The sequence below is a fragment of the Poecilia reticulata genome, chromosome 19 (assembly GCF_904066995.2).
Source record: "Poecilia reticulata chromosome 19, P_reticulata-male-v2, whole genome shotgun sequence".
Lineage (NCBI taxonomy): Eukaryota > Metazoa > Chordata > Actinopteri > Cyprinodontiformes > Poeciliidae > Poecilia > Poecilia reticulata.
The window spans coordinates 7,460,729-8,037,444 of NC_088848.1; the positions used below are offsets into that span (position 1 = coordinate 7,460,729).

A 576,716-nucleotide genomic window follows, 5' to 3' on the forward strand; every position below is an offset into this window, starting at 1 on the left:
AGCACTGTTGCTCAGTGGTTCAAAGTTTCTGAGGTTCAAAGACAGGGCAGCCATTTACCAGGAAAGTGTTTCATGCTTCCCTCTGCTGAAACACTTAATCGACGTTCTGATTTCATATTCCAGCAGGAAAAGAACCAGACTACTGTGCTTGACTGGCCAACACACTGGCCTGACTTAAAACCACTAGAGAATCTACAAAGGAGGATCAAAGAGATCAGATCCAGCGAATGCAGATGAGCTAAAGGTGGCAGTCAAGTTTTCCTTAACAAATCAGAAAGCACTCAGGCTTTTGACCTCCACACTACTCTGTAACTAAAATAGTAATTTATAGAAACTATATTAATATCTATATAGTGTCTAGATACTATAGTGATATATATATATATATATATATATATATATATATATATATATATATATATATTTAGCAAGTCAGTTGTTGATCTTATTATTGATCTTATGTAATAAGAACTTATGTATAAGATCAATAAAATAAGTAAGAATTTAAAATAAATTGTTTTTTCATGCAAATCTTAAAAATGCCAGAATTTGTGCATAACTTTATATTTTATTCAGCCTGGCACCATTAATATATCAGATCTGATAAGGTACTCAGCCCATTTATAGGCTGTATAACAAAATACTTTGTACTTCAGTAATTTCTTGAATGGTTACTTTATACTTTTACTTGAGCAAAATTATGTTGAAGTAGTGATGCTTCACTACGATCATTTTTGGCTACCCCTAGTTCCCGACATTTGAATAAACACTTGAAATATATCACTCTACGTAACCCATCATTGAGTTGTCCGACAATGAACAGCAGATGGCAGCAACACATCATTGATGCGCCTATCTGGGGCAACTCAAAGAAGAAGAAGAATTGCTAGTTGTGACGTAAAGACGCTACATTAGGACGTGTTTTTTTTTTTTTGACAACAAACAAACCAGCAACAGTATTTTCAATGTATTCTGTGAAGTAATGTGAGTATAAATGTCCACGTACTATAGTATCTAAAGTCGTGATAGTTTTTTTTCTTTTTTATATATTCGGGAGAATTTTTTTCCGCTTCTTTTGGCTGCTAGCTGCAGTAAAAAAGGCAGTTAGCATTGCAGCTAATGCGTGAGCTATCATCATGATTTGATTGAATACAGAGAGGGAAGACATTTTAAGTAATTTATGCAGTATTAATCATGCCTCTAATCAATCTCCCGTCTTGTCCTTTATTTGTAAGATAGTTTCTCATGCATGGCTTCGTGGCGTTTGCTAAAACTAGTTTCTCAGCTGAAAAAGCCACAGTTAATTTCAACTAAACCAAACAACACCGTGTATCTGGCGTCAGTTCAAGCTTTTTTGTGAGTACATTTCTTTATTTTTATTTTTTTTTATTTAAACATTTCTCTGTTTCGTATCAAAATGTATTTGACGATGCCTCGCTGTTTTGTAGAATAAGTGCATTGACAGACTTCAAACCATCAAAGAGAACAAAAGTTGAGACAAAAAAACAAACGGCACCTACGACCTTTTACAAAGGTACTTTGCTCAGACAATATTTTTCTAATGTGTATAGCAAACCCATTTTGTGACAGCTTCTGTTTGTTTTTTTTCCTTAGGCGTGTGTTCTTGTCATCACAGAAACGGAAATGAGACCATAAATAAAGAAAGTAAGGAAAACAAAGTAAAAACAAAAATGGATATGCGACCTAAAACTGGAGCAGGCGGTTTACGGGGCGTAAAGAGAAAAGGCTCCTTTCAAAACACCGGCCTCACACCTACGCAGAAGTTTAGAAATACCCTTGAACAATGGCTGGTTAAGCCCTCAACACATTTAAGGGCAGAAGTGTGTCCAGGTCAAGAAGATGTGGAAAGGACGGAAAATGAGCTGAACCCATCAGCTGATTGTGCAAACTATGAAAATGCTGAGAAATCCTCAGTTTCTTCTATGGATGAAGATACCCAAATACTAACACCACAAGAGTTTGATGAGGACTGTCCTTTACTGCCGGATGCCAAGGACTCTGAGATAGAAGAACAACCAGTGGAAGCATGCTCTTCACACTCCGACGGCTATACCAGACAGAGAACTAAAATAACAGACTTTTTTGCAGGGAGCACGTCACAGAGTTTTGCTGTGAAAAATGGTGGGCGAAATAAGTCTTCAGGGAGGAAAGATCCAGACAAACAACGTACAGCTCCTGGAGTTACATGGTTGGGAACGCCAATCGGCAAGCTCAGGAGAATGCCGGAATGTGGTGGGAAGCTTCCTCCGCTGAAAGATGTTCCTGACCAACACACCGTGATGATAAGGGTTTGAGAACTCATTTCTTTTTTTTTGTTATAAACTGCGCAAAAATAATTTTATGAATGCCTTTTCAATTTCACAGTCTTTGACTACATTAAAAATAAATACAATTCTGCCGTAATAGTTTGTAAAGTGTAGATTTCCAACTTGACACTGGTATAGTTTGTATACATATAATAATTTTAAAAAATTGTTAATTGTGATGATCAGAAATTCAGAAAAAAAATATGCCAAAAACTCACTGACTACAGAAAGTGTTTGGTCGATTGGCAAATTGCAAAGAGATTTAAACAATCTGATCAGCAGTGTTTAGGAAACATGAATACTAACACACTAACACTTCTTTTTATTGCTTGCCCCATTGATAGACAGACCTCCTTGGAAAATGTAAAGTTCCTATTCCATATCCAGCTACATTTTTGGATACATGGGATGATGTCCATGTGAAGATGCCCTGCTCAAACGGGAATTTATTTCCAGTTGATGATGAGGTAAAACTGGAAGTGTTTTCTCATGTAGAATGAGAAACGCATGCTGCTCGTTTAATAACATAAAACATCATAGATGCTTTATGTTTTATGTTTCTTTGTATAAAAGTGTGGGGCTGAAATGTGAAAAATTTCTAATTTGCTTTTGTATGAACAAATTTTTTTTTTTGTTCAGATAAAATGTTGAGTTTGAGTTCTAGAGGCATTTAAAGCCACATTATGCCTAGTTTTTGCTATAAAGATGCAATGTTTAATCATTTTTAAGTTGTCTCGACATTTTTTCTTACAAAGGCTAGATGTATACTAATTTCACTGGAATAAATATCAAAACACCATGTAGAGTTACGTGCCTTATTAACCAGTAGAAGGCACAACAGTGCCATTATTTGTTGCCAGTCTGAATTTACACCACTGAATGCTAATGTCATCTGTTTTTCCTCAGAAAAAGAGTCGGTGGGATTTGATCAAGGAAACTTTGGACAAGAAATTCACAAACGCTTTTGAGTTGAAGGTAAGTGGTTGTGTACGTCTTTATCCCTTCATTCTACATCACACAAAATATTTTCTTCTGGAGTTTTTGTTTTAAGATGCGTAAATCTGTCATGCATTGTTTCGTGTTTATCCACTATTCTGTGTTTTTGCATTAGGTTTACAAATTAGTGAACTGGAATTTGTAAAAATGAGACCAGGTGTAACATGTGCACACAGCTGCAGTTGTTATTACCTGGTTACACCACAAGATGGCATTTCAGGTTCAGAAAAGGAAAAGAACAAAGCTTTTCAACATGCAGTTGAAATTTCAGTGGATTTTGAACACATAAATTGAACTTGCAATCAATATTTCTTTTGCTTAAAAAAAAAAGTTGAAATGTGTTCGATTCTGTCACAGGAAGCGGTGTTGAATTATAGTGCTTCACACGCCAGAAAATGGGACTTCACAGCACTAGACGTGTACTGTAACAAGGTAAAGAATAATTGTTAAAGTACTGTTACTGTTTATTTCTTGTTAATTCTTCTGATTCCAAATATGGAAAAGTAATATTTGTTTTGCTCAACAGAGATTTTACTCTGCATGCAAACACAGAAAAGTAGGAAACAAGACACCAAAAGACACTCTAATAGTAATGAACCGTCAAGTGTCCAACTATCTGTCTATATAGAAAAAAGGTCAAATGAAATGTTTCTTGTCGATCTCTTTATTTTCACCAACATCAATAGAAATACATAACCTCTGAGCTCTGAGAGAACATCATGACGGTCATATCCCTGAAGCTATTCTTCTAGTGATTGTTTTCATCTTTGACCTGTTTGGGATTTGTTTGTAGGTTTCACGGGTGTCTCTGGAAATGGTTCAGAATCTAAAGCTACGTAGATATATAACTTGAGGAAGACCAAAACGGTTTACATTCATAAAATAATCCAAGTATATAATTGCCTCCACCTGCTGTCAAGCAAATGGGTTTCATTTTTGTTTGACTGTCAAAGTAAGAAATAAAACTTGTTAGTTGCCACAAAACCACTTTTGTCTCAACAGTCAAATCATATTCTTGTGTTAGAAAGGCCCGGTCAGTGTCCAGAACCAAATGCAAGGGTTCAATTGAATTGAAAGTGAGTTAAAATTGAAACTGTGTGGTCAGGTTTGAAAGAGACTCTCCACCGAGTCTAAGACCTGCAGCTTCACTTCTAGTGAAATATGAATGTAGGGTTAGGGTTTAAAGTCACAACGCAAGTATTTATTTATTTTTATCAGCAAAGCTACATAAATCAAATCCAAAGACCGACAGCAACGTGCAATATTATAGAGAAATGTATAAAGACGCGTAGAATATTTTGACCTAAGTTTAATAATTAACAATACCTAGTTGTTTTCTTCAAGTCAAAAATGTGCTTTATTATTCCCAGTAAAGCTTTGGCTCATTGCTCTTTGCTCAGAGTCGCCAGTGTCTTCGACAGTCGTTTTTGGAGGCCATCCGTCATCTGTCATATTAAAGTGCTCTGCGTCATCTGCCGTAAAGATTCAGAAGGTGGCTGAACATCTGGATCATTAAAGAGAGAGGGACGTTCTGTTTGAGACATTGTTGAGTTGCGATACAAGTGAAATAAGATTTCCCAAGTTTATTAGACTATTGCTGGAAATGCTTTATGTTTTAATAGCGTTTCAGACTCCAGGTGGATAAAGTGACTGTTTTATGTCAGTATGCTACAAGTTTGAGCAGTAAATGATTTGAAGAGAATGGAAAAATTCTCCAGCCATTAAAAGCGGGAGCCTTGAGTAATAATTGAATCTTCAAACAAAAGGTCATTTATACTAACCTGTCAGAAATGAAAATAGTTGACATTAAATAACAGGCAGTAGCTCGATCCAGTCAGCTTCTGTTGAATAACCGTGCAACAAATGTAATTTGTGTCAAAAACAATGTTACAAAGGATATTCCATCAAAGTGAACGCCTGCGCTGAAAGAGGCCGTAGCCACAGGCTTAGTTTTAATGCTGAGATCTGATTTAGCTGTGATGTCCAACCAGAACGGCTAAATTTGTTTCTGCAATGGATAAAGAAACGGTGGGACTGCATGGAAGCACTGAGGTCTTTCTGCGTGGAGGTTGCATGTTCTCCCCGGATACTCTGGCTTTTTCCCACAGTCATAAAACATGACTGTTGGGTTAATTGCTCTCTCCAGAATCCAAATTGCTTTTAAGTATGTGTGTGTGTACAATGGATGCTTCCCCTGTGTGTTTTTTGCACTGTGATGGACTGGTGATCTGTCTCTACCCTGCCTTTCACCCAATGAAGGTTAGAAATGGGCACCAGCTCCCCTGTGTCCTTACAAGGATAAGCAGGCATAGACGATGGATGGATAAAAGAATGGTTTATGGTAGAATTTAGGTGGAACACATATAGATGGAAAATATTTATTTATTTTTTATTCTTATTAAACTAAAGGAAATAAATTATTATTCTTAAGACTATTAAGTTGCAGTAAATAAATTTAATTGTTTAAATTAGGTCTGGAAAATTGTGGTTTAGCACAAAATTCATTACATCGCTGCTTATAACTTCATTTATGGATCTTAATATTTCACATTTTACACTTTTTTTCAAGAAATATAATTATTGCTTGTGCAGCAAATTTGACTTTCAGTTGTCAAATAGACAATTGATTATGTGATATTATGTAATATTTTTAGCACAGTTTCAAAAATAATTTAAAACAGCCAGTTTTAAATTGGCTGTTTTAAATTATTTCCCGTTTTGATTATAAAGTTTCATTTTCAGAGTGAAATAACAATAGCACTTTTGTACAATGGATCTGTTTCTTCAGATTGTTATAGCTCAAGCACTTGTGTCGGACTGAGGCAGAATGTTTTCTGGTGTCAGAGCAAAAATGCACATGAATGGCATGGAGTGATGGGTCGGGCGTCCTCATCGAATATTCATCTCAGCTCGTATTCCTTATGAATAACGGAATAGCCGTTGACGGACAGCCTCAGCTTTGTTGAGTTCAGTTCATTTCTCTCTCTGCTGCCCAACAAGTACTCTAAGTATGCTTATGAGCACAAAGGGCTTCATTCTTACTTAGTCACCTGTTCAAAGACTGACTGCTTACTTGGTTAGACCAAAAGAACTGAATTGTATTTTTGTAGCTGTTCTTGTTTCTGTCAAATTCCCTCTTGCTTAGTTTAAATGTAGCATTACCAACAATCTTAACACAGAATGGAAAGCAGATACACTTTTGCTTTTAATGGAAAAAAGACAAATTTTTCTTACTTCACAATTATGCCTTATTTTGTGGTGGTTTATTTCCTTAAATCCCAATGTATTGCATGTTTTATAATGTGACAAAATGTGAAAAATTGAAACATGGATACTTTTGCAAAGCACTGTATGTTTTGTTAGATTTCCTCTATCTTCTGGTATTGCGTGCGGAGCTGGTCTTAAGTCGTACTGACAGCTAAGTCAGCTTATGTGAGTCTCTGTCTGCTGCTGATTTACTCAGCTTGCCTAATATTACCTCAGCTATATCTACTATCCCCATCGTGTCAACTGCCGTCATTTATTACACCCAGAGGAGCAGTTTATGATGTCAGCCTGGTCATTACTTACAGCGGTGTTTAGCCAAGCTCCCATTGCCATAATATAAATGTTCCAAGCTAAATCACAAGCCGGGGCTTCTTGTTCTGGGCACACAGAGCCCTTTTTATTTCAAACCCTTGGTCATTTGCATCTCTTCCTGGAAGATTGTTTAATGAGTTTGCTTGGCTGTGCAACTTTGATGAAATTGCGTCGTGATTGATAATTCTGACATTTTGGTGGCACTGCTGGGCTAATGCAAGTAATATATAAAAAATGTGTTCTATAAACGACAAGCATTATGAATTTTTGGATTGCTACTTTAATGTGTATTTTGACAGTATGACACCACATATTCACATTATATACGTTAAAAAGAGCTTCCATTCATGTCCTCCCATCTTTGGGCTGCATCAATAATATTTCAGTGTTTTCTTTTTGACCAGTATCTTTTGTTTGTTTGTTTTACTGCTTCATAATTTAAACGAGTGTCAGACAAGTGTGTTTAATATGTCTTCAACTAATCAGCCTGAATGGGTAATAGAGAGGCAGCTGAAGTTTATGGCAAAACAACAAGCTTAAACAGATCTCTTGCTCTCTCCAAGGTCCTGGAGCGTGATGCTGCGGAACATCTGTTTGACTCTCTGCTGCCAGACATGGTGCAATTAGCGCTGAGAGCATCTGAGCTCTGCACCAAGGTAACACCAGTAACTACCCATTGCGGTGACTGGCTGGTTTTGGTGAATTGTTGCAGCAGATTGATCACAAAAGTCCCCAGATGATAAAGTATCTTGTCTAGTTGTTGTCAAAGGGGGTGAGGACCTATAACGTAAACTGTACCAAAGCCACATACGCATTCTTTTTTTTTAGTGAATCAATAAAAATGCATTCAGTTTACACATTATTACATTCATACGGATTGCTTCCTTTTCACGTTGGCATAACACAGATGATTTTATCCTTCTTCAGTTGTCCCTTTGTTTGTCCTCTAGCCTATCCCCCTCCTGAAAAGAGGCATGAGCCACTCCATCACCATGTCTCAGGAGCAGGTGGCATGTCTGCTCGCAAACGCCTTCTTTTGTACCTTCCCCAGAAGAAACTCCAGAAAGACTGAGTACTGCAACTACCCAGATATCAACTTTTTCAGGTAGTGTGTGTGTGTGTGTGTGTGTGTGTGTGTGTGTGTGTGTGTGCGTGCGTGTGTGTGTGCGTGCGTGTGTGTGTGTGTGTGTGTGTGTGTGTGTGTGTGTGTGTGTGTGTGTGTGATCTGCTTTGTTTAATAGACGACGGGTTAACCATAAACCTTTTCTGGCACAAGCACATGTTTTCGTTCTAAGATGGTATAATTTTGGAATAACTTGCTCGTCAAAAATCATCCGAAGGCATTCGTATAGCTGGAATGTATTCATCAGTTTTTGCATTTAAACCACAAGCTTCATTGTATTTTTAAGAATTTAAGTGGCATAAACTGAAGCCAACACAAAAATGTGGCTTTCATTTGTGCTTATTCCCCTTAACTCTGACACGTCTGAATAAAATCTGGTGCAAGTAGTTGTATTTACACCTCACCATTGCAAGTTTTCTCACTTTATCTGCTTTTGCCTGGCCAATTCTATTTTGAGCTCTGTTTCTTCATTGTTTGAATTTTCTCTACAACATCTGATTCAGGAAAATGTTTCCTTAGATTTAGTAAAAGGATTGCATCTGTGAAAATCTTCTGTATTTCTTTCTCCTTACAAACCGTCGCTATAAATCCCATCAGTTAGGGTGTAATGTTAAAATCTGGCTACAGATCTCTTGCTTAGTCATGTTGCCAATATCTGTTGGAATCATGATGCGATTATCTAAATGGAAGAGGAAATTAGATTAAAAGCGACTCAGATGGCTGCTTTTGACAAAGGAATGCGGCACTGGCTTTTATAAGAAAGAAAAGTTTCCATTCCAAGAGAATTTCATTCACATAAAGGTTAATGAGCTAAAATGAAAGTAGTCTCAGAGTTTTTCTTCTCCTTCGATTTGCAAGGCATGACCTTCTAGCTCATGATACTCATTTCTATGTTGAAAAATTAGAATTACATAAAGATGGCATAAAATACATAAAACATAAGGTAGCTAAAATTGGCCAAGAAGTGTAAATGCTTTCCATGAAACATCAAACATGTTCCGTGGAAACATGTTTGTTCTCATGTTTCCACGGAAGTCGAAACATTGTGCAATGTTTCGACTTTTGTGTAATGCCAAAACGTTACACAAAAGTCATCAAAGAAGAAACTATTGACCATGTAAATGTTGTCTGGCAGGCGGTAGGATCTAAAGCTAAGAAACCTGCACCACACCCAGGAATTTAACAGCTCTCTGTGGTAGATTCAGTTTTCCTGTATTCACCACAGTGGCAGCTCGTGAAAAAATAAGATTTCCTAGAAAAAATGTTAATCACTTCACATTATGTCTGCTCTGCTTCTGACCCATATTGCCACACTGATCCGCAAGAAACTGACATGCTCACTCATTCATTTGGCTCAGACACTGAGAAAAATAGGTCATTGCTGCAGCTAATAATCATGAGTAGACATGCAGTGGGAAAGAACTAATGTTGGGTTAATTAATAACATGAGCAGGTATTTTGCACCGAGTGAGGCCAGCTTTTGGAATTGTGTCATGAACTTTGCTATATTCAATTTCTTCTGCTTTGGATTGTTCTTTATCCAAAGCCTTGATTTCAGTTGTTTCATAATTCAGAGGCAAAAAGTGTTTTTAACTGCGAGAGTGACTTTAGTGAGGAGAAATCCATCCTCTTCATCTACCTGGATTAGAAAAGTTCATCCATTGTTTCTGCATAGAGGATCTTTGGGAAAGTAAGAGTGCTCACTCCAACCTTTAGCTAAGTCACTAAATGTCTGCACGTTGTTTTCATATAGTCTTGTTTGAAAGGGATTTATGGTCAATAATAAATTCCATTTACAATGTTTACCAGTCGTGATTTGCTGCTGTGCATTAGCAGATTAACGTTTCTGCTTTAAAAACAAAGAAAAGGCTGATTTTGATGTATGTATATATTATACTTGGAAATTTGTTTCGGTTTTCATTCTCTAAAATATGATGCGGTTTGCTGCTCAATATTTTTAAAGCAAATTCACTTAGTCTCAGTAGCATGGTTTTGGAGAGATGGCAGTCACTCCTAACTAGAAACTCGGGTGGGAATATTTTTCTGTGTCCATGCTTTAGTTTAAATATCCTCATTGGATCCTATTTAATTCAGTTCTATTAAGTTTCTTTTTATAGCACCAGGTGTAATAATCTCAAATTAGTAATCTCAAAGCACATCATAAAGCATCTAATCTGTAAGCAAATGTATAGCGTATTCAGTCCAATCATATTGACAGATTGGAAGTCATGTATTGACCTGAGTGTGCCAATTTGATTTTGGCTATTAAACAATCAACTCAGGTTCAGTTTATTATTTTAAATTTCTACCTAAGAAAACCCAGCCGATTATATCGAGCCACTGACTTTGCAGCAATTAATCTTCCCGAACGAGCCTGTAGCAGTGTTTTTCAAACTCAGCACTCCAGCTGGGCCACTTAAAAATATTACATTTAGACAGAAGTTGCATGTTTTTAAAATTAAAACATGACTTTAATCCTAAATCGATGACTAATATAGGTCGATTCTCTAGTTCTATAAGACTATATTACAGTTTGTTACTAAAAGGCTGCTTTCGCTGGTGGCAGACTCATGTCCAGTACATTTTTCTGAGAGCTACAAGAGGCAGGATTGTTTCTTGGGGCCACTTTGACTAAAAAAAGACAGATGGAAGCAGAAACTGGCTTTACTGAACGAGTTTCCCAGTCCCTGAAGGGCTCTTAGTGCAGCAGGCTTTTGTCATTGCTTCATTTTCATTCCATAAGATTTCCCTTTTTTTCTTTTTTTTTTTTTTTTTTTTTTTTTTATTGTCGCATCTGTGTGCTTTTTTTCGACTCATATTAAGAAGGATATTGTGAGTTTAGTGTTCAAAGTGCACTCGTATATCCAGCGCATCTCGCTGCCAGCGGTTTTATATATGTGTTGGGACCTTTTTTCCTCCTGAGGACACTGTTGCTTTAAAGGGACGCAGCGTTTCCTAATGTATCCCTGGAGACAGAGAGATCCCTGATCCCCTTTTTCTTTTCTGTTTTTTATGTGCGAGTGCGGGGACAGGGCAGGAGTGTTGCGCTGTGATGGACAGCCTGGGGCAACTTTCTCGTAACAGCAAAGGAGCTCCTCCATAATCGGCTAGCGACTGAAAAGGAGGCTGAGTGAGAGATGAACTAATTCATATCAAAAGTTAAAGCATGACTGAACTCACGGGGCTAAAATGGGGGTCATCCATCTCTTCAGCAATGATTCTGCAAATGAACAGTTTTCGGTCGTCTCGACTTTAGTCAGTTGGTGGTAAGATGGCATGCCATGGCCAACTTCTTTAAAGATTGAGCTTTCTTCCTTTGGAAGAAAATATAATCGCATACACTGACACAGCACATTATTTGGGTACAACTGTTTAAGTAGTTGTTTCCTCAAATTCATTTTGACATGTGGCATTGGAGAGCACTATTTGCTGAAGTTCAAGCTGAGCATTAGAATGGGGAAGAAAGAGGCTTTTAGTGACTGAATGTAGCGTACTTGGTGGTGTCAGACAACTTGATAGTTTTTTTCTAAAACTGGAGATCTGCTGGAATATTTGCTCACAACCATCTCTGAGGTTTACACAGAATGGTCTGAAAATGAGAAAATAATCTGTGACCAGCAGTAATGCAGACTAAAAAAATGTTGTTGCTACCACAGTAGAATGGGCAGACTGGTTTAAGATGATAGTAAGGGTGAGGATTGCTGAAGCCTTGAAGCAGAAGGGCTACCCCAGGCGAAGATGACTTCAGAGGATTATTTGTGGAATGTACAGATTGTAAAATTTTGCTAGGTAAATGTTTTTTGAAAAATCCCAAAAATTTGTATGGATGAAATTCTCAGTGGAAAATGTAGGAAATGACTATAATGAATGAATAGATGGTGGCAGAATTAATAAAAAAAATATCACTAGGTATCTTTTTTCCTTTCAGGCTGTTTGAAGGCTCATCCTCCAGAAAGATTGAGAAGCTGAAAACCTTGATGTGTTATTTTAAAAGTGTCACTGAACAGAGTAGGTGATCAGATTTACTGCTTTTTGATTAAATTGAACTGTTGCAGAGAAAGCTAAGCAATCATTCTTGTGTCCTTCAGAACCTACTGGACTTGTGACATTCAGCCGTCAAAGACTGGATAAACCTCCCAACTGGAAAAGGTTTGCTGTTTTTTTTTGTTTTTGTTTTTGTTTGTTTTTTGATTTTGTTTTTTTTTTAGAATAGTATAAGGAGCACCAAACACACAGGAGCTTACTAAAAGTGGAATGTGGAAAACAAATGTTTGCATTTCAGCTCGCCGACTTTGCTCACAAGGCTCCACATTACAAGTGAAGGGACCATAGAGGACGATGGTTATGGGATGCTTCAGGTAAGACCTCTATTCAGGGTTTGTATGGGTGCTTGAAATCCTTGAAAATGCTTGAATTTCAAATAGATGTTAGGGGAGTTCTCAGTTTCTGTATAAAGTTCTTGAAAGCGCCTGGTATTCAAACTGCAGGGTTTTGTAATAAAAGGCAATCTATTGTTTGATTAAAAGTCTAAAATGGGAAAGGGTTATTTACAGTTGAAGCCAAATATTTTCATACACCCAATAAGAAGACTTTTTTTTTTTTTCTTAGTTTCTGAAGTTAAATCCGACTAAACTTTTTTAATTTTGGGTTATTTCCATTTGCTGAAACTTTGTGAGAAAATTTTTTTGTTTATTTTTTAATATTTATTATTCCTAGTAACTCAACTTATTGATCTGTAAGTGAAATGAAGGTTGTCTCATATTTTCGACATTAAAATACGTTATTGAAATTTTGAATTTTTTTTTGTTTGTGTTTTGTTTTCAGGCCAGTCAGGTCTATAGGTTGTCTGAGAAAGAACTTTTCAAAACATAAAATTTTGTTATATTTTAGTCTAACTTGTCCCTGCTGTAGAATGTAGAGAACGATCACAAGATATTATTAATAACACTAATAAATACATTATGTAATAGTGAATTTGTGGGGGGTTTTTTGGTTTGTTTTGTTTTTATCTCCTAAGTGTATGTTGAAAATGTTTGCAAAGTTCTTGAATTTTATTGTGGAAAAAGCGTATGAGCCCTGTCTGTTTGAATTGTACACTAGTTAAAACATGTTACAGTCTGATTTAGATTTACAGTATTTACATTTTTCAGCAACTTAAATGTACCAGGAGCTGTTTCTCCTCTGTAGTAGTCATTCGCTATGCCACCACATTTTCAAGTCTTTCACCCAGAATGCTTAGCACTGCAAAATAAGCCCCTCTAAGGGAGCTGCTTACACGTCAGAGGGAGTTTGGGCTGGGACTGGGGTCGAGGCCTCTGGGCCTCCTCAGCTCTCTGTGTTGGCTGAACACTGTCAGCGCGGCCCCCTCCGACTTTCACCTTTTGTTTGCCTCCGGTTGCCACGGGCTGACAGTTGATGTGCGCACACGACCAGCTCCGGGGCTCGCAGTAAGCTGCGATTGATGGATGCTCTGCAAGGGTGGGGTTGGGGGTTGAGGTCCTGACAGCTTGTCAAGGAAGACTCTGGAGTCTGGCTTGTTGTCCCAATGTTGAGTGACCACAATGGAAAGATCTGCCCTCACACAGCTGCTCAACTTTTTTTTCTTTTTTTTTTTTGTAGCGTTTTTATGCGGCCGTGATGGGTTCGGTCTGGGCCAACTGTGGGTCGCTGAGGACCGTCAGCCCTGAAAATATACAATTTCAAATGAACTGAAATAATTTAATTACTTGCAAAAATAAACATAAAACATAATTTTTGCAGTTTATCTCTTAATTTGATATTTGCCACTGGCGGCTACAGAACTAAATGCAGCTATGAGGGAGAGCTCAAAGCTCATTTTGGCTTTGTGGACAGATTGCCTGAGTAATGCCACCACCTCAGGCTAACCTCCCCAATAAACCTGTCATGGATTCTGTCAAAAATAAAACAGAAAGGCCAAATACAATTTCATGGCATGTTTTGCTTCCAAAGTTTGAGATCCTGTTCTTGTCTAAGCTCGTTTTTTTCTTTTTTCTTGCAAAAATCTGACTGATTAAAAAATGAGCAGGTTCAGCAGAAGCTTGGATGTTTTTTTTTTTTCTCTATCCTTCATGGTTTTTGCCTTATCTTTCAGGTGGATTTTGCTAACAAGTTTGTCGGAGGAGGAGTTATTGGTGCTGGTCTTGTTCAAGAAGAAATTCGGTTCCTCATAAACCCTGAGCTCATCGTGTCGCGTCTCTTCACAGAGGCCCTCGATGATGATGAGTGCCTCATTATCACAGGTAATTTTAAATGCCTCATTTTTAGGCATTCATTTCTCTACTTCTATAATCTAATTCAGTTGGTTGAGAGATTTTGAACCCATTGTTTTTGTTTTTCTGCACTGGGTTTTTGATCTGTTCTTCTCTGAATACATGCAGATGCAAACACGCCCATTATGTCCAGCAAATTTGATTAAGTAGATTATCAAAATATGACGCAGATTTCACAGGAGAGGGGAATGAATTCAAGCTTGAGGTCCTTTTCTGTAAACTCAGCATCACAATTGTATTTTTCTCTTTTCCTTAACTAGCTCCAGCTTTCAACAGGCAGTATTTTTTCTGCACTGTCTACTACACGATGCAAACGGTCCTTGCAAACATCTTTGGGAATGATAAACTATTTGCTTTGCCTACAATTTCCACTGATATAGAAAATATTGGTGGACTTTGCATATGTCTAGCCCAGTGGTTCTTAACCTTTTTTGAGGTACCGAACCCCCCAGTTGCATATGCGCATTCACCGAACCCTTCTTATTCCAACCCCCCCCCCCGACACACAAAATACTTTGCGGTATTCTGATTTAGTAATGTAATTATATTAGCTGTGTAACCTCCCCCACACCACTAGAGGCAGTAGCAACCCCGAAAAGATGCGACTAAGGAGCAGATTTAGACTATAGAATTTGGTAAAAACTGTGAGCTTTGCTGAGGTAATTAAAGACACAAGTTCAAATCCATGCTGAGAGTGGAGCTCCTTCAATCAGATCTCCTCCGCAGCACTTATTAGCTAAGCAATGTAACGTGATCCTCTGATTGGCTAAGCAATGTAACGTGACCCTCCGCAGCAAGTGATGGCAAAGCGGGGCGTCATCACGACTTTACACAAGTGTGTCTTTACCTCCGCGGCAGAGGCTCCGCCGAACCCCTGAGACCGACTTATCGAAACCCTGGGGTTCGATCGAACCCAGGTTAAGGACCACTGGTCTAGCCTCATTAAAATGCCTGCAAACAGTGTCTGTGATTAGATATGTTATTTGTTCCTTAGAGTTCTTTTAAAAGTAGGTATTTATTTGCATCTGGCCTCTCAAAGACAAGGATGCCTGCAAATACACTCCTGAATTCGCCCTAGATTGTTATCCTTCCCTATTGGAGCCATAATTCTTAAGATTTATTCCATCTGTGCTTCAATTTTTGTACACACTTTTAATTGATGTTTACATCTTCAATTTACCCCATTCTGGGTCAGCTTGAAGATGTTTATGGCTTTGCCGTCTTTCTCTCAGTCCTTGTCACACTTTTCTTTTTGATTGGCTTCGAGAGGCAGTTGGAAGATGGAGAGTTGGTGGACTTGATTGCACTGTTGAAGACTTTCTCTTAAATAATTCCTAGTACTTCACAATTGGATGTTTGCAACAAACACGGCTGTCAGAAACCTGTGTAGACCCAATAACAAGACGGCAGACATGAGGGTTCCCTCTGCAGGAGGCTGATGGCGCCTGTCCTGTTTTCCACTTCTTCTTTTTGTTTTGTGGAAATGTTTGCAGGAGCTTGATTGGGTTTAAAGAGGACAATCAGTGTATTCTAGTAACGGCTAGTAAAAAAAAAAAAAAAAAAAATGTACACCTTGTATTTTAGTATAATTTACATTTATCTTGTACAGCCGGATTTTAAAAAATCTCTTTAACAAAGGTTTTTATTTTACTGATTGACATGATGGTAATCTCATGTTTAGTTTAGTTTTTCAAGGACAGTAAAGTTTATTCAACTGTGGTGTTTTTTTTCGTCACTTTCTGACATGAGCAGTGATTGTCAGTCTGCATCGCCAAGAAACAACCATTCTACTTACTTCTGGCTTTTGTTGTTGCATTTTTTTAAAATATGGCTTTCATTATACTTTGCATCAGAACTGTAGACTAAAATAGCAAGTGAGGCATCACATTCTTTGTCTTTGCGATCTCCAGACATGCTGCATCTTCCTGTTTGGCCGAGTCACCTTCAGACTTCGTGCCTGCCTTTGCTCCCGTTGCTCCACTTAACTTTATTACTCCAGCACAGAATTAATTAGAGCTGGAAGACCTGCCCAAAACCTGCTCCGCTAATGGACTCTTCCATTCCATCATCTTTATTAAACTCAGCCAATATCTCTTGTTCCCATTGTAAAACTCCAAGCCTTGGATGCATCGTGACCCACTGCGGTAAATCATATTTCTCTGCAAGAGATCTTGGCATGCAGCAACACAGACTAATGGGTTGTAGCTCTGCACTGAAATTTGCAAAAGTGCTCTGGCTAATTGAATTTTCCTTGATTGGTAGATATCTGGCTGCCTTTGGGACGGTCAACGGTATAAATAGTATCAGGGAGAAGTCACATGGTTGGTTTAAAGACAATGCTGACCAGGAGATGCTGATCAGTAAGCAGGAAGCAGTGGCATAGAGATTGTATTTCTTTTTCTATCTGGAAGGTGGAAACTGGTGAAACTAGTGGCAGCTTGCTTGTGTCTATGCAATGTTTCCCATCTTAAGCCACCAATCCACACTATTCTGATAGCATAATTTATGTGATTTCTGTTGTTTTATGTTCACAAAAACAAAATGTTTCCTTTTTTATTCCTTGGTCATTAAGAGAGACATTGATATGAGTTAATTAAAGATAAAAAAGTTCACTCCTCCCAGCTTTGAATTAACACGGCAATGAGATGCACTTCTGACCTTTCACTGCCCGGTCCAGCACAAATGTGAGACTTTCTTGCTTGGATATATTTGCACGTGAATAAAATTACCTTTAATACCGTACTTTGACCTGCTGATTGTTGTTACTTTTGAAATAATTCTAATAGTTGGTTCTCTCTAAATGCGGTCTTTATAAGCTTCCCTCCACAAATACCTTTTAAAGAACATTTTGCTCATGAAAAATGAGAAAAATAATTAATTTTGCTCCTGAACTATTATCTGTTCAAGTGCAAAAATGTCAGGGACCATTAAAATGTCATGTTCTTGAACAGCAAACAGATGTCTCTCCAGTTTTATGACTGAGATATTATTCCATTGTTGAGATTTCTAAGTTCTGATTTAAACGGAACATTTGGAAATAGTAATTTAAAGTAATTTCTTCCTGTTTTGTAACTGTGCTTTATTCCTACAATATAAAATTTAATTGCACAGTCACAATATGCATTTAATCAGAATTAACCTTTAAAGAGCATTTATTATGTGGGGAAAGTTATTCTGCGTTTGTTTCCTATGTTTTTTTTTTGTAATTGTTTATTATGTTTATGAGGGGATTTTGAATTATATTGGCCATTACTTTTAAGAGAAACATGATGATGATGCCAATTGGAGTCCAGAGCTCTTTCATATGCGTCTCTTTTTAATTGCTTTGAGTAGGAGGAGGTTGTAACGTTTGTTTTGTATATCAAGTACATCTTTTTTTCTGTTTAATTTTGAATTTTTTGTTGCTTTTTTTTAAGGGGGGGGGGGATCAGTGTGTGTTTATTTCATTGGCAGTAAATATTCAATTATTGCAGTATTATTTATTTAAGATTATTTATTCTCCACCATTGGTCTTATGTCCCTTGGTTTGAAGCTTTAACTTGACTTAAAAAGGACTTAATGTTGAGGTTCAAATAAAATAATTTTACCTTTCAGTGTTGCATCATCATAACTAGCATCATGAGCAAACTTTAAACACGGTTTTTGATGTTGCTGTCTTTCAGGATCACAACAGTTTAGCAAATACACAGGGTATTCTCAGACGTATAGGTGGGCTGGCTGTCACCACGACACAACTCCAAGGTATAAATCCATTTCTTTTTTTTTTACCTCAACAGCAGCAGCAAGGGCAGCAGCCATGTCCTGAAGTTTGAAGTTTAAGTTTTGATCTGTTTGGTGCTTTGATTATGGTCTGTTGTTGAATATTTTGTTGTTGCGGTGCCTTGGAGAAGTATTGTCTTTTTTTTCTTTTGTTTGTTTTGATCAACTTACTTCCTATGGTTTCTATATATGTGGAAGTATTTTGTTGTCTTAATATCTGGATATTGACTATTTCAGAGACGACTGGAGGAGACGGTGCACAGAGGTTGTTGCCATCGATGCGCTACAGTTCAGGAACTTTCTCGAACAGTTTCACCCCGACAAAATTAACAGAGAACTTAACAAGGTGACCTTAATTTTTTTTTTTTTTGTTTGCCTAAGGTTTTTCATTTCTTTATGTCGCTAGATTTTTGCTGCATGCAATTTACCATATACAATCATTCTCTTATAATTTAGATGAAAATATACATACAAACATATATACTATGCTAGAAAACAAATTTGAGTATGGATGAAGACTGTCTGCTTCCTTTCACTTTGACAGAAGTAAAGACATTTTTATCTCTTGTTTTGTATATAGATGCATTATTGCATTGCTAGTGGATAACTTCTAATAGTTAATAAATATAAGTAATTAACTGATATTCAGGATATACTGCATTTGTGAAAATATGTTTAATTAAAGTACATGTACATAATACCCAGAATTATCCATCATTGATTTTAATTGGATTTATGACAATTTACTGTCAGGATACCAGTCTCATGTACAATATTTACATGGTATTCTGCTTTTATATTTGATCTTAAGCTTCCTGAAGAGGTAATGGCCATTTGTTCTGGAAAAGAATCAAGATGTTGATGTTGTCAGGTCTGCTGTCAGAAAGCATGGAGCAGTTTGACAGTTCTGACATCACGGTGACGAATGCACAAACACAGAGATCAATCCTGTTTGGAATATTGTTCAGTTAAATGTCACGTCTGCCCTTTCCTCAAGAAGAATTTATCACTGGTCAGAAGGGAGGACAGGCTCTTACCATTTATTTTCACCGCGCATTTTGTTTTAACGTTAAAATAAATACTTCAAGCCTGCTTGGATCTTGTGCTGAAGTAGCTTTTAAAACAGTGGCTCGTAAGGCTGATGCCTCAGATTTTACACAAGAGTGTTTTATAGTTATGACTCTCGACGGTGAGGCTAGATTTTGTTCTCGTATCTCCAAAATGGCACGTTAAAAAAATGTAGGAAAAGATAAATCACCCAGTGGCATTTACTTAGTATGAGTCAAGTCTCAAATCTACTGCTAAAAAAACAAAATTAAGAGTAGCTGGTATTTTCACATAATTTTCATTTGATTAATTTTAAGTGAAAATGTTCCAACTAAAGCATGCCCTACTGGGAAGTCGTTTTGTAGACGTGATGGAATTAAATTGAACAAGTCTTTCAATGTTTTAAATATATTGCTCCTTACTGTGCTGGTGATACTTTCTAATGTGTCTGAAGCACTTTTATGATTTGAGATGCTTCAGCTCCTGCCTGATTGGTTCTCCCTTGGCGCCTTTAGATACTGTTACCTTCTAGTTGTTGACATGCATTTTTAATTTATTCTGGGTGCTTAAATGTTTCAAACAGACTTTACAGAAATACAGTAAAAAATACAAAGCAAATAAACTAATGTGTGTACATTGTAATACAGAGATTAATTTGGAGGATTAAGCTCTGTAATATTCATTATTTCTGCGCTTATTTTCTGACACTACTGTTAATTTCTTTTTATTCTCCTTGTAGGCTTACTGTGGATTTTCTCACTCTGAGAAGGAAAGTCAAAACCTCGCCGCAGTGGCAACAGGAAACTGGGGCTGTGGCGTTTTCGGAGGCGACACGCGACTCAAAGGTAACGCTCACGTCTCTTGCGTAACGTTGACGTCAGCACATTCTGACCAGACAAGCGCTCAGATCATCACTCTAATTGGACTCTCTTTCCTGGATGCTGCAGAATAAATTTCAAGTAGAAAGCGCTCCAGCATGGGCATCCATTTGTCTTCCAGGAATTTGTGCATTTACTTAAGGCATTTTTTTTTTGCCTTCCTCCTATTGATCAAATGCCAAAGTTGATATGTTGCATTAATAGTGAAATTGATTGCCTGCTTGAATCCATCAATCAGTTCCAGCTTTCTGTGTGTTGTGTTGTTATTACTCCTCTAGGAGCTTTAGAAGAAATTTGTCCATTCATTTGCAATAGCAACATAGCTTTTCACCACACATATGCATTTCAGCGCTTATCTGGGGCTGCAATGTATATTGCATATATATGCAATGTATATTGCAATGTATTATTGAAAAATTGCTTTATTTCAGTGATCCAGTGCAAAAGATGGAACTGGCGTGTTACACACAGATTTATTTATTTATTTGAAGTGTTTATTTCTGTTAATTATAATTGATAATTATGGCTCACAAAGCGCTGTATCTGTGTATATTAATGGAAAGTTGCTTAGAAGGAGAAATGGGTAGTAAAAGGTGCAGAGTAACAGACATAACTGCTACCTGAAAGGTGTGTGTGTGTGTGTGTGTTTTTGTTTGTTCTTTTTGTTTGGTTATTTGATTTCTATTGCCGTTATTTGTTCTATTAGTTGGTTAATTATTTTGTAGATCAATACCTCTTTTTGCTTTTTGCCACTCTATAATGTTTGCTGCTGGTTGACAATAATAATTAAAAAAACAACAACAAAAATAAATAATGAGACCTGCAGAATTTTTATAAAGAGATATTAAAAGGCTAGAAATTGCATATTGATGTGTAAAATTGGAGTCATGAGATATAATTACAGCATTTTTAGGCATATTTATTAAAATTGAGCATTTACAAGTTTGTGATGCTAAGCCTATTCAAGAATTTAGGGAAAAATGTACAAGATGTGGAGTTCTACTGCAGCAATATGCAATAATGCTTGTGAATGTGGAACAATATGACTTGTGATAAATAGATAAATAGTCATTGTTTTCTATATGTTCATTGTGATAAAATAACTCTGTTATAACTTTCGCTGACTGCACCAGAAACATCCAAATGCCTCATTTTCTGCTACATTGTTGTTACTGTAGTTCATGCAGCTCTTTGCAACATTAATATTGAATACGGTCACATAGCAGTAACAATAAGTTAGTGATGTATTAAGTACCTTTAGTGTGGACTGCTACTGGGGTCAGAGATTCAAAAATGCTTCATTTATTTTGAGGACACAAAGTCAGAAGCATCTTACTTGGACTAAAGTTTAATTAAGTTAACCTTTTAATAATGTTCAAACTTACATTTATATTGATGTGCATTTATTAGATAAACATGGCTTTACTCTATCAATATTCACTTCCTACTTGAGAGGATGTCTGCTATCTGGGATTAGCTTCTCTCGTCGCCACCTTTCCTTTAAACACAGAAATGATTTTTGAGGACAGCTGTTGAAGCAGAGGCGGCGAGACAAACTGCTGATGGGTAGAAGTGCTCAGTGCTGATGAAGATGTTGTTTCAGTTTTGCTCATTACGTCGGCACTTTCCCAACTTTAATTAATCAGCAGACGTGTTTCCAGTCTCTTAAAATATTCACAGCTTTCCGGGGCCAGTCGGGGCTCTGCGTTCTAACAGATCCAGAGTTCACAGTGGGGGTGAGACCTAATCCCTTGATTACTCACCTTTTGCTGTACAGGATACAGAGACTAGTTTCAATGTGGTTTTAATGGAAACATCAACCTTAGAGGAACTATTCATTCATTTAAATCTTTTTCTTTATCTTTTCAAATCTTTTTTTTTTTTTTTTTTTTTTTCCCCAAGCTTTCATTGTATCCGCTTCGGTCTGCTCGCTCCGACCACTGAAGCATACTCTCTGTTGTTGAGGTTTTACAGTCCTATTTTCCTCCAGCTCTGATCCAGATGCTGGCAGCTGCTGAGGCGGGCCGAGACGTCGCCTATTTCACCTTTGGTGACAACCAGCTTATGACAGATGTCCACAACATGCACTCCTTCCTCACCCAGAGGAACATCAGTGTTGGTGAGGCAGCCAGCCATCCCGTCTGTTTCTTTTTTTTTTTATTGAAACAAGTCTTACAGCCTGTGGTTTTGACACTAATGCTATTGATTAGCCAGTGGCATCAGTGTTTGAGTTTGGTTTGTGTAGTTCCTCTATGAAAATGCCTTCTATATGGACAAGTACAACGTCTGTTCATTTTCTTTTAGTTGTATTTGTATTAGTTAGTTGTTTTTTTTTTCAGATGAGTAACCACTGTTCCAGTGTCCAAATGGTTTGCTCAGATAAAAGGAGAGCGGTTCTGAGAGTCAAGATTATTCCAGCTCTCAAACTCTCGTGTCACTGTCCACAGCTAAGAGTAAATCTAACCAAATGGAGCTCTAATCCCAAAATGTTTCATTAGAAGAGACGATGCTTGAGCTTTATAGCCACAGTAAAAACATTTGTAGACATCATGGAAAGCCTTTCAAGGCTAAGAACACTGTACTAGCTGTGGTGGCAGCAGCATGCTGTCTGTCAGTGGTACTGGTGCTCTGCACAAAGTTGGTAGAATATTCAAACTATCTCAAAAACTTGAATGAACCAAGAAATCCAACCAATTTAAAGTAACTGTACCAACTCTTCCCAGAAAGGTAGTCAAATATTAAATTTATTTTAAAACAGAAACTTAATTATTGTAACATACTGTGCATCTAATCCATATTTTAAAATGTAATTTAAGTTATATGTTGTGTATTCACTGCAATCCGAAAAAAACGCTTCAACTGGATCATCAAATCCCCCAAATTCATACTTCATTCATGCTCATAGGGTTGCATGTAAAGTTAACCTCAACTAATAATTACAGATTTTTGAAAAATCAACATTTTCTTTCTCATCTTAACAAGGCGAGTCTGTACAATGTCCTTGTCTCCGTCACAGGGGAGGCGTACGATCTCCTGCAGCAGTACTACAGCTCGGTTTGTGAGAACTGCCTCCGGCGGCGCCCTGACGTCAGCCTCTACTCCTTCATCTACGGGCAGGTCGGCTCCTCGGAGGCGCCGGATGAGTCCAGCAGAGGTTCGGCCGGCCAGCGCTCGCCGACAGAGCGCCATTAAGGTCATGATGCTGATGAGTCACTTTGCCTTTAAACTGGGAAAATGAGAGTGCCAAGATTTTCATCACCTTGCTGTAATCAACACAGGAATAAATAAATGGATCAGAAATTAACTGCTATGATAGAAGTACAGAACTTAAATTGTGAAGCAAATTTAATTAGAAAGGGGTTTTATTTTTATTTTAATTTACCTGTTTTTTTTCCCTTTTTATTCCTGATGCTTTTTTCCACCGTTGTCTCCCTTACCCATGAGAATAGCCCGTGTATTTTAATAAATGGGATAGAATAAATTGTATATACAAGCAAAAAATTATTAGGAAAAAGTAAATATGATTCAAAAGTAAAAGGCAAATTAAAAACGGGCATATGGACTTTGAGATTATCCATATTTTATACATCTAAATTTCTTTTGGCTATCTTTGTACTTTTAGTTGGCATTAAAAACTTGATTATCACAGGTTTCTTTGGTCCTTTACAACATTTAGCCCTGGACAAACCAAAACATGAAACGAAACGAGGAGCACGAAGATGAAAACCAAACTGGTCAGTTATGGCCCTGCCTGCTGCCGTGGTCACTTTGTTCCAGTGGGTACGCTGGATCCACTGTGATGCAATTTGGATGTTTAACGCTGAGGCAAAGGTTGCCATCCTTCCTTTCTCTCTGTTGTGTAGCTGGTTTTTATACCCGCACTTATTCAGTTTAATTGAGTTTTCTGTCAGAAATGAAGTTAAAGGACAAGAATAGTTGTTGGAGGCTCAGATCACCAGTAGGAAAGCAGTTTAGATTAAAAGAGCAGTCTTCCTCTGCATGTAATTTATTTCTTTACCATAATGAGTTCGGACGACAGTTTAGTGGACATGTTTTGATTTTTGCTGAATGTGGTTACGCTCAATTTGGTGTGATTTTCTATTTTTACATTGATCTTATTGCTATTCATTGTTTTAACGCAAGGATTAATTTATATTTTGTCCTGATGTGTATTGTTTTGGAGTCCAAATAAACTTGGATTTAATAAATAAAGTCGTCTCAGTTTTAATTATTTCCACCAGCTCTTCTTGAATGTAGCTATAGATGTAGCTGATGCATTTCTGAAATATTAGATTGATGGCTGCCTGATACATTGATGTTAAAGGCAAATATTCAATTTTTCTGGTATTTGTCTGATAAAACTATGTAAGTGTGGACCACAGCTCAGCCAATCAGATGTAAGAGTTGGACACATTTCTGGAGTGACCAGTTTCTTTGGTATTAGGAGTAAAATTTTATGCACTACATTGATAAATCTCTAATTATGCTTCCTACTTGTACTTTTTGTTTTGTTTCTGTTTGCAGAAAACTGGTTGAACCTAAACCATCTTTAGCTGAATGTAAAGTTTAATTCCTTTTGAATGAACTTGTGGGCTTATCTAAGTTTACTAAAGAGAGTGTAGGTGTCAAAGCTTGGCACCGTCTGCCTTTATGGAATCAGGACCCGAGGCAGGGGGTCGCTCTTTGTTGCATGCCGAGTTCAAAGAGCAGCCTTTGGGGGTCCATCTCCTGAGGGGATGCAGCACAGACACAAACGGGGGGTGTCCTACTGGAGTGATCCCGCTTCAGTTAACGTCATGTGTGTTTCTGACCTTTATGCCGGCGCCTGCCAAAAAGTCACAAACATAAAGTCTTTTTGTTTCGGTAACATGATCCCTGTTCTGCAGCCTAGTGCTGTAAAAGCCTGAGACGGTGCCTTGCAGAAGTATTTATACCACTTTAACTTTTTCTAACATCCACTTAAAACTTTATTAGACTTTTATTTAACTTGCATTTGTATTGACCCCATCTAAATATTGGTGAATGCAGTGAAAACAATATGATTTGCATTAAAGCTCAACAGTGTCGACGTTTGTCTACTTTGGGTTTAATGCAAACATAAAATATGCAGGTTCTTAATGTCTTTGTCGCCACTTGTAAAATCCTTTTTATGATCCATTTAACAACAATTTACTACCACAGAGAGCCTGAATACATGTTACTTCAATATTTTGTGCATAAATATAGATCTTTAGTGGCATGCAAAGCACTTTGACTTGCCTTGTTGCTGAAATGTACTATATAAATAAACTTGATTGATTGATTAATGTCTCTATCTTAACAAATTTACCAGAGACTACATTTGTGTGCTTGTTCTTCCACACAAATCAGTTCAAACTGGACGTAAACATTTCCAAGCATTAACTTGCAATATTTGGGAATGCTTGTTTCCACAGATTCCTTCATTTGATTTAGGTTTGGTCTTTAACTGGGCCATTGTAACGCATGCCTATGGTTTGATCAAACCCCCCTTGCAGCTTTGGTCAGGTATTCTATGTTTATTCTGTTTGGACAGACTATTGTAGGATTGACATTTGTATTTCATTTTTAAATTGAATAAGGAACAAATGAGAAATTGTGGAACTGTTGTGGTACTTTCGTAGGTAAGAAATTGGCTGGAATATTTGTGCATTTGGATTTTAGGACAATTGGGAACATTAAAAAAAAATCACATGAAGTTTTCAGCCACATTTATAAAGCTCTTTGGGGATACTTTTCAAATTAATTATGCACATTTTATTAACTTAAAAATGCATGAACTCATCCATATCATGCTAATTTATAGGATCATGATGTTAAAATTAGTATCAGAAGTGTTTTTTTTTTCCTCTAGTCTAATTTGTGTTTTAAAATAATTTTTTTAAAGAAAAAGGTAAAATGTTGCAAGGCAATAGATTAATCTTTTTTAAGAATTGTGTTGCTTTCAGTAAACTTTAAAACTAGTTAGGTAATATACATTGTTGTTGATGAAATGCAAAGTGTTTTTTCTCATCCTTCCTTCCTTCCCTGTTTTATCTCTTCTAATTTCTTAATTGCAAGTGTCAGACGCACGCGGCCTCTTTAGACTGCTCACAATTTGATTCTTGAAGTTAAATAATCATTTCTCTGCCTCCATCCAACAAGGTTAACTGTGTTTTCGTATGGTGTTTCATTATGAATTACAGGGCCTAATTAAAGTAATTGAAGGTTCTCTTTTCATGTTTCTTTATCATTTTGATCATTAGTGGAAATTCCCTGCGGTGTTTGGATGAGTAACGCTGGCTTCTCCTGGCTGCAGATTAAAGGTATAATCAGCTGAATATTGATTTGTTGACTGAAATCCTGGAAGCTGAAGTTTGTGTTTGTAATACTCGCCGTCATGACCGCTCTTTCCCCAATCCTTAATTACATTTTTTGTTTTTTCCAATTCTTGTTTGTTGGGGAAAGAAACATAGAGATAAGATTGCAAATGCACCTGGAGCATTAGGGTTCATATGCTAATTAGTCTTGCTTATGCTTTTAGTACCATTAGTACTTACAGGAATGGTTAATATCAAAAGCGGGTAACGTCAAAGTGGCAAATCCTCAGTCTTGGCGAATTTGTATTACATTTTCCTCATATAAATTAAAATTTGCAGACAGTAAATTCTTATTAAAGTCCTCTCTCATGGAAGTGATATGCAAATTAAAAATCTAAATGTTGCAGTGTACCACATAATTTGTTCAAATCAGGTTTTAAATCAGACATTTTGAAGGCTGATGTTGAAACTTGTTTTATGCGAGATCAAATTTAAACCGTTTACTGTTAATCTACAAGTAATTCCAAATCAAAAATAATTATTCTTATCATACTTTAATGTCAACATTAAAAACTGGAAAAAAATACAAAAGCTAAACTTTTTACCACCTGCAACATTTGATTAGTTAATCTTCTGTAATATTATTCAAAACATGTATAAAGAAAAAACTGCTTGTCTGTTAGTTACATTTGTAATTTGGATTTGTTTGAACTCTGCAGGGTTTGCATGTCTGATCACCTTCCTCAATGTCCTCTATTCTTCCTCAGAAGCAGCATAGTCAAAGCCTTTTAGTGGTAATTTAGCAGCCGAGAAGCTTCCTGCTCCAAAGGCAGTTCCTTAACTCTTCCACAAAACCTGCTCACGTCGCCTTTTACTTGGGCTAAACAGCCTGCAGTTGAAAATATTCTGGAAAGAGAGGAGGTGCAGCAGGCAATGCATAAATCCCTGACAACAGCAATTATTTATTAGTGACAGATTCCTGTGGCCATTTTACAGTTCAAATATTTCCTCTGCAATTGATCCTAAAGGAAAAATCCATTTTATGTGAGAGCCGCAGCTTTTAACCAAACTGAATGCTTGCGTTGTAAGGTCAAGGATTGAGTGAGTGAAGTTATTTTTGCTCCTGTTATTAGATTGCCTATCCGTCACTGGACTGTCACATGATTGATACTGACTCAGCTTGAATGAAGGATGATATGTCTCTCCCTTCACACAGGACTAAGGATTGGACCAATTATAGAGGCAGATGGTGTGAAAAACAGCTACTGCAGGAAGTGAGGAAGGAAACGTTTGGCTGCCCGTGTTGTACTGATCTCCTTCTATAATTAAAACTGGCGTTTTTGTTTATGCTCAACTTTACAAAAAAACCCTGAAATAACGATTGCCAGCATCTAGGTACTCTAAGGGTGCGTTCACACTGCGGCCTTTAGTGCAGTTCAAATAAGAGATCTGAGCTGATTGAAAATATTTCTTGTTAATGGTGTAGCTTTCTATACAAGTAAAGCTATAAGCTAAATGTTATCGTGTGGCTAACAATTGCATTTCTTTCTACCGATTACCGATAACATTTCTCGGAGCATCTCGGTATTTCAGCTTTCCAGGCTGCATTTTCTTGCATTACGAAAAATTCACAAACAGGCAGATTTTTTGTGAATATTATGAAACTATGTTCCAAAGAAAACCACAAATATTGAACCATAAGTAAGAGGGAGTCCAATGTGCATGTTCAGTTCTCAGTATGTTTCTGAGAACAGATTGTCACTATCACCATAGGCGTAGGAAGCGGGGGGAACAGGGGGGACATGTCCCCCCCCCCAATATTGGAGAGAGTCACATTCGTCCCCCCCAATAATTTCACCTCAGTAGCGAAGAATTTTAAAATCTTCCACTCGCGTGCTTTTATTTTGAAGGCGCACAGCAGCGCATTAGCAGAGCTCTTCCTCCCCCCTCTGAACGGCTCATAGAAAAGGCAGCAGCAGACGGAGTCAGAGAAACTCCGTTTGAATGAGGTAAACGATCTGTCAGGAATTTTGCCATGAATATCGCTCGTTTATAACATCTTGTCAGTTTATTTTCATATACAGAACTAAATCTTTTTGGTTAAGCTGTTTTAATTCTGGAATAGTCACATGTCCAAAGTTTTACTGCTAACTTTGTTTAAAAGTTAGCTAGTCTAGTCACAATGATTTAGAATGAGACTGAAACAGCAGCAAAATGAGCCTTTTTATTATTTAAAGTGAGCAACACCTGATCATACTCGACCACTTAACATTTATTTATATATTATATTATATTATTTTGATATTTAGGAGAACAGCAGTGCTAGAATGATGTTGAAGAAAGGTGAAGCTCTGGTGAGGTCTTCATTTAGTTTATTGAAATATGTATTAACTGTTCTTAATTTTTAAATAAGCTAAATTATTTTATTATGAGAGGAGCAGATCAGGCATAGGAGAGCCAGGTGGAGTTTCAGAGTGTGAAGATATAAAAATTATATTAATTATATAAAAAATTACATTAATTACAGGAGACGATAAGAAAAGTGCTTGAGGAGAGGTTTAAAAATAAATTGGTGAAAATTCTTGCTACAAAGTAAATAGAGTTGAGATGTATAATAATGTACACATCTGAAAATGAAGTCGTTTAAATTCTCATTCTGTATGATAAAAACATACTTTTCCATGCAGGAACATCAGGCTGCAGAGAGTCAGAGGGAGGCAGAGACAGAAACGCATATCTGTAGATATTTTAGTTAAATGTTTGTGGCTAAAAATGACAGGAGAATAAAAACATTTAGGTTTTTTGCTTCAGTGTTTTATATGGCTCATATTTGGTAAGTTACTAAATGCAGAGCTGGAAAGTGAGACTGAGTTAACAGTGAGGAGCTAAGGTGTCTGTTAGACGTGAAAAGTATAATTTTTACTTATTTTGTAGATCAAATTGTTGCACTGATGTAGAAGAAAGGTTCAACCGCAAGTCAATTTATATCAGTGCATTATGACCAATAATCAAATGTCTTTTGACCAATAAAATATATCAGAATCTGGTAGCCTGTCTGTGCTACCAGAGTATGTAGCTTGCTAGTTGTGAGGCAAATGCTAAAGTGAGTGTTCATCCTGGAATCCTGATTATTGGATTGTAAATGGTAACATGTTGGAATACTTGTTACTGAAACAATGGTCAGATTAGAGTAACACATTACTGATGTGTTGATGGCATAATTGTTTGACATTTCTGCTCAAAAATATTTACTGATCTGTCAGGTTTCCGATATGCTTCGCCCCCCAATGACAGATTCGTTCCTACGCCTTTGCCTAAAACACTCTAAAAGGCAATACCTATTCTTACTTAAATTAGGTTTGTATGCTTTTCTCAAGTCTCAATAAATTATTTATTCAACTCAAGTAATGTGAGCAATGTACATGTTTGGCCTGAGAAAAGTACAAGACTACGTTATTTTGAGTAAACTGGATTTGACTATTTTTGTCACTGGAGTGAATGCTTCAGCTCAGCGGTGCGCATGCACAGTAAAGTGCGGGAAGCTTCCATTGGAAGAAACAGAGCTTCTTTAAAGGTGAGTTATTCGTCTTCAGTATATTTTCATGTGCCATGTAAGCCTACTCGCATATAAGGTTACAGGTTAATTTTTCTTTGAAAAGATGACGCATAAAAGTCAAATCTGGATGGAAAGCTCTGCTAGGCAGAGACAACACATGAGTCTTTTACACACATTAAAGTTGATTTTAAATTGACTTCTCTTATGCCTAGAAGAATGAATTTCTAAACTCTTAAACATCCTTAGGAGTCAAACAACTAAGAATGATCATAATTAAGCTACCCAATTTCATGTGTTTTCTAGGAAATCCAACCAAACAAAAAAATTACATTAGTGCAGTGAAGGTATAGATAAGTGTCCGTTCAAAACCCAACAAGAAAGCGCAGATTTTCCATCTGGAAAGTAGGTAAAGCGTAGAAACAGGAACACTGATCACCTGCTCAGGAGGGTTTGTTACCTCCTGTCATAAAAGTATAAATCTTCACTCTCTGCTTCGGTCACTCGACAGTGGACCAGCAATAGTTCTTTGAGTGGAGAGCCTTTCAGAAACATCTAAACTAGCTGTTGATCTGGACATTGACCTCTTTGGTGTCAAAAGTTGAAGAACTTGATACTTGGTAGAGTGAAGTTTTGCTGCTCACTCTGTTGCTCTGTTGTTTCAGATTTAAAGTCGTGATTTAGATGGACATTACAGACAGGTCGTCCTTCACAGTGGTTGATGTGGATTCATGTTATTTCTTCCTTCTCGCCCCTCCCCCCCACTCGGACTCGGCGTTGCTGCAGCCAAATCCTCCCCCATCTCTCCTCCGGCTTCCTGTCAGTCCAACTGGTTTTGTCGTTGGATCTTTGGGTTGTCCAGACAATCTGGACATGTTGTCCACAGATGAAACAAGCGTCATCAGTTCAGAGTCGTCTTCTCTCACAGCTCTGAAGCATGTTTAGCTTTTCTTCCTCTACGCTGATACTGGACAGCAGACCAGCGGAGGTTGTTAAAGCTCAGTCTCACACAGTTTTCAGTCCAAATGCCCAACAGGAGACTGACAGTTGTCCCCTGGAGGTGATGGAGGTCTTTTCTGTCTTCTTGATCCTCCAGATCTTCTCAATCATTTTAATCGGCTGGTTTTGTAGGAGGGACATCATCTGGTCCATGGAAGGACAGATGGGAAGAGTTGAGGTCAGAGGTCAGATGCACCGCGCGAGGCTCAGACAGAGAGAAAGAGAAAAAGCAAATAGAAATCAATTAGGGTTTGTTTTGTCATTTTCCTTGTTATTTTCTATACATATACATTTATATTTATGAATCTTATTTTAACCTTTTACGTGATCATATAGTTTTAGTCATTTATTATCCATCCAGTATTATGGCTCCTGTTTGTGGAACAGTTTGTCAGAGAAACCTGAGCGCTAATTGTTCGTACAGCTCTTAGTGTGAGGATCTGTTTTTCTGTGTATTTAGTTTTGAGGTTTTTCTGTGTCTGGATCTGTTTTCCTCTGTGAGCCTCTGTGCCGTCTTGATTGTTCCCAGATATGTCTAGTCTCCCTAATTGTGTATTTAAGCCCACCTGTTGTCCCTGTTCTTTGTCAGATACTTGTCGTATGTCGTTAGTCAGTCTACTCAGTTGGACTGTTAAGACCTGAGAGTCTGAGAGTCTGTACAATTAGTCGTCGTCAGTTGAACTGTTTGTCCTGAGTCGACGTTAGCTCTAGTTCCAGCTGCTCTGTTGCTACCGGTATGAGCTTAGCCTCCGTTTCTGCCGTGCTGCCAGTTCCTGGACTGTTGTGAGCTTCTCATCATTAAATATTCATCATCATTCATCTATCTACACCCTGGGCTTTGTCTGCGTTTTCTCTCACCACCTCACCTCAACTTCACGATACTTAGAGCTGCTTTTAGTATGAAAGAGTCCCTAATAAATAAAATTAATTGATTGATCCTTTTAAGACAAATTTTTTAAATGTATTTATTCAAACACACGAAAGAAAAATTAAACATATTAAGGCCTGTAATTTATCAACAAAAGATTTATGTTCACCATTTAATTCCAAACAATTCACCCTGAGGAGGAGATTGTGTGCTGGAAACACTTAGACCCATTCTTCTTGAATTGGGTGGCATATCCTCCTTAGACTGCAAACGTCTTCACAGAATCCAGCAAATCAACTTTGTGGTCGCTCTGCCTCTTAATCCTCTAAGAAGGGCCCTTATTTCCAATAAAGGTCTTTAGGATTCCAAAAAGGTTTTCAATTTAGAAAACTCAAGGAATCACCTGCCTTATTTACCTTCCCTATGACTCGCGTTTAGTCAGAATGCTGGATTTGGGGTGGAGCCCTCCATGCATGGTCAGTAGTTTCCGAGTGTCTTAACATCAGTGGTCTTCCTCTCCTCCTTTGGCCAGCTGATTATTCCTGAAGGGTCTCTGATTACTGGTAAGGCATAACTGTTTATCACACGGATCTTGTTCTTGCCATTAAGCTGGCTTCTCAGGACTTGCCTTATTCGTTGGAGGTATTTGGCTATGATTCCTTTCCTTGTGATCTCATCGAGGTTGCCATTTGCTTGTGGTATTACCAGGTACTTGGAGCTGTGCTCTATGTCTGCTATTGTTCCTTCTGGGAGTGAGACCCCTTCTGTGTGGATGAGCTTCCCTCTCTTTGTAACCATCCGCCACACTTCTCTAGTCCGAATGACATCCCAATGTCAGTGCTGTAGGTCCTGGTGGTGCGGATCAGTGAGTCGATGTCTCGCTCGCTCTTGGCGTACAGCTTGATGCCATCCATCAGAGGAGGAGACTTTTGGTGGCTGCATTCTTGAGTCGGTATCCGTGGCCAGTCTGGTTGAAGTTTGGAGCCATCCCGTTCTTCCAAACAGCGAATTTTTCATGTCAGTGTTAATGTCATGAGGCTGATGACTCCATGACACTTTCAGTTTGACTCATTAGGATTTGATTAAGAACCAGAATTGTTCTTCTGTCCAGTAAAACTATTAATCTACAAATCAATAGACAGGTCTATATAAAGATATAATCCATGTGTCTGTCTCATTTTTGTATGGCATTAAAAAGACCTGGAACTTTAGTTTTTCCAAAAGAAAGGCTCTGGTTTGCACATTAAATGCCATGTGGGTGAAGTTTTATGGATGATACTCTGAAGTCCCATTCTCCTGAAGGCACCACAGAGCTGCACCACCAGAAACTGACAAACACTGAAAGAGAAGAAGAGCTATGATTAATGTAGTTACAGTTCTATTCATGTTGCAGAGCTCAGTCATTATAGATCAAATAGTTCAAAGTTTAAACTGGCATGTTGTACATCTTTTATCTGGTCATTTGTGGAATATTTAACAACCAGAAAATGGCACTGAACAATAATATTTTTCCACTCTGATTGGCTGCTGTTAGGCCTACCAATTTTAACTTGAATATTTATTGCATTTTTTGTAGACGCCTGTGAAAATAATTTCTATTCCCTTGACTTTTTTGTTCTCTGGGAAATTAGTTTTTAAGGTAAATACAGAAACAAGCATAAAAATCAAAACATCTACAATAATGATAGTAATAATAATAATAAAAAAATAATGGTCAGTGCAAAGTAGCCTGCAAATTCTTTGGTGGGGGGCAGTGAGGGACCTGGATAAAGGCTAGGGGGGTGCTGGCCCAAAAAAGGTTGAGGAACACCGAGTTAGCCAAAGGAGGAGATAAACACCACGGATGTTAAGACTCTGAAACTACTAACCATGCATGGAGGGCTCCACCCCAAATCCAACATTCTGACTAAACACGAGCCGCAAAGAGGGTTGTCGTGAAACCTGGTATAAGCATGTGAGATCTGTCCAGGTACACGCAGAAAACGGAATAAAGGCCTGAGAAATAACAGTAAACCTTGCATAAGAGAGTTAATGATGATTATGGTTTGTAACAGGTTTAAAATGATAATACACATGCCAATGAAGGAATGTCTGTAATGTATAATCAAAAATATATGTTCTGTACTTTTAATCAGCTGAATGTTATAATACATTAGGGAAATTAAGGTTTGAACAACTTGATTGTTGTATAATAATCATTGATTATTAAAGATTAAAGATAATGAGTGAGGAAGAAACATACTGAAGTAATATGTCGACAAAGTAAAACATTGATTATGTTTTGTAAGACAAAGACTTAGAAGGAGAAACTGTGTGGAATGAGTCATTACTGAGCGGGGGCGAGGGCGCGGCAGAATCAGAAACAGATGGTCAACGGAAAACAAGGAAAGTACCGGAGATGTGGTAATGAGGTATGAATGAGTCATAAGAGAGTTGGGGAAGGTTGGGACTTTCCACAGACAGTGAGACGCAGTGGGAAGGTTCTAAAGTAACGCAGCCCTGCCCCGTAGACCGCCCTGAGTTGAGAGGGCTTAAAAACTGGAGCACAGGGGAGGAAAGGGGTTCTTCGTCCGCGGCGCAGAAGAGGAGCCAACAAGAGGAAGCAGGCTAAAGACCAGCAGAGGACTACACCCCGGGACCAAGGGAAGCTCAAAGACTTCACGCCGCCGAGAAGGGACGAGTTCCACCAGCCACCGACCCTGGTTCCAGATCCGACCAACTCCTCTGCCTCTACCCAACGCTCTCAACTCTGTCGCAGCCGACTTGGAGAAGGGACGGAGGTCATTTAATGACAAAGATCCTGCACGTTAGAAGGACAACGTACATTTTTGCTCCGCTTCTCTTCAGAAAGAGGACTTTGCTTCGGCTGAACAAAGACTCTGACCAAGGACATCTAAAGATTACAGCTGCCGAGAGCAAGAACCATCGGATATGAGTTGACCTGCTTCCCCCAAAGCCTCGCTCAGTGAACTTAGTGACACAGGTTAGGGATAAGAATAAGGATAGGATGTGATTGATTGATTTTAATTTGATTTTATTATATTTTTACCTATTTCATAACCTTTGGGAAATTAACCTGCTTGTCATATGCCCCTGCTAAAGCTTGCTTAATAAAATTATATTCTAAAATTCCAAGGAGAATTGTGAACAGTGAGTTTAATTGTGTCAGTCTTAATTATTGTTGGTTCTCCTAAATATGGTAAAGTTAACATACATGATTCTAGAGATAGGGTGGCTTTGTGTTTTCCTCTGGTGAGTGTTAAAATAATGACCCTGGGACTTAAATCTAAGTCACTGAACTTGATCTAGCCGTTAACAAGTGCCGTTATTTTAGGAGAGGAGCTACCGTTAACAGGAGTGGTTGTAGGGGTTATGCAGCTGTGAGGGCTACTCAGCTGATTGCTCCTCAACTGTAAAGGGTCATAACTTCTGGATCGAAGGTAGTTGGAGCTAGACGAGTCCTTTCCGACCCCAGTTTAAACAGATAATTCTCCACAAACTATCTCTAGGGTAAGACCCAAGTTTTGGGGATTTTCCGGACCTGTTAGACAGAGAACTGGGCAGTAGTGAGTCCGAAGAGTTGTGAGGTGTAGGCGGGACTTACTATTGGGTAGTAACAAACAAGGCAGGTGATTTCTTGAGTTTTCTAAATTGAGGGAACCAAACCTTTTTGGAATCCTTTACTGTGGCGATTAAAAATAAAACCTATTGGGCGTATGTACAGTAAAAAGAGGAGTGGGCCCAAAACTGAACCTTGGGGAACCCAAGCTGAGCAACAAGGTCCCAGAATACTGAAATATTAAAACTGTACAATTCATGTTTAAGGTCAGAAATCAGCAACTTCCACCCAATATACAGAGAGGGCGGTTATAATTTAAGAGGTGAAGGACATTTTTAAAAACAATGTATTAGAACAACCACACAGAGTTTTTGTTTATTGGTGCGTGGAGTAGATGTATAGAATGATGAGTTCAAAAAAGTAGAAATATAAACCAGCTTAAAAAACTGATTAAAAAGGAGCTTATTGCGAAATATGTTCTATAAAATGACTGTTTTAAAGTCTGTAAATACTATTGATGATATAAATACTGTTTAAATAATGGGACATCTTTAAATGTCATGTAAAATGGAAACAAGTTGTCTCGTTTTGATGTTTTGACAGTTAATTGATTATAAATGTATAAGTATGAAAGGGGCAGGACATTATAAGATATTACATCTTCTACCTACTCCTTTTCAAACAGAAAATATAAAATTTGCATGTCACTTGGGCATAATAATTTGTTTTACCTCTTATTTCTGTAGTCTGTTTCAATCTATTTTATTTTTTTCTTTCTTGATTGTCTTTTCTGTCTGTTAGAAATAAAAATAAATGCATAAATACATAATTAGCTGGCTAAAGGAGGAGATGAACACCACGGATGTTAAGACTCAGAAGCTACTAACTGTGCATGGAGGGTCCCACCCCAAATCCAGCACCCTGAGACTAGCCACAAGGAAAGAGGCAGAGGACTAGTGAGTATGACAGCCACTATCCAGGATGAAACATCCAAGATCCATAAATACACCAAGGACAAGGTCTCAACAGACGATGTGCTCAATAAATGTCTCAGACAATGGGGAACAGAGGATGAGGTGCTGGAGGTACCATCATGAGAGGACAAGCCCCTACATGGGATGAACCACCGACAAATAACTGAAGTGGCTGATATCAGGAAATGCTACCAATGGCTGGAATAAGCTGGACTCAAGGACAGCACAGAGGCTCTCATCCTGGCTGCACAGGAACAGGCCCTAAACACCAGAGCAATAGAGGCTCAGATCTACCACACCAGACAAGACCCAAGGTGTAGGTTGTTCAAGGAGGCCTCTGAGACAGTCCAGCACATAACAACAAGGTGCAAGTTGCTGGCTGGGAAAGCGTACATGGAACGACATAACCAAGTAGCGGGCATAGTGTACAGGAACATCTGCAGAATATGGACTGGGAGATCAAAGTGGGGAACACCCCGAAAAGTGGTGGAGAATAACTGAGCTAAGATCCTGTGGGACTTCCAGATCTCAAATAAAACAGGCATATGATCTGAAAATAATGAGTCACCAATCACTAAATTACAAACTGGTAGACCATAAGATAAAACCAGATTAAGACTGTGACCATGCTCATGGGTAGCACCAGTCAGAGATTACACAAAATTAAAAGAATCGGTAACATTAAGAAATGACTGAGCCATAGGTGAAGAAGGATGACAGACATGAATATTAAAATCACCAACAATGAGAACTCGGTCGTACCTTGGCATGATATCAGCCAGGAAATCAGAAAAGTCATTTATAAAGTCTTTGTTGTACTTCGGTGGCCGATAGACTGCCGCACACAGCACAGTGTGAGAGCTGCCAAGTTCAAATAGGCTGATCTCAAAGCTACTAAACGAGGCCAGAGGCAACTGTTTACAAGTAAAACTGCTTTTAAAAACAGTCACTATACCTCCACCGGACCCTGACATCTTTGGAGCATTAAAATAGCCGCAGTTCCGCGGTACAAGTTCATTAAAAATGCTGGAGTCACCAAACCGCTTGTCCATGATTCTGTTAATAAAACATCCAATCAATAAAAGGAAAAGAAATCCCTAATGACCAAAGTTTTATTTGTCAGTGACCTGGCATTTACCAAACCGATCCTGGCAGAAATCGGCGGGTCTACACCATCAGGTGGCGCCCGGTGCTCCCGGCAAAGAGGCCTCAAGTTGCTAGGATTCACCCTGCGTCTACAGGGCCGAGGTGCGCAGGAACCTGTGGTAGTGCCTATGGTCATCGGGGTCCTCAGGGCAGTCACCCCCAAACTGGAGCAGTGGCTAAAACAGATCCCAGGAACAGCATCAGACATCTCAGTCCGGAAATGTCAGGTTCTAGGCACAGCCAAGATACTGGAGGAACCCTCAAACTCCCAGGCCTCTGGTAGACGACCCGAGCTCAGAGGATGAAAGAGTCCACCTGCGGAAGTGTGAGAAGGGAATTTATATAAATATGAATAAATATATATACACATTGTCTGAGTATCTCCAAGTAGGTTTGATTTTAACTAGCGTTTCACCTAGCAGTAAACTACATTATTTTTTTCTTATGTGCACAACTATCAAACATTTCCCAAATACAATGTGACCCCAACACTGAAACTGTGAGTTTCTGTAACAGTATATGTTGAGTAACTGAGGGAAATAACATGAACATACAATATTTAGGGCTCTCTAACAAGCACCATGATGTGCAGAAGTGCTTACATCCCATAACTATTTCTAGCATTTGCAATTCTGCAGCCACAAATTCCAAGATATTTTACAACAAAGATGATTACTTCAGATCAACACAAAGTGCTGCATAACTGTAAAGTGTAAAGAAAATAATTTGCGAACTTTCTACCTTTCTGATAACATTTTAAAACTTAGAAATCTGACTCATTATCAAATTTCTGGGCCTCGTCAGAGAACTTAGAAACAGGAAATTTAACAAGGCCAGTAATATCAGATCTGAACCTGTCTGAACAATATCAGATGATACATAAGGTGCTCACAGAAAGGAACATTTTAAGTCTGCTTTTAAAGCAGGTGTTTCTGTTTTTTAATAGAATTCCTTTAACTCAAGAGTTAAAGCCAGTTCTAGGAGTTTACGATAAATGGTGTTTTTTTCTCATTTCTTTCTGTAAATATTTCTGTCTTTGTTCTGTAGCCTATACTTGATATCACAAAACTGAAATCTGGAGTTCACTTCGTGGCACTTGGTTACCAGTAAACACACTCATCTCTTAGCAACAGACTAGCAACAAAAACTGTTATTGTTCAAAAAACATAGGATTTCTTCTGCTCTCTCTCAGATGTTTACTTTATGGAACTTTGTGGCACTTGGTTACCAGAAAACGCGATCATCTCTTAGCAACAGATTAACAGCGTAGCAACAATTTTTTTGATAAAAAAAAACATAATGTTTCTTCCGCTCTTTTGAAATACCACTTATTTTACACTAACAAGAATTGTGCAGTTGGTAAATTTTGCAGAAAAGTTGTTTTTTTGTGTGTGTCATTAATGCCAAATATATTATACACACATTCAACACAAAAGTAAAAATCTCGATTTATACTTCGTGGCAGTTCGTTACCAGAAAAACCCCGCTTATCTCTTAAAAACAAATTAATAACAAGTAGTTTATAAAACAAAAGCTCTTTCGAAATAAGAGCAATTAGATGCAAGACATTTACCGTTGGCAAATTTCGCAATGTAAAAATCTGAAGTTCACTTCGTGGCACTTGGTTACCGGTAAACACACTGATCTCTTAGCAACAGATTCATAACAAAAATTGTTATTGTTCAAAAAACATAGGATTTCTTCTGCTCTCTCTCAGACGTTTACTTTATGGAACTTTGTGGCACTTGGTTACCAGAAAACGCGATCATCTCTTAGCAACAGATTAGCATCGTAGCAACAAAAATTCTTATTGATAAAAAAAATATAACGTTTCTTCCGCTCTTTTGAAATATCACTTATTTTACACTAACAAGAATTGTGCAGTTGGTGAATTTTGCAGAAAAGTTTTTTTTTTTTCTTTTGTCATTAGTGCCATATACATTATACACACATTCAACACAAAAGTAAAAATCTCGATTTATACTTCGTGGCAGTTCGTTACCAGAAAACCCCCCACTTATCTCTTAAAACCAAATTAATAACAAGTAGTTTATAACACAAAAGTTCTTTCGAAATAACGCTTACCTGATTAGATACAAGACATTTACCGTTGGCAAATTTCGCAAAAGTGAAAATCTGAAGTTCACTTCGTGGCTCTTGGTTACCAGTAAACACACTCATCTCTTAGCAACAGATTAGCAACAAAAATTGTTATTGTTCAAAAAACATAGGATTTCTTCGGCTCTCTTGAAATACCACTTATTTTATACTTTTTAAGAATAGTTGGTGAATTTTGCAGAAACGTTAGTTCTTTTTCTCATTAGTGGTATAGATATATTATAAAACACAAATTCAACACAAAAGTAAATATCTCGATTTATACTTCGTGGCAGTTTGTTACCAGAAAAAAAACCTACTTATCTCTTAAAACCAAATTAATAACAAGTAATATTCGTTGTGATCAATGTTCCCTCTAAGCTGCGCGCCTGCGCAATCGCGCTCTGCTCGCACAGTCTCAGCGCACAAGAAAATCTATGCAGCGCATAAAATAAAATCCACCATAAACGTATTAATTACTATCTAATATTAGACCGAATCTAATATATTAATTTAGACCAATAATGTCTTATTCCGTACCATTTTTCAATGTAACGCAGTGAGTGACAGATGTTCGGTTTAATTATGCTATGCAGCCAATCATAGCGTTGATAGCTCTATGTGTCCTGCCCATACGCGCCGCGCAGGTTAGCTTGCTAACAACAGTGCGGCGGAGTTAAACGCAACCCCTTATCATGGCGAAACGAACGGGCAGCGACACATCCGCTCACCAAGACAAAGTAAAAAAAGAAATGCGGTTCTTTTAGGATGGAATGGCTGTCTGAGTATGTGCAAATAGAAGAACAAGCGGTGAAACTGGGTGAGATTTTTTTCTTTTTCGAGTGAGAAAGGTCTACTCTGCAAGACATGCAGCGGAGCCAAAGTACCAAGTGAGCTTTCAGCGGGATTTTTGTCTTTCATTTTAAGTGGGCCAAATCATTTATATTAAAAGTAATGCCGCCTGTACTGGACTGTATTTGAGCTTCTCTTCATTAAATCATCATCATCATCATCATCTGGGTATCAGCGTTCATTCTCATCACTACAAACCATATAAATCATGGCAATATTCTTTATAAAACATGAGCTCTTTCAAAAATACTGCGTATCTGCTTAGACACAAGACATTTAGAGTTAGCAAATTTTGCAAAAGTGAAAATCAGATGTTTACTTTAACTTTGTGGAACTTGGTTACCAGAAAACGTGATCATCTCTTAGCAACAGCAACAAAAATTCTTATTGATATGTAGTGGTATAGAAATACACATAATTCCACACAAATGGTTTTCAGGTGAGAAGTTCCGGTTGTTAAGGTGGGCGTGGCATATAAGGAGCTGCGGCGTTCATTCAGTCATGTGTCTTTGTTCCCCCACTGTGTGACCTGCGTCTTGTGGGCTCTGGCAGCGAAAAGCAACAAATCTCCGGCTTGTGCATGTTAACGCTGAGATCCTGGTGGTAAAACGCCACTGCGCTGCGCTCCTTCTCTTCTCTTCCTCCTTCTGCGAGTGTGTGTGTGTGTTTGGATTTGCAGGTCCCCCACAGCTGGACCATTGCTGCTCTGCTCTGTTCTGCTCTGCTTTGTTTTGTTCCACTCTGCTCTGCTTGGTCTGAGTCTCTGTCTGTCTGCGTTCGTTTCTACATATTAGTTTTAAAGTTGGACTGCGGCGGCATCATCCGCCTTCATTGAAGCGGTGTTTGGGGTGTTGCATCGAATCTCAAAGATCCAGAGATGCACGAGGCGCTGCGACACGCTGCGCATGCGGCGGCGTCAGCGTCAGCTCGTGCCGCTGCGTGTCCGCTTCAACGCGCACAATGAACCGAGCTCCGTGCTCATGATAAATTTAAACAAATTCAATAATTTCCATTGGCATGATTTATCTCTTCTCTTTTTATTTCTCTCTTTCTACAAAAACTGTATGATAAAAGCTTTCAGGTTGGTGCTTTGGTCTCAGCTAAACCTTTTTTTGAAGGACAATTTTATTTACAAAGACTTCAAAATTTATTTTAGTTGTCGTTTTGTTTATTTATTTTGGATATTTGAAATGCCTTCCAGTTGCAGTGTTAAATGTTCATTATAATCTAAAGTTTACTGATCTTTCAGATTGTGTGCTTGCATTATAATTTTGCCATTAACACATATTACTTAAAAATGGTCTAAAAGCAACAATAAGATTGTTTATCAAAAATCAGAATTTGTTATTGTGACAGGTCTACACACATTATATATAGCGTAGTTAGTTTATTGCCATGGATGGCATAGTTACTTTGAAAGAGTAATTTGATCACTCAATAAAAAATTCATCAGATAGAAAATGTGCATCTCTTTTCCCTCCATCGTTTACGTTTGTGTCGCTGGTGTTGCATATGAAATGTATCTCCCCAAGGAAAAAGGAAGAAAGCAACAATATGTGTTTTCTAAAAATAATCACAAATACGTAACTTGGATATGTAATTTTAATCTGATTATTGGATTGTAAATAGTAACACGTTAGATTACTCGTTACAAGGGGTCAGATTAGAGTAACACGTTGATGACACTATTGTTTGACATTTTTGCTCAAGCTATTTACGGATCTTTCAAGTTTCCAATATGTGTCCCCCCCAATGACAAACTTGTTCCTACGCCCTTGACTATCACTATTATGCTTAAATATGACAACACAGTAATTACTATTGGATTTGTTTTAATATGGATCTTGGCATGTCTCTGATTTTGTTTATCTTTAGCCTCAATGAAAGTGCCCAAATAAGAGTTATATGTAGACAATAATCAAAACATCACTCAAAAGAATTGGAATTGTCCCTTTAAGTCTTAAATAAGCTAACATAGATACCTTCATTTTTGATTTAGGCTACATTTAGGAGCACTGAACAAAGCACATTTTCTGTCCCAAATCTAATTCTGGCTTTCCAGTCTCAAGTCTATTGACTGAAGTATAAGCTGTGTCACTGACAGCCCCGGCACCGGCGGCGACCAGCGATCTTGCTACCAGAGGAGCAGCTTGTGACAAGACTTGGCATCGAGATCAATGGAGGAAACCCACCTGGAGATGGATGATGGGAGAACATTACCACTAATAAGCGTCTGCCACGCTGTACAGATAGTCGAGGTCTCACCTGCTGGCTGCTATCGACTGGAAACGGAGAGGAAGGACCCAGAGCTGTCCGTCCAGACCCACTTCTTCCTGTTCATTATCGGCTTTAAAAGGTGCAAGTGGAATAGAGAGGGGCTGACGGGACTCTCCCTTCACGTCTAGATTTTATTTAGCAGCTTTTTATATGTACTCATTTCCCTTAATTCATGCAAGAGGAGGCCCAACTCGGTGTTGAGTGTATAGAAATGTGCATACTTTTCAGAAGCCTGACGTTTGTGCTTGAAACAAATTAGTCCGACTCAAGACTTTGAATTTTGAGTTTTCTTTACCACAAGAAAACTCGAAGCCTATAAGCCATAATCGTTGAAATTGTGAAAAATCAAATCTTGAAATATTTTCAAGATATACAAGACAGCTCAAAGTGCTTTATACCATAAAAATACAAAGAATACACAGTCAACAACTAAAACATTACATTTTATCTAGTGCTCTCATTACACTCATTTATTATGGTTCAAAAGAAACTCTAAACAGGGTTTTTAGTTCAGATTTAAAATAACTCAGTGTTTTGGTTGCTTTACATTGCACTTTTACACAATATTTGACAGATTTTAATCTGTGAAAATAGTTGAAAGCCACATATTCTTTTCCTTTCACTGGACACTTTTCACTACTTTGTGGTGGCCTATCACATAAGATCCCGATGAGACGCTAAGAGGTTATCAATGCTCATCATATCGAGCGTCTTATTGCGCCATTGATGTTTCAAATAGGATATTCAGAAACTGGACCAGTGATCCAGACGTCTTTGAAAATGAAAATGAGCCTGACATTTTCACTCAAATAGGAACAGAAGAAAAGCATCTAATTGTCTTCTTTCTGACATTTAGAAGGAAACCCAAAAAGAAACAGGACCAGGGCCATCCGTACAATCTTTCAATTAAAGCCCAGACGTTATTTTAGGTGCCTGTTTTCACTCACAAAGGGACTGTCATAATGGCCATTCTGGCATTTATGAGGAAACCGCTTCCGAGGAAGGAGCGACGTTCACACACCACCTTGGCGCGTAATTGGGCGAGAAGTGAGGGTCCATTAAGTAATCTGCCAACATAAATTACGTGCCGAGAGTAGACATGAGCTGCTTTGACAGAACAAGTCTCATTTAAGGCAGATTTGGAAAAAAGTGACGATTACTCTTTGAAGGAGTCCTTAACATTAAAATTCAAATCTGGTAGGTTTTACGGCAGCTCATAAATTGGGAACAACTTGGAATATTCTAAGTTTTATTTTTATTTTTCAGTATACAAGACGTATTTCCAAACAATCGTGTGCTCTACAAGAATTGCAGTGTAACTATGTCATAAGCTCTTCAGTTATTCCCGGTGATTGTTGTCATAATTACCAGAGTAAAATGCCTAACTTCAAACTCTTCACACACTCTGCTGTCAGTGGCTGCTTCAGCTGGTCTAATGAGGCTCGGCTGCATGACAGGACATCCATTCATCACCAGGTAAATTACACCCTGCTCAGCTTCAGCTGTGTGTTTTCTCCAGGTTTCCAAACTATAATCCATCTAGGGGGCTGCATATTAGCTGCAACCACACTACTGTAAACATATAGCACCTAAACAGAGTTGGCACCATATGATTCATTTTGGGATTGGAGGATCAATAACCAATTTGAAGATGACCTGGTGGAGAGGGTCCAAGCTCTTTGCTTTCGATGTGCGGCGTAAATCTCGGCCGGTGGATGCGTTTCTGGTCCTGCCACCGCTCCTGCTCCGGGTGGATGATTTATGCCTCGTCCTCCTGACGGGTCCGGCGCTGGTTGGGCTCTCACCGAACAGCTCTGGCTAATTTGAGAGGCTCTGTGTGGAAACGGGATTTTCTGTGAATTGTAGGGACGGTAAGTGAAAGGGTCAGGGTGTGAAAGTAGCTGCCGACGGTCATGACTCGTATAGATTCACGTCTGTGGTTGCGCTTTTTGCGCAAACATGCAGGTTCGTCTGATTGCATTAAAATCCCATCAAAAAGTGAAACTCGCAGTGGAAACCAGAAGTTTTACGGGCTTTTTATAGAAAGATGCAACCATTTCTCCTTTTTATCTGAAAATACAACATCTGAACCTTTCCTCAATTTTTTTTTCTATTTGCTAAATGCCAGAAGAATGGAAGAGAAAGATTCTATTAATATGTTGACTTCAGCTGCAGTCCACAACTTGAGAGTCTCCCCTATACCCTTAAATGGATTCTGACTTCACAAGCCTCTCAAGGCTGCTGTTCATCTTGTTCTGCATGTTTGCTAATTCAATTTTTCCTTCCACTCAATTTTCAATTTTTTGCTATGAGCTTCTTTAGCAATCCAATGTTGTGGCTGCGACTGCTGGACAAATGTCAAGTCAGCAGTCTGTCTCATGATTGCTTTGGCCATGACAAAACATTTACATTTGTTTTCAAATAAAGTGTTCCCAACTTTTTTTTTTTTATTGTTCTTGTGTTAGTTTGCAGTTTTCTTTGAAAACACGTGTAACAAGTTTATGTAATGTATGAGTTTTCATTTTTTAAAACGTAATTACACTTGAGTAAATTAATTGCATTAATTATTAATTATTTACAATTTATTGAGAGGCTCCTGTATCTACTTTAAATATTTCACACGTTATCTAGATCAACCAAAAAAAAAAAAACAAGAGCGTGGCAAGTAAAACTCTGGAAGGTAAAAGGTTGTGCCAGGCTGATCTTCAGTCGTCCACTAAAGTCCTGCAAAGTGACAAACACTTAAAAGCCTCCCTCACATCGGAGTAACAACCGCTCGTCTGCCTGCGCCGGCCTTTTCGTTCAGCGTGGGAGCTGGTTGCAGGAGAGTCAAATCTGAGTGGATCCAGAACGACAGGAAGGAAAAAAGTTAGATGGAAAGAACTCATTAGGATAGCTGCAGCCTCCTTTGAAACCCGCCTCAGTAAAGCAGAGGAATTTGTGAAGTGGCCATGAGTTCTGGAGGATCTCTCATAATATTTGACAAGTGAAAACCACCACCAGGCAGCTAATGGCCGTACTGTCATGAAGGCAAATAAAAAGGCATGGCTCTGCATGCATGCATGCAAGCTTTGCATCTCTGGTCATGTGAAGCACAGTTTGCAAAATGCAGTTCCAGAGCAGATCTATTTTCCTGTCAAGTCAGATGGGAGATGTAGAGATTGTGTACGTTAGGGAAAGTGCTTGACGCTGAAAAAAAAAAAAAAAAAAAAAAAGGGAAGAGCGTGCTTCATTTGGTTTGTGGCTCCCAGGTGGCCATTTGTCCCAGTAACGTTGTCCCTGTGGAGCAGAACATCGTGGGGTGGAGAGGAGATGAGCAGAGGCCTCTGTGGGCAGTAACAGCGTTCTGGAGCCCACAGCTGCTGCTGCTGCTGCTGCTGGCTCCATCACTTTCAAGACTCCAGTAACTAAGAGCACGCTCCATGAAGCAGCTCCTGCTTCCTGATTCCTGCCAATTACAGCGGCCCATTAAGGATGAACAAATGCTGTCTCGGCAGATGGGACAGTAGAGGTGTGTTAGTTTGCTCTCGGGATATCGGAGGAGGAAAGAAAGGCTGATGCTGATGGGCTTTTTAGCTTCTGGTCCTGTTGAAAAATCTGACCTAATCTGCAACGTTATAATATAATTAAATATTACAGAAAGCATCTCCACTTATGATAGGACCATAACACAGATGAGACATCTACAGGTGAGGGTGTCCACAGATTTCCCAATATGCCACTGATTTGATATAGTTTGTGTAAAGAAGTGTTACACTTTTTCATCAGGATTTGTTACTGCCACATGTGTGGGGTACAAATATGATTGATCTTTTGAATCTGCAATATTGCCAGGAAAGGCTTTCTTGTTTGCCATACAGTCTTAATGAAGCAGCATTTCAACTTACTTGTAGTTATTTTCCGTTCACTTTAATTAGATACATTTTAGTGAAATAAATTTTAATTCATTTTATTTCAGTGCAATGCAGCTTAGTTTAACTCAAGTTTAGTTTAATAAAATTCTATTTAGATTTCAACTTACCCTGCAAGGATAAGTGGTGTAATACATTTTTTAAAATACGTTTTATTTAAAAACAGCAGATCACTGTACGTAAAATTTATAACACTTTAAAAGATATTCACCTTTTAAAGTACAAGTAAAAACAAATTTTTGAAATACATTTTTTTTCCAGCGAAGCCAAGGAAAACGGCATTGATGCTTAAGAAATAACGAAACTTTAACTTTCTTGGAGCAAGTTGGGAAAAAAATCACAAAGCAGAAATGCAAACAGCCCCTCAGGGGATTTGCTCACCGTGATCAACGAACACATCAGGCCGCGTAGAGCGCAGAGGAATTCCTTATGATTCAAAAATAATCCAAGCACTAAGACATAATTAGAAGCATGAGGAGGTTTATGGGCCACACAGATGTGTTCATTTTTGAATTGCCACTTTTGCAAAAGAGATAAAAAATAAATATACATATTCTCCTCCATGCATTTATGGGAACACGAGGGGCGGTGGATAGAGATGAAGGGAGCAGAGTCAGTGCTGGATAATTGTTCTGCGTTTTTAAAAGCGATGCGCCGTCTGGTGACAGAGCAGACTCTCCTGCTGGGTCTCCGTCACGGGGAAGGGCCTCATCTTAAATCTTCCTCTTATTGCTACCAGCGGTGCGACAATAAGTCACCCTGGAGGAGGATCTTCGGATGTTTATGGGCGCTCCTGGTGATTGAAAACCAATAGAGGAAAAGGGTATAAACCACTTAACTATAAAACAAGAGTACCCAAACAAAATGAATAGTGAACTGATACAGGGATTGTCAACCGTCGCTGTTGACTTTAACTATAAGTAATTTAGTTTTGTGCGCGTGTGAGATCTGTTTGTGAGCCGCAAGCGTTTGGCAGAGGAGCGATGGTCGTATCAAGGCTGCATGTGTCCTGGTGTAAATAAGCCTGTCAGGTTAGTTCATATGTAATAGAGGACAGAGCTGAAGGATGACGCCTCTGCCTCTTTATGGTCCTTCCAGCAACACTCGTCAAGGAAACTGGAGATGCAGGACAGCTCAGATGCCCAAGATGAATAATAGGCTTTGTTTGTATGGTTTACAATTACCCAACACAAAGAAACTATAAGACTGCAAAGCCTTTTCAGTATCTGCGCTGAGACAACCAAAATCATGGCATGTGAGGTGGGATAACATCTTAAGTGAGAAGATTATCGCTAATCTGATAAAAAGCAGAAGTCAAACCATTTGTAGGTCAACCCAAAATGTAAATTACTCTGAAAAACAACAAATAGAAAGCTTTGTTGTGCCTTCTTTATTATCTTAAAAATCTCCCAGTACATTGATAAAAAAAAAAAAAAAATCATATTTCAAAGACATTTTGGATCAATAAACAATATTCCCATCATGTGCTTTTCATGTGTTTAATCTGCATTTTTTAGCATGACGTGATGGTGAAGAGTGTCTCACTGAGCCATTAAACTCCGGTTATCTTTCGTTAATGTTACAGGGATTTTATGTAATTTTATGAATTTCTTTTTCTAACTTTTCATTTGACATCAAATGGTTCTGAGAGTTACATTACTGAACTATTAAAATAGGTTTTTATTCAAGTAAGTGTTTTTAGAGGGGGTCTTAAATATTAGAAAGAGACTTTAGATTTTGCAGGTAAGTGGTTGTGGTCCCTGAAAGCCTTACATGTCAAGACTTGCTTTGTAGTAAAAATGATCGCCTGTTCAACATGTCATACTGTATATCCTCAGATCTACTGTAGGATTAACCCTTTTCTTTGAAAAACATATTACTTGTGTCTTCTCAACAGACAAATGAAACCCCCATTCATGTGACCCTGTTTCAACCTTATTAATTGCTGATTGCATTCTGTTTTTTAAAATTAGCTCTTCCACCATCAGCCCCCAAGTGTCAAGCTCTGCTGATACTGCAGTCCTGCTGCCCTCAAGCTTTTCTGCCACCGACAATCAAGCATGAAGCTTGGGCCCTCATGACACTTCTTTATTTAGAAGTGCTAAAGTTGAACCCAATACCTCAGTGTACCTGTTTTATACATTTTTACAAGTGTATTGGTGAAGCCCCTGACCACAAGTCTGAATACAGATGGCTGCTCCTGTGGCTGGTCTGGTACCGACTGGCTGTCTTCGTGGGTTTCTTCTTTGGATGGCTGCTGGTTCTGCTGCTCCTCTCTGTCCCTCAGCCTATTGTTCAGCTGTTCAATTTCAAGCTGCAGTTCTGTGCTTATATTCTCCAATGCAGTGTTTTGCTGCTCCAAGGCAAGGCATCTCTCCTGGAGGACGATGCGATTCACCTTCAGGGCATCGTTTTCCTCCTCCAAGATGTTCTTTTCCTGTCTGAGGATTTTGCTTTTCTCCTTCAGGTCGTAGTTTTTCCTCAGCAGATCAATGTAATCATCCTCCATTTTGGTTAAATTCTCCTCCAGTTCGGTCTTTTCCTTCTCCAGAGCAGCGTTTATCTGCTCCAGGACTGTGTTTCTCTGCTCCAGGGGGTGTTTCTCTGCTCCAGGACGGCGTTTCTCTGCTTCAGGGCAGCGTATCTCTTCTCCAGGCCGGCGTTTCTCTGCACCAGGATGGCGTTTGCCTGCTGTAGGATGATATTTCTCGGCCCCAGGGTGGTGTTTCTCTGCTCCAGGGCCGTGTATTTCTGCTCCACTTCAGTCAGTCTCTGCTCCAGAGCGTCGTTAGACAGCACCAGGTTGGCATTTACCTCCCCCAGAGCGTTGCCTATCTGCTCCTGGGCGATGTTTGTCTGCTCCAGGGCGGTGTTTCTCTGCTCCAGAGCGATTACCCAGGTCTTCTGGTTCTAGTTTACTCTGAATCCCAGAACCAGAACCACCATGGAGAAGCAGCTTTCAGTTTCTTTTCTCTATTAATCTGGTTCAAACTTCCAGAAAATTACAAAACATCCAAAACGCTGGATTTATTTAAATCAAGGCTTAAAACCCATTTGTTTAGAACTTTCTTTAATTCATAACAACTGAAACACTGATCAGCATATTTTATGTATATTTGCTTGATGAGTTTGGTGAAGGCATTTGACAAAGTTATTCCTAGTTGGCTCCTTTGTCGTGTTTTTATTGTGTAAATCCCATTGAACTGCCTTGTTGCTCAGATGTGCTACACAAATTAACTTGTCTAATCTTGAGAAAAGGCAGTTTTCAAATAACCAAGGTTTTGCCTTTTCTTTTCTTTCTTCTTTTAGGCTGGTTTAAATATACCAACTCATTATTGATCATGGCAGAAACAAGATGCTGAGCACAATAAAAAATTTTTTTTAAAAAAGCTTCTATTTACAAGGAGAATTGTGAGTCTTCAGTAACTGGGAGGGATACTGTAGACGAAATCCAATTAATATCGTATAAAAAAGCCAAAAGGAGTTTTCTTATTAAGCATGAGGTTCTCACGCGACACAAATACTGGCTGCAACCTTGTGATGAACCCAGCATGGCCGGTTCTGCTTCAATCCCAATGACTCAACCAGACTGGTGTGCAACAACTCCTGAGCATGTAAAAGTTGTTGCAACAAACAATCCTAGTTTGTTGTCACCACAATAATAAACCACCGCATCGTTGCCATGGAAGAATGTGTTTTGCAGGTAAAAGTGCTTGCTTTACAGAGTTTAAAAATAAAAGAAGACAACAATATCTCTTATCAAATAAATGAAGTCTTCACTAGCATTAAGCCCCTGCTGTGTTGTGATTTTTGAAAATAAAATGTTTTCAGACTTGTTTTCTCTACTTTTCCTCCTCGCTTAATGACTGTTGCCATATGTTGGAATCTAATCATGTCCTGAAAATGATCAAGGCCAAAAAGCCAGTAAAACGTCGCCTTTGAAATGTCTGCGAAGCATCTGTTTTCGACGGAAACATCTGTCTGATGCGGTAACAAACTCAAAATATGGCAAAAAAAAAATTTACATACATGTTTATGGAAAAGCGGCTTATTTGAGCACGTGGCTCTTTACGTGCAGGATTATCATTTTAAACACTTCGGTGTAAGTGTTAAGGTTGTCTTGCGTTTTGTAATGAGCTTCCTGTTGTACTTTTAGATCTGTGCCATGAAACCAAATCTATTTTTCTCTTTTTGAAATTATGATTGGTCTTGTGCAGGCACTGAGCAGATGGCGGCATCTACCTCGTGAGGAAATGAGCAACAACTGTGCAATTAGAGGGCTGAAAAGATGCGGATGAAAAAAAATTAGACAAACTAAAAAAAATAAATAAATAAACCAATTAAATTATAAAGCAAAGAATGAATTAGCTCCTCCACTAGTATTTGGTTCAATAAATTAGGAGAATTTATGTTGAAGTGAAACATGAAATTATACATTAAAAGAAAGAGCTCAGCCTCTACTAAGTGAGGTTCAGTAGAGCAACTATCTGTTGTCAGTATCTTGCTTGCAGTAGACAGACATCTTATCACAGCAGGTTTGTAAATAGATAATCTGATTATATAATGTTATTTTTTGTGGGTGTCAACTCTCAGTAGAGCTAACACTAATGTTGAAGAGTTTGTAAATTACGGCTTTTTAAAGTTAATGATTTCTGCAGTTGTTCAGTGGCCATTTGTCATCACGACACCTGGACAAAATACCAGATAAACCTCTCCAAAATATTTGTTTTTATGTTCTTGTTAGCAAATCTGATCGTAACACTTGCTTCTGTAGCCTAATTTGATTTCCAGGTTCATATCTTTAGCCATCTATGTACAGTTGCATGAAAAAAATAATGAACTTTTTTGTGTTCCGACTTCAGTGAGTACAAACTAGTTACAGTTACTCTCAGGTTGACTGCTCAGGTTACCATTACAAAGAGATCAAGCTTTTTCATGTGCGCCAAGTGGTTCAAGAATCGCATCCAATTGAGTCTGGGTATGGATCTTTCTTTTCTTTTTTTTTTTTTTTTTACTTTGAGGTAAATGTGGTCTTGATGGAAAATTCTTCCTGCATTTCAGAACGACGGCTCCACCGCCACGTGTCGGTGCTGCGATGATGTTATCATGGTGATGTGCAGTGTTAGTTTTCGACTGGGGTTTTCACACAGCAGTTTCACAATGGAATTAAATTACACAGATGGATTTTGTTTACGAAATAAACCACTTCTGAAGACAACTGGCTGCACTAGATTTTATTTAATGGTTTCACAGTAAAGCGATCTGAATTAATATTTTTACCACGCTTTCTTTAGATTTTTATTTTTTTCAAGAAAAAAAAAAAACACTTTATGATTTTACTTTCACGTCACAGTTTTGTACCATTTTATGTTGACCCATCACACGAAGTCCCAACAAAATACACAGGCTGCAGCTTGTCAAAATGAGAAAAAAAAATTCAAGTGATGTGAGCACTTCTGCAGCAGAAGCCACATTTATACAGATTTTTCCTATAATTATCAATAAATACATTATTGGGTGATGCATACGAGAGAAAAAAACAATTTGTGACAAATGCATCTTAACCATGTTGTTCCCACATTAATAGGTGTTTTCTTCAGACAAATGACAGCAATACTTTTACATCATTTGAAGGCATTCTGAATTTGCACTAATGAGATTTTATTAATATTTAATCAAAATTGTTGTAGCTTTATAGAGGATTAAACACACACATTTCAGGTATAATACTTAGCTCAGCTTTAAAATGACAAAACTTTAAAATGACAAAACATTCACTTTGGTTTGTGGATACACAGCAAGACAGTAAATATCTTGACACCTTTAACACTGATTGCCACAAAATAAATAAGACCCACAGCACAAACCTGCAGGGACTTTTTCTGACGAATAAACATTTTTAGTCTCATAACTTCATGAAGTATTTGTTTCTTTTATTTCTGAATATAAAAACAGCAACTCTTATTGATTTATCAATGAAAAAGCTCCGTGTACACAATGAACGCATCCGTCAGATTGCACAAAACCCTCACTGCACTTCGTATATTATTGCACAGATTGCTTAATATATGCAGTACATAACTGGTTTTATCTATTTCATGTATTGCATTTGCTTTAAATGCAAATGAAAGGACAAATTCTAAATATATACATATGGTAAGTATATATACTGGTTTATAACTTGATAATAAAGCAGCACTGATGACTCGTAACACATATCCACATATTATTGCCACTATTGCTGTAATACATAACAAGTCTAGATATTTGCAAATACTACACTGGAATTCTAACAAATAAGTTATCATCTTGTATTTGTTGTGTGTCTTTGTGAAATCTTAATTGTTGACTTAGAATATGAATTTCAATTAGGCTTGTTTGTCAGATTTGAAGAACCTTTTCAAGATAACAACCTTCCAGCAGGTCCTGTACGTCATTTTCATGAAGCCCCAATTTCTGTTGTAAAAAATGTTTTCTTCTATTCGAAAACATGAGGAAATGTTCTAATCTTAAATGTGAGGTTTTAAGTCAGCTGGACGCAGAACATCATCATAATTAAATAAAATAGAGGCTTCCAAGCATCACCTGTGGTGTACGTATATATCTGGTTTCAACTACATATGTCTATGAGTGTATGTGTGTTAAAGTGCTTTAAAAGACATACTTCACATATACATATCTCTTTGGAAAGCTTATGATTAAAAAAATAATAAATTGCACATATTGATACATTATATATTTGAACATTTAAAATCACAGTGTAGATCAAATGGGAAAGCTCATTCACAAATACCAGATGGCATTAATAAATTATACTATACTCTATTCAGATTTCAGTTGCTATCCTGTTTTATATGTTAATACTTCATGTGGTGTAAGTTAGATGTGATATACACAGGAAGGATTTTTTAAATAACTCTTAGACTGAGGACTGAATCCTCAGACTGATGCTACGAACAGACATGGCTTCAAGTTCCTTAAGTGCAGCAGACCGACTAACTTCAGTCCACCAGAGTCAGTTTTGAACCCCACATCATTCTTACGCATCCAGAAAAGAAATTTATCTACTCGTTTTTCTATTCTGTATATTTTCTAAAGATGTACATATATTTTTCTATGTAGTTAAATATTCATTTATAAGGCTTTTCATTTTTCTTGAACTATCAGGCCAACTGAGACTAAATCTAAGATTCGATTAGGTGAGTATAGGGGAGGTTCTATCTGTATATAGTTTACTTTCCTGATTTACGAGGCTGGCCAGCTGCCGGGCTGCTTTCCGGTGGTTTGGTAGCTGCAGCTGCACTCCTGTTGCACAGATCCCTGATTTCCAACAGGCCCTCGTTTAGGGCTTTGACGAAAACGGCCGAGCTTGTCTCCGTGTTCTCCCAGAAACTCGCCACGCTGAAGACAATGTGATGCGGCTGCGGGTTGTAGCAGGCGCCGTAGCCGTTGGGAACCACGGGCCCATAGCAGCAGAACATCTCCACTGTTGTAGGAACCTGCAGATAAACACATACAGTTCAGGGATTTTTGAGTGGCTTGGACACTTTGATGTTTTAATGTTTTTTTTCCAAGTATTAAAAAAAAGTTGTCATTATTTTTTCACAGTCAAGTAATGTTAGAGTAAAATTTTCTTATAACTCAGGACAGGACACAACTAGATCTTCTCTGTTTTTACCTGACATGTCTCTTTTGATTAATAAAATATCCTCTTTTGTGTATTAGGTGACTGATAAGTGTATGTTTTTATCTGTGCTAACAAGTTCTGCTATATTTCAGCTCTACTGGATTTGTGACCAGTTAGTTTTTCCTTTTGTTTGCGGCTAAAAAATATTTCCCCGATGCTCAAAGTTAATATAATTACCTCCTAGCCAAGCACTATAACTGCCAGGTTCTGTGGAAGCTTATCGTTAAAGCTCCTTTCATCAACCTGATGCATGAGCTCGTTTAAAGCATTGTGTAAGAAAAACTAATTATTTAAAGTGTGGGCGTTAAGTGCTGCCAAGAAAGTGTCCAATGGGGGAAAAAGAGAGGTCTGAAAAACCAAACGTTTTGCTGAGGCAGCTCGTTTTACTGGAGTCTAAAATTAATAAGACTGCTTGCAACAAACACTGAGCCATCAGCATGAGTCTGTGCAACTGGACGAGCTAAATATCTTAATTGGTTCTAAAATGGTGTTGCGCATTTTTTATTGTTTCGTACAAGATTTAGCAATCACGCTTTTTAAAAAGTTCTCTTTCCGAATACACTAACTGCATCTTCACTGAAGCAAAGGTGACATTACAAATTCATTCAAGTACTTTTCAAAACTTGAGGATTTTTTTTTTTTTTTAGAAAATAAATAGTAGGTAATTGTACCTGACTAGTAGAGAGGGTGAAATGGTTACTGGCCAGATATGTCTCGTCGCAGAACATCTCTGGCTTCTCCATGTTCAGCTGCTTTGAGAGCTTCAGAAGTCCAAGGAGGTGATTGTCTATTGCCATTCCTGTAATTGCCTGAGGGCAAAAAAAAATCAATACAATTAGAAAACCAAAATGCTAAGAGGCTCAGCCCAAGTTTCATACTGGTCAAGCTCTATGAAACAGCCACCAAACATTTGTGATCAAAGATGTTGCTGTGGAGAAATTTTGATCCAATTTTTTTTTAATTTGGACATATTTTTAGGCATTAAAATCTGGTCAAAGCTTCTCCATTGCTTTTAAACTCCAGAACATCACAAAGTGATGATGGTGTGTTCTCTTTGGAATCGAGAGCTCTGCCTTTCAGCTCAGTGAATTGGATACAAATCTTCCAAAATGTTTCCCTTTTTGCTCATCAGCCAAAGAATATTCCCCAGATGTGTTTGGAACATTCAAGATATTTACTTAACGAATGTAAAACGGGCCTTTGTTTTTTTTTTATGGATAATCGATCTTGGAGCAGTTTGTTAGTGTCCCAAAGCCTAAGAAATGTGAATGAAACTCTTTCCAGACTGATTGAGGCCAGTAATGTCATTTCTTTTCTGTTGTGGTATTCCTTTAGATTGAGGTTTGTTATGCTGCATCTTTAAGCCTACTTTATAATATATTGACCAAAAGTGTAAAAGAAAACAAGTTTAAAACAAGATTTTACAAAATGATCTTGTGAAAAATGATCAGAATACATTTTTATACTTGACCCTAACCTTTCCAACAGACACAATACTCACTGCGATTGTGTAGTCTGTCTGGGCCTTTACTGCATCCTTCAGTCGTTTCATTTTTTCAGAGTCCTTGCAAAGATAAACACAAGGTATATTCTTCAAGCAACGTAAAACGCATCAAGCGGTGCGGCATGCTATGCTTCATGCGTTGGATAAATCTGCAGGGAGATCATCTGTTTGACTGGAGTCAGTTGGTTTGGCGTACCTCTAACTGGCTGCTCACACCTGTCTCATTTACAGGTGGCCATTGTTCTGGGAGTTGATTATCAGGGAGAAAGTGAGACAAATGACTCACTGTGAAAGTTGCCCTCTCGTCGGCCATGGACCTCACAAAGGCCAGGGCCTCAGCTGTGGCTGAACGGATGTTATCTACCCGACCTTCTTGAAAACGGCGAAGCGAAGCACTCTCATACGTGGACACCAGCCTTCCTCTGCATCTGACGGTTTTGATTTGAAATGAGCGATTATATTTACACGTTCTGCATGGTGTTTACCGTGTACTGCGCGAGTGGTATACTTTACTTGTAAAAAGCAAGCTGCAAGGAGATTTGTATGAATGCGTCTGGGCTCATCTTCTGTTTTTTGATAAATTCTTTTCCGTAAGTTTCAAATGTGAAAACATCCATATCAAGATTGTTCACCAGCCTGAAGTGAAACATGAAAGAGTATGAAACAGAATGTGAAAGAGGAATATCTGTAATCGCAGTGCCTCGGAAAGTATTTATTTCCCTTAAACTCTTACACATTTTGTCACATTATACTCTCTAAATTAAATGTTTTCCGTTGGGATTTTATATGATAGACCAACATTAAGAGGTATACAAATGCAAAGTGGAAGGAAAAGCATTTGCAGCTTTCAAAATTTTTGGAAAAGCCGTGTAGGAAACATAACAAACTCTTGAAAAACGGTGCGCTGGATAGATGAGACAAACACACCATTCCCATTATGAAACATGGTAATGGCAGTGTGTGGCTTTTATTCAGCCAGAACAGAAAAGTTAATGAGAACAAAGATTAAACAAAATATTGGGAAATCTTTGAAGGGAGCCTGTTAAAGACTTGCATAGAGAGAGCTAAAATTCAATGGTTTCAAAAAGCAAAAATTCGTAGTCCAACTGAGAATTTGTGACAGAATTTGAAAACTACTGTCCACAGAGGTTCTGGATGTTAATGCAGTTTGTTGCACTTCTTTGCAGAAACAAGGTCCTGGTTTTGAAACCCAGTCTGGGGTGTTTTCTGCATGAAGTTTGCATGTTTTACACCTGCATGCATGGTTTTTCTCCAGGTTTTCTCCAGGTTTCCTCCCACAGTCCAAAAGCATGAGTGTTGATTGGCCCCCTAAACTGCTCTGAGTGTGTGCGCGTGATTGTTTGTCCTTGCGTGTCTCTGTGTTGCCCTGTGATGGACTCACAGCCTGTCCAGGGTGTACCCCGCTTCTCGCCCAGTGGCCTCTGGAGAGGGGCACCACCTCCCCGCGACCCTGCATGGAACAAGCGGGTATAGATGATGGATGAATGGATGTTCGCAGATGCTCTGCCTCCACTTTGACTTAGCTTGAGCTGGTTTGGAAAGAGGTATATACAAAAATTCAGGGAAACCCTAAAAGGCTTGCTGCTATAATTACAGTGAATGGTGGAATACAAATCAAAGACAATACAACCGATGCAGACCTTCAATTTTTTATTTGTGAATAATTTGAAAAACTAAAAAAAAAATTTCATTTTCCTTCCACTTCACAATTAACACACTATTCATGTTGGTCTATTACCTCAAATTTCTATCAAGTTTAAAGTAATTTGCCGTAACATGGCAACATCTCACTAAAACCAGGAAGATAGAGCACATAACACCAGTTTTAAAGTCCCTACACTGGCTCCCTGTAGCTCAAAGAATAGACTTCAAAATACTGATGTTAGTTTATAAATCACTGAACGGTTTAGCACCACAATACATTAAAGATCTGTTATTGCTGTACCAACCATCTAGAACAGTGGTTCTTAACCTTTTTTGAGGTACTGAACCCACCAGTTTCATATGTGCATTCACTGAACCCTTCTGTAGTGATAAATAAAATGTGATTTCCCCCCCCCCCCAAATTCAAAACATAGGGGTGATCCAACTAGAGTCTAGTTGGGTCACCCCAAGATCACTAAGTCTTCTTATAAGGTAGAGTCTCTGAGAACAGTTGTTCAAAATCTAGTCAGTGTTTTCAGCACAGTTAAGCTGACTGTCCAGGAACGACCCAAGGTATTTAAAATTTGCCATAGTTTGAACAGGTTGGCCATTGAGAGAAACTGGAACCACTTTAAGGTCTTGTTTAGATCATTTAATTAGCTCTACATTCTTAAGAGAATGAAAAATTAATAATAAATAATGAAGACTTTCCAGTATTCTGATTTAGTAATGTAATTATATTAGTTGTGTTACCACCCCATGCCACTAGAGGCAGTACCAACCCCAAAAAGATGCGACTAAGGAGCAGATTTAGAAGTACACCGAAAGTTACACAATTTGGTAAAAACTGTGAACTTTGCTGAAGTAAATAAAGACACAAGTTCAAATCCATGCTGAGAGTGGAGCTCCTTCAATCAGGGCTCCTCCGCAGCTCTGATTGGCTAAGCAATGTAACGTGATCCTCTGCAGCAAGTGATGGCAAAGCGGGGCGTCATCACGACTTTACACAAGTGTGTCTTTACCTCCGCGGCAGAGGCTCCGCGGAACCCAAGACCGACTCATCGAACCCCTGGGGTTCGATCGAACCCAGGTTAAGAACCACTGATCTAGACCCCTCAGATCTTCTGGTTCTGGTTCTGCTCTGCATCCCCAGAACCAAACGAGGAGAAGCAGCATTCAGCTTCTACGCACCACAAATTTGGAACAAACTTCCAGAAAACTGTAAAACAGCTGAAACACTGAGTGCCTTTAAATCTCAACTTAAAACCCACCTGTTTAGAGTTGCTTATGGCTAAATTAGGGTTAGACTGTGGGTTTTGATGTTCTTGATGGGTTTTTTAAAAATCTCTTTAATGTTTTTATCTTTTTAACTTTTTCGCTTATTTTTATTTTTCTTTCTCACTGTTTCCGTTTTAATGCTTTCTTAAAATCTCTTTCCCTCTCTCACTGTTTATTCAACGTCACATGCTGTTTTTATTTTAATTATGCGAAGCACTTTGAAATGCCTTGCTGCTGAAATATGCTATACAAATCAAATTTGATTGATTGAACAAATTCAGAACTTCCAGAGATATAAATACCTTGACAAGGCACTGAATTAGTAAATTTAGATTTGGAAACTTTAGTGCACGGTGTTCTTGCCTCTGCAGTCTGTCTCCAGATGCTTCTAGGAGAGCCTGAACGTGGGAGTTGCATTTCCACAGCAGCCTCCTTGGAGGGGGTAGTGCTCTGGTGCTGGACGGCTGAACCGTCCTGGAGGGACTCCCTGTTCTGATCACAACAACAATACCCTGCCTGTGTCAGATGCATTGACTGGCATGGCAAGTCGCTGTAGGGTGCTGACTTACATGCGTTTCATAAGGAACTCTGAGCACTGCACCATGACTATTCCCTCAAACGGGGAATGCTCACACACCACCCCACACACCCCATCCGTTCCTACAACAAACTGAGAGAAGGCGGAGTAAATAGTTGCCCAGATCATAAGGTTGAAGACAAAGTGAAGTGACCGTGTCAAAACCTCACCTGCATTGATTTGTCATACCAGCGGTTTGCGCCATTCCGTTCCCGGCCGCCACCGTGCAGCAGCATCAGCGCCCTGTTGGTGTCGCTGGGCGGAGTGCCGCAGGGCTCGTCCAAACACACCACGCATATGCAGCTCTCAATCAGAGCCAGAGAGTCACGGTTAGCTTGATCTGGACACGGGAAGGGAGGAGGGGGAGTTTACATGTCTGACAGGTTATTACAAACCCAAGAAAGTAGTGAGGAAGGCGGAGGAGGTGCTGTGACCTTTTATTAGTGCTTCCCTGGCTTGTGCCCATTCAGTCCTTCCATCTGAGGTCAGGATCCCAAAAGGAGGGAGTCTCTCTTCAGCATTTTCTGACATTTTCATGATCTTCTCCAGCTGGAGGAAGATCTCCGCCTCGTTGAGCTGCTTGTTGTTTGCGACTACATCCAAGAGGAAAAACTAATGAGGAAAAATAGATTTCATAATTAGCAATCAAAGCGTAATTTCATCTCAGTCTAAAGTACTGCGAAGGTCTCAGAGGTTTGTTAGATGACACTGATGAACAAACAGAATCCTGAGGGCCAAGAAGCACAGCAGACAGCTCAAGGGTTAATCAGCAAAAGTGCATCCAAAGCTTTGGATACGTTAAAGAGTTAGGTTTTGAAATGGAAAGAGCATGACAACTCAATAGACGTCAACTGACAGGAGCTTTAATGAGAGAAGCAGTGAGAAGACCAATAATAATCTGTGGAAGATCAACAAACAGCCCCGATGTAAAATTCTGCAGGACAAATACCAGTCAGTCCTATGTGGAAAAGGCATGAGAAGAGAGCTATTGTTGAGAAACTTTTATTATTTTTAGCTGTTTGCCAAAATCACATAGTGGAAACTGAAAACATGCAAAAGGAGGGAACTCTCCTTTTGCAACTGAACTTTCAGACTAACAAAATGCGAGCTGTGGAAAAGTATTTACTCCCCTATTTTTTGCTGTTTTGGCTCATCATCAAATCATGAAGCAAATTTCAATACCAGCAAAGAAACCCTAAATGCACATTTAAATGATTTCATTTATTAAATGAAAACCATGAATCCAATCCTGCAATCCTGTCCTTACGACCTTAGACAGCTGGCAAAGGTACAGCCAATTCCTTTGAAACAACATTTTGAAAAAGTAATTCATCCCTTCATTGCATCCTGGCTTGATTACTGTAACGTTCTTTACCCTGGAGTCAGCCAGTCCAAGCTCAAATGTCTGCAGTTCAGAATGCTGCTGCTCAGCCTCTAACAGGGAGCACATCACCCCATAACCTGGCTCTCCTTCACTTGCATTTTAGAGCTCATTTTAAGATTTTCTTATTTGCTTTTTTTGTTGTTTTTTGCGTCATGTTGGGAGGGTCTCTGGAAATACCATTAAGGGATTCTATTAATCCAATCTGACTGAGACTAAGCTATTTCCAACTGCAACTGCGGAAAAATGTGATTGTGTGAAATACGGACTCAGGAGGAAAAAGCAAATGCATGTGAACACTTTGGCAAGGCTTTGTTGTAATTTGTTAAAATGGCTGCCTGGCAAATAAGTGTTTTTATCTGTGGCACTGACAGTTATGGCAGGAACTAAAGACGCCCAGTTGTTCGCATCCAGCTCCTCTGCTGCCATTCATTAAAAATAAGGCTACTGGAAGAAGAGCTAAAGCAAAGTGGCAGATTTAATCAGCAGTAATGAAGCTAACTCCTTCCTGTTTCCACAGAGACAGACCTTTATATTCAACAGACTGCTGAATGCTCCCAGAGCCGTTTCCAGGTGAGAGCTCCTCCAGATGCCGGTGGCGCTGGCTTGCATGCATTTGTGTGAATGATGAGAATTGCTCGGGATTGTTGTGCTTTGGGGGAAACGAGACGGCACCGGGCACACACAAGGTATGAGGCAAGCTGTTTTGGGAACAGTTAAGTCTTAAACCACAAAATCTCTCATAAAAGACATTTAAAGTCACAAATAATGTTTCTAGTTGTACTTTACTGCAATGCTATCAGCCTCTGCTGGAGTGGAGTTCAGATTCTGCAGTTAGAGGAGAGATATCCTCTAACTGTTATAAATACGCACAAGAATTGCTGATGTTTCTCTTGCATGTTTCATGTCTTAAAACATGTAAATCGGTGGGTTTTTTTCCCCTCTTAGCTGCTACATGCTCTATTAAAGCTTTGGTTTCCAACTCAAAAGAGGATACATGTCACTATTATCATGGATAAAAAAGCTGTCTGTCATTTAGAAGGCCTACTTCCTCGTCCACGTAATCAGAAAAATCTATTCAAATGGACACTGTAACATCAGATAACAAAACCGCAGTTTCCTGAAAGCGTCTGTGTTTGTTAAACCTCAAAATTTGACACGGAGCCATGTGTAGCTCACCACACTGGAGTTTCAATGTCTTCTCCCAGACAATATTAAAATTACAGATGAAGCTTCCAGGTCAAATAGAAGTTATATTGTTGCTAATCAAATGAAAGGGACTGTTGGAGTCAAAGTGATGACATAATACATCTGGTGGTCAGGATGTTGTCAAATCTGTTGCACTGAAGCTTTAGCAAAGAGTAAATGATTACATCCCATACTAATTTACACAATTCAGCGGTAAAATGTACAAAATTCTTATGTTTGGAGTTAACAGTTGCACTGAAATATGATCAAGAATCATGAGAGCATCTTTAGATTAAATTGCAGCATAATGTGCTATTTATTTGTCATTATTTACTAACTCTATCCTCTTGACTACCATTAGTTCATTTTTGTCCTCTGTAGAGGACATTTCTAAACTTGAATATCTCCCACCCCCTGCATTCTACTGAATTAATTCCTTTTGGTATCTGGAGAGGACATTTAGGGCTTTTCAATGATACCACATGTGAAGGGATGGGACTTTTGTACGTACCTTTTTCTAATTCATAAAAATGGCATTTATCAGTAATAACACATTTTATGGGAAGAGACAAAATAAGTGCATAAAACCTTTTATTACCTTACAAAGACTGTGGGATTTTAAAAAAATGGTGATTGGACAATATTTTTTTCCTTGTGGTCAGGAGGTTATCTTGCAAATGTTCCTCAAATTGATCAGATTGTGAGGATAACTCTTGAGGATCAATCCAGCCCCCTACAAGTGTATGAAGAGTACAAGAGACTATTTTCTCATGATGAAAACATCCATTCCTTGCCAGATCTCCTTGAATGTACCTTCTACATCGTGGTCTTGGTCTGAACTAAGACTTTCTCCTGTTTGGTACATACTCAGAAAACCTTTCAGTGAACATCCTTGGACGTATCTTCATCAGATGCCCTAACTGACTCCTTTGACCAGCAGATCTAATCCAAGCTCGTCGCCGTATTTTCTTTGTCCAGGACTTCATTCTTCCAGTCCCGATTCTTCACCACAGCACCTTCCATCTGTCTGGTTTGACAGCTGCTTTAGGAGTCGACCAGGTCCTAAAGGCCTCCTTGTTGAGCATGATGGCGTCCATCACTGTTGGTCTACTTTTACAACCTCTGGTTGCAGCTTCAACCAGCATATTGACCTCTAACCACAGCTCTTATGCCACATCTGCAATGGAAGATCCATCCTTATTGGTGCATGGCCCACATGGAGGTAGCCTCCTTTTGCCTTTTTGAACTGACCCTGTAGCCAAGGCTATCCAGAAGGATGTCTGGGCCCCATATTTAAGATAAGGGATGCCATTGATGGTAGTAAGATCTTGATTTTGGTGCAAACCAAAGAAGACTGAATGTTGAAATTAAATCAAAATTATGTGAAATGTATTATTTTACATCTGTGGGCACTCCAAATCACAAACAAATATGCATTTCAACAGCATTGTGCGCACTATTTACATCAATTGTATTGACAATGCAATATTATGTTCAGTTAGAAGTGTGATGCGGTGTAAAAAGCCCCATTAGAAGCCATTTAACTCACCTGGTTTTTGCACGCCACGATCACGTGCTCTGGCGCCGAGGAGGCAGCGTTCAAGTCGACCTTCAGCGTGTCCGTCTTCAGCCCCGGGTAGCGGTAGGAGGTGAAGAGGCGGTAATACTGCTCCATGCACAGAGGAGTCCCTGCTAACTGGCCTCGAGCAAAATCCAGAGGCAGCTTTCTCCTAAGACACACCATTACAGACATTTGAGTCAGACCTCCGGCTCTTTGTTCAGGGGTTTTCAGGATTAATCAGAAGCATCTACACTGTGGTAGTTGATCAGTTACTGGACTTACGCATCAATGAGAGCCTTATACTCTAACACCCCACAGATGAGACGAGCAGCAAATCTTAGGGGAGCAGAAATAGGTAAAATTTTCAAAACACAACGAATGTTCGGTGTAAAACACTGAAGCCACAAAGAGGATTGGTTGGTGAGTATAATTCAATAATGTCTCATCTCTCAAAAGGCTAACCGTAATCAAATCATGGTAAATTACTAGGATACAGTGCGTGCATTTATCTGTGTGTGTGTGTGTGCGTGTGTGTGAGCAGGCAAACTTGTCAGGTCTTATGTTGTATGTCATTTGTCTCAGTGTTATTACGTTCAAAGCCAAATCGATACAGAGGAGACAGTTGCAGCACACCAAACCCTCTGAATGAGGCCTGAGCGGCGGTCTCTGTGGAGAGCTTGGCCCTGTCACTCCCGATCTAATAAGTGGCCGTGTCAGTAGGTATCCAGCTGCTTTTGTGTGTGTGTGTGTGTGTGTGTGTGTGTGTGTGTGTGTGTGTGTGTGTGTGTGTGTGTGTGTGTGTGTGTGTTCTGGAAACATTCAGCTTGTGGGTCATGAGCTGACAAAAGCTGATGTCGGGTTGCAGAGATGGACGGAGCAGACCTCATGCCTGTTAGAGCAGGGTTCGCTTAATAAATGGGCATGACTGTAATTCAGCGTCTCTGTCTGTTGAAATGAACATAAACCTTGTCAACAGCTGACAAAACTCAACATGTATGTTTTATACTGTTTGTGATAAATGTGGAATTTAGGAACATTGTGATAATCCCTCACAACAGGCTGCAACTGACAGGATTGATGCTGCCTGTATAACTGATGCTACAAGCTGCTTTGCTGCATATTCCTTCCTGTTGCTTTTCTCTGATTATTTACGCTTTGTTGAAACAGCAGTAGGTGTCAACAACAAAAATAGATGATCTTTGTGAATGAAAAACGTAAATAAACTTGAAGCAAAGATTCTTTTATTTTTACATTTTTCCAAAATGTTTCTAATGTGTGGCATGTGCTCCGTATACATCTGAGCTTAGTAGAACCTCATTTAAAGACGTCTAAGACAATCATATTGGACGAAGGGCAGCTGTGAACATCGATTTTCAAGTCTGGCCACAGATTGTCAATTGGTTTTGGGTCTGGACTTTGACTGGGTCATTTCAGCAGATGAGCACGCTTTAATGTAATCCTCCTATTGTAGCTGTGTCCGTGTGTTTAGAGCATTTGTTGTGCTGGAAGATGAACTTCTGCCCCAGTCTCAAGTCTTTTGCAGCCTCTAACATGTTTTATTCCAGGGCTGCTCTCTGTTTAGTTTAATTAATTTTAGAAAACAAAACAAAACATCCCCAAGACAGAGATGCTCCCACTTACTATGCTTTGTGGTGGAAATGATGCATTCAGGGTTATGTGCAATGCTGGTTTTCCACCACATGCTACATTTTGTCAGTTGTATATGAGATGTTCAAAATCTGGGATATTGTTTTATTTATAAAGCCATATTAGTGTAAAGAAGCATAAATTTATTCATAATGTTCCCTCCAACTCAAAATGATGCAGTATTTTTCAGTCAGTCATATAAAATCCCAATAAAAGATCTTAAGAGTCAAACCAGAAATTAAGTGAAAAAGGGTTTTTTATATTGATATTTAAAAGATTAGAACTTTGTGCAGATGGATTCAGATGAGTTTAAACTTGTATACTTCAATCTTTTGTTTAAGATGTAAAGAGTTTTTGTTTTTTTTTGTGTTACTTTTGTAGAAATTTTTCACAGTCCTTCATCCTGGCTACAAACAAACTGAAATAAAATCTATGATGACTTGGAAAATTTAAAAAAGCAGCATATACCTGAGAGCATCTTTGTGATCTCTGAAAGCCTGTTTTGGAAACACCATGGCAGGATTGGAATTAACTGGCAGGGCCAACCTATTGTTTAGGTACATGTCTTCCAGCCAGTAGTCATAGACCTGAATGGAAGCACAGGGACACTTTGTAAGAAATATTGCTCTTTATTTAAAGCTCTATTGCTTTCAGATATAAAAGCAATGGGCAATGGAGTAGAGAAAAACAATGCCGTGTATCATCCACCAGGTGAAAAGAGGAGTGGGAGTGTGATGGACTTCACTGAGCTCGACCTCTTACCCAGACACATATGGGAAAAATGAGGTGGCAAAAGACAAGGGAATGCTCTATAAATCCTTTTTAGTGACTGAACTTGTGAAATATTGTTATATACACAAAGGAGGAACACATACACATATTCATGAAAAAAAAAAAGGTGCAAGAAGCTTTATTGGTGCAAGAAAAACTCTCAACGGAACATTTATAGTAGTGGAAGAGACATTTTAAAAAACTTTACCCAATTGGCTTTTTTGTCCTTCCGCTCCAAAAGTTTCTTCTGAAGGATCTCCCCGATACCTCCGGGAGCCCCAAACTTCTCCACGATGGTCTTAGTCTTCTTAAACTGCTCTTCTTTCACAAGATGCTGGACGCATTTCAGGTAGGTGTCGAGGGTTTGTTTGAGTGGGGGCACAGGGACCTTCGGCAAGACCTGAAGTCAAAACAAACACACTGTTGGGTAGAAGTCTCCACAAACTCATCGTAAAACTCATTCTTGACTTTTGACGATGGTTCAAACTGTTCTTTTTTCAGCTTGCAGTCAGGCCTTATAGAATTTCTTTAACCTAAAAATTGACAAAATTGTATATAGAGACTCAAATGTGCATCCATCCCGAATAATATTTGGCTAAATGTCCAATGACAACCACCAAAAAGCTAAAACGGTAGAGTTAATTTGTTTGTTTTGCAGAATGTATAATGTAAAACTGAATGCACTGTGGACCATGATACTGGTGTTCTAGTACATTCCAGTTTATGAATGGCTTGAGTGTTTCCTTTAAAGGGATCATCTTACATCTAAATAACACAAAATCTGGTTGGGAAGTTAAAGGTGAAACGGCATAAAGACGCGATTAATGTCTACATGTAGTCGGTTGTGTTTGGTGGGATCAACCAAACCCAACCGACTTGACTTTCAAAGTAACTTTTGTTGGATTGTGGAGTTTAAGGGGGAGAGGGGAAGTCAAAAATTAATTCAAACTCTTGAAAACATGAAAAACAATAATGCATGAAGTCCATCATTAAAAGCCCAGAAATATTATGGCATCCATGCCACTAATGTGTGTTTCGCCAATGACACCTACACTACACCTGTATGTATTTCCACAGGTTTAGGGTATTTTTTTTCTTTAGATAAAGATGTTTTTAATGAATCTAGTTTCATTAGTGTCCGAGTTAACATTTAATCCCATTGGCTCCCAGGCTTATCTTAGAATAAATTCCACCACCTCATGGGTTTTGCTAGAAAATGCAAAGTGATTATGTTTTCTGTCTGATGTCGATGTGCACACTGTTTATAAGCCAAGTGGTAAATATTGATAAGTTGGAGGCTGTAGTGAAATGAGGCTCCACAGTGGATGAGAAGAAATATTTACAAAAGTGGTTGTTATGGAAACTATAAAATGACGATAGTGATTCTGTTATTCAGCAAACAAACCAAATCGTGATTGTGACGGGATAATATGAAATAACGGCAGTTTTCGAGTGATTCTCTGAAGACAGTTTTGAAATGTACGCCCCTAGTGGTCAAATGGGGTCTCTGATCTGTGCGCTCTCCGCGGTACTGAACTCAGCAGCGGCAATCCCCCCCACCCCCCATTTTGGACTCTAGAAGAACAAAGTTATTTGCCCAAAATTTAAGAAGACAAACAAACAAACAAGCAAACAAACAAAAAGAGTAACATTTCATACTTGGCTGTCTTGGCCTCTTGTCGCTTGTTTCTGTAGTGCGGACATTGTTGCAGTTCAGTCCGATCAGGAGAAAAATGACCTCTCAGGACCGTCCCTGCTTTGAAACATGGGGCAACATTTAAAAGAGGACAGGGAGGGGAGATAAAAAAAAAAGAAAGAAAGACAGGGAATAAATAAAATTATGCCCCTTTGAGAAATGCATCAATGCTGCTTGGAAATGACTCGACGTGCTTCCATTCTTCATCGTTTTGCAGCTTAAATGCAATTTGCGTCACGTCCTTGAATTCCAGCTGCGTCCCACTGCTCAGCGCCGCAAAGAGGCATTCAGCTTAAACACTAACGCTCATCATTCATTCCTGAAGAGACTGACACATTTAGTCAACAAGTAGAGTCTGTTGTCTAGTGTCAAAGATGGACGCCCCAGTTTTACTTTATTAATTAAATTGAAGATAATTGTCAATGTAATTAAAGTCAACTTGATACAAACTTTTTTTTTTTTTACATTGATTGATTGCACTGGAATACCTGTTTTACAGCAAAACCTTGTGTTTTTGCAAAATTATGGGATCAGATTTTTAAAAAGAAATAATCTCAAAAAGTAGTCAGTTTACCTAAAATGTCAAACTCTTTAAGTGACCAAATCAGTTCCTTAAAATAGCCCATGAACTTTTCAACAAACAATAAAAAGTTTATAAAGGCCCACGTGGATTTATTTCACTGAGTGGAACCCCCCCCCCCCGATATTTAAAAAGAAATTCTCTAAAGTAAGTCAGAATGTTTTTGGAGTTCTTAACAATTTGATATTCTGATGTTTATAAAGCACGTACAAGCATAATTAATTCATTTGCATAGCTTTGCATAGCACATGTCAACGCGAGGCACTTTACAAAGAAAGTTATTTTAACCAAATCACACAAAAGTAATTAAATATAAATATATAAAATACAACAATTAAAATATAGTTGAAAAAATTGTATTAGATCACTTAAAAATAAAAGATGAATCATAATAATGATCACTTTAGATGATCACTTTCTATCCACTTCACAATAATAGTTGTGATATGAAGTTTGAATGATGTCCGAAATGAAAAACTTAGTAACGTCACAAAATTTGAAAAAGAAGATTGTGTCAATTATGTTACATGTTAAAAACGGAAGAAAAAAAAACTTTAGACTTTTCAACAAACGAACAAATACCAGAAGTCGGTCTAAATATTTTCACATTTCTGAATGTTTTTAAGCGGACGCATGTATACGCAGTTACAGGTCAATAAATATTGTCAGACAAGTCACTGTTATACGTACACAATTAAATTAAATTAAATTCAAATCAAATTAATCAAATTTTAGGAGTGGTAGGGGGAAAAATAAATAAAATAATAAAAACTTCTTACCTTGTTTCTGCAGCACTCGGGGAGTCCGATGAATGCGCTAAAGTTCACATTGTGGCCCAGACGCCATTCAACTCTCATGTTACGAGTTGCAGGGAGGAAAAAATAATAAAAAAAAACAAACAAAAAAACCACCATCGCTTCGCCGCGATGCTGCGGCTCCACATGAAAGCGCAGCTTGAAAAGATGCTGAAGGTGTTAGTATTCACCTTCTCCCCCGAGGCAACAAACTCCTCCCATCGAAATCACTTCGTAACATATTATCCCACAGCTCACCCCCCCTCCCATCCACCTCTCCTCCCCACCCTCAGCCGCATCCGATAATAAATTGGATGCAGATCATGAGTCCAGGTTTCTGGGCTCCCTGTCGTGGCCCCACTGGTGGACAGGGAGCCTGGTGCCTTTCCTGGAATTAACACGTTTTGCAGTTGTGCTTTCAACAAGAAGAGTTGGTTATTGTGGAAAGCAAACTAGTTTGTTGCAGGTGTCCGAAGTCTATTTGCATATTTCTTTCGTATTTATAAACTGGTTTCTGTGCGTTTCCGGCATTTTAGTTCCTGATACTATTGCGCAACTATAGAAAACTGACTCTCTGTTCTACTATGACTTTTTTTTTTTTTTAAATGTATTGGAAAACTTTACCATCTCACTGGACAGACAGACAGACAGACAGACAGACAGACAGACAGACAGACAGACAGACAGACGTTTTTGTATTATTAAAAATAAGCGCAAATTTTATCTATCTATCTATCTATCTATCTATCTATCTATCTATCTATCTATCTATCTATCTATCTATCTATCTATCTATCTATCTATCTATCTATCTATCTATCTATCTATCTATCTATCTATCTATCTATCTATCTATCTATCTATCTATCTATCTATCTATCTATCTATCTATCTATCTATCTATCTATCTATCTATCTATCTATCTATCTATCTATCTATCTATCTATCTATCTATGGGATGGTTTCCGTTTTTTATTGAGCTACAGTGAAATAAAAACGAAACCACTGTTGTAACACAGATCCAAACAAAGATTTATTAAACCACAGCTCATCCCAATAAACACATTTGTTCATCAGGACATTGTTGTTTCCGTCGTCTTCACACACACACACACACACACACACACACACACACGCACAAATAAAAAAACAAACAAACAAACAAACATACAAACAAACAAACGCGTTAACAATTCTACATTGTGCATATACCCACATCATGTACAGATCCCGTTTACCATGACACACTTATCTTCAAATATCCACAGAAAAATAAAACGCATCTGGAGAATAATTCACAAAATCGTTAATCTACGGAGGCCTTTCGATGTGCAAAACTAACTAGAAGATAATGTTCTATTATTTTTGTGCTGTGCTGAAGGAGGGAGAGAATGTGCTGCTTACAGTTTGGTTGGTCCCACACATTAATTATTGTCTTTATTCTTTTAATATAATACTCAGTAGTACACACAAATTCAACGAGTTCTCTCACAAAAACTCCTGTTGACGAACGCCACGTAGACTTTTTTTTGACACAGTATGAGGAAAAAGAAAGAAAGAATGAAAGGAAGGAAGGAAGGAAGGAAGGAAGAAAACAAGAAAGAAGGAAGGAGATAAATAAAAAAAGAAACAAAGAAAGACATAAAGAGAAAAAGAAAAAAGAGAGAAAGAAAGAAAGTAATAGATGCTTTGGCAATCATCTCACACAATCATGATTTTCTTGATTGGGTGTTTTATATTGTACACACATAAAAGTTGAAATCACTAGTTTAGGACCTTCTGCCTCTTCCTCAGAATCAAACTCCTCACCGCCGGGAATGTCTAGGTGTACTCTGGACCGGAGGACTGCTGCGCTCTGAAGGGATCGAACCCATTTTCGTCCACCGACAAGCAATTCCCCGACGAACTGTAGCCCTTCTTTTTAGCCCTCACCTCCTCCATCTTGATGGTGTCGTACAGCCCCTGCGGAGCCTCGTCTAACAGGTTATCCCTTTCCGAGTAAGACGGTTTCATTTGGCACACGTTGCGCAGCAGCAGCAGCGCCGGCGCGTAAAGCACGTTGACCAGACCCATGCCCAGATTCAGCTGGACGAAGCCAAGGTTGTGCACGATCTGGCCGGCCACTATCGGACCCATGGCGTAAGCGATCGAATACGAGATATCAGCGATGGCATAAACGCTGCCGTACACGGAGACGTGGCGCACGTCGACCAGGAACGCGAGTGTCGGCAGCAGCGCCGTGTCCACCAGCGCAATGCCGAAACAGATGCCGCACAGCGGGGCGATGAGCTGCCCGAAAGTTTTGCATGCGGGGACCGTGCATGAGCTGGCCCCTATGATTACCATGCCTAAAGCCCCGTAGAACCACTGCAGGTGGGGGTTCTTCGCGGCCAGTTTAACAGTAATGTACACACCCAGGATGTGAGGGAAGAAGGCCGGCAGCCAGGTGAGTCCCATCTCCCACTGAGTGGAGTGCATGGTGGTCTCCATCCAGTTGGCGATAGTCGGCTCCAGGAAGGCCAGCGGGATGTTGGCCATGGTGAGCGCCCCGGCCACCACGGCGATGTAGGGGTCTATCATGAGTCTGTATATCGGGGTGCCCACTGGCATGTTCTCCCGAGTCCTGTTGGAGAAGGGCTTGATGACAGTAAGCAGCAGAAAGCCGTCAGCCAGGCAGACAGAGGCGAGCACGATGAAGGGGACCCTCTTTCCGGCGAACTCGTACAGGACGCCCCCGAAGGGAGGCGCCACCAGGCTCCCGAACGAGATGAACGCCAGGGAGATGCCGAGCGCTCGGCTCCTCTCTGCCTCCTCCGTGTACTTGTCAGCGATCATCGCGAAGCCGGAGGTGTCCGCGAAAGCTGAGCCCAGACCCTGCAGGCTTCTGGCCACGAACAGCGTCGCGTAGTTCTCCGCGAAGGCGAAAATGCAGGTGGAGACGAACATCACGGTTAGCCCGATGAGGAGAGGGATGTCGTATCCGACTCGATCTATGAACGTTCCTGAGAGTGGGTTGACCAGGAGCTGCAGGATGGCTTTAGAGGCGAAAAGGACACCTATCTGGATGTCCAAATTGTCCTTGTTGCTTTTGTCTTGACTTGTGCTGTTGGCTGAGGAAGTGTTGGGGTGCAGCACTAAGTGGACGTGCTCTGATTGCTCGCTCTCCAGGTCAGCAAGATAGTCTGGGATAATTGGCACAATGACCATGTAGAGCATATTGTCCAGCAGAAGAGCCACGCAAACAATCACTAATATGATCCGCTTCTGCTGGTGAGGGTCTTTCATCGCGGAGCCCAGCTGCTTGGTCCTCTCGCCCATCTCGGAGAGTTTTACAGCGGCTGATCTTGCCAGCCCGAACGATCCTCCTTCTCCATCCATGATGTGCTTCCCCCCCTTCCGCTTTCTCTTATTAAAAAGTTAAGAGTCTTAGTAAAAAAAAAAAAAAGAAAAAAAAAAGAAAGGAAAAGTAGTTGTGCTTCCGATCTTTCAGCGTCTTGATGTGGTGGTCTCCTGCCTCGCCTCGCCTGTGCGTAAAGGGAGAGGCGCAGGGGAACTTGGCTGCCTCATCGGTGAAGAGATGGCTTTCTGCAGCTTCCTCCACTTGTTCTCATGCGATGCACTTTCATGGTCTCCCGAGAAGTGACGTGGTTAAACAGATTCAACTTCTGCAACTTTGCAGAGTTTTTTCTTTTTTTTTTTCTTTGAGCCTCTTTCTTCACATGGCAAAGTTTTCGATGCAGAGATTGATTTCGCCACCTTCTACCCGCTTACACTGTGACGCTCAGAGCAGCTCATGTCTTCCATCACCTGTGGCACTTTTCTGCTCTCCGCTCTGAGACCACAAATGACTTGGTGGCCATTGGTGGACATTGACCCGCAGGTTCTGCGCTATTTTAGTCCTCTTTTTCCTCCCACCTCTATCTCCACCCGTTTTTTTTGTGTTTGTTTCTTAAGGAGTTGTGACGCACCACCGGCTTGCCACCGAGTGAGTCCTTTCGCCACTTGCCTCCTTTATGGAAATTCTACAATCACTTCAGCCAATGAGAGCAAGTGATGACCAGAAGAGCAAAGACAGGGGAAAAAAACAAACAAAAAAAAAACAAAAAAAAAAAACTGGCTTTTTGCTTCTGTGTTTCCGGCACCCAAAATACATAAACTGGTCACAAGTGTTATAAGTGATAATTGTGAAATTTAATCTTGAGTTTCATAGTCATTATTTTTAACTTCAGTTGCGATTTTCATTTTCAAGTTCATAATTCTAAGGTGTAAAATTGTCATTTTGAGCATCAAACTGATATTTTTGACGGTCAAAGTAACAGATTCCAGATTTAAAGTTAGAATTATGACTGAATATCATGCTCGTGTAACATTCAGTGTCAGAATTGCAAGATTGATTGTCATTAATTCAGAAGTTTGACTTTCAAATGAATAATTCTGAGATTCATAGTTACATTTATGAATGATAGTATATTATTTGCATTTTCAGAGTCAATGACATGAAATCTAAAGTAAAAATGATAAGTTTGAATGTCACAAATATGACTTGGAACACATAAATATACCACTGAAAACCAATAATAGAGAATAACTAGACATTACAACTTCCAATTATGATACTCCAAAACTTAGTTTTGACTACTAAGCGCAGTGATGTGAGATATAACATAAAGATTATAACTTTAACCCTCAAAATTGTGACATTAAGTCTTACATCTTAGGTGGTAAATTGTGATTTTCACTTCCAAAATAATTATTATATCCAGTGTCATGACTTTGAGTGTCAAAGCCACAAATAGGAGATTCAATCTCATGATTGTTTGTTTCACAGCTGAAACTATTATGAAAACATAATTATCAAAAACCATGTGCTTGTGCTTCTTTCATTCAAGTGGCAGAAATCCACCATATTACTGTCATTTTATCTTAGCCAAAACAGAAAAACAAATCCCATATGTTTGTGAAATGTCAATAAAATTGTGATTAAGACGCTGAAAGATTTCAAATCAAATATGTGTTACAGCTTCTTAAGTGCAGTTTAAAATCAAACTCCTATTTTTTTTAGAACACTTTACAAAATTAGCACAACTACACATTTGGTATGCAGAATACCCCAGATTATTATTATTTTTGCATAAGGAATACACACACTTTTAGATAAAAAATAAACAAAAACATACTTTGTCATCATGTAAACACACATGGATAATCTAGTTCTAAATCTTGTCTTTTATCTAATTATGTTCTGGTGATATTGATCAGAAATTCGATCCGATATTAATCAAAGAAATAGCCAAGCAGCCCATGTCACCTCTGGAGGAGCTGCAGAAATCCACAGTCAAGGGCAGATAATCTGTTGACACGATTAGATAGGTACGTGGGAAGAACAAAGGCATTGTAGAAATAAAAAAAACAAGAAACAAAACAGTTTGGCACAGGTCACTAAGGTGTTGTGGTCAGATAAGACCAAAACCGATACTTTTATTAGCATGCAATGCAAAACACTATGTGTGGAGAGAAACTGTACTGAGCATAACCCAGAAAACACCAACCCTGGTGGCAAATACTGGTATAGCAGCGTTTTTTTTTGCATGTGTATACCACAGTATTGAAATCAATATTCCAAACCAAAATATACAAATGGACATAGTTTAAACTGCTGATCTTAAAGAAGATTAAATAATATAAGAAGCCACCTTTGCTTCGTTTCCAGCACCCCGAGGCTCTGGACAGCTCCAGACAACGAAATCAAGTCAACCACAGTCTATATATTCAAATAAAAGATTTATAATTCTGAAGAACAACGTTTTTCCGAGGTCAGGTGGCCACACGACAATGCTTGGTTAGCATCTTTTCTTCCTTTAACCCACATGATTTAGTCTGTGAAGACAACATTTGGGTTCTGGTGAATCAATGATACACTCTAGGTGTAATTCATTTCTCACAACCAGGCGTCTCCAGAATAACACCTGACACATTGGCGGGAATGAAGTGTACCTCAATTCTAGCATGAAGTTCAGCTCGGTATTTATGTAGATAATACTGCCACCTGGTGGTGATTATCAACAGGCGCACACAGGAAAATCGGATATTACCTTTGACTATTGCCTTTACCTTAGTAAGGTGAGTTGAACTTTATTTATTACAGCACCTTCCACAGGATAAAACCACATGTTGCTTCACAGTAGCACAACTATAAAACACGCCAGAAAAACAAAACGTTAAGGAGAATAAAACTAACCAGCCTAAAGCTAGATAAGTCAATCTGAACAAGCTGGTTTGTCTTAAACGAATGAACAGAGTCAAGAAAGTGCAGAGAAGAAGGTAAGTCATTTCACTATTTAGAAGCCACAGCTCTGAAGGACCTACCTCTTCTGCTTCTAAAATGAGTTCGTGGAACCGTTACAACTTGTTGTAATTTCCCTCGGTTTCACATTTTGTTCAGGATCGAAAATTGTCTAAATCTTCCCAGAAGAGGGCAGCAAAGACTTGCTGATAGTAAAAATGCCTTTCAGTTGGCAGCACACAGTGTGACTGCTGGCTCTGAGGCGTTAATGCAAGAACTTTACAACAGCATTTCGATTTCTGCAACAAAATAAGTCACCTTCCTAAAATAATGACATATAAGTTATTTCTTTTGTGCAAAAAGTGATTTATTTTCCAAAGTCGTCACCCCGTTTTCACCAAAACATGATTTAGTCAGAAAAAAAAAAATCCCTGTTGGTAAAAAATGATCTAGGCCATTATATTAGGAAGATGCTGACATGTAAATAAGGAAACTATAAGATAAAATGTTCTCCGTTTTGGTGCTAACTAATACTGAAATGGACATGGCAGCTGTTTTTTTTGTTTTTTTCGGGGGTGGAGGTATTTTTGTGGAGCAATTGTTTTTAAGACATAAAAATAGCTAAAAGAATGCTGAGATTTGCAGATAATGCGGCTAATAAAGATAATGATAATAAGAAAAAAACAAAACTTCTTTTAGTTGTGTGTCTTTTTAACCGTCACGATTTCTCTGTGGGACGTTGCGGTACTTTTAAAACAGTGGATTATATTGACCGCTGCTCTCAGTATTCAGTGGATTATCTGAAGTAAAAAAGGCAGCATGAATACACCAACTGGAGGATTAGTACGCCACTGGAAATAACTGCCCAATTTTACTAATGACAGAGGCCTGGCACTGCAGCAGCCATTACATAAATACTTCTTTTTTTATGCATTTATATTAAAATCCTATACTGCAGCTATGCCGTGACATTTTTTTGTAATACATCTGTCAGATGAAAGGCTTTGCAGAGATGTGACTGTATGGATAATCTCTGCGGACTCGTTATTTTAAATTGTCAGAATCAAATAGACAAGTGTCAGGATAATCCTCATGAGTTACTAATGATGTGTTGAAATCTTAACGTGTGGACATTGTGAATAAGAAGGGTATCATGCAAAAAGGGAAAGATTCATCTTCTTTTATGGAAATGGAGTCTAATCCCCTAAAAGATATGCCAAGCAAAAGTCCTCATGGTGTGTATGACATCTTTAAATTAATCTGTTGTGAGGAGTTAAAATCGCATTTTCAGTCCATCTCTTAAGAGCTAAAGAAAAACTCCACAAAGTATTACATAACACACAGCTGAGATTTAGACAATACTTTTTTATTATGTCTCTTTCTAGGCTGTGATATAATCTGACCTGTAACATGTCGTGTGTAATGTTGAAAGGATTTACGGTGACCTTTGTTTCTCCTCCAAGTAGCTTCCACAGGAGTAATCATGCTTGTTGCCGAGGTGATACCGAATGAAGACGTGTATGTGCTGCGAGTTTAAAATTTGATTCTATTTACAAAAAGAAAATACAGTTTTTCTAACCCTTTCATGCGAGGATTATGAACTGCAGCATTCAACAAAATGATAGCGATTTTAGAGGTAAAATAAGCAATTAACCCCCTCATCCTAAAGTCAGATTAAAGTTCAAATGAAAATTTAAGATGGCGTTTGAAATATAACACAGCAAGGTGTTGTAGGATGTTACAAAAACCACAAGTTTCTCACTCCCATGAGTTGTAGCTTTAAAGGACCTGGCATCATTTGTAGATGTACCACAAACACCCCAAATGTTCCTTCTCACACACATTGAACCTGCAGACGAAAAGCAAAAACAACCTCTTATCACACATAATGATATCTCTAAGTTTCAGTGCATCAGTGGTATTATGTATGTAAAAAAAAAAGAAAAGAAAAAAAAGTCTTGTCAGTGTGAGTGAATATTTCTTATATTTGAATGACCACATGTTGCAGATTTAGACATTTAACTGCGTACTTTAAATAATTCCTGAATAATTTACTCCACTTAATATATAAATATGATATCTGTATTTCTTAGAACAAGTATGTGCTGGAAGCTTTGACTGCACAAACTCTAGCCAGGAGAGTGTTTTTGCCTAAAATGAAAGTTTGGTTGCCTCCTTGAATTGTGTTGATTTTATACATTTGAAATAAAAAGGCAGAATCCATCTTTTCTTTTCTTTTTTTTTTTGCTGCGTGGTGTGGCATGTCCACATCTCATCTGATTACCGTAGTTGATGAGCCTCATGACGTCCCCATGCTGGATACTCCAAGCTGCCAGCAGCTGAGGTGTGTGTGCTGGTTTTTCTCCAACCCAATTAAGACTAAGTCTAATTAACTTACTACAGCGTGTTTGTTTTTTTAAATCATTATTTGCATCTTGCATTACTGTTTTAATCCAATTTTGTGTAAAGTTCCTGCAAAGTTTTGCTTTTCTTTACTTAAACATGTTCAACATCGTGGTTTTCAACATTTTCTTTTAAATAAAACTTGCGGTGTCCATTTGTGTCCAGCCCTCATGTATCAAGGTTTTGCTGTGTCCAGTGTTCCTGGATCTTGATCTATCTGGATCCATCTGCAAGGCCGATCGGATATGTCTGCCAGCTTTACATATCTGGACACATTATAATATCGTAACATTTTTCTCCCACTTTCTGAGACAATTACACACGTCTTTGTGTCAGGTCTGTTGAACGAAATCCAATTAAAGTGCAATTAAGTTTAAAGCTTTAAGGTGGCAAAATGTTAATGTGATCCCTAATGCTAATAAAGCAACATTCACTGACAGTCGTATTTTGGCGTGTATCAGTCTATATTCTTACTCTACTGAAATCTTGAAGCCCAATTTGAAGCAGAATGTGTTGGAAGCTTAACAAGGTTTAATCTGTTTGCAGCAAGTAGCTTTGCTTTTCTCCTGTGAGTGTCTGGCCACTTTTTCTATCCAAGGCGTTGACCAAATTAGATCACGACTCCACACACCCTCTTATTTCTGATCAGAGATTAGCCAATTGGACTGCTTTTACCAGGAATTGGGCGCTAATCCGTTGGATTCTTCAGTCTTCTGGGAAATCCTTCAACAACCCAGGTAAATGAGATGGAACCTGCAGTTTAAGGAAGAATCTTTTTCCTCCGAGTACGTGTTACATACCAACGAGTGGCTTGTTTGTGTTTCTCCGATGCAGAGACGTCTATGAGCAGTTTTCCTGAGTCAGCGTCTCGTTAGGGCATTCATTATCCAACAAGTTCAGTCTCTTTTCTTCAAAGAAAAAGCTTTGCTGAAGTTCCTTAACTCCAAAAAAAAAATCAGTCATGCTTACAAATGTTTAATAGGTTCAACCTGCCAGGTACAAATTTGGTAAATAGCAGTGCAGATAGAAATCCTACTTCTGCATTTGTTAATATAATAAAAAAAATGCATAAGGTGGCAAATGCATGATTTGTTGAAATGATGAGGAGCTGTCAAAGTCTACAGGAATTAGGCACTACCTTGCACTTCATAGTTGAAAACTCTGTCGTTTAGGGGATCCAAAAAACCTTAAATTGACCCGGAAGTTAGAATTCCAAGTGGAGTGTCTAAAAATAGACATTTAAGAGCCACTTTTAGACTCTTAAATGTCTAAAAATTGACCTGGGCATGACGTCACACTCAAATTAAACGTCTAAGCTCCTAGAAAATGAGTGGAATGCCACAATGCCACCCAAAGAGTGAGAATACCTCTTCTACATGTGCACTGTAGTATCACTTTCTTGACCTGAAGTTGCGTATCCCTGATTTAATGACTTAAATATCACCAGAAATATAAACATTTTTCACTTGCAGCAAGCACCAACTTTTGTGAACCTGGCAGCCATTTTTGGATTTATGGGTTTGAACTGTTGAGATTTTGACTTCATGTTGATTTTTGAGGCTTTGGATCTGAAACCAACCTCAAAACCCATTGATGCTGCTGGTTTATTAGTGCCGCCATGATAGGATCACCAATAAACTAATTGCATTTCCGACAGTTTGTATTTAACCAAGTCAGCCAAACACTCAGTCATACATAACATGTGTTTGTGAAAGTGTTGTCTTTAGTGTTTGAATGCATAAAATATATAAAAAAATACTGTTAACAGCCTGTTACTGTCTAAAGCGTAACTTCACATTTATGTCCTACATGGTGTTAGTCTATAACTTCAGATCCCAAATAAATACATCAAAGAGCTGCAACTTTAACTTAGAAGTAAAGGATGTTAGTTAACTGTTGACACTTTCCTTATGGTGAACTTTAAAGGCTGCATTAGTGCTGCTCATCAGACAACTTGTCCTCCAAAAGACTGAGCCACTGACTGAGAGGATTTTATCTGCCGACAGCCAGCCTAAAGGTCAGAACGCCGGGGTTAGTGTAACTAAGACTTGCCTCATTGCAGGTTATTTATGGAGTGAGTATATTTAACTGCTGACAGACAATGACATCAATGACCAATGAATGCCGTGGATGTAAAAAAAAAACAACAACAACTGTAACTCAAGTTAAATCCCTCAACCGTTTTCTTGGTATTCTAATCTTTAAAGAACTTAGTTTGATTTTGGTTTTAGTTGTTACAGGTCGTTACTCCCCCCATTATTTGCCTTTCCACTCAGCTTCTACTGAGTGGAAAGGCTCTATTTACACAGTTCAAAGTTTGTTTTAAAGAAAAAAAAAAAATCTTTCCCTTAATCTAGAGTAAAATAACCAGTACAACATGCACGTATTTATTCCTTCATGAATACACTCCAATAATCAGACTCTACGTGTAAAAAATGATTAGACTAAGCATGTGATAGTCTTAACACAGTAACTGCTTCCTCTCATTAAAGAGACGTTGCATAAGTAGGTTGAACAGCTTTAAAACAAAGCACACAAGCAGCAGCAGCAGCAGCAGCATTCATTTACTGAGTAGAACATCAATGAAAACATTTCAAGTGGTTTGGTGAAGAAAAAAGTTTAAGTTTCACAAATCCATCATGAGACGGGTACAAACAGAAAGACTGTCCAGAGACGTCACTACTGTAATTAAGGGAGATAAGAAGAGCAAGTGTGCAGCCATCACACATCTAGCATAAGGAGCCTATCATAAGAGTGAATTACAGATTTATATGACTTGAGAAACATGTTAATTGGTCTAATTTATTTGGACTTCTTAACGTCTGGCTCAACAATCTTCTGTCCAGTCAGGAAGTTCCAAACTCCTCCTCTGTAGAACTCATTTCCAAATGAGTAGAGAAGAGCGTTGAAGATGGGATTTGTTTTTGCAACAACTGGAAGCAACTGCAAAAGAAAAAGTGACGACAATTTTGTGAGTATTTAGAGGGACAAAAAAGTCATTGCTGATACACAGGACTCTGAGTCTGGAAAATTGTGGAATTTTCTATGAATATTCTCAACATCCAGCAGGGAAAAAGTAAATGGAGTATGGAAAATATTTTGAGTCTCTAGACCTCTTTCCTTATTTTGTTATCTAAAAAAAAAATAGATAGCAAACAATAAAGTAAATTTAAAATAAAAATTTTAATCTGGAATTACGAAATTGAAACTGTAGGAGTCCTGGATACAGAAACAGCATATTTTGATAGAAGAGCTTACCATTCGCAGCTTTGGAGAGACGAGTTTCACGTTCTCAAAGCAGGCATAGATGCACATGAGGACATAAGGACCCCAACAGGACAGCAATACTCTCAAAGGCAAACTGGTGTTAAACTGAAAAATAAGTGGACAGTGTTACATGCTGCTTAATTCAGCGTGATGTGATTTAAGTAACGTTGAAAGCAGAGAAATAGCTCGTGAAACAGAAATTAAGCACAAAAAAATCTGCCAAGATTCTTTCATATAACGTCTTTTGTAAAAAAGAAAATTGCCATAACAGGTACTTCTATAAGGTTTTTTGGAGGCATGCCTAAGTAACTTTAGCAATCATTCTTTATGTCAGAGCCAAATAAGACAGTCTTCTGTTAAATGCATGATTGAAGTGAACACTCAACAGCTGTCAAGTTAAATGCAAACACATAAAAAGTTCAGCTTCCCTGTACATCACTGGATGAAATGTGATGAAAAACTCTTACAGTATTCAAGTTGAGATCATTTCACAAATCTCCTTCTATTCTCCTTTCAGATGCTAAATTTTGTGATTTACTTCTTTAATCAGCTGCTATAAACATACATCATATAATCATATTGGAAAACTTTGAATCTCTTTTTGCACATTTATTATGATTCTTCCTTCCACCTATATTTGTCTCTGCCAGAATTCAATGCTGCACCCGTAGGGACATTTCAGCACATTTACCCTGTGATGATGAATCTTCTTGAAGTGTTTGTAGATGGAATCATAACAAGAAGACATGGTGACAGCTGGGAAAGTCAGGTAGAGCACCGTCAAAGTAAGCATGTAGGTAATGTAGTCCCTGCCAGAATGGGAAAAAAAGGGTTTTATGGCTTAAAATAAGGGGAATTCATATAGAATAATTCATTCTGTCGACCGGAGCATTAGTCTCAGTGTATTCTGTAATTTTACATAACTCTACCTGTCTCCTCTAGTGTAGTCAAGCGTGCAGCACGTCCTCATTGGCTCAAAGTCATAGACGCCCCATCCCATGAGCGGAACGGCGGCCCAGAAGATGGACAGGATCCAGATGATGCCGCTCATCGTCAAAGTCGTGCTCCAGAAGAGCTTCTGTCCTGCAGAGGCAGTCAGATTGGATGCAAGCAAGATGCTTGATTATAGCACAAATGAAATGAAATTGTTTTATTTTTTTCTTACTGCAGTGAATATAAATTATTTCTCTAGTCAAGTTAAATGCAAGAACACAATTTTTCGCCATTTAGTTTTACTAATTAAAGAATTTATCTGTGGATTACACATAAATCTTTGATTGATGCCTTAACTAAGGGTGAAATCATCTAACAAAACACTCACTTCCAAGGTCTGTGCTTGAGACTTTCACCCCCCCCAGAGATTATCACTTTTAAGAACCCATTACAATTTTTGAAACATATATACAGTGTATATCTGACATCCTAATCTTTAGGTTTGTACTAAGGCCTGTACTATAAAGCAGGATTAGTGGCTTAGTGAGGTAACTCCAGCATCAATCTGGCACAAAACTGGTTCAGTAAGCAATGTACGTAAACTTTATTTATACGGCGCCCTTTTGGAGGTCAAGAACCACAATCCCTTTACAATCAATCACTGCAGCGACTCACGCTGGACACATTAAAATGCGAGTGGAGTTCTACAGAAGAATGATCATTATTATCCAGCAGGTACTGAAGCACAAACACACCTTAAATATCATGAATTCCTTCGGAGTCTCCTGCCTAGAAAATTGTGATCATTCTTCAGCAAGATGTTAAGGACTGGAATTGAATTTGTACCCAATCTTAAAGATGTGAACTACCGGGGTTAAACCTTTAGCAGAGACACCATTGATACCCTTTAATCTCAGGTTTACAAATCAGGAAATATATGGGTGCAAAAGCCAGGGTTTCAAGGAAAACTTCAGTCCCTATCAAATGGGGAAGGAAATCCAACTTGAAATCTCCTTCTTGTACTTTAATGGAATTTTTTTTCCCCACTTACTGGTGCAGTACTGGTGATATCTGTCCCACGCGATCGCAGCCATGAAACTGATAGAAGCCAGGACTGATATCATCCCCTGGAAAGCGTGATAATTACAACCTTCTTGACCAAAAGGCCAGTACCTACAAAGCATGAGGAAACATGAATCACAGTTCCTTTAACTGTATAGATTTGCTACGCAGAACAGAACAAGGATTTCTCAACAGATTAAAACATCGGTTCAAATCTCCCTCACTGGTGATCCACAAAACAAAGGCTGCATTACGTCATAAAACTTTGGGATTTATGTCGAAAGAATTAAATTGTATGAACTTAAAAGAAATAAAGATTTGACTGTAAGTGGGGGAACTCTTGCACTGTTGCAAGAAGATAAAGTAACTCCATGTTAAAGTTGGGCAATAAATAGGTGCTGCAGTAAAATTAAGATTATGAAACATTCTGAACAAAACTTGAGATTTTTTTTTATTTTATCCACCTTATTGAAGTGTTAAGGTTCGCTGTGCAGTTTCTAAAACCCTGCAGATTTGCTTGCAAAACCTTGAGTCCAAGCAAAGTGGATTGTAGACTGGATTATAAAAGACAGAAGCTGACTTGTTTTGAGTAGAATAAGCTCCTGCATTCAAATATTAGCAGATTCTGTAAAGAACCAAAGTACCCTTACTTTTGAAGAAAAGTCTTAACAATATAAGTTTTCCACAGTGGGTTGTCACCTGAGGTAGCTGGCATAAGCAGCCGTGAGACCGTTTACATTCAGACTGATGTCGGCCAAGGCCAGGTTGAACACCAGGAAGTTACTGGGAGTTCGCATCTCCTTCACTCGGAGGAAGGCCAGGATGCTGACGGCGTTGAGGAAGAATCCCAGCACCGCTGCGGGAGAAAGCAAGTCAGAGCGTTCCACACATCATCAGTCATCATCACAATCTTTCCAGAAGTTCTTTGAGAGGTTTAAGAAAAATAAAATCGTGCGATCGTGGTCAATTGCAAAGGATAGAAATAGTCTTTATACTGGAACTTGGAAATAAATATTTTCAGTTTCAATAAATATTTTCAGAGACAGGGCTTTTCTGCTCCATTTTCTTGGAACCTGAACCAGAAATGCTAAAGGAACCTAAAGGTTCTGTTGTCACTAGATGTTTTTACGACTGTTCTTGCTGGTTTTGAGAAGGAAAAATCTTTCTGTAAACATTTTAACTGCAGAATCTTTTAATTAATTAATATTTTTTTTGTTTGCTTTGCTCTTAATCTTCTATAGACCATGCTCTTGGCAGTCTTGGCCAGGATTTCTTGGAAAAGAGATTATTTTCGTATCACCCAATAATCAAACTAAGGATATGAAACCGATATGAATGTACATTTAAAACAGCTTAATTTATTAATCAATGCTACCATTGCTTGAATGGGTAGGGCATTATATTAAAATGTTCAATAATGCAATATGAAAGTGTTTAGGCATGCAGTTTTAACTTGGCAACCATTTCAACATTTGCCTCAAAGTGCCTTTTATTTTTCAGATTATTTTAAAATCCAAAACAAAGTTGATCGAAAACTGTACTATTGATTGATGAGTTTATGGCTAAAATAGCAAGAGTGCTTACTTTTAATGCATTCAGTGAACACGATAAATAAATAAAAATAGATTTTTTAATCTGCATGGGACATGTGAACAATTGATTAAGTATAAGGAAGAAAGCAGAAGCAAAATTTGGTAAGTCGACAAAACCGAAAAAAGGTTTAATAGATCAAAACAACAAGCATTAAAATACAACCTTATGTCATACATATAAAATATTTGCAGTTTTACTTGTTAGATTTGATGCCAATTGACTTGTAATCCGTTGTTACTGTGCAACAGGATTCATTTCAGCATTTAAAACACAGAAACATAAACATTGCATTCTTTTTCAATTGTAGCAATACAATTTATAGTTTCAATTGTGAAACTATAAATTACAGCTTTTGATGGCAGCAGAGCCTTGCAGGGATGAACCAGCACATCAAATCAGCTGATAGTTTACATCAAGTACTTGAACACGTTTGAGGAGACAGGGCTTAAAAAATGTACAATCAAACTAGCTTTAACTTTGTTAATCTGCACAAAATGTTGATTCTTTAAAATGTAGTTTGGGATTTATAAGAAATGTGTTGTATTTGTGGAAAAAAAGAACATTCTCTGAAGCTTAAAAACTGTGGACAGGAGGGGTTTGTCCAAGGTAGAGCCTCTACAGCTGACGCGCATTCACAACTTAAACCTGTTTTACTATCTTCTTTTTAAAAAGGAAGTTTATTGTAAGGGGATCAACACATCAGACTTCCTGACCACACAAAACGGCACCTTTCAACCATTGTACTTGAAATGCTTAACTTTTGTGTGTGCGTGTGTGTGTGTTCAGGTGCCTGTCTCTTTAAATCTTGCACAAACATCCCATCCTGCGCTGCAAACTTACCCCCAACAAGAAGCGCAGAGCCGAATGTAAACATGTCAAAGTCCGAGAATCCCTCCGGTAGTGTATGAGCTCCCATGTTTGGAAAGTAAACTTAGCTGCAAACTCAGTTCTTTTCCTTCAGACAGCAACAATCAAACCACCGTTTCCTTCGAGATGTCGTCTTTTTTATAAAGGCTCTTTCACGTGAAAAAGCATAAAGACACTAATCTGGGTTAAACTCCCCCCCCCCGTCCACTTTTGCAATCCTCGGAGGAATGTCCTAACGAGCAAACTTTGAGCAAACTCGCGATTTTACTGATCGCATAAAAAAGGAAAGAAAACAATCTTAGGGCCTTTTCTGAATAAATATTTGATCTGAATGCTGAGAAACGTCTAATGGGTGCAGCCTATGCTGGTGGACAGAAACTATAGCCTTTCCTGTCCCTGCTTCAACTTTGAGTGTGTGATAAGGAAACAATGGGAACATGGGAAATGTTGTCCTTAAGCAGCGATTTGGACTCAATCTCAGCGATTTGGACTCAATCTCAGTCTTTCCTCATAATTCAACTGGTTTATAATGGGAATCGTGAGCATTTTTAAATACTTTATTGGAAACAGCCGTACTCATTTACATTGCAAAACACAAAAGATGACAGAAAAATGGGTGGGATTTTTTTTTTGTCTTTTCTCAGACTATACAGGTTATGCATCTTTTACTGTCTTTTTTTGAGAGGATCTAAAAACAACGCTCAGAAATAAACGCACTTTAAATGAAAATACTTTGTAATTATTATTTTTTCTTATTTTAGATAATGTTATATCTTATTTATTGTGGTGTTCCAAAGCTTCCTGTTCATCTTTTCAGCTCTAACATTTCATTTTTATGTTGAAAAATTGCTGTAAAGATCATATTTGTGCTCTTTTCTTAATTTGATTCACTCTTCAGAAATCAAAGCGGTTTCTCACGTTTGTCTTCTTGTAATCTCTAGTTTAGTTGGCAGCAGCTGTAGGTGTTAATTAGAACAGGAACTGCTTAAAAAGTGTCCCTGATCATAGGTAAAAAAAAAATAAAAGAAGCCAAAGAGTATCTAATGTAACAAGAACGTAGATACTGTGACATATTTATTTAATTGCAAGTTGTAATGTTGGCAATGTGTAGGAAAAGTGTAATATACCTTGTAAAAGTATTCACGAATGTGAAACGTTTCATATTTTTTATGTTGTATCAAGAACAAAGTTGTCCATTCTTTTGAATAGGAATAAAAACAAGATGGTTGTAAAATATTTCAAACTCAAAATCTGAAATGTGTGCATGTAATTATACCAGCTTTACATGTTATTGCTCATTTTTCACTATAATTACACCTGCAACTTTTTTGAGATCTGTCTCTGCAAACTTTAGAGAGAAGATACTTTGTTCATTCTTCTTAGCAAAACACTTAAATCGATTTATTGTGAAAATCAGTGTTTAAGTCTGGACACAGACATCCTGGATTTGGATCTGTACTTTGACTAGGCAGTTATGTTCTACATGGTTAAATCAAAGTCCAATAATAAATCAGTCTGGTCTTGCTAAAGCGTAACCCTATACTCAGTCTTAATTGCTTTGCAGCCTGCTACTGGTTTTCGTCCAGAACTTTGTAAGCAATACATTATCAACTTTTTGACTTGAATTTGCCTCAAATGCTATTTTGTGTTTGTCTATAATTTAAAAAATCTTAATAGTTGATGTTTGTGGCTACAATAGGATACAACTTTCAGGGTTGTGAAAAGCAGAACACTTCACATTTTGGCCTTTTACTAATATGGATCCTGTTTACTTCACATGCTGGATTTATTGTGAAGGGTCACTGAAAACATCAGGAACTCATTTATTTAAATGCTTATCTGTTGACCAAAATAGCCCCTAAAAAAAACCAGGACAGCAGAAAATTGTGACACTCACCCAAAGCAACCTCAACCTTTTAAAATGCAACATTTGGGCTGAGTCTGATGGCTCCACTAATCTGTGCCCAGATTACCACAAACTCATTAACCATGCAGCAACAATGTGTCCCAATGGGCTTATAAAATCCAATTTTTCTGAATCCTTCCATATTGTGTACAACTCTGGGTCCCAGACAGAGGAGAGCCACAAAATCGACGCTTGTCTGCATCTGCCGTTCCGACAACAAAAAAAGCTGAGATTTCACGTGGTGCATTTGATGCAGAAAGTTATCTCCTCTATCACAAAACAAGAGGCCCGATACCTAAAGCTGCAGTGTGAGGTCATGCTGGGACATAAAGCAACTCTGTGACAAATTTCACAACATGCAAGATTCAGTAATGCAATCTTTTAAGCTACCACAGCTGAGGGTGATGAAAGCGGAGCTGGTCTGAGCCAGCCTTACAGAGAATGATTGTAGTGGACTTCTGTAAAATGAGCCAAGTTAAAACCTTTCGATGAAAAGTTTAATAAAATCAGAGGGCAATGAATTTCTTAATGATTTTGATATTTGAAAGAATGCAGTCATCAGTGGAAATGTCCGAGAGTTGCAAAAAATAAAATAAAAGAAAAAATTCCACAAAGAAACATTTAGTTTAAATATCAAACTTTTCTTTAGTTTTAATTTAAATGTTTCTACAAAAATAGAAAATATTTGAGCTAAACGTATTGCCCTGCCTGACCCAAATACCTGCCAGTGGTGTATTTGCACTTTCGTCGCATTTGAACATTAGTCCCTTGGCAAATAGTTAATAGCAGCAAGATAATCTTTTAGCTTTGCAATGAAACAAAGGTTCAACTGTTGCAATAGAGGTAAATCGCTGAAATGAAAGTAGTTTAGTTTTACAGTGCATTGCAAAAGTATTCACGTTCCTTAAACGTCACTATTTACCACATGACAACCACAAACTCCAATCTGATTTAACGTGACAGATCAACACAAAGTAATGTATAACCGTGAAGAGGAGGCAATCTTTATACTTTTAATGTATGCAAATCTTGGAGAGCAAAAAACTTGGAGTCGATTTGTGTTCACCCCCTTTACTCTGATAATTGTAAATAAAATTCAATGCTTTCAGAAGTGACCTAATTACTACCCAGAGTCCACCTGCGTGTATTTTAACCTCAGTACATTTAAAACTGTTCTGTGAGGGCCTCAAAAATTTGTTAGACATCATAAGTGAACAACACATTGAAGAACTAGGATGGAATATAAATACCCAGCAAGCTTTTCAAATATTCATTTAAAACAATTTTAAAACGATGTGTTTGTTTTTTTGTTTTTTTTTAATTACCCAATAATGTGATGCTTTAAGTTGGTCCATTTCATAAGCAAGTTTTTGACCGTAAAATGGCAAAATGTTGTTCTAGAACAAAGGGAAGGAGAAAGTGGGAGAATGAAAATTACATGGAATTTGTCATTTTCTGACTGATGAGGTGCTACGATGGAGACAGGTGCAGAAATGGACGTTTGTCTTATGTAGGAGAGCCTCTGTATAAAGAAACAGAACAAAGACAAAATGATAAAGAGACGGAGAGATGACTGGATTAAAGGATTTAAAATCCCATCAGAGCCGCCGTGTCATTAAACTTCTGGACCTGCAAAAACCCCTCAGGGACTGAGGCTCATTCAGAAAGTGTGTCACAAGCAGACACACTTTACAGGCTGGATACAAAATACACATTTATTCCCGTCCAGCAAGGAAGAATACACACATTCATCATAAGCATGAATATGCTATTATGTGCTCTTGATGACTTATTTTAACTTATACATTTGAATTTATACATTTTAATTTAAGCATATGATGAATGTGAGCAATGCATAGTTTAAAACTCACTTTAAACTGACTCAGTTTGTATAAAGTACATTTTGCCTTCTTATGGGAACTTATAGTAGTCAAAAAGCATGGATAAATATTCAAGGATGCACTTCAACAACATGGTTTCTTCATGAGGTCTGAGTACTGATAAGTAAACAAGACAATAAAACAAAACACGTCGTACCTCTTTTTACTCTCAACTGCCATCTAGTGGGGAACCAGTGTAATTTTGTCTTTGTATCCTTTTACTATATTTTTTTATGTGAAAACAATAATAATTACAAGTAAGAACTCAAAAATACTAATACTGACATCACTGTTAAAATGTTTTCCCCACACAAATGTATTGTACAAAATACTCAAAACTGCTAACTCTGGTTATTTTCTTTTTTCCGCTTGAGGCTTGCGATGCCACATTCAATATCCCACTATTTTTTTTAGATGCCAGTTTGGAAAGCAGTTCTGAAAGGGAAAAGCATGCAGCCTATCAGCTTCAGGGAAAGAATAGCCTAATCGTGTGAATGAAAATAACCCAAGTCCTCTTCTAATCCCTGCCTATCCCTTTTTTATCTGTGGATTCAGAGCAGGCGGAGCAGTTGGCGCTGTGAGCCTCGAACCACCACCATGTACCCGACGTTCCGTTAGACCTTAATTGCTGCTCTTTAATTAATTGTAGTTTAGTCTCGTAGAGCTTTAGTTGCTTGCAGATAGGGGGGAAACATGAGCCGGCACTTTGCTCCTGCTTTTTGCTTGGCTTTAGTTTTTTTCCCTGTTTTAAGCACATCATGTCCTGCACAATGCAGCTGCTTCTTTCACAAGTTAAGTGACGGATCAAAGGCAAGGTAAGTTATTTTAATTTAGTTTGCATTGGGAGCTGTTACATTTGTATTGCATGCCAACTGCTTTTACTGTTGCTTTCTACAATTCAGTCACTCTGTAATAAACGATTGCCCTGCGCTGTTCTTTAATCTCCTTTGCTTATAACTGAACAATAGGTTACCACCTTTTCCCCCGGAATGATTGCATTTTAAAAAAAAAAAATTAAAACAAAAGCTTATAGATACCTAGTTTTTCTGCAAATATTCACCGATAAGCTTTCCAAGTTCAAATTTCATAATTATTCTTGGATTTATTTTCAGGCTTAAAGTAATCACAATTCTACTTTTTAATTTTTTTTTTACAGGAGTGTGCTTTGCAATGACCCAGAGATCACTGTGATTCCTCCGAACTTCCCATCCGACACATCAAAGCTACGCATAGAGAAGACGGCAATCACACGCATCGCCAGCAACAACTTTCACTACCTCAACAGCCTGGAGTTTCTCTGGATGTCTTTCAATTCCCTGAACTCGCTTAATGAGGACAGTTTTCGAGGCCTGTACAACCTGGATGAGCTCAGGCTGGATGGAAACTCCCTCACTTCCTTCCCCTGGGAAGCTTTGAGTGACATGCCCATCCTGAGGCTCCTCGACTTGCACAACAACAAGATCTCCTCTATCCCGGCCTCGGCCACCATTTACATTAAAAACGTCACTTATCTGGATTTATCCAGCAACAGCCTCACAACCCTTCCAGCAGAAGCTCTCACAATGTGGCTGAGCGTGAAGCCTTCCCAAGACTCGGAGTCATCTAAGCTAATTCTGGGTGAGGATCAAGCTCTGACCGTTTAGGCTACTGGAAAGTTTTCTTTTTAGAGCTGCTCTCTTTGAGTTAGGGATTAGTCTAACTATAGTTCTTCTCTGTAGTGTGTCAGGGTGTTTGACTAATTCTGGACTTGATGTTATCAAAGCTTATAGCATTTGTTCATTGCTGGTTCTGCAGGTCTTCATGATAACCCATGGCTGTGTGATTGCCGACTCTACGACCTGATCCAGTTTCAGAAGTCCCCCTCATCATCCGTGGCACTTATTGACACTCGGCTGAGGTGCGCTGATCCTGAGAGCCTGTCTGGGGTTTTCTTTACTGAAGCAGAACTTCAGAGGTGCCAGGCCCCCAGGGTGCACACGGCTGTGGCTCGCGTTCGGAGCTCACTGGGCAACAATGTTCTACTGCGGTGTGGCACTGTTGGCGTCCCCATTCCGGACCTGTCCTGGAGCCGTGCTGATGGCAAGAAAATGAATGGCACAGGTGAGTTCAGAGCAGTTACTTTTGTCCAACACTAAATAGCAGAGAGATTAAAGTTCTTCCCTTGTGTGTCACAATTAACTCTATTTGTGTATTTGTTGGATTTTTCAGTTCAGCAAGAGATTTCAAAGGAAGGCATCATTTGGTCAATTCTGAGCGTCCCTGCAGTCTCCTACAGGGATTCTGGGAAGTATGTGTGCAAAGCCACCAACTTTGTGGGCTCTGCGGATGCCATCATCTCCTTGGTGATCACTGATTCCATTCGGTCGGAGGAAGCAGTCGGTGGCGTTTCTAAGAGAGGCAGCAGAAAGAAGCCTGGGAGCGTGGGAAGAGCAGCTTACCAGGAAAAACTCATTGCGAGATATGTTCCACCACCCACCAGTACTGCAGCTCAACCCATCATTGAACCTCTTAATGGCAAAGGAGTGACTGGGAGATATGAAATTGAGAGCTACAGTGTTTCTGATGGAAATTCTCAAGGACAGTCCAAAGATTCTTACCCTCTAAAGTCAGGGGAGGTGAGTCAAGGTTTAGGCAACTTGGTGGCAAATGCTTCGTCCCTACAGCAAGTTCCCGAGAAAAGGGTAGTGCGATCGGTGAAAGTGATTGGGGACACGGATCACACCGTCTCTTTGAACTGGCGTGCCCCCACAGCCATAAACACCACCGAATTCAGTGTCCTATATGCCGTTTTTGGTGAGAGAGACATGCGTCGTATTAATGTGGGTGCCGGAAAGAACCGTATCACCATTGAAGGCCTTGTACCAAAGACAAAGTACATAGCATGCGTTTGCGTCAAAGGTTTGATTCCGAAAAAGGAACAGTGTGTAATCTTCTCAACGGATGAAGCTGCCAGTGCCAGTGGCACACAGAAGCTCATTAATGTGGTGGTGATAACTGTTGCATGTGTGATTGCAGTCCCCCTGACTCTGATCGTGTGCTGTGGGGCAATAAAGAAACGTTGCCAAAAAATGCTGGGGCGGCAGACAAAAGACATACAAGACTCCTACGTAACATTTGAGACTCTTGGTCCTGGAGGCAAGGCTAAAGGGACGGAGGGGGAATATCTGACCAGGCTAAACCCAGATGAATCCAACAGGCTCCTGTCGGCGAGGTCAAGTGTTGATTCAGAAGCTATAGCGAGGACTGAGGGGCCGCCTAATGAATACTTCTGTTAAAACGGAGCAGACAGTGTCAAGAAGATGCACTTTGTTTTCGGGGAATGTTTATCGATGAAAGGACTGGACTGGTCAGAGACTCAAATGGACATTTTGGAGTTGTCTCTGTCATTAATGGTCAAAAGAGATTAATTTACAGCCTTGACAGGAACAAAATCAGTAATTTCTTTGACTGAAAAGGGAAAAGAAAAAGAAAAACAAAGACTGGTTTTAATATTGTGTATTTATAAAAAAAAAAAAACTTTTTTATTTGTGATGCACTATTGAAAGTGATGTTTTTTCCAAGAAAATTCTCTTGATGTCCTCAACTCTTACCAACCCAGTCAGTTATCTTTTTTCACCCTAAGAGTAACTTCTGCTTTGTGTTAAGTATGAAATATAAAAGGAAAAGTTTAGAGCACCAACCGTTTGTTTAGCCTGTTTTGCATGTCAGCACACAGCATAATGTGCCAGACTGGTTGTTGGCTCAGAAACTTAAACAACAGTGCATTTCATAATATGTAAACATTTGTAATCTCAATGATATACATATAACAACTGAAAATAAATATTTTTTTATATTTAATTGTGCTTATAAGCTTTTTTCTTGATATCTCTCCATATATTGATGTAAACTCACAACATTATAAGTATTAATCCAATCATACCAATGGATCAAATGTTAAGTTTCAATTTCAAAATTGATGTAGAATATTTTTTGTGCTTTTTACATATAAGTCTAACCTTACAGAACAGCCAGAATGACATAACCGAAAAACATTATTAGGAGTCACACCAGCTAAAAAAAAAAAATGCTAATGCCATATTAGAGCATTACTTGAAGCCCAAAAGTTGAATTTGTAAATGTCATGGTGCCTAAAAGCTAAGACACTATGTTTGTTACTTGTCAAGAGGTTAACCTACTTAATATAAGTTGCTCAAAAGTTGACAGAGAAATATAAAACATACTTTACTATCGTTTGTCTACCTTTACCTCTTCTTTCAAATGATGACTCGAGCAACCTGAAAGGCGGCCAGTGTTCAGATTATTGAGGTCAGATTACAGTACTTTCCAGACATCTGTCTCACCGCGGCCCTCCCTCTCAGCGCCGTTAAGCCTGACCGGCTCGGGCCCACTGAGTACAGATGGGCCTCCTATTGTCACGCTTTGGTTGGGTTCAAATAAATTAAATTAGACCAAAGAGAAGCATTTTGAGGACACACCTGAAAGAAAAATCCCAAAATGATCAAAATACAATTGAAGGAGTGAAGGAGACGTGTAAGATTTCAACAGATCTGACAATGTTTTTGAGACAAAGTGGACCACTGCTATAAATACTCATTTTGTTCGTCTCACATGTCATTTGGTGTCTTAGGCATTGCGTCAAGGGAGATTAAGGTAATAGGCTTTCTTCCACGCAGCCGATAGGCATGTTCTGCTCCGACTGGCCTGCTTCACATGCTCATCCAGCAACATGGACGTATTTTGTGCCGTGTTCGGGGTGTTCTTTGTATTTGATATCATCACCCCTGGATTCTCTGCATGTCTGCTGGGTTGCTCCTGCACTAATGAAAACTTGGGAAGGTAGGCAATCACTTAGACTGTAGAAACATCTAGTATCTGATGTATCAAAGCTATGGGCTAGTTTTAAGAATGTTAAATGTTTCTTAAAATGTTCTATGGAAGACAAACAAACGTCTCAAAAACTGAAAATATTGACTAATTTGAGAAAAAACTGCATCTACTTTATGAACTTCAGAAATAGATGGTCTTGTAAACACTTTGCCATGTATTATTCTAGGTCTTTGCTGTGCATGGAAACCCCCATGGCGCACATCCCAGAGAACATCCCTGATGATTTTACTAAAATCCGAATTGAAAACTGCCACCTGACTGAGTTACCCCAAGGTTCCTTCTCTCAAGTTCATGCCTTAGAGTTCCTCTGGCTAAATTTCAATGAGATCACGCTGATGACCATCAAAAGCCTGGAGGGCCTCTCCAACCTGACCGAGCTAAGGCTACAAGGCAACAAGCTGACTTCGATACCATGGACTGCATTTCAGAACACACCGAGGCTCAAAATTTTGGACCTGAAGCACAATCGGTTAGATGTGTTGCCGGAGCACGCTTTGAGATACTTGCCTGCACTGACCTACTTAGATTTATCCTTCAATCAGCTTAGCATCACATCAAAGGAAGTGTTCACAAATTGGCCTCTTTATCAAATAGCAGAGAAAGCGTGGGGAAAAGAAGGTCTGGTCTCCAATGTGGTCTTAGCGCTACATGACAACCCCTGGTCGTGCGACTGCCGCCTTAAAGGTTTCGTTGAGTTCATCCGTAAGGTGAGCCCTCCCGTCATCCTCATGAACTCTTACTTGAAGTGCTCTGGCCCAAGCACCAAAGTGGACAAATATTTCCATGAGGTCCAGCTGAAAACCTGCATGAAACCGCTGGCCTCAGCGGCAGAGTCTAACGTTAGTTTGTCTCTGGGAGCAAATGCAACGCTGACATGCCAAGTCAAAGCCAGGCCACTTTCAAACATTCAGTGGATGTATCCTCTCAAGATCATCAGAGGATTTGCTTGTAAGTCTTAAGTTTCAATTATTACAAAATTAAAAGAAATGTGAACTCATCTTACATTTATATTTCAAACTGCTGTCGCATTACCCGACATGGGACCCTTTCACATCACCATAGGAACTCAGTCGGATTGGCCTATCACAAAATGTCACACTTTCATCTGGTTTGGGCCACTTTCACACTGTTCTTTGGAAACCACTTGCATAGCGTCATTTAGTTTTAGCAGCTGTTAATTGGGAAAGTATTGTCTGCCATATGCACTGACCAGTAAAGAAAAGAGGAAAGAAGAAGCAGTCAATCACCCTTTGTCCTGGTTGCTCACAGCAAAAATAAACAGTGGAACAATACCAAATCTGCACAGATTTAGGATTTGGTGTTATATCCTAAAGAAAGCAGATTACAATTGTAAAAAAAAAAAAAAAAACGGAGATTCATTTAATTGAAACCAAAAAGCTGGGGTGTGAAACAGCTGTAAATAAAGGGAAGATGTTGATTTTTGTTAATTCTAATGTAGTAGATTGATGTCTTTTTCTTGTATCCTTGTAGCTACCCAAACTCAGGTAGATGAGGAGACCCTCACATCCCAGCTGGTGATCCCGTCCGTGCACCTGGCGGACCGCGGACTCTACACTTGCATGGCAAACAACTTCATTGGCAACTCCTCTGTTGGTATCTCACTCGACATTGATTCCCCCATTTCTTCAGCTCCTCTTCCTCCACCCGTACCCATGCTGTCATCTAATGACAGTCCCCACATTGACATCCGCATCGCCAAGCAGACTGTCTATGGCATCACCTTGGAGTGGCATGCCGTGACGGACAATCCAGCAGAAACTTGGTTCACCGTCCACTTTGGTAAATACGATTCACCCAAGAAAGAAATGATCTTCATTGGCCCTGGCATAAACAGTTACTCAGTCAGCGACCTGCTTCCTGTCACCAAATATGAGGTGTGCGTCACCCTGAAAAACCATCCCCCCAGAGAGGGCCAGTGCATCGTCTTCGTGACAGGTAGCGACATTAGTCAGCTGGAGCAAAGGGAGAGACTCATCCACATCATTGTCATTGTGTGTGCCATGGTGCTGGCAGTGCCGGCAGGCATGTACGCATGCACCACGGAGGCCAGGTTCAGCTGCGTGGATCGCTGTGTGGATCTGTGGAAGAAGAAGAGGAGGCATGCTGAGGATGCAGAGGGATCAGAGAGGCAGAACACCTTTGACAGCCTGCAGGCAGCCAGCGATGAAGCTCTATATAGGGACCCAGAGGAAAAACCAACAAAGAGGCGAAAATCTGAAGACAGGTGCAGAGGGGGAAGTGCTGCTCATCTATACTAGAATCAATGTGGGGAAACTAAATCTCCCGTTAAGAAAAACATTTACCTTTAGCTCCAGTCTGTGCCTTCTTACAGCGTTAGTCTTTGTACCAAGCCTAAATTGCTTTAACATTCAGCCCAAAATAATTTTAAATGTAATAATTTTGTTTAATGATTATATAAAACTTGAAAAGTTTAGAAAACTTAAAAGTTCCTATATCAAATGTAAAAGAAAATCCAAAAATGTTGCCCAGAGATTAAACATGCCTTTCTTCCTTTGCTGATACCCTGTGTGTCCTGTATTTATATATACATGTACAAAATGAAGTATTTTGAGTACTCTTTCCTGTTTTTTATACTGCACTGTAAGTCATAATGAATACTTTGTTATTCCTTTGTCACAGGTTTGTGGATACATTTTATTATATTGCTTGTGTGTGATTTTATGGGCATAGTGTGTTGCATTTTGTTATGAATAAATATCGTATCTTTTATCGTTTCTTTTTGCAGATCTCTAAATGTGAAGTCTTATAAATGGTATGCAGGATTTTTTATCTGGATTAAAGAAAAAACAAATGCTGAGACATACTCGGATTGTTCAGCACAATCACTCAGAGGATTTGTTATATAAGCGGTATGTTCATGAATTTATACATACTCAGATTAAAGTGAATTTCCATCCGAATCCCAGTCAGGAGGATATGATATTTCTATTTAACAGCATCTCTTGAGTGCACCGAATTTTAATTAGGACAAAATATCTGGCTTTTTATCTGAAATAAGGAACATCTAGAAACATTTTGAAATACTTATGAATTTATTTCTTGAAGGTGGTTGTTCGTCGTTCCAAGGTGGAAAAAGAACAGTTGAAATGTATAATTGACAGAAAAAATAAACAAAATAATTTAAGAATCCAGGGGATGATGAAAGTGAGGAAGCAAGAGGGCTGGTGTATGAAGGTTTTAATGCTTTCATTTTCCCTTATAGGATTCAGACTCCAGCAAAAATTAAATGTATTATAAAAATAGGAGTCTGCAGTGACAAAGAGTCTATTTTATTGGAAACGCTGCAAAGTGTTTTGTATTATACATCTCTGGTTGAAATCTGTAAAAACATTATAGAATGTTAAGTAAAAAGAGATAATAAATAAACAAGACACACACACACACACAGTTGTGTTTTCATCACTTGTGGGGACTTCACATTGACTTCCATTAATTTCTACAGCCTAACCCTTACCTTAACCTTTATCCTAAATCTACCCATCACAGACCTAACCACTAACCCAAAAATAACAATTTCCCTCATGGTACATGTACACACACACACACACACACGCACACGCACACACCAGATTTGACCATTCACCTACAGAATGTGGTCTTAAATTATTGTTTCACCCACTGTGAGGTATGAAATGTATTTTCAATTCAGTTTCTAATTCATACAGTTGATTCATGACCAGAGAAATCTAAACATCTTATTTCAGTAATTATTTGTTAGAGTTAAATGTTTGCGTATAAAGCAGCAACAAGAGCAATATTCTAAAAACACATTCCTGCCAGTTGTGTCAGGGGAGTAACTGGAATGACCTTAGTAAATTTTTCCACACAAAAAGTCTCAAATTGAATTACTATTTTTTAATCACAAGGATTTAAATAGGTTTCAGTCATGCACAGTCTTTCATTTTTCATTATTGCACTTTTACATGAACATTAATATAACTGAACACAGCTTACAGAGCAGTCATCCAGCCTCTACACAAAAACACATCATAGATCAAAATATGTTCAAATATTTATTTAAAATCAAAACAGTACAAAGACAATATAAATTTTTTCAAAGGACCAGGCAAGTTAAAGTCATATTTATCGTATATAGTTTATCTCAACTTATTTGAAATAAGTATAAGTTAAGAACTACTCAGATACAAGTTATGGTTACAGCAATGATATTTTCTTTGCCTATATTGAAAGGCATTTGAGAATGAGATGGAAAGTATCCATGCACAGCTTCTACATGTTTGACAAAGACGCTCCAGATAAACATTTATTTAAATACAAATCTCTCAGCAATGCGACGCCAGCTTGGAAATTTCAAGCGTGACTAGCTCTCATCAACAATTCCCCACTAATAGACTTAGATTTCTTGTAGTCACATGGTTAAAAATAATACAGCGCTTTACACTTAAAACGGATGCATGTTCATTTATATAAAAACATTTTCTTTCCTAGAATTACTCAAGCAGGCTCATGTTACTACAGTGGCACATTGTCTTCATACAAAGGAGCAACTTCTCGGCTTTTGAAGCGGCTGATGTAACACAGTAAAAATATCAACACACAGGTCCTTCAGCACTTCATTGTAAAACGTTGCCATGTGGTTTTAGCTGCATGCTCCATTGAGCGAAAACACACCTTTCAGTAATGGGAATTTACCAGGTAAAAAATAATTTTTTGTCCTGAAAACACTGCACATTTGTGAGCATTACACTTTTCGGGATGTTATGCAACTGATGTACAGACACTAAATCTTAGTAATCCTCTCCTAGGACAATTTACAGTAGTGCTTCTTACTGTTGAGATCACATAATCCTCCTCAAGATGTCAGTGTGGTGAATTATTTGCGACTGCACCACTGACTCTCCACACTTCTCTAAGTCTAATACAGTGGAGGACAAAGTGCAGCCTACTTCTTTGATGTCTGTTAAGACTTAAATGTATGACAAAAAAAAAAAAAATCCAAAGTTAGATCCTTCTACCAATCATCACGACGGCTGCATGTAAGATAAGAGCACAGAGCCATTGACAAATGGACTGAGCGACCCTTAAACCAGATGTGTTTGCAGTTCTGTTTAATAATACCCTTGGTTATTCTCGTTAATCTTCTGCTCCAGCTTCATTTTAAGCTCAGACACCAACGCAGAACTGATGTTTCCCTCTTTGCGGCGGCCAGGCTTTGCCTTCTTTGAACCTTTGTAGGCCAGTGCACCAGATATGGTTGGGACCGCCCGGGGCCGCTCAATAGCCCGAGAGCTAGAGGGAGGCGGAGGGGGCAGACAAGGAGCAATAGGAGGTGGAGGCTTCAGCCTGGGGCTGCTGGTTTCCTGCGGTGGTCTGCTTTCTGGGTCACTGATCAGAAACTTCTCTGCTGGGCTGGACAGCTTGATGACAGGGATCTTGAATTTCCACGTCTGCTGGTCCCTGGGTCGCTTCTTAATGATGCGTCGGACTGGCATGATTCTGTTTGACTTTGAGTTGCGCATGTACATGACCGTGGAGATCATCACAGTCACTCCTACCAGTACGAGAATGATAAAAGCGACAATGCCTAAAGCTCTCAGAGGATTGTCCCTACTTTTCATTAAAAATGCTGCCATTGGCCCCTTGAGAGGAGTCTGTAAAAGAGCACAAATACAATCAAGTTGAACCTGAATCAAAGGTTTGGTAAAGCATTCTTACGGAGCATGCAAGCATGAAGGATGGACGCTGCAAAGCACTGACAGAGGAGGCCCAGGCAACATGTCTACCAGTCAAGCAAACAGTTTCCCACTCGCTCTCATTCTTTACTCTGCTCTAATAAATACAACTGCTGACACAAAGCCTAGAACTATTGTTACTAGATGTTGGGAATACGTCTGGCAGTGCGCTGCAATGGGGATTTTCTCTGACTGCTTGGGAGTAGCAAGAACAATTTCTTTTGACCAGAAATGTGGTGCTTATGTGAGGAATTAGACACAGAGACTGGTGCACTTGTTGGCACCCCTGGTAAAGATGTATAACAAACTTAAAGAAAAATGACATTTTTGTTGAAGCTGTATAATCTCCCGCCTAAAATGTTAGAAAAACGCAACATTTAAATTGAGCACAGTTACACTTGGAAGACTGTGACAACCCTAAAATATACAGTTTCTGTTTTGATTTTGCACGTTTTGGATCATGATCCATTTGGAAAACCCAATGATGACCCAGTTTTAACTGACTTCTCCTTCACTGCATATGATGGCAAGATAAATATGGGTCCTCAAAAGAATGAGGCCACACTATATCTGCAACCCAGGAAAAGAAAAAGTCTGTTGAGGCCTCAATAATTCTGTCAAAACAAATTTAAAGTTTATAATATGATTTTTTTTTCTCTCAACTGATTAAATTATTTTAAATTATAAGTTGGATTTTTCTCAAATTTGCAGTATGAGATTATATGACTGTGGTAAAAGGTGATATTGTTTTGAGACTTCATCTTTATCAGGGGTGCACACCTTTAAAATAAATGTATTTTTAAAAAATCACTTAGTCAAGTCATGTTCATAGGTTTAAAAATTATATATATATATCTTGTCTTATATATTTTTCAGTTTTTTGTTATAAACATAGCAAATATAAAAACACGTAAGAAAAAAACAAAAACATTTTCAAATTGTTACAGTACTCTTTTACAGACAACAACCAGCTAACCAATGCTTGGAGCTGGGTCTCGAAGTACCGGCTCTGTCTCACTTCATTCTGCGGATCACTTTGATATAGTTACTCTCGGGGTTGATTCTGGACTTTTTCACTGCGTTACAGTACAGGATTGTGGAAATGCAGATGGTCAGTAAAATGAGCGACGTGATAATGCTGGAACAAATTCCAAAAACCGTCAGCGGACGCTTGCTAAGGCCCATGAAGTATGAAACCATTCGACCTTTGACCTGGAAAAAGCACGACCACAACACAGAAACAAAGCCAAGAACATGATGAACGGCGACAAAATGAATATACTGTGAAAACATGGTGGGTTAGGAAAACACAAACTTGTGTTTAATGGCTATGAACTTTAACAAATGTATCATTTTTATATTTTACACAAACGAGCAAGACAAAAAAAAAATCAGGTTGCAAAAAGGATGGGGCTTGTGGAGATGGAGATAAAACAAAGTAGCATTAGCATAATAAGGATGCTCTCTGCTTCATGCTAACCTGCCTCCAGCTACAGCTCAGGCATGCAAAAGGAGGAAGAGGAAGGATGCTGCGAGTTAGAACAAAAGCCTTACCGCCTCTGTGATATCGATGTTGACCACAGCTGTGGTGCTAAAGGATGGGGATCCCCGGTCCCTGGCCTGGACCACCAGAGACCACTTGCAATCCTTCTGCTTGGTGATATTGTGCACAATCTCCATAGACTTGATGAAAGGCTTCAGCTGGATCTCCCCTGTGTTTGCATTGATGTCAAATGCGTTGTCGGGATCGGCTGTCATGATGGAGTACTCGATGACGTTGTTAGGAGACTCTGCGTCCTCGTCCACGGCCTGCGTGAAGGAAGAGTTGCAGTGAACATGTTAGTTTTTAGGTCTTCCCACAGAGTCTCAGTTCAGTTTAGTCCACGCCTTGGAACCCTTGAAATACCGGGACATTTTAGGGCACTATTGCAAAAAATATTTAGAGAAATGAATATGGAAATAATTCTATAGCAAGTAAATTCAGCTTTCTTCGGCGACCAACTCCTAGAGTTTATATTTGTATATAATGATTAGAAAAAATGTACCTGAACTTTGACAGGTGTCCCAATGATCATGGTCTTCTCTTGAAATTCCTCATCAAACTCCGGAGGATGGTCGTTCATGTCAAGGACGCTGACAAAGACTTCAGCGATGCTGTACTTGCCTTCTGAATCTTCCGCCTTGACGTAGAAGTTGTATTTTGACCTCATCTCTGCGTCCAGACTGGTCCAGGGTTGTGTGATGATAAGGCCTGTTGATGGGTGGATGGCAAATCTGCAGACAAGACAAGATTAGCTACTGCATGAGTCATCGTCAAAAGTGTTTTATTGTGTGTGACCATCTTAAACTACTGGACAGAACTTGGAACACCTTGCAAGGTATCTTTAACATTTTGACAAACAGCTACCACCACCATGTTTTTTTTAAAGCTTATACAGTATATCTACTAATAAATAACGCAGACATGGACTGTATTTAGTAATTAGATAACTTCTAAAATCATTGGTGTTAAAAAATCTCTGCCTTTGGCTTTAAATTGTAAGTATCCAATGTTTTTTATGATTGTATTGATAGCGCCCAATGAAAAGAGTTTACCATTTGGTTTTACAATACGTACGATAACATAAACCAGGTGATTTTCTGTCACTGACAGATTTAATACCGTTAATTACTCTGTACTCGTTTTATTGATTTTCATAAAAAGAGAATGAAAGAGATGTGAGACTGTATGAGTCTTGGCTTTATTCTAGTTGCTGGCCCCTCATTAGGATTTTTTGTTTTTAACCAAAATGATTTTCCCTGAATAAAAACTATGCTTAAAATAATAATACAAAATCACATAAATACTTAATTTTAACAAATGTAAGTCGGATTATTATTTTTTCTTTAGTTGAGCTCTCTGCAATCTTATCTGGTTGACTTTTCTACATTTTCTTCTCAGTGAAAATTCACAAGTTGCTTTGAAACTGATAACTTTCGCACAATTAATGTTGATGTCTGCAGACGAGCATAAATTCTCACTTTTGCTCTGCTGCGCGTTGCCTGGCTTTTCAAAGCTACCGTTTTCTGTAGCTCCAGCTGTCACATCGCATGTTAATTGGCTCTGCCTACGTGAGATGAGGCCAGGATGGCTATTTTTAACCCTCCAATCCAATTAGAAGATTAGCCGGCATCTTGCAGCCATTTTGGAGTAAGCTGTTTGAACAGTACAGTAAAGACAGGCTTCCACGGTTTAGTCTTTGACAAAACGTTGAATTCAAACCAGTATTGCTGTTGTCGAGCCTACCAAAATCTCCGTACTTTAATCTTATGTGGAAGTGAGAAAATGTTATATCTGATCGGTGATGTAATGATAAACTGGCAGGAATAAAAGGTTTTTAACTTACAAATCTGATCCTGATCCATAAATCGTGTATTTGACTTCACCCCAGGAACCAGAGTCTGGATCATTCGCCTGGAAGAAAAACAATGTAGTACAGAGTGTTAATCCGTTATGCTTTGTAAAATGTGTACACTTTGAAGTTGTTTATCCAATAATGTGCATGTTATATTGTCACATTTGAACACTATGTCATGATATACGCTGTGATTCCTTGAGTTTGGAATTCATTGTGGTCTTTTTAAACATTTCATATGACTTTCCCTTGTAAAACAGACATTTTGTTCCAGGTTTTTACTTTGTTTCTTTAATTAAAAAACAAACAAACTGCTGAACACAGTTAGGAAGTAAACAAATGTGCAGTGCTGTGAAAAGGTATTTGTTCTGATTTTCGCACTTAAATGTTTCAGATGATCAAGCAAATTTTAATATCAGACAATGACCAACATGAGTAAATAATAAAAAACAACAGTAAATTTCATTTATTAAAGGGGAAAAGCTACCCAAGCCAACCTGGTGATGAATGAAAAATAAATTGACAAAGATGCTTATATCGTCTTGACAAAAAGCAACAAAGTATAAGAAAATAAAAAAGATTTTTGTAAATAACAGCTGGGATGCAAATACTCAATGAGTTTTGGTTATAAAATATTAGAACTGCTGGGGGGAAGGATCTGCGGTAACGCTCCATTGTGTAACTAGAATGCAGCAGTCTGTCACTGAAATAAATTTCCATTTAAGCAACAGTTTTATGCCTGGAGCGGGAGTCACTGTCCAACAGTGATGCTAATTCAGCCAGGTGTTTTCCACTAACTGCCCTCGAGCAAGGGGACATTCTAGGACATAGCTGGCCTTCCTGATGAGCTTATCAAACTGTTTACTCTCAACCGTGGATAAGATGCTGCTTCAACAAACTACACCGCAGGATTGGTGATGGTGTCGACAGAGAGTTAAAAGGGGTGTTTAGGAGCACCCTCTGCTCTCCAGAAGACTTCAGTTTCCTCAGCAGATAGAGTTTGCTCTTACCCTTCCTGTAAAGTCCAATTTATTGTTCAGGTGAACCACCAGGTGCTTTTAAGAGCCCACTATCTCAACGTCAATGTCCAGTTTTTAGCCATTCAGAGGTGGTATGTTTTGGATCATCGTCACAAACTGCTGGACAAACATGCTTCTGCGGAATTTATAGCCGTCTAGTTCCTGATGGATAATGACCCCATCGCCATATTTGACTGTCAATATGATCATCTGTCTGACACTGTTTGATCAATATTACATACAGCTTCCAAAATGTCTACACATAATATTTTCACCCAAATTTTGGAAATTTGGGTGAAACATGTAGCTGTTTTGACCTGGGAGCTCTCCAATCCTTTATTGCCCGAACCCTTTCTTATTGTTGGATATTAAGCACTGATATTAAGTAATTTTAACCCTTTCATGCATAGTGGTCACTGCAGTGGACAGCTATCTAAAAGCCATTTTCTTGTGGATTTTTATGTTCTAAATGCACACAGACCACTGAAGTGGACGCTAATGCATCTTAAAATATACTATCAACCACTGGCCATCAGCTGCAAAAGCAAGAAGTTATTTTTGTTAAATCCAATATGACCGACAGACAAAAAAGCATGCCGACGGACCCGGTCCATCCTCCTACTGTAGACAACTCCTACAGGTCAAAAAAAATATTTTGACATCAGATAACCCCTAAAGAACAATACTACTGATGTATTTTTCAAATAACAACTTTGTATGTGGAGAAAATTACAATTGATCACCTACAAAAGAAAAGAAGAAAAAAAAAAAAGATTTTTTTACAACATATTTTTCCCCACCTTTTTCGTATGCCTTAAGAAAAAAAATAGAAAAAAAAATATTTTTTTATCATAATTTATGCATGAAAAGGTTAAGTATTTTTTGATGATGTGAAAAATATAAGTAAGGGTAAAACATTTTTTTCCACATTATACAGAATATCAAAAATTTATTTTGATAATAATACATTTTGTATATTTATTATGCAAAAATGTATGCAAGTTTGTGTGCATAAATGTGACCAGAGCAGAGTTTAACCAACAACGGACTCACTGTGACAGACAGGACACTGGAGCCGCCGGGGGAGTTCTCAGCCACTCTGGCGATGTAGTACTCGGACGTGAAAACGGGGACGTTGTCATTTGTGTCCAGCAGGTTGATCACTATGTCGGCTGTCGCACTGAAACGCTCAGGAGTGTCAATCTCTACCGCCAGCAGCTGGGGAGAGAACCGGACAAAGCGACGGGTCAGTTTATTTTATAGTTCAATTGTTTACAAGAGGAGAACATTTAAATTAGCTCTGAGTCATATTCACGTTATATTCTGGGGGGTTTACACATTTAGATTCTCATGAAACATTTGGTAACTGAGGAATAACATAAAGAACTCAATTTTTTTTTGAATTGCTTCTAAAATGCTGGATGTGAGACTTGCTACTGATTTTAAAACATTCATTTGGAGATTAATTTGTTGCTTGAAAAACCATTAAAATAAGTGTGACATTCAACGCAGTTTACATAATCTCACACTGAAACATGATTCTTTGAGGAATAATTATAACGTGACTCATAATTTGCCCATTTCTTTCAGCCTCTGACCTTTACATGTTTTATTAGAATTACAAACATTCAGAAGGATGTGACAGGAAGTGAAGAAAAGTGTTAAAAACTACAGCACAGTGGCATCTTTTGGTCACTGAATCTTCATAACAAGTTTTAGATATTGTATATATGCTATGCAGAAAAAAAACTTTTTCTGGCATGTTTCCATAATAAAAATATTATGGAAAAGTGTTTCATGGCAGTGACTTAAAAACATTAGAAAAGTCTGGACTACAAAAAAGGCTTTTCAGAAAGGCAAGCTTCTTTAAACCAGAATTAATCTGGTCCAAAATAGTTTTGGCTTCGTTATTCTTTTGCACGCACAAAACATTATATAACTCATCAAAACTATATAACTCATAAAACATAGTCTCTGTAAGCACAAGTACAGTTTCTATGACACTCCTACTAAAATTAAATTGTACACTGACCAGAGTTTACCTTAAAAGATAGGGTTGGTCCCTTTTCAAAGTCTATACCAGAAGCGTCCTCCACAATGATGGTCACCTGCGCTTCATTCAGGACCGTCTGGGGAACAACTCGAAGAACTCTACTGGGTCCCACCAGTCTCAGTTTAAATTTAGCGTTTGCTCCCTGAAACGGTCAGAAATGTCTAGTGAATATAGATGTTTTAGAAATAAATACCCATATAAAAGGGTAATTATGATGCCAGATGGAGAGAACAAACGTAACGGTTGACAGATTTCCTGAATATCTTTTGTTGCATAATCAGATGTACTTGAAATGTTGGATATTTACGTAATGCTGAAAGATGAAAAAACCATCTATATTTAGGAATTGATCCATTCATTTGATGAAATGTTGGGGATGAACTCACCTGATCAGAGTCGTTCACTGTGATCTTGAAGCCTCTGAGGATCTCTCCAGCAGGAGGATGCTCATACATGGTGACCTCAAACTTGCTCTGGGGTCCATTTTCTCCATAAAAAGTAGGAGGGTGGTTATTAAGATCCACCACCCGGACAGTCACTGTGGTGACGTCGTAGTCTAACAGCTGGTTGTTGGGTCCGACCTCAGATGCCTGGAGATCAACACGTGTGAGAGATTCACTATATTTACAGTGTGTTGCAAAATGTTTTCATATTTTCGTCATATTTCAATTAAAGTCCCGTATGCCTTTTTTGAGATTTTGTGTGAGAGGAAAGCAAAAGGTTATATAATTGTGTATTTGTGGACTGGAGGGAAAATGAAACTCAATTTCAGTCATATAGATCGACAGATTTTCTTTAGGAGTATCAGAGTAAATGGTGCTGGATACAAATGTTCACCACAATTTTCTGATTTAGATGCTTTTTTTTTCAAAATGGTGAAAACCACGTGGCTCCACTTTGCTACTGTGTTGCAACACAACTACTTTGTGTTGGTCAATCAGGCTAAAATCGGGCAAAAATATATTGAAGTCTGTTCTTGCATATTAGAAAACGTAAAAATAAATTTAAGGTGTAAGGATTACAGAATGAAGACATAATGCAGTACACTTAAAGTGCACGTTGACGCCACACTTTTCAGATTTTTTGTTGGAAATTTTTTTTTATCCATTCGTTATTTTAGTTCTACGTCTTTTAATCACATAAAATCAAGTCTGTGATTTACAAAATGAGAAAAAGTGAAATTTTAGTTTATTTAATTTTAGTTCACTTCTGGTTACTTTTGCAAGGCACCGTTTGTCTGAAAGGTGGCTACACCCAAAAAATGTGATTGTGAGAGGAATAGAAAAAAAGGAAGTCACCTTCACTTTTATTTCATAGAGTTCATTTTTCAGCAGAGATGGAGGAGTTGTTAGAGAAACGCATCCACTGGTGCTGTTTATCTCAAAAACACCATCACTTCCTGGAAAACGGGGATGAAAACAAGTCAAATAAAGTAACGTGGTATTATTAACAACAAGAAGCTCAACTGGAGATATTTTTTTGTGAATTTTCATCCTTACCATTCACAATGGAATAATGGATAGGGTTGGGATTGCCTTGATCCCCGTCTTTAGCAGACACTGTGTATATTTCAGACCCCTGAAATTAGAAAAAAAACAAAAAACGTAATGGGTGAAGAAAGAAACAATATTGTAAAATTTATGTTGCATATGGAGAGCAAAGGTCTTACAGGGACCGAGACTTCGTAGATGTACCCAATGTACGGGGTTCCCACAAAGGATGGGGGCATGTCTTGGGCATCAAGGACATTGATTGTTACAGTAGCCGTGGAGGTCAGCACCTGGTGCCTTCCTTTGTACTTCCCACCTCCATCCTGTGAAAGCAAAGGCACTTCGCTGAACTCAAATTATTCTGTTTAATACAAAACAAAAATACACTCGAAAATACACAAAAAAGGTTCAACTCTCAGTGGACGTCATTTTCAAAGTGAGGTCATTCAGAGAGAACTGCTGACAAGTGACTGACTGCTGTCACGACTCTATAAAGTTATGGCAGGAGATACTAAAAAAAAAAAAAAAAGAAAAAACTTTTTTGGCATGAGACACACTGCAAAAAAGTCAAAAAAAGCTTTTCAAATATTTCTTCAGTAAGTTATAAGAAACACAAAATGACTTTCATACTTCTAAACTAACTTATTCCAACTAGAGGTTTCATCAAAATCATTCTAATGGATAAAAACTCACTAAGATATATGGGTATAAATATTATTCTGCTGTATTTTGTTTTTATTAATGTTTATCAATCAGACCTTTCTAACACATCAAGCATTTATGACAAAAAAAAACTCACATCAAGAATAAAAATAGACGTCTATAGAAGCTGTCACAGTATTCCTGCAAGTGACAGAATTGTTGGCAGGAACAACTCTCATCACTTTCCAAAGCAGCTAATTAAATCTTAGCAGCTTTAACATTGATTTAGTCATCAAGGCCTTGCTTAGGTATTGCAGTATAACATACATCAAAAAAGACATGACTTAAATGTGCAATGTTTCCACGACAATAGATTAGTGACTCCTAATGACTGCTGGTTGAGTGAAAACACCTGCTCACCTTTGCGACCACTGTGACAAAATGTGTTGGTGTGGTCTCGTAGTCCAAAGTCTCACCAGGTTTCACTCTGAGGATCCCGCTGTGTCCATCTATAGTGAACTTGGCAAATGGGGAACTCTAAAGATTTAAGAAATCAAACAGTTACTGGGACAGAAACAACGAGAAGCAGTCAAGCTAATGCTAATGCATCATTTGCTCTCAGCAGTTTCATCCATGGACAGTTTGATTTGACATTTAACACATGAATTATAACAAACACAGCACTGCTGGCATTTGGGCCTACACCAGATCTGACCTCCCATTAAGCTCTCAGTGCTTTGCCCAAATGTAATTGAAATTTAATCCACTAAAGTAACGCTATTTCCAGACTGCTCTCTTTGGTATCAGATTAATCTTTCTCTTTGTCGCTGTCCCATCGCTCGGTTCCTCCGATCCACATGGCAGCACAGCTCTCATGATGACAGCTTGACCTCTGTTCCTAACCCTGAATGTTAGACCAGCTGCTAGCGTCACCATATGCGAAAAGACGATGCGTGCTTTTAAACTGAATACAAAACAACAAAACAATAGTAAACATAAAACTAAAATGTAAAATAAAAACATAAAAACAAAAACTTTATAATGTACTCCAAACAAGGTTTTGGAAACAGAAATGTCAGGACAAATTGAATTGTTTGAGAATTCGGAGGTCGAAAGCCACAAAGAGCTCATTTGTCGTCGATCAACATTAAATTCAGCTGGATTCCTCAGAAGAGGTGGTGAGGGAGGTGTGACGAGGTTATCTTCTTGGGTTACTTCCTGCGCAAATAAAAGCTGTTGCAGTTTAAATATGAGAGCTTTTTCTAATTGATATGGGAGTGAAGATAGTAGATTCAATGCTTTTACAATAAAAAGGCTTGAAATTCTTTGGGAAACATTTGTTTGTGTGCACTTTACAAACAGGAATCATTGTTTTTGCTATAGAAAGTACTCCTGGCTCAGGTCCTCTGTGTGTAGCTGCATTTCAGGACAGAGTTAACCCTTCCATTTAGTTTGTGTACTTTTTGTTCTTCCATCCATAGAAGGTACTTCTTGGTCAGTTCTTCTACATGCAGTTATTCCTCTTTTCTAATGAAGCTACTGAAAGGGAAAGTGTTGCTACTATTTGTTTTTCCTACTCATACAAAACATTTCTGGCTTAGTGATTCTGCATTATATGTGTCTCTTAGCCTCCCAACACACAACTGGTCAATTCAATCGCAGAGGCCTCATGCAGAGGCAGGTTTTTCAAGCGGTTCTCTCCATTAAAACAGAGTGGTTTCTCCCCACTGTTGCCATGTGCTTGATCAAGATGAGGGAGTTACATATAGAACCAAAGTAAAAACATAAATAAAACGGAACAAACAGCATTCTGAAAAGTTACCTGTAGATAATAAGAAACGCTGCCTCCTGAACCCAAGTCCTTGTCTATAGCATGGACTCTGTAGATGCTACTTCCCGGAGCAGTGTCCTGATAAAGAGGCTCAGCTTTATTGTCAGGTTTCAGACACAACGGTACAAATTGTGTATTAATTTAGCATGTTACCTCTGGAACATCAGTGATAAAAGGCAGACTTTGAAATTCTGGCGGCTCATCGTTGGCGTCTGTCACAAACACTCTCACAGTCTCAACAACCTGTGGACAACAAAAATAAATACTTGTCTGTGACTAAAAAGAACTTTATTTCTTATTGTAAGTCTGAAAATGATAAGGAAAAAAAAACTTTTATGCTTTAAGACTTTAGCCATTACAGATAGGATTCAGTTATGTATTATTTTCTAATCACATTGGTTTCAATTTACATAAACAGCCAAAGTTATAGAAAGATAAACTTCAGAAAGCATGGAAAACATAATTTAACCTTGCAGGGTTAAACTTTTAGGCCAATTAGTCACAATCCAAACTGTAACTATACTGGAGGGAAAGTATGTTGTTGACAGTCACTCACTTTGCTACATACAGAAAAATACGTAGCAAAAAAATATCAGAACAGAAATAAATTATCTAAACGAGTGAACATAAATAAATAAAAACATTCATAAAAAAGTTAAAAATTATGTTCTCCAATTAGATTTAAGAGGAAACAACACTACGTTACCCAATAAAACTCTCTGTTTTCTATTTTAAGTCGGCAACATTGTGCATAATGATGACAACAACTCATGTACCACTTCTAATTCAATTATTACATTCGTTTTTAAGTTATTGCATTTGTTTTTATGAGTTGTCACAAGTATGGTAAATTAGCATGGTAAAAACATTTTATGTATAATTTCTGGCGACCATCATAAGACCTTACACCCAGTGTCTTCATGGCCCAAAGCAACCACACAGCAGGGAACCACTGCTGTGTGCTGCAAGTTGTTCAGAAACAATAATAATCGAGCAAACTAAATCTACACAGCAAACTTACTTTGTTGCGTCCATCTGTTATGCTGACAATCACTGAGATTTCATCTTGTTTCTGGAGAAAGAAGAGGATTACTGTTTTTGTTCTAGCTTGCTTTAAAATCTAACGTGTTCGTCAGCAGGCTCACCTCTCTGTCCAGCTCCTGAATTAGAGTCACGTTTCCCGACTTGGGCTCCACCCTGAAATATTCAGTGGAGCCTTTTTCAAATGTGAGGCCGTATCGCACAGGATCCCCCTCTGGATCTGTCCCGTTCAGGATGTATATCTGTGTTCCTGTCAACCACCAAATACGGGTGCAAATTTAAGGCTGCATGCAGGAAAAGCATGACTTGAAGTTCATGGTTAGTTTATGAGTAGGTAAGTCAGATCAGCTACTGGATGAATCATTTTTATTTAGATGCTTTCTGTCCCAATCAACCCTGTCCAGCTTTCCTGTCCTGCAGAAGGAGTAAATTCCCACAGCTTGATGCTACCACTGCCATGTTTCATGGTAGGGATGCATGTACATTTTGTATGTAGGCCAAAGATTTCAATACAAACGCTTGCCAGATGCATTTTTTTTGTATTTTTATTTGCAGGATTGAAAATTGTGGCTCAGCTCCATAATTATGCATTACTTTGTATTGGGGGTATGAATACTTTTGTAAGGCACTGTGTTGTTTTCTTCCTGCGACGCTTCGACATGCGTCACAATCCTAAAGGTATTATAACTGCGATAAGCCGCAGCACCGGTACATATTAGAGAAAATTCAGACTTAACCAAACAATGTGCATTGAATTTTATTTTTTCTCTGCTATATGTCATTATAAAATGTGTCACAAATTATCCAGATCTTAACATAAAAAGGTGGAAACATTCAAAAACACAGTGGACGTACCAACAGGTGTGTCCTCAGAGATGCTGAACAAGGCCATGTTCCCACTTATGCTGCTAGGACCGTTGTCATAGAAATATGGAGCATAGTCTGACTGCCCTGTATGACAAGACAGATAAATAAGGTGAATAAAATCGTCTGAGAAGGAAAAAAAATAAGCGAAGAAAGGCATTCCATGCACTCCACAAGTAAGATAAATAACACAAATCATATAGATGTTATTCAAGATTTTGTTCAAAACATCGATGAGTATTCTTTACGAATAACTTTTATGTGTTTACGGAATAAGAACAGCTGCAGTCATTCGCTAAAAACAGCAGAAATCCTAGACAAGAGTGGGAATAATGGAGTCATATCCTGTGTGTGTTATGCTCTCTGTATGAATATACAGCTCTGGAAAAAAATTAAGACACCATGAAATTATCAGTTTCTCTGATTTTACTTTTTATAGGTATATATTTGATCAAAATGGACATAGTTCTCTTATTCTATGAACTACTGACAACATGTCTCTGAAATTCCAAGCAAAAATGTTGTATTAATTGGCAAAAAATGAGAAATGGTCACAACAACCAAAACATGCAATGCTTTCAAACCTCAAATAATGCAAAGAAAACAAGTTCATGTTCATTTAGAAACAATAATACTAATGTTTTAAGTTAGCGAAAGTTCAGAAATCAATACTTGGTGGAATAACCTGGAGGTTTTCAATGGGGTTCAGTGCAGTGAGCTCTTCATTTTTCCCAGAGTTGAATATATATGCATATATATAAAGTTTTATTGGATAGTTTATGTGCCAGAATCATAGCGCAACAGAATCAAAGAGGATTTTACCAGAATCAGCATTAGAAATAATTTATCCATGCATGAATTCAAGTTTAATTGTTGAAATTCAAATGTATATATCAAAATACGGTGAAGTAAATAACACACAAGCAGCCTGAACAGTTTACTGTAAGATGGACATGCCCTCTTTGTGCTAGAGGATTAAGCAGATAAGAGCAAGGCAAGGAGTCTTAACCACACACACACACACCCACACACACAATCACACACACAAGCAAAAGAAAAACAACAGTCTTACCCAAACTGTAGTGAAGTAGCAGGAGGAACATGAACGCGTGCGTTGTCTTGTATTTCTTCATCCTGGCGCGGAGCTAAGGCTTGGCTGGCTCATGTGGAAGGCTTGGTGGAGGGAAAGCGAGCGGTGAGTGTCGTGCCCTTCTGGAGATGTCTCAGCAGGCTCAGAGAGGAGAGGCTGGGGCAGATTCTCAGGCACTAATCCAGTGACGCATCCCTTCTCTTTACAGGCATCTTCTGCCTCGCTGCATGGGCTCCAACCTATCCGGGGAGGCAACAGATGCAGAGCTGGGAGTTGGGGTTTCACACGTCGCGGTGTGAAAATTACACTTCTGCACACACGTGACAATCTGTACATGGGCTGCCTGCATCAGTGATTACTGCCAACTCAGTTTCTAGCGCGCCGTTTAGTTTTGTGACAGGGAGTCGCATTATCAGGTGCACTGGGTTTCACGTGTTGCGAGCCAGAGCCAAGAGACTCAACTGACCTGTGTGTTTACTTAGGCTAAACACGTCACATTTATGTTTTTTGTCTTGCCACACCATACCGCTTTCCTGAATGAAGGACTTCAATACCAACAGAAAAACTAACCACAGGGCTGTCTAATAGAAATATAACTAAAAAACAAACATATATATTCGTTCAAGTTAATTTTATTTCACAACTTTATAAGTAATGACATCTCTAAAATAATGACTGAACATTTACACATCTACAGCAAAAGTTAAAAGTAGAAGAAGCTGAAAGTGTGACAAATAAGGCTGTGAAAATCCATGTTTCTTTACACAGTGAGGAAGACGGTATTGTATTTTGCTGTCTGATTTTTAAAAACATTTTTTATCTTGAATGGCACTTGTGTTTTATAGACAATAACTCAAATTCATTTGTGTAAATGACCCAATTATATTGGTAACACTTTATTTGAAAGGGTGTGCATAAGACTGACATGACACTGCAACAAATATAACATCTGTCATGAACATAAAGAAGTCTTTATGAATGTTTCTGACCGTTGTCACAAAGTGTCATTAGGTAAATAATGACACTTTTAATGCAAAGTTGCTCTAAAAGTTGGATTAAAAGTCCATTAATAGTGTCAACTTTGCATGATTTTGTAAATTATAATTTAATGCAGTTGGCATTTTTAATGGACTTTCAAGGCAACTTTTAGAGCAACTCTGCATTAAAAGTGTCATTATTTACCTAATGACACTTCGTGACAACGGTCATAAACATTCATAGACTCCTTTATGTTCATGACAAGTGTTATGTCATGTTTTTGACAGTGTAATGTCAGTCTTATGCACACCCCTTCAAATAAAGTGTTACCGATATGTTCCATTTGTTCAATTAATGAAAAAACGTAGAATTGTTCATAATCTGAAGACATACTAAGAAAAATAAAAAAATTGTTGCATGCTGAAAATGATGCTTTTCATTATGCGTGGTTGATGACAGTTGTTAAACGTCATGCTTTTTATTTTTGAACACTGTTTTTCACCTTGGCCGGAAAGGAGAGAGAGAGAGACAGAGAGAGAGATACAGAGAGAGAGAGATACAGAGAGATACAGAGAGAGGTTTTGCACCTTGTCTGAAAGGTGTCGAGTGAGTGAACAGTTGTGTGACGTCTCAGAGAAGTGTGTGAACTGCACTGACTCATGCTGAGGTGCAGAGTGTGTACACCTCCTGTATTCACAGCTACAAAAATAGTCTCCAGCTGAATATTAGTCAGTAAGCAGAGAAAGCAGAAGAGGTGGAGAAACACAGTGAGGATAATAGGATATATATCAGACAAAAATTACCCATTTTCTTTGAGTCCTTGCATGCACCATCGCAGGAGATTATTACACGTTACACAGTATTGTTAAACTTTTGTTTCATTCAAGAAAACATTATATTCTTGATCCAAAGGTACTTAACATTTAGATTTTTCTTGATCGAATACAAGATAATTAAAGGCCTGGTGCTACAAAGAGGAACACACATTAAAGCGTTCAGTTTTGCGCAAGTCAACAAGAATGTAAGATGTGAAAAAAGTAACTTAGTAACTGACGATGCATTCCTCCTTCAAGCATCAAGTCTGCCTAAAGGTTCCCATTAAAATGTACGACATTCAACATCTTTGTTCTGTTTTTCAAAATAAAATTTGTTTGCACAAATAAATGTGTAATAAATCACTTTATCAGTGCTGTGGGGAATTATCAGTGTAATTTAGCGACTTATCTAAATATGTAAACCAAGAAAATGTCTCGGTTTTACTCCAAATAGACACACGATGATCCTGAAGCCTCAAAGCCGTAAAAAAAAAAAAAAAAAAACTTGGAACCACACCAAACATTATTCATCAATTTAAAAATTGACTGGCAGATGGACTTTTCCATCCCAGTTGATGGCACATCACTTCACACCAAAAGCCTGCTCCAATCTCATCCATCACTCCCCTCTTCATCCCTCCTATTAGGGTCGTTTTCCTGCCTGGTATTTGTACCAAATCATTCACATGATCTGAGCAGGTTTACAGCAAAGAGCTTGGCAGCTGCTCGCTCCACGTGCCCACGCCTCTTCCAAACACCTGTATATTTACAGATGTCAACATCTGCTGCAAGTGCCCTGGTTTGATGGTTTAATTTTAGAGGAGCAGCCAGATGGTGGACAAGAGGATTACTAGGCTAAGCCTTTGTCATCTGCTGCTTCACACCGACTTGTTTATGGGGGAAACGGGCTACATGGTGGACCCCTGATGGTCCATCAGTCTGGCACAAACAAGAGAAGAGCATGGATGACAAACGGTAAAACAAGCAAGTATTTATATGTCAGATTACTCAGCAGGAGGTTAAAGAAGGAAACCGCAGGAGATCAGAGATTTATTGTTTGGAAACCTGAAGTTAGCAGGTTGTTGAATGTCATCAGTGGCTTCAAACTTCAAAATGTCCTACACTTTTAAGAACGTGAACATGTTATTGTAAACATGTCTCTTTCCAAACAGGGATTTTTACAATAATTGCAAGAAGTAAACACAATATTTTAATCAAATTCAACTGTGTTTTTAAAATATTAAGTACAAAACCCTTTTAGTTTTTAGAATTTTGCAGGTAAATTGTGTAGAAATTGATATGTTCTCATTTATTTTTATTACTTTGATTAGTAGGAAATGGAACATTGATCAACATATTTGATGCGTATTCATGACTTTGATGATGGCGTTTGACAAAATGTAATGTTTATTGGTTGTTCACAATTGGTGACTATGATGTTTTAAGATAAAGCAGATTACAGTAAAGCAAACTGTTAAAATGTGACCAATTTCATTGTGAGATCTTGATTAAATAAGTCATTGAGATTGAAATATTGTTTGAGCAGAAAAGAAATGCAAGTGCAACCCATTGGAGAATTCTGTTATACATGACTGAAATGTTAATTATAATAGTACATTTTTATCATTCTATTACTATTTAATTAGATCAAGTAGAATCTGTTAGAATAAGGCAAGAGAACAAGGGTAATGTGGCCTGGATATACAAAACGTTAAATTATAAATTATAAATATCACATAAAATCACTCCAGAAAGAAAAAATGAAAAGAATCAGACAGAAACATCTCGCAGAAGAGCTATTTTAAACTGTTTTAATTTGTGTTGAAGTAGCTTTGTTTTATAAACATATGAACTAATGTCACCTATTCACCATGAAACTGAAGTGACATAACAGTGAATACTTAATCAGAAGCGTACGCCAGTCAAGCAGTTGTTCTAATGTGGAATAGTTTTGGTCGACATGCAGTAGTTCTGCTCAAGTCTGTCAGCAAAAATAAATAGAAAACAAAGTATAATACAAAAACAGCTCCTCTATGTTAGAGGAAACTCTAACATAGTGGTTTACCAGACCCCTGCACTCACAGAATAAACAAACCTTCAACAATCAACTAAGAGCTCCATCTCAGGGTGTCATCAAAACACTTACATTTGTCTTCTTGATTTGTAGTATCAACATGCAGCTCAGAATCCCATCCCCTTCTTCAAAATTTTTCCAGAGCCTTTGTTATCATCTACCAGCCACATAAAATTTTTATTTAAAGGATAACACTTGTATGCTGACTTGAAACTTTGTTCAGCTCTGTGAAGAAAAAAAAGAAGAAAAAAAAAAAAAGAGTAAAACTCCAGTGGATGTCTACTTCCGTTTGCCGCCACCGCCGCTGGCCAGGATCATCACCAGCCTCATGAAAATGTTGAGCGTATCCATGTAAATTCCCATACACCTGTGGGGTTAATCCACTCATGAGATGCGCATACAAAACATTACAAACTGAAATTACAGAAAAACAAAACAAAAAACCTGAAATTACTCACGCATTTATGGGGTCATATTTCTGTGCGGCATACAGTGGGTGTGTCTCCGCTCTCTTAATGACCTTCTGTGTGTCGTAGAGGAGGAACATGCTGAAGAGAACGAGGCCTCCGTAGACAGCGACAGAATACAGGCCTGCTCCGATCGCCGAGGTGGGTGGCAGAAACATCGACCCTGAAAAGAAAAAAGAAAAAACAAGTCAGTGTGGCGTAAGGGTGGCTTTGCTTTGAACAAGCAGGAGAGTCAGGTGCAAGGGTAACCCCAGAAATGAGACTTTTATGAAAGAATGTTTTGATTTTCTCACGACTCGTGGGATGGAAGCAGGAGTTCCATCACATGATGGAACTTTGGTTACATCAAACCAAAATGGATCATTCTTGAACAATCAAAGTGCTGTGTGGTGGAAAACTAACATTGTACATAATCCTCAAAACGCCATCCCTACAGTCACTCATGGTAGGACTGGCAGTATGAAGCTGCAGGAACTGTTTCAATATGTATAGCAACATTTCATTTTAAACTATATTTTCAATTAGATATAACTTTTTTTTTTCTTTTGGCACGTCACCGCTAAATGTTAACGTGTATATTTGTTTTTTAGTATTATAACAAGAAGGATCATTAAAGCTACTAGAATTAAAAAAAAGGCTAACAAGACTAATCGCTACATCACTTTATGCATTGCATAATTTATAACCTTCAGCCAACTTGTAGTTACTGTTCTACTCATTATCCCCGATTCAGACATTTTAACTGTACTAACCGAGAGAGGAGGCGAATACCACTCCAAAGCCGACAGCAAGCGGACCTCCCATGTTGAGGAACTTCTCACTTGGAGCGCACATAGCCACAGTGGACAGACCTCCCACGATGCCTGCAGTGTACCAGGCAGCCCTCATCATCAGAGGTCCGCCCAGCAGAGTTAGCGGAGCGATGACAGCACCCATCACACCTTTTCAACAAATAAAGCAACCAAATAAACATTACAAACAGCAGGAACAAAACAAATTCTTATTAAAAAAAAATTAAAAAAAGGGTAACTTGGGTGTGTCTACCTGAGCAGAGTCTGACTAATTAACCAGCTAAGAGCGGTTTGTTATATTTTTTTAACAAAAAAATGTTTTTCATTTGTGCAGAACAGGACAAAGTGATAATATTCTGCTTAAATACTGGCTGGCATTATATGCTCTAATTCTACTTAAGTCTATAATAAAAATCATGGTAAGAATAAAAAAATATAAGGTAAAATTACTGCAACAAATAATATGCTAAGTTTTTACTTCCTGCTTCTTTTTTTTTATAAAGTAGTACAATGAAAACATAGTACTATTATTCAAAGTGATCACAGTACAAGAACTATTAGAACTATTATTTTACCAGCTTATACCTACAACAAACTGAACTGCAAAAGTTTAAAAAAGACATCAGGTTTTATTGATTTTTCCCTTCCCTTTACTGCCATCTGGTGCTTAACTAAAGTAATTGCATACCAGAATTTACAATGCATATGAAAATCTCGTTTTTCACCAACTTTACTGCTTTTTTCCCCCCAACGATGGCAATTTTCATTGAGCATAGGTTGCTATGAAGAATGTTAAAAGGACATAGAAATAAATGCAAAGTTGTTTATCGTGATAGAAAATGTACTTTGTCACAAAAAGAAAAAAAAATTGTTTAAACCTTGTTTTAAGTCTGCCACAAAAATTGCATACCACCAACATTTTAAAGACAAGGCAGCTAATATTTTAACTCATTCTGAGTGAATTTGAAAATCAGAATGGATAAATTAAAGGGAGCAGTACTGTCAAAGAAACCGGTGCATGTTGCTAAAATGGTAAGATGAAGACTTTTGGATGCAGGTATGGGGTAAAGAAACTACTCCTGTTCAAATAAAACATCGAAAACAGACTGAAATTCTGCAGGAAGCACCATGATTGCACTGCAGGTATTCCCTTAAATGCCTTTAGGCTCCCTGGGACATGTGGAAAAACGACTGTCCAGATTTAAAAAGGTAAGAGCTACCTTGAATCCTGCGGCCTCTTGTTTGTATTTATGTGTGGGTGTCTAATAACACCAAAGCAAAGAGGTTTGTGAAAGACATTCTGTCATTCCTAAAACTTTTAGTCACAACTTTAAGAAAACATTTTTTTGTCTGCAAGACATCACGCAGCAAACCTGCATGCAGCATCCAAGCCAGATGTTTGGGTATCGGGCTGTGCTCATATGAGATGGATCGAACCAGCATCCCTGCTCCAATCATTGCTGCAAAAGTTGCTCCGATTGCCTGGTAAATAAAGAAATAAAAACTGATACCCAAACTAATTTAATATTAAAACAAAAAGGCTTCAAAGCTCAGCTACAAAACTCACCATCCAGGAACCCCTCATCATCAGACCCATCAGCGCCGGGTTCCTGCTAACAGCTACAGCCGACAGGGCCGTCAGCCCAATGCTGCCTGCAAAGTACATGTAGGTGGAGTGGATTCTGTCCTTCACATGCTGAGGCCAGATCCTAAACGAAGCAGAAAACGAGCCTTAGAAAGTGCTGAACCGAATTGAAAATGTGCGATGCAATAAAGTGCAGCGTCTACTCATAAACATCCTCGTCACTCACATTGATTTCTCAATGGCGCCGATTTCATTGGACATGCCAAGACCGTAATAGCAAAGTGCTCCCAGGCCCACCACTGCACCTCCGGCAAGAACCATTCTTCCCATGCTGTCAACTGGCAAACAACACAAAAAACGATTTCACGTATATTTTTTCAAAGCCACAATATCGTTTTGATTAATAATACATATGTATATTTGTGTAAAGCAATCACTTTTGATGGCTGTGTCGGTTGCTGGTTCAAAAGCTGCTTCCTTCAGCTGCTCCCTGCTGGTTTTTGCTCGGCGGAATCCAAATCTGGCCTTTGAGGCATAACCCTTTGGATGGAGGAAGAAATTTGACAAAAACTTGTAAATGCTGTTTTCTAATTGAAGTTTCACTATCAACTTTCAGCTCACACGTAAATCAATACAAGTCAACAGCAAAACATTCCATTTCATCATATAAGAAATCTATTAACCCAATTTTAACCAGTTCACACACAATCAATGTGTCATAGTCAATAAACTGCACTCAAACATATTGAGTGTCAAAAGAAGTCAAAGAATATCCAAAGATTTAATCACTTAGCCCTAACTTACTGTACCTACAAAGGTAATAAAGCTTATGTGTTAAGTTTATAGTGGTTTCAAATCCTTTAATATATTGAGAAAGCACACCATGACGACAGATTGAGAATGTTTACTATGCATTAGGCATACTCAAATATACTCAAATATAATTTGAGTATATTTAAATTGGTCAATTAATGATGAATATTACAGACACCGATATTGCAATGATGCTATATTTTCAATATACAGTGCAACTCTACGTAAGATGCACAAAAGATCACAATGTCAATTGGGAAGAGTGTTGTGCCACCTTATGCTTCCTTCAAATCGATAAAATTGAACATAGAGGAACATTAGAGAGATTATGGATGAACCTATACGGTACCTGCTGCGGCCTGAGGAGGGGTGGGCAGGCCTTCAGGGTGGGCGCTCTCAGGGCCGAGGAGCCCTGTGACAGCACAGGACGGAGCCCGACTAACGGGAGACTCCTTAGGCATGTCAGCCTCGCCACCAACATGTTTGCAATTTCCTTCTAATCTGTAGTAACCTGAAACACACACACACACACACACACACACACACACACGCACACACACGCACACACACACACACACACACGTGTCTTAAATATTTATTTATACTTTATATGTATTTGATTAATTTAGCAATGTTAACAAAGCTTATATTCTTATCTAGCTTTTTCATCCATTTTGCAATTTATTACATAGAATTTAATCTTTGAATGACTATGCTTACTATTTATGTTTTGCAATTTTTTTTGGAAACTTATAGTTTCTATATTTAGGATGTTTTTTTCCTATAATTGCTTAAATATAATAAAAAATAATAATAAAATTTCTACCATAGTGTAACCTTTGTACAATACTTTGTTACAGATATCCAGATGAAAAGTGCTCTACATATAAGATGCACGGTCTTATATGTAGACCGTGCGTTTTGTGTCAAAACACAAAACATGTATTTTGACACAAAACACATGTTTTGTGTCAATGCCAGTTTGTTGTGTTTGTTGTAAGAACCATTTGCTTTAAAATAAAAATCACAACAAATAGAAAAAAAAACATATTTAAGGCCTTGCAATAGTTTATTATTTATCATAATAATAATACAAGTCAACAGCAAAACACGTAGCATGTTAACTTAACTTAAGTTGTCACACCTTAGCATGTTACAACCATTTTTAAAAATAAAGACACTAAAAGCTGCTTTCCGATGATAGATTGTTAACAAAATGAGAATTTAAAAGCTTAGTACATTTTGCAGGGCCAAAGACTAACGTATCCAATCAGTTGATTTGTGGTATATTTAAGCGCTTGAAAACACAAAACATTAGAACAGTAAGTTACTTAGAAAGACTCCAAGGAAGGGAAACGTTTTCTCAAACCCTAAATTGATATAACTGTCACAGCAACATACCTATAAAAGGGTACAGCCCGTTAAATTAAAAAAAGAAAATAAATGCAGGACCAGTTATTTAATTCAGTGAGGTAGCTAACGTTAAGTAGCAATGTTTAACTGCGTAGAGGATGCCTGAAACATTTCTGAGACTAACTTGATTTGCAATGATGAAACTAAATAAGTCACTTAGCAAACAGAGGACGATAATTTGCAAAGACAAAAATTCTTAAACACCAATTGAAGGCTTCTTACCGAGAGAAACGTCCTAGATTCACCTTCCTCGTTAGAAATGCGCGAGTCTCTGACGCAACTAGTTTGCAACGAGCTGATAGACCTTCCGGAAGATTCTGGATTCTACGTCATCACCGAGCGACGGAATATCAATTGTAGTTCCGAATTATTAAGCGTTTTAATCGTATGATTATTATATAAAGAAGCATGTAATCACACTAAAACGCTTTAAAAGCACCCCATGTCTTGGCCAAACGTTTTTTTTAATATATATTAAATCTAAAATAGTTTATATAATCCAAAGAAACGGAAATCAGATTGTTGCATCATGTAGTCCTGTTTGGTAATATAATTGATATGAAGTACTCAGTGGTTAGTAAAGTACCCCGAAATTTTACTCAAGTAGCTGTAACACTACTGCAGCATATTTTTACTCAAATAAAAATAAAAAAAGGTAGTCATAAAAGAAATTACTCAAGAATGAGTAAAAAGTATCAAAAACTAACCAGCTACTGATCAGAACATCTGATTTACTTAAAAATTCTGTCAACACATTATGTGCAGATTCGGGTATTTTTTAAGACCAACATGAAAAAACAATATAAATAATTGACATAGTAGAAAAGGGTAAAATACTTCCAAGTGGCGGTATATTGTATTCACTGTATCTTCATAATTTGCAAATGTCACAAAAGGCTCAGCAGATAGAAGAACATTAGAACAACAATTGCTGTGTTGTCATATACCCCATAAAGCTCCCAATTGTCTATATAGGCAACTAATAAAGCGATATAATGCAGGGTACACATTTCTCCACTAGATGGAGCCATTCTTCTTTAGCCGAGACAAAAAAATAACCAAAAACCCTGAATTTTTAATTCCAAAACTACATGGTTAACACGTTATAAGCCACAAACCTACACTTTTTTCTCTCTCTCTAGATACTAATAAGAATGTGCGTGTAAAGTTTATTAGACGAGTAATCAATTTGTGGGTTCAATGTATGGGATCGTTGATGGCGCGCCTCCTGCTTGAAGCTCCGCTCCTCTCTAACCAAAGTTGATTCAGTGCGAATCAGTGAGCTGCGACTGTTGGGAGTTCTTATTCACTTACAGGGGATGCTCTCCCCACCAACCTGATCAACATGGTTTTATTGAACTCCCGTGATTTGCTTGGCGGAACTCCACCAAACGCTTCTTCGTTGCCAATGGATCGTTTTCTGTCGCAGAATTAAAGGCGCATTTTGAAAGTAATGGAATCAGTTTCCCTGCCGAGTCGCACTTTGAGAAGAAGCTGAACAAGTGGAATGAAAGCGGGACGCCTTCCGACATCATAGCTCATCAGAATGGTTGGTTCTTAACAAGTTTTGAGTTTAACTTTACTGACAGCAGCCTGCTGAAGAACAGGAACAAGTTCAACGTTTACAATATATCTCAAGCAGTAAAAGTTACTCCAAATAAGACACTTGTGACTTTTGCTCATGCGTCTTTTATTAAGACGGCATGGTTTAATTTGTTCTCATGACTTAGGGGGAGGATTCAGTCAGATTTATTTATCTTTTAGCTTGTTTCTCCTGTAGACTTTAGTTTTCTAAATATGTTGTTTATGCTTCTATAAATCAGTGCATGCAAGTCCTTTAAGTTTGCTGCGCGGTTTCTGCAACTTTTCCACACTTTTTCTCCCCAAAAACCACACGGTTTAATACACTCATGAAACTGTGGGTGGCATTTGCATTCATCTTTGTTTGTCACTGGATGAAATCGAGCGCTAAAAATCGCTTTGTAATTCGTAAATGTGGCCAATCTTAATCACTGCAGAAATACAGATGTTTTATGGAGGGAGGTCTGTGAACAAACTGCATCATGAAAAGCAGGGTTAGGATGTAAAGCAAAAACCCAACTTTTAACACTTGACTCTAGAAATACAATTAGGCAAAAACGAAAACCTACTGACACACGAACCCTTTATTAAGCTTACAGCAATTTAGGCACGACGATCATTATTCGGAGAAGCTGCCAGTAGGTTGAGAAGCCACAGAGATCCATAGCGCAGGTGGAATAAGATGTTGGAATACTGTTTGCCATGCTCTCCATAGAGATGACCTGTTAAGTGTCAGAAAGGAAGTCATTACTAAGAAAAAGCCATAGGACAACTTATTTGCAGTTTGCCACAAGCAATAGGGGAACAGCAAATATGAGCAAGATATTTTGGTCAGATGAAACCAAAATTGATCATGTGAGGTGGAATAAAAACAGACCACCCCTTCTGTCATGTTGTAAAGATGCATTTATTTATTTATTTTTTATAGACAGGGTAGCTGCTGTGAGTTTGTGGAAAGATGGTTGAGCTTATAAATAGAGCAATCCCAAAATAAAATCTGCAAAGACAGGGCAAGCCTTCCAGCAAGACAACGACCCCACACACTCAACCAAATCAGCGACAGAAAGGTTTATAACAATACATTTCTATGTGTTTGAATATATCTTAGTCAATTTCAAACAGCTATCCCTAACTGAGAATCTGTGGACATGAAACAAGAACAAGAGTGTTTTCACATTCCCTTTATCCAGTCTGATGTCCAATCTTTTGACAGCCATTGTGCCAATCGTTTTAGTTTTGCCAATGCCTTTACCTGTCATCTGTTTTATTTAACAGCTATTGCTTACCAGTTTGATTTATGTGAGGAAGGATTACATAAAACATGCCCTGTGCATATACAGAGAACTGGTGGTTTATTTTGGTGGCTACTGAGCACAAAAATGTAAACATTGGCAATACCAAAAGCTATTGAATATAGTCAATATTCATCAAGATACTTAAATGTGGCAAAAATAATAACCTTTTTCTAATAGCAGCTTTAAGCTGTTACTTTTCTAATTTTCTATATCAGGTAGTTGTACCACATCTCTAACATTAGCCTACGGCACACATAAACATGAATAAGTGACAATTATGTTTCACTTCTATTAATTTGGAATCTCCGAAAAAAATTCATTTGCATGTTCTCTCATCAATAATAATAATAATAATAATAATAATAATAATAATAATAATAATAAAATCTGTGTTATTAAATTAAGCTACTACGACTTTCCGCCACCAGAAAGTGGAGTTGTGAGTGATGACAATTTGTGTTCCAATACTGAAAATGTTATTTGAATAGAAAACAGTGAAACTGACAAAACATATGCGACCAAACAACATAAACCCATGTGAAATCCTGATATTTTAAAGACTAAAATGTAAAATGATGCATGAAAACACAATAACAAATTATTTCAGGAGATAATACTCTTTCACAATAAATTTATTTAACATAAATATTTTGAAAACAATACATAAAGAAGTTAATGTATATTGGAGAGTAAATCTATTACTTCACTTCATTTCACTATATATTCACCTGACCTCCAAGTGGTACAGCAGACTCAGCAGACAGTTTAGTTTTTAGTCAAAACATGTTTATTCTTCATTCACTGAAGCAAACAGAGCTATGTAGAATATTCAGAAATCTTACTCAAGTAAGAGAAGTGTCATTTCAAAATATATTTTTTTACTCAAGTGAAAGTAAAATGTGCGGCGTTAAACCCGTCCTAGAAGTATATATTTTTCCAATAAGCGACTAATTTTTTATGTTTTTTGATAATTTAACATGTGAGAGAAAAGTGTGAATAAAAGATCATCCTTATTTATGCTTCAACTCATGTGTCCTTTAGTCTTATCTTATCTTGAACAAAATAAAACAATGAAACTACATGTCAGTTTTCATGCATTTGGTGGAGAAGAGAAAAATTCTGACTTTTCTGTATTTGACTTCCAAATCACCAATCAGAAACGATCATGAAATCCTTGATTCTCGCCCCTGGCCAATTTGATTTGTGTTGCTCTCTAATGCATGTTGAACTTTTTTTTTTTTGCATTCTTTGTAAATAGGCCCTATTTGTATGCAAAGCCAAATTTCATAGTTGCAGTACAGTCACATGCAAAACAGGCTTGGGTGACTGCTGCTTAATTTGTCTCCACATAAGATTTACATTAAATAAGAGGCAGCTATTAAAGGCATTTTGTAACAAGATGATAAATGGTGCACAAGCGATTTTGTTATGAGCAGATGATCAAATGTGTCATATGCCTCAGTGGCTTGTGAATATTCACGAATGTCAGCTCAAGTGTTTTTTTTCCCCCCTTTACACAGCAGATGTAATAAGCTGAGATAATTGGTGTACATCTAATTTACTATATAAATGACAAAACATCTGACTACTTATTTACTTGATGAATTGTTGATGTGAAATATCTTTTTTCTTCCTGAAATTATATTATGTGGATAAAAATGCACATTTAGCTCTGCAGAAAGCTGTCAAAAAAGCTTGTAGGGTTCGTCAATAACTGTCTTTTTTGGTCTGTTACTTAGCTCAGGTGCTGTCATTTAGCACACGAGTGGCCGAGATAAAACTGGAAATTCTCTCAGGTGTAATGCAACTTCGCTCCTGCAGACTGTCGTTTCTCAGTCGAGGCCGATTGCGCACGAGTTACGACATCCGAGATCTAAGCTACTGATAGTGTGACGTGTAAATGACCAAGCAGTTTGTGTTCTGCTGCCTCACCCCAAAAGCAGGGTTCAGAGTCACTCCCGTGTAAAGACCCCTTTGTGGTCGTGGCATGCGGCAGAGTGGTGCAAGACGGTGCAGACTTTTCCTTCCGATGAAAGCGCGTCTCATTGCACGGCTCACCTTTTTTCATTACATACTGTTCCATGTCAACAGCGCTTTCTCTCCGTCCCTACTGGAGCAGCAAAACTTCCTGTTCCCACTCGGAGAATTTCACAGGCACCGTCCAACCATTCCCTGTGTTTAGACTGCAGTCATTTGGACCCGCTTCTGTGCTCGCAACTGGCCGGGGCAGAGGTCGCAGCGGGATGTGAGAAGTGAAATGCAGCTTCTGCTAACACAGAAACCTGGAGGCACTCAGAGTTCAACGCAATTCAGAAAAGAGACTGGAAACGCTTACGTGAAAATGTGGGAGGTGGTTTCAAGTTGCATTGTTGATTAACAGCAGCAGTTTGCCGGTGCGTCTCAAATTTGCCTTCGTGTTCAGGCTGTTTCGTCAACTGTGTTTGTGTTGTAGTTGACCACGAAAGCGAGGAAGGTCTGCATCACCGTTACCATTTTTCAGGGCTAAATGCCTTATTATAAAGCATTAATGGCCCCAAATAATTCAAATTTGAACAAAATATTAAGACAAATGAACAGCAACATGCCTGGAAGACCTATAGAAAAATAATCAAATGTCTTTCAAAATTAAATTGGACAATAGTTATAGATCTTTTTTTTTTTTTTTTACTGAAGAATCCTTAAACTGCATGATGTTCACGAGAAATATAGTAGTTGCGTTCAAGTGCATATAGCTTTTTCACCTCTTTGGGGCATTCTGATTTATTAGCAGTGCTCCAGTACGACACTAAGAATTTTGATATAAAAGATTATAAAATATATAATGTAACACAAGACACAAAAGATATAAGATTAATAATTATAAGTCATATATTTTTTGAGAAATAATAATAATAATTTTAAAAAAATCCATAGAAATATAAAGGTAAAAATGACAAATTATGGTACAGATAAAGAGATATCATTCTGTGGACAAAATAAAAACAACTGAATAGAACATACACTGCAAGTCACACTGAACACACACACAGTGACAAATGGTCAAGGCAGTGTTATGCTTTGGGGCATCTTTTCTTTCACTCAGACTGGGAAGATGGCAGAGCTGCATAAAGGACTATCCTGAAAGAAAACTTTTTTGTGTTTTTAAAGGCTGCAAATTAAGACAATTTTTTTTTATATTTGAAAAAACAAAACCAAAACAAAACTGTATGTTCAGATAAGGAGCACCATGTCCCTGTTTGTCAGGATTACACTAAACTCTTAAGATTAGTCAGGGATCTAAGACGCGCTGCAATTATCTTTGAAGTAAACCAGTATCATTCTTTCGAAAATGAGCAGTATGTTAGAAAATAGCTATTATTAAATCCACCCTTTTCTTCATTTAACTACCAAGCACCTTCAGTCTAATGACTTATAAAAATCACCAGTGGCCTCCAGGTGTAGAGCTCTACAATTTATGGTGCTGTGACAACCAGGCCTTCCCTTTCAATTTCAGCACAGCACAGTTTTAATTCTCAGCATCTGGACCTGTGCAGTCTACACGGCTTAGTTGCTCAAAGTCATTCAATGAGGACCATTGTTCACAATGTGTTCTCCCAGTGTTAGCAAAACCGAGAAGCTGCAGCTTTGGACTTCAGGCAGCTCTGTTGCCTACGTCTGCGGGTGGTAGACAGCATCACTTAAAGCCCGACAACCCATGAGTTATTTTTTGGCACGCAGCTTCGTAGAAGTGGGATAACAGTTTAATTGGAAAGATTGTGCTTGATTGCAGCCTGTCACTCATATTTTACTCCGCACTCGGTTGTTTGTCTGCTCAGTTTTTTAAAAGAACTTCTAGGCATGACTAACTCATAAATACAGTGTCTCTATGTGCCCCAGCCCTCAGTCTGGCATGGTGGGTGGGCATGTTTCTAAAATGCACTGGTGCACTTAAAGATAACAAGGACTTCCTCATAGCAAGGACTGGTTTATATCGGAAACTAACAATGTTTTTTTTTTTTTTCTTTACTTTTTACCTTATTATGTGAAATGCTTTTATGCTTTAGTAAATGCCTGAAACTCTCTTCTTTTGCAAAGGAGAGATACATGGCTATGCACACTTACAAAAATTAAGGAAGCAAGAGGCTTTGGAACGTAAAAAGGCTTTGTGTAACGGTTCTTGTGACTCAGCATCACACTGCATTTTTACACGCGATAGCATCAACTTCCCCCTACTAAATAAATACATCTAAAACACAGAGGCGTTTTTCACAACTGTCTGTCTTCAGATGTGCAACATATGACGCTGATATGACAGATTGATGTTGATTTCATTTTACAGGATGGGACATTGTCTACATTTGGGAACACAAATAACTGGAAGGCTCCTTAAGAAGGTGGCTGATGACCTGAAAGATTGGCAGAACCCATTTGGAAGCAGTGTGTAAAAAAAGAAAAAAAAACCATCTAGACACAGTCACGTCCGAGAATGAGGATCAAATACACAATACCCATTGTCTTCTTTGTGGCACTTGTTGTCATTGAGAAGGAAAACAGGATCATCTCGAGGTGAGTTCAATGTTCTCAGTTTGTCTCCTTGCAAATTTGTGCTCACATCTCGTCCCATCCTACTTCCATTTCATGTCTGTAAACTAAGTATTTTGTGTCATTGTTCTTGAAAGCTTTCATAATTACACAGACAAATGTTTATAGAAAGGCTAAAATCTCATGTCTACTTTAATTCCAGTAAACAATTGATTATGTTATGATATTTCTGGAGAATAAAAGTTTAGCCCCATGATCAACATAAGGGCCAGTTGACTTTCATGAGATATTAGAGATTAGGGCCTCTGATCAAACAAAAATAACTTCGAGAGACCTCCTTGTAGCAGATATTAATTATTGGAGTCAGGTTTATGACTCCAATAATTAATATCCACTATAAGGAAGAGATAATAAGTAAGAGAGAATGAGAAAGCTATATGAAATTACCTTAAAAATTGATTAATGGTAAATATGAAATGCCAGCAGGTACGCCTCAGCAAAGTTGTAAACTGAAGAGCACCCCTTCATTTTAGTTCTAGCAAATTAGATCTTTAAAACTCCATCACTGCCACTGCACTGCAACTGTATTTAAATCTTAAAACTATGCTTTTTCATGTTTTTAGGGTGTCAGATAAGCTCAACCTGAAGCAAACCCCCCAAACTCCTCTACAGCCTGGTGCTTTCTCCCACTTAGCACTGAAGCACAATGTGTCCTTCCCCGCACTCAGCAAAGACTTCAAGGTGATGAAGCGGCGCCTGGAGAACTACAGTGAACACCAGGAGGTACCAAGAAAAGGAAGGAAGCACGTTCTCCTGTTGGCCACCACCAGGACTGGATCCTCGTTTGTAGGCGAGTTTTTCAACCAGCAAGGTGACAACATGTTTTACCTATTCGAGCCTTTGTGGCATGTGGAGAAGATGTTGACACTGGACACCGGAGGTACCAACGCCACTGCGTCGGCCAAGGCGTACCGTGACGTTCTCCAGCAGCTTTTTCTGTGCGACTTCTCCCTGCTGGAAAGCTTCATCGACCCGCTCCCTGTGAACCACATAACCACTAGCCTCTTTCGCCGGGAGTCCAGCAGCTTTCTGTGTGAGGAGTCCGTCTGCAGTCCTGTTGTCAAAGGTGTTTTCGAGCGGTACCGCTGCAAGACGAGACGCTGTGGGCCCCTGAACCTGACCATGGCATCAGAATCCTGCCTGAAGAAGGATCACAAGGTCATCAAGTCTGTAAGGGTTCGGCAGCTTGAAAATCTCCGTCCACTTGCTGAGGATCTGCGTCTTGACGTCAGATTCATCCAGCTGGTTCGGGATCCCCGGGCTGTGCTGGCCTCGCGAATGGTTGCGTTTGCTGCCAAGTATAAGAGCTGGAAGGAGTGGGCCCTGGGTGGGGTTGGGCCCCTCAATGAGGATGAGGTGAAGAAGCTCAAAGGCAACTGCGACAATATCCGGATGTCTGCGGAAGTCGGCCTCAGGCAACCCCCGTGGCTACGTGGTCGGTACATGTTGGTGCGATATGAGGACATTGCTCGTTTTCCCATGAGGAAAGCAACGGAGATGTTCCAATTTTCTGGAATTCCTCTCACTCCACAAGTGAAAGCCTGGATCCTGAAGAACACCCAGGTTTCTAAGGAGACCAGCGGGGTCTACTCCACCCAGAAGAAATCCTCTGAACAAGTAGAGAAATGGAGGTTCAGTCTGCCATTCAAGATAGCTCAGGTTGTGCAGAGAGCTTGTGGGCCAACACTAAAGCTCTTTGGGTACAAATTTGTGAGTAGTGAAAAGATGCTAACAGACAAATCTATAAGTCTTATTGACGATAAAGTCTTTAGGGCTTAAAATAAAAAAAATACCACAACAGTAGAACAAATAGAAGAAAAATTACAGTTTTTTTAACTTTATTTTCTTGAAGTGAGGTTCAATGAAGTTATTATCAGTGATAGTTCCCTTACCTGTAGTAGACTACTGTCATATTCTAGTAAGTTTGCAGGAAGAGGGATGGGGGAGAGTCATTCAGACAGATCACGTTTTAGATCATTTTAACAATATAAAAACTGAAAATGTTTAGATATGTGAATGGATTAACCATCCCATCTGTGGTCATTGTGTTTCAGAGATTTGTGTTTATTCTGTCTTTTATGTAATGTATAAGATTGGAATTATTGTCTTTTGTTACTGCGTTTCTTTTTGTCAACCTTAGTTCCTTTTTTTATAACCTACTCTGACTCATTTGTGCTGTTTCTCTTTACTTCCTATTTTCATTGTTATCTCTGTTTTTAAGATTTCCTTTTTTTTTTTTTTTTGTCAAATTCTGGCTTGGTAAATTAAGTTATTTTAATTTTTGGTTATGTCCTGCATTTGTCCAGTTTTCTGTTCTTTGCATGTTAGCTTCTTTCAAGTGTCCCTATGTTACATTATCTCTCAGATTTCTCTCTCAGCTTTTTCCATAGCACATGTCACCACTCGTCCCATTATTGTACCAATAATCACTCTGACCTGCAGATGTTCGTCTCTGTTCCCTCCTCTCATTGCAAACGTTGGCAGTTGTTCATGCTTCTGGTTTCATTTCCGCCAACATTGAGGTTCTGTCTGTACTTTTCCTTGACATTACTCACTGTCAGGAGACTGCTGCTAAAGTTGTAAAGATGTAGATGATTGATGGTTAATATAAAAGCATCAGATCCATTAGATAGAACCACTTGTTATTGAGGATTTTAAATGGCTTAGATCATATAAAATGATTAACCCTGGTTAGCAATTAGCTTACCAATGTTCACGTTGTTCATATAATTTTCTGCTTATTGATGCTGCATATAATTTATGGCAATATGACATCATTACAAGTAAGGGAACGTTGTTCTATATTTATTTTTAAACTTAATTTTTATATTTTTTTATTTTGTTTTTATCTAATAACTTTGCAGAACCTCACTTCAAATTTATTTTTTTGAAATATTCCTTTAAAACCTGTTTGCATTAATTATATTTATTGCAATCAGTCCGTGTAAAACAGATGGTCTGTTTTCATAGTTTTTGTACGATTTAACATAGTTTGAGGTCATTATTTATAACCGAACTTTAAAGTTCAATAAAATACAGTTTAGCTCTTTTTGCACTCCATACTACTGCAACCCATTGTCCGTTCTTTGTTCTGAAAGACCAAAATTTTATAGCTGTGGCTTTGTGAACAACAATGAGCATTTTAACTAAAACACTTCCAGAAACCTCCACTCATTGTTTTTTGTGAAGTTTTTATTTCTGCAGGAACAACAAGAATTATGATTGCACCAAAGACACACAAAAATGAAATTGTGTTGTATTACAGTGTCTTGCCATGCAAAAAGTTTATCTTTTGACTTTGGGAAGTAATCTCTCATGAAAATGTGTCTATTTGTTTCTCTGTCTATGCTGCCTGAATCTGCTAATTTTGCACCTTTGCAGAAGTTACTATTTTACAAATCTGTATTTGGACTTTGTTGAGGAAACATTTTGTCACCTCCCTAAAATAACGGCCTTTGTCTTTTTTTTTTCTTTTGCCAAGCGTAATTTTGGCAAAACAAACAAACAAAAAAATCTCTCTTTTTTTATTGCTATAAGATGATTTAGGGAAAGACTCACTTTTGGCAAAAAAAAACAAAAAAACACTTAAGCCGTAAGTTTAGAAAGGTGACAATATTTTGCCATATGCTGTTCAAAATGTTTGCTAAAGATCACCTGAAGCAGATGTCGCTACTCTACTGTGAGCTAACATTCCAACTGCAGCTGGTTTGCAGGATTGTGCCAGGTTTCTCGACAGGTGTCTGATGACTCAGCTCTTTTGGCAGGTGTTGATAAGAGGCCACAATACCCTGATCTCTATTTAAGTGCTGATGCTTTCCTTTTGTCTTTTGCAATAAATCGACTTCTAAATTAAATGCAAATGTTTATTTTTTGTAAATGGGGGGCAGGGGGGAAGAAGGAACAAAAAACCATAAAGAACAAATAAAAAAAAATAAAAAATGCAAACAGATCCGGAAACAGTCTCCAGTCCTGACCACAGTAGCCTGGATGTTTTTCAAACTGGAGATTCTGTCCCAGACTTGCAGCTCCTGCCAACGCGTAGGGGTAGTATTTAGTGAGAAAAGCTGAGATTTCCGCTTGTTGCATCAGTAATTGATGGATGATTGACTGAGAAAAGCACACATTACCACAGAACCCCCTGCTTAATCAACTGAAGTCTTAATCTGTTTTACAGCACTAAATGAATTCATTATTGTTGGTTGTAAAACAGAACTACCAGCTGGATGGTGTGAAACACTAAACATTGTTCTTAAGTTCTTTTCAGACTGCGATAAACTAACAAGTGGGGACGATTTGACTGAGATGGATTTAAATTATTAAACGATATGTTCATAAAGCCTCATCTTTTCAGCAAGCTGCTGTATGTCACTGTATAAGAAAATCATTAGACAATAAAAACGTATTTCAAATAAAAAGTTTAAAAAACATTCATATATTTTTAGCATTGATTGTGTATTTGTTTTATGATTACGGGGGAAAGCTTACATTCTGTTTTTCTGATATTTTCATAATTACATAAAACTAACAAAAAGGGTTTTTTAATGCAATGTCAGACAACTGTAAATTAGATCTCCACACTGCACAGTATTGGTACTGAATACTTGATCAGAGCCTCTTTTGCATAAATTACTCCATCAGTGTGGCGAAAGCCCGGCGTGCTTCCACACTGGACATCAGGAACGGGTTAAAACAAGGACAGAGATATTCTGAATACAGCTGTTTGTGGTTGTTCTTAAAGCTCTGACTTGAGCTGCAATTTACACCTCATGAAATTCCCTTAAATTCTTCAAAGAACTTTGCTTCACAATTTTTTGAGAGTGCAGCTGAAGGTGAACCTTTTTCTACCACTCATTTTTCCTTTCACGCAACCTGAACTGCAGGCTCTTTAGCAATGGCCTCCATTTGGAGGATGTCATTGACTCTCTGGCAAACAGCTCTCAAGTCAGGACTTTTCCCTAAGATTGAATTGGTCACAACATTTCTGGTTTATTATTATAATTTTTGGGTTGTCATCAGAAAACTTGTTTGTCGTCTTTCTCTGGATGGGTTTTTACTGAAATAAAATTTTGTTGCGCACCTATCTGGTAACGATAAAGACATTCGGATTCTGAAATAAGCTACAATCATTAAAATTGCAGAAATAAATACTTGGGATAAATTGATCTGTGTGTAAGGAATTCATAAATATTCGTTTTACTTTTTATTGAAATACAGAAATAATTAATTTTTTTCATGACCATCATCTGGTCAAACAAATGATCCAAACACAAATTGTTTGGATAATTTTTTTATCCAAACAAATAATCACAAGGTTTGGTACTAAAAATGTCTGTGCTGTGTTGGTGGGTGGCAAAGGTAAAATTATAACCAAAATAGCAAAAGTAAAACAAAAAAGCCAGTGAAAGGCCTGTTTATTGCACCAAATTATTACAATAAATGAGCTGTGAGGAAAGCTGTGAACTGTGAGAACTCCCCTCCCTCCTGTCTTTTTTTAGTTTTTGTTCCATGTTTATCTGTGTTGATTTAAAATCTGCTGCCAGTCTGGGTGTGGATGTTTTCTCTGCCATTTAACTTTACAAATTGCGCTAATAATTTTCTGTTTTTAGTCTGTTTGCGTTGGCATTAGTCACAGAGAAACCACTAAACGCTGTCATCATCTGTGCACATTTATACATGTTTGGACTTTTAATATGAAGCATTAAATGTCCCCTGGTGGAAGCTCGCCGAAGTCGGAGGAATTCCTCACCCACCGTGTGACGGCTTCTCCAGTGCATGCTCTGAGGCTCATTCACCGCAAACGGGAGTCAGTTGAGTATGTTCTTAAATCTTTTGATTAAAAACTAACTACAACAAGAATCAAGCTACAATCAAATCAGCTACAACGACGGATTTAAATCATTCTCCCTTTTAATCCTTTACAAAAGCTTTACAAATGTTTGAGCTTTCAGCACCAAGCTAGTTGAATAACTGAAACGGCAGCTGCCCTCACTGCCAGAGTGTTTACCACTGTGGGCCCGGCTATTTAAATCTCCTAACCCAGTAATTACCCCATCCTTACATATAGTGTGGTCTAAGCCATTTTAGTCCACCTGACCCCACCCGCATACACAACTGCAGCATTTATGCAGTCTTTCTCCAACTCCGATCCAGTTTTTTCTCCTATCACACCAAAAAAGATTTATTTGATTTAGCGTCTATCCATTCATTCGCCGTTGAGTTTTACAACTTGACAGCAGTTTCACTCAGAATTACAAATCACTGTCTGGTCTCAGTGGTTGTGCTATTTTTGAGGGGGGAAAAAAAAAAAAAAAGTGATCCCGGGTCTTCAGAATCAAGAAAGAAATTGTTGCGAGAAGAGGCTCAGCATTCATAAACTCCACTGCTGTGACTTAATGTGGGATGTGTTGAGGGTGGAGTCGCTGCTTGGTTGGAGCAAATATAGAATAACCACTTTCCGCTGAATTAAAGCCTTCTCAGCCCCCCTCCTCAGCCATCAAATGAGGGCATTTAGGTAAACCACACCCTCCTGCCTTTTTATACGGCTCTCTGCCACATCAACCGTGAGCAGTTTGAAATATGCAAAGCAGCCCAATCTGTGATAAACAGAGAAAACTGAGGTGATTCCAACGCGCCTCAGAGATGCACATAAAACTTACGCCGCTGCTAAAGATAATGATGGCTGAAGAGAGGAGATAAATCTAAATACACGGCAAATGATCACACACTGAGGAATGCAATTCATAAAGCTCAAGTTGTTGCATGCGATAATGAGCGACTGCGCGAGACGCAGGAAGAGAAATTTACACTCCAGACTCACAGCAATGAACTGAGATGAGCAGAGAAAAACTGAGCAGTTCAGTCACCTAAAAGTGGTGTTTTGTTTTATGCAACTCTTCCATGCGAGTATTTTAGCCAAACATAACCTCTGTTCAGACAGTTGCCCAATTATTTGATTTAGTTATCTGAATGACACAATTCTGTTTTTTGCCTTCATGCTCTCTACAAGACAAATAAACACAACTTGTGTTGTAGGAGGCTGCGAACAGCTGATGTACCAGATGTAAAAAGCTTTAAAAGCAAATATGAACTTCTCAATTTTCTTCTATGTAGTGCCTGTCACGATTCTTGGGTGTTTGGCTTGTGGCACTTACGATGGGTTATTTAGGTTTCAGAGTTCATGTTAGGTCTGTTTTCACAGCTTGTTTCTTGTGTTCCTTCTGAATAGTTTCTCTAGGATATTCCTTAGGTTATGTCATTGTCTTTCTGTTTTATTTCAGCCAGTTTTATTACATGTTCCCTTTATTCCTTGCCTGTCATGTTTGTTTATGCCTAGTTTCATAGTTTATTCTTGAGCCTTGATTGTTTTTATTTTTTCCCCCTTATGTTACTCCTGTCATGTTCTTTTCAAAGTTAGAGTCTAGGTTTTGTTTTTATTCTTTTCTCCGTTGTCTGGGAGGTTTTGCTATGTTTAATTTCTTTTTACAAATTTGCATTCGTTTTCTTAGATTCCTCTCAGGCCGGTTTCACCTTCAGATTCCTATTTTGTCTCAGTTCCAATTAAACCCAACGAATCCACACGCGGAACCCCATCTCAGACATCAGTTGTCTGTTTCTCCAGCTATTTAAGTTCCTGGCTGGATTCTTTGTTTTGTTTTGTACCGTTTAATCCCATGGTTGTGCCACGCCTAATTAAGTTTTTTTTACACACTGGCTCAGCAAGAACTCCCATGACGTCATATTCACGTCCCTTAAACGTTTGCACGTATTGCACTGCTACAGCCACAAACTTTCGTACAGTTTATTGGAATCTTATGCGATACAGAAAAAGAAAAAAACAAAAATAATACACATAAAAATCTAAAACGTGCACTTGCCTCTTTGCGTCAATAGCTTTCGCTCCAACGACAGCTTTGTCGTTTTTTAATCATGAATTTGTCTCTACAAGCTTTGCAAAGACTGAAACTTTGACCTATTCTCATTTGCTAAATAGTTCAAGCTCACTTCGATTGGATGGCAAGCTACTGTCAACAGCTTTTTTCAACTCTTGCCACAGATTTTGATTATTTTATCTATCCCATTGTTGCTCTGAGTTCATGTTCTGTATTGTCGTCATGTTGGATTGTGAACCTCCATTTGTTATTTTTATACAGAATCCAAGATTGCTCTGTATTTAACTCCGTCTATCTTCCAATAGCCTCTGACCAGCATCCATGTTCACCCATTTTCTCACAATGATGCATCCACCAACATGTGACAGACACTAACACCTAATCTGTGGGAGCAGTTGTGTTTTGACAGGTTTTTAAGTTCTATAATTTTCTTCCCCTATTCAGATGATGGGTTGAAAATGTTTGGATGTTGATTTATAACCTAACGCAGCGTTGAGATTAAAACCTTTCAACAAATTTCCCCCTGACCTGCATGTTGTGTTTTTGTTCATTCGCTAATGAAAACTTTGAGGCCTTCAAAGAACAGCTCAGTTTAAAGTACACACAGTGTAACCAGTTCTGAATGCAACTGGTTACACTGGATTTAATCCAGGTGGTAGTAGGGGGGAAATGTATGCTACACTTTTCTATTTATATTTTAAAAAAATTAGGGTAACAAATTAAGGGATATGAATGCCTTTGTAAGAGCAAAACCTAAAAGCAGAAACATTTCAACACATTTTTCATCTATTTCTATATGCTTTCTCATCATCCAGACAGAAGTTTGCTGTTGTTTCCTTATTCTGGGTGACAGAAAACTTTCAAAATCCTAATTAAGCAACTTTGAAATGAACCTATGGGCAGTTTTTTTTTACTTCTGATCTGTTAAATAGCAATTTGAAATGTCAAAGTAATATGCCACATGGCATCATCTGAAGCTGTTCTCTTTTTGGTGGACTTCATTGTGGTTAACCACAGCTTAGTGACTTAGGACAAAACGGAAATGGATGCCTATTTTCTTGGCATTTAAACTCAACAAAACGTAGGAAGGTGTGGGCAGAGGCTCGAACTGTCTGACCATTACAGCCACTAAAATGTAAAAACGACACAAAATGACAATAATTACAACCAACTGTGGCGGCAAGAAATGCAAAAAATAAGCCAAGAGAATGTTCTCTTTCTGATGTGCTGGTCAGAAATATTCTCATTAAACATATTTTGGAAATGCCACATCTTGGGTAAAAATGTGAATCTAAGTAAACTCAGTAAAATTCAGTTTGTAGTTATATTTGCATTTCTATTGCAATAAGGCTTTATGTGGCGAGGCTTTGTTTGAATGACCTCTGGACAGTGAATCCTTTCAAAGGGCTAAATGTCACCACATTTTAGAAAGAAAATGTTTATTTTTGTTGCATAATTAAAATGACCTTTGACTTAAAAAGGAGCCATGCACGCCTCTCCAAAAACATTATTTATACAACATATGAATGATGACATTGCATATAAAACAGCAGAGTGCGCCTGTTAATTGGATTGTTTTCTGAATGGAAAAAAGAAGAATGTGTCAAATGGATGCGTGGTGGTAACACAGAAAAGTACGAGACGGGCACTCTTAGTTTCCACCAGACTTGTTTTGCAAGAAAAGTATGTGAGAGTCATGAAAGTAAACCATAATTATGAAAGTCCTAAAATTAGGAAACTGTTAGGAAACTATTAGAATGTTATCTTTCAGAGAAGGAACAAATCCAGGCTGAGTGCTGAAGGCACAACCCATTTCAAGCCACGGTGATGAAAGCCACATTCAGTGGAATCAGTAGCTGCACAGTTGGGTGACAAGTATGACAGTATGTCCATTTTTATTATAAAGATGTGCTGATGTCCATGGGAAACTTTAATAAATGAGTAAAAGTGCAAAGTTTTAACCATGAAAATTGAGTGCAGATTGATATTTTTTCCTCTGTATCTGAGCTAAATGAATGAGGACGTCTGAATGCAACTACCAACCAACTGTAATATTTTGGCTCCCATCTAAACAATGTGGGACATTGTTTTCTGAATATATACAATGTTTTTTCTGAGAAAACTGGTGACAGGTGGACATCCATCCATTTTCTTGCACCCTTGTCCCTCAGTGGGCTCGGGAGGGTTGCTGGTGCCCATCTCCAGCTAACGTTTCGGGCGAGAGGCGGGGTCACCCTGGACAGGTCGCCAGTCTGTCGCAGGGCAACACAGAGACACACAGGACAAACACCCCTGCACACACACACATTCACACCTAGGGACAATTTGGAGAGGCCAATTAACCTAACGGTCATGTTTTTGGACTGTGGGAGGAAACCGGAGAACCCGGAGAAAACCCACGCATGCACAGGGAGAACATGTAAACTCCATGCAGAAAGACCGGGGCTGGGAATTGAACCCAGAACCTTCTTGCTGCAAGGCAACAGCTCTACCAACTGCGCCACTGTGCAGCCCGACAGACAGGTGGACATCTAGAGTTTAATAGGACTACTTTTTTTTGCCAGCTATGTTTAATTTGGGAATTTCATTTCCCTGTTTGTTTTCAACCATTACAAGGTTGTGTAATATCAAAGTAGAAAGTATAAAAGGAGAAATATAAGTACTGAGGTTCATGCACATTAGAGTGACACCAGTCAGAATCAAAACAGATACTGTAATGTCAAGGTGTGCAACTGACTGATTTCAAATTCCTGGGTAGGGTATATTTCTGTTAGGAGGTCATGCTACTGCACTCAGACTACATTTTCTCTGATTTCTCATTCCTCGCTGGACAAAGTCTAACATAAAAAGAAATTTTTTCCCCTTTGAGGTACTGTATGTCCTTCAAGGTGTTCCTCAATGTATATAAACTTGGGGGTTTACTGTCAATTGTGATAAAGTACTTGACTTATTTACGTAATTTTTAAAACTGTTTTCACAAGCTTTCCCCAGAACAGGCTTATCATTTCTTGACCTCAGCATGTAAACAAAAAGCTGCCAAGTCGAGAAAGTACATGCTGAGAAAACATATGCTTAAGAAAACATATGCTGAAAGATTTGACTCAAAATTTAGACCCACAATCAAGGTAAAAAAAAAAGAAAAAAAAAAGACTTTTACATTTTTGTGAAACTATTGAGACATTTTGATAAAGCTGGTCAGAAAACGGCCTTGTCGATGGGGGTGTTTTGGGGACTTGGGTAGGGGGTTAGGCAAAGTAAATCACTGGGGTTAGGTCAGTTGGGTGTGCAAAGACAACAAGATGGCTTTTTGTATTCTTGTAGCTCCTTTTGTTTCCATGTCTTTTGGAAAATTTCCCAGGGGATGAACTCAATCCTGCAAGACAGGATTTAATATGGAGGCATACATAACAGGGCACTGCATTTAAACTCAGTAAGAACCAATACAACCTGAATATATTCTTCATAGTTTAGATTCAGATACTGATTTAGACACTGAGCAACAAACACAGTAGAGCCTTTCTGCATTTTGAAGCAAAGTTCTCGGGGAAGCCCCTTTACTCCCCAGCCCCCCCACAAAAACTTCAGTCTTTTCTTTCATGAATACCTCCTTTTGTGTCAGAACCACTGAGCAAGAGTGAAAAGCCCTTCAGAAATAAATTTAGGGCTACTGAATGGGTCTCTCCATTTGTCCCACTCTACTGGCTTTGGTCCAAACACAGTGCAAGAGTCTTTCCTCTGCCAACACTTGTCACAGTAAAACATGCATTACAGTTTAGGCCTCTGAAGGAGCAGGAGGATAAGGAGTGGCTAATGAGGAACATCATGCATGAGCACAGAACTTCCTTATTTCCCATAAGATTACCAATTACAGATTAATCTTCAGCCTTAACGGTTTAATGACAGGCGTTTTCCTTTATGACACGTGAGAAATAACCTTGTGACTCTGCAGTGGGACTGCCAGAGATCAGTGACATCAGTAAAGATGGTGAAAAATGTTTGTAGGACAAACCAGAGTGACTAATGGATGTTGATAGCAATCATTCTGGACAAATCTCAATATTCTGTATCACTATACAGCCAATTCCACCAAAAAAAAAAAACATCAAAAATATTGTTTTATTGTTAAACTGATTCTTTTACACACATAATAACATTTCTGTTATATCATTACTGTTTCATGGGTTGCATGCTGGATCAGCTGGTAGCAATGTTTTGTTTATATCTCTGAGCAGTTTGCATTCAATGGATATAGCTAACAAAAAACAAATGCAGATTTGTTTTAGATTTTTGCATCGATAAAACTGTCTGCTTAATCAGTCACCGATCACTTCCTGTTTCAATGGAATATAAATATGAAGTGACCAAACCTTTGAGCCATCAGCCACTCAACTTGAGCATCCAAATCTATCTAGTCAGAGATGGAAGACCTTAACATACGGGACATGAGTCTAAACCTCTGCCTTCATAATAAACAGACATACAGTTTTTAAACAACACCATAAAAAAATCCATCCTGACAAACTAAAAATAGGTATGCAAAATAAAACACTTCTTTGTTTTCTTTCCTCTTTGTCTTTTGTTGTGTTTACCTCTACCACCACTAAATACACCCGGAGTGAAACTGCCCGGAGAATCAAGTTGTCATTCTTCACAGTGGTCACTCCTTCTGATTCCAGCAGTTAGACTGAAACATTTTTATACCTTTTTGGCCGTGCCATTTCTCGGACACAAAGCGGCTCTATTTTCAGCACACAGGGCTGTGGTCTTCTGCAGTTTGTGGACTCAGATAAAGTGTGGTTGGAATTCCCTGTTGAGAAAGTAAATGTTGGGAAAAGAGGCCAATCTTTCAGTTGGGCTAACATTTACCTTCTTTCATTGCAAGATTCTTATCAAAAGATTGAGGTCCAGCCTGTAGAAAGAACCCAACAAAACCCGGCTTCATTGTCAGCATCCTAAGAACCTCCTCTGTCTTTTCTACGAGTAATTCAAGCTGGCTTGTAACGACACTAATCATTTCTGCATCTGACACAGAGGAAAAGGGTTTAATTCTGGAAACAAGGTGGAGTTGTACATAACACTGTGCGTAATCGGTGTTACAGAGCGGCATAACTAATTTCAGTGACAAAATGTAGAAAAGTTCAAAAGGTATAAATGCTTCCAAGGCATTGTGTAGATCAGTAGTTCTACTTGGGTCACAAATAAGTAAGCATGGGGTCTTGAGATTGTCTTTAGAAAATAGCCCATATTCCAAAAATAATACGAAGTGCATGCATCCCATAAAAAGTGTAACAGAAAAAAATATGCTGCTTATTTTGCAAGTGTACCACTTTTTAACTGTTATCAGAAAAAAAAATGCTTGACTGCTGAATAAAGAGTTGGGATTTCATATTTCTTGCATTTTTATTTTGTGGGGCAGCAGCTGGAAAGTTTGGGAACCGCTGGAGTTGATGTGCTTTTTAACATTTTTTGCTTGGCCGGATCACAAAGTCAGTATGCGTGTGTTTTTTTAATTTTTAATTTTATTTATTTTTTACAAGCAAAGTGTTGTTCAAAGGTGTCACTTTGGGGTACAAATTGAGCTTTAAACCTCTGAGAGGGTCTCTGTGAGCCATTTCTGATCTGCATTTCAACACAGCAGACTCCATAGTGGTAAAATATTGCCACTTAACTTTCAACAGAAACATTCTGTGCAAGACATAAGATAACAGGAAGCAAAATGAGTTCACTCACTTTAGAGCTCCCCCCACCAAGCTACGCCAAACTTGAAAACTAGCTAGACAGAGTAGGTGAACGTATCACTGAGATCACAGCAAAAAACACTCACACATCTGAAGATAAATATGCAGAGCAAACAACAAACAACATCAGTTTTCTCATATACAAAATATATTAACAGGACAACAATCACAACTTATTTCTCAGGTTTTCAAAAGGGAATGAGAAACAATAGTTTTACTTGGTTTAAGCATACATTCTTTGTCACATCATCAGAACAGGATTAAATAAAACTATGGAAATATGGAACGAGAAAATTCAATAACTTCTGTGTAATGAAAGAAAAAAAGTTTGAATATTGTATCTTAATGAGTGGCTTAATGAAAACATTGGATTTTTTTTACAGATACTATGGCAACGGTTGTTTTTCTTTGCACGGTTGACGACAGCGTGTAAGTATTTGTGGTAGGATGTGGTTGGTGTGCATCATTTCCGAGAGAATGGAGAGAAAAGTCTTTTCTCAAGGCATTTTCTCAATGCCTTGAGAAAAGATTCATAGTATTTGGTTTATTTTGTGTGTACCGCATTTTGCATAATTGTGAAGAGGAAGAAAAACGATTTTTATGTTAATTGCCTTCAAAAGTGCCCTGATTAGTAAAAAAACAGTCCACCTCTGTGGGATATAATATTGGCAATGGTTAGGCAGAGACATGATTGAACGCAGAACTTGTCAAGATACCAAAGGTACCTTTAGAGGAGCTGCACTAATCCACAGCTCAGGTGAAAAAATCTCTCAACAGGACATGTATTAGTCATGCACTCCAAAATCTGGCCTTCGAGGTTGAAAGAGAAGCACACAAAGTGAGATTGGCAGTTTGCCATAAATCATGCAAGGGACACTCAACAGGTGGAAGAAAGATATCTACTTACATGAGATGAAAATTGAACTTGGAAAATACCATGTATGGAGAAAATGCTACATTAATGAGTACGAAATGGAGTAAGACAGTTAGAATGATGAGGTCAGTCAAGTCAAATTCTAGACCTAACTATTTTCATTTGCTGTAGTATTAAGGTGGGACAGAGAGACGATGTGCTGCACATACGCAGAACGCCTGAGACTCAGCACCAACCCCATCACAGCCCCAGGGCCACAAAACCCTTCTGTGAGGCTCTAGAATGTGTAGAACAGGTGGTGAGTCCAGGACCTTTCATGCGTAACGACAGATGAACACCAGAGTGGTTATAGATAAAGTTGTGACAGAGATGACAGAAAAAGAAGAGTGTCAGTGATTTAGTAGGTTAGCATTTCTTTAAGAATTTGGATTTCAGACAGACTGGGCTGGTAAAGCGAGGACAAATGGAAAGGTTAATTCACCACCCCTGATTGTTGGTTTTAGAGCCTACCAGAATCATTCCTCCATCCTATTCAAAATACAACAATTATATCTGATAATTTTAGTATGTTTTCCCTGAAAAGAACACCATGGTACAGCCGATATGCGTTTTTGACTGCTTTATTAAAATAAAAATTAATAAAAGAGATTCTGCAGGAAGCAATATGACATCATGACAGGTTTGCCATGTAATGTTTTAATTCTAACCTCAAAAGTTAAATGTCTGTATGTAAAATGGGAAAAGAAACAATTGAGCAGATGACTAATAAATCTCGATGCGCTCAGTCTGACTCATGTAGCTAATCTCGGCTAAAAGTAAGATGATGTCACATAAGACAAATCCAATATAGTCTATTTTCAACACCAAACCGAGTCTATTTCATACTGACTAATGATTATTTTTTATTTATTTATTTATTTTATCAGGATTTGTACATTTGTAAAGCCACATTTGTGGAGTTTAGTATTAACAATTTACAGTATAAAGTAACTTGTGTAATGTTGAACTAAACATAGGCTTCTCATATAACAGATGTTTAACTTAAGATAAAATTTCATTTATATTATTTAAAGCTTGGTTTGGTTTGTAACTTCTCAAAAATATGTCACATGCCTCTACAGTGGGCATAAGCGTATGCCATGTTTGACTGTAAATTTTTACATTAACAGGAATACACTTCGTAATGTGTTTTTTAAATTAACCTCAGCAAACCATAATTTTCCTTCTGTTAAAACCATAATTTAAATTGTTTGTGTGGGGTTGCCCACAGTTTCCTATCAAACAGCATATCAATGTGTAAATATGTGCACATTTGTGAGCGTGAACGTGTGAATGCGGCTCCCATGCATGCGCTATGGATGTTCACAATGAGTAGAAGAACGCTACATAAAGCGAATCCTTTTACCATTTATGTTTAATTGCTTTGTGGCAGAAAAAGGAAAACATTCAAATCTGTATATGTCATTGTAGGCAATGTGGACTTAAAGTAAAAAACAGCATTGTATTCATTAACCTACCAACTTTTTTCTTTATATAGTTTTTAGTAAATCATTTTTACCTATAATTTTAATTTGCAGCAAAGCACTTGTGAGACTGGCACAAACCGATGCGCTGAAACAAAACAAACACCACCGTCCGTTCCTGCAGTTTTCACGTATGTTCCTCACTGGTGATTCTCACAAATTCCCCATTTTCAAAGCGGCCTTGCATAACGTAGCTCTGCCAAGTTGGTGACTTTAAAGACAGTGGACTTGGAGGAACCTGTGAGAGCACAACCATCTCATAAAGGAGATAATTCATATGTTTGTGTTTTGGCTCCTTTCAAACCAAACTGTAAACTCCCACTGCGAGCGTCAGAGCACATCTGTGGCTCACACAAAAAAAAATGGGTCGAAACTCTGGGTTTACGTGCAAACTTTAAATAAAATCCGCCTCCAACCCTCCACTTTAGCTACCCCTGGTTTAACCAAATCAGTGATTTAGGAACGAAAATACAGAAAGCAACTCTATGACAGAACAAACCCCAAGTATACAACACCGTACTGCGGGACTGGAAAACATGCTAACAGTTTACCAGATAGACCACCAAGGGAAACCAGTAAAAAAAAAAAGCTGCTGCTTTTTGAGGCATTTATACATAAATTGTGACTTTCCTTTGGAACATTTTAAAGCACTTTGATCTTTTAAGTCCTATTTGACAAATATGAAAATATCCTTTAACTCCCAGCAGAGCAATTTGGCATTTAGTCTCTGCTTAGTTTTCCCCACAAGAAGCAAAGTGATTCATTTTGCCACCACTCCCACTGACATTATCTGTCCATGTATGTTCTTAGCTTCTTTCAGGGTCTCCACATGACATCATAATGATCTCCTTTTGGGCAAGTTTTGAGGTTAATTTACAGCCTGGCGCTCTTTGTAGTACATTTGTTTTGACAGATATATGAGAAATTATGAGACTCCTCACCCTTTACTCTGTTTTAATTGTAGTTTTTTTTAAACTGAGTGGCAGGCATGGACCATTTCCTAAACTTTAATTCCCTCCTGCATTTTCAGATGTTGCTAAGTTTTCAAATATCTCAGCTATCCCAGCCAACAACTGAATAAAAAAAAAAAGTCACTCCCAGTCCCATCTGCGTGGTTTTATTTTATGATTTTTTTCCCCCCTGGTTGTCTATAGTATAGAAGTGTGAGGAATTACTTCCCCAGCAGCACTAATCCCCCGTTAATGGTCAGCAGAAGCAACAGACCCCAAGGGACTGAGAGCCAAGGATTTCAAAGAGAAATCCTTTTCCAGGTAAAAAAAAAATGAAGACATGTACAGGAAATTAAATTTGCTGTGTTCAGTCATCTGAGGTTCTTTAATGCTTAGGAGGAGAAAAAAAAACAAAAAAAAACTGAAAATGTGAAAGAATTCGATCCTGAACCTGGGATGATCATTACTGTCATTTCTTGCAGGACTAAATGACTGAAGCTGCCGGGAAGGTTTGTTTCTCTAAAAAAAAAACAAGCACAGCTCTCCCTGGTGGCCTACGGCTGAACCAACAGACCATAATTGAAGATTCTTCCAACTCAGATCAGAATTTGTCCTGCCTGCAATCTGGTGATTTTTTGCTTTGGATGGATGGGAGAAACTGAGGGGCAAATTCATCAAACCGTTTTGAGTGAGCTGCATGTATTAACAACCTCAGTTTGCTCATCCTTCAATTTTTTTAAACCTGAAATGTGCTCCGGCTCCGGGGGCAGTTTGCTAACATTTAAATGACACAATATGCATGCATGTAGAAAAAAAGTCTTTTCATATTTATGCATTTTTGGGTAAATTCTAGCTAAAACAAATGGCAGTTTTGTTTGAATTGCGCAGCTTATACAGAAAAAATATGGCCTGCTAAAAGCTGACAGGAAAGGTAGAATTGATCCTCTTTTCAAGTGAGATCTACGGGATATTTAAAAAATATATATTTTCAAGTCTATATTGTATTTTTTTTTCAATACATAATGCAGACTATGAAATATTGCAGTTGATGTGAAAGTTAATAAGCACAACCAAAACATTAATTAACATAAACAACTGATACACAAGATATGAGTCGATATACACATTTTCATCACAGTTTTATTATAACATATTTATTGGTATTTTAAGCTATTATTTTGCTGTATGACTGTTTAAATGGCAGTCATTCATTTCAACAATAATCCAATGTTCTACATTTTGCCTCAAGTAACGTTTTCAGAAAAACTACTTTGCACTTCATGAAAAAAAATGCTCTAGAGACGACGCTCTGGAGACGACGCTCTGGAGACGAAGCTCTGGAGACGAAGCTCTGGAGACGAAGCTCTGGAGACGAAGCTCTGGAGACGAAGCTCTGGAGACGACGCTCTGGAGACGAAGCTCTGGAGACGAAGCTCTGGAGACGAAGCTCTGGAGACGAAGCTCTGGAGACGAAGCTCTGGAGACGAAGCTCTGGAGACGAAGCTCTGGAGACGAAGCTCTGGAGACGAAGCTCTGGAGACGAAGCTCTGGAGACGAAGCTCTGGAGACGAAGCTCTGGAGACGAAGCTCTGGAGACGAAGCTCTGGAGACGACGCTCTGGAGACGAAGCTCTGGAGACGAAGCTCTGGAGACGACGCTCTGGAGACGACGCTCTGGAGACGACGCTCTGGAGACGACGCTCTGGAGACGAAGCTCTGGAGACGACGCTCTGGAGACGACGCTCTGGAGACGACGCTCTGGAGACGACGCTCTGGAGACGAAGCTCTGGAGACGAAGCTCTGGAGACGAAGCTCTGGAGACGACGCTCTGGAGACGACGCTCTGGAGACGACGCTCTGGAGACGACGCTCTGGAGACGACGCTCTGGAGACGACGCTCTGGAGACGAAGCTCTGGAGACGACGCTCTGGAGACGACGCTCTGGAGACGACGCTCTGGAGACGAAGCTCTGGAGACGACGCTCTGGAGACGACGCTCTGGACACGACGCTCTGGAGACGAAGCTCTCAGTTATTTTGGACTTGAGGGTAAAAATGGCGCAAGACGAGTATCTGATACGACAACAGCAGATTTTCTGAGGAAAGAAATTAAAATGGGTCAAATTGATCCCTACAAATTGAACTTGATGCCTCAGCATTTGTTTTGTTAAATCAGTTTGAAGAAATAAATCTCACAAATAAGAAGCGGTTCTTCTCATTTTATGAATTTCACAAGATATGAAATAATTCTGGACAAATTCAAGGTCATATTTCAAGAAAGTGTGTTAAATCTAAGCTCAAACTATACTTTTAAAAAGCAACTCCTCAATTTCATAACATATACATATCTGCATGATTCCAAGCTCTCTTACCGTTATTAATTTATTAATGTGCAAAGGTGAATGATATGCATCTAATTTTCATCATGCTACAAATAGCAATATTTCTCTCAGGATTGCCAACATTTTGATTGGTATTCTCCAGATTATTTGTTCTCCTCTTCCAATATTTATGCCCACCGTAATGGGTGACAGGTACTGCGAACTTCCATTGGTCAAACCAAAAAAATGTTGAAGCTTTAATCACCCAACCCCTTTAGCCAATTCATAATTCAGGGAACCGGATTGCGGAGCATTCAACTTTTTCCTGACCACGCTCCGCTAAATGAAATGGTGTGGAAAGTGTGAGGTCATTAACCTGTTACTGGTATGTTCCCTCCTAATATTGGGGATAATGCATACCAGCCAAGTGTGACAAAAAAGAGGGAGAGCTCACTCGCTCCCAGGTAGGTGCCGGCTCTTCGTTTCTGCAGGAAGATCACTCAGGAACATTAGGCTATGAAAAGTTAATATCTATTTTAATTAGGAGAAATATCCCTTTAAATCTGGAGGAAATTTCTGCTCTCATGCTTGTGGGGCTGTAGAGTAAGAGAGCAGACTTCCTGCTATTCTGCAGATCTGCAAATCCAATTTAAATAATAACAATAATATATTTTTATTCTGTTTTTCTCTCTCTTTTCATTTCCACGTGTCCTGGGATATTATTTCTGTACATCAGGAAACTTTCAAATCAGTTAAATTAATTTAAGAAAAAGATTATTGACTCAATTGGGAAATTAAAAGCTTAAAAAAAATAAAGTTTAAATTAAATGTTTTTTTTTGTAAATTATTTTAATGTCTAATTAAAATGTTGATTAATTATTATTCATTTTCACTGGAAAAAGATAGTGCTTACTTCCAGGAGTTCTTCTACCTCCACAAAATAGAGTAAAAAAAAAAAATTTTGTCTGGTTCTTAAAAGTTTAACAAATCGTTTAAAAACTACTGCTATTACTACATAACAGTGCAGTGTGTGTGTGTGTGTGTGTGTGTGTGTGTGTGTGTGTGTGTGTGTGTGTGTGTGTGTGTGTGTGTGTCTTTCTCCCTCTGTTTTCTCGAATAACCGAGAGGGAAGAACAAAATAAACGTTGTGATTATCAGCTGATCATCAACATTTTGCCAAGTTTGGGAACAAGCCAGGTCTTTGTGTCATCCTGCTTGCAACAAAATGTTAAAATAATAATTACGAGGAAGTCTGAAGAAGTTATCAAAAGATACATTTTTTTTTTCCATGAGGGATATGTCTGCTTTTAAAACATTGTCTAAATTAAGTAATGTTGAAAATCTATTTTTTGTTCAGATCTGGTGATTCAGTATGGCTTTATTATTATGTTGTAAATTGAAACTAAGCATTAAAGTATAATAACTACCAACTTTCAACAGATAATGCAACAAAATAATAATTTCTATAGATATTGATGAATTTTTTTATTTTACACTCCTAAATACTTAATTTTTTTCTGTACATGTCATGAATGACTGGATATATTTACAAGTCAGAATAGTAACTTTTTTTGTTTTGTTGCGTGTGTTTGTTTACGAGCCTTGCATTCATCTAAATAGACGTAATGTTTTCAGGACCCATCCAAATGAGGCCAGAACTCCAGACGCCTATTGATCCTTCAGCCTCTGCCGGATTTATTCCTCAGTCTATACAAATCTGCTTTTCCTGCGCATCCCCTTGTACCAGAAGGGTTAATGTATTATACAAAGTGTTCAGATTCAGGGATTAGATCCCACCCCCCCCTCCTCCAATTCCATCAGTCAATTCCCGGTGCTCTCCGGGGCATTCATCATTTTGACAGTTGCAGATAAGGCAATTATTTTCCTCAAGCAACTACAAAGTGTAGACAAGTGCTTCCGTGACAGTGTGTCTGTTTGAGAGAGGGGGGGGAACACAAATATTATTGCAGCGGTCGATGACAGCACATATCGCTTGCTGCAAAGTGAATATCCTCCGTAACACAACGGGAAACGGATGTTTGAAGTGTCCCAATTTCACATTTCGCCGTTGCTTTTCGTTTGCATGTGTGAATACTAACAGTTAAACTGATGCACACTTTCAGGAACGCAGTTAAGCTTTAACAGTTAATGTCATGCAGTTGTATTAATCTCAAGAACTGAAAGAGAAGAACTCCAACTCTTTTTGTTTTTCCCCCCCAAGTGTTGGTAGAATGGAGTAATTGAGTTTTGCTTTCCGATTTTTATTTCTGTGCCTGATTTTTATCTAAATTAATTTCTGAACGTATTTTTTAGAGATGTGTTTCTGGAGTCTTTGTTGAAGTCCGGTAAAAATCATTTTGATGGACTCTCTCTTCAGAGGCGTGGAGCAGCTTCTTCTCTCAGAGCCCCTGGGGGGCAGCAGAGGACCTTAGTTTTTTACAGCTGGAGCTGCTTACCGCTGACTTACACCACTGTCACTTTACAGCAAGACTCAAGTCAGGGAGTGTTTCAGGCTGCTGGTAAATCTTTCCCCGTGACACCGTAAAGTTTCTCTAACAAACAAACAGGCACAGACTTCAGAGGAGCTTGAACAGAGTTCAAATGTGCACAGAAAAGCCAGAGCTGACAGAAATGTTTTTGTTTAGATCCAGGTTTGGTGGAAGGCCGTCTCCAGTGGTATCTGTTATTTGCTCTGAAAACACAAATGAATTACCTGTGAGGTAGAGTTAATAAAGAAAAGGGGAAAAAAAATGAATTATTAAAACGATGCAGGTTCGTCCTTCATCAGTAACGTCTCAAAACTGTGCAGTAAGGGAGAGGATTTTGGAGAAATGTCCATTTAAATATTAGCAGAAGAACAATAAAGAAAAAATAGTTGATATGCTCAGCAATCTGGTTAGCATCTATAATTAATAGTTCAACCATTTACCCATTTATTGCTTTGCATCTTGTCATTTAAAAAGCGTACAAACATGTTCACTAAATACAGTTAAATTGCCAAATGTCTGTGAAATAATCAAGATATACATACTTTTTTTTCTTTTGCTGTGGCTATAGTTATGTTATCTCGTGAGGTTAGAGTTGTTGAAAATAACCAGACTTTCCCGTTCAAAATGTTTGCATCTTATGATTTTTTTGTTGTATTTTACAACCTCTATTGCAAAAAAAAATATCCTTTTGAGGAAAAATGGAGCTCATGATTAAACTGTTATTTTACCAATCAACTCATTCCACTGGATAACTATGTTTTTTTGTTTCTTTTGCTTCACATAAGTCATTTTAAAGTGTCTTTCAGAACTGAGGTGGTGTGTTTGTCGTAAGAAGTTTGTGAACTACTACATGAAAACAAATATTCAGAACAAATGTTCACAAAATCTAGTCAATAATTTTGTAACAAGCACACGTTTTGGTTTAAAAATGACAAAAGCAAAACAGAGGATCCCGTTTCATTTGGAAAGCAGAACAAAGCTTGGCTTCCTGAATCTGAACAACTGCATGACAACAACTAATTACAAACACAGAGTGACATTGATGCATTTAGTTTTATCCCATCAATTGTCATTGTTTCTAAGTGTGCCAACACTAGCATGCAAGAATAGGCTTGTGTAAAGTGGGCCTTTCTGTCAATGTTTTTTTTTTTTAATATAATAATAATAATCTATTCAAATATCCAGCACTCTAACATCCGACTTTAAGTTTCGGTAAACTCAGTTTGCATTAGGTTGAAAGGTCTAAATCAAAAACAGAGATTTCTGTAGTGAAATCTGTTGTGTGTGAAACAAACAAAACTGAAATGTTTTTTTTTTAACATAAATCCTTCACGTAAATCAAGAGTCGCCTCCTGGCCTGCGACCCGTTCTGATTTAGTCTGCTTGTTCCTGGGACAAGCATGCTTTGGCCACATCCTTAAGATTTAAACAACTCAGCAAAAAGATTCACTCCTCACTCTCAAATACCTTTTTAAACTTATTCTAAGCGCGTCTGCCAGATTTCGAGACACATTCTGGCTGAACTTCAGTGTGAAGAGAGCAGCGAGATGAGAAGAGGAGGAGGATGACGTAAGGCCGAGCTCAGATCTGTCATCGGATCAAAGAGGGGAAACTTGTTCTCCCATCGCTGTCAGCACCTTTTAATGACCAAGGTGTGCCTCCCTAAAAAAAGAAACTTTCCCATCCAGAGTGTCTGATATAGATTCAAGGCCTAATCATTAACTTGCATGTAATTTGTGTGGAGAAAAACACTGAGAGCTGACATTATGCAGACATATTTTGGCAAAAGCTGCTCATGAGAAGCTTTGACACCAAGAATGAAACAAAAATGTAATTTATGGTTAAATTTGATTGGTCTAAAGCAACTCTGTTAGTTAATATGTCGTTACTATGGAGCGTTGCAGAAAATGAGAATAAACAAAAGTTAAACTGTGAGGAACGAGCATCAGAAAAAGGCGACGATTTCTGATCGTCAAACATCTTTTAAAATGTTTGACTGCTTTTTAAGCTGTTGCTGCTCCCCGTCATCCAAAGACAGTAAATACATCTTCATTCTGCAAGTAAGTAAAGTGCACAGCACTGGTAAGAACGCACAAGGAGAAATTAAAGCATGACAGGAAAGAAGCTAAACATGTTTCTTCTTCAAACAGTACAAACAGTGATTAGAAGACCTACAAAGGCTTCATGTGACCGTCTGAGCTGAGCTACCGCCACAATAAATCACACACGGAAAGAAGGCCAAGGCCTTTATGGGGAGTGCCTCCCATATATTGACTTCACATCATAGCAGTCCTCGTCTTGTAGGCCGCATTATAAATCCTGTTTCGAAAAGATATACGATATGTTTGAAGTGGAAGAGCTGCCTCTACTTTCCTGACTAAATTGTATCAGAATTAAAAAACAAACGAAAAAAAAAAACAAAAAAACTTGCAACTAACCAAGCAGTTTGTCCGTAATCCTCGCAACACTTGAAAAATAACTTACCTCTTATTTTGTTTGAGTGTCATTCCTTCCTGTGTGTGTCTGACAGGATGTGCGATGCGTTTAATGAATTAGGCAGCTTGTGCAGACTTCTGTAGGGTTGAAGAAGTGGTTTCAAAGACACAGAGAGAGAGAGAGAAAAAGAGGGAAAAGGGATCAGTTAACAGATGAGAAGCGGAGAATTCAAGCTGAACCAGGGATCGTCCCCCTTAAAACTGTCCCCCCCAAAAACAAGTTTCCCTCCCAGACAAAGCTCTGATTCTTTCAGTTAAAAACAAGTCAGTACTCTCAAAATGTACTTTTTTTTTAAGGTGGAGACAATAATTTAGGTTCATATTCTCTACAAAAGAAGGAAACTAATTCAATATTGTTTTGCTTTTTTTTAAGAAGATCATCTTACCTGAGCTTTTAGAAATTAAATAAAAGTCAAATCAACAAAAAATAATGACATATTTCCCATAGAGTAATAAAACAGCATGAGAAGACGCCTTCTGTAGAGAGATTTACTGTTACAGAAACATAAAGAAAAACATTTACATAGACAATGTAAGAAAATATTTATAGAAATCTGCTGATTTTTGAAACAAACTTTAATTTTGGCTCCATCTTTCATTAATAAATCCTTACAAAGTGGCATATGAGTTGGGGATTGTTGTTTTAAATTCAAATATACTTCGTTCATACAGTTTGAAACAACAGAAGTGTTAAAGGGTCAAGATCTTTCCAATTTTTCAATGAAATTATTTGCATGGATCACTTTTAACACAGCCAAAAGTAACACATGGTGCAGCACAAAATGTTGTGGGAAAGAAAAGAAATAAATTAAAGAATTAAAAAAGAATGTGAACTAATTTAGCAAAACACAAAGATTTAACAACCAAAATATGTTTTATTATAAATGTAGAACTAAAAAAAATGCAACCGCAGGTGTGAGGAAACACCAGTGACCAATATAAACAAAAAACAACTTTTTTTTAAAGATAAAATCTATAATTGTGTAAAAAAAAATCCAACACATTAGGATCAAAATAAAAATGCTATAGAACAAAACCAAATACATTTACAGTTAAATTTGATGGACAGACAAAGAAGTAAAGTGAAAAATATGGATGAAAATAAGTCAGAATGAGTAAAATAAAAATATGATTAAATAAAAGTACTTTTTTTAAAACCATAAGCTGCTCTGGTCTTCAGGGAAGATGTTCTGTTTTTATTTTTTCTTTAATTATGTAAAGGACCTTGAAATGCATTGCTGCTGAAATGTGCTATACAAATAAAATTTGATTGATTAATTGATGATTATTAATTTAATGAAAGCTGACCATGAGCTTTAGGTTTTACTTAAGGTTCTAATAAAAGACCCTTCTCAGACGACCTGATGGATCCCAAGTGCTTGTAAAGTAAGGAAGTCAGAATAACTGGTTGAGTTAAAAGTGTTAATTGTTTAAAAAAAAAACAATAAAAAAGCTCCTTGAACTGGTTTCTAAAATGCACAGGTGTGCAGAAAGTTTTAAGTCGATCTAATGTGGACTTGCTTTCTGGGCCTCGTCAGCATTCTTGCAGCTGACTTTTATAGCATCTGTAAAGAAACTGTGTTCTTCTCAGAATGATCAAGCAGAGCACTGCAGCAATTAATCTGCTGCGCTTTTTAAAGCCACGGATAACCTTTAGATTGACTGAAGAACATTCGCTCTGGAAATGTCCTACAGTTGAATGAAGCATTTTTTTAAAAAATGTTATGTAAAACTAAAACATTTTGATTAAATATAACACAAGTAATATTAGATCTCACAGCCATTATCCAAACCAGTTGAGGGAGTTTGTCTCTTTGGGAGTAAAAAGCAACATTTCAGTTTGGTCTTGACTAACATGAAGGAAAATTTCTGCCATCTGTGAATAATACTTGAAATCCAATAGTGAAACTCAATCAACTGGTATTTAGACACGAAAGAAACCAACTCTGAAAATGAATTTAATGGAATCCAGTAACTTGATGACACCACCCAGTGGCAGCTCATAAACATGTGGGACATATGGGACCCAGAAAACAACCTATAAATAATAAAACACTGGCCACACTTTTGCTTATATCTGACTTTTGTCTCAATGGGATCATAAAGTGTCCAGCATTGCCTTATTATGTATGTAACACTGACATATTCACAATTTTGTCTCAAAATAAGCCAGACTGCTACTTATCTTTGGCATTATTTTGACAAAAAATAAATAAATCCTTCCTCCCAGCTGCTGTTAGACCATCACTGATCCCAACAAAATCAATAAGCGTTTACATCCCTGCCAGCATTTACACAGTTTTTCTCATTTCAAATAACATTTCTGTTTTTATTTGCACCACTCTGTTGTTTGAACAGATTTGTCACTTATTGTAAATGTTTGTTTGGGTTTTTTTTTCTTAATGGACTGAAGTACACTATCTTTAATAACTGCACAATGCTTTTGCTGTAATTTTGCATTACTGTGAAATATGTTATTCTTAATTCTGTTTTTATATATTGTCTGTAACTTTGCTGCTGCAGCGGCATTTCACCCCTCTCTGCTTTTATTCTACTCTACTCTATTCCAAACCTCATGCAAGCCATTCATATCGTACATGTGTGCTAGTGCTACAGCACTGATGCTAACAGTTCTAAAAAATGCATAAAATGATCCATTGCAACACATGGAACACTGGGAAGATGCTGTGTCAGTTTAACTCGCCTAAGAATGCTGAATGCTTGAAATACAAAGTGAAACTGGCAGCTTGTTGCACTTCATGAATAATGTGGCAAACCTTTATTGTCAGATTATGGCCAGATGATCCTTAAATGTTTAGAGGAAAAACCTTTGATCCTAATTTACGGACACTGTTCTGAGGAAGAGCGCATTAAAAATGACATGCATACTTCAAAGACATGACAGGACTTTGTGTTAGTGCTGTTTCTGCGCTATGATTGGATCTTAAATCAGTTTCAAATATTCAAGTGGTGATTTATCTAATTAAAAACAAAGTTTTGGGGGACAAAAATAATAAACATTGGATTCATCAACGTTACTTCTCAAAATATTAGAAGACCCATCTCAGAAGTTTTTGTTTCACCAAGACTGTTGAAGAAAGAGCTTTCCGGCTGTATTACTGTCTGTGGAGGAACACATTGATATATATAAAAAAAGAACAAATCCTGCAGGTTCCTGGTTATTCTTCAAGTCCTCACAGCTCAACTCTGTGTGTCATTTGTCAGACAGGAACACTCTGGCAATTAATGCCTCTAAATTGTCTTTGCATAAGGGAACATATTTACATTTCCACTGCATGAATGGCGCAGAAACTATTATTGTGTCTAGAGTGACTTATTGTAAGTTTACAGCCAGCGATTTGGAACACAAACACACCCATCCAGACAGAGCCACACACTCACACATCAATACACACAGGCACACATACATATATAAATAAATACACACACACACACGCACACACATGCATCCTTCAGAACCATTGATTCCGTTTTGAATAGTGTATTTTCTCCTCAGTCTAGATAGTCTTGCCACTGCCCGTGCCGTTAGTGCGCCAGGCATTTTCAAACTCTTTACATCCATTACATTCCACTAGGTAAATACCTAATGCTGGAAACATTTGTCAATGTATGCGCCTGGCTGAACAGAATAGATTATTGAGGGGGGGCTGAGCAAAACACACTGCATTTCTAAGCAGCAGCATGCCTGTGACATATTAAAAACTTTACACCAGAGTCTGAGGAGGTTTTTTTTTCACCCCTGCAACAAAGTTTGAATTATTTCAGGAGGATAAAGCTTATAAACAAAGAGAGATGTTCACTGGGATAAGTGGGGATGACACCATTTTCACAGCATCAACATGTCATTCCAACATCTTTATTTCCTTTGACTTTAAATGTGAGCGAATTTAAAGAATATTACTTAACTTTCTATAATAAATATGTTAAAGTAAAACTCCTTAAGAGAGGTTTCAGGGATTCAATATCATAGTTTATCACAAGAATATGCCCGATATTCATTTTCTGTATAATGAATACATGTTGTGTGCAATTGCTTTAAGTGAGGTTTTTATTGTGCATTGCTTTTTGTATCTGTATGATGATAGATGTCATTATCTGTTGATTTAGAACCACTGCAGCATCTGTTTAAGCTCTAAATGAGAGAGACTGAAAAGGGTAGACTTCAGAAGATTGCCTTATTCTCATTATTTTATGCAAACATTTAGATGTTCACCATCAGTTTTGGTAATTGGAAGCTAAACAAATATGCAAATATGGTTATTTAAGGCAGTGTAACGGCTTAATGTTCTAAAACAACATGTTTGCTCTACTGTCTGGTAAAACACTGGCAGAAATTTTCTCTTTAATTTTGAATTAATATACTTCTTTCAGCAAATCTAAAAATTAACTGTAATGTTATCAAGTTTTTGTTGTAAAAAAAAATACAGAAGGCACTGGACAATTATTACCAATACATTACAGTTAGTTTAACTATAAACATTGAATCCTGGGGTCATTATTATTTACTTCCCTTTTAATGATAATGAATATGAATTGCATGTGCTCCTAATACTTAATTTATTCATATAATTTCCTCAAACTGTCATTTTCTTGGATTCATTTTTCCATTGAAATACATTAGTTGCCTTAAACTATATCTACATTTTAAAATACCTGTTAGAAAAAAAATTTTTCCAATGAAAGTGAGGTTGGCAGATAAAAAAAGTTAATTAATCCTTGAACAATAAATTATTATTATTATTATTATTATTATTATTATTATTATTAAACAATTCTGAAAGTTGTTTATTGGGTGCAAAAACATTTTTTTAATCATATCCAGTATGTTAGGCTGTTGTAGTCTTGTAAACATAACAACAAAAAAAACCCATGAGACTTTGAATGTATATTTGAGAAAGATAGCACACTAAAATAGCATTTATCACTTTTACCATTTTTAAACTACGCTCCGTTTTTTTTTTTTTTTACATGCATTTGACATTCATCTGTGTGAATTTTTCCAAAAATATTTACTTGATACGGACAGTTATTATGGCAAATAAAGGGGGATTGGTTGTAGAAAATGTTTTCTCAAAACTAAAGAAAGCATGGAGGTAGACATTTGAAGCGTATTCCATGTGAAAGCCAAGTTTATCGGGATTTTCAAGCAGGAAAATTCCCGTTGAGGTTTGCCACCCTAATACTTATCAGTTGTAATTGAGAAAAAATGGAACACTAACATCAGCCATAAATATGGATATAAATCTTAGGTATGTCTAAAATACTGAGTACGAGAGAAGACATTGTCTGCTTAAAGTTTCCAGCAGTTTTCCCCCAAAAATTATATCATTAGTGCTGTTCGTGAAAGCAATGACATGAGTCGTCTCTTCTTTGGTATTCCAAGTATCTCTTTCCGAAGTGTGTTTGTTGTGGAATATTAAATATTATATTCTTTAAACCATGTTTTACACATTTTCTGGACTTTGTCATCTTGTTCTCCATACTGTCAAATCCATAACAAATTATTTTTTTCTCTTGCCCTTTGATGAAATAAACAAAGGCTCAGAAATAAAAAAAAAATAAAAAAGTCATCTTTTCATCCCTCTTGTGTAGCCTTCAGAAGACAGAGCGTGGCTCATCTTTGAGAGTTGTGAAACATATTTCCATAGATTTGTTTCAGGTCATTTAGATTTTTTTTTTCTTTTCCCAGCACACCATACTTCTCTGCCTTTCAGTCTTTGATCCTCACTAATTAACAGAGAATAGGAATCTTGTGGCAGGACCATCTTCAGAAAACATACACAATAAAGAAGCTGTGGCTAAGACCAGACAGGGTGATATCGGGTCCCTTATTTGGGAGGCATTTCCATTCATTCCTTCAATATTCCATTCCTGGTTCTGCTTCAGGGGTTTGTCTTTTGTGGAGCGCTGAATGGGAAAGCGAGGGAGCGTCTCTGGCTTCCGTTAATTAGAGCTTTATGCAAGCTTCCGCTTCTTGAAGAGTCAAAGTTTAAGCAGTGGGAGAAAAAGAAAAAGAAACCCTCTGTTGTTGCTTCAAACTCTCTTGTCCACTGCAACTTCAAAGACGCTAAAAGGTAGAGCTGATTGCTGGGTTTGCGTGTCAGGTGGAAATCCTGAAAAGGAGAAAGTTTCTATATTCTTTTTACGGAGTAAGGCAGGTTCAGAAGCCTCCCTTTTTCAACCAAGATTCTTTGGACATTCTGCAATGATTTTCTAGAGACGGACTGAGCCTAAACGGAACAGAATTTTCAGCTCTGACCGACTTACTGGTTGGAAATTAAAAAATCCAATTTCCTTTCTCGTTGGTGAATGCAACAAAATACTGACAGTTTGCTGAAACAACACCACTCTTTGGTGTGGAGTTTGTTATTGCAAGAGGAAGAGAGAGGCTTTCAGCAGACAACAGGAAGGCTGATTGCGGAAGATGAAAGGTGCTTGGTTTTATCGTTTTGAGTGTTAAGCCTCTAACTGTCATGGTACCAACAGAATTGGGAAATGTTGGCTTTTTAGAAATCTCATAGGTAAGGTAAGGTTGTCCAGACATCACATTTTAACATCATAGTCACTAACTTTGCTAATCACCAACATAAGATGCTAAAGACATAGTTAAATCATTTTTTGCAGTGACTCCTTCCACAGATATGCATTAGCTAAACCTATGCTGATTGTTAATCTATAAAAATATATTTTTAAATGCTGTTCTTATATCTTTACATGCTATATAGTTTTTAAGGAGAGACTGGAATCTATAAACTGGAATCGGCAGGTTAAAGCTTTCCAAAATAGAAATCAGTGCATCTGAATAGTCCTATATTTCAAGTAGAGCTCAAGGTGATGGCTCATTCAAGGAACTATTAGATACATAGCGATTTTGCAGAAATACATGCAAGTTCTACACATGAAATGACCAACTGTTTGTGCAAGCTTAAATGAAGCACAAGAAAAAACAGAGAAAAAAAGAAGTCCTGGGGTTTGTTATGACGTGTTGCTATGGGTGTTCTTTTAAACCTTTACATTTCCCTTTGCCTCATTAGTTAACACACTTTCTTAGTTTTGAACAATACCTTAGCTTGAGGTCTCCCAGCAGAAATCCCCCCGCTCCGTCGATACTTCCAGGGCCTGCAGCAGAGTTTCAGAGAGAAGGCCTCCCCCCCCCCTGTCCTAACAGCTTTAATACTTGTAATTATCTCTTGCTGGGGGAGGCTGGAAATTGGATTAGGGTGGTGAGTCTCAGCTGAATGAATTACCTCCATCTCCCCACTTGGTGGGCCACACGCTGATAAAGTGCGGAAAAACGGATTTGGATTCAGCCTTAGCATTCATGGCTTCCTTGTGGAAAAATGAAATTTTCCAACAGAAGGGGCCAGCGTGCCAGCAGTATCTGTCCACAGCATGTTTCATCTGCTCCTGCTCTTCTGGAAATGCAATTACCTGCGTTATCGGGGCCTAAATGGTGACAGTTTGGCAGGGGAGCTGTTACACCTGCCAAAGGCATCCTTCCACGCTGTTTTTTGTTGCATTCAGTTTTCTTTCAGTGTGAAATTAGTTCTCCTCATTTCCACCTGTCAGAAGTAAAACAATTTCTGGATTTGCTTACAGGTAGAATACGGCAGCTTGAGACTGAAGATGGAGGTACACATGCCTAATTTTATTATCAAATTAGATTTTTATCCCCAATTTCCTCAAGATTTTGCTCTTGTCAGAGGAGACCAAAACTCTTCTGACCACCACAGTGATGTATGGTGGCAGCACCATGCTGTGGAAATGCGTTTCATCAGCAGACACAGTGAAGCCACTTGTAGTTACTGGGATGATGGATGGAGAGAACTAGATGAAGAACAACAGCTCTAAAACACCTGACAGTGAGGTTTAGATGATTTTACGTGGTTCTTTAGGTCATCCACAGTGTCTATGTAGTGAACCAAAATAAATCAGTGTTTCTAGATAAATCACATCAATTTCTTTTATTGAATTTCAGTATGGATAGATGAATAGATTGGCACAAATGAAAAAAGAAATAACTGCTTACATTTCTCTCTTTTCCTCTCCAAGTTGCAAACTATGCAATTTTTTTAGTTCCCATAAATGTGGAACCTTTTGTTCAGGATATTGTGTTCATGCTCTCTGTAGAAAAAGTTTGATGTTCTGAAAGCTAAAATTAGATGGGGGGGAAAAAAAGTGTTTCTTTGATTTTGCAAAAATAAATAAATAATATTATAGTCATTGCCACAGCACTTAAGACGTCTGTCTTCCAACCTTCATACAGGTTTTGTTTTTATTTAAGGAAAATATGATTGTTTTGATCGCAACGCCTGCTGATCCTGCTCCACAGCAGATTGATGTGCCTAGTCAAAGTCTATACTGTACTTGAAAATAAGATAAACCTGGAAAAACATTCTTCACAGATGCTTTTAATTTGAACACTGTTCTAAAAAGTACTAACTAATGGTTCCTGGATACATCACAAAAAACCCAAAGAGAATATTTTGACATCAGTGGTTTTATGTGACAGAATGTAAAATAAATCCAAATGCCATAAAGATTTTCCAAGGGATGTATACGTATTTATGCAAATGTTTGGTGAAAAAAAAATTTGAGAAAAGTGAAATATTTTTAGGGAAAAAGTTTAGGCTGAAAGAAGTGAAAACAAATTAGAGAAAAACAAATCGATCAAGGGGCAACACTGTTTTGTTTCTGTACTGTCAGGATGTCTTTCACATGAATCGCTGAACATAAATCAAAGATTGATACTAAATTATTTACCGACATCAACTCGTCTAATGCTCTACATGTGTTGTTTCTCTCAGAGGCGAAAAAAGGTTTGAGCTATTAAATCAATGTGTGGGGCGGCCTGCCACTGTGCACCTCTAATACGACACAGTGGGTAATTAAACTTCTGGAATTTATTGTATTTTCTCCGACAAAAAAAGACAAAAAGACATTTCCCACACTTTTCAGGTCTCCGGGTATATTTGCCAGTCAAATCCCTTAAAATGATCAGAAAGCATGAAACACTTGCCTACATTTTCAGTCCAAATGAAGCCAAAATTACCTCAGACTGAGCTGAACCAAACAGATGAAGCTTTGAGAAGTTAAAGACTTTCACTTGAGCTGGAATGAGGCCAACTTTGTTTTCCCGTTGTTCATTAGGCAGAGGTTTAATTTCGGTTTCATATTTAATTTCCCGCTGTGTCATTGTGAGGAAGTCAGATCAAACGGAGGACAAACTGGCCCTACAAAAGCAGCACTCTCAAACAGAAACCCCCCCTTGTCGTTTCCACTTCCCATTCTTTTAACCCCCTACCGAGGACAATCCTGGAAGGTAGATAAAAAGAACAACAAAAGATAATTAAATCTAAAAAAGGAGGAGAAAATCTTTGTTTTCTCACTCAAACAGTTGGGGATAGATTTTAGCACAGTAAGAGTTGGGCTAATGTACGCGATAGCCCGATGGGAGTCCTTCAACTTTTACATTCTGTCTCGGACATGCATGAGTAAACGCAATATTACGCTTCCCTGTAATTGTAATATATTCCTATTTTTACTTCCTTACCTCGTTTGGAAGCACAAAGAGAGCAATACAGATTATTTTTTGAATCACCAAAAGCCAAATTTATAAATTAAAAAAAATCTACAATTATCAATTTACACGTGAAGTGAAGTCTGCATTCATGTGCATTGTTGTCCCAACTCAGGTCAGTCCCATCAGTGACAAATTTAAAAGTATAATACAGTGATGCTTCACATAGACCGGGCTATTTAGGCGGGAATTTAATATTCATTGCTTTTGCAGCTTGGTTGGCTTTTAGGTGCTATCACCCTCATCCACCCTCCTCCCAGCCCCACCCACTCCCAGCTCCGCCGCCATTTACACCACTACATCCAGCAAACAGGGGCAAACGGCAGTGGCTGGGACAGACATCTGAACGCACATCTAGCCGCCTCTTTGACCCGCCCTCCTTCAGTCATTCTCCCCCCTCCTTCCCCCTCCATTCTCTGAGCAGGGCTGCCTCTCTCTGTCCCCCATCACTCTCCCTGTCCTTGTTTTTGATCTTCAAACGCTGGTAGGGATAATGACTACAAATCAGGGATGAAGGTGAGTGATCACAATGTGGCCCACCCATCCCAGCTGGCCTTTTTACTCCCCTCGTATGATGCATCTTCCTGACTCTTTCTGAGAACTCGCTGAACTGTACCGTAAGGATTTCGTGTGTGGTTCACGGGAGGCAGAATGTGGCAGGACACATCTTGTGTGCAAGGCCTCCAAAAATAGGCATGAGCAAACTGTTTTGACCTAATTTAATTTTGTGCTTGAATGTTGGCTTACGCAAGTTTTATAACAACTGTGCTGATACTTTGGGAATGTGAGTAATGCTGTTTTTTTTTCTTCTCATAACACGCAAACATCATAAAGTTAGTTCGTTTTTTTTTTTTTAGCACAAACAGGTACAAAATAGCACATTCAGCTAGTGATGTTCAATGATGTCCTACTCAAAAAAAGGACAGCTTTTAAAAATGTTTAATACAAACAGCTCTTTGTGCAAAACCCATTCAGATGTTTCCATCTGTCAGTTTTTTTTTAAATGCATAGATTTTGATTTGTTAAAAAAAATCATAAATACATGACAATAAATGTCTACATTTCAAACTGCAATAAAAAAAAACATTCATGAATGGCATTTAATTTTAAAAGTGTGGAATTTTTGGATTGGAATATGTTGTATTAGGCTTTGCTGGATTAATTAGATTTGAGGGTAAAATAGTTACTACACCATTATTTTGTACATTTTAAAATCAGAAGTTGGTATTTCCTCACCTTGAGGATTGGTGTCTTGAGTGTGTTAGATGTTTCTGTGATCGAACACAATTTAATATGTATTAATAGTTCAATAATAGGCTGCCTGTTGAAGCTGGTGACAACGCTGAGGAGATAATTCAATTATCTGAATCAGGTGCTGGAACAGGAATACATCTAAATTGCACATAAACAACAAACTTCCAAATAACTGTACACCATCTTTGTTGGAAAAACTTCTTGTTCTAATGACAACGTTCATGCGACTTTAAGATCTCCTTTCTGTTTGGCCATCAAATCAAAAAGTGTCCTCCTACCAGGAGTCATATCCTTTCACATCATAAGTTTCTAATGGGCAGTTTAGATGATTCATGCCAATCAAACATCTGTTCTCTGTTCCCTTTGTCAGGAGGAGCACCTGTTGACCTCCAAATGACCTCTGCTGGTAAGCATTGTGGTGGGAGAAAGCTATACTATAGTTTCCTGTTTCAGACCGGAGATTGGGAAAGAAAAGAAACACAAAATGAAGAGGTTTTATGACTACTGTTTACCTTAGTGGAGTACTGCCTCTTCCCCCCCTTTTTTGTTCTTAATGTGCTGCCGAAAAAAATGTTTCACTAGGGAGCAGGAGGTGAAATTTTTCTCATCCAAATGGATGGCAATTTCCCACCATTTAGCACCTGAAGGTAATTAGCTTGAAGAGATTGCGGAGTGAGAAACACGTTCATGGAACATTAACTCTCGTACATTCTCCAGTTGCAGAGAATTAATAGGAAAGATTAAAGTTTAAAGAGAGCAAATGCCATTACCACACAAACCACCTCTCTGTGCCACCATCTTGGGCTAACTTTTCCCTCTCTTTATAATAAGCCTGCGTTTCACAATGGCATTGGAGTCTGGTGTACAATAGCAGGTAATAAATGGTGGAAATGAGACAGTTCTTTAGGGTTGCTCCATGGTTCTGTATGAGATAATGGGGAGCCTCAATAGCCTGCAGCATTATTTTTCTCCTTAACAGCTTTCTGCTTGCTTCCACTACACTCTGATGCAGTATGCTAATAACCATTTCAAACACCCTTGTGCTCATGAGAATGCTAAGCAAATGCAGACTTCAATCTAATGAAGAATTTAATACCTTCAATTGTATAGGCCTCACTTATCTAGCCTTTAAATATCATTTTACAATCACTTTATTGGGTACACCTTTGCTAGAAACAATTTGGGCCACCCAATTGCCTTCGGAACTGCCGTTATTCTTTGTAGCATACATTTAACAAAGTTGTGGAAACATTCCTCCGAGATGCTGGTCTATATTAACATTATAGCATCACACAGTTGCTACAGACCTGATCAGTTTCATTGGGGAGCAGGAAGTGCCATGGCTCTCCGATCCATATTTTAAATCTTCTGTTTCTTCTCATCCCAAAACTGCCCTACAGCATTGAGATCTTGTGAGTGTAGAAGCCTCGTCATTAAGTGGAAGGTGTCTGGTTTGGGCAAGGTGTAGATGTTGTGGTTATATTGGCATCTTCCCGCCACGATCTTCAGAGTCCATTCCTCTCATTTTTATGTCCATGGTTCTCAACAAACCCCCCAACCCCCAAAAAAAGCCACATAGACTGCTCCCTCTTGGTTAGGAGTCTCAAATGCAGGAGTTAAAATGTCATGTGTTGTAGATAAGTGAGGGTGGGATGGAATCATAGATGGATCAATGGATTGGGGTATTATCTTCTGTAATGGAGGCACTGTTTATGTCTGTTGTCATGAGGAAAGAGCAGAACCAAAAGGCAATCCTCTTGGCTTACTGGGGAGCTATGGTCCAACCTTCACCTACAGCTGTGGGACATGGATTATGACAGAAAGAAAGAGATCCAAGATGCAAGTGGGTGAAATTCTGTTTCATTGTAGGTGGCAGGGTTCCCTCGTGGAGAAAGAGTGAATCTCAGTCACTTGGGAGAGGGTTGGTGTGGCGTCACTGCACTTTAGCATTGAGGAGTTTCCTTTTGAGATCTTCTGGGTACGTCCTGCTGGAAGAAGACTGTAGGGCAGAATTAAAACTTACTGATTGCTAGGTATCCCATCTGTGCTGGGGATATTATGGGATCCCCAGAATGATCTGGAGATCGTCATTTGGGATATTTGTTGTGGGATTTTTCCTGGAAAGATTACCTCTCTGACGCGCTCATAGAAAAGAAGAAGGGTGGATAAATGGTACACTGGTAATAAAGGTTTGGCTAATAATTCTCATATTGACAAAGTTCCATTGGTCTTAAATGGCCCAGGAAAATAACACCAACTTCTTACCTGTAATTCAGAACAGGATGGATTCACACTTTTGTGTTTTTAACCTACGGCAGATATCCATTGGCTAAGACAGTGTGCAAACAGTCCATTTCTGGTAAGCCTGTGGCAACTGAAGCCTCAGTTTCCTGTTCTTGGCCAGCAGGAGTGACATCAGCTTCACGGTGTAAATGCCTAAATGCATCAAAGTGCTACCATCCATGATAACAAGAAATTAAACATGTGTACCTAATAAAGTGGCCAGTGAGTGTATGTGCAAAATGCAGTAAGAAATGCTCTGCTGTGTTTTAGAAGTACACTCATCTTGTAGTTTCTAAGCTTTCCGTGCTGAGGAACAGAGTATTCTAAAGTAGATCAAACCAATGCGATAAATCATACCTTTGTATTTAAAAACTGAAAGAAATTAAATTGAGACATGCTGGAATTTATTGCCTAGAAAATCCCATTCTACTATCTGATTTGAAAAGTCCAGTCCTCCAAGCTCTAGAAAATCTATTTTCCACATTTTAATACCCCGCATAACAGTCCTCATAATTCATTCGAGTGTGTTAAGCACAGTTTTATTAGATCTGAAACAAATTTTGGTGGGGGATCCTATAGGCCATTAACCATGGAGTAATTTTATCCTTGTTTCCTTAATGATGCCATAATGGCGAGTGAATTTCTTAACTAAAGACCAAAGAACATTTTGAAGGTCAGCTTCATCTGCAGACTCCTTCATGCGCTTCTGTGAGAGATTGGAAAAGTCTTAGAATTTTGAAGAGTCATTAATAACGCTAAAGCTGAAGGCCTATTTGTGTTATAGCTTTCTACCTTGTAATGTAACAGTTTCTCCCTGTTCCTCTGCTCCTTTTCCTTGCTTCCCCTCTGCTTTGCAGCGCCTCTCAAGCAGAAAGAATAGAGTGCTGATTGAGAGGGTGCAAATGGCAGCGCGGTGACAAACAGATCCCAGATGTGGGTGCCTCGATAATTTAAATTTTATGCCTTTGTTATCACTTTAATCATTTTCTTTATTCGTTTTGTCTCAGTGATCGGAGAAACAGTTGATAGGCCGAAATGTCCTGGGAACAATTTTTATTTGGTGTGTGGTGCAAAGTCTAATTAGAATTAGAATTTTGCTGAGCCTTGAAATGGTTGGTGCTTTATCCTGATCGCCTTAGATATTGTTCGAAGTCAGTCATTTGTCATAGCAGAGCATGCTGGGAAGGCTGTTGCTAATCAAGCCTCTATCTCCTTCACTCTTTTTCTGCTGCCATTGCACCTCTGTCCAAATAAATGCTGTTAGGTAAGGATGAATGCAGCCTTGGCTCTGACACTGAATGGTGTGGATGCCCCACAAAGCAGCATTTAAGACAAGTTAACCCAAAGTGGAACTTTAGAAGAAACTTAGAATTTTAAATTTGTTACACCTCTGGCTGTCATTAACAAGAGACATTTTTTCTTTGCTCTTTGTAAGCTTATGATGTCTGGAAGTGTCCCAACTTATGAGTTTTTCACTGTGTTTGAGTGTTTTTACTTAACTTAATCTACTTTTAATAAAGGTTTTGTGATTAATCAATCAATCAATCAAATTTTATTTGTATAGCACATTTCAGCAGCAAGGCATTTCAAAGTGCTTTACATAATTAAAATAAAAACAGAAATAATCAGTGAGAAAGAGAGAGATTTAAAAAATAAAAATAAAAAACAAAATAAAAATAAAAATAAAAACAAAAAAACAAAAAACATTACATCATTAAAACGTCGAAAAGAAAGAAGAAGAAATTAAAAACATTAAAGACATAAAAAGATGGAAGACATCAAAACCGGCACTCTAACCCTAATTTAGCCATAAGCAACTCTAAACAGGTGAGTTTTAAGTTGAGATTTAAAGGCACCCAGTGTTTCAGCTGTTTTACAGTTTTCTGGAAGTTTGTTCCAAATCTGTGGTGCATAGAAACTGAATGCTGCTTCTCCTCGTCTGGTTCTGGTTCTGGGGATGCAGAGCAGACCAGAACCAGAAGATCTGAGGGGTCTAGACGGTTGGTACAGTAATAACAGATCTTTAAGGTATTGTGGTGCTAAACCGTTCAGAGATTTATAAACTAACATCAGTATTTTAAAGTCTATTCTCTGAGCTACAGGGAGCCAGTGTAGGGACTTTAAAACTGGTGTTATGTGCTCTATCATTAGTTTATGTTTATGTTCCATTTTCTGTACTTTATTTTAGTTCAGTTTCTTTGCCAATCCCTGTTTCTAATTGTCAGGTGTCTCAGCCTTTAGTTTTCTGGTTATACGGCTTTGTTAAGATGTCTGAGTGTGAGACCCACATTTCTAAACCAGAACTAAACATGAAGAAGCATCATTCGGTTTTTATGCTCCACTAATCTGGAAAAAACTTCCAGAAAACTGCAAATTAACCAAAACACAGAGTTCCTTTAAATTAAAGCTACAGACTCACCTGTGCAAAATCTGCAAAACTGGTAGACATGTTCCAAAGTACATGTCCAAAGTTGCTGTAATTTTAGCAAAACATGGTTTTACAAAATATTGAAATAGACTTGCTGAATGCAAATGCACACCACACTTTCAATATTTTAATTATCTGTTAATTTGCTTGGGTCTTCTACTTAACATTCCAATAAATTTCATTGAAATGTGTGCATGTATGAAAAAGTTCAAGCATTTTAAATCAAATACTAGAACTTTGGAAGTTTCACAAACAACATCTCTGGTACTGACTTGGACTCATTATGAATTAAGTCAGATTCATTGCGAGTTATTTGAGTGTCTTGAACAATCCTTATCTGATAAAGAGGCCCAATATATTAAATAATGATTATCCTCGCAGTATCAGTGGGTGAAATATTGCTATAGCAAAGGAGTGCTTGTATACAATACATTGAATATATTTATGTTTTAAGTTTCATGCTATCAAAATTTGTCCAGTATGAATGCTACACTACTATCTACTAGTATCACCATTATATATTTTCCTAATGTTGTATAATTTTGGGTGCTTACAATTTAAGAAGCTGCATTTCATATTCTTCTCAAAAAAATGATTATTGTCAACCCTGAGAAAATATATGCAAACCAGTTTTATTGGGTACATTCAAAATTAAGTTACATTTAGTCAAAATGAATCTATAGACGAAGTAGATCCAGAGATAAAAGAGCTCTGTCTTATATGTGAAAGAGAGAGCTGCCGAAACTGTCAACGATGGTATTTAAAGAATCTAGGAGTCTTCAGAACTGCCTGAGTCTTTTGTCCACCAGGTGAGCAGGGGCTCATTCAAGAAATTGAAGCCGACAAGCCTTAACATTTAGAAATGTAACAATAAATGGCTTTTATGCAGACATGTCCCGATGCGTTGGTGGCACACACCATCAGGAAGAAAGCCGTCGTTCACAGATGTCACACTCAGTGAATCTATCAGAGTAGGGGAGCCCTCACTAAAATAAGACCCCAGGAGGACTTCAGGCATCAATCAGACCTATCACATCACACCACTACCAGTATCTTAAATGCGTATTATGCCCTTTATACGTGTGTTTATTTTCTATTTCTGTTTTTTTTTTCATTTATAAACACTGTACAACCATTCTGTGACCTGTAAGTACATTCACAGACATCCAAAATCTGCTTTTTGTGAGTTCCTTAGGAATTGCCAGAAGACCAGCGTCTCCCTGCGACTCCTCTTTTTTCAGATGCTAAGAAATTACCCTCTGTGGGAGAAAAAAAAAAGCCCAACATAGCAAAATGTACCTTTAATAGCTCGAGACATTTTTCTTTTTCAGCAACAAGTTTAATTGGAAAGAAGTAGATTTGTCTTTGAATGGGCAGAAAAAGAAATAAATCGGTGTGACAAGATGATCGATTAGCTGTAACTCTACCTGACACAGAAATTAGGGTTTTTTAATGATGGGCTGCCTCTTCTTGGACATGAAATTCAAATGCTCTCCCAAAGTCTACCTTCAGCCATCACTTGTCTCCCTCGCTTGTACGCTCCAAACGCAGGCACTTTGTCTTTGTCACTGAAGAAAGGACATTGTTATTACCGACATGCCTTTGTATCAGCCAATTTCATTCCTTTACAAGTAACATCTCATTGAGTTTACCTATGCTGCTGGCTTATGTTTTATAACCTGCAGAAAAAGCTGGACGATTAGCATTACGTTCTTACTTTATCTATCTTTTATTCTCTATCTAATTATTATGCACTCATATGAAGGATTGTTTTAAATAAATGAAACTATACTGCTGACTGTACGAAATTATCTACAACCTTTCTATCTACGTATTTAATATATTTTGATACTAAAATAACCAACCATGAAGAGGCACTAATTTACAGTTCATAAAATGTGCATATTTCTCATTTACGACCCGAGCGAGGCATAATGTGGCACTTTTTTCAATCAAATTATAGGACAAAGAGTGTGATAAAGTGTCGGAGGACTTTTGAAGCTTAAAGGTAGCTTATGAGGCTCAGCAAGCAGGGGGGGTGGGATGTGGGGTCGGCGCTGGCTGAGAGGGTTAGGTGGTCGCAAGGTGTTCGCCTGTGAGAGTAGTGATGCAGCTCTTAACCGTCTGTCCACATGGCTGGAGGTATTGATCCAGTTATCATTGCTAGATCATCACTATATAGACTCAGGAGCATAGAGCGCTGGGATGCCAACTGAGGCTCACTGACTGAGAGACTGCCTGGAGGAGAAAAGCTGCTGCGCTGAGGAACGAAGTGATATTAAAAAAAAATAAAAAATTGCAGGGTTCACCACATGGCTGGTTCCAGCATTTTTAAAAGCTCTACAGAGTCTCTGGACGGGAATGCTTTTTCTTACCTAGCAGCCGCATGAGCTTTAAATATTTGCTCAGATACAAAGTTATCAATCTGAAATGTTCAGGGGCTCAAGGTTGAAACATAAAAAAAAAAAAAAGAAACGGTGTTGCTTTTTTTTTTTTTAAAACATTCAGAAAAAATAGATGGATCAAAGCAAAAACATCCTGGAAGTGTAACCAACAGTAGTGTTTTAGGTGACTCCAGATGGCTGAGAACGACAATAGATTTAGTCAGAGCAAGTTCCTACTGACGCCCTGTATTTCAAGACATAAAGTGTTTCTTCTGATTATCTGAATGGTGTAAAGTTGGGACTATCCAAACATTTACTGCCTTGTATTTAACGTCTTGTGCCATAAGAAACAGCACCGCCTGTCATCCTGGCAGCAACCCTCTAGTCTGATCAAACAGCTTTTTGTGATGAAACTCAGCTGTCCCTGTCAACTGCATTCTGACAGTAGAATTGTATCTTCACACAACTGAACAGTGAGAATCCCTGTAAGTTTATTTTCAGTTATAGGATGGAGCTTTATTACTTGAAAGTAATCTCAGAACAGGGTCCCTGCTCCTCCGCAGTGAAAAACGTGCCTTTCCAGTCATCTGATCACCTTGAAATGCCAGGGCATTCCCTGGAATGAGCTGGAGAGAGGAAGTTCTGGGTTTCCCTTCTGGATTCACATGGAAGACAATGGATGGATGGAAACCACGAGTGTTAACACTGATTTTGTTGAATGTAATGCATTAATTTATTAGCATTTACATCCAAGTCATGCACCTACAAACAAATCCTATTTGCATTTTTACCGTCTCCAAACCTTCAGACAACACCAGCAAGATATAAAATATTCAATGCTCTCTTAGACAGAACATGAAATATAGCAAACTGCCCAACGCCTTAAAGGTGAGGCTTTCTGAGAGCGGGGGCTATAAAGCTCACCTCTCCTCACTAATATATACTAAACGTCCAATATTTCATTTGCTTGATCACCTTGCCTTAACAAAATCCCCTCATTACAGGTTTATTGCAGCGTAGGTCACAGTGCAGTGGAGGTGCAGCATTCTCCAGATGTTTATGGATCCTAAGAGCTTTCTGCTTGCCCAACTTGCACAGTCTTTGTCTTATTTAGAAAGAAGAAAATGTGATATATGACAGGTGATAGTGCCCTCATTTGTTCTGTACATTGCCTCACGCACACACCCCACCACATGTCAGTGCCAGTCTCGGTCTACCAGCAACAGTGCCCTCTCCAGCCCCCCCCCCCCAACCCGACCATGAGAATCAACCCCCACTCTCCCACAGCTCTCACTTCCACTCCACTACCTCCAACTCTCCAAAATGATTCTGTTGTCCCTGGCGTCCACCACGAGGAGGTAGGCCCAGAGCTGTGGAGCACAGCCGCCACCACCGCCAGCATTGCCTCTGAAGGATAATGCTGTTTATTGCATTTGTCAGGTGTTCGCAGCAATACTTTGTAAGTCTATTGCCTACTTATTGCCTTGTACTTTAAGCTAGTGCTGATGTGCCTCAATTGTGCATTTCTGGTTGTGCTTTTTTTGGCAAATTGATTCATGGCTAAAGGCTTGTAAATAGGAAACGGCTAAAAAAATTGCCACATTATATTATTCTGTTTTCTTTTTCTCTTATTTCAGCTGGCAGTGCAAAAGGAGTGTTTACCTTTTGATGTTTTTTTTTTTTTTTTTTTTTACATCCAATCAACTCAAACTTGAAAATATTTGATAATTTTTCCTAGACTCACATGAAATAATGCTTATTTTTTTTAAAGTTCAAGAAAAATGATCATTCTTCTTTATTCAGTCACCTTGATTTGCGAGTGTCCGTCTTGGCTAACTTTTTTATTAATTAGGCGTAATCTATTCCTGTATGACTCCCAGAGTATCCTTGTATTTTGGTTTTCCGTGTTGAGGAATCGTTTACCCACAGCATGCTACTGCCACCACCATATTTCTTTGTGTGGACGGCGTGTCCATTATTTTTCCATCATTCATATCCTTTTGAATGTAAGGAAATAAGTTACATTTTTGTTTCATCTGAACAAAAATGCACCTTCCACATGTGCAATGTTTTCCCCACACATATTGTGACAAATTGAAATTGTGGCCTCCAGGTTTTTTTTAACAGCTTGCCAAAATATCTTCTTAATTTTTAATAAAGACCCATAATTACAAATTATGGTGACTTCTGATTTATTTTTGCTGAGTTTTCTTTCATTCATGCAATATTATTCAGACTTTTATTTGTAAAAAGACTTGGAAAAGCATTTAGATTACATCTGCACTTCACAATTATGCACTTTTCTGTGTTAGTCCATCTAACAAATTCCCATCCTAAACACTTACATTTGCAGTTGTTATGTGAAAAAAGGTAGAAAAGTTTAAGAGGTATTATTTTTCCCCTTCTTTTATCAACTTGGTTGTTCTTTACTAGACCAACCATTGTTAAAATAAGTAATTCCATTAAGTGTTTTCTTTTATAAAGCCACAGCAGCCTGGTATGTGAGTGCCACTGTAACATTATTGATGAGATCATTATTATGTATAGGATCCCTTAGTGAATAATAACCCATTATCTTTCATTTTTCCTGTTTTTGTCAGTGGATGTTGGAAAGGTTAGGCAATTTATTTTAATGTTAATACTGTCAGGCACTTACAGAGCCATGTCTTTGTTCCCAATGCGTTTTCCACATGGGGCCATGATTGGTTTTAAACTAGACTACATCTTTGAACAAGCTATTCCAACAAATCTCAGTGCAATTCCTTTTCTTTTCATTCAGTTAACTTCAGGTCACATTAACGTGAAAATACAGAAGCTCTAATAGCAAAGCTTATTCAAAATAATCCTGATTTGACCCACAATAAAAACAGAACAACAACAGAGTGCAGCTGAGATCTTCATTTTAAATCCTGCAGTGATACAAAACATAAGGCAGCTTGATAGTGATATAAATATACTTCCACCCATAGACAAAGGAAAGGGAGAGAAAAAAAATGCTCTGAACGCTTCAGTGCATTTAAATTTATACAAACTCTCCTCCTGACAGTGATGAATGTTACACTGTATTCTACAATATGTTTAATGCATAGGCCTGTTAAGTTTTCTATTCCTGTGCTGCGGCGTGGAGTCACCTCCTCTGCAGTTTACGAGATACCAGATAATAAAACCAGAGTCAAAACAAGAGTACATCAGTCAATATCCGCATGGATGTTTTCATCATGTACCTCATGTATTCGATTCCGATGGTAGATTCGTAAGATACAATGTTAACATGAACTGCAGGAATAAATCTGCAGTTTTAATTTCTCTAGCATTTTGTGATTTATTTTCTTTCAAATGTACTTTTGCACAAAGAAATCCTCTGTTTAAGCACAACTAACACCTTAATTAAAGGGAAAACTGAGTTTAGGAACTGAATTTACTTTAATTACACACACTTCCCATATTTCAACTACTAGTGTCATTGAAAAGCAATAGGAATAGATTGTTACCTCAGTGTCACAGTAAAACCTGTAGAGGATTTGCTTACCTTAACTTCTAGATGATTAAAATACTTAAAATACTGCCAACATTAACAAATCACATAAAGAAGACGGAAGCTCAAAAGGATAAAAGAGCACCTTTGCTGTTTGTCTCTCTCTCACACACTTTTTTGCAGCCTGAATGAACCATGGACATTTCTTGATATGTTGTAGAAACTATATATATATTTAAATACATTCCATTCTACTCTTTTGAGGGTTGTCCATTCCAAGTTTATTGTAAACACCTTACTGAAAGTGGAAAAAGCTAACTTTGTCTTCCTCAGTGGCAACCTTGACACTGAAGAGTGTTTTTGTCAACATGAACTGGTGTCGCTTTGATAAAAAAAAGATCCGTCATCTGTTCGTCTTTTGCTCATCCAAAATTGATGTAAGCATCAAGTATCCTACATGGTTTTATTACACTTCACTGGATCAATTGATTAACTTGCCATGGTTATTGTATGTATGTACGCATCACTCACTCTTTTTGTGCTTTTTTAATTCGTATGAGATTATTTTTGTTGTGATTTTTTTTTCTATCACTATTGTACAACGCATTGCTTGATTTATAAAGTGTAGTAGGACCTTTGAGGCAGTCATGTCTAAATACAGGAAAGAGAGAAAGTCATGTGTTCAAACAACACATAGTGAAGGGTTACATCTTTAGCAGAATAGATTCCATGTCTAAATATAAAACACTTCTCCTGTAACAAACATTCTCTCCACAGAGACAATGTCTCAGACAACCTGTGACTATAATAGAGCATGACAGAGGTCAATTAATTAGATCCTGGGTGATAAACCGGATAAATAGGAGAGCCATGAGCTGCATCTCTGGAAGTTAACAGGCTAGGTTTATGACCTTGATACTGATCCAATATAACTCCACACTGGTAGTGTAAATACAATTAGATATGGATGTGTAATTAAGTAAAACCTTTACAAGTGTTTTCATTTGGGTGTCTTGAAGTGAGCGGTAATATACTGAAAAGTTTAGCGATTGCAAACTTGAAGGTGACAGCAATAAGTGATGTTTTACAAGATCACACAGATGTAATTAATACTGGTATGAAGTAGGGAGTACATTATGGATGCAGGAGTTGTACAGTGACCTCTTATTGATCAGCAGGAAATACGAGTGACAAACAAAAGGTTTCTGTATATCTTTCTGTAGTTTTTTTTTAACACAAGGGCACTGCTGTAAATTGCACTCCAGTAAACAGCTTTTAAAGTGGTACACTGTGGATACAGAGGTTCTTGGAGGTGCAATGTAATTTAAACACGGCAAACTGAGTGCAAAGGTAGGATGTGCTGCAGCTCCAGGTTTCATACAGGGAACCGTAAGAAGCAATTCTTGTAGAATCTTGTTTAATGAGAGGGCTAAGCTAACAGGAGATCAAGAGTTAAATAAAATATAAAATATATCTGAATATATACTTTTTTTGCATATCTGCTTTTATCCTATACATGTTTTTGCTGTACTGTCACAACTTACACAAGCAGGGACTGCAGCTCTAACTATATCCCAAACATGCAGTCCTTGAAATGAATATTTTTTCCACCAACTGTTAGTTTTATTAAATGAACATAAAGTCTGTAACTCAACCAGTCTCACGGGTTATCAGAAAATTAGATACATTTTAGCCTAATACTAAAATTAGATAATTCAGATGATGATGATTCAGTAAAATATTGTTTGGTTTTTAAACTCCACTAAGAAAGAAGAGTGAAGGGTCCAAGGAGCATCCAAGAACATGAACTTATCTAACTACTTCCTCTCAACTGTAGTTAAACTGTTGATTCATCAGGGAGCATCATAGAACATATGAGGCCACCACAGAGTCAGAAAATTTAAATTAATAATAAGCTAGACAATTATTTCATAAGATACCCACCAAAAAAAAATCTTAGTTATCCTGTAAACTGTATATGACAAATTCATAAAGCACTTCACAATAGATTTAAAAAAAAAGAAAAAAAGAATTGCAGTCAAATTTAACCAACACTTTAAGATATCTCACTCTTATGCTGTGAACTGTTTGGTAAATAATTGGTAATTTGAACAAAACTCTAGTTCCAAAGAAACGTGAAAATGACTGAAATGCTGCTGTTTTTTTTTAATATGAAGTATATTTATAATATTCATATATTTTTGAAACATATATCTGGACAAGGAAGGAAACTTGAGCACCTGCAAAAAATCAACACAGTTTTTATGATGGTTGCATGAGTACTAGTCTAACAGTGATGCCAAAACATCATGTTAAAGCAACAAACCAGAGCAGGGTTATATTCTTCTTTAGTTTTATGAGCCGTACACAGAGGCAGGGTGATGTAAAGGCAGCTGTACCCTTCAGACAAGAGTAAAGACTGTAATATGTAAACAAAGCTGCTCAAAGCTGCACAGATTTACAATCCTCCCTCACTATCAGTGAGCACAAGTCTCGCTTCCGGCTCAAATGCTTGCACCACCTCAGTGACGAGCTCTGATACATTTTACTCCTCACCAACCTTTATGGCAAGCTGGTAACTTCTGACTCAAAGGGATTTCACTGCAAATTATGCCGAATTTTTTATTTTTTTTTTAACCACACACAAACACTGATCTCCCCCCACCCTACTTAACAACAAAATTGCTTCTGTTGTCAGAGATGAAGCATATCCGCAGACTCTTGATATGCCATCTGTATCTTCACCCCTCCTTGAGATTAAGTAAGGTGGGGTAACCAAGGCGCGAAAGGTTTTTAACATCTGTGCTGGGCTGCTGTAAGTGATACTGAGGAGTTATAATTAAAGGTTCCGACTGAGGGAACAGTGTTTAATATGGAGCACCCCTCTGCTATCCATCTAAAGTAATGGGGTGCAGTGCAAGCACCCGACTGCCACTCCCCAGGCCCCATCTCACTGTCTCATCTTTACCCCACCTCTGATGGATGGGACAACCGGGGGCCAACTCCAAAACGACTTCGACAAATAGCGTACCATGGATCTCTCTCTCTCGCTCTCTCTCTTGCTTTTGGCTTTTCTCATTTAGCGGGCGTTGTGCTGCTCGTACAGCGGTGTATCCGGTAACCGGAAGGATGACTGATTCCAGATTGGGCCTAATTGAGAGAGTGTTGATGAGGATGATCTAAAGCAGTCCAAGTGACAAATATCAAAGGAGCCGACTCTCAGCAGATTGACCTTTTCCTACGGCGGTGAAAGAAAAATAAACTTGGTACGGCGAGATAAATCAAGCGCAGATCATTTCATTAACATGAAGACCGCTTTTTAGGTTAGACAGCGCTTGTAGACGAAGCCTGTGATAAACCACGAGCTCCTTACATGAGCGTAATGTTCTCCATACGCACCTGCAAACAGTTTCAATAAGGTGATTATTGACGTTTTAAGAGATGTAGAGGGGGTAGGATTTTACTTGGGGGCATAAAATATATCTGATTTCCTGAATGATACTTTCCTCTCTTAATGCTGTGAAAATGAGCTTCAACTGCTTTAAAGTGCACCGATCATTTTTCATTTATGTGCCTGGAAATCACTGGTGACAGGTAAATTCTGACAGTAAAGAAAATCTACCCTCAGCCATTAGAGTTAACATTATGTTTCTTTGGCAATCCCTCATCATTTTTTGGGCCTCATTGACTATTTTTCTTTATAAGATATTAAGCATTCAAACCTCATTTACATCCTTATTTTTCAATTTGCTGCCGCAGTAGTTTAATTTATTCCATATAATTTCTTTTTCTGAAGGGGACATTAATCATTGCCTGTTCCTTCTAGTGCCTCTGGGATTTTTTTCCCCTTCAAATCAATAAAATAAGGGGTCTTCCTTTGCTGAATATGATAAAATATTTTGCCAAGGGATATCAGCGTTCCAGCCAGCCGTGCTTCCTCCTTTTTGTTTTATTCATTCTCAGCTTTCCGGGCTTGTTTCTTTATCTGTTGACCTAATGCTTGTACATATACAGTACAGTGGTAGGCTAAACGAAAATAAAAGGGGGTGAAAGTGCAGCCACTCGTTTTATCATTCCCAGTCAGCGGCCTTCCCCTTGATCATCTTCATAAGACACTACATAGTTTTTTTTCCCCTCTCTTTTCATTTTTAATAGCTCATGTGAAATAGTCGAGTGTGAAGAAGGGGGAGGTTGTTATAGAAATTTAACTATCCTTTACAAATTGATTCACACTTCACCAGCGCGCAAGGTCCAGTAGGTAAATTACCAGGAGGACACAATCTTAATTCTACGCCATCATGGCATTACTGCTCTGTCCGGAGATGATCCCAGCATGAATGGAAGTAGATACTTAAATAAAGGACTGGATCCTGTGATAACTCGCTTGCTTTCAGAAAAGATGGCAGAATTGATGTCACATCATAATAAATAGTCTTGTTTACTGTTAGACGTGATTTACGACTAATCCGACAACATGTTTAACCTTCAGTAAAAAAGGCACAGGGATCATAAAAAACCTTTTTTAGTGTGTACAGCCAAATGAACACTGGGGCCTTTCTTTAAATGGACGCACCCCCTCACAGTCAAAGTGCTCATTACTATGGAGCGTTAATCTATATTAAATTATTATAAAAATGGTCATCCAAAAGAGTTCAAGTCAGCGTTTTCCAAACATCCACTCCTAATGACATCATTCTTCTGCTGTCATTAAGGATATTAAAAATTCATTAAGAAGAAAAGTACTGCTGAGTGGTAACAAATCAGTGAACATTTCCCCTTCAGAGTAAAGAGCACACCAAACTTTGAGGTATATTTTTAAGAGACATCATGTGGCTACATTTTAATGCCATCAAAAGGCCCAGTAAATGGACCACGATTCATTTGTTAAGGCATAAACAAAACTTGACATTACTGAATAACAACATAATTTGCTTCTCGAAGGAGAGAGTACTTTATAGAACAACACTACACTTCTTCACACCTGAAAAATGCAGTGGATCTTAAAAGTGTAGAGATCTGTGTCAGATTTCCAGGCTTATAATCATGAGCCTGGTGTAAAACTTTTTACAACTTTAATGTGAGCTGTTATCCTGTACAATTCAACTGCAAATCAAACAAATCTGTAACAAAATAATCACAATCCAACTGCAATAACCTGACTGCATACTGATGCTAACTTCACTAAAAAAAATGGCTCTGCCCATTTCTAAACCATCATCAACCTCATGCATGAAATTTGTTTATTAAGTTGACATGGTTATTATGCAATCTAGCCACTAGAGGGCAGTTCTGAGTAAGCTTCATAATCCAAAGGACAATTGCATACGCGTGAAGGTCGAGAAAATCTTGATAATGTACATTCCCGGAAGAAGACATGTTAAATATATTAAGACTTGCGGGTGGAGAAATTCAGCCATTTTTGTCATCATCAACTTCTTTGCTGGTTTCAGTGGCCATAGCTATTCTGCGGCCCACCAGTTACCACCAGTATTGCACAGCTTGTTACATTTGGATATGCATCTGCAAGCTCCCTGATGATAAGACTAAAATATGTAAGACATGGACCCATAAGACAGACAAAAATCTCCATATGTGGCTGTATATTTAACATGGAGCACAGATGGGCCTTTAGACCAATACTTCAATTAACTATTTAATGTAATTTAGTTTTCTTAGGTGCACATCTCGCATTAAATATAGTGATTTTGATTATGCTGAAGTAAATCTCAGTTGACACATTTGGAAATTTGCATCGTAAATCCATGTTTGGCACAGATCATCAAAACTATCTTATAGTAAAGAGAAGGGATCGAAAATTTCTACTCTACGTAAACAGCATGTCCCATTGAAAACAATACCACAACAAAACCGTGTTAAATTTTAGACCTTTGAAATTATGGAGTCACTTAAGTAAAACTGGCGTCTTTTGGCCACGTCAAGAAAACAATAGCTAGTGGTAATGCTATAGTCTGGGTTTGCCTTCTTCGGATGGAAATGAGGCTTTGACCCAAATCTTTCACATATAGAGCACTAAAGAGAAAGGAGAACTTAATTTTTCACCATCACAGAACTTAGTCTGACAGAAAATCTGCATAGTTACAGAACTCTGTAAACTTCTGAGAGCCAGAGTAAGCACCAAGGTTCCAAAATATTTGTTTAAAAATATTTCAACTTTTAATTCATCTCCTTAATCTCAAATGGCATTTCATTAAATCGACAAACTCTTGCTTTTTTTTCTGCAAAACGAGCATTTAAAAAAGGTGTGCAAGGATTACTCACATTCTGGTTGGTAGTGTTTTATAAGCTAATACCTGCCTATAATGTGTTTGTACTTTACATCTAGCAGTACTTAACATTTGCACTCCATTTTGTCGGTCAGGGCCCAGTGAGTATGTACAACAATTTCATTTATGCTATAGGGTTCTCTCAGCATTTTAATGGTCTCAACCGAATACACATCTCGTTGGATACGTACTGTATACACAGTACGCTGAATTTTATCGATGTAAGCCTGTGTTCAGTGCCACCACGGCCCATTGCTCTATCAAGTTTTCTATCAAGACGCTGAGGCTTCTGTGCCTGCAGCAGCCTGTCCGATTCAGCCGAGTAAAACAAGTGAAGTCTTCGACCCCTTTCAGTGTCTCCTGCACACATTACGACTGAAATGCTTTTAGCTTGAACACTGGCATCTCTTCAAAGTCTCATTAAATAACAAATCACACTGTTGGATTGCATTAGAGTTTTCCTTTTTATTGCTAATAAAACAAGAAGTTAAACAGACACTAAGAAATACTGATGCATTTTTTAATGCCAGACTGTCAATACCAAACATAATTTTGTGTCATGTATAACATCTAAATATCTTTACTTGTGTACCTTGCCTATTATTCATTGCATTCACACTCCTTGGCAACCCAGGTAAGAAAATGTTAGAAAAATACAATCTTTCTTTTTCATTTTATTTAATTGAGGACAGCACAGTAAATCATGTTGCATCATAAAAACAAAGCATCCATTTTTTATGAAGCAAAGAAAATAAACTTAACAATGTAACGAGTTTTTTTTGTTTCTATTTATACTTTACTTAAAGTTTTTTGTCCCACTTTGTGATATTATTTACTTAGTAATTCATCACCTTTAAGTTTGACCACTAAATATTTTAGATTCTCCACTAGAAAGGCACAACTGTAATCCAGACTCCTAAAAAAACGTGAGTTTTCAGTTAAGTCACTATAACACCGAAGCAGATGCCAGCTAACGTCAACCAGTCATGAATATTCTCACAGAGTTCACAAACTGTTTGCATCTTGTTGATCAATCTGTCTATTTCTTACCAGGTCACTGAAATGCATCCAGATAAAGAAGCTAAAAAAAGAAGAGGAGAAAAGAAGATCCACTTCCTTTCTTGCTTCAAAATAAGAATTTCAAATATGGATCAAAACTAATTTTAAATCATAATCCCCTAACATGGCTTGGACTAATGTGTGCATATAAGTGTGTATGTTTTGCTTGTTACAAGATTAGAGCTATCATTTGATTTGTCCGTTTAATTCTACTGAAACTGAAGACAGAGAAACAGATAACAGATGAATGGTTTAAACAAGCCCTTGGATTCACTTGGTGTCATGCTTCTTCTCCCACAGACCGCTAAAAGAAGAAGTAGGGAGGGATATTTTAATCTAGCTGCTGTTACTTCATAGTTGTGCTCCGTCTATCTTACGACCACAACTATGAAGCTGAAAAATTCATGTTGTTTGCAGCTCTGTTTCTCAAAAATCCAGTCGGCTGTTTTGTGGTTGTTTTCATGGTTCAAACAAACCAGCAGGATGTGTGTGCTGTACGTGACTGGTGATAGACATTAGACAGCACGTTCCAGAGACGAAGCAGAGACAGGTGTTTCCGCAGTGAGACTCAACAATCAGGCTGTGTTGGATTCTCCATTTCATTGAATAAAGTGATACATGTCATTTCGGACTCAAACTGTTTATATGTGTTTGAATTTATTTTATGAATATTTTCTACCTTGACAAAAAAAATAGATCTGTGCCAGCAACTTTAGCCCATCTTGCAAGTTTCAAGAAATGGTTAATTACATAAGATCAGGTGGATATTTCATGAAAAAAACAAACAAAAAAAAAACAATAACTGAAAAACAACATAGTGTACTGGCTTGCTAAAAATGATAGCACTGATTTTCAATTTCAAAAGTCTAAGAGGAAAGGAGAGTACAATAGAGCCTCACTTAGTCACAGTTCAGCAGGGGTGAAAGTAAGGGGGTACGGCAGGGTACTGCGTACCCCTAAAAGATTTAGCAGGGGGTACGCAGTACCTGCAAGAGAGGGGAGCAGCTGTCTGCTGTAAAGAATCGATGGGTTCACTGAGCAGCCGGGAGTGCACCCACCAATCAGCTGTGACTGATTAGTTTTTCAAGAACTATCTAAAACGCAACTTAATCAGTTAATAAATAATTTTTTTCTCATTTCATATTGTTTCTGAACTGTTTGTGCTTTACTAGGGCAGCGGTGCAACACGTCGATCGCGGAAAGTTTTGAGTCCATCTCATTAGGTGACAAACTGAACGTCGCCAGGGCGCTGAGACCAGCACGTCCTCCTCTGATTGGCTTATCAAAACGTTCAGAACTTTATTGAAGAACAACAACTAAAAAATCATCAAAACGTGCTCAAATTAATGACCCAACGACAAAAATAATCTCAGTAATTATTGTTTCAACAAGGTGTTGCGCAATTCTGTGCATTTCGGTTCCATTACCAAAATAACCAGCAGAATAGGAGTTTAAAATTAACTAATCTCTCTGTCTGGACACAGGATCAATATAACCAGTTTAAAAGCTATAATGAATGGTTACATGCCAGACATGGAAAACTGGGATGCACTCCATGCCATGATGTTCAGAATTTAGGTCTCATGGCATCTCAAGGGGTCAACATTGCAGCCAGTGGGCTGAAGGAAATACAGCTTTATTTTGTAGTAATTCAAGAGCTACCAGCTTTTATCGCTTCACAAAAAAATTCATCAGCACAAAAACTCCAAAGCACACAAAGAAGCTATATATATATATATATATATATTTTTTTTTTTTTTCTTTTTCTTTTTTGTCATAGTACCCCCAAGAATTTAAAACTACTTTCACCCCGGCAGTTCAGTATTTGAAGGATTTTTCTGTGAAACCTAACTCTAAATTATTAATTGCAGATTGTTTTCTAAAATAAATATTTAAAAAAGTGTCTAATCTACTTGACATGCTGACTGACGTTTGCAAAGCAGCCAATCCAAGAGCGACCTTCACTCTCCTTGGTGCTGATTGTCTGTGAAGCTATTATTCACATTAAGGTACATGGTGTTTGAACTATTAAAATAAACAGTTCTAATCGTCTTTGGACTGGTCTCAAGTAATTGCTGATTTTACCCTCTGTGTCCCCTACGCCCCTTTTTAGTGTTGCGTCTTTTTTGTGTTTCAAACAACTGGGAACATCGAACAAGTTACAGTGTGAAGTTAAAGAATAACAAACATTTTTAAAATTGGCACAGAAAAAGAGAATCTCAAAAACAGTCACTTCCTGCCCCGCCTACTCCAACTAACTCATCAACAACAGTTTGTGTTATATGAAATCAAACAGAGGGGTAATGACTAAGTGTGATGGCCGCAGCCTGCCTCGCACAGTGGGAGAGACATGGACATTGGAAAAGGATGTGGCTGAGAATGAGCGCCATAAAGCTGATGAGATCTTAGCAGGGTGATCCGACTTCAGTGTGAATTAGAGTTAAGGAGACCCTCCTGCTGGGCCCATACTTAGGACAATCTCCCTCACTATTAGACATTCATTGTTAATATGACATTTCCTGTGATCCTGGCTAATAGCAATCGCAGAAGGTGGGGTCTTTATGACAGTTACAGGAAAAACATGCCGCTATTTTGCCTTTTGCTTAATGCTCATCTCTCGGGAATTGCACAGTGGCATGGCAAGCGATGATACAGTCTCTTTTAATTCTCTTTCTGGTCTGTTTACACTCAGAAAAAGAGTTTAGAAATCGAGACGGCTGGGGACTCTTTAGGAGACACATTCAGCCACATCTACCCTAGAGCTGCTAATGTTTCAAAGCCATTATATTCTGATTGGAAATCTAATAAACAAATCATCTATGGTGGTAGGAAACAACTGCAGACATTAGGGGGGCGAAGAGTCACATTTTGTTTTACATCTGAAAGAACTGCATTTACACTTGGTGATCACCTTTGCATCTGCTTTCCTAATCAGGGTATTGGTTTTGGATTTCTTCTGGTTTTTTTCCCCATTTATTTTGCTTTACAAATTCAAAGGAATCCCATTATCTGTTTTTGCTTTGGTCCCATTACTCACAGAGAACAATCTGCAATTAAAGTGGGTCTGGTTGCACCATTGATCATAATTTTCAGAACAGCTTTTATGTTTATGAGAAATCCCTCCAAAGAGCAGCCTGCTTCTCACAATTATGCATTTCAGTCTGAATTGAACTCATGAGGAAGTTGGGTTGTGAACAAAAACGAACTGGAATGGGCGATCTCCTTAACTGTCTATTGTCAGGAGTGGGACAAACAACATAGCAGAGCTGAAAATCCATCAGAGCTGACAGGTCCATTACACACCAACATCAAACTGCTTTTGGTTGTCTGAACCATTTTGTCCACTATGTCCCACTTGAAGTATAACAAACAACCTGAAATATTGCAGGTATTTTTTTTTTCCTGTGTGAATGGAGCACTTTTATTTTCTGATCTTTTGTGTTACCCGATTGAGTTCATCGAAAAGCAGGCGATTCATTTTTCATTTTGCAAAATGCATGTCCATAAACTATCTCTAAAGTATTGATTTATAAATGTATATTTTCCAGGTCTGGATTAGTATGGAAAGAGGAAGAGAAACTTTGAAGTTTCTAGAATTTACTCTTCATTCCTTTGCTCAAATGATAAAAATCAGAAATTTCAGACTCTGGACACTTGGATCTCAGAACGTCTTAGAAAATTTTAAATTATACCTTATTTAGGTGCCAAATACCAAAACTTTTACTTGTTTAATTTTAAAGAAACATGTTTCAAACATCGATATTTAGCATAGTGTAATTTAGTGAAGTAATAATTGTTTGGATTTCAAGCTGAGATGAGCTAAAGTGGTCAAGATGCCCTTTACCTTGGAAGCCATTGTGCTGATGCATTATTTTTAAAACATACAATGTATCCCAAATAAATGTTCAGAAAGTAAAAAAATAAATAAAATGCTGTTTGAAATGTAAGCCTGGAAATATATATTTTTTTGCAAATGTACAGAAATCATCTAATGAGTGACATTAGCTACCCTCCATCACAATTACTGTAAAGTCGAAGTGCTAAATTTGAAATTACAATGAGGAATACCCAGGACGTTCATTATAAATGTTTGCTATTGTCGCAAAAGGAAAAAAAACGCACTAAATCAGCTCCCACAGGACGGCCTGCTCCACCAGGTCTCACACTGCTCTGCCGTATCCTTTGATGCGTCTGGCTATAAATTCTGAGTGCTGCTCATCTGTTCATTGTGAAACAGTCTGCTTAAATACAGGATTGGACATTTAAATGATTTCACTAGTGACAGGCCTGCTGTGACAGAATAACAGATTCTGCTGAACAAATAGGCCGTGGAGGCTGCCGGGGTCCCTGGAGTCAGCGTCGAGCCCCGAGGCTCTGTTTTGTTAAGGACTTGTTTCAGTATGGCAGCACTTCTGGAAACATATTGGCCTTGTTACATTGAAGGAAATGCTAATTCTCACCGACTGTCTGGATTGTGGGTCTTTGTGTGCACGCTTGCGGTCACGCGGCTTTGCACATGGGCAAAGGGAGGAGCTAAATAAATAGATTTTTTTTTTTTTTTAAACAATGAAATCACATCAAACCACAAATACAGAAGCATTATTTTATGCTTAAAACTGAACAAAACCCAGTGATAAAATGGTGTATGCCACCATAGAGGTATTAAGATTTTTGTCTCTCACACTAGATTAATATAAAGCAGCATACGCCACATTCATTCATCCCCTTCATGCTGGCCTTGGATTAAAATGATGCCTTATTTTAGGAGAGTGGCTGTACTTTGACAGGTTGTGTAGGTGTAGGTGGGAGTCCCTGAAGGTATTAATAAGTTTATGGCAGGATGATGAGGAGTAGGTCAGCTAGAATGTGCTTAAAAAAGCCAAGCCAAGCTCTTTCTGAACTTACCTTTCTTTGTGTGGGGAATTGGACAAAAGCCATAGTTCCCTCTGGTCTGTCAAAGCTATTCTATAATCAACCAACCGTAGCCCTTCCTTTAAAGAATAGGAAGACATTATTCAACTTCCTCCTTCTGATCTTGGGGCCACAACAAACCATGTAAGCCATGGCTGACTGGTTAAAGCCAAAAAAAAAGAAAAAGAAAAGAGGAACACAATGTCCTCCTGTCAGCAACCCCAGACACAGGGGCCTATGAGCCAGGCACCACGTGACCCCTGGACCACTACTCCAGCCATGGTGGCCACACCGCTGAGCGCTGCCACACAAAAAGAGGCCTTGAACCAAAAATGTTTCCGCTCTAACTTAAGGTCAAATGTGAAAAAGAGGGAGTCTTGTTATTTCAAACTGGAACCACAAGTGAAGGATATTTCTTAATCAAAGCCATTGCCACATATTTAGGAGCCTACTGAATGAAATAACTAGAGTAAATGTCATCCACGCACCAAGTAATGGGCTTTCAGCTGTTCTGCCTGCCAGTTGTCATTTAGGAAGGAATTTGTACAGCAAAAAGGCTTGAAGAGGTGAGATGAAGAGCTTATTTTGTGTGGATAATTGGCAAACCGAAGCTACCACAACACTTACAGCGTGAGCTCATTTCCACAACTGAGTGAAACTTAAGAGACTTAAAGCTCCCCCACAACATTTACTGGCTAGATGGTCTCACTTTGCCAACAGAGTACTTTAATTTAAAAAGGAGGCAACGCTCCAACCTTGAGATTCTCGAGGGAATTGGCTTACCTAACAAAGTGTAATGGATGGACATTTTTATAGTAACCCATACAATATAAAAATGAACCGAAATGAAAACTAAATGTATTTAAATATTATCCAACTATGTTAATTTGTACATTTAAAAAAAATGAATCGAATGTTTTACCTCATTAAGTTTGAATACGCCATGAGTCGACGCTGAGGATCGGATCACTAACTTTAAGTTTATCATCCCAAATATTGCTTACATTTTATGTTCCCTAAAAATTACACTTGTTTCTCATGAGTAAATGAAATACAGCTGTGATTATGATGTAAAATATAATAATTTCTCTAATTTTGCATATTTATTATATTGCTGGATTTTTCAAAGTGATATATTTAAACATAATATATCACACTAGTATATCAGTAGCATATATCATAATATATATACTACTGCTGACTGAGTGATGCATTTATAATATTTTTATGTTTTATATGATGTAAATACTTAGAACTGCCTTGCTTGGACACTTTTACAGATGAATGAAAACTAAGCTTTTCAATAGAGAACGTTCAATCCAAGCTTTCCAACTGGAATAAAACACAACTGTTAATTAGACCACACAAGTCCTTAAACAAAATGCCACCTCGAACTGTAGAAGCTCAATTGAAGCATTTTCCAAAACTGTTATTATCCACTAAGCAACATTGATTTTATAAATGTACTGCCAATGATCATGAAGTGAGGCACTGAATGTTAAATAGGTAGAGAGCCCCGTGGCAGTGGCCCCCTGTTACCACTTAGTCCTATTTGGCTGGCCTCACTCACACTCATAATTAAGGCCCCCTACTGTGAATATAAATGGCCCCTCAATCAATAGTGATAGAGAGAAATAAAGAGAGTGAGACATGAAGACCACAGGCATATCTCAGGGGCAAACATGATAGCATTATGAAAGGAGCAGCTTGAAAGCGGCTTTTACTCTGACAAGGGAGCTAACGTTGTAATTGTCCCTGGGGAGACCACGAGCTCTTGTTATGAGAAAACAATTTCTCCCTCTAGGCCACTTCTTCTCCAGCCTGAGGGCACAGACTCTGCCCCCCGCCCCCCCACTCCTCGATCGTGTAATCCAGCAACAGAGTCTTTTTCAGTAAATAGATAATAGACACATTTTGTGTTGAAAAGTCTGGTTGAGGCGATGTCGTCTTTGTAGCGTCATTTTAGTATGCATCATTTCAAATAGTCACCTCAGTCCCTGCTTAATTTCAAAGGTTTATTTCCTGGAATGAATCTCCTTTGTCAAATCCATTGATCCTTGCAAATCTGGTGCAGTATTGCTGTTTGTTTAATAAATTGACCTGTAATGTAGATTAACTTAAGGAGGGGGAAGAATGGGGGTTAAAATAAGGAGAAAAAAAATACCCATTAACATTTTGCCTTGTGAGTTTGTGTGGTTAATTTAAAACATTTAAGGCTGGAAATGAGCTTCTCCATCAAATGTCCCACTTCCATTTACATTTCTTGCATACAAGTCAATTTGTGGCTGCCCCACACCATAAATCATTGCCACCGGAATGCTGTGTCTGTACCTCTAGACATTACCCTGGCGCGTGGTACTTAAAAAAAGCAATTTAGAACTCCATTTACTCAAAAACACTGTGCTTTCAGCAGACTCACACTCACACCAGCAAAATGAAGATTAAACAGCAATGCCTAAAAGAGTTTTATAGTAGATGAATGTCTTGCAATTGTTTCTTTTCTTCTTTTGTGTGATACACGGTGCATAAAAAGGTTGAATTATCGGATGTTTTCTTAATACTAAATGGACATCCCTTTCTTGAAGGCATTTTTTTTTAAATAAAAAAAATTATATACTCTTTTTTTTTTTGGTCCCACTCTTCACCTTGAAAAACTGGCAGCAACAAAAAGAGAAATAAATCCACAGGTCTGTTTACTCTGCTTCCATTTACCATCAATAATGGGCTGATGAAAGAGATGCTATCTGACCAACCAGAAAGCAGTGGTCAGTAAAATAGGTACAATTTTGTGTCACGTATCAGGAAATAATTGATGACCCCCTTCACAGGGATCTCAAACGGGGCATTGGGAAATCATTTTCAATCTATGGCTTAGCAGATGAAACAAATGCTCCTGGCTTGCTTTGTCAATTCTCACTCCTTAGGGTCAAACAAAACAGCTTTTCCAGGGCCGACTCAAATTCTGGTGTACAGGCAGCCAAGCTGAAAATGTCCCTTGTCCTCCACAAAATGATACGACAGATCATTGTGTATATACCAACAGTTTATTTGTCATTGAAGAAGTTATAATAAGAGAAGCCTTCATATTAATTGACCGAGTGACCCTTGCATTCCCACAGCCAGCAGCTGCGGTCATGGTCCGTGTCCATGCCCCCCTGCTCTCATTAATGCCATGGCTAACTCTTTATTAAGACAGAGAAGGAGGAGAGAGAGAGAGAGAGAGAGAGAGAGAGAGAGAGAGAGAGAGAGAGAGAGAGAGAGAGAGAGAGAGAGAGAGAGAGAGAGAGAAAGAGAGAGAAGACTGTATCAAATGTATCAAGAAACAAATTCGATTATTACAATGAATACATTTACAAATAAGCACTTATACCCAAAAGGATACATCACTAATTAATTACACTGACCACATTATTGCAAATTGTATTTATCATGCCTATTTTCTGAGGCATGTATTTTCTCTTTAACACAGCTGGAAGTTCACCTGAAGTGTCAAATCATATGGATACCTTCTACCTTCTGATGAAGGAGCTAAGTCCATGACAGCTAAATACCACTGCTAAGATGCAGATCAGTGATGGATCTGAATCAAGGTCCTTCTGCGGAAAGGGCTACAGGAAATACGATTTACACAAAACATCCATCCATCCATCCATTTTCTTACACACTTGTCCCTTGATGGGGTCGGGAGGGTTGCTGGTGCCCATCTCCAGCTAGCGTACCGGGCGAGAGGCGGGGTCACCCCGCACAGGTCGCCAGTCTGTCGCAGGGCAACACAGAGACACACAGGACACACAACCATGCACACACACCTAGGGGCAATTTGGAGAGGCCAATTAACCTGACAGTCATGTTTTTGGACTGTGGGAGGAAGCCGGAGTACCTGGAGAAAACCCACGCATGCACAGGGAGAACATGCAAACTCCATGCAGAAAGACCGGGGCCGGGAATCGAACCCAGAACCTTCTTGCTGCAAGGCAACAGCTCTACCAACTGCGCCACTGTGCAGCCCGCTACACAAAACATGTTTATTTAAATAATAATACAGTCTTTGATACAATAATACCAAAAAAATTACAAATATTTTTAAATAAAACTAGTAAAAATGTTTGCATTAATTGTTATACTTATAGGTGTTTAAGTATATTATATGGTGTTTTACTGGTGGATTTCTGCCACACGTATTTTTCAACATGTTGCTTTATATCATTTTGGTTTGGAAAAACACAATAATTATGTATTTTTTCTGTATCAATTGTGATACAGACAAAAAAAAAAACGTTTAGTTGACAGGTCCTGATATGAAATTTAAAAAATGTTAATATATATTTATATTATAATTCATAATGCAAAAGGCATAAACATGACTGTAACTTGTTGATTATAGTAAATACATGACAAAGGATTGATCAATAAAATATGGTAACAAAAATGGACCAAACCAGGTGATTTCATGTTTTGTCAAAAGCATCTGACACATGATTCAATTTATTAAAATGTTGCACAATTTCTAATTAAAATATTTTAGTCTTCTACTTCTTTGTTAATGTCAAGACTGAATTTTGAAGTATATTGCTAAATATATTTTACACATCTTTTAGAAGATAATTTTTAAATCTATTTTGGTTACGATGCAATTACAAGGACAAAGCACATTTATTAAAAATAAATGTGCTAGAAAATTTTGAATATGTAACATTTTCTACTATTTCTTACACCACTAAAGGTTAAATCTTGATGTGTTGTAAGGTAGACATCAAAACCGTTGACAGCAATTTAATATAATAAAACCAAATGAAACTTTATTTTAAGGTCTAAGAATCTGAGGGTTAGCTAGAAAAGCTGCTAAAATGCGACTCGGGTTGGTGAGGCCAGTCAGTGTTTTAATGCTCTTTTCAGCACGTCTGTGTCAACTCAGCAACTTCTTAACTGATTAGTCTAGCCTCGGTGCTACCAGGTGCCAGACAATGGAAACTATGGAGGAAATATTCACACAGTGCCGCATTGCCATGCCAATACAACTAATGAAACAATAAATTAAAATGTTTTACAATTATTTCTCAATGGAAGTGGCTGTAATTATTTGTTTATGCTCTGTGTCTAAACATCCTAATTAAAAATATGATGTTTTTAATTAATTAAAATTGCAGCGGTTTTTGACACACTGCTGCAGTTTGTGTTTAAATAGCTGTCAGTGCGAAAATTTGTGACTGCTTTAATTGACTGACAAACTGAATTTCTTAAAAAAAAAGAAAGAAAGAAAGAAAGAAAAAGGTGTTTAAATTTGTGAGACAGGGATAGAGTAATTAAATAAAGGCTTTAACACACAAGCATGAAATATATTCATATATTCTACCTGAAACAGCAACACACACACACACACACACACACACAAATCTGACTGATCATAATGCGATGCAGAGAACTCCTTCATTGTTCGTCTAGGGCTTGGCTTGAAGTTAGCTGAGGGGAGGAAATCGACTGGCTTCGCACATGGGAGGCTCACATCGTGCACGCTTGCTGTGTCCACAGGCCTCCTGCCCGCCTCTGTGAAACCAACAGTTTATCCTCGACCAGCAGGGCCCGGAGCACGCTCCGGAGGGGGTCGCATTCTACAGCATTACCAAGACAATGGGGCCATATGGGGAGCAGAAGGAGCTCCTGCTTGCCTTTTCAGCACGCAACAAACGGCGCAGCGTATTATGTGTGGCAGCGGTCACTTTGAGGTTACTGTTTTTAGCATAACAACTGATGAGTGAGGGGGAAAGTCATTTTACTCCAATTTAGGGCTATTATTGGGACAACGGAAGGGGGTTAGATTTATGAGTTTTGCACAATGCGTCCCTCGGTCAACATGCTCACAATCGCCTGGGGGGATGATAATGACACTACCTCATGTTCATCAAATCAGCATCACGGAAAACTGACTACTCAGAGGATTTCTGTATGTTGCCCTGATCACATAGGATCTTATTATTCTGTTCTTTGAGCTCCTTTAAATGCACATTTAGTACTGGATGTTGAAGCAGGAAATCACATTGAAAAAAAAAAGAACACCCCAAAAAAACACAAGCATATGACAAGTTCTGATACTGACAAATCCAACAGGCACAAATGACAAAGTAAGCAGCTGTGACGTCACATGCAGGAAGCTGCAAAATGATGCAATTATAAATGTCTGAACATCTTGCATGTTGATTGGAGCATCACAGAGCTTGTGCCGGTAGACTGCGGATCCAATCCTTGTCTAGTGTATGGCATCTTCACACACAGCCAGCAAAGCAGAGAAGATCATATGGTGAAGTGTTGCTTGATCTGCGACAAGTGCGTCAATGCCAAGAGACTTTTTCTTCCCCTCCCTTTTTCTTTGAGGATGCGTTAAACGTCTCAGTTGTTTGTTTTTTTCCCCTAGATTTTGCAAAAGAAGTAATAATAAATTCAGATGGATATATTTAGCCATAAAAGAAGATATTTTTGTTTTTAAACATGCTACAAAAATGTGCACTTTAAATTATTACTGGTACTCTCCAGTATGGTGTCAATAATTATTGGCCTATCTGCATGTAATGAATTGACTATACTCATGATCTGGCTCATAATGACTTTAGGACACCAAAGGGTCCTCTAAAGAAGATGAGAGCCTATTGATCCACAAGATAAATGCTCTTTAGGATGTTAATAGACTAATTTGCTTTAATGATTTCTCCTAGCACTTCCACAGTCAAGGACAGGATAATATACACTTAAAAAGGCATTCCGAGCAGAAGTGCGGCAACTGGACGCTTCCTGCATGAAAATGTGGGGCATTGGAGTCGCACGTTCGAAATTGATGATCAACCTCGCCATTAGTTTGTCTTTATTTGCTTCCTTTCGAGGTAATTATCATGGATTAATGTCGTTCTGAGATGCCTCGCAAAATAACATTAGCAGTATCTGTTTCCAGAATAACCTGCTCTGGTCTAATAAGCAGAATAATAACGCTTCCAGCTTTTTCTTTGATGCAGAACCAAGGTGTACGCCAAGCACATGGTCCGTGGGATGGATGGTTGATGCTTCATTTAAATAATTAGTTGTCAGCTATCACACATCACCATTAAATACGCAAGTGATACAGTGCCATGCAAAAGCAATAACAAAACTGGAACAAATTTCAACGAGCTGTACTGGGATATTGTGTGAGGACGTCGTTCACAGTTGTGAAAAAGCAGAAAAGATACAGACAGAAATCTGTGGTGGCGATTTGTATGAAGTCCACTTTACTCTGATATCACTAAATATAATTCACTGCAACTAATTGGCTTCATGCATCACCTAATTAACAGTATCGTATGCATCATTTGAAAATTAAAAGACTATGACCTAGACGCCAACCTACCAAGTATGATTGTCAGCCTAATCTAACAGTCCAGGGTGAGAGCCTTAAGTTTGGAGGAGCTGCATCAATCCACGGCTCAAGTGTGGGAATGTATTGACAGGATAAATATCTGCCGAGTCCCTTAAGAAACCTGGCCTCCATTGAAGAGTGGCAAGTTTATTATAAATTGCAGATAGAAAGCCAATAGAATGCTGCTCTTCAGTTGTGACAAGATTTGTAGAGAACAAAACAAGCATCAGAAAGCAGGTACTCTGGTCAGAGGAATCGAATCTAAAATTAAAACTTTTACACAAAGAATGAATAAACTGCACACCATGCACACAAACACAGTGGTGGCAGCTTCATGCTGTGGACTTAGAGCAAAAGTGGTTAGAGATAAATACAGATAGAAAATATTTTAGAGACTGAAAACGATGTGAGACGTGTGTGGTAGTAATAATTTACTATATTTAGCTTTAGACGGTCCCATTTTGAAATCTAATTGTGACTTTTTGGTTATCTGACTGAGATTCAGCTTTTCTACATAGGAAATTAGAAAAAAATATAAGTCACATACAAAGCTATAAGTGACACACTTGAAATGATTAAAGTGCAAGATAGTTTAAATATCAGGAGCTGAATATAAATGCAGATTTTCAGATTTTCCATATTTTGTACTTCAATCTCATATTCCACTTTTTATTTTATCACAAAAATTGAAATATACATTTAATTTGTGTTTGTAACCTGATGAGATCTAAAAAAAAAAAAGAAGTGGAGTGTAAATACTTTTCCTAGTTGCTGAATCATTGTTAACCGTTTGCATTTTGTCATAAATGCTGTTTCTTATGCGCGACTTGACTTCTGGAAATCTTTGAGTAACTTCTGGGGATTGTAGTCCACCACCGGAGCACATTTATGCTCAGACAAAGGCAGTGTAGTCTGACACATCCGAGACAAGATGAGCTATTGCTTTACCAGTTTTAGGCACAAATGACATTGACTTCTGGGAGATGGAACTCTTTAACATGCTCTGCACCAACTGAGTCACATCTGCCGTTGACAAACAGCTAAGGAGTAACCTGAGTCTATGTTCTCTTTACTGGCAATTTTTACATTTTATCATTGAAGTCAATGAGCCAATCTGCAATTTACGCCACAGAGAGCGGGATGAGTGTATTCAGAACCCGGTCACACACCCAATCTCCTACTAAAGAGCAGCGATAATGTAATAATGCCTCACTGATGTGCCAGGCAGTAATGGTGCTGAACATCTCCCATTCATCCAACACTACCTGATCATTGCTTTAACGGAATAATACATTACTGCTGGAAATAGCTGTAAACGTCCAACTTTATCTTGGGAATGTGCTCTCCTTTTTACCTCGGGAAACGTTCGTGTCCCTCGGTAATAAAAGGCAGAGCTATCAGGATGAAATGAAAAAGAGATTGAAACCCTTCTGTCTCTGTCAGAAAGTGTGCGGATACACACACAGTATGGCCTTCCTTGCATTTTGTAGCCTACAGGCTGTTTGTATTATTATGATAGTAGTGTATTATGATCCTATGCTTTCTGCAGGAATAAAACCAAACATTTAAGTCAGCTGCTTTTTTTTTCTCCTATGACTGTAAAATAGGTTTGATTGAACATTATTTCTCGCCGTTTCTTAGCCCTGTCAATTCCTCCTTTCTTGACAAATTACAGTCAATAATAGCCATCCTAGAAGTGCTTAAATGGGCCAGGGCACACCAATGTTATGGCTGTTCATCCTATTTAAATTGCTTCCTTATGTAATTACAGAAACAAGGTTTAAGAGAAGGTGGTTGGAACACAGAGGTGAAGGCAGGGATGCATACAGCATTAAGCTGTGAATATAGCCACATAAATGGCCAAGTGGAGAAAAGAGAGCTTTATTATAATTGAGAAAAGATAAAGAAAGAAGGAGGTGACATCTGCCATTAACCTTATATCAGGCCATTTTGTAAATCAATGTCACTCACATTTAATAACAAGTGTAATCACAGGAATTATGCTAATTTAATTTGATGCCTCCTGCATTATGCAAATTCCAGCCAAATATAATGAATCCTGACACCTGACCAGTGTGGTGTACAGCATGGGTGTTTCTTGTTATCGCAGAGTCACTGCTGACAGCATTTAAAGGGAAACATTAAACTATATAAGGAGACCTTTGGTCCTGCTTCTATTTTTTCCCCTTCATTTAGCTTCTAAAGGAATGGTAGTCCGGATTTTTATGTTTTATGTAAAATTCCATGCAGTTTTCCAGAGTTCTTGGACCTTTAAATTAATTTTCAAAAACATTAGTGAATTTCTGACAATATTTCTACAGTGAACTGGCTCCACATATGGACCCTGGAAAAATCAGAGACAGGAAGAAAGGAACCAAGAGCAAAGGAATGATAAAAGGAAGCAAAGGAGGTAAAGGACAAGAAAAGAAAAACATAAGGAAAGAAGGTAGTCTTAAGGAAGGAAAAAATGAAGAACACAAGTAAGAAGACAAGAAAAGAGACAAAAAAGTTCCTTCAGACACAATGAAAGGACAGAAGGAGGAAAGGAAGTTAGGTAGGACATAACAAATGAATGAATGAATGAAAGGAAATAAATAACCAAGGAAGGAACCGAGGAGTAACAAAGCACAGAAGGAATGGAGGAAGTACACAAGAAAACAAGGAAGATTTAAGGAAAGTGCAATAGAGTAGGAACAAACTGTTGAATTAAAAATAATTTTTTATAATCTTAATTTATTTTTTCAAAACTTGTCTAGACCTGAAAAGGACTAAACTCCAAGTCCAGATTTTTCCAGCCTGGGTAAGAACCCTGGCAGTCAGACTGGTGAGACTTCATACCAAAGTCACACTGGGTGTTATTAAAAGGTCTTTGTGTAAATTTGTTCAGCAATTCAGAAAATGCTTCTGTAATGGACTTGGCTACGCTGAAATACCCGAATGAATGAAAAAAAAAAAAAAGAAAAAACTAAACAAACACATGTCTGCCACAGAAGCAATTTTCTTTGTGCTGTATTAGTGACCAACATGTCTGCATGACCCACAGACTCTGACAACAACCCCACAGACACACCACTATAAGTGGTTCATAATAACAAGGGGTGGAGAGGTGGGGGACTCCGCGCTTCAGACGCACTCAGCTGGTTCACTGCAACCGAATGTTACAGAGTAAAACAGCATGTCATGCTGCCATTTGACACGGTGAAATAAGATTAGATGAGATCCATTTCAGAGTGCGGGAAGTGCAGTGGCAGGCCACGTTCTGCCGTGCAATCTGCAGCGGAAAAACACGGAGCAGGAGGAGGCACGGAAAGTGACAAGAAAATCACTTTAGGTCGATTCTGTTACATACTGTATTGGATGTTTATTCTCCTATCAGTTAATGTAGACATCCTTTAAATATGTTTGTTTAGTGGGTAAAGATACAGTGTATTCTGCATGGAAAGGCAAAACCAAACATAACTAAAAACTATTCAGATCTATTAAAATCTCAACATAAATCAATCATTTCTCATTCTCTTTGCTGAATCCACTTTCAGACTGTTTCTGTTGGTAAGAATCTTTATGCATGAAATGAGGAGTGTTACTAAGGAGTCCTTTGGTGTGCTACCATTCCAGGATGTAAAATGAGCTTCGATCTGTCCCAGAGGTAGCCCATCAAGAGGTGGGAAGGTTAGTTGGTCGTCACACCCATCTAAACTCTGGTCTGTGAAAGACTGCCAGAATCAATGCTAATTATGCTGCCATCTGCGAGGTGCCTGTGCTAGCTTGACACCTGTTCACTTCCAAGTGACATGAAGAAACTTCAATCAAGCTACCAAACAAGATGCTAACACTGATAAGGGGGGAAATGATTGGTAAATGTATTGGCAGCAATTATTGTTGGTGGATAACCAAGTGAAAAGAGACGCCTGACACTTGATTCTCATTCTCTCCTATCGGAACGGAGCGTTAGCCTGTCTTCTGTCTTCTTGCTATGTCTTAGCTGCAGATGCAAATGCCTAATAGATCCATCCATGCTCACTCTAAAGTATGTTTGCAATTTATATCCCTAGGCTGTTGGAAAACCGTCCCTTTGCATATAATTTATCATGCAAAGACAATCCGTCACAAGACTTGATTAATATTTTCAGGGGAATCTTTTAAACTTTAGAGGCTCATCTAGCCAGCCGCATTAGGCAGACAGCTCGCAAGAGGAAACCAATAAACTAGGTTTTGCTGTTTGCTCACTGAGACCTGGGGCTTGTCAATTCTTCGCCCCTTGAAAGAGATCTGCCGTTAAGGTGACATGAGAAACAAATGAGGCCAATTTCTCCTCCAATGTCCCATCTGATATGTCAATAAATGCCCTGCAGTTGCAGGATGCTCCAAGATAGATTTTTCCTCGCAGCTAACCAATCAGTGGAATCCATTTAACTTTTCTCTCATAGGTGATCGGCACGGGTAAAACCAATGCACTAGTGTTAACTAGCAACTGAAGGTTTGATTTGTAAAATAACTGGAGTATTTTCTCCCCTTTATTGAACACAGCAAAGTGATGCATCTGAACTATCTTTTCTTAGTTGAATACAAAACTGTGGGGTGGACCAAGAGGCCAGTCAGCAAGACAATGGATATGATTTCAACAGTAAGCCTTATCTTATGTCTCATTTAAATTTTATTTTCATAACACAGAAGAAGGTATAAACATGGAGGGCACACAACCCAAATCTATAAATCAGGCAAAGGTGCCCGCAGAACCAATCAAGATTTTTGATCAGATCTCTAAAACTGAATGTATACTTTGAACTTTGATTTTTATTTTAGTTAATCCACATTTCCAGTCTCTTGGCAGATCACGTTAAGAAAAAAAGCTCAAGACAAATTACGAGCTGAGGAAGAATATATAAACGAACCCTGTCTGTTTGACAAACTGGAAAAATGCCAATACACAGTATAAAGACATATACATAAAGAAAGTTATGGTAAAATTAGTTTTTAGTGTTTTTCTTTTCCATGTTATGGAAATGTTTAAATTTCATTTTTAATTTTCCAAAGGTAAAATTCTGTTTTTAAGATTAATGCTAACTGAAGAATGGGCTCAAGTCATAAAGTAAAACCAAACTAAAAATGTCATCTTTTGGTCTCTTGGTTTTTAAGTTAGCATGATGACAGGAAAAAAATAAATTTCTGAACAGGTTTTGAGTGTAGAAGGAAAACACGATTGTACAAAGTAAAAAAAGTATATATATATATATATATATATATATATATATGGTAGGTAGACTGAAAATAATTTGATGCACTGCATTTCAAAAGTAACCTTAACCGGTAAAATTTTTCACCATTTTATCATTGCAAAATTGAACTTCAATTTATTTTATTTGGATTTTATGTGATGAACTAATGCAGTGAATAATTGTAAACAATACGTGGTTTTAAAAAGATTTTACAAAGCAAAAAATCCTGAAAGAGTGACCTGAATTTATACTCAGCTCCTGACAGAGGCAGGCAGAGCAGGAAGCGAACAGCCAACCCACCAACTGCTGGGCAAACTACTGCTGCTGCTGCCAGAAAATGGGCACATATCGTACCTGATATTATAACCGCCACAATATCTACCAATAGCATCGCCACTGGAAGATTTTTTTCATATTGTGCAGCGTAGGTTGTATTACCGCAACCAAGTAAAATGTGATAGGGGGCATAAGGAGATACAACATGTGGGTGGTTAAGGTCTTTATCTAGGAGAGTTCATATAAGGTTAAAATGTGTTTTCAATCATAAAATGTTAATTGGAAACATGTCCAGAAAAGTCTGGGAGTAGTTTATTTTAAAGAACCAAAAGCCTTGAACTAAGCGCAAAAGATTTAAAAACAATTCTGAAAAGCTTTATGTTCAAACATTAGAAGGAAAGACAAAGGTTAATATGGCAAGCAGCAACAGAGTTTGGGATAATATTTGGCTAGGAGAAAAATATGTAAACTAAAATATGTTTGTCAGCTATTGTGATAGCAACTGAAGAAATGAGAACCAGAAATGAAAGTAGATCCCGATTAGAAACAACACACTACAGACTCAGATGTGTTTGTGATCCTTATATGCAGAATTATAGCTTCATCTGCTGAGCTGCAGCATCAATAGGCATTCATTACGCATGCAGCTCATAAAGTCAAATGTTTTTCAATAAATATCATGGGAACAAGGCCCGAGATACTCCACGTTCAGAGACTTACAATAGCAGCATATGTTGAGGTGGATTGAGTCCTCAGGCTCCAATCTGGCTCTCAACCGTCCAACTTAAAAGATAAATCATGTGGGCTATTTTTCCATTATGTTAATCAAAACACTTGCCATATGCATTACTATTATTAGTTTGGTAGCAGCCGACATCCTGTTCTCAATGTAAAATTGTGAGGCTGAGCCTTAATTGATAAACACAGTTTTAGGATAGTGAAAGATAATTCAACAGCTGGCCCTTTTTATATCTCTTGTTAACACGTTATATATGTTTTATAGGGTGTCAATTGATTTTGTTTTATGTTGCAAGTTTATGAGGATGCTGCAACGTGTAGTGAAAAACATAATTGACAAATAAGGTGATGCAATTGTATTTTTTTTTTTGTAATAACACAACATTCATTCCAGTCTATTTTCCGGAGCCATTTATGCGTTGTCGTTACCAGTGACAGATGTGGTTTACGTGACTTTTAAGCAAAAACAAACAGGACAAGGTCTACGGTTCTGGCACTTAAAAGGAGTTTCAGAATGTGCGTTGACCCATCTGAGCTGCGCTAATTGATAGTGAGATGCACATGGAGGTTTAGACGGCATCTTAAATTCCAAGGTTGCACTTACAGCCTCGCTGGACGTCCTTGACTGGAGCCAGACGCAGATCTAAAGTGCGCTGTTGGCCCCAACAATGTCATTGTTATGGCCTTTGTCATCTCAATTAGCAGGCTGGTGCTAAAACACAGAGCTCCAAATGGTGGCATCAGTGTTAACCCGGGACGCAACACAGTGCCCATAAAATCAGGCACTTATGCCGAGTGCTGACCACACTGTTTGTCTCTCATTACCTTCAGGCAGCAAAACGGGGCCCAGAGGTAACTCTAATGACCCTCTGTTTCACAAAGATTCTGCACAACACTCTGCTGCTGGGGGATGGAAGTATGAAATGAAGTGTCTGCTTTATTTTTCTGCACACAAGCCGAGCTTGTGAATTCAGTGTTTTCCACGAGTATGAATGGTACTTTGTTCAAATAAATCTGAAAAAAAAAATCTGTTTCAATCCTAAATCATGTCTAAAAATTATGTTTAATTGACAATAACATTTTTAACCTCCTCATTAATTCAGTCAGGGGAAAAATATTATGTTGAGAAATAAACTTAACACAATCACACGGGCTACGATTACTAGCACCCCTACCAGAAATCATGAAATAAATTGAATTAAACCATTTTAAATACAATTAATCATCATGTTAAGCCATCTTAAATGTGTGTTCTGTGCCTTTTCATTTCAATAAAATGTAGATAAAAAAAAACAGGAGATAAAGTCATTCAAGGACAGATGGACAAGTTTACCTGTACAGTCAGAGCATTAATTCAAAGAATTAAAGTCCAGATTGGACAATGATACATGTTTATCTTGGTACAACACACAGTGAGGAGGAAGCTAAGAGAGAACTATTTATTTTCGAGCAGTTGTGCACAACTTTCAAGGGTTCTGCCGACAGAAAGTCATTTTGTCATTAAATATGTGCGTTCAAGTCATGCCAAAGAGTGGATGATTAAATTAGGCCCATTTTAAGGTCAATGTATTTCTTAATCAGTTGTCCTTTTCGACGATTGTTGGGACAAGGACTCCTCCAACTCTTCTGTAATTGATCCTCTTAACTGTTTCCACCATCTGCCCTCATACACTTGTGGTTTATCGTTTCCTGCACTTTCAGCCCAGGCAGAGCACATAATGTTGTGCATGTTTAACAGTCATTTCCATAAGTAAGTGCAATTTCTGTACAGTTTGTTCCTGTGTAATGAAGTGAAATCTTGTTTGTATTCCCCCTTTATTTCACAAGGAAACCCACTCAAGCAGCTAGGAGGGAATTAAAGCAGCTAAAAATTAAAAAGCGGCACCATCTTTAACTGAATGTCACACTATTAGGAAATAAAATCAATTATTTGCATACTAAGTAGTTCTGTTTTTGTTATTTCATATTTTGCTCCTTTTTTTCTTCTCATTGTTAACATCTGAGTCTATAAGTGACCTTAACAAGAAAAAATGCAAATGACGTGCGAAAGAAAATGGCTAACATTTATTTATCCTCGCTGTTCTCTTGTCTTGTTGGTGTCATTAGAACAGTTCGCTGCGTCCCATTCTCTCCCATTATCTCTGCTATCAACGCAGCACAGCAAGATTCCAGCAGGGCTATAAATACTTCCCCTGGACCACATACGGCTAGCACATCATCTCCCAGACACAGCTTAATGATGGAAAAAAAAAATCTAATGTGTTTTTGCTCTCTTTCTTCAACACATTCTCACAACACCATGAAAAAAAGTCAGCCGGCTTGCAGAAGTTACACATACATTTAGCTATAAAAGAGGAAAGAAAGGGAGAAAGAGAGAGAGAAAAAGGAAAAATGCATCTGCTCCTAAGTGTCGGCAACGTCTAAGAAGGTGTGAGAGGAATGATAGATGTCTGTCTTGATCATCCAGCAGCGCAGGTTTTTGTCGATTGCATCAGGGTCACTGACTGGCTCGGCAAAGCCATTAGAGCGAGAATGCAAAAAGGACACTTTATCTGAATTCATTATAAATGGATCTATATCTTATGTTTAGGGCCAAGGACACGATTTGTATCACAATGCAAATATCTATCATTAAATGTTGACAGTTCATTTTTCCCTGGCAAAGAAAGAAAAATGTTTTCCGTGCAGCTCTCTTTCTGTGCTGTTCCTTTTCTGATGAAGGGCCACCGAGTAGTTGAAGCAGATTTGTTGTTTAAATTGAATGGTTTGTCATAATTTCATTGTTGGTGGGGGCAGAGGGGCTACCCAGTTTAATGATTTGCATGTATTGTAACATTACAGGTAAATAGTATGATAGATAGTTCATGTATAACTAGTAAACAGAAAATCAACAATATGCATTTCTGTAGTTTTTTTTTTTTAGAGGATCAAACAACAGAGTAAACTTTTTCAAACCAACAGCAAGTCTGCACAAATTTGTCGTCAACATCAAATTTCTAAGGTTTATAAACTGGGTGGAAGAGTGGTGAAGTTTTCTCCAAGTATTTTCTCGGTATGGAATATGAAGAATATTTGGATGCCCTGTCGTTATTGGGAGCACACTCACCCAGAAATTATATGGAAATGAGCAATGACTTCAGATATTAGGGGAAAAGGAATGGCTAGTTTAAACCAGTTGTTTTTCTGCATTAAAACAATATCTGCATAAAGGAAGATAAGAATGGCACTAATGGTACAAAGTTTTACACTCATAAAGCTGCATACTCTGTTAATAAGCTTCCATCCATCCATCCTAGTGTAATATTAAAAAAATAGAAATGTATCACTATAGACACATAACTACATAATGGCCCTTTTTATTTATAAAAAAAGGAACACAAATGACTAAGAATTCTAGACATCTGGGCAGTTACGTAATAAAAAAAACCCAACAAACATATATAACCTAAATAAGTTTTATCACTGTCCAAACTCTCCTTAAAACAAACTCACACATCCTAATTTTCCACAGCGGTGCTCAATGCATGGGGTTGAGTCGCTGTGCAAATGGCTGGGCATGTCAGTCAAAGAGCAAAAAGAGCATCCCATTGTGCTTCTATCTAAATAATGGCTATAAAGCGTAGCTAACGGTGTCCTCTGAAACGTGCTCAGGTGGAAAGAACTAGACAAACAAGAGACAGCCACTGCAGTGCTGCCTGACACAGAGGACAAAGTGAGGGCCTCATTTCCTCCTCCTAATCAGTGTTTACATCCATCCCACTGCTTGTGGTGGTGACTGGGGATAGTGTGTTCCCATCAGCAGTAGTAACCTAGCAGGACTGCAGTTTTGGCTAATTCTGATGAAAACAGACATGCTCCATCCATCTCTTTCTTCCTACTTTTTTTTTTTATTTCCCTTATGTTCCTCTTATCTCACCTCCCTCTTTGAATCTCTTTAATGTAGGTCGAGAAAATTACAACTAATTAGGGATGTAAATGGTGCCTTCTAACTCACTAACGCACTAAATTGTCTCTTACCTCAGCAGAAAAAAATGTGTCATAGGAGTCAATGTCAACTTTTACTGGTGTGTGGGGTTATTAGCATTTTTGCATGCATCAGTTCTGGGGATGTGTAAGCGCCTACAGAGCCGAGGCATAAGCTGCGTTGCAGGAAATAAGTAGAGCTCTTTTAACCCTGCAATGCAAGATCAAGTTTTTAAGCAAATATATGCTAAAGGCACAAAGAGGCACAGCAGGCAAAGTCTACATACAACCTCATGAGCCTTAAAGCTTTCAGATTCCCCTTATACATATCTCAGTTAAGGGGTTTTGTTTGAGTTGCAGAAAGTGCTACTTCATTAATTTTGAGATTATGTTCTCGCTGTATATTTAAGAGTCAGAAAATCTACAAATGCTCAGAGTATAAAGATTAAATAAATTGGTCTTTCCATTCGTGTTTTAAAGCAGACATATAATTTTAAAGCTCGAATCAAGCTACTTGAGATTCAACAAGACCTTTTTGAGCCCCTCTAAAATGGTAATGGCCGACAATCCTGGACTTAGCATTATTATTATTTCCAATAGTTCCTGTCTATAGTTATTCACTTAATAAAATGTGATTGTTTGCTTACCAGCTTTTCATAGCTTGTTATTTTTTGGGTGGAAATGTTGCATAAGCTCATCTGGCTTTCTGCCTCTTGTGTATTTTTTGTCCTAAATAGATAAACTAAAACAGACAAAGTTGAGCGGAATCATGTGTCTGGCCACAGGGCTGAAGAATGACCATAATGATTGAACGTATGAATGCAGCTCAATGGGAACAGCAGAAGATTAGAGCTTGCATTCTGGCTGAGCACGTTAAATATCTTTGTCACCATTCTAATGGTTAAGGCCAAGATCCGAGTTCTGGCCGACAGAGGGGGCATAAGTGGACCATATGTACCAACCTGTAGAGTTTTGGAGGAACCTGAAAATCAGGGATGAGAATAATTAGACCTATGCAAAGTGTTTTAGTTTCCAATAAGCATAATTTCTACATCAAACACCGTTTAAGCTCATCTCAAATGTATGATCAACATGTAACAACTCCTGAATTCTGAAAACAAATAAATAAATAAATAAATGAATAAAATACTCTGACCGCATAGAGGCCCATAGATTGTGCTCGGCTGGTTATTGATTGACCGCCCAGGATGGGGACCTCATCATTCTCTCAGCTGTTCCTACGTTTCATGCAGCTCAATCCATTTACATTTAAGCACAGCGCAGCTCGGCCTAATTAGTTCCACGGCTCCATTAGTCTACATTGTGGTCAATTCATTCATCACCTTGGATTTTAGTTAAAAGCCCATTTTTCCTGAACTTAACACTGCTATCTGGCTTTTACCATTGGCTACTTTAAGATTAGATATGTTTGAGTTAACTAATGAAAAGAGTGACATCAGAGCAGTTACTTGTAACTTTTAGACACTAAATGACATGATTTGTATTTTTCACATACATGCAAACATGCAAAAAAGATAAGGGAAAGGAGTGTAATAATTTAAAGCACAGGAAGGGATAGTAATGATCCCTGCACTGAGTGACTTGGCTTACCCACTGGCATACTGGCTTGCATGGTCCATTGGCTGCAAACTTGCTGAGGTCTAATTCTCATATTACGGATCAAAAATGGCAGGCAATCAGGAGTCTAATTAATTCTCAGACGTGATTAGACCCAATCATGTTTGAGTTGCCATCCAAATACTTCCCGAGTTATTAGTACGTAAGGAAAGTTTGTGAAAACCTCTGCTGGTGTTGAGAAAACAATAGATCGAAGATGTGCACACAGAGATTCCAAGCTGTGAATTTCTTTTTGTTTTGCATACATCATTAAAGCACTAAAAACTGGGAAGAGGTAGAGAAATAAAAAGTGCAAAAACTCTGGTTTGAGTTTATATCCTCTGTGCTGGACAACTTGTTGGTTGTACAGCACTGTGCAAAACTCATAAGTCTAAAGAATTTTATCAAATGAGTCTCAGAGTCTATAAAAACTGAGGTCTTAATGTCAATGAGACATTTAAGCTGAATAAACTGATTTTTTTTCCAATAAAAAGAGCCCAAAAAGTATAATATGCGAGTTTCACTTCTGTATGAGTAAAAGCAGCTGAAATTTAAAAAAAGAGCATTCAGAAACTCTGAAGAAACATTGCAAAAAAAAAAAAAAACAACAAAAAAAATTTACTTTCAGAGATTACAATACGGTCTGACTCCTTGGAATCAACACACAAAGAAATGAGGGACGATGCCTTTGCACAGGACTGTATCCCACTTGTATTCACTTTACCAGTGCCAGGTTACCACTATTTTACAGCATGTCTGTTATCTGCTGAACAGAAGTGCAATGAGTCGACCTCCCTGGAGAATTTAATGTCTGGTACAGTCTCTGAAAGCGGAAGCCATTTCCAGGCCAAGCCACCCCGGAGTCCCCAGCAGGGAGACATGAGCCAATCTCAGGCCCCGCCACGGTACCCACTGCCCTTTCACTCCCACATCCTTCCCTTTTTATCTGGAATCTATTTCCTTGCTCTCCACCTCCCCCCCCCCCAAACCCTCGTAAGGTAACTCCATCTAAAATTTTACATCTCTCTCTCTTTCTCTCTCTCTCCCCCCAGTTTCCTTCTCTCTCTTTCTCTCCCCAGTTTCCTTCTCTCTCGCTCTCCCCAGTTTCCTTCTCTCATGATGGATGAGCTCCACTTTGGGGTGTCTTAGTCTGTCCATCATGTGCTGCGATTAGGAATTAAAAATTGCAAACGTTTCACAAAAGCCACCCCCATTCTTTTTCTCCTCCAAACCCACCTTTCATCCAACCATCACCACCATTAACATCACACAGCCTTACATACCATCTCCTATTCAGATGCACCAAACACCTACATTTATCTAAGTGGGGAGGAAAAAAACATAATTTATTTTGTACTTCCCAGATAATTTAAGTTTTTCTCCCCCTTTCCTTTCTACAGGAATTCTCCATTTCCCTATAAAATGAAAATTCATCTAGAATTACATCTTATGTCATCATTATGTTTATTAAGCGTGGATGATGTATATGAACAGCGCTGGCTTGCCGCTGAGTGCTTAATGATGCATAAGATTAAGCCGAGGCTCTCAGCTGCGCTGTGACTCCCCTCTGGTACCCATACTGCCGAGGCATGCTGGGAGTACAAGCTCCAAACGGCCATCAGGTGAAAGGCACTAACATCTCTCTTTTTGTCTCTTTCTGTATGTGTTTATGTTTTCCGCATGCCTGTGAATGGAGGAGTGATTTTCCCATGCATGTGTAAGAACTGAAAAGGAGCGGAGCACCGTCATTGCATCTTATGGCATTTCTCCACCTACATTAGGAATATCTTGCATCTTTTTTCCAGCTCACCGTGCTCTGATCTTGAGATTTTACTATCTTTCTGCTTCTCTATCAATCCCTCGACCGTTTCTCTCCTTTTATCTTCCTCCTTCCCCTTTTCCCCTGTTTTGCCACAGCAATCTATGACAAAAACATTATCCTTCTGCTGCTAAACAATCCAATAAACCTCTCCACAGGGAGGAAGTTAACCTCTTGTCTGTTCGACTGATGCCTTCCTGACCACGTGACAGCTGCCACAGTAAATTCAAATCATTAGTCTCCCACCCACCCGCCTCCCCCTCCACCCATCAGAGGGGGGGAAAAAACTTCTATTAGTAATGGAGACCCCGTAAGAGACCTTCCGCAGAGAGCGCTGCCTTCCCCAATTCCCAGTGGAGAAATCCTGCGCAAAAAACTAATTCTACTTTTAATAATCTGTCATCAGGACCAGAGGCAGTCATAAATTATGTGGGGGAGCATGTGCGAGAGGAAGCCACAAGAGGAAAATCAGGGTTGGAAAGAAAATCGGAGCCTCAAGTTTTGACAAAACTTTCCGAAGAATAAATAATAACCTACAAACAGGATTGGTTGTTAAGTCACAGCTGAGTGAGTAGTCAAAGCCATTCCAATCAGCCAATGCAGATGAGGAGTTTATAGGTGGGGCTCCGTCGTTTGTTTTCCTGCACTCCTCCCTTTTTTTTTTTTTTATATGCAAGCCACCTTTTCTCATTCGTGTCTCCTTCAAGCTTATTATATTCAGAGCCTGTTGTCACACCCTGGGCTGGTTTTATCCTTAACTCCTTAAGTGCCAAACAAAAGCCTACTATAGCAGGGATTTTTCTACCAAAGTTGTTTCTGTGCTTCATCAGGCCTGTTGCTAGAACCAGCTATTTAGTTCAGAAGCAATTCTTAAGTTGATAACATTTCAATGCCAAGTTGATGCCACATCATTGCATTGCAGTTTAACTACACAGATCAGATTATTTATCCCTTCCCACCTTGTTCATGCAGGGCCACAGGGGAGCTAGTGCCCGTCTCCAGTGATCATTGTAAAAGAGGTAGACCCTGAACAGGGGTCTACCATCACAAGCCAAAACAGACACACAGGACAAACACTCTCACATAAGGGTAATTTAAAGAGACCAATTAACCTAACAGTCATGTTTTTGGATTGTGGAAGGAAAGCAAAGTACCCAGATGAACGTGGAGAACACGCAAACTACATGCAGAAAGACGCATGAGTGCTTTAAGGGTAAATCTCACAACAGACCTGCTTAGTCCATTTTAATTGAACTCAAGTTTGTTTGCCTAGAAAGTCCAGGTTACGCATTCAGGTGTGAATGCAAAATCAAACTTTGATACAGACCAAAAAAACAAACTCTGGTCCACCTACGAACCTAGATCTGTGAACTGCACCATAAGTGAATTCTGCCAGTTTGAATGCATATGTGAACTCCAAGAGGAACGAAGAACACTCCAAAAGCAAGAAACAGATTATAGCGCAGTGCATTCTGGATCAATACAACCAAAGCAAATGTGCGACTCTACCACTAGCAAGAGAGATGGCTCATGGTCTTCTGGAAAAGACAATAGAAAAATCCTACAACTACCAAAAACTGTCGCTACTTTTTGTTAACATCTTGTGAAGAAGGCTGCCCTCAGTGACTTATTCATAAGTTTTTGTGTCACTTTTTCCAGTGATTCTTGATTTAGCACCACCATAGTCAAAGGGGTGGACAGTTTTTTTCAAAGGGTTTGGATCTTTTGCCACAAACTGTAAAAGCAAACTGCACCAGTTGAAAATGTAACAGATGTTGTAATTTTGGTCCCCAATCCAACCAAATCTACCAGACTATGATATGTGAAGACACCCTGAATCTTATAGCAAATATGGAGAGACATCTACATTCACGACTAATTGAAAAATCAGGTGCTAAACAAGCTCTAGCATTAAACTAATTTTAGTGCTGGAATTAGTTTGATGACAGAAACTCAATATGAAGATCCTTTTTATCTTACAGACTCAAATCTCTTTTCTGTTTGATGGAGAAAACATCCACTTGCTTGTGATGACAAGTAAACAGAAAGGCACTTCTTCCAGCTAAAGGAATATGGGCGCTCTAAACCTTATCCGATCGCTTTAACAAAGAAAGTGATCAAGGGAAGCATGGCGAGGGAGGACACATTTGAAACATGACCAGGGTGCCTCGTGAGAAAGCGGGTATAAAACGCCATCAGCCACAAGGGTCCGCTCTTTGTTCCCCATGTCAATATCTGTGTAAACTATCGACATGCATCATAATCGTTCCCTTCTATCAAGTGTGGACTAAAGAACAATCTCCATTAGGTGACAGCGCCCCGGCAGGTTGATAAATGCTCCCTGACGAAAGGGAAGGAATTGTGTAAAATAAAGAGGCATGTTCCAACAAGTCTTGTCAAAATGGTATTGATTTAATCATCTGCAGAAATACACATTCTTGGTTAGTGTAGCGTGGCAGCGGAGACGGCAGAAGCTGGGATACGCTTTACAGTTGTTGACGCGGAGACGCTCTCCCTCATTGGCTTCACAGGTGATGAAACACACACTGAGCCGCTCTCTCTCCCTCTTCAATCAGATGTTATTCTGCTAAAAAAAAAGTGTCTGAAAATCTCTGCTCTATTTTATTTAGCAGTGAGAAATGTAACTGAACGCGAGTGGGCGAGTCTATATGTACCAGACTGGTGTGACCGGCCGTCTCCTTGGCCTCTCAGCAGAATGCAGGGGCGATAGATAACAAAAGCCCTCCATCATCCAGACACACCAGTGGTGTTCCAGTAGCTGAAGTGAGGTGGCCAGAGGTCTTGGTGTGTTTATTTAACATCAGGGTATTGGAGAGAGTTGCTCACCTTGGGAGAAATGGATCCCCTCTTTCCCTCACTGTAAACAGAGTGGCAAAACAACTGGAGGTCTCATTGCTCTAAAGTACAAGTTCATCAAGCAGGTGGGTGGGTTCATCGCTGGAGCCTTGCAGGAGCAAGTAGATACTATAAAATATGTCTCTGCAGAAAAAAGCTGAGCGATGTGAAACAGGGGTGCTGCTACACATAACACAATACAGACTGAATGAAAATAGTCCAGACTAATTTTCACTCATAGTATGACGTGCAGTGTTATTTTTCATCAGATTCACCCTGTTTTTAGCCATATCCACTTCCCAGTCAGGTCTGAATAGCTTCCCTGTCCCTGCAGAAGAAAAACGTCCCCACAGCATGATGCTGCCGCCATTATATTGATAATTATTTTGCCGATTCATTTTGCTCAAAACGTGCAACAATCTGGAATGTGCTCAGGAATAAATAAACAGCAACAACACTGGTGACGATGTTAAAGTTTGGACATGAATACAGTGTATTTTGAACTTTGAAAGTGAATTTTTAAACATAATAAGTAAACAGCGAAGCGTTGTTCCTTATTCTTCAGTCTTTACTTAATATTTTCTTCCCAAGCAGTCATAACTTCTTATAGTCATTTAAAGATCTTTAGTAAAAAAAAAAATTTGCTACAACTGTTACAAATTTCCAACCCAATCAGCAGTCTGTAGTAATTTAAATGAAAATCAAGCCTTGACTGCTGTTTTCTTACAATTGTAATCATTTAGGAGGTCAAAAGGGGTGGTATTATTTGTGCACAGCCCATCTGAGCAGTGATGAGGTGAACACAAGTAATGTGTATCAACCTACAAAGCAAAGATGTGCGCCTGCTGCGACTGCTGAGGGGGTTGGAGACAATCCCACGGTGACCTGACCTTGACATGTCTGAGTGAAATGGCGGTGGAGGCTAATACCTCATCATATTGAGTTTGACTTTGGGCTCACTGTGGTGGGCACCATAAAACAATGGATAGCCCTGTGGACAAACAGTCATAAAAAAGGAAAAGAATTAACAAGGATGACCAAACCAGCTTCAGTCTGCATGGGGAATATTAAAAACCCTGACCTATATGATACATAAAATAAATTCATTGGGATTGTTGCAATGTTTTAGATGTCTGAAAACAAATTATGACTTTTTTCTACCAGCATCATCACACACTTTAGAAAAATTCAATAGTTATCAGTAAATTTATTCAAGTCATCCAATGTAGAGAAAATTGCTTTTATCCAAATCTCTTGCTGTAAAAATGAAAACTTTTTTTTTAAAGATTTTTTTAGGTATTATTGCATGACTTCTCTTGTCCACAGGATGAACATGACATGAGACAGAGACCTGATTCTTCTTAGCTCTCTTCAAAATGGGAAAGAGAGGTAAACATGCCATTTATAAATTAGGAAAAGGCTAAAAGGAAAGTGCTGCTTACCTAAACTGGCCCATATCAACAATCACAGTGATAACTAAAGAAAAAAATAAACTGGATCTGTGACAAATGATACAGAATTGGCCCAAGTCCATTTTCCATCAGTGAGTAAAACAAATCTCCAAATCTCAGCACTTGAGAATCGCTGAAAATTGTTCAGTATCAATGTATTTTTAGGGCTTTTTAAACATTTCACCAATGGTGCCGAAAGGTAGAATAGACAGCTTATTTTTCACCTCATATCCATTTTTACAGTGAAAACCTTTTTTGTCAATGTCAAAAAATATGATTAACAAAAGCAAAACTAAAGCTAATGATGGAAACACTCTTATCTGTCAGGTAAAGTGCTTTTGTTGCGCCATGCAATCTTAGCCAACCACTCCATAAAATGTCTACAGTACGAAAAAACAGTCTACCTTTCTAAAATCAGGACATAACTCATCATATCAAGGCAAGAGCTGAGCTCCAGACATTATTCAGTCCAGGAGGACAACTGGAGAGGTGTGGGAGACACCTCGTGTGAGCACAGGACCTTTATATATTACCTCCTGCTCCAAAGTAAGGACACAGAGAATGAAGATGACTGCCCTGTCACTGGAAAAAACAGATGAACCAGCCAGACCTGACTGAACTGTTCACTTACTGCAGCCACGGCCTCATGCAACAAACCGCAGGCCGGGCAACATCTTTTCAAATATAATTTTGATCAGTAGGGGTTTTGGTGCAGGTGTTCACCTGTGCCTACTCTTACAGAGTCTGTCCAATACAATACAGGGATACCATGCTTGGTTTTTATGGTAACTCATTCTACTGTTAGGTGTTTTAAGGTAATGATGGTAAACGGAGTTTACCATCCTTACAGAATATTGTGCTTCAGTGTAAAATGATTTTTCTTCCCTTTATATTTTGCATGGTAAAATGTCTCACACTCTTGTCCTTGTGGCTGATTTCCAGCAGCTTGTAGATATACATCTGCGCCATCACACCTGATTCAAATATTTAGGGTGCTAGCTTGACTCTGTATTCTTTGAAGACATGCTGAGTAGGAAATTTGATTCAGGTGTGTTGGACCACAAATGCATCTAAACGTTGCGGTACTCAAAGATGATGATGTCACATCCTTCTTTTTTTTTTCCCCAGCCAGATTTAAACATCCCGTGACCATCTTGGAATAAAGCTAAAACTGAAATATGCTTATCCTCAAGTGATCAAATAAGCATTTGAAAAGATTAATCAAACAATAAGGCCTGTTCCTTTCCCCTGTCTGCCATTCAAAGCATTTGATATAAGGAATAAATCTGCATAACATAGCAGGTGATAAAGTAGCACTGTTATTTGGTGATTGTTGTGCTATTTGAGTAAGACATGGGCACATTCTGCAGCACAAGTACATCTAAGTCGTGTGAGGTGGGTATAAACTTTCATCTAAAATAAATAACTGCTACATCAGTATAACGTGCATATTTCAAAACCTGATTCATATAATTTACTCAAAACCTTGTATTCTGTCTAACATTTAGTCTGAGACAGGTAAAGTAGATCATTTATGATTTAAAGCTGCATCAAAATGAGCTCATACTCATATTAAACTGGATAAAAGACAAATGCATCACTAAGAGATATCCATTCATCTCACTGTTAAGGCAATTTTAATCTTTATGTCAATAATGAAGATGTGTGTAGTATCAAGTAGTCAAGGTAATTAATAGGAATGTCACCAACATTGTATTAATAGCATCTTGTATGGCATCAATTTAGTGTAAATTGTCGTTTTGACAAGGCACTTTAATTAAAACTATCAAACCAGAATTAAAAGGAGCGTGGTGGTAATTTTGGGAGACTATCAAATAATGTTACCATCTGGTATTTTTTGCATGTCTTATCCCTGCTAATTATAAGTGATGCTCAAAAGGTTAGAGGCATGTTGGCAGATTCAGTGATCACCAGAATACAGTCAGTGCAATAACCACAGGTCAGATGAAATAGGCAAGGAACATAACGCAACAAACACAGTTCCATGCAAAAGTATTCAAACCTCTTGAATCTTTTCTCCATTTTCTCACACCACAAGAAAGTTCAATGAAGGTTACTGGGATTTTCTAAGATATAACCATTACATCTTAGTCGATTATTAGAACGTGGGAAATGACACATTGTTTCCTAAATTTCTAAAATCTAAAAGAATTTGAATTCCGCTCATCTGAGCCCATACTTTATGTAGAACCACATTTTGCTTAAATCTTTAAGCTGTGCGCCCCTTATTGTTGGTAGGGATATGTGTTCAAGTTATTCTTCTACACAGAACTACCAGACAATTCTTACTGAGAGGAAATTGCAAACTATTTAACTTTATTCAATAGTCAAGGGACTTCTGAACAGCACCACTAATGATAGAGTAGCTCTGCCACGTTACTTCTAATTTGATATCTTTATAGACTTTTTTTTCAGCATTGTTTTCTTTAGGTTGAGGCATTGCGGGCAATTATTGTCTCAGGTTTTGGATGAAGTAGAGTAGCAATACTTGGCAACAACTGATGCTGTCATCCACGACGTTACTATGAAATATCATCTCTGCGATAAGCGTTTTTATTATTCCAGTTGACATGGAGGGATGTGAATTTAACAAACTAGCAGATTACTATATTTTAAAATGTCATTCAAAATGTTTGCTTTTACTTCTTAATGCTTTCAAGCAGATTCCAAAAATATTTTAATACATTGGACATATTAGCACTTAAACCTTTTAAAATCTTGAAAAGGTTTAAGTTGCTAAAACCTCAAAAAGCAAGAAAAAAAGTGTTTCACATAGAATCATGTCAAAAAATTGCCAAAATAAATATCAGTTTACATTAGCGAGTCCCATTTATTTCTCCGACTACACTGAATGATCAATACATGAGTCAGGTGGGAGAATGTCTGCATGAGTAAATGGATTGGTGCAGCGGATGTTTGCAACAGATGAGAGAGTGAACAGCCTGACCTCTTTGCTGACTTGTGTTTTCAGTCAGTCTTCCTGGTTACTATGCGTCATGGTTTGTTTCACTTGACGTGCAATTATTTTTCCCATTAAATACACAACATGTATTTCACTTAGTTCTTTTCTGAATGAATTTTCAATCAAAGGCCATTACACTCTTCAGACAGAGAAAGTTTAGAAAAATAACAAGGCGCAATGGGAAAGAAAATAATGCTCTGTCAAACGGAGATGGAAAACACAAAAATAATCATTTACAAGAAGCAGGTGATGCATATGTTAAAGTGTCAAGACGCAGCAGAGAAATTAATAGCTTTCTGCCATAAGCATTCTCTGATAAATATGATTACATTTGCATACTTCATTTTGCTCTTGATCTGCTGTCTTGGTGACTCTCAATGTTCTTCTGCACATGTTCCAAAATGAAAAGACAAAAAAAAAAAAAATCATTACGATGCAACAAAACAAGCATTATGCATCTTGTCAAGAATTTTTCTATATCAAATGAAAAATTATGGTAACATATCAGTAAGTGCTCATGCTTTAATTGGGAGTAGGCGCAAAACAAATGACTACCATACATTTAACCTACACATGCAGCGTTTAATTATCTGAACTACATCTGGAATGTAAACACTACAGTCTGAATAATGTGTGAATCAATGATTTGAGGAGTGCGATGTGGGGTCAGTTTTCTAGGAAGTGTTTTATGCCTCATTAACTTATCAATAAAACCATCTGACACTGTCCGCCATGCGGCCTGATGAGGAAGGCTGTCCATTTCTGGTGTGATAGTCTAGCATTTGTCCAACATCTTGACCTCAGCAAAAGAATCAACTTCTGAAAAAGATTGACAATGGAGGTCACCTTTTCATTATAAATACTCTGTGTGATTGTACGTACACCAATTCTGGTTGAAGTTACAATGTCTTACAACATTATCCATACCCTTTGAAAGTTTTCAATCACAGACTTCAATGGATTGAAACTGAATGTGATAGACCAAGATAACAAAGAGCATATTTGTGAGGCAGAAGGGAAACAATTTCGAGTGGACATCCTTTGTAAAGATGATATGTTAAACCATTTATCATTTTCCTTCCATTTCACAAGTAAACGCTACTTTTTGTCGGCTGTTCACACATCTCAATAAACACATTCAAGTTTGTCTGTAAAAAAATAATTAGTATCAATACTTTTACGAGACACTATAAATCACCTTTGATCTGCCATGATCTAAATCTTTTGGAGGTTTCTGTCACTGTTGGGATGCCTAATAAAGATCCTGCTCCTATCGTGTTTATGCAATAGGTCACTGAAGATACACAGACACACATGCAAACGAACACTCGTTTCAAAAATGTGCAGAATCTTTTGCATACAGTGGTCTTTTGAAGACAAATTTTAAAATAAAGTAACTTGCTCTTCATCCCCTATAAATAATTTTCAAAAACTGTTCCATAACATATTATTCTTTTTTTTTCTACAAATTGGATTTGACACATATTCATTCTCTTCGTTAGGGGAATCTCTAGGTGAGAGTATTTGCACTTTTCCCCTGCTGTTTTCCAGTTCAGGATTCCAATTAACCTGTGCAAAGCGTGACGCCAATCACAGGACGCCGTATCGACAGCCAGCATAAAAAGAATAATGCTGAAAGCAGGATGTAGCTTACTGTGGCGGTAGCGCTGGTGGGTGGGGGTGGGTACTCCTCCCTCACTGGTGACAGAGAAGTTAGCTCCACTCATTTATCAAGTCCTCTCTGGCCACCGAGGGGCTGGCGACTCCCAGGGCCGCCTGCTGCTTGGGGGGCCGGTGCGCAATATGTGCATTTCAGGCCTCGGGTGGGCTGGCGAAAACTGCTGATGTGCTCAGTGCTGCTAAGTTTGATGGATTTGTTGTTGTCATTTGCTTTGGTTGTGTTCCCCGTAACAAAACAAAGAGAATCATTAACTCTTTTGTGCCACATGGAACTCTTATGGGTTGGGGATAATGCAGTACGAGATGGCGTACAGATGGGGTCAGCTGGAGTGTCCTGCTGCCGAAAGCCTTCCAGAATGGGGCGTTGAACATGCATGGACGATCCTCCATAGAGGGGCTGATTACAGAATGATTTAGTGGCCACCGATATCCCCTTTCTTTTTCAAGCCCCCGATCAGTGAGCTCATTTCAGCCACAAGAGTAAAACTGGCAGCGCTCTCCACTTATATTTATAGCCATTTGGTGTTTACCACCTTGTGTGACGTTCTGGCCAGGCTCACGTCCCGGCTATTAATGTGCATCACTGTTGGAGGCTTGTAGTTTCTACTGAGGCTGGCTGGCACAGGTTTCCCTCTCTATAGGAGTGTTACAATCAATGCATTAAAAGTAGACATTTAACTAATAAACACTGCTTGAACCAACCTGAAAACTTTACATTTGTAAAATTATTCAAGGACAATTATATTGAACAACTAAATTAGTAAAAAAAATAATAAACTGAGGAGGAGTGAATATGTCCCTTGTTTCTTTTAAGATTATTTTGTCCTAAAAGGCTACCCTTAAAAGAACACCACATAAAAGCAAAATTTTATATCCAGTAATGCATCAAATTGACTAAGGTTAAACAAGACTTTTGGAAATTGAATGCAGATGAACACAACAAATTTCTGAGAATCCACCCTTTATCTATTATGTATATAAAAGCTTTAAAACATACTAATTTTATGGATTGGGTCCTCTTGACTCCAATCACTGCCTGTGGTTGTGAAGTTTTGTAAATTTGCTGACCCTTTTGCTTAGTGGTTATATAATCCTCAGCACTTGCAGGCTTTATTTATCACAGTTCCAGTTATTTAAAATTTCTATTTGTTGTTTTAAATGTAGGTATTAGCATGCGTAGGTGGGTTTATTGGTAAGACTTCCTTGAGTCACGATGATCAGCAAACTGTATAAAAGTGTTTTTTGGTATTTCTCAACTGGAGTGGGCCTCTATCTTCTGGGCATTGTCAGTGGTGCCAATAAGAGTGATATGAGCGATTTTATTAAATGCAATTATTTCTTAACAGGAGTGTTTGTCCCATCTGAATGTATGTACTCAGAGGCTTCTGATATGAAAAGTGGGGCTTTTTGCCCAGGGCGCCCTTGTGTCGAGGGCAGCACTGAGGTGAAAAACATAAATTGCCAGATATGCCCAAACAACTTTGTTTAACCATTTTCTTTGCTTCTTTTAGTCAGCTTTGAGAGAATGTTCCCTGAACTGTACGCAGGGTAAATAAGTTTGGTAATCAAACTGAAAATGATGTCTAATCTGCAGCTTATGATTAATTGAGTGGATAATACTATGCTAGGAAACAAAAAAAAACACAAGAGGAAAACATCTCTACTATGCTTACCAATAATTTTGAAGGGTATTGTAACTTTTGCAGTATAAAATATCATTTTTAGGTGTTTGATGTCTCTGATTTTCGAAAAGAAGACTTATTTCCTAAGGGAGAGTTGAAGATAAAGACAAATCCTCTTATTTTTCTCTGTCAAGTCATCACAGGCCGAGACGAAATACAAATTGAGATAGCAGTAACGGGCCACGGCAGTTTGCCGTTGACTGTGAGGGTTACAGGGGTGATTGAGTATGTGTTTGACTGCCCGAGGCCGAGGGCTAACACTACTGATACAAAGACAAGGTCGTCTCAGAGAGGGAGTAGCCTCAGCAGATAATCCCACAGTTCCTGACAACTCTGAACACAGGCAATGCCATAGCGTACTTTTAAAAATGAAAGAAGATTCTTGAGGGAACAACATCATCAGGAACAACAGAAGAATGTGATAGAAAGGCCAACATTTTTCTCTTTTTAAGCTTAAGCAGAGACTAATTTACAGTTTTGATGATTCTGTGTGGAACACAAATACTTAACTTGTGTACACAAGCAGTCATTATCTACTTTGGCATAAAATGAACAAACAAGAATAATGGCTACAATATCCAGCAGGAATATTTTATCAATACTGACCACAGACACAAGCCAACCTGTATGTTTCCTCCTTACTTTCATCAATAACGCAGAGGGGAAGCGTTATTTCCCACATAAAACTAATCTTTCCCTTTTATTGTATTTTAATGAAACCAAACTCGTTCTAAGGTGGTAATTCATTCCATTTGTTATGTTTGGACAACTCATTAACATTATCATTTATTATCATTAAATTGAAATTTTAAGCTTCTTCTCCCTTGAGATGCAGTGCGTTTCTTTTTCTTCATTTTGCATTAAAACAAATGTGGGCCTGCTGATGCATTAGATTAATGTGCTCACTCACTGCCTGCTGCAGAGCTCAATTCTGGCATGAAAAACAAGACTCAGTCTGTGTTTTGAGCCTCATCAAAAGACATTTTTGTTTGGTGGGAACGGGGTTTAAATTAGTGTATTTTACTGTTAGCTTTATGCACTCCTAACACAGTAAATGACTGTCAACACAAGCTAACTTTTAGATGGAATGTGATCTTGCTGAAACACCACATTATGCATTCCCAGAGATTTTATTTCTATGTGCACTAATTTACTGACTAACATAATCATGCACATGTAAGGCATTAGCAGCCTTGATTTCATGTAACATTTGCAAACTCATAATGCTAATGACTTATTTAGACTTCCAGATCAAATTCAAAGTTCTTAATTCTTGCTGAGTTTGCTCCACCACATCAAGCCCACTGCTAATTACAAAGTTAGCTTTTTCCTGAATAAATAAAGTTGATTAATTAGCGAGTCAGAAGAAGTGAAGATGATGTATGCTGTATAAATCACTGTCATAAAGAACTTACTGAAACGTTTCATTTGCATTGCCTGACTTCTTAATTACATGCGCCCAAACTTTGCAGATTTAATGGAAAATGAATAACGTGAAGGGTGAGAGGTTTCACGGAAAATCTGCCAAGTAAAAAGAATCAAGATGTTGAAGTCAGGAGGGGATCTAAACAATACGCTTGTTAGCAACCTAAGACATGATTTATAAGACATGTTAAGCAGTTTTAACCGTATAAGCTCAATGACTGAATAAATAATTAAATACTTAGAAGCTGTTCCATGCCCTGCAGAGGGGCTGAAAACTAAAAATACAAATCAGAACGTTACTTTTTGCTACAGCATATTCATATGAGCATCATGAGGTAAAAATGTCTAATTTCTTATAACTTCCCTGTGATCATTTTTATTCTCATATCCCAGATGTTGTTCCTATGTTTGTGGCTTCATTCTGCCTTGTCCTAATTTGGATGCAATAAATAATTATATGGCAATAGCCAAGCTAACATTTTTGGCAGCAAGAACCTGCATTTTCAGTGTTATGAGACAAAGTTACAAAGAAATAAGTCAGATAGCTCTAGAGAAATACTCATTACAGCAATTAGTGTCTTGCTTTTCCTTTGTGGCATGTCATCTAAGACACCTTCTTCCTATTCAGCAAGATTACACTACAGTTGATGTTTAGGTGATATATAATCCCTGTGTGAGTGATGTTGTCAATTTGGCACTTATATCCTATTTTGGTGACCATCTGGGCTCACTAGATCGCCCCCTTGAGAGAAAAGGTTATAGATGATAATTATTCAGAAGTCATTTGGTTTTAGAGGTGTTTAGTGCTTATCTGCACTGCAGTTAAAATGCTGACAGAATGCCCTTTATATTTTCTTTTTACAAAGTATTTGGCAATATGAGACACCACTACACAGCCACTGAAAGGGTTAACATTTTTTAAACCCAAAAAACACTTTCACTATTGAACATTATATGGTTAGAAAAGTAGCCATGCAAGACATAAAATAAATTATGATCAATTTCTTCTTTTAATGGGGTTGCTACGGGGGCTGGGCTGAGTGTTCACTTCTCTTTCCTTACAGATTACATGTGATGTGTTTGACAAATGTTAAGACTTATATGGGTTACCCAACATGCTGTTCTGTGCAAGTCAGTCACTTATTGCTGAGGCACTCTGTCAAATTGATTATCCAGTCAACTAATTCCCAGTCTATGTCTAGCTAAAGTATGATGGAGTCATTGTGTCCCATGGGTGCAATTCTCATTTGGGAGTCTGTCTGTGTGAGTAAGTATTTATGTGAAAGAGGCTAACTAATCAGCAAAGTGGGCCAAAAACTGAATATTGGGTAATCTGGCGCATTTGTGGACAAGCTTTGTAGCTCATCACAGCCAAATTAGAGGATAGCATTTTATAGAAGAAGACCATAAAGCAGAATGGCAATTTAGAGATTGTTACATGACTACATTCAGCTGATTATATAAAGTAGTTTGCTCTCCCACAAGAACCTAGTTAGTTATCAATATTTTTTTTAACACATGCACTCAAAAAGCACACATTTTAAAAAAGGACAATTCAAATGAATATATATATATGTGTGTGTGGAATTTTGTTTTTGTTTCTTTTTTTGTTTTTTACTCAACTAAAACAACTTTTGACCCATATTTCTTTTTGGCACTAATGCAGCTGTTGGTAAAGTTATATTTAATGGTAGGAGATAGATTTAATATTTTAACCAAAAACTACACTGAACATTACAATTGTGTTTTTTCAACAAATACAGAGAATTATTTCTCTGTCAGCTTATCTGTAAAATACTGAATTTCTATTTATATTTTTGGGGGTTTCTTTGCACAAGCAGTCTTAAGATTTTTTTGAAAAAAAAAATATTAATAAATAAATTGCTATTCTTTTTGAGTAAGTAAAGTTTACTAGAACAGAGCTTTCAGGGGATTTAGTTATTCATTTATTTACTTTTTGGGTTACCTCACAAAGCTTTTGAATTCCAATACCATACGTTTTGCGTTCCCTCACAATAAGTCAGTTTATGTAGCATCTTAAATACTGAGACAAACTTCTGAGCAAAACAGGTCAAACATGGGCTACCCATTGCCAATTCTCAAACACAAACATGTCAGAAGAAAAGAAAGAAGAAAGTGCATTAAAATTATTTGGACTATTTTTGAGTTATTTTTTAGTGTTAGTTGTGTCGGTTGGTCTGAATGGTTAATAAGGGGCTGTTTACTGTGCAGAGTTAAGAGTTAACGAACATGTTTTCATTAAGGATCTTTAAGGGGTTTTATTTTTTCACGCTTTTCATGGATTAAAATGTAACTTTTGCGTGATGATTTGCTGCAAAAACCTAATCTTCATGATCACCAAAGCAGTGTTTTCATGTTTAACATAATAGAAGAAGTTCTTAGTTTACATTAATTTACAATTTTGTTGTTTTGCTTGATCGCCAACCTTGCAGACTTTACGTTCAGCAGGTCAGTTCAGAGCCCAAGAAGGGCACAGTTCAATGCCAGTTGGTCACACAACAACATCTTCTTTATTTCCTGTTGGTGCAGAAAATATCTTTATTATGGTATCCCGTGTGTCTCTGGCCAGGCAGAGTCCTCAGAGAGGAGAGCAGCGGGTGAACGGGGTCATGTAGAACCAGACAGAGACACCGGCGTGACACTGTGACATGTTCAGATTCCCTCCAGTGAGCTGTGCCGTGCACGACAACATGAAACAAGAAAATGAGCCACAAACCTTTTTCTGACCCCGCAGCCACTCAAACATCTTCCCACACATGCTCAACACAGAAAAATATACAGATCAATAATTTTTATTTGTAATACAACTGTTCCTTCAGCTTTTTATTAAAAGAGATTTTGACAGAATAGCTGGAAATATGATTTTACATGTTTTTGGGGGAATGGCTGGACTGAAATAAGCATTTCCTTAGCCGAGTGTTCATCTTGTTTAGTGTAGAGAGCTGACAAGACTCCACTGAAAGGAAATTATACGTCCTCCACTGGGTCTTCTCTCTAAATGAGAACTATTGCCCCTATTAGATGAAGGTTAATAGTCATTTGGTGAGAAACACAGCTGATTTTCAATTGGGTAGAGAAGAGAAACTCCACCAAGCAAACCTACATTTGTCGTGTGTTTTACAAGACCCCTAAATATTCTAGCTCACCCCAAACATGTTTCATTTTTTCCACGTAAAAAAAAGATAGGTTGTCGTTCTTTTTTTTGTTGTTTTTTTGTGCCCAGCAGGCAAGAATCAATGACATTTGAAATAATTGTTGTTACAGGGGTAATCTCTGGAGGGTGAATGGGGCAAAACTGTAGAGAAGATTTGAGTAAATTACTGTGTCAGCTTCTATTTATTTGCGACCGGATTGCCAGAGGCGGCACTTCAAGATAGCCATTAGGAGTCAGGGCAATAAAGACAGAGCATGTAGCCATTGTCGAAAAGTTAGCGTGTAATGCAGCAAGTTATCATCAAAGCGCTCCCCGTGGAGAGCGCGGGGCGCACACTGGGGAGAGTACATGTGAGGAGAACCAATTATAGCTCCTCAAATCTCTCTTTCTCAGAGGGAGAGGTCATAAATAGATCGCTACAGTTGTGTACCCTCACTGTATATCTCTCCATATGGCGGCTCTTCTCTGTGTGCATCATTAAAGGTACCAACCATCCTTAAACAGAGCACACATCCTATAGGTTTACAGAGTACAAAAAAAGTGCCTAAAGCGTTAAAATAAAGTTGAAAAGATTTGAAGGGTTTTGTTGTAATGGAAACTTTGTATTCTTTTTAGGAGCATCTCCTTTTAAATGTAAAAAATAAGCTTTAAATGAATTCATATTTTATTGTAGAAACGCAATCTCTCACTGGACATAAACATCCAAACGTTAACATTACTCTTTATAAGGCGGGGAAATAACTATTTGATAGTCAGAAGTAGGCCTACTGTTTATGTTTTGCAAAATTATATTTCTCACAATTAGAGGCAACAATTAAGTTGATCCATGTGTCAAACTGGACAATTAGAATTAGACTAATAAGTACACTACAACTTCCCAGTTGTCCAGGTGTTTAATGAATTTAGAATATGAAATAAATATATATCTACTGGGCAAGAAAGCCAGAATGTTGTGTACTCTATTGGACTAATCACCAGAGCCAATTTTAGTATGATTGAAGTACACAAATTACCAGAACCTAACTCCAAATTTTACTACTGAATTAAGTATCTTACTGACCATAATTGACAGCATTTGCAATGCGGGATTTATAAAATTTGCACAAGTTATCAGTTGGACTGAGTTTTAAACTTTGACTAGGCCATTCTAATAAATCCACATTGTTTGGCATCAACAATTCCAGTACAGCTGTAGGACAACCCCAGTCTGTACGACTGGGGTCTTGTTTTTATTTGATCAAATTTTGGAACGTCATACTGCGTGTATTCTAGTCTTCAGACAAATTTGCGCACTGGTGTGTGATAAATATCATAAACATGGTGAAATATTACATGTAAGTGAAATATTACATGCAGGGAAGCTTTTAATAAAATGCATTTAAAACATTGGGCATTTTAAAAACTTTGAAATCACTTATCTTAACAGTTCTCTGTTAATATGACAGTTGTAGCAGCTTGTTATCTAAGTAATCACTCTGAATATTCATTATGTCAAAGCAATGTGCTCCATTTCAGGCATACAGTCTCAGAACATAACTACGTCCCTTGGGATATGTTGATTAAAATGCAAATTTTACTACCAATGCAAAAGTACACAGTTTGCTGCAAATTAAATCACATGAAGCTGCTTCAAATAACAGACAAGCATGAAGAAGTTAATCCTTTCCCTCAGTGAAAATGGCCTGTTTAGCTGTAGTTTTGAGGATATTAGCAGGAATAATGGTAAAACAATGAATATGTAAGAAAGTCTTAATCTGCAGGAAAGGACACCATTTTAATCCCCAGCCACTCAAATGTGGTACGATAACCAGCGGAGGCAGTGACTTTTAAATCCGGGACTTAAGAGAGGAGGAGGGAAGGATCAAATAATGAACAGGAAGTGGAGATGAAAAGGGAGCCTGCATTAATTAGATGACGGCGATGGGCTGCAGCAGCGAAGACAAGGCAGGGAGAGAGGGGATTGAAACTGTTTGTAGGGTCTGCCAAACAAATGGTGCAGGTCCCTGCGGGAAAGAGATTATTATGGGCTCTGTGTCTGTCAAACATCCAAACACAATACAAAAAAGGGAAGGGGAGGTGGGGACGGCGGGGGCCCCCGAGGCAGCACCGCGGCCTCAGAGGGCCCACGAGGACACCGGCAGGCTCTCCACAGCAACGCTGGTCCTGCCAAAGAATGTCTGTAATCCGCAGACTGACTGAGGTGATCCCGCGGCTCTCCCCGGCGCTGCAGCAGGCTTCCCCATTGTCAGCAACGCTCAAAGAAGGGAAGGGAGGAGAGGTGGCGAGGCACGGGGGAGGTGGTGTCCTTTCTCAGCCCGGTCTTATGAAAGCTCCCCGCCTTTGTCCAAAAATTACAATTGCTCTTTTCTGATCTTTTGTCGTGTCCTGTTGACAGTGGTTATTGACTAAGCGGTTGGACATGGAAAGGATATGACCCCTTACCCTCCCTTCTTCTTTTTTGTCATTGAGGGCTGAGGCCTTTTCGCTGGGGGGCTGACAACAACAGAGGAAGCATGTTTTGAGGTTTACATGTAGCTTTATTCTTAAAAGGGATTTGATGAGGCTTATGCAGACAAGAAAAACAAGTTAGGGTGGAAGTTTTTGGTTCAGCAGAAACAAAAAAGTTGAAGAAAGAAGAGCAAGAAGAGAAAGAACAGACCTCCAGATTTTTTTTTCTCTCTCCCGGTTTCTCCTCACAAACAGATGCCAAGGCAGATGGTGGTGAATTAGCAGAAAATGGGCAAAAAAGAAGAAATGAGACAGTATATTATAGGTCCTGGGAGGACAGACGCGAAGAAATAAAGATTAAAGCGGCGCCACTTGCAGAGAGGAGGAAAATCTCACCCAAGGGTTGTGGGAGGTCTTAGGTGTCATTTCTGAAGCATCATGTACATCTGCATGGTTTGCATGACGAGGGATATGTTCTGGGCAGAGTGTTGCAAAAGGCCCATCACGGAAACAGCAGGACGTCACAGGGGGCATAGTGGGTGAAAAACACCTGATTGATGTGATGATGATGATGATGCATGGGCTGGATGAGTTTAGGTACCAAACGCAATTCAATTAAGTTCAGTTTAAGTAGAAATGCATTAATGTACAATGTCTTGCAAAAATAATTTAATGTGTATCAAGATGAAGCGAAGCATAATTGTGAACTGAAAGGAAAATGATAAATGCTTAGGTCTTTGTTTTAGCAAAGAATTATTCAAGAAAGAATAGCAGACGCATCAGTTCTGAAATCCCAGAGTTGATTCTCTAGAACCACCGTTTGCTGCAACTACAGCTGCAGATTCTGCAGATTTTTTCACACACAGAAAAATAGAATTCAAGGCGACAGAATCTAAGTTTGGTTCAGGTCTGGACATTGACTGGGCCATTACAACATAAAAATGTTTTTCTAAATGGTGCACTTCTGCCTCCATCTCTGATCTCCGTATTTAGCCCTTTCCATCCTCACATCGACTCTGATCAGCTTCCTTTTCCTTGCTTAGAAAAGCATCCCCACAGCATGATGCAGTCACCACCTTGTTTCACACAAAACTTAGCTTCTTAAAGCTTGTTTTCAATCTTGATTTTCTTTTAGCTACACTTCAATTAAGTTTGTCACAAACAGATTGTCCCACCTGAGCTGGAGATCTCTGCTGGTCCCCCAGAGTTACCACAGCCTTTCTGGCTGCTGCTCTGTTTCTTTGCCCTTTTAGGTGCATGGTCAGGTTTTGGCAAGCTTTCTGTTGTCTGTCTTGATTTCTTGCAAGATACAAAAGAAGTGAGGCAGAGCAGTCACAAAAAGATATTCATTAATAACACAAGTTCAGAACTTACTCTGGTCTTCACAGTCAACGAAGGTCCCAGGCCACATCAACAGGGTAGACCAGGTCCTTCAAAGGATGCAGCCCCTGAATTTGAACACAACCAAGGTTATACTCTGTCCATTCCCAGACGATGAATTGGACAGCACTCATAAAATGATCAAAACTTAGAATATTGTTCAAAACCTAGCCCTGCTTTAAGCCTCTCCATTTCTTTGTCCCCATCTGATGTTTTCCTTGGTCTTCGTTAACCAAATCACATACAGGCTGACTAATTGCTAACAAAGTGATTTATGAATGCAACTGCTTCCACTAGGTTTTATTCTGGAATGTGAATGTAAAGGGGAGCTGAATACAGTTTGCTGGAGTGTTATTGCTGCTTACAATTTAAAGAGAAAAAAAATACACACTAATAATGAAAATGTACACATATCGTCATCATGTGCACTTTAGAAAACAGTACTATTACTATACCTTCTTTTTGCCCTTGCGCTGCATTCTATAAATCTATAAATAGAAAGCATTCTCCAGCTATTTCTGCCGAGTATCCATTAGTTTGAGAGATTGACAGAAATAAAACCAGTGAGAGAGCAGACTGGGTTAAGACTACACAACATTACAACCAGTAATTCTGGCTGCCTATTAGATTTATCTGTTGCAGGCTGAAGGAGAGCACGCACTTTGTCTTCAGACATGAAAACAGCATCTCAAGTGTTACAATTCCAGAGGGGGTAAAGTGTAATTGCTGTTTTTACATTTCTGTAGCATTTTTTGCCCATAAGGAATATGGATAACAAATGAAATATTCAGCCACATTGTCTGATTTATCTCTTTTATTATCTGCAAATATCACCCTGGCAATTTAAAAGATAGCTCGCTTTATTCTGGGCCTTTTCGCTGGGGGCCTGACAACCTATCAACGTTATACAGCTTAAACAGGTCAGGATTGCATGAGCATTCCTATGTGAGAGGTTTTGAGCTTGCAGAATTTCTAAATAGAAACCACAAAAAGAGAGAAGGCAAAAGAAGGGGAAAAAACGGGAAGCATTTTTTTATAGGACGCTACGGAGCTATCTCACTGGCAAAATGATAAATTTGCACGGTGTCCATTTTTGAATTGGAGGAACAGAATCGTATTCATTTTAATTTAAGTGGAAACTTTTCTAAATTTCTCAGAACGTAAATAAATGAACTCTTCTTGAGAAGGTGGCTAGGAGGCAGAGGCTGGGGTCTAGCTAAAGTTTTTGAAGTGTCCAGTGCTCCATTTTGTCTGGAAGCACTAAAATATAAAGTCTATTTTGCAATTCTACACACAACATATCCTAAATACATTAATATTAAAAAAACCTTTAAGATTAGGAATTACATGTTCATGCATTACATCAAATTCAATTGATATCAAAATGGTTGAAAGGATAATCAAAACAATGTATTAAAATGGACCAGTTTCTCTCCACGGAAAGAAACTTCTACATTATTTCTATAATATAAGATTCAGATTTGAAGTTTAATGGTTTTAACCAAACACCATTTGCTAGAATGATTCAAATATCCATGAATTCATTGTCTACCTACTAGCCCAGTGGGGACCCTCCACTGGTGCTTATTCCCACCAGTGGAGGGTGTACAACCTAGACAGGTTGCCAGTTCATCCCATGGCAACACAGAGACACAGAGGACAAGCAACCATGCACACATTAAGACCTAAAGACATTTAGAAAGACGGATAACCTTACAGTCATGTTTTTGCACTGTGGGACGAAGTCGGCGTACCCAACTACATTACTGTGGGAATTTTGGATATGGTGTTCATTTCTGTTTCTTGAAAGAGTTCGATATCTGCTTCTAATCTCATTGGTGTTTGTTGAGCAGGTTGGCTCCTCAGAGATCTAAACTCTGTCTCTGAAGAGAAATTGAAAAGAATCTCATTGTATAAAGGTACCAGTTCAGAGAACAGTTACAAAGTTCTGCAATGCCACATGTACACTATGTCACAGTGAAGACATAGTATATAGCAAATGGGTTTCCAAAAGATTTGGTGGTCAGTGGGGATGCAAAGAGGCTGACGGTAACACAAAAGGAGCTGAAGGGATTTCTAACAAGGATTGGTTGTGTTTTGTATGAAACAAGAATCTTTTGTGTCCTTCATATCAGAAACAGAGCTAAAACCTCCCATAGCCTTGTAAGGGACTGTGCTATGGTCTGACGAAACTAAACTCAAAAAGTTTTGCCTCACCAAAAGAACACCAGGCCCACAAACATGGTGGAGGGGCCATCATGCTTTGGAGTCACTTTGTTCAGATGGAGTTGTGGTCTTGTCAAGGTGGATGTCATTTTTTAAAAGTTCCAAATACCAGAAAACAGATCCTCTCATTTCTTCCAAAAAGAATCAAAAATTAAAGCTCCGCGGAGCCTCAAGCGGCCCTCGCAGCCAAGCGCCGCTCCGGCCTATAGCCACTGCGGGGGATCCAGCACCGCCACCCGCCTGCCACCGCGTACGCTGTCACACAGTTTAGGTGCGCGTCCGCCAGGCAATACGCACCGATAAGTTCAGCATGGTTCCCTGGCGACACACACAAATTTGGTGCAGATCGGTCAATGTAGAGAGGAGTTATAGCTGATGGAATGACCTAGGGGGCGCAGTGGAGTCAAATTACAATTCAATCCTGTTGGGCTCTTTAGCATACGTATCCAGTTTGGTGCCAATTGGAAGATGCGTGTGTGATTCAGAGACAATTGTATGCAAATGGCGAAGGACAGCTAGTTGGCCACGCCCCCACGGGTCAGAGTTCATCATCAGGTCATATTATGTCAGGTGGTAGAAGATTAATTCCATATGTATTTCTCAGTAAAAGTAAGACATACAGTAGAAAAAAACATGTGACTTCCTGTCGGAAGTAGGCGGGGCTAAGTTGACGTCATCATCTGACCATGAGAATGTAATGAGGGTTGGTCAGTAGTGAGACATAGGAAGTCTGAAGCAGCTGTGACCTTGTGTGTGGAAGTTATGTTACTTTGATGTTTTATGGCGAATAGTCAAAGTTTGGAACTTAGCCACGCCCATATGCTTTGACATACAAAAATTCCTAGACCTTTAATGTCTGAACTCTGTGCTGACTGAATTTGAAGTCTGTATGTCAAACGCTGTAGGAGGAGTTTGATCAAATATGACATCTATGAAAAACAGGAAATGGCGGAATTTTATCCAAAATGGCTGACTTCCTTTTGGGTTTTGATCATGGCTCCAAGAGACTTTTTGTAGGTCCTGACAAGTTACACATGTGTACCAAGTTTCATAATTCTAGGTAAAAGCATGGCTTGGGGCTGATCATTTAAAAACATTCTAGGGGGCGTTATATAGAAATTTGGCCACGCCCATCAATGGTTGTTATGGTTTCCTGTTCGGGGATTGATAAGGGTGCATCCTAGTGAGTTTGGTGCAACTGGAATGAAACATGTGGAATCTGGAGCCAAACGTATGGCGGTGGCGTGACCTCTGATTCGCCGCGCTGCCGCGGCCACACCCTCTACTGGAAACTCTTGGCGCTTTAAAGCAAGTGAGACCAACTTGTTATCTGTCATCCAACACAGAATTATCTTGATTAAGTCAAAAAAGCCAGAGATGGAGCATTCCAATGAAAAAAAGGCACTTCCTGTTCTAAGGGGGCGGGGCTTTGATGACGTCAGACTATGACGACATATAATCGTAGGGGATCGATCCAACCAGGATCACTCATGTCACGTTTGGTGCAGCTGGGCTCAAAATTGTGGAATCTAGAGCCAAACATATGGACACGGCGTTACAGGTCACTTCGCCACGCCGCCACGCCCATCTACTCCATCGAAAACAAACGGGGTTGGAATCCACAACACACCAACATGGGTCAGATAGGGATCGTTCAATGTAAAACATTACACTTCCTGTTCTCAGGGGGCGTGGCCTAAGTGATGTAATCATTTGACCATTGATTATTCTATGGGACCCGATGATGATCAATTATTGAAAGTTTGGTGCCTCTGTCTGCTTTTATGTAATAGTTATAACAGTTTTGTGTTACACGGCGAGTCGGTGAACTTTGACCCCTGGTATGACCCCTTCAGCATGCATGAAAACTCATCAATTTGATAACTTTGAATCAGGCATTTCTTATGAACCATCTGCCTGAGTTTGAAGCCGATTGATCAAAATACGTAGGAGGAGTTTGATCAAATGCGACGTCTGTAAACGGCCAAAATGGGGTCAAAATTGGAACTTCAATCCAAAATGGCCGACTTCCTAGGATACTTGCACTATGATGTTAATTGCAAATTCTGAGTGTTTTGGGGAGCTCTACAACTGTACCGAATTTCAAGTCCCTACGATAAAGTAAGTGAACAGGAAACGGTCTTTTGAAAGTTGCTAGGTGGCGCCCTTGGGCTGTTTCTTACAGCCAGACATTAAAATACATACATTTTCACTGGGCTCTATGCGGTCGCCAAGTTTGGTGAGTTTTTGAATATGATAAAGCCCCCAAAAAGCCAATTTACTTTACGGAAGAATAATAATAATTTACAGTACGATTACAATAGGTCTTCGCAGCGCTTAGCTGCTCGGGCCTAATTAAATTTATATGTCGAGTGCACCTAATAAGACAAATAGAAAAAGTTTTATGCAAAAAAAAATACTTCCAACTATTTTTTTTTTAAATTAAACTTTAAAACAAGTCAATTTGGCCCGCAACATAACAGTAGGGTTAAATCAAAGATATCTGGACTTCTGTTTCTTGCAGGCTTTTTAATTCTGATCTAAATAACGGTTTGATATATTACAAGTTGTATCCAGAATAATCACTGGGGAGGTTCCAGATTCGTACCTCAAAGCAAAACTCAGAGCCACGAATAATCAGTGTGGCTCAATAAAACGGCTCTACTCTGACCGAAAAGACGAAGACGAAACTTCTCCATCCACATTAAAGCAAATGGACCACCTCCGTTCACTGTCCAACCTTTAATCTTTCCCTTAAATTAAGAACCCAACTTTACCCTCTAGTGGCAATTTGGCTCAACGATCGTAAAGACTTTAACGCACCGGGTAGCATGCTGCGTTAGAAACCGGTGGACCTACTTATTAAGAGCAAAGCTCTTAAAGGAACAGTTCATCAAATTCATACATAATAAACAATTTTAGTGGCATTTGTTTGCTCAGAGAAGTAAACTACTAAATTCAAAAAGTAAATCTAGAATTTTGCGTCTTGATGATATCAAGAAAAAATGTCAAGATTTTGTTGATTTTACATTGTACTTCTAAGCCAGGGGTGTCAAACTCAATTTTACCGAGGGCCACTTCAGCATATTGGCCTCCCTTAATGGGCCACATTGACGGTACAAATCAGGAGTTCCCAGGTGCAGTACTGCAGACTGCAACTTTTAGATGCATCCCTGCTAAAACACATCCCAGACCAAAGGTTGACTCCCTCATTCAGTTCTGTAGAGGCTTATAATGAGTCAATAATCCAGGTGTGTTGCAGATGGTAGTTCTGGAAAACTAGACTACAGCAGCCCTAGCATAAATGTATGAAAATATAATGATAAAAATAAATTAAACAACACCTCATATTGTTAAATAACTGATTTTATGTACTGAAGTTTTAAATATCGCATTTGAGTTTGCATAGATGTAAAATTACTGCTCAGTTTTAAAAATTACAATATTTAAATCAGTGTTAAAAGGTAAGAATCTGCTTAATTTGTGATGGGATCTGGATTCACGGTGAATATTAACTAAACCGCATAAATTGCGACTAAATAGCCGATGTTAATATGATTGTAATTTCACGGATAAAAATAGTGCATGACCGATTTTTTTTATGTTGTCGCTCAAGATAACGGATAACAAAAAAAGTCTAGCGCGACCTGCTGCCCTGACACCAACTCACACACATCTTCATTCACAGTTTTACTTGTAAATCGATTTAAAAACAGACTACTACAGCCCCTCTATAATATGCTTGCAGAAAGTTAAACCCTTAAAGAATTACCTCCTTCTCTACAAAATGCAATCATAACAGTACTACCTAAACCTGGAAAACCTCCCACCAGATGCGAATCTTTTCAACCAATCTCTCTTATAAACGCCAACATAATATCTAAGCGACTTGGGCTTGAGAAATGTTTACCATTTCTTTCTGAACCTGATCAGAACAGATTCATAAAGGGGCGGCAAGCTAAATATGAACATCCCGATACAGCTTTACTTTCACTTGATGCAGAAAAAGCATTCGACAGAGTGGACCATAATTATCTATACAATGTTTTATCTCAATTTGGCTTGGGGTAGTTATTTCATAACCTGGATTAAAATAATTTATAATAAACCCACAGCCTCAGTTATAACGAATAATATTATATCTGATTCATTTAATCTAGCTAGGGGAACACGTCAAGGGTGTCCCCTCTCACCCCTCCTCTTTATTCTGGCAATTGAACCATTGGCTTTTGCCATAAGGAACAATCAAAACATACAGAAGAAAAAGTCAGAATAAAAAGTATTGAATCTAAAATTGGACTATTTGCAGATGACATTATTTTAATGTTGTCTAATCTGAAGTGCTCAATCCCTCAACTACTTAAAACCATCAATGAATTTTGTCCATCCATCCATCCATCCATCCATCCATCCATCCATCCATCCATCCATCCATCCATCCATCCATCCATCCATCCATCCATCCATCCATCCATCCATCCATCCATCCATCCATCCATTTTCTTAACACCCTTGTCCTAAAAATTATTTTTTTTTAATTTAAAATTTTTTTTAACACCCTTGTCCGTTAGGACAAGAAGTTAAGAAAATGGATGCTTGCTGGTGCCCGTCACCAGCAAACGTTCGGGGCGAGAGGCGGGTAACCCTGGACAGGTCGCCAGTCCAGGGTGACCTGTCCACAGAGACAAACAACCAAGCACACACACTCACAGCTAGGGGCAATTTGGAGAGGCCAATTAACCTGACAGTCATGCTTTTGGACTGGGAGGAAACCAGAGTACCCGGAGAAAACTCACGCATGCACAGGGAGAACATGTAGAAACACCGGAGCCGTGAATCGAACCCAGAACCTTCTTGCTGCAGGGCAACAGTTCTACCAACTGTGCCACTGTGCAGCCTACACACACACACACACACACACACACCGAGGGACAATTTGGAGAGGCCAATTAACCGGATAGTCATTTTTTTGGACTGGGAGAAACCGGAGTACCCGGAGAAAACCCACCATGCACAAGGAGAACATGTAGAAACACCGGAGCCATGAATCGAACCCAGAACCTTCTTGCTGCAGGGCAACAGTTCTACCAACTGTGCCACTGTGCAGCCTACACACACACACACACACACACACACCGAGGGACAATTTGGAGAGGCCAATTAACCGGATAGTCATTTTTTTGGACTAGGAGAAACCGGAGTACCCGGAGAAAACCCACCATGCACAAGGAGAACATGTAGAAACACCGGAGCCATGAATCGAACCCAGAACCTTCTTGCTGCAGGGCAACAGTTCTACCAACTGTGCCACTGTGCAGCCTACACACACACACACACACACACACTTAGGGACAATTTGGAGAGGCCAATTAACTGGATAGTCATGTTTTTGGACTGAGAGGAAACCAGAGTACCCGGAGAAAACCCACGCATGCACAGGGAGAACATGTAGAAACACTGGAGCCGTGAATCGAACCCAGAACCTTCTTGCTGCAGGGCAACAGTTCTACCAACTGTGCCACTGTGCAGCCTACACACACACACACACACACACACACCGAGGGACAATTTGGAGAGGCCAATTAACCGGATAGTCATTTTTTTGGACTAGGAGAAACCGGAGTACCCGGAGAAAACCCACCATGCACAAGGAGAACATGTAGAAACACCGGAGCCATGAATCGAACCCAGAACCTTCTTGCTGCAGGGCAACAGTTCTACCAACTGTGCCACTGTGCAGCCTACACACACACACACACACACCTAGGGACAATTTGGAGAGGCCAATTAACTGGATAGTCATGTTTTTGGACTGGGAGGAAACCGGAGTACCCGGAGAAAACCCACGCATGCACAGGGAGAACATGCAAAAAGACCGGAGCCGTGAATCGAACCCACAACCTTCTTGCTGCAGGGCAACAGTTCTACCAACTGTGCCACTGTGCAGCCTACACACACAAACCTAGGGACAATTTGGAGAGGCCAATTAACTGGACAGTCATTTTTTGGACTGTGGGTCTGAAGTTATCAAGATAACGAACAGCAATTATCCTTATCTAGCAGGTGAGGGTTGTACTTTGCCCTATCCTCGCATGTTGGGCAGGCAGCGTATTTTGACTTATGAGGAGCTCGAACGCCGTAGATGTCTTCTTCCCTTGCCCTTTTTTGCAGCACAGAAGTCAGCGTTTCATGGTCCGGTCTCCTTTTTCCAGAGCAAACGTCCTCAGCCGAGGACGTTTCCCCTGCGACAGCCCTCTCTTGGGACCGGTCTATGAAAGCCACTTCTGTCAGAGCAGAGGTTGAGGACTCAACAACCTCTGCTCTGCAAACTTCCCCAGCCGGGGAAGTTTGTTCTGCAATCGGCGAAGGGTTGAACAGAAAGGCATCAAACTCATCATAGTCAGAGGTCTCATCCTGGTAACTCCAGGTTTCAAATTTTATCCCAGGAAGTATTTTGTTAAAAATCTTCCTTACTCCGGTGGTGATGACATATCCAGCACCAAAAGTTAATGGAAAAAGACGGTTGTTAAAACCTGTTCCATACTAAAATTGGCAAAACACGCAGAGTCGAAGAGTCGAAGAGATGATTGGATATGAACTCCTGTTTTGAGATTCAAGCATTCATAACCTCAGATGTTCTTTGATCTATGTCATAGATGATGATGTCATAGCTACAATGAGCTATGGGGGAATGTCTTGCTTCTGATGGTTGCTATGGAAACGGTCAAATCAGTTCTGCATGACTCAAACAATTTTTTTTTCCCCAAGATATTTTTATTAGAATTTTCTGTTACACAGACATACAAAAACAGACACACAAAAACATGAAAAGTAAAACAAAATAGATAAAAAGATAAAATAAAAAAACAAAAAAAATTAAAGCTCCGCGGAGCCTCAAGCGGCCCGAGCAGCCAAGCGCCGCTCCGGCCTATAGCCACCGCGGGGGACCCAGCACCGCCGCCCGCCTGCCACCGCGTAAGCTGTCGCAGAGTTGAGGCGCGCGTCTGCCAGGTAGTTCGCAGCGTTGAGTTCGGCATGGTTCCCTGGTGACACACAACAAATTTGGTGCAGATCGGTCGATGTAGAGAGAAGATATTGGTGATGGGATAACCTAGGGGGCGCTGTAGAGCAAAATCACAATTCAAACCTGATGGGTTCTTTAACATTGAACACAGGTGAAACGTATACAGTTTGGTGCCAATCGGAAGATGCATCTGTGATTCAGAGACAATTATATGCATATGGCAAAGGACAGACAGTTGGCCATGCCCCCATGAGTCAGAGTTCATCCTCACAGTTCATCATCAGCTCATATTATGTCAGGTGGTAGAAGATTAATTCCATATGTATTACTCAGTAAAAATAAGACATACAGTAGAAAAAACAGCTGATTTCCTGTCAAAAGTGGGCGGAGCTAAGGTTACGTCATCATCTTACCATGAGAATGTAATGAGGGTTGGTCAGTAGTGAGACATAGGAAGTCTGAAGCAGCTGTGACCTTGTATGTGGAAGTTATGTCACTTTGATGTTTTATGGCGAATAGTCAAAGTTTGGCACTTAGCCACGCCCACATGCTTTGACATACAAAAATTCCTGTGATAACTTTAGACCTTTAATCTCTGAGCTCTCTGCTGACTGAGTTTGAAGTCTGTATGTCAAACGCTGTAGGAGGAGATCGATCAAATACGACGTCTCTGAAAAACAGCAAATGGCGAATTTAATCCAAAATGGCCGACTTCATGTTGGGTTTGGACCATGGCTCCAAGAGACTTTTTTGTAGGTCTTTACAAGACAAACAAGTGTACCAAGTTTCATAATTCTAGGTTAAAGAATGGTTTGGGGCTGATTATTGAAAATCTTCAAGGGGGCGCTGTTGAGACATTAGGCCACGCCCACAAAAAATTACACTGGATTCCTGTCGAGGGGCCCACAAGGATCAAACCTAGTGAGTTTGGTGCAGCTGGGCTTTAAACTGTGGAAATCAAGGCCAAACGTAAGGAGACGGCGTTAAAGGTCACTTCGCCACGCCGCCACGCCCAGCTGCTGCATCCAAACCAAACGGGGTTGGACACCCTAACACACCAACATGTCTTCTGTCTGTGGACACAGTTTCATGTTGATTAGGTCAAAGGGGTCAGATAGTGAACGTTCGCAGTAAAACATGACACTTCCTGTTCTAAGGGGGTGTGGCTTAGGTGTTTTCAAAATTTAACAACTGGGTGTTGTAGGTCATCCAAAGGTGATTACACACAGAAAGTTTGGTGGCTCTGTGACTTTCTTTGTAGGAGATATAACAGTTTATGACTTTGTGGTACGTCGGTGAACTTTGACCCCTGGAACGACCCCTTCAACATGCTCGAAAACTCACGAATTTGATAACTTTGAATCGGCCATGCCTTATGAACAATCTGACCGAGTTTGAAGCCGATCGATCGAAATCCCTAGGAGGAGTTCGATCAAATGCGACGTCTGTAAACGGCCAAAATGGGCTCAAAATCGGAACTTCAATCCAAAATGGCCGACTTCCTAGGATACTTGCACTATGACATTAATTGTAAATTCTGAGCGTCTTGGGGAGCTCTACAACTGTACCAAATTTCAAGTCTCTACGATAAAGTAAGTGAATAGAAAAGGGTCTTTTGAAAGTTTCTAGGGGGCGCCCTTGAGCAGTTTCTTGTGCGATTTTTGCGATGACTTTAAAATACGTAAATTTTCACCGGGCTCTATGCGGCCGCCAAGTTTGGTGAGTTTTTGAATATGATAAAGCCCCCAAAAAGCCAATTTATTTTACGGAAGAATTTTACAGCACGATTACAATAGGCCTTCGCAGCGCTTAGCTGCTCGGGCCTAATTAAAACAGATTTTATTGTTTGTTTTGTGTTTCTGTAATGAGCTTTATCTGTTGAGTAAAACTCCATCATATTAAATGGATATTAATGTCTGGTCCCTTGCTTATTTTACTCAAATCTGGTAACTGAGAAAGTCTTAATACTTCAGTTTATCTATAGATGCTTGTTTGATAAAGTTACAAGAAACATAGCATACCACCATATTACTTATTTATTTTTTTTACCACATAAAGAAAGATGTTGCAATAAACATTTCTGAATGTTCCATTGTTGTTGGCCAGTAAGTGAGACAAATTTTATAGTAGCGTGTACAGCCCTGTTGCAAAAACAGCCCCGTCAGTAAAAACGCATTGTAAACTTGGCTGAGAAGCTCAGGGAGGGTTTGCCCTATGACCTTGAAAGAAACCCTCTGCTGCAGGTGTCCCTGTTCCTTCCAGGTACTCTGCCGCCCCTCCTCCTCTCCGCATTCCCAAACACACTGCTTGGCTAAAGATAGTTATTCCACCTTGAACCGATCTGTATCGCCTCCCCTGAGAACACAGGTCCCTCCTGTGAAACCTCATACGGTACAGCATTTCTTACTTCCTAAAAGGGGAATGAAATGGCAGGGGAGAATATTCAGCAAGCCTCACTTTAAATCAAGATAAAAGACTGAAATGAAAAATAATAGGAGGAACAAACCCCTGGATAGCCCGGGGCTCCTAATGGAAACACATGGCTGAAGGCTGAGGAGCTGTCAGCAGCCAACAATGTGCCGTTCCTTTCTTGATAATCTGGCCTGCCATGAAATTAGAATAGCAAATACCTCCTGACAAAGACGCATGTTCCCTCTTCTTTGTGAAACCATTAAAGAAGGAGGGAAAAAAAATATCAAGTAGTGACTCTGAATGCCACATAACTTCAATTTAAATTTACACCGCTACGCAAAGAGAAGTGATATGCACTCAAAAATTTTAATAACCTATTAAGTTACGACTTCAATTTCATTTTATGAATATTTTCCTAGGGGAGCACAGCCATCACCAGAGAAAGATCGAAATTTAAAAAAGATAAATAGTGCCATTAATCTACAACATTTCTCTTCCATTATCCCTGAAAATGAGGAGTTATTTTTGCTCAGATCCTCACGTAATTAGCTCCTTACACTTGACTCACTAGCCAGAAAATGACCATGTTCAGAAAATTAAAAATTTGTCATTAAGTGGAATTTAACATAATATCATTTATCTTTATATATTCCTCGGCTGACAAGAGGCAGCCTTGGATGTTGATCAGGGTTTTGTATTGCAGGACTTGTGACTGTGAAAGAAGCAGGACTGTGTAGTCTTACCACGTGAATATCGGAGATTTTAACAGCTTTCACGTGGAAAATTTATCCTACTAATGGCGCTGTCATTTAAAATAGGGGATTGCCATTTGTGCTCAAATGAAAGGGGGACTGAAACACTGTGTTATATTGTTGCACTCTATTATGAAGACAGATGTTAACAACTAGTTATGTGTCCATTTTGGTTTCAAAATGCGAGCTGTGTACTTACTTTTCATGTAAAAAGCTTTCTAAAAAAAATATGCTAACTGTTTGAAGGAGTGATAAGAAAAATATATTAATTTTAGGCAATTAAAAAATAATGAGAAAAACAGTAGATTTAAAATGTTCCAAGCTAAAAAAATTAATGCTTGCAAAGCAATAAAGAAATAAATCCTATTTTATAATCTGCCTTTCTACTCAAGGTCTGAGCCAAAGTTGAATCAACTGTCTCTTTCAGCATTATGTTTCTTTCTGGGCCGCAATTTGCTGAGATTAAACTGGTTAATTACCACGCTGTCAGAACCACAATCTGCACAGATTATACACGATCCAAAGGCGATAAAGTCTAAAATAAAATCTATTACAATGTGTTATCCCACATAGCCATTAAATATATGAGTTGTTGCTTGTCTGAAACATGCTCGAGTCAAAACGGTTGTTCTGCTCCTCAAGCCACTCCTGAACATTTTGGTGTGTGACAGGGAGCGTCGCCTTGTAAAAGGTCTAAACAACCCTCAGATGGGTGTCAACAGTCAGCACGGTGGAGCAGGTGGTAGCACTGTTGCCATCTTGGGTTCAAATCCCAACCAAGGAGTCTGTTTACAAAGAATTTGCATGTTCTCCTTGTGCATCTATGAATTCTGTTTGGGTACTCCAGCTTCCTCCAACAATAAAATATGACTTTCGAGTTAATTGGTCTTTCCGTTGTTAGATGGATCTGTGTTGCCCTGTGATCCTGACTCCTCTTTATCATAACCAGCAAGATCTTCTTCAACAATTTGAAGTACGGCAAACTCATCTATTGCGTCTAGGCTTCAGTCCCCACATGCATCAATGATTCTTGGCAGTTGGCACCATGACTCTCAGTGGTTCTCTACTTGTCCTTCCTTGAACAGCTTTTGATCATTCTTGAACACAAGAGATGTCATTTTGGAAATGCTTTTACCCAATCATCTTGGCATCACAATCTGGCAGTTGCCTAACTATCAATTCCTTAAACTAGCTCATTTTTCCATTGAGTGGATGGTTTATTTTGTGAGTGTCTTGCACCAAAACACAGTGGCAGAGACAGACGGAGTAGGGTTTAAAAAAGGCAACCCACCGATTAAGACTAAGATTAAGTCATTAAATATTTCGCACACATTGCACTCACCTCCACGCCCCATTTCCTTTTGGAGCATGCATTCTCCGACACAGTGGCGAGCCAAGCCCAGTGTTTTCCGGTTACAACGCCCCCTTTGAAAGTTTTGAAAGGAAGCGCGGCAAACGGAGCGTCGTCTGACAGGCGGTCAGCGGCAGCTTGTCCTGAATCGTCTGACAACTTGCTTGGCTCACAACAGACCAAACCGTGAGTCACAAAAACCTGTCTATATCTGCGGCTGCTTATACAAGTTGCTAAATTGTGTGTTAGCTAGAAGAGCGTTGTTGTTTGAAACTCTGCTGTGGATTGCCTGTAAAGTGCGGAGTGGAGTTTTTGGTTTTGTTACTTTTTTTGGATGGATTGAACTGGCGAGGGAAAAAACCTGGACTGGATTATTTTGCTTTGAACTGACGATAACTAAATGAAACATAAGCTATGTCCCTCTTTAAGATAAAGAATTGATTATTATTGTATAAGTAGTATTTTTTTCTCCGTGTGTAAATACATTTGAGTCTTGTGGGGAAAAAATAGTGGCTGTTGGGTTTGTTTTAGGGCTGCACAGTGGCGCAGTTGGTAGAGCTGTTGCCTTGCAGCAAGAAGGTTCTGGGTTCAATTCCCGGCCTCGGTCTTTCTGCATGGAGTTTGCATGTTCTCCCTGTGCATGCGTGGGTTTTCTCCAGGTACTCCGGCTTCCTCCCACAGTCCAAAAACATGACTGTCAGGTTAATTGGCCTCTCTAAATTGTCCCTAGGTGTGAGAGTGTGTGTGCATGGTTGTTTGTCCTGTGTGTCTCTGTGTTGCCCTGCGACAGACTGGTGACCTGTCCGGGGTGTACCCCACCTCTCGCCCGGAACGTTAGCTGGAGATGGGCACCAGCAACCCTCCCGACCCCACTGAGGGACAAGGGTGAAAGAAAATGGATGGATGGAGGGTTTGTTTTAATGTATAGGGTAATAAGTACTTATCTGTTTAACATCCTTTCTGCAGGTTTTGTGTCCAACAGTAAACAAATATGAACGTACCTCTTATTTGTCAGGAGAGAAAACTGGCTGGCTTCCCAAAAACTTGATTACACAAAACCATCACACTTCCACTGCCACCCCTAAACATGGAGTATAGGACATAAGGCTTCCATCACTAGGGTTGGGTCATACCAATCCCATTACGAATGCACAATAACTACCCTTGAAAGGTCATGAAATTTTACATGTGATGTTTGTCATATACTTGAACTCAAATACACAGATCACTATTTTGCTGATTTTGACCTTCGTTTGTTTTCTTTGCGTGTGAAAATGATGTGCAATTTTGGTTCACCTATGGCCGGTAATCATAAAATCTAAATTCTTAAAGGAACTTGTTGAGAGCTGGAGCATATTTGTGTAATAGTTGCAAGAAAATAATAACTTATTCGTAGGCTATAAAAGTTAATGACAAAATTACTTCGGAAATCCAAATGTAAATCCGATCACGATGCATTTAAAATGATGTAATCAACAACTGAAACGTACAGAGAATAATTTGGAGGGGAGGTTCAGTTCTGTGTGGTTCTGTCATTTACTTAGTTCAATACAAAAACATGTTGGTCATCATCTCACAACACAGCAGGCTATCCATTAAGATCTAATTGATCATCAGATAGAATGGAAGGAAGAAATGGAGTTGATAATGGTGAGAGAAACCATTTTGTCTCACTCCCATTACAGAGTAACAACATTCTTGTTTAGTTATTATTCTCCTGTGACTATGAAAACACAAACTGAAGGGCCACATGCTGCACTCCACTTTCCCACTAAAAAAACTTTCAGTTCTCATAATAGACCCGGGGAATTTCATAAGCCATTAGATGCATGTACACTGACAATTTTATTTTTGTTTTGAAAATCTATTTTACTGAAAATAAGTACAACAGCTCAAATTAAGGAAAAAGTATGAGATTAATATTCACTCTTCATTAATTTGATACCATCTTATAGCCTCAGGTAAATTATCACCATACACATCTAACCATACAAGTAGTCAAATGAGAATGTCACTTCAATAAGATTATGCTGCCTCTCACCCCCTGCATGTTTTCCTAAAATATTAATGAGGTTTAAAGCTATAAAAATCATTTCATTTTAGTACTCGTACCACAACGAATCATTGTGGGACTTCTTTTCCCCCTGATGCAGTATCAAGGCATTGACCTCAATTAGACTGGAGTTGATTAATTTCACTGCATTTAGAAATTATTTGAGGAGATCACCTGAAATCATGTCTGAGTTAACTGGAAAAGCATTCACATCTGGTTCATTTTACAATAAATGACATTTGCAAAAACTCTTATTTAGCCAGAAGAAAGAGATTCCAGCAGGCCTCAGCATGAAATCTGCATTCGGTCATATTAAATAAAACCTACATTCTTGCTGCTGAATCAATCGTTGTAACATTTAAACTTCATGCTGGGATTCAAACTCCTCGGATATGTTTGCAGCCTCTTCTCCACTTTAGGGGCCACAAGATGGTGGTTGTATTACAAAAAATTTAGAAAAGTTAAAGGGATGTGAATCCTTTGTTTGCAGTACTGTGAGGTTACAATAAGATTTCGGTACCTTTAAAACTATGGCGATCACTGCACACTTTATAGAACACAGAAATGTGTTATGAATTGACATTTTGAATGTGGCAACAAGAATGTTGGTTGACAGATACTAGGAAAGCATGAGCCTGGTAATCAATCACATGTAATGGCAAAAAAAAAAAAAAAGTACAATTGTAAGAATGCAACAAAGTCACTGCTAACATTTCTTACCATGTCTCCCTCTGCAACACAACCAAGCAACCTTACATGCAAGCCACACATCCATTCAGCTCCCCAGGGCCCAAACCAATCTCTCCTGTCTTTATGTAGGCAGTGTCTCTGCTTCAAACTGCAGCAGCCATCAAAGCCATTAATCCATCTGCCGAACATGACTATGACTGATCTGGTTGCCAAACAATCAATTTGTACCTCTCTCCCACTTGCTCCTCTGGTGTGGAAGTACAAAATATCATGAAATAGTATCAATGGTATAGTTCCAGCACAATGAAATAATAGAGTAATAAGGCAATCGCTGTTTGACCTTGGAGGACAGTTAATTCATCTGCCCATCTGTCTTAATTATTTCTTCTGAAATAGATACAGAAGACAACCTGAACATTTCATTCATCCCTGGATGACATTTTCATTTTTTATCTGAAGGGAGATGCCATTTTTCTTTTGGGGTGCTGCGTTTCTTTTCCATCATGGTTTTTCAGGATTGGTCAAAAAAAAAAAAAAAAACTTGAATGAAGATGAATCAGTTTGCTGAACTTAAATCTCGAGGTCAGAGCCAAGTGAGTGAAGACTAAAGAGAGAAAACTGAACGTGAATCTTTGTGAGAGCAGTTTACAGGACACAAAACAATACTCAACAGAGTGCAAAGCGTACCAATAAAAAAAAAGTTGCATTGAAAATGAACAGTTCAATTAATAAAATAAAAAAAAACAACCTCAGGTTAGGTTCAATGGGGAATCAAAATTAACACAGAACTAGCCTTTGATGACAGGACAGGATGAACAGGCACTGAATGAGAAAACCAAGTAGGAGACAGACCTCGACTGTATGCAGCCGTGACACAGAGGGAAAGATACTAGTTCTGAAAACACAGAAGTACACAGCAGCGGCACAAATCTCTGTAAACTGGAAGTAAAATATAATAGATTATTAACCAAATGCTAAGAAAAAACAACAGAAAATCAGGAACTAAGGTCTAGCAATTGTAACTTCCAACTAAGCAGAATAAAAATGCATATCAAATAATAGAATGAACTACAAGGAGTCTTACACTTAAAAATTGGACTCAATATGAAAAGATAAATCCTAAAATAAAGAGAAACACAAGACCAAAGCTCATGAGACTTTTCATGCACAAAATTGTGGGCAATAAAGCTCATTCTGATTCTGATACATTTGAAACCCTTCCTTCAAAGATTTACATGGTGAATGATGTGGATTGCATATTACAATACTAAATAAAACCCACTCTTAAAAAAAATCTGACCCAGACCCTCAGTGTTAGAGGGCCTGGGTAATTTATGTAACCAGAAATTAAATCATTAAATTAATTTTCATATTTAAGTTTTTGCAAAAGCAAGGTTAGGCCAAACACAACTTCATCTTTGAACCTTTTCAGTAGGAGTTTGGTCTTTGAAGAACTTTTCACAGTCAGATTTTTTTTTTCCTTCACATCTAGGATATCGCAGCAAAGTCTATTTAGTATTTGTTGTGGAGATTTCATAATCAGAAAGAAATTAGCACCATTTAAAAGTAGAAAAATTAGAACAAATCTCTGTTTCTGGCATTGTAATACTTTGATTCAAGCCTTTTGACAAAAGTAAAGACCTCTAAAGTGGGTAATAACTGAAGTGAAGTTTGTTGGTGAAGTGAAATCTGTGCCTCTGCCTGTCCTTCAGGGCTAAATCACTGAAGTCTGAAGCTGACTGCTGTCACTAAGCAGCAGTTGGAGGGACTTGTGGCTTGTCAGTCTCGGATGGTTTTTTCAGCGGGAGTTTGGTGTGTGACAGATGATTCAAAACCAAAGTGGAGTGCTGACTGACTGCCAGTCACTGAAAGACCCAGGCTTTGATGTAGAATGAAGTCAGAGAACAACTTTTTCTCTTTCCCACGCTCTTGTTCATGTTTCATATTTGTTAAGGTGCACTATAAAAAAAGAGATGTATGTCCTTTTGATCATGTTACCACCACAAACTTCAAGGTTTCCAATTGGATTTTATTTGATCAGCACAAAGGAACACTCTGTTGTAAATGTAAAATCATTCATCCTCTATAACGTTTGGTGGTTTTACTTTGTAGAACCAGTTTTCTTGACAATTCCAGATCCGAGTGGATCATGTCTCTATTAGCTCTGTCATTTTTCCAGCCTCCAACAGATTTTCTTCCAGGAATAATCAGTATTTAGCTTTGTCATCTCATCATCTCTGAACAGTTTCACTGTGCTCCTAAGGAACTCCTACACCACAGCATGACGCTGCCTCCACCTTGTGCTCCACTGGGTGCGTTCAGGGTTATGTGAAGTGTTTGTTTTACTTTGGGTTTGCTGTGCAAAACCCATTTCAATTTTGGAAGAATGGGTTGCACAGTGCTATGTGAAATGTTTAATGCTCAAAATGTGTTTTTTTTTGTTTTGTTTAAAGAAAAGGAAATAATTTACCCTTTTCATTTCTCTTCACAGTTATGGAACGATGTATTTCTCTAACACCGAAAATCATAATAAAAAACAAAAATACGGTACAATTTATGGCTGTAATGTTTCAAAAATATTAAAAAGTTTAAGCAATAGTGGGACTTTTTCAAAGTACTGAACCATAATGCCTTGACCAGCATGAAGATTTTGAACAAAAAGAGAGAAAACGCACAGCAGGCGGGACCCAGAAAAGAACAGTGAGTTTGATGCGTCCCTTTCGGATGTTTCAGGCTTCCAGCAGCCTCACGGATAAAGACGCCCACAGTGAGCCGTGCGAGAATGCAAAGCAGGCCATCTGATAGCAGCGAGCAGAAGGTAGAAAAGGGGGTGTGTGTGTGTCTGGTGAGAGGCAGCCTAGGAGCATTTGTCAGGAGGCAGCGACAAAAGGAGGGGTTGAAGGGGCCTTGCTCGCCACTATTCAGAGACAATTTGTAAGCCTGGCTGTTGAAGTCAGGCCAAAGACTCGCGAACAGCTGGAGCCCCGCCGTGATTGATAAATGTGGGCCTCAAAGAACTTCATTTTGATCTGAATGAAGACAAAAGCATGACAACATTCGGCGAGCGTTTAATATTACCGTCATTAAGTGGCGACGGTGGACGAGCGCCCTGTCGTCAGCTGGGAATACGCAATGCCAACAGGGAGGTCCTCCTGGTAATTAACATTTTTATAGCAAGAAAACCTATTTTGGAACAGATTTGTAATTAATTCAGGTTTCAAGCTTATTAAAAGAACACTTAATCTGCTTTTAGAGGTTTACATTACACAAAGGAGTAATTATCAGAAAGCAATGTCAAAATGCAAAGCCATGCATTTTGACACAATTTCTTAAAAGATTTTAATTTTTTTTTAAGTTTCATAATACTTTGGAAGTCCTGTGATCTGATTCCATGCAGGACATTTTGTCATTCTAATCGCGCCATAACCAAATTACAGCATGTATCGACTGTGAGCCATAAAGAGATGTTGCTGCTTCTCCGTCACAGGCTTTTGCAGACGTTGTGACCCATGCTCACATGGGTCAGCGCAAACATGGCTGACCAGCTCCGATACACGCACTTACTGGGTTCACTGGCTGTTAAACCTCTTTATTAACACCTGATTTATTTTTCATCACGCCTAAGATAAAAAAAATAAATAAAAAATTCCTTCCAGTTGGGATTTTTGTGAAACAAGGAAATTCATTCCCTTTTTGCCTATTGATTGCACATTTTCAAATAAAGCATTTTATCAACATAGGGTAGGATTTTTCATCTGTTTTATAGAACTCGGAGAGTAAACTATGCACATCCATCCCTGACCTATTTAATGGCTGAATAGTGCCAAAGACCTACTTGAGTAAAATTGAAAAGTTTTCCACCATTAAGTGATATATATGGCTGTGACTGAGGTCCATAAAAATTGAGAATTGTTCTGTTTTAATTTAAATTCCACCCGAGACACTCCTCAAAGTGACAAAGGGGTGTGGAGGGGGGGACATCCATCCGGTAATACAGTTGAGAATTTGCTGCCAGGACTCACAATGAATGAGTGAATACTGATGAAGTTTGAAATAATAAAAAAAAAACAATAACTCCATCGGGTACTGGTTTCTACATCACTTCAGTGGAGGATGGGATGGAGAAAGGAGAGGGGAGTGGGCTTTTTCTAGGTTTCCATGGAGAGAGGCACCTTTCTCAATATTCAGAATCCCAGTGTTCTGTGCCGACTTTCAAAAGGAGATCAATCTCACTTTGAAGCGCTGGAGACTTCATTTGTTTGTGAAGGATGTGAGGTGCTGCCTAAATGACTACGCCAATTCTTCAAAACCCACTTGCAGTTGACACCCGGTGGCTCTGAATCCATTGTGCCTTCTTTTTTATTTTGAGGGTGAGGGGGAGTACTCAAGTTCACAGACACATGACTGAGTCCAGCATTGTGACGATAAAAGGTTTAGCCTGCTGGCAGATCTGTTTTCACCAAAAGATGAAGAGATGGGGTCAGAAATAGAAACTGTACTCAAAAATATATATATAAACACTCAAGAAATGCTCCACTAAGAACAACTAATTTTTACTATAAGCAGTAAGCAACAGTCCAGGCATAAAATTATCATCTTTGTTAAAAATAGATAACATAGAATGTTGTCTAAGACTTATAAATATCATACATATGTAGTTTCATTACTGTGTCAAAAAGCAGAAAAATTGTAAAATATTTCTTGTACTTTTCTAAAGATTTCTAACAGAGATTTACCTTTGGCTTTTTATGTCTTATACCAGTTTTGTTTTTTTGTTTTTTTTAGATTTGAGCTGCTCATACAGTTTCATTTACTTTTCAACTTAAACACAAATTAAAAAATATATGTTCATAGGGTTTTTTACATGAGTCATATATTTGAGTCCAACTGAAAATTAAAGAACTACACATTTAACTGCGTTTATGTATAGATTTATAACCTTTACTTGATTTTTATTGGATGTGAGAAAACTGCATCAAAGAAAATGGTGATGTTCTTTGTTTTGGTGCTCTTAATAAAATGGACGATAAATATGATTCTTCATTGACAAGCAACAAAAAAACTGTCTGATTCTATTCCCAGCCCAATAGAGTAAGGCATCTTTCTCATTTTAAGCTAAATAATCCTAAAAAATGGGACCAATTAAATATGCCATTAGAAATATGTTGTTTTCATTTATTAATTTTTGTCTTTGTATTTGCTAATGTAATACTGAAATGTCTCTGACATGTTTATTAGTTTGCCATTCACAGAAAAATTCTAAATCAGATTATTTTTATTTTTTTTACTTTTTGCCAACATTGATGGACATTTGGTCCTTAATGATGAAAAGAAAAACAAACCATAATATTGTTGAATGCTTGATTATTCTATTATAAACACGTAATAATAATAATGTATTAAAAATGAAAAAGAACTTAAAAGTGTTTACAATAGCCAGAATTATATGATTTTTTTAACCTATAAATAAAGTGTAAATGTAATAATTATCACATTAATGGGTTTTAAGGCACAATGTTTAAAAAATAAAACAAATAATAAAATAACATAAATGCTAAAATAAAACAGGGTAAGAGGTTCAGAGAAGAAAATCTCATTCAGTCTCAAGAATAAAATCATTCCTTGGTGAGTAATCTCATCTTTCTCAAAATTTAAACATTTGCCTTCGATCAATTACGCTACATTACATGACCATTCAAATTAGTGTAGTATGATTTCTTAGAGGAAATTTCAGAATAAGAACTGAGCATAATGTCCAAGACGGCTTGCAGTTTAACTTTTGTTTAAATGTTTTCTTGGTTCCTCTCGGAAGACTAAAGAATGAACTTTGATGGTGGAAAGAAAAATAAAAGATTATTTCAAAGTTTCAACCGTAACAGTCAGTTCTCTGATCAGAACTGCCTTGTCGTCGTCTCTGCGAACCAGAAAATCTCTCTTGACCTGCATTTCTCTTCTCCGCTGATCAGTCTTGATTCCAGCCAGTCAAAAATATTCTTGCCTTGTTTCACCCAAGACTTCCCTTTTTATTTTTGCCCTATTTCTTTAAGCCAGGGCAGGGCAAATCACCAGCCTGATCAGCCAAATCTAAGCTTGCTGGTTATGCTGGTTGGCCAATAGAAAAAAATCTAGTAACTGTAGTAAAAATTCTGCGGTTGAAACATAATTTATCATTTAAAGTTAACAAAATCAGAGATTATTTTAAAATGCTTCCTGAATCAGAAATATAGTGTAGAACCGTTTAAATACGAGGCATGTATTAACAAGCATTCTAAGAATATGTCTTTCAATCAAAATGCTTCAGGGTCATAATAACATTAATACATTTTGAAGATTCATGACTAATAAGTTGTTTGGCCATTCAAAAGGTAATCTAAGGATATTTGAATAAACACATAGATACGTGTGAAAGGTCATATTTGACGCGTTTGTGGTGGCTTCATATTAATTTTATCAGAATGTACTGAGAAGGCTTTAGCAGACATTCAATAAATGGCTTTCTGAAAATAGTATTTGTGTGCAATACTTTAATGCATGACTAGTTCCTCATAGGTTTGAAACTGTATTGGTTATCTTTTTATAATATATCCTGTTGAGTATTTTTACTAGATTACAACCCACACTTTTTTTTTTATTAGATTAGCCACAGCACGCTTAAAAAAAACAAACCTTCTAGAATAAGTAATGTAAATATGTTTACAGTGATTTTTATTTGAAGCAGAGTAAACATTTCTGCTGCGTAATAGAGTTACACCATCTGTTATGAATGGTGGTCTGATTTCCAGCATTACTAGGAACTTCCTGAGTGGCCCGGGCTTAAGGAGCAGCACGCTGAGCCATTCTTCTCCCAGTTTTAGCGGTGCAATGGCCCGTTCCTTTCCCTCACAGTGTGTTTAGAAGAGGACCCTCCATGTCTGCTCAGTTGTGCCTGGTTTACCAACACTATTGATTGCAGGTGATGTTCTGGACAGAGTCCATCTGACCTCTGTAGAGGCTTAAATACATCATTGTCCGGAGAGCGGCCTCCTGAGACTTCAGTTATACTGTGTGTGCAGCACTGATGAAGTGGCAACACACACACACACACAAAAAAGTCAAGAGGACACATGGATAAGCACTTCTTCTTACTCCTTTTCACTGCTCTGCAAAATCTAAAAATACGGCTGGAAGAAAGATAACAACTCGGCGTCGGCTTTTTCCTCATCGAAGCGGCTCGGACATTTGTCGGCTGGACACAGAAAACGCGATAAGGGGAAGCTGAGGCGTCTCAGAGCGCGTTGTGATTCCATCGTTCTTCTCTTATCGTCGTTATCAGGCTGATCTGCTCGTCTTTGTTGCTTTGCTGTGAGTTCTAATTGGTTTTATTAATCAGCAATCATGTTAACAGTCTCGCTAATCTGTGTCGCAACCGTTTGTTTCATATACACCTCAGAGGCATTGATGGAAATCCAATGAGACATAAGTTTACCTGCCATGAAAGTACCCCAGCAGCAGCCATCAGCACAATGTAAGGGGCTAAAGGGGTGGACTTTAAATTAATTAACATCAAAGCTCTTGTAGCACTTTATTTCTATAAACAAACGTTCTAATGCATGGTAATTAATTAAATATGCCAAGCTTCCTCTCTTTTCATGCTTAGTTTTGTTCCTGTTGTATTGTTTCGAATGTTTATCTCTAGTTAGCTGACATCATGCTTTGTCTCATTTTCTTATAATGAGCCTAATTTGTAAAATTACAGTGTTTTATTCTGAGAATTAGAATTGAGCTCAAAGATCTAACTCTTTACCGTTTGAGATTTCACTGTTGATATTAATTATTTGTTTTCTTTCTTTAGAAAGTACTCCTGGGTGTCCTCCATTTGCCCCAATACACAAGCAATCGGATGAACAAATAATAATAAAAAAAGAAAAACTTCTTAAAACAGGCTGTGAAAGGTGTAATAAAGCATGAACTCAAGGGCATCAAGTAAATGTTTTAGTAAACATGTCAGTTTGGTTAAACAGTACAATACAATGTGCATAAAATGTGTATTTCATAGAAAATAAAGGAACTGTGTCAATTTCTCCATTCAATTCCATTGAGTTCAATACAATTCATTATGATTCTTTTCAGTTTAATCCACTCGAGATCAAATTAGTACAAATAAAAAAAAAATCAGTTTAATTCAGGTCACTTTATTTATTAATACAGCACCAGATAACATGTGACATCACAAGCCACTTTACAGGACAGACAGGTCGTGTTCACACCTAGTTGTAGACTCTAAATCAGTTCAATTCACATCAACTCAAATCATTCCAGTATAATTCAGTCATATGATCATAATCCGGTTAAAAAATACAAACCAATTTGAGCTTTACTGCAGAAAAGGCAATGCAAGTTTAGTTGCGTAGCTCATAGCAATTCAGGCAATTCAATGTACATGACATGATGAAAACCTAAAATGGCAAACATTACATTTTCTCAAATGGTATAAAAAATCATCATCATAAAATATTTGAATGAGCATTAAATTACTCTATGTTCCAGTTTTTAATTAAAGGCAATTTGAAACAAACTGGGTTTTTAGCTTTGATTTGAAACAACTCAGGTTTCTTTCTTTCTTTTTTTTGTTTTTGATTGATCCTGATTAGACCTGAACCAGAACACCAGATTTCAAGCCTAAATAGTAGTTAAGCTCTGTCCTGAGTCCTTAATCATTTGTCTTTTGGTCCAAAAGTAATTACTTTAATTTTTCTTGTTCTACACAGCTGGAGAAAGTTATTGCACGTTATTGCATTTACTTGGTTTAAGCCTCCGCTTAACCCTTTAATGGATTTATATTCACCTGGTGACATTGTAATTAGAGCTGTGCATCATTTGTGTAGTTGTGGTAACAAGTCTTATTACCTTGTTATACTGTGAGCTAGCAGAAGCATGCAGACATGAAATAAGCAAGGCCCAAAGATGGAACCTTGGGGTACTCCGCCTGTAGTGTACACAAAAACTCCCTGTTCTTCAGATAAGACTCAAACCAGACAAGTACTGTTCCCCGAAAGTCCAACCCAGCACTCCAGTCACACAACAAGACGCCTCTTTTTGTTTCCCAGATTCCCATTTTATATCTGCACTGCTCAAATGCCCAGCCCTGCATCAGAGACGCTCATGGTTGATGATTTTCAAATTTATTCACGACTCTTCCAAATGAAGGGCACAAAAGGCTGAGCAATCAGTCCAAGGCTGGCTGCTTTTGGCCCAGAGAGGAGAGCGATACTTTGCAAGTGGAAGGCAAGCATGGCTGATCTGAATCATGAAGAATAATGTTTAGCCTGGCACATGATTAGGGATGTTAATTTCTTTGCAGTGGGGGTAGGGGCAAAGGGGGCTGGCACTTGGTGATGTCACTTTGGCTATTTGAACAATCTGGCAGGCCCAATGCTGGCAAAAAAAAAACCCCACTGCTCAATTTGCTGGGGTTCCTGCTCCATTTGCCTGTTAATGAGCGCTGTTGTTGGAGGTACCCATGTGTACCATGTCATGAGGCGAGCAGGCAGCACCTTCACCTGACGCTCTGACCACGGAGGAAAATGGCAGCCGCTGTGACAGATGTTTCTGCAGTCCTGGGGAGGAGGCCATGAGAGACCTGTACAGTCAGAGGGCCTGGATGAATCGCTTGCAACAACTGCTGCGACATGTGTTCGCCTCTGTGTACATCCAGCTCACTCTGAAACAAGGAGGCAGCTCTTTCTTCAAAAAGACAACAAACACAACAAGCGAATGTCAACGTGACTAAATGAAGATGTGATCAAATTGGAGTCTAAAACAGTACGCGTGCACATTCATTTTTTTTTTTTTTAAACCCAAGAACATATTTCAGTTTAAAGCAGTAAAGTGTTGTGTCCTGGTGTCTCATTCAGAGGGAGGAGCCCTCAGTGTCACAGGATTAATGGTCAGGGTAAACTCATTACGTTACAGCATGACAATAGCACTTAATTACTAATGAAAGGATGGGCACACTGCAGCCTGGTCCAGTGGATTACTTGATCTATCACTGAATAAACCATCCAAGTGACTCATTTTAAACTTAAAATGTTACTTTGACAAGGGATGTTGAGAAACAAGTTTTTTTTTGTAGCTTTGATTAGCAGCAGGGAGAAGGAACTTGGTGCTAAGACTACGCTGGCATGACGGTCATTTTGAGTGTAGATTATAACACCAACATAGCAGATTTAATACTTACTCCACTGCAGTCTTGCTCTTAAACAGCTGGTGCTGTCACTGTGGAAAACCAATGCAACACAGGAAGTAGCAGCTAAAGAGGAGCAAGTACATTGCAGAAGTCCTCACAATCTTACAGCTTTATATATTTTGAGGCTAAAACTTTCAGTATGATTAGATTTCCTTTGACAGACCAACATAAGGTAGCACATGTCAAGAAATTATGTGTTTTTGTTAATTATGTCTTTGTTGTTAACAGGGTACCCGGAATTTCAGGATGGCCTGTCAGTTTGGTTGGTCGGCCAAGTTTCACGATGTTTTCGGTTTTGCTATTTTCTTTCTGTTCCTTACATTTTGTTCTCTAGCAGACCTCTTTGGCCTTTCACACTGCAACTGTATTTATAATGGGATTAAATTACACACACACGAACTGCATTTTCTTTGTAGCTGACTGCTGTGGAGCGTCGTTTTCACTGTATTTCGTTCAGCGATATTGAAAACAAATGCATATGCCACACTATTCAGAATATTGGTAAAAAATAAATAACTGAATATTTTTCTTTAATTTGACAATTATGCTATGGCTTGTGGGTTTATTGCATACATCCTCCACAAAACAGATTGACGTTTGAGGCTGCAACATTATAAAATGGCAAATATTCAAGGAATATGAGTATTTTTGAAAAATATTTGTGCTTAATATGAAAAAAAAAAATCTCGACACAAAGTCTAAAAACAGAGCGGGTGACACATTGAATGAAATTTGCGAGTAGTTCTTTTGTACTCTGCAACAGCGTTACCCCATGCATTAATAGTGCCAGCCATAAAAGCAGACAGGCAACTGGACTGAATTTCAATGACAAAAGCACCGATCTGATAGAAGTATAAATACAGTGTAATTCAGCAAGGTTTCATGCCTGGTTAAGCATGTACATGTTCTGGCAGGCCCACTAACTGATACTACTTCAGAGCAATATTTCAGAGCACATCAACATCCTGGTGAAATTAACTCTGATGTGTGAGCAGACCGCGGGTCCGACGCTCTAAGCTGTCTCATGATTATATAGAGACGGATAGAGCGGAGTTGTGCAGGAAAACTCCCCGCAGTCTGCAAGCTGTCTTGGCAAATTTAAATACACCTCTGAGAAAAAAATGGATGGCAAAAAAAAAAATAAACGCTCTCTAATGTTTGCACTGCTGGAAAATAGGTAATAGATGCGACGCCCTGAGAGTGTTTTCAGAGGCAGTTGGTTTTTCCTGTCTGATTGCTGAATCTGGGGTTGATATACAGATGTAAATACGCTGCTCAGGAGCACACTCCTCCGCCTCCTCTTTTCCCTCCCTCTGTCTTCTCTTCCATCTGGCAGGCAATAGTTTAAAATTCTTAATCCATGAGCAACCATTGAACATTAGTGCAGTGCAAATTACAGATGTTTTACGGCCCCCCTCCCTCCTCCCTCTATATTTTTTCCCCTGTTTTGATCTGTGCATCCCACTGTCACTCAGTGTCGCATGCACATCCCTTGCTCCTCTGCATTCATTAGACACCCCGTGCCATCATGGCACCATATGACACTGTCATCATTTGGTAATTAAACCTTTGCTCGTTTAAATATGAAAAGCTGGCAAGGGTGTGATCATAAACAATGTTGCGCAAAGCAGATTTGCCAGACTAAATGAGAATCCAAGCAGCACCATGAAAAAGATGTTTTATTTATTACTAATTCAGGGAGCCTACGCAGTTTGGAAAGGCATGGAGTTTGATGCAAATCTTGTATGAAAAAATATTTATGTCCCTTCACCTTCCTCTACCCATCCATCCATTCATCCATCCATCTGAGAAAAATGTTATTTTCATGTGTAACTTACGATCATCTCTTGGACCAAATCAAAACTGAAAATAAATGTAATGAAAGTGACTCTTTTGCCACACAAAAGAGTCACTGTGACTCATTAGAATTTATGCAAACAGGCCCAGAAAGTGCTCCTCAAAACAAACATCTATTGCAGTGGTCGTAGTCACAGCTGCTCCCTGTTCAGTGATAATATACGCAATAATACTTGGACGGAAGAGGGATTTTTAAATTCTACCTCTCAATCACAAATACTGCGCATAACATCGGAGCACTGTTCAGCCTTCTATCTTATAAACACAGTTATGCGCCTGATCATGTTGGACCTCCAGACAATAAAATTTCCGCCTCCGCGCATGCAGGACGAGCATCAGCCCCGGCTCTCATCTCCATTCACAGAGGCCTCCGTCACTGAAGATTTAGTCAAACGGCTGTGAAGAGGAGGGTATAGCCCGTGCCATTACAAGCCAAACCACGGCTTTTTATTGCCGCCTAACAATCTTCCTCGGAGTCGTCCTTTTAGCGCGGCTCCGGGTTGAGAAAGTGCATGGGAGGAGGCCATTCAGTCACATTATGGCTTTCCATAGATCAAGGTCACAATTTTCATGATCATTACACCACTGAAGGTGACAGGAAGCATTTACAGAAGTGATCAGGAGCTTATGTGGGAGTTGCTCATCCGTAGATTTCTGTGGAGAGGAAGATGTGTGTGTACACAGACCCCCCCTGCACCCTCCACGCACACACACACACACACACACGCACACACACACACACACACACACACACACACACACGCACGCACACACACACACACACACACACACACACACGCGCACGCACACACACAAACTAATCAGCCAATCACACAGTGCAGCCATCATTCCTCATATTATCATGAAATCATCACACTAAAGAAAGCAAGGGCAAAGACAGAGGGAAGAGGAACAAAAACAAAATGACAAAAGGGGGAAATTAGTAGTGGTGCCACCAAGGGGAGACGAGGGGGACATTTGCCACCTCCATGAATTTACTGGCTCCCTTCCACAGTCCAACCCATCAAGACCGTCACATGTCCGTACCAGTTTACGTAATTATTGACAGAAAGAGCTGTAGCTTTATTTATTAATTAATTTTTTTGATAATTATTTGTAATTGTTGTCCTTTTACAGTGGCTCCAGAACCCACTGGCTCCGGAACCCACTCGGCTGCAGGTTCTTCAATGAAGCGGAAGTCAGTTGAAAAGTTTATTTCATTAACTCGTTTCAAAATGTGAATGTCACGTGTTATACATTTTGATAAAGCTTCTTGCGTTGTTTATATCAGTTGATTTTGACTACTATGGTTTACATCTAATGAAAACCTGAAGTTCAATTCCAATTTAAAAACCTACAGCAAAAGGATGTTTAACATACAAAGGTCAGCCTAATGAATCTATGTCCATTCAATAGGCTATATACAGAACATATACTCATTACGGTTCCCCTTTCATAAATTACTGCATCTATGTGGCGTGACATCATCAGCTTGAGATCCTGCTGAGATGCTAAGAATGCCCAGGTTTCTATAGCACAGGCTCTGCTACATTGCTAGATTTGGAATCTCTCATCTACGCCTTAACACACTGGTTGCTTTTGCTTCTTTCGCACTCGGGTTCACTGATTTTAAGCATTCATAAAAGAAGCTTCTGACCTTTTACATCTCCAGAATTGGTGTATCTTTTGGATATTTCTTTGGGTTCTGCACACCTAGTTTGAATTCGGGTGATTACAAGACCTCTGCAGAACCTGATGATATGATGACGAGTACGTTTGAATCTACAGTGTTGGAGCACTGTGTCTTGAGAATCAGACACCACTAGTCTGTATATTGCAGTTATCCCTGCTGCTTGTGCACTTTTTTCTTCCACACTTTTTCCTTCCACTAAACTTTGCCTTAATACAGCATAATGAACATTGAGCTTTGTAAACGATGAGCTTTTGTGGCTCACCTTCCTTGCAGACAACTACAAGGAATTTGCCAATCTTCACTAATATTTTGTAAGTAATAATGTGGCCATAATTAAAAATTCCTTTTGTAAAAGTGAATGCTAATTTAAATTGAGGGTTTATTAACGCCAACACACACATGCACACGCACACATGCACGCACACGCCCACACGCACGCACGCACGCACGCACACACACACGCACGCACACACACACACACACACACACACACACACACACACACACACACACATAAATAAATACATACATGTATATGGAGTTTCATGTTTTTCAATTAACTGATGAGAAGAGATTAGCTTTTTGATAACTTTTTTTTATTTTATTTATTGAGATGAACCTCTAGGTACTGCCATGATAAAGAAAATCCTGACAGCCTGTCATGGTGTTGCAGTTTCTTTGTGCTACCTCAGGATTATCAGTTGTCCCCCATGTGGCCGCCTCCCTGAAAACTTTCTGGACGCGCCTCTGGAAGTTAGAGAAACCAACTTGGCTCATAGAAACATACATTTTCTTTTTGCTCAAAGCCTGCAGCTATGGGGTGCATGACTGCTACATTATGCATGCACATGCCAAAGGCTAACACATGTCAGCGGCCCACTGGACAGAAGCTCTGTTTCCCATATTGCTGACATGTGATTGGAAGCTGTTGGCTGTCTGCTTGGGGCAGAAGCAGCTGGCAGGGCTCCGCCGAGTCGCCTCAGGCTGATCTCTGCTGCACACACAGTCACACACGCGCGCGCGGCAGAAGACTGATCCACTGGAGGATCCTGCTTCTCCCACAGTGATGAACACGGGGCCTTTTGGGGAGGGACGGCTCAGAGTGCTGTTCCTTTATCCACTCAGAGACAGGCTTCTGTGCAGATCTGCTGCTTGTTGCAAACAGGAAAGATGATTCTCTGCCGGACAGAACTTTGAAATAAAAGAAGAGATAAAACAAAGCTGCTCAAACTGAACCTACAAACGTGAGGAACCAATTTGCATGCATTTTTGGGGTAGATTTTTGATTGCTAAAAATCTCATTCAAATGCTTTGGAAAGCAGTTATTAAAAACAACTATCTTTGTTGTGTTAGAGCGACAATATGGAAGGGCTTTTCCAGAAATAGTGCCTGTTTTCTTTAACTCCTAATCCCCTAACTAACTATCCACACTTTAAGCTACAACCAGAGGGGGCACACATTTAACTAGTCATGTGGAAACTTTGATGGGGAGGAAATGGGATTTAGTCCTTGTTCCCAGTACGACAAATGCAACACTTTTTTTAAAATGACAAGATACAGTCCTATTTTAATCCGACCCTGCAGGGCACATTTAACAGTTACTTACCAAATCTGCATAATGAAGAAAAACCTATGCTTTGTCTCACAATTTAGTGGATTAAATTGTACTGAGAGATGCAAAGACAGAGTCATGCGACGACATTTTTAGTTATTTAGATAGTAACGACACATAATAATAATAATAATAATAATAATAATAATAATAATAATAATAATAATAATAATAATAATAATAATAATAACCTTTAATCTTTAAATCCCGTTCTCAGAGCAACTTGATCTAATTTGCATTCGGATTCTTAAAACATAAAATCTCCTAAACCGCTGGGAGTTTGTGTGTTGAATGTTGTGCAACCATCAGCTGAACAGCCGACCTGAAAACTCTGCAGCTATCAGAGGAGTTTTAATTGGAGCTAAGCCGAACATGAAGGCAGGTGGTAGATTTAAAGTGATTGGGAGGCGGCTTTTTCTTTTTTTTTTCTTTTTCCTTTTTTTTTTTCCTCAACCCGAATTTATTTTATACTGACAGAGAGACAGAGAGAGAAGCAGCACGCTCCTTCCTCTGTGGGTTTTATCATCTGAAATATACGCCCCTGCATGGCAATCGTAAACTTTCGCATTGACTTTTACGTCCACGGTTAATTTTTGATGATTCGCAATTAAAAGGGTGATCTGAGCGGGGTGCACTCTCAGGCAAAGCAGCAATGCGCGTTAAAAAAGTACTAACATTACAGCGAGATGTCAGTTTGCAGACAAAATAAAATAAAATAAAATAAAATAAAATAAAATAAAATAATACATATTGTTGTCGTGTAGAACACATCTAGAATCAAACTTGATTTGAAAGTTTTGAAAGTCAAAAAGGAGAATCAGCTGCAGTTATTCTAAGAATATTATAGCTTTAGGTTGCAATTTTAAATGCAAATGCACAGGAAAAAATATGTTTGTAGTTAGTTAGTTAGTTAGTTAGTTAGTTAGTTAGTTAGTTAGTTAGTTAGTTAGTTAGTTAGTTAGTTAGTTAGTTAGTTAGTTAGTTACAAACTTACCTAACTTGGGAAAATTCACTTGTTACAAAAGAAAAAAGTTGGACATGTAACAAAGCAAAGTGGTCAAATAGACTACTATTATATTATATTATATTATATTATATTATATTATATTATATTATATTATATTATATTATATTATATTTTATTATATTATATTAATATCTGTGCATTTTGTATTGCAATTAAATGTTTTTTTTAATATGCCAGCCTATAATAAAATTACAATTATTTAAAATCTTGTTTACTGATATCAGGAAGTGCAGGCAATATGCACTCATATGTAAAATGTTAACAGGATCGTGATTAGAACAGTGAATAAAACAACAGTAAGCATAAATAAAAGCAAAAGGATCAGGCTCTTTAATTTTGCATTTAAACCGGGGAGTCGATGGAAATCAGTTGCAATGATTCAATTAATTATGAACAAAATTAAAAGCCAGTGCAAAAAATCAATCTTTCAGAGTGAAGCTCCATCTGCTCACGCCTGCGAGATTTGTAGCCCGGGATCCATAAAGGTATATAGTAGCCAGGATGGATGCGGTGAGGAAGTCTAACATAAACCATCGCAGTTAGGAGGACTTTTTTTTTTTTTAGTGGTAGAGATGACAGACATTTGCGTTTGTAACCTCTGTAGTAAAAAAATAAAAACCCAGACAGCGCTGATATTTTCAGAATTATTTATTTAAAACATGCATCCAATGAAATGTTGATTTTTTTTTTTTTTTTTAGAAATCTCTATGTGTAAATCAGCCAATAGAACCTCTCCTTTAAGACCAAAACAACTTACAACCAGAGGAGTCAGCTCCCTTCTGCAGCCAAATTCGCATCGATTGGTGACTCTGGTCGTTACGCAAGACGATCATCGAACAAGCCTGCGTTTAAAGGGAAACGTTGAGATAAAACTGATAGGACAACTCTGTGAATAAAAGTTCTTTACCAACACTCAGTCGCCTCTATCCTCCTGATCCTGAGCGAATGTGCGCCATAATGTGCGGAGCTGCATGCTGGACCAGCGATGCTGCTTCTCTCCTCTCCTCTCCTCCTCCTTCTCCTCCTCTTCCACCTCCTCCATGCCACCTCTCCTCTCTGCACAGGCCATTAGGAAGCGGGGCAAAAGATAAATTGCTCTCTGTCAATACATTACACCTCTCCTAATGGGTGCACGCCAGGCTCCGAAAACATTTTTGCAAACTCTTGACATGCGGTGGCATCGTCTTAAACGCTGCAGCTGTGAGCCAGAGAGAGAAATACAGGGTTGTGTTTGGGTTTAAAACTGGATGAAATGCTTCTTTCCTCAAGTTTATTTTTTTTCCCCCCTGAATCTCAGATTTTGGCCCCCAGGCAACAAGAAAAAAAAAAAAAAAAAAAGCTAAAAGTTACAGTAACGGTTCTTTGACCTGTCCTGTTTAATTTGATCCTGAATGCCCCGGTTAGGAACTATCTGACCCTCGCATTGTAATTGCTGAACAGGGTGGCCTCCTAGAATAAAGAAGAGCGAATGAGAGAGAGAGAGACAGAGAGAGAGAGAGAGAGAGAGAGAGAGAGAGAGAGAGAGAGAGAGAGAGAGAGAGAGAGAGAGAGACCCGGGCCACACCGCACGCGCGTTCAAACAAAAGTCAAACAATAAATAACAAATACAAAATTGGGATTCCCCTCGACCCCCTATTTTCTCTCCCTCCTTAATTTTTTATTTTTTTTTTTACATTAGTTGGGTGGCGGTGATGGTTGGGAGCAGGAGGAGAGAAAAGTGGGGGTGTACAACTGAAGAAGGGGGTGACGATGGGGTGGAAGGGGCGGGGGATGGAGAGGGGGGTCTTATAGTAGGTGCGTGTGTGGAGGGGTGTAGCTTTAAGGGAAATGTGCAGCCGGGTGTGAAATTACAGCCTATAGTGCTACATATTGTACCAGAAGCCCTCTCCAAAAACAGTAACAAAAAGAGAAATCATCCCCTAACCTGACCAGGAGGCCGCCTGCCCCAAAGAGATGGCCCCCATCTCAACCCCCAAAATGTGGTGACATAATGTTATCATTATTATTATTATTATTATTATTATTATTATTATTATTATTATTATTGTTATTATTATTATTATTATTATTATTATTATTATTATTATTATTATTATTATTATTATTATTATTATTATTATTATTAAATGTATCAATTACTCAATAATCAATCAATAAAATCTGTGTTATTTGGGTAGTTATTAAGCCTTATTTATTGGTAATTTGAGCAGTGACACACGAATTGCTCGTAAACAAGAGTAATCAGTCGTAGTAATCTTAAACAAACATCAGCATTGATTGAAACTGTTTCACTTCAAAATCACATAATCATTTACTGGCTTACTGTTGGATAAAAATAAGTTTTAGCTATAAATAGTCACTAAATTCCATGTCTGTGTTCCTATGTATTAACAGAGTTCACGGAATGCCATGAAGATCTACAGTAGCACGACATAAACAGATTATGCAGTAAAGAACTGCTGAGAATACAAATGTTTTACAGAAAAAAACAACTATCTATATAGTAACTCTTTTAAATGTACTTCAGTGTGTAAAACACATAAATTAGTTTAGTTCCACCAAACTTTCCGAAATGTACTTGCTCAACTAAATTAGCCACACTCTCCAACATTATCTACCCCAATCTTAGAAAGAAACCAAAAATAAGAATTGGTTTGTGATTAAGACATGAATCTTTACTGTAATTCACATTTAAAACTTTATTCTAACATGATGCTTTTCAACCGTGTCACTGTAAATCACTAAGAGGTGACCTTCATTGGCTAAAACTGCCTGCAGCTTCAGCTTCTGAACTCGCCAGCATGCTTGACTTTAGCATAAGGACTGACACTAAATAATAGTCAAAAATGCTATAATAATAATAAATATTACAAGTCTTCAAAAGTATTCTCCTGTGGACACTGTTGCTAAGAGGAGTATTTGACTGACACATTCAGGTTCATTCTAACATATATCTTCAGTGTAATTTTTATTAAAATCTTTTAAAAATTTGAGGCATCAATGAACATTACATTCATACATTCATCTGCTTGAATAAGTTACTTGATAATTTAGATTTATATGTACAATTTAAAAAATTAACTTTAATTAATGATTAATATATTCTCCAAAAACATTTTGAATAATTTGTTACAATTATATATATATATATATATATATATATATATATATATATATATATATATATATATATATATATATATATATATATATATATATATATATATATATTTTTTTTTTTTTTTTTTATTCTTTGTGAGAATTTTTCAAAGATTTTCGGACCGTCTTTGGATTTTATCTAGATCACATTGAAGTAACAATAATAGAATCTAGACTTTTATATTTTAATAATCAATTCTGCCTTTTATCATAATTTCATATTAAAAATGTGACTCTGAAAGTGCAATCCTATACCTTTTTATCTATCTAGCGTATTTTATTCTGGAAAATCTTTCTCAGAAGGTTTAAAAAAAAAAAAAAAAAAAAAAAAACTTTCTACTTTGCATGACACTTAAGTGCTCCCTAAATTCTTACTTGTTTTAGAACCCTTAGTTCAGCTGTGTTCAGGTTTGAGAAACTATACAGCGCCATCTACAGAAGGAGCGTTGTTATTGGTGCAGAGGAACCTTCACCTCCGACCACCACCATGCTCTGTAACTCCCACTCTGGAGCAGCACAATCATCACACCATCAGCTGCGTGCAATAAAGGTCAACACATCTATTTTTAACCTTAGTATATATTTAATATCCAATTAAATCAAGAAAAAAGACCAGGAGCTAATCTCTGGGGCCTGCTCGGGTTGAAATCCAAAGAAAAATTATTTTAAAAAATGAAAAATATATATATACATGTATATGATGACAGGATCTTTAAATAGTAAAGCGATATTTTATCTGAATTGCTTTTATTACAGTTGCTATTAATGCCATGTGCTCTTTCTCGGACAAAGGCACAAAAATAAGTTCTCATTAGTATTTTTGATAATATTTTTTCCAAAATGTTACTGTAAGCAAGAACGTAACTTTCTACTGTCTAATAAACACATGTTTGCAAGTCGGACCCTGTCTCTTATTTATTACCCCTCCCCTTCCTGTTGGTGTGTCAGAGAACTAGAGACCTCCTCATTTGGACCCCCATTTTTTTTTTTTTTTTTTTTTTTTGCTTTTGCGCTGGCGAATCACAAAGTGTTGGCATCTATTGCCTTTGTCTGACAAGTCATCCATATAAGCAAAAAGGGGGGTCTGCAGAGGGGAGGAGGGGGACGGAGAGGAGGAGGAGGAGAAGGAGGAGGAGGAGGAGGGTTGCAGCTTTTAGAACCACAGACAGAGAGAAGAGGCTTCATTCCCAGCTCCAAAAATCCAGCCTCACGCACCCTATTGCGCCAAGAAAGCCTGAAGCCGGCGTGTAAGCCTTTCTTCACCCGTGAATCGAGCCCACCAGGACTGAGGACATATCGGGGTGGGGGGCCCTGTACGGAGAGATTCCTGCGAGACAAAAAAAAAAAAAAAAAGCAAAAGAAAAAAGAAAGAAAGAAAAAGGAACCCGGTTCGGTCGCTGGCATGCTGTGAGAATTACCTCCAGCTTTGAGAAGCGCTCCTTCGGTCATGCAGTGCACCTGCAAGAAGACATCCACTTGACGGACCGGACTGCTGAAGAAAAAAAAAAGGGAGAGAGAGAGAGAGAGAGAGAGACAGAAGAGAGGGAACTTTAAGGGGAAGAAGTTGCCATCGGATCGGGGCTGGAGGGGGGTCCAAATTATAAGTCCCTCCATCGATTAGAATCACATTTTTTTCTCCACAATTTCCCCCCTCGATAGGAAGGCGAAACGGCGACTTCAGTTGATTATCTGTCTTTCCTTTGCTATCCAATGGATATTCACTGCAAAGCAGACCCCTTCACGGCGATGCACCGTAAGTAGCACAACCCGAGTTTGCCTGCCGCTGCAGCTTTTGCATGCATGCATACGGATGAAAATATATTTTTATATATATATAAATATATATATACACGAAGAGGAAGACGCTTAATTCCTGCACACAGTAGCACAGCGCAGCAGTTGTTAAAGTGCAACCAGGATCTTAGCGTATAAAAATACGCAGCAGAAAGGCCAAACTGAGATATTTCGGACTAATTGTGACTTATTAAATATCAGTTCCGAAACTAATTAGAATTTTCCACTTTATCATTGTTGTTATTATTATTATTATTATTATCTTTTTTTTTTTTTTTTTTTACAATTATCAGTGAAAATGGCAGCAAAAATATTAAATAAATAATAAAAAAAAGAAATATGTCACAGTAAACAAAGAACACGCTTTTCAGCAGGTGCTTTCTTTATTTTACACGTGCAACCAGCCGGAATCTTTCTGCGCGCCCATATGCGCGTGCAAGGCCTAATAAGTCAGGACATATTAGTTACACATCTATTATTCAAATTATCCGTGCAACTACATCCAACTTAAATGCGCATAAAGGATGCTTTAATCCTAATTTGAGGAGAAGCTTTTCATAATTGATGACCTCTTTGTTTACAAGATGATGTGCAATATGAGTAATCAGAGTTAAATTGTAGGGGAACATAATCGACATGCATGCCTGAATGATGAGCCCCGAAAGTGATACGCAGAAATATCCCAGTGGGTGCAGACGAAAGTAAAGAACAGATATAAAAAAGTATTTTGTTTCAAGAAATTAATCTGTATTTTCTATTACTTTTATGGTAAAGAACCAGCGTAAACATACGCGGAAGTGTAGAATGGGTCAGTATCTAACATAAAATAAATATTTCTGAACTTAGCAAGTAATTATTGCATTTTGTGTTTATTTTTTAATCTTATTATAAACACATTATCTAATCGTATTTATTTTTTATTTTTTGAAATAGAATTAGTCTGGCTATTTTGAATGCTGGGACGTTAAGGAAAATATATATATATATTTTTCTCTCTCAAAAAAAGTTCCCTGTTGTAAATATATTTTGTATTTTCCATTATTGAAAATAAAAAAAATATATCTAAATGCATAATTATTGGAAATAAACAATTAGACTTTTGTGAATTACATAAAGCAATATAATGTGAGCACCCTTTCTGGCATTAAAGTTGAGAAAAATAAGTTTTTAAACGGAACAATTCTTATATGAATCACAATTTTCGACCCTCACTCCATGTTTTATTCTTACAAACGTAGTATGTCATTTTCTGATTCCTTTTTTGTTTCATTTGCCTGCACATTCTTTCATTTTTTTATTTTCTTTCTTTTTTTTTTTCATAACGACCTTATGTAATGTTACGTCTGTGTGTTTTTGCTGCTGTTGTGTCCCACGTAGGGCACGGAGGTGTGAACCAGCTCGGCGGGGTGTTCGTGAACGGCAGACCCCTCCCGGACGTGGTGAGGCAGCGGATAGTGGAGCTGGCCCACCAGGGCGTCAGGCCCTGCGACATCTCCAGGCAGCTGCGGGTGAGCCACGGCTGCGTCAGCAAGATCCTCGGCAGGTGAGAAGGTGGGAGGGGGGGAAGGGGGGGGATTCTCCGGGAAATGCAAACCTGAATCTATATTAATAAGCGTGTTTTTCTTTTAAATTATTTTATTATTCGGTGGGAGCTTTTGGTAAATTACAGGCGCAAAACTTCCCTAAAAGTCACATCATATGTTGACGTTACACCTGTTTCCTTTCATGTTGACATGTTTCGTGCGATGCTTCGTTTGTTTCACTCTTACTTAAACTCCAAAAATAGTCACTTTTCAATTTTTTTTTTTACACTTTTGTGTGTTTAGAGATGCATGAAAGGTTTTAAAATTAAGATTTCTTTTTCTCTTTTTTTTTCCATTCCGCTCTTGCAGATACTATGAGACTGGCAGCATCAAGCCTGGAGTCATTGGTGGGTCCAAACCCAAAGTGGCCACTCCGAAAGTAGTGGAAAAAATAGCAGACTACAAGAGACAAAACCCCACCATGTTTGCATGGGAGATCAGAGACAGACTGCTGGCAGAGGGCATCTGCGACAACGACACTGTTCCCAGCGTCTCATCCATTAATAGGTAGGAGAAATGTTATGCAGCTCCAAAGAGTTACCTTATTATTATTATGTATTGCTCTGCAGTGCTTCATTTTACGCTTGATAATAACAATAATCTTTTTTTTTGTTTTATTTACTAGATATTTTAGTAAATAAAAATATTTGTAGCAAAAATAATTTATGTTAGCTTATTTTATTATTATTATTATTTTTTTTTTAGAAAATAATAACATTCTAAAAATCACGTAAATAATTTTTTATTAGATTGATAATCAAAAAATGAGGCAGTGTTGGGATTCTAATTTGTAAATGAACATAATAATGATGATATATATATATATATATATATATATATATATATATATATATATATATATATATATATATATATATATATATATATATATATATAAGCTTAGCTAAATCTAACTGATATTGGACGGATAATGAAGGGAGCTGACAAAAAATAATAATTAAAACAATAATTTATCACATCAGCCTATCTCTGCGGGCGCAGCACATAGCTTCTCAGAGGTGCAATTCAATCTTTGAGATCAACCCCCCCCCCCTTCCAGCCTCCCTCCCTCTGACAATCAGCAGTTGTACATCCAGGACTGAGTGAATCTGTCGAGATGAAAACCGATCAATATGCGGTGACCAGAATCCCGTGGCGCTATAAAGCAGGCCAATTTTCTGTATCGCATCTAAAGTGCAGGAGGGCTGCACAGAAAGAGAGAGGGAGAGAAAAAGAGGGCACTTCTGGTGATTCTTTTTGTAAAATGTTGCTTAACTCAAAATGTGAAACAAATGCTTAAAATGTCATGATAACATATTGTTGTATTCAATGATAATGATGCGTAAAAAAATGCATACAAGAGGAATACTTGTAGTACATCAGGTTAAAATACAGAGCAAAATTTCTTTTAAAATTTTTGAAGTTTTTTATTTTTTTTATTATTGTGGCTGCACCCAAAACTAGGGGCCCCTTCCCCTCACATCACCTCTCTTCACCCCACCGCCACCACCAGAGATCCCTGGTGATGAACTTTGGTTAAGAGGCACTGTTCCATATAGAGGCAGCATCAGCATTACATTTTAATGAGCTGATGGGAGAGCCTGGACAGCTCCACACAAGACATCTTTTAAATAGAGAGAAAGAGAGAGAGAGAAAGCAAAAAAAAAAAAAAGAGGGGAGGGGGTCTGAAGAAAATTCATTTCATGCTTCGTGGCTGCTTAAAAAGCCCCATTTAAGGAGGCTCAGACACATGTATGTGATAAATTCAAAATGTACGTTAATATAATCAAAAGAGCTATAACTTATTTTTTTCCCAGTTCCAATTAAAGGTAGGTTTATTTTGGAAAGGAAGATGGAATTGGGGGAGGCTTTGTTTATATGGGGAAATTAAATTCTGAACACAAAGAGCTGTAATTCTATCAACCAAATATGAGAGCTGGTGTGAATTCCCATCATGGGCGGTTCTTCCATGAAAACCGCCCCAGGCAAGCAACAGGAGGAAAGTTTAGCTTCTTTTTTTTTTTTTCCCTCAAGGAAAATTATTTTTTCATAAATAGGTTTCATAAATTCAAAGTGTGTTTAAAGAGTCTAGTACTAGTGATGATTTACTCCTGGCTTAATCGGTCTATTTATTGCAATTTGTCCCAATTTAAAGTAGTCTTAATGCCCAAAAAATAATTAAAGGTCTTTTTCGGTATCACAGTACAAAGATTTCATAACTCTCAGACTGTGTTTAAAATAATATCTGTTCAGAACCGATTGAAGTCGTGTTATTTTAGATTTAGAACAGCTATTTAAATGTAATCCAGAGTCGCTAAAAGTTTATGAAAAGCCCTTTAATTTCATGCTTTCAGGCGCCTGCAACCAAATGCCAACTTTTGTCTTGTTATAAACAGGCGGCCATGTTTTTGTTACGATGCTTACATCAGGGTGTACTCACTTTTCCACTGCCTGAACGTGACAATAAGCAAGAGAAAACCTGCTAGTTGGGAAAATTATAGGAAACTTTTGCAGGGACTCTAGCGACCCCTGACACGCTGGCTCCCTGGGCGAAGGCCGTATCGTCCACAGCATATGTCATACCTTATTCCTTTCATTCTCTTGCTCTGTAATCCAGTGCCACCCACAGTGAACATGAAAAAAAAAATCCTTTGTAGAAGAAGAAAGAAGAATTTGTTTTGATGTAGCAAATGAACACATCTTTAACGGTTCAATTTGAGATAGATTGTCACTGGAGATTTCCAAAAGAAAATGACTAGAAACATTCAAATGACAGGAGACTTTTTTAAATTTTCTTCAGGTGCTTAAAAAAGAATAAAAAATAAATAAATAACACACTGGAGCCAAAGTCTATTCCACTTGGGTGCTTCAGTGGATTCCAGTGGCAGACAGTCTGACCTCAGAACCGTTAACAAAAGAGGATGCTAGATTTAAACACCTTTCTCCTGCATGCATTATTAAATACAACAGAGTTAGTGTTGTAGCTATAAAGAGCCACCAAAACCAACACTAACTGCTTGACATAAAGCGAGAAAAAAAAAATCTAACAAAAAAAAGAAAAAGTCTTCAATGGTGCTCGATATTATTGATTCAGAAGTAAAGCAATTTTAATATCTCTTCAGGGGATTTTCAGCAACAAGCAGGTCATTAATTCATTCTGCTAAATTGCTTATTCAATATGAAGAACATGGATACAGAATAAAATCTTTTTAATTTATGTCGCGCAGACAAGTCAAGGGGTCGAATAACTGTTGTGGGGGGGAAAAAAAAAATTAAAATATCAATACATGCTTTCTGGGAAAGTGTGTTTTAGGTGTATTTGCCTCCAAGGGAGAGTTTGTTTTTTTTTTCTCCCCCATTTGTGACACTGTCGAATTTATTTCTCGAAAACCTCCAGGCTCCTGCGATAATATCACTATCCAAAATAACTCAGATTTTACTCTTAATCTTTAGGAATAAGGAGGACAAAAAGCGCAAAATCACAAAAATCTCTCAGCAGACCTCTGGTGAGGGGCTCCCACGGCATCCGTGATGAATAGTTTTCAAGTTTACAAATTATTGTGACAGCTCCCTTTCTCCCCGAGTGCCATTCAGATTAAAGGAATCTAATGCTGGCGTAAGCTTGTGCAAGGCAATAAGGAACTATTGCTTTCCTGTCACATATAATTTATAGCTTTCTATTTGCATCTGTTTGCCCGTGTGACTAATCCCCAACTTTTTCCTCACACTGGCCTCAATCAATACAACCTCATCCGCATTGGCACATGGGGGGCCATGGGTTGAGTTTGATCGGTAACTGTGAAACCCCTTCCAACCTGGGTGGGTCAGGGCGGCGGGGGGCCCAGAGGAGGGGGAAGGGGGGTGGGGGGGGTTGGAGGTGGCGGCTGCTGATTAGTGTGGGCCAGGTAGAGCCAGTGAAGCTGATCATTGAGGTGAATTGATGTGATTTCATGCTTTGTTTGCAAGATCACCCAGACCAAAAAGTGCTTTTTCTTTTTTCTTTTCAGCTTTTATGACGAAACCACTGACCACATCCATGTTTGTGACTCAGTTCGATTTGATACTTTTGTCAGAAAATATATTTGTGGTCGCTGCCATGATGCTCAAATTAGAGGAGGAAAAATTCAGGAAGTTGTCTTAATGTTGGTGATCAGACCTGCTTCATGTCCTGCTGGTCTGGTTCTGGAGGGCTTAGGACTCCTGTTGATCCTTAGAGCAACAAAACTGCTTGAGGCGAATTTCCCCCCAGCCTGTAGGAAAATGTTCGCTTTTATAAACTGTCCTCGGTTTTTAAAAGCATCAGCTAGGTTTGCAGTTTCAGATAGTTCTGCATAAACTTACTGTTTTATTAAAGATTATAAAAATCACCGGGAGCTGATCTGTCACCATCAGTTGATGGAACAAATATCACCTTATGGTGCTCTCCAAAATAAATAGATACATTTTACATACAGCAACATACAGTTATTTGCATCTAAGAAAGAGTCGATTACATTGTAATTTGATCCCAGTTGTAAAACACTGCAGCCAAGTTATTTTGCCCGTTGGTAAAAGCATTTTCGAACTAAGCAAGCTCAGTCAATTGAGGCGCTGACTTTGCAGTAATGCCTCCTCCTGAGCAAGTGTGTAGTGACAGTGGACAGTTGACTGCATCAGCTTTTCAGCAATCCTGCATAATGAGCATGCATGTGGTGACGGTTGAAAGGAAAACTCCTTTTGCAAACGGCGGCAGGTGAATTACTGCAGAAAAACTAGAGCATAAAGATTTGAATGCATACGCGTCCTTGCAAAAGTAGACATTGGGATCCTGATGTGACCCCAACAAGCAAAAGAATGTCTGCCTTGGCTTTGAAATTTTATTGTTTCTTTACTTAATGACTTGGCTGCATTTCCTCACTTCCTTATCCTCGAAAATCATATATCACTTTTTAATTGTTTGTCTCCTTAGTTTGATCTTTTCTAGAATGTTTAGCTTTGGTAAAGCATTTTTATACTTGTCTGCATAAAAAGTTTGTTGTAAAAAATAAAGTTTCACTGAATACAGGTTTACTGAGAGCCACTGGTTACATCTCCTCCTCTTTTCTTTTTTCTCCAGGATCATCAGAACAAAGGTCCAGCAGCCTTTCCATCCATCTCCTGATGGATCATCGCTTTCAACACCCGGTCATACAATAGGTAAAGAAATGCCATCTTAGAACCTGCACATTCATTTTCATACATTTTTTTGCAAAAATTTTGAAATGAGTGATGGAGATCATTTATAAAACATTAACTTACATCTTCAACTTCACATTTGAAATCGGTACATTCCATGATTAACGGAAAGACGGAAAAAAATTTCCGTATACAAACTGGGGAACATTTCTAAAACTAAAGGCCCGTTTGCCTGTTCAGTTCTGAAAAAAGCTAATCTTTTACCGTCAGTATGTAAAAACTCCAGGAAAAAAGCGAATTTATAGTCAGAATAATTTTTAATATAAAAAAAATGAAACTTAGTATTTCTAAACGCTCTATCTCTTTAACTAAGATTGTACTTTTCTAAAAACCTGCTTTATCAAACCAGATACTTGTCTTCTATCCTCTGGAGGAAGTTTAAGGTGACACCTTAAATGTCATAAAATATTTTAAAGAAAAGTTATTTTTAAGAACAAGTTCAAGCAGCTATACAACACAAAACAATCTATACATCTTCATATTTTATAGAAAAGTCATAGTAAACAGTATGTTCTTTTCATGTAAACTTTTCTGACTTTTATTTCTTGTATCGGCTTTGAAAGTGGTTTATAAATTGAAAAGTTACCGGACAACAGGGTTAGCTTTGAGCTGAACACAAAATAACTGGGAACAATTTGAAGATCAGTGTGTTTAATTCTGAGTGTGCGGTGTACCACAGGGGTGTGTGTAGGGACGAAAATGATGTGTATGTATGAATTGAAAAGGTATTTCAAATGTCAAAATATAATTTGTTATATTCGCTGATGGGTGGGTGAAAATGTACAGCAACTTCAAATTCATAAGACGTATTTAACAGACGTATTTTGTCACCGAAGCTTAAATCAAAGCAAAATTCATGGCATTGTGAAAGAGGAAGAGTACATGAGATCAAATTCCCAGGAGCTTTGACTAAAAAAGGTTGTAAAATGTGCTTGAAACCTCATATTAACCACATGCAAACACCTGTCTGAAAAAGCTAAACACACTATAAACCAGAAATCTGTTCTTTTGGTGTAACTGTCACTTAGTGGAGCTGTGGGAAAAAAAGACTTATAAAAGTTCATTACTTTATTAATAGTAACAAAAGAACCAAATTAGAACACCAAGGTTATGTTTACTCTGAGGATTAAACCGTTCTCTTACAGAGAAAGTGTTATAATTTAAGAGACACGTTCAATTTAAACACATAGCTCAATGCAATTAATGTCTTAGTTTGTTATGCTGTCTAATGAGTGTGTTTGTGGACTTGCATTTAGCTATGCATATTGGTCGATATTGACAGAAATTGATTGGTAAACTCAGTAGCCTGCACTAAAGAGGGGCAGGTTTACACTCCTTTTCAATCATGTAAATTGAGTGAATAGATGTGACAGCTTCATCTCGGTTGTTGCATTTGTTTACATTTAAACGTTCAAAATAAGACGTCAGTCAGTGAATTTTCTTTCTTTCCTTTCCCACAGTACCAAACACAGCTTCCCCACCTGTAACCAGCGCCTCCAACGACCCTGCGGGATCCTACTCCATAAACGGGATTTTGGGTATTCCTCGATCCAACGGAGAGAAGAGAAAAAGAGACGACGGTAAGAGGGCCACGTTTAAGACTCGATAAATAAATAATGCCTAAAAAAGGGCTGACAGAAAGTTTTGCATTTCGAGTCGCTTTACCCTACAGACTCCTCTTTGCTGAGCTTGCATTAAAAGCCTGCCTCAGTTTCGAGTGTGACCCCTATAAAACACCTGAGTCTGGACTCCGTTACACCGCTGTGTCAACCTGCCAACGAGTCTTTTGATTTGAAGACACGACCTCCGCTGTTGTCTCCTGCAATTAATCTTTATGGAAGTGATTAAAGGGCTTTAGATAATTACATGTCAAGATGATGTAGCCAACCACCCAGGTCAGTCAAGAAAGCTGCTGTAGCTCTGAGAAGAGCTGTTCAACCTCCCCCATCCCCTCACCGCCCAACAACCAAAAGTAGCTTCATTTCTTCTGCTGGGTTGGTGGGTATAAGGAGGCCTGAGGCGATATAGATTATTGGTTCTGTAAGCAATAGGCCTCCCTAATGTCACTACATAAGAAGCTGATGAGAATGGCTAAACAGATGCAGCCGAGTTAGAAGGCATGCATGGGTACGGAGCAGTTATCTCAAACAGGGTGGGGAATGAGTGCCTTATTTCTGCAGTTCTCCTGAATGAGAGCTAATCAGAGCTCGGCGGCAGTTTACATAGCGTCTTTCTTTGTTCTGGCGTTTGTCGGAGCGGTGGGGGGGTGGTGGTGGAAGGAGAGGTTTGTGGGATATTGAGTGGAATTGATGTTTTATGTGCGTGTGGGGAGGGTAGGGATGACTAATGACCTGTCAGAGGTAGATTTCCTGGCAAAGATATAAAAACCAGCATGACGTGGACATGGCAAATGACATAATCAAGTCTTTTCCCTGTAAGAGATGCAATCGCGGGGGCATAATGCAAACGTCTGGTGTTTTCTGGAGGTTCATTTTCAGTCGTTCGAAGACCCTCTCGTATTAGCCGGGGTGTAATGTCTAGTCACCGAATGATAAAATGCGGGCATTTCTATGCAGATTGCTACTGAAGGGCAAAGAGGTATTAAAGGGCATGCAGGGGAATAAGCAGCGTGTTTGAGGGGAGAAAGGCAGGGCTCTTTTTTCTTTTTTTGCTGAGGTCTTCCAGCTGACAGCGCCATGTTTCTGCAGCTATTCAGCCTCAAATGATTCCCCTGATGTGTTGCCATCTCCATGATTTAGGTGCTCGGCCAGCGTTACGATGAAAGAGAAGAGAGCTGTGCGGTGGGTGTGTGTGGAAGGGTCTGTGTTTGTGTCAGGGCAGGACTCGCTCTGAGAGGGGTGAGGGAGTTTTTGGTTTTTATATATATTTGTACTCCCTCAGTGCCTGGCCTGGTGTCTACCTGAAACCACAGGGTTCACAGACACTTTATCTCTCCCCAACATAAACTTCAGATCTTGGCCAAACACACAAACGTACACACACGCATACACACGCGGTTGCAAAAGGAATGTCTTGCCTTGGGCCACAGTTTGTAGGAATAGTATATTACACAAGGTGCTACCCTGTAGACACAATCGTCCTGTTGCTCTTTTTTCTTAAAGAGCACCTCACCAAAAAGAAATAATAATAATAAAAAAAGGAAAATGCAAAATTGAAATATTTCTATTAGGGAGATGACAGCATGTTTAGGATTTTTGCTGTGATAAACAGTCATTTCTTGAGTGATTTCTCTTATAAAGGTTGTTTAATATTTTTTATTGTTTGCTTTTGTGTGCCGGTGGGAATCAACAGTAGCACGCATTCACTCTTAAAAATGCAGCAACTCAGCTTAAACAATGAACGCAATTATTTGCAGGAACTATTTTAGGCAATTTTCAACCATTAAGCTCCTAAATTCATTTATCTGGCAGTATAATTATGTTTCTAAATAACTTCAAGCTTAATCATGTTGAGCCAATGTCATTTTAAGTTTCTTTTAAATATTACCAACTTACTAATTGAAATGAGAGTAAATATGAAGTCTGATTAAAGTTTTTCTCTTACACTGTTTATTACAATCTGGCAGTAATATTGCCAATACACTTATGGATTCTGCACAAATTTCCATCCTTATTTTCAGTATTATGATTTACATTTAAATTTTTTTTTTTACAGTTTTTACAGACTTTTAGGATTTATATTTCTTTAATCAAGATGGGCTGGTTAATTCTTTTAGTCTCTGTAGGTCACAATCTCCAAAGTTTCTTTGTTTTAGGTGAAATATTTTGCATGTTTTTACAAGGTTTTTTAAGAAGCATAGCATCACAAAAGGCAGCTGCTAGTATCATCTACCTGTTTATGGTGCCCCGATTCTTCTACGAAGAAAATAGTTATATTCAATAAATTAGAATGCTAGAAATGTTCATGTATTTTTAGAACTCAATTCACTAAGTAAAATGCACTATATATCGCACATAGACTAATGTTTTCAAGCTTTTATTTCTGATGATTTTCTGCTTACAGCTAATGAAAACATGACATCTATGATTAGCATTTTACCAGATATTAATAGAAATCCTGCCTGCTGACAGGTTGTTTTCAAAACAAGCCTAATCCGAACGGATTTTGTAATTTATTGCATGTGACTACGTCCCGCAAAAAAAAAAAAAAAAAAAGCAGCTGCATTTGGGAATTCCCAAAACTCACTGTTAAGAGAGAGAGAGAAAGAAAAAAAATGCCTTCAGTCTTATTGCTGTGCTTGGTTGTTAGTTTTATCGTGTTTTCACGATGGCTTGTTTGCTATTTAGACATATTTTGCCTCGCTCAGTAGGCTGTAGTCTATACTGAGTTAATGCTTGGATTAAATTTCCTCACAGTGCAGTAGCTTCCCTGAGCCCTATTTAAGTTGGTAAGCCTCATGATTATTATGGCACAAGCAGTCATTATCAAAGGATGGAAACACGAACAAAAAAAAAACAAAAAAAAACAAACGGAGGGAAAGGAGGGAGGGGAAAGAGAAAGGGAACAGGGATGGGGAGAGCAACACAAGCTCCAGTGAAATGGATTGGCTGTGGAGCTTTCAGTATTTGTTTTAGGCCGTGACTGTGGCTCTCTGCCAAGCAGGCAGACAGCTCCTAAGTTTCCAAGTCAGCAGTGCCCTTAAAAAAGGCCCCCCCGCCCCATTACAGGAAAGATGTAGAGATAATGTAGTGTGACACACGTTATGTACACTGGGTCTCTGCTAGAAGAGCTTCAGGGACACAGGTGTCATAAGAGCCATTAATCTACCATTGTCACGTGTTATTGCAAATTAAAAGCACCGTGTTACAGTTGGCAGCTATTGTTGCGAGCGGACAGGGAGCGGGAACGCGAGCGAGACCCCTGGAGACGGTGGCCAGCCTTTGGGGTGAACACGGCTGTCCGAACCTTTTACAAATTGACACGTATTAGAATTCACAATTCTGCAGAGAAAAGCTATTACCTCTCAGATTAACACCCAAGTAGCTTTCCACCACCCCCATTGATTTTGACTCTGTTTGCTTTGGGGAAAAAAGCTCAAGCTGTGTTTTACTGAGGAACGCAAAGACGATTTGTCAGTATTTAGAAACAAATTTAATTCATGACTTTTTCATTCACAGTATCAAACCACCTGAGCACACAGCAAATATGAAGTCATAGGTGGGTTTTGCATAAATGGCACCCAGATAGACTGATTAGAATATTATAAATTGATTTGAGTCTGTGACCCGGCGAGGATAAACGGGCCGATGGTCGGTTGGACGGATGGATATAAATTTGAGATATGTATTATGGGGGAAAACTGCTTTTTTTATTTATTGCTTTCATAAATAAAGATTCTACAAGCGTAATCAGCGTAGAATCTGACGCAGGTTCGACTGAACCAACCCGATCTAAGAATTTTCAAATCTGAATCAGATTTTCCAAATATTATTAAATGCAATCCAGTTTCACTCCAGAAAAAATAAAGAAAAATGTCTCTTTACTTTAGCAAAGACTCAGAAGGAATCAAAAGCAGCAAACCAAAGACCAGCAGCTCAGTCAGGCAGGTTTTGACAACAGGAACTGATTGTGTCTCTATTGCCTAACCTAAGCAGGGTTTCCAAGTCCAGTCCTCCAGACGTGCCGTCCTGTTTCTTTTGAATGCATTCCTTCTCCAACACCACTGAACTAAATGGAATGAATTCCCTCATCACCTGTCATTCAGCTCTATAGGTATGGAGCTGAAAGCCATTTATTTGATTTAGGAGGGTTGGAGACGAATGCATCTTGAAGCTGGAAGTCCAGTCTCTCTCAGAGACTGGACTTTGATCTCACAAGTATTCAAAATGGTCAGTTTTTTTTTTCAGATAATCATAACTTTTAACGTCATACAGAATCTGGAATTAGCTATGTGGTTTTTTTTTCTTGCAATATCTGCATAAAAATCCCACGACATAATGACACCAACAGGAAGAGGAATCTTTTTTTTTCTTTTCTTGTCATTTAGTCACAAACCTTTTTTTTTGTTTTTTTTTTTACAAATGTGGAATATGTCATTCAGAAAATGTTGTCTGCAATCTGAAAATAAAACAACGGGAAGAACTTGATAGGTCACGTTTTTGCGAAGGATTGGGTAGTTTCTGTGGCGCGGGACAAATGTTATTAAAGTGACTGTTTGTGTTGCAAAGGTCGCTGGACCCTGTTCTTGAACAACGGGTTTAAAAAATGATGGGAGCTTTACATTCCTTTCGAAGATAGTGTGTATTTCCCTAATGTAGAAATGCATGCTAGGAAAATAGGAACAAATTCCAGGAAAATAAGTTCCAGGAGAAAATATGTTTATGGCTGAATAATCAAAATTAGATTTTTTTTTCTCTCTGCCTATAGTGTCTGCTGCATGGTTGAGTCAAAATAGATAACATATTTTTTATTCTAAAGCTCTTTTACTATCGATGGTGGTCAGCCAGATCTGCTGTATTAAGAACTTCCAGTGAATAAAGTGACCAGAAACAAACGTCTGACATGAGCCTGACAAGCATGATTCTTTACTTCAGCCTTCTTGCTTCAGGTTGAGTTTCTTTTTATTCAATGTTTTTGATTCATGATCAAAACCCAGGCTGAAAAACGTCCCGATAAAGATAGTAAACATGCGATTCCAGAGCGGAGATAGCCACTGGCAGTCTGAATGTACATGACAGTGTGCTACGGTAACTGTTGAATTAATTATTTGTCATCTCTGAGTGTCACGTGGACTAAAACGATGGATCGGAGATGAGTGATGGAGCCGGGGCCTCCGTCACACCCTGTTCTGTTCACCAGCATCTGTTTTGGGGGGGAAGGAAGAATGCAGAAAGTCAGAGAGCAACAGGATGTCTGGACCTAAACACAACAATCCAAATTAGATTAATAAGCCGTTTAACTCCATTTTTTTTTTTTTTGCAGTTATTCCATTAGGCTCACTCCATAAAATGCACAAATCTACACATTTCTTTTTAGCTCATAGTTAGAGAAAAGCTGCAAATATTTGGGTTTTTGTTCATTAATTGAATTTCCATCAATCCACTGAGCAATTTGGTGCCCAGTCCTTAAAAACTAATTACAGATCTTTAGTGATGCAGAACAAACATTTTACATTCCACAGACAGTATTTCATTTGTGTTTACATAATCAAAACATTCAATTAGAAAAGCAAAATGCAGCTGAGTTCATCCAAATGGATGCAAATGAGTTTTAATTTGATTCCATTTAGCCCAGAATTGAATCGGGCAGGGAAATTATAGAGGTGTGTTATTGCAAAAAATGTATGTTGGTTTGTCGCCATGTCATTTGCAGAAACTATAGTGTTGGTCGGAGGGAAACGGAGACGGGAATTTGGAGAAAGTTTTCCATGGCTTCAGGATGTCAGCTCGACCTTCCAGCACTTTGAATGAAAACTTTAAGGCCTCCATTTTCGTTTAATCCTCTGCTCAACTCAGGCTTCTGAGAGCAAAGCGAGTTTTGTTTGGGGAGTCGCACAGACTCACACGAGTCCTCAGAGATGTGTTGGCTGAAGCTGCTCGCTGGGGGTCATGACCTTTGGGTGCCAAACCCGCAGAGAGGAGTCTGTCTTACGGAGCTGGCTATCTGATCCGCTGGAGGCTGCTTCCTCGTTACCAGAGTGTTAATGCAGACTGATGTCAGGATGAATATTATCACTCCGAGGGATAATCAATAAACGAGCAGAGAGAATGAACAGGCATGCAGCTCACACACACAGAGCCGCTGTGGTCAAAGGTTGTTATCACTGCTGCGCAATGGGCTCATTTTGGGGGTATGTCCAAACATTTGGTTTGACTTCCTGTTGTGAAAATCTGCACTGATGGACACTTTGTGGGGCTTTTCTTCTTTATATTTATCTTTTAAGGTTAATGTCCAAAATCTTGTGTCTCAGCTTAATTCAGAATAAAGGCAAAAACTAATAAAGCAGTATTTATAGTTTGATGAAAAAAAAAAACCGGCATCACTTTTTTGTTCAGGGCACCAAGACAGAATAGTTGTCACCACTGTTGCTGACTTGCAACAAGACGGTCCGGGAATTGAATCCAGGTCTTTCTGTCAGGAGTCTGCACGTCCTCCACATGCATGTGTAGGTTAACTAGGGCTACAGTGGTTTCCTCCTACAGCCAAATGCACATTAAGCGAACTCCCCTCATCAATAAACACGAGCTTCCTGGACCTTGCGGACAAGCAGCCTCCCCTAGTTATTCTATTTTTAGCAGAGCCGAACCACACTGTTCCACTCGGAGATATACAGCTTTGTATTAATGGAGCAACAACGTGCTGGCTTATTCACTTGACCAATCAGAGGAGGAGGAGAAGAAGAAAGGAGCCGAAAACGGGAAATTAAAACGGGAAATTATAAATGATTCCAAAATGAGAAACAGACAACCTTTCCTCACTCAGTTTCTGTAAAACAGTTGTTGTTGTTGTTTCTCTCCGTCTTCTTATTAATCTGATTATTTTTGTTTATCTGCCGTGTGTTTGACTGGGGTTATTATTCGACCGATGACTTATTCAGGATGCAAATACCAAGAAACTACCAGTTCGCTATGCCAAGATAATGTCAAAATATCACAGAAATATTATAATGCTGCTGCACAATTTGGTAGGGGAGTCTTTTATCTACTCAGTGTCATTAACAGAGTTGTCTCAGAACACTGCAGGTTTGTCAGAATTGATGAGGGCAGATTGGACTGTCCTCAGTTTGAATGGGAGGAAGAGTGTGCAGCTTGACCCAGGATGGCTCGTCGTGTGCGTGGGAAGTGGTGAATGACAAATATGGTTGTTGGGGGGGTGAGGGGCTGTATTGATCAGGTGCTGCGGCTCAGGCGAGCTGATGGAGAGTAATTAATGACTCTATTTGCTTTGGTCGAAAAGAGAACAACTGAGCTTGATAAAGTGACCAAGAGCAGCAGCAGCAGTAGTAACAGGTGAGTGGGATTCGTGTGGCTGTGTAGATTTATGTCTTTGTGCCAAATTGTCACAGAAAGAGTCAGAGTTGTTGTTTGCTTTTTATGTATGTTTGTAAAGACGTTACTAGGATTTGGTGGATATGTGGCCCTTTATTGCTGTTATGGACTCAAATTGCTGTTTTTGGGTGGTTTGGACCAGAGTGTCTTTTTTTTTTCATGATTTCAAATTACAACAGAGTCAGAATCCCTTTGTTGTCACTTCGTTCTGTTTAAGTTAACTGTCTAATAACTGTTAGTTGTTTATTTTTTAGATATTTTTTTATTTTATTTTCAAATGTGGAGGAATGACAGAGTTGCAAATCTTCTGCCTAAATGTACACCAGCCTTCTGTTGTTGGTTGAATCCAATCATCACAATAAATACCTGACATTTTTTTCTGCCAGGTAGTGAAAAAGGTGATTAAAAGACTCTATAGGAATACATTTTCATAGTAAATACATACTCCTGTTTTTTTTTTTTTTTTTTGAAGTTGAATGTCAGCCTCTGGCATATTAAAAAAGTTGGTAACACTTTATTTGAAGGGGGGTGAATGAGACTGTCATGACACTTTCATAAACAGGACATCATAACTGATATTAATTTGTTATAAAAGTATTACTGATTGCACTTTAAAAATTAGGTAACTTTATGTTATTAAAGGTAAAGTTTAAACAATAATGATTTATTGGTTAAGGTCAAGTTGTCATAACAAAGACATTTTGAATAATGTCAACTTTGTATTAAAAGTGTCATAATTTACCGAATGACGCTTCATGACAACAGTCATAAATATTCATGAAGGCTTATTCATGCTCATGACAGGTGTTATGTTTATGACAATGTCATGACAGTCTTTTTCACCCCCCTTTAAATAAAGTGTTACCAAAAAGTTTATGCTCTCTGAGAACAAGGAAACTGTCGTTTGGTTTTAAAGTCATATTCAACATTATAGTCTGGCGAAAGGTTTGCTGTGCTGTTACACCGTCTTGCATCATCCTGCCTTCTTATTCTCAAAAATGTAGTATACTTAAAAAAAAAACAAACGTGTTACTTAAAGACAAAAAATAACAACGCAGTCAAAGTGTAATGTATTCATTGCCAGGCATCACAGTCTGGTGCATCTAATCAAGAACTAAATCCTACCACTGTCACAGTAAAACAGAACTCTAAGCATAAAAGAATGTGAACATATTTTATTGTTTTGTGTTAAGTGATACTGCAGCACCATATAAAATACTCCACACCAAAGCAATGTAAGGCTTTGAGTTCCTACTTATTTATTGTATAACACACCTTTAAAGTCAAGTGCTTGATGAGAGCTACCATTATGTTACACGCCAAAACTGAGTGAGCACCGGTAGCTGCATTTAGACAGCTTATTTGCGGACACTAATTGTGTGCAAGTCAGGTTTTTGTGCCTTTCTAATTCTGAACTTGGAAACAAATTTACCCATAAGGCAGTTCGACCGAGCAGATAGCACTTCTCTGCTGTGCTGATGCGGTTTGATTAGCCTATACGTAGTGTTAAGTATGCATTTAGGGAATGTCCTGACCATATTTATGGATGTTTCTAAAAATCCCACGACAATAAGCAGCATTGTTTATGTCACACTTATTGCAAAATTCAAATGCAATCTGCTGAAAGCTAGAAGTAAATTTGAAGTAAAAGAAGAGAAGAACTGCTTGCACTACAAAAAAAAAAACTGCGGAGTTTAGAATTAATAGTTGACCATTAAATAATAATGTATTTGACCATTCTCATGCAAACTATTATCTATTTTTACACTTTTCTCATGATGTTGAACTGTTTTCTTAAAAAGAGATAACTTTCTGTGGTGAACTTAATCAAACATGTTTTTGTCTTGTAGCCAGTAGGGGATTCAATTATTTTTATTAAGTTACTAGTATCAAAAAGCCAACTCACTCACAAGCGTGATGTATTATGCCTTCTGTGTCAGTGTTGTTGTGAGTTTGTTTCTGTTGTGTACTATCACAGTCGTGCAGGAAACAGAAAATGAACTGTTCTCCACAGTTAAAGGAACGCCAACTACAGTGGACCCTCGCGTATTTACCGTTCAGTATTCGGGGACGTAACTCCAAATTATTCATGGGTTTTATTTTTATTTTATCATACAGCATATCGAAAATATAATGCAGCTTGAGAAGCTCAAATTTCTTGCTCCAAGAAATTTGGAACAAGAAATTTGTTCCAAATTGCTGGTATTTGCAAAGCAGCCAATTCAGGAGCTGCTTTTTCCTCTTGCCACTGATTAGCTGAACCCCAAGAATGGAGATAAGAAAAACTATAGATGTTAACTTCTACAGAGGTAACAATATAGCTTCTAGTGTGTGTGTGTGTGTTACTGCATATTAAAGTATGTTTAGTCTTTGAAGTATTAAAATAGGCAAGAATTCGTGGATTTCCGCTATCCGCAGTAATGCAAAAATGTAAACTTTTCTCCTTTAACACCTGCTATTCAGTTGCGTTATTTTCACGTTTTTTCCTATGCAAACTGACTAAAGAACTACAGGAAATTGACACCGGTAAAGAAGAAAAGCTTCAAAGCAAGCATAAATCAATGATTCTGTGAAACTTTAGATAATCCAATAACAAAATGTTACTTTTTGCAACCAAACTGTTGCTAGAAAAACGATAGCTTCCGCATTTTGGCACTGTCAGCACAAATTTGTGTTTACACATTTGCAGATGCACTGACACACACTCCTTCTTCCACTCCATTTTGCAGCTCATCCATGTCCTTATTTTGGAGAGGCTTTCGAGGTTCATCTTTTGACCCCGGCAAAAGGTCACAGAGCCGGCTGGGAAGGCACTAACCCTCCTAAATTGGCGCTTTTGCACAGACAAGATTGATCAATTGAATTGTATGGCAGGGGGGGGGAAACGTGGGATTAAGTAGAGTATTATACGCACAACGAGTTGAGGCATGATGTTCATTTCGAGTTCATTTCTGCTCCCTCTTGCCACCAGATCAGGCAATCAATAGCTGGGCCTTGCATATCATATATCACCGCTCTCCCACTGAGGGAAGAACATAATCTGCAGCAAATTTAGAATGACAGATTTGTAAGGGAGCTGAAGCTTTCCTGGGATTCTGGGAGGAGACCTGCGCTGCAGCCACTGATGGGGGTGGCAGGGTCTGTGAAAGGACTGTCTGTAAAAACGTTTTAAAGATTTGCACACAGCGATAAAAGCTAAGGCATCCTCCTCCGAACAGCCAGGTAATCAGGTCAGCAGTGGAGGGAAAATTCCCATGTTTGGAGAGCAGGGATGATTGAACTAGACTGTGCCGTTTTATTCAGCCTCTTGTCCTCTGCCTCTGCTTCCAAATGGAAGTGCATTCGCAAAGAGAATAAAAGCGTTATTGAATTGTAAAAGGGTGATTGTACTTTAAAAAGCCACTTGATTTTAACATACATTGGGCTTTTTCCAGGTGGGGAAAGGAAGAATGAGAATCTCTGGCGGGAATGAAAGTGAAAAAAGAAAAATCACTGTAATGGGCTTACAGCCGCTTTAATCATTTCACACGCTACGAGTGTATCTGTGCAAGTGACTGTAATCCATCAATTACCAGAGGGATCTCAGATTATGATGCTGTTAATTTTGTGCAGATAAAAAAGAAGAAAAGAAAAAAAAAACTCGTGTCATGTAGCAACTGGCTCACAGCAGCCATTTAGGTGAAAAAAAAGTCTTCTCTCTCTTGAGACACTTTTACAGTGGTACAAAACACATGAGGAGAATATAAAGTGCATTTAGTTTGAAGTGAAGGCCAGCTTCCCGGGGTCAGTGTCTCGAATGTTGCTCTCTCTTCTTGTAGATGGTTCAGATGGTTCTGGCCCAAACAGTGATTCTCAGGGTAGCGTGGAGAGTTTACGGAAGCACCTAAGGGCAGACGCCTTCACCCAGCAGCAGCTGGAAGCTTTGGACCGGGTCTTTGAGCGCCCCTCGTACCCCGACGTCTTCCCCACCTCGGATCATGTCAAACCGGAACAGGTTAGTAGCTTTTTTATTATTATTATTATTATTATTATTATTATTATTATTATTATTATTATTATTATTATTATTATTATTTTATTTTACAGTCACTCACAAAACTCATTCACACAAATTCCCAACTCCAGGAAGAACAGCTAATTAAAGAAATGGCTGAAAGTGGCTAAGCACAGGATTACAGTCCGAGCATGTATAATACTGAAGGGATCAGCAGGAAAACTCCCACACGTTATTGATTTTTTAATGAAAAACACATTCCTTGTACCTGCTGTAATTGAGAATAACAGTGAAGCAGCATCAAATGAATCAATATCTAGATTTTCTTGTGTTTTTTTTACGCCTCTCACCTTTGTTGTTTACAATTCTGCATTATATGTTTATTTGTAGAGATGAGGCATGCGCCAGGATGAGACTCTCGTGGTATAACTTTTAATAAAAATACCATCGCTATGCAATATTTAAATGTAGATTTATAATGTTTTCTATATTTAAGGAAAAATTTAACATAAACACCCATTGAATGTAGATCACTTCAAATCTAATTTCAGTTAATACACGCTTAATTTGATAAGATCTAGTATAATGCAATCTTATTATACATTTATATTCAAATACAAACATTCCAATACAATCTTGCTTATATCATAGTACAGTCAAAGTAAGTTGATTGTTTCTAGAAAAGCTCAACTGAATGTGTCAAATAATAGAAGTATTTGGCGACAGTAGAGAGGAATGACTCCTCTTTTAACAGGAAGTAGATTCAGGCTCAGTAGGGGCGGCCATCTTTCATAATAATATGAGGCTCAAGAGGACAGAAAGTGAATACAGACCAAAATAAAATTAACTGCTCTTTATTAACCAGCTCAAGTATGACGAGTTGTTATTTGATCGTAAATTAATGGATACTTAACAGGCGGGTCGCTGACATATTTTTTCATCACAATCAGAATCATCTTTATTGGCCAGGTTTAGCCGTGGTCCCCTTTGCTCGTGACGTATGGATATTTTAAATACCAATATATAAACTTAGTGGGAATTCAAATATATATTTTTATGATGAATTTGCATGTGTGCAGTATTATGACAGAAGAATAAAACAAGTTAAATGAATTCAAATGCTAATAAAATTGAAGCATGTAAAAAATTCTGGGGATTTTTTGACAAGATAAATATTTCTTTTTTGACTGGATTTTTAGTTTGAACATGTTAAACGTCTGCCATGTATGATCAACATGTATGTTTATGAGGTAAACAAACATCCACTGCCAGTGCTTGTAAGTTTGGATAAGTTTTTTCAGAAACATCCACCAAAACTAGATTTTTGTGTGCTTGATGGCTTTTTTGTCCTTTTTTTTTTTTTTTTTTTTTTGAAAAATGCCAGAATATTTTGTTGAGATTTGGGAAAGTACACATAAAGGTTGGTTTTATACTTGACAACCAAACACCAAAACATTGTATTTGAAAGATAAAGGCTGCTCTAGCGCAACCATGTCCCAGTGAATAATTTTATTTATTTATTTATTTATTTATTTATTTATTTATTTATTTATTTATTTATTTATTTTATTTATTTATTTATTTATTTATTTTTCTTTATCATCAAACCAAGGGTTAATTTTTTTTTTTTAGCCTGGCTGTACATGAGCAGCCTTGCTTATCCTCACTATCTAAAGTGAAATATGCTGGCCAGAAAACCATGCAAGTAGGAATTATTAAATGTTAGCGATGGTTGTGTGATCAAGACACAATGGGTGTAATTTCTCCAAAAACAAAGATCAGTAGCTATTTGTTACATGTCCTGAAACAAAAGTAGCACCCCACTGCTTTCGTGGTCAAATTTGTTAGCAAAGGAAAATAGTTTTAGCTTCCTTTTAGACAGCTGACATACCAATGTTTAGAGAAGTGTAACACTGGATAACTCTACTTTCCAAACAGCATCAGAAAAGGACTTCAAACTTTTCGAAGCCTTTAATTTTAGGCGTTTTGAAGCTGCACCTTTGTAAAACATTGGCATACAGTGGTAAAGGTTGCTGCCCTATGACTAGCATACAATCGTCATGGCATGACTGCCTGGAAATTGCAAACAGCATCCAACAATTCAACATGAAAACCATACTCTTATTTGTAGAGAAAATTAATTGGCATTTGCAAAACTGCAAACCCCCCACACAACAAGACGACAATCAAATACCACCTTTTATTAAAAGCTCTGGGCTTATTACCATGGATAACCTTTATTTACTGTGCTTTCATTATACTATTAAATAACAAGAGATGATTAATTTCTCCCCCCGCCACCCCAAAGTACAAGTCAGACCCATAAAGCAAAAAGCAGTCCCCTAATTGAGTTCATTTTAATTTCTCTCCAATCGGGGCGAATTACGCAGGTGATAAATCAGTGGGACAGGCCTCACCTCCAGAAGAAGGCCTAATTTGCAGCTAATTACAAAACTGATTCCTACTGGAAGATCAATACCAAAACGAATTGGAAATGACTTGCAATCACAAAGAGCGTCAGGGAGAGTATTAAAAGGCAGGGGGGGCGGGGGGGGGGACTAGACCAGGAAAAAGAAGAGGGGTAAGTGAGGAAAAAAAAGAAAAAGAAAGGAGGCATAGAAATAGTCCAGAAAAATCAGCTTTAATTTACTGCAATATTAATCAGAGCACTTTCCCCCTTTCATGGGTGCCTCATGTTTTGTTTTTTCTCTTTTTTGTTTTTTTTTTTCCTCCTGGAAAATGCGGCCCTATTAGCCACTGTCTGGGTTCTGTAGCACGGAGCATTAAAAACCCATTCTGGAGATGCAAAACTCAATGGATGCACCCCTCCCACACTTCTGCTAGCCATTTGGTCGTCCCTTTCAGACCCATCTTTTCACTTCTCTCCCTCCTGCCCTTTATCTGCATGATAAAACGTCTGTGTGGCGTCTGAAGCCGGCGTGAATACAGGAAAACATCCGACATTGTGCCAGCGAACAGTTGTAGCAGACAATTAGAGTTTATCTGTGATAGTGACAGACAAGAACAGGGTCATGGGCATCCCCCCTCTGGGACCCCGGCCCACCGAACCACTTTGGAAAAAAACATTGTCAACACTCAGTCTCATCTCATTAAAAAGAAAAAAAAAAACTCTGCCAGCATCTGGTGTTGGTGTCCTTTTGCCTTGCTTGAAAAAAATAGAGAAAAATCAGTTATTATGTTTTTATATTAATAACTTTTTGACAGTTTGATTAAATAAAATGGAACTTTCCGCTTTAACAGAGTGAAGGTAATTGATTTTTAATTTCAAAACGAAAAATGTTGAGAACGTTTGAGATGTTGAGAATTTGCACTCACAGTAGAAGTCGGTGTTAATACTGTTGTGAACCAACATGGAACATTTTTCATCAAACATTGTGCATTTTTGCAAAACTATACATAATTAAAACTTTAAACTTAAAACAAACTAAATACTGACTTTCAAGAAAAGCATATTTTATCCGCGGAGAGAGCTAAGCCCACGGCAACGTGCATTGAGACTAATTAGTTTAAAATTCCAGTCTTTTTTTTATAAACCACATTAAAAATGATATTATTAAAAAAAAAACACACACAAACAGTTGGGTAAAAAACTGAAGTCAAGTCATCCTGTAATTTAGTTTCCACTACATTGCCAACAAAACTAACACAAAAGTCATGTATGTGACTTTTACTTAAAAAAGGTTTAGACTCATCATTTAAAGCAACAAACTGAATAATAAAGAAAAACTGAAATGTATTTTTGTTTTTTTACCTTGACCATGTGGTGTTTCTGAAACAATCTGCTAGAAACTTTGACAGTTTACACACTAAACCACATATATTCAATATGAAACAAACAAACAAACCAACCAGAATGGATGAAGCGCATCGTCTACTTTTCTGTAACTTGCTTCTGCCTGATCAACGAGAGTAAATCAAAAGATGTGCATGTGGTTCTCTTATGAGTTTTAGACTCCAAATTAAAAGCAACAAGCTAAAGGAAAACAATGAATTGTGTTTTTTTTTTTTTCAAACAGGACCACATGGTGTGTCTGTAACAAAGCAGAACTGCTTTCTCCCTTGGCTGATCAGGGGTAGGACAGCAGTCAAGCACAAAGGGCCAGCTGACGCCTTGGCTTTTCACTCATCTCCAAATCCCACTTCCTCTCTCACACAATACCAAAATACATTCATGATATGCTTGAACTGCCACCCTGCAGAATGCACACCCAAGACACACACGTACACACACACACACGCACACGCACACACACACGTACACACACACACACACACATAATGCGCCCCTCCAAATTTATACTCACACATGCCTGTGTGGAGTGCTTAATGGAGGAGGAGAAAAGGAGGATTTCCATGTCAGTATTGTTTGGTTGTGTAATGATTCAACTGTCCCTTTTTTTTTTTTTTTTTTTTTCCCAGGCTAATGAGTACTCGCTCCCTGTCCTGAATTCCAGCCTGGACGAAGTCAAGCCCAGTTTATCCTCTAGCGCCAACCCAGACCTGGGCCCCAGTGTGTCGCAAAGCTACCCTGTAGGTAAGATCAAGTGCCACATTAACAATATGCCGTTACAATGCCAAACTGAGAGGGCTGGAGCCGTAGAGATGCACCGATCTGAAAATTCGTGGCCGATTACCGGTTGGTGTGAAGATTTGACCTGCTGAAACTGATCTTAGTTGAGTCTGATTTTATTTTGTAAGGATATTAATACCGGAAGGAGGATACAAATGAAGCATATTCAATGAAAGTCAGAGGCTGAAAGCTCAAAGGAATAACACTGCAGTATTCTATCCGGTTTATCTGATATCTACTAAAATCTCTCTCGTTGTGGGAAACACCGTTCAATTTGAAACTTTTAACATTTTCTGTGCTTCATCTCACCTGATGTAAAACATCTGAGAACCTTCTTCACTAAGTATATCCACACTCGGGTGTTTTGTTTTCAGCTTCATCTATTAGCACTTTGTTTTGTACTGTTTTTTCTGTAATACTTCTAATATGTAGCAGTTATAACTTGGTATAGACTCAATTGCAGAACTTTTGTTTTTCTCTCGAAACGCTCGTTGAACCACATTACAGGAAAAGACTATCGTTTTCGCTTATCCACATGCTGGCAGACTTTTAAAACTCGCTCATCAGTTGGATGAGCTGATGTGGTGTGTTCACAGATTGGGGAAAAACATAGGAGTTTTCAGTTTCTGACAGGTCAATCTCTGATCAAACCGAAAATTGCCCGACAGTTCAGTCACCAGGCATTTTTTTTTTTTTTTCGGTGCATCTCTATTGAAAAAATAGAAAAGATGAATATGATGAATGCTGAGAAATGCTGTGTGACAATAAAGATGAACCAAAAAGTTAAGTGTGAAGGCTTTTTTTAACGCCGAGCTGAAAAATGCAGCAGTGGTGAGCTCAAATCTCAGCAGCAGTTCTCCGTCCTGTTTTTGCTGAGCAAGCAGGGCGTTAAGAAAGACTGGGAGCTTGTTCAGTCACCGCTGGACAAGGACCTTTGGGTGTCAGCATATCAGAACTATGACTGTGTATCAGAGCAAGGTCTCTGGGAAAAAAAAACGAAAAAAAAAAAAACGAGGCACTGTGGAGGACTGTCAGCTGCTCCTGTGATTTTTTTTTTCTTTTTTTTTTTTTCACGAGGAGGCAGTTTGTGTGGCTCAAAGCAGGAGTAATGTGCTTCGGTAAATACGCTCTGGCATTTCTGCCGCCTGACTCTAACACCATGATCATTTATTTCACCCTCCTGTCGCTCCTTTGCTCTGCTTCTTTCCCCTCCTCCTCCTCCTCCTCCTCCCCGTCGCCGTCTCCTCTCCTTGTCACAGTTAATGACTGCCTGGCTAATTGAAATATTGTTCCGTTGTTGCAGTGTTATTACCAAGAAGAAGGTTAAGTTTACTGAAAGTTTACGATGACTGTCGGCGGCCCCGAGATTAATATACGGAGCTTTTATTAAAATTCATATAATTATGCAGCAGCTATCAAAGGCAATGAGTTCTGTGTGTGGTTGTGTGTGTAGGGGGGGGTGTGATTGAAAATTACAGCAGCCCTTCTTCTCAAATGATAGTCAGGCGGTCTTACAGGAAGAGAAAGAACGCTTTTCTCATTAATATGTGGGAGGTGGATTTCTCCCCTTGTGAGGTGGGGCCCTCCTAGGAAGAAAGCTGTATGTTTGTCCTTTGTGCATGGTCCTGCAGAAAGCAGGCCTGGGTCTGCAGGCAGCTTTGTTTGCACCTGGGATATTTTAGATGGCCTCTGCAGAAAGTCTCCTCTTACTGCTTCACCAGGTGCAAAGAGACAGGTAGAGGAGGGAAAAAAACCCAGAAGGCTGTGATCACATCAGCGTGCTGACCTGCTTTGGTATTTGTAAATACACCAGGGGAAATAAGTGTTGCGTATATATAGATATATAGCATTTCTCTCTGTGAATATATATTTTCTACAGTGCCGTTAGCTTGAAATTTACACCAGACGTCTGCAACTACCCAAGTAATCTACACATACAAAGGAATCGATATAAATGAGTCCACAAATCAAGCTGCGTTTAATAAAGCAGAGTGGCACAGTAATTATGAATTTAACTTGCTTTTATTTTTTATATATATATATATATATATATATATATATATATATATATATATATATATATATATATATATATATATATATATATATATATATTTAATACTTGTTTGGTCATAACTTGATTGCTCAGGTGTGAATTTTAACCACTTTTCCAGAAAAAAAAATATATTTTGGCGCCGATTCTCTCTACTCTAATTTTCATTTCGAATTGGGTGATTGGTCATTCTTGCATCTTTGATTTTGTTTAAACCATTAGGACTGTCCTTGGATGTATATATGGGATCCTTATCTTACTAGCTTCATCTTCACATACTTAGAAAGCAGTGCGTTTCTCCATTCATCCTTTTCTCAATTGAAAAAACATCTGAAATAAACATACAGCTTCACACCACAATACTTACACTTGCAAATTCCACTGTTAGCATGGCTTTTTGTGGTGATGTGCAGCGCAAATCCTTCTACAAATTAATCTGCAATGACATCCAAAGAGTTGAGTTTAGATCCCCTCTGAGCATGTTATACTCTCTCATCACATGTCCACTGATCTGCATATCGGTGTGTAAATGTGTGAGCGTTTGTGAGTGTGAATGGGTGAATCTGACTCAAGTGTAAAGCGCTTTGAGTGGTCGAAATGATTGGAAACGCGCCACATAAGTTCAGTCCATTTACCATTTACCATTCTCGGTAACACTTCATTTGAAGGGGTGTGCATAAGACTGACATGACACTGTCATAAACATGATATAACACCTGACATGAACATGAAGGAGTCTTTATGAATGTTTATGACTGTTGTCATGAAGTGTCATTCGGTAAATAATGACACTTTTAATGCAAAGTTGGTCTAAAAGTTGCATTGAAAGTCCATTAAAAATGCCAACTTTGCATTAAATTGTCATCATTTACAAAATCAACTCAAATGCAGTCCAACATGCTTTTTCTTCAGCCGTGGAGCATTGCGCAGTGATTGTGCAAAATGGCCATTGCAGTTGAGTGCAATACTTGCTATCTTAATAGAGAAACTGTACCTGTAATATGTCTAACGCTCGCCGCTAGTCGTCTGTTGCTCTTGGTTAACCGTTACGAAAACGTCTTGAGTCCTCTGACAAAAGTCTCAGACGGAGTTCCAGTTCGTGGCTGGTGTCGGGCTTATTTAGTGTGAAATATGTTTGTAACCAAATCCATATTAATCTTTTACAAAAGCAAGATTGTTAAGACCCTGAAAGAGCTCTTTGCTGTTGCTCATCGCAATCACCAGCTGACAATAAACATAACGCTCAACACTAGCATATACTAGCATGTCTCTTGGTTTTCTATGCATTTTCTTCATATTTCCAGGACTTAGTCCTGGTGCCATCCCACTTTATTACAAATAACCCGATTCATGTACTACATTGTTCTGATTTATTTGTGTATGCGGATTACTTGAACTGTCATAGACATCTGCGGTGAATTTCGTGTCAATATACCCATGAAAGGCATATCTGCACTGGAAAATGTTAAGTGTATCCCATGCCTTTCTATGTTCTCACAGGAGGCAAGGAAATAAAGCATGCAGAGGTCAAGCTAATGGAACAAACATTGCTGTAACTCACTTGGTAATTACTATTTGGTTAGTGGCTCCTCTGCTTGGTTTTCCCCCCCTTAGTGCCTGTGTGGATAATATGTGATATTCAGGTGTGTGGTCTCCCTAATGACTGAGTATTACAGTTTACTTGCCAGCGATAAGCTTACCAGAGGAATTTTAAGCTGTGCAAAAAAAAAAAAGAAAAGAAAAGCAGCAAATTATCTGCCGCATTTAGGCTGAGATCCAATTTCAAATTAATTGTGTCTTTACGGTGGAAGGAACTGGAGAGTATGTTCATCCTTAAAATGTTTTTTTTTTTTTTTTTTTCTTAAACGCCAATTAAAAACGCCTGCAGTTATTGATCTTGTTGATTTTATGCCCTGGAATTTGCATAATCTATTACAATATGAATGATTCATGAAGTGCTCATTGCCAGAGATTGGGATTCTCAGTGAACTGAAAGAGTTGAGAGATAGAAATCTTTTGTGTCCTCTGCTTATCCTATTAAGGTTCAAAAAGTACCTCCAATAAGAAAAGGGATTTAAGGGCATTGTGCACATCATCGAAATTCAGAGGCAAGAAGGCACTTCCATTAAAAGTGTGCTTTTTTTCTCTCTCCCTCTTTCTCTCTCTCTTCCTCTCCTCCACATTAATTCTGTATTACCTGCTAAATAGTCCCTCTTACCCCATAAAAACACCAAAGGGCTCCATGAATATGTGGAAAGGACAATTGCATATTGTGAGGTAATTTCTATTGTTGATATGGGAAGTCATTTCTTTGATGAATTCCCTTTCGAGAGACGGATTTCATCTCAAGAGCTTCTTATTCTTGTTCATTCAGATTGCTTAAAATTCAAATAGTGAGGGGCTGTGCGGGGAATTGGTGAATAGCCGAAGGAGGAACCCTGAACTTTTTTTCTTTTTTGTGCGTGTTTTTCAGAAATAAATGAGGAGATGGGCCTCGATACGGCCAATTGTCCACTATTTGAATAGAAAGTTTCAGTATTTTCCTGAAAGCAGTCGGAAACCGGCTGTTTTCTTGATGGCGGTTCAGACTGGAGGTCGGCAGTGAGTGGTTTCCCTTGGGCTTTCACGGGAAGTTTTAAACACCTTCACTTGGTGATTGTTTGTCACTTAGAGAACTAGAGTCTGTTGGATGATTTAAGACCAATGCAATATAATTTTGATACAATAATGTTAAGGTTTTGTTGTGTTATGGCCTAAAAAAAAAAAAAAATCACGGGAAAGATTGTTGAGCTCACGGCTGCCCAGACGACAATCACTGACACCCTCTACAAGAAGGGTGAGCCGAAAACTACAATTGCTCAAGAGGCTTGATGGAAAGTGCTGTATCTAAGAATGTTAATGAAAAGTTGAGCGGAGAGGAAATATGTGGTGGAAGAAAAAAAAAAAAAAGGCACACAAACAGCGAGAATAACTGCAGCCATGAGAGAACTTTGATGTAAATCCCCTTCAAGAGTTTGGGGGAAATTCACTGCAGCTGGAGACGGAGCTTCAAGAGCCACCACACACAGACATATGGAGGAGAAAAGGCCACTGTCGCCTGAACAAAAGGAAAAATGTCAGCGGTGTCTTACCTGGGCTAAGAACAAAAAACAAAAAGGCTCGGCAAACTGATGTCCTTTTTTTGGGATGAAAGTCGATTTTGGATTACAATTTAAAAAAAACAACATATGCTTAGAGAATTTGGAGGAAAAGTTAAGGAGCACAGAATTCAGGTTGCTGTAGGTCCAGGGAAAAGCTTGAACATTCACTGAGGATTTGAGGAGCCACGTCATGCTGCATCGATTCGGTAATTCCTGCAAAAGGAGCCCCAACCAATACATATTATATGATGCATGTTGTCCAAACTTTGTTACAAAAATGATTTTTAACTGGTCTTATGTAATAACTTTTTTTGAGAAAACAACATCAACTGCTGCAAGTTATAGTAATAATAATAATAGTAATAATAATAATTGAATAAATGGGTGAAATACATCATGTTGTGTGTAATGAGTCTTTAACGTGCATCATTTCATTTGATAAATTGAACAAATACTTAAAAACACAACTTTTGGATGATATTCTTATTTATTAAGATGTGCCTGTATTTAAAGTGAGGACGCTGAAAGGTTCACATAAAGCATCAAGACCCAAGGAAAAGAGAGTCAACCCGCCACCGTCCTCGCAAACCGTTGGCATGTCACCCCACAGGGGAAAACGTGGGCTCTGAAATTAATGCTCATCTCGTCTTTACAAAAGCAAACTAACCTTTGAGCACACATTTGATAATGAATGACTTTCAGCTGGTGTTTGGGGAATTAAAGCAATTTGGCTCTCCAAACATTCTTTACTTAGTTGTAATTAATTAGGGTGTGGGTTTTTTTGGTTTTTTTTGTGGGGGGGGAGCTGGTGATAAATTGCCCCATTCTGCATATTGCCCCGAAAATGGAGGTCAGAGATTTTTGGTTGTTGTTGTAGCAAACATGAAGGTGTCCCTGTCATGCTAAATTTAATACTCTTGCAAGCAGAAGAGTCATTCACAAACGACTTTGTTCATGTGCCAAATAAAGAGAAGGTCACCCTGCTTTTCCGTTTGTGTGCGACGAAACCGAGCCGGCGCAAAGCCGCAAAATCAAAAACCCAAGAATCAAATAATCTGTTTTAAGATAACTTCAGGTTGATGTCTGTGTCGTTCATTTAATTTCATCCTGGAAAAAACTTCAAGCAAACTGTAGAGTTCAATATGTTTCAAACAGGAGGGCTGTCTGTACGAGTATTCCCAGGTTGGTATTTACTCTTACAAGCTGCTTCTCAATTTGAGACAGAAATCAACAGGTTTTTGTAAAAAAAAAAACAAACAAAAAAAGAAAATCTTTGAATTGATTTTGGCTGGGGAGAGCAGAGGGGGGGGGCAGAAAGGGGGCGTAGAGGAAAGTAAATAGCTTGATTTGCTGGCGTTCAATCTAAGGGGCGACTGTCAGAGGAAGCAGACAGCATAAAGGAAGGCCATCTTTTAATGAGAATCTCGACACACATCTCTGTTTGTAAAACCAACAAAAGACTAGGAGGCAGCTAATGAGGCTATCATTGCTGTACAGAGAGTTCTGCGAATCTCTGAAAGAGCGCTTGGAAAGCAGGACATAAAACAGAGCGTCGGAGAGCTTCCACCAAAAACATGATTCAGCACCGGCTGCTGATGAACACATTCAGCATGCACACATTTACACTGCCTTGCAAACATATTTCAGCATTTTCAAATCTAAAGTTTGCCACGACCACCAAATTCAGTGCATGTTATTCTGACGTCTTGGATGTGCATGAAAGATGAGCTGAACTGTGCGCGTAAACGGGAAATAAACATGATTTTCATCATTTGTCCATTCATTTGTATTCGCTTGTCTACCCTAAAGTAAAAGTGTTATTGCACTAAAGATCTGATGTAAATCTGTGTATAGTATCTCATTGTTCAATCGATCATCCAAAAACAGAAGATAGTCATTTTTCAGCACATTAGAAATTTGCACTTAACGAAAGAGAAAGTTATTGGTGAAAGGAAGCTGTTACTCCTTTCAGTTCGACTCTTCGTGCATCCACAGGTGTGTCTCCAAATAAATTTGTCCGTCAACCTATGAGAAGTTTCCAAAGCCGGGACCTAATCTGGACTTTTCCTCATTGTTCAAATAGATAGTAATCATCCTGTATGTACATTTCTGATTTTGAAGACATTATTATTTCAATCACTAATATATTATTTCTCTCGCTATTGTGGCATTTAGCAAATAGAAGCAATTTTGGTAATTCTAGCTGACCTAAACCAAGAGAAGTTTATTCTGGTTTAACTTTAGACAGGTGTATGTGTATTTTTATTGAGTGTATATAAATTTCCTGTACTGCTTTGTGCTGCTCTATCACATAAAAACTGGATAAAGTACATTCGTGTTGGCGGTCGTAACAATGCAAAATGCGTAATAGTTCAGGGCCTCTGAATGCTTTTGCAAAGCTTTGGAGGCGTTGTTGGGTCACAACAGTGAGGATGAAAAAACAAAACACTGTGTCTTAATGATGCTAGTTAAGTCTGAGTGAAGTGTGGGTTGACCTGGAAGTATTGATCACCTGATTTGATCCACTAAATCAATATCAGGGCGTGTATCGATGAAGTGACCAACCCACATTAGCAGGTTTTTTTTAGTCAGTCGTCAATTTTTCCTACTTTTATCTCACCGTCTTAAGACTTAAGACATTGTTGTTCTTGACGTAGAGGGGAGATATCTCGCAAAGAGACGCTCAAACTGATGTGACTGTGTTATGTAAGGTTATTATCACAAATCAGCGAATTTAAGTCAGATGTGTAAACACAAGACTTTCATTAAAGCAGCTACAGCTTTTGCAGTAATAACAAAAATAAGGTCAGTGTGCAGACACTGGCAGTAGTTACCCTTGTCTACACACACACACGCATTCACACACAATCACACAATGGCTTCACCCCTGCAGGACCCCCCACTACAGTACTCCCACGGCTCCCTTTGACTTATGTGCACTGGCTTGTGGCTAACTAATTCTTATAATAAATGAAAGGTCCAGCATGACCTCACTCTTCTCTGCAAAGCTCTTTAACTCTCGGCCCTGGAGTCTGAGCGCTTTAACAAAAAGACACATTTCAGCAGGCACTCATACAACGTGGCCGTCGGTGCAAACAAAGGAGAACAGTTGTTCAACAAGAGGTCGTTAAACAGCTGTTTAACGTGACATTCTCAGCTTCAGACGTCGGATCTGATCGTCTACGATGATAGTAAAGAGATCTATATTATTCAGCATTGCTTTAGTAGAGAATTCACACCCACGTGATTTGTTTTAGTTCATGAAATCTTTTTCAGTTAATAAATAAATCCAGAATTACAAAGAAACAAAGACATTGTTTAAAAAGAAAAAAAAAAACATCTAAAAGTAATTTTAAGTAGGATTTTAGGATTTGTAGGTCTAGATTTCAGTTGATCTTCCTGGCTGTGTTGTAAAAAACATCAAAATTTATAGATTAATCAGCTTAATCTTTAAAAACCAATTAGCTCAAGGAATAAATTGCTTTGCTTTAAAAAAAAAAGTAATTTTTTTTGTGAAGTGACGAAAAGGCATTTGGATTATAGTTCTATTTTATGAATCCTTTCTAAAATATTCATAATACTTAGAATTTTATTTTATTTTTTACATTTTGTAGCAACTTCAAAGTGTTCCAGAAGATGCGCGGTTGTGTCTCCTTCGTTGCAAAAGTGACTTTTCATTTTAGATTTTTCTGTCTGAGTCGTTTCAGCTCATCCAGAGTTTGAACAGGAATCCCGGCTGTTTCACTCATTAATGTTCCCCCTCCTGGCCTGTGTGTTTAGATGGACAATATGTCTTGGCAACTGTTTTTTAAAGGTGCTTTGGACTGAGCTCTGATGGAAATTTAAAGCCTGTGATGTTTTTTTTTAATAACCTTACTGTGCCTTAAACATCTGTGCAACTTTCTGCCTTACCTGTTTGCTGTGCTGCTTGTTCTTCATGATGCTGTTTGCTCACTTATGTTTAGCAACAATCCTTTGAGGCAGTGACACAACATCTCCATGTCTCTATTTTATTTTTGATGGCATCTCTTTTTGCATTGGGTTTTATTTAGGGGCATCAGAGTAGAGGGGGGTGATTACTTTTCAGATTTGTATCATTAAAAGAAATTCAAATCCATGTATAACTTTCCTTTAACCGTATAACTTCAAAAAACATTCCAGGCAAAACCCATTGATATTCATGGTTGCGTCGTAAAATATGAAAAAGCTTCATGAGTTGGATTACTTCTACAAATCACTGTACAATGTATGCAAGAATAAAGATTTTTTAAAAGTACTATATGCAGAAAAAATAAAAAACACAATGAAAAGGAAAAAATTCAAGGAAATGGAGAAAATGTATATTGAGAAATTAACTAAAAATACACATAGATAAAAAAGATCAGATATGTGGCAAAAAAGAAACACCTGAAAGAAATAAGAAAGGAAATTTTAATAGTTCACACACTGAACAAAGGTAACCAAAAGCAATAAAAAGTTGCTCTGATAAGGACACCAAATCTAATGAAACCAAGAGACAACAACAGGGCTTAGCTTAAGCTACAGTGAACTAGCTTAAATTAATCACAAAATCATTTCGCCACTACAGTTAATAATTACTCTACTGTCATTTCATCCCGTAGATCCTCATTAAATCTCTATTTATAGACGAGCTTCTCTTTGAGACCAACTGGTCCTCATGGCTGACAATATAGCTGGGGCCTCCTTTACCCCCGCCGCTGCATAGATTGGGGTTACATGCTGGAGTCCTAATGTTCCCGCGTCCAGACAGGACAGCCGAGCCGTCGCTTTCAATTACAAAGCTGAATATCTGCAGCCGAAGAATTGATGCTGTGCTAAAAGCTCCTGAACTTTTTGGAACTGTACAGCAAGGAAACCTTGTAGGATTTTGGTCAAGCTGGTGTATTTAGACCAGCTTGAACTGGTTAGTGAGGGAACTACAGTTTATCTGGTCCAAAAGGCAGCAGTAGCACAACTTAAAGCGAAACAATGCTGGCTGATGTATTTTGTGTTTTCTTGAGTACGAGACATTTTATAGACAAATGTGAAAGGTGCTCTTTAAAGTGAAATCACTGAATACATTTCACTGACAGGTATCTTACCTACACAAAGTTTTCTTCTCTTGTGGAAAACATTTAAACATTTTCCTACGTCCATTTCCAAAGCAGTTTGCCCAATTTTTCCTATCGCTAAGGGCGAAAAATTCACTGATCATTTTGACATAGAAATATTTTCTGTAAAAAGGTTTTATCTCATTACTACGTCTGATAAATCTTTATTTTTTTTTCAAGAAGTAGGACGAATTAGTGTAAATTAACCCGTTTTGCGTGTATCTACTCTGTCTCTGCAGGCCGGGACATGGCAAACACGACCTTACCCGGGTATCCCCCTCACGTTCCCCCAACAGGCCAAGGCAGCTACCCGACCTCGACACTCGCTGGAATGGTTCCTGGTGAGTTGAAGACGGCATCACCGTTTCCCGCTATCATTAGGGTCGAATATGGTGTGGTGTCACCCTCGAAATGGAAATGTGTAGAAGCCGTAAAGCAGGGTGAGGAGATGTTAATGGTGACTTATGCAGAGAGGTGAAGAATATTGATTTCTATGTGCAATGAAAACAGTAAAAAGACATAAATCATCACAGCAATGGCTCTAAACATAGAAGCGGTGAGCAAGGAATATTTTCGATGGGAAAGAAAAAAACACGCTTAACGAATGGCTACAACAACAACACAATCAATGGCTCCATCTATAGAAACACAGAGTGATGGGTACTTTCCTTACTAAGGAGTACAATGGCTCAATCCGGGAAAAAGACGGAGCCAAACTATGCCAGTCAGACTTTTTATCAGCAAACTAAATTGGAGACAAAAGAAATGGCAGGACATTGGTCCAAAAATATTTAGGGGGGGGGAAAAACCTGGGTTTGCTGAAAGAAATAAGTCAGCGGCTCAGTTTACAAAAATGACACATAAACATATGAGGGATGACTCAGGAACACTTTCTATGGGGACGAAAACAAGAAATACGCAAAGTTAGTTGCAGCACTGGGTCCTTCAGTCGCTCAGCTTATAAAGTTTCAAACACAGAAGAAATGAATCAGAGGTACTTTCTATGGAGGAGAAAAACAGAGAGTGCACAAAGTGAGTGGAAGCACTGACTGAGGCGAGGAATTTACAATACATTTTAATGTTCCATCAACAAAAAGACTATTTCTTTACGGGTTAGGGATGGGCTGTTATATTTTTTTCTACCTTTTGGTTTAATGATATAATTTGATTTGTTCTTGCATATCCTTCATGCCGAATGAATTAACCTACCATCAAAGTGAAGGAAGAAAAAAAAACCCATCAGGGTAAATTTACTCTTTTGAAATCAATAGATTTTACATTTACCAACATACTCCTGCAAACAGCAACGTCCATTTAACAGCTGACAGTAAAAACGAAGCAAACCGCTCCCAGTCGCAGTCTACATTTATGTTTGGATTATAGACGATGAAGCCGGTAAATCACACGGGAGGAAGAGAAGCCAGACAGACCTGCTTTTACTTTCCATTTGTTCTTCTGTGGCAAGCAGCAAAAGATGAGCACCTTAATCCTATGGCTTGTGGTTTTGTGTCATAACCGATTCGTCCTACACACAGCGGCTAATTTTTAGTGACAGGACCCAAACGCTGTTAAAGGAAAGCCATTTCTCACCAGCCTCGTATAAAAATCTGGCCTTTATTGTCTCATAAAAGGAAAGAAACGTGTTATACAAACGGCAACGCTCACACAGACATGTTCCAAGTTACTTCCCCTGCAATGACATCCTGCTGCAGGAAAACCTCCCGAGCTCAAACCAAAGAGGCTTCAGATTGAACACGTTAAAATTCTCCAAAGAAAGGCAGCGGGATTTACGGCAACAAATCAAAAACGTATGCATGGAGCTGTTTATGACCACTCTGTATTTATTAGAGCGGCTTGAAATGTGCTGGCCGCAGAAGAAAGGGTTAGATATCCATAAATGGGACTGGGAAAGCCACCTTCAGTGTCACATCCTGTATTGTTCAGTGTTGCATAACTTAAGTGAAATGAAAAAGAAATAAATTACTTGCTTGACTGGGTGCACACTGATGGCTATCACTCTCGGCCTCAAATTGCGTCCTGTTTTGAATGACGAGAGATGAGTGCGTGTGAAGTGGCATGGGCTTCGACGTATTGAAATGCTAATTGATTTGTTGTTTTGTTTTGCAGGGAGTGAGTTTTCGGGGAACCCCTACAGTCATCCGCAGTATACGACCTACAACGAAGCCTGGCGATTCAGCAATCCAGCATTACTAAGTGAGTAGTGTTTGATGAGACGTAAATGACTGACAAACTTGTCTCAGTGGCGTTGGTTAGAGTTGCAGCGTACCAGCTGCCGTACCAGTCCAGCAGGTTACGAATAAGTGATCCAGCAATCGTAAACCCCTAATTTATCGTTTTAAGACAGATGGAGTCTTTATCGCTAGATGTCCTCATCCGTAGAGTTTTAAAAGGCACAATAGAACTGTCTGTTTCTGCAGAGCTACAAAATATGATGTAATATATAAAGGACTTTGTGAATAAGATTTGTTTCATTATTTCTGTATGCTTATGCTACAGCAAAACTGGGATATTCATTGTTGCTTTCTGTAGGGTTTTAACCAAAGGAGCTCCAGTGTTAAATGATATTAAATCCAGCCCTCAGACAAGGATATAATATTAAGTTTACAAGAATGAACAGAGATTTTGTCAGCGGTTTTGTAAATCACCGACAATTTGTTTAAGTAATTGTTCAGTATTCAGACTTATTAAATTGCTATACTTAGAAAGTTTTCAGACCCCTCTAGCAACTTCTTTTTAAAAAAAAAAAAAAAAAAAAAAAGCAGCTAGGTACTTTTTCCTGGTTATTAGAAACGTTTGGATAAATATGATTTCTCAGACGCTCTCCAAAAAGGGCAAGACTAGAGATCATTCAGTCCAAGTAAAGAAAAAGACTTGCCAGCATCTGCATCAGAGCAGTTATTAAAAAGCATAAAACAACTGGAGCTATGATAAACAAAATCGAGTGAGGACTGAAGTTTATCTGGCCATTGTCAGATAAAAAATAAAATAGCATCAACAGCAAGGATAATTATCTATAACTCTTATATAAGGGTAAAGCAGTTTATTGTACGCATCATTCATGGTCATTTATTTGGTAAATGGCAGTGAAAGCTGTAATTTGTTGTTTCAAATGGTTCATTCTTCTGTTAACTTTCAGGTTCCCCTTATTATTATAGTGCCGCATCGAGAGGCTCCGCCCCTCCCACTGCTGCCACTGCCTATGACCGTCACTAGTTACCATGGAAACCAAATCAACCTGCAGGACCACGGCCTCAGCCTCCATATTGCCCAGGTGTGAAGAACACGGTCCGCTGGACACTGAGCAAAAAGCGCATAAAATGTCCCAGACTAAAAAAAAATAAAAAGAATAACAAAAACAGAAGAGAAAATTCACGGATTCAAGACAACCGCCATCTTCTCTCATTACTGCTTTTCTTTGGATTTTTTTTTTGTTTGTTTCTTTTTTTTGGACACCCAAAGCCAAAAAAAAACAAAAAAACAAGAAAAACACAATTATGGAACAAGTGAAAGTTTGAACCCTTGGCTAATTGCAATGGTTTAAAACAAAACAGGACTCCAGACAAAAACATCCTGAATTTATTTTCCCCACCTGTGGTCCCACTCTTTTATCCATAACAGATCAATACTGTACATTCCTTTCCTCAATGGGTCCCAGCAGGGATACTGTCCACAGCTTGAAATGTATCAGCAGTCTTTTTTTTTTCTCTCCCTTTTTACCCCCCTCCTTTTGCCATTTGTCTCCCACTCAAATCAAATCGCAATGCACAGAGATCAAGGGAGATGAGCAGCAACCCGCGCAGGCTGTGGCAGTTGTTTTTCCAGTCCATCTGAGCAGGCACTGACCAAACATCCAGCATGAGTGGAAGAAAAAATAAAAATAAAAAATCAATCGCTTTTGATGCCGTGAGAAGATTAGGACATGTTTTCTGTGAGACACAATCAAGATGTAAAAATGAAAAATGAAATAAACACCTGTTTGGAAAAATAGCGGGAGCCATGTTATTATAGCACCGTGGCTCACTATTTGCAAGGTTTCCAGTTAAAATATTTTTTTTATTTCACTTTTTTTTATAATTTGTACAGACTGATTTGCAGACTGCTTGGCTAATGTTTGACTTGTTCTCTATTTGTCAGGAAGGTAATCAGGCAAAACCTTTTGAGTGTTTTATTTTTGTGTTAAGTTTGCACTATTTTGGAGGTTTGCAACACTGGACTGTGGTTATGCAGAAAAACTAAATGTGCATATTTGTTTTATGTAAAAAAAAAAAAAAAGAAAAGAAAAACTGACTGTAAGTCTTCTGCGTCTCAGTCTGTAAAGGCACTTACAGTTTTACAAAGCCCATCATCTCACTGACTTGATGTGCACTATACTACTTTATGTTCTCACTGCTTATGTTTAAGTTCATTAAGTCTTTGGCATTCAACTGCAGAAGTAAGGATATAACAGCCATTCCAAATCTAATTTGTCTGGATTCACTCTGATTGGATGATTCTGACATCGAAAAGCAGGGTGACAATTTCAACTATAAATGCCTTAAACATGTGCCCTCCTAACTTTAACTCCCGCATGTTTCAGGACAAGTAATTTTTTTTTTTTTTTTTCAGCAAAGCTGGAATCATTTTTTTTCTTCATCTGTCAAGTGAATGTATTTGCGTTTGCCAAAGACTTAGTTCTTTTTAATGTTAATTTACAGGCCGCCAATATGCATCATGAGAGCAGTATTATTATTATTATTATTATTATTATTATTATTATTATTATTATTATTATTATTGGTACTATTATAATTATTGTTATTAGAAAAGCCCACAATGGTCACGAGGAAAATTATATGTATAAATTCTATGCAGTGCAAAGATGGTCATCATATGCATATTCAGCTGTAAACCTAAAGGTAGGTGGAGTTTATTTAATGTTATGTTATTTACAATTCGTTCATTTTGTAGAAGCATTTTGTGTGTGCGTATGCGGGTGTGTGCGTGTGTGGGGACAAGGTTATGCGTGAGTGTGTGAGTGTGTGCGTGTGTGCGTGTGTGTGTGTGTGTGTGTGTGTGTGTGTGTGTGTGTGTGTGTGTGTGTGTGTGTGTGTGTGTGTGTGTGCGATATGAAGACACTTCTCTGTATATACAGTAAGGAAAAACTGTCTTTCATGTTCATGGGTATTATCACTTTCATTATGCCGGTATCACTTGTACAATAATAAAAGTGTCTGAAATCTTTTATGCAAAACGACTTGTGTGACGTGTCTGACTGAAGCAATCAGATAAATATATCCAATCAGGAATGGTCTCCATACTGATGATTCAGCTGATAGATCCAGTCTCTATTTCTGTTACTGTAGATGATGATGATTATTTAAATAAAAGTGACAAAAAGTCAGTTTATGGTAGACAAGGTGCACAAGGTATGTGAAGCCAAATTGAGGGTTGGGAAATCGGGGGGAGGGGGGAGGTGGGGCACCACACCCAAAACTGCAGATGAGTTGAAGGCAACATTTAAAGCACTTTGACCTCATCATAGCCACAGGCTGATCACTTCCATGCAACTCTGTATTTATCCAGTAATTGATGCAAAAAGAGTCCATACCTTGCAGAAGATCTAAATTTTGTTTTAATATAGTTGCAAGCTATAATCATGAAAACTCAGACTTGAAATGTATAATTCTATCCAATGAATCAGTATGAGTTTCACTTTCTGAATTGAATTACTGAAAGAAATCAACTTTCTAATGATTTTTTTTTTTTAATGGATTTCTGGATTTCTTTTTTTCTTTTTATTATTGTTAGATTATGATTACCACAGTAATGATAATGTCTTTTCAAATCAGCGATTGTTTCTGGACATAAACGCACAGCAAGATTCCAAACCTAAAAATACTTTATAGAGTCAGTGAACTGTAAAACATCCTTCAAATAAAATATTTTAATGCAGAGGTCTTATCTCATCATAAAACAAGTTGGAAAATGTACCCTTTAATTTGAGCTCATCTGATAAGCAGGGGAGGAAAATACCTTGAATAAAATGCTTTAACAGAATTGTCAGTCACACTAATTGGCAGTCTGAACAATTCCTTAAAAATAAAAAAAAGCAACAGAAGCTTTATTGTGATTTATTGTGATCTCCAGTTTATATTTTAAGGTAGTACTAGTTACTAGAAACCTGTAAGTTATTAATCAATAACTTGTGGAACAGAAAACGTCATTTGTTGCCCATTTGAAGGAGAATTTTGTTTTTCAAACCATAAAAAGGTAAAATCACTTTTACAATATGTGCTTTATGTCGTCTGACTTTAAGAATCAGAATTAGAGAAGGATGCTTTTGTTCATTTTTAACAAAAGGAAATATTTTTAAAAATGTGGCATGACCCCTTTCTTCTAAATCTGCCAAACACCAAAGTCCAGAAGTAATCTGATTGGTCAGCTGAGTCCACCTGTGTGTAATTTACTTTCAGCATAAATCCAGGTGTTATGTAAAGGACTCAAAGGTTTGTTGCTGGATATTAGTGAACAAAAGCATCGTCAAGACCAAGGAACTCATGAGACAGGTTGCTGGTAAGAAGCTTAGATTAGAATTTGATTAGACGGTAATATCCCAATCCTTCAGCATCTCATAGATGACTGTTCAGTTCAACATCTGAAAAATCAAGAGTCTGGCAACTGCACACAAATGTGAGTCTACCCAGACAAGGCCACTGTCTTCCTGTCTGATTCTCATCGCCCTTCAGCGCTCGGTCTGATTTCCCCCATTGAGCTGGATTTGTCAGGATGAATTTCAGAAGGATTTGTGAACAGTGATGCAGTTTTTCTACACTGATTTTGAATCCTGATCTGTCTATAGCTGCAGTTGGATAATATCAGTGGAGGAAGTGAACATTCAGTCATTCAGTTCAAGTTGGCCATGCTTCTAAAACTTCACCAATTAAAGTCGCTAGCAAAGATATCATGTCCCCTCTCGTTTACAGCCGTCTTGTTCAGCTTGGCACTTATGGTTGTTTACAACACACGCAACTTCCGGTAAGCTTCATCGTTACATACATTCTGTCCAAATGTTAGAAATTCGGTAAAGTTATATCCATTTGTTCAAAGCTTCAACAGAGTACAAGCCTTCAGCAGACAATCTTTTCTCAATAGACCCTCTGCTGAAGCAGAGCATAAAACAAGAGGCTAGTTTTACCAGGTTATGCCACTCCCTAAACTGACAGGCCTGGCATGAAGAGTATTAAACAAAGAAGAAGCCAAAATCACCATGTTAACTGGAGGAGCTACAGATATGCACAGCTCAGGTGGGAGAATCTCTCGACAGGATAATTAACGGTTGTGGAAGATTGCAAACCTGGCTTTAATGGAAGATTGGTAAAGAGAAAGTCAATGTTCAAAGAAACGCAAAAGAAGTCATGAAATTGAATGAGCCATGTTGGCAAGCACAGTTCTGGCCAGATAAGACCAAAATGTTTTCCTTTCGTCTTCCTCAGAGCTGTACGACTTTGAAAAATCTTGCAATTGTGTCATCACAATGTTTTTCTCAACATTTTTTTCTCTAAAGTAACTAAACATTGAGGGATTTCAAAACTGAACATGTCAATGTGGGAGCTTATATTTTGCTCCCATTCTGAATCCTCATTCCCAGTACGCTGTAATGTGCACAGATTGATTCCTTTACGGCTTTCAGCTACATTCTACAGCCAAAACCTCTTTGTGTGAATCGCCTATTCTTAAATAAATTAATAAAGTGAGCAGTGTCTACAAATTTAGCTTCAGATGACAGATAACTGCATCTGTATTGTTCAAAATACACACATTGCCTTCTGAGGTATAAAGATCACACAGTGGAGAGAAAGAGACTACAGTGAGAATGCCTCTGAATGTTTTCTCCATGATTTGGATCACTGAGCAGCACATAAAGTGTTTAACCTCTCCCCGCTTTGTAAAGCTGAATTAATTTTTCTAGCACTGTGCCTGAATTCAATTTGTGCCAAGTTGCAAGGGAGAGATTTATGCATAAAATCCCTCTCAGAGCTTCTTTTCGCTCTTCCTTTGCTCCGTAATCCCTCTGCCACTGCCACCTTGTGTGATTTAGTTATATCATTATTGATTTATGACAAGTGGACACTGTTTTGATTAGAGCTTTGTGATTTGCAAAGAATTTGGGCAGAGTGAGTACATGATAAAGTGGCACGTACATTAGAATTTATGTCAGCAGGCGGAGCATTTCTTGATTAAAAATTGCTTTAAAGCTTGAAAGCGAAAGGGAGTTTGACATAATTGACCTGGGCGAATATATCATTGCTAAGCTTCAACAATAAAACAGCTTTCTTAGCAGAACTCCAAAACCTCCTCTTGCTTTGTAATTCAATTTCTCTGCCTTTTGTTTATTTCATGGCTCCCCCACGAAGCGTCAAAATCTGATATTCTGTCAGCTTCTAGCTGTCGTGTATGTTTGTCATTCACAGCTCTAGTTAGAGAGGGAGGAGGAGGAGAGGAGGAAAAATAAAAAATAAAAGAGAGAATCGGACTCTCCCTTTTTCTGCATGTGAGAATTCCCAGAAGTGGAATTATTCTATTTAGATGGAAACTTTTTGTCACTTTCCTGTCCAAATTGGCAGATCTGGCTCTCTCTTCTGAAACTAATAAACTGCAAACCTGGATGTAGCTGTCAGTCAAGCTCAAATTGAGTGCGGCATGCCAGATGACAAAGGCGTCCAACATATAAATAAATAAATACATAAATACATAATTATGTAAACTTGCTGTATGAAAAGGAGATCTCATTGGCTGTAATCGACACCTGTCTCGGTTTTTACCCGTCAAACATAAAAAAGAAAGAAAGATGCTTTTCCGTTGAATGAAATTGAATAAAACCAAACAAAGTTTGATTTAGCAGAAGATTAAATAGGGAGTTTTAAAAAAAATAACAAAATAGTAATCATCTTAATGCGCAAGTGTAGAAATCTTGATTTATTGCTTACTTTAGATAAGAAGCTTTAATTTATTTGAAAGAAATGTGTGTTTTTTAACTTTCCTGCTTCATCTAACTATATCCACATTTTTTTAAAGCCCCAGAGCTAACAGAGATTAATGCTTTACTTCTAAACTGATTCGCGGTAATTACATTTATGAGTGGACTCCATTCTACATATTGCTTCTGAAGTAATTGAATCATTAGGACTAAAAGTTGCACCACATGAAAACACTTACATTTGGCAGGATCTTAAAAATGTGCATTATACAAAAACCAAATAGGTACTATGAAGAAAACATTAGTATAGATTGTTTTTACGTTAAATATTTATTTTCCACATAAAAGTATTCTTATGTCTTTTGTCACTTTACAAAATACAGTGGTTATACGATGCAAAATATGCACAAGTAATGCTTGGTTATTAACTGCAAGGAAGATGACTCATTGTTTTTCAAATGGAAAACAAATAAAAATCTGAAAAGTGGCGTGCACATGCACAATACCCTGTAGAACCACCTTTAGCTGTAATTTTTGAATCTCTACCAGCTTCACTCATCTCTGGACCGCTTATGAAATGTATGCCTGCTTTTCTTGCCCACTCAATTGATGTAGGTCTAGACTTCAACTATCCCATTCCAACAACCAAATATGATTTAATCTCAACCACTATATTTTAGCTCTGGCTCTCTGTATGATCAGGGTCATTGTCCTGATGTAAAATAAAACTTTGGTCCCGTCTCAAATCTTTTGCACTCTGTAACAGGTTATCTCTCATTCTTACCATCAACTTTGACCAGCTTCCCTTTTCTCTGCTAAAGAAAAGTACCTCCACTGCACAACACCACACTCACCACCTGTAGGCATCTTTCATTACATTTTAAAGCTAACCAGATAAAAAAAAAAAGTCTGAATCTCTAATCACATGTGTTTAAATGTAGTTTTGTCAGCAATTAGAAGCTGTCAGGTGTCCTAACTGAGAAGCTCTTCATGCATAACACCAAACCACACCTTTTATCTCACTGCTGACCTTTCGGGCCGCTCCGCACTAACACTGAAACGCTCTTTCTGTGTGATTTATACAGTGGTTCTGCAAATACGCCGACTGCAGCTGAATTATAATTTGGTTACTGGTGTGTCAAATGTACAATAAATCCTCAGGATGTTATCATTTGTCCAGACACCCGAAGTAGACGTTGGAAAAGAGAGAGAGAGAGAGAGAGAGAGAGAGAGAGAGAGAGAGAGAAAGAGGAGAGAGAGAAAGAGGAGAGAGAATATGAAAATGCATTTCACGTCTTCATATTATCTGAGTGTCATCTGAGCTGCGGTTTGTGAAAAGAGGGAATGGATCTGCTGCTTTATGTGCTGTATCTAATTGGATGTAGCAATATATAATATGATTCCTCCAGTATCCATCAATTCCTGTGTTAGACCTGTTTGTATGGCCGTGTCAGAGGGGCAGCCTAGCTTGTTATGATGCCTGAGCGGCAATTATGAGGTAATTTTTGACTCTCGCTGCATGAGGCCATCCAGAGGATACTCGGAGGGAGGTTCCTAATGAGTGAGCATTGATTGATTGGACATAATCGGCGCCCTGACTGACTGAAGGTGAGCGAAGGAAAACCGGGGAGAGGTTTGGACGGAGGGTGCGTTTCCAAATGAACCAAATTAGCAGCCATTAGATCTGTATAGGTGAGCGCCACACACCTCTGCCAAAACTGTGCTGGCTCAGCCTTGTGCCAGCCCCCATTTACACTTCACCAGTAAATAATTACCCTAATGGCTATTGTGTGATACATGAAGCAATTAAAAGCCTCGTACAGTGCACCTTGCTCAGTGATCCTGTCAGGTTCCACATACTGTAACAGGCACCGGTGGTCCTGGGCTGATAGTTCCTCGCTACCTGACTGGTCGGTAATGGGGATACCCTCCAAAGCAGACGGAGGAACTCGCTAATCGGCTGGAGCTGTCAGGCAGGCCTGTTTGTTTGGGAAATATTCAGAGAACGAGTGAGAAATTCAATGCAGACTGTGGCTAGATAATAGATGGAGAACCATCAACCCCCATCCTTCTTTTTTCCCCCTTCTGTAACCCCAGCTTCTCCTGTAGCTCCCCCCCAAACCCCCTCCCACCCTCCGCCTCCACACTCCCAACACCCCAGTCACTGTCAGGCCAAACACATGATGAATTGCCCTGTCAACAGAATTCATTCAGGGACCAATTAATTCAGCAGAAATGAACTAGAGCCATCAGTCGCTGAAAAACTCAGAGCAAAGAGAGCAAAGTAGCTCGCCGCTGCAGAAGGGGAGACAGTGTGAGGGTGAGGAGGAGGAGGAGGAGGAGGAGGAAGAGGAGAGAGACGGGGAGAATGAGGGAGAGGGTGCCAGGGGAGTGCAGTGGAAGTTAGCCTGACAGGAATTGGTCATTTAATGCTTTAGCGCACTGGAGACAGCCCCTGTCATAGAGGAAGCCATGACAGGACTCCCCTGGTACTTTATTTATTAATTATCCAGAGCAGCGAGGGGCATTTAACTGTCTCACTCCAGGCCTGTCAACTTGACTTCTTGTCATTTTCTTTCCACAAACAGGTCCTTTTAGAAACAATCAAAGCAGAAGGAAATGTAATTATTCACAGAGCAGATAAATATTTTTTTCTGCAACAGCTGTTGGAGTCAAATAAACATTCAATTATCTACCTCCGAGTTGTTCAAAATGTGTTACTCCGTTTGACAATGAAACAACTGATTGTCAGTGGACGACGGTGCAACAATTTTTTGTACTTTTTAAACTGAATAATGGCGTCATAAACACTCACTGCTTCATGCATTATTTGAAGTTTTCCCTCATTAAATATGTTCTCATTTTGGATAGATTTGTTGTAAATACAGAACTATGGTGTCTCACTAAATGTGGTGGTTGTTGGATGAATTGTGCTGAGGGCAAGCCCTTATTTTTGTTTATTTTTTCGCCAAACCATTTCAAAGCAAACAGTCACACTTACAGCCACAATATGTTCAGATCATGAAATAAGACACTAAATAATACTGGGTTCATGAGAATAAAGCAAAAAAGTATTATACATTTAAAAATGCATGTTTTTAAAGTTTAGATTTACTAACAGAGTAAAGAGACGCGAGGCTAAGCCTGCCACAACTTACAGAGACAGTGGATCCCATTTATTTGTGCCTCATTATTTGCAGTCTGACCTATGGTCTGATTTTTCAGTTGAACTCCAAATTATTTGCAGGAAAATCTACCAGCAGACCAACGATATCTGAAAGAAAATGCAGCTTGAGATGCTGAAGTACCTTGGCACAATTCTACTTGACATGCTATTGGTTGGCATCTGCAAAACAGCCAATCCAGGAGCACCATTCATTTTCCTTGCTGCTGATTGGCTGTACTCATTAGAGCAGCAGTAAGGAAGACTGTAGATAAAAGCACAATTTGCACTGTGCTTATTAATGCATTATAATGGTTTATTTTGCATCCGAAGATGGTCTCGAATATTAGCAGATTTTAGCTTTTCGCATTCAGTTGTAGTCCCTAACTTCCTTCAATCCTGGGGTCCTCTGTGTTTTGTTTGCCGACGCTTTCTCTGCGCACAAAACAGGGAGGCATCCTCTGCCATTTTCCAATGGAAACCTTGTTCAGGGAGCTCATGTTATGCCCCCAGTGGAATGCCACTCTGGGCAGTCAGCCAGATCAGCCATATCAAAACCAAGAGCTATTACAAAATAAAGAAGATACATTTTCTAAAATAAAAAAAAAACTTTTAAACACTGTAATTATCAATCAATACATCAAGCAAGTTTACTGGTATACCACATTTCAGCAAAGAGGCAGTTCAAAGTACTTTACATCATAAAAACACAAGAATAAGAAGTCAAAGAAACAACAGTAATTATCACCAAACCACCAGCTTTAACAAAAATTATGTTATGTAAAAAGAAAAAGACAAAACTGAGTAAACTAGAGAAAGAAAACATATTTTTACAAAATGTGTGTCCTGAATTTTCTAACTGTGGGATAATTCTATTCTATTCTATTCAAAATATTTTTTGAGTCTCAGCTTTACGTATATCTAAACGTTAATATAGAAATTGTTGTTTTTTTTAAACTGTGTAATTAATAATCGTTACAAAGCACTTCTAACTCACTCAACACGTGGAGGAGTGGCCTTCTGTTTCTCCTCAACCTGTCAGAAAGAAGCATTTGTCGCAACATTAAAGCCCGGTTTCAACAAGTGCAACAAGTGCAATTACCAGAAAGCTATCAAATATATTAAAAACACATAAGCTCTTTTGAAAAAAAACAAACAAAAAAAAACCTGTTGCAGTTTCTGTCGCACAAGAGCTTTTATTGCCCTACTGCTGATGCAGTTCTGTTTTCTGTGCTTGAAACCCAATAAGTCTGTGGTTGACCGCTGCAGTCAAAGGTTTGATCTCTCCCCATTGTGTTGTGTTGATCAAGTTTTAAATATTTGATGAAACCTTTTCTTCAGCTCATCATGCGTTCCAGTGTAACAGGAGGATGAAGAAGCAGCTGCGAAGCCGCTGACGCTATCAGATATTCCCTTCATGAGATCAAACCACAACCAAAAGCAAAAACAATGTCAATCTCCCCAAAGGCTATTACGAAGCACTTTAATGATGCAGAAAATGCAAGGAAACTTCGTGAAGAGACATGATAAATGGTATGCTGAGGGAGTTACAAACCTCAGACACCTATTTCACTGTCCTCACGTGAAAGTCCCAGTGCTTACTGAACAGCAACACCCAACTGAGAACTGACGCTCCCTCAAGTTTGAAACAAAGCCGACACAATCCGGAGGAAGCCAGAAGTAAGGAGATGTGCCGCAGAATATAATTAATTAAATGAGACTAATTAGGAACATGAGAGCAGGTGCCAGGCTATGGGCTGACAGCATAGACAGCCAGACAACAGAAAGGGAGGAAGGAAAAAAAAAAAAAAAACTATGGGTAAGGGGTGTAACGTGACAAGAGGAGGGACAAAGCAACTTTCTGTGTTTTGTCACATGAAACCTCTGAGGAATATACGTGACAGAAATTGTAGACCCAGACACCATGGGGGTCTCTTCCTTTGTTCAAGACAGGTTTTCATTTCACCAAATTGAGGTTGATGCAAGCAGGAGATTTTCCTCCTCATTATGCCTGCATGTTGATTTAAAGAAAAAAAAAAATGGAACCAAATCACTGGTACATGAAGATGTGCGGAAGCTTACTGGAGACGGCACTGAAATGTCACACTTATCGACTGGTGAATGCTCTGTTTAGACTATCGCAGAATCAGCACATGGGGAAAATAAATATTTCTAATGGATTCGGGTTAGTTCAAGGCATCTCAGGAAAAAGATACATAGGTGTTCAATACATCTTTTTCTGCAGGATTTGGAGGTTTAAACATAATCTTCGACGGTATCTTCTTACATAGAAAAAGACTTTAAACTGATGGTTCACTGCATTGTGAGGCATTCGCTTCTTTCGCAAGAATGTGATTTTATAAACACAAATACCGAGATCTACCAATGGCCTAAAATGCCCGTTTTTTGGTTGTTTGTGTTTTTTTATTAAAACCTGCACTCGCAATGTCGAACCTTTCATTTTTAACCAGTCAATCAAAAACATTAAAAGAAAACATTTACATCTATGTAATAAATGTTAACATTCTTGTAGTACTCTTTATATATATAGTCGATTTGACATGCCATGTTTAATTGTTATTGTATTTCTCCGCAACACTTAACCCTTCTGCCCTGACCAATATGTTTTCTGAAGTTGTGATGTGATTAGCTCTGAAGATATGATGCTCCAACTTTTTTTTGGCATATTTTAACTAACTATCCACTTTGCTAACTGAAGGATGTAATGATGCATCCGGGTCATGAGAGAAACAAATACATTTATCTTAATACGTATTAATATGCAGAGTGAAAACCTTTTTAGCACTAGCGTAGAAGCTAACATCTGTGGTAATTCATATCTTCACTCTTGGTGGTGCAGCCAATCAGAGCCAAGGAAAAATAAATAGCGCTCCTGGATTGGTTGCTTTGCAAACACCAACCAAAAGTGTGTAGAGTAGCATTTCATATTTCAGCTTCCGAAGATATATTTGCTTTAAATCATCTTAAAAATGCTATATGAAAAACTCTGCAAATAGGTTTTCTACAAATTACTTAGAGTCACGTTCCACAGAGAAATCCATAAATGGGTGAATCCGGGAACGCTGAACCGCAAATGGGTGGGAGTATATTGTAGAGTGCCCTGACTAAAAGTGCTATATAACTTCAGTCCGTTTACCATTTAAAAATAATGAAATCTTCTTCAACATTATTGTAACTAAGAGTTGTCGGCTTGTTAGCCAAGATTTTCCAGCTTTCTAACTTCTGCTGGAATCTCTCCATAGATGCTTTGCCATTTGTTAATCAAAAAGTAGATATAAAAAAAAAAACTGAATTTCTCCAACAAAAAAACCCTTCTCCTTTTTCCTCCTATACCAACATTATAGAAAGTCCAGCTTGATCAGCCAGAGAAAGCTCAAAGGGGGCATTGCTCTATTTTATCACAATTTGCTCGCTAAGCAGTTACAAATGTGGCATGTGATGACAATAATGAGGCTTGATGTCACTTAGCCTTTGGGCTGTGTGCACAGAATAGCAAAGCAGAAAGCTGCGTCGCTGCAGGTTCTTCACTCCAACACCGAAAGGCCTTCTGCGAGCGAGGTGACAGACACCTCGGTTAGAGACTGAGCTGCCTCTCTAACAGCATTATAAATTACTGTAGATCCTATTTGTGTCAGTGGAGGCAAGTGAGGGGAAAATTCAGCATCAGCCTATTTATTCATTTACTTATTCCCTGGCTCGATCAGGCTCGCCATCTCAGAGGAAGAGCTCTGCAGAGCCATTCTGCCTGAGAACAAATGTAACATGTTTGCTGGGGGATTTATGGGCATATCATTTTAAAACCTCAGTAATGTTGGAGGCAGTAAGGCCAGAGAGGGGAAAGCTTTGAGGTACATCTGCATTTTAACACTTGATGCTACATTTTTAAACCCCCTGCTAGTTTGTGTTTAGAAAGATGCAGCTTTTAAGCTTAAAGAAAGAAAGGGTTTACGTCCATTTTGGTATGTTAACCATGTGAGTGTTTAGGAGCCCTTGATTTTGAAGTTGTAGGAGTTATTAACATACTGTTGCAAAATGTTAATGAAATTATGGATTTAGCTTTATGAAAAAAAACAAAAATAAAATTAGCTGAAACAACTTCAAATATAGCTGTTTCAGGCATTTTAGAGGCAATCTTTTGTCACAGGCTCACCTACATTAAGACTTTTTCAAAGTTTATTAGTGTTACTTGTGAAGTAGAATAAAGCAATAATAATAATAATAATAATAATAATAATAAATAATAATAATAATAATAATAATAATAATAATAATAATAATAATAATAATAATAATAATAATAATAATAATAATAATCTAAATAAAACAGCTCCACCTAAGGCAGATTGGAGTTAACATTAGTTTTCAAAGTTTGCCCCGGATTCTCAATTGAATTTAGGTCTGGACTTATTAGGTCACTCTAACAAAATGTACATGCTTTGTGCTTTATGGTTTGCCTAATCTCATCCTTACAAGGTCGCATAATAAATTATGTCGCTTTCCTTTCAAGTTGCAGCCATGTTAATTACATACGCAGCATTTTATGAATATAATAATATATATGGACATAATGAAGGGGTTCCATTTCTGACTTTTGGGAATATATAACAGGTAATAGAGAACGGTTCCAAAACAAGAAGCCTTGATTTGAAAAGACAAATGACTGCAGCTCCATGTTTCTCCGTGCAGGTCTGTTAATTTACACAACAGGCGCACAAAAAAAAGCAAGCACAGAAAAAGACACGTAACTTTAGTTTAATTATCAAGGGATGGCTTGGACTGTGCATCATCATTAGTTTGACTAAATAGCACTGGTCAGTGACTCAAGTGGTGGTAAATGGCACAATTAGCATGCTGAGCAAGGAGAGGTATGTTCAATTTGAAAGCCTTCTTTCTTAATCCATCTCCTGTGATCATGAGAACTGCTGAGCTATGGGGTTTTATGCTCAGTGACATTAATCAGGTTAATTCCAAGTAAAATGTCAACATTGTAATCAAGAATTAACACACTCCAGCAAAACATAAATGCATGTTGATAGATGCTACATTTAAATGCTCAAGAGTTTTAATCTCCTCACCTTGATTTTAACATACAGTTCCTTGTTAAAGTATTCATAACTTTTTTTTTGTACATTTTCTTATGTCACAGTAATATTTTTAAACATTTTTTGTTTGCAAAGAGAAATTGGAAATCTGTGGCATGCCCCGTTTACTCTGATACCTCTAAATGAAATCCAGTGCAACCAACTCAGTTATTTGATTACGATTTAATTGTTGGAGAAGATTAGTGTGAAAATCACCATGACAACAGTGAAACAAGGTGATGGCAGGATGATACTATGGTGCCTGGGACATTTGATAGATGAACCTCTTAAGGAGCTGGTGGGCACATGTTCCCTAAACATGCAGCCAGAAATGGAATAATTTAGACCAAAGCATATTTGTATGTTAGAATGTCTCAGTCAAAGTCAAAATATGAATTAAGTAATAATCTGTGGCAATATTTGTTCGAAGATGCCCTCTTTCTAATCTGAAAAATGAGCAGCATTTTCTTTATATTAAATTAATCCCACATATATCAGTTTTTCATTTGTGCAAAAAAAATTATAATAATAATTAAACCATGGAGTTTTCATTTAGCTCTATGAATATGAACTTATTTGTTTTATAACATAAAATTCCAAATAAAACAAGTTCACATTTCTGGTTAAACATGACCATGTGGAAAAGTTCTCCGAACCTTGAACACAATGGATTCGTTTGCAAATTTCTTCTTCGACTGGACATATTCGATTAAAAGCGATGTGGTTAGGTTAGGTTTGAAAACCTTCGTTACCAGTAAATGACTTAGGCACAGACGCCCACTGGGGAGGTGTTGACATGCTTCCTTAACATGGATCTGTTGTTCCTTGTTCTACTTTTCCCAGTGCCCCGGTGCCCTGGTGCTTAATCCCCTTGGTGCACTTGCTCTGTAGCCCCAGCAGGTGCATTAAGAATCCATAAACACAGCTGGTCCGTCTCAGCATTCAAAAATCCTCAGATGTACCCTCACTTCATCCTTCACCCCACCAAAGAGAGAGAGAGGGGGAAAAAAACTAAATTTACCCCAAATACCAGACATTGCACAACCTTAGGATGTTAGCCAATTCTTTTCTCCAGACCGAAGTGCGAGTGAAGGCTTGGTGTCACTAAATAATGAATATTGTGTTTGAGTATCGAGTAAAATGCAGAGCAACATAGTTTGATGAGATTTTCTGTTTTGTAATTTGAAAACACATCATATAAAACAGTGTTGTCAGATGAGATCTAACTTAGTGACAGTGATGTTGCATGCGGCAGTTAATCCCAAGAAAGTACTCAGATTTGTTTTTCGCAAATTTGGAAACAAATTACATTAAAATCTTTACGTTCTGCTTGGCATTATGTTGTGTAGCATGCTTGATTTTATAGTAGAAACATTTTTCTTCTACTGGTTTGTCAGAGTTGATGATGATGAACAAGCTGTTCAAGAAATGGTGAAGTGAACAATGTGGTTGTAATCCAATTACATGTAACACATTTCATGCTTGTTTAAAGGAAATCACATTTAAAAAGATCAAACTCATGAGAAAATTTTAAAAAAAAAGTTTTAATGCTCAGTGTTACTAGGCATTAAAAAAAAGAGTTTGGTATCTTATTTGCACCGATTTAAAACTCTACTTGGCTTTGCATATTTGTTTGTTAAAAGATGGTAGTCTACGCCTGCCAGGAAACGTTAGTTCTGATTGCTTCGGAAATTCACTGCTGCCGTCCTGTGATGAAAGTGGACAGAGGTTAAAACAGCTCAATGGAAGAGATAACCAGTCTTTGATCCAAACAGCCATGCAGAACCTGCAGGCAATTGCATCACAAAGTGTACTGTCAGGAATTTTGGATTTTAAATTACACCTGGTTAACCTGAAGTGAAGAGGATGAAGAGTTTGTTGGGTTTGGACAGCGGTCACGTGTTCACGATACCCGTCAGGTTTCCTAAAGTCTGCAGGCAAGCTCAAAGCCCGGGGATAAACAAACTTGCTGAACATCACTTACCAAATACAGCAGTAAAAGCTCTTATTTATGATGGGTTTTATTTCATGCACCTGTCATTCACTTTCATCTTCTGAGCTGCAGGAGTGTGAAAACAGCCTTTCCTGATCAAGATCAGTGAACAGTCTCATGTCTGCAGATGTTTGCTACGTCTACAATACACATCAGACTGCTGCCTGGAGACATGCATTTACAACAAAGTTTGGACGAATTTGGTTATAAAACATACTGTAAGTAAAATGTGCATACGATTTAGTTTCCTCTTTCTAAAGCCTCTAGAAAAGCTCTGCTTCATAAAATCTTCCAGCAAATAATCAAGAGTAGGACTAAATATCAGGAACCTCAGTTTCTGGCTGACTTTAATGTATTTAATCCATTTAATTTTTTAGCAAGTCCCAAGCATCCCTTTTGAGACCTCCTGATCCACATGAATAAAAAAAAGAGGTTTTGTCTCTGTGATTACGTCTAATGATATGACATGACTTTAATCTTCTTAATTAAATCAGGGTTGGGTTTTTTTTGCAAATCATATTTTCAGTTATTTATTAAAAACAGTAAATTGATTCTAAATATTGTTTCAAATCCCTCAGCTCTTAAAAAATTCATAAGGGTCAACTAAGAAGAGCACGAGCAAACAGAGTTGCCACCCCTTCGTAGGCTGACACTGCCTCTCAAAACACCTAAGGGGGGGAAATTACTTCCTCATTGCCAGGCTAATGGTATTCATTTCTGTTAATCTATAGCCCAGTGTTTTCCAATTTGGAGGGAGTATCCCCTCCACTGTCTATTATGCTCCAGGGCCATAGCGGCTACTTTCTCCCCCATCTTGTGGCACTTGAATTAAATAGAAGCAAGTTGATAGCTGAGAAGCACGGAGGCTAAGTGAAAGCAATTAGGACACTCCAATTCTTTGCCAGAAGATGGAGACGCAACGGCTCAGGAGAGAATTAATTTGTGTATAATGAAAGTCTTTTTTATTCACGTTTTGTTTCATGGCTCTTCTGGGCTCTTTTGTGTGAAAAGAGCTCTCCTCTTTTTAGGATGTCAGTGGGATGAAAACAAATCTGTGCTTAATAGGTCCACTGAGGAGAGAAGAGCTCTATTATAGGGACGGATGTGAAGGCTGGCTGAGGAAAAGATTCAGAACCTGAGCAAAGAATGGTCACTTCATTCCTTGTCTCTGCGGAGGTTCTAGTACTGTAATTAGAAATTGAATGTTATAATAGTTCTGATCATTACCAATTGTTTATGTAGATGGTCACTCCTTAAATGATCAGTTTATCCACGTAGGCTCACCTAACATTTTAAGACATAGGGAATAAAAAGGAAAAGGTTGGTATTCGGATTCTGATGCAAGGACTATTACACATGAGACACTGCAGTAGTTTTTCAGTATACAGAAGTAAATTTTTCTTTTTTGCTTACATAAAATCAATTATATAACCCACCCGGACTTGAAGATCAACGCCCTATAAAGAGTGTGAGAGTCACAATTTTGTAAATTTGTACTTTTGTCTATTTTGTGTGCAATATTTTCCAGTAGAACAATCTACCTCGGGATGTTTTGTACTAGCCTCCTTGTATATAAATATATTTTGGTTTTCTGTCTGTGGTGTTAAATAGTAGGGAAAAAAGATAATTGCAACCTCACAATGACCTTACTTTGACATGCCTAATAGACCAGTATTTTATGAAAACAATGATGTCTGATGGCAGCCAGCAGATCCATCAACACAGAACCAGATCAGATCAAATCCATGGCCAAGGTACAGTTGTATGGGCTCTCTTTAGTTGTGAAGTATTGGTATTGGCATCAGTGTGGCTTGGCTTGACGTTACATCTTGTATTCCATAATATAACAGACATCATAGAGCAGTAACACCGAAGCGTTATTTGCTTAAAACCACGTGTCTTCTTAAGGCATTAAAAGCGATGAAGGCAAACGAGACAAAGGTAAAATTGGTAAAATGTTCAAAGTGCTGCAAATGACATCATATTTGTGATGCAGAGACAACAGGGGTAGCAATGTTTGCTTTTCGATCATTTGGGTTTGCTTCTTAGATGTAATGCACGGGCTTTATTTTACCATTCTTACTATGCACACAAGGCTGTAACTGGAGTATTGTTCAATGAGGGGAAAAAGAAGTGGAAGAGTGGTGATCATTTTCTAATCACAAGTGTGATGGCTTTTAGACACTAAATGTTTGAGAGCAAACAATTTTCTCTCCAGCTGGTCTCTTTATAGATCATGAAAATATACTACTTAAATCAATGGGAGACATCCCACACACAATGGCAGCCCTGCTGTTCAATGATGGCTTTTGTACTGGGGATAATCTACAAAGGTCATCAATCATGTGACACGTCCTCCTCAAAACACACACACACACAAACACACACACATTGTTATGTACTCGATGGAAATAAGATGAGTTGCTGCTTCTTCACAAAAAAGAAAATGGGAGGGTCCTTTTGAAATATATGTCAGAAAAAGAAAAGAGCACGCTATCAAAACACTAAGGGAATACACTAGTCTAAGCTCCAAGGGAGTCAATAAGGCAAATTGTTCCAAATTCATTGTCGGGCATGTTGTGAGACAGGCATTTTCACAGCAAAAAACTCCCTGGTTGAGCTGGAAATGTACAATTGACCCTGTCTGCCTTTTCAAAATGGTGCAACATTATAACCTGGGGGAATGTGTTGTCATCCAAATGAGATAAGTTTATTTTCTGCAGTGTAGCATTTGTTCCATCAGGCAGGGAGGCTATAAAGCTAGCAGGATCAGTGGGGAGTCGAACTCGGCACATGTGGCGCGAACGAGGAGCCCGTTGAAAAGGTTTGGCCACCGCCCAAATCTCTCCTTCTGCCTTCTGTGCGGGCCCAGCCTTGGAAAGCAGGAGGCCACAATATTGTGAAACAAATTTCCTCTAATCTGAACGTGCTGGTCCAGGGACTCCGGTGGGAAAGCTGCTCTCATGTGCCCTTCGCCGCCTGTCCCACAGATCGGACTGGTTTATCCTTCGCTGTGCCAACACACGGCATGACGAATGAGATGTCGGCAGGAGGGGGCGGTTGGAGCGGCTGGGATCTCAGCCTCAGTCCTCGCGTAGGCCGCTCATGTGTGTTCTCAGCAGGCTAGCGCTTTGCCCCGGGGAAAGGGGGGGCTGAGCGGAGAAGGGTTGGCACAACATTGTCCAGCTCCCACCTGCATCCTCTCCGTCAACACTGATACGACTTTAACAACTTTTATTCTCTTCATTAGCCCAAGAGCAGATTAAGCGACGCTAAATACTTATATTCCTCCTTGTAAAATGCTTGAGTTGTAGCAAAATGGCTACAGATTTTATTAGCCGATCAAACAGACGAACGGTGCTGGCCGAGTCTCCTGGCTCTCCTGGTAAAAATGTGTTCTCTTTCATTGTGGAAACATAATCTGCTAATGGAAATTTCAGAAACTATTCCACCCTAGAAAGAGAGCACCTCTCACTGTATGGATAAAAATTCATACTGATTTTTATTCAAAGCAGTGATCGTAAGCACAGAATACGGGAAGAGTTGATTAGTCTTGCTCTAGCAGATTATGATTTATGGTAGCTATTCTTTAAAACTTCTATTTCAGTACGTTCCTGTTTGAACATAAATTTTGTTTCTGAAGCAAGTTTTTCTTGAAGGCTTTGTAAACCGATGCACTTCTTTCTAGAGAATACTTTTGTAATATTTACAGTACTGATGATTCTAATAACACCCTTTAAGCAGAACTTACTTGTTAAGATCTCCCCAAACAACTAAAGGTACAAGGATACAAATTGGAAAATGTGAAAAATGCTTGAAAAGTCACATGTTTTGACCAGGTTGGATCTCCATACCCCCAGTACACAAGGCAACGACTAAAGCTGGCTGGTCTGAGAACCTCATTGCTATTTTCTCACCAAACAACAACCTGAGCCAACATACTGGCTAGTCGCTATATTAGCCTATAAGAACTTCTTTACTTTTGTTTTCTTTTTCTGCTTTACAAGCTAGACAGACTTTGAAGTACATCTCCGTCTCTACCCGGCTTTCAGAAAAGGTTTCTCGTGTTCTCTCTGAAAAAGTCAACATGAGCACTGTTTAACACAAAAATGCACCCTAAGAAATGTTCCACTTACAGCAGAGCTAGTTTGAAACAAGGCGAAACAACAGAAAAGTTGACTTGTTAACACAGAGGGAAGGAGGAGGACTTGTATGGTTTCAAATGAGCAGTCTGGGGCATTTTCATGCACATTCGCGGGTGGACAGGCCCAGAGGAGGAGGTGGGGGGGAAGAGGGGTGATTTCCATAGTAACAGTCAAGTCCCCAGCTGTCATGTTTGGGCTGAGATAGGTGCTGTGAGCACAGGGACCACTTAACCCCAGCCACACTTCAACTTAGGAAGTTAAAATGCTGCTGGGTGTCTGTGCTGGGCCTCACTTAAAATGCAAACTCTATACCCCTGGGAAGACAAGGGAATGTTTCTGAATTAACCCGGGGAAACAAGGGCTATGCAGAAAGCCTCCTCAGAAATAATTAACCATCAATGTTTTGGATGTCACCGAGAGATTTATGCTTAGAAAAAAAAAACAGAACAAAGAAAAACAGACAGGCAGTATTTCTAAACAAGTAAAAATGTCCATTTCGCTAATGTTTAAATGCTTAAAATATGTTCACTGGAACTGAGGAAGGTAACTAAATTGTCCTATGTGTAAAACAAGATGGTTTTACATATATAAAACTCAAAATGTAAAAAACAAAACATAAAGTATGAAAAACATGTCTGTCATTAAGAGAAAACTGATAAAAAAGATAATTGTTAATGTTATCGTTTTGATTTTTTGTGTAATAATCACGACAGAAAACATCTTCAAACTTACAATAATTTAAAAGTTATTTAGTCAGAGTTACAATCAAATAAAAACCTGAGATATTTTGTTTCACAAAATAGTTTAAGTCAGAGTGGCTTTGAAGAGTTTGTGATGTGCAATTTTCAAGGCTTGCAACATCTTTTAATTACTAAAATAATTTATTTTGACTAACTAGGCCCTTCCACCCAAGTCTAAGCTTTGGATTTCAGGAACTCCTCCAGATTTACTATGGATGGGCCTCTGGACTGCTTCTCTGATTAAGCCTCTTCTTCTCTGCTCTGTCAGTTTAGTTGGACGTCCATTGGAGTTGTGCTCTTTCCTTTCCTGGATGACAGATGGACAGAGCTCCGGAATAGTCAAAGGTTAAGATACTGTTTTATAACCTAACTCTGCTTTAAACATCTCCACAACAGCATCCCTGACTTGCTCGGCGGGCTCCTTGGTCTCTGTGATGCTGTTATTTACTACTTAAGGGATTTCTAAAGGTAACTTGTTGCATTTCATTTTAAAGTGTCAGAGTAAATGGAGCCAAATAAAAATTTACATCAAGCTTTTCAGATTATTTTTCTCTAAAGCAAATCGCCAAGTCAAGTCTTTCCAACTATTTTTGCACGAATGTGTCTCAGTGCAGGACGTGGAGCATGTTTTGATGTAGTTTGTGTGAGTTCTGTTCATTAAGCTTAACGTCATAGCTTTTCTCAAAAATACACATTTCCATTAAGTTGTGAAATGTGTAGAAGCCCTCCAAATCCAGAGGAAATTATCTCTGTGTTTAAACAGAAGTGACTGAACTTAAAGCAGCTGGCTGTCTTTGAACTCAGCATCGCTCAGCCTCCTCTGAGCTCTTTCAAACAGCTTCCCTCAGCATAACAAATATTGCTTGCGACAGGCCAGATAAAATGTCCCAGTTGCTCTGCGAGGGAAAATGTAGCATTGTCCCCTTCTGGGTGTGAATGGCCATCTAATCAAGCTCTCCCTTTCACTGCAGCTGGTTTACAGCGAGCAGCGCGCTGACCTCTGAGGGGCCCATGTCCCCCCCTCCCCGTCCTCTGGGACCCTTCAACAAGCTTTAGAGGCCAAATGAGGTGTAAGTCTATTAAAAGGGAGTTTGTGTGTAGATCACAGTCCCTCTGGGGATAGGAGCCTTTTGCCTTGTCATTCAGGTGCAGCTAATTTCCTTCTGCTCCACACGTAGACATGAGGTCCGCCCGTGGTCCTCATCGCAGTCAGACAAGATCTGCTGCTAGAATTTCAAATGACCGCTGCTTGCGAAGGCACCAGGTGATTTATTGAAACAGAGCGGTGAAACAAAGAGAGATCTCTTTCTCGTCGTAGATTTTAGTGCTAATAAAATTCTCCGTGACAGTTCTGTGTTGGAAATCCATTGTGCTGTGAGTTTCTACAAGACCTGTATATGAGAGTGATAGGGAAAGTTAACTTTTTTTTTTCTTTCTTTTTTCTTTTTGGACGTATTCAGAATAAGTTTGAATTACATTTTGTGCTGACACAGTCTAAACATGTATGTTTGACATTGTTCATTTCTTCTAATGGAATTACCTCTGAAATAGATTGGCAGCGGACAAAAAAGGAAAATGAAAAATAAGGCCACAGGTAACGTCTGAACCAATCTGATTTAGGAATTGTGACGTAATTTAATAATGGCTGAGGCTTGTAACATAACATTATGTTCTACCGTTCAGGATGCTGAAGAGAGATTCATTTATTTATAGTTTTATTCGCTGTGGAAGCCCAAACAGTCACATCAGACTTCAAATGCAAGTCACTGATTATGTCTGTTTTTTAAAGCAATTAGAGCTTGTGTGATGTGTAATCTTTTTCAATGTCATGTTGGAGCAAAAGACTTTTCATCTTATCTGACTTTGGAATGGCTCCACTAGACTATACAATGAAGAAATAATAATCTTAATCTGGTTCTCGATTAAATCTGTGGAATAGGAACTTAGAAGGATTGTTTGCCTTGCAATAGTATTCATTCCTCCTTGAACTTTTTCCACATTTGTTATGTTACAGCTAAAAGTGTCTGTATTTTCTTTGGCCTTTTATATGAAAGACAAACACAAAGCAGGGCTTAATTGTGAAACAGAATAACAGTCCTACTGTTTTATTTCCTGCAAGTGTGACAAGTGTGGCCCTAAAATCAGACACTGAACACATCATACCCACTGTGAAACATGGCGACCCTAAAACATGCACAGCAGAAAACTGAAATCCCCTTAGATCATGGACTATCCATGCTTTAGGATGGCATAACTAAAGTCCAGACCCAAATTAATCTGAGAATTGGTGGCAAGGCTGATGCTCACAGATGTTCTTCTTCCAATCTGACTGAACTAAAGTTATTTTACAAAGACGAATGGGCAAAAACCTTAGTTTCTAGATGTGCAAAGCCGTGCAAAGCCGAGTGGCACCTGGAACTGCAGCTAAACCCAAGACGATTGAACATAAATACCTGCCAAAATTTTCCAATTTATGTAAAGTTTATAAACCATGTATCCTTTTTCTTGGGCTTAACAATTCTGCGTTAGTTTGTGTTTTGTTTTTTTGTTTTCAAATCAGCCATTGACAGCGTTCATGGCGGGGCCTGGGGTCAGCTGAGCAGCATTAACCTTTGGAAGACCATCTCAGTGAAAGGCATTAGTCACGTAGCGAAGGAGGAGGGATGTCCTTTAATAGATTATTGACCAGTAGGCAGCAGCCTGCTTCTCACCATGTGGTCCTCGCCAGCTCCTGACCTCTTCATCAGTGATGAAGCAGCCCACCTGCAGTCCAAAAAAAGCACCTACATAAATATACAGTATCTCTACGAACTAAGGATATTCAAAAAGTGTTAGCCATTTTAGTTGCAAAGCAGCTTGCAGGGAAAGGGACCCGAAGCTTTGTTCACTCACAGCAATGAAACTGGAGTCTGGGGTTCATCAAATTGAACATGTTAGGGGAAACAACAATTGTTTCCATGAACTTGGACTGCCTAATTAAAGGCAGGTTTCTCTCAGAGAGTCACACTCGGGATCTTTAATTGAAACCAAAATGAAAACAGCAGGAACACAGGATGAAGTGGGAACAGAAATTTCCCCTCGTCACAGATCTCCCTGTCATTTTAACCATTTTTTTATTATTATTATTGTTATTTTCTGAGAAACAACTTTTGAAATCAACTTTCTTTCTTTTTTTACCCATTTTTACATCAGCAGACAAAACAGATCCCTATAACCCAGAAAAAAAAAGACTTCCAACAATTGTTGCCAGTATCATCTGTGCTCTGTTTCCCTTTGGCTCTGCCTCACTTTTTTTTAATTGTTTGATAATTCATCTCCAAGCTCTAATTTACCCCCCGTTGTCAGCCCTGTATGTTCGACCATCGTGTGAGACGTTCAGCTGAATTTCAAATGAGCTCGTAGCGTATGAAGTCCTTCTTGCAGGGAGAGCACCTATTTATGGACGTGTTTGTTTGCTTTTCATCAACATTAACCCTTTAGGCAAGCAATGTCCGTATGCCATCTTTTCCAGAGCACTCTCAGGAACGTCCTTGGGCAGCAAGTCCCACTGTTTTAGTCTGGATCCTCGCTGACTCCTAGGTAGAACTCACAAGATAAGATTTGTTTCTCTAACTGCAGTGTGTGTCACTTTTGGGGCAGTTTGTTGCTATTAAATCTTTAACCACACATTCAGAGAATAATCTGCAATGGTGTAAAATCATTATATTTTAGTATACTTACTTAGAGTTTCAAGGATTCCCTGTAGCTTTTTAAAAATGCTATTTGTTTAGATTTATGTTGTAATTTTATTTAGCTAATCTCTTTTTCTGTTTCTGATCCTACTAGCACTAGATAAATGTGGGCATTATTCTGCAACATGAGAAGGCAAGTTTTTTCATTTTTAAAACAATGTACACCTACAGCTTTTCAAAATGCTTCACAAGAAAACAAAAATAACAGATTTAACAAAAATTCAATGCACGTAAACATTTAAACACATAAAAAGCTAAGACATGGCAGAAATGGCAAAATTGGGTCTTTACTTTATAGGAAAGCTGCAGTAAAGAGTAAGGCTTCAGCCCTGATTTAAAGGAGCTTCTGCATGCCTCAGGAATTTAGGGAGCTGGTTGGAGGACAGAAGAGCATAGAAACTAAAATGTTATCTCTTTCTATTCCTTAAACAAAGTGATGATGACCTGATGGGTCTACATTATTTATTATTTCTTTATTTAACCAGGGAAGACACATCCATTGTCAATACCCACTTGTCTGTGTAGGGTAACGGGGGAGCTCCACTGGTCTCCACTGGTCATTGGGCAAGATGCGGGGTACACCTTGGATAGGTTGCCACTGCATCAATGGGCAACACAGAGACACACAGGACAAACAACCATGTACACACACACTCACACCTAAGTACACATCAGAGACACCAGTGACATTGAAAGTCATGTTATTGGACTGTGGAAGGAAGCCAGAGTACCCTGAGAGAAACCAGGTATGTACAGAGGGAATGAATGTGATTTAAAGTCAAATTTATAATGTTGACCTGAGCAAAAAAAAAAAGGCCCAAGATCCATTCAGAGTGTGAAAGACATTTGAAAAGATTTTTTTCAACTATTAGACACATTTCTAAGGCAGTATCCAGCTCCCACTGGTGATCTTTTAAGCGCAGCAGAAAATGCTAGGAGCATGCTAGCATGTTAACTCTTTATTTTTATATATTTATTTGATTTTTTTTTTTAAAGCAGTTGTCTAAAAGAGCGAATGGAGTATATATTTCACGTGGAGGTTAAAGATTTCAGTGACCTGCTCTTCTTCCCTGTTGATCCCTGACTGCTGTTCTTGAAGATGCTTCCACATCTTGTCTCAGTTTGTCATTCGATTTTGTTTTTTTTTTCATCTTAATAGTTTTCAGATCAAATAATCCCGGAGACTGTGACCAAAAAAGACAGCACAATTCACTGCTTTAACTCTGAGCAGGCTCCTTGAAAACCATAAAATATTTTTGGACAAACTTCAAATTAAAAGCAATGGAAGATGATGGAAAAACCTTTGACGTATTGCTACGACATTCATCCCTCTAAAACACTGTCAATGTTTTTTTTTTTCACTGAACTCTCAGCAGCAAACATAAACGTCCACGTGAACAAACACCCACACACTCACGCGGGTTCTGGGAATATGAGGCCATCAGAGCTCCCCACATTACATTGACTGGTGGAGGTCTTCACTGTTTAAGTGGAGCTGCCTGCTGAGGTTTTCCTCGCCGGCAGCAGGCCTATAAGAGTGGTAAGTGGCGGTGATGAGACACTGTCCCCTGTGCCTCCTTCAGCTGCCATTCCCCTTAAATTGAAACAGAGTCCTGCAAATAAATGCGACATTCTGAGCAGGGAGAACGCCTGAAAGTTGCATTTTATATAAGCACCCGTTGGGGAATTGGCCCCCAGCACGGTCTGCTTTATTCATCCTCCTTTTTTTGTTATTTATATGATGAAGGAACAGGGCCACATCAGGGTCATTCAGTGTTCATTTATCTTTTTATGTTGTTTTGTTGGGCAGGCGACTAGAGACAGGCGACCTATAGCTGCGATTCTGCACCACACAGCTCCCCTCCCATGGCTCTGAGCATTACAGACAATCTGATGCTTTCACCTCTTGATATCAATATGCATTAGTTTTACCCCCCTGTTCATTAGCTTCAAATGGTATCTCTTTTTAAGATTAATTGAGGCTGGGATAAAAGACGATGGCTCCCAAGAGCGGGTTACTGTTTGTTATTCATGTTGCCCCGAAAACGGCAACAGTAAATCCTCCAAGTTGTTGTTAAGCTGGCTGTATTACCATATGTGTGCCATTTCCATGAAGTGACAGACCCCCCAACCTCACCCCACCCCACCTCCCTTCACCCCTCTGGATCAAATGGGGACTATTGATCCTGCAGCACTCCATTTCAAGTTAATTGTGCTTGAAATGAGGTGCACACGCTCAAGCATACCTGCATTGGGAAGGCTTTATTTATTTATATTCGTGAGGGAACACGTGTCAGATGAACAGCAAATATTCAATTCGCGTCTGATTCAATTTTGCTCAAAAAGCTGCTTCCTGCTGAAGTATGCTTTGACAGGGGTTGAACCAGATTGGAACAGACTTGTGCTACTTTTTTTTCAGTTTGCAGGGAAGCATGTTTTGGCAAAGCAATGCCAAAAAATATCAGCAATGATTTCACCTCATTGCCAGGCACAAGCAGAGGGGGGAGCTGGGGGTGCTTGAGCACCTGCCCTTATTGCTCCTTGCCCCCAAGTGCCCTTTTGGTAAAATTATTATTATTATTTTTTGCATTATTATTTCCTAAGCCCTCTTCTGACACATAAAAACATGTGCTAAAATTCTTTGCTTTTTTGTTTCTTTTTTGTACAACATAATAAGCAGGTCACCTTGTTACCTTTGACCTTTTGCCCGTGACTCATGACGCAATTGCCTCTCGCGCAGTAAGATAAGGCGGCTAACTGGAGCTCAACGTAGCGAACGTTCCAGATTACAGAACAGTTTTTGGTGAATTATAAAAAAAAAACTTTTTTGGTAAATAAAGTGGAGTAGACTTGCTACTTGTCAGATGACCGAAAAACGTTGAACGTATCGTTTCTGCTTCAGCTCGGAGTCTCGGTTTAAGGAGAGAGGTAATGAAATACAACAGACACTGACAGGCCTCTGCGTCTGCCTTTCTCCTCACTTGGAGACAGCCAGGTGAGGAGAAACTGTTCTTATCTATCGATTCAGTATTTTTATCATACAGACATTAGGCTGTTGTTGTTGTGCTATTAACTAGCTGCTGCTAGCTAACAACTTTGCTAGCAAAGCAAGATAACTAAAAAGTTTCTCCCCTGTATCTTTAATGATATCAGTCATTCTTTAGTATTTATTATGCAATAGGAGCACATCGCCCGTCCAAAACCGATCATCTCCATAATGTACATTTCATTTATTCTGGCGTTAGGTAAATGTATCTTGAAGGAGGATAACACTTAAATAAAAGTCCAACAAGGATATTCATTTAGAATTAAAAATAACTCACCCTGAATTACCATGATAGATGTAATGAATGTAATAAAAGTGACATTAATGAAGGGGAAAAAAACTCAACCCAGACTTTAAGTTTCGGATCTGGTTCATAGAGTATGAAGTTAAATTTGTTTCCTAATTATTCAATGGAAAAAAAAAAACTAACCTCAGTTAAGTAAAATAAAATTGTAATCAAAACTTTTGGAATTGTAATGATTTCTTTTAAAAAAAAAGTTTTGTTTAAAATACTTTTTTAAATAAATAACTCATTTTTACTAAACATAAACATTTATTTGCACACATCAGAAATCTTTTGTTGTGATTTTAGGCCCTGCTCAAAATGTCATATGAGAATCACAAGCAAAACTTTGAGTCACAAACAAACTTAGAATAGCAAGAAAAGATTTCTGACAAGGGCAAATAAATTTGTTTTTCAAAAAAAGTTAACTTCATGAGTCCAAAATGTGTGATTTAATTTTTTTATTTTTTTATTTTAAGCAAAACTCAGTAGGCTTTTCTCATGGTGGCATGCATTAACAATTAAATTTTTGCTTTTGTTTTTTTCTTTTTTTCTGCAGTTCCACGTTAAAGTTTGATGCAGCTCTGCTTTCCTGAATGGACCGTCTTCATCTCCACTGCAGCAAACAGGAAGCTCTGTTTTATAGATTACAGTACACTAAAAGGTTACATTGTGCCCTGGTTTATATTTTTAATAGTGTAATTCTGTAAAGACAAAATATGTCTAGTGGTCTAGCTCTGATTTACATATCTTGCTAAATTGCTATCTTGCAATTTGAATATTGCAATACATTCCTATAACAAAGTAGACCTGCAGAAAGAAATTACTTATAAAATATCTTACATAGGCATAGTGTTATGCTCTATATGGAGATGTTCGTTAGCTTTGATTGTCACATTTTTGTAATTTATCATTGTTTATTAAACTCTGAAAGCTGTGTGGCTTTGTTAATATTCTGTCCTAAAATGCGATTAGATGTGCCCTTTTTTTGTTGTTGAGCACCTGCCCCTTTAGTGGCCTCTGCACGGCCCTGCTCATTGCTGAAAGACACCTGTCACTAATGTCTGACAACGACTTCTCCACTTTCAACTCAAGCCAAGCAAGATTGAGAGGCTCATTTTTATTTTTATTTTTCAGACTGGAGACACAGCTATACCTGGCTGAAATATTTCAGCAGGGGTCAGGTGAAATCTGGCCTCTCCCTGACCCGTATTCCTTCTGATACTAACAAAGCAGGCTCCGAGCTAACCAGGCATGAAAAACATAGCAGGAGTAAAAGAGGCGGGAGTAGCTTAACAGACAACGGGCTCAACTTTAAATGTGGCCGACTGCCAAATTATGACTACGAGTTCACATCGCGACCCTAAAAATCACATTTCTAGACAGGAGTGGACTGCTGCTGCTCGGTGGTCCAAAGTCTTCTTCTCAAATTAAATGTAAAGTTTGCATTTTATTTGGAAATTAAGGTCCCAGAGGTCTGAGTGTGAAGATTCTACAATCAGAGATCATTTTGAAAGCCATGTGACGGCTGATGTTGATCCAAAGTCACACTGCCAAAAGTACCATTAGCTGCTTTAGTGGCCATGCTGTCCCTGTCATTTACTGAGTACCAAACTGGCCCGACCAATGTTCCTCCGAGAATCTATTGAAGTAGTGCCAAGAAGATGATACGAGACAATCACAGAAGAGCTGACGGCTGCTAATAAAACAGCCTTCCTTAACACCTCATGCCACGTTGCCTTGATACAGCAATTCATCCAAAACACAAACTCCAGCCAAGTATGAGTTCAGGAGGGCATATGCCATATAGTATATGGACATACTGTCCCATGCATTGGCATTTTTGTAACATTTTTCCTAAATGTTTGGATGTATTACTCAAAATTCCAGACATAATTAACACAATTAACAGAGATCAACATTTTAAATACACCATACTGTGTTTGATGAGTCCGTATCATATTCTCATTTATCTTTTTTGAACTGAATGACTGAAATAAAATACGTTTTCCATTCTATTCTAATTCACTTTAGATGGGCTCACTCAAAGCAGCGCAGGCTTGAACGAAATTCTCAAAAAGTGAAAACAAACTAGTGCTTAAATTAAACTGATCCTTCAGTTTATAGTAGTTTTTGGTGTGATTCCTTATTTCCTACTCCAGTAGCAGCTCCAGGGGTCGAGGGGGAAATAGCTCAGCACCATTTATAGAGCAAACCCCTCCCTCACTTTGTTTATAAGCCTACTCCCTTATATTAGTATATATAAATAACCGAAACTGTGTAATGGATAACATTAAACAGGCAGGCATATTGAGGCAGGATTTAATTTGCATGCCAGATTAGCCTGCTATTGGCTGGGGCAGTGCCGTAGGGCAGCCTTTTCATTAATAGGATCTAGTCTCTTTTAATCCATTAAGTCAATTGAACTCATACATAATCTGATTTCAGCGGCACCATGTTAATGCTGTGTGCTTGTCTTAGGGCTGGTCTTGCCTGGCACTCACTTAAATGCGGCGCTGTGTTAGTATTTGCGGTGCCATCAGTCCGGAGATCTTTAATCTAAATTCTCCCACATGACAAAGGGGGTGAATTCTGTTTCCACTGACAGCAAGTAGATCTGCCAGTAAATCTCTTTTTGGTGCTATCTGTGACAGAAAGAGAGCAAATTTAGTGTCAGCAAACAGCTTTTCTTGAACAGGAAGAGTTAATAAAACCATTTGTTTTGTTTTTCAAACACATACACTGTCTGTGATTATTTGCAGAGTGGATAGCAAAGATTACACATTTGCTTTATGGTTGTTCCTTGGGAATAAAAAAATATTCATACCGCTCTTTCACCTTTTGTCATGTTACATCCACAATCCTCAACGTTTTGTTGGGGTCTGCTGTGGTAGCCCTAGATGCATTTGTGCATTATTGTCAAGTGGAAGGAATTCCAATTTAAATTTTAGTACAAATACAGCTGAGACTTGTTAGAGAACTTTACTGAAGAAACAGAATCATGAAGACCAAGGCACACTGCAGACAAGAGAGAGAGAAAGTTGGGTTAGGTTATAAAACAATAAACTGGGTTTTGAATTTCCCACTGTACTCTATTCAGTCTAATCTATAAAAGTTTAACTGTAAACTTACTAAAACATGGCTGCTCACTTAAACTGACAGGCCAGGCAACGAAGGGATTATTCCGAGAAATAGTCAAGAGAAGATAAAAACCTACTGGAGCCACGTTCTGCTGTTAAAAGAGAGTTTTTCCTCTCCACTGTCGCTGCATGCATCCTCAGTGTGAGGGATTGTTGCAACTCACTGATGAAAACATTTAAGCCAATTTTAACAACTTTAATAATGAATTGAACTTCATGCAGTGTTTGATAACTGGGATCAACTGGCGCGAACTGAAGTGAATCGAACTGAACAAAAGATGCAGGATGAAAGAACAGCAGGGCAACTAGCCTCAAAAAATAGTGAATCTTCCAAGCTGTGATAAATATACATACATACATGCAAATATATATGGTTGTAACATGGAGACATTGCATTTTAAAGCTTTCGAGGAGTACTTCTTCCACAAATCATCAGAAGCAGTGACTCTCAACCACAGTTTTGAACTCGCTGGCAATGCAGAGGGGCGGGTGGGGGATGGCGGGGGAACCGAGATGGCCTAAATCCTTGTTTGTGAGGCTCGTCGGTCAGATCTGAAGCAGGAAGCGCTGCTGGAGGCATTCACAAGACAAGGGATGACATAGTCCAGGTCATGCCTGAACAACCCAACGAGCCCCAGATTTACACACTGTACACACCCCGGCATCTGGGCCAACAGGGAGCCACAGACTTGCACGCCCAAACACACATGTGCCCACGCGCACACACACGCACGCTGTACATGTGTAGAGAGGACTGGGACTCACCATTGGGAAATCTATACAGTTTATAATTGGGAAAAGGAAGAAGAGAACCATAACAAATCTACACAAGGGTGCATGAGGCTAAATAGAGCTGAATGTCTTAGAGAAGAAGACAGAAATGTTCGCTTTAAGGTGTAGGATTAAAAATATAAAGGGGAGGAACAAATATTATAAAGAGATTTGAGTGTTCCAAATTTCCCGTTTATTTTTGATACACATTTTTACGTTTCATAATGCTGTTTTTCTTTGTGTTTTCACAAATTCTACTTTTTTTAATGCGAAGCAGCATTCGAGTCTGGAATACATGAATAGAAATAAGCGTATTCATATTAAAGCAACAGTAATTGGATGTTTACAAGTAAATGCTTTAAATTTGACTTTACAAGCATTTAAAGGCATCAGTGTGGTCTTTGTGTCCAAGGATTTGTCACCGCTCCTATGAGGTCCTTCTGCTTTTTGCAACAAAAAAAAAAAAACACACAATGGGGGGAAAAAATTAAATCCCTGGAGGAGGATTTGGACACTTATATAACTCCCCCAATTATAAGTTTTTTCCTCAAGAAGCCTCAGTGGCCTCCCTTCTGTTTATATGACTCACAAATATCTAATACTGAAGTGTGTATAATGCCGGCATGCCCACATGACTGCAGAGAGGGCTCTTTTTGCTTTCTGCCCGACTGAGTCAGGCATAATGGGAGGTTGGAAAAGCTGCAAGCTTAAACCAGCACACTCTTGACAAAGCCTTGGTGGCTTGCTGGGAGAGTGTGCATTCAAGGAAGTTGCCAAAAAACTAATTTTCAAGAGCACTCAGCATGCTCTTAAATCTGTCTGATGGAACCACACCCATAGGCCAGTGGACATTAAATACCTCACGCCTGTGAGGGAAGCTTTTTTGACGGTGGCTGTTAACATTTCGGGGGGGTGAGCAGGCGGACAAAAGCAAATCAGATTTTGTCTTGATCAAAAACAAAACATTTACCAGCACTATCAAAACATCAAACACACTTTTCCGGGCCAGAAATGATACCTCTGGGTTAGAGTTACTTCGGCTAGCCAAAGCAACTTTCATTTTTCTTTTATGCATGCAAATCACAATTGATGGTTGGGGAAGTACACATCTTCAAGGGTTTTCCCACACAAAGAGTTTTATCTTAATCCCTAATAGTCCTTTAATGTATAGCTTTTTATTTGTCCTTTTTTTGTTTTCTTTCATTTTTGCATATGGCTGCTTCAGATACATAGAATTTGGGAAGGTCGTGCATTTTGGCATCAACTTGTGTCCCTCTGTTGAGACACTACAATTCAAAATGCTTACTGTTGCAATTTAAATAGGTTTGAGTTTTTTTAATAATTATTTGTTTGTATTGAAGTACCTTCAAAAATGTATGTTTTCTCATCTTGCACTGGGTGAAGAAAGAACTGGCACTTCTTTCTTAATCATGATTTCATGAAATATTTCAAAGAAGAAATTACATTTATTGTACTAATTAGAGCTCATGCTAAGCTATATTTCCTAACAAAATAACATAGTGATTAACACTAACTCTACAGATGATTTTGATAAGGAAAAGGTTTCTGAATGCAAAATGAAAGATTAAGATTAAGATAATTAATTATTATTAATAAAGTCAATCTTCTATTCAAAGTTCACCAGTCTTTCTCTGAAGATTAAGGCGGGGGGGAAATCATGGCCTAATTTTGAATTATAATACATAAAGTTACTGTGGGGTTTAAAGTTTGGAGGTTTAAGAAATTCAAAGGAGAAACTTGAGCATGTTTGCTTCAAAACGGAGATAGAACTGAGAAGAGTTCTTTACAGTGGGTGAGACGAGCCTGTTCGCTATGGACTCATTACCTATGACCTATTAATGGGTAAACTACAGCTTGTTCTCCCACTTAAACAGGAGGATAAAAATGTCTTGCAGAAACCTATGGTGTAAGACAAACAGGTGTGGGAAATCTGTCGATAGGACAAGTAATAGTCACACACTTCGATGTTGCAGCTACGGAAAAGTGGTGGAAAACTGACACTGCACACAAAGATGGTGGCAGAATCATGTTTCTTCATGAGCGACAAGGAAACTGGTCAGAGACGATGGAAATATAAATGGTGCTAAATAAAAGTGGCTTGTTAGAGGCGACAAAAATACTTTAAATGCGAGTGGAGGTTCACCTTCCAACAGAACAACAACCCTAAACATGCAGCCACCACCACAATGAAATGGTTTAAATCTACGAAAGGCCCAAACAAAGTCCAATTCTCTTGCACCCACATGACTGCATATACTGTATGTGTGTGAATGAAGGAAAAAATTACAAAGCAAATGAGTTAAGTTACTATAACCAAGTCATGGTTAACTTTATGTTTTCACTTGACATTTTACTAGAATTTAAAGTTAATACATCAACAGGTAAAAAAATGTGTAATTCACACAAAGTTGAAGGAAAGTACTAAAATGACAAATCTTTCTATAAACGTATTAAATGTATGCTAAAGTTATTCGAGTTCATATATATTGGAAAAATAACACATTCCTTTTTATATTACTTTATTTGAGATCCCACGTTTTGTTGAACCAATCAGACGGCCTGTGAGATTCCCTCTCTCACCTGAACCCCCACCCAGCAGTGGGTCTCAGACCTTTTTCTCTTTCCTCTTATGTTTCACCCCACCTTGATATTTACCTGTCTGTGGGTGGTCCGGCAGGTACTAAAAACAAATCCCCTACCCTCCAAACAGGCATACTGAGAAATGGAGTCCGTGTTTATCCGATTTCGCAGCTAAAGCTTCCTACTTCTTTTGCAGTTTATGTCTTTTGTATTATGGTGAAGGGAGAGGATAAAGGGTTTGGCTACATGGGAGGAATAGATCATTCAGGGAAACAGCCCCTCATCCAGGCCTCAGGACCACCTAACCTGTGGCTTCGATTCCTGACCTCATAATGTGTGTGTGGGAGGAGGGGGTGAAAGGGGGGGGGGGGTATTACCTTTTTTGCCGACAGCGCTTCCCCATATTCCCTGACCCCCACAAAGACATTACAGTGGGCAAACATAAAGCGGCGCTTCATGAAGCCCGAGCTTATCTGCGCCCTGAAAGTATGTGAGACATGCCTGGGAACAAAAAGCCGTCTCTCAGCCTGGGAGCAGGGCCAAGGAGATCTCTTTCAGCAGCCACAGATTGCCCTGTGTTTTCTTAATTGACAGACCCCGGCCACATTTGATAGAAATGACATGCAGCTGGCGGGGAGCCCCGGCCTTTCAGGTAGACCACCTGTCAGCAAGAAAATTGTCCTCAATCTATTTCATAAAAAAAAAAAAAAACGTTTGATGGAGGTCTCTCAGACTGCGTCACATACTGAGCTGCGGTAGATTCACCTTTCTCTGAGTTACACCTGTGTGGGAAAAGCTGGTCATCCCAGAAAGTGGGAGGAACTTTCTCTCTCCATCATCCATGGCAAAATTTTAAAAAACATGAAACGTTTTCTGTAAAAGACAAGGAACTTTGACAGGCAGGGTATTATATTCAAATGCAGTTAACTTCTTTCAGCTGAACTTTTTCAGGGCCACATGAAAACTTGTTCAGCTATTTAAGTTCAAGGTGTTAGTTCAGCTCTATCAGGAACCCACCCTAACACTGAAACATTTCTTGATGCGTTTTTATTATCTATTTTTCAACTTTCTCAAAATGAGCATGTTACAATAATTGCATTGTAAGTTAGTTTTCTTGTTTATGTAACAATATATTTAATAAAAGTAATATCAAGTTTCATCTTAGTGGAATGCTGAGGGAACATGCAAACATTATCCCCGGTGACGGCAACATTACGATGCGATTAGGCTTTTTCTTCAGCAGGAACAAGGAAGCAATCCTGGAAGAAAACCTGAAGCTGAATGTAAATACACATGTCAGAAAATTATTTCCTAAAAGCTTTGAAAGTCATGTATGATTGATTTTCTTTCCACTTCACAATTATGCACTATTCCTGCTATTTATGTGCATAATTGCACATAAATAGTCTTGGGCTTAAAACTGCAGTGATAAATGGTGACGTCTATTGTTGTATTGTGACAAACTGTTACAAAAAAAGTTTAAAGGTGTTGACACTTCTGCAAAGCACTGCGTGTCTCTTTTGCATTGTGAGGAAAGCATGTCCTCCACTGGCCAAATAAAGTAGTGCACCCAGTGCGAGCTGATGGGTGGACGAGAGAGAGGAAGAGAAAGAGAGAGAAAGAAAGAAAGAAAAAACAAAAATGACAAGATATTATTTTCTATACACACGTGCTGTTACACACAACAAACATGTTCACATTCATTCCTTATTTTACTGTTAATTCCTAGACACTGAAAATTCTTTATCTAATATGTGTACCATTTGAAAAAAAAAAGTTTGTATTGCTCAATGCAAAAATAGTTATATATGCACTTCTAACTCTTTCCTGGTTAATTAATTTATAACGCTGTCGTAAAATATCAGCTTCCAAAGAATTAAATCCAGTAAAATTAATCCGGTAAATCCAGAATTTAAAATAAATGTTTATAAATATTAAAAAATATATTACATATGGATTTATGGCAATATTGTCTGTAGTGTTTTTATATTATTGATACATCACACTGGCATTATTTTATGTTTAATTATTTTGTTTTATGACTTTTTTCCCCTACCGACCCCACTAGGGACAAGGGTGTACAGAAAATAAATAAATGGATGGATGGATGGATGGATGGATGGATGGATGGATGGATGGATGGATGGATGGATGGATGGATGGATGGATGAATGGATGAATGAATGAATGAATGGATGGATGGATGGATGGATGGATGGATGGATGGATGGATGGATGGATGGATGGATGGATGGATGGATGGATGGATGGATGGATGGATGGATGGATGGATGGATGGATGGATGGATGGATGGATGGATGGATGGATGGATGGATGGATGGATGGATGGATGGACTTTTTCTCTATTCTGGCTGCAAAAAGCCAGAATAATTAGTACTGAACACTTAAAAGTATTTCTCAATACATATATCACATTTGCCTATTGGCATGAAATTCACACAAGATGTCTGTAAATACCTAAGTAGTAAACACTCAAAGAAATCAAAACAAATTGCCAGGGATTACTGTAGTCCAGTGTTTTTCACAATAACAACACTCACTCACCGCACAAGACTCCACTGCTGAAGAAAAAGCATCCTCATGCTAGCTTCAGGAGTGCTGCAAAACAATGGAAGAAGCCAGTAAAAATCTTGGCGAATATAGGTTGGGCCACAACAAAGCAAACTTAAACATTTTGGATGTCATTGGACACAAGGTGTTTGAATAAAGAATGACACTGCACGTCACCCTTAAGAAACTCCATGCAGTGTGAGATGACAACATTGTGGTGTGGGGCTCTTTTCAGCACATACTAATTGCAGACCCATACTTGTGCACTTGTGCATATTGAGACATGCCAGTGAGACAAGTCTGAAGCAAAATTGGATTATTCAGCAAAACACACAGCTAAGGAACCTCTCAACAAAGCTGCTACTGCCACCAAGTCAATCATTTAAGTTGAATCCAACTGAAAATCCTGAAGATCATAGTGCAAAAATAAGGGAAACAACATCATATTTATTTTTTGTTTTTAAGTAATATCACCAAAGAACATATCATAGTTTTTCCTGTTCCTCCTTCTTCTCTTATTTGGGCAAAACATCTATAACAAGACATAAGATTTTTGTAAAAAAATAACATTTTCACATTATAGGAAACAACTTGAAAAATTATCTGTCTTTCCTAAAAACAATGACAGAATCAAAGTAATATGTCTGTAGTGACAAATAACATGAAATACCAAAATGCATCTGTCAAAGAGTCGTGTGTGCATTTAGAGGCCAAGAATCCCAAAGGCACAAACTCCACAGAGAATAAAACAAAAAATAGGCCATATGGCATCCACGTCTCAGGCCCCCCATCCACGATTCCACCCAAGCCGACTTCCCCATGCGGTGAAGAAAAAACTGATTTCAGGGTGCCAAACAGTGCCGGTCTCCTGAGGATATTAGTGGGGCATAAAAGATAAGGAACAACCCATCCCAGACAGACAGTTTCAACAGATAAGTGCACAGAAGCCCCCCAGCCCCCATACATGATGTGAATCTCTACATGTCTACTGCAGGCTTAGGATCTCACAGCCACTGTGTTAACATATTTATGTTTTCATTCATTTCAGATTATCTCCTGCTCTTTTAATTTATGAACAAAACGACTAATACAAACCTAAATTTGGATTTTTATATAACAGCCCAACACAGTACAGTGTATGCAACGTTTGTTGCTATAGTTTTTGAAGTACCTTTGTCTCTATCAGCTTTTACGAATGATATTTCCAAATTCAGACAAATTGCAAGGAGAGGGCTTGTGAACATCAGCTTTCAAATCTTGTCTCAGATTCTCAACTGGATTTAGGTCTGGACTTGGACTAGGCCATTCTAAAACAAGAATATGACTTCCTCTAAATCCACTGTTATTAGCTCTAGTTGTATTAAGGTCATTGTCTCTGTAGGTCTGCAACTGTGCCACAGTTTCTATTTTTGGAAACAGTGAGAGGTTTGTAGCTTGTGGTGGTTCAAGACTAACCCAGCTGTCCAATACTGTATCCCTGCCCTATCTGGTGTGTTTCTTTGTCTTCATGTTGTTTGTTCACTATTGCTATCGTATAGCCCTCAGAGGCCTTCACAGAACAGCTGTATTTACACTTGAATTGACCTCTATTTACTAATTGGCTGACTTATGAAGGCAGTCGATTAAACCTGTCTTCATCCAGGGGTATTCAAGTATAAAAAGGGGTTGAACAAAAATGCACATTTTCATTTCTAGAAATAATTGTAAGCCATGTATCATTCTCCTATGCATTACTTTGTCATGATTAATCAAATAGTCTCTCATTAAAGCACTCTGAAGTTTGTGGATGTTACATGATGAAAAAGTTTAATAGGTGTGAATACTTTTTCGACACACTGTACATTTTCTTCGTTGGACGTTAAAGTTTAAACCACACTTCTATTTGTATCATTGCTCACTTTAACAGTGATATAGTTTGACACTGAAGGACACTGGGGAGATGGTCCTGTGTTGTAAGTGATTTATACCGTGGTCTATGAGGTATTGTTTTTGGTGTCAGCAGTCTGCTTCAGTATCATTTTACTGAACGCTCACACATCAGTAAAACGGCTCCGGCCTCAACCGAACAAGTGTTAGCTCCTTCACAAACATCAGCATCAGCAGAAACCAGATGTAAGAATAACAGACATTTTCGTATTCGTGTATTTCCTGTATGTTTGGTTTTGTTACTGAAGAAATAAGTACGATTCAAAACTTGCATCAGCATAGATACTACTTTGCTTATTTGTTTTGGTAATAACCAACAACAACGCTAATTGCACATCATTTGCCACTCTAAGATATATGAATCAGTCAAAAGGAGAGTGTGTACATTCACAATTAACAACTGGTGAATGTATATGTAGTACAACAAGTTTATGTTATATTTTAAATAGTTATGCAGCAGTTAGTAATATTCATATCCTAAACGTCCATGGTCTTTATGACATTACTTAAAGGTTTTTGGATAAGAACTGTCAGAAGTTCAGATTTTAAGCACTTTTCTTTTAAGCACTTTTCATACATTCAAATGTAACACAAAGTGGTTTAAAATGTTAGAAATGAACAAACAAGCAGGCACTTAACACTTCAAAATTACCTCTGAAAGTTTGAACTAGGTAAAATATTTAATATTATAAGTCTAGATTGCATTTTCACTACCTAGATTTTTAACTACATGTTGACCACTGGTTTTAAAGAAAGTCAGGTATACAGAGCTTTATGTTCTGGATTATTTCGTGACTTTCTGGATAATGTGTCGGTGCAAACTTGGAAAATTTTTGGTATGACTGGGAAGATTCACCACTGCTCCATGTCTTTTAGATCATTCTTCTTGTTGTGGTTTGTGGGACTCTCAAAGCTGTACACATGCCTTTGTAACCCTCTTTTGATTGAGATGTTAATGTCTTTATGGTCTTTATTTAGAGATAAGCATGAATAGCTAAATTAAACCCAGCTTTACAAAAACCACAGTTAGTCACAGTTTAACAAGGAAGGTAATTACTAATAATTCACCACTTTTAACTATAGAGATTTATGGCTTAAAAGAAAAGTGAAATACTATATGTGTCACGCTGATATTTCTATTTAAATCATGTATTCTTCTGGATTTGAACATTGTTTTAAACCCTGAGGATCCTTCCACACATTGTTTATTAATTGGACTTTCTACTTTATCGGCTGGGATTTTGAAAATGCTTTAAAAAAAAAAAGGAACAGACAAATAAAAGTGCTTGCTCTGCCACATTGGCATTATACTCAAGGTTATTTCACAATCAAGATTCACAGCAACGTGAAATTCCTTGTGCCCTTTCGCTGCTCCTCTCCCGGCTCTCATTTCTCCCACATGCCTAATAAAGGCATTTCTGGCCAAAACATTGGTCACAACTCCCCCTTCCTCTGCTCTATAGATGCTGGTCGGTTAATGAAGTAACAACAAATTGGGCCGCAGACTAATTTGGAGTGGCGTTTCTTGGCCCCTCTTGGCCCGTAGAGATGTGTTTCATTTTCTCTTATCAGCGATTCAGTCATGTGGATTTACGCATGGACGCCTCTGTCTCCCCTGATCGTTGTGCTAATGGAAACTTCGTTAATGTCATTAATCTGTGGGCTGAGACTTGTAGCAAACACATATTTTGCTGTTTGTGCTCCATTTGTTAGATAACACTGAGAGCTTCCTTTGTGTGAGTCTTTATAGAGAATTCTAAATATGGGACGGCATAGTAATATTAGGACCTGTAGAAGTTTGAAATTGTGTTCCAGACTGTGTGCGGTAACAAGCATAGCTTCTAATATACACCACAGAAATGTAAATCTATGCAGATGATCTATCATTTTAGGAATAAACGCTAGAAATAAAGTTCAAGCACATAACCACTCAGCAGGGAAATCTCACCTCCTCTTAAATCTGATCTTTGTCTGCATCCAAAGTGAAACATGAGACAACCGTGCATCTCACAGCATCCACCAAAGCATAACAAGATGTGATCTGTGATTAAGCCAGAACACTGAACTCTGATCTCTGTTGCCTGGACGACACAGGTTCAACACGGTTACTCACAGTTTAGCGGCCCAGATTAGTAAGAGGGCAAAATGCTCCTGCCAAGATGAATCCTCATCATATTTGTACTAAGTACATATTCTCTATTAGGATGTTGGTGTGTTTATATAAGGTAGGTGCTCAGAGTCAGGCTCAGATAGGTGAGGGAGGATGAAGGTCACTCGCTTTAAGATTGGGACTAAAATACAAGGCGTGAATCTACGTTTCACAGGTGAATCCCTCGTAAATGTTCCGATACATGGAGGAGATATTGATGCTTCGCATGACAAAATATGCTCTTAGTGTTTGTGAGTACAAGTCCAACAAATGTTTTAAAATCTTTACAACGTAACTTTTTGGCACTTTTATTAAATTATTATGATCCTGATCGACTTGTAGACTTCACAAAGTAATGTTCGTCACTTTTATCCGACCTCTTGTTTATTCTATGTTTTTAATGGATTTATATTTAATTATTAACAATTCCCATGACATACGATGACAACAAAAGCAGAAATATTCATACTGTTGAGCCCTGTCCCTTTTTTTTTTGTCCTTCAAAAAAAAAACAGCCATTCATTTGTTCTCTTTGAAGCCTTGTGAATGTACTGTTAGAACTCCAACTGAGTGGCATGTTGAGACAAACACAATCCAGTCATGGGGAGCAGGAAAGCAAGTCTCAGTTTGAAGGGTCCTCCTGTCATAAGTGCTCATTACTTTCAATAAAATATGCTTCCATCTACTATATAAAGCAAGAAAAGTTTTACATTAAATGAATAAACATTCCAGTCATGTTTCCTTAGATCAGGTTTTGGTGGATGAACAAGGTAGCGCCCTCACTAGCTTTGTCTTCCTGGCTCTGTGTTAATTTAGGACAAATGTCACAAATGTCACATTGATTAACAGTTTCATCGTTTTCATATTCTCTCTGATTATTTGTGTCATTGCGTTTATTAATTTTAACTTTTCTTTTCATGGACAGCGTTGTCATTTCTCCTTATTTTTGTTAATTTCTTTGTTCATTCATTATTATTATTATTATTATTATTATTATTATTATTATTATTATTAAGTGAATCTAATCACATGCTTCCTATACACCATTCTCTGGAGCTTATAATTACAAAATGTGGCTGAAACTTCCAGATATTTTGCATCGTCAGTCACTCCACTCTGAGGCTATGCCTGGCTTTACGTAGAGCCTGGGCAATTAAGAAAAATTTTTTAAACCCTTACATCAGTGACAACCATAAAACCCTTTAAGAGGTTCATTATCTCCCACAAGAAGAAGTATATCTCCACCTCCAAAATCTGTCTAAATTGAGCCTCACAGATTTTTAAACATCCAACGTTTAATCATGCAGATTTTTTTTTTAAATCCAACATTATTTCTTGCTTGGTTGATCGACACTTTGATGCCCGCGCTCACAAAGGCACTGTAATGTTGCCATTAGTTATGCTTCTCTGGTGGCCAAAAGATGGATCCTTAAGTCCCGGGATCCAATAAGTTTGTATGTGAATGGTTGGAGGAGATAAACTACATCACATAAATGAAATAACTGATGGAAGACGAAGGGGGGGAAAGCCTCTTAATTAAAAATATGAAAATGAACAAAATCTCTGACTCAAATTTTAGGCCCATCTGAACAGCTACAGTAATTCTCTCTTCGCCTTATATGAAGTACATTTCAAAAACAGTGGAGACAGTGGGCTGAGAAAAGAAAAAATTTGATTTATTTAATTTCTGATCATTGCTCCTAAGCAAGACTTTAGAGATGCTGCCTGAGTCCTCTAAGAAAACTATATATATATATATAAAAATTCAAATGATCAATTTCTCGTTTTACTTTTTATAGGTATATGTTTGAGTAAAATGAACGTTGTTCTTTTATTCTATTCACTACTGACAACATGTCTCCGAAATTCCAAGCAAAAATTCCATATTTATTAGCAGAAAATGAAAAATGGTCAAAATAACAAAAAAGCTGCAGTGCTTTCAGACCTCAAATAATGCAAAGAAAACAAGCTCATATTCATTTAGAAACAATAACACTAATGGAATAACTATGAGGTTTTCAATGGGGTTCGGTGCAGTGGTCTCTTAATTTTTTCCAGAGCTGTATATGTGAATAAAGAGTTCTCATTTTGTAGTCCATCCTTGTTTGTGTAAAATCTCCACAGCATGACACTGCCATTCTCATGTTTACCTTTGCGTCAGTGTGTTCAGTAGTTAGTTTTCTGCTCCGCAAAATGCTTTGCAAGTAAGCCAAAAACTGCTAACAGGGCTTTTTTTTCCCCCTCAAAGTTGTATTGCCAAAAAATATCAGAGTCCCATGTATCATTTTGATATGCGCCATACTTTGTTGGTCATTGACTTGTCATTGTAATTTGAAGAGGCGTAAAAAAACGAGGTTTGCATCATTTTTCAAGAGAATATACCTAAAATTGACTTCCTCATCCTCTTGAATTCAGATAAAAATGACTCAAACATACTGAATTACCAAAGAATCAAAACATTGATCATTTTATTTGTATTTTCTAGAATGATGAAAGTCTTCTTTTATTCGTTACGTGACTCAGCATCCACAAGAAGCATAAACGTACCTCCCAGATCTTTGGACAACATCTTTACCGTCAGTAAGGACTTTATATGCAGTCAGAGAATAAACTTAGATTTATTCATTGCTTTAATGAGTACCATATATTACACAGTGCCTGGAGCTAAAACTGCTTCATGAACGGAATGGACCAACTTCATTGCTGAGCCTTCGTATAAAATGATCAGCTGCTATTGATCAATAATTTAGACAAGTGCCAGATTATTGACAGGAAGACAAAATATGTTTGGCTGGCTGTGTTTGAGAAATCCCCCCCATACACTCAATCACTGGAACAGAAATTGCTCCATGGAATATCATATTGCGGCAATGTTTCTTTTCCCTCCTGCAGATCAATGCTAATTGAGGTCCTAGATGATGAATGTAGCCTGAAATGTTTTTTTTAACCCACCGAGCGCTGCTCAGCAACAAGAACTGGGGCCTTTTGGGTCATTACAGTGACTTTTAGAGGCACAGAGGTTGCATAAAAGAGAATCAAACTCTTTTTATGTATATATTCATTGAAAAATGTGACATAAATACGACTAAGTTGATTTGGATATCCTTAAATGTGCATAAAAGCAACCAGCAACTGTAGAGGCTAAAATTTTAATGTTTTCTAACTATGAGCACCATGCAGCCTCCTCTGAGGGACAGTAGTAAATTATGAAGATCAACACAGCCAACAGAAGGATGCTGCTCGATCCCTGAAGCCCTACAAACACAACCAACGTGGACAGCACGCAGCAGATGGGGTAAACCATGCCATCATGTGGAAAATAGACCTGTTGTGTTGTCGCGGAGACTAGACTCGGCATAGTCTGCCAAGTGGACCACCAGAGGAAACTGCAAGAAGCTGTGACAACAAGGGGAAAGCTTTAATTCTTGTTGTGCATTCGCTCCGTCAGACAATAACAAGGCCTTTAAAGCTGATGTTAGTTGTCACAGCCCGCTAAACAAGTCAGTTACAAGATTTTTGCTTCCAAATCCCTGAAAAGTGCAACATTTTATGAACTATTGGTGATGTATCTGTGCTATAAAACTGTAATATTTCTGTCATCAATTGGGAGTTTAAACCAGTGGAGGCTCTCAAACAGAACTAAAGACAAATATCCTGACTCGTTGCTGCCATCTTGTGTCTCTTTAGGTTTTAAAAAAGCACTCTTAAGAAATTTGAGGAAATAATGTATTGTGGTTTTTGCATTCTTTTCAGGTCAACATGGCTGACATCTTTAGCCTCAAATTTAATTAAATTCTACTGAGATTTCTAAAACACTTAATTTACAAAATTTACAAAGGAATGCCATTTCAATGTACTATGAAATAAACAGAGCCAGTTTATATTCAGAAACATGTAAACAGATCAAGAGAGGGCAGTTCAATCATGGAGAGTTGTAGTACAATAGTCAGTTCATAATTTGAGGAATTTGCTGCACTTTTCTGCAACATTTTTAATAAATTATGTCAAAAATCAAAAGTGCCGCCACTAACGGTATTCACAAGTCAGTAAATCAACAAATACACTTGATTTGGATTGGATTTGATCTCAGTAAACAGTTGATCTGTGAAGGCCTCAGAGATTTGGTAGATAGCATTAGCGAACAAACAGTTAGGTTTGGATGTAAAACAATATTCTGAGGTTTTTTTTTTATATCCAACAGATGAAAAAAGTACAGAACACCCTCAGATGTACCAAGACATTGCTGTCCACTTACAGTGGGAGGAATGAGAATTTGAATCGTCACAGAATTTTCACTATTTTCATCTAGAACAAAGAATGGAGAAGTAGGCAAATTTCTTTGTAGTCTTAGACTTCAACATTGAGACAGATTATTAAAGAAAAAAAATAATCATCCCAAAAAAAGACACTACAAATTTTAAATAATTGGCATTTTATTGCATGAAATACACATCTGATCACCTACCAACTAGAAACCTATTTGAACAACATACACCTGTCTACTAGTTACAGCAAGATAAGGCTATGAAGCACTGAAACTTTCTTTCCAATTGGTCCACTCATGAGCCAAAGCGTCATGATGCTTCATTTGCCCCACTATGCCATCAAGTGGACAATAAATGTAAAACAGGGCTATTATAGTGATTTAGTTTCAGTGTTTGAAGCTTTAAATTGAACTCAGAAATGTGCGTGAAATCAACACATGATCTTAATCTGTCTTTACGATACAATGTCTGGATAAAAAGGGAAAGTGGAAACAAATAGAGGAGGATATATTCATTCCCTCCGTTTTTATACTACTGATTTAAAAAAAAAAAAAAAAAAAAAAAAAAGACAGCATACATAAAAAAGTTTTGCTTTACAAATTACAGCAGGGACACAATTTTTCGGGTCGTATTTTTTCATTTAACTGCTTACATAATTCCTGTGCCGTGTCCCAAGAACAATAACTGCTTAACAAGATCTAATAAAATCTACTCAGACTTAATGGGGAAAAAGTCTGAATAAATTCTTGTGTTTGAAACGAGTGCTGAGGCTGTACATTTAGAACAATATCATTTTAAGGGTCACTTCAATCACATCACAAAAACAACATATAATGATTCAGTTACTTCTGAGTGTTTCTGGTGTGGCAAAGTGTGAAACAGCAGATAAAACCTAAATGTTTCAAGAAAACGCGTCAGTGGGGGGGATACAAGCGCTGCATTGGCCACAGTAGAGATATTAAACCTTAAATAAATTAAAACAAATATCTAGTGTTGCAGTGACAGCTTTGGGAATGCATTTGTGTGCCCTGGGTGAACTGACCCTTTCTGCAAGTAAACTCAAGCGAAACAAAATGTTTAATTAAACTCAAACATTGTAAATGTTTCTAAATGAAACATAAGACCATTTGTAGCTTTGCATTTTGTTTGGAACAAACAACAACAAAAAAGATATATTATGCTTTTGGTTAGGAATGCAATCTTGTGACATTAAGTGAATAAAAAGTGCAGTAATATATTTTGGACAAGAGGCAGCAAGGCTAAAAACACACATGGCTTTCTTCTTTGAATGTTAAATTCAAACTTATTTTCAGTTAAATTCCAACTTTGCAGCGTTGACCACGATCCAGTGAGGTTCTCTTTTTGTTTTTTTATTCCACATCCATACTTTTCTGAAAAGTCGAAACATTTCTCCATCACTTGATATGGGTTCAAGTGACAACTGCCAGTCACCTGCAACAAAAGCAAGACGAGTCTGTAAACCACCATGTCAATGTAACTGGCGAAAAAAAGCTCCGACAGCAACTGCTGTTCTTACCTCACTTTGTGAACTCGTTCTCGAGTTTCTCCCTGTGGCTAAATCTGCAGATTGATAAAAGGAGCGAAACCCAGCATATCCTGAAGAAGCACCAGGGCCCGCGGTAAAGGCGGCTCAACATCGATCACTACGTTGCGCTTCCGGAGAGGGTCGAGGCTCGACTCGGTCACGTTGTGACAGTGATTCACCCTCAGGGACTGCAGCTTTGGGCAATACTCTGCAAGAGTTCTTTGGGGCATGGGAGTAATAGGGGAACTTATGAATGAATGATCAAATCAGACGATTTAAGAGTGTTTTATGTATAGCTGTATATAAAATTATTGCGATAATAATATTGTTGTTTTGAGACCGTTTTCAATAATATCATGCAAGTTTACCCTATTAAAGACTAATAAACGTTCGTTTTGTAAAGAACACTTTACACTGGACTTGAAAAATACATTGAATATTAAAAATAAAACACAACCAAAACAATGAATAAAATGGAAATAAAAAAAAACACACACACACACACAACTGAAACCAAAAATCAAATTAATTATGTCTCTGTAAACAAAACTGTATGACAAAAATATTAATTATCGGAAATGGAAATGATCGAGCTCATTTTAATTTATGTAATTAACTGCTTATTACATGGTAATAAACAATAACATAAAACTTAAAAAACCTCAAGGAGTATGAAAACTTTTGAAAACCACTACAAATAGGCATGTTTTATTGTTCAAATTACTGCCCTGTCAAAGGGCTAATTTGGACTAAAATGTCAAACATTGTTGCTGGAGGAAGGTTAAATGTGTTGTTTTTTCTCTATTCATCTGTTCATGTGTGTTTGGATAAAAGGCAGACACTTTTATGCAAAGCGACTTACAAATGAGTATATAACAATGCGGTTTACACCAAAGCTAACAAGCTACTTATGTCATTGTTTCCCCTTTTAAAATCAGTACATTACAAACCTGATGGACTGGTTCCGGACTCGCAGACAACCTGTCAGATCCAGCTGTTCCAGACCCCTGCAGTTCTTGGCCACCTCTTCCACCGACTCGTCTGTAATGTTGGCATTGACCGCCAACGACAGCGACTTCAGCTCGGAACACTTTTTGGCCAGGTAGCAGATGGCGTCATCCTTCAGCTGGCGGCAGGCGGTGAGATCGATCGACCGAAGCCCCCCACAGTGGTCAGCCAGGCTGCGCAGAGACAGGCAGTCCACCCAGTCGCAGTGAGCCAGGCCGAGATTCTGGAGATGCGTGCAGCTCAAGGACACGGCCACTAAGGAGTGGCGGGTGAGGGAGGCACAGCCACTCATGTCTACCCTGTGCAGATGCTGGTTCTGGCCGATAACAGGAAGCAACTCCTTGTCTGTGACCCAGTCTGAACAGTTTTGAAGGGACAGGTTCTGGAGAACTTTATTGTCTTTTAACATTGCGCAAAATGCTTCCTTGGGGATGCACGGTCCAATCTGTAAATATTAAAATGGAACATGGAGCTGAAATATTTTGCTAACCAACACAGTCCCCCTTGATTATTTAATTTATAATTTCAATACATTTTAATATATTACAATGTGAATGCATGTGACAAATCAATACAGAGTAGTGCAAATAGAAGGAAAATGATAGACGTATTTTTTTAAAATAAAAGTCTGGAAAGAGAGACAAGGAATTGTATTCACCCCTTAAACTTGACTAAAACGTTTGCCCGATATTCTGTGAAAAGTAGCTGGGGTTGTTGTAGTCAGGATGATGTAGTGATTTGCAAAAAATCTATTGGATCTCCTGCAACTAAAGCACTTTCTTCCACTTGTTTACTGTGTCATCAACACAGCTTGTAGCCAACAGTAAACAGGGCTTCTTATGGCTTTATAAAACAACATTCTTCAATAAAGGACAGATTTATGGAGAACACAACTTATAATAGTTATATATAAAGATCCTCCATATGATGTTGATTTCTGCATCTACTCCAGAGTTAGCACTAGCCTCTTGGCTTGACCGGTCATGTCTTGTTTGGTCACTAATAATCTCCAAGAAAGCTTTACAATGCATAGTATTTATACTGAGATAAAGTTACACAGAGATGGACTATATTCACTAATTACTAGGTTTCATCTAAAGGCAACTGTTTGTACTGGGTTTTATTTAGGACATTGGTCTGCTAGTGGCTCTTTGAATCTTCCACAATCATTTTTAAAGAGTTTGGCTAAAAATGATTAACCAACTAAATGCGGGTTTGAGCAGCACATTATTGCTTACATCATTTTGAACAAATAACATCCCAAAATTTTAACCATTCTGTCTTTGCTTATTCTAATTGCTGAAAACTTAAATAAAATGCTGTTTCTTTAAAAATGACAATGCATTTCTTATAGGAGACATTTATTAGGCATTATGTTGTTTATTTTCAAAAGATGATGGAACAGTTTAGCTTCCAGACAAGCTATATGACCTGGACTGAAGGCAAAAATGGCTCTTTGGATTCCAAATTCAATTCAGTTCATTTGTAAAGCAATGTCATCTCAAGGCACTTTACAAGAAAAGTCATTTCAATTTAATAAAATATTCGTTCCAGTTAATTATAACTATCAAACGTAGCAGGTTGCAGTTTAGGAATATCAGAGTAAAGGGGGATGGACACATCTGCACCTTTCAGCATTCTACTTCATCCAACTTTGAAAAGCATCCCTTTCCCTCACATTTATAAACTACTACAATGCACTGCTCCTTGTTAAAAGTATACTTACGGTGGAAAAATTAAAAGTCCTGCAGTTGGCCAGATACACCTGGACGAGGCTGTGGAACTGCTTGCTCACCCTCTGCAGGCTGACAATGTGCTGCAACGGCAAGTAGGACAAAATGTGTGGAACGAGAACATCCTCCCAAGGCAGGTCCAAGAGATGACATCTGCAGGAAAACAAACCCTGTTACAGCTGAACTTTGACTCTGCAAACGCTTAAACAAAAAAAAAAAAACTCAACGAATACGAGTAAACACACAATGGGGTAATATAATGCATTAGCATTGAGTGCTGTTGCGTTTGCCCTGGCGCTGCTGTATATGGTTAAAATTAATTGCCAGCTATATATAAATGGCACGAGCTGCGTTCCAGTGACTGTTAGTTAATATTCGTACGCTTCCGCTGTTAGCCGAAGAGCTAGTCTGCCGGGGCCACCAACTCAGCAGTTTTTTTTTAGAGATATGAGCTCGTTTTAAAAGCCACTTACGTCTGCCATCTGCCTTCTTCGTCCATTGTGAACCAGCTGTGTAATACGCTGTTTTTCAGGACGAGCTGTTCTTTACATTGTCACCTAAGGAGCGTATTTTGCCTTAGCATCTTGGAAAGCGTTTGAGGAGTAACCTAAACCAGAAGCTGCATTCACTGGTTGTCGGAACAATTATTGTCAACAAAGAAAAATGCGCAAATAGTCTCACAGAAGATTACGGAACTTTGTAAAATTGTCAGATTGAATACTGCCACTGAAAAAACACAACATAATGGGGTATCTGATTAGTCTGAGTTGCAATTTAGTTTGTAAATCATGTAGCCAGAGAAGCAAATGCACCGAAATTATAGTCGTTTACAAAAGTAACGTGCTAATCCTTTCTGATGGAGTAATTTTGAAATATTTTTTTAGTCAAATCCAGAATTTTTTTGTCGTGTTTTATAGCAGTAACCTGGGAAATGCATCACTGGTCATAACATTTACGGTGAACACTTGAATGCGTCATGACTGATTTTTTTTTTGTATTCTAGAGATGAGGGGATTATAAGTAGACTGATTTGTTACAGCTGTCTTTTTTTTTCTTTCAAAAAGCCACCTGATGTTATGCTCATTTCCCAAATCAGGATGTTAAATATTATTTCTAACTTTTAAAATTCCCCCAAACATATTTTATTCTACACATCAAAAATAGGTGCTTCCAGAGAAACTTATATGTCCCTTTAGTGCTTTGAACGTCAACAATTCAAACATCACTGGCACGACGAAGCATCTTATAAAGCACACACACACACACACACACACGCACACGCACACACACAGTTAGAGAAAGAAAAATGGCAAAAAAATTAATATCTTCAAAAACAAGTATTTATTTACATTTTCAGTAATATGAAAGTATCTACGATAAAATTATGCCTTTTTCAATGTAACCACATTTGTTGATCATAACTAAATATTTTTGACTCTCATAAGTCAAAATCACAATTCAAAATATATATCAAAAGAAATAACTGTTCTCTTAATCCCCCAGTTCCAAAGATAAACAAGAGCTCTTTTAAGTTCAGCAGTTAGCTACTCAGCCAGTTCACCTCTGTCCAGAGGAACAATGAAGTCAATCATGCAGAACAACTGCTGACCCAACAAGTTATTTTTCAGTGAATGACAGCAGCCAGCAGAGTAGCTGAGTGAATGCTCACTCCTCAGTAAACATAGTCCATATACAAGCCAGAGAACAAGAATGGCGTACAAGTCGATATATGATTTTTCCGCTGAGACGCTGGAAGGAGAGGAAGTCCCACTGAGCATTTACAAAGGAAAGGTGCTGCTCATTGTCAACGTTGCCACCTTCTGAGGGTCAACGATTGAGGAGGTGATTCTTCAAGAACATTGACTGCATAATGTTCTACATAGTGTACCCACGTAGCCTTACTGAAACCATTATTTTCCATGTTCTCTCAGTACCACCGAATGAATGCACTAATGGAAATGTTTGGCAACCTGAATTTCACTGTGTTAGGTTTCCCCTGCAACCAGTTTGGTCTTCAGTCACCTGGTAAGTTTCTCCTCTTATTTAATTAAGCTAATATTGCTTTCTTTATATCTTATTATGTTTATCAGGCAAAGATCGTTGGACTTATAGGGAAAAGTTATTTGCTTGCATTGTGTGCATACTGAACACTTGTTTTACTGGTCCCTCATGATAATAAAAAGCCCTTGTTCAAAAGTAGAGTAAAAGGTGATTTGTTATCATATTATTTTTTCTTTTGAAGTGATATATTGAAATTGTTATTTTTGATTATTAAACAGCATGCAATTTTGAAAACTAATAAAGAAAGAAAATCCAATGCATAGGTTTAAATTTATCACAGTTATTCTCTTACACACAGGTTTGAAATTAAATCAAAAGGAAACCAACCAATTTAAATGAACTCTACTAATTCAAAGGTTCATTAAACATCCAGCCAGGACCTTCCTGACAACTGCAAAATGTGGTTTCTCTGCATTTCATTATGGGGAATTTAATCAAATGTTAGTGGATGTATATGTATGTATTTGAACTTGGATATAAGATTTACAACCTTAGTGGATCAGAGAAAATTCAACGTGAATTCAAACTTGTGAATCCATTTTAGATCTTCAAAATTTGTTGAAGTTGTTTTTATTGTTTCACTCTGTAAAAAGAACAATTCAAATGCAACCATAAAAGCCTTTAAATTAATATAACATTCACAAGAATGAGAAGTGAACAGAAACTTCTGACTGGAACAAACATTTTTGAAGTACATTTCCTGAAAGATAGTTGGCTTCTTCCAAATGTAACAGTCGGCACTTTTTGTAAGTCTATGATTAATGCGGCTTAAAAAAACTGTTTTTATTTGTAAGTGACATGTGCTAACACAGAAATAACTAAAGTACATAAATAATTTTACATGCATCTGTTTTTAGAGGTGAATGAAGAAATGCTCAATGTACTGAAGTATGTGAGACCTGGTGGTGGATTTGTTCCAAAGTTTCCTGTCTTTGCCAAGATCGAGGTGAATGGGTTGAACGAAGAACCTCTTTTTACATATCTAAAGGTATGCTGCATTCTACAGAGATTTTAGATGTATACACTCAAAAGATTCAGAATCGTTCCTGTTAGCACAGCTGTTCCGTCTCTTCTTGTTCTCCACAGGACTCGCTGCCATTTGTTAATCCTCTTATTGGCGATATAAAGAAGTTCTACTGGTCCCCAATATGTGTCAACGACATTAGATGGAATTTTGAGAAGTTTCTTATTAATTCAGATGGCACCCCTTTCAAAAGGTAAAGATCACATACAAAACCTCCAGGTAATTTAAGGCTGTTTTTTTTCTGTTACATGCCATCTACCTTGTTGTGTAGGTATGAACTTCACTGCCCCATTGAAATGGTGGAGAAAGACATAGTAGACCTTCTCTGATGGACTTTAGGGAAACACTCCCTGATGGCAGAGTGATGATCGCTCAGTAAATGCATATGTGCACCTGAGCTGAATCTGATTGGAAGAGGAACATGTGTAGGAGCTTCAGTGCATTCTCTCTGAGAACAAGTTCCCTTTCAGCCACTCGAGGAGTTTCCATGTCACTGTCATGCTTCTTGGAAATGGACTTGGAACTGCGATTCAGAATCTAAATTAAAATAAAGCATGAAATTTAGAACTTTGTTTTTGTTATTGTCGTCATTGATGAACCCTAGCTTAAAACCAACGTGACTGAAAATTTTACTATCTTATTATAGTAATAAATAGTATGTTGGGCGTAAAAATATAGCAGCTAAGCACAGCAGTAGTTATGCCCTGCAAACAAGACTGGTGTTGATTTCTAAGAGTTGACTAAGGATGTTGCTAAGGAAAAAGGTTCTGGCCTCTCACCCCTTATATGTAGTACAAAAGGAGTCTTACTCCTTAAACTTTATGATATTTTATCACATTATACAACCACAAATTTTAGTGTTTTTTTCTGTTAAGTGTATATGTGCAATACAACACAACCTTGTGCCTACTTTTTTCAAATATGCAAATTATACTTAGCTACTAAACAGTATAGATTTTACAATTCCCAATAAAACATAAAAAGCACAATAGTTATAGTACGCTATAACGAAAGAACGTAAAAGGAGTGCGTTAAAAAATCATAGCTTATCATCACAGAATTGAAAGAAAAATAAAAAATGGGTTTGAAAGTTTTAATGAAATTCTTAAAGTGTAGTGTGTATTTGTATTTAGTCTCATGAACCAACTGCAGTTACAGCCACCATTGTATGCCACTTTGCATAATAAACACTGCCAACACAATGCAAAATAAAAATTAACTCTGGACAACAGATAACAGAAAATTGTATACTTGATAAAGACGTGGTTTTTTAAAATGTATTTATTTATTTTTTATTAATCACCTTTTCAGAGAAAATGTTTGCAAATTGCAGAAGAATGTCAATGTTCCTTACCGGAGCCCATAGTTCCGTTTTCGCGCATGCGTACCTCTCATTCTGTCAGACAACAGCAGCCAGTAAACATGGCTGGTGTTGGTTTTCAACGTTTGGCCAAGGCTCTCGCTAAGGGCAAAGGTTCTGGCCTCTCAGCCCTTGTATCGGGATGTAGAGCAGGTAGGTTGTGTTTTAGTATTGTGGGTATGAAAGCTTTCTTTAAACATATTTGTCGTGGTTTTTAGTTGGAAGCTTCTCATGCACGTAACCTTGACTAGCGAGCATTAGCTCGAGCTAGCAGAGAGTCAGCGGCTGTTCTGAATGAGCGGAGCGAAGTCTTTTAAATTGGGTTGTGTACACGTTCATTATTGCTTTCAGAAATGCATTTTTATTGCTGTTTCAGCCTCTGGTGCGACAAAGGGTAGTCTTCCTGGTCCATTCCCAAAGACCCCAGAGGAGAGAGCTGCTGCTGCAAAGAAATACAATCTTCGGGTGGAGGACTATGAGCCGTATCCGGATAACGGAGAGGGGTGAGCTTCTTTTTGAAAACTTTTCAGCTTATGTCGCATTCCTGTATAATGTTATAGGCATTTAGAAGAAATCCAATGAATGAACAATAATGGACATTCGGAACTAACACTTTAATTTTATTGTTTCCATAGCTACGGTGATTACCCAAAACTACCAGATAGGTCCCAACACGAGAGAGACCCCTGGTACAAATGGGACCACCCTGACTTGAGGAGGAACTGGGGAGAGCCGGTAAGACGGGGATGAAATTCCCTTCTAAAAGTCTTTTTTTTTATTGTAGATATGTTATAATTTCTTAATAATTAACGTAAATACTAACAATTTAAAGCATTTGTTATTTATATGTATTGCTTTCTTAAATAAAATACCAAGTCCTATACCATATAATTTTGCAGTTCGCATAGCTGGACACCCATGAAGAAGTATTCATTTACCTTTTTTTTCACATTATAATAACCAGCATCAGTGTGTTTATTATAGGAATGAACAACACAAAATAATGTTTAACTGAAGTGGAAGTTAAAAGATATTCTTAAAATTGAATGCTTCCTTGCTGTTTGGTGATTCTCTTCTTACACTTTCTTCTCATGGAGCATTTCTTACTCTGTTGTTTTAGGAACAGTTTGGATCAAATAACTTGGATTTTTTTTCTTGTTCAAATAACACAATGAGTTTAAATGAGTTTAAACAGAGCTGCATATTTACCTGCATATTGATGTTAAAATAGGACTGTCAAAATACAGAACTAATTCCATTTAGCATTCTGTGGGAAGACATGAAAACTGATGTTTAGATGCTCCTCCACATAATATGACCTTGGTTGAGCTACTTTGCAAGGAAGAATTGTGACCAAAAATTTCTGTCTATATGCAAATGAATGCTTAAAACATATCTAGAGTCATCAGATTAATAGGTTGTTCTGTTGTGCCAATATTCTAGATGCACTGGAATTTTGACATGTACCTCAGAACCCGAGTGGACACATCTCCAAGCCCTGTGCCGTGGTCAACAATGTGGAAACAACTGTTTGGTTTCATCGGGTTCATGTTGTTCATGTTCTACATGGGGGAGAAATTTCCATCCTATCAACCTATTGTAAGTACACACCCAAATCACACCACACTCTGCTGTACTGCGGTACAAATTAACACAGGAAAATGTTAATCAGCTCAGTTGGCTACTTAACAGTAATGCAGCAAAACATACCAGTGCAACCTACTCTGCTCTTTGATCAAAGAAAATATGGAAAATTATCATTTTACAAGGCTGCTACATACTTTTGTGTAGACCAGATCTTTAACACTTTAAGAAATATCTTGTATGGAAGAGGCACCAAAACAGTCTTCAAAGAAAGCTTGTTTTGGTGGTTTTGCCATCTTATAGTACCAAAATGAGATGTGCATTAATGATGCTTAAACCACATCTCACAATAAAATGTTCAAAACAGATCATAAGATCACATTGGGGGAGAAAGCAGTCAGGGAATTTCATTTCAGATGATTGATGATTTAACCTAATCTCTGAGCTTTGGGGAACTTATTACAGGTTATGGTTACAGGATGTTAAGACAAGACATACACACCCTGATAACTTTGGGCACTTGTTGCTTTTTCTGCTTCGTATTGCTTTATTTTTGCATTTATGTATTTAGTAATACACTCATTTATTTCTCGTTTCAGGCCCCAAAGCAATATCCCTACAACAACCTGTACTTGGAGAAAGGAGGAGATCCTGCAAAGACACCAGAAGAAGTTAAAAATTATGAAATCTAAACTTAAAATACGATTTTGCTCTTGTATATATTTCTGGCGAAAATAAAGACTTACGTTAATGTATAAAATATCTGTGTGGAATTGTATTTTGTTCTATGTAAAGACTAAATTTGTTTCATTAAATAAAAACAGCACTTGATGATTTTAAATGTTCAAATGAAAAAAAATTATTCTGACAATTGTACTATCCCAGATGTGGTTCCGATGAGTTCAGGGCGTTAGGTCAGCTGAAATTTGAGGCTATATGTAAAATGTCCCTGTGGGCGATCCGTACCTTAGTGACAACACGGCAGTAGCACTTTGGTCTAGGCTGCTAGCTTCGCTGATAAGTAGCACTGGAGCGTGTAGACGCAAATTGTCAAGCTGTGTAACACAGTTTACGTAAGTTGCTCTTAAAAACACATTTTCCTAACCAGGAGATTTAAATTGAGTCTTTATATCCTTTGTTATATTTGCCTTTGATGTACTGCAATTGGGGTGGTGGCTAACGGCTAGCTAGCTAGCAACAGCAGCATCGGCTGGGAGTATAAAGTGAAAAATTTAAGATATGGTGTTTTCATAGATTGGTTGAATATATCGCATTTTAACCCTAACGCTAAATAATATTAATACATTTCGTATTTTAACATTTCGAAATTTAATGAAGGCTATGTTCGAGGTATGCTTGCGAAATGCTAACTCGCTAGCTACATGGCAGATAAACAGAAAAATCTTATTTGATAGTAGTCTGGCAACTTGACGATTATAGTACTAAGAACTACATCAATTTGAATCAATTGTAGATGAGCTATAATTATGGTGTGATTATTTTTGTTATTCGGGTTACTGCTGTGTGAAGTAGACTGGATTTAAAGGCATTTCCTATGGCAGGTAACAGTCAGAAATAATCTGAACGGATGTTGCTGTGCTTCAGCAAAATGGAAAAGGAGAAATGTAACCAAATCGATAGCTACAGATGATTTGGGGAGCGATGTCGTCTTCTGGTGTCGGTTCAATGTGTTTTATCAATTCCAGAGTTGGGAATCCAGAATCAATAAATTTTAGGGCTTTATGCATTTATTTTTCTACTGAGAACATCAGATTTTGTTTATCTTTATTAGTCATGTTAACCTGTACAGCAAAAAATGTCTATAATAAAATAATACACCGGTGGTCTCACCTTCCTAGGTTTTGAAACTTGAACCTCTGTAGTGGAAGATGAGGTTGAAGGAAATTCAGAGGACTGCCCACCAGGCATGGAGTCCTGCCGGACACCATCCGATCTACCTGGCCTTAGGAACATCAGCACAACAGCTCGATGCTTCTTTCAACACCACAGCTGCCATAGAGATATTTGAGATGGATTTTGCCGACCCCTCTCTGGAGATGCATCTCAAGGGTTCATTACCCACCACAAACAGGTACTCTATCATACATTTACACATTTTAACGTGCACATCCTGCAGTCTCCATCAGTCAGTACATAGAACTTGCATTGCGTTTTGGGTTTTGATTTTGCTTACTGGTGGATTATGCTGCATTTTTATTACAGGCCATAGCTGTTTACAATTGCAACCGTAGTGCATTGTAAAAACTATTCACACCCTTGGAACATTTTTACACACAAGCTTTGATGTATTTTGCTAACATTTTATGTGCTAGACTGACAAAAAGTAGCACATAATTTTCAAGTGGAATGAAATATTGGATGTTCTTCATTTTTCTTTTATTTACAAGCAAACTGAAATTGTAGTGTGCAATTGTTTGTCTCAACCTTCTTTGCACACGTAGAGGGTGGCTGCCCTTTTATTTTTTGCAGGCTTTGGGGGTAATACAGTAATGCCTGTTTTGCTCCCATAGGTTGCACAGCATTGTATGGGTAAATTTCGGTACGGCAGAAGATGGAACTGGAGGGAGACTCGTTGGGGGAAGCGAAAATGGCACATTGACTGTATATAACCCAGAGTCTATCATAAGTTCTGGAGCAGAGGCAGTTGTTGGGCAGTCTGACAAACACACAGGACCAGTCCATGCACTTGATTTCAACCCGTTCCAGGTAAATGCATTGCGATTATAGACAGATTATCTAAAAGCACATCTCGTATAATTCATAATTTTCCATCTGTGGCCTTTTCTTTCGCAGAGTAATCTTCTTGCCTCTGGAGCCAATGACTCCGAGATCTACATCTGGGATCTAAATAACTTCAGCAGCCCAATGACTCCAGGAGCAAAAACGCAGGTAAGTACTGGATTTAGAAAAGTCGCAGATTCTATTGTGCTATATAAACCTATTTACAATTAAAACCACAGTCACTTTCAAATTTAATTTCCTATTTTTGTAATTTGAAACCTGAATAAGAGTGGAACCTCTTTTGTTTATGGTGTCTGCTTTGCTCTTATTTGTGAAACTGACCTGCTTTTTTCCAGAGTTGTCAAAGTGCTTTAACACTCTGACCGTTAATGATCTGATTTGTATTGGACAAGCAGCTGTTTTCTCTTGTTTCAGCCCGTTGAAGACATCAGTGTTGTGTCGTGGAACAGGCAGGTTCAGCACATCCTGGCCTCTGCTAACCCCAGTGGGAAAGCGGTTGTGTGGGACTTGAGGAAGAATGAGCCCATCATAAAGATCAGTGATCACAGCAACAGGGTTGGTTGTTTTTCTTTTTTTTTTTAATTATTAAAAAGAGATAATTGAGATTTGCCTGTTGTCCATCAGGTCATGTAATTAAGGCTCCCTTAATAATTTATTTTAAGCAATTTTTTGTCCATTCGTAATACATTTGCAATAATATAATGTTTCTAGTACATAGAAATCAGACTATACTCAGACTATACTGTTCCCTAACTTTCACATGTACTTTAAAATGTAATCAAAAAGGCAATAGTATTTCACTTTTAAAAAAAAGGCTTTATGTTTTTATTTATTTCACTTTTTTACTTGAACAACTGAAATAAGGTAACTTATCAATTAAAAATTTATTCAGATCTGAAATGTTGAAATAAAAGGTGCAGCCCAGTAAATAAAAAAATAAAATTGAAAAGACTTTGATGGTAAATGGGTGTTGTGATTTTTGCATTCTACCTTGCTATGTGACTGAAGATGCACTGTTCGGGAATGCTGTGGCACCCTGACGTGGCCACCCAGCTGGTGTTGGCCTCAGAAGATGACCGACAGCCAGTCATCCAGATGTGGGACCTTCGCTTTGCTACGTCACCCCTTAAAGTGCTGGAAAATCACAAAAGGTACAGTTTTACTGAGTTATCTCTCGTTAGCATAAATTTGATTGAATTTTTATTAGATTGTTCTGAGTTTTGTGCCGCTGGCATCTTCCAGAGGAATTCTGTCCATTTCGTGGAGCCAGGCCGATTCGGAGCTCCTCCTGAGTAGCGCAAAAGACAACAGGATCCTCTGCTGGAATCCAAACACTGGAGAGGTATTTGAGGTTTTCATTTACCTGTATGTAGTTCTGAAATTAGCTCTCTTTGCTATATTGATCTTCACTGGTGTCTTGTTTTTTTAATTTTAGGTAATTTATGAGCTTCCAACTACAAACCAGTGGTGCTTTGATGTCCAGTGGTGCCCCAGGAATCCGGCCCTTCTTTCAGCAGCGTCGTTTGATGGGAGAATAACAGTTTACTCTGTGATGGGAGGGAGCTTGAAGGCTCAGCAGCAAAGCACAGCTGACATGGTGATTACTAGTTTAAATTTTAAATGTTAAACGTTTTGAACATTTAGTTATCTGTCCACAAGATGGTGCTGTCATAAAGGAAATCACGCTGACGAATAACTAAATTTGAAAGAGGGAAGAAAATACTTCCTAGAGAAGTGGTGTTTCCCCTGACAAACATCCATAGAAACAGTTTATTATAGCGGAAGTACTGAAAAGAAAGAGTTGATGCAAATATTTAAACATGTGAAAGTTTTCCTGTGTTTGTATTTATTTGGACATGGAAAAAGAGATATTCTCTTACAAATAACTACAAATCTACAAATAACTGAATTGATTTAGCATGCAGTTGTTAATTGAACAAATCATGTTCTTTATATTTTACCAGATATCCTCTTCATTTGATACAATGGATCCCTTTGGTACGGGACAAGTGCTGCCTCCTCTACAGGTTCCTCAGCCCAGTGTGCAGGAAACCATCGTTCCTCCTCTGAAGAAGCCACCTAAATGGGTGCGCAGGCCAGTGGGAGCTTCCTTTGGGGTAAGTGTGATATTAGAGTACTTCATGCTGTGTTTGGTTGCCCTGGATTTTATTTAAGAGTATCCAAACAAAGGAGTCTGAATACATAGGCTGGCTTTACAGATTATTTTATTCCTTTTTTATTATTATTATTTTAAGTATGAAAACTAAACCATATATTTTTTACCTTCCTTTTCACCATTATGAACTACTGTGATCCCAGTAAAATACATTTAAATTTATGGTTGCAAAAACTTGGAAGAAAATGTGAAAATATTCAGAGGGGATGAATTCTTTTTGGATTTAGATGCACACCATGTTTTTTCATAGTATTGAACTTCTGTTTTTTTTTTTTTGTTGTTGTTTTTCCAGTTTGGTGGAAAGCTGATAACCTTTGAGAATCCAAAGCTTCCTCCGGTGCAAAGCCCCCAGCCTGTCCCCAGACAAGTGTTTGTGAGCCAGGTTACCACGGAGACAGAGTTCCTCCAGCGCTCCAGGGAGCTTCAGGCGGCGCTGCAGTCGGGTTCCTTCAACAACTACTGCCAGGCCAAGATCCAGAACGCCAAGTCGGATGCGGAACAGGATATATGGAAATTCCTTCTGGTATGAGTCTCCTCATGTTTAGACACGAGCTGAATCTCTGACTCAGTCTGGGGTTATGACGTGTCACATTCCTCGAATTACAGGTCAACTTTGAGGACGAGGCCCGTATTAAATTCCTTAAACTTTTGGGTTTCAGCAAAGATGAATTGGAGAGAAAGGTATTCTGTTTGTTTGTTTTTTTAAATAGATTCTTACCTTTCCTTTGAGTCATACCATGTCGTAGCTGTAAAAACGTTATCTTCATGTAGATTTCAAAATGTCTGGGGAAGAATTTTCAATCCAACGGCCATGGAGTCGATGCCAAAGATCTTGCAGAGAAGATGCAGCGTCTCACAACTGAGGTCAGATGTTCTCCACAGTTGTGAGTTTTGAAATCGTAACTTCTGGAAAAATTAAATCTCCTTTTTTCTCTCTCTCTCTCTCTACAGAGATCAGATGAAGCTGCAGCTGATGCTAGAACCTCAGGGTCCATTTCACCAGCAGACTTCTTCAGTCATACTCCCAAGGACAATTCCACCTTCCAAATCCCTGTATCATGTGGTAAGAACCTTTCTTTAATAAGTAAGAATAACTTTTTTTCTCATTGCTGTTTTTCAGAGGCAGTTTCTGTTGATCACCTGATTCATAATGCCAATCATTTCTGCAGACACTGACGGTTTGATAAGCCAGGCGCTGCTGGTTGGCAACTTTGAGGGAGCCGTGGATTTGTGTCTCAACGATGGTCGTTATGCTGAGGCCATTTTGCTGTCCATCAGCGGTGGAGAGGACCTTCTCAAGAAGACACAGCAGAAATACCTGAGCAAGCAAAAAAACAGCATATCAATGGTAAGATTGTGATGCAGGTGGATCTCAGTAAACTGGAATATTAATGACAAGTTAAATCTTTTCAGTCAGAAAGTTGAACTTGAACATTATGTGGATTCATTACATCCAGTGAGATATGAGGTTATTTTTGCTGATTATTGTGGGTTAGCACAAAAAAAAACAACCTTCAGTTTTTCAGAAAATGTGAATATTACAGATGGAAAAAAAGGATTTTCAATATAGAAATGTTATACAATGGCCTGGATAATCAAGGTAATACATATTTTCTACTACACTTTTTCCTTCCTCTCAACTTTCCTTTAGTGTGCAATGGATACAGTAGTCTATGAACAGCCAATTTCTGTAGCAGTGGCTATTTAAATATATATGCTTGAAGTAGCCTGTATATACATATATATCTGTGTGTAATCAGTCTATATAACTTCATCTAACATAATGTTTTGCTAAATCATAATTTATTTCCCACAAACTCCAGCTTATATCATCAGTGGTGACCCAGAACTGGAGGGACATCGTGCAGAACTGTGAGCTGGACAACTGGAAGGAAGCTCTTGCCGCTCTGCTGACTTACGCTCACCCTGAAGACTTTGCTTGTTTTTGCGGTAAGTTTAAACATTCCTTGGCGTGCAACTCGAACCCTGACATGCCTCCCCTCTCTGGGAAGTATAAAATTGCAGTTCAGGGTTTGATTTTCTCACTAACACCAGCCTATGCATGTCCTTGCTCCATTTCCAGTCGTTCTTCTATCTTTAATATTTTGGAGTTTTGCCATTTGTCCCGCCAGATACCTTGGGAAACCGGCTGGTGCACGAGGGCACAGAGAAGCGCTGCCTGCAGGCCTGTTTGTGTTACATCTGCTCTGGGAACATTGAAAAGCTGGTGGAGTGTTGGGCCTTGCACAGAGACTGCTCTTCCCCTCTCGGGCTAGAGGTACAATCTCAGTATGGATGTGTGCATCGGTATAAAAGCAACTTTAAAATTTTTCTAGATCTTTAAGAAATTAGCAAAATGTTAAATGTATATTTTACTATTTATTATTTACTATATTCATTTTCCTCATAAGAACTAGTTTTCTAGTCGATTGTTTTTGGAGTTAATCTGTGATAGTACAGATTCATAGACTCAGAAAAAGTATGTAAAAAAAAAAAAAGTTATTTCACCTGGTGTGATGGCAGACAATAATTTAAACTTCTGTTCTTATGAATTTGTACAAACTAAATATTGGTTTTACAGATCAAGAAGTGAGTTGTGTTTTGTTTTAATACAGTATAATCCAGCTCAGAAGTGTTTTAGTATTTGAAATAGATCTAATCTACGTCGGTCCAGTTTGGAACGAAAATTAATTTTCTGACTTTTTGTTAGAAATCTGAGTCTTTAAGAGAAAGGAGAAGGAAGCCCGTGTTAAAACTGTGCATGGATTTATGTGAACATTGTGTTTTTTGTTTTGTTTTTTTGTAGGATCTGGTTGAAAAAGTGATGATGCTACGGAAGTCAATTGAGCGCCTCCGCAACAGTGAGGTGGCAGTGCAGAGCCCAGTGCTGGCAGAGAAGCTGACCTGCTACGCTGGCATCCTGGCTGCAGAGGGCAGCTTAGCCACTGCCATGACATACCTGCCTGACACCTCAGATCAAGTAAAAAAAAACTTATTTTAAAGCCTCTAGTTTGACTTTGTGTAATTTCTCACTTGAATTAACCAAATCTTGGTTTTCGTACAACTTTTTTTTCTCATCAGCCTGGCATCAGGATGCTGAGAGACCGGCTGTACCATGCTCAGGGAGAGGCTGCTGCCCAACAGCAACCTCCAAACTCCTTCAATAGGGTTGGCGTGCCAACAGCTAATCCCACTCCTGCAGCTCAGCCTCCTGCACCAAAAGCACCCATCATGGTAGAGATGGCTTAGCCATGAATTCAGTCATAATGCCACAAAGCATTTTTGTTTAAATTGCTCAACATACTGGGTTTTTTTATGTGTGTTTTTTAACCTTAGAGTCAGTTCCAGCCATCTGCTCCACCACAGGTTCCTTCACAACAGCAGCCTCCAATGCCATCAATGTTTACTCCTCAAGTTCCTCCACCCAACCCAGGCCCAGGTCTGCCACCATCCACTCATGCACATCCGCCCAGTTCCACCCGCCCAGTTGTAAGGCCTTCGTATCCGCAACATCCTGCTGCAGCTCCAGGTTTGGAAGCTTGAAAATTAGCTTAAAGAATCTGTCTTGCAAAAATGTATCGTATCCTTTTTAAAATTTTTTTTAAATATTTCTTCACGTGACAACTACAAACTTTAGTATTTGAGTGGGACTTCCCATGATAAGCATGCAAAAATTAGCATATAATTGAGAAGTGAAAGGGATAAATAGTAAAAAAAAAAAAAAATCTAAAATGTCTTGCATTTAGTGCCTTTTGATCTGATTCTCTTAAATTAAATCCAGTGCAATCAGTTGCCTTCAGAAGCCATGTAATTAGCATCATGAAGGCAAGGAAAGACAACAGACAGGTCGTGGATAAAGTTGTGGAGAATTTTAAATCAAGGAAATACACCATAAATGCACCATAAATAAAGCAAAATACACCATTGCCCAAGCATCTCCCAAATCGCAACTACGACTCTACTAATGCATGTCTGCACACTTAAATAACAAGCCTATTTAAGGCCATCGAGGCCACACCCACATGAATGTGGAAAAAATTGTTTTGGTCTGAAAAGACAAAAATTGACCTTTGTGGTTTACAGACAAAACTTTAGTGAAGTGAAACTAACACGCCGCCCCCACTGCGCAAAATGGTACCAGCCTCTAGCTGTGAGGGAGCGTTTCATCAGCGCAAATAAGGACGCACAGCAGAGTCGATGTGAAGATGGATTGATCTGAAAGTGCAACAGACTCCCACCTGAACGCTCGCGCACACACACGCTTGCACATTCACTCTCTCATACGCATCCTCGTGAATGTAAAATAAAAATTCACAATAGGTTTATCAGTAGCTTAACAGTTGCCTTGTTCTTTCAGCAAGGTCAGACAGATTTAGTAGGTCATACAAACTTGCTTTTACTTTGGCAAAGAGCTGATAAGATTGTTTTTTTGTTGTGTTTTTTTTGTCAGCATACTTGTGGGAATTCCTTTTCTCTGAGAACTCTGATGTTCTTCATGATGTTGACGTTATCAGCATCATGAGGAGCATGATCATGAATATGATCATCATTCCTCATGATGTTTGATGTTATCAGTAGCATAACCTTGTTCTTTCAGCAAGGTCAGACAGATTAAGGAGGTCATACAAACTTGCTTTTACTTTGTCAAAGACCTGATAAGATTGTTTTTTAGTTGGGTTTTTTTTTGTCAACTTGCTTGTGGGAATTCTTTTTCTCTTCTGAGAACTCTGATGTTCCTCAGAGCTTTTGCTTTTTAAATCTTCGGGACCACAGTTCTTTTGAGAAGCGTGCTACTTGTAAACTCATTAAAAGAGAATTAATTTACTTCTAAATCACGGCTCAGATACATAAAATTCTTAGCTTGGGTTTTATTCAGTGTTTGATTCACTGCGCTGCATCTACTCTTTAGCAGCCATTATGAGAATAGAGCTAAAAATGTGATTTAGTTAACACCATGAACTTATTGTTTTTTTGTTTTTTTTTAAATATAATTCATAAACATGGGAATGATAGATTAATGTATAAACCCAGAACATTATGAAGTTAAAGTTTACCTGTTCCTTCTGGCCATCTTGGTGTTTTTGTTGTTGTTGTTTTTTTTATTAAATGCGCAACACATGTCAACATTCTCTTTGACTTAAAAGTCAAGCTCCCACCAGAGCATATAAAAAAAATTAACATTTATTCTTATGTTAGAATGATTATTTTCTAGACTTTGTATTTTAAGTAAATGTTTCCTCTTCCTGTCCATTTCCAGCTTTCTCTTCTCATCAGCCATTCCAGCCTCAGCCCGTTTCCAGTGGCGGCCCCTTCTCTCCCACTGGCCCGCCCATGCCAGCTGCAAGCCTAGCAGGGCCTCCACTGCCACCTTCATCCTCCACCCCTGGAGGCCTGCCCCCCACTCCAAGCCCCGGGGTGCCTCCTATAGGATTTGTACCGTCTACCTCTTTACCCTCAGGCATGACGCCACAAAGCTCGCAACCAGGAGCACCGGGTCCCATTTTCCCAGGCAGCTTCCACAGCCAAGGCCCAGCACCCCCCATGGCGTCTAGTTCCTTCCCTCATATGGGAGCTGGATATCCCCAAGGAGGCCCTGGAGCTCCTGCAGCAAAGCCCTTCCCGGCCCCTGTGGTTGCTCCTCCTCCTACAGGTACACATGGGATCAATTATGTTCCAGTCCAGAAGTGAAATTCCTTTAATCTGGTTACATTTTTTTTATTATTTTTTTTTTTACCAAATAAAGAACATCATCTTTAGGGTAATGGTGATGAGAAAACACTTGTATTCAGATGTCACACCGTTTTTAATTCGCAGGAAATTTTCCCTGGCTGAATTTCGAGTGTGATCATCAAGGTGACGCAATGAGTGCTTGATATAACACAAACAAAACAAAAAATAGAACAGCTTGAACAGAAAAGCAGAAACATGTAGACCACGATGCATATGCAATAGCTGAAACAAGTTTCCTTTTTCTGTTGAATTGCTTCCGCTTGTCTGCCGCTTGTATCAGCCAATAAGTGAAGATTTCAAAGGTTTAGATGACTGAAATGAGTTTTTAAAATAATGTAACTAAAGTTTATTTTTCATCAAGTTAGAAGTATTCAATGATCCTAGTTTTGTGGTCAATTTCTAGCTTTCGTACTCCACTGACCTTCCTCTTCCTATTTATTCTCAAATATGCAGCATAAGAAGATATAACAACAATATTCAGAACAATTTGCTGTTCTAATGAATAGTAAATTGACTTTTTAAGCCATCATTAGCACCTTGTTTTAGTGATAAGCATGGTTAGCATTGCTGACAAGGCGCTCTTGGAGAACCTAGATGTTTGCCGTAGCTCTCTCCAACTCCAGCATATTCTGTGCCAGAACTGAAAGATAAAACACAGCCGCTGTGCTATACTCAAGCTTTCTTGTTATTTCCTGAAAGTCTTGATCGTGCAAACATGCCGATGTGTCATTTAAATACCTTCCAACACTTCTGTGCCTTTTCTGACTGATACTGAAAGTAGGTAACTTTGACTCTTCTCTCTGTAACAGCGCTGCTGTTACTGATTGTGCTTAAATGTTGTGCAATCACCTGTCAGAAAAAAATAAATAAATTAGATTTTATTTGATTCCTGCCAATCACCATTCAAGGCTTGCTTAATGTGGTTTACTTTTAAATAAAAATGTAGGTGTTATATGTCACCACATTTTTTTCTAGCTATTTATTGACCTAAACTGAATGCATTGCTTGTAGTTTCATTTGTTACTGATGAGAACTTCAAATAGAAAGCTTCCCATATGTTTTGCCTTGCTTAGCCGTTTGAATTTGCGCAAACCTTTAAAATCTGAGCGGTTGAAAAAAACATGTTTTAACTTGCAGTGCGTTGCTATGCAGACTAACATTGCCTCAAAGTTCACAAGAAATCTAAAGCGTCGTATTCAGACTTAATTGGGAAATCATTTGTAAGTCCATCCATCCATCCATTTTCTTGACACCCCCGTCCCTCAGTGTGGTTGGGAGGGTTGCTGGTGCCCATCTCCAGCTAGCGTTCCGGGCGAGACATTTGTAAGTCCAAAAGCTAAAAAAAAAAAAAAAAAAGCCAAATAACTAGCATAGAGGCGAGCTAGAACATATCTCCCATGCTAAAATTCAGGAGTTGATACATGCCAGCTACAGTGCCTTGAAAATGTATTGATATCCCTTGACCTTTTCCTCATTTAGTCACATTGCTGCTGCAGGCTTCCAGAGTTGGAAGTTACAAGTCAGCATGGTGGTGGCAGCATCATGCTGTGGGGATTTGTTGCTTTGGCCACAACAGGGAGGCTTATTAAGGAGTTGATCTTGATACAGATCAGTCCTGGAAGAAAACCACGCACCAACGTACACCACACTTTTTGCAATTACTTGGAAAAACCTTTGGAAACAGTGAATCACTTTCTTCCCGTGCACAGTTATATGTGCGTGATTTGTGTTGGTCTGTCACATAAAACCTAATCATGTCCGTTAACGTCACAATTTTGGAGAAATTCAAGGGATATAATAGTTCTGCAAAACACTGCATGAGTTTTGCACCTCAGCAGCAGACGGTGAGCAGCACACACAAGTAAACACAAGTCTTGTCTGACTGGTTTCGTCTGCGGTGTTTTCACAGCACCGTTTGTACATGTTGCCAGTTGCATGTATGAAAGCAGCTTTATGAATGCTTTTTTGGCTATCTACTTCTATCTGCTGGGACTTTTCTTTTTTACATGTAAAAACTAACATAATATTTTTTTATGTAGGACCACATGATGGCTGGAATGATCCACCAGCAGTTCGCACCGGACCCAGGAAGCAGAAGGTATTTATTCAGTCATTGCTTGATTATAGAAAAAAAAAAGAAGTCAAGCATTTAAGGTTAATGTTTATAGAGGGATGCATATCAGCATCAACATTGGCCAATGTTAGTCACTTCTTAACATGAGTATTTTTTTAAACACTACTGCTGCTCCTAAGGCCAAATTGTGTTAAATATATGACATAAAATGTCAGTTTGGTTTTTCTGTGGCAGTGTTTACTGTGAATCTAAAGCGAGTAAATACTCCTGTTAAAATGTCACGTTTCAATACCACAAACCACTGAGATCTTGATTTTGACACTTTAATTCATTCAAAGTGATGCTGAAAAAAATGAAATCCCTATTCATCTTCAATTTCTCAGTGGATTCCTGGACGTTTTGTGTCAAAACTGTAACAGTTCACATCCATCCTACTGAACAGAAACCTTCAGTCCCATCTGAAGTTAAGGCTGCATGTTATTAGGAAAACAGTAGTGCAGCAACTTAGAAGATCAAAAGATCTTTTATCTTCTACCTGCTTCTTTTTGAACAAATTGTGTTCAGTTGGCATGACCATTCCTTATTTCTTTTTTTTTTTTTTACTTTTGATAGTCTGTTCTAAATACTGTGAGGAAAACCAGCCTCAGTACCAGTTTATGTTTTGCAGCCAAGGAAAATCAATTAAAAAGGCATATTCCTATGTATCAAATTTGAACCTTTCTGTGTTTACAGCTCCCTGACAACTACACTCCACCAGCCCCCATCACTGCTCCTGTGATGGGTTTCCCAGTGGAGGCCCCACAGCCACACAACCACACCCAAGTCCCACCCGGAGCCCCTCAGGAGCCAAACGTACAGGTTCGTTTCCAACGGAGGGGCGGTTACTTGAATCCTCAGCAGCAATGCGCTCATCGGGAATGGCATCGGCTTTTCTTTTTTTTTTTTTTTTCTCATTTGTGTGCTTTTGTTGCTCAGCTCCTCCAGCAGCTGCCAGCAGAGAGAGTGGAGCAGAAAGAAATCCCGGCGGAGCACATGGTCCTCAAAACCACCTTTGACAGCTTGGTGCAGCGCTGCCAGCTCGCTGCAGGAGATCCTGTAAGTCAGCCGTGTTTTCGTTCCGCTGTTGGTTTTTGTCGTCATTTTGCAGCCTGTTTTCTCTGCAGAGGAAAGTATGTGGTAACATAAAGCATATAAATGTTTTTCAGCAAACAAAAAGGAAGCTCGATGACGCTGGAAAGCGTTTGGGACACCTGTACGACAAGCTGAGAGAGCAGTCGGTAAGGATCGCTTTGTGCTGAAGCAGAATCGTCCATATCCTGAGTCAAACGGGAGCAGGGAGGGTTTGCTCTGCAGCGGATGGCTCGTGGTCAACATGCAGGCTGCGTGGTGATCAATATGTTCTCAGAGACGTGATGTCAACTAACTGAAGCTGATCAGAGTGTCTCCATGACGACAGTGCTAAACAGAAATGTCAGGTTTCTTGTCAACAGCATGTTTTTTTTTTTTAACTGATACTCTAACTTACAGATCAGAACCCAAAACTTTTTTTTTTTTTGGTAATAAAAAAGTAATCTGTCTATCTTTTTTATTAAAAGCCTGACAGTACTATAAAATGTATCTATAAATTAAAAATGTTTTAATCGTCTTCAGCATGAAAATAAATTGGGGAAAATATACATTTTCATAAGCAATTCAAGGAAGTCTTGAGTTTATACTCTTTAAAAAAAAAAAAACATGAACGGTAAAACAAATTGACTGTAAATGATTTATTGGCTTAAACCCATAAATATATGATGCCCTTTTAGGGGTTAAGCTTAAGATTTAAGTTCCCTGCTTATTTGAGAAAAACATTAAAGAGTTGAATAATCTGAAAAACATAACTAAAAACATAACTGGCATAACAAGTTACCAAATGCTACTTCTTTTTTTTTCTTTTTTTTTTTAAGCTCTCTCACAACATCCTGAGCGGACTCCACGAGATCAGCCGCTGCGTGGCGAGCCAAAACTACCAGCGGGGCCTGGAGATCCACACTCAGGTGGTCAGCAGCAGCAACTTCAGCGAGATCTCTGCCTTCATGCCCATCCTCAAGGTGCTCATGACCATCGCCAACAAGCTGGGCGTCTAACACCCCGAAGACAACACCGACCACTCTTCAGTGTTACCATGTTGTTGTATACATATTTATTTCGATGACGTGTCAACGACGAGAATAATGGCTGATAAGCGTTACGGAACCCGCTCCCTCCCAGAGGACGCCGCGGCTGTTTGAGCCAGTGAGGTAGAGGTTGTTTTTTTTTTTTTTTTTTTTGTAGATGTCTGTTGATGTTGCTGTGCTGATTTTTACAACAAAAAAACAAAAAAGATGAATGTATTCAGAAAGTGGCTGAGTATATGAGTTGAAAATAGTGATGTAATACATGAAACCGGTTGATGCAAAGCAGGTGTATTTCCATAAAACGCGTTACATTGTACTGCAGTGTGTATTTTTCCTTTATGGCGCTCGTGGATGTTGTGGGGGTGGGGGGGGTGCAGGGGGGGAGAGTGTAATAAAATGCATGCAGCGCTCCAGCTGCAAAAACAACACATTCAGGGTTCACACTTTCATAAATCATGAGAATAAAATCTGGGTCGTCCTTACAATCCACTCCGTCTGTGTACTCTGTGTGAGGGAGGAACAGACGGACACAACTGTGTGAACCATTTTGTAAAAACAAACGGCATCAAAAGCATTTTTGAACTTCCGATTGTTCCGGGGATTTATTTCTTGTAAAGACGGTGTGGGGAGTCTTTGGGCCAAATCGCTGAAGAAGAATGTTCCGTCAAACGTTTTTGATTTTCTATCGGATTGAACTTTGATAGCTTGTGTGAATGATTTTTTTTTCCCCTTTTACCTCCATATTTGCATTAATGTGCATGCTTTCCTCTATTTATCCTAAGATGAATTCAAACAGTAGCTTTTAGAACAAAACTTTAAATAATTTCTGTTGAACCATATAGAAATTGGCGACTCTCTCTTAAGGTCCTGTTACTCCACCTTCCATGCAGACAGCAATGTTGTATTTTGTAACATCTGTCGTTTTAAAAAACAAAATGGCGTAGATGTAATGATCAAATCTTAAACTGACAGATTACAGATGATGTTCATAGTTTTGTAGCTACTTAAAAAAAACAACTCGGTTTGTTTTGTGGCGGCAGAGGGCAGGAAAGTGCCTCACTGTGCCTGTTTTGGTTGCACAGATATTTATACGATCCGTGTTGCTTACTTTACTCATTTCGGTATCTTTTTGAAATAAAGTTCCACTTAACAATATTTGAAGTCTTCAAACATAAAATGGCTCTTTGATTCACTGAGTGCAAGAAGAGCTCATTTTAGCCACAGGTTGGATTTAATCCCTTTTTCTTTTGATCCGTGAGATTAGACTTTGTTTTTTTTTTTTTCCCCAATTGATTAAGACCTATCAAACTCCCCAAATGCAATTTGGGGAACATAATTTCCCTGCAGCTGCATTTACCTTTTTGAGGATAATAAAAATCTGATAATGGTGAGGGATGCATTTGTATCCATAAATGGGGATAGTCTGACAAAGCATTGTCTAGTTTAATTTTAGAAAGGGGCATATGTTTATAGATTTGATTAATATCAAGCAAAAGTCTTTAAGCAATAATTCAGGATTTTTGACATTTTCAGTGAAGATGTCTTTCCAGCATTGCTCAAGAAAATACTCTTGGCATCTTTATTTAATTTAAATCCAGATTCTGGAGCCAATACAAATCTCTTGTACTATTAAAGCAAAATTTCTATAACAGTTGTGTTATTTTATTTTCCAGTGACTTTTCTATCAGAACGCTGACCAAATACACTTTTCCTCATTTCTCAGCATATATTTTGCATGGGAACCTGTATAAATAAGCACCAAAAGCAAATGTGGTGCTGATTTAAAGGCTCATGAAATCACATTTGCATAAGTCATCATTCTTCGGACTGCAACTGTTTTAAGACAATGGATCATTATGGACCATCCCTTTTATTAAGACCAGCTATAACAAAACAAGCACCAGTCTTTCTGTATCTGTTTAGTACATTTTAAAGAATCTTTAAATGTAAAAATATCTGCTCTCTATGTTGAACTAGACCTTTTTGGAAACTTTTCAGCACATTGCCATTAACAGACATGATTTCGTGCAAAGCACATCACATCAAGTTTGAAATCAACTTGGACAGGTGTTCTCTCTGTCTGCTTTCAATGGAGGTCTGTCACACAGCAACCCGCTCGTTTCAGTTCCCACCCTGAGTCAGGGCTCATGAATGCACCAGACTAATTCAGGACACTTCCTCGGTCTCATGTTAAGTGTTAAAGTAATTAATCACTCGCCCCGTGTGCCACTAATGTTCCTAATAAATCTAAAATCATTCCAGCTGTTTCTCTGCTTCGATTGGTCCAGGGGAATCAGAAGTGAAAACCCGACTGCTGATTGGCTGCTTTCAGTCGCATGCCGGGAGCAGAGTGATGCGATTATGAACACGTGATGGGGGTTTTGGGGGGTGAGGTTGAACTTTAGTGAACTTTGTCGCCTCTTCAGAGGCTCATGGAAAGCTGATGAAACATCTCCACACACATCACACCACGGATCGTGCCAATCAGGCATCAGGGGCGACTCGGTTTATCATGTGGGAGAAATGTGCTGACGGGACTGTCTGAATATATCCCTGCAGTCCTGGTAGGTTTGTGGAGTCATGGTCCTGCGAAATCACTCAGCTGGGATCACTGTGGACATGCACAGCGCACCTTTATTCATAGAAAGATGTTATATATATTTGCATAGTCAGATAATACAATTAAGTAAAAAAAAAAAAAGGAATCCATCTTTATTTTTAAAGAGTACCGAGTAACTGACTGATCAAATCTTTTAATATTTAAAAATTCCATCATCAGATGGACCAAAAATAAAAAGTTAAGTGGAAATGTTGGACTTTTAAGAAACAAAAATGACAATAATTCATATGAGAAACAAAATAAACAACAAAATCAAGCAAAATTATTGATCTATAAATCAGTTTGTTTCAATATAAAACTTGTGAAACGTTAACAAAAACTGCAGTTGTGTGTTTTTGGTTAAAACATGTTTGTTTCGGATTCAGTGAAGTCGCTCAGTGGGCAGAGAATCCAGAAATTTTACTCAAGTAAGAGTAGCGTTACTTCATAAAAAAAAATAATAACTGAAGCAAACGTAAACAGTACAGCGTAGTAAAAATACTACTGAAAGTACATTTGAGAAAAGTTCCTTTTAAATGTAACTTGTTACTTCTCAGCTTTGCTCATAGTCAATTCCACATCATGCTTACTGTTGCTGAGTTATATAGAGATGCTTAATGTGGCGCTAACTCGTACTGTAAAACACACAACACCTCCTCTCTGTTTCAATATTGTGACTTCAATATCTATATCAAATTACAGTTTTGAAAAAGGCTTTGGAAGGAGAGATATGATAAACCTGATGGCTGCACCTGTCAGTTACGATATTTTTCCAATATAATGATGGGGGGGAAAAATACAAAAAGCTTTAAAAAAAAAAAGCAAATCACATCTCTAGCATAAATTTAGTCAAATCAAGTTTATTTGCGTAGCACAGTTCAGCAGTTCAAAGTGCTTAACATTACAAAAACGTAACACACATAGCAAGTAAACCAATGAATCTTCTTTACGTGAAGTTATAACAGCTAACAATAAATGATGTTAACTTTTATGATGGGAAACCAAAGTCGTCCTGGCCTGGCAGCCTGATGTGAACTGGTCTCAGGTCAGCATGCTGGTCTCACATTCCTCTCCGTCCTGTGTGAAGTCATTTTTAAACAGCAGGGTTTTATTTCACAGGGACTTGAAATAAAACCCTGCTGTTTTGTCCTGTGAATCATTGGGAGAACTCTTCACCACGAAACGTCTTAGATTCCCCTGCTCTTACTGCTCTTCCCTGGTTTTCTGCAGTCTTTCACGAAGGTCCCCCACGTGGCTTCTGGTGGCACTTTCTAAAACTTTCTTCTTGGCAATTTTCAATAAAGGCCAAATTTGTGGGGATTGCAACTAAAAGTTATCCTTTCAAAAGATTGGTTGTCCTGGATTTTATTTGTGTGTTTAAGAGGCTAAGTAGAAGTTCTGTATTTTTCCACTCCACAGTCCTCTGTGTTAATCTTTACCTTCTGGGTTTCTGATCAGACCAGTAGAGCTCAATAAAAGAAAGCACTGGTTGTTCCTGACCACAGTGGCAGATTACTCATGATGTGGACTTGTGTTCAAGGTTATGTGAAGATGAATGTATTGCAGGTGAGAAGCTTTAGAAAGAATTAGCTCAGAGCAGACAGATGACTGCACATCAAGTAAGTGTCACTGAGATATATGAATAAAACTAATTACTTTGATTTTGTATTGTAATACGTGCCCTTTTCATATTCATATATATTAGTGTTGGCAAACATTTGGATGCTGCTGTTCAGGAAAAATACATAACAGAGAATGATCACTTTTGAGTCCATTATTCTAAATTATTGATCCTGCAGCGTTCACACAGTTAGGTGTACCCATATGTTTTTAATATTCATTTATCACACCTTTATGTCAAAGTATCAGATGACTACTGTTGTCCTTGCAGGGCGAAACCAAATTGTTTTATTTTTGACATTCATACTGCTTCCTCAATGCAAAACTAAAAATATTCTAAATGAACAAGGTGAAGACAGAGGAGGCAAATCTGCAGTGAAGTGTCCATAATACGATAGCTCACACAACAAAAAGAAGCAACAACCAACATATTAGATTCCAAGTGTATTGAAAATATTGTGATTTTTATTTCAGAATAGGAAACAGTTGAAATCTGACAAACTGGAAACCTTTTCCATCCCTCCTCAGGTTATGAAAATGCTTACTTTTGGGGAACTGCGCAGCTCAGTGACACAATTGGCTTGTGGTGACATTTCTCAAGACAACATGGCGTCTCTGTTCCTGTCCTCTACCAGGACCATTATTGTACAAGTTAAAACTCCCAAATGAACATTTGCACCAGTGAAAGTTCCCCCCCCCCCCAACATAAAAAGCTACCCTTCACTTTCCACAGTTGTCACCCCAAGATTTGTCAAATGGAATTAGAACCGTCTTGCCTTGTATTTCAACCTGCAAGGTTCTTTTAGGTATTTGAACCTTGGAGCTGCTGGAATGTGAAGAAATGGATTCATGTCATAAGGCATTAGGAGGCACAGTACCTTGAAAAATATTAATATGCCAAGAAATTTCCAAATTTTGTCACGTTTCAGCCCTGAACTCCTTTGTTTTTATTATTTTATTACTATTTTGGATGCTGACACAATCTCAAAAGTGTGGTGTGTCTACGCTCTGGAGGAACAGCAGAAATCCAGAAGGATTTAGATCAAATCAAAATGCGTGCCTACATCCCAATTTGACTTCACTTGAGCTGGTTTCTAAAGAAAACGTAAAATTAAAATAACTGGCAGAGGACCACTGATTTATGGCAGTTAATATTGCCTCAAAGTTTCAGGTTCCTTCTACTTTGAAATTATGCAAAGCTTTGTGCTGGTTTAATCCCAATAAGATTCCCAAATGTTTGTGGCTGTAACGTCACAAAATAGCAAAAGGAAGGTGTGAATATTTTTGCACGGTACTGTAGTCGGACTGCTGGCGAAGAAGAAAAGCAGGTGCTGCAGTTTGATAATATTTCACATATACGACACAAGACTCGGCCAAATCAAGGAGTGCAAAAACCATCAAGTTAAGAAAATTTCAAGTCAAAAAAGGGAGAAATATTTTTCATACATAAATAATAAAAGCATTCCATAGACCATAATAGCAGATAAACACGAACATTAAAGCACCTACATATTGAAAATGGCAGTGCCTTTTTCCAGACCGACTCAGAGATTCGCCATGACAACAGTCCTGATGATACAACGGCGACAAAATGCAGTTTTGCCATGACAGTCGCTGACACATCACCTCAGCACAACACCTGCTACATACAGCATATGGCCATGCAAAAGGAGTGGCATGTTTTATTTTTCTAATAGATCTGTCACGTGACTGGCTGCTGCACCCACCAATGAGAGCCCGGCCTTCACAATCATGTGATGTGAGAAAGAAACTATAGATTTTACCATAGAAGCGGCTGGTTGGAACACTTTCGGCGAAATTATGCAAAACCAAATGGGAAGTATTTTGAACTTTATTGAAAACATATTATCACTGTCACTGGTTACATTAATGAATAAATGCAGCAAAACTAAACATTTTATCGAGAACTTCAAGTTTTGCTTCAAATTTGGTTTTCGTTTCTCTGCACAAGGCAACAGAAATAAACATCAATGCAAACTGCACGACTCGGTTTTCAAATTTCAATAAAGCCAACGAGTGTCAACTAACAAGTTTTTTTTTTTATCTTAAAAAGTCATAAAGTTAATCTTTAGAACAGAACTCATTTTAGAAAGTGCTATACACGGAAAAAAAGCCAAGTTTCCAACCAGCGTTAAATTAACATTAATGTAGTACATAAAAATGATCAGCTACATTGTTGAATGCTGATGAAGACTGAACAACGGCGAAGGATAGCCCATTTTTAAAACTCAACAATGAAAAAGCTGAAACAACTGAGCACTGGGTCTGAATCTACGTCGCAAATCTCAAAATTGTAAAGCATTCTTTTGAACTTGAACATTTTGTATGGCTATAGCTACAAAAAAAACCCCACCAAATCAAGCAAACTGTGGTAAAGGCCCTCGTGACGCTAAGTTTTAACCTCAGAAGATGAGCAAATAAGCAACCGTCAGAGCGCTGTTAGTCATCTTCTCTTCAAATGGACATTATCAGTTCTGTGTTTTATCCCTCCTAATTTTTTTTATTTCTTTTTTTTAGCCACTGCGGTGGCTCCCGTCTCCGGTGCGCTGTATCCGGGACAGGACCACCTCGCGGGACACCCTCTTGCGGTCCCTGGCCAGGCCCAGGAAGCACATGAAGTCGATGAAGCAGGTGGTGAGGTTCAGCTTGCAGCCGTACTCGCTGGTGGCGTAGTCGTAAGGGAACGTGTGGTGGTAGTTGTGAAATCCCTCGCCTGGATTTTAAAACAAGAGTTTGAAAAGAAGGAATTATAACATTTGCATTTCAATGTCGCAATTTCAATAAAAATCTTTAAAGTGTTTGCACTCATGTAAACTGAAAAATACTTTCAGATATTTATTTTTTTTGACAGTTTAACCTGGAAGGGATTTTATCTGGGAATTTGGTCAAGTTCCTTTAGGCCTGCTTGTCATTCCAGACTCGGCCACACCCGTCTTGTCAGATTTTTACCGCCTCATCACCATTCTGCTCTTCACTTACTTGAATCCAGATCATTAACCGGCCCCGGTACCATGTTTGTGCCGCGTTCTATGCAACCCTCCCCAACACAGGAAGTCGATACTGGGCGTCACTTTTGACCTCCTTGCGTTTGATGCACGATACGATAGCAGGGGGCAGAAAAAGAACATGGCTGCCTCCGATTTTCCCCCCGCTTTGCAACAACAAATGCAGTCACATGTACATGCCTATGTGAGGAGAGTGGGTGAACAGCATGAAAACTGGAAATACAAAATAGATCTCGTGTGCTTACAGGTTCAGATGTATCGCATTCTTAAAACAACCAAGGATGTCAAAAATAAAATGCCTCTCCAAGTGGATGGAAAATAATCCATTACAAAATGTGTTTTACACATAAAGTATCTGAAAAGTGTGGCCTGCTTTTGTGCTTCAGTGTTGCAAAAGCTTCTTTTGATGCAACTACAGCTGTAAGTCTTTAAGAACTGACTCTCCTCAGGTATACAGTCTTAGGCTGTTTATCTATTCTTCTGCTAGCATCAAATTTTCTAATACTTAGGTTCAATAACTTTTATTCAACTCTGAAAACAGGATTAAACTAATCCCTGACTTGGTCTATTCAAGGTGTAACTTGAGTTATGTATAAGTTGAAGTTGAAACAAGTGTTAGTGTTATCTACCTATGGCGCTGAAAGTGACAAATCTGTTCTCCCTCGGGTTGATGTTCTGGTCGTACGGCCGGTTTCCCCACATGTGCGCCGCGCTGTTCACCAGCCAGGTGGCGTTCAGCACCAAGGCGTACCTCAGCAGAGCCGGGACGAAGTACGCCACCCACATGGACTCGCCCCAGAAGTACCAAGGCACGAACATCGGGATAAAGAAGCACATCAGCAGCACAGAGAGTTTGTAGTGCCTGTGGGAGAGGCAGACAGGAAGCAGAAAACAGCAAATTAAGAAGTACAGATATGAACTCTATTCTCTTCAAGACACTTTTAGTTGAGTTTTAAGTTTCTCTGCAGGTCTTAAACAATATTTTATTCTCTACAGCACCTCTACAAAATATTCAAAACCCTTAATTCTTCTTTTTTTTTTTTTTGCAATTTTTCATGGAAAATTTTTTATGTGTTTTAATTGGACTTTATTTGAAAGATCAGCATATTGTGATTGTAAATGCAAGGAAAAAAGGATGCAAGATTTTGCAAATAAAAATCTGAAAAGGGGGTATGAACTCATCCATTTTTCTCTGACGCCCCTTAATTCAGTCTTGAGCAAATAGTCGGAATCAATTTGTGTCTAATTTGTTGTCTGTACGAAAGCCTTACAGGTATATGGATTTTTATTTTTAAAGAAAGAAAACATGCTGCAGGAGGATCTGGATGTTCTACGCTGTCTTCACTCAAGAATGCTAAAAACAAACCTTTCCACTTTGTAATTATGGGCAAATGTTATGTTGAGCTAACACACAAAATTCAGACATAATGCATTAAGGTTTATAGCTGTGCCGCGATCAAATGTGAGCATGAATACTTTCAACAGGGGTCTTATTTGACCTCATTCTTTAGGTCAAAGACTCAACACAAGCATATTTATGTAAATTGGCTTACCTCCGTTGAAACATTACAACTTTGTCGCCTAGCAGGTCGCTCAGCTCCAGCTTGCCTCCCTTCTCGATGACGTCGGGATGTTTGCGCACCAGCAGCCAGCCGATGTGAGAGAAGAAGAAGCCCCTGCTGGCGTTGTGGGGGTCTGCGTCTGTCTCCGAGTATTTGTGATGAACCCGGTGGTCTCGAGCCCATTCGAATATATCGTTCTAGGGGTTTGAGTTCAAACAATGTTTGCACCAACTGAGATATTAACCACAGTGTGTTGCTCTTTTGTTTTTTGTTTTTTTTATACACACCTGAAAAGCCATGGAATTACCAACAGCGAGGAAGATCCTCAGAGGTAATGAGGCTTTGTAGGTCCTGTGGCTCCACAAGCGGTGAGCCCCTGCAGTAATTCCTAAAGCACTTATCAGAAAGCAGGTCATAGCTGTGGAGAGACAAAAAAGGGGAACAGAGGAATAAAGATAAAGCTAAAATAAGACAAGGTCTTGTTTTCTGTTTATTAAGGCAAGACTTGATTAAAGACTTATCAGAAAATAACCCAGGGTTACTTACTTGCACATAAATCTTGAGTTTGAGATTGGAAACAAAACAAGACAAGCTGGTGCCAGAAGTTGGAATACACGAGTCATCTGCCCTTAATGCGATCAAACTTTCACCTAAACGGCAATCGTTTGTCTGAAACGACTTCCCGTTCCTCAAGCAGCGCTGCGACGTGCAAGGTAGCCAATAAACCAAATGCATATTTAGAAGGCCACAAACACAGATGTTTTTTGTATAAACATCTGCACTGTTTCTTTAGTTGCACAAAAGCGCACGATTTGAATCACTGCAATGCAGTGGGGTTACTTTTGTTTCTTTGTGACGCCAAAAATTATATAACCTTGTGACTGAACTCACCCCTTCATTACTGATAATGGAAGAGGAATTTAATTATTTAATGTGAACATAAAGGTATGCATTTTTCCAACTAGCCTACATTTATTTGCTTTCACATTATGATGTTACTTGATTAAAGATCTAACACTGTGAATCTAATGTTAAAGAGTATTTACTTAAACATACACTGCCTTGAAGAAGCATTCATACCCCATGAACTTTTCTACATTTTATTTTTATGACCGGAAACTTCCAACATATTTCACAGGGATTTTGTATTGCAGGCCAATACAAGGCAGCAACTAATTGTGAAGTTTGACTGGGCCATTCTCACACGAATAAGTTTGATATAAACTATGCTGTTGTAATGTTGGCTTTACATTTAAGAGTGCCAGCCCTGCTAGAGATCAACTTCAACCTCAGTCCCAGATCCTGTGCTCCATCCATCTTTTATTCAACTCTGTAAAGTATCCGCATCTCTATCTGCCAAAGAAAAACACCCCCAATGTTGCCACCATGCTTCCCTGTAAGGATGTATTATTCAGGATGATGTGCAGTGTCAATTTTCCATAAAACACAGTGCTTTACATGCACATGAAATTATTGTATATTAGTCCTAACTGACCAGAGCACATTCTTCCACATTCAAGATTTTAGGTGTAAAAAATGTCAAAAGCCATTTATCCGTTTCCTTCCACTTCACAGGTGTCCACTAATTTATATTGACATATTACATCAAATATAACGAGTGTTGTGGTTGTAAAAATGTGAACAACTTCGAGGGGTATGAATACTTTTTCCAAAGCGTTGTGACAGCATAACGAGAACATTCTCTGTAAGCCCTGAGGCTGCTTTGACAGCTGATAATTTGATGAAATATGATCCTCAATAATAAAAAAAAAAAAACTATGTGCAAACACGCTCTGACATGTAGCTTTTCTCACCAGCTCATTTGGTTTGATTTTACTTACACCAAAGCAACGTAGAGGGAGATGCAGAAGGGGTGAGGAATAAGCCGTAAACTGCTCCTAAATGCAACAGAGTCATGAGGATGATATTTCTCCAGACTAGGATCTTAGAAGGTTTCGGGCCTTCCTTCTCCTTGTAGGTGTGATCAAACGCATCTTCTCCGGCTGCCTCTGAGCAAACGTCCCCGTTGACCGACGTGTGCTGTTGCTGCTTTTCAAACGGCTCGGATCCCGTCATGTCGGCTTCGGATGAGTGATGCTCTAAAGGAAAAAATAAATAAATAAATGTCTGTATATAAGAAACGAAGCAGCGACACAAAAGGCTTTAAAAAATGCTGCTCACTGAGAACATGCTAATTACTGTTTTAGCTAACAAGACTGGCAAGTTGCTAGTTGGCGCTGCTGAGGGAAAAAAACGAGTGGTCATGTAACGAAGATGCGAGCAATGACAACGTTGCGTAACACTTGGCTTAATATTTAAAAATAATAATAAATTAAAAACATAACTCACAACTCACCAAGTAAAGAAAGGTAAAATGAATATTTCTGGGGCTGTGAAAGGAGTCAAAATCGGTGTCTGACCTAAAATTACAGTAACCCAGAAAGAGAGTGGTAGTCAGCGCTGCGGCGAGCATCAATGAGAGACTCAGCCTCCGATGAGCTCAACCTATCACAGCTCTGATGCCGCCTCACATTTGATTCTGATTGGCTGTCTCTTTATCTGCTGTTCACCTTTTATTCATTCGATGACCAGCCAGATGTATGTTAACCTCCCACCATAGAGCAGCTGCTGTGATGTCTTTCCGCTGCTGTCTAGACTTGTATTGAGTTAAAGTGCACTCGTATTGCCACTACCCGGATTATAAAACGGGTCACGGAAAAAACCTGCAACTGTTTTTGATAAATTGGTTTTAAATACTGCTTTTATATATATAAAAAACTATGTGAACGACTAGTTGTATATTAATGTGCTGCGTTGAACTTTAACGGCCGTTAGCTATTTTTAATGGCGCGTGACACAAAATTTAAGCGGATGTGCCGAATCGAATTTCCCCTTCGAGATGTTTCTCCGCCGTGTGCGCGCATCTACTACACTTTACGGCCGCCTCGTAACTCCGTGGTGCATTTAAAAGAAGTAGTACACCAAATTATGTAAGAAAATATCACAAAACAATTTTTTTTCTTATAAAATAATTAATTGTAATAATTTTTTAATATGTTTGTAGTATAACCATTTGCTACAATAAGTCTTTCAGAGTATGTTTCTCTGTGAGTTGCACATATAGAGACATATTTCCCATTCTATCCCAGCAAGATAGCTCAAGCTCCCACATGTTTAACTGAGAGAGTCTGTGATGAGCAGTTTTTATAATAGCGACCACTTCAATTTCTGGTCTCCCTTAAAACTGCCACCTGGGTGTGCTGTTGCCTACAGGCAGTTTAAACTTTGATGTTATTCATTTGTAACATTTAAAATATTGACTAATTTATTAGGGCAAAACCCAAGAGTAAAACCAAGTGAAAGCGATCAAGTAGCTTCTATGGGAGGCATTGACTAATACTGCTCTGGCATTTAACCATAAGAATAACTCTAGCTAAAGTAACATCACTGTTGGACAATGTCTTCCACTCCATACATGAAACTGTTGATGAACTGGAGAGTTCTTTCACTATCAGACTGCAGCATCTTAAGCGCACAAAATAGAGTTATCAGACATCCTTCTTCCCAGAACCTGTTAGACTGTAACCATCACTGCTCCACAACAACCTGAGTACATTTCTACATCTCTGCTGGTGTTTGCATAGTTATTTGCACAGTTTTACTCGTTTCAAATAAAAATTCTGCTTGTATTTGCACGCCTTTGCTTGTACAGTTTTATATTGTGAATTGTCTACTGTTTTTAATGCAGAAATACACGTGCTTTTCACATGTATTTTCATTTTTATATATTTTAATGCTCTTATCTTCATACTTTTATTTTTGTGTGAATACAATTGCCCTGATGTCATTTTATGTTGCTGCTGTTAATTCTGAAATTCCCCCAATCTTGGACAAAAAGGACTATTCTATTCTATTCTATTCTATTCTATTCTATTCTATTCTATTCTATTCTATTCTATAACAATACATCACTTCAGATCCATTTCCGTACAAATTATCAAATATACGTGTTGTACTTGAATGCATCATGAGGTTATCACAAAATCACCGTAAGCCAACGTGTAGTTGCGCAAAAGTGTAAAAGAGAAACTTGACTATGTATGTAACTCCGGGTCATCACAGTTTTACGTTTCTTCCTGGCTGGTTGACCTACATTTGGAAAGCTGGAGACTTTGTCGCCATCTAGGGGGGATTTGAAGTATAGCACCGATGATGCCGCCTTAATCATTTTTATTAAACAAACGGGACAAGCCTGGGCACCGGCAGTAACAATTTGCTCCTATGCTAATAAATAAATATTTTCATAACTGCATGACTTTAGTCTATATACAGTGTACTCGCATTTTAATTAGGTAGCGGATGTATTTATAGCCATTGTCGTTGCCGCTGCTGCTGCCGCTGTTGCTGCAATGGAAGTAAACAGGGACGAGGCGGAGCGCTGCATTGACATTGCTGCCGCAGCTTTAAAGATTCACCAGCCTGAAAAGGCGCTGAGGTTCTTGGAGAAGGCACAGAGACTCTTCCCAACAGAGAAAGCCCAAGGTAAGCAAGAGTTATGATGGTGGTGCGCGATGAGGACCCTGTAGTTGCAGCATCATCACCTGCAGCAGCCCCTCCATCCCAGAGGAGCTGCGCATACAGCATACAGCCAGGGCCTGTAATAGCATTACTAGCTGACTCCGTTACTATTACACTGTAATGTTAAGCTTGACGATACGCAAAGCTGATGTTCATTTTCATTCGTATTTTGGGTTTGAATGTGTCAGGAAATATTAATAGAAAAATAAACCTAGAGATCCGGTTAACAACAGGACAGGGGAGGGACCTATAGGTTACCAGCATCCTTGAATAGCAGTTTCCTTTGCATGCACTATTCATACTGTTTTGTTCCCCCTACACATTTTGTTACATTACAATCACTAAGCTTCATGTTTTATGTTATATGTGATAAACCAAGGCAGTACACGATTACAAAGTGTAAGGAACATAATATATATATATAAATTTACATAACAAAATATTTTCTTTTTGTCATGTTGTTGCTATTGTATTATGTATGTGTGTATTCAACCTCATTCACTCTGATCTGATGCTTCTAATTAGATGGATTTCAGCTGTGTTTAGAGCTCTGCAATAAATTTATTAAAATTTAGGAAAATGTTTGAAAAATCTGGATTTTTTTTTAAACTGCTGAACTACTTGGGCTTCCGTAGTTCAGAGTGATGTCCGCGCACCCAGGGCCCTGTTTCACAAGCATTTCTGACCGTTTGCATTTTCTTTTATTTGTAATTTCTGTTTAATTGGGCCAAACAAAGGGACTATAATTGAAAATTGGATTAAAATAAACTTTTAGAGGTGTCAAACGACTTGGAATTAGTGTAGAAGTTCACCTTCCAGCTGGAGAACAATCCTAAACATACAGCCAAAGCTGCAGTAGGATGATTCATGACGGTTCATGTCAAAGACTACACTTTAATCTAACTGAAAATTCTAGAAGAAGACTTAAAAATTGATTATCGTGGACATTCTCCAACAAATCTGATCACTCTTAAGGTATTTTACAAAGAAGAGTCATCCAAAATCTGCCCAAATCTGCAAAGCTGACATTGCCTTAAAGATTTGTTGCTGTAACCGAAACAACAGCAGGTATTTAAAGAAAAAACTTCAAGAAAATGACCTTATGTAATTTCTAAAACATGATAAACATGATTAGCTAACCCGTAAAACAAGGGTTTGTGTTATTTTAAGTGCTGTCTTAGTGCTTCAGGTAGTAACCATTTGTCACCGTATGATTGTCAGCACTGTTGGACCTAATTGCAAGGAATGGCTTCACTCCCAGACATGGCGGCCACTCAGACTTCAGCGACGTTTCTGGGCCTCGACAGCGACAGGCCCCGCACGAAGACACCAAGCCAGAAGAAAAACCTTCCGACACCTCTAGATCTTACACGGCAGAGCAGCTGGAGGCCGTGAGAAGGTATACGGAATAAACGGAGGTGCCGTTGACGTAGTTGCATTTTTTCTTTATCTGCCGTTCACATTCCTAACCGTGCTGTTTTGCACGCAGAACAAAACAATGCAAAGACTTCTACGAAATCCTCGGGGTCCAGAGAGATTTCTCTGAGGACGAGCTCAAGAGGTCGTACAGAAAGCTGGCTCTGAAATTCCACCCTGACAAGAATCACGCGCCGGGCGCCACAGAAGCATTTAAAGGTGATTCCGGTCAGAAAATCAGAAAAGTCAAACATGAGACAGACGCTCGACTGAACGTGTAGAAAGGATCACAGTTGTTCATTTCTCGCAGCTATCGGAAATGCTTATGCCGTCCTGAGTAACGCAAACAAAAGAAGACAGTATGACCAGTGGGGAGAAGAGGGAAGGCATCCGTCAAGTAGCGGCCCAGATAATGGAAATTTCGAGCCAGACATCTCACCTGAAGATCTCTTCAACATGTTCTTTGGAGGCGGTTATCCATCAAGTAAGCATCACCTCTCTTTGTCTTTCAACAGCCATCTAGTTAAGATGAAAACGATTAACCATACTTTACTATTCTAGGTAATGGACATGTGTACACTAATGGGCGGATGCGTAACCAGAGGCGGGAGAGAAGAGAGCGACCAAGAGATGTAAGTTTATTGTTGTTAAGTTATTTGTATATTTTCCTGATTAAATAAATAAATACAAATCAAACAATTATTTATTTATTTATTTATTTATTTATTTATTTATTTATTTATTTATTTATTTATTTATTTATATTTATTTATTTTTATTAGATCTGTTTTTGTTCTTTGGTTACTTCACAACTATCTATTTTTCACCATTGATATATCTATTGTTCATACAGTACAGCAGCTTAAACAAAAATAGATTACAAAGTTTTGTATTTCATGTGTAGCATGCTTACCACGAGTTCTTCTTCCTCTATATTACTATTATCACTATTACTATTTTCATTATTATGTTTTACTATGGCTGTTGTTTTTTTACAAATTGCCTTTATTTATGTAGTACTGTATCAGTTGTTGAATACATTTTTACTCCATTAGTTAATTACTTTAATTAGCAGTTTTCTTCTATTGTCTTCACATTGTTTTCTTTATTTTGACTATTTAAGTCCATTAGTTATGCTTTAACACATTTAGTTTCTCATTCTTAACTTTCAACACCTTTTAAAATGTCTGCATTTTCTTTTTTGTATTCTGAACAAGCAATGGCTAATATTAGAGCTGACTAAGAGTTAAAAATATGTGTTGAATTTGGACTCTTAGCACACACTGGATACCAAGTTGCACACTCAACAGTGTGTGTGCTGCGTCTGTGTTGTGTTTTGGATTTTTGTTTGTTGTAATTACAGCTCTCGGAGTAAATGCAGCATGCAGATAATGTGGTGTCGCATAATCGCCAGCAGGGGGTGGCATTTAGTCGCTCGCCATTTTACGAGGTTGAGACAACGCTTCCCTTCAGAGATGTTTTTCTGTGTCACATCCGCAGGGAGGCCTGGCTGTCTTTGTGCAGGTCATGCCCATCCTCATTCTGGTGATTGTGTCGGCTCTCAGTCAGATAATGGTCAACAGCCCCTCCTACAGTCTCAGCTTCAGGCCGTGAGTGTGACCTCCTGTTCTAAAACGGTGCACCAGAGCATTGAATAACACAGCCGAACGGTTGTTCTGCCTGACCCAAAAGGACTTGAACGAGATATCATCTTTAAGTAAAAATTACCAGCACAGCTTAATTTAGCCGTGAACTTTAGAACTTTTTCTCACATTACAGCCACAAAACCTTAGTGTGCTTTATTAGAGCGACTCTTGAAACTGGTTTGCAAATAAAAATCTTGACGGGTGTGAGGCTCATTTGTATTCAGACCTGTTTACTCTGATGTCCCGAAATAAAATGCAGCGTATTTAGCTGCCTCAAAAGTGATCAAATTATGAAATAGATTTCACTTTTAATCATTGTTAAAAAGAGCCATAAAAGCCATACGCTATGGCACAGTAGTGGGGGCGGGGGACAGATGAAACCAGAGAAAACGTCTGACCTTCCAGTAAGATAATGATGGTAAATACAATAGATTCAAATGTTTACAATGCTAAATCCAATTGAAAACCTGTTGCAAGGCTTGAAAATGAATATTTCATCCAGTCTAACCAAAACTGGACTTTTTTGCAAGAGAAAACCGGACACAATTTTCATATTTTTAAATGTTAGGTTTTTTTTTCCTTTTCCTATTCCCAGTTATACTCCCAGTTATACTTTTTTTGTTTTGTTTGTCTCATGGAAACTTTTGCTTTTGCAATCTGAAATGCCTTTTGAATTGAGCCGAGTTGATTCAGGGCCCAGTGGGTCATTCCTGCGCTGCCTGCTGTCATATGATATGTCTCCCACACGCTTGTCTTATCTCCCGTCAGGTCAGCTGGCTACACGCAGAAGAGGCTGACTGAGAACCTGAAGGTGCCATATTACGTGGGGGAGCAGTTCTCCAAAGAGTTCACGGGCATGAATCTGAAAAATCTGGAGCGGAGCGTGGAGGACGACTACATTTCAAACCTCCGCAACAACTGCTGGAAAGAGAAACAGCAAAGTAGGGCTTCTTCTTGCATCAGGCCAGGCCAGGCTGAATCTTTTGCAACGCTTGGAGAGGTTTTGCAGCCCTCCTCGTATATCTCACATGATTTGTTTGTGTGGTCTGTTGCAGAGGAAGGAATGCTCTACAGGGCTCGCTATTTTGGAGACAGTGAGCTGTACCAGAGAGCGCAGCGGGCTCGAACTCCAAGCTGCGCCAAGCTCTCAGAGATCACGGCCTCCTTGCATTAAAACGCCGCTAATCTTACGTTAGTTCTCCAGAATAGGATTAGTTCTGATTATCTTTCCTCTTGTTGCCTTCAGGTTTCTAGAATCATCCCAAAACATGACTAACACAAAGGCTGTAAATACATAAGCTTCGACATCCTCAAGGCCTTACGTAGCTAACGACACACGAGTAAAACTCTTCCCTGACCACTCTCTTTTCTAAGTTCACGTGATTGACATAGAAGTCTTTGTGTGTGTGTGTATATATATATATATATATATATATATATATATATATATATATATATATATATATATATATATATATATATATATATATATATATATATATATATATATATATATTGCCATGAATTAAAACAAAGCCATTTATCACATCTTGACAAGGGAACAAGATGTAGATTTGATGTGAAGCCCGAAAGAACAGAAGCCATGAAGATGAAAAAGATTGCTTCACCTCTGCAGGGCTGAGAAGCCAGTGTCGAACCAGGCACAAAGTTTAGCTATAAATAGAAATGCGGATGTCAACTTACACAGCAGTTTAAAAGATACCATGTTGAATGCTTCCTCCTGTTTTTTTTTTTTGTTGTTTTTTCTGAAGTCAGAGGAGAAGCTGTTTCCACTGACTCTAAATGCACATTCTAACTATGCAGGGAAATTAGTGTAGCCTCTGATTAACACGTGCTCTCGCGGTTTGGGCGTAGTTAGACACGGTCTTTTGTTCTAATGTGCTCGAGAGACAAGAGTCAGGAGATAATCCTTTCACTTTTTGTCCTTTGATTAAACGAAGGACGGCCATGTGGTGTTACCTCACTTCACTTTGGATACAAGGCCTCGAAAGAGTATTTACATCCCTCAAGGTTTTTCACATAACGTAAAATAAAATCTGGATTTATTGTGATAGACCAACAAAAGGCCTCTCAGAAGTCTTTTATCACGGCCACCAACCGTTTCTTCTTCTATTTTTGTATTTAGCTGAACACAAATGCATGCATTGATTTGTAAAAAATAAAATGTGTTCTGACAACGTTCCCTGTCTGCTCTGAAGAAAAGCGTGCCATGTCTCACAGCTGGGATGATGCGTTCATGTCAACGCTTTGTACTCGTCTTCCTTCACACGTCGCATGTAATCCGAAAAGTTCAGTCTTGGTTCTATCTGACCGACCACCTCGTTTTTCTTCTACCTCTGGATTGATAGGGCCATGGATCCGTGCAGCTCCTACAGAGTCATATGAATGATGAGTTCCTTCCTTGGCCTGTCAATTTAGGTGCACAACAATGGCTTTCACTATTAGTTCACTTCTGAAGGTTTTCCACTGGATTTTATTGAGGGGTATCAGCACAATATCAGCTCACGGTTGTCAGTATCAAACTGTTGAAAACCTTGTGTTCCCTTCCTTTTCCTACCCCAGTAATGCTCTACTTTGTGTTGGTATATCACATAAAATATATATTTAAAAAAACATATTACTGTAAAGTGTCAGCAAATGAGACGGTTCAAGGGGTGTGAATACTTTTGTAAGGCACTGTGCCAAAAGGATGAAACGTGTGCTTTTACCCACCAGGTGGGATCACAGCAGGATGTAGGATTTTGCTGTGTGTTGTCTCTGATACATCTCATATTTAGTTCGGAACACAATATTTATTCTTTGTATCTTATTTATTACATACATCATCCAAACTAAGAGAAAAGTAGAATGTCGTCTCACTGTTTTGTTTTTTTTTTGTTCCCCACTGTGTTTCTACTCCCAGATTAAAATAAAGATGGATGCCTGAACGTGTTGAATGTGACTCATTGCTGCGAGCAGAACAAGCACGGAGGCGAAGAGAAAGAGAGAGAGAGAGAGAGAGAGAGAGAGAGAGAGAGAGAGAGAGAGAGAGAGGGGAAAAAACAACAAAAAAACAAAACAAAAGCTCAGTCAGCATATTTAGTACAAACTGTGCCGGGAGGCTGACTAAGGCTGGAAAGTGGACACATGGCAGCGCGCACGTTCACACTTTTGAGAGTGAGTGCAGCGTCACATTCTTTTCTCTATAAATAAGTTCAGCTGTTTTTGGCAGAAGTTGCAACTTTTTCTCAGTGACATTTTTTTTTTTTCTTTTTCGCTTGAGTCATGAATTGGTTTCAACTTCAGGTTCTGCTCGTACTCGTGACAGCTGGTTTAAGCTGTCAAATTTGTGGGTAGGAACTTAAGAAAAAAATGTGATGCCTTGACCCGAAAACCTCTTGAAAACCACGGTGGCTCGATTTATGCTGACTTAGTGTGTGACTGCTTGTTACATTCAAGAATAGTGTCACTGCAGATGAGTTCAAAGGTTTTCTGAGAGGTCAAGAACGGAGAAGCATTTTCGTTCTTAGTGGGGTCATCTGTTCGAAGAAGTCAGTACTCCTCTCTCTCTCGCAGATTAAACTTTAACTTAACATAAAAACAAACTTCAGTCAGAGAGCTTCTTTCTGATCGATGTCTCTGTAGTTCTGGGTAAACACTCATTATGTAATTTGGAGTTTTGTTGCATCTGAGTTTTGATTCAACAAAACTAATGTTATCCATTTTGTTGCTTGAACTCAGCAACACTTTATCCACTATATCCGAATGAATTATATCACCCAAAAGCCAATTTATTTCAGTAATTCTGTTCAAAATATAAATAATAAGATTTCAAGATTACATAAAACTAAGAAATACAAGGACATTTTATTAAGAATAGATATGACAGAATTATGATGAAGAATGCTAACTTGAGAGTCGCTGACGAACTCCATAATGCTGCGTTCCATTTGTAGTCGGAAGAATCAACTGGAATGCCAATCCCAAGCCGAACATCTCGCTTGGAAAGTAGTAGAACTCCGACTAATCCCAGTTAGGATTTCAAGATGGCTGCTACTCACAACTTCAGTAGTAAACTCTGTTACTTTTACTCTTGATATTCATTATTTTACTTCTTTTTCATATCTAATCACTTTTGCAAGTGTGTCGTACTTGAGTATGTAGCAAGTAGGGTAACACTTTACTTGATGGGGTGTACATAATACTGACATGACACAATCATAAACATGACATAATACCTGTTTTGAACACGAAGGAGTTCAAAACTCCTTCGTGTTTTGAACACGAAGGAGTTCAAAACACGAAGGACTGTTGTCATGAAGTGTTATTGGGTAAATAACGACAGCTTTACTGCAAAGTTGCCCTAAAAGTTGCCTTGAAAGTCCATTAAACATGCCAACTTTGCATTAAAGTGTTATTATTTACAAAATAATACAAAGTCGGCACTTCTAATGGACCTTTAATGCAACTTTTAAAGCAACTTTGCATTAAAAGTGTCATTATTGACAGAATGAGACTTCATGATAGCAGTCATAGACATTCATAAAGACTCCTTCATGTTTATGACAGGTGTAATGTCAGTCTTATGCACACCCTGTCAAATAAAGTGTTACCGCAAGTAGTAAAATATAGTTTATTCGCATGACGTTTGGTGTGCAGCTCTTGTATTATTGTTAATCCCGTATAACAGTGTACATTACATGAAAATACCTTTCAGTAAGTCTAAATTAAAAACCCTCCTTTGAGGTTTTGTAACATTCCATTTCAAGAAACTGGATTTAAATGTTTAATAGTTGTAGCCCATAAGCATATAAATCAATACAAGTAGAGGATTGAGATACATGTCACTGTGTATTATAGATCTTTTTAAAATATGAGTTTTACATCTTATTTTTTTTAATTACTGAGATTATTAAAGCTATGCATCATACTTTGGGGATATTTAAGCATTTACAATTGTAATCAGTTCTGAGTTCCAAACTTCCTGCATTTCTTTTTAGCGCAAATTTAGAAATCTCTAATAAGCTTTAAGGGTTTGATTATGGGCCAACAAACACTGAGTACATTAAATCTCCAAATACAAGTTTGCTCAAAAAGCTTTACAGCCAAATTAGTTTTTCTAATGCAGGTAATAATATAAAAATGCATTATGTTATTAGGCCTTATAAGACTAATATAATATATTACAACTATATTATTTAAAATTGGCCTCCTCCACCTCCATCCATCCATTTTCTTGCACCCTTGTCCCTTGGTGGGGTCGGGAGGGTTGCTGGTGCTTCTCCAGCTAACGTTCCGGGCGAGAGGCTGGGTCACCCTGGACAGGTCACCAGTCTGTCGCAGGGCAACACAGAGACACACAGGACACACAACCATGCACACACACACTCACACCTAGGGAGAATTTGGAGAGGCCAATTAACCTGACAGTCATGTTTTTGGACTGTGGGAGGAAACCGGAGTACCCGGAGAAAACCCACGCATGCACAGGGAGAACATGCAAACTCCATGCAGGAAGACCGGGGTTGGGAATCGAACCCAGAGCCTTCTTGCAGCAAGGTAACAGCTCTACCAACTGCGCCACTGTGCAGCCCCTCCTCCACCTCATTCCATGAATCACCTAAATCTCACTCTAAAATGAACCACAAATACAAGAACATTTCAAAACACAGAAAGGATTGTTATAAAAAAAAAAACAATAATTTATTTGTGATCATGAAAGTACAAAAACAGTGCAACATTATGAAAATCTGAATATCAAATAAAGTTGAAAGCAATGAGGTTCAAACACACAACAGAAAACCGAATGAGGTTTGAAACCTTAGCTGTGGCTCGCAAATGCACAAGCACTGGCTGGCTTTAACTCTGGGAGTGTGAAGGATACCCCTAACACGATGGGCTGCAGTTCAATTCATTGACATGTTTACGGAAAAACAAAAAATAAATCTACAGAGATTCAAAGAATACAGCTAGCTGCCTGAACAAAGTTTCAATAGAAACTAAGGTTCACACTTTAATACTTGCAAAATGCCCGTTTACCAAGATGAAGCACAATGGTTAGGCTTAAAAAAAATAAAATGTTCCAAGTACCATAAACTTCAGGTCCTTTACAGTAGGAACAAAAGGCTACATTATGACAACGTCCATCCTTACACTTCAAAAGGCATCACATATTTGAAGTTCTAAGGCCTTTCTGTGAGTTTTTTCCCCCCTGTCCATTCAACATTCCTCTATGAGCAGCCCTTCAGAAGAATACAATTTCTTTTTAATCACGCGGAACCCAGTGCTAAGTTTTAGAGCTTGTCTCAGAGCTGGAGTGGAAGGAGACTTGGAGCTGAACAGTCCCTGGATTTTAGGCCACAGCCCGCCAGACTCTAGCCTCAGCACCAGAGTGAGCTGAAATGTGGGGACGAGATAAGGGTCCACGGATAGCTGTTCTATGCTCTCGCAGGCGGCCCCTTGCTCCACGCAGAGGTCGATGAGAGCCCCTCTTAAACCGCAGGGCTCGCTAGCTGCCAGGTGGATGAGCTCCTGTCCGATGTGCTCCAGAAGTTTCTCTGGAATGAGCAGCTTGGTACATCTCAACGCACAGTCTGAGTCTTTGGCCTCCCTTAGGCTCCGTGCAATGAGGTCCACCACTTCTTTCAGGATCGCTTCCTCCATTGGGTCAAAGAAAAGGTCATCGTTCGCAGGACACAGATCACTGGAGACATCAGAGCCTGCAGAGGAGAAGCAAGGAGTGAGCACTTTGAAGCTTTAAAAGAAAAACCTCCAACAGGATTTCAACAGATTTGGAAGGAAACGCTCACCTGAGTCTGAAAGATCACTCCTGCTGCCATTATTGGACCCTGATTCAATGCTGCTGTCGTTTGTGCTGAAATCAGCCAGTCTTTGGACCAGTTTCCCCCAGGACAGTCTTCTGGGACTGCTGTCCACTGGGGACGGAGGTATACTTCCAGCCTCTACTGGTGCAAAGACTTCAGGCATGTTTGTCCTCTCTTTAGTGTTCAACAGATGCGTGTCAGATTTCAACTGTTTTATGAGGAGACACAAAGACCACAAATTAACATAAGACTTCAACCACTTTTCCAAAAAAATACATGAAAAAATAAGTTAGAGATAGAAAATATGCCATCTTAATTACAATTAAAAAAAATGCAGACGTTTAAAGCTAGCAGCAGCAATACTTAAGCAGCTTAAGCTAGTCAAATTAGCTCTAATTTCAGCACAACTATCAAATATTAATACTTACAGGTTTGAAATAAAGCTGTTAAAGTGCGTAGTCGTTGCTTTTGTTGAAAAAAAAATGGAGTTATTCTCTAGAAACTTCCACCGTCCACTCCTCCGTCCCGTTCTTTCAGCAGCTGTCGAGCTCCGCAGTCTCTTTGCCCCTGCAACAATGCTTATATATGCCTTGAACGAGGCCACGCCCACTTTACCCCAAACAGCCAATCAAAAAGAGGGGCACGGCTTGTGAGCTGTATCTTGCCTGGTAACATGCCAGCAGAGAAGAAAGACAAACAGGAGGAGAAAGAGGTTTAGAGGGAGGGGTGGCTTAAACCCCACTGTAGTGGAAATGTACAGGGACTTGTCTGGGCATACAACCGTCATATAGCGGTTCTTTTGTATAGCATCCTCAATAGGCATCCATATGCTCTTTTTTGCTGTTGTTGTTTGGTGCATTGGCAGCCATAAAAGCAAAGGATAAAGTCCATGCAGATCTGCCAAAGGCTGGTTCAGGGCTGCAGTGTACAGTACATTACGTCACCTGTTTTTCTCTCAAGCATTACATCAGAATTTTTTATCTGATCCGCAGCGATGCAAACACGCAATAAGCTGCATGATATAAATGTGAACATAAATTAAAAGCAACATGTTAAAGAGGCCACCATTTATTCACCTCATCAGTAAGCATATTTATTCTCAGGCTAAAGTGTTGATGATATCTTGACACATTTGTTTCAGATCTACAAACCAATGAGACAAAGGGGACCAATGCAAGTATAAAAGGTAGTTTTCAAATTGACTTTATTTATGAAGGGAAAAACTATCCAACCTGGCTCAGTGTCAAGAGGTCATTATTTTTCTTTCTGAAGTCATAAATTAACTATGATTACCACTAAGTTATGATTGCTATTCGATCTGGACAGCACAGATATAACTTCTAGATGCTAACAACAAGAAGTAGGTTTGAAGGTCTCAAAAAGCAGCATGTCATGCCTCGATATGCTGGTAACCAGGCTACCAGTTTGCATCAACTACTGATTCAGGAGGCGATACAAAAAAACCCCCAGAACATCTAACGCAAATCTCATTTGTAAGTGTTCCTCATTCAACAATAAAAAGAAACTGTGTAAAAATGGCAGTGTAACAATCAGGGGCTGCTTTGTCACTTCAGTCCTTGAACAGTTTGCCTTAACTAATGGAGGCAGGATACTCCGTAATACCACAAAGTCCTAGGGAGAATTTCTATCAATCAGTTTGTAATCTTAACGTACAAGCCCACCTCTGAGTGAGTCACAAATAATAACCTCAAAATTAAAGTTTTGGTATGTTCTAGTAGTCAATGTGTAAACTTAATTTTATGGAGATACTGTACCTATTCTGCACAGGTCATTCATGCTCAAATATATCCTAATGTTTGACTTAAAACTATATTTCCCAGAGAGTTATACCAAAGTTCTTCCAAAAGAGTGTAAAAAAACTGTTTTAAAACTGAGTTGCAACCAGGTTCCTGGGATAACTACTTAGTCACAAATACCTTCATTCCCCTCAGAAAATTGCCCTTTAATTCAGGTTAGCTGTGATATTAAATGTTCCTTGACGGTTCTGAACATTTAAGTGTGACAAAAGAAGCGAAAACAGAAGAAATCTGGAGTGAAACCCCCGCAACACTGTAGGACCAGATCATAAAAAGTTGAAATGTGGGGGAAATGGATATATATGGGTGCAGAGATGTGTGCATGAACACATACAAGCAACAAAGAACAACAATTAGGCATTAAAAAGAGGCTGTGTAGCCTCGGTGCAAAAATAATTGCGATTGTGTCACTCCTGGGTGAGCAAACTGTACATACGCAGTACAGTTAGTTCATATAGTTCTGGATAACCGCCAGACGTATGCTATGCTGTTTCACGTGCGTAGGCGTGGAATAATGTGTACTTTGCAAGAGAGGAAGTGAAAGTCACATGTAGGCACATGGTGTTCTGAAGTAGATGTTTTTGAATTATGCTAATAAAGCCAAAAATTTACACACAAAAACAGTAAAGTTTTCATACTTGAAAACTTTTTAAAAAAAGAAGAAAACTATCCAGGCAACAACTGCGAGAGTGCTCTGGATCAAGCTCGTTGTAGATGAAATCTAACCAGCAGCTGGAGGCGTGTCCTGCACTGGCCAGGGCCGGGCCAGAGGACAGTATGTTCTGTGCATTCCCGGCCTTCATTTGGATGAAAACAACCGCTCGGAGTGATCTGTGTGTACTTTCTCGCTGTAAACACAGAAAGCTGCACGAAAACAACAGCGGTGCTGTACGTCAAACTTTGGCACGTTCGTGAAGCAGGAAATCAGTTACCAGATGAGAGAGAGCTTAAAACTCAGTGAAAAGGATTAATAAGAACAAACTACGCAACACCAAGCATGTCAAGAATCCGTTTTATTAGTCTAAATGAGATGAAAGACCTATTATGACTGTTAAATAATATTACAAGTTGAGTAGTTATAAGATTAAGCTGAAAGGTATTTTAGTTCAGGTGGTACACATGATTGGAAATAGGTTTAAAAAAGGTAAACACAAAATTGTGCAAAATATGAAACAAAAACATCTTACGTTCAACATGTTGAAATAACTTTTAGTTCTATGTTACAGTGTAAACTCTTACAGACAAGAAGTATCACATGTGAGACAGAATAAAACATTTCCTCTCGTCTTCATTCTGTTTGGCTGATTTATTCCACAAAAGGCATCTGAATGACTTTGACTAGGACGGTGTGAATCCCAGTAGTTGCTCTATTGGTTTGTAACGCCATTCGTCTGCTTCTAGCTCTTCCACAAGGCTCGCGAGTTTCTCCATTCGAGATGCTTGTTGATCTGAAAGAACAAACAGGTTACTTTAGTACCATATCAAGTTTTATTAGGCTAACCTAAAGGAGCTCAAAGTAGTGGAAAACAGTGCTGTTGCCACATTAGACCAAAAGTTAAGACTTGAAAATTTGATGCCTACAGTATTGACTCATGTTGGTTGAATATATGTCACATTTTTCAAAGTTCTATTTGTACAAGAAAGTAGAAAAAGAGCAAGTTTCTTCCATTTCACAATTGTGCACACTCGTTTGAGGCAGACACTTAACCAAACAGGAACACAGAGGCTTGTGGTTTTAGTAAGTCAAAATTTGGAAATATGAAGAAGTTTAAGGAGTATGAACATGGGCTTACCTTGCTTAACCTGCTTTAGCGTGGAGGCAACTTGGTAGCTGAACACAGACTCGCATAAAAATCTGTCAGAGCCATCTGAAAATAGAAATAGCATTAAAAAGGTGCAGCATGATCAAAATTTATATTTTCAGGGCTTTGTGATAAATGAGAATCTCGACTGCAGGCAGTTCAGTATTAGCACCGTTTTGTTTATGTATATATATATATATATATATTTTTTTTTTTACTCTTGTTTATTATTGAAAAATGTAAGGTCGGCCCTGCAAGCTCTGTAATCTGTAAGGCAGTATAGATTTTCAAAATCTTGATATACTTTCAGCATCAGTGCTGCCGTCACAAAACGGCACACAACCTTTGCCCAGGGCACTGATGTCACTCTAAAACCCTGACAGCTTTGCTTTTGGACACGTTTCAGAATGGTCCGTTTTGTATTTGGTTCAGAGGAAACTACGTCCGCTTCTTCAAAAGAATATCTGTGTTGTTGATCTGATACAAAGATGTCTTTATTGTGCAATTTTCAATCCAAGATAAGCTTAGAGAGACCGATAGCTTATCTGGACAGGGTTAACGTTAAGCTTTTTGACCGAGTAAACTTTAGAAGTAAATTTGATTACTTTGCAACTACAAACTACGTCTCTACCAGGTTTGCATACCCGGAGACTGTCAATTTGGTTAATTCTTCTTTGCAGATGAAGCTCAGTCAGAGAGTGTCTGTAAAGATCAATCTTTAAGTCTTGCTGCAGATTCTTAGTTAGATTTAGAGTTTTGATCAAGCTGTTCAAGGTTTCAACCTTGAAGCCTAGAAGCCAAGGCTTCTAGAAGCCTAGAAGCTTCTAGAAGGTAGAAGCTAGAAGCCTTCTAGCTTGAAGCCACTAGAAGTTTCAGCAAAACTTCTAGTGGCTTACTTCTTACCACTCCTCTGTATAGGCCAGATTTGTGAAGTGCATGACTAATAGTTGTCATTTTGACAGATTCTCCCACTTTGCAGCACATTTGTTCCCTATCCAGTCAGATTTGCAGCTGTGATACACTTTTTTCCCCCCTATTTGATGGATTTAACAGTGCTCTCTAAAAGCTTAGAATTTGCAATGGGTTCTTTTAATTGCAAATAAATGAATACCTGTATCATGTTATCACATATAGACAACTTTGTGTTGAGGAAATCCACATTCTGACTTAAAATGTGGAAAAGTGCAAGGGGGTGTTTCAGGGATAGCAAATTCACCATGTCTTGTTTATGGGGGTCAGTTTATGAATGCAACTTTCTCCTCTGCAAATAATCATTTGGAAATCATTGAATTGTTATTATTTTCCCTGTTGAATTAATCCATCTTGCTCATTATATGAAAATATATTTCCCAAAACAGTGTTTATTTTCCGTCAGGATCAGCCCATGCTATCACACAGCTAAAAAAAAAAAAAAAGACAACAAACAAACGTACCTTCCATCATTTCCCCAGCTCCTTTCGGATAAGTGTAGAGAACTTTCCTGGGAGGGATGAGCTCTGAAGCGCTGAATCCAGAGCCTGTTACCGAGCTACCGCTTACACCTCCCGCAGAGGAGGACGAAGAAGACGCTGCCATTGCCTTAGGAAGCTGCCAAGCACATACCAAAACGTCAACCAAGCCTTTATTCATCATGGCTAAATTATAAAGTGTATGCAGAGCAACAACGAATCAATCACAGTGCAAGCTACAATCAGTCTAACCATCTTTATTATGTATATGAGTCTAACCACATCACAAACGTAAAACCGTTTGTTTTAGTTTCAAAAATGCATTCCGATTCAGCTATCAGAGCAGCTGGTAGGAAAGCTAACTGTAGCCATGGAGCGAATGACCACTCGACGTAGATATTTCTCCACACAATGCAATCAGCTCAGATGTTCTAAATAGTAAAACCCTACCGTAATTTTCCAGATTGTTCGGCTTTATTCGTACGCAGTTTAGTCCTCGGTGTTTGTTTAGCCGTCTGTAATTTACGTCAAAAGAGGGTTGCCATTTTAAAAGATGTCACAACAATCTGAATGGTTCAGTTCTATAATGTTCCAGGGAGCTCGTTCCGTTTACATGTTATGTAGATCTGTACACACCTTACCGTAAATTAGCGGAAAGTGTCGTAAAGCGATTTACCAGCTAGCATACGTGTATGACTTGCTACTTTGAAGTTGTAAACAAAATTTGAAGGTAATTTTCACGAAATTTTGATTGTTTTCTGTCACTTTATGTTAGTATTTTAACAGTTTTAATTTAGGTTTGGTAGCAACCAATGGATGTTCTACGCCCACCGCTTATCAAGATAAACGGCAGAATATATCGAAGAAACATAGTTAAAGAAGAACACTATGAAGAAGAAGATTTCTCGTACATGGGACCATCTGGTTAGTAAACATTTGACAGGTTTCATTATTTTGTCGTTCTTCAACCACAAACAAACGTGTATTTTATTGGGACTTTATGTGATAGACCACGATGACCAGAAAGTACATTCAGACTTAGCACAAGTTCCTTGTACAAAGTATCCACTCAAAAAGACCAAATATAAAGGCATGCCTCAGCTTCATTATCTTGAATACTGTATTTTGTGTTGGTCCCCACATAAATATCGAAAAAGTACGTGAGTGATTTTAATTAGAACAAATGTGTAAAAAAAAAAAGAAAAGTAACCATGTGTATATAAATGGTTTTGCAAGGAACTTCAAATGTCTACTGTTGCTACTAGTTTGTTTTGCAAAAACCAACTCCATGTTTGTATGATTGAAGAGAGTGAAGCTCTGGAAGAGGATGAAACCTGTGACAGCCACGTCATTGAACAAACAGATAAGGGATACCGCTGTGCCATTGATGTCCCGAGTGTTCTTTACAAGTAAGCTGTGAAAAAATAGCTCCCCCTTCAGCTTGAAAAGAATAACATTTTTGTGTAAGCATTGGTGTACTGTGCGTATGGTGTGCATTGTTTTTATTTTGTTGTTGTATAGATATATCATTGGGAAAAAAGGAGAAACTCGTAGACGTCTTGAGTTTGACACCAAAGCCTCAATCAGCATCCCGAAACAAGGAATAGAAGGACAAATCGGTGAGGATAAATATCAAATCAGGTCATTCTGAAACTAATTTACCTACAAAATATCTCCTCCTTTTGCATTTCTTTTGCTTTTAGTTATCACTGCCGCCCAAAAAGCTGCAGTTTCCTCTGCCGTCACTCGAGTAGAAGTCCTGGTGGAGAGTTTCCGAAAGAAACAGCCCTTCACTCACTTCCTGTCTTTGCCTTTGAATGACTCCAAAGTTCAAGAGGGATTCCAGACATTTAAAGCTGAGGTGTTGCGACAGTGTTCACAGGTGCTCCTGACAAATGCAAACACCATGGGGACCAGTTGAAGTAGTATAAAATTGTTGCATTGCGTGATAACGAATAAATCACGTGTCACCTACTTTTGCAGGATCACAGAGTGGAGGAAAGCATCTTTCAAAACCCTGCAAAGCTTCATTTGACAATTGGCACCCTGGCTCTGTTAAATGACGCAGAAGTGAGAAAAGCCTGTGAACACCTCCAAGAATGCCAAAGATTTATCAGGTAGAGGCTTAAAAAAAAATTACTTCATCATGCCAGGCTTGACACTGTGATGAATTTGGAAACACAAACACATTTCAGATAACAGTAAAATTACTCCTTAAAAGATTAATCAGAATTTTTTTTCCACTGATTTAAAGCTCAGACAAATGAGTTCAGCTTTAATCTTAAATCTGAAAGTTGCACTAAATCATGTGAAAATCATGGTGTGATTTATTTGTGCTGTAGAAAAGTGTTTTTCCAAATAATGCTTAAAAACGGACCAACAGGCATTGGCTGGTGTGAACTCTTGGTATGAAAACGTTAAAGAAAATGTAAAAACCAAAAAGCATATAATGATCTAATTGGCTTTATTGCAACCAGAAAAGCAAGAGTTAAAATGAAATCATTCAATATTTTGATTATTGTAGCTATATTTGTTGTGTATACATTTATTTTTTGTTATTCTGAGTTTAATACATAGACTTAGGCAAAATATAATATAAACACCCAGGAAATTCAGTTTTTTTTTTTACTTACTGCACAGAATATTATTCCTTTTTTTTTGGAGGAGGGGCCTACAACTTAGGTCACTACAGCACGTTCTTTGGCGTCTAATTAAAAGGCCTTTAAAGAGGTGAAATGGCTTGACAGAAAGTTTAATCTCTTTTGAATCTAATGTCTTAAAACGTTTTATAGATGCTGATTTTGAAAACTTTATTAATTAGTTTTTGCATTCCATCAGGGACATCACTAAAGGAAAGCCTCTGCCGTTGGAAGTGACGGGTATAGAGTACATGAATGATGATCCAGCCATGGTGGACGTCTTGTATGCCAAAGTCGGTGTTAAAGATGGATCTGACAGGTTTGTATTCCAAAGAAAAAATGTTTTCAGTGAGCTTCTGATTTTTTTTTTTTTTTTTTTTTTTTAAAGTTTTACCTTAACTTTTTCCTCTCTGTAGGTTGCAGATGATTGCAGATCGGCTGGTGGAGCATTTTGTCTCTGCAGGGCTGATGGTCAGGGAGTGGGACAGAGTGAAGCTGCACGGTACTGTCATGAACACGCTGTTCAGAAAGGACACCACAGGTAAATATTATGAGCACCGTCTGGTGACAGCTTGATTCTCTCTCGGTCATTCACTGCTCTCTATTAACAAAACGGTTACAGAACGTGTAAACGTGCAAAAAGGTTTAAAATTCATCCTCCTTTCTGTGCATAACTTTTGCCACCAGTTTGAAATTTGCCGTGGTTCAGCTGAGATTTTTTTTTTGTTTCTTGTTAAACGTTTTGTCAGAATCCGTCGGCATCTGGGACGTGTGGAGACTTCTTTCTTTCTTGTATCCACATTTTTAACTTCTCTCATCCGCTATATTTTTACCTCAACGTCAGTAAAAGTACCTTGAATGCATCTGTGTGAGGTGGATTTTAAAGCACCTAATACAGCCGTAGTACACACCTTGTGAATGTACCCCAACAATTTCTTAAATGGGTTCGTAGTCAGGTATATGCACGTTTTGTTACCACACTTTGACCTTCCACTCAACTTTCCAGAGATGTACTTAGATACGAGTCTCAGAACATCAGGCTTTTTTTTTATATAACAAAGTTTTTCCCAGAATTAGTTATAACAAGTTCATAACATTCAATTTCTGTTTTTAAAATTCTTTCTCCAGTAGTCTTATGTAATATTCAAATTTTCTAAGAAACTTAATTTGATTTGCGGTTTTCATTAGGTGTAAGAATTAATCACCAAAATAGCAGAAACATTTTAAAATAATCCATTTACGTGCAATGAATCTATAAATGAGCTCCACTGGTTGAACTGAATTACTGAAATAAATTAACTTTTTTTTTTTTAAAGATAATCTAATGTATTCAGACACTCCTGCATGTAGTTTGTTATTTTAGCTTGATGTGACTCTTAATTCATAAAGACGTGATTAAAAAGAAAGTTTGTTGAAGAGTTGCTTTTAAGATTTTTTGTGTGATTTTTGTTGCCCCAGGCTTTCTGAAAAGCAGCGTTTCATGAGATGATGTCCTCAGGACGTAGATCACATCTTCTCTACTTGACAACAGCTGGTCATGAATGGAACAGCAGCTTTTCAATAAACTCAGATGTGTAGACATAAAGTGGTATTTTAAGGTCACACATGAGGTTTTCTGTTTTATCAGTTAGTGTTACGAATATACCCAACTGAAACTGTGAGAACATTCAGGAGAAAGTGACCGAAAATGACCACCATTGATTCAAAAATAGGATATTTGTGATTTATCTTTTGTCTTAATAGACCTCAGCTAACCACGAACCGGAAAAAAAGGAGAACTGCTTAGATCATTATATTTGTCCCTTTTTTTAAAATGTTTTATTTTTTTTCCGGAACATACTTTTCCAATGTTCCCTTATTATCTTTTGGCTCAGATCGGAGTTGCAGTGACCACAAAGCTGAGCCTCAAAACAATTAGAACAGCTAAATTGCCCAGAGAGGAATCAGGGAGGTACTTCTCTGTTTGGCCTCAGAGCTGTGTACGTGCACAGAACAGGGTGCTGCTTTCCAGCTACTCTCACAATGCCTTCATTCATTTTGCTGATGGATCCCGTCCAGCAGCGGTTCTCACATTCGCACCGGACTGACCGACAACAACACCGCGCACAGCAAAAGCGGTCTGCCACTGCTGACCATGTTTACGACCACAATGTGCAAACCTCAGCGGCCGCTGCTCTCCCCAGTCCTCGCTTTCGCAATACCATTTATAGCAAACGAAGTTACCTTGACATTCGCTGGGTGCCGTCGGAGCTGCGAGTAAACATGTTTATTGCTTCTTCCGAGATAACTTATCAAAGTGTTTTTGCTTTTATTGTCTGTTGGTCTGTGGTGTTTTTCCAGTTGAGAACAGGGGCGGAGCAGGAAAACAAGCCACAAGTGAAAGAGAGGCTTTTGATGCCAGGAACATATTAAAGGTTAGACCCATTTTACATCCAGATTAATGCAGAAGTGTTTGTAATGTGGTATTGGATTCTCTTAAATTTACACCAAGCCATATGGGTGATTACATAAATTCCTGTTTTAAAAAAAACCTACAAAGACATGAACCGGGTACATATGCTGTCTTTCAGCACCTGCAGATGTGTTGTACTTTAATGCATTAATAGGATTGACATTTTCTCTGCTTTCAGAGGCCCATAAGAGCTTGGTAATGAACAGCTCTGTAAAACCCGGTTTTGTTGTTTTGGCAGAGCAGCTCGTTGCCTGGCCTCACTTCTGTCAACTATTTTCAAAATGTTCTCTGATTTAAGGCTCTGAGTGAAATAATACTCGCTTCAAAGGTCACAGTGTTCAGTTTATTTATTACCACATTTAGTCCTTCTTGTACCGTTTTTGATGGTGTGGAGAATAGGGCTGCAGTGATACAATAATCTCACGATACGATACACGATATTCTGCTCACGATACGATATATATTGCGATATTCAGCAACTGATACAATTCAATACACTTTTGCGATTTTCTGAAAGATTTTAGAGGGACAGAGTGATTTTGGTGACATTTTGTGACTGTTGTAGAGTTGGATTGGATTAATTTAACTGAAAACTGATTCAAAGCACCAACTACACAATACCTGGCTCTGGTTGGACATGGACACAGACTTAAAGTCGACAGCTGGACAAAATGAATCAAAGAAGTGGTGAGAAAACATGTTTCTTTTAATTGAAACAGTACAAACTGCAGCTTACATCCATTTGTAAAGTAAATAAAGTGCACCAAGTACCCTGCTCTGAATAGTCTGATACCTTTTTAACCTTGACACTTGACATCTGAAGGAATCACTCTAAGCCTGATGACCGAATCACTCTCCCGGCGAAGCAAGCAGTGAGTGAGCAAGGTGACAGTTGCATGTTACGATACTTGCGGATGAATATCGATTTTTTTCTAGGAAAGAAAATATCGATATATATATATATATATATATATATATATATATATATATTGCAAAATCGATATGGGTATAGAGATCCATTTTACTCTGATTCTCCTGAAAAAACTCCAATATAATCCAGTTTGTTAGAACATAAATGAACAGTGGAATCATGAAGACTTAAGGACATGGCAGACTTGTCAGGTACGAAGAGGTGAAAAAGTTTAAAGCAGGACTGGATTATAAAACAATAATTCAAGGTTTTATTGGTCTAAAAGAGCGACGTTCAACCAGGTTTGTGTCATATAAAATATAAGTGAATACATTGTAACACAATGAACTGTGAATACTTTTGCTAAGCACTGTAGATGACAAGAAATATTTTTGTTTGACCTCTAACAAGTCTGTCAAAATAGTTTTTTTTTTTAAATGAAAATGATGATATTTAAAGTCTGAAAACATTTTTTTTTTTTGCTTGTGTTTCAGAAATTTGCTAATTACAGTTTTGGAGAGTTTGAGCTGAACACTGTCCAGCTGTCACAGAGGTACTCAACAGACTGCACCGGATACTACTCATCTGCTGGGAGCATAAGCTTCTCGTGACCTTTATCCCAGCTGAGCGTAATATTCTGAGGTGGGTGAGAACATACTTCTGGAGCAGCAGTTAGCGACTCTGACCGCTAGGTGGCAGCATGTATTTGCTTTTATTTGAGCATAGCTTTTCAGGCATGAATTTGCCAAACGTATCAAATGTAAAATACAATATTTTTTAAATAAAAGGCAATCAGAAGAAAACATGTGCATAGCTTGCACCTACATAAAATATGTACTTTTGCATTAATCATATTTTGTGTTATGATCTTGAAGATGGAAAAGATGAATTTTTGCAGAAGTAGAGTTGCTGTTGACAGTAAAGTGATTTTATCCTGAATGGGCACCATCTTTGTTGTTTTACAACAGAATAAAAATAAATACTCAAGCATTTTGTAGTTGATGAAGGTGACACTGAACACTTTGAAGGAAAATAAACGTCCTGAGTTGTGGCAGAAAGCTGTTTATAGTCGTCGAAACAGTCTGACTCGGTATAATGTCATCCTCACACCACTGAATGTCATAACCCCTTGTAGCACACATCCTTTCACCTCACTGAATGTGTTAATGCTTCACGCATGATTTATTGCACTAGGCAGTCTTTCTTTTTATACCCCATCTTTCTTTTTAAGGAGCCACACAAACTGCTGCAACTTTGCTCCCTGTGACTTCTGTCGAATGTGTCACTGAATACAAACGTCAGACAAAGAGCAGGGCTTCTTGTTCGTTCCATTTTTTTTTTCTCTCTCTCTCGCCTTCCCCTCAGCTGGTGGTTCTCTCTGTTTAGCATGCAGGAGCGTGATCGCCGAGCGGCCAAAAGTTACACCAGTAAAGTCTGAGGGCTCTCTTTGTTCACTATGCCATCCTGTGCTGCCCGTTTTAGCAGCGGCTCGACTAGTTTACCTTCTCCTCTTCTGTCCACAGTCATGGTCATTTTGTCTGTTTGCTCAGCGGCGTAAAATAAAACATATTTATTCAGACCAACAAAGAGACCTAATTATGCACACTTACTCTCCAGACAGGATGTTTGTTTCTGGTTCAAGAGTGCATATCTAGTGTAGCACCACTTCCAGGTAACACATGCATAAAGGTTTTTCCCACGTAGGGCTGAGTAAATAGATCTCAGGTGTACACAAAGGGAAAAGAGGAGCGACACATGATTTGCAATTTAATGAAATGTTTGAGGACTGTGTATTCTCGTCTGTTTTGGCAGGGACATGATTAATGATGAGTTCTACAGATGTAACATCTCATATTTTGTGTTATTGGTTGAAAAAAACAACAACAAAAAAACGGAGAACATTCAAATACAGTTTCGTCTGACATTTTGGAATCTTTTTTGCAGAAAGTCTGTCTAATTGGCATGATTTTCTTATTTTTATGTGAGACTAAATTTTTCTACTTGGTTGCGAGCTACCAATCCTTAATGATTTTTCCCACGGTTTTAAATGAGACTCCGGAAAGGAATCTGGAATGACTGGCATTTTCACTGATTGCTTAGAGTGTAAAGTTTGACAGAGAAGCCACTTTCCCAATCATTGCTGCACACTGCAGGATAGCTAGCCTAATGAAAGCCACTCTGTTTTTTTTCTTCAGTTGCAAGAAAGTCAAATTTGGGGACTTGAAAAGATTTTCAGTCATGTGAAATACAGAGAGTGGTGTGTAAATCTAAAGGACCACAAAAACATTTTTATCAACCAACAAGCAGCAGCTGACTGCAGGCATTGACAGCCCACTGTGTTCTCCACCTGAGCAGATAGCCCAGCTGATTAACAAGCTAATAGAAGCTTGGTAAGCTTGTGCTATTTGATGAAATGCAGAAAGAAAAAAATAGATGATGTTCTGCACAAAAAGCATTTGGAAAAAAAAAATATACAAAATTTAGTGTCTGGTCATTCTTTTCTTTTTTTTTTCTGTTTGATAATGTTTATGTATCAAAATCACAATAACTGTAACATTCATTTTGATGCAGTTGGCAACAGTTAAATATTTTTTCTTTGATTGAAATAAAAGCAGTTAAGTTGTGTACACTTTTAGATTTTTGTGCTAATCGTGACATTTTCACTGAATGGTGTCATACTGTAAGGATTCTAATCTACTGTTTTTGAGCAAAAGCTTCAGTTTTTCTAACTTCCTGCCTCACCTGGCTGTGCAGCAGTGCTAGCATGCACTTGCACATATATTTTCCTTACTACCCCCTTTCGTATTAGGGGTACAGTTAATTTTGCATATATTTGATTGTATTTTTTTTTCATTATATAATTCCTAGATACTTCTTTATTAACTTATTTATAATTCTTTAGGCATCTGTGAGTTCATTTTGTCTCATTACTGCAGATATAATTTAGGTGGGATAGTTACCAAAGGGAATGAAAGCAGTTTTGGGTTTTCAGGAAGTATTGGCCAAACAATTGTTTTGCACCAAATTAGGTCTTGTTTTCGTCCTTGTGAGTATTGCAAGTGAAAACGTCTCATTCCTGTGCATACATTTGTACAAGTCCGCACTCACATGTAATAACATGTCATTATTCCTTTATTTGTCACCAGTGCAGATGGCTGTGCCAAGAATATTACAGTGCAGTATGTCAAGCAAGCCTCATGTCTGATCTATTACAGCAGACACTCACTCACCAGTTTTGACAACACAAGTCTTGTTGTTTCTGGAAAGCTCTGACTCAGTAGACTGTAACGCGTTCTTCACGCTTTTCATGTTTTAATACATTCGGCACGCTGATCCGAACCAGTCCTTACATATGTAATATATTTAATCCTTCGCTGTGATTTCTGTCAAACGTGAACAGTGACATCACTTTATCTGTGAGTTTTTTTGTAATGTTTTGTCTCATCTGCGAATCTGTTAAAAATGACATAACTGGTCACCGGCATCTGTGCGATTGCGCTTGCTTACGCACAAGCCAAGATGCGTGGTTTCTGTCGCTGACACGTCTCACCCTAATTAGTCAGTTTTGTTCTTCCTGCGGTGGGAAGCTCCACTAAGACCTCCAAAATCTGAGGACGAGCTTGAGCAGCTTTCAAAAAGCTGTATAAATTAGATCTCTGTGTACTGTACTTGTTCCTTTTGATCTACGTCCCTTTTTTCTGAAGTTTTAATGAGGCGGAAGATGTATGTTTTAATAAAATATTTGTTTGTGTGGGGATATGCGCAAAAGCTACTGTACAAACTTCTTATGCCTTTTGAACTTTTTTTATTTTTCTTTCTCTCACAGTCACGATGATTTGAAAAATGTAAGTAAAGCAATTTAACAAAATAGGATTACTTAAACTATTTACAATTTTCTGCTTATTTTCATAGCTATGCTTTTATATCAGTTACTTTGAGAGGAAACACTGTGTTCTGTTCTTAAGGCATCTTTCACATAGGAAAATTATTAGTGGCACACCGCCTCCAACCTTTATGTGTAAATAAAAGAAACTCTAGAAATGTACTGAAAAAAGCTGTGCTATATAATTCCCAACCTGGCAAAAATGATTGCAAATCTAAAATTCAAAAACACAAATGTTCATAAACTTATAGATGCGATCAGAAAGCTGAAAGTTCAATTTGGTCTGAAATATCTCTTTCTCTGATTCATTGCGACCAAATCAAAGTTTTTCCAATTTGGACGCAACAAAATAATACAACAGAGCTTCATTTTCAACAGCTTCCTTTTGTAGATTTTACTCTCTACCGTTTTAAATTCACGCTAACCGCTGTGTCAGTAACCGGTGTTACAGCCTTGATTGACAGTCAAGGCGAGAGGGGTGAGAGGGCAGGTGATTCATACAGCAGCCAATCATTCAGAGTGCTGAATCTGAATTTCATGCAGAGAGGCCTCCTGCAGCTGTCCGCATGCTTTTGATGCTGCAATCATGTTTATTGGAAAGTGTTTAAACACAAAGTGCAGCAGCTTTTGTTATAATTCATTCTTCACAATAACTGTTGGAAGACGAGGCAGAAGGCAAACTGGTCCCCTTTCATGGTTTGTTGCTTTATGCTTTGAAATGTTTGCAGTTCCGAAGATAAATCAGCATTTTGGATCAGTTTTGGTTGAGAATACAGAAATCTACATTTCCTGCTGCAAATTCTCTGATCAGACGCTGTGAAGTTATACGCATTTGATTTCCTTTGGCATCCTTTTTAAAATTAATTTTATCATGAAAACGTTTCACACACCACCTGAAATCGTTCACCATCATTACAATGGTGACAACCGGTATCTGGTGCTGATGCAGAGAACAGCCCACTCATCAATTCTGAGCTTGTTTCGGACTGCTGGGAGTGTTCTCCTCTAACGGGAAAGCTATAAAAACACTTCAGTGCAGGAGTTACAGGGCTGTTACTGGAAAAGAAGCAATGCCTCGTGAGGATCGTCGTTTTTATCCTTCAGTTGAATTTTCTTTTTACTCTTCCTGGCAATGTGCTTCAGTGGTATCCTCGGCTCTGCAGTTCACCATCAAATAAAGACAAAAATGTTGCTCCGGCAGGTATTCCCACAAGATCGGCAGCTGTGTTTTTGCTCTCGCAAGCAAAGTACTAAACCGCATGGCTAGGAAGGGGAAACAATCCAAATATGTTGTTGATTGTTGTTGACGCATTTGCATGAGGGTAATTAAGCTCAGGCTTGAAGCACAGTTTTGTTTCTTTGTAATCCTAAAGTTAAAGTGCTGTGGCTTTGTCACACATAATGCAAAAAGAACATTTCCCAGAGGTGATCATGTTTAGCAGTTCAAGTGTAAGCGAGCTTCTGTTTACTCTGCGTTTAATTGGGGGGAAACTGCTGCACTTTCTCCCACATCTGCTGCTGTAAGCTGCCTGCAGTGTGAAAAACAGCCGCTTCAGTGCTCAACCAACAGTGGCAAACGGCTGTCACATTGCTCTCAACTAACTTTGCAGTCTTAATAGCTGTGTGACCCAGTTTGAATCCCATTGAATCGAATCCATATGCATTTCTAGCAGCTTCATTTACAGTTCTAAGTCACTTGAGATTACTTATTAAATGCCTCCAGATGTGGCTTATTCACTCCCCCTACATTCGAAATAACCTCTGATGGGATTTTGGATTGGGGATTTTCATCTCGGGCTAGACTGACTTTTTTCTCATGCAGACTGTTTTTTTTTTTAGTGTTTGGGTTCAATTATCAGAATGCAGCTTCCTCAGATTGAGAGACTCAAACTTAGTATGTCGTAGTTGAATATGCTCCTTCATCCTGCTTTCTGCAAAAGTATTCTTACCCCGTCAACTTTCGTTTCATGACATTATGAAATAACATTTAATGGATTTTAGTTGATATACCCATAAGGTATATCAACTCAATGAAAAACTGAGATTACTTGTAGATTAGTACAAAATCAATAGCTTTAAAGTGCAAACGTTGATGATTTTCTTTGTGTTCCAGGTCTTCGCCGGACAGAAAATGATGCTGACCAAGCCCCAACAGATCCAAGCAGCGAATGGAAACATGCAGGCAAACTGTTTGCTTCCCCGCATTGCATTCCCTCACAGCTTTCCGTAATCATCTGCTGTTTACCAAGAATTCTTGAAGAAATCCTCGGAGCTCTTTCACTGTGTGACAATACGAGCGGCTGTGATAAGCTGCGCGGCTCATCAGGACTCTTTAGACTCGCATGTGTTGTTTGCATTTGTAATACGACGGGAATATTTCCAGATAAGAAAGGCTTCAAACTGCGCTGCGTACCGCCTTGTCTGATGTTAATAAAAAAAAAAAACATTTCCCAGCTTCTGCTGCTTCTGTGAAAACTCAATAAGCTTAGTGAAGGGTGGACTGGGTTTATTAATGTGCATCAGTTTGGGGAGATGAACTGGCATCAAGTCAATCTCTTTATTCTTGAACTCAGTCTGACAAACATGACTCCTATCTGCAGATGTAAACCATGCGGCGCTTTCATGACTAAAATAAAAAGCAGCCGCAGTTTCTGTTTTGATGGATGTGAGCAAAGTTTTTGCCAAAGACGATCACAGACCAGTTTGAGGCGGTAACATGATGTTCAGTTGCACATGCACATAAAAATGGCTAAAAGTACAGAATTTGGACCGTTAAAAAACTGATGCCTGCATGTTGTCGACACTTATGGATCAGATTTAAAGAGTAAATCTGATGACTGCTTTTATTGCACTGATGTGCAATATCAACAAAGTTGGTTCATTCACTTTGACTTGAATATATGACAGTGACATGAAAAGTATGGAATTTAATAGTCATGTGGTTCTTAATCGTGGTCTGTTGAATTTATCTTATGGACGTACTGTCGGTTCACAACAAATGTCAATTGGTTCCTATTTATAGGAATGTATAGTCCGATCAGTCACATTGGGAGATTTAAATTCAATTACATAAGTTCGGTTTAGTTCTTTGTGGGATGATACGGTGCAGCCAAATATTGAAACTGGTAAACAGATTTCTATCCGAGGAAGCCCAGCCAATCGCATTGAGTCTTTGTACTTAATGCGATGGGATATATGTTCTTTCAATCAAGACTGATGAACCCATTTTTTCCAGATAAAGAAGAATTTATTAAAATGTTGCCATTTTGTTGAGATAGTCAATAAGGATTGCAGAGTGGAATTAACCAATGTTTTATGGATCATTGTGATTCTCTTTCATGTTTCCCCTTCTGCCTAAAAATATGTTTAGAGACATCTGGTTATTTAATTTAACCTGATATGAATAAATACTTCAATAACCTGAAAATTCACCTTTATTGTTGAAAGTGTAATAACCTTGCAAATGTGTTAATTAGCCATTTTTAAAACATTTGCCTCTAGGGTAATATAATATGTACATGCCTCTAAAAACATGTGATGTGTTAAAACAGCGCAAAACCGAGTTACTAAATCAAACCTGTGAGTATTTTTTATAGATTATTTTTTAAACAACTTTACCTTGCATTCAATAATGAAGTAGTGATTTCAAGAGTTCAATGCAAATTAAATGTGAAATAACTGCGCTGTTTCCAAAATCTCTTTTTGCTGTACTCAACTGATGTAAAACTTGCAAGAGCAGCAGAAGCTATTTATTGATTAATGCAGTGACAACCTGTTAATCACTTTGCTGGATTTTGAAGTCCTCGTGAAAAACATTCCTCACAATATTTGCTAACTAAGCAATCAACAGCAAAAAAGTAAAGATTTTTGAGGTTCCATACAGAATGATCTGCAGTATTATTTTACACAAATGGTGCTGATTTCATTTTTGGTATCTGAAAACATTAATCATACCCCTCAAGCTTTTCCACATTTTGTCACCACTGTCATATTTTTAAAGATTTAGGACACCCAGATCATAGATGAACTTATAAGTCTGAGTATAGCCTTTCTTAGATTTATAAACATTCCCCCGTCTCCACATTAGATGCTGTAGGGACCAAACAGGTAAACCTGTAAGAGCCCTTGGCAATACTGTGGCTTCTCATTCCTAAAACCTGCTTTGTAAGATGATTTAACAGCTTAGAGTTTATCATAAACATGTTTTCTCAGCTTTTCCTGCTCTGAAGCATTTCCCTCAGGAAACATTTATTGCTACGGTAAAAACAGAGGTTTCTCAGTAACATTTAAATTCACAAAGAGTAAAAAAAAAAAAAAAAAAAAAAAGCCCATGAAAAAGTGACCCAATTCAGATGTGCGATCGTTAATCATCAACGTTTAGCATTATGCTTCGGTTAATGCACCCTTTTAACTTGTCACGTTATATTTCTCATGTACACACTGCTTGCTTTACACTTGGAGATATTTCTCCTCTTGTCCTTGCTTCCCTGCTCTGCAGCTCTGCATGCTCGTACAAAAGAAGCACACATTTGCCACATCGACAACTTTGATGCAAGTGTCAAGAGTTAGTTCTGCCAGCTAAGCAGCATGACAGAAATGTGATCCTGCCCCTGGCTACTCAACCTTGGCCAATACCGGTAACCCTAAACTTAAATGAATCCGAGCAGAGAGGGGTGCTGGATTAGGTTTATCGTCATAGGGGATGAAACGCAGAGAAGAGGAGAGGGCATGCAGAGTTAAGAGAAGCAGCGGGAATGACGTGGGGAGACTCGGAATGATGTGCAGGTACAGTAAATCTCTGTGGGTCATAAATTCTGGATAAAAAAAAGACCGGATGTAATAAATTTTTCATTCGCTCGGCTCCATACTCTAAATCTCCACACTATTTGGTACAGTGGGGCGAAATCCTAATCAAACATTGCTGTCGGACAGCAAATGTAATGAACTTTCGTTCCCCTCAAAATTAACTTTCAGTATAGTTTCGGTAAAGTGTATTTTTTTAGTTGCCTCCTCAGAATTTGCATTTAAAGAACCACGCTTGCAACAAAAGTAATCTCGTATGTGGTTACATTTTAGAAAACGTACATTCGAAACACTGCTGACATAGAGCGACCCAGCTTGGGTCAAATGTGGACCGGTCCAGTCCTGAGCTGGTTTTACACCACAAGATTGGGCTCTAGGTCTGACCCAACATACAGAACCTAAACATAGGTTAATAAAAATTATAATCTGCATAAGAAAACAAGTAATATGTTGGTTAAATTAAGTTTAAGTCAGTGTTACTTATTTTTTAAATGAACTGTATACTGTCTTATAAGCCTTTTAATAATAAACAGGTGAATCTGAATACCAAAATTCATTCTCGGTTTAAAATGCAGTATGACATAATGCATATTTTTGCCCTAGAAGGCACATCTTTGCTTATAACTCCAAAGTGACATTAATAAACAATGCAATGGAATTTAAATGACAAATAAATATATAGCTGCTTGATTTGTAAATACTGAGTTTTATTGCCAACTGCTACCTCTTATTATATACACAATAAAACTTTTATTTAAACAAAAAAAAAACAGTTTAAAATTGTTGCTTTGTACGCAATACTACATAAATATTGCAGTGAATAGTCTATTCTGGGTGTTTGATCAGTTTTGTGGTCAAAGTGTGAATATTATTATACAGATTTGGCCAGCTATGCTGATCATGAACTTTGATTTAAAACCCACGTGAATTAACAAACAAAGCACTAACCAGAAAAACACCCAAAGGGATCCATTGTCACTTTGGACAATTTTCATATATTTACAGCTCTCTCAGCTCTCAAGTGGATAAAAGATAAATGTTAGAATTGTACTTTACTAGATTTCTCTCAGAAAGCTAGGTTTTACACAGCATGCTACCATTTCCTGGAAAACAAAACAAAAAAGACATTCCCACTGTGTTTTTATTTTCATTTGTCCTTTCAAGGCCAGTATGAACCACCACAAATAAAAACATTGTATCCCAACACTGAGTGTTTGACTCAATTACTAATCTTTAAATGATAGTCAATTAATGTTATAGTAATTATGAGGTCTGAATTTCCATTCCCAAAATAGCCATATCACAAGCTTTTCCCCCAGTGCATGTTAAAGACCTGCTTGTCAGTACAGTTAGCAGAAAAATAATGATAGGGATTACTTTGAAACCTCTGTAGAGAAGCTCTTATATTTCTTCCTCTGCTGCTAATGAACACAATTAGGAATGAAACTGAGCTCATTTTAAGCTAAATTGAACCTCATTTGCCTCTTGGCCTCATGGGAGTCTCGCCCCTCAGCAGTGTGGAAAGACCAGCTTGGACATCACTTCTTCACTTTCCCCATATTTTCTCTGCTCTTTGGCTGAGCTGTGGAAATCAATTCACCTTCACATGCGTAAGGATTTTATTAAATATTCCAACGCATTTTAAAGCAACATGTCTCTCACTGTTCCATGTTAATGAACAGTCACGTTTTCTTTTTAATGTCTACTCAAACCTTCGTGTTTTTTGAGATTCTCAAACCTCCATTCAATTGAATTATGTGCCTGTTTACACTAAAGGTTTTTCTTTTCTACTGTCGCCACGAAGTTCATGACTTAATCCACTGTTACCACATATTAACTCCAAATGAGGGATTGCTGCAAAGTCAATGCCTTGATCCAAGGCATTGACTTTGCTTAATGAAATCATAAATTCTGTTCCCAAGCAGAAAATTCTGAAAGGGAACGTCCAGCCATCCGTTTAATTTAAACTCAAGAACACTAGGATTATGCAGCAAAATGATAATCCAGACCCCATCAGCAAGTCTACCTCTGGGTGTTTTTAGAGTGATTTGATCTTGTTTGAAGTATGACTGAGTTAATGTACAGTAGTGTGACATCCAACTGAGTTGATTTAAAACAATTGTGCAAGTAAGAGTGAACCAAAGTTCTTTCACACGTTTCTCCACACAGATTTAAGAGACTCGTTGCTCACGGAACGAGTCTAGTAGCTGCAAAAGGTTTAGGGGGAAATTACTTTTTTGCATATTTTGATAGTTTTTTCCCCTTAGCATATTAAATCATCAGTTGAAAACTACTTGTATTTACTAGAAAAGTGTGCAATGCTACAAAAAAGTAGAAACAAATTTTTAACGGGGCAAATACTTTTTTTCACTATCTTGTACAAGATTGGACTTTTTTTTTTTAATTGAACAACTGAAACAAGAAATCACCTGATGGTATTCAAATGGTTCAAGATCCGGTTGTGTGCTTCATATGCAGCTGAAGGTTCCGCTCGTAAAAATAAACCTTTGAAATAATGAAACTAGCTACAATAAAGAATCAGTATTGGGACTCTTCGTTACTCTCCTCCCTCCCTGCCTCTCCTTCTCCTCTCTCTCCTCTCCAGTCAATGCGTTGAGGCAGCAGCAGGAATCCTGCGTGTGGTTCAGTGACTGGAGGAAAGCAGCAGCAGCAGCAGAAGGAGCAGGATACATCCCAAACCGAGCTGACCTGACTAACACGATGGAGGCTGTGAGAACCGTGGCTTGCCTGTACCTGCTGGTGGGCGTCTCGCTCCAGGTGGACGCGAAAAGTGGGAAGGAGACGGCGAGAGTCGGGAATTTCATGGAAGATGAGCAATGGCTGTCAACCATCTCTCAGTACAGCCGTAAGACCAAACACTGGAATCGCTTCAGAGACGTGAGTGCCGTATTTTCTTCTGCCTTTATAGCTCCGCACTGGCGCTTTGGATGCACCTGGTGGGGTAAAGCCGCAAAGTTCACTCTCACCCAAAACTACACACACACAACACTGCGTTTTAATCCGCATTAGTCGCTACGAAAAAAATGTTTAGAGATGATAATTTTCATCTTTTTAGACATGACTGCAAGTCCTAATAAGCGCGCGCTCCCATGTCCGCGCCCCTCCGAACTAATGAATGTGATGATTTTACGCACTTTTACCCTTTTTACATATATAAAAGATACTATATACAAAGTGTGACATAAATGTAAACTGGAGACATCATACATCATACGTCTTTCTCTCATTTTTGACGTCAGAAGATGCATTCTCCCCCTTTGAGCCTAGATTTTCTAGAACCACCTTTAGTCCTAAGTTGTAAAGCTGCCAGACGTTTGAAAGTAAGGTAATTTTATTTATATAGCACATTTTCAGCAACAGGGCAATTCAAAGTGCTTTACATGAGTTAAAAGGAAATACAAACAAAATAACCAAAGGAAAAGAGGAAAGGACACATTAAGGCAGATGGCAACATTCAGACAAAATAAAGGGGCAAAACTAAGACATGAGTGAAGGCGGCCATGAAACTAGGTGGCTGTGGCCCCTGGCATAGTCCGATAGAGGTGTTTGTTATTGAGGAGTGATGTCCTTGGGAGTGCTCAGCTCCACAGCTCCATGGAAACAGGAGGGGGTGAGGTGGGAAGAGCGTTGCGTTTACATATCTTCAAAGAGATTAGAAATATGCAGCCCTTCCAAGGCCACATGGGGAAAGCCAATTCAGAAACAGAATGTCTTAGGTCGGGAAGATTATAAGTTTCAATCTTCTCTAAAGTCTCTCTGATACATCTCAGTTCCCAATCATCCAAATTAGTTTGGTCTTCCACTGAGCCGAATCTAGCAACTTCTACAAGATTGATTCCAACTCGTTAGTGAGTTTTAGAGTCTTCGTCTCTGTCCACACCAACAGTCTGAGTGTTCGCTAGTTCGGCCAAGTCCGTCACAAATTTGTCAATAATCCAGGAATCCACAAGCTCCAAACAGCAGAAATCCTGTTATATTGAATAAATCCAGGGTGAATCCTGCCGGGTGTGTCCCCGCAGGACAAGAGTGCTCTCCTGTGCCCAGACTTCTCGTCGAAAATTTCATCAATTGCATTGAGAGATCGGTTGACCAGATCCATAATTTGTAGATTTGGATGATGTGCAAAGAGGCTCCAAAAATATAGAAAAAGACAGGACAAAAACAGAGGAAGCAGGGCAGGCGTGGGCAGGGACAAAAGGCATGGGCAGAGGAAAAAAGCGTCCACCTTCATCGAGAGCAAGAGAGAAAGTATTGAGGTATGTCTCTGCCAGTTAAGGCCATTTACAACTGATATTTTGTTAATTCTTTGTAAAATCCGATTGGAAGATCAGTTTCTTTAAAAAGCACTTATCAGGTCTTTCCAGATAGACCTGATTCCCAATTGAATTCCCAATTACACTTGAATATGGGTGTCTGGACACAGAACATGTAAGAAAATCATATAAAAACAATCGAAAGGTAGAAAGAACTTGCTAGGTTAAGTTATGCTGTCACTTATTTTTACCTGAAATCTTCTAATGTAATGACTGAATTGACTTGTATGTTACTGTGTTTAAGTGTTTTGAGAGAAGCATTTTTTTTTCTTAGGAACCATAAACCCATCTCAGTATTTCAGGGTGTATAGTCTGATGTAAGGTGACCTCAGTGTGACAAAAGACCGACGAATCCGTGGCATAAACTTCATGTTTAAGATCTCTTTGGAGAAGCCGGTGAGCAGTCTAAAATCCGTGCAAGCCTCCACCTTAACACCCAGCAGCTGTTTGATCTCACTGCTGGGAAATATCAGCTCAGGCAGATAGTCTTATCAGTGTCGGCCAGAGAAAATTTCCAGCGTCTTCTACCGCCTTCGGTGCTACGTGAGGGTGCTCGCGATGTCCGCACAACTGGGTCTCAAGAGAGTTTGTAATTGAATCGCAAATCTCAGCCACCAAGCAAATTTGCATATCACCCCTCCCGGTGCTCGAAGCGGTGTGCCTCACCTGTCTGTTTGGATGAGTGTTTGGCGAACTGAAGGGTTGAACAGATTTGGGATGAGGCCTCATGGTGGGGGCTTCTGGCAGCATGCCCACCCACAATATCCTGAGTACATTTGTTCTTGGCTGTAAAATTTACCTCTAGTCCACTTCAAATTAGAAAAGGCAAACAGGATTTTCTTCTGGAACATTTTGACCGAGGCTGAGTGGGTCAGACCATTTATTGTCCTTAATGAATATCGTAGGTTTAAGAGGGAGTGCTTGTACAGCTGTATCTCAGCAAATTACAATATCAATAAAAAGTTAACGTCTTCTAGCAAATGAGCTCAGAAAAAGTTAAACTCATCTATTGTATACACTGAGGCCTATATTTCAAGTGTTTCATTTAACATTAACATTTTGTAATGAGTTGAATTGTGAGTTTTTAATGTCATTAAGCCATAATCATTGAAATTAACTGGAATAAAGTGAATCTATGAGTTTTCCGTTTTGAATTTTGTCACTGAAATAAATAAATATCAAATCTCTGATTATATTTTAGTTTATTGAGAAGCTCCTTTGTTTTTGAATCAGGAACTAGTTAGCAAATATCACACACCCTGGTCAAGATATTCCTTATATACAATGTTTGGTAGGACTTTAACTTACAATTTACTTTGCAGTGTTTAAAAAAAATGAGAAAGATTTTAAATGGGTGTGAAATTCATCCAACTAAAATGTTAAAATAAATGAATATAACACTTAAGACCATGAAAATTCTGCTTTAACCTCATGATTTTTGAGTATCTTGCTGGATAATATGACACACTCTATGGCAATTAGAGAAAATCCTAATGATTTTTAAGAGGTTGTCAGATTAAATTGACTTTAGTACATCCGGAATCCAACAGACTCTCCTAAATGTCAAATAATAATTAAACAAAACCCCTCTGTTGATTAGTTTCATTAAAGTTTTATTAATCTACAGCGAATTTCCTTTGAAAAGTCACGGATGTGATAGGTTTTTGAATGTCAACGTCTTTGGTGAAATGCTGCACTGTAGCATCATGACCTCTTGTTCGGGAAATGGTGGCATTTCAGTCAAGAAAAGTTTAAAAAAAAATCCATCTTTGTTATCAAACAAAACGGAAAGGAAGAAAAAGGAGAAGGGTTGACTGCAGCATATGTGGAGATGTGATGCTGTGAACAGATGGGAGTGCTAGCTTGCGCTCAGACAGGACTGTAATCTGCTGTCCGGGGCATTGAAATACTCCGTCTGAAATGTGAAGGTTGCATTTGTTTACCTTCTCGATAAATACGAGGTGTGAAAAACAGATGGATTTGTACCTACATGAAATGAAGACAGGATTTTAAAAAAGTCCTTGTTGACATGACATGATAAATACAGCACATCCATCCGTCTGTCCGTCCAAAAGTAGAGCTGCTCTGCCTCTATCTACAACTCTTCACTCAGAGGCAGTTATAGGGTCTGCAACTGAAGATCTTATAACTGCTATGAAGTGCCTAGTCTTAAGAATGAATGCAGTCTCATTCATTTTTAAATGCTGTATATAACTATTTGACAGTTGTCTGCTTTATATGGTATATCTGAGTGAACCTGCTAAGAAGCTCTCACACCATTGCTCAAATAAATTGCTGTGTTGTTTTTTTTATTCAGCCAGATTCTCCCATCTCTCTGAGCATTGCAGATAGGGACCTCATTAAGAAGCTCTGCAGACTCTTAGCCCACTAAAGAGCACTGTTTAAGATTTCCACCTGCCAGGGTTGAGTCCTGGTCAGTGCCAGCCATGGTTTTACTGGTGGAAATGTAGAAGATGTTTTTTCAGCTGGCTACTGTTTTCCTTTAGATATTAAAATTAATTACTGATGTTATTTCTCTGTTATTGGTGCACGGAAATAACTTGATTTGTAGTTTTATTAACTTTACTCTGGTGGTTTTGTCTGCCTCTTCGCAAAGCAAATATTGTAGCATGACATATTATCTCTGTATTGTGACTTGTTCCAGCCGTATATGGAGAATAATAACGGTGCATTGATTTTGGATTGAAACAATTCAAAGTACATAGGCTTTCATATATCTCAGCTACATGTTGAGATGTTTGGAAGATGCATAAACCAGTTCCGTTTCTCTTGTCCTGTCTAACTGTCTACAACAGTTTAAGCGCTAGACCAGAGCTGATAAACTGATTCATTTTGTAACATTGAATTGTTTTTCGAGCCTTTCTCCGTTCCAACTGTTATTTCTTCTGGATCAGCAAAGACTTGGCATGGTTTCTGGGTTCTAAAGTCAATGATTTACTAGACAAAACAGATGGTTATTTTTTTCAACAAAACAGTTTCAGTTCTTTTCCAAGGCTTGCTGTGGAGCAATTTCAGAAATTTCTAACACTTTTTCAAGCTCCCGAAGAAGTGTTATTTCTTCTGAAACACATTGCCTACCAACATCAAATTAAATGATTAAATTATCTTATTTCTATTCCACTCAAATTATGGAATGCCAGTGTCTGAAGTTTAGTCACGTTATTTTGTCTCATTTCGTTAAGTGTATTCAATTTTAATTTGCATATATTTGCACATGGTTTACTGCTTAGTCACTCAATTATTTCATAATGATATAAAAACTGTAGGGATTTTTAACTTTTGCAACAGTTAGACATCATTAACAACCTCAATTATATAGGTTGCCTGGCCGAGTCCAACGGGATCATTTTACTTACTTTTGCCCTTGTTGTCATTTTAAGGTCGAGAACAATTTGGCTTTGGGTTTTCATTGGTGCCTCCACGTCCAGATTAATGAAATCATAAGGTTGTCCAGTTTTATTATATTGTTTAGAAAATAAATATACTCTGAAATATAAATGAAGCATTAATATTGTTTTTTTTAATTAAAAAAGGGTTGATTCACTAACACTAACTCTGATATTTAAACTTCTTAGGAAACAGAAATTACTCGTTATTATGCGTTCCAGTGAAAAGCCGCTTCAAGGCCAAAGTGTTGTGCCAAACATTATTCCACTGAATTCTCTCATGTCCTGTGAAAGTCACTAATTAACTCCCAATTAAACACCCATAACCAACCTGCTTCATACGCATTATTTATGGCACGCTCCTATAAACGAGACATCATCAGCGGCTTGTTCACTGACCCTTCAACAGGTCGCTCCTGATTGAAGTCTTGATAAATGGAGGAACAGGGACGCCTCTATTTTCCAGCAAATAAGATGTTGCTGCATCTTGACAGTGAGCTTGTTCAGCTCAAAGAGCCGCTGTCAGTAGAGGGTTTTCAGCTCCCGTAATCATCCTCCACCATTTATTAGCTTCCCGCAGGATTTATGCTTCAGTGCTAATGGCCACTGTAATTACAGATATGAAAAGTTAGAGCACGGAGGATGTATGCGATTATGTGAATATTATGAGGCCTCTTTCCAGTTTTGATAGAGTGCCGCATCGCCGGGTGGAAATTATGTTTGTGGAGAAAACCGTGACACTTAAATAAGCGGATAGCTATCTGAAGATCGACCCGTCAAACTTTCAGTTTTCACACGCAAAAGAGAGGGAAAGAGAAGGAGATACTGCTGTCTTTCCACCACACGTGTGGGTGGCTCTTAATTGAGTATAAACAATGCTTTGTGTTGCTCCTGTAGAGAAGTTCCCCCCTCCAGATAGCAATTTATGTCGCTCAAAAAAATACAAAAAACTTGTAAAAGTATTCATACTCCTTAAACCTTTCCAATTTTTGTCACATAACAACAAATTTCAATTTATGTATTTGGCCAATTGTGAGAAAATTGTTTGTTGTAATAGGAAAACATCTTTGTAGAGTAATACATTTCCTAATTGAGCTGACATTAGTGTGGAGGCACACAAATCAGCAGCAGAATTAGCAGCAGCAGTGACGGCCTGAGTTCCATCTTTTTCAGCTGCTAACTTCGATGTGAGTTTCTGAAAATGTCGGGCTGAATAATTAGCTGTTCCAAGGCTCTTCTTCTGGCTCCATTGTTCATGCATTATTTATAGTGGCATCTGCCTGAGTTGTCTCTGTACTCGTGAAGCTCCCCTCTACGCCTTGCTGCAGGCAGAGTGATAAATACTGCCTCTCTGTGAATCTGTCTTCGCTTATAGCTGGCATGACGGCACACCCAAGATTCGATAGATGATCCAGAATTTTGACAAACAAACAGAACTGTTTTATTGCTTTCTCACGAGCTGGTGATGAAACAATGAATTGTTTTTTAGCCTTTTTCACGAACTTTGCAGGGCTTTCTGAGGGGCAGTCAGTTAAATGCTTAGCATTGGAAATCACAGTGCAGAGCTGAAAATAAAGTCAATTGAAACGACATTTACTCTTTTCACGTTTTGTTCTTACGTGTCTCTAACTCAGTAAAACAAAATAAGTAGTAGAAGTAATCCTAAATGTAACAGAAAAGAAAAAATAATAAAGTCTCTCAAATACAGCAAATGAGAGCAAAATATTTCATTCATCCACACTCAGTCAGCTTGATCAGTTGAGCAAGTTTCTTCTTGATAAAAATGTTTATTATTTTTCATACATCATCAAAGGTTACTAGGAGACAAAAGAATCATCCATCATACATCAGGAAGCAAAAAAAAATCTAGTTAATAAAGCAATATTGGCTGCATGGGATGTAAATGTAATCTGAAATAATATTCTTTGACATGATAATGCTGATAATTTTAGAGCCTTTAATATGACCCCAATGCATCATAAGAATGAGGTAAAATGAAGAACACAGATTTGCATAAAAGGCCTCACAGTTTATCCTCAGGTGAACGTGGATGATTGTTATTAAAGGTCAGTGCAGTCCTCCGGTATGCGGTTCCCTGTATTTCAGGTGTTTTTATTATTAGCTTTCTGATTTGAAGGTGCCCTGCACATATCCATGTTCTGATGAATTCCCCTTGGGTGAATGTAATTTAGAGCGGCACAGTTGTACCTCATTGGAAGGAGGAGATTTGTAGGAATTGTGGTCTGTGTAACTGTTACGTCTGGGTGCAGTTCACATGCGTGTGACTTTAATGTAACGACACAGAGGAACATCACATTTAGATTTTGTTTGCCTAAGCATGCACAAATTATTATATCCATACTGCATTCTGATGCAGATTCTCTTGTGTGACCTTAAGCAGGCCTCCTCTGTGCCTGATTTAAAACAAATCTTCAAAGAAGACTGGGCCATAATTCATCCGCAGCTACCCATAAATCATTGCCAGTCTATGCAAATGCTTGATAGCAGTTGTTGCTGCCAGGGGAGGTACAGCCTTTAATTAGCTTTTGGAGGATTTAACTTCTTTACGTACAGACAGATTGACTTAAACTTCTTGTTTCTGGTAATAAACGAAATCATCATTTGAAACAGATTCTCTTACTTAGATGATCTTTTTCTGTTTGTCAAATTTGTTTAATGATTTGAAAACTGTTGGTATGATGATGTAAAACAGAATAAATGAATATATATATATATATATATATATATATATATATATATATATATATATATATATATATATATATATATGTACTAACACTAATAACTTCATAACTGTCTCAGTCATATAATTGCAGAAGCAGAAATCTGGTGTCAAAACATTTAAACCATGTACAAACAATTAAACATCAAAAGCAATTTCCTCATAATTTGAGCGATTGTGACAGAAATATGTGGTCTGGTCAGCTTAATTTGGCTTGCACTGTCCTGTCTGGCTGACAATATGCAGCTGCAGAAAAGATCTTGGTGTGAAATGAAGCGCGATTAGGACGGCAAAAAGCTGTGTCACAGTTGGACCCTGGAACAAGCATTACCAGCAGGAGTAAGCACTAATATTCAGCTGCTGAATCAAGCAATCAAGGCAGCGTAAAGGCAACACTCGTAGCAAAATGCTGTTAATTGTCGACCGTACCAAGATTGCTGTGTAATACAGTGAAGATGACAAAGTTATTTGAAATCAAACTGTAAAATATTCAGCTTTGCACTTTAGGTTGTTAGAAGTGTTTAATTGCACCTTCAGTGCAGTGCAAAAATGTCAAACCATTAGATGAGCAGCATCTATAAGTGAAATATTTCAAAAAGACGAAATCCAATTAAGATAACAGACACGGGACCAGAGGACTGAGCATTTTCTGTAGTGTATGCCAAGTTTTTAGCTTACAGCTATTTAGAATTCATCTTGTTGCTGCTAAATACAATTTTCCGTCTGTCAGGCCGCGTTATCTTTAGTGTTTTTCATAGATTTTATTGAAAGAAAATAGGAACAAATTGGGTCTTTACCACAGGCTGAAAGCAACAGTTTGTCTAAAGATGCGATTTAAAATGTATCCTTTGTTCTGTTGCAGACGTAGGGATGCAGCCAAGATTCAATTTAATTTGGAAAAGGTTCAGGAACTGAGTCAAAAATCTGTGAAGAAGCAGTTAAAGTGTAGATTAATGAAGAGAAGATCCTTCAGAGAGCCAAAAGAAATGTTGCTCAACACTGCTCTAATGGAAAGTGAAATATAAAGGCAGGTAGAGATGGCTCGCAGCTTTTTGAAGCTTTTGAGCAGTAAACTCCGGTAACTTTGTGGAATTTGTGCACATCTAATAAAGTGTTGTCTGACCCACTCGGTGCTTTGTGAAATTATTCAAACACCACTCAACTTATCCAGATTTTGTCATACCACAACCACAAACTTCGATTCGACATTTTAGGATTGTTTGTGACAGACCAAAACTAAGCAGTGTACAGATGTAAAACCGAAGGAAAATGAATTACTTTTTAAACTACATCTATATATTTTTAGATTAGAGCTGCTTCCAATCCTTTGGCAATGTGTCCCTTACCAGCCTTGCAAAAAAGGTAAAAAAAATTTGCAAAGCTGAAAATCTACCTGAAAAAGTTTAATTTTCATTTGTCTAGTTAAAATTAAAAATTGTAATTTGTTTAATTAAAATGTAATTAAATAAAAATGTGTTTAGTTTTCAGAATTTAGAACAACATACATTGTATGTTGTATGTTGTCTGGCCAACTTGGTGAGCCTTTTGGAAAATAAAGAAAGAGAGTTAGCCCACTTAGAAATAAAAAGGACATAATTTGAATAAAAAGAGAGAAAAAAAACCATTAAACTGCTCTTAAAGGCCTTGTGCCATTGGAGCCCTTCTGTTTTAGAAATACACTGCTCAAAAAAATAAAGGGAACACTTAAACAACACAATATAACTCCAAGTAAATCAAACTTCTGTGAAATCAAACTGTCCACTTAGGAAGCAACACTGATTGACCCGACGAGGGTTCCCTTTATTTTTTTGAGCAGTGTATTTCCTCCCAGCAACAGTTTATAGCCATCACTGCTCCCAACCATCTCAGTAGGTTTTTCTATTTCTCTTGTTACTTGCACAGTGTTTCTCATTTCAAATAACATTTCTGCTGTCATTTGCACATCTCTGTTGTTTGCACAGTTTCATTTTCACTTCTGGTAAATAGTCTGCTGGGTTTTTAATGCACAGACACAGCCACATTTTGCACAATTTGACATTTCTTCTTAAAACATTGATAAGAACTTTTGAAACTGCTCTTTCTTAATGTGTTTATGTTTAAAAACATTTCTACTTTGCTTTTGAAAGAGCCATAGTGAAGGGGCCAAACCATTCTATTGTCCAATGATGCATTAGATGAGCGCTCTGTGAGATGTTCAAAGCTTTGGATATTGTTTAGTAAACCTATACAGAACAGCTGAATTTATATTGAGACCTTATTGTGCAGAGATGGAGTTATTAACTAATTAAACTTCTGAAGGCAACTGTTTGCATGAGATTTTATTTATTAATGTATCGACACTGAAGAAAATTGTTGGACATTTTCAAATCTTTTTTTGAAAACCATGAGACATTTTCCTTCCACTCAAAATTGCTTTGTCCAGAAATTGCTTTAAAGCTGTTCCAGTAGATACATTCACAATTTGTGCTCCTACAGCATTATGTTTTATGAGCTAGTTAACATAAAATAAAGCACCGATCTGTTCAGACAAAAGAAACATAAAGATAAGAACCCATATTTTTGTTCCCCCCCCCCCCCGACATATGTGTCTCCGAAGGACAATGAAATTATGATCAGATGACTGCAGTGACCTTTTTTATCATCAGTCACAAACAGAAAGCAGAGATGCAGTTTACACATCAGTAGGCAAACACTACAGCGGCAGCTTTGCATGCTACGAATGCTCTGCACGGAGAGAGTTAGTGAATGGGAGCGATTATCTCAGTGGAGATGATTAAACCTGGAAAACAGCCTGCAAACATAGCTGTTTATACATTAGCCAGGTGGATTTGTATTGAGTCTGCAGAGCAAGGTTGTCCTAAATATCATCATGTTTGCCTTGGGTGGTGTAGTATTTTTGATGTATGTCTTTTTCTGTCGCCATTATTGCCACGAACTGTCAGGGGTGGAGCTGCACTAAGTGAACGGCTAATCTAAGCGGCGCAGCTTTATGACTTGTTCTTGGGTAAAAATAGACATAATAATATAAGGTGCTTGGGTTCAACCTGGCATTGATACATTCTTTGCTCTAGGCCACAAATCACTCACTGTTGAAACAGGATGACAGGTACCTTACAATTAGGCCAGGCAGCTACAAAAGCCGAGGACATGCTCTTGCCTGGGGAGAAACGGGCTCGCTCGCCATCTTCTGTGTGCTCACTCCAGACAAGAGGGGCTTGTCTGCCCCAGAGCTGCGTGTGGGAGAACTGAGCCTCCTCTTTGTATTAACTGTGCAATGCAAGGAGGTGTCAAGGACACACATAGAAAGGACTCTGATCCTGTCAGCGTACAAGTATGTTAGGCGTTTGGAGGATGTATTTGTTTGTGTCAGAGAAACTTGTAGTTTGCTGAGCTGACAGGGTAGTGGATACAGACTACAAAGGGAGATCAGGATGACTTTAATCATGACAATCTTATGGTGAGGATACAGAGCAGAGCTAAAGTGTTAATAGGTTTTTTTTCTTTTCCCCTCAGTTGAAAGAATCTCATTTCTCCATGATGGAGCCTTTCCTGGAGCCATAATGTGGCATCTCAGTGTGCATCCGTGTTTTACTGTAATTTCCCCCCGCCGCTGCAGGAGATTAGCATTATCAGCAGCCACAACAACCCAATTTGTCCTCATTGCTATGGCAGGCGCGCAGAATTAAATGTAATCAGCCGGGTAGCATATTTAACTTAGATGGCCCTGTGAGGACCCTTATTCAGAACCCGGTGCCGAATCGAATGGTCCGCTTCTCATGAAAATGTTCTTTTTAACTGAGCTGCTGGTGTTTAAACTTCTGTCTGACAGTTTGAAAGGGGCTTCAGTGGACCTGTCAGTCAGCGGACATGTTTAAACAGCTTGCACATTTGTTCAAATAGGCCTCCTAACAGCTAAACCCGTGATTACAAGGATTGATAAATGGCTGTAGTGTTTCATAACATGCGTGTTCACAATATTAATGAGTGCAGTGATTACGACTGCACAGTTGCACCGTAGACAGACGCTTCACATATTTTTCAGGACAAAAGTCCAAACTTTTTCAGACGCAAATTTGCAGGATTATTGCTAGTATTTTTCAACCAAGTTTAAAAGGTTAAATGCAAAAGTTCACAATGACTTTATAGGCAGATATTCTTATATGTCAGAATCAGATATTTAGAATTAGCTTTATTCGCCAAGTTTGTGCTCCGGTTCTTCTTTGCTTGCAATAAATGTAAATGTAAGTAAAGATTTAAAATATAAATATATATAAAAAGAAAAAACAAAGTGTAACAAATATATCTTTTTCTTGTAAATTTGAATATATAAAGGACTTTTTGTTTTTTTTTTTTACAAAAGAAGAAGACAATATTCAGTTAGTGAAAATATGCATGGTATTGATCTGATAATAATTAAGAGGTTTACATAAAGTAGTACCTATCTTGGATGGCTGATCTTTTAGACCATGTGTTTGGTTTATATCCATAGATGTTTGATCCACAGAGGTTAAATATACATATAAAAAAATTTGCCATATTTCTACTTAAATGATCAGTAATTTTAACAGTAAAATAATTTACATTAAAACTCAAAGATATACTTAAAATATTCACATTGTGCAGTAGCTCCTCTTAGTATACGCAGTCATTTTTTGAACAGTGCTCACCGTATTCAATAAATCCTGTTACATTCAGTGCTCAGAAAGACGGCTGTGCTGACTCTCAAAGGTTGCCAGATAAGTTTCTGAATACAGTGTTCAGTTTAAAATGTGAAACTTACAAAGTTTGTTTTTCTTCCTCCAGGCGAAAAAGTCTGTTTGTTCAAATTTATTGAAGCAGATTTTATTTTCCCAGCCTCTTGTCGCCACATTCAATATTGATTGAAAGTCCTCTGAGTGAGGTCAGTGTGCCAAGACCAAACATGATTTAAGTTCATTCAACTGTTTGTGTATGCTGAGAACTTTTGTGTGTGTGCGTGTGTGTGTGTGCGTGTGTGTGTGTGCGTGTGTGTGCGTGTGTGTGTGTGTGCCGTGTGCGTGTGTGCGTGTGTGTTTATAATACCTTGTGGGGACCATTTTCCTGACACATACTACGTTGTGGGGACCTGCTCCTTGTGGGGACCAAAGCCTTGTCCCCACAAGGGGAAACACTGTTTTTGGGTTAGGGGTCAGATTTTAGGACTAAGATGTTAATTGAGTTTTGGTTAGGATTAGGATTAGGGTAAAGATGAGGTTTAGGTTGTGTAAATGAATGGAATTCAGTGGAAAGTCCCAACAAAGATAGCCACGCAAATGTGTGTGTGCGTGTGTTCGTGTGTGTGTATATTGGAGAGATATAAAATACAGAAACAAATAATAATGAAACAGAGACTTTGTGGGACCTTGCTTCCCTAAATCCCAGATTACGTCCTATTGGCATCTGTCATTATCTGCTAATTATTTGAGTTTAATTTGACTATGGAATGCAGCTTTTATTGTCTTTCTCTCAATTTATCAGTTTTGTTTGTACAATAAATTTGAATGTTCTGTCGGGTCCAGTCGGGTGTTTTTGCTTGATGTCCAGCACTGATTACAAACAGTGAAACAAGACCTTCAGATTGGACATTCCTATTTTAAATCTTGGGGTTTTTTTTTCTTATCGCTGAGTCTTCTAGACTACAGTGAAGCTGAAAAGCATTTGTGACCAATCTTTCTGGCACTTTTTCCCATATTGCTTGACCTGTATCTAGAGTTGTCTATAGTAAGTTGAACTGTGTAAACACTTTATGATTATGATTATTTACAACATGAATTAGTGCAGAAACAGAATTACTCACACAAATAACATTTTGGGTGTAAAAAAAAAAATCATGTTGTGTCGCTTAGCATCAACTTGAATGCAACTATAACTACTAGTAAACGTAAAGCAATCAATCGAACAAACATAATCAACTTCTGCTTACTGCTGGTAGACACAGCTTTACAGAGATATAAAAAGTTTCATATTTTATCTCTTCGGTTATCTGCTAATCCCACGTTTCCCACAGGACCTAGAACTGAGATCACCCGGCTAAAAATGCTTCACCAGATTTTGAGTTTTTGTTTTCATCCATCCACTTGTTTTGAACCATAATCCTTTTGAAAAACCCAATGATGATGTGTTCTTGAGTCCACACATCATTCTAACACCCTTGTCCCTCATTGGAGTCAGGAAAGTTGCTGGTGCCCATCTCCAACAAACGTTTCGGGCGAGAGGCGGGGGTCACCCTGGACAGGTCGCCAGTTTGTCGCAGGGCAGCCCAGAGACAACAACCATGCACACACACACCTAGAGAGAATTTAGAGAGACCACTTAACTTTTTTGGACTGTGGGAGGAAGCCGGAGTACCCGGAGAGAACCAGTGTGTCGCAGGGCAGCCCAGAGACAACAACCATGCACACACACATCTAGAGAGAATTTAGAGAAACCACTTAACTTTTTTGGACTGTGGGAGGAAGCCGGAGTACCCGGAGAGAACCAGTGTGTCGCAGGGCAGCCCAGAGACAACAACCATGCACACACACATCTAGAGAGAATTTAGAGAGACCACTTAACTTTTTTGGACTGTGGGAGGAAGCCGGAGTACCCGGAGAGAACCAGTGTGTCGCAGGGCAGCCCAGAGACAACAACCATGCACACACACATCTAGAGAGAATTTAGAGGGACCACTTAACTTTTTTGGACTGTGGGAGGAAGCCGGAGTACCCGGAGAGAACCCACGCATGCACAATCTGGGGTTATGGGGACCATTGCTCCTTGTGGGGACATTTTCTAGAACAACCAGTTACTCAAGAACAACCAGTAACTGAAAAGCAACCTGTTAGAGCAAGGTACCAGATTTTCCAGACCAACCAGTGGAATTAGAAGATCCATAGTGGCACCCAGTATCTGAGTGTTCCTGACTGGTACATATTCTTGAAAACGGTAGTTACCCACGTAAGGAATTTTCTCAGAACTGAAGGAGGTTCCTGGTTCTCTAGCTGTTCTGGTTCACCCAGCCTTTCTCTCATCTGAGCATTTTCCCTCATCAAGTTCATGTTCTGCCTGTTCAAGTTCTCAATTTCTTGACGAGCTCTCTCACGTTGGCGATGCATGTACTCAATTTCATCGCAGAGGTTGTCCCTCTCTCCAGATTGCTCATCAGCGAACAGCTCTGCCTCCTTCAAGTCAATCAGAAGCTTCTGGAGTTTTCTTCTGAGCGATTGTTGGACAACTTCAAAAAAACGCACTGAATCTTTTGTTTCCAGGTAACTGCGCCCTGTCTCATGAATCGCTTCATGAACCGACCCGAGCTGCGCACGGAGTGTGTTGTTTTGACTTGCCAGTATTTCATACTCTGCTTGCAGGTCTGGTAGCGTGGAAGCATTTCCAGAAGTCTTGGCGCGCTCTATCTTCCAACTGAGACATTCAGCAATCTGTTTCAGTTGTTGATTTTCCTCCTTCAGTCTTCTCTGTATAACATCATCAAAAGTTACTTTATTTAAAATTCTGGCAAGCTCACCAGGCACATGTGTGAAACTCCTATCTTCGGACATTTTTTGCACACTTGTTGAAAAGTCAAGATTATTCGTATGTAAAAGCCAGTATTGTTATTCGGAGTTGTAGAGCGACATCACTGGTTCATCAAAGCCACTAGAAGCCTGTTGTGTGTGGGAGTGTGTTCTGTATTTGATGCATTGTGGGGACCATTTTCCTGGCACATATTACATTGTGGGGACTCACTGCTCCCAAAGAAGAAATGCTTTTTTTGGGTTCGGGGTAAAGTTTAGGTCCAAGGTGTGAATTGAGTTGTGGTTGGAGTTCGACTGTAGAAATGAATGGAAGTCAATGGAAAGTCTCTGCAAAGACAGCTAGACAAACGAGTGTGTGTGTGTGGGCGTGTGTGCGCGTGGGTGTGTGTGTGTGTGTGTGTGTGTGTGTGTGTGTGTGTGTGTGTGTGTGTTTGCAAATCAATACTGATGAGTCGAGTTTCTACAAAGTGGAAATAGCCCACTTGCCAGATTTTGCGTTAGTCTTCTTGGAGGCTCTTCTTCTAACATTGTATCAGAATCACCGAGGTTCGACACGTTAAAGACAGTTGAGCATAAGCTCCAAGGTCCCTGGGGCATCCATGTAGAGCTCAACCTGGAGTCTCGCCTCCTCTCTTTCTGCCTCTTTGTTTTGCAAACGGATTGTGGGGGGTGGAAGCGATAAGATGCTGCAGAGACTGTTGTTCCAGGGTTCTGCTTTGCTCAGCAGTGTGATCCGACCGAATCCATTTTTTTTTTTTCTGCGCCACTATATTCTCCAATTACTGCATCTCGCTGAGTATCCAGCGCTTCAATTTGGCTGTGAAGCCTGCAGCAGCAAAGTGAACTGGGCTGCCGTTTGATCACTTCATCTGTGATATGAGACCGCAGCTGAAGGACTCCTGAGAAGAGCACGTTATATTTTTTTTGTGACGCAACGTCTTGAAATCTGCTGTTATTAGCTGATGGAATCTCCTTTTATGAAGAAAGCATTGTTGTTTCCAGCCTTTTTTTATGTAGCCTGGGCATGAAGCATCTTGTGCTTTCACCATGAATTTAGTTTACCTAGCTGCATTTGTTTGCAGAAACTCAGCCAGCCTTAGTGTTTTCTGCATTTTAGCAGTGTGCAAATGTTTTGGATGGATGCGCGCTTTCGCAGCTGGCCACTTTGTTGCTCAACTAAAGAGACATGCCCTTCACTGTGCAGATATGGCTGCTGATTGTGCTTGCACTGCACTGCACTGCATTGCAGGCAGGTGTCTTACCTTGTGAAACAACATGTGTCCTTTGCCTGCAAAGCCCCCCGAGCGGTCCAGCACAGATGATCAATTTTATCCAGCTCTGTGTTGCTCAGCAGCAACTTAATCCTATAATACTCGGGTATTTGTTGCAACTGAGACTATGCCATATTTCTCTGTGGGTTTCTTCTTTTGTCTTTGAAATGTGATGGGAAAATCTCTGACTTCATATCTGTGGTACACAGTTAACTTAAGAAGAACGCAATGCAACCACAGAGCCAGTCTGCCTCTGCTGCAGCAGAAATGTTTACATCTGTCACATTATGTGTAGTGCAAAAGGTATGATTTGCAAGCACATCTACAGTTGTTGCTGTGGTTTCTGTTTCTTTTATAAGTGAAAACACAATAGCTTTTTTTATACTAGTCTCTTGCAAAAGTATCATAATCACTGCAACCACAAACTTCCATATTTCATTCAAACTATGTGACTGACAAATACATAGTATCATATATCTGCAAAGTGACAGGAAAATTTTCTTTTTTTAACACATGAAATTCTGAAGTGTTCATTTAAATTAATTCCCTTTTACTTTGATAACCATTGACTGCAACAAGTTGCCTTTAGAAGTTATATCAGTATAAATAAAGCTGTTCCGTGAAATAATAATAAAAAATTATAATAAATGTCCACTTTGTGGCTCTGGTCAGATGAGACCAAAACTGAACTGTATCTCCAAAATGCAAAACACTTTGTGTGTCCATGATGATGCATTGTGGTCGCAGCATCATGCTGTGGATATACTTTCCCTCAGCAGGGACAGGGAAGCAGGTCAGAGTTGATGTGAAGACAGCAGCCCTTGAAGAAAAGCTGTTAATGATGGGGCGTAGGTTCATGATCCATCAGCAGAACGACTACAAACATACAGCCAGAGGTTTATTTGAATGATTTGGATCAAAGCATTTTAACATAGTAGAATTTCCCAGTTAAATCTAAACCTAAATTGTTTATGGGAAGACTTGACTCCTTTGAGTCAGACTTGGATTGACCATATTTGCAAAAAAAAATGGCAACAAACACAGTCTCATTCCTCAAACCCACCGCTTTAATTGTAGTGGGAGGTTATTTAAATTTTTATTTGCAGAAACATTCACAAACCACACATTATTTTTCCCACTTCGCAATTTTGTACAACACCGAATAAATGCTTTTGGGTTGCGGAATGTGAAAATGTAAGTGGTTCAGATTAAAACAGTGAGCAGCGTCATTTCAGAAACTCTACAGTGCATTTACGATTGTTTGAATCTGTGATTTGTCTGCGCCTTCCTCTGTTTACCAAGTCCTCTGCGATTTTCCGAGACTGCAGGCCACAAACAGAACCAGATATTACCTCCACCACTTAGACCCCAGCATGCTGAATCGCAGAGACATAATGACACGGCGAAGCGAAGATGCACTCCCGCTGCTCCACGGTAACTACGGAAAGGATGGATTTAAGACAGCATCCGAACAGTGTGCCCTTTGCAGCAATTTAAAGTACGGGCTGGGGGTACGCAACTAATTCAGCTGCATTAATCAGGCAAAACACATTACCGTGCAAATCACGGCGGAGCGAAATGATGAGCTGACATTGTTCTGCCAGTCAAACAGTCTGATGCACATCAGTGATCCAATCGTACGACACAACCCGAGCACAGAGTGGAGCAATCAGTGGAGAAAAAGCCTCTGCTGGTTCTGTTCTTTCATTACAGACATGACCCAGAACACTAGTCTATCCATCAGCCTGTGTTTATCCAGTCACCGGCAGACTAAATGACTTCAAGAAGCTGGATAAATGACAACTAGTGGGGGATGCAAAACGTCCAGATCATCATTTAACCTTCATCTCATATCCGGCAGCTTAAGAGATGTTCTCGCAGCAAATATTGGCCTCAGAAAATCAATAAGGAATACTGCAGAGGATGAGGCAAGCTGTTATTGCACAGAGAGTGGGGGATTTCTTCTGAAAAGTTTACTTACCTTTGTGTAGCTGATTGAATTGGTTCATGGGACAGTTGCAAGAAATATACCAAAGAATCAGCATCATGATTTCAGACACTTGCAGCCTACATTCCCATCCAGGCTCCCATAGTTCCTGGTGCCAGTAGTTATGCTAGATTTGAAGTTTAAATTAAAAGAAAATGACCAGAAGATCACGACCACGTGAAATTCTGGGTACTTTTTGTTTTAATCTTTCAAATTGTTGGAACGGTTTTTGCTGAATCTGATGCTTTATTTAAAAATGTTATTGAGCCTCGGAAAAACAAGTCATATCCACTTTTGTATAAAAGAATTATATGTTTATAAAGAAATGTGGAATGTCTATCAAAGCTGTTTAGCTTTTCTTTTCTGCATTTCATTGAGTTCTGGAAGAATTATATCACTCCAAAACACAACGTTGTCTATTTTCCACTATGTCATTACTTTTTTGTTTATTTTGAGCTTTGAAGTTTATGTCTTTCTTTATTTTGCCTTTGAAAATGTTGGTCTATATGGCCTGATGCTACTCTCTGATGCTTTTTGACAATTTATGACAGATTCTATTTGTTCAGTTGTTTATTATACTGTCAAATGGTCCAGAGCTAATCTCTGGGCTTGCAGAAACGTTCTGTCGGCTTAAAGAACTTGTAAAATAGATGTCATTATTTTAGACATTATTATATGGCACCAAATGCAGTGTGTCACAGTGAGTAACTGGAGCACTGCGAGCCAAATCCCATTACAAACGGCATTGAACTTCATATCATTCAATGAGACAGACATGCAGTTAAACGGTTTAGGAGCAGCCTTGCTGCAGTCATGCTGAGCTGGAATCCAATGTGCATAAACATTTTTGATGTCAATGCTTGTGATTAGAATGTTTTTTTTTCTGTGCTGCAGCACTGGCTGAGGTTTGCAGCTGGCAGGTTGAGGGGTTTTTAGTGGTATTTATGTCTCCAGCAGACAAGGCCCTGGCAAGGTGAGCTAGACGTTAACTCAGAGGAGTGCAGTCAGGCTTGCGGCCAAACGTTGTCAGCCTAATACCGGCAAGCAGTCCAGGAGGAGCAGTCGCAGCATCTGGATAGTCAAGCTCCATTAGGCTCCTGGCTCTGTTTTACACCGGCTTGCGTTACAGCCTTGTTGACAAATGGCAGGAGAGGTGGTGTGTGTGATATGAATCAGCTCAGGGGACCTCCAGCATGAATATCATTCCCCCACCGTTGCTCCCTGATCTTTCCCCTCCCTCCTTAGCTGTTGTCGAGGAACTCTTGCAGCTGCCTCCCTGGGATTCATGGGGACAGCATTAGCTCTCAACCTTGGTGAAGGACTAAACACAGCCGCCGTCCTTGCTGTCACACTGCTGCTGACAAAAGAAAAGGACTTCTGCATTTAAACCCTTTCTTGGTCTTATGTCAGTTCAGGCAACTGCAAAATCCTTGCAGCTAATTAACTAAGTACATGTGATGTAAGGGTCGAGCATCTTTGATGTAGCCTGATTCTCTGCCTTATGGCTAGTGATCTGTAATGGTATGTGTATGGGAAATTTCAGCATTTGACCTTTTACTATTAATTTCAGTGTCAAAATGCAAATCTGACAATGAAAGGTTGCTTTCTATGATGTTGTAGGTGCTACTGTTACAACAGCTTTTCTGTATGATATTTTGGCTTTTACCAATTATAAGTAGATTATTTTTCAGGAAACTTTATGTCAGATTCAATGTAGAAAGCACATTTTAAGTCAAAACAAAGGAAAGTGAGGAAGACGCCATGCATGACTAAAGAAAAGAGTAAGGAGGCAAGGCTAAAAAAATGGCAGGTATGTATAATATACAAATACATAATATGTGTATATTTTTCTACCTTTTTGGTCGCTTCACTGCAACTGCTGTATTTATTGCAAGCTGATGTAAAAAAAAGGGAATGTGTTTCCATTGTGTTTGTGAATCCAGATAAAGTAAAAAAAGAGAAAGCAGTGAAAAACAGCTAAAATAAAAAACAAAAACAAAAAAAAACAGCAGACTGCACTGCTTCCTCAAAGTTACTACCAAATAAAGAGACTTTGGAAGCAAAATGTCAAGTATTGATTCAAAACAAACAAACAAAAAACCTTCTGACTTGTTAAATCAGAAATACTTTTTCACAGCTAGTTGTAGGTTTGGTCTCTGGAGAGCAGCAGCAGCAACAGACCTCAAAGTTTACGATAACTCCTTATGTGGAATCAGAATCAATGACATACCCAAGCTCTTTATTTTGAGGCTTGAGGCAAAGTTGCATTTGTTCTCTACTCATATTCATGCCGTTTACAGAGCCACACAATTCTAAATCTCAAGATTTTAACAGAGTGGAGCATAAAGTTACCCTCTATGAGGACAATGTTGTTCTGTATTTGAGTGATGCTGAGGTAACTCTTTCAAAGGTGATCAGTTTCTTTTGCAAAGGGTAATTGTTAGAATACAAGTCACTTATTGAAAAACCAGAGATTTAGTCAATCTGAATGAGATAGGAAAGGAATTACTTATGACTTACACTTTCACCATGTATTGGTGCATATATGTTAAAAGAATGTGCTGTTTTATACGGTAGTTTAATAATGAAGCAAACCGTACACTGTTGTGTTTCTCTTAAACACACTGCTTTTCTGGAGGATAAAACACACAGGGAGAGGCTGAGGTGGTTATTGATGTGTAATGCCCTTGGACTGGAACCCGGGAGGTGAAATGGGATAAAAGGGAAACCGTCACTGATATGTTGACTCAAGGTTATCCTTTAAAGAAGCTACATCTCTCTGTCGTCAGCTCTTTGTCTAGTTTGTTCTTGCCGCTACGATAGAAAAACATCCCAGCTTCCTGTTGAATTTAAAGATTCCTAACCGTTCATCCCTGTGTCCTCACAAAGCTTACAGTAGTTACAGCTAAAAACACAACTTCTGAGCTGGAAGAGAGAGACTGTTGCCTTCTGGGACGCAATCACAGACAGAGAATGGAGCCCACCCCTGGCGCTCAGGACCCCTGCCAGCTAATAGAAGTGGCAGCTGATCATTTTCAGTTAATAGGTTCAAATAATCCCCTGTGAATTCTTGTGCAATCCCTGGAGTCAGTGTGTTACGGTCTGACAGCTTAACTCCTGCTATGGCCAAATGGATCTCTACATGCTAAACAGTAGCAACAAGAAATCTGTTATAAATTTTAACATGACATATATATTTTTTTCTTTCTCCATTCCCTCCACGCTGCTGGTTTCTGCCACAGGAAGTTGAGGTTAGTCTCTCCTTGTCCTTTGTTTTGTGTTGTGCTGTTCTGTGCCTTGCAAAAGTATCAATACGCCTAGGACTTTTTCTCCTCCTTGCGCTAAAACCATAAACGTCAAGGTATTTTTTTTCTTTTCCAATTTAACCAAAGCTGCAATAAACTTATTTAGGTAAAAGATAAGAGTCCATAGAGTGGCATTGGCAAAGTCCAGACCAAAAACGTAGCTGAGAATCTGTGTTTTAAAATTCATGTTCACAGATGCTCTTCATCCCATCTGACTGAGGTTGAGCTCTTTCGTAAAGATGAATGATGAAAAGCAAAGCTGGTAGAAACATATCCCAGCTGCTGGAATTGTAGAAAAAAAAAATAGGTTACATGAAGTAAGTAGTCAAGCAGTTTTCAGATTTTCATAATTCATAAAAATCCTGTATCGCTTTCCTTCATCTCCACAGTTATGCATTGCTTTGTGTTGGTCTATCACACAAAATCCAATAAAAACCACTGATGTTTGTGACTATACCACAACAAATGCAAAAAAAAAAGAAAGTTCAAAGATAAATACGACTGCAGGGCACGGTAGTATGCATTTGTTCAGTCGCGTCTCGCAGGCTGCCTGATGGGTGAGAGATAATTCTTTTTAAAGCACAAACACACACCCAAATCAATATAATACAGCATATATTTCTGCTGCAGTGGAGTGCAGCCTTTGACTCCAATTCAGCTGCAACACAAACACATTCAGAGTTAGGCGCATTAACATGCAAAACACAAACAGCTAAAAAACTTACAGCCAAAGTCAAACTCACAGATGCTTCACTAATGATGAAATAATACGAAACGCAACTCATGAATAAGAATGTATTCTGACTGAGATGGAAACTGTAATATCAGGGATGGAAAAAAAAAAAAAAAAAGGTAAAAACTCAAAGCGTATTCTTTTTATGTCTCACTCTGTTCACAGTATTTGGAGCCGCCTTTTGGGTGTTCTTGTTCAGCTTGACTTGAGAGCTCAGTCTCCGTATCCCCTCACCAGAATAAGTCTGAGCTAAAATGATCAGACCTGCTCCTCGGGGTCCTCGCTAGGACTTGTGCTAAATAGCAAGCAGTTGATCCTCGCTGTCCTGACAGAAGGAGAAATGGGTCAGAGTGGATGAAAATGGGGGAAACAGAATTTATCATTCCAGCACAACGCCTTCAGGGACAACTTAAAAAAAATGTGTTCGTTTGTAAATATTCCCCGTTCACGGCGCAGGAGCGGTGATGAATTCAAAGTTCAGAGCCTGGCTTTGTGAAGATTACTTTATTTTAGAAACTATGTCTGCATGATTCAGAATGTGTTTAGATCTTCACTCTTTACCGGGGAATGTAAACAAACCTTGTGCTAAAGATCCTCAAGATCCCTCGTGTTTGCTCAGTTTTCCCAGAACTGCAGAAGTGTAAAATTATTTTTGATCTAAGCTGTTCTCTGACGTGTTGCCAAGTCAACGAGTCAAGGAGGGAAACTCTTCAACACCGTTAGTCAACACAATACATACTTGCGAAGGTGCGTAACAACCAAGCCTTTTCACGTTTGTTTTATTTGAGTCTTACTCCGTAGACGTAGCAGAAAAATAGTAGGAAATGACAAATGATTGTCCATTTTTTTGCAAGTTCAATCTGTAAAGTATGACATTTGTCCTCCTGAGTTAATATTATATTATAGATGATCTTCTTTCCCATTGAAATTCAAGGCAGTTGTGCGATAGCAGGATGTAGTTCAACATGCTGTGTCTGTTAATCGCTGCTTGTTTGCATATAAGACCAGCTTTACCTACTCCACTGCACACTGGGGTACGATTAGTTGTAGCTTCATGTCATGTCGATACTAAAACACCTGGAGGGAATTCAGCTCAGTAAGTTTGCTTAGGTTTGTTGCTCCAGCTGCAGCTTCTGTTTTTATATTGTCATGGACAATAACAGGCAAGGTTTTATTAGTTTTCTTTTCTTGCGTACATACCCCAGCCTTCCTCGAAGACATATGGTTCTCAAGACTTCTTCAAAAAGAAATCTGACAAGGAGAGCTGGCATTTAAGTTCAACTCCACCCCAAAGTCATTACTTTGTAAGAGCAAAAATAGCACAAGCCCATTTTAGAAGAGCTGGAGATCTCACGTTTCTCTACAAATTTAATTTAGATCTGGACTTTGAATAGGCCATTCTAATGCCTGAATATGACATGATCCTTTGTAACTTCACCACAGTCATTTAGGGTCTACCATACTGCTGTAAGGTAAACCTTTGCAGTATGACACCATCATCCTTCACGGTGAGGATTGCATATGTAAGGTGTTAGTTTTCAGCCACATATAGTGTTTTAAACATCCATCCACGCTAGTACCTTGAAAAAAAACTACACATTCAGTAGGAAACATGCAAACTCCCTTCTGCATAATAACCTCAGCAAATGAAGTCAGTTCTGAATGTTATTTATAGCGTACGGCTCACTTCTTATATATTCTTTAATTAAGTATGCTTATCTGGATTTCCATTATTGCATGACTTGAGCTTCCATGTTTCTTTCTGGCATAAATAATTAAATCGATTAATGCAAATATTTTTGTTCTACAGGATGACTACATCAGAAATGCTGAGGAGACCACCGGCTCTGAGGAAAGTGAGTAGCAAAAATGAAAGTTTTTTTTTTTTTTTGGGCCAGAAAGAGAAAATAAGTCTAAGCTTTGATTTAAAGTGTTCTATTACAATAATGTACACTATTATCAAGACAATCATGTTATAAAAAAAAAACAAAAGGAAAATATCGCTTGCCATTAGGCATCATTTCTAGGCAGTAAAATGGCCTGGCACCTATTGTGAAAGCATTGACTTCTTTTAGTGCTTGCTGAGGTCAGACAGCTGGATTGGAGCACTTGGCTGTGGTGCCTGAGCTTTGCTGAGGGTGAGAACACAGCTGTGATTCAGAAAAGTAGAGGTTGTGCCTTCAGTTGGATCCATTAGTTAGAAAAAAACCAGCTATAATTGCTTTTGTTGCTGAGAGCTCAAGTCAGAACTCCCACCAGGCTTCATTTTCATCCACAGGGGTCGGTTCCTTGCTGAGAAAAAGAAAATCTCACCTTTCGAAATTCAGCTGCGGAGGAGGAACAGAGAACATGTGAATGCGAAGTTTAGCTACCAGAGAAATATTGTTATTTACCTCGGGCATTTAGAAAATTTACTCATGGAGAAAGTGCTTTCACAGATTCCCTACTTTCACGAACAGTTTCAAAAAAGTATTTATTCTCCAGGTGAACGGCATTTCAGTCAACTCCAAACCTCGTTAACTTTCCTTTTTCCTTTTTTTTTTCTGATACGTAATAGAGATTTCAAATAATTAAATTGTTATTTTAAAAGGGAGCAATACAACAAATGGTTACATTTTTGGAAGTGTTCAGCAAATCCGAAGTTATTTAAGACATTTCTGGCAAAAACATCAGTATTGAGGTGCAAGAATTTAATCGCAAAATACATAATGAAAATATTATGCAAGATTAATGGATTTCAGTGACTCAGCCAAAATAATCACCAAATGATTATAATAAAAAAAGAACAGTTTGAAAAAATTCAAAAATGCCCGATGGGTGCATCGGGGTTAGATAAATCTATGGACCTTAGATGTCAAATCAGCAGCTACAGTGTGTTATATAAACTGTTTTAAACAGATTTCTGATCCACTGCTACCCAGGAATATTCATGCTCTTCCGGGTCTAATGGGTCAGACTTTCCCCAAGCAGAACATTGCCGTGTTTTTGCCAAGATGCCTGCCGTTAACAGTTTGTAATTTATGCTGTAGTACAGTAGGTCACACTGGAGACAAACCTTTATAAAGCAGATTTCATCCGCTGCCATGATGAATCAGTGATTCCTAAAAGAAGACATCACAAAGGGATGATCATGTTCATATTCCATGTTATGCAGTCTGAAAAAAAAAGATATTTCATACATGTATCTACGTTGCTGGTTTCAGCTGCTGTGTTTCCAGTTTAGCTTCAGCTGAGATGTTGGGTGGTTGCTTTGCTTATGCAACTGTTCAGTTTTACTCTCCATCCAGCTTTGGGCTCACTCTTTGAAAGGTCAGAATCATAAACTGTGTCATCAATCATTTCACACACACACACCCGCATGCACACACACACCTTTATGTGCACATTGCAGCTAATTAGCAGACCCTTTTCAGTAAGACCCTGGTGAATGGGGAGTACTGGAGTGGGGGTGTCGGACTTAACACCCCAGCTGCACTGCCTGAAGCTGGAATTTTTCCCCACTCATCTCTGAAAACAACAAGAGGAATAACTTGTGTAATCCTGTAAAAAAAAAAAAAAATGCTTTGCTTGCTGGAGTGTGGGTGGCGTTCATTTGAATACGATTGATTTCATACCCCATCACAGCTCCCTCTGGGACTAATTCTGCAGATCTAATTGATCAAAGACGTCTTCTTTGCAAATTTCCCAAGACAGGAAAGACTCCTGGAAGGTGTAGCAGCAGACCTACAACAAAAGACACATCAGAAAATTTCAGCCGCTGACTGCCTTTCATGTGAGCTGATTGAGACATCAGCTTAACAGATAGCTCAACAGTTTAAGGAATGCTCTAAAAGCCTGATGCTTTGACTTAACAGAGGAGCTGCCGTTCTTGACCCTGACATCTTTTGTGTGAACCAATTTAACTTTTTTTTTTTTGCTTTTTGAATATTTTAATGAAAATTTTCTGCTCCAGTTTCTATAACTTTCACAAATCAGAGGACATATCTCATGAGCTCACACTCTAATGGGCCTGTCTTCCTTAGACTTTAATATTTTAGAAGCACAATGAGTGACCTAAAGTCTGTCCAATGTAGGCTTTATTTTAGCTCACTGTGCTTCAGCAAATGGAAAACAAATGGACGTCGAATGGGTCCGCTGATGATCTCAGGTGCCATGTTGAAATGTGGGGATTCTGATTGGAAAACATGTCAGAAATATGGAATGCTAAAGCAGATGGATTTCTGTGGAGGCGTGATTATAACGAGAGAAAATGGGCGCAGTGTTCCAGTGCTATTAAAAAGTATTGACTCCCTTGTAGATTTAATATCTTTTTTCGTCACTTAAATGTTTCAGATCATCAAACACACTTTGAAATCAGTCATTTGCCAGGCTGGTTCCTGTTTGTTTCAGTGAATTCTTGATTTTACAAGTTTGCAAGCCAACAGTGGAGCAGCTACGCAAGGATTTATTAATAAAGCAGTTTGTGAGATTAGATCAAATCTGTTTGTCTTTGAGTTTCAGAAAACATAAATTATGTTTATAATGTGAAGCTACACATCGCTATTGGAATCTATAATAATAATAAAAACCATTCAACTTTTTTCACAAGAACAAACTGCAATACTGTGAGGAATTATGACAAAAAAAGTGAAGTCAAAGTTCATCTTAAATGCCTGTTAGGAGAAAGCATTATGTCGCAATCAACTAAACAAAAAATAATGATGGATTTAGGATTAACATGGTCAAAAAGTGCATTTTATACTTTTTTATTATCATTTAAATGCAATTTTCTGCACAGTTAAAAACATAAATACCCTGCAGTGTAACTGCAAATTAAAAAATTAACTTTAAAGCTTCTGACTGATTTTAAACAGCATGGTGCATCTAAAATATTGGCATCTTAGTGCTGCATTCGACACACATGAGATCATACCAATTGACACTAAAAGACGGAAAAGAAAAATAGACAGCATTATTAAGGCTGGTTCAAATCTTTCTGGAAATATTTTGTGTCATTGGGTAGTTATAAACCGGAATAACCAGATATCACGCGTTGTTTGTTTTATTTGACAGTACTTTACGTTGCAGGGGTTTGAGTAAGGTTAGATGGAGTTGTCATTTAAGACTGCCAGCATTAAGATGGTCCATGGGCCAAATTTGCTCATATGTGCAATGAAGTCTGTTTATTGTTCCTCTGCTGGGACAAATTAAAGTGTAGTGGTCACAAAATCTTTTATATGAAATGTTTTGTTTTTTTCAAAATTTTATGAGCTGTGAGCTCTGCACAACTCTGAGCTCTGTTTGGCAGAGCCTTCATGCTACAATTTCTCTTTGGGGGTTAATAACGTTTTGAAATAGTTTTTTTTTTTTTTTAAACCTCAGTAGGAAGTAGAGCTTCAATTTAATTTGGAGCAACCTTGTAAACAGAAATACTAATCCAATCTCACTCATTATTTTCTGTCTAAGTCTTTTTTATGTTTTCATAGCAACAAATTAACTTTATAAAGCAGTTGGGTAATTTAGGCGTTAGCTCTTTGAAGAGGTATAAGCTTTATTGCCAGGCCTTTCAAAGAAATTTAAAAAGCTGATACTAGAGACTGGGATTGGCTGTGCTGTTTCCTAGGGTGTCTGGTGAACTGGATGCTTTAAATAAATTCTAGTTTAAACACATAATAAATGTGCTATTAGCAGGCTCTTGCAGCAAATGGTGACATAGAGGTAAATCAGCTATTTGATCACCAATAAGAAAACTAGTGAGAGCAAATACCAGTTTCCAGTGTTGCTTCAGTTGCTGATGCTCTAACTTGCATCTGTTTTTTTATTTATTTTATTTATTTTTGTTTAAGAAAAATGAACAAGGTAGCAAAATGAAACAAGGTTTTTTCTTGAAAAATCCCAAAGTTGCAGAACCAAACAAACTACGGTCTTCTCTTGGGAGAACTGAATATGTGGATTTGCACCATATCATAATATCAGTTTAAAGATAAATTACTCACTTTTGTCCAACATCGCAAGGTAAAAAAAAACAAAACAGGTTTTTCATAAGATAGTTTATAAATTTAGTGGAACTGTGAAGATTAGATAGATAGGAGTATGCTATGGAGAATGTCGTTACTTAACTTTCAAATTTCCAAAAGATTGCCAACAATTTATAATCTAATGTTTTACATGAGAAATAGAACTAACGAATGAATGCCTTCAGTTTGCTGTTTTTGCTTAAATCCTGTCTTTTGTTCAAAAGTTCCTGGCAAAGTAAACAGTTGATCCTGCCGCAATAACAACTTCCACACAGAAGAGTGTTGCCATGTTGCAGGATAGGCTTATATGAAAACAACTGATGATAGCATGCTCTTCCACAGTATTGTCATGCTAACATGCTCACAGTATGTTTTTTTTTCTCTCCTAACATACATGTTTAATGTTAGAAGAACTCAGCAACAGTAAGTTTTCTGGAACTCAGCTTGAGTTGAGACCTTATTTCTCTATATATTACACAAGGATTTCATCAGCTGCCATCCCCCAAAGCATTACAATTATTATTTTTACTACACTTGCAATCCGACTCTGGGTTAAGACTTGCATGATGAACAAAAAAATCTCTAATTAAAGCATTTAAAAAGGCTACTAGTGACCTACATGTAGTTTACTGTATATTCATCTATTAAAGATGATCTGGAAGTATTAGCGAAAAATATTGATAACTGGAAAAAAAAAGAATTCTTCGAAAGGTTTTCCAAATATGGCCACAGTTCCTAATTAGGCTGAACATTTTTGCACATTTGTTTAACAGAGGATGAATCAAAAGCATTTTCTCTGAATGCATCTACATAATTTTGTCTTGAGGTTTGCTTGGAATTGATGCAATGATTATCACTGTTAAAATGCACCAGGTAGTGAAGCACAAGACGAACAAACGCTCATTAAGCAATGGCACGATGAAAGGGTAGTCATGCAAAAACACTATGAACAATTTATGTTTTCTTTTTGTCTCAAATTATGCGTGGGTTCATTAGAAAGTCTTCAGTTTCATTCTACCCAGCTCCTTAAGGTGGCACCTAGACACCAGATCTGCAGAAGTCTGGCTTTCCGCCGCTTGTTTAATGTCCAAGTTGACTGAAACAGCTGCTTGAAGCTGACTCAGGATTTCACAGCTTAAATTTCTCTGTGCGACTTTCCCCCCCCCCTGCCAGTCACTTTTAATTTGATGTAGAGCCTCTGAGTTTTCTGAGGCGACAAATGGACTGCGAAGGTGCGACATCTACTTTCCAGCGGCATTGACCGTTGGCTGAGGCAGGTGGAGGATGCTGTGCTATTTCCGTCTCGGTCTATCAGTGGAAAAGAGGCTGGCATTGAACCGCTTGACTCTCTGAAAAGATGGGGGGGGAGAGAAAGGATGTGGAGAAGAGAGGGTGGGGGTCTGTAGGGAAGAAAAAAGGGAATGCATGAGACATAGATGGGAGTGTTTGTTTCTGTGTGAGAGAGAGAGTGGAGGCAAGATGGGGAAAGACAGTGACGAGTTGACGTGGGGGAAGTGAGATGTGGCAAGCCGAGAGGAGAAGATGCTCAATCAGTGCTGTCAGGTTTCCTTGCAGTCAGAGACAACTGCCTGAGACTGCAGGCACTGCTACAGATGATGTGCCGCCTCACTAATGACAACCGGGCGTCAATGTTTTTGGCAGTGCAGACAATTGGCTCATTTGTGAAGCACTGCTGGAATTATTTTTCCACCGCGCACTTCCTGATTTCCATTGCGCTCGCTTGCTCGTACGAAACATAGTTTTGCAAGAACAAAAAATAATTTCAGGCGGCGTATTGAATCAACAGAAATCGATAATGCTGCACGAAGAAATGGCAGCTCTCCCTGTTTTGCGCATTCTAAATCATTCCCCCAAACACTTGCTCCTTGTCAAAAGGAACAAACAGCAATGACATGTCTCTCTTTTTCAGAAGATGAAAAAACAAGAGATTTCAAACTTTTTAGCTGTGACTGACAACTCTGCATCTGCAATGTTGATTTTTGTTATGCATTCACAGCTGTCGACACCACTAAGGACCCCTGCCAGAATGTGAAGTGCAGTCGGCATAAGGTGTGCGTTGCTCAGGGCTACCAGAGGGCCACATGCATCAATCGCAAGAAACTGGAGCAGAGGTAGGAAAGGTTTCAATCCTTGAATAAGAATGGACCTCGGTTTATGTCTGCAAAAGATGATGTGTGATCTGAGTGGACAAGCAGTACATTGCCAAAGTATTAATACCCTTTTATAACACCCTCCACTTTGTAACAGCTATAAAGTTCAGTGTGTTTTCTTGGGATTTTATGTGACAGACCTAAACAATATATATAAATCATTCTGTTGTACAATGTACATATACTGCTGTTTTTTTGGTGGACAGCTTAAGAAAACTGTAGAATGTCTCTGGTGTCTGTTTAAAAGAGGCTGAAACTGCAGAAACACTGTGAGGGGGGAAAAAGTAAAGCTTCTGAAACTGTGATATTTTAAAATCATGGTAAACCAACCCCACACTGAATCATTTATTCTTAGAACTATTGCCAAAGCAGATACAGTGCTGGGGGAAAAAAAGGAAAGAACAAAACTTGTGTAGCTTTATATTCTTAGATTAAAGAATATTTGGAGATGTATGACATTACATGAGGAAATGTTACAGCTTGTAGCCACGTTAACTACAAATTGAGCTTGAACAATCAAAACTTACCAAATACCACAACTCGAAAGAACACTGATCCCAAAATCCCAGAAAAATTTTCTTTTACAATCAATATGCACCTAATATTAAGTTTCATAAATGGTACTGACCTCAACCCCATTAAAAATTCATAAACATTGCATGAAAGCTGAGTCGCACCGAGGCATGAACAGATTTAAATGAGCCCTGCAAGAAGAGCAGCCAAATTTTTAAGTCAGAATTATTCCAGCAGCTTCTTAATGTTTTTAAAAGAAGCTTTTGGGTTTTGTGCAGCTAGTTGAGGGGCATTTTATCCACGTACATCAGGCTTTATATATAACTTTAAAACAGTTTGATTTAGAGAAAAATCCACAATACATTCCATACTCACATATTTATTTTTATTCATAAAACTCAGTGATTCCACCTTGAAAATATAACATCCATCTATTACCTATACGCTGGGGAGCTGGTGCCTTTCTCCAGCAGCCATTGGACAGGTCATTAGTCCTGTCACAGGACAAGCAGCCATGCACACACACACACTCACACCTAAGGGTGATTTAGATTTTGAACCAACTGCTCTACCGTGACTTGAAAAAAACATACAAGTCCACAATTAATCCCATCAAAATTGACAATAGGAAGTTTATGCTAAAGATAATCATCTTTATGTAAAGATGTATAATTATGTATTATGTATGTAAACCTTTGCGCGGCACTGCGGCGCCCGCATGTAGGTTTCTCTCTTCACAAAGAATCTTTCCTGTTCAGTTGTAGACATCTTTTTAAAAGCATTTATCTTCCCCTGAGCTCATTTGTTCCACTTTGATTGAAAAGCAAATGAGCAGTGTTGCCGCCTGAAACGAATTAATGGAGTGAATTATTACTACCTGAGAAGTCTATCTGCAGCGACAGGGGTTTATCTTTTTCAATAAAGTGCATCATGTACAGACTCGCTGCTGAGCGGAGGTTAGGGGTGTGTGGGTGGGAGTGTGTGTGTGTGTGTGGGGGGGGATGTGTGTCGAACGGTGGATAATGAGTGAGAATGTAGCTGCACCAAATCATCCCGGCACCAGTAAAAAGCGACGATAGCAGCCGAGCCTGATGCTGTTACCTGCTAAACACGAGGACTCTGTTTGTTGGCTGCTATAAAAATCTGAAAAAGGACAAGCTGTTGAATATTGGATCTGTTCAAAGAAATTACAAAAATATTTTCTCACTTGTGTCTGATTTAAATTTCACACTCCTAGGAAATATATCTGCCTTGGAGGTGTGTGGAATGGAATTTTATCTCGCTGACAAAACCAGTTGAGGAAACAAGATGAACACAAAAAGAGTGGCTGAGTTTGGTCGCAGTCAGGGGAACAATCAAGCCAACAACTGCAACGTAAATAGTTCTGTTGTCAATGACTTGATAGGAAGCATCATGAAGCAGTGTTGTGTAATCAGGCAGTCATGTTTTGACTTTGCATGCAGCCGGTTGGTTGTATGGAACCAGTTTGTACATCAGGACACTCACACCTGTCATCCCACTCCATATCATAAAAAAGCCTCATTAATTATTTTTGCTATGAATATTAGAGATGTAAAAGGTCTGCACACCTGTATTAAAATTACATTTATTTTGGAATGTAAAAAAAAACAGCTACCTCCAATTATAGAAAGCAGCAGAGCAGGATTTTTAAAATGAATTCTGATTGAATATTTGACAATTGTTCTTAGAATTGGTAAAGTACAACCCGAAAACCACCAAGCCTCAGGTTTACCACAAACTGAGACATTCTGGAGCAACTGTGAAGTGAGTTTAAGATTAGCAGAGTGTGTGAAGGCATAAACCAAAAACGAAGCGCTTCCTATGAAAACTGAGAACATTACACCACCAAACATGGTGTTTGGCAGCATCATGCTGAGGTTCATTTCACTGAACAATAAAGAGCAAATTTAAATGAGCTTTGCGGTTTCTGTTGAGAAAACTGGTCTGAAAGGTATTACATTTTTTTGCCCAAAGCTTGTTGATGACCACAATGTGTGCAGTTTCTCCACAACTTTCTTATGGATGTTTAACCAAGTATTGTTACATTTATTGCACAATTGTCATCCTGTGTCAATAGGAGAAAATTTACAAATGTAAATTTTAGAAACAGTCTCCACTCCGGAAGAAGAAAGGCCAAAAATAAATACTTAAAAGCCCAAACAGTGGATATTCTAGTCAGCTTTGAGTGTTTGCAACCTTTTGACCTGGACTGTATTTTGTAGATGTGAATGCTAGAAAGAGTATCTTTTCTTTTTTTCTCTCTCATCCTCAGAGTTAAACAGTCAGAACAACAAGAGCTACGTGAAAGCAGCTGCAAGCCTTGCCCTGTTGCTGCATCTTCACCAGTATGTGGCTCCGATGGACACAACTATGCTTCAGAGGTAAGAAAACACACACACACACCCGCGCACACATACATACGCATATATATAAGATAAAAGGGATGGCGGCTGTGTCAAGTCCTTAAATAATGACATGAGGACCAGTCAAGTGCAGTTTCCTGCCACGCTGACACGTACGTGGGCGCACCAAGGCGGCAGTTCATCACTGCTTGCGGGAAGACATGTGAAGCGGTCTGAGCGAGGCCTTGTGATTAATGGGGAGGCGTTGTTTTAGAACGGCGTCACCGTGGACCGTCCACCAGCAGGACTCTATCGATTTACTGTGCACTTTTTAATTTTGACCTTGCATGAGAAAGACAGCAGAAAATGACAGCTCATTCCCGCTGCCTTCCCTTTAAGTGCAGTGTCTCGTCTGAATGAACAATCTCGCTTTCCTGCGGTCAGCCTCATAAATATTTTATCTCGGTTCGTGCCTTTCTCGCCCTCCCTCTCTCGCAGTGCAAGTTGGAGCAGCAGGCTTGCCTCTCAGGTAAAGACCTGAGGATCATGTGTTCCGGATTTTGCCCCTGCGCCACTGCTCCTGCTGCGAACGCTGACATGAGACGCGGCAAGTACCTTTCTTTCACCTGCTGCATTTTCATGCATCTTGGTTTGGGGAGTCTTTTGAAGCAATATCTACCCTTAAAAATGTGTCTCTTTGCACACATCTGCACACATTTTACACTCTGACCAAGGTTTTTGCAGGACACCAAAATGCTGTGACATTAGATTGAGCTGAAATAATTTTTTATTCTGCAGAAAATCTTCCCTAAGATATTAAGATAGTACTTATGACTCTCAATCTGTCATTAGAAACTGCTCATTTAGATGGACATAAACAAATAAAATCTTTGTTGAAGTGAAATGAGCTCATCCTGCTTCTGTGATTCTATATATATGCCATCTTTTCCACTGAACCCCCAGAACTCCATAGTTAAGAAGAAAATCTTCATATTTATCAACAATTAAAGGAAATCAATTTTATTTAACGAGAATGAAAATATTTTTGATACATAGATCTACTTCTGATCAAATTCTCTACTTTTTAGGGAGTGAGGGGGAAAAAAAGAGAAATATATTTCGTCTCCTTTTCTCACTAGACAAATCCACTCAACTCTTGGTCCCAATGTGGGATCAATACTCACCAATACTTAGGGATTATCGTTAGCCAAAGGTTCCTCTGGTGGATTCCTGCTCTTTCAGTCAGGTAGTAATTAATTATTTAGAGTGTACACAATCAATCAAAGGACCCAAACACCATTGATTTGCAGAGGCTCAGGGGCATGTAAAAATGCCAATTGGCCAAACATATGAAATGTTACTTGATCTGCAGCCTGGAAGAAGCGTGTCTTGAAAGTGAAAGTGCATTTCGATTGGGTGAAAGTGATTTCCTATCTCAGAGTTAGTTGTAAAAATAACGTTTTGTCTGATTGGCAGATCAGGGGTTTGAATCAATCAAAGACCTAACAGTGCAGATAGAAAGCTTTTCTGTGTAATAAAATCAGTGTCTTTCACACAGAGTTCCTGTCTGCCTTTAAGGGATGTAGCTAAATCATTTTGCTGTGGAGGATGTGCCAGACTTTGATTCTTGGGATTTCCGTATTTGTTCCCCCCCAGAGAGCTGCACCGGCCAGGATCTGGCTGACTTGGGCGACCGCCTCAGGGACTGGTTCCAGCTCCTTCATGGAAATGCGAAGCAAAACAACTCTGGCAAGCCAGGAGCTGGTGCCACCTCGGGTTAGAGAAACTCCGAACTTGCAACTCTTTTTAACTCTGCCATGAAAACCCGAAACAAACCGTCGCTGTGCACTTTTTCCTTCTAAACAGTGCTGGAAAAAAGCCTGGTAGCCAGCTGCAAGGACTCCATCGGCTGGATGTTCTCCAAGCTGGACACCAACGGCGACCTGTACCTGGACCAGACTGAGCTGGCCGCCATTAACCTGGACAAGTATGAGATCTGCATCCGGCCCTTCTTCAACTCCTGTGACAGCTACAAGGATGGGAAGGTCTCCACGGCAGAGTGGTGCCTCTGCTTCTGGAGAGAAAGTGAGTCAAAACTTTGCAAGAAGGGAGCTGAGAGTAGGCGTCTTCATCTCCCTCCGAGTTGTAGAGCAAGAAAGGCAGGGTGGCTGTAAAGTAGGTGAAACAAATGAGCGGAAACTGATTGTAAATCCACTGTAGGCATTAAAATATGACCACGGACTGGACAGGGTTAAAGAAAACGTGCTTTAAAGAAAGTTTGAGTCACAGAGCATTGGAAAAACGTTCACGTCGTTTTGAGTTTTTCCTATTTTGTCACAAACATATTTTAGTATGAATATGTTTTCAATTTGTGTGTGGAACTAAGCGGGTGAATTCCACTGTCTGCTAGCCGAACCTACAGCCTTTCTAGGAGTTTGCTGATTTGCGTCATCTCTCTATTAATTCATTCTCCTCCAAGTCTGACAAACAGACTCAGCGTGATTAGAGGTTGAAATCCAAACAACAGTTCTCCTGATTGATTTTCTCCACTAACAAGTCCCCGAGGGCTTAATTCTTCACCTTCTTCCTTCAACTTTCCCTTGCATCAGAACCTTGGACTGAACAAATTAAACCCTTTTCGATTGGAATGTAGCACGAGGTTGCAAGCTTAAGAGCATTATTAACTTTGATGAAAACGTATAGAAAGTTCTGTTTAGAGATTCTCCAATTAAGGATTTTCATTTTGCCTGATTTCTGATCATGAAATTTTGTAACGCTTTGACCTTGAGATTCCATTTCTGTTTATCGAGATGAATCTTTAAAAGGAACACACAGCAAAAGTATTTCTAATTTCTGAAGAAACAGAAAATGTAACTCTGTGTTATGATATAACAATTATATTTTCTGTACACCTAAATTACATTTACTAATACAGTAAAATCCTGCAGACAGTGAAGCAGAGCTCTCTATAAAACCAATTTGAAAAGAAGAATAGCATAGCTTATTTATTAATGCCTGACTATGCCTCAATATTTGCTTCTACTTGAAAATCTCAAAATGCTGAAGTGCCCTTTGTGACAGTATTTTGAAATCTTTCATGGATAGTAACAAGAAAACCACAAGACAAAATCTCTGGTTTACAGTCTTATCACCGTGTGTGTGTGACAAGCTTTACATTAGCTCTGCAGTTAAACAGGATTAAACTTTTCCTCTTTCTGTAAACTTCCATAAATGCTTGCAAGGATTTGCTGCTTTGGTGGTTTTTCCACACAAAGTGTCCTCTTTGTTTCTACTTTTATCTAAAAGTGCGCCTTGCTTCCTTGTCCCACGTCTCTGCCCGCATCCATATGTTCTTTCAGCTGAACCCTCCTCGATCAATCAAAGCTCAGGGATTGAAATACAAGACTTCTTAAGCAAATCGATACGGGCAAAACGTGTAATTATGAAGAGCATTGATTGAGATAAAGTTTGAGGAGAGCACTTTCGGGTTTCTGTCCGTCATCACTTTTCGTCTCGTTTCTCGCAGAGCCGCCGTGCCTCGCCGAGCTGGAGAGGATCCAAGTGCAGCAGGCAGCCAAGAAGAAACCCGGTAAATGCATTATTCCTGCATGACGCCGTGAAGTTTGAGATGTGTGTTAAATCCTAAGCTCACGTTTTGGACATAAGCTCATTGGGGTAGTCATCTGAAATCCCTTCTAGGGCATGCCACTGCTATGCAAATGTGTTGAAGTCACGCCATTCAGCCGCGTTTGCCATCACACTCACTGCAAATTTCCAGGTAAAAATGTGAAATAAAGAAGCGAAAGACAGACAACAAGCTGCAGGGGGCTAATTAAAGAGATCACAAGCACACAGCACGGATTAGGTCCTAATCAGGCTGGAGGGGATTAGAGGGCAGTGCTGGCTTTTGGAAAGACCAAGGTTAATGTAGACACTTGACTCCGGCAGAAACCCCACACTGCAGCATTTGCGGCAAATAACACTGCAGGAGCTTTTGTTTTCAACTCAAAACTTGGGCAACTTATCCTGCGTCTGTTTTCGCTTGTTTTTATTTATGTTTTTTTTGTTGTGGGTCAGGGAGGATCGGTGCCGCTTAGAAAACTTTGCTCTGAGTTTGACAAGGTTGTCCTGGGGGAGGCTGAAGAAGCGGAGCTCTGTCACAGAGGCTGTCACCGTATTTTAACGTGCCACTCTCACGGCATAAGGAAACACAAACCATACAGACTTACAGTGTGAGATGACGTCCGACAGCACGTCCATACACGTGCAAAATAAACAGAAACTGTGTTATTTTATGCAAGAAAAAAAATGATATTTTTTTTAGCCTGGGTCACCGAAGTACACTGGAAATGTCTGAACCTTCAATCATCTACGGTGGAGATCATTAGCATGCTTTTCATGATTTTTCTTGAACCTGGTAGTAATAATAATGTAATGTAATAATGTTTTTAGGCACCTATATTCCCAGTTGTGATGAGGACGGCTACTACAGGAAAGTGCAGTGTGATCAGAGCCGAGGGGAATGCTGGTGTGTCGACCTGCATGGAGAGATGATGGGCTCCAGAGTTCATGGAAACCCAGACTGTGGTAAGGCTATGACAATTTGGAAGCTTTACTTCTTTTATTTTGATTTGTTTCTCCAAACCCTAAATAATTTTTTTTTAATTGATATTATAATTTATTGCCAGATCATTTGTTCTCTTCATGTCTTCAGTTCAATATATTTTAATCGTTACAGTTCATGTCTGTATCCATTTTTTCTTTCAATATTTCTAAGAAGTCATGATCTTTTGTGTGTTTGTCTTCTGGTTTTCTCTTGTGTTTCTTGACATTTCATTTTAGTAATACTAGTGTCTATCCATATTTGTTCAGTCATTTGTATTGAGTTTTATAGTTTGTGCAATTAAATTCATTTCTCTTAGATCTGTGTTAGTCTTTTCTGTTTGGTTTATAGTTCCTTTTTAAGTCTTAGTTCACCTCCTTTTCTGTAAATTGGTTTCCCTGCCTCAGTTTCCCCTGTGTTCTTTCTGCTGGTTTGTATTTAAGTTTTCCATTCCAGTTTCTCCCTCACCCATTATTCTGCCTTCCCTCTGTAACTTGTCTGGATTCAGATATAAACTCTATTTCAGTTCAGCTGAATTCCCCCAGAAAGCTTCTCCCTTTTACAGAATCAGGTTGCAGAAACAGTTTGTCGCCTGTTCTATAAGTTTTGGTGGTTGGGCATCAGCTTCATATTGTTGAAGTGTCACTTGGATAAACCAGCAGTCCTTTAAGTCCTTTAAGCAACATTTGAAATACAAAAAAAACGTACTTTTAGAAAAATGTAACGCAAATATTTATTTAACCTCTTCCAGATGAAGTAACTGGATATTCTGGGGACTTTGGTAGTGGAGTCGGATGGGAAGATGAAGAGGAGAAGGAGGCAGAGGATAACGGGGAGGAAGCAGAGGAGGAGGAAGAGGAGGAGGGCGAGGCAGATGATGGAGGGTACATCTGGTAGAAGTGTCTGACCCTGAACAGAGAGCACAGCAGCTGGCCTAAAAGTCAACAGGCATGGCTCTCACCTTAAAGAGTGGATTTTGGAAAAGAACTGGAGAGGAATGGAGTTATTATTGATCTTGAGGTGCCAGACAGGTTCAATAACAAGACGATGGCCGGTTATTTTTCTTTCTTAGATACGTGTAATTGCTTCAACCTTTACTCTGTTTTTGAGCGACAGAGCTTTGTGTTTTTCTGTCCTGAAAAAGGGGTAGCCACTGACTGTCGCGCCATTGGTAAGTAAAGTCCGTAAAAGTTTGTATCTTGTACTATCACCATCTATGCATAGAGAGATTACAAGTAATTTTGTATTGTGTAAACAGTTGCTTAAGTATTAAAGTTGCCATCTCACTGGAACTATTAGAGATCGGGCATGAAACAAACAGTTTGACACTTTGGGAGATAAGTTTATTTGTTTTCTGTAAAATAGTTAGATGAGATGATCGGTACCACTCTTGGACAAATGAGAGGCGAGAATTTAAAGACTATAGATTTGTCTAAAAAAAAAAAAAGTAGAGATAAACATCTGTAGTTTTAGTGCAAAATTACATTTTAAAGTACTATATGCCAGACTTTGCAGAAAGTTACAACACCAAAATTGAAAATGTTCTAGCAAATATAACTTATCAAAATCGGAGGTTTTTTTTTTTTACACTACACATCGAACAAGAACAATATATTGTAGTATTTACTAGTTTTACTAGTATATTGTAGTATTTACTACAATATATATTGTAGTAAATACTACAATATTTACCACAATAAAGAGTAAATATTGAGTAAAGAGCGGAAAGTAATTAAAATGAATTTTCCTTCAATTATAGGTCAAACCAATTCAGCACAACAACTACAGCATGTGAATAACACTGATTATCCCATATTCTCTAGTAATTGATTGCACTGGATTTTATTTAGTGGTTCCAGAGTAAACAGGGCTAAATATAAATGCACACCCCAATTTTCATATTTGTGTTGGACAAATATTAACAGTTATTATTGAAAAAGTACATACAGAGCCAGTTACATCAACAAATACAGTGAGTATATTCATATACCATCTAACTTTTTAGCTTCATAGCTGATCTGTGGGGAAAAAATCAGCGTGGTGTTGTAGAAACTTAAAATCTAAAACGTTTTTTAGGACATTTGAAATATTTCTGGGTTTAAGACCTTCATATTCCAGACAGAAACTTCATGATACCAGCAAATTTATTTATTTTTTTAACAAGCAGAGATGCAAACTAAAAATCTTGTGAGCTTCAGCGCTGTTTGAGTGTGCAAAAGTAGCTACAGAGCTCAATTTTAGCGATGCAGCACAGCAAAGTTGAAACTGGAAGTTAGAAAATCAGCATTTTAACAAAAAATTTTTAAAGATATTTTTCCTAGCAAGTGTGCTCTGATTTTTGGCATTCAAGATTTGCAACCTGAACACAGATTCATCCGGCAGTCCCAGAAATCCCTCCTCTCCCCCCAGTGTCTGCAGGATGACTCGGCTGCGAAAAGCTCTGACTGTGCCTCTCAGCTATTGAAGCATTGGATGCCAGAAGTTATTTCCCTTCGGAAAAGTTGTCATTTTGTGTGTGGATCTTAAAAAAGTGGCATTTTGTAAAAACGGCACACAGTCTGCATCTGATAACACAAGGAAGCAAAAATACAGTCTCAGAAATGTCAAAATATCTATAAAAAAAAAAAAAAGACAAATAAAACGTTTAAATCTACAAGGACAAAAACAGAAAATGAAGCAATGTTACTATACGTCTTTCAATTGGTGCTTGTGAACTTTATTTTCACCACCAAATTGGTGTTTGAAAAAGCAATCAGTGGTTTATCAATCCCTGATTATTGAGCAAATAATCATATTTACTAAATTGTCAAACTGTTTCTTTGAAGATATTCAGTTGTTATGTACTTTAAAAATCAACATCTATATACATCCAGTGTACAACTTTAGAGGATTTCATGTTGCTTTGACTTTGAGCCACCTTCGGTGACTGAGTTGCACCACAAACCAACACAGTTTTAAGTGTATGTTTTCTGAATTAAAATGGATGCACACAGCTTTACATGGCCTACTGTACATGTCCAGTTTGGGGACTCAAACTGCAAACACAATAGAAGAAGCTGCTGTCCTTTGCTAACTCTAAAACCACGTCGAAGAGAATGTGCCGCAACGGCTATTTTTCCGGGTTCGCGACTTGGAAATACTGGATTTTGTGTTTGTAAAGAAAAAAAAAGAAAAAGAAAAAAAGTGCATTACTTGAAGTTCTGTGTGTATACTTGAATTCACACTGGTTTTGTTTTCTATGAGGATATTGTTGCCATGTCTTTGTTCATGCTATCTACAGGGCAGATGTTTGTTTTTAGTATTGCATGTTAGTAAGAATGTACTTCTATGCTGAGCACTTTACAAATAAAGGCACTGGGGCCTAAAGCTGCGTCGTGGTGTCAAGTCCTTTATCACTGTTTAACACGAAGAAACAAACACTGGAGTGAGAACTTTGTAACAAAAACGACAAAATGTATCATAACCTCACGCAATAAGGAGCAACGGTCAATAAGACAGAACATAAAATCACAAGCAACAAACTCTTTGGATATAAAAATCAGATTTTATTGTAATTTCATTTACTTACATGAACTAGATTTCTATCTTATTCTGCTGGATGCAACTTCTTGTTTAAATTCACTGAACTTTTTTTTTTCTCCCAAAAATATTCGTTATATTACAAACAACATTCTTCCTTTCTAGTGCCTGCTCAAAGATGGCAACTGTACAAGAATTTATATCTGTGTTATATATAATTTATGGAAGTTCAGCAACTGGTAGAGTAGGTTTTTGAAATAATAAAACAAAATAGATGGAAGGAAACTGTATAAAATATGAATAAGTGACTCATTTCTTATTTGAGTCATTATTACACCAATTTTTAAAAAAAAAGTTTACCTTGTGAATAAAAGATGCAGAAATCTGTTATATTCAAATGCCGCATAATATTCGTCCTTTTGGTTTTTAGAGACAAAAACTGAAACCTTCTTATCAATGGAGAACACCGACAAAATGATGAAACGGACCACAACAGACGTTTTTATTCGTCTCCCAAAGTGCACTCTCATATCTTTTCAGATAATCAAAAAGTACATTAGAAGCACTTAAAAGCTAAATGCAAATTAGACATCAAAATATTACTAACCATTAATTTCCAGCTCTTGTTTAAATTTTCCACACTTTTAAATTGGACTTAAATCAGAGCTTAATTAAAGAAAGACCATAACTAACAGGAAGTGGCAGAATGGAGAGGCTGCATTTAATGCCGCACTTAATACTAACAAATTGAAAAGACGAACAGGCGGAGAACTAATTACGGTCTTTGATTTTCACATCCAGAGGAGAACACTCGATTGGATGCTACGTTGCCGCTGGCTGTACTTCTTTATTGCTTTCTTACATTTTTAGAGAACGTCATTATTACTGCCATTCATTCATTCTCAGTATTTAAATAAATAAATAATTTCTTAAAGACATTAATTGCAAGCTACTCATTAATGGTACTGTGCTCATTACCCATGACACTAATACTGGTTTGAGTGATGAGGATTAGAAATTACCTTTCAGGTATAAGAGATGAACTTAAGTCCAGTTTTCTGAAAGGGGAACTCCAGGGTTCAGTTTTAGGCCCCATTTCATTTTCCATATTAGTTAATAACATTGGGAAGACGATGTGTGCAGCTAAAGTTCACCTTTATGTTGGATTTTTATTTGGATCTACAGATGGTGAGCTTTAAATTGTCCTCTAGCTGCTACAGGTGTCACTATTTGGCTTAAAGCTAGTTCTTTGTGCAAAGAAAACTTTTTTTTTTTTTTCTGAAACTCATTCCCAAATTTAAAATAATGTTGGTACTTCTACCCAAGTGGGGGACCGTGTTAAAAGACTACCTTCCTCCAAATATGTGTCTGGATGATAGGGCGCATATTCAGCACTCGGCAGTAAACATGTTTTAATGCATCTGGCTTTTTTTTTTATTATTATTGCTTTTGCACATGTAAAAAAAAGCCAGAAAGCTCTAACCTGTCATGAAAATTGAAAATGAAATGAAAATGAAAATTTAGTCAGGCAACATTTAATAAATGCAAAGATGCTTCCTTTGAACTTTGCTCTTTGGATTTTGCGCATCACTGCGTTGCTACATTTATATCACATTCATTGATCAGAATGCGTCATTTTGCAACACTTAACAACCTGCTGTGTTCGTCCTTTGTAAGGCTAAGGAGAAAATATCACTCATGTGTTTTTATATAGGACGCTATTCTGGCTAATCACTGTGGGAACGTTTAAAACCCATTTAAAGACTTCTGCAACCAAAAGGTGCAACTGATATTCTTAGAACAGATCTTGTACCTATGCTGTTGTCTCTGAGCAACATACATAAATAAAAACTCAATAAATGGCAGGAGAAATTCAAACGTCTGCCACTAATGAGACGTTTAACTTGAATCTATCAGACGTACCCTCCCTTTTTGGTTTAAGGGGATTTGGTGTCATTCTGGTTTAGTGCTCAGCAAAGATGATATTTTTGTTGAACCCCAATCTATCTCCTTGTTAATCCCCAGGAAATTACCATACATATTTGGCTTTGTGCTTTGGAGGTAGAGGTTGCGTATCATCTGATTAATTCAGATCAAAATTAATCCTCTCTATTTCTTTATTTGTTCATGGAACTGTTCCAAACATCTAATCTAATCTAATCTAAATCCCTGCCATCTCTGTTAGAAATCCGACAGGCTTTAAGCCCCTCAGTGCAATATAAGCGAGACTTTATGCTTCATCATACACCAACTAATAAATATTAAATCAAGTACCTGATGGTTTAAACAATAAATAATTCAGGACAGCGGAACACAAATCTACACTCCTGCAGATCATCCGGTTCTTCATATATTATAATTAGGTACTAAACATGCTTTCTCACATTAATAAACCAGTTCTTTGTTTGCATAGAGAAATTTAAATGATGAAAGATAGTGTTTTCAAATGTGAAAATATGATTAAAACATGATTACAACTGTCGCTTCTTGGTAGTCTTCGTGGAGTTTCATGTGAACGTGTCGGTTAGATCCTCTCTGATTTTTCCTTTGTGTCAGTCGATGTACTGCGACAGCCATCTAAAGCCTTCCCCGTAGCCTTGTTTCTTCAAAACGCTGCACATGAAAATCTCCAGCGGGCGAACGTTCTGCTCTTTCACAGAAATGTTTCCCTGTTGATCAGAATTAGGATAAACCGGATGTGATGATTCAAAGGGTGGAGGACGAGACTCTGAGCACATGTCTACCTTTCCTGTGACCTGACCATCGAGACAAAAAGCTCCTCTCAGCGCTCCTTCGCTGATGGCCTCCGGACGGTCGATTTTATTCCCCAGCACCAACACCGGGACGCTGGCTATGGGTTCATCTGAAAGCAGAGCCTAGAGGACCACAGCCATCAGCAGCGTGGCTATTAGTTTTAATCCAAATTGACAGAAACATCCTGGAGCCGCCGTGTTTGAACTTACATCAAGCTCAGTCTTTGATTCTGAAAGTCTTTCATGATCAGCGGCGTCGACAAGAAAGACAATGCCATTCACAGCTGGCAGGTAGTTCTTCCAAACTCTGCGAGCTGCAAATGAAGAAGAAATTCCTTTTAATTTGACTGTGGTTGCAGCAATTCAACGCAAGAGTGAAATGATCCATCTGTCACAAAGAGATGTCATCTTTGAACACTTCTGAAAAATAATCCTTAGTCTTTAGAGTGGTGCTTTCATGATTGCCACTCCAAAGTCGGCGATCTGAAAAGTATTCATCAAAATAAATAGCTCATTATGAAAAATATATTTTCATTTAAGCCGTTCCTCTGTCGCTCTGGCTGTATATTTAGAGTTGTTGTCCTACAGGGAGGTGGACATCCTGCCCAGTCTTGCCTTCTGCAACATCTAAAATATTTTCTTTCACGATTGTCCCTGTGCTTAACTCCGTCAATCTTAACATCAGCTCTAACCTGCTTTCCATATCCCTGGTGAAGAAAAGCAGCCCCACGGCATGATGCAGGAGCCGCCATTGTCTTACCTCCACACATAGCAGTGAAGCATAATTAGCCATAATTAGCCAGACCTGGCTAATTATGCTTCACTGTCTGATGTTTTATGATGTAAAGCACTTTAAACGGCCTTGTTGCTGAAATGTGTTATACTAATAAACTTGACTAGACTGGTTGGATACTTGGTGGGATTTAAAATGACTAGTAGTTTTTTTTTTTCTAAAAAGAAAAATACAAAAAAATGTTTGTTGTTTATCGTAAAGGTCTAATCAAGGCACAAATACTGGAGATGCTACTAAATAAAAATAGAGGATTTTAGGGCATGCAGTGACACCAAGTGGTGGCAATAAGTACTGCAGAAACTGTCAAACCTTTTAAGAAACCTTGTTGAACATGAAAAGAATATTGCTTTGGTTTGTGTAGTGAAAACACTAAGTGAGTAGCTTTCTATACCTGATGAGAAACTGACAACTACATTTCCACTGATGATCCTTTAAACTTGTTTTTTCCTTCAGTAATGCACTTTGACGCTGTCTAACATAATGACGACGAACAGCCGCACATGTCTTTGGGAAATAGAAATCACAATACTGATCTATAATGTCCTGACCGCAGAACGGAAAAATACGAGTTTTGGCTTAGAGCTCACCTTGTACATGTCCTCCCAAATCAAATGTCGTAAATGTCATCCCACCAATTGTCAGCTCCTCCGAGGCTGTTTGAAGACAATGCAACACATATCGAATTAAAAAGGAAATAAAAGACCACGACTCACATAACGATAGAGACCACGAGGAAAAAAATCCTACAGCCACAGTAAAGTTATAAGTTTGTTTGATTACGAAATAATAAGGTGTTTGTTCTAAGCAAAGATTAAGTCGTTCCTATTTGGCAAAATATGCAAAGTAGAGAAATGGCCATTATTATATTTTAAAACAGCAATGAAATATATCAGCTAACTATTTAAATTGTTTATATTTTGATAATCTATTCATGAAAATAGTAATTTATTCAGGGGTATGATGTTCCTTCTTCTTGACAGTGACCACAATATGTATTTCAAAAAGGAACACTTACTGTATATATGACCGTGTTTAATAATTTTACAATATTAATAAATTATAGAAACAAAAGACCAAACAAGCAAAATAGGAAAAAAAAAAAAAAAGAAGTATCCGGTCAGCTTTATATGGCATACTGCCCTCACACCATGTGCTTACTTGGATGAAGTGTTGGTACGTGCTGTCCAAGTCTGTCATCTTTCAACATGTGCAGGAGTGTTGTTTTACCAGCATTATCTAGACCCAAGAAAACCAGCTTGCCTGTCTTTCTGTACAAACCTGTAATGGGGCCACAAAAGAAAGATTTGTTATTATGCTTCTTAAAAGGAACATATATTACTGCAGTTTACGCTGTGCTCACAAATTGATGATGCATAAGAACTGTAAAGATATTTGGGCCTGATACCATCTCTGTTACAATTTGAGCCAAAAGCTTTGAATAAAGATGAGCATCCAGTACCACAATTTGTCCTGTTAAACCCACACACTGGATTAATCAGGATTTGATGTGGTAGACATGAAAATGGAAGAAAAATTATGGTTTTATATTTCAAGAACTCAGTGTGGTGTTCAATCCTGTTTACTCTTTTATACCCTTAAATAAAAATAAACTGCAAAAAACATCAGCATAAAAGGATCCAATCATTAATGACTGGGTGATGAATTGTTTATTTCTCTGTAATTCAGTTGCTATGTTCTCAGAAGTTGGATAAAAAGGGAAGGTACTCACCTAAAAACTGTAAAACACTGCTAATCCCTCTGTAGATCCAGTCAAACAAAAACGACATTCTGATGGTGTCTGTATGAATGAGAAAACCTTATCTGCACCGCACGTAATACGTTTTTGATTCAAAATGCATGACGTTGATCACAATATGTCTTGAAGCCTGTATTGATATTAAGAGCTCTATCAAATTGGTGCATACAGTAAAATAACACAGATGTGTTTATCTCAAGGTATGGCTTTGACAAAACACTGTTTACATGCACGTGTAGTGGGAGGCTAACAGCGGCTAATCTCTAACTTGCTAAAATAACAAATGGAATTAATGAACGACTACGAATAAGTCTTTACATGTTCTGTTTGTACTTGAAAGGCTGAATTTATGCAGGTTAGCGTTAACATCGTAGCCTGCATAAAGCCTTTTATGTACGTGGCGACACACTGACAAATAAGATACTATGAGCGAACTAATTGTCAACATTAGCACAATTCAACGCACTAAACTGCATAAATAAAAATAAACGTACCTTCCTAGAGTACGGAGCCTTATCCCAGTTCTCGGCGGTGTCAGCGGTCTCCTTGGAAACAGTCAATCAGAGAGGCTACTTCTCTTATTCGTGTTTTAAGAACGGCAACAGGGTTTCCCGTGATATTTGTCACAGCGCCCCCTTTCGTTCAATGGGAAAAAAACTGACTCAAAGAGTTCATTTTTAGAATAGTCCTACATATGGAAAGTAAATAAATATTTTACTTAGGATAAAGTGGAAATGTTTTTTGGGTTATTGGGAAAATTGTACAAGTAAATTATTTAAGTTGTTTTGTGAAATAGTATACAATATATAATAAAATGCATAAACCATAAATGTATGGTTTATGGTGTATATATTACAATATGGATTGTAACATATGGTTTATGTTACCATCATAAACCATAAGAAAATATTTGGGAAGTTTAGTTGGCAGAAAACAGAAAGCAGGGAATGACTGTGAAGTGAAAGGAAAGGGATACATTATTCCTGAAAGGCTTTCTTCCAGAATTACCCAGCATTTACAACCATCTTCCCATTAACTCTCATGATGTTTCTTATACTCTCTACTGAAGAAAAGAATCCCCACACCATGATGCTTTCACTGCCATGTTTCATTGACGAAATTAGGTGTTCATTGTGAAGGGCAGAGTTAGTCATCTGCCAAAAGTTTTGTATGTAGATCAGACAGTTCACTTTTGGCTCATAAGATTTCTACTGGCTTATCCCATCAGTAGAGTCTTGATAGGTTTGCAATTGCTGAATAGTAATGGATTAAACAGTTTCCCCTTAATATCGGGGAAATTGTTTTACAAGCTAACCGTACTTTAAACTACTACAACTCTCTGTAAACACATTCGACAGGGTCTTCTCCTTTACAGCCACACCATATAGCCGTCATATTTAATAGAAATGGAACGACAACAATAAAAGAATTTATAAGAAGTACAAAGATGCAACAGAGTCATTATAAACTGGGAAAAAAACGATTTGGATAAAGCCTTTAAATGAATAGACATGTATCTTTTGCCATATTTAGTATAATTTTATAATTCCATGATAAAATTATAGCATTAGATCCATGTTCAGTGCATTAGAACACAGCAAGAATGCAATAACCTTACAAAATAAGCATGGTATATAAATAAATAAATATACAAAGAAATACAGTTGTTTATTAGGGAATTTATCATGTCTGTTTCAAGGACTGTTGTTCACAAAAGAATGAAAGAAGTATGAGGATGTTTTCACAGGAATATAATTTTACTCAGCTGGGATTAACATTCACAAAGCACAGTGGAACAAAGAGGCTCAGAGTTGGTTTAGATTTAATCATCCAAACTTGATCATGAATTTATGGAGGAAGAAGGATTCTCTTCAAGTTCCTGGTGTGGGTTCACGTTCTCACTTTTCATAGTAGAACCATTTATCAACTGAAAAAAGCAAAAACATGATCACAATTAGTACAATCTCTGAGAATGTTAAATTGATGATAACACAGTTTTGTTGCACCCCCCAAAAAAAGAAAAACATATACCTGAATTTGGAATGGGTTCTTCAGTTCCAAAAGCACATGCCTGTGAAAGTTATTTTAAAAAAGGAATTTTTTAGCATACAGTTTTCTTGCAGCGGTATACATACTTGAAAAATCTCAAACTTCATATATTGACCTTAATGCTTAGTGTTGGTCTAGTTTTATCTGACTAGGACACTGACAACTACTAGGACATTTTCAAGAAGCTGAAAACATCTATGTTTCCTGGATACCTTTAAAGGAACTGCAAATGTTTAATGTGTATTACACAAAGACGGGGAGTCAATTTTTTTATTTCATAAAAGTTTGGAAAGGATTATAAATGCTACATCTGAAAAAATAAGAGGCACTCTTCTACTCCCAAAGCAGTAAAAGGAAAGCTTCTTCAGTCATATTTCCTTTTCTTTGGCGATTGATAATAAGCCTCTGATTTTTCACTCCGACCTATGCGCTGTCTTTTTGTCATCTTTGCTAGGCTTAAGGAAGGAATGGTAATAACTCTCTAAGCTGGGATATTGGAAAGTTAGACGAACTTACAGACTTAACAACAGCTTCAGCATCTGCAGCAGAGCAGCAGAAGGGACTGTCAGAAACACTGGTGTTCATGCTGCGTAAACACAGAGGAAAGAATTTTTCACACTGATTTATGATTACAGCATTTTACCCATATCTCTCTGCCTTAGCCTTAATAATGCATTATGAAGGTGGGTCTCTTTAATTTATTCATTTCAGACAGGAATAAATAAGGATAGTGATAAATAAAAAGACACAAAAAAACTATTTATGCAGAACTTCAAAATCTAGGTAAATAAAAAATATGCAAACTTTCTAACAAGTCATATTCTGTACTTCTCACAACGTAAAAAGAAAATGAGTATAGAATAAATTACTATGTCTATGTAAATTACTAGATCATATCCATCTTTTATCTTTGTAAATCTTTTGTTCTTTCGTGCAAATCTCATACATATTTGAATGTAAGGAAGGAAGTATTTAAAAACAAACAAACAAAACCTTTATAATGTTTGATTATACATTATTTACTGTTTGCATTGAGGAACACAAATGAAATGACATTTACCAGTTTAACTCGCCAGCACTGCTCTTCTTAGATATCAGTGCTTTCCAAAACTCATGTGTACTCTTCACAGTTTGTATCGCAAATTCCTAAAAAACAAGACATTTCTATAAGCCTTACAGAAAATTGACAACCAAATAGCAAACACAAACACAGCATAACATGGAATCCCATATTACCGTATTTTCCGTACTATAAGGAGCACCTTCAATGAACGACCTTTTTTACAACTTTTTTCATATATAAGGCGCACCACATTATAAGGCGCATAGAATAGACGCTAAAGTTTGGGTTGCCAATTTGTTCCGTACTCTATTATTACACATCCACATTTGTAAAGAAGTGGTCCCCGAGTGCTTTATATAGTAGGCTGCGCCAGTTATTGTTTCATTCACGGTGTTGCGATATTGTGCCCAACTCCTTTCTGGGTAACACAGACCAACCGACATGCTGCCACCGCAGTCTCTGTCTCTCCCCCCCTACCTCCCCTAACCCCCCTGGCTTTAAATGTATTATCAAACTTTATTAACAAACCAGCGTTCTGACAACTATCCCAGCATGCAGTGGCGGAGCTAGACTTTTAAAGTTGGGGGGCCAAGGGGGAGCCAGGACTACCTCTGGGGGGGGCAAAATTTTAAATGTGTGTGTGCACATATATATATATATATATATATATATATATATATATATATATATATATATATATATATATATATATATATATATATAAAATAATCAAACTGAATATTTGGTTATTTTTTAAGCCCCTCTGTCATTTGACATGTTATAATTAAAAATTTTGACTGGCGCACATGGAGACATGATAGACTTTACGTAAAGAGTAAAGTCTTCATTGCAGAGGAAACTAAAATCAATCAAATAAAAGATCCTTTCTGAATATCATCTCATGGACACTGATCTAAATGCGTCTTTCTGACTGGGAGCTGACAGCGTGTTGAAGAGTTATGGACACCTTGGTTAGGAAGCTCTGCTTTGACAGGTAATTTGACAGGTAACAATAGTTCGGGTCGGACCAGAATTATTTGATGGTGCTCGGGCTTCTAATGAGTTTACATTTAATGAGTTTGGAGCACACAGAGAAAACCTAAAGAGAATGTGATCTACTTATTGTAGTTTATGTAGAGGAATAACAGCTGATTGTTGAGAGAGGAAAGAAATTAAAGTGCAGATCCGTTAGGCAGAAACAAGCGCAGTGCGCTGGGCAATAAATGCGCATAAATGCTCCACCGTTACGCTCCAATCAATCCCACATGAGATGACAAACGTCAAATATACAATATATAGTTACACTGCTTACGTTAATGGTGTTTTAAAAACAAAACCAGTAAAAACTTAACTGAGTTAATATGTCAGATTCCCTCTTCACCCTCGTCTTGATAAGAACAGAGAGCAGTTCGCTGGTTTCTGTCCAGACTGTGATGAAGCGCACAGCTGACACTTGGTGCGCAGACAGTTTCAACTTTACGCACAGAGATGACACAGAGATGGCACTGGCCCCCCTGGCCCCCCTCTGGCTCCGCCACTGCCAGCATGCACAGCGCGTTTCTTCTTCTATGGCGGAAAATGAAGTCGGGCTGCTTACCGTAGTTGCTAGACCTGTTGTGGCTCAATATTGGTCCATATATAAGGCGCACCGGATTATAAGGCGCACTGTCGGCTTTTGAGGAAATTGAAGGTTTGTAGGTGCACCTTATAATGCGGAAAATACGGTACTTGTCTGCTACCTTCAAACAGAGTGAGACACAAAAAGCTAAGCTGCATACCCTGTCTTTGAAGTCGCCATTGAAAGCAAACTGATTTTCAGGTTTGCCATCGGGAACCTTGTATCGTCTGAACCAATCAACAGTAGCTTCCAGGTAGCCGGGCTTAAGCCGCTTCACGTCATCAATATCTGCAACCCATCAAAAAAAAAAAAAAAAAAAGCATAAAGTATGTATCATATTCCAGTAAACATCTAAAGCAGGTTACTCCTACTGTTAAAGTCTCCGGCTTCTGGGTCCTCAGTATTGATCACAATGACCTTCCAGTCGGTTTCACCCTCATCGATCAAAGCCAGGGTTCCCAGCACCTTCACTTTGATTACTTCTCCCCGGGAGCACACCTGAAAGTGCCAGTCACATTTCTAAGAAAGGCTGCTAACTATTGGATCTATAGGAGCCTCTCCAGCAGCTTTCACTACCTTGTTTCCAATATCACAGATGTCAATCGGATCGTTGTCCCCACAGCATCCTGTGTCGCTGTCCTTGTGGCCAGGATCCTCCCATGTCTGATAAAAAAAAAAAAGACGTGGGAAATTGAAACAGATTTTCTGTTGTTTGAATACATGAAGGTAGATAAAGACTTGCCTGTGGAATAGCCCCATAATTCCAGATATAACCTTTGTGGGGAAACACATTGGCTACATAACGAAGGTTCCCCTTCTTCACATCCTGCTTTAGTGGATTAAGAGGATCCTTTGTGGCTATCTGAAAAATTTAAGCACAAAGCACAAAAAAAAGAAAGAAAAAAAGTAAATGACTGCATTCATTAAAAAAATTTGAATAATTGTCCCAGTACACACAATGACTCTTCTTTTTGTTCCTTCTTTCTATGGAAAATATGTCTGACCTGGTGTTTTGCTGTACCTCTTTCCTGGACAGAGTCATAAATAGAGATTATATTGCCATTGACTTTGTGCATGCAAGTTTTTCTTTCCCCTTGGTTCAATGCTTCTGTATTCTGTATTTAGCTATACCTCTCACCTGAATTCAGGTGCTTACAGATCTATTCCTGCAATTAATTCTGTGTAATCATATTTTTCTTTCCCATGGAAGGCATTTCTTGCCTAGTGATTCTTTGTTCAATCGTGTGTCTTTCTTGGTTGGTGCTAATAACGTGCATCCTTTTATTACTTACCTTTCTCATAGAGGACTCTCCTGGATTAGAGCATTTATATTTAGTATTGTCTCTTTCCTAGACGAAGTCATTAGCCAGTGCTATTTTATTTTCTGTTTCCTTCTTGTCCTCTCTCCCAGTCACTGGCATTAGAGACATGCTAAGAATCTCTTTTACATTGCATATAGTATTTACAATTTGGATTAAGCGGAATATATGCAATTGTTCAGCTTAATTGCTCAGTTAAATTAGATTATTTTAAAATGAATTGGACAGACCTGGGATAGAAGTTAACTGGAGAATCACAAATAAGTTAACTAAAGTGGAAAAACTATACAAAATTAAGCAATATATACCTCCATCTTTGCATTTGTCCATCTTGGGACTTCCACAATAGCATGAAAAATGTTCTGTAAAGGAATGTGAGAACAATTTTGTTAACTTGATGAAATCTCTCACTTTAATTGGGGCAATTATAATATTAAATCTACATAACATTTCCTAAAAAAAATGCGCATCTAAAATATATGAAGTTCTACTGGGGTTTATTTGAGAAAAAGTATCACTTGGAAAGTGAAATAAACTGCATATATAAGCAATTTTTAGTTTAAAGAAATGTTTTACATGCTGTTTTGTCTTGTACCTCTTTTCCCTAAAAAAACTTGAGTTATTGTTACGATTTTAGTTGACCCTTTAAGTTAGTAAAATACTTGGTGGTTTGAAACCAACACAATACTCACGTCTGCTTCATTTGCATAGATGGGCACGTCATGAAAAGGAGAGATGTATTTGCCGTCTGCGTTTTCTATAAAATGAGCAAAATAAAAATGATCTCTTATATCTGTGAGAAACAAAACACAAAGGGATCTTTCCACAGCTCTTAAAGAAAAATCTTAAGTTAAAAACGGGTTAGGTTTGATCTATAGGTTGAAATAGATTAAACCAAAAACTCCAAGCTTACTGAAAAAGACTCTGTAGTCCTGGGTGTTCGGCCTCCCCCTCTCTTCGATGGTAAAGCTCATGTTGGTTTAAATCTCTCTCTCTGTGCTCTGTTCACTTGTTCAGCAAGATTAAGCAGCTTCAGATTCACAAGGACAGGAGAGTGGACATGCGCAATGATTAGTAACACCCACAGCTACTTGCAAGAGGGTTCCTGTATGAAAGATCCAAAAGCCAAATATCAGAGCTACAATAAACTGAATTTTTTGTATGGTCCTGCTTTTAAACCTCTCATTGTGCAGCACCCATCTAACTGAGAGTCAGAGTTGTGAATAATAATCAGGAGTTAATCCCCCTCTACGGCTGACGTGTGCATTCTGAGACATTCCAGCAAAGATTCAACTTTCTTTGCCAGAAATCTGCTTGTCGTGCATTTCATTCTTTCAAGCTGTGACTCTTAATAACTATTTACAGAAAGACACAGACGGAGCCGGCTGGCGTAAGCTATAAACCGATTAACAAGACAGGAATAGGTGCTGTTACCACGGTGACTTCTTACCTTTTTAGTTTTAGTGAAACACCTTCATGGGGGACAAAGTAAATCTTTCTTAAAATAAGCACTGTATAATTACTAGTAGTTTTTTTTTTACCGGGTAAGTCACTTACGCAAAAGGTTTTTCTGCTTAAAATGCATCTAATTTATTACATATGTAAACATTACATACATACAGTAATATAGACACTATTCTACTTAACTGCAATGCAGAGATGTACTTGTTCGTTATGGAAAACTAAACCTCTATCCCAGTCCCAAGTAGTTTGCCACATTTAACAGGTTTTCTCCTGGGATTGTCATGTCTCCTCATTGGCTGGTGCCACCAAAATCATTTGTGCAATCAGAGCAGAAAAGGTGACATTCACAAATATGAGGAAAATAACCATTTCATAAAGTTTTATTTTGCATTAAAAATGTAGCAAATAAGTAAAAACCAAGTTTTTACAAATCTAAGTGTTCACCTGTATACCAAGAGCTTGTGGCATACAAGATGATGGTGTGGTGATGCTTCTGGAATAAGACTCTGCAGGCTGGACTTTGGTTGAACAGCAAAGTTTTATTATAAACTGCAGTCCAGGTCAGCACCATTGAATCATGACAAATTATTGGCCCAATCATGGTGAAGTCCCCCCAATTGCTGGACAGCACCCCTTTTATAGGGCCTGGGCCAATACATACTCCCCAAAGTAAACATTATCACATATCGATGTTCCAGATATAGGCATGTTTAGGTCTTGGCAGCAGTGTGTCTGCTAATGCATCTGGAGTCCATTGATTATACTTGTTTTACAAACTCAATGTCTTTTGTCCCGATTGTTCCTCTTGATCAGTTCCCAAAAGGTCCTCCTGTATGATCAGACACTACACTCTCCAAAAGCAGAGGTTGCAGGGTTGAAAACTCGTCTTTATAGATACGTCTCTTTTTCTTGTGAAACACAATTCTTTCTTGAAACCTTTTTAAAGGGGCAGTATTACTTATTTTCCAGAGACATAGTGCTAATTTATAGTAATATCAAATAATTATGTTACCTTCAGTTGTTATGATCAAACACGACTTAGAAATTTGACTTTGCAATTTAACGCCTTGAAATTGGCCTCTGTCTCTTTAAGAAGCTCCTGCTCTTTCTGCCATCACAACATTCCTCCATTAAGCCTTTAAGAAGGCTTTTTACCAGCATTTCACTGAGAAGCTGCTTGTATGATAAGCTCAGCAGATGCGCAGTTCCAACAAGGGTTTGCTAATTTCTGCTGCTGCTAGTCTGGAGGAGCTGAGTGGTGGCACTCTGTGAGGTAGAAGCCTGACTTGGAAACCACTGCTCAGAGGAGGAGATCCATGGAAAAGGAAGCTTGGTGAGACCAAATGTTTCTGCACCCATAATGGCTGCCATGGGAGATGAAACAAGTTCTTCAACATGCATGAAAGAATCAAAGTAACATTCCAGCTATGTTTATGACGAGGGAACAAGATAATGTACAACTCAAAAAAGTAGATTTTACTTAATACTGCCCCTTTAAGGTTCCCAAATGCATTCAACCTTATTAGTTAAAGGCACACACCAAACAGTCTGTAAGAATATATGTGACATATTCCATTATTCTGTTGTTAATAAAATCTCAAAATTGTAAGGAGATTGGAGGGCAGACTGAATGCTGGAGCTCAAAGGATTGGACTTTATGTTGAGCCACTTGAGAGCTGGCATGGCAGACAACTTTTCCAAAGGTAATTCTGGTGGGGAAAGTTTTAGAAAAAAAAAAAGTATAGGTTTAAAGTTAACAATACCGTAAAAGAACAGTCAATTTTTCCACACAACATGCTTAAGCATGTTATTACCAGTGATGCTGTTTCCCTCAAGGTCAATCCTCTCCAGTGTGGCTATTTCAGTGAGCTTCTCAGGGAAGATGGAAAAGCTGTTATTAGCTAAATTGATGCTGGTCAAATGTTCCACTTCTCCAACCTCATCTGGCAGCTTGGTGAAAATGTTGCCCTGCAGGTCAAGTTCTACAAGGCATTTCAAAATACGAATAAATGGAGAGATGTTGTCTGTATGTCTGTCAAAGTGTAAAAAACCTTCAGTGGACATTTGTGGTGCAAACAACGTGAAAACAACAGCCTCATTTTTGATACTGTATGAATGACTGAAAGAGCAGAGTGATGCATGTTTGTCTCTACCTCTGAGCTGGGTAAAAGTTGAAAAGAATTTGCTTGAAATGGCCTTCATTTTATTATCAGCCAACGTGACAATGCGGATGTTTTCTGAGACAGTCCTGAGGACCTTGAACACACCATCTGGGAAGGAAATGAGCTGGCAGTTTGATAGGTCTGCAGTGAAGGAGAACATAAGCATAAGATTATTAAGGACTAAGATCAAAAAACACTGTATATCTAACAGTAAAGACACTATGCGATCTAAGGAACACTAAACTCAAGCCTCTGCCTCCATCTACTGGTATAACTAGAAATAGCTTCAAGAACAAATCTGTTATTCACTAACATGTTTTCAAATTGAAAAGTTGAGAAGAATAAAGAAGAGACAGAGAATTCATAAGGTTTGCCTTACCCAGACTGTCTTTGCCTTCCTCTACTGTTGCATTAATCCTCCGGGCCACATTTGCAACTGCCTCTGCCATTTTTAATTCAAACTTAAGACAGAAGCAATATTTTTGTTATTATTGATGATCATGAAAATGCATACAATGATCTAAAGAAATATTGTGAGGCTTCTTAAGGTACTCTACAATATATTGTACAGTATATTATATTGTGCTCAAATAGAAGAAACCTATATCAAATTTCTTATGTCACAGATTTATCTGACCACAAGAAGTGAGATCACACACACAGTAAACCTCAGTTAGCTCATATACAGCAGATAATTTCAGTGCAACCAAGTGTTTGTATTTGTAATGAGTCTGAAAATGATATGTGTGTTATTTTGCTTTTAGGTTTTTAGGCAACAATTCCTGTGATTCTACACTGCTTGTTCTTTTCAAATAAAAAACTAACTACTCAACAAACACCATAAAGTCACCTGAGCAGTGTTGTCATGATGTTTGTTTTGCACTTCTGGTCATAAAATTTCAACCAGTGACTGCACAATCTCTATAACACACAAAATACAGCACATTCGCCACACTAGAGACCAAGTTCTCTTCTTTGTTTAATAATCCAAACACTTTATGTCAACCACAAATCTGCTCTTTTAGATAGACCTGCATTCAATATATTTAAAGGGATTATTTCAGGACTAAAATACAAATAGGAAGCTACTCACCCAATCAACCAGGCAGTATGTGTAACAGAAACTGTCAGCTGTCACTGGTGGCTAACATTAGCTACGGCCGGGTATATTTTTAGCTCAATAGAAGAAGCTAGTTGGCATGAATAAAGGACTGTTTATTATAAAAAACTATTACAACGATCTTAGAGCGTTAGTCATTTTCTCAGTAGGTGATATAAACAGATAAACGGAAGCTGTTTTAGTTGTGAGCTAAAGCTAAGAGCTAACAGCTAATTAACCAGGATGTTCACGAGAGTCGGTATTGCGCTACACTTTTACGCAACTGCACAAAGTCAAGTCAGCGAAATTAATTTTTAAATTTGTTTAAAAATATTATGAATATTATTCGCCTAAATTTTGTAACCTGTAATTTTGTATTCGCCAAATTTAATTAAATATTATTAATTTAATTTAAACAATAATATTAGTATGCAGGCGATAATTGACACTTTTACACTGGATGTAAGCTTCCCCAGTCTTGACCACATGTCAATGTTTTAGGGGACTATGCCTTAATCCGCATATGAGTATCTGAAAACTTATATTCATTTTTATTCTTCAAAGTTTAAAAGTTACCAATTTAACTTTAAAAAATGTAACTCTAATTACTGAAAAACACAAATGCAAAACTCTGGATTGTTTTCTTCACATTTTGTGTGAAATCAAAAAGCGAAATGTTGACTTACCTCTGAGTCCAGGACAACTACTGCCAGTTTACCATGATAATCACTCCAGCAAGTTTCCTATCACTTTGTTTACTTTTCAAAGGATTTGAAAACAATGAGTTCCCTGGTTGTAAAAGAATAGATTTCTAGTTTGGCGTCATTATAGCTACTTTACAGGATTGCTGGATACTCCTCTCATACACACAGATACACAATGGTTCATTTTGCATGGTGCTGGAATGTACTCAGTGTGAGTCAGTGGATGGCTGAAGCTCTCTAAAACTAGAGGCATCCAGTTTGGAGAGTCAGCTCTTTCTGTGGCTTGCATATTCGCTGATATGAGCATGACGTACAGGTGCATCTAAAACACTGAATATCATCATGTTTTAAAGGCTTTCTACAATAAAAGTATTTGTAAGTAAAAAGAAAAGCTGACTTTCAGAAAAAAAAGAAAGAAGCATCAAACTCAATTACACAGAAATATCTTATATCATGAGACTGTAAAGACATGCCCGATATTAATAAGCGATACAAAACCTATTCAAAATACAAAATCAACATAAATACATTTTTAATATTTACAATAAATATACATTAATTTACAGTAACAGCAAAGAACAGTACAAGCAGTGCAGGGATATTTAATAATTCAATTTCATATTTACATTACTGATAGGTTGCGAGGTAATAACAAACAACATTTAGAGTATGCATTCGGTACGTCTTAAAATAACATTGTCCTCCTTAAAAACTGGCACCCACATCATAAATTTAGGTCACAATTACAAAGATGGATAGGATGCAGTCTTAACAGTGCACAGTCACAAATATCGAAGAGCTTTTTCCCCCCCAAAGGCTAAGTGTTTTCTTTTCTGTTTTCCAGGAATCGCGTTGCGTTTTTACAACATGTCTGTGCCTTCCTGCCACTCTGCAAACCAATCGAGTCCTTGGTTGTGGTGTTCACTGGCAGCCGCACTCATCCACAATCATGTCTTCGTGGTGTCGAAGGAGCATCTCTCTGTTCTCGTAGTACAGCATGCTCAGCGGGCTCATTTTGGTTGGTGCGCAACACGGTAGCACCGCTCGTTCCGGATGGTAATGTTTCAGGAGACTCTAGGGAGTTCAAGTTCAAATTTTGCAGATGATTTTCCATAACCACAATTTCTTCACTTTTTTTTTCCCTTTTTTTACACATTTTTGTAAACAAGATAGATTTTCTCTCTGCCACTTGATCAGAAGCCCAAAACACAATATGCAAAAAATATTCAACCTTTGAACTGTTAACTAGTTTGACACATTTGCATTTTTGAGCTTTTCTAAGAGAATTGGAACTACACTCCTACAATCCATCCACTGTCCTCTTATCCAAGTAAGATTACAGGGGCCTGTGCCTATCAATAGCTACAATGTGTCAGTGATTAATTGTTATCTCCTTTTCATAGAGAAGCTGGTGAAACCAGGTCAACAAAAGAACAAATTTACTGTGAATGTACTTCAACTAATAGATTGATTAGCTTTGGGTAAACTGATTGAGTTTATATTGATTTGTGTAGCTCAGCAAGCAAAATCAACCTTTTTAAAATGTCTTAATGCAGAAAACAAACAGTGGTCGATAATAAATAAATAAATAAATCTCGTGGCGCCACTTACCTGCATGTAAGCATGATTTGTTGGATTCAGGCTCTCTCCCAAAGGACCAGGACAGGAACCTTCACATCGGTAAGCATTGTATCTTTTGGGAAAGACGATCCAGGAACCCCAGCCGATTTGATTGAAGTCGATGTACAGGTCCACTCTGTGGCAGAGGGATTTTTCGCCCCCTCTCATGAACACCTGCGGGCTTCTCGCTGTTTGTTCTCTCTGGCCCCGTTTGCTCCTACGCCTCTTCGGCCAGAGGAACCTTTTGATTTCAGCAGGGGACAAGAACTTGGATTGCTCAGCTGTATGCAACAGACTGGCTTTAGCCCTTGAGCTTTCATCAAACCCCGTGTGGGAGAAGACGACCAGCAAGGCCTGACCACTCATCTCGAAAACAGGCTGAAGAGGGAGACCTCTCTTCTTCTCTAAGGTTTTCATACGCCTTGATATTCTTTTGCTTCGGCTTTTTGAAGCCTCTTTCTGCCTGAGCCACCCCAACAGTGGGTTTGTCATGTTGTACACCTTCCAGCTGTGTGACGAAGTGACCAGTGATGATTCATTGAGCAGTCCCACTGGCTCATGATGCAGGTGATACACTTCCACAGAGACGTTGGGAGAATTTTGTGGTGGAGGAAGTCGGATTCTCAGTTCTGCAGCCTGGATGTGCTTGTCAGTCCGTAACACGTGAAGGTCAAAGGTTGCCACCCAGCGTCCATGTCTGTAAGTCAGACCTGAAAAACAACAAAGTGACAAAGCCATAAGTTTCCCAATTGATAACACAGGGCAGAATCAGAGTATAAAATCATTTATATAACATCAGATGAGTCAGTTAGCATCAGTAGGAGATAAAAGACTGTATTTTTGAAAATGTACAAAAATTCAACAAATAAGAAAAAAACAACCAACATAACAACTTTGCCGTTTTATAGCTAGCCAGTCTATTTAATCACATTTTATGAATTCAAACACATTCATCAACATGGCTTGTGCATTGCTGCTTGTATGGCTGATTTAAAGAGACACGTACCATTAAAAGTGCAAATATTTTTTTATTCGCCACATTGAAAAAAAATCAGCAGCCATTTTGAATTTTGGGGTTACGATTGGTGAGAAAACCTTTAAATTTCCCAGTAGCAATTGTTGATGTTTGAAAAACACATGTTGAGGTGTACAAGACAAAATTGCCTTTCTGTGTTGTTTCCTAATATTTTATTTTTCGAAAATATGTCAAGGAAAGCAAACACAATTTAAATTTTTTAAGTCCAGTCTTCAAAAAGAAGACTGGACTGACCATAAAGAATCATTTTGAAGCAAATTTAACATATAATACACCATATATTATGCAATTCAAGTAAGAATAAACATATATCAGCCACAATACCAATCACTTTAAGACTATGCACACTGGACCGATGCACCTTGTTCTGCTATTTTTGCTTTCCTCCATCCTTCATGTATTTGTTGCTTTTGACTTAAATTGTACTAAGTGGCAATTCAAGTGGGCGTTACATTATTTGTGGAATAAGTTTTAAAATGATTTATTATTGCCTAATTTTTCAACAAAAACAAAAAGGCATTTTAAAAGTATAATATTTTGTATTCTAAAACAAAAACCTCAGTCTCTTCTTTTGCTTCTATTTTTCACAGTATTTTACAATTGTCAACTATTTGATTTATAATTAAATTACAATAAATAGATTTGAATAAACTGAATTTCATTCTGAAATATTTGTCATATAATGTTATGTTACATAATATATACTTTTCAGTAAAGTGTACCCTGCTAATGAGAGTCATTATGATTCAATGAACACCTCTGATTGTAAGATTAAGCCTTTCAAAAAAGAAAAAAAAGATGTTTAACCTTTACATTGTTATTTGCATTGTTCTCCATTGATCAAAAATCCAATCCATGCTTGTTATTAATCCACTCAAACCAAACGAGCAGCCAAAACCAATCATTTAGCACGTCTGTGCTCGTCCTGCGGCTCCCTGCATATCCCCAGTCAAGCAAATATAGTAGAGCTGTGAAATTGGATTCAGCAGCTGGGCTTCTGGTGCCACACCATTAAATCCCGAGTTCTAATCTAATCAGGCCAAGTGTGAAAAAAGAACTAAGGGAAGTTGTTGATTTGACATTAACAAGAGATTTGTATAGGGGGATGTCTGGCGAGGTACCACAAATCAACATCACCTATTTAAAGAAGAAAAAAAGAGGTTTGCTTTGAGAATTAAGAAGAAAACCGGTCTTTTCACACGCTTATCCTTGGTTGCTTATTCACCCCCTGAGCGGGAATGTGTATTGAAGCCTCTGAAGTCGTCTGGCAAGAAGAAGAAGAAGGGAAAAAAAAACTTAACATCTCAGAGGGTCTTTAAGTGCCACGGGAGGGTAGACAAATGAAATGCACGCAGACATTTTCACCCATTTGTTTATAATAGTATAAATTCCCCAGCTCAAACTGGTCTAATTTAATCTAAATCAAAGCAGTAAACCAGATCTTACTTTTCGATATCAAGCTCTTCACTGTGTCCGCTCGCTTCGCCGCGTCCTGCTCCAAGTTATCCAAAGGCCCAGAGAAGTTCGACCTGAAATTCCTGTACAGATGCATCATATAGGTTGGCAGGTGGTGTCCCGTGGATCTTTCCGTCAGAGAGTACCTCTGCAGAGACCTCATAATGAGTCCGTCTCTGTATTTACCGTGCGCCAGCAACACCAGAAGCGATGCGTGCAGCGCGACGCCCAGAGCTTCCAATGAGCGCATGATGTCGGTCAGTCTGAGACAAGAGAGATTCCTCCACCGAGCAGATTAGGGGTGTCTTATATACGGTCACCCACCCACTTTCATGTTTAACAAGTTGCCGAGAACATTAAAGGAAATTGACATGCGTCCTCAAGACTTGTTGCCTGACAGCTCATCAGCCATTCAGGTGGTAATGAGGCGGCTTGGGCTGCGCAGTTGACGCGATGCGCATCGGTTTTGTTTGTGTCAGGCCTGACTCTCCATTCTAGGACTAATTCTTTTTTGCCAAAGCTGACTTTGCACATCACCCTGAATGGTAATGGTGATCATGTTGGAGAGATGTCTTTCTTCAGCAGGTTCAAGGATAAGGAAATATGAGATTTTTTTTTAATGTAGGTGGCAATCGCGAAAAGAAGAGAGAGAGGGGAAAAAAAACAGTTAAAGGCTGCAAAATATTTGAAACTAGGGTGTAGATTTACATTACACCAGGATGGCAACCCAACTCCCCATTCATGAATTGTTTGTTTCAGTTATTTGTTTTCAGCTAAGCTTAGCTTTCCCCATGATGCTACAGTCTATTAAATAGCATCTTAGAACAATCAGGTCACTGTGCATATTATAATGACTCACATAATAGCTAACATGTATTTATTTATTTTTTTACTAAAGGAATGACCGACATTTGTTAAATATTCCTGACCTAGTAGACCTTAAGCATACTTACAGAGGATTTAAAAAGTTCAAGAACCCTTTTGAAACTGCTATGCTAGATCCTTTCAGAACATTGCCTTCACAAAGTTGCCCACAATAATGCAACCATAGTTTTGTGACTTTCTAGTTCTATTTTTGAACAAATAACACTGAAGATATGTCACATTCAAGGTGGAAAAAGTTTTAAAATGATTCATTGCGGTCTCAGGTTTTTATGCAGGGGTATAAACATTTATCAGCTGTGAAATCAGTCCTAAAAAAAATAAAGTTAGGTAGAATATTACAATACAGTAATACAATATAACTGATAATCTATTAGAATTTCAAATTAGCTGCTTATATTTTCAATCCAACATCTAGAAACCCTAAGAATATCGCACAGCTACACACCTGGTTGTAGGTGCTTAGGTCACATGAGACCAAACCGGAACATTTGGCTCGCATGGACATTACTGCAAACAACCTTCCCACAGTGTGACATAGCAGTGGTTGAGTCATGCTATGGGGAAATCTGGTCAGAACTGTCAAAAGACTCATCTAATCAGTTTATATTTATGTCATTTTGCAGTAAAAAGCCTATGTAATAAAAGAGAGTGTCTTACTTGGAGCTGTAGCATATTAATGTAAAAACATTTATTTGATAGGGACGTTTGAATTATTTTTCTAGCTCCCGTGACTAACTAGAATACACATTACACAGAAGCTGGTCTGGGGACACAAGTGGCTGTGTCCCCAAGTGGCTGCTGTTTAGCCTTGCAGCCACTTGTACCACTGACCTACCTTATCTTTATCAGCTTTGAATCTTGCAAAGCACAACTTATTTTATAGTTCACTAGTACAATACTGCAATAAACTGCATGTTACAATTGTATGTTTGGCCTGACTACAATATCAGTCACTTCACACTATTTATTAAATTCATTAGATTTATAAAAATGCTAATTTCAAACATTTCTATTTAATTTAGATTTCAATAAAGCTTTCTTGAGCTCAGAAGCCAATGCAGGGTGGGAACGACCAGGGAGAGTTGCCGCTTATTTCCAACTTGTTCTTTACATAAATTATGAGTTGAAGATATTTTCTGGTCTCAAACTGCTCTAAGCTGTAAAAGCAACAACAGGAAGTACATTATCTTTCAAGTTAGGATTCTTTTAAAGTAACATTAGATATTTTCAGGTTCATACCCGTGTCCCCATATTTGCCAATGTGTTGTGTTAAGTCCAGGTTGTTTTGGAGACCCCTGACCAATGAGGAGCCCTGATTGGCTGCGCACGATTTGCTTATTTCCTTGGCTCACCCTGAAATTATGGGAGTCATGTCCTGGTGTTTATATTGAGGAGTCACTGAAAAAGGTTCCTCCTAGTACCAGCTGAGTTTGTTTAAACACCACAGGCTGCCTGAGTATTGTTGGTGACCATACCCACCACAGTATGGGTGTGGTGGGTACCACACTTCAAGCTTGATAATGAGTGTTGTCACAGAGCTCAAAACATCTCAAAATGAACATGACAATGAGTTAACTGTTGCCTAGAGCCTCCAAAGTAACCAAATCTCAATCGAATGACATGGCTTGGGATGTAGTGGAATTGTGGATTTGCAACATAGATGTACAGCATATAAATCCATACTGCGAGATGCTACTGTGTCAATATGGATCAAAATCTGTCTGTAATGTTTTCAACTCCTTGATGAATATATTCTGTGAAGAATTAATTGTTATTTTTATAACAGGGAGCAGCCAGTTAGCATCTCAAAAGCTAAAAAAAAAGTAAGCAATCTACGACACCCAATCCCAAAGACGTTGAAGGATCGTATCCTGCCCAGCTTTCCTACTATCTGGCCAGATAGAGGAGCAGCAAAGATAAATGAGGTGGTTTAGCAGTGCTTACCAACAACTGATCATGTCATCCAGGACATGTTACTGTGGAATACTGTTTCTGCTGCTTGAAAATTGAGCTGTTAGCATGATCATGAAACAAACAGCAATCATTTTGAGTCAGAAGCTACTTCAGAAACGATGTAATGTTGACTGCTGCTTGAGATCCTCTTAGTCCACAGCAGCAATGACTCTTTGAAAATACGTGCATGACATGAGAACATTTATTTTCCCTTTGGTGTAAATAAAATCCTTTTGAATTTAATTAACCCATCTATGAAGGTAAAGGGGGTTTTGTAAGGTGTACCTAATAAAGTGGCCAGCGAGAGTACCTGATAAATTTGTCTTTATCTGGGAGTATAAACATAACTTGACTGGTGGAAATATGTGCATTTAGTTCATGTGAACGCCATTTGTTAGCTTGAAAGACAAGTGTCCATATTAAGATAGGAGATGAAAACAAGAGATAGGAGATATAAAATAAGAGAAACACTATGTCGTCCTCAGTCACTTCAGTGGGAGTGTAATCAAACAGGAAGCAGCTAATGTTTCTCATATTTCTGTGCCTCCCTATGCAAGGTTTCTGTGTTCTTATTTTGACTCGCTGATGGAGCATCTGTGGATAACCACTACTCGCGCATGCGCCGTGTGTCAGAGTTCGCAAGCAAAATCTTTTCCGTGAAATTCTCCAGATAGGACAGAAAAAAAACAAACTTAATAAGCCGTTGTTTGTTTGTCTTTCGCTGGTAAAAAAGCAAAACCTGTATAGTTTTATAAGCTTCGGAAGAAACTATGTTTCGTCTGGACGCTTTTCCACCGACTGAGAGCTGCTGAAATGGTGAGTCGCTTTAAAGTTTACCGTGCTCTTGTTGCAATGGCAGCCTTAAAAGTTGGGATTTTCCCCCTGTTTTTTGATGTTTTGGGCTTAAACAGAATCGCCGTAACCTCTACGCTTATACGCCTGGCTTGTGTTTCACGAATACTACAGTTCTTTAGCGTGTTTTTCATTCTACGAAGTATTTCTTTTCAGGCTGATGGAAGCATGTGCTTGGCATCCCCCACTCTGCTCTCAATGCTCTAACTGTATTGTGCATTGCATCTGGGCATCATAGCTTGATGAAAGTCTGAGTTGGAAATGCTTGGACCATGTGCAAATGGTTTATAGATAAATAGGAGCTTCTATTTTCATCAAACAGGGAGACAACTTGCAATGATTTTCATAACCACGTAGACCAGTGAATTACATGAAAGCAGTAAAATATTTGATAAACGATTGCACCAAATTAATTACCTGAAAGTAACTAGAACCTTAAAAAAAAATACATTTTTGGTTTCAGAGCACACAAAATTCATTTTTATTATAACTGTACTACAGTGTCTTTATTAGCTTAAAGATTGGAAAGATATTTTTCATCAAAATATGACACTGTAGGTATGAGAAAGACCCTAGTTGAAGTAAGACAAAGCACATGATGCTCTTTGATGTATTGTACTGGGGGCCCCATCCAGCTGGGACCGTTCTCTGTCTCTGAGCTCTGGGCATATCACTTTACCCTATGTTCCCCCGGGGGACAGAAGACATAAACTGGCGCTTGTCAGTGTGTGAGCTCAGATCAAACCGTGAACATCGCCATTAATCAAAATTGAGCACAAGACACTCCCCAGAGAGTGAACAGCTGGGAAATAAATGATTGGGCTCAAAAACATTTCGTTTATCTTGATAAGAGACCTACAAGAGGAAATGTAGTTCTCACAGATGGAGCACAAAGAAGTGGAAGATTTTTCATTTGGAAAATGCTGCCATGGCTTCCTTGGTAATGGCAATTATTACAGTGGCTTGAAAAAAAAAAGTATTTATACCCCTTGAACATGCTTTTCAACGTTTTTTTTTCCAAATAAGAGTCTGGAAAAGTGTTGCTCGCATTCAGAGCTCTTTACGCTGACGGCAGGATCAAGTGTAACTTATTGATTTCAGAATGAAATAGAGTCCACTGTGTGTAATTTAATCTCAGTATAAATAAAGCTGTGCTGTAAAGGCCTTGGAGGTTTGTTAGAGAACATTAGAGAACAAACAGCATCAAGAAAATCAAGGAACACATCAACAATAAAGCGGGGGAGAAGTTTAAATCAAAGTTTGGGAGGATCTCTTGCAGCACATTAAAAAGTGGGTGGGGGGAAGAAGCTAAAACACAGCTGTAACCGACTGGAGACTGAGTTGGATGTACTGGGTTCTGTCCCAGAAATGTTTGTTTGAACTGATCCATTTTCCTTCCTGTATGCTAAGCTATACCTAAATGAATTTAAAAATCCTTGATTGGACAAAAATAATTTTGTCAGAGCAAATATCCGAGTAGCAGGCTTTGTGCAATGCAGTGGGTTATTTCCACCACAAGGTGTCACATTTCATTAAAGCACTTGGGAGAACAGTTTATTTCCCATCAACATGTACTTTTGCATCTCTGTGATTCTCATTCGCTCCTCCCTGGAGCTGCGGAGTGATTTTGTGTTTTGATTTCAACTCCTCTGTCCTTGAAGAATAATGATGCAACCGTGAAACCATCAGTGGTATAATGTTTTGTTTGGCAGCTGAGAGCTGAACTTTTGTAACAGGTGAAAACACTTTCCTGTGTTATTGCCTCCTTTTCCTGTTACACTGTGGCCTACTAAACACACTTGTTTTTTTTGTTTTTTTTTTTGTGAGTATGACACAGACCAGGACGGAGAGATATTTAGCTCATGTCAGGTGATATGTAGGGCTTGTGCAGGTTTTCCGTTTGGGACATTAAACAGAGAGGATGTTTTACTTAATCTGTCAAAGAACATCCGTCTTTTATTTCATAATTTTTTTCAAGCGAGGAAGGAAGTGAAGCTGTCAGAACACTCATTTCATGCAGCTGTATTTCATTGCACTCAGGTTATTTTTGCGACGTCTTTGCTTTTCAGTTTTGCTATTATATAAGCCTTCACATGAATGAAACTCTGCTTATCAATTCTCTTTCCTCCAACAGATTCATTCTGGTACTGAGGTTTTTTTTCAGGCAATGGGAGTGCCTGGTTTCACTTTTAATGGTGTTGCAAGAACTTCAGAGTCTTGGCTCGCAGCTCTTGCAGGAAGGAAGGAACAGGTGTGGCAGCAGTAGATTTCTGCATCCATATCTCAAAACTGACTCCTGCGCTCTATCTTATGATAGATTATGGATTGCTGGTTGTGTTTGTATGAATTTATTCTGACAGGCTGCATGTCAGTGGAGTAAATATGATGTTGTTGTATTGTGAAAGCATCCATGCCCTTTTACTTTCTCTTCTTCACTTTTTTGTTTCACAGTCTCAAACTTCAACATGTTTAATTTGGATTAAATGCAATTTTTAGTGAATAACTGTGAGTTGGAAGGAAAAGGATACATGGTATTCAAATTGACAAAAATCTGAAAAATGTCGGTGTGCATTTGAATGCAACCCTCCTTTGATCTGGTTCCCCAAAATGAAATCAATAGAGCTACAGATTGTATCCAATGGTTATCCTTCATATATGTTGCAGTTGCATATTAAAGCTTGGATGGAATTTTTTTTTTTTGTAGGTTTTTATAACTCAAGCGCAATGGAGTAATTCTCTTCATGCCCATAAGACGGCCAGCTAAATACTTTTTCTGGATTTTAGCAATGGAGAGAAAGTTGTGGAGACATTGTGGTGAAGGATAAAAATAAGAAATGCGAAGATGAGAACGGTTCAGAAGTCCAGACCCAAATGCTGTTGGAAATTGTTGCCAAGACATTAAAAAAATGCTGTGCTTGCAGGCTCTCCAGTAATCTGTTGAATGGGCTAAACGTTTTGTCTCTAGATGTTCAAATATGATAGACACATCTACCAAAAGAGCTAAAGAAGATTCTACAAATCAAAACGGGAAGCTACAGTCATAAGCTTTATAAACCACACCTTACAGATTTTTATTTGTAAACAAAACTGAAATCATGTGCCCTTTTTTTTCCCCCTCTTTGCAACGTGTGTCGCATGCAAACAATCCCAATAGAACCAGTTTTGTTTGTGGTTGTGATGTAGGAAAATGTGGAAAAGGCATGCAAGGCACTGCATGTCGTCCGGCGTGTGGTTTTCGTCTGCGTATTTGCATGGAGAAGCGGTCTGAGATGCTGGGGTTGTAATTACAGGCAGTACGTCAGACAGCCGTTTGCAGCTGAAGCTCAGGCTTTAATCCAAGTATTTGCTCAGCTGTTAGCCTTGTTTGCCTTCAGCATGCCGTGTGTTAACTGCTAATGAATGGAGTAATTAGAGCTTTGCAGTGAATCAGGCTTGCGTGATGTCATCTGTGCGCAGTTGTTAGTAGTTGTCAGAGTTTGTGCTACGCTGGGTCAGAGAGGGTCGACTGTAACGGTTACGGTTCATTCCTATGTGAAAAGATCAGCCATGTGTTTGAAAGGTGCAGCGCTGCCAGGCGGGGGCTCCAGTGGTGAACTGGTTGATGAGTAAGCCTCTCTGGACCCGCCTCCACATCCTCTCCTTACACACACGCACACGCACGCACACCCCTGCACACAAACACACACACACACACACACCCGGTCATGCACTAGCAGCTTTGCACCTCGTGCATAGGGGATGCGTTCAAAAAAGTAACAGACAACCAACAAGCAGAGCATACCTTTGCACATCTAAACCTCTAAACACTTGCTGCTGGGATCTGTCCTGAGTGAAGGACCCGCTTTTGTAAGGACACGCTAATAATGCAGAGACTGCCACCTGCTGTAGTTTGATCGGCAGGCAGAGACGGATTACCTCACAGATCATCAGAGAGAGAGAGATGCCAGAGAGGACGTGTGACTGAGACCGGTCGTCTGCTACCTGGAGAGCTGTCAGTTTGTTTTCAACCTGCTGTTTTCCACTTGTGAGCCTCTCAGAGGGTGGAGCGAACAGCTGAATGTCAGGTACAGTTGGGAGACTTCTCTGTTACAATGCCTGACTTGTGCTGTAGAGTTCTGTTGGCTGTAAGGAAAATTTCAGATTGTTAGTTAGATAGTGCTGCACTGCAAGCTCAGATGGATCGATAATTTCTTGTAGGCAAAATGGGTTTTTGCAGTTGCACAGCTCTGAGCTGCGAGCGAGAGAAACAAATCTGAGTAAAATCTCACCGATGCAGGCAGAAGGAAGGCAGATTTTTGAGGCGTGTGACAGACCGAAAGCCCTGTCAGTTGGTCCGGCGGCGCTGACAGAATGTTGCGGTCGGACACTTTGGTTTGGAGGAGAAAATAAGACCGTATTTTACCGCAGCCTTGAAATCAGAGCGCTGAAATTGCCAGCCTGACATAGAATCAATTACAGGCTGGGGTTTTAAAAATAGAATCACTTGCTCTTTTTTCTTTCTTTTTTTTTTTAGCGAAATGCAGAATTATTTAAGTATTCATGTGATTTATGAATAACTTGCATAATAAACTAAAAGGCACCTTTCCCAATAGTTTTGTATTGGATTGTAGTTTGATCTCGCAGCGGAAAATGAGTTTCACGTCTTTTGATCAGATTTGCAAGCAGAACAATAACACTGCTTGGTTTCCTCTTTACAAGCTGTTTTTCTTTTTCCCCCTCATTTTCCTTTTAGAAACAAAGACAAACATCGCTGCTGCACGTTGACATGAATGCACAATGAGTTGAGTTAGTTTTAAAGGAAAAACAAAATGAAACAAAAAAAAATAAAAAATGTTTGCAGAGGAAGCTCTGAGCTCATTTCCAGGCAGATCTCTGATATTTCAGCTCAGGAACTTGCCATGTCCTGTAGAGCCACGCTTGTGCCTAACCCTTAACCTCATTGGGTGTACATGCATACAGCTGTAGAGTGGAAGCTTCAGAGAATACTGCTGAGCGTTTCCTATGAGCTCGCCGCCCCCCCTCTCCTCTCGCTTTGCCATGCAACTGAGTTACGGTTCCTGTTGTTTACAGTAACGAGATTATTATGAGTTTTTCATTTCTTTTCATGTCAGGGTTGAATCATACAACATGTTGTGATCTGATTATGTGTTTTTATTTCTTGTTTTTGCTCCTGTTTGTTCGGCCTCTCAAACTTAACATTGGCAGACTGAATAAGTCGCCTCCATGGAGACAAACTGGGTTCCTTAATGTAATGACCAATGTTGCACAACAAGTGAATTGAATTTGACATCTTTTGTGGGTTGTGCAACCACGCTTGTGGCGTTGTGCTCAACCTTGGTATGGGATGTGGTGTTGAAAGACCTCTGTATGTGTCACAGAGTGTATCTCTCTCTTGAACCCCTGCATGTCTTCTGAATGAAGCGTGCTCCGCATCCTTCCTCTGGGCCAACAACAGATGCATCCTGCAGCTGCAAGCTCCTTCCTGTCTGCAAGGGGACCCTTTTGTGTTAAGATGCAGCTACAGCGAAGTTGGGACACCGTATGAATTTAAATGGAGCAGGCCTGAATGGAGCGATGCTTAGTTGGCTGGCAGGCGCTTCTGTTTTCCATCATCACTACATTGAAGCGCCAGCGGTAGATAGTTTCAAAGTAAACATGGATAATCGTGCAAACATGTTCATGCTTCTTGAACTTTCACATGTTATGATATTACAACCACAAATCTGTGTGATTTTTGTTTTTTGTAAATCTTATGGTAAAATAATAAAATAAAAAAAAATAAATAAATAAAATAAAAAAAAAAAAAAAAAAAAAAAAATATATATATATATATATATATATATATATATATATATATATATATATATATATATATATATATATATATACTATTACTTTATTTTTAGTTAACTGTATGGCTTGACTTCATGCTACAGCATTCATAGCACCACAAACACAAATACTGTTCTCGAAAACATCTCTATTTGAAAAATGGCCTCTTCAGGACGCCGTAAAGAAATGTGATTTATATTAGTAGACCTCACACAATCACTGCATTTAATCATAGTTTTACATTTACTGATATTTATTGATGCTCTTGTGGTACAAACAGAAAAAAATATATTTTACTAATCCCTCCCTCAGTATCATGAATTGAAATTTATTAAGACAACAATAAATAAAATTCTCATCACAAGATTTAAAAAAAATGCCCAGTTATCAGCGCTGACCTATTTTTTTGTAACAGCTGTAGAAAAGTATCTCCATAGTATGATGCTGCCACCACCATGTTTCTTTGTGGGCATCTTTTTCTGTGAGATGTCAAAAGCTTCAGGTGTTGTTTTAAACCCTGACTTGTTACTCTGCCGCTTGGTCCAGTTTGTTCATTAGTGATAACACAATTTACATTCCACTTGATCATTATGCAGTGCTTTTTGTTAGTCTATACCTTAAAATTGAATTAAAATACATTGAAGTTTGTGGTTGTAACATAAGATAAAATAACTCTTTTTGTTGCACAAGTGGGAAAGTTGTCATGACAGAAAGTGGACAGTAAAAAAATGAGTAACAGAAACAGGAAAACAACAGAATGAAACAGTATGACGTAGAAAACACCATACAAGCTAACTAACAATATAAATTTAGAAAATGTAAATATGGAAATAAGAAATAACGAAAGATCATATTAGATCCTGGATACAAGCGGCCGAAATGGGTTTCCTCCGAAGGGTGGCTGGGCTCTCCCTTAGAGATAGGATGAAAAGCTCGGTCATCCTGGAGGGACTCAGTAGAGCCGCTGCTCCTCCACGTCGAGAGGAGCCAGTTGAGGTGGCTCGGGCATCTGGTCAGGATGCCTCCTGGATGCCTCCCTGGTGAGGTGTTCCGGGCACGTCCCACCGGGAGGAGGCCTCGGGGAAGACCCAGGACACGCTGGAGGGACTATGTCTCTCGACTGGCCTGGGAACGTCTTGGGGTTCCCCCGGAGGAGATGGAAGAAGTGGCTGGGGAGAGGGAAGTCTGGGCCTCCCTTCTGAAGCTGCTGCCCCCGCGACCCGACCCCGGATAAACGGCAGAAAATGGATGGATGGATGGATGAAATAACAAAAGACAGAAACGTTAAATAGACATGAATACTTTTGCAAGGCACTTTAAATTAGGACTTTAAAAAACGTTTTATTACAACTGTTTGCATTGGTAAAGAAAATATTTGCGTCGCAAGCGTGCCACTTCTGTAGCCGACATGAGGGATAAACAGCCTCTCTGATGAGCTGCCACTACTGGCCCTTCAGGAGGATGTTTATGACTGAGGGCTATTTCTACTCAGGCCTCCGCCCGACTCTGCCTGCTTTGGAAGTCTGGGTTTGCCTTAGCTGAAATCACTAGTTGCTTAGGAGTCGGCGGCGCTTGTGTGTACAAGGGACTTCCGTGCTGAAAAAAAGTGAACTCTTTAGTCTTGCGGTGGCAGAGCTGACAGAGAGTAAGGTGAGGCGGAGGAGGCTCTCTGATGCACCAAATTCAGTCTGAAACCTGTTCTGCAGCAGCAGTAATGTGACATTTCCTCAGCAGTCCTTTGAAAATAAAGTATCGTGAAGTTATCAGGCAGCTTGTTGTTGGAAAAACTACGAAGAACAGGTTTTAGGAAGGTCATTAAGTGTTTGAAAGACGCCTACTAATTAAATGGTGCAAAGTAAGTGACAGAAGTTATTTTGGGGGGGGGAGGGGGGGTTTCAGTACTCTTTGATGTTGAAAACCCCTTCATCATCATTTTTACAATGTTTTCCCCTGGGTTTAGGCTGGTAGCTAACGGTAGTTGTCCAAAATGACAAAATATGTATAAAAAAGTCAAGCAAAAATGCAACCAAAAGTTAAAGATGGTGTTACATTTGGAAAAAAAGAACTTAAACAATGACACAAAACAACATGGTGATTCAAGACAAATGTAGGTGTGGGGAAAATCTTCTGCTTGAATTTAAGTTCATGAGTTGAAGATTTATGTTGTGTTTTATCCAGTGATGAGGGGGAAATCAGGAGAAATGTTGCGCAGTTGCTTGGAGACCTTGGAGACTGGCATTGTACTCAGGGATTTAAAAGCGCTTTGAGTCTGCCTGTAAATTACCATAGAGGGTAATGACTGCTTGTGACAAAAATGTGACTTTAAAATACCAAAAATTCTGTCCATATTCAGATGGTTTAAGAATTCTTTCATCTTCATCCATTTCTATAAGTAACTGTCTCAAGAGAAAACTTTGCATTGATTTTTTAATTATTTTTTTAATCTGTAATCAGTTTTTGCTTAACACATGAATGTGAACTGGACTACAGGAATGTTAACTGGCAAAACATTTTTCTCAGGACACTTTCTGTGACACTGTTCATACATTAACACTCTATATGCTATATGTACCCATAAGAACATGCCATTTAGGCCCCAAAATGTCACTTTCATCTAATGCTACATGTTGTTGATAGAAGGGAAGATAAAATACTAAGACGGTATCTACAAATGTTCTTCTTAACTTGGCTCAGACACGGAGAAAAGTATGACACTGATAAGCTATGACAAGACAGCACTTACTTGATAAACAACACCTCGGTTGCCATGGCGATCTGACTGTTGACTATATATCCAAGTTGTGGCATTACTTGTGTTGCGTGATTATCTCACAGCTTTGGGTTCTTGCTTCCCTTGAATTCAAGCTAAACAAGTTTACCTCCTCACCCACCTGAAGGTTAGTTCCTCAAACTTTACCTTTCTTTCATGAACTTTATAGCAAAGGTTCTTACTCTGTCTTTTTTCTATGTCTCCAGTTAGCGTGCAACTGGACATATTCCCACTAAAAATGAATTTTTTCTTGTCATGAAAACCAATCTAGTGTGATTTCAGACAGGACGTCACTATTCATATATGGTAGTGAACTCCGCTTATGGAGGATGTGACTCAAAAGACACCGTTTGTTTTGCAAAAAACAGGTTTTAAAGCTAATTGTCTGTTTTCAAAAAATGTTATACTTCCAGTTACAAATAGTTATGTTTGATACTTTTGAATTTATAGGGTTTTCTGCCTTCAAAGTATGATGCAATATGCCTTTTATAATAACTCGGTTTTATTAAATAACATCTTATTGGTCTAATTACAAAAATAGATTTGTTTGCATGAATTCTTAGTCTATTCACTGTTGGGTCCCAACTGACTGATACTAACTTTGTAAGGTTTGTTTAATTAATATCGACATAGCAAATCCAAATAGTTGTATAAGAATGACATGTTTTTGTCAATATATTTCCTAATATTTACAGCTTATAATACTGTAGTTCTCTTCGAGAAGTTTTTATTTTGCATGCGCCCCATGAGAAGAGAACTAAACTTTAACCATCTGGCCACCAGATGTACGACAACTTCCTCCACTCCCCTCCGTAGAGACTCAATTCTCCTGCCTAAATCCACTTCCCAACTTCAGACAGGAGATAGCACGCAGCAGAGCAGGACGTTGTCTGAAAACTTTGAGTTTTCTTTCTTCCTCTCTTCTTTTTCTTTTTTTCTTCATTGAATGCCAAGCTGTCAGGCACTCTGATTTCCCGTGAGGGGTGTTTCCCACCGTCTGAGGGGGGCGGGCGACAGGATTCCAGAGAGGAATATATTTCTTCTTTAGATGGGATGCCAAGTTCTCACACTCTTTTCGGACCATGGCGGAAAACAAGCAGCAGAGAAAAAGTCCTGGAAGTGGAGATCGCTCCTCGTCTCATTTGTAAGATATCAGATTTTAGCAGAGCGTTGTGCCGTAAAGGGTTGTTATTTTTATTTTTTTATTTTTGTCTGTTTTTCTAGTGGTGGCCGCAGATCTTTGGCAGCTGGGATGCTTTTGGTATGTGGCAAAGACTGAAATAGATGTGGGCAGATGGAGCAAACTGCTTGCTTGCTTTTGTGGAAGCTGGGTTGGGAGTTTACTTTTCTGTTTTTCATTTATGTTGCCTAAAAGCTGCAAAATGATTTTAAACTGTGTCTGGAGAGAAAAAGAAAAAAAAAACCCAACAACACATCAGTTTGTTGTTTTAACAGTTTGCGCTTCAGAGAAGTGAATCTTTTTATTGGCTTGAAAGCTTTTCTGAGTACAAGGTTGATCTACCCACTCACCTCCAGACGCAACAACGAGGAGAGTGGCTGTGACTCATCCGGCATCTCTCTCTCTCTGCACAGCCAGAGACGAATTGTATTCGAAGCTGGAGATCGCGCAGAGATGCTTTGAGCTTAAATGGCTAAATTCATCTGAACTGTGTGGCAACAAGTTTGCTTTTATTTTGAATGAAACATGTTTGGGTGATGATGAGGTTGGTTTACACTCAGGATCTAGTTCTTTTTGTAGCTTCATAGATTAGACCTGATGTTTTGCTCCTGACTTTGAGGGTTTGTTTATCTGCAGAGTGTCCTGAAAAAAACTGTTTTATTCAGACGGAAGGAGATTAGTGTGGAACTCGTGGCAGGCTCGTGTGAGCCTCTATTTTAAGTTGCATGGGTGTAATAGAAATATTTTTACATTTTTCTCTAATGTCCACTGTTTGTAATCCAGATGAAGGAAAGTTGTCGTGAAGTTAATTTAGGGCTGGCCAGTAAATCAATAACAGTATATATCGCGGTAGACACATAGTCATTATAAATACATAATACGTTTGATACAATGTTTAATAATTTCACTAAACTCCAAACCGATCCAGAACCGCACAGCTTTCTGGGGGATGTAGGCAGATAAAAAGGCGTTAGCCACTCAACCTCTTATGATCTAGCTAACTTACTCATTCGTTCTTTGGTTACCTAGCAACAACCTGTAGAGTAAGTTGTGCAGCAGCAGTTTCAAGTCTTTTTTTTTTTTATCTGATTGGTGCAAAACCTGATTTAAAACTTGATGTTCACAGAAGCTCTCAATCCAATCTGACTGGTGTTGAAACATCATCTAAAACATTTGCAGCTGTAATTGCAACTGAATGGGATTCCACAGATCACCAGCTCAGCGGGGTGCGGATGCAAACACTTGTCTTCTCAGAGTTTTATTTATTAAAACGAAACATAATTTTTTTTTCTGCTTAATAGTTACGCATATGAAAGTCAATAAAATACACTGAGGCTTGTGGTTCTAATGTGAGAAATTGTGAAAAAGTTGAATCTTTACAATCAACCTTCTCACATTCATCTCAAGTTGTGCCACTCATTAGAAATCTCTGTGGCTTCTGGAGTTATGAGTCCTGTTCAGTCTGACTTCTGAATCTATTAAAGAAGTTACAAAAAATTTTTGTGCTTTGCATCATGGCTTTTATAAATGTGGTCTAATAAGCATTAATATTATTGCTCTTTTTGTGTTATTCCTGTCTTTAATTTAAGTGGAAGTGACAGCGAAGCCTTTCAGGTCGTTTTCCCTTTCACACTACAGAACACATACAGGTCGAATTTACTGGCAGTGTGAACGGCCCCGGCAAAAAAATCGGAATTGCCAAAAAATCGGAATTGGGTCACATCAGGCTGCAGTGTGAATGCACCCTTATTTTAGTTATTGTTAAAATAATTAAAGTTATTTTAATTATTAAGATTTTCTAGTATAATTGTATCAATTACATTGTTAAAATTGCTGTATTTTAACAATATAAAACATACTATATTGTTATAGACAGCAGGTTATTATACTAGACCTGCTGTCTAGTATAATAATAATCATACTAGATAATTATTGTTAAAATGATCTAGTATAATTTTAACAATAAGACTAGATAATGGTATTGTTAAAGACAAAACTGTCAATTTTGTGCATATAATTTTTAATCAGTAATAGCATTTACTAACTAATAGTTAAAAATATCCTGTGCTATTGCAAACAACTAGTGATAAGATGACTCAGTGGTGATTTTTCCTTTGAAACAGGCACAGGTTTATTGAAATGAGCTAGCCAACAGCCAGTGTATTGCATATGTTTGTGTAGGAGATAATATTTTTGTTTAAAAGACAACAATAAAATGCATAGATGTGGTGGACTCACCAACTGTCAACAATACCTTTTTTAATTTGAAAAATGCACTGCAAATAACTGTAAAATTCATACTTTCTTGTTAACGTCATTTCAAATTAGTGTGAGAGACTACCGCTATCTTCTACATCTCCTTGCTGAAGTGTGAGACGGTCTCTTCACACCTTAGACCTCCTTTTAAGTGACGTTAGGCCTCGTTGCCGTCGCTCTCGCATACGTTCAGGAACCTTTTCTTCCTGTCTCTGAGTCTCAAATTGATATCATCCGCAGCAGCTTGTGGAGCATGGGTACAACTGCCAGCGCTGCCCCACAGCCTGTTTATGTAGCGTCGCCGCATGACAACGTCCCCGCCAACGGGATGGCCCAAAGCAGCATGAATCCAGTCCACATGGTCAACATCCACAACAACAAAGCCAAGTCCATTATCACCAACAAGGTTGCGCCGGTCGTCATCACGTAAGTCCCTCCTGCTAAACCTGCGTTCTCGCAGTTGGGTGTTAATCCTGTTTGATCACTGCGGTGACATCCCGCCCATCTCCAACCTCCAGGCAAAACGTTTGCTCCTGTTATCATCTCGTTTGTCTGCTTCCACCGAGCAAACAGCAGCTGATAATTAAATGCCCTCTTTTTTTTTTTTTTTTTTTACACAGCTATAACTGCAGACAAGAGTTTCAGATTCACGACACCGTCCTTAAAGCCAACTATAAGGTTGGTCGGATATCGGACTCCTTGCCTGAGCATTACCTGGTTAAGGTAAGGACTACTCAAGCTTCAAGCCTTATTAAGTCACAACAAGGTGCCGCCTTATCTCAGAAAGCTGTGGAGGAATCTCACCTGTTTCTTTGTCTGCTGTTTTCACATCTTCATGTCCAAATTGCAGTTCTGTGTTGGAACATTGTCATTCGTTTCTTTATGATCAGAGGCAGTCATTGAAACAGAACTGTTGGCACCCCTATAACAAGGCTATGATGCACTCTGTGACCTCTGCTGCATTCACGTTTTTGTTAGGGTTTAACCCACAACCTCTGTTCATAAGTGGGAGAAAATCAGGGTATGTTTCCTCAAAAAAGTATAAAAAGCACGTTTTACTTTTTGTTTTGAAGATCAAATATTCAGCTGTGTCCCAGTTTTTCCCCCCTCCATGTAGAATCCCCATAAAGGACTTTGGATGTTATTGAGAATGTTCTTTTGAAAAGCTTCTCGCATCTTTGTGCATTCTCTGATCTCACTTTAAACATCTTTCTGATACTGAAAATAGCTCAGAGCTGATCGAGAAAAAAAAAAAATCTGATTTTGATCAACTGGATTTCCCAATACGTCAAATTTTTTCCTGAATATAGGCTACATCCTTTACTTTTAAATTTTACTCTTCATTTGGTTGTTTTTACTTTGGTATTGGTTGTACATTGTTTAGTCACTGCATTGCTGATTACCTTCACACTATTTAAACAAGAAGATTTAGTTGGAGCAGTATCTCGCATGTAGACCCACTTATATACATGTGTGGAGTTTTTAAGGGTACTCTTTGTTCAGGAAAGTGTACACAGCAGAGCAGAGATTTAAACTGTTGAGACAACAAAGTAGCCAGACTGCGTGTCAGCTGTGCTGTTTTTTTGCTAACAGAATAGGTCAAGAACTTGTAAAAGGAGTAAAAAGAGGGAAAACAAGGGGACTTTTATCAGGGTTAAGCTCCAAGACCGATTCAGATTAATGTTGTTTGTTTCCAGGGTGAATACTTCATGGTGCAGGATGTGTCCAGCAAGGCGGATGTTCTAAACACAACGAGAAGCTATGGAGCCCCCAACTTCCGCCAGGTGAAGGGAGCCTACCCGCTGTATGGAATGGGTCAGCCAACCTTGAATGGCTTCAAACAGGTTCTCCAGAGACTTCAAACCAAAGGACAGCAGGTGATCTCTCTTTCTCTCTCGCTCTCTTTTTTTTTGTTTATTTTTAAACTTGACTGGGGTGAACTGAGGACTCCTTGTCTTCCTTTGACACAAATGGTTAGCAAATGATCGGAAAGAGCTTACCGTGTTGGAATGTGTGGAGTTCTTTCTTGGTGTTGTCAGTAAATATTTGAGTCCTCGGAGGAAGCTGTGAGCAAAAATTAAGCTCAGTTCTTAATGTTGGAAAGACATTATGGTTATTATTACACCAGGCTTATTTATACTTGTGCTAAATTGCATGAATATGTAGTCCTGCTAGTTTCCCCAAGAAATATTACACTTGGATGCTGCTTTTACGTTTCTCCTTTTCCAAGCAGGAGATTATCTTCTTCTGCATACGAGAGGAGCCAGTGGTGTTCCTTCATAAGGACGATGACTTTGTGCCGTACACCCCGCGTAGGAAGGAAAACTTACACGAGAACCTTCAAGGACTGCAAGGAGAGGAAACGGTAGAAAGCCTTGAGCTGAGCATCAGAAACGAGGTAGCAAACATATCCAGTTTCTATGTAGAAGAATAAAAACATTCAGGACGTGACTGAGTGAAGGCTCTTCCTTTGCAGCTCGATGACTTTTCAAAGCTCAGCAAAAACATCTTATTTGTCTACAATGACATTGAGTTCTTCAAAGACGAGCCGCAGAAGTTGTCCATACAGTGCGAGGAGGACATCCACGTGACGGAGGAGGTCTATAAGAGGCCGATGTTCACCATGCAAGGCTACAGGTTGGTTGTCGGTTTTCACACGTCATGGCTTCCTGTTTTTTTGTTTCAATTTTTCTTTCTTAAATTAAAAATGTGATCTAAAAAATTAAATTCTAAAAACAAAGCTTTTTCTATTGAGCATATTATATATCTACAGGCAAAATCATCCACGTAACTGGAGACATTTCAACAAATAAGTTCAGATTGAAAAGGAACTATAACTATTTTATTGAATTTACTAGACAGTTTTTCTGCATTTTAATGTTCCCTTAGTATTTTTAGTCTTCTTCAGTCATTAAAAATGCTGAAACAAACTGGCTGCTTTGCTATGGGGCTTCACAGGAAAATAATTTAGACTTTTATGTATCTGAGTGAGTATTCAGCTGTTAAAATGACCAAGCTGTAAACAGGCCAGTACCAGCCAGTAGTTGATTGATTGGTGTGTGCCTACTGAAGAAGGGGGCATCCTGTTTGTTGATTTATTGACATGATCTCCATACTTCCGTTTAAGGGACGGAAGGTTGTTCAGAGAAGCAAAATGCTTTGATGTACTGTACCTTGCTTCTCTTCATGCTTGAACTTTTTCGTATTTCATCATGATGCAGCCACAAACTTCAACGTGTTTTGTACTTCGTAGAACTACCTTCTTCTGCAGACCAGTTTTGCACATGTAGAGCTTGACATTTGTGTCCATTCTTCTTAAAATAACTTGAGTTCAGTCAGATTGAGTGCAAGGCGATCTGCAAACATTTTTAAATTCTTGACGCTGATTCGTCATTGCCTTTTGTTGTAGACTTTGAGTGCATCACCCCCCCCAACCCCAGCTTTTCTCTTCCTGCTAAAGAAGAGCATAACTACCTGCAGCAGTGGTATGCTGTACAAGGTTTCCACCACATCACTGTTTTGAAAGTAGGACAAAAAGTTCACTTTTGGTCTTGCCTGAGCAAAGCACCCTCATCACGCCCATGTTGGCTGTTTACCCCCAAATTGTTTGTTGCTAACTACAAACAGAATTTCTTTAGCTTTTCTTTTTATGGTGCCAATTTTTTTCCACTATAAAAAAAATAGAGATGCACTGAGAAAACAATCCATTCAAAAACAACAAACTCCCTTTTGAAATCAAAATGTTTTTTGCCACTTTTAATAAATACAGTTTATGGAATGCGTGATTGTTGTCCTAAATTAAAATGTTAAAAGAAGAATTAATGTTGAACTGTGTATCATTTTTCTAATGTACATACCTTGGTGATGTTCTGTCAAATACAATCTCATTAGAATTTAAATTGACAAAATGCGGCTGAAGTTAAGGGGTGTGAATACTTTTGTAATGCGCTGAAGTTCCATTTATCCAGTGATTCTGATCTTATGTCTCCCATAACTCCTTGTTTACTGAAAACCTGCTTTTCACCCTCATAAGTTAAGTGAAAACTTGAGGAAGTTCATCTGCCTCTAAGTGTTTGCTTACATGCTACATAACAATGTTATTGACACAACAAAGGCTGCAGCTTTCCCTCTGGGTAACTGTCTGTTGCACTGCAGGTACTTCAGATTACCACTACCAATGGAGGGAGCGCCATTGGAAGAAGATTTTGACGCATTTGTTAACATACTCAGGGTAAGCATATGTAAAAATCTCAGTCCGACAATTAAGTCTATACCCTTTTTTTTGGTTGTGCTCTTGTTGAATCTCGTTCCCGTTATGAATGCCTAGAATACTGCAGAGCGTCTGCACTCTGTCACAAAGGTGGTGAAAAGGTCATGCTGGGTTTTATTTAATCTCCGTTTAAATCTGTCTCGCATGTGCAATCAGTTACATTATAAATATGATTAAAATTTGAAGAAAGAGAGTCCGCAGTCACTTCATGTCCGCTCTTCAGTCATCTGCGCGGCCTGCTTTCTGTCCTGCCCTTCAGGATGTTCTCTTCTTCTCATTTTGCCCTTTTTTGGAGTGACGTGCAGCTGCTGATCGAGTTCCATGTGGTTGGAAAGTGGCCCGTGCTTCTTTTTTTTTCTTTTTTTAAAACAGATTTTTAATGCAGTGCTCTTTCTTCTTAGCCAGCCTTTTTTGTAAATCTCACTCACTTATTATTTCCAAGATGTTAACATAATAACTCATGTAGAAGTAGTTTCAGATTGCTAAATCTTTCCCACTGATAGCGTTTGACTTCTTAACACTGGGAAAATTACATGATTTTTATGCAGAATGTAACTTTTCCATCACTATCGTTTTGGTTTTATTCTGCGCAGTCCCACTTTTATTATTACAGACCGATTGCTGTCACTGCATCTCTCTTCTCTGATGCGTTCTGCTTTGCAGGAGAGTCCCAGCCTGTGTCTGGGCCGCAGCGCGTCCAGACTGCCGCCTACCCTGGTCTTCAGCTGCCAGGTGGGCGTCGGCCGAACCAACCTGGCCATGATTCTGGGCACGTTAGTCATGAAAAGACTCAAAGGCGACTCACAGTAAGAGTTTAAACACTCACCCACGCCTACAAGTTGTTTAACAGGACAGTGCCAAAAGAGATTTTCATTGAAGTATTTATGGAGTAAAATGTTAAATATTTGCTTTCTGTTGCAGAGTTGTTGAGGCAGGTACTTCAGAGCCAAGACCACTATTCCAAGTTATCCAGAGTCTGATCAAGAAGTTGCCTAATGGACAGCATCTTATGGAAGAGGTAATAATGTACCAAAATTGGAAAAAGCATGCAGAATATGCACATCTGAAAGGTGTAGATCTTTTGAGATGTGTCCTGCTTTGCACATCTAAAGACTGAATCTTTTTGTTGCCCTTTTTTTTTTTTTTTTTTTTCAAAATTTGATGAATAATGTCTGTAACATAAATTGTTGAGGCTTGCAACTGTTTATCAATTTGATTTTAGTCTGGGCTGTTGTAACAAATAATATTGCTTTGACCTACAGTAAGTCATTCCATTGTAGCAGGTTTATGTTTAATGTTTTTGTCCTGGTTGAAGGTAAACTTCTGCTCCCTTTTCAAGTCTTTTTCAGTTTTATAAACTTTCATTCAGAGGTGCCCTGTGGGTTCATCCTCCCATCAGTTCTCACCAATTTTCCCACAGCATAATGCTGCCACCACCATGTTTCGCTGTGGGGTTTTATGATTGGGTTAGTTTTTCTCCAGCATTGTGTCCAATCATTTGAGACGTAATAATGTGTGGAGTTGCAAAAAAAAAAAGAAAAATATCGATGGAAAAAACGTTTTCCAGCACAAAACCGTGATTACTCACAGAGATGGACTTGTGAGAATTGCCTCTTAGGGTAAATCTAGTTCTGTGCGACACTAGCAGTTGGTGATCCGTAGTGATGACAGTGGGCTTCATTTACCTGTTTTTCTCCATGCATTTTTAAAGAAATAAATGTATAGAGGAAATGTGTTTTTAGCATGCATATACTACTGGTTCTGGAGTGACCATTTGTGATTAGATCTCGGTTACCCACACAACGTGCAAATACATGCGAATGCTTTGTTCCGTGTCAGGCGTCAGCTGATTTCCGGGGATCTGTGCATGTTATATAACATCACACCTTATTCATTAACACCAAGTTGAGCACACTTTTGATTTGAGAGATCAGGAGGAATTTGTCCTTCTACTTTGGAAAATTGTTAACAACAAGTATCCCAGAGCCGCTTTGATGTGGCCCGGGAGATCAAATCTGATTAATTTGTTCACACTGCCAACTCACCTAGGAAGCCTTGTAGGACATTTAAAGAATTTTCAGTTAGAAATAAACCTTCCAATATTACAGTTTGGTTTTATAAATATTTTTTAAAGATCCTTTTGTGCCATCTTTAATTGAACTTGCTTTAAAGAGGCCATAACAAGTATTTTTTGTTTACTTTTCAGGTAAACCACGCTATTACCTTGTGCTCAGAGATGCACAACATTAAAGAAGCAATATATGAGAATGCGAGTAAATTGGAAGGGATTGGAGAAGATTACCAGACTCAAGTAAGTCGTAACTTTTTTTTGCTAATAGCAGTGGCTTTAAGTTTCTCTTCAAAGTCCACCACCTTGTACGAGATATGACTCAATTAAACAAAAAATAAAACTTTTTTTTTTTTTTTTAAATCTTTTAGGGAAGCACTACCAAAGAGTACTTTCTCAACAGAACAAAGCAGAGCTTGGAGCGCTACTTCTACTTGATCGTATTTAATGCTTACCTTCATGAACAGGTAGCGTTTGTTTCAACTTTATTAATACCATTTGCAGTTTTGCGATAAATCAGCTGCGGCTCTGCTGTGTTTTCCAGTATCCCCTTGCCTTTGTGTCCAACTTCAGTCAGTGGATGTGCTGCCACGCCTGGTTGTACAGGTTGCTGGCCTGCATGGACGTGTCGGAGCTGTCTGCTCCTGCCGAGCTGCTCACCAAAGGAGCCCGCGTCCTGGTGAGGAACAGAGCAGCCGGCAAAACATGCACCAAATATTACCTACCTTTTCTCGTGTTGTTGAAGTTCTTGGGATTTTTGGCTTTAGATTTTACATTTTGTCTTGAAGAATATACTTGCATTGCAATAAATTGATAATTAATCTACTAAATATTAGTTATTAAATTTGCTTTTCTATTTAAAACCAGAAATAGTGGCTGTAAACTATACATGTTGTGTTTTATCAGATCATTCTTGTCTTTAGAATCAAGTAAGCTATTTTTGTTTTTGTAGTTTTAACATTTTTTTAATGAGTCAATATATTTAGATTTTTCTCCATGAGTGTGAAATTATATTAGAACAGAAGAATAAATGAAAGATTGTTTACCAAGTTTTTCTTCTGAACAATCCAGGATTCATGCATTCCTTTTTTCCTGTTTCTTTGTCCCAATGCTATCCTTCTTACTTTTTGTCTTCCTTTCTCCCTAGTGTTCTTTGTTTTATTCTTTTTTTTTTACATTCATCCTTGTTCTAATTTCTGTACTTCCATTCTTGTTTTTTTTGTTTTCTTTCTTCCTTCTTTTCCTGTGTTTTTGGCAGTCCACTCACCTTGGAAATGGGATTCTGGAGAAGTGTGGGATGTTAAATGTTTAGGAATCCTGACAGTTATTTTAGCTACATAAAATAACTGCAACACTGGATAGCAGCACGGCTGCAGCATCTGTCCTCATGATGAAAATGTTAAGCTCCTAAACACGACTAAATGTATTCAAATCTGAATAATCTTTTACTTTTTTCCCCCTTTTAAATCAATCATTTTCTCACGGCGAGATAAATTTCAATTCAGATGAGGTGCTGGTGTGCCCCCCGCCACCCACACCGCCTCCTAAGCTCTCATTTGTATCTTCACACGCACTCTGTGTTTGTTGGCGCTGTGATTAATGTGTGACTGCTTGTGTCTGAGCAGGTTGCTGATGAGTACTTGGCCCCCGACGTGCTCAGCACAATCAGAGAGATGAAGGTGGCCAACTTCAGACGAGTGCCCAAGATGCCCGTTTATGGAGTGGCTCAGCCGACGTCAGAGGTGAAGTGCAGCCGCTGATTCTGTCGTCAAATTAGAACCGGCGGTTTTGATCATCTGCCTGTGAGATGAAAGTCAAGCATCTTGAGATGAGTGAAAGATGCTGTTTCTGTCTAATCAATGATCTGCTGCTGCTTACATTTCGAGAGGATGCAAGGAAAAATGATTAGACACGATCGGTTCACATACTCTCATCAACAGCTTGAAATGTGCATTAATTGCAATTTTTCAATGATGTTTTTGGTTTGCAGAGGTAATAATAGTACAACATACAAATAAATTTAACTGAAAAAATTCAGCACTGATTTTGCCACAATTCAAACAGGGTGAAAATTATACATGCAAACTGAAATGTATACTGTAAATTCCAGACTATGAGCTGCTACTTTTTTCTCACACTCCGAACACGGCAGCCTATACTAAGGTGCAGCTAATGCATGTTTGTTTTCATGCCGACACAAACATCGTGCCTCGTATCGGTGTGGTTGTGCTCATGTGGGTCAGGTGCAGTGGTGGGTTCGCCCTGAGAGAGGGGCCCGTACCCTGGAAAGCGTCGCTTTCCGGGGAGCATAAGCAACGCGTGCTACTAATAAGTACTTGTAGGCAGCCGTGTTACAGGCACTATTAGGAAAAAAAGCATTTGCAATATGTATTTGTTTATGTTGCCATATGGATTAAATTAAAAGTTAAAATATCCTGGCATGTAATATCTTTCTGTGTAAATGTCTTACATTGCAACGTGGGACACCTGCAGCTTATAATCTAGTGCGGTTTGTAGAAGTACAAAATTGGTTTTCTTTCTAAAATTAGAGCATAAATTTATGGTACACATACAAATATATATTTTTGGATAGATGTCCTTTGTATGCTGCAGAGAAACCACATGCTTTCTGTACCATGTAAAGGGTTTTTTGTATAATTCTGTATATATGTTAGACCGCTTGTTTAGCCCTAAATTGAAAGTCCAATTTATGACACTAATGCTTTCAGTGAGAGCATGTCTCCCTTCAGGCTGCCTCTATATAAAGGACATCTATAAAGAATAAAAAAACACAGATGATCTTTTTTTGGAATCATTACTTCCAAAACATGCTTACCTCTTAGGTTCGTTTCATTCATTCAAAAATAAACAGCAGTTCTTATTAATATGCATTGCTGTACTCTGTAATAATCAACAGTGCAGACACATTCACAGGAAAGACTCATGATTATTTCATGAGCTTTCGGACGCCCACCACAGGAAGCACAAGCTGGACTTCCGTCTGCTTGCCTAAACCCTGACCGTTCTTTCTGCAGGCCATCGGAGCGATTCTCGCCCACCTGACGGACGAGAAGAGGAAGCACAACCACATTTTGTGGATCAACGTGCACGAGGAGTTGGCGCTCGAAGGAGATGGACAAATCTTCATTCCCAGGGAGCCCTCGTGTCTGGACCAGCCCATCCCCATCCCAACGAGTGACCCGCAGTTGCTACAGGTAAAAGAGGAAAGAAAAAGAAAACAAATGCATATGAAAGAATTTACTTAAGTTTTTCAAATTACAATGGGTCTGTGTCTCCACTCGTCCTGCAGAAATTGGAAACCTCGCTGAAGGAGGAGATTCTGCGAGCTCAGAAGTGGCTGGAGGTGACTCTGGAGCAGGAGAAACCGATGAAGATGTTTAAAAGCTGCCTGACCATTCAGGAGATCTTCAACCAGCACAAAAGCTCCCACCAAGGCCTCGTGTACAAACGCATCCCTCTGCCGGACTGCAGCTCACCACGGGAAGAAGTAAGCATCCACCATCACTGACCTACCATTGGGTGTTTTTTTTGTTGTTTTTTTTTAGCAATGCAGAGAAAAAAAATAGAGTATTAAGTATGGCACAGACATCTTATTTAAAAATAAGTAGATTTGGGTGAAGGAAATCAGATTCAGGGCATCCAGTCTGGATAGGATAAAGAACAAGTTTAAGGCTCCCTCTGGTGGTTAAAAATGTAGCTACATTTGGGTGACTAACTTCATACTAATCAAATTTCATCATGTCATTTCTCAACCTCTTAACTGTCACGAGGACATCAGTGTCCTAATAAAACCATAGTCTGACATCATCCATAGGGGTGACAGTTAAGTGGTTTAAGTGAAGCCAAGACATCTTGTAGTGATTTCAGACATTTTTATTGTGTGTCTTATTGTTTACCAGGATTTTGATAAGCTTCATGAGGCCTTAAGGAATGCGTTAGCTGGAGATCCCCACACTGCTTTTGTCTTTAATTGCGTCACCGGCAAAAGCAGGTCTACAACCGCCATGGTTGTTGCTGTTCTCACTCTCTGGCATTTTAAGGTAAGCAGCAGAATTATTAAAGTTCTCTCTTTGGGCATTATTCAGGACTTTTTTTTTTAAATCTGAAACTTGACCTGGGTTTGCAGGGTTTCCCAGAGTGCACAGATGATGGCATTATCGGTGTTCCTGATGCCAAGTACACAAATGGAGAGTTTGAGGTGTGTATGCTCAATACAAATATATTTATTTCGACAGAAAATGAACACGTGCACGTAAGACAAGCTTGCACATTTAACAATTTGTTTAAAATCTTTATGCTCTTTATCCATGGTAAGATTCAGATCTTGGATGAATTGATTGTAATCACCTGTAGTAAAAGTTTGTTACATCTTTTCTAACATTTTTACAGTGCTGGCCGCATTTATTATCATTCTTGATAAAGATTGTTGAAACACTTTAAAATTATTCTTAGAATTTTATTTATTTAATGAAAAATATTTTTGCAGCTACATAATTTCTCCCATTAGTTTATATATATTTATAGAGGCTTGAAAAAAAATTTGGTTTAACTAATTTTACTACTTATGACTTTTGCAAACATATTAATGAGGCATATTTTTGGAAATTCATGAAACTGCAATATTATTAATTGTTATATTTTCCAGTTAAACAAAAAATATTTGTCACTCTTCTATTTCACTTCCATCACCAACTCTGAGTTTTTGTGTCTTGGTTTGTAAACTCTGTCAGGTGGAGGCATGAAGGGCAGTGGAAGTTGTTCCCTGAAGGTGGTGTGTTTTGTTGGCATCTTATTGAGCGCAACCTGAGCTGAGACACAACTTAATCCATTTCAAGACAAATAATTTAAAAACACCTCGTTGTGCTGTTTTTCCACTGGGTTTGCAGTCAGTGCTTCAAATTGAAAGCAGCAATGAAGTCTTTTTAGAAGCCAGAGCTTCTCTCCTCTGGTCTCTTAGTTAGAAGCGGTGTTTTATTTATTTATTTTTTTGTTTTTTTCCCCCTCTTGGTTCAGCGTCGTGACAATGAGTCAGTGGTTGGAACCTGCTGGTTGGGTCCTCGGCGCAGGAGGCCACACTCTGCAGCCACACAATACCACATGTCAATCACAGCAGTGTGTCCATTGGATTTTCTCAGAGGCACAGAACGGTCACCACGGAAACCTTGTCAGCCTCCAATTCAACCTCCTACAAAAATAGGATGTCGTAATCCCCTTTGAATTAACTGCTTAAAAAAATGCTATGATGGCTGCTAAGTCTGACACATTATTCAGTGGAAGAAAAGAATCAGTTTTAAATAACCTCCCTACTTTCACCTAGTTATGCCTTCTGGATTTCTGTCATGGATGTTTTGTTGCTTATGAAACGCGTTTCATGCCAGAGCCTTTTAACCTCAGCAGGCAATTTCTTTTAACTTTAACTTGCTGCTGCTTGCTTCACATTCAGCTCCACTCTACAAAGATTCTTTTATTGGTAATTTGGTAAACATGGAGGACAAATGTAGCCATTCAAAAGCATAGGGTATCACCCAGAACTGTTAGAAACCTAAACTTTAAAAAGCTAGCTTTGGTTTTGCTAAATTAGATAACCTGAAGCTGGACACTTTGTGAGTATTATGGAATGTGTAGGTGATGTATATACGAGGAAACGTGCCAACTGTAAATGAAGATATACTGATGTAGTTATTGTTTACTACTGACAAAAAGAAGTGTAGCTGCTTTTTAAGACCTTTCAAGCTGTAATATATATCAATGATGCTGCCCAGTATTTCACAAACATATTGTAATTACAAAGTCAATATTCAGATGAAGAACCTGTTTGATAGAGTTTAACTGCAGTGGATACCCACACCCTACACAGATTATAGTGCCTTTAGGGTACAGAGCATCAGCAGCACAGCTGAAAATAATAAAGTCAACGGACAATTTCAATTGGCAAATGGGATCCTTCAATTTGGTCTGTTTTCTTATGCTCTGTTGGCTTATTTTCATTAATAGTCTTTAGTTTGGATAAAGTGACTGAAAGTTAAAAGTCCTTAAACAAGAAATCATGTATTTATTGTCCTTGCTTACCCAGAGTGGTTGAATAAACCCCTGTGCATTGATAGATTCTGAAGTTGTGTCCAATTCTCCTGAAATCTCTGAAATCTCCCATATCATTTTGAATTCCCTTGTTGCTGTGCTGTATAAATAAAATGACCTCATCTACCTACTTTACCATATCAGTTGTCATTTAGGTAAACATTCTGATTAGCTGCTAATCCAACTTGACGACTTACAGCGGGAGATATAACAGCCAAGAAAACATGAATTTTAAGACAAAGACTTTTAAATAATGTTCAGTGAAGTTTGATGCAAACTGGGACAACATTTGAGATGATTTTTGCATCAAAGACTGACTACGGAAAAGAAAGCATGTTCTACCTGCAATGTTGCCCGTCTTCTCTCCCCTTTTTGACTTTTCAATTTCTGCCAGGGAGAATGAAAAAATACAAAAAATGTAGTGACCGCTTTCTGTGACACTGTTTTCCCGGTTTAACGTCATGTGCATGTGTTGCTGGACGCACTCCCTTTTTCTACAGGGTCAACACTATAAACGAACACAATGACACACATTTGCACCAGTGCGCTAATTGGGTCAGGACAGATGAGCTGTGTTCTTTACAACTGACCTAAGTTTCAAACCCAAGCCAAGAGAAATGTTTTGTATGCATGCTTTTGAGATATTTATGCAACATCGGCTGGATCGAAATGTACATCAAAATAAATGGGTTTGTATCTAATAAGTGTGTTTTCTGTAAAGAGAAAAAAAACACACACACACTCATAATTTCCTTCCTCTTCACAGCTTTACACTACTTTTTGTTTGTGGAGGAGCTGTGGAAAAATGTTAAAAAGGTTTATGATTAAAGTTCATGGAATATCAATCCTGAAGTTTATTCGTGTAGCACATTCCTTGCTTTGAACAACATGGCAGTTCAAAGTGCTTTACATCGTTAAAACACAAATATAGAAACACATTATATAGTCAACAATATAAATGCCTTTAAAATGTACTGTATAAATAGCATGTGCATTGTTTCTGCCGATCTGCAGGTTGTCATGCGAGTGGTTCGCCTTCTCCCCGACGGCCACAAGAGGAAGAAAGAGGTAGACCTGGCACTGGATTCCATCAGTGAGACCATGACCCCCATGCACTATCATCTGAGAGAGATGATCATCTCCACTTACAGACAGGTACACCCCAAAACATCCATGTTTACTTGAAATGTTACTAAAGAAGAAAAAAAGACAGGGACTTGCAAGTTAGACATGGGTTTCAACAAAGGTTTAAACTGAGGATTAGAGTTTTTGCAGAGAGTTATCTCGTGAAAACACCTACGTTGCATTTTAATGTAGATTCCTTTTGCTCTTAGTGACAAGCAACAGTTTAGATTAATGGTTCTCAACGTGGGCGGTACCTGCCCCCAGGAGGCGTTCAGAGGACGGCAGGGGGCGCTGGCGGAAATTTTTACAAAAGGCGGGCGCTGGGATTCCTTTAGGGGGCGTTTGGTCGAAGGTAAACTTTACACCTTCGACCAAACAATATACGCAACAATACCAATTTAGACTTTGAGCAACTTGGTAAAACTGTATTGTGTAACATAAAAACATGCTTGGCTGCAACTGTATCGATGGCAGCTCTCCTTCTATTCAGTGTTTGTAGCTTCTTGGCGCAGCTCCGCTCCTGCTAGTAGCTTCACTACATCAGTTCAGCGTTACACCGGCTGATGACGTTGCTGTGATTGACTTTGTCTGGTATTTTTGTACATATGTTTTGCCAGTTCTGTGATCATGTTAAGCAGCAACTTATATTAAAAGGTGTTTTATTTCCGTTTGAAAGCTGCACGCTTCCATGGAAGGACAGCAGAAAATTGCTCTTATAAACATGTAATTACTAAAATCACGATACCTTCACTTTGTATCCCTCTGAAAAATGAACCCATTTAAATAAAGAAATCCCTCCATGGGTGATACCACGATAGAGAGCGTTCATTTTATAGCGTTAACACCTGTAAGTGGTCCGGTATGAAACGTGGGTGATAGAACAACACAGCACTTTTAAATTTCAATAATCAGAATACCGAATTGTTTCCATTGTTTTAAAAGGTTTATGTCAGTCTGCCTTTTCCCCATCGATACGTTTCCGGACCGCCCTGCACCTTACGGGGTTAAGAAAACAAACGCACATTGCGCAAAACTCTGAAACAGGAGAAGTGGGACATAAAACGGAGCGACGAACTAGATGTGAATTATAAAAACAGAGAATCCGACGCTGAACAGTGAAAAATCAACACATGATGTGAAACACATGACGATTAGGCAGCGCAGCAGGTGTTGAGTGAAGATTTCTGGTGGTCACTAAACGATACGATAAATCTAGCAACAGGAAAGAAACTAAAGTGGACATAGCAATAAACCAAGAGAGGATAATACTAATCAGATGAAACTAAATGGAAATGAATGAAGAACAAAATGCAAGAATAAACTAAGAAACTAAAGTAAATTCAGAGGAATAAACTGGTATGGCAAGACCTTTCAAGCAATACTTAATACAGAGACTGTATGGCAAGAATAAACAGACACTATTTCCAGATAAAAGGTAAAATAATATTGTTGAAGTGCCATGGGTTTGTTGAGACCACATCAAGTACTGAGAACAACTATATCTTACAGACCATAACAGTAAAGAACTGATCACTTATTTATGTTTTTAATTAGATTTGATATATTTATTTCTTCAATATTATTTTTCATGTCAGTGTTAATGTCATGAGGCTGATGACTCCATGACACTTTCAATTTGACTCATTAGGATTTGATTAAGAACCAGACTTGTTCTTTGTAATTTCTATCCAGTAAAACTATTAATCTATAAATCAATAGACAGATCTATATAAAGATATAATCCATGTTTCTGTCTCATATTTGTATGGCATTAAAAGAAACTTTTGTTTTTCCACTGAAAGCTCTGGTTTGCACAATAAATGCCATGAGGGTGAAGTTTTATGGATGATACTCTGATGTCCCATTCTCCTGAAGGCACCACAGAGCTGCACCACCAGAAACTGACATACACTGAAGAGAAGAAGAGCTATGATTAATGTAGTTACAGTTACATCCATATTTTAATGTTGCAGAGCTCAGTCGTTTTGCAAATAGATCAAAGTTTAAACTGGCATGATGTTCATCTTTTATCTGGTCATTTTGTGGAATATTTAACAACTAGAAAATGGCAAAGAATAAGAATATATTTTTCCACTCTGATTGGCAGCTTTTAGGCCTACCAATTTTAACTTGAATGTTTGTTGCATTTTTCGTAGACGCCTGTGAAAATAATTTCTATTCCCATGACTTTTTTTGTTCTCTGGGAAATTATTTTTGATGATAAATACAGAAACAAGCATAAAAATCAAAACATCTACAATAGTAATAGTAATATTAATAATAAAATAATAGTCAGTGTGAAGTAGCCTACAAATTCTTTGGTGGGGGGCGGTGAGGGACCTGAATAAGGGCTAGGGGGGCGCTGGCACATAAACGGTTGAGAAACACTGGTTTAGATGATTTATGTGCAGTTGCACAGGAAGACCTGTAGATGGCTTCAGGGCTACAAATTTATGTGTCTGCTGCTTTTTGTGGAAAATAATAGCGACCCAACGCATCTCATCTCTGAAACTAAATGGAATTCCCTTGGATTAATGGAAAACAGTAGAAGGGGGGAGAGGGGGGGGTTGCAGGAAAAGATGAGGACTTTGGAGGTTGACCTGTTGGAAGTATTTTATTTTCAAGCTGATCATAGTTTAAACATTGTTACAGACCACATCATATCAGTGTCGGCTGCTTCCTTTGCCACGAACCCCTGAATATGTTTTAATACAACAAAGACATGCATGAAGAGCCAAGAGAGAGAATAATTCAAAGATTCTGATCGTGAAAACATTCCTGGAAGCTGTTTCAAGGAGCTTTCATCTTGTGTTTTAATTATAAGAGTACAAAGAGAGCGAAAGCAGTTGAGGTTTCGATTTCTGTCTGAATTTTTTTTTTTTGTACCTTCACGTCTACAGCTCTGTTTAAGCCATTTGTAATGCAGACTAATCATGGTGCCTCTGTGCACCGTCAGCTGCCCTCGGCACACGGGAGGCGCCCGGTCCTGTCTCCACCGTATCAATGGGCCTCATTGTCCCATGAACTCTGTCGTTTTCTCTGCCTGTCACTTTCAGATACCAGGCTCCAGGAAAAAAGGGCGCCCTGTAAACTCTCGTTACAATTATTGGGACACTTTTTTTTTTTTTTTAACTTACGTGTTTTTATTCCATAATGAAAAGCTGATAGAGCTTAAAAAATGCTTTTTTTTTTGTAGATACAATGATTAGTTTTAGACTTTAATGTCATTAAAAATTCTCCAAATGAAAGGCGTTAAATGAGTGTCAGGCTGTTTTGGTTAAATAATAAGCATCTCATGACTCATGACCCAAGACTTGAATCCAACAAGATGTAAATATTCCGTTGCATTTTTTTTCTAGATGTCCTGCAATGAAATGTCAGTAATTATTGATATTAGAAACGTAGGCTATGTCTGTGAGAGAGCAGTCGACAAGAAGACGATTTTACCTGTTCTTTAAAACAAAAACTAAGTGATAGAGAAGTTTAAAAGATTAGTGGTAAGCTTGGGAAGCAGAGCTAGTATTGTTAAAACGGCAGAAAACTTTCATTTTTTTCCCAATTCCATAACAGAAAGAAAGTGAAAGGCCAAAAAGACAAGACAGAAAAGCTACGCTGTACTTTGTTCAGCCTATCTATGCTGAAAGTGTTGCCCTCTCTGTCTCTCATGCAGCCTGGAGGAACTGCAGATATGTTGCAATATTTTTCCAAAGGACATATCCCTGAAGTTTTACAGACCTAACAAATGTGGGTTTTCTCCCTAGTATTCAGAAAGTGTTTTCATCCTTTACAGTGACATTGACAGCAGAAGAGAGGCTGCTTTGCCCCAAACAGTTGTCTGTTTTGATACGACCTGTCAATAAACTCTTATGATGTTCCAGGAAAGTCACTAAATTTATGAAGCAGGAGAACAATCTTTTTTTGTATGTTTTGTCTGCACGATTCACTGCAACCGCATTGAAACATTCATTTCATGCAGTTCTCCCAACTGCAGAAACTCCAGTTGGGAGAAAATGTTTGTCGCTTTTCAGACAAGCACTGCTGCTTCTGGAACACCTTCCAGTTTCAAGATTATTTTTCAATTGTCACAGTACAGTTAATACATTTAAATATTTTCAGTGCCCAAGGTAATACTGACTAAATGTATAGTGGACGCTCCCCTATTCATGGTTCAATATCTGTATTTGGATTTCTCCAGTCTGAACCATCAGCCTGGGCGATAAACAGTGCCAGATGTTGATAGAACTGGCAGGCAACAGCAGACCAAAAAGGGGGGAGAAATGAGGGGAAAAAAGTCTTACCCCCACAATAAACCCTCCCCCACCTAAAACTACCATCTTCTCCCAGTTTGACATTGGCTTAAGAGCCTTAAAATCTCTGCTGCCAACCAGACATGAGACCACAAGTCAGATACAAAATCTAACAGTTAAGTTAATGCAATAAAGGAACAGTTCACAGTTTCTGCACAGCTGCAAGGTTTTTTTTTTTGTTTTGTTATTGTTGTCAGGCTTTTTAAAGCTTTGTTGATGCATGGTTATAGGTTTGGAATGGAATCTTAATTTAAGAATGACTAGAATAATTTCCTCACCAACGCTCAGTTGTCTTTCCTATTTGTTCGAGTCTTCCACTCCTCTCCAATCTTCTTGTTATATCATCAGCCATCACCTTGTGTTTCTTATTGCAATACCACATTTCAACAAACAGTTATATTTCTGCTACTTTTCCAGGACATCGTTTTGCTCAGTGTGCCCAGTGTTACCTTTCATTCCAATAAGCTGCGGTCTCTGTAGCCTTGACGGATTTATTTCCGAGCAGCATACACTCTCTGACCCGAGAATGTGATCGCTGAAGATCGTTGGCTTCTGCCCAGACCTTCAAGAAGCTACTGAAAGCAAAAGTGAGCTGCGCTTCAGAATTGGCCAGTCTCATCAACCTGAACACCAATCCTATGCTGCTGGGTGAGAGCGGCTGCTAAAATCGTTTTGTTTTTGTTTTTTTGTTGCCTTTTGTCAAAAATGTGATGCTTTTCCACACAAGTGGTGAAAAACATACAGAATGAGAAAAGAGCGAGTGGTACTAACCTTGCTTCTCTTCTTTGTGTGTGTGTGTTCAAAGAAAGGTGCTCATGGTTTGGATGGGGCAATGGAAAAATATTTTAAGATATGGAAGAATGACGTGTGCAGATTTTCTTGCATAAAGTTGACGAAAGTATTCAGACTAGAAAGTCAGAGGAGCAACTAGAACCTCCAAGCTCACCAATGATCAGGATTAGGAAGCAAAAACAATGAAAAAGATGCACTATAACTGTATATTAGGACCCTAGTCATTGTTCAACCTTTATGCTTCAGAATCCACCCTGATTCCTTGTCTTTCCTTGATGCAACTTGTAATATTTTGGCTCAAAGGTGTTGAAGCAAACATATTTTCAGATCCAGCAAAATACAAATATGTAAAAGCAAGATACGTAGTTCTGTTATTTTCCACACACAACAACTTCCAAATGGAAGATCTTAAGGTATATTTTCTCTAAACTTGATGATTTATTTCCATCTCTGGGTGTTTGTATTATCTTGTCATATTTTTTGCAACCCACAGTCCAAATCACTTTGAATAATCTACAAGTAATTTGTCTCCTTGGGAGCGTTCTGAGGAAACGCTCACCTGATTTTGCACAATGACCTTATTGGATTTCTCATGTCATACGTTTGTTGGTAAAATTTGTGTTTCCTTCAGTTTTTTGTCTTTAAGCAGGAAATCTGAGTAAATTAGACAGTAAATCTGAGTAAATTAGACATTTAATTAGACTTGTAATTTTTAAGTACGTCGCTGTCTATGGTTACCACATGTAACCTGCAGAAATGCAATTTCTCCAGTTGCAATTTTGGAAAAGTTTTAATAAAGAAATTTCATCACAATACTGTAGCACACAATCTGTTATTAACAGGTAAAGTAATAAAGATGAATTTAATATCAATAATGGCAAAGGCATTTTAGCTGCATTGCAGTTAATTTCAACACCTAAAAAAAGCACTTCATCCCAAGATTATCCCTTGCTGCACAATTTTAGAGCATCGTTTTTTTTAAGTTATTGCTGTACTCTTTCCATTAGTTTTTCCTGTTCTCCTTTTTTAGAACTATACATTTGCTCATTTTGAATGATTGAATCCTCATTGAGTCAGTATATTTGACCTTAATCAAGATCAATTTATACTTGTATATAAATATATTTAAAATTGAAAGACTTTCTTCTGCTGTTTGAGTGTGCCAGTAAATAACATTGTACTATAAGTCTGTCCACAAACTCTCTTGCGTTAACCTTGCCCCTTCTCTCTCAAAAAAAGTTGTCTTTCTCTCTCTCATTTTAAAATGAGAAACTTTGTCTCTAAAGCAGCAACAGGCTGGTTGTTTTCAAATGCTAATTTTGTCTAGTTACACAGTCTGTGTAGAGACAATTATGTTAATGTTGTGCTTATTTGAGTTACTCACTGTGAGTTTCCTCATTGTCTAATGGTTTCTGCAGAAAGTAGAGCTTTATTAAAGTGAAAGAAAATTGAAACGTGGTTTCAGAATCTTCAGATTAGACGGAGTGTGTCCGTTGAGTCTGTAAACTCAGTTGGGTTTAGGTCTGAACTTGGGGCAAACAGGCATGAACGCTTTGCTAAACCATCGTAGTGCTGGTTGCTTGTTTAGGTGAAAGGTAAACCTCTGGTCCAGTCTCAAGTCGTTTGCTGCCCCTAACAAGTTCCTTTTAGGATTGCTTTGTTTTTTAGCACCATTCATCTTCCTTTTTTTCTGATCAACTTCCTTTCCTCTGTAAAGAAAATCATCCCCCACAGCATGACGCTGCTCTTGCCGTGTTGAGATGGTATGCTTGAGGTGATGTGCAGTGTAGCTTCCATCATGCATTATGTTTTGCATGCATGTCAAAAAGTTCAAATTTTGTGTCATTTTATCAAAACATCTTTATATATTTTCTGCTCCACAAGGCACTTCAAGTTCCAGTGTCTACTTTCTCTTTTTTTTTTCCCCCAATCCATTTTACAATGACTAGTTTACTTTCTTCACCAGCCTTCTGCTTTTAGGTTTTCTTTTCTAATCCTACAACGCCATTTCTCAGAATTGCGGTTCAAATTCATGCCAGCTAAAAAAATATTACCATAGACATCTGTTTCCAAAGGCATGCAAGAGAGTTAAATGCCACCCAGACTAGCTTTGTTGCTGTTAACTGTCAAATCCTACTGAGGCCTAAATCATTTCACTGAGAAAGGGTCACCTTTTTCTGCACCAGCTAATCTGCTACCTCTGAATACATTGATCAAGTGACTTAATGCCAACCATAAGGGATATGCAAAATTTATGACCATGAGGAGTTGCTCTAGGAATTGCATTTACATGGTGTCAAAGCTGAGAAACTGTGTTCTATATGCCAGGTCGGTTGTGCAGAGATGATGATTGCGTTAGCGATGCCCTCACTGCTCTCTTATAGCCAGCGTCGTCAGACTAATGCTGGCAAATCAATTTTTTCCCTTCACACTTTTAGTATTTAGAATTATTTTATTATTTGAAGTCATTCTGGTAATAGAACTGGGTTGGAGAAGCAGTCTAGAATATTTAAGCTGTGTGTGTAAGTAATATTATTATGAGGAGAGAGGCCTAGCTACACAATCCTCAGTAAGACAGACATGTGCACACAGTTGAGAATAAATGATTCTTTGTTTTCCTTCTATCTCTTTTAGCTAGTTGTGCACACCAAGCTCGCACGTTCGAGGAGAAATGTTGTCACTCTTTGTGAACAGGATTGTGATGTTAAAAAACAACAACAACAAAAAAAAACAACAACTTATGTCTGAAGGTTCTTAAGAAGTTAATGCCACCCATGGGAGTATTGATTTCACTGTGTTTACGCACAACACTGATCTGAACGGCAACCGTTAAAACACCAACAGGCAACAAGAGAACTCTGTTTGATAATGTCAGACAAATACAAAAACATATAATTGCTTAACAGAAAACCAGCTTTACCCTAGTCTAATAAAAAAATACCAATGGGTCAAAGTACAGATTGAGATCTAAAATATTAACTATCTAATTGGCTGCAGTTGCCTTCCGTGCCATTTTTCTGCCTGCGTAGGGTTTGCGTTCCCCAAATAATTTGTTTCTTGAAAGCTTACTGAATGATTGATTAGAAAATGGAGTCTCCAAGAGTTATTTTGCCAGGCAAACGTTTGTAGAAAATGTACCATAATTTGTGAGGTTAATGTGGGCGGATATTCCAGTCTTGTGTGTAGGCAAAGTTGATTTGCCCCGTCTGCTTCTGTGGCGTTAGTAATCTCCGCTCACCAGACATGTCATGTATTCACGTTTGTTTTCTGCTTTCAATCGGTCTTTTGAGCCCAGAGTCTATCGAGCTTTTGTTGGGTTATTTCTTTCTCATTTGCCAAACCTTTGGTCATTTTAATGCTTGACTTCTGTCCCATTGTTAATAGTTTATTTAACTATTACAGGAATATTGGATCTGTTTTTTGGCAGAGATTAATGAAACTTATGTGAGAGGGCTTCAGAGTTGTGCCTGGATGAACTGCCTGTATTGAGCACTTTATGTACAATGTTTGGATTTAGATGGCTTGCCTCTAAAATCCACCTCAGCTTTAACGTCGTGATTTAATCAGCACAGTGTGGCTGGAAAAAGACAGAGGCCTGGAATCTGCAGAAACCATTAGCAGAAAGGCATCTTCATCTCTGTCTTTTACCGGCTGCTTCATGGCTTCTCTGGGCCTTTAAAAAGGAGTTTTGGGCACCAACTTGATCCATAAAGATCAGCTTTTGAAATTAAGGCCAGATGATGTATTACTTAGTTTTTCATCAAACCTCCAGGGGGAAATTTGGTGGCTTGCTTTGTGTCAAAATTTGAAAAAATAAATAAATAAAATGAATATGCAAAAATCTATTCTCAGAAAATATATGTATACAAATATAATGTTAAGTAACTTGATCTTAACATCTGAGAACTAAAAAAAAAGTTTGAATGTTGCAAAAGAAAGGCTGTAATATAAAATTATTTTCAGGTACTTTTGCTTGCTGGATTACAAAAAATAACATGAGGGAAAAAATGACCAAAATTCTGCTGCTCCTTGTATTAAAGCCTGGATGATGCAGCTCAGATGATGACTAAATGATGATAAGATAATACAGAAAGATTGTATTTTTTCCACTGTTTTTCGCCGTTCACAGTATTGGAAAAAAAAAAAAAAGCACAATTATTTCTACTACCTGATCTAAATAAACTGGTGTATTAAAAATGACAAATTTTGTGTTTTGGATTACAAAATATTTTAATCTTAATTTGAAACTGTCAGTGAGATGTTCTAATCTACAGCATGTTGCTTTTCCTTAAAACCATATAGTTATACTTTAAGATTGTTCTGAAACAAAATGCCAAACATAGAGGGATGGATGGATGGGTACAGTTTACAATAAAGAATTGAAATAAAAATAGTTTTCCATATCTATTTGCTTATTCTTATTCAGGCATGGAAAATACTCACATTCCAGATTTGTTCACACTTCTGTATGGATTCTGTATTCTTGTCAATAATATAAAATAAAAAAATGAATAAAGCAAGCAAAGTTTAAATAAACTACTGACAGTTTTTGCATTAGATTCACTTAATGAGATTACCTGGAAAGCAACATGTGTACCATAGTGAGATGTCTGTACGTTTTTCTTGAGAAGCAATGTATGGCTGCCTGTCCACCCTCAGCAAGCTTTAGTTTGGTTTAGGATTTGAGTAGGAGCTGTTCTTGTTCAATCCGATGAATAGGTGTTTGTGCAAAGCTGTGTGGGAAGGGCCAATATAGGTTGGCCTTTTTACCTCTGCAACCCCATCAGCTGGTAATTGACACCATATGTCAAGCAGACAGAGAACTCCATAATATGCACCTCTTATTTTAGCGCTCAGCCTCGAGTAGTTAAGTAGAAACGATGCATTCAAGTTGAAAATATCAACAGAATAATTTGAAATGAGAAAACAAAAGTGAAAATTTAAGAAGTTGCATAAAAGTTAAATGAAATAAGCACAACTTAACATTACTTGTCATCTGTAGTACTCACAGAAAGCCGAGAGAAAAATCTGTAGGTTTCGTAGAAGTTCACTTTGCAGAGTCAGAGCTTTCTTAGTTCATAAATTGTAGGATTTTGTTTACCCGGATAAGTGAAACAATCACATCCCCTGGGATGTTATGTAGAGGGTACTCTGGGAAATGTGGGATTTCAGGCTCTTTTCTCAGAGCATAAATGTCAAACTCATTTACACTATGCACTGAACTCTGTTGTTCACTGCTATTATGAGCAGATTATTTTTTTTGGATCCAACAGCATGATAAAATTGTGGATTAAACGTAAAAATATATCCACATAAAGATGTCTGTTGATGTCTGAATGTGGTTGAATTGTGGTTTGGGTTGATCAAATGGAAGTCTGTTACGACTGCTTCGTCGCTGAAAGAAATGACAAGTTTTAGTTAATTTTTCTGTACTGGCCAACCATAGATTTGAAAAAAAGAGAGAAAAAAGCAGCAGGTCCATGGATACAAAGTGCTTGGATTTTTTGGATACTATTTCTGGTTTTTAAGGTAGGGTTAAATATGTCAGATTGCAAGGCCACTTTCTGTGCACCACCATATTTTCAATCAGATTCAGATCTGGGTTCTGCATGGGCCATTCCAACACTTCCTCTAGTAAAGTCATTATTTTGTTAGCTTTGATGTAGTGTTTGGTTGTAGTGATATTGAAAGAAGTTCTTCTCCAGTTTTCTTTGAGGAGCCTCAAGGTTTTATGTCAACATTCACTGGTATTTGGAGGAAGTTGTTTCAGTCAGCTTCCGGAAAAGTAACTCTTCTCTGCATACTTGACGCCGTCTGTGGAAATTTCTGTATCGTTTTTACAAATTCAGATCACTTTTTGTTGCATCATGCAGTTAATGTACCGACTTCTCACAGCCACTCCACTTAACCCTCTCGCTTTACCACCTTCCCATTGTAAATGATTGTATGTCTGCTTTGCCAGCAAGCATTCCTGAATTCTCTAAAATAGAACGTGATTGGTCTGGCTTCTCTCTCAGCTAGGGCTGGGGAGATCTTAGGATGTTCATTATCACACCTCAGACGCTGCTCCTTTTGTTCTTGAAGGCCAGATGAGATGAGAGGACGCTGACCTTTTGTGTCCTTTCATGTATTTTAGTACATGAGGAGAAATTTGTCCTTTTTTACCAATAAAGCTTTACAGGAGTGATAATGACTAACTCCCTCTCCTCTTGGTTTTCAACTGTAATGTGTGGAAGTGAGTTTCTGTACATTGCACCCAGTGTAAGACTGCCCCAGAAATGTAGAACATCTTTCCTGACATGCTTTACTAAAGGAATTTCTAAAAATGCTCAGGAGAGCACTCACCCTCACATGTGGCTCTCTCTTCTTGTAGGCGGACAGATGGTCGCTTTCAGATTTAGAGTTCAACAGATTGTTGGAGGTGTGAATCATGTAATCTCTTCAAGCTAATCACTTTCATTTGTTTCTTAAGGTGTTTGTGTTAAAACAAAATGCACTGCAACAAACTGCTTTGCTTTTTTTTATGGGCTAAACATTAAAAATGCCAGAAAACAGTAGGGGTGCAAGGTGCACATGGTAATCAGGTTCACCAGTGTTCACTGTTTCTTTTTTAGTTGTAACTTTGAGAAATATGGAATAACTACCTAAGTGTGTAACATCTCTTTCCCTCTTTTCCTTTAATAAAAGATCAACAACTTTAGACAGTGCACACATTGTCTGCCTGGGTGAAGTTTCTCCTCCACTCTAACACATGCTTTGGAATCTGGGAATGGAAAGGAAACTCTTCTTACTCCCACTTCCTCTGCTGTCATTTAACTCTGGAATGATAGTATTGTGATGTTCTGCGGACATTTAAAATTGGTTCTCAACCCAATTTCTTTATATGTGGCACTCATTCTGTTCACTGCTAGAGGACAGAACTGAATGCTCTCAAAAAGAGTTTCTTCCTATGATATTTAGTGAACATAGATTCATCTAGGTGGAACTGTTAGTACTTGAGAAATTCTATAGGTACTGTTCTTAGTGCGTCGTACACTTTTGTCCCTTTGCATTTTTTAAAAATCCAAACCGATATAACAATATCACCACTTGGTAATGTAACGACACAATTACTGCTTCTCCCATGTAAATGTTTCACATCATTAGACACATGTTAAGATGAGACAAAACTAACTTGAGTAAATGCAAAACATAGTTTTTAGATTATGATTTTATTTATTAAGCGAACAAAATCTATCCGAATCACCCTAGATCCATTTGAAAATATATTGGCTTCCCTTATGAAAGGATGAATTAACTGTGATCAACTGCGTTTTCTGGTTGATTTCACGTCTACCCTACAGAATCAAGAAATCAGGGAAAAAAATATACTGTCAGAAAACACGAATTAGACAATATTATCAAAAAGAAACTTTTTTAATAGGTGAAAAACAAAATAATATCTATCACTTTGACCTGAAGGTGGGTGTCCTGTTGTGGCATACATTCAGTTCAGATGTGAGATGATCTTAAATGGATGTTTTTGTTTGCAATACTCACTTCTCAGAGGAGTTTAGACCAATTAATCCATCGTGAGTAAATTGGGATTGTACTCGGTGAGTAACCCATGCATGTACTGGGAGAATATGCTAACTCCAGGCTGAACCTCCCCAGGCTGAGATTTGAACCCAGGATTTGATTGCTGCCAACTTAGCAGCATTGCTAACAACTGCTCAACTGTGCAGCCTTTATTTATTTATTTATTTCCTACTGAGTAACAAAGCCAGTAAGTCGTCTGGCCTTTTAATGTCTATGTTCTAACACAAAGAGGGATGATGGACCCTTTAACTCTAGGCCTCAGATTTCTCTAGGCTTCAATCAGAATGAAAAAAAGAAAAGGGGAGGAAAAAAAAAGAACGTGTCACTGACTCAACAAACTAATGAAGACTTGCCTTCAGCTTCCAACAACCTGTAATCAAAGAGCAGCCCAGTTGCTGACCTTGCTTTTTTCCCCCCAAATTGGCGTGTATGCAATTCAATGAAGCCTCAGAGAATTTCAAACAGAAAGCCTTAAAAATATTCACTGTTGCATTTTGTTTCAGGAAACCGATTTTTAGATCATATATTTGTTTTATGCTTTCAGACTTTTTAGATCTCATTCAGTCTTGAGTTTGAAGCATGTTTCCCTCCCCTGTCTAGGCTCTGACCTAGTCACATAAAAGTGTTATTATCCTGTCTTTTAAATAACAATCAAGGGAATTATTGGAGCATCGTGTACTTTGGATAATTGCACAGTTGTGCTGTTGATCATAGGGTTATGAAGTGAAAATTTTGATTAGCATGTATGCCAAGAGTGTCCTTGTATCTATGTTTATTTTAAAACACTGAAGTATTATGAAGAGTGGTTTGTTCTGCTGGTTACCGTGTCTCTTTGCTGGCTGTTTTACTAGACAGCTTATATGTCGAGCTAGATGTTTGCTTTGTTGGCAGAGCATATCGATGAAACTGTAGCTGCAATCTATTTATTACATATTTCATTCTGCTTCCAAATGTTGTGTTACTGTTGTGTCAACAGTAAGACACAAATTCAGAGTTTTTCATGTTTCGATTTTTTTTCCCATTCATGGTTTCCCGTTGGTCCATAATGTTCATTTGAGAGCCCTGTTCACTTTTATTCCAAAATAGACAAATGGATTACCTACATGTGGCTACTTGACACACTGTGGAAAAAATAAATAAATTGAAACCTGCAAAGATGATGAAAGGGAAATGGCCTTGTTTGATTTTTTTGTTAAAATATTTTTTAACAAGAAAACATGATTAGTATTAAAGAATAAAAGTGTCCACATTGTCATAAGACTAGCAAAAGACGAGTTGTGTACTTAAATAAAACCATTGTGGGCCACCCTCTTATTTTTTTATCTCAAGTAAGTACTTCCAAAGCATTTTGTAGGTCAAGTATGTTTTGCTCGGCACAGGTCCTTCACAGGAGCTCTTGGCTTTAATTTCACTAGATTCTGCTCACAATAAACTTTTAGAAAGAGACTTTCAAGATGGTGACCTCTAGAAGCCAGCCTAAATGCCCAAAAAGCTTTGAACAAATTGTACACCTGGAGGTTTTGACAGAAGTATTTACAACCACTTATATATGAACTTGTTTTTTTTGTGTTTTTTTTAGATCAAATCTGAGAAGACAGAGAAGGAGTGTAAGCAGCAGCTGCTCAGGAGCCTGCAGTTCCTGGAGCGCTACATTTACCTCATCCTCTTTAACACATACCTGCATCTGGAGAAGAAGGACTGCTGGCATCGCTCCTTCTCCGTCTGGATGGATCAGGTAAATCAGCCTCTTACATTGTACTTTCATTCGTGTGGATAAAAAAAGACATGCATTATCCTAGTGTATAATAATAGAGCGTAATGGCTGTCTTTTATTTTATCCAATGTTTTTGCTAACATATTGCAGTAGTCAGCATCAACATCAGTAGATGTTTTATGCTTGGAATGACGAGAGAATGATTTTACAGGCGGACAAAATTACGTTCAACGCGATTAAAAATATATGAAAATCTTCCTTGGGGTCAAGGTTTTTTTTTTTCTTTTAAAGCACTTCTATTATTATTCATGGTGAGAATGGCTGCAGAAACATGCCCCTGAAGCCGTGGAATGTTTTAAAATCGCCCAGCAAAAGACTTCCTGTGTTTTTTCTTTTTCCTTTTCTTCTTAAAAGATGGATTAAAAAAACAGGAATCCAAAATAGAATGGAATGACTGCTGTGAAAACAATTGCCACAGAAATATGCACAGTCATTCATGGCATTTTCTTCCTGTTATGAATAGCAAATATATGTGGTGCATCAGGGTGGCTGTAATTGCCCAGTTATGCCATGAAAAGAATGCAGGGTTTTGTGCAACGAAGAGGAATATTCTGCTGGGAAAGCCAGTTACTATAACAATTTCAAAAATCATCCTCAGAACATGAATCTGAAAACCTTTCATTTTCGCAGCTGTTTCTACATTCATGTGAATAAAGGCACGATTAATATTCTGCTTTGAGTTGTGTGTGTGAGTATCTGCACCGCTGCTTTAACAAGAGGTAGAAAAACCAAGCATTCGTTATTTGCAGCTGTTGACTGGGAATAAAACGTTGTAATAGTGCAGTATAAAATAATTTCCTCTCACAGTTATTATACGTTTTCTGTCAGTGGGCCTTTGATTTTGTTGGCGCAATATCTGTCCAATGAAATTACTATCAGTCTGCAGGACATCTTTGCAAAACCTGTGATCAGGAGATTAAAGACCATCTGAAATGAGTTTGCAATTTCAGTAGTCTGACGTCAGTTTCAGAATGAACATTTTGTAAGGAAGAGACATTTTTAGAACAAGATAAAGATGTACATAACTCCAAAATAACTGCCTAAAGGTCTGATGTATATTTGACGCTTTTGTCATTGAGTATGGGAAGTCATGTAAATGTTGAAAGCCACGAAGGAAACTTTGATCACCTCAGATTGAAACCCATGGAAACTATTTAAAAACCTTTTACGACTTAAATAGTGGTCAGAACCTGCTGTTCAGAAGAACTGTTGCGTTATTTAAATCTAATTCTTATGATGGCCGGACACTCTGCAGCATAATTATCATGACAGGTGTACAAGCTGTCTCTTTTTTGATAATGGAGAAAATATTAACTTACAGAACTTACATTGATGACTTCCGACTTCACCTGTTTTCAACCCTGTACTCTGTTAATACATGCACATCCATTGTGCATGTATTAGCAGGAAAGGATGCAGAGGTTACACTTAAAAGTCATCTTTCCTTTTGAGTTGTTTCATGCTGATCTAAATTACAAAAATAAACCCCATTAAGGATTTATTGCAATAATGTTTTTTCTTGTTTTATAAGCACGTAAAGTAACCCTGAATTTTAACTTGAATGCAAATCAAGAAATCCTTTCCTATTTCAGTGGTTTTTCTCCAAAATAACTCGTTTCTATTTTTTTACTGCCTGCTCTTTATACTTGTGTTGGCTGTAAAAAGTATTTTTCAGGCACTAATGTGCTGAATTAATCTGATTTAAAAGTTCACCTGAGCCGAACAGGTTTGATGAATTTGATCTTTCAGTGTTTTCTGCTGAAGCTACAATTGCAAAAGAGCTCATTTGAATGTGCAAAAGAACCCGCATCTGATGGGTTTTGATTTGATGAAATGTAAAATTTCCCCTCTGAAACTCTGCTGCATCAGAGAGGAGCAACTCTTGGTAATTTGCTAACTTTAAGCTCTGCTTTACTCTCTAAATATAACATGATGCAGTTCCCGTGGTTCTCTACGTCAGTTTCTGATTGGTTGAGAAACTCTGGTCGACTTAGTCTGGACAGAAGTGTAAGTGTGGATAGAAGAGCAGTCTTATGTCCAAATAAAAAATAAAAAAGTATAGCAGTCAAATTTGATCAAGTCAACAGATTGGTGAGATAGATTCTATTAATAAATATTATTTCAAAGGGGCACTGTTTTCTGGACACATAGCGCCATTGTATGGCACAATCAAGCAATTATGTTAATTTTAGTTATTTGCTGAAACTGTATGATACAAAATAGATTTTTGATTGTACTTGCACTCTCTCACTTAGTGAGGCATCTACATGTAAAGCACTGATGTCCCTATGTTTTCCAATAAGTTATTAAATGAAATCTCATTTTTAAACCATAGATATTTGTTTGAACCAGTATGTTTGCAGACATTTGAACTGACAAGCAGCTTTGATTTGACTGTCATTAGTATAAAGAACAATATTCTGACAAACAACATCTGTATTCTGATGCCTTTGGTGGCCCAGTTGCAGCACTCTGGCAGCCACCCAATTATTCTGACCCAGCCAACCCTGCGGCGCAATCACTAGCCTATCATCAGTGACCGTGGCTGGATCTGTAATGACAAACGGCCAGCGCTGAGGGCAGCGGTTGCGGGTCGTCTCCACCGCTGGTCATGTTTTTTGGAGCCGTGGTTACACAACCTCTCAGGTCTGAACTGGCACAGTCTGTCCTTCACTCTACATCAGCTGCGCTGTACATGTAAGATCCAATTTGATTTCTGTACCCACTAAAAGCAGGAGTGCCAGGTTTCCAATCATGGCAGGTGATACTAGGTTAGTGATGTACTTGGCTATATTTTGCTCAGAACATGTCAGTAGGAGGTAGGAATCTAATACCGGAAACACAACCAAACATTACAATCAGCCACGTTAGATATAAAACCATTGTAGCTTTTTTTTTTTTACTTTACTTTTGTGTTATTAGCAGCAACAGCAACACATCAGTCTTAAAAGATTGAACGTACATATGCATATTCCCCTAATATGTTGGGGATAAATAGTTCGACATTTACTCTTGCTTTTTGAAATGACTTGGAAAAGCTAAAAGTGCCCCCACATCATCAGTCCTTAAAGTAGAATCAGAGGAAAAATTTCTTGAAAGTTATAGATATTAAAATCCATGTTTGCTAATCCAGAATATTGGCTTTAGCACAATAGAGGGACCTGTGTACAGTGCATACCTTAGATGCCTGCATGAGGGTGCCCTATCAGTCACTCCAGCTGTTTTGATGTGTGCCACAGAGGATTCACTGTCCCTCTGCGCCAACCTGGTATGTGCCGCCTTTGAGATCGCAGAGTGTGGGTAAGACCGGTGCCTCCCTGCCTCCCCTCCCATCAATCCAGCACCACAGCTCTGGCGTCATGAGTATTGGCGTTAGCGATTGTTGCATTGCCGCACGAAAAACATCGATCCAACTGCTCTGCTTACCGTCAATTCAACAAGATCGTTACCACAAGCCGATGATTTCGAAACCATTTTACAAATACAAAGCATTGTAGGGTGAGGTAATTTACCACCACAGATCAGATAGTTTCTATTTGTTTGTTTTTTGATATGTTACACTGAGCAGGCACAATTATATGCTTCATATTTTAGGCTACTTGCACACAGGCCTTGGGGTTTTTTCTATAAACCAAAACATCACCAAGAGCATCCATGTGAACTTTCAAAATGTCCATTATATTTATAGGTTAAAAATAAACAGAACTCAGACAAAATAAAAACAATAAAAAAACAACACCAGAAATCATTTCTGTAAATAGTAACTCAGTGGGATGCAGCCATAGTTTCTGGGTATCAGCATCTACATTTAGCTCCTTCAATTTTACCATTAACTTTCTCCAAACACCTGAAAAGCATGACGCTTACACCAACATATATTACTCTGTAAGGTCGATGTCCTGTGTTTGGTTTTTGCCACGCACAACTTTTTGCATGTTTCATTTTTCTCTCATTTGAGCAAAGCACTGTCTGTCTCCTTAGCCGTTAGTTAATTCCATTGAATTACATTGATGCCAGCAGGATGCAACGTGTCAAAATACGGAAAGGCTGAATCCTTTTGGAAGAAACTATTGGATTACTAAGTCATTGCTTTTTACCGTGTTTTGGAAGTGATTGTTTCATTCTGGCCTTATTTGCTCTGTTGGCATCACAATTAGTTTTGCAGTAAAATGTCAGGTTAAACTGACAAGAGTAGTTATTTTCCAAGAGGGAGTAAACCTTTCCTGTTTGATTATCTGGCACCAAGAATGTACAAAACATATTTTTTCCAAACTGGGTATTCTTCTTGACACTGCGCTGATTCTCAAGAGATTGCACGTAATCACAGCTCACCGGAGCCCCTCCAACATCCTCCTTTTTTTCTGGCCTCTTCCTCACAAATTACCCTCCCCGTCTTCTGATCTTTCACACATCTATTATTTAGACAGCCTGAATGTGGAGGGGATGAGTCAGGTTGCCCTGGTGAACAGCTAAACCGCGGCGTCTCAAAGGAATCACATCGACTAATAGTTCAGCTGCACCGAGTCATCAGAAAGCTTGTTAAACAGACATGTCAGCTTTCCAGGAACACATCACATGGATGTCACGACAAGGAATGCTGCTGAATGCATGACTTATAAACAGCTGCTTTAAAAAATTTTTTTAAAAAAGAACTGCGTGTAAAACTCTTTATTTATACTTTTCTTTGAAGAGAGCAACAAAAAGATTGCAACTAACTCAGCCTCCTGTGCAACAAAAGGCACAGTACTGTATTTTACCTGCCTGTCCAAAATTTGCAGGCTCAGACGAACAGGAAGGAGTTAACTTGACAGAGTTTTGGCCACTTTACCTCCAGAATATCTTTGTTCAATTCTGACTCTGTACTGAAACGTTAAAATATGCAAAGTAAAACTTGTAACAATACTTTACTTGCCCCTGCATGCTGTTTTCCCATTTTATGTTATTGAATGCTGAATCTTCTGCTGGAGGGTAAACTCCTCAAGCTGGATCTCTTCTAATGAACCGTTCAACCTTTAAAGATGCTTCCAGGGAAGTCTGGAACTGCTGGGTTTTGGACAGATTTGTTGGGATTGTTGGGCTTTACGTTGCCAGATGTTTCCGGTTGGTGCTTCCCGTTAATCGCGAGGTGTTTGACATCCACAGCAAACCGTGACTCAGCGCGCCTAGTGGACTAGCATGAGCAGTGAATTCTCTATAGTGCTCTCTCCCTGTCGCAATGATAAAAACTGTAAATTTAATCTACGTTTTTCAGCTTAAATTACAAAATTGTAAGAATTGAGCACCTCAGGAGCAACAACATACACGCAGACAGATTTCTGACCCGTTTTCTCCTGCTGGTCTCATAGAGAGAATCACAGAATTTTTTTCTTGTCTCATCCTGTCGCTTCTGACAACAGCCGCCTGTTGTTTCAGTGTAGCAGCTACACTTGTAAGACACCAGCGGATAAAACGCTTTCGTTCGGCAACAGTGTTTTCATTTCATTTTTAAAAGAAGGGAAAAAAGGGAAAGATTTCCTGACTCACCTTCGCCCCCCCTTTTTTTGTCATAAACTTTTGTTTTGTTTTGTTTTTTGTGGTAGGTGGCTGCCAGAGCTGGAGTTTATGACATCCTCAACCAGCTGTGCTTCTCAGAGTTCGAAGACCCCAGGGAGATGCCGCTGGCCAGGCTGCGCTGCCGCTGGCAGCACCAGTACATTCAGTCACTTCCTTTCCGAGGGGAATTCATCTGAAGGATGGTTCCTCTGGATGCACCGTTTTCACAATGAGAGACACTTACAGTTAACCTTGTTATGCCTTTACAATTAACCCTTGTGTCGTGAACGACATCAGGTCTTATTTCGGTTGTTTTATTGTTGATCATCCTAACAGCTCCATTTAGTCTTTACTTTTATTTTTATGATCTTCTCTTTTAGGTGCCTTCTTTAAATCGTTAAATATTCTTTAACTAATATTGATTTTTTTTATTTTTATTTTGTTATCGCAGATTCTTTTAGTCCTTGTTTGCATCTGAACCTTTGCATCTCCTTTGGGGAAAAAAGAAAAATGTTTTGAAGGAGAGAAACAAATTCCACTGTGTGAGCTAACAATTATGGCTGCATGTCACAACTGTTTGCTGTTGTGTGACCTGATTTTTTTTTTTTCCAAGCGTTTTCCTTTTCAAAGTTGTTTTTCTTTTTTTTTTTAATTCACGGTGTACATATGATGGCAGTTATTTAAGTTTTTATCTAAGAGTAAATGGTTTTTAACAGTTTCACATTATTGTTTTTTTCACCTTTATGATAATTGCCATACTGTGTCCCTTTGTTGTACCTGGATTTTTTTTTTCTTTCACCATTAGATTATAAGTGTCCAGATGCAGGTACTGACATGTCAAGAATTTTTATGTTAGATTGACTCTGAAGGTGTTTATGTCTTTCAAATGTTAGAGAGGTGTTGTTGAAGTTTTTACAGCGGTCTTTCAATTAAATTTTCTTGAGACATTCCCTTAGACCTTCTTTTTTATAGTTCTGCAAATATAACAGCTTGGCTCGGTTCACAGCAGAATAAGTTCGTTTTTTCATGTCATTTGGTTCCTTAAGCCAGTTGGACTCTTGTCTTTTCACGGACCCTGTTTTAAATGCCTACAGTTTTCAGTGGATTCGTGGATTGTGCCTGCAACATGCGACTGTTAGCTTTTGGAAATAGACCTAAATATTTGATTATGAGTACTTAGATGCATTTGAAACCAAATAATTCATCCTAAGTGTCATTCACGCGACTGGAGACGAATCGACACCATGTTTGGAGCTGCGGTTGTTTAAAGTAGAAATGACTCGGCGTAAAAGTGAGCGGGAGATGTGCAGATCCTCTTTTCATCAGGTTGCCCCACTTTCACATCATCACTGTGTCTGCATGAATTAAACTATACCTCAAATTATTAGATTTATGGCTGCAAATAACCTGCTCTGGAAATATTTGGGGTAGTTCATTTTAGTAACAAGGTTAGAAAACGTAAGTCATGTTTTTTTTTTGTCAGGACAACAACAGCACCAATGTTTCACTGAAGACTAGAGACGCATTGATTTGAATGGATCTGACATTCAAATGTCAAATATAATCTAGCAAGTGACAGATCAGAATTCAGAGTAGTTTTCTAGTCTTCCTGCCAAGGGCAGTTTGTTTAAATAAACTTGGGGTGATGTCATGAGGCTATTGGATAAATCATCCATCTGTCCATCCAGGAGGAAAACTCAGACATTCCTCCCCCCTAAGTGACAGTAGTCTGGGGAATCCCAAGGTGTTCGTAGGCAAGAAGGGACAGATAACCCCAGGGTCTGCCCTGGAGTCCAAACATGATTTCTTTCAAAGTGGAGAAGTAGCCTCATCTCTAAGGCTGGATGTTATCAAAAAGCTCATTTTAGCCACTTGCATCCTGAATCTCTTTGTTTTGGTCGTGATCCAAGTTCCATGACACATAAGTCGGGGTTGAAGCAGACTGAGGAGAGAATCAACAGCTTCACCTTTTGACCCCATGAGTGTACATACAAACGTTACATTACTGAAAGAGACTGAAAATACAGAAAAAAATTGAGGCAGAGACCGACGCCTGACCTAGAAGCAATCCCCCTTTTTGCGTTTTAAAACTATTGCTTGGACTTTAATGATCTAATTCCTACCCTGCCTGGCTAATACTTTGTTACAAACTTCTCCAAGTGCATACTTGAGATCATGGCCTGAAGATGCCAAGAAACCCACATGATCTGCAAAACCTAAACGTGTCATCTGAGGTTCCTGAACCAGACTCCCCACTCTTCATGACTCTGTCTTTAGATCCTGTCCATAGATACCAGGTAGAATCAGCAGAGTCCAACCAGCAATGAGAATAAGTTCAGCTTTACATTGAGAATGCAAACCCACCACTTGATTTAGTTGTGTCAGGACTGGATAACCCTTAAAATCAACCCAAGTGCTAAATTCTGCTCTCATCAAAACGCTTTGATATGATCATATTCTTTCTCCATCCATTTGTTACAGTTGCTGTAATTTTTTTTTTACTATTTCAAAACAAAAACAATGTTTACATATTTTAGTGTTACACGGGATTTTATTTCGATAAAAATTGCCGCCTTCAGACCAACAGCTGTCATTCCAGTAACAGCTGTCTCGTCGTAGATCCTAACCTTGACTGAGATTTCCAAATTTGCCAAATCCTTGAAGCTCAAAAGGACAAAACGGCGCAAATTCCCTGGACTTCATTCAGCCTTCATGTTATCTGCTTTTCGTTTTGCTTTCTCACAGCTTGAATGAACCGCAGATAGTTCAAGAGGTCTTGAGTTAAGTTTGAGTTGTCTTCCTTCAGTAGCGGTGTCTGAAGAGTCCAAATCAGAAAATGTTGGTCATCAGCTGATTTCCATGTGCATCTTGTTAGCTACTGATCAAGGGTATGTCTCCAGTGTCTCAGCACTTTTTTTTTTTTATAATTTGGTATTTTGTTTTTCCTTCAGAGTAATAATTTAGCATGCTTTAACCAAGAATCCTACCCTAAAAACAGAAAAATAAGCCAATAAAGACATCAAAAATCCATCATAAAGAAGCCTTATGTTTCTCTGTTGATTTTCCAAACAAGCAGCATCACTTTGTGAGGAATAGATGGAAATTCATGTGACTTAATTAGGTGCAGAAGGTTAAACATTCATGTGTAACTTTGCAACACAAGCATGTGTAAGTGTAAGCTTTGATAACACCCTAACGACTTCTGTATCGCATTTATAGTATTTAATGTTTTATTGTAGAGATTATGTGTCCCATATTTTTCATTGTATGTTCATTTTTTTTAATTTTTTTTATTTGGAGACTAAAATAAAAAATGCAACTTAAACTGCAAGCCTGGTTTCTGGTACATCACTAGGATGGTATTTTATCAGGGTGGAATATAAAATGCTGATCTGCGTTAAAGATTCGGTGTGCTGCAGTTTTAAGTGTCCCGATTCCACTAAAGCCAGAAGAATTTTGCCTCTTCCCTGCTCAGCTTCCTTTCCCTTTTCCTCCTTATCTCGGCATCATCCTTTTGCACCCCGTACAAAAGAAAACCTCTCTTATATCCTCTCGCGCAGCTTCCTTGGCTTGTGCCGGTGCCAACCTCGCAGAGCGGAGTAGGTTATGAGGATTGAACGGCATACATTTACAAAAAAAAAAAAAAAAAAAACAGATGATTCTTTGTTGGACTGAGATCTTAACATTTTCCATACACAGTAATAAAGAGCTTAGTCAGATCAAAGACTAATCTGAAAAGCCTTTTGATGTGGACAGGTAGGGTCTTAATTAAAAAAAAAAAGAAGAAGAAAACGAGGGTCACTTTCCAGAACGGAGGGTTGTGTGAGGATTAAAAGCCACCCGCGGCCGGCACATCAGTGAAGCTCACTTGGCTTTGCTGGCCTACTTTGAAAGACTAATATCTCAGATCACTTCCCTTCTTGTAAGAGCATAGCAGGCTTATCTTCTGGAATACGGAAGTTGTTAGGATTTCTGTTGCACCGCTGCCTATCTGCTCTGGAGTGTTCGCGATGCCTCAAAAGTAAAACCCACCATACAGGTTGCCACATTTCTTTCTTTTTGAAACGACCTTAGCTTTGAATTGTTAGATAAGTGCACCGCAGACTTGCAAAACAACACAAAGTATCACATAATTGCATGGAACAACAGGGAACCTACCAAGACGTGACCCGTCCACCTAACCCGGTAAAGCCAGGCAAGGAGAACGTTAATCAGAAAACTAGCCGCGAGCTCTATAGGAAATCTGATAGAGCTACAAAAATTCACAGTTCAGGTGGGAGAATCAACTGCCAAATATGTGGAAACATGGCAAGAAGAAGGCCACATAAAGCCCAGTTTCAGTTTTGCCAAAAGGGGAAACGGCAAAAATCTGAAAATAACAGTGAAGCATGGAGGTGACGACATCATGCTGTGGGGACATTCTTCTCCAGCGGCAACAGGGACAATGGTCAGAGTTAGGAAGACGGACTGGGGGTGATGGTCCAGAATCCAGACACTGCAACCGTAAACACACACGCAGAGTTACAGGTTTGCGTCACAGTACATTCAAGTGTTATAACGACCTAAATCCTTTAAATCTGAAGTAAAACTTTAGTTGCTTTTACGACTGAGCTGGAGGGTTGTTTTTTTTGTTGATTTCTTTTTGAGAAGGATTCACAAATACTTCAGTCCCTAGACGGGGAAACTGAGTGCAGACATACTACAAAAGACTTGTAGCTGTCAATGCAGTGAAAGCCAGCTGCAGCATGCATGTGCAGTAAACACAAATGCAGGCCACACGTTTCAGAATTTTACTTGCGAAGGTTGATAAAAATTGAATGATTTTCACTTCACAGTCAGGCACTACATTACGTTGATCTATCACATAAAATATCGATAAAACAGCTTGAAGTTTATGGTTGTGATGTGACAAAACGTGAAAACGTTAATAAAGGCGTATAAAATCTGATGCAAGCCACTGTATGGATCAAACACACTGCAACCCTTTTGCAAAGAGCAATGTCTGTTCCTGTTTTCTCTTTACCAGCGGAGACAAATCGGTCGAAACAACCGATACGGATATGGAGAGGGCCTATTTAGTTGCAGCATGCGGCCAACTTGACTCCGGGTCAAGATAAGCCCAGGACACGAGGACCATGCTTGGATGATATAGCGGCCCCCTTGCCTTTGAAATCCCTTCCAAACTCATTGAGATACTCCCCAAAGTGAAATCCAAGCTAGTGGTTCTGAAGGATCCAGAGATTACGACGGACAAAGAGCGCCATTGAAGAGCCGAGCGGCAAAGAGGGGATGTAATGAACTTCAGGTGGAAAGCTTCCCGCTGCAGATGAGAGAGCTGGTCTGGACAGGAGGCATGGCGCTGGCGTGAGGGTGCACGAGTGCATCGCCATCCGCTTTGATTGTTCTTGTGTGCATGAAGGCAGAATGACAAACACCTCGGAGACTCCGGTGTGCACCGAGCTCTCAAAGGGATTTGATCAGTAATAAGAGCATGAAGGGAAGCGTTTAATTTTGCCCGTCCAAGCCTTCTTTTTTTTTTTTCTTACCATGGGCAATAATGCACAGTCCCTGATAGGCGATGCATTACACACCTCACTGAGCAGGGTAATGAAAAGTCACCATAATAAAATGAAGAAATTGACAAATAACTTTCAAAAACTCATTTCCTCTCTCATTCAGTCTTTTGGCAGACATCCTGATTTTGCCACTTATAGGAACTAAATCAAGGTAGTGTGTTATCTTGTAAGCTGGACTACACTGCAGACCTAAAATGCGTTTTACAAGGACATGCTGATTGCATGGTTATGAGTATTTGCACACATAGGGAGGTTAAAGCTGTTTGGATTTAGTTCAGTAACTCAACCACTTAGAAACACGTAGAGATTAATTACAGACAGACCAGTGTTTTCAAGCCTTATTTCTATTAATGCAACTTCGCTAATGAAAGCAAGGCATGACGATGAGAATATTACATCAAACCAATAATGCATTTTTTTAAAATACAGAAATGTTGGCTTAATGAGTTTTAACTTTTTATTTGTTGTTTAAAAACAACAAATAAAAAGACACACTTTTATTTAATTTTTTGGGGTTTTTTGCACTGACTTTTCTTGCTTTACGTCAGTTAGAAATACCAAACTTGTTTATTTTTATTTGCTACAGAAAGAATGGAAGAAAAAATTCTTGATGTCTTCAAAATCAGAACTTAGTGTTTGGTAGTATTGCCTTTGAACTGATTCGGGTCAAACCTTCCACAAGCTTCTCCCAGTAGTTTGTTGGAGTTCTGGGCCCGAGCCTCCTGATAGAACTGATGGAACTGGGCGCGACTTTTGCCCAAACACGTCTTTCCATATTTGTCCACGAATTCTCCTTAGGAGTGAGCTCAAGGCTTTGTAGTGTCCACACCAAAACATTGAATGTGTTGCCACTTTTAGCCACTTTGACCCTAAGGGTGCGTTCACACTGCAGCCTGAAGTGACCCAGTTCCGATTTTTTTGACGTAATGCGACCTGTATCCAATCTTTTCATGGCACTGTGAACAGCACAGGTCAGATTCTTTTTCGAACGTGATCCATATCCGACACGTATCCGATTCAAATGCGGAATTCAAAATCGGAATTGCCAAAAAATCGGAATTGGGTCACTTCAGGCTGCAGTGTGAACGCACCCTCTGATTGCATTGGAAAACCCATTTGCTCCAGAGCTTTAACTACCTGGCTGACGTCTCTAGTTGTTGCTTCAATATTTCCTACTCTGTTTTCTCTCCATCGATGCCCTCTGTTTTGTTAAGATCGTCCTACAGTAAACACCCCCACAAAACGGTGCTGCTTACCCTCATGCTTCACAGCTGGAATGGTGTTACTTACACCAGACTTCCCTTCAAATGTAACTATGGTCTTTAGTCAAAGTTCCATTTTAGTTTCAGAAGTGACTCTGAATAGGTCCAAATTTTCAGAAAAACAACATTCTGTCTATGAGATTTGCATTGAGAGGAAATGCAGCTTTTTTTTTTTTAGAGATTTTTTTTTGTTGCATTGATAAATGCTGAATTTTCCACAGTGGCTTTGAAGGAATTGGAAAAAATAAATACACTCCAAAAGCCATGTCCATTAAAAACTATTTCTCTGTTTGGAATGGATACATACTGAAATGCTTCTGCAGCGCAAAGCACTGCAAGGCAATTCGTACTTTATTCAGCGTAACAACTGGTACGGTTCAGATCCCCCCCCCCACTCCCTCTCTGCAGACAGACCTCTCAAACCGCTGGGCAGAGCGGCAGCTGCTTTGCATCTTCTGCATCTCGGAGAAGAAAAAAATAGCATATTTTCACAGCTCGCTGGCATGGCTAGACAGAATTACAGCACATGCTAAGGCATCCAGAGTTTGCATAGGTTCCCTCTGTGCTGCAACTTCTCCCTGTGGCTGAAAACACTCTGAAAAAAGTTTAAGTCTTTGCAGCTACGGATCAGTTATTTGGGGTTTTGGAGGAGAAACCAACCAGACAGAACGTTTTTTTTTTGTTTGTTTGTTTTCTTTTTTATTCGCTGATTCATAATTCTAAAGGGATTTCTGAACATCTCAGTGAATTTTCTGTTGGAAAACTTCCCATGTAGGTTCAGTTCAAGTCAAAAGTGCACCAATGTTTCGCTCTTATGTTATAAAGGACAGAGTGTTCTGTTGTAGAAAATTGTACTTGTGTGTGGACGTAACCACAGACTGTGAGTGGAGCTATTCATTTCTGAAGGGGAAAAAACAGGGCTTCTAACTGAATACTATGCTATATTGTGGAATGTGTTCCTGGCTTTTAGACACACATGAAGAAGAAGAAGAAAAAAAAAACAACTTCTAAACATCATGGATGGAAAAACAGCATAAAGCATCTCACAAGGCAGTTAATGGTTTCCATCTCTTAATACTGTGGTTAGTTTCCACTGCTTATTAATGCACAGCTCTGGATCACCATCCAATCCCCTCTCAGTTGCCCCGGGGGGACGACTGCGGAATATCCCCCCTCCCAACACCTGCCAAACGTTGACCATCCTGGAAGCTTTGAGCCAATTAACCACACACTGAGAGCATTAGAGGCAACACGCTCTTATCTGGAGCCCAGACACACTCGAGGAACAGAAAGAAAGGGGGATGGGGAGCTTGGTGTCCAGTCTAGACACCCTAATTTCTCAACCAAAAAAAAAAAAAAAAGAACTAAAAGTCAATACTTGTTGCAGCACCAACCCCCGCCTTCTGCCTTCCTTTGAGAAAGATTCCAGAGTTGTTGATTCAGGCTCGGCGCATTCACGTCTGAATCAGTCTGGAGTCCAGCAGAGCAAATTTAAAAAGAATTATCTTGGTGGTCTTCACAGAACTGCCAAATATTACCAGGCTCTCGTTTCCCTCAGTGGATCCGCTGTTGGGCAAATGGAACATATGCTCAGAGTGACATCTGCAGGATTAGCTCAGATTACGAAACTAGTATGATTCCATTGGTTTTGCTGAAGCTGGTAACATAATCGGCATGTCAAATCAGACAGCCTCCCTGTAGACAAACCGTTTTAAATTCATAACTCTTATTCTTGTTTTGAACAATAGAATAAGTCAATCTCTCTCTCTCTCTCTCTCTCTTTTTTTTTTTTTTTTTACCAGGGTTTTCTTTTCAATTAAAAGACAAAAAAAATAAATAAATAGAAAATAAAATTAGGGGGAAAAATTTATTAACTTGCTGTCGAATTTGTTGATTTTAAAATCGATGTTTACACTTTATAAAATGACTGCATATATGTATTTTTTCTTACCCCAGCACATCAAATGAGATTCAATATTTCCCTTTTGGGTTAGAATAGAGACATCTGAGTGATGTTTCATAAAATGTCATTTTATGTTGCAGCATATTAAAAAGTAAGGAAATGTGTTTTATTCAGGAAAAAAAAGTCAAGGGGATGTGAAAACTGCAGCCATTCTGCAGTTTCAGTCTGTGGAATCAGTTTATCACAAGGACGCTCATTTTCTCCCGTTCAGATGACTTGAGTTAATGTTGCACAAAGACAAACACAACGTTTTCAGATGATAATTTATTTTTGCTAAAGGGCAAAAATGATTCAAATCTGAGTAAATTTATTTTTCAAAAACTTTTTTTTTTTTTCTGAGCTGCAGTTTTCAACCTTTGCGTTTATTGTAAATGCTCGGCCATTGGCTCTTGTAGCGTTTTGTCGTCACCGGTGCCTCAGTGTAATGTGAAGGAATGCTGTTCCCAGATTTATTGCCACGTGATCACTAACATATGTTTGTGGACTAATGTAAACACGCTCTCTATGAGTTATTACCTTGCATCTGGCGTCTGGACGGGCTTTTTCGGCGTGTTACAGAAGGAGAAATAGTCCAAATTCCATGACTGAACATCAGCTGTGTCTAAGGCTGTTTTTCCCCCCTCTCTCTCTCCCAACTTAATACGATTATATAACGTACTATTGCCTTTATGAGGTAGGGGGGGGGAACGCGTGTCTCAATATGTGGCTGTCTTCAAGGGAGAATGCGCTCCCAGTGGTTGCAGTTTAGCAGTTGTGCGTTCCGGAGCCGCACCATCGGTGCGTAATTGTGCACGACTGGACGGCAGATGTTCCACCGCTGGGACACTCTGTCTCTGCATCTCAACTCTACCTATTTTTTCTCTTTCTCTCTCTCTCTCTCTCTCTCTCTCTCTCTCAGTGTAGGCGTGTGTTAACTCGGTGTTGTCCTGCTGAAAAAAAAAAAAGTTTTGAAAGAGAGGAGGAAAGAAAAGGGGGAGAGGGGGAAAAAGTGGGCAACAACTTCCAACCGTCCCGGTTCTTATACCGGAGAGTTTGTCGTCATCAGCACCCCCAGATACCCCCCCCCCCCCCCACACACACACACACACATTCACCGCCGCCCCCCCCGGTGCGGTTCCCTAAATGGACGCGGCAGTTTCGGTGTGTTCAGTTCAGCGAGGGCCAACACACTGGAAGCAGCTTCAGTTTGGCGTGTAGACCGGGGAGGACGCTGAGAAATGCCCGGCTGCCTCGCTGGAGCTCAACTCTGAGCACTTTTGCTTTTGCGTTTTGGGCTTTTTTTTTTTTTCATTGGAGGTGGAGAGGAACTCTACTCACAAAGTTTACTAAAGAAAGGAAAAAAAAAAGTGGCAGCTCTCATACTTTAGCCCTCGCTATGGATTGTTTATATTTATTGATGTGCTTTTCACTTTGTCAAGTATGTATGGACCAAATTCTGGCTGCGGAATCAGAGGGTGAGTCTTTATTTTCACTTTTTTTCATTGCATTTTTATAAATGAAAAATGTATGCAAAACCCTAAAACCTAAAAAAAAAAAAAACACACACACATTATGTTGAAAATGAAAAGAAGTATTGTTGAATTTTCCACTGAATGTCCTCCAGTTGGCATTCCACTCCTTAATAAGCACTTCTTATTTCACCTTTCTATTCATTTTTTCTTTTTCCATGGCACATTTTATGTCTTTTTTTAAATGTGATTCTTATTTGACACCATTTGTCCCATCAGAAAAACTCTCTGGAAAGTTAAGTGAATATGGTCTTATGGTGCCGTTCAGCACAGACTCCCACGGCCGGTACATTTCTCACGTGGTTTCTGCTGGAAGTGGAAGTAAAAGTGAGGCTGCTGATGAGAATCTCTCAGCTCCTGGCAGCAGAAGAAGAACCGCCCGCAGTGCCCCCCAGACGCCCTCAGTCACCTCTACTACGGGTCAGCACTTGTTTTTCAATGTCACCTTGTTTGGGAAAGAGCTCCACCTTCGCCTGAAGGCCAACAGGAGGCTGGTGGCACCAGGAGCTTTCGTGGAATGGCAGGAGGACTTTGAGGAAAAGGCCAAGGAACGCATCCATCGGGACTGTGTCTTCACCGGCGATGTGACCGACATGCCAGAGGCCTCTGTGGCCATCAGCAACTGTGATGGACTGGTAAGTGTGAACCTTTACTGGGGCTAAACACAGACAAATCAGTTCAGCAATTGAAACAAATACATATACTGAAAAGATCCCTCTAAATGTTGCAGAACATTGTTTTTCTAAACTTCTATATGCTTTATATCTTCATAGAACACGTTGATTAGATGGATTTTCAGCTTTTCTGAAGTGGGATTTCTGTAGATTAGTGATGAGCAGAGGTTATCTTACGTACAGGAGGCAGCAGTCACAATGATGTCACTTTTAATAATCATGAAAGATGTTCATTGTTGAGTTGAGATAAGTTCTTATGGCTGATTCACACGGTAACTTACATAAAAGCCCTATCAATAGTAGTGTAGATGTAAAAGTTTTTCATATGTTTAGATGGCCCAGACTGGGATGCAGTGATCAGTAGAAGATCTGAAATTAAGCAGGATGTTGGTCATGTGGTTTTTTTATTTGGCCATATGATAGTGATGGTGATACAGTGCAGGATTGTGGAGAGTTTATCTGAAGCAGAGAAGAATCAGTGTTGAACAGGTAATATAATATATATGATATTGTTACATATGAGTTAATGGCCATGACAGCAAAATTAATGCCAATATTGATATCAATATTGGTCACGTTTTCATATTTGTACATCCCTATTCACGAAGTCACACTTTGCACCCCAAGAAAATATTCAGGGTGCTGGATGAAATATCACTGCAGTAGACTGACACACCTGATCTGAGTGCTGAAACCAATTTAGCTTAATAGCTCCAATCTCAAAACTTTCGTTTCTGTTCATGTAAACAGCGCTTTTTGAATCTGTTGTTAATATTTACTCTTAGGAACAAGCCAATAGCTTTCGCTCTGTCCTTAGTTTTTTATTTTATTTTAGCTGTCCAGGGATGCGATTCTGTCTTCTGGGGTTCATAAATCCACAAGTAAGGACTTATCAGCGCCTTATCAGAACGTTTAAAGGGATAGCTCAGGATTTCGAAGGCTCCGTTTGTTAAAAGGTTGTAACTCTGATTACATCTTCATTCAGTATAAATCCACACTTATTGGTCCTGGAGGCTGCAACTAACAGGTAGTCTGAGAGTGGCCAAGATCAAAGTAAACTTCTGCCATTGAAAAACAAATCTAGGCTCAAAAATGTCTTAGTGTAGCATCACGCTAATTTACACGGTATATGGACGAAGGAGACGATGCGCTTCCAGTGTCTGAGAAACACGCTGACATTGGAACATGTCGAGCTTTTCTGGTTAGAGCAACTGTCAAATAGGAAGGTAAGTAAAGGTTTTCCTTTGTTCACAGCTTTACTTTTACATCAAACAGTTACAATAGCTGGATCATTTTGAATGTTATCTTTTCAGAACCTCACTAGTGGCACACTGCTTCTGTGTAAAGAACCAAGCCGCGATGTTTCAGAGATTGGAGTTGTTTGAGGACGGTAGAGGTATGCTGTGGTCTTGGTTCGTCTTTTACGAGCCATTAACTTTGGGTCCACAAACAACTAACTGGGATTTATTCTAAATAAAAACCCCAATAAAGTTGTCAGCTTCAAGTTTTAGGCCCGTCTCTGTAATGTGAAGCGCCTTGTACTTGTATAGCTCTTGATAAAATGCTATACAAATACAAGCCAGTTATCTTTGAGGATACCTTTGAAAGGTTTGAAAAGTATAGTAGTCAAAGTAAAACTTTGTTGATATATTAAGTTAAGCTCATAACTATTCATACCCCTGAAAGATTTAGGTTTAAAGTAATCTTTAAACTTGACACATACTGACATTTTGGATTAGCCAGTTCAGAGTCGTAACTTGGATCTGCTGGATAATCTACGAAGGGAGCAAAAGATTATGGTGATGGAAAGGATGCCTTCCAACCTCAAAGAATGTTCACTGCAGGTCCATTGTGAAAGTTTCAGTGGAAACATGCAAATGTAATGCCAATAAACCAAAAATGTCCACTGATTTTTGGGGAATATAAATATATATTTTTAAGAAACTGTAGGAATAAACAGATTATTTTTTGCAAATTGCTTTGGATATTATCTTTGAGATATCCTCATGACATTTTCAGTCAGAACGCATGTGGTTGTGTGTGACTGGATGAATGACTGAATGTAATGTGAAGCGCCTTGTACTTGTATATGTCTTGATAAAGGGCTATACAAATACAAGCCATTTACTATATTTACCATTTTAAGAACAAACCTGAGGGCTATGACTGCTTTGATTCTTAGCTGCATATAGAACCTCTGAGCTGTCCTTTTAATCTTTAACACTTTGAATTTATTTGACTGTGCGTTGGCAGAACAGGTGTTTTTATTCTTAGACATTCAGTCACCGAGTTAGCAGAAGCAGTAGTTCGCGATCAGTAAATAATATTCTGTTTCCGTGGGATTTTTAGTTGCTTCCAATTGCCCCCTAAACATATTTTCATTTCTTAAGAGAACCAAGGCACATTACATCATACTGTTTCACTAAAATCTTTCACTGCGTATGTTTGTAAGCTATCAAACAAAAGCACTTCGGGTTGAACCGAGCACTGCTGGCCGAGCTGAAGAGAGAGCGCATTTAGGCCCCAGCTCCACGCGGGACGCTCAGTTGGAGCAGCTGCAGTTGGGCACGCAATCAGCAGCTGTGTGCTGAGAGATCAATAATAACCACTTATTGAATCACGTCACGAACCCTGGCTGCACAGTTTTTCTATAAGCTGGTTTTGTGTGGTAACCCAACCTGACCTTAATGGCAAATAAGGTTAAAGAAATCAAAAATAATGACTAGTTCACACTGCTTGCGTTATCAACTGTTGTCACTGTAGTCCTAAAAGTTAAGTGGAAAGAGACAAGTTTATTATTTTATCTTAATGTTTCCCCTGAATGCTGTCTTTGATAGGAGACAAATTCTGCCCGTGTTGCATTGTAAGTGCAAACAGCATTTTTCAGTTTTAATAAACTCTCGAATGGGAAATCAGAAAACACCACAAAAACTCAAACTAGAGAAATGACGTGATGTATTAGAGAAATGATCTCTCTCTCTGTTCCACCTTTCCTCCATAATTAAGCAAAGGGAACAATTAACCATAAATCTGCAGCATCAGATGCACCCCCCCATCTCCCGTCCCGCCTATTGCCACAGTTTGACATGTCATTCTGCTCTTACTGCTTAGTTTTTAAATGTGTGTTCGGCTGTAACAAAACAGAGGGGTAGTGAGAAAAGCTGAGCCACTGATGGATGTTTATTGCAAAACAGTCGTGTGACACTTGAACGGTCAGGCTTGAGAGCAGCCAATGTCAGAGCTATCCAAAAGGAGAAACTATCTCAAAACTATTTTTGATAGAAATCGCATGAGCCAAATCGCTGAGGAATACTAATAGATGTGCAATTTGTGTTTTTAGAAACGTTGTGTTAGTAAAACAGTTTCACAAATTTCAACCTCTGTTTTAAAGAACGTATTTCATGTAGATTAATCGAATTCAAGTTTGACCAGTTTAATTACTTATTACTTTGGGCTAGAGATGATTCGATACAAAAAGCGTCTCAAAAAACTCATTCGAAAAACATTCATATTAAGAGTTAATCTGTGAGTCAGATTCCAACTTCAATGTCTTAAGCCAATTACAATAGATGGTGACATGTTCTTCCACTGTTTTATATGGCGCGCCAGACATAGGGGCGGCAATAACAGAGTAAAAAAACATTGATTTAAGACTTGATTCAGAAAGCTCTAACATTCAGAAAGCAGGATCAGAATTTGGTATAAACCACATGAAAGAATGGCTCTGTCCTGCCACCAGCTTGAACCGCCACCAGCAGTTCAAGCTGGTGGCGGTCGTGTGAGGTTATATTTTCTTGCAATACTTTGACAAGGTAGGACGAAGCAGTTTTATTGGTGCAGCACATTTTCAGAAAAAAGGGAGTTCAGAATGCTTTTTGTGATCGGAAGAAAAACAAAGGAGCAAACAAGCAAAATGCCAAAGAGGGGGAAAAGCAGACTTCAATTCATGATGTTCCAGTTATTAATCAAAGTCAGTTGTGCACAAATGTGTTTTTAGCCTTAATTTGAGGGAACTTTGTGTTTCAACAGTTACACAGTTTTTGGAAGCTTGTTCCAAATTAGTGGAGCATAAAAACTGAATGATGGTTGTCTGTGTTTGGTTCACAATGTGGGGATGCAGAGTAGACTTGGACTAGAAGACCAGACAGCAGATCTTTAATGTATTTTGGTAGCGAGTCATTGAGCAATTCATAAAATAACAAGAGTATTTTAAAGTCTACAGGGAACCAGTGTAAAGACATTGAAACTGGGGTTTCCTAGTTTTAATAAGAATAAGGAGCAGCTGCCGGATTGACGTTTTAGCCAGACCTGTGAAGACCTTGTTGCAGTAAACAATTTGACCAAAGGTGATGAAAGGCTGACTTGAAATTGTCTTTATGTGTCTCTGAAGGTTCAGATCTGAGTCCATCATGACACCCAGGAATGGGACCTGATTGGCCGTTTCTGGCTGTAACATTGCCCCTTCGTATTGCCGTAATTCTCGTTATGTTTCTTGAACATGACGAGATCCAGTGGTCTCCACGGTAACTGGATCTTAATTCATCACAGGCCCTTTGGGATACACAGTAACGGGGGTGTCACTGACATGCAGAGAACAAATATTCACCGACTTTAAGATGCCGTCACGTCAATATCTGGAATGATATTTGAAGAACGTGTCACGTGCGTTGCTACATCTAAGCGGAAAACATGGGCCAAATCTGAAGTGCTATCATTAGCTATGCAATTAACTGTAATTAAGATGGGATTAGGCAAAACACATCTGCTTTGCTCTGTAAAGTCTGTATACTGTCACACTCAGGCGCAGCATTAATCAGTCAAATGTGTTTAATTGTTACCATAACCACTTTACTAACTTCATAGGGGGAGTTCAGCAGCTTTAAAACACTTAATATGGCTTTTGTCTGCACCATCAGATCATTAGTAACAATGGGGATGTTGCAGAATGCAAACAAGAGGGTTTATTATTCAGATTTATTGTTTCTTCAGAAGCTCATCATGCATGTGATGCTTGTGCCGATGGTGGTTTTAAATGAAACCCAAAAGAGCATGAAAAAAACAATGTGTTGTTAAGAGGCTGTAAATATTTCCAGACTTTAGCCTGTGAGAACTTTGAAAGACTTGCACTTTTTTTTTTTGGAAAAGATATTTTCTCAGAGTAACCCATAGCAGTGTGAAATATATCAGTTGTTTGATAAAATAAAAAAACTAAGTAGCTCAAAATCATTGAATGGAAAAGTCAATTCTAAATATGGATAATATTAAATATAGATTGACTATAGTCAATCACATTGATTATGTTGACTAATCGCAGAAGCCCTAAACTTTACTCAGTATCTGAAAAAGTTATTCTGAATCTTTGGTGAGCACATTTATATTACCTGAGGAGCCTTAGAGCTTTACTGCTCAATTTCTAGTTTATTTGGACCAGATTTGTGTTCCATCAGCACTCCATTAGGAACTAACACGTGTCTCTTAAAGCTACTATTGTCCTCTCTGGGCTGTTCCATACAAGTCCGGCAAACCACCTTGAGAAAAAAATAAATTAAATCAAGCCATGCTTTCTTTACTATTGTAAGACCTGTGTGTTTTGTACTATTTCCTGCTAGACTGCTATTGTGCACTTTGGTCACTCAAGGCTGCAAGTGACATACTGGCTTCCATGTAGCACATTGCTACAAAAAAAAACAAACAAACAAACAAAAAAAAAACGTCCCCATGCTTCTGGGCTGCAGCTATCCATCAATCTAATCGACAAACGCCTGAGAGACAGGCGTGCTCATTCGTCACGAACCAACTGTCCTCACATGTGTGAAAGAATTGTAAAAAAACAAAACAAAACCGATGCATTATATTTTAAAGGTTGAAGTAACAATGCTTCCACAAAATCTCAATTTCATAAACACAACCGATTTCACTACATGATAAATTGCTGGCTCCCTTTTGTATAAATGTTGCGGCAAAAATCCCAGAACACGTAAATATGAGTTACAAGTACAAATTGTTAAAGATAAAGGGAAAAGCAAGAACTGCCAGCTCAAATATTTCTGAGCAGCCATATTGCTCATGAGAAGCCATTAAATCATAGCTTGTTGATAAGAGGCCTTAATAAAACCCACACATTGCAGCTTTGATGGCCTTAGCAGAAACAACATCCATCAAGATCATCATAATTGACCAATCATGTGTTTAATGAGAACTGCAGCGCAGCAGCAGTAAAAGAAAAATATCACAACACCAAAAATAATCGCTTAAGCATCTTTATGTACTCACCTTGATGTTTTAATTTTTTCATTTAGACTCCTCAAGATTATGCTGATTAATAAAGCAACCTTTTATTAGCTCAACTTGAGAAAGAAACCTTCAACGACAATGCTGTTCACTTTTAAATGCCTATTGAAGAAACACAGCAATAAGAGTTTTAGGCACTTCTGTTTTCACCCGCACCAGAGATACGAATAGTTAGTTTCCTTGAAGAATTTGTCTAGACAGGCGTATCAGGACTCATGCTAGCATTTGTCCTGTTGGACTCTTCCTTAGAAATCGTTTGCACTGCTGATTTGGTTGTATCTGCTGCTATCTTGATATGAGGTATGTCTATAAGGTTTATGGGAACGAATCTGAAGAGCCATCTGACTGACGGCTGTTGCTGTATGACGGCGTCACGTCTGTCGTGACGAGGTAACAGCTCAATATCTGGTCGGCAGCAATAATATTTCACAGTAACATGACCTGAGTTACACCATCAGTTGTTGGCAAGCACCAACAAACCACCTCATTGGCTTTTGCCACTTGTCTTTAAATTTCTATCTGACCAGGTGTTTTAAAAGCTGGGCAGAGAGATATTGGAGTTGGGGATATTATCCACGCCCAGTAGGATCGATGGAATAGAAGGTTTGAACTTCCTCCTTCTCTCTCTGCTCTCCAACCTCTTCAGCTCCTCTTGAGATTTGGGGTTGTAGTTCAGGTGCTATTTGAGTTTTTGAGATTCTAATCAGCTGCTCCTGGTTGTAAAAAAACCCAAAATAACAACACCTTGTTGTCACGGCGACGCATAATAACTGTTTGAAAGTAAAAACAGAAAACAAAAAAACAAAAGTGCACCTAAAAAAGAAATGCGGCTTAGATGTATTTCTTTTATTTGAGACACAGCGTGATGTTAGGACTCTAAAGACACATTCACAGAAATTAAAGCGGAAAGGCCATCGCCACGTTTTGCTTGTGATTTATGTGAGCACTCCCTTTAAGAGGTGCTGTCAGACTCTTAGGAATATTGTCCATGTGATTCCTTGACTCAAAGCCAACTTAAATACAGACCTGTCGGAGCAAGCAGGGTGGGTGCTGGGGGAGCAGCAGACAGGCTGACATGTAATGCTTGATGTGGAAGGCGCTCAAAAGATGATGCGTGATGAAAGGACTGTGAATGAAAGGCATAAAAAAAAAGTACATCACGCATTAGAGTCAGAACATGCGGGTCAGATCTTTGACACACATGGTGTGTTTTGTCGTACTGCCAGCATGAAAGTCTTCAAAAGTGGATGAATCAAGATCAGAGTAGATTCATATCAGGGATTCGTTTTTTCCTACCCACATCATGTGCATTTATTTAAACAAAGCATTGAGCGGTATGGGACAGTTTTATATATATATATATATATATATATATATATATATATATATATATATATATATATATATATATATATATATATATATATATATATTTTGTCATGTTACAACCAGAAATAATAATCCTTTATTTGGATTTTATTTGCCCTAAACCCGACGGTGCAACATTATTGGCATTTTTTTAATCTTATGGCATTACACTGCAAATCATTGATTAATCTTTGTTGCTAAAGCCCCACTGTTTTGTTGGCTGATCTGTACTCATAGTTTATTGTTTGACTGTCTCAAAGTTTGTGACATCCTCCTGTTGAAGTGTCTGCGTCTCGATGGCAACAGCTGGCGCGCTACTGTTGTGGAATGATGAATGATGGCTATGATAATACCGGTGTTGCTCATGTGTTGAGAATTAGCCCAGATGACAGATGGCTTGAGTTACGCGTGTGATGGATGTAACACGAGTGCCTCACACACCCTGTCACCGGATGAGGAGCGCTATTTCTGTGTCTACCGGTCCAAAAGTGACAGAGACACCTAGCAACAGTCAAAGTGAGACATCTCGCTCTTTTTCAGGTGTAAGCAGAAGAGTTTCAGTTTCCATGTATTGTTAATGGAAATAGATGCAGACGGTTGTACCCATGCTTGCATGTTTTACTAGGATTATTCTAGCCTTCCAACACCCTGCTGGCATGTAGGCAGTCTCTAAATAAAGATCTACACATGTGATCTCCAGCCAAAACTGTGATGTATTTCCTGTCACTCTCATCTTTTACTGCAGCATATACAGTATGTTTTTGTATTTAAATGTTCCCAAGGCGATTGATGCGTCATCCACACTTATTAAAAATAACTTAATTTCTCAGAGAGTTAAAACGCTCAAATTAAATCTGAGATTACCGAGATTATGTTGCAATAAAAGCTGCTTGTTTAAAGTTACGCTGCACATCTGTAGCAGAGGTGCCAACATTTGTGGATGAATGTTGCTGACTCTCTTTGCTTTGACTTTATTAGAATTTTTTTATTGATCTGATCTAATAAGAGAATTGCCTTATTTGTTAATGTCAGGCATTGAGACTGAAGTAATTAATTTTACATCATACTCCACCATCTTCCGTTGTACTTCACCTCCCACTACAGCTAACAACAAGGGATCATAACATGACATACTAAATGATTAACACTTGTTGCCTTACTTTAATACTCTTGACAGGTATAAAGAAGCTAAAAAACATGCAGTTTACTTTGAGAGCAAGAGGTCTGTGCTTTTCAATTCGTGCAACCCTTTCTCTTGATTAGAAAACTTTTATGATGCAGATTTCTACAGAAAAAAAAGTTTTAATTTCCTGACTGAGTGAAGATAAATGTGGTGCTTAGATGCTCAGCGAAAGGCAGAGAAGACGATGGCAGGATAACTTACGCCTCACCCCATATCCACATAATCTTAACTTCTGAAAACCAACCAAAATCAAGGAAATTATTTTAATTGTGACATAGGAAAATTTTTTATTTATTTTTTGTAGATTACATAGTTTTGTGATTCTTTGGTGATTAAATCAAAACAGCAAAAAATAAATAAATAAATAAATACTTGATTAACTGATTAATTCAGTTCAATAACCCAGTTGTTGTTTTGGTAGAACATACTTTCTATGCAAACATACAAACTGGTCAAATTTAGCCAAAGAAGTTCCTGTGTCTCATGCTGTTGCGATTAGTATGAGAAGTGTGTTTTTAAAAGACCTATTTCTTGTTTTGGAACTGATTTGTTCCCTCGTGCAGCTTGCTGTTTGATTGAGCTGTCCACTTGACGTTAAATTGGTGTGATTAATTCATGCAGATTACTGTTGTGATTATAACCCCTCTTTTTTTTATTCATGATTCTCTTCTTGATCAGTCATATATGCGAACACTGCGAGATGTAAAGGATAAAATGGAATGAGGAACTAAACTCCTTCCTCTACACTCTGTCCTGTTTAGTAATTTCTCCATTATATGACACTGCCGCACAGGTGAGCTAAGGTCCTAATCTGTTGATAATTCTGTTTTTTTTTCTTTTCTCTCACAAACCCTGCATTTAACAGGAATAATAGAGATGTCCAGTCCCTTCATATTGCTATGTAGGTCTTATTACAAAAGTTCAACGGGTGAATTTCACAAAAAGAGTGCATCACTGACTTCATGATGTAACACCGCAGTACCTTTCTAAGTCTCCCAGTTTTTTGGTGAATCAGTAAGAGAGCGTGCCTGGAACCTAAATGCATGTTTCCAAATAATCTACCACAAATTACAGGTTGAGCCTCCGGAACCAAAGCTGGCTTTTAATTTCCCTGCATCCGTAGCCTGTGGTGCTTATTCAGCTTTAGGATTTTTGTTTGTCTGACATGCACCATAAAGGATGACTCCATCAGATTATCTCAGGCAGTGATGTAACTGGACCACCAAGCGTGATGGCAACACCGCATGTGTAGCTATGCCTTTGTTTACCAGCTATCCGTGATTAATGGCGGACATTCAGAGCTGGAAATGACAAGAAGAAACAATAAATAGGAAAGATTTGATTTAGTTTTTTTTAACGAAACAATCATCTTTATCTTGACACATGAATCATGGCATGATTTCCTGTTGAGGAAAGCATTGTTGCAGTGTTTGAAGCTTATTATGGTTCAGAGTAGTGTAGGATTTCGTATTGTTTCTTTTTGTGAAGAAGCACCCAAGCTCTTAACTTTGACTACTACTGGGTGACAGAGATGCATACTAATAAAAAATAAAAATAAAAAAAATGTTTGCCTTAATGCTTTCGCCACTTAACCTTCCAGTAGGGATTTGAAAGGAATACTGCCTCACCCTGAAATGACATACAGTGCATGTGGAACTTCAAAGTTGTCCCTGCAGAGGTGAGGAATTTAGTGCACCAGTGAGCTAAAGGTTCAGATTTATGTTCGGGTTTTTTTCGTGTGGTGTGGCGCAGCCGGATGACTCCCCTCTCAAACTGTATGCTGAGATTGTAGCTCAGCCTGTGGAGTAACATTATGGCCTCTATGTCACTTGACTTCAGTAAAAAAAACAAAAAAACTTGGTTTATAATTTATAAATCTGAAAAACTGTGAAGTTGACAGTGGGGGAAAAAAAGGAATAAAACATAAGCTGTTATCTGTCACATGTACTCAGGCAATTATGAGACACGAGGGAACTCTCGATTGTAAATGCAAGTCACAGGGTTTTGTCTCAGGGCATTGTTAATCTAACAGTTATAGTTATAAAATTCATCCTCTTTTCTTTGATACCACTAAACACGATGCAGGGCAGCTAACCTCCGAGTGTAGTCGAGTGTAAGCTAATCGTACCAAAAATAGACATTTTCTGGCACATCCTCAAGCCTGTCAGGACATAGCTGTCCAACCAAAGCTGAAAACCAAAGCTGACAGCCATTAGGAGCGCGGCTACTTTGGATGAGCTGCAGACATTCATAAGTCAGGTGGGAAGACTTGTATTTGTCATGTGCTTCACAAATTCGGTAATGTGTGAGACAGGGTGGGAAGTCATTGTTGAAAGACGATCGTAAGAATTCACTTTTGTTGTTTGCAATCAGTCATGCAGGAAGATTTAAAATGACCCAGCTCAAACTATGCAACAACAGCGACACATGATCGAATTTGTTCTTAATGCAGACTTTTGACTCTCAGTCTTCTTTAATCCAACGGTGGAACGCCACCCTTAAGGGTTATACATATATCACTGCTGTTGAGCAGAGAGTTATCAAACTCAGATCTTTCGTTTCTGTTCCATATTTAGATTTCATTCAGCAGCTGTAAATACACACACACACACACTTGCCAGAGGTTTTGTTGGTGTCTCTGTGTCACAAAGATAATAATAGGTTGAAGAGGTTTTACTCCTTTCTCAACAAAGTCTTGGAGAAACACTTCAACTGAAGACAGTGTATAGTAGTCTGGGCTTATTAGGAGTAATTTATCCAAGATGGCACATTGAAGAAATGCACTTTTTACCAAAAGCATAAAGTTATTTTTGTGCACTCTTAGTGGGATGTTTTGTCATTGCAAACGAATGAAAATAGACAAAAGCTTAAAAATGAAAGCAAACAAGGGCTGCGCAATATCAGGAAAACATGTGATATGCTGTAATGCTAGTTAGTGTTGCCATGACAGTGTAAATAAACAAATGCTTAGCAAATCAAGATAGTTGACTTTTTGCTTTGGGTTCATTGCAAGCGCAAACCACAGACAGTGATACTGGGAAAGAAATAACTTATTTCCATTACAACAACTTTGGTTTAATGAAAAACCTATGTCTGGTTAAAGATGCTGTTTTTGCAATAAATCAACTTGGTGTTATGGCAATAGCAATGATGAGTCAGGGAATTATAAACACATTGAAAATCACCAAACACTAAAAAAGATAGAGTGCATTTTTTTGGAACATGAAGTTTTCCACAGTTTTTCATTAAGTGCATATTTTCTACGCTGTTTGTGTGCCAGTGTCCTTTAGCGTCCCTTCATTTTGCTGTATCGTTTAGATCATTTCTAAGATTACAGACCAAATTTACATGAGTTACTTTAAAATGTATTACAATGCAAGTTGCCAAAAACTAAACATGGAATATAGGGTTTTAAACAATTTCATTTTGATGATTAATAATGGGACTTTCTCAAATAGCAATATTTTTGATGTACAAAATCGATGTACAATAATATTGAAAAGTGCAAATATATTACAACCAGAAAATAATGCAAATCAAATGTGCACTTCTTGTGCAAAAAAAAAGAATACAAACCCCCAAACTGTCTGCATAATCAGTTTTATTGAATTTAAAACGTACATTTCTCGTTGTTATTGAGATTTTTTACTTTTTTATTCCCCAACCTTTGTTGTGACAGCTATCCTAAACTGATGTAGCTTGTAATGTAATGTAGGATATTACAGTCTCTTGTATACTTTATATTTTTTTTCTTCAAAAATAGCTGTTTGGATGAGGTTTGCAGAGTTAACCTAAACCTCAAGTCAAAGCACAGCTTTGTATTACATTATATGACGTCAGTGATCCCATGTTGACCCTGATATCTCTTGTAAAGCAGTAACTGTGTGGTCTGTCGAACTTGCTTCCAAAATGTGACTCAATACTGTCCTCAAAACACATCCTGTGTACAGATAGAGCAGCTGTTATCAATATCATTACATAAACAATGCATCACATGACCAGACAGGATGCTCGCAGCAATAAAGGAAGGCTTTTATAATTTAATAACACTTATTCATACCCTGCAAGTAATTTCACTACTTTCTGCACATATTTGTTATTTTGTCACAATTAGTTGCAATGGTTTAGAGGTGCATCTACCAGCTTTGGAGATTTAGAGTCTGCACTTCTTGTTTATTCTTCTTTGCAAAATAGTTCAAGCTCAGTCAGATTAAACAGAGCATGTAGGTGCATAGCAATTTTTCAGTGTACATGGTTACTTTTGCTGCTTCTCCGTTTAATGTTCTCTTTATCTGACCTGTCAGTTTAGATGGACAGCCATGTCTTGACTCGATTTTATTAGTCGCAAGCATTCCGTTTTTAGATGATGAACTGACCAGTGTCTCTGAGCGATAAAGCTTGTTAACAGCATTAAATTACAATAGATATGATAAAGTTTGTGGTTGTAATGGGGCAAAATGAGAAAACGTCCGAAATATAAGCTATTGTTAGACACAATTAATATAAATTTAATATGTAGAACTTGAAAATGTTCTGAATAAACAAGCAAAAATCAAAGTGAACTTGGGATATTCGCAAGTTCATCCTGATCTACTGCAGTTCTGCTCCAATAATAAGCCAATGATAAAGTACTAAACCCCCGTAACCCTACCCATATAACAAAATGAGCACAAAGTGTGTCCTTTTGGACACAGACAGATGTAACTTAAAGTGACAAATAAACTAATTTTCTATGCAAATAAAATGCACACTCTGTTGCAATGTTTATAAAAATGCCTCACTCTGTGTTATGTGGGCGTTTTGTATATTTATGCAATCAAAAGAAAATAGCAGGTTTGTGGTTGACTTGAATTAGAGAATGGCTGCTTCCTTCCACATTGACCTTTTTTTGTAGACACTCGGCAACAAGCAAGAGAGAAGTCCTCCTGAGCAAACATGATTCATTTCTCACACCGGAAATTATATTTCTGTAGCTCGATTAATGTTAAAATGTCTAGAAGCTAATAGAACTTCTTTGTCAAGTGTTTGAAATTTCAAGATTAAACTGAAGAGGCATCGTCTGTGTAAAGGAAGAAAGCTTTTTAGTGGGGTTAGGGTTTGTGGGTTATAGTGGAAACTCCTTAAAGTAAAAGGCAAAAATCAAAGATACAAATTATTAAAGGTTTTCCTATAATCGATTCAGAGTTTATTATAGAAGTGCACAAATGAATTAGATTAGTAAAGTGTCACAAACCTTTTTGAGCTGTAAAACATTCAGGTTATTCGCTAATAACTGTTTAGAAATAATCTTCAAAGCTGCCAAGTTGTGTCCACCTTCGTCATTCCTTATTACACTGAATCTTCCAACTGACCGGCTCCGCTGTTATTACAGGATCCAGTTGGATTAACTTGATCTAAAGGAAGAGTGGTGCTCTGATGCAAAGTTCTGTTTTTCCAGGCAGGCCTGATCCGCACTGATAATGGCGAGTTTTTCATTGAACCACTTGAGAAAGGCCAACAGGATGTGGAAGTAAAGGGGCGAGTGCACGTGGTCTACCGCAGATCGGCCATCAAGCGGGAGACGGGCCAGCGGAAAGAGGACTTGCACAATGAAGGTAGGAGGAGGGAATGAGTCTTACATCAGTGGAAACAAAAAGCACTGTGTGGGTTTGAGTTGTTCTGTGGCTGCAAAACGAACAGAACGACTCAGCTGCATGGTCACTCATAGGTCCTACAAGAAGGACACGCAGAGCACATCAGGTATTTATTTAAAATGGATAAACAGACATAACCTTTTCTCGCTGCTCCACATCAAATCAGAATAAGAACTTTTTGTATTCAGATTGTGTTAACTGAATTATTTATAGTTGCTAAATAGAAAAATAGTGAAAAGGATCATTTAAAAAAAAAAACTTTTTTCAAATTCTGAGGTTTGCATCCATTTTTCAAGTTTTTTGGTAGAGCTGTCTTTCAAACAGTATGACTTGTGTCAAATACTGAATCCTTCTAACTACCAGCTCCTCAAAATAGTTGGTAACACTTTATTTGAAGTGGGGTGAATAAGACTGACATGACACTTTCATAAACCTGACATGAACATGAATAACCCTTCATGAATATTTATGACTGTTGTCATAAAGCGTCATTTGGTAAATTATGACACTTTTAATACAAAGTTGACATTATTAAAAATGTCTACAACTTGACATTAACCAAGACATCATAACTGATATAAATTTGTAATAAAAATATCATTGATTGCACTTTAAAAATTAGGTAACTATGTTATTAAAGGTAAAGTTTAAACAGTAATGATTTATTCAAGTTGTCATAACAAAGACATTTTGAATTATGTCAACTTTGTATTAAAAGTGTAATAATTTACCGAATGACGCTTTATGACAACAGTCATAAATATTCATGAAAGCTTATTCATGTTCATTACAGGAGTTATGTTTATGACAGTGTCATGACAGTCTTATTCACCCCCTTCAAATAAAGTGTTACCAAATAGTTTGCTGCAATTTTGGCCCATTGCTTCTGACAGTCACATTTATTGAATCTCGCTTGGCTACACATTTAAGAACTGTTCACAAACTTTCTCTAGGCTTGAGACCAAGCCTCCAAAACGTTGGCTTTCTTGTCCGGAAGCCACTTTGTAGCTAGTTTGGCGGCATCGTCTGTTAGAAAGACAGATTTGTGCCCCAGCTTTGACTTTTCTAGACGTCTTCTCAGATGTCGCTTCAATATTTCCACATGTGCAATCTATTTGGTAGAGTGCTTCAATCTCTCCTGCAGCAAAACCCTCAAACAACATGATACTGCCACCCTCGTACATCACAGTTGCGATGGTGTTCTCTGGCTTACAAGCTTCCCCCATTTTGCCTCCAAAATGGAGCAGTGGCATAAAAGCCAAAAATGAAGGTCTTTGCCTCTGAGTCCATTTGTAAAATGCCATCAGGCTTTTTGTGCTGTAATGGCTTGTTCCTTGCTGAGTGGGCTTTCACACTGCTAATTTCACTGTGGATAATGATATTCTCTCACCAACATTGTCCATCATTTTTGTTCCTTGTCTCTGGGACACCAAACCTGTCTCCTTCCTGAGCTGTATGATAGCTGCACATTATTCTCATGATGTATACTTGCACTTACAAATTATTTGAACAGATAAATGCAGTACCTTCAGCCACTTGGAAAATGTATTCAAAGAAGAGCTGAATACATTTTCCAAAATTGTCTTGCTGATGTATTGTTTAATTTCTTTATATATATATTTTTTATGATCTAAAAAATTTTAGTTTGTGGTGTTGTCTAATTCTGCATACACAGGTGTTCCTCTGATCAGTGTAAATATTGAATATTAATCTTTCAGAAGCTCACAAGGCCATGTGAGAATGCCACAAAGTATTTTAAGTCAGACTAGTCATCGTGTACTTTTGACTTTCTGAAGAAATGGAAATATATATATATATATATATATATATATATATATTTCTTTTACACATCCAGATTCTCCTGGAGTTTGCCTCTACCAGCTTTACACGTCAAATTATGGAAATCTGAGTCTATACTCCTTGCCTAAATATCTCAAGTTCACAGATCTGAAAAACATTTATCGGCACAGATTCTAAACGGTATTTGGTTTCGGGCTTTGACTGGGCCAATCTAACACTCAAATACCATTCAGTTTGTAGTTCTGGGTGTTTGTTGCTCTCTTGCTGGAAGGTGAAGCTCAATGCTCACCAGCTTCACTATAATGTTTCACTATTGGGATGGTGTGTTCAACATGATGCGCATGTGGGACAAAATGTTATATTTTGGTCTCGTCTGGCTAGAACACCGTCTTGTGTTTGTTATTTGTGGTCCTTTATGGCTTCTGGCAAACTACAAAACAGTCCAGTGTCTCCAGATTAGACTCTCACTGAATACCTGGTCATGTTTAATTCGTTCAAGTTTCCGAATATAACAAAACAAAATTCGGTAAAGATGGAGGGCTGTGAATACTTGTGCATGTTGTGGTAGGTGGAGTTGATTTGATCTTCCAAAAAGGAGAGATGTTGCACCTTTATGGTATGAATAAACTTTTCCATTTGTCCATGTTCCACTTTGATCTCAGTATGTGGTAGTCTTTACTTGCAAATTTACTACTTTCATCTGGGAAATTATAAGTGTTCGCCCAAAAATATACCCCAGACGTTCCAAAACAGGCAGACCAGACGGTCATGCTGAGCCAGACATCAACACAGGGGTCAGAGAGAAGCAAACACTGAGCTTTATACCGAAGACATCTTTTGCAAAAACATTCTTATATGCATGAACACGTTTTAAATCCGATACCAAAGCAACAGCGACCAGCATGCGCTCAAGTCAAGCGTGAATTTATCTCTGCCTCCAAGCGCTGTCTTCCAAGAAAAATCCAATGTAGCGTAAGCCTTGAGATCTTTCAAAAAGCTGGCAAGGTGGCATGTTTTACAATGGAAAGAAGCCGAAAGCTCAAAAGAACAAAACAGAGCAATTATGCTGTAATATGTTGGGACTCCCTTATTGCTGGTTAAGTTGAGTTCTTTGCTGTTTTGACAAATGTGCTCCAAATTAGACATCCTGTGGCAGACTGCAATGTTTGGAGCCACAGTGACCTTAAAACGAGCTGAATAGATGGCTGATAGGCTTCAGCAGAAAATACGGTTTTCCCTTAGTTAGCTTAGTTAGCTTATCAAACCTTTTGTGCTTCCTTTGACTTGATAAAAAAAAACAAACAAAGAAAAACATCAAAATTTCCTGAAATGATGACCTCCACTCTGCAGACTTTGGGTGTGACAGTGTTTGGGTATGGTGCTTTCACAGATGAGAAAATAATGCGATTTTAGAATTTCTGAAGGAACCAGAAGCTTTGGGGTGTCATATTGTTGGGTTCTGCAGGGGAGTGTTTTCTCTACTTTCTCAGGGTGGCAGGCTGATGGGATCCAGCTGGTGCTCATCATCTCCAATCAGCAAGGGCCTTAAATAGGAGTGGCTTCCCAGAAGAAGATGCCAGATGGTTCCGCTTCTACAGTGAACCAGCTCTGACCTCTCTCTGAGAGTCTGATCCACCTGGACCACCTGATCCTCGCTGTTTTGCTCGGCCTAACTCCTGGATTCCTCCACAACCACCACCCTGCTGCCTGTCCACCCTGAGTTACCTGCTGGAACTCCTCCACCTGGAAACCCCCTCACTGCCCCAACTGCTGTACCCTCCTCCGCTCATCTGAACCCTCCAACCGTAAGCCTTCACCAGGTCACGCCTTCACTCCTGTCATTATTTCTCTGTCTAACCACTCACCCATTCCTCAGTTCCTCCTCTGGCCTGGTTCCCCCCTGCTGCCGCTGGTCTACACCTCTCCATCCTTCCCCCCCATTATACAATAAATCTGTTAAACTGAGTTTGGTGTCTGTAGTTGTTGCTTGCCTTCGAGTCCTGGTACTTCACATTATGACAGAACCATCTGGCCATTCGGACTCTGCAGCACAACTACGGACCGCACTTTCCGAACAGGGGGTCCTTTTGGGCAGGCATGATGCTACAATTAATGTTGTGATGCATCAGCAGAACTCCATACTTCAGTATCTTCATCAAATGGCTAATCAGATCCAGACTTTACAGAACAGGTCTCCTTCAGCCACCCCCGCTCCAGCTCCTGCTCCGGCTCCCGTTCCAGTCCCCACTCCATCCACTACGTCAGCTGCTTCTGCACCACCCCTGTGCCGTGAAGTCAACACGCCCACTCCTGAACACTACTCAGGTGAGCTAGAGAAAAGCAAGGGTTTTCTGCTTCAATGTGCATTAGCTTTTCGCCGGTCCCCACGCTCATTTCCCGATGACGCCAGCAAGATTTCTTTTATTGTTGGGTTACTAAGAGATCGAGCACTTAGATGGGCCGAGACAGTAGTAGATGAAGAGAACCTCGTATATTATTCCTATGAGGAATTTATCGAGCTCTTCAAACAAACATTTTGTCCCAAGCTTGGTGAGGAAGCTGCCTCAAAAAGAATATGGAATTTAAGACAAGGAAATAGATCAGTGGCTGATTTTGCCATTGATTTTCGCACTCTTGGAGCTGAATCAGGTTGGAATGAACCAGCTCTTAAAGGAGCTTTCCAACATGCCCTGAATGACAAATTGAAGGATGAGCTGGCATGCCGAGATGAACCTGACTCTCTTGACAAGCTAATTAACCTGGCCATCAAGATTGATAACAGAATTAGAGATAGATCCCGGTCCTCAAATACCCGGCCATCTCTGCCGCCTATTAGGAGGGGGTCTCCCAGTCCTGACTCGCCCAGTCCTCCAATCCAGAACTCACCAGAACCCATGCAGTTAGGCCGAGCCCGGCTAAGTTCAGAGGAACGGCAGCGCCGTTTATCCTCAGGTTGTTGTCTTTACTGCGGCTCCCCTCAACATTTCATCTCCTCCTGTCCGGTTCGCCCAAAAGCCCTGGCCCGCCAGTAGGTCTGGGGGTCCTGGCGGGCAGATTTAAAGAGAATGATTACCTCCGGCTAAGTCTTCCTGCTGTTCTCACTACCCAGCATGATTCCTACCCATTCCAAGCCTTGGTTGACTCAGGATCTGAGCAAAATCTCATACACCCTGATCTAGTTGCCCAATATCAGATTCCTGTCCATGCATTACCCTCTCCTCTCCAGGTGGCTGCCTTGGATGGTAGTCCTATGGCCAATATTACCCACCAAACCGACCCAGTTTCTCTCCTTGTCTCTGGCAATCACCAAGAGCTCATTCAATGCTTTGTGTTTCCCACTAAGGGTACTCCTTTGGTCCTTGGGTTTCCCTGGCTCTGCAAACACAACCCCCACATTAACTGGGCCGATGCTCGCATTGACTCATGGAGTCCTTTTTGTCTCAACCATTGCCTGCAGTCTGCTAAGCCATCTCCACCTTCAGAACTACCCCAGCCTATGTGTAAACCTGATCTAACTCAGGTCCCTAAAGAATACCATGACCTCCACCGGGTATTCAGTAAAGATCTCGCCCAATCTCTACCGCCTCATCGCCCCTATGACTGCTGTATAGACCTTCTTCCTGGAGCCCCACTTCCTTCCAGCCGTTTGTTTAATATCTCCAAGCAGGAGAGACTGACTATGGAACAGTACATAAATGACTCACTTAAAGCAGGTCTCATTCGTCACTCCTCTTCCCCCCTCGGTGCAGGATTCTTTTTTGTCTAAAAAAGATAAGACTCTCCGGCCATGTATCGACTATAGAGGACTCAACCAAATCACTGTAAAGAATAAATATTCTCTCCCTCTCTTGTCCTCAGTTTTTGAACCAGTTCACCAAGCCTCCATCTTCTCTAAGCTCGACCTGCGCAATGCCTACCACCTCATTCGCATTCGAGAGGGCGACGAATGGAAAACTGCATTCAAGACCCATATTGGTCACTTCGAATACTTAGTCATGCCCTTTGGTCTTTGCAACGCCCCCGCCACTTTCCAGAACCTGGTTAATGATGTTCTTCGGGACTTTCTCAATGTGTTTGTTTTTGTCTACCTTGATGATATTCTCATCTTTTCCAACAGCCTGGATGAACACCGCAAGCATGTCAGGTTGGTCCTCCAAAGGTTGTTGGAGAACCGGCTCTTCATCAAGGCTGAGAAGTGTCAATTCCACGTTCCATCCATAACCTTCCTCGGCTATGTATTTGAGGGTGGACAGGTGAAGACGGACCCGGCTAAGATCAAAGCGATAGAGGAGTGGCCTGTTCCGAACTCCAGAAAGCAACTTCAGCGCTTTCTAGGGTTTGCTAACTTTTACCGCCGTTTTATCCGGAACTTCAGTGTCATCGCAACTCCTCTCACTACTCTGACCTCCACCAAACAACTTTTCAGATGGACCCCGGAGGCTAATCTGGCTTTTGATGAGCTAAAAAGAAGGTTTGTGGATGCTCCAATCCTTATTCACCCTGACCCTTCTGCTCAATTCACAGTTGAAGTTGATGCATCTGAGACTGGTGTGGGGGCCATCCTGTCCCAGCGTTCCTCCAGAGACAGCAAGCTCCATCCGTGTGCCTTTTTCTCAAAGAAGTTTACCACCACAGAGAGCAGGTATGACATTGGTGACCGAGAGCTTCTGGCCATAAAGCTGGCCCTTGAGGAGTGGAGACACTGGCTTGAGGGTACAGAGCTCCCGGTCATCATCTGGACGGACCATAAGAATCTGTTGTATCTGCAGTCTGCTAAACGCCTGAACCCACGGCAGTATCGTTGGTCCCTCTTTTTCTCCCGCTTCAACTTCAACATCACCTACCGCCCTGGTTCTAAGAACACTAAGCCAGATTCCCTCTCCAGACTCCACTCCCCAGATGACCCTTCCGAGGCCTCTGGAGCCATCCTCCCAGCCACCTGCACCATTGGGTCTCTCACCTGGGATTTGGAAAGGGCCATCCAGGAGGCCTTAACCAGTGATCCAGACCCAGGTAAGGGTCCCCCTAACCGCCAGTATGTCCCGACCCCCATCCGAGCTCGTGCCATCCAGTGGGCACACTCATCAGGTTTCTCTGGCCATCCTGGTATAAGCCGTACTATCGGCTTTCTTCGTCGATACTTTTGGTGGCCTTCCCTTAATAAAGATGTCATTGAATATGTGTCTGCCTGCTCCACTTGTGCTAGAAACAAGACCTCACACCGCCCACCTTCTGGTCTCCTACAACCACTGTCCATTCCTAGCCGTCCCTGGTCCCACATTTCTCTAGATTTTGTCACTGGTCTCCCCACATCCAAACAGAAGAGTGTCATCCTCACTATTATCGATCGTTTTTCTAAGGCTTGTCATCTGGTTGCCCTCACCAAACTCCCATCAGCCGCCGAGACCGCCAAACTTCTTTTTCGCCATGTTTTTCGCCTTCATGGCATTCCCACAGAGATTGTCTCTGATAGGGGGCCCCAATTTACTTCTCAGGTCTGGCGGGACTTCTGTTCTGTGCTCGGTGCTCGGCCTTGCTTGTCTTCAGGGTTCCATCCACAAACCAATGGACAGTGCGAGCGCCTTAACCAAGAACTAGAGAACACCCTGCGCTGTTTATGTGCTTCCAATCCCACCTCATGGAGTGTCTATTTACCATGGGTGGAGTACGCCCATAACGCGCACATCTCTTCCGCATCTGGTTTATCACCATTTGAGGCCTCGCAAGGGTTTCAGCCATCCCTTCTACCTGAGTCCTTCCCAGACAGGGTCATCCCGTCAGTCAGGCATCACATACAGAACTGTCAGCGTATTTGGAACCAGACTAAGTCTGCACTTCAAAGAACGTCTGCCCAAAATAAGCGTCTCGCAGATAGGAAAAGAGTTCCTGCCCCCATTTTCTCACCTGGCCAAAGAGTTTGGCTATCATCTAAAAATTTTCCACTAAAATCATGTTCCCGCAAGTTATCTCCCAGGTTTCTGGGTCCATTCATTGTTGAATCCATCATTAGCCCATCTGCAGTCCGTCTTAAGTTGCCTTCTCATCTCCGTGTCCATCCAGTGTTTCATGTGTCCCAGATCAAGCCCTACCTCTCAAGTCCTTTGTGCCCTCCTTCCAAGCCCCCTCCACCCGCCCGGGTCATTGATGGTCACCCGGCCTACTCCGTCCGTCGCATTGTGGATGTGCGTCCTCGTGGGCGGGGTAGGCAATATCTGGTTGACTGGGAGGGATATGGCCCAGAGGAGCGGTCCTGGGTCCCACGGTCCTTTATACTGGACCGATCCCTTATATCTTCTTTTGAACATTCCGCTGCGTCTTCTTCAGGTCGGCCGCCAGGAGGCGTCCGTTGAGGGGGGGGTACTGTTGGGTTCTGCAGGGGAGTGTTTTCTCTACTTTCTCAGGGTGGCAGGCTGATGGGATCCAGCTGGTGCTCATCATCTCCAATCAGCAAGGGCCTTAAATAGGAGTGGCTTCCCAGAAGAAGATGCCAGATGGTTCCGCTTCTACAGTGAACCAGCTCTGACCTCTCTCTGAGAGTCTGATCCACCTGGACCACCTGATCCTCGCTGTTTTGCTCGGCCTAACTCCTGGATTCCTCCACAACCACCACCCTGCTGCCTGTCCACCCTGAGTTACCTGCTGGAACTCCTCCACCTGGAAACCCCCTCACTGCCCCAACTGCTGTACCCTCCTCCGCTCATCTGAACCCTCCAACCGTAAGCCTTCACCAGGTCACGCCTTCACTCCTGTCATTATTTCTCTGTCTAACCACTCACCCATTCCTCAGTTCCTCCTCTGGCCTGGTTCCCCCCTGCTGCCGCTGGTCTACACCTCTCCATCCTTCCCCCCCATTATACAATAAATCTGTTAAACTGAGTTTGGTGTCTGTAGTTGTTGCTTGCCTTCGAGTCCTGGTACTTCACATTATGACACATATAAAATATCTTCTTACATCTGCATGTCTCATGGCTAACTTTGAGCCTTCTTCGCACAGTCACTACAAACACAAAGGGGTAATGCTTGGGTATGATACGCTCACTGAACTGGGTAAAAAGAAATCTACTTTACCTGGCTTCTGACTGACCGGTCACTACGTAGAGCCGGTGTAGGTGAAAATCAGCTGATTTCTACTATATTATTGTTAGAGAGATAACGTGTGGTGAACCAACGTATTATTTCCATCTGAAAGTCCAATTGGGCTCTGCTTTCTCAGCACGAAACATACAGAAAACACTGAATATCATTCCAGAATATCATACATAATTAAAGGTAAAGGAGCTGTAGCTTGCAAATTAAATCCCATCTTGCACATTTTAAAGGTTACTCCAACTCTGCAGCTTTAAGGTTACTCTCTATGTATCTATTAGACCCAGCAGTGGAAGCACTGTTCACAAAACCAGCTGGCAGGATGAGGAATGCTGTGCTCTAATGGCACAATGGGAGAGTCGGGAGCACAGTGGAGCCAAGAAAAGGGGGTGAACTTTCATTGACTGTCCTTCAATTTCTTCTCCTTTAACAATTGATTCAGCATCTGCTGGAGAAGTCACTATTTTTACAACCTATTTTCTGCCGCTTCTTCCATGATTGTTTTACCATCCGATCCTACAGCTGACTGGCTCTGATATAAGCATGAGCAACATGTATTTTTTTGTCATCGAATGCAATAATTGCAATTTCCAGTAAGTTATTTGGTTTCAGGTAATCTCCAAACAAAATATTTTGTTTGCTTTGATGTACAATGTGATTTTTAGCATATACATTTTGCTGTTACATCGTGTTACTCACCTGGGAGTTTCCCACACAGGGCAGCTTGTGTGGATGGAATAGAGGGAAATATCTGTGTTTCACATAAGATTCTATACAACTTGTCGCTGAAATAAAGAGCATATAGAAAAGGAAGATTTTCAAGGTCTGCTCATTGGTTACGTTGTGTCCTCCTCATGTCTCTGCAGTGGCAGATGTTGGCATCGCAGACCTTCCTGCAGCTCTGGACTTGGTCGAACATAAACTCTCTGAGTCCGAGCGCAAGAGGAGGCACGCGAAGAAAGACGACTACAACATCGAGGTTCTGCTGGCTGTGGATGACTCAGTGATCCGTTTCCACGGCAAGGAGCACGTGCAGAATTACGTTCTCACCCTAATGAACATTGTAAGTTCTGAAAAGTGTGACATGCATTAGTACTCACCTCTCTGTATTATTACACCCCTGAAATACAGTATTGTCCATGCACTTACCTAAAAAAAAAAAATTACTTAATCGGCAATTACTCGTGTACTCGACCAAACAGCGACCTGGTTGTCAGAAATAATTCTAGATATAAAAGTATGCTGTTTCTTAATTCATTGTTTTTGTGTGTCTCTAAAACCACGTGTCTCTGCCATAAAATATTGCTGAATGCGTTTATATTGACATCAAGCTCTGCCACATTTTCCTTCACAGCTGACCGATTACCGATGAGACGGGGCCAAAACGAGAAACTCCCTGAGAAACTCTCAGCTCGTTCGTTACAGGTTCCACCAGCTCCTACCACCATAATCTTCTTACTGAGCCTAAATCCCCCACCCCCTCCCCCCCCCACTCCCCAAGTCAGATTTTCACAGGGAGCTGGTTTCACTCTGTAACAGTTACCATTTGGACCATGCACGGCAGTCTGATTAGCTGCATTAGAGCACTTAGAAAGTTGAGTGGGAGCAGTACGGAGCAGCCATGGAAAGTGGTGCCAGACGTTTGTTTGAACTGCCAAAGCTCTTCTTACATAGAATGATGTGTTTATTTAATTAGGAATTCATACTCGAAAACTGGTGCCAAATGCCTTTAACAGAGCAAAATGTCTGACTTTTACTGAGCTTGATTGTGCTGAGTAGCAGCTCTGACTCATGCACACTCGGCATCTGTCAGACCGTGGTGTCTAATGCACTCTGATGACTTAATAGCATTGGAAAAGGCTATCTGGAGGAGTGCATTTGAAGTAATCTTGTTTAAAATTGACTTGAGCGTCACAGTAGATAAAATCAGGTAATTAAAAGTTGTCTGAATATATCTCCCATTATGTTGGACTTTTATTTAATTTTTTTAATTCTTTAACTTAAAAAGTGGTGCAGTTTAAACAATCAAAGGTCAGAACCCTTCAGCTCTGTTTGTAAGCCACGGGTTTGCTGTGTCTGAAAGAGCTCTGCCCGCTCAAATCCCTCCGAATCCCTGCTCCAGGGCTGTAGTACCACCTGGAGAAACTCTCCCCGAGGGATTGATTACTGAACATCCTGTCTGCACAATGCCAAGGTGACTAGTGAGGTCTCTGTTGCACAATGGTCGTGTTGTTTGACCACTGCAGACCACGTTTTGTCCATGTCAGTGCGAAGCCGTACGCAAGCCAGAGACACCTAGCGCCTGTAGAGCACAGCTGCTAGGCTCGTTTTCCCCCCACAACAGCTCCGTTTCAGTCCTCCTTGTGTGTGTAGGTGTGTTTGTGAGTGCTCCTTCTGGATTTGTAATTATCTCGGTGTGCACGGAGCTGGCCCGTCCCTCAGCTGGACTCGCAGGAAAGTTAAGAATGCAACCTCCCGAATCTCTCAGTTGAAAGGAAAAAAAAAACAACTCCACAAACGCTTACAAATTCCGTGACAAAACTTTTTTTGTTGCTATTTTTTTTTTTTTTTTAGCTTTCTTCGTTTTTCACCGGCTTCTGTGCTACGATCCAACGTAAACACACGGATATAAGTCAGTGTAGGCATTCCTAGGGATTTTGAGTAGCAAATCTGTGCAACTTGGGGTCACTCAGAGGTTCCTGATTTGTTAACTGAAGTTTGTTTCTGTAAGTGGGATATTTACTTAAATAGACTTGGGTGCAACCTGCATCCCAGAGCAAATTTGGATTCAAAACAAAGAAAGGTTTTTCTTCTTAGGTGGGGAAGTTTTTTTTTTTTTTTTTGTTCAGTTAGCATTTCCATGTAAAGAGCTAATTCTTCTAAAAAAAATACCATTATCAGCCAGAGGTTGCAGAGAGGAAATTAGGTTGTCAGTTTTGTTGCAGTTTCCTTGTGGACTACGTTTTTTTTATCTTCATATTGTGAGGAAACTTGACTATTAACATGACAAAGGAGATTTACTAGTTAGGGATTCTCCGTGGTGTGCTTTAAGGAAAAAACGAAACAAAATCCTGTGGAAACTTTAAACGGATTTAGACAATAGCATAACAAATAATTTTTTAAAAATTTAATAAAAAAACTCACAACTGACTCTTTAAGGGTTGATTAAAAACCTCTGACTTAGTTGGGTGAGTCTTGTTCATAAAGGATTCTAAATTTCTGCCTGACTGTCAGAGCATAGGTCCTCTGAAAGATGCACTTCAGGGGAAGGAGTCATCATGATGGGCTTATCAACCAATCAGAAGCAAATCTGGGGTTACATGAGAACTGTGCCATGCCAGAAAATGAATTGAAAAATAGAATACATTTTTTTAAACCATGTTTTTTGTTTGTTTTACTTCAGAGATTTATTTTTCAGTTTCAAAAATATCAAAAGTCACTATTTACCCAAAATAACTATCACAATGATGACAATCACAGTCATATACCTCTCACTGTTTAGAAATGTTACCTGTATCTGTAAGAACTTAGTTTTTATTAGGCCTTAAGCCCAGAGAAGCCATTTGAGTGATCAGGAAAACATAGAGCCCCTGTAGATGAGAGGTAAAAGCACAGGAGTATTGGTGCAATTCACTTTGTTCTCATTTATAAACGCAAAATAAAAATACTAATTGCACCGAGTGTAGATCATTTTATTCCTTTTAAAACTATAAAATGAGTTAATTACGTTAGAATAAAGAACATTGAGCTCTCCGAAGAAAGTTGTGGTAAAACAGCCTGCTTTTACATAAGCAGGTTGATTTTATGACAGCCGATTTGCTTTAGCGTTAATGAAATCGTTAGACAACACCTCAGGGCCCAATGACCCTAATTAACCACTCAACCTTTTCCAGCCAGCCTTTTCTGCAATATAGAAAGACCGAGCCTGGCAACAGAATGGGGAAATAATGCTTTTGCTCTGCAGCGCATCGAAAATTAAACAGCTTTCAACAAAAGCACTTCATGGAAGGGAAATTTGAATTACGTCTAAACAACATGGCTGACTTAGGCCAACATAAATGCATTAACCCATGCTAAGTGGATGCAATGCTTTCACAATGTCTTCACTGGTGAAAGAGAATCTGTTGACTTTAGAATACTAGAGCATCGTTCATAAATTTTCTGTCAAAAGATAAGAAATCTTCTCTAATGTGTGCATACACTTTTACTTGTAGGGTGAGCGTCTTCCATCCATCCATTTTCTTTACACCCTTGTCCCTCAGTGGGGTCGGGAGGGTTGCTGGTGCCCATCTCCAGCTAACGTTCCGGGTGAGAGGTGGGGTCACCCTGGACAGGTTGCCAGTCTATCGCAGGGCAACACAGAGGCACACAGGACAAACAACCACGCACACACACACTCACACCTAGGGACAATTTGGAGAATCCAATTAACCTAACAGTCATGTTTTTGGACTGTGGGAGGAAACTGGAGTACCCGGAGAAAACCCGCATGCACAGGGAGAACATGAAAACTCCATGCAGAAAGACCGGGGCCGGGAATCGAACCCAGAACCTTCTTGCTGCAAGACAACAGCTCTACCAACTGCGCCACTGTGCAGCCCCGGATGAGCGTCTTATGATCTATTTTTCAAATATGTCAATAAAGAGAAAGCAGGATGTGTGTGAGCTCAATGCAAAGTAGACGACTGCAACTTTGCCCACTGGTACAAAACATTTTTATTCATCTTTAACTTTGCATCCATTTCTTTTTAATTGAGATCAAGTTATATGTTTCAGCATAAAAAAAAAAAAATTATCCCAACTTGTTTAACAGATGTTCACCATTACAACTGTCGCTTCCAAAGCCCTAGATTTGGCCACAGATGCTTGTGAAAAGAAAATAACTGTTGATGATGAAGAACTCATTTTTGCCGTGCAATGTTTTAATAAGTTTGTCATATCATTGCTTTTCACTCAGAAATGGTAAGATTTTAAACATATGTTGCAAAAGTATTCAGACCTGTAAAACATTTTGAGTTTTACTCAGAACAAAAAGCTAAATGTATTTAATTGAGATTTTATGTAATAGACCAACACAAGGTAAAGGCAAAGGATTAATTTATCCTTTTTTTAATCTCTTTAAATACCTGTTTCATCTCCCTTTTTTAAAACTATATTTTGCTGCAAGTCTTTTGAGGCATTTGCCCATAAGGTTTGCAGCTCCTCCAGAGTTACCTTGGATGTCTTGACTCTTTCCTCGATTAATGCACTCGTTTCATGACCTGCATGGAAACGAAAGAGGCTGGAAACAAAGCATAAAAATGGACAAATTGACAGAAGATTAAGCAGATAAACTGGGAAGGGAATGACAGAAACCGAGAGGCTTATGGGGAGTTTGATCAGTGAACAAGAAACAGGTGGTTTATTAGTAAAGGGTGGGGGAATAGCAAACGAGGCAGACTGAGAGAAGGAGAATAATTAACTCAAGGGAAGCTGAAGCAGGACAAATAGGATCAAGAAAACAACAGGAAAAAATACCTGAGAGTGTCTTAAGAGAAATTAGTAGAAATGGCTATATGCAAATGCAATCTCAAATTGTGTTGCAAACCTAAGCGTAACTTGAATGGAGATCAAAATGTATAATTTTTTCCAGCTTTTGCTGCTGATCTGTGATCCCTTCACATTTTAAAATTCTAGAAGACAGAAATAAAAACTAGTATATGTATAAATACAAGAATCTCTCATCTGTCAGTCATGTGAGGCTTAAAACTCACCCAGTCAGAATTATCGAAGTTTTTTAATTTAATTACATTTTTTTTATGTCTAGCAGAATTTTTAAGTCAGAAGTTGTCACAGCAGGCACTCTGACTAGATAAGGAGTTAGATCAGTTTTTTTTTTTTTTTACTTCAACTGCTTCTTCTTTACTTCTTCAAAGTACATTTCATCAAATCAGCTCATTGGTTCTATGGGGCTCCAAATGAGGGCTGATATGTAGAAATATATTTTTAATAAATATGAATTACATTCTAGGGAACATTTGGATTAGAATTTGACTGAGATTGTAGCACAGCATGCCGTTATATCAACCTCTTAAAACTTGGAATATTCACTAATATTTGTTAGATATGGAGATTAGCGTCATAATCCACTTTGTTGAGCAGTGACAGAACCTCTTTCTTTCCTTTCAGGTCGATGAGATCTACCATGATGAGTCTTTAGGAACCAATATCAACATTGTGCTCGTCCGCATGATAATGGTGGGGTACAGACAGGTGAGTTATGTTATACACCGTTAACATTTTAGTATAGAGATAGAATGCTTGAAATGTCTAAGTATTGTCTTAAACTACCTTTGACTTAGAGAACAGCTATATGGAGTAAAATTAGTGTCATAAAACTAGTAAAAAGATACATAAGAAGTTGAACCAATTAGTTTTAAAATAAGGTATGGTATTCTAAATTATTTTTGCTAGATTCGTGAATGCCTCCTTTTGCTTGCTTCTGATGGGTCAAACTTTGAAAATCCCCTTTTACATCCAAATCTTGATACTTGTTTTGTGTACAATATAACAAGGTCTGTTGCTTCTTTCTTGTATGCAAGTATAACTTTTAAAGTAATTTAAATGAACTTTATTTTTCATTTTATGTCAGCAAATGAAAAACTAAATCTTGCTGTCTCAAGACTAAAAATGTATTTGCAGTCATTTATTTATGTCCAGGAAGTTAACATAAATGCGATTTAACACACTTTCTAAAGAACACATTAAATACACCCGTACTCCCTGAGAGATCTATTTAAAATGAAAAACTTCCTGTTTTTCTTTCTTTATCAATGCTGCAATGTTCCTGCTGCTTGCCTGCATGCTGCCTGCTTATTTTAGCTGATACAGCCCACACTTATTTTCAGATAATTACATTCTGTTCTGACATTTTTGTCACAATCATGATTGTGTTTTTCAATGTTTTAAAGTAGAGCTACCAGCAATTTAGGTTTGTGTCCCTGTCTGGGTAGGTTTTCAGCTATGCCGCATTTTTTTTTTTGTATTTTGGATCATGAACTGGATATGACCTTTCCGACGTTCTTTGTGATGCTATTTCCTGGAGCATGTTATCTGGCAAAATCTTTGATGTTCTTCATGGAGAATCTGTTTTGACGCAGCATTAAGCTACATAAAGTTAAAATCGGTCCTTCAGAGCTAGCGTTAATGCATGTTGCCTTTTATTTTCTCATAATTATTTGATGACGACCGCAGCTTTTAGCACAAATAAGTTGGATGTGTCATCTGTCCTGCTTTCAACAGACATTTAGGAAATATTAAGGTCTGACTTCACTTCCTAGCCTCACATGCTCCGTTTCGGATCCGAGCTGAGCAGATTTTATTACATAGTTGAGAAGGAGAAAGCCTGGCTTCTTGCCCACATTTCAGCTCAGACCGTTTTCACCTGGACATTATTTACCTGCATGTTAGAAGTCCGAGAAAAAGCTCATACACATGATTTGCTCATTAAGATTTCAGGTTATTTCCGACTCAGAAATCCATCCGTTTGTCCATTTGTGCGCAAAATTGCTTTGCGAAAGTGACGTGGAAGAAAATGAGATATGGTTCTTAATCATTTTTACGAAAAACATACCGTGAAAGTTTGTCATCTGTTTTTATTTACCCACCCTTGTCAACACTTTGCAGAGTCACCTTACTATTATCATGTATTTTCAATACGTGAACCAATTGAAATATTGTTTTAATTCAATCTTCAAATAATTACTCTTTGGTATAGATTACTCCATTGTATTTCTGTCTATATAACTGAATATAGTCTGCAGCTTTAAGTCTTTGAGAGTCGTTTGAATAAAGTTTTCTCCTTTAAAAGTATTTAGCTGTAAATAAACTCTGATTTCCCCTGGCTGCGCAGGTGTTCCCTCTCTTTAATGCTCTGCAAGTTAACAATGAAGTGTCAGCTAGTCTTATTTAACCTGCTGAGCAGAGGAACCCCTGCTGAGGGAATTCAAAGGAAGAACTAATACAATTTCTAATCACATCCTTTTTTCCTCCCTTTGTTATTCTACAGTCTATAAGCCTGATTGAGCGTGGTAACCCCTCCCGCAGCCTAGAGCAGGTGTGCCGATGGGCCAACACTCAGCAGCGCCGTGACCCTGAGCACGCCGAGTACCACGACCACGCCATCTTCCTCACAAGGCAAGATTTTGGTCCCGCAGGTATGCAAGGTACTGTATTTTTCTCGATCGAGGACTGTGCAGACTGAGTGCTGATATCTGCTTCAATTCACAAAAAAAGGGGGTTGGCTTCCTTCCTGTCTTGCCCAGGTAAGGTCGATGGAAACTCTCATGTGGGTTTACCTCATAAAGAAATCTGCCAATAGCGAAATCACTGGATGAAAAAAAAATTAAAAATTCAGAACCTTGCTGACTTGATGTTGATGCCACCCTGTAAAAATAAATAAATAAATAAATTGGTAAAGTTGAAGAAAGATTTTGGCATGTAGAGAAAAAACAGAAAATAGTTTTTATTTTAAATCTTTCTATTTTACAAACATTTTTTTTTGTTGCTCATTTTAAAATTAATCTCTTCATCAGTTCACATGTATGCAGTAGTTGGCAATTTTTGTGCTATACACATGTTGTTCTCACCCTGTGTTTCTCTTTTTCAGCCCTTCAAAACAAACTTTGAAGTGAGCAGCCAAACCGGCACAAAAACTGTCTGCAGAATAAGAAAAGTTTCGCTGAGCTAAAGCTTGGTAGCTTGTATTGACCTGTGCACAGTCTCAACTTCTGATGTACATGTGTCAAGTTTAGAGGAAGGCCTTGGGCTACCTGCTTTGCTTGTCACACCCACGGATGTTGCCATAGGTGCAGTTGTGTTGTGCTCATAACAAGCCCAGTTTCTGTAGTGTGTTAGACCATGTTGCCCTGGAGCCCGCGCCGTCTCTCAGGGTCACGAGAAGACATCGCACTCTCTCGTCAGGGTTTAGCCACGGGATGGCAGATTCTATACCCAAATATAGATTTTGAGTGGGTGGGAATTATTTTTTTTTAAAGGTAAATGAACAAAAGAGAATGGATTTCAAATGGAATCATAAAGCACACATTCAATTCACTTTCTCTCAAGATCTGGTTTCAAGATTAAGATGCAAGATATTGTGGGTTGCAACAACATCCATAACCCTTTTTGCACATTACAACCATAAACTTCAATGTGTTTCATTATTCAGTGTGATCTGCCACAATAGAAGGTTTTCAATTTTATTTTTATTTTTATTTGAAAGTGGGACAAACATTTCTATTCAAGCCACTTTACTCTGATAAGCAGAAATAAAACAGAGTGAAACAGGTTTTCTTCAGAAGTACCGAAACTTTAAAAGTACCGAAACTTTCAAACAGAGTATGGGTTTCTGCTGCAGTCACTAGGCGAGAGGTGGGGTATATCCTGGACATGCTGCTGGTTCAACGCATGGACACACACGCACACAGGACAGACACACACACCTGCTTAGTTTTAGAGAGACCCAGTTGATGTTGCTGTCATGTTTTCCAACTGTGGGAGGAAGTCGGAGTCCCTGGAAGGGACCAATGCATGCACGGGGAGAACATGCAAACTCCATGCATGAAAGACCTCAAGCTGGGTTATATAAACTCAGGACCTTCTTACTGCTAGGCAACAGTGTTTACCATGCTGTGCAGGCCTGGAAACAACAAACAAGTGGAAAAAAGTGTTTTGGTCAGGGGAGACCAAAATTGAACCCTGTGGCCTAGAAACAAAATCCTATGTTTAGGGAAAAAAACATACACTGTACATCACCTTGGACCCACCCTCTTATGCAACATCGTTTCACCACCATAGTGGTCGCAGCCATTTGAATCTGCACTTCTGAAGCTCGGACACAACATAACCGTGTACCACTGGTTTAGATAACAGCATGTTCCTGTGCAAGAATGACCCAGTTAAACGCTAAAGCTAAGTCCTGTTGGGAATCTCTGGCTAGATCTCAAAGTAGGACTCCATAAAATCTCTTATAAGACAGATTGAAATCTATGGTTGTAATGTAAAAAAAACAACAACATAGAGACATACACAGATTATGAATAGGTTTTAATGGCATGTTATACGATATTTGAGTTCACCGGGTACACAAAAAGCCACGGAAGAAAAGAAACATGCTTCTCCTGCTGCATGGTTGCGCTTCAGGGTGTAAATATTCAGAGCTGACTTCTCTGTGGGAATGTTTTCAGCATTCCCCTAGTTTCCCTTTATCTGCCTCTGAGATAAAGGGTCATGCTCCATAACTGCTTTCACGTGTCTTAGTTTCACCTCCAGCAATAATAAGCTCTTTGTATTTTTATTTACTACCAGAGCCCTCACTGAAATGTATGGGATATACGGCACATGCCTTATTATGAACAAGAAAACGTCATTGCACTACGACTGAATTAACTTGCTTTTCAACCCCGTCCAAATAACACGAGAGCCCTTTATCGCCAGCTGTTTGCCTGCTGCATTTTCTGCTTTTTACCTGCATGCCAAAAGAGGTCTTCTGGTGGTCAGAAAGCATGAAGAATTCTCTGAAAGCCGCCAAAAAAAGAGGCTGAAACCAGCGTGCTTCTGAACCACGCCAAACGCTCAAAGCTGAATTGCTGCACACCTCTTGATCGAGTCATGTTTACTGTTTGTGCTTTGCTTAAAAGTTTGTTGCTGTGGTGCGCCGAAAGCACATTGTCATGATAGCCGAGTAGCTTGGAAAAACGCTGTGCCGCGGGAGCCTGG

At 38.6% G+C, this 576,716-nt stretch overlaps 26 protein-coding genes and 5 long non-coding RNA genes across 55 annotated transcripts in view; 14 read left to right on the plus strand and 17 right to left on the minus strand.

Annotated features, from left to right (window-relative positions):
• Positions 1–861: 861 nt before the first annotated feature.
• LOC103481434 (poly(ADP-ribose) glycohydrolase) lies at positions 862–24,211 on the plus strand. Of its 2 annotated transcripts, XM_008436867.3 has the most exons (18): positions 862–984; positions 1,240–1,356; positions 1,449–1,534; positions 1,615–2,309; positions 2,672–2,794; positions 3,234–3,302; positions 3,681–3,755; positions 7,466–7,558; positions 7,853–8,007; positions 11,954–12,033; positions 12,114–12,174; positions 12,308–12,383; positions 14,138–14,285; positions 17,978–18,056; positions 18,312–18,420; positions 19,861–19,966; positions 21,990–22,118; positions 23,016–24,211. In XM_008436867.3, exons 2-18 carry the CDS (start codon positions 1,250–1,252, stop codon positions 23,189–23,191), a joined length of 2,367 nt encoding a protein of 788 aa, XP_008435089.2. In that variant the 5' UTR covers positions 862–984; positions 1,240–1,249; the 3' UTR covers positions 23,192–24,211. The 2 variants fall into 2 exon arrangements, with proteins under 2 accessions (XP_008435089.2, XP_008435088.2); XM_008436866.3 differs by having other exon boundaries at positions 885–1,356.
• Positions 24,212–37,348: 13,137 nt separating this feature from the next.
• Positions 37,349–41,604, minus strand: LOC145549096 (uncharacterized). The gene is made up of 2 exons (XR_014085048.1): positions 39,501–41,604; positions 37,349–37,730 (listed from the first exon to the last, which is right to left on the minus strand). It is a non-coding gene; the product is annotated as an uncharacterized LOC145549096 (long non-coding RNA).
• Positions 41,605–51,771: 10,167 nt separating this feature from the next.
• chatb (choline O-acetyltransferase b) lies at positions 51,772–69,134 on the minus strand. 3 transcript variants are annotated; one of them, XM_081600665.1, is made up of 16 exons: positions 68,867–69,134; positions 67,471–67,564; positions 66,020–66,211; positions 65,509–65,627; positions 63,676–63,729; positions 63,382–63,562; positions 59,698–59,875; positions 59,434–59,603; positions 59,256–59,356; positions 59,050–59,178; positions 57,146–57,214; positions 56,257–56,379; positions 56,030–56,171; positions 55,741–55,803; positions 54,911–55,048; positions 51,772–54,051 (listed from the first exon to the last, which is right to left on the minus strand). In XM_081600665.1, the coding sequence occupies exons 2-16, from the start codon at positions 67,513–67,515 to the stop codon at positions 53,785–53,787; spliced, it is 1,971 nt and encodes a 656-aa protein (XP_081456791.1). In that variant the 5' UTR covers positions 67,516–67,564; positions 68,867–69,134; the 3' UTR covers positions 51,772–53,784. The 3 variants fall into 3 exon arrangements, with proteins under 3 accessions (XP_081456791.1, XP_081456792.1, XP_008435091.1); XM_081600666.1 differs by having other exon boundaries at positions 67,471–67,567; XM_008436869.3 differs by lacking the exon at positions 57,146–57,214 and having other exon boundaries at positions 68,867–69,133.
• A 756-nt stretch (positions 69,135–69,890) lies between these two features.
• LOC103481437 (putative vesicular acetylcholine transporter-A) lies at positions 69,891–72,927 on the minus strand. Its single transcript, XM_008436871.3, has one exon. It carries the CDS (start codon positions 72,258–72,260, stop codon positions 70,704–70,706), a length of 1,557 nt encoding a protein of 518 aa, XP_008435093.1. The 5' UTR covers positions 72,261–72,927; the 3' UTR covers positions 69,891–70,703.
• A 7,186-nt stretch (positions 72,928–80,113) lies between these two features.
• On the minus strand, positions 80,114–85,483 carry rgrb (retinal G protein coupled receptor b). Its single transcript, XM_008436872.3, has 7 exons — positions 85,264–85,483; positions 83,530–83,686; positions 82,820–82,941; positions 81,765–81,918; positions 81,527–81,644; positions 80,827–80,940; positions 80,114–80,511 (listed from the first exon to the last, which is right to left on the minus strand). The coding sequence occupies exons 1-7, from the start codon at positions 85,337–85,339 to the stop codon at positions 80,371–80,373; spliced, it is 882 nt and encodes a 293-aa protein (XP_008435094.1). The 5' UTR covers positions 85,340–85,483; the 3' UTR covers positions 80,114–80,370.
• Positions 85,484–89,494: 4,011 nt separating this feature from the next.
• Positions 89,495–92,916, plus strand: lrit1b (leucine-rich repeat, immunoglobulin-like and transmembrane domains 1b). The gene is made up of 4 exons (XM_008436873.2): positions 89,495–89,891; positions 90,233–90,693; positions 90,871–91,176; positions 91,285–92,916. Exons 1-4 carry the CDS (start codon positions 89,770–89,772, stop codon positions 92,349–92,351), a joined length of 1,956 nt encoding a protein of 651 aa, XP_008435095.1. The 5' UTR covers positions 89,495–89,769; the 3' UTR covers positions 92,352–92,916.
• A 308-nt stretch (positions 92,917–93,224) lies between these two features.
• LOC103481440 (leucine-rich repeat, immunoglobulin-like domain and transmembrane domain-containing protein 2) lies at positions 93,225–96,722 on the plus strand. Its single transcript, XM_008436874.2, has 3 exons — positions 93,225–93,915; positions 94,133–94,914; positions 95,458–96,722. Exons 1-3 carry the CDS (start codon positions 93,806–93,808, stop codon positions 96,243–96,245), a joined length of 1,680 nt encoding a protein of 559 aa, XP_008435096.1. The 5' UTR covers positions 93,225–93,805; the 3' UTR covers positions 96,246–96,722.
• Positions 96,723–98,008: 1,286 nt separating this feature from the next.
• On the minus strand, positions 98,009–114,264 carry LOC103481441 (cadherin-related family member 1a-like). Of its 2 annotated transcripts, XM_008436876.3 has the most exons (18): positions 113,109–114,264; positions 112,028–112,123; positions 111,277–111,422; positions 111,153–111,203; positions 110,285–110,374; positions 110,123–110,209; positions 108,721–108,837; positions 107,838–107,981; positions 107,668–107,746; positions 107,467–107,567; positions 106,555–106,758; positions 106,158–106,310; positions 105,169–105,333; positions 103,088–103,155; positions 101,747–101,975; positions 101,256–101,510; positions 100,678–100,913; positions 99,531–99,620 (listed from the first exon to the last, which is right to left on the minus strand). In XM_008436876.3, the coding sequence occupies exons 1-17, from the start codon at positions 113,167–113,169 to the stop codon at positions 100,716–100,718; spliced, it is 2,244 nt and encodes a 747-aa protein (XP_008435098.1). In that variant the 5' UTR covers positions 113,170–114,264; the 3' UTR covers positions 99,531–99,620; positions 100,678–100,715. The 2 variants fall into 2 exon arrangements, with proteins under 2 accessions (XP_008435097.1, XP_008435098.1); XM_008436875.3 differs by lacking the exon at positions 100,678–100,913 and having other exon boundaries at positions 98,009–99,620; positions 113,109–114,258.
• Positions 114,265–116,716: 2,452 nt separating this feature from the next.
• On the minus strand, positions 116,717–122,433 carry ghitm (growth hormone inducible transmembrane protein). The gene is made up of 9 exons (XM_008436878.2): positions 122,285–122,433; positions 120,999–121,160; positions 120,274–120,376; positions 120,063–120,174; positions 119,819–119,960; positions 119,625–119,733; positions 118,213–118,401; positions 117,452–117,623; positions 116,717–117,360 (listed from the first exon to the last, which is right to left on the minus strand). The coding sequence occupies exons 2-9, from the start codon at positions 121,128–121,130 to the stop codon at positions 117,273–117,275; spliced, it is 1,047 nt and encodes a 348-aa protein (XP_008435100.1). The 5' UTR covers positions 121,131–121,160; positions 122,285–122,433; the 3' UTR covers positions 116,717–117,272.
• Positions 122,434–123,014: 581 nt separating this feature from the next.
• chst3b (carbohydrate (chondroitin 6) sulfotransferase 3b) lies at positions 123,015–133,373 on the plus strand. The gene is made up of 3 exons (XM_008436879.3): positions 123,015–123,611; positions 129,257–129,483; positions 130,083–133,373. Exons 2-3 carry the CDS (start codon positions 129,404–129,406, stop codon positions 131,296–131,298), a joined length of 1,296 nt encoding a protein of 431 aa, XP_008435101.2. The 5' UTR covers positions 123,015–123,611; positions 129,257–129,403; the 3' UTR covers positions 131,299–133,373.
• Positions 124,231–244,812, minus strand: LOC103481444 (uncharacterized). 4 transcript variants are annotated; one of them, XR_014084963.1, is made up of 5 exons: positions 241,320–244,812; positions 227,558–227,631; positions 227,359–227,482; positions 153,784–153,872; positions 124,231–124,365 (listed from the first exon to the last, which is right to left on the minus strand). It is a non-coding gene; the product is annotated as an uncharacterized LOC103481444 (long non-coding RNA). The 4 variants fall into 4 exon arrangements; XR_536295.2 differs by lacking the exons at positions 124,231–124,365; positions 153,784–153,872 and adding exons at positions 210,372–211,067; positions 211,159–211,361; XR_014084964.1 differs by lacking the exons at positions 124,231–124,365; positions 153,784–153,872 and adding an exon at positions 169,543–170,928.
• pax2b (paired box 2b) lies at positions 192,723–305,386 on the plus strand. Of its 2 annotated transcripts, XM_008436887.3 has the most exons (11): positions 192,723–192,744; positions 265,020–265,397; positions 266,816–266,981; positions 267,331–267,528; positions 272,117–272,196; positions 273,696–273,815; positions 285,062–285,237; positions 289,678–289,792; positions 300,372–300,473; positions 302,260–302,346; positions 303,309–305,386. In XM_008436887.3, the coding sequence occupies exons 2-11, from the start codon at positions 265,355–265,357 to the stop codon at positions 303,428–303,430; spliced, it is 1,209 nt and encodes a 402-aa protein (XP_008435109.1). In that variant the 5' UTR covers positions 192,723–192,744; positions 265,020–265,354; the 3' UTR covers positions 303,431–305,386. The 2 variants fall into 2 exon arrangements, with proteins under 2 accessions (XP_008435109.1, XP_008435112.1); XM_008436890.3 differs by lacking the exon at positions 192,723–192,744 and having other exon boundaries at positions 263,998–265,397; positions 303,290–305,386.
• Positions 305,387–326,904: 21,518 nt separating this feature from the next.
• On the minus strand, positions 326,905–340,447 carry LOC145549045 (uncharacterized). Its single transcript, XR_014084966.1, has 2 exons — positions 340,391–340,447; positions 326,905–327,015 (listed from the first exon to the last, which is right to left on the minus strand). It is a non-coding gene; the product is annotated as an uncharacterized LOC145549045 (long non-coding RNA).
• Positions 340,448–348,886: 8,439 nt separating this feature from the next.
• Positions 348,887–353,649, minus strand: fbxl15 (F-box and leucine-rich repeat protein 15). The gene is made up of 5 exons (XM_008436882.3): positions 353,497–353,649; positions 353,017–353,176; positions 351,233–351,735; positions 350,274–350,501; positions 348,887–350,188 (listed from the first exon to the last, which is right to left on the minus strand). Exons 1-4 carry the CDS (start codon positions 353,520–353,522, stop codon positions 350,312–350,314), a joined length of 879 nt encoding a protein of 292 aa, XP_008435104.1. The 5' UTR covers positions 353,523–353,649; the 3' UTR covers positions 348,887–350,188; positions 350,274–350,311.
• A 1,001-nt stretch (positions 353,650–354,650) lies between these two features.
• On the plus strand, positions 354,651–356,680 carry gpx9 (glutathione peroxidase 9). The gene is made up of 5 exons (XM_008436892.3): positions 354,651–354,865; positions 354,955–355,048; positions 355,942–356,072; positions 356,171–356,301; positions 356,380–356,680. Exons 1-5 carry the CDS (start codon positions 354,734–354,736, stop codon positions 356,435–356,437), a joined length of 546 nt encoding a protein of 181 aa, XP_008435114.2. The 5' UTR covers positions 354,651–354,733; the 3' UTR covers positions 356,438–356,680.
• Positions 356,681–357,466: 786 nt separating this feature from the next.
• Positions 357,467–359,812, plus strand: ndufb8 (NADH:ubiquinone oxidoreductase subunit B8). Its single transcript, XM_008436893.3, has 5 exons — positions 357,467–357,621; positions 357,845–357,971; positions 358,104–358,203; positions 358,912–359,067; positions 359,652–359,812. The coding sequence occupies exons 1-5, from the start codon at positions 357,489–357,491 to the stop codon at positions 359,742–359,744; spliced, it is 609 nt and encodes a 202-aa protein (XP_008435115.1). The 5' UTR covers positions 357,467–357,488; the 3' UTR covers positions 359,745–359,812.
• A 174-nt stretch (positions 359,813–359,986) lies between these two features.
• sec31b (SEC31 homolog B, COPII coat complex component) lies at positions 359,987–375,106 on the plus strand. 4 transcript variants are annotated; one of them, XM_008436894.3, is made up of 26 exons: positions 359,987–360,125; positions 360,912–361,144; positions 361,584–361,779; positions 361,867–361,962; positions 362,230–362,370; positions 362,824–362,966; positions 363,058–363,157; positions 363,251–363,412; positions 363,780–363,932; positions 364,284–364,514; positions 364,598–364,672; positions 364,763–364,855; positions 364,943–365,054; positions 365,161–365,339; positions 365,815–365,941; positions 366,124–366,269; positions 366,798–366,971; positions 367,073–367,225; positions 367,328–367,520; positions 369,249–369,641; positions 369,806–369,844; positions 371,761–371,819; positions 372,528–372,653; positions 372,771–372,890; positions 373,001–373,072; positions 373,742–375,106. In XM_008436894.3, the coding sequence occupies exons 2-26, from the start codon at positions 360,942–360,944 to the stop codon at positions 373,919–373,921; spliced, it is 3,666 nt and encodes a 1,221-aa protein (XP_008435116.2). In that variant the 5' UTR covers positions 359,987–360,125; positions 360,912–360,941; the 3' UTR covers positions 373,922–375,106. The 4 variants fall into 4 exon arrangements, with proteins under 4 accessions (XP_008435116.2, XP_081456665.1, XP_008435117.2 ...); XM_081600539.1 differs by having other exon boundaries at positions 372,528–372,890; XM_008436895.3 differs by lacking the exon at positions 369,806–369,844.
• A 3,495-nt stretch (positions 375,107–378,601) lies between these two features.
• On the minus strand, positions 378,602–385,273 carry scd (stearoyl-CoA desaturase (delta-9-desaturase)). Its single transcript, XM_008436896.3, has 6 exons — positions 385,115–385,273; positions 384,600–384,857; positions 383,046–383,176; positions 382,750–382,955; positions 381,826–382,058; positions 378,602–380,904 (listed from the first exon to the last, which is right to left on the minus strand). Exons 2-6 carry the CDS (start codon positions 384,832–384,834, stop codon positions 380,705–380,707), a joined length of 1,005 nt encoding a protein of 334 aa, XP_008435118.2. The 5' UTR covers positions 384,835–384,857; positions 385,115–385,273; the 3' UTR covers positions 378,602–380,704.
• Positions 385,274–386,705: 1,432 nt separating this feature from the next.
• Positions 386,706–391,604, plus strand: dnajb12b (DnaJ heat shock protein family (Hsp40) member B12b). Its single transcript, XM_008436897.3, has 8 exons — positions 386,706–387,300; positions 388,558–388,735; positions 388,826–388,971; positions 389,063–389,236; positions 389,314–389,384; positions 390,253–390,362; positions 391,167–391,339; positions 391,454–391,604. Exons 1-8 carry the CDS (start codon positions 387,168–387,170, stop codon positions 391,570–391,572), a joined length of 1,104 nt encoding a protein of 367 aa, XP_008435119.2. The 5' UTR covers positions 386,706–387,167; the 3' UTR covers positions 391,573–391,604.
• Positions 391,605–396,082: 4,478 nt separating this feature from the next.
• ddit4 (DNA-damage-inducible transcript 4) lies at positions 396,083–397,790 on the minus strand. Its single transcript, XM_008436898.2, has 3 exons — positions 397,651–397,790; positions 397,208–397,430; positions 396,083–397,117 (listed from the first exon to the last, which is right to left on the minus strand). Exons 2-3 carry the CDS (start codon positions 397,383–397,385, stop codon positions 396,618–396,620), a joined length of 678 nt encoding a protein of 225 aa, XP_008435120.1. The 5' UTR covers positions 397,386–397,430; positions 397,651–397,790; the 3' UTR covers positions 396,083–396,617.
• A 2,249-nt stretch (positions 397,791–400,039) lies between these two features.
• anapc16 (anaphase promoting complex subunit 16) lies at positions 400,040–402,876 on the minus strand. Its single transcript, XM_008436901.2, has 4 exons — positions 402,740–402,876; positions 402,275–402,428; positions 400,833–400,907; positions 400,040–400,487 (listed from the first exon to the last, which is right to left on the minus strand). Exons 2-4 carry the CDS (start codon positions 402,414–402,416, stop codon positions 400,378–400,380), a joined length of 327 nt encoding a protein of 108 aa, XP_008435123.1. The 5' UTR covers positions 402,417–402,428; positions 402,740–402,876; the 3' UTR covers positions 400,040–400,377.
• Positions 402,877–402,887: 11 nt separating this feature from the next.
• ascc1 (activating signal cointegrator 1 complex subunit 1) lies at positions 402,888–416,499 on the plus strand. 4 transcript variants are annotated; one of them, XM_008436899.3, is made up of 11 exons: positions 402,888–403,019; positions 403,087–403,213; positions 403,596–403,698; positions 403,811–403,908; positions 403,993–404,171; positions 404,273–404,406; positions 405,128–405,247; positions 405,345–405,469; positions 407,269–407,342; positions 408,785–408,932; positions 414,287–416,499. In XM_008436899.3, exons 2-10 carry the CDS (start codon positions 403,102–403,104, stop codon positions 408,899–408,901), a joined length of 1,062 nt encoding a protein of 353 aa, XP_008435121.1. In that variant the 5' UTR covers positions 402,888–403,019; positions 403,087–403,101; the 3' UTR covers positions 408,902–408,932; positions 414,287–416,499. The 4 variants fall into 4 exon arrangements, with proteins under 4 accessions (XP_008435121.1, XP_081456668.1, XP_081456667.1 ...); XM_081600542.1 differs by having other exon boundaries at positions 402,930–403,019; positions 403,076–403,213; XM_081600541.1 differs by having other exon boundaries at positions 402,955–403,213.
• A 3,073-nt stretch (positions 416,500–419,572) lies between these two features.
• LOC103481456 (SPARC (osteonectin), cwcv and kazal like domains proteoglycan 2) lies at positions 419,573–461,297 on the plus strand. Its single transcript, XM_017310809.2, has 10 exons — positions 419,573–419,874; positions 444,096–444,141; positions 450,299–450,413; positions 453,259–453,367; positions 453,827–453,935; positions 454,985–455,104; positions 455,195–455,413; positions 456,855–456,917; positions 457,781–457,915; positions 458,683–461,297. The coding sequence occupies exons 1-10, from the start codon at positions 419,698–419,700 to the stop codon at positions 458,826–458,828; spliced, it is 1,239 nt and encodes a 412-aa protein (XP_017166298.1). The 5' UTR covers positions 419,573–419,697; the 3' UTR covers positions 458,829–461,297.
• Positions 445,341–446,085, minus strand: LOC145549092 (uncharacterized). Its single transcript, XR_014085042.1, has 2 exons — positions 445,465–446,085; positions 445,341–445,386 (listed from the first exon to the last, which is right to left on the minus strand). It is a non-coding gene; the product is annotated as an uncharacterized LOC145549092 (long non-coding RNA).
• Positions 461,298–461,928: 631 nt separating the features above from the next.
• Positions 461,929–467,354, minus strand: sar1aa (secretion associated, Ras related GTPase 1Aa). Its single transcript, XM_008436903.2, has 7 exons — positions 467,247–467,354; positions 466,726–466,794; positions 466,155–466,274; positions 465,584–465,649; positions 464,414–464,517; positions 464,195–464,326; positions 461,929–464,119 (listed from the first exon to the last, which is right to left on the minus strand). The coding sequence occupies exons 2-7, from the start codon at positions 466,781–466,783 to the stop codon at positions 464,003–464,005; spliced, it is 597 nt and encodes a 198-aa protein (XP_008435125.2). The 5' UTR covers positions 466,784–466,794; positions 467,247–467,354; the 3' UTR covers positions 461,929–464,002.
• Positions 467,355–468,401: 1,047 nt separating this feature from the next.
• Positions 468,402–476,536, minus strand: ppa1a (inorganic pyrophosphatase 1a). The gene is made up of 12 exons (XM_008436904.3): positions 476,419–476,536; positions 473,715–473,831; positions 473,494–473,558; positions 473,110–473,163; positions 472,225–472,344; positions 472,059–472,145; positions 471,854–471,980; positions 471,643–471,770; positions 469,862–469,947; positions 469,318–469,387; positions 468,784–468,823; positions 468,402–468,679 (listed from the first exon to the last, which is right to left on the minus strand). Exons 2-12 carry the CDS (start codon positions 473,773–473,775, stop codon positions 468,651–468,653), a joined length of 867 nt encoding a protein of 288 aa, XP_008435126.1. The 5' UTR covers positions 473,776–473,831; positions 476,419–476,536; the 3' UTR covers positions 468,402–468,650.
• On the minus strand, positions 474,785–478,423 carry lrrc20 (leucine rich repeat containing 20). 2 transcript variants are annotated; one of them, XM_008436905.3, is made up of 5 exons: positions 478,213–478,423; positions 476,807–476,888; positions 476,419–476,568; positions 476,080–476,247; positions 474,785–475,974 (listed from the first exon to the last, which is right to left on the minus strand). In XM_008436905.3, the coding sequence occupies exons 2-5, from the start codon at positions 476,874–476,876 to the stop codon at positions 475,841–475,843; spliced, it is 522 nt and encodes a 173-aa protein (XP_008435127.1). In that variant the 5' UTR covers positions 476,877–476,888; positions 478,213–478,423; the 3' UTR covers positions 474,785–475,840. The 2 variants fall into 2 exon arrangements, with proteins under 2 accessions (XP_008435127.1, XP_008435128.1); XM_008436906.3 differs by lacking the exon at positions 478,213–478,423 and adding an exon at positions 477,521–477,798.
• Positions 478,424–478,731: 308 nt separating this feature from the next.
• Positions 478,732–485,416, minus strand: ndr2 (nodal-related 2). The gene is made up of 3 exons (XM_008436907.3): positions 482,333–485,416; positions 479,842–480,560; positions 478,732–479,304 (listed from the first exon to the last, which is right to left on the minus strand). Exons 1-3 carry the CDS (start codon positions 482,589–482,591, stop codon positions 479,152–479,154), a joined length of 1,131 nt encoding a protein of 376 aa, XP_008435129.1. The 5' UTR covers positions 482,592–485,416; the 3' UTR covers positions 478,732–479,151.
• Positions 485,417–485,860: 444 nt separating this feature from the next.
• pald1a (phosphatase domain containing paladin 1a) lies at positions 485,861–532,564 on the plus strand. 9 transcript variants are annotated; one of them, XM_008436909.3, is made up of 22 exons: positions 494,519–494,760; positions 495,588–495,777; positions 495,858–495,894; positions 498,310–498,495; positions 498,690–498,792; positions 499,767–499,946; positions 500,303–500,467; positions 500,546–500,706; positions 502,225–502,300; positions 503,003–503,145; positions 503,261–503,357; positions 504,546–504,650; positions 504,779–504,874; positions 504,952–505,086; positions 506,033–506,149; positions 507,443–507,622; positions 507,718–507,915; positions 508,328–508,468; positions 508,555–508,626; positions 511,521–511,661; positions 525,888–526,043; positions 531,662–532,564. In XM_008436909.3, exons 2-22 carry the CDS (start codon positions 495,687–495,689, stop codon positions 531,809–531,811), a joined length of 2,730 nt encoding a protein of 909 aa, XP_008435131.2. In that variant the 5' UTR covers positions 494,519–494,760; positions 495,588–495,686; the 3' UTR covers positions 531,812–532,564. The 9 variants fall into 9 exon arrangements, with proteins under 9 accessions (XP_008435135.2, XP_008435136.2, XP_008435137.2 ...); XM_017310933.2 differs by lacking the exon at positions 494,519–494,760 and having other exon boundaries at positions 495,478–495,777; positions 498,313–498,495; XM_008436913.3 differs by lacking the exons at positions 494,519–494,760; positions 495,588–495,777; positions 495,858–495,894 and adding an exon at positions 485,861–485,995.
• An 8,960-nt stretch (positions 532,565–541,524) lies between these two features.
• adamts14 (ADAM metallopeptidase with thrombospondin type 1 motif, 14) overlaps positions 541,525–576,716 on the plus strand; it is a 52,740-nt gene continuing 17,548 nt past the window's right edge. Inside the window, exons 1-6 of one of the 2 annotated variants that reach the window (XM_008436917.3) lie at positions 541,525–541,869; positions 542,143–542,558; positions 556,877–557,033; positions 566,825–567,021; positions 572,127–572,210; positions 574,006–574,162. In XM_008436917.3, the coding sequence (XP_008435139.2) occupies positions 541,791–541,869; positions 542,143–542,558; positions 556,877–557,033; positions 566,825–567,021; positions 572,127–572,210; positions 574,006–574,162 (1,090 nt within the window). In that variant the 5' untranslated portion in view covers positions 541,525–541,790. The remainder of the gene's footprint in view (positions 541,870–542,142; positions 542,559–556,876; positions 557,034–566,824; positions 567,022–572,126; positions 572,211–574,005; positions 574,163–576,716) is intronic. The other variant, XM_008436918.3, reaches the window with a different exon arrangement.
• Positions 557,805–560,838, plus strand: LOC145549058 (uncharacterized). Its single transcript, XR_014084984.1, has 2 exons — positions 557,805–560,677; positions 560,749–560,838. It is a non-coding gene; the product is annotated as an uncharacterized LOC145549058 (long non-coding RNA).

Bases quoted from the DNA above. Each gene is read 5' to 3' on its own strand.
- chatb (XM_081600665.1), bottom strand. From the start codon at position 67,515: ATGTCCGCACTACAGAAACAAGCGACAAGAGGCCAAGACAGCCAA. The intron at 65,628-66,019 runs GTAAAGTTTTTT...GCTTCCATTCAG, and splicing joins AGGACAAAAAAGCCAATTGG to GTCTATGACTACTGGCTGGA. The intron at 56,380-57,145 runs GTGAGTCCATCA...GTTTCACTTCAG, and splicing joins GGGTACACCCTGGACAGGCT to GCTGGTGAACAATCTTGATA.
- lrrc20 (XM_008436905.3), bottom strand. From the start codon at position 476,876: ATGGCAGAGGCAGTTGCAAATGTGGCCCGGAGGATTAATGCAACAGTA. The intron at 476,569-476,806 runs GTAAGGCAAACC...CCTTCACTGCAG, and splicing joins GGAAGGCAAAGACAGTCTGG to ACCTATCAAACTGCCAGCTC. The intron at 475,975-476,079 runs GTAATAACATGC...TTTCCCCACCAG, and splicing joins TGAGGGAAACAGCATCACTG to AATTACCTTTGGAAAAGTTG.
- ddit4 (XM_008436898.2), bottom strand. From the start codon at position 397,385: ATGCCTGAAGTCTTTGCACCAGTAGAGGCTGGAAGTATACCTCCGTCC. The intron at 397,118-397,207 runs GTGAGCGTTTCC...TCTCCTCTGCAG, and splicing joins GAGTGATCTTTCAGACTCAG to GCTCTGATGTCTCCAGTGAT.
- ndr2 (XM_008436907.3), bottom strand. From the start codon at position 482,591: ATGCGCTCATTGGAAGCTCTGGGCGTCGCGCTGCACGCATCGCTTCTG. The intron at 480,561-482,332 runs GTAAGATCTGGT...GTTGTTTTTCAG, and splicing joins GAAGAGCTTGATATCGAAAA to GTCTGACTTACAGACATGGA. The intron at 479,305-479,841 runs GTAAGTGGCGCC...TGAACTCCCTAG, and splicing joins CAAATCATGCTTACATGCAG to AGTCTCCTGAAACATTACCA.
- sec31b (XM_081600539.1), top strand. From the start codon at position 360,942: ATGAGGTTGAAGGAAATTCAGAGGACTGCCCACCAGGCATGGAGTCCT. The intron at 364,515-364,597 runs GTATGAGTCTCC...CTCGAATTACAG, and splicing joins ATATATGGAAATTCCTTCTG to GTCAACTTTGAGGACGAGGC. The intron at 367,521-369,248 runs GTTTGGAAGCTT...GTCCATTTCCAG, and splicing joins ACATCCTGCTGCAGCTCCAG to CTTTCTCTTCTCATCAGCCA.
- ndufb8 (XM_008436893.3), top strand. From the start codon at position 357,489: ATGCGTACCTCTCATTCTGTCAGACAACAGCAGCCAGTAAACATGGCT. The intron at 357,622-357,844 runs GTAGGTTGTGTT...TTGCTGTTTCAG, and splicing joins TGTATCGGGATGTAGAGCAG to CCTCTGGTGCGACAAAGGGT. The intron at 358,204-358,911 runs GTAAGACGGGGA...CCAATATTCTAG, and splicing joins GGAGGAACTGGGGAGAGCCG to ATGCACTGGAATTTTGACAT.
- LOC103481456 (XM_017310809.2), top strand. From the start codon at position 419,698: ATGGAGGCTGTGAGAACCGTGGCTTGCCTGTACCTGCTGGTGGGCGTC. The intron at 453,936-454,984 runs GCAAGTACCTTT...GTTCCCCCCCAG, and splicing joins GAACGCTGACATGAGACGCG to AGAGCTGCACCGGCCAGGAT. The intron at 457,916-458,682 runs GTAAGGCTATGA...AACCTCTTCCAG, and splicing joins TCATGGAAACCCAGACTGTG to ATGAAGTAACTGGATATTCT.
- dnajb12b (XM_008436897.3), top strand. From the start codon at position 387,168: ATGGAAGTAAACAGGGACGAGGCGGAGCGCTGCATTGACATTGCTGCC. The intron at 389,237-389,313 runs GTAAGCATCACC...TTACTATTCTAG, and splicing joins TGGAGGCGGTTATCCATCAA to GTAATGGACATGTGTACACT. The intron at 391,340-391,453 runs GTAGGGCTTCTT...GGTCTGTTGCAG, and splicing joins CTGGAAAGAGAAACAGCAAA to AGGAAGGAATGCTCTACAGG.
- scd (XM_008436896.3), bottom strand. From the start codon at position 384,834: ATGACGGGATCCGAGCCGTTTGAAAAGCAGCAACAGCACACGTCGGTC. The intron at 382,956-383,045 runs GTGTGTATAAAA...TCAAACCCCTAG, and splicing joins GTAATTCCATGGCTTTTCAG to AACGATATATTCGAATGGGC. The intron at 380,905-381,825 runs GTAGATAACACT...TTTAAAATCCAG, and splicing joins TGTCACTTTCAGCGCCATAG to GCGAGGGATTTCACAACTAC.
- pald1a (XM_008436909.3), top strand. From the start codon at position 495,687: ATGCCAAGTTCTCACACTCTTTTCGGACCATGGCGGAAAACAAGCAGC. The intron at 498,496-498,689 runs GTAAGTCCCTCC...TTTTTTACACAG, and splicing joins GTTGCGCCGGTCGTCATCAC to CTATAACTGCAGACAAGAGT. The intron at 506,150-507,442 runs GTGAAGTGCAGC...TTCTTTCTGCAG, and splicing joins TGGCTCAGCCGACGTCAGAG to GCCATCGGAGCGATTCTCGC.
- ppa1a (XM_008436904.3), bottom strand. From the start codon at position 473,775: ATGAGCTTTACCATCGAAGAGAGGGGGAGGCCGAACACCCAGGACTAC. The intron at 472,345-473,109 runs GTATATATTGCT...TAAATTTTTCAG, and splicing joins GGACAAATGCAAAGATGGAG to ATAGCCACAAAGGATCCTCT. The intron at 468,824-469,317 runs GTAAGTTCGTCT...TAACTTTCACAG, and splicing joins CTGAAGCTGTTGTTAAGTCT to GCATGTGCTTTTGGAACTGA.
- lrit1b (XM_008436873.2), top strand. From the start codon at position 89,770: ATGAGCCGGCACTTTGCTCCTGCTTTTTGCTTGGCTTTAGTTTTTTTC. The intron at 90,694-90,870 runs GTGAGGATCAAG...CTGGTTCTGCAG, and splicing joins GTCATCTAAGCTAATTCTGG to GTCTTCATGATAACCCATGG. The intron at 91,177-91,284 runs GTGAGTTCAGAG...TGGATTTTTCAG, and splicing joins CAAGAAAATGAATGGCACAG to TTCAGCAAGAGATTTCAAAG.
- LOC103481441 (XM_008436875.3), bottom strand. From the start codon at position 113,169: ATGAAGAAATACAAGACAACGCACGCGTTCATGTTCCTCCTGCTACTT. The intron at 110,375-111,152 runs GTAAGTTTGCTG...TGTTGTCCACAG, and splicing joins TAACAGATGGACGCAACAAA to GTTGTTGAGACTGTGAGAGT. The intron at 106,311-106,554 runs GTGAGTTCATCC...TGACCGTTTCAG, and splicing joins CAGTGAACGACTCTGATCAG to GGAGCAAACGCTAAATTTAA.
- sar1aa (XM_008436903.2), bottom strand. From the start codon at position 466,783: ATGTCGTTTTTGTTTGACTGGATCTACAGAGGGATTAGCAGTGTTTTA. The intron at 466,275-466,725 runs GTGAGTACCTTC...GCCCCATTACAG, and splicing joins CAGTGTTTTACAGTTTTTAG to GTTTGTACAGAAAGACAGGC. The intron at 465,650-466,154 runs GTAAGCACATGG...GTCTTCAAACAG, and splicing joins CGTACCAACACTTCATCCAA to CCTCGGAGGAGCTGACAATT.
- LOC103481437 (XM_008436871.3), bottom strand. From the start codon at position 72,260: ATGGATGGAGAAGGAGGATCGTTCGGGCTGGCAAGATCAGCCGCTGTA.
- anapc16 (XM_008436901.2), bottom strand. From the start codon at position 402,416: ATGGCAGCGTCTTCTTCGTCCTCCTCTGCGGGAGGTGTAAGCGGTAGC. The intron at 400,908-402,274 runs GTACGTTTGTTT...TTCTATTTTCAG, and splicing joins AGCTGGGGAAATGATGGAAG to ATGGCTCTGACAGATTTTTA. The intron at 400,488-400,832 runs GTAAGCCCATGT...TTGTTCTTTCAG, and splicing joins GCTAAAGCAGGTTAAGCAAG to ATCAACAAGCATCTCGAATG.
- LOC103481434 (XM_008436867.3), top strand. From the start codon at position 1,250: ATGGCTTCGTGGCGTTTGCTAAAACTAGTTTCTCAGCTGAAAAAGCCA. The intron at 7,559-7,852 runs GTAACACCAGTA...TTTGTCCTCTAG, and splicing joins CATCTGAGCTCTGCACCAAG to CCTATCCCCCTCCTGAAAAG. The intron at 12,034-12,113 runs GTAGGTGATCAG...TGTGTCCTTCAG, and splicing joins TAAAAGTGTCACTGAACAGA to AACCTACTGGACTTGTGACA.
- ghitm (XM_008436878.2), bottom strand. From the start codon at position 121,130: ATGTTGGTGGCGAGGCTGACATGCCTAAGGAGTCTCCCGTTAGTCGGG. The intron at 118,402-119,624 runs GTTTGCTGCGTG...TTTGTTGAAAAG, and splicing joins GGCTTGGATGCTGCATGCAG to GTGTGATGGGTGCTGTCATC. The intron at 117,624-118,212 runs GTTAGTACAGTT...TTTTCTTTTCAG, and splicing joins GGTATTCGCCTCCTCTCTCG to GGTCGATGTTTCTGCCACCC.
- LOC103481440 (XM_008436874.2), top strand. From the start codon at position 93,806: ATGGACGTATTTTGTGCCGTGTTCGGGGTGTTCTTTGTATTTGATATC. The intron at 93,916-94,132 runs GTAGGCAATCAC...GTATTATTCTAG, and splicing joins ACTAATGAAAACTTGGGAAG to GTCTTTGCTGTGCATGGAAA. The intron at 94,915-95,457 runs GTAAGTCTTAAG...GTATCCTTGTAG, and splicing joins GATCATCAGAGGATTTGCTT to CTACCCAAACTCAGGTAGAT.
- rgrb (XM_008436872.3), bottom strand. From the start codon at position 85,339: ATGGGAGCTCATACACTACCGGAGGGATTCTCGGACTTTGACATGTTT. The intron at 82,942-83,529 runs GTGACAACCCAC...CATGCTTTGTAG, and splicing joins GCTTATGCCAGCTACCTCAG to GTACTGGCCTTTTGGTCAAG. The intron at 81,919-82,819 runs GTAAGTGGGGAA...CTGCCTCTGCAG, and splicing joins ATATCACCAGTACTGCACCA to GACAGAAGCTCTTCTGGAGC.
- ascc1 (XM_008436899.3), top strand. From the start codon at position 403,102: ATGGATGTTCTACGCCCACCGCTTATCAAGATAAACGGCAGAATATAT. The intron at 403,909-403,992 runs GTGAGGATAAAT...TTTTGCTTTTAG, and splicing joins AGGAATAGAAGGACAAATCG to TTATCACTGCCGCCCAAAAA. The intron at 405,470-407,268 runs GTAAATATTATG...GTGTTTTTCCAG, and splicing joins GTTCAGAAAGGACACCACAG to TTGAGAACAGGGGCGGAGCA.
- chst3b (XM_008436879.3), top strand. From the start codon at position 129,404: ATGAGGATCAAATACACAATACCCATTGTCTTCTTTGTGGCACTTGTT. The intron at 129,484-130,082 runs GTGAGTTCAATG...TCATGTTTTTAG, and splicing joins GAAAACAGGATCATCTCGAG to GGTGTCAGATAAGCTCAACC.
- pax2b (XM_008436887.3), top strand. From the start codon at position 265,355: ATGGATATTCACTGCAAAGCAGACCCCTTCACGGCGATGCACC. The intron at 272,197-273,695 runs GTAAAGAAATGC...CCTTTCCCACAG, and splicing joins AACACCCGGTCATACAATAG to TACCAAACACAGCTTCCCCA. The intron at 273,816-285,061 runs GTAAGAGGGCCA...CTCTTCTTGTAG, and splicing joins GAAGAGAAAAAGAGACGACG to ATGGTTCAGATGGTTCTGGC.
- fbxl15 (XM_008436882.3), bottom strand. From the start codon at position 353,522: ATGGACGAAGAAGGCAGATGGCAGAC. The intron at 353,177-353,496 runs GTAAGTGGCTTT...GTTTTCCTGCAG, and splicing joins GAAGAAGGCAGATGGCAGAC to ATGTCATCTCTTGGACCTGC. The intron at 351,736-353,016 runs GTAAGTATACTT...TAATATTTACAG, and splicing joins GGACTTTTAATTTTTCCACC to ATTGGACCGTGCATCCCCAA.